The 576,716-nt window shown below is 37.5% G+C and overlaps 1 protein-coding gene across 1 annotated transcript; it reads right to left on the reverse strand.

Annotated features, from left to right (window-relative positions):
- Positions 1-50,484: 50,484 nt before the first annotated feature.
- KHDRBS2 (KH RNA binding domain containing, signal transduction associated 2) lies at positions 50,485-378,073 on the reverse strand. The gene is made up of 9 exons (XM_066314972.1): positions 377,972-378,073; positions 315,551-315,678; positions 265,600-265,716; positions 206,761-206,907; positions 153,093-153,220; positions 151,702-151,891; positions 80,724-80,806; positions 66,380-66,438; positions 50,485-52,602 (listed from the first exon to the last, which is right to left on the reverse strand). Exons 1-9 carry the CDS (start codon positions 378,060-378,062, stop codon positions 52,505-52,507), a joined length of 1,041 nt encoding a protein of 346 aa, XP_066171069.1. The 5' UTR covers positions 378,063-378,073; the 3' UTR covers positions 50,485-52,504.
- Between the last annotated feature and the right edge of the window lie 198,643 nt (positions 378,074-576,716).

Genomic DNA, 576,716 nt, shown 5'->3' on the forward strand with positions numbered 1-576,716 from the left:
TCATTGAGTCCAGTCATTCTTGCATATCATGAAACTCCTTGCAGATTCAAGGAAAGAAGAATTTTACTTTTGGGTTTTGTGTCAGTTTTGTTGGGTTTTGATTTGGCTTTTTGTTTGTTTGTTTGGGGTTTAAAAACAAATTTATTATTCTCTTTTGAATATGACGATATAAGAATTTAAGGAATTGAGTAAGAGTGCATCCTGAAGTGAAGGAAATAAGTCCTCCACTTGTAGAGCAGCTTGCAAGAAAACTCCAGTGAAGAATGAGAGGTAAGAAGCACAGCTCCTTAGTATTCTTACTTTTAATGAAGATGGTTTCACACTTTTTTGGAGCTGCCGCTTTTTGATGTCTAATTCTCTGGGTGTGGTGTGGAGGATTGTATCTAAAAGGAAGTGCAATTTCACTAGACTCCTAATATCTGAGGCTGAAGTCTTCCATTGCAATAATCATGTTCCTTCATGAATGTAGCTGTGAATTCCAGAATGCATGAGATAATTCCTTGGTTCTCTGACAACACAAATCATCATTGTCTTCAGTATTTATCTATCATTTGCTTAATTCCAGAGTTTGTTAGAGCAATGCAGTCTCTGAGATATGTTCTCAGTTAGATCAAAAGTAAATGGGAAGTATATAGACCGAATTTACTGTCAGACTGCACCAGTTATTTGTCTCAAGTGCCAATGGCTTATAAATAAATTAATCTGAGACTGTAATGGTTTAGATAGCAGAAAAACCAGATGCAGCTATAATATGAAGGGTGAGACAATAAAAACCAGCAACAATGACAAGCCAAATACTGTTATGGTAAAGCACTGTGAAGTTCAAAGAGGACATACAAACACAGCACTTTCCACTAACAGCAGAAACAAGAGATGTTGAAGCAAATGTTTCTACATGATGCAGCGGTGGTATGAGAGCTATGAGAGAGAAAGCAGTCATTAGACATGAGGTGGAGAGGTGTCTTGTAAGACAGGAGAGCAGGGTGATGACATTGAAGGGTCTTTATCTACTTGTCGCAACAAAAGTCAAAATATCTGTGTACACAAGGATGTCTTGAGGACAGGAGGAAATATTAGCTGAGGATTTGCTTGTCATTGGTTACACAATCTAGTCAGTAATATTTAGTCTCATTTAACTCTAATTTAGTAATTTTTTTCTCTGATTAAAGCAATCTACCTTGTAGTCCTACCTTAAGGAGTTAGCAATAGCAGAGCTGCTTCTCAAGGGAGGATGAGCCAGGAGTCAAGAGAGGGCAACCATGGCACTAGCAGAGAACATAGAATTACTGACCAGAGCAAAATCTAGTAAGATTGGTGTGGCAGTGGGAAAAGGTCCATGCACAGCTCTTGATAAGGTGAGATATTGAGTCCAGCCAGGAAAACCTGGGGACAAATCGGGAAATCTGGATGTAGTGGAGGACTAAGGGCTGTCCCTGCTGCAGCATCTCTGGTGAAGGGACCTGCAGCTCCAGGCTGGGCTGAAATATGGTCCTGGGCTGCAGACGGAGAGTGAAGCTGCTGAGGATCTGCACAGGCACACAAAGTGGTGGTAATACTCTCAGGGTCCTGACAGGTTGGCTAAATATCACATTCCATTGACAATTGTTTTGATTGTATCTAAGCAATTCTCAGTGCTTATTCTCTGAATGTTTCTAGCTGCAAAAGTGATCATACTTTTTTACTGTGAATGGAGAAGAATCAATACCAAGCATTTAATCAGAACTTTCTTGAGCTTTGAAGAAAGGTACACATGACTCCATGTCCTGTATTTAAGAGCACTCCTCTTGGTGAATAAACTATAAAATATTTCTAATGATATTTCTATAGTTGTATGGTTAGTAAAATAACTCCATTTTGAAATAAATGGGGTTTAAAAGTGGAATAATCACTTATAAAATCCAGCTGTTCCTGCCAATGAATTGCTGTAATACTATGTGCACCCCAAAAGGAGATTAGTCTGCATGCCTTTCAAGGGACTGGACCCTATGTCACAGTAATTTCAGTGTGTGATTTTGAAACCTTAATTCTACATTAGAAAAAGCTCTAAAACAGGAAAACAACATAGATAGCAGTGGATGTCTAATATAACCAGCTAGGTTCATCACCCTTCTCTTATCTTGCCATGTTCCCCCTTTCCAGCTTCTGAGCTAGCATTCTGACAATGAAAAGGAGGTACTGTGCATGAGTTTGCTGAGATGCAGTACCACAATTTAGAAAGGGACAGGGAATGCTTTATCTGAACTTAATATTTTTAAGCCCAGAAACAGTCCAGCTTCCTTTTCTTCAAGTGCCAAACACTAGAAGTATCTATTTGAAGAGGTAATTTCTTGTTTTATTAATTTATCTCTTGTTCCTTCAATGAAGTAGATTTTCTGTGGATTGTTCTGGCTTTGTACAGCAGATTAATTTTAATGTGTTTATGCTTCACTTTGCAAATATAAAATAAGATAATTTGTGTGATAGACAAGCCCCAACAATTCATATTTTCCAATTTGTTCAATGCTTCTGATCTTAACAGAGGCACTTCACAGAAATTCTAGGTCAGGCGGAAGCAAAGTCATTTTTACCATTAATAGGGATGAGACTGTAAGTCACACTTTCATATTCAAAATTTTAACAACCAAGAAAAACATAGAAGGAGACGAGGTTTGGAAGAAAAAAGCATATGAATTGTGATGTTTCCTTTTGGAAGAAACATGGAGAATAATAAAATTCCTGTGTTCCCATTAAAAAGGAGGACAATTTTTTTATCCCCTCCTCTATGTATGGGATATACTTACAGTCCTATTTCACAGTCAGAAGATTTCCTTTGTGCTTGGAGGATAAAACTGTCCAAGCAAGCTTTTGTTCTAAAGGTGGAACTTTTACAAAATATACAGACTGAAAGGAGGGGAATGTAAGTCAGCATAAGGGAATAAACTAATTATGGCTGACTGGATCTTGAATATTTATAATGCAGCCAGTAGCAGCTCCCTTTGGGTCTCTTGTTTACCAAGTCTGTTGAATTTATATGCCCTGACAGGACACATAGTTCTGAAAAGAGCTATGTGCATAACATCAGATATGGCTAGAATACTTACAGGCTGTAAGGCTTCATTCACTAAGGCTGTGCCTTTCTTAAAAAATACAGATTTGTAGTACCTTTACTGCTGAAAGTGTTTACAATGGCTATCTAAGAAGAAAATGTAGGAAGCTGAAAAATGGGACCTAATATTTTGAGAGAAAGATTGACCTTGGCTTCCCTGATTATGCTGGGGTTTTGCCTCAAAACTATTTCACTAAGTAAGGCACTAATTCCAACAGGCTGTTAAACCCCACATCATATTTCTGTCACTTTTCTTCATCAGTGGAACAGGATGCAGAAAGCAGCATTTTGTCTTTGAGGGTTGTCTTTGAGGGCCAGTTCAAAAGCAGGGTTTGCATCAATGGCAGAATTGATGGCAGAAACAGACTGAAATGAGACTCTGCTTTGGTGTGGGATCAAGTATTGCACACCTTCAGACAGGATTTATGAACGATTGTCCATCCAGGTGGCAAGTGAAATCTGTTTTTCCCACTCCCCTACTATCTATACAGTAAATTGCCAACAAATCTTCCTGTGTGGCCTTTTAAAGTAGGGAGGACCAAGCAGGAGAAAAAGTGTTTAAAAATAACCTTTGAGAAAGAATACCTTTGAAAAATGTAGTTGCACAACGGATTAAATTGATATGAGATTGTGCTGTCAAAAAGCTTTTTCACTCAGAGCTTCTTCAAATACAGCTGGACATTGAGCCAAGTGGAAGTCACAGGCATCTGAAATGAGAGCAGAATCATTTGTTTAAAAAATCATGCATGATCAGTGCTGATCCAAAATGCTGGGGTAAAGGCTGTACTTTGGAGGCTTTGGCTCATCACACATCCCATGCCTCATCTTCATAGTGGCTGATGAGGATGCCCTAATTGCAAGCCATTTGATTGACAGCTGTGAGGAGGTACATGACATTTCAACCCATTGCACATGTAATGAGTCAAAGAGAAAGGAAGTAGAGTTTTCTCTTTCTTCTCTTTCATCTCCTCCTCAGTCTGGCCCAGTGGATGAGTGGAAGTTTTGCAAAAGCAGATGATCTGCTCTGGATCTGCAGAGCGAGCTTGTGATGGGCAGATACAGCAACTTCTAACAGGCACAGAGTGGTGGCAAACAGCATCTCTGAGGGCAGAGTAAGAGTGAAGAGGGGCTCTGGGGAGTAATCAGCTGGCTGGTGGGCTTTGGGGTGGCACAGTATTGTGTCACTGCTAATCAGATGCTGCAGCACTGTGGCTGTGCAGGTGACAGAACCAGGGACAGACTGCACACAACACACGTTTTTACTGTAGTTTAACAACCACATTAAATTATACTGTACTGTATTTATATAGATGCCCATGGAAATGTGGATTTTTCCAAACAGCCTTCAGAAAGAGTGTTCTGTCATTTGAGATTTTCAAATTTTTGCTGGCAATTACAAAAAGCCCTTCAACTGAAACAAACAACACTCTGTCCTTCATGGGTTTAAATGGGAGTGAAGTAATGAGATTTTAAAGTGATTTTATTTTAATGAGACAAAGCTGTAAAATCTGACAAAAAATATTGCTCATGCTACCAGCATTGTAAAAGTAGCCTGCCAGTTCCTATTCTTGGAAGAAAGTTTGTGAAATATATTCACAAACCAGGAAATATTTTACTGCCTCACTCTGTTAAAAGGTCTGCCCATTCCTCCCTGATTCATCAATGCACTGGACTACCTGGTACCCTAAGGCTCAGGCCCACTCAGCACATTAAAATCTCCTATGAATGGTGGGGGGAAAAAATGAATCAAGAAAAGATGATGGACATTACTAAAATTAGTCCTTAAGAGAGAAGAATGGGTGCCCAGCACAGATATGTTGTGCAAAACTTCTGGCGTTAGCATATTTCCCTTATGCTTTATTAATGTCATATATCAGATCTTAAATCTCCCAAGCACACAATGTAAAATAGTTTGCATCCAGTATGAAATCAGACCAACAAATTTAGAGAAGCAGGCTGGATGAGGAAATGACACCGGGCCTCTGTGTTAGCTGTGTGGAGTGCTACAGGCTTCCCAGATCATCCTGACATTTCTGTGACAGCATTGACCTGCTACCTGTGGCTGAGAACGTATCTCAAATGGTCATTAAGTCTAACTCTTTACAGAAAAAAGAATTTAGCTAGCAATTTCCAATTTAAAAAAAGAAAATTAAAGTCTTGCTTTTACATTTTTTTAATAACATACATTCAAATGAGAGAGAAAAAATGTAAAACAAGGAAAAGCAGAATCATAATCATTGCTTATTGTATATATCTAGACAGTAAAGAGAAAAGCAACACGTCTTCCTAATGTGAGAAGCAGTAGTATCAAAGACATGCTTTTTCAGATTACTGATGTCATGCAATGTACCAACAGATAATCTCATCTGCATTTCACTGAAAGTAAGAGGAGATTAGCACTCCTCATGAGTGGGCGTGAAATTCCCTAGCCATCCAGCACCAGTCTTTTCTCTCCCAAATTATATTTTTCTACACAGAAATAAAGGACAGTGTGCTATAACCCAGTTCAAGTGTAAGGTATTGTAGATGGCAACAATCCTATGGGCTCCAATTCAGAGACCTATGTGGGCAGGACTGTTACCTCCTGAAGCCTCACTTCTGGTTGATGGTTGGTAGTAGAGAGGCAGCACACAGTATTAGCAGAAAGCTCAGTTATTGTATGGAAATAGAATACAGTCCATGGTTTTACTCAAGAAGTGTTGGACATTTCCAGCTTTAGAAGAGAAACCTTGTATTGTTTGTTTATACTGGTTGGTTTGTCAGCCTTGGTCTCCAAAATTTTCACTCTGTCACCAGTGCATAAAAATCACAGAACTATTTATTTATTCACACAATTCATTTCAAATACTGTCACATTTTGTCTATTGGTGTTATAATAATAAATTTGTTTTTCTACTCAAGATTTATCCCTTGCCAGAAAGAACAATTATATTTCACTGGCTATTCCAGCAGAAAACATCAGGCAGAGCATGTGGAATTGTTATGCTTTCTGAAATATGTTAACTATAGCTGCATTCTGGATTTCATTCCACACACTATACAGGCAAGCTCTAGTATGCTTTTCAGAGAAAATAAGCAGACAATTGCTTGCTTCCGAACTACAAAGTATGAATGCAGTGCTTATTTTTGCTCTCATTTTGCATCTCAGGAGTAAAAGAAAACTCTTCAATTCATTGCTGAAGTGAGCTAGATGTTTGTTTACTTTGATCAGATGAAAGGATGATATTTCAAAAGTGTGTACCCATATATTCCAATTTTGTAGAATTTCTGACGCGGAAAGACTCTATGTTGGCTTTGGGGATAAAGTAAATCATACGCTTTTGGCTTGGCTGTGTATCATTCATGCAGTATCCCATTGTTAGAATTCCCTGAACCAACTAACTGTGTATAACTGCTTATTTAAGACTGCTTTTCTGAGTCCTCAGTATAGCATAAGAATATGTTATGGTGGTGACTACTCTAATACCTTAGTTCCTGAATCTTATTATGGAGTGAATTTTTAATTTTTTTTTCTTTCTTCTTCAGCTGTGTCAGTAGTAGTTTCCAGTTTATTTTCTAGGGGGTATTAGACAACCTACTGAGACAAGACACAGTGAAATTGATTCTCATTCTAAATGCAATATATTTTAAAATCAATTTCAATGTTTTCATATGGAGAAAAAGTAGAAACATAGCAATACCAGACACTTTTAAAATTTAAAACTTGTGTAAAAATTTTAAAGCGCATCCTTACATAGACACAAAATGTCTGTCTAAGAAACTAAATCCCCCAAACATAAGAAGGACAAAACCAGTTGTGTAATGAGTGTAAGAAACTGTGGCAATATTTCAAGGTCAAGTGTGTTGCACTTTGTAAATCTATAATACATATTAAAAGTTGCACTTTTGCTTTGCCTCTTTTCCTCTCAGTCTGTGTTTATTGTGTTGAATAGCTCATGAATACTCAAGAAAATTGAGTTTGACAATTGTGAAGAAAGCTATAGCAAGAAGGTGTGTTCTACCATAGCTGTACACTAACCAAATCATAGAACATATCATAGAATGGTTTGGATTGGAGGAGACCTTAAAAATAATCAGATTTGTACCCCATACCACGGGTAGGGACCCGCTCTGCTAGACCAGGTTGCTCAAAGCCCCATGCAACCTGGCCTTGAACACTTCCAGGGATAGGCCGTTCACAACTTCTCTAAACAACCTGTTCCTGTGCCTCACCACACTCACACTAAAGCATTTCTTCTCTATACTTTTATGGATCAAGCTGGAGCCTCATACAAACCCTGCCTAAAGCTAAGATTTTTGGCAGGATCTTGAATTTAGGTGGCCCACACCTAAAATCATTCCAGATTGTACATTCTAAGCATGGAAGATCAGGACTAGTATAAAATGGGTTATTTATTGAATAGACAGGAGATGTCAGAGAAGAGGCTTTCACAGAATTACTTACTCCACAGTATAAAGAAGAGTAGTAGATTACATAGAACAGTGCATTATCAAGGTAGCTATATTATAGCTAGAAAAGAAATAGTATAGATTAGGAGTCAATGTAACTTACCACCGAAATGATGATAGTGTACACAGGGTCCTTTAACTCAACCCTTGTGGGAGTAACCACAGATTTTGTGTCCCAAGAGGCCCTCACACATACCCAGGGAATGTGTAGATTTCTGCTTCGTGAAAGTTTGGTGTACCTTTTAAAGTTTGCAGAGTGAAGAGTCTGTCAGTCAGAAATTCCAGCTTATCTTTCCGTATCTGCTTCCACAGCAAGACATAAACTGTCAGCTGAAAAGATCAGTCCCATGATGCCGAAATAACTCACTTAAAGACAAAGGGGCTTGATTGAGTTATTTCACCAAGGCTTATGTGAGGCTCATGTAAGAGTGAGATGTCCTGAGTTATTTCATTAGCTTACAAGCAACAGAGAAGCTTTCCTGGGGGTGGGGGGTTGGGGTGGGGTGAATTGCCCTGCTGCATGCATCTAATCTAAACCAACCTTCTTTCAGTTTAAAGCTATCCCCCTTTGTTCTGTCACTAATGCCCTTGTAAAAAAGTCCCTTTCCCGCTTTCGTGTATGCCTCTTTAAAATACTAGAACTCTGCTATATGTTTCCTGGATCCCTCTCTTCTCCAAGGTCAACAGCCCCAGCTCAGCCTGTCTTCACTGGAGAGGTATACTTCAGCCCTCTGATCATCTTTCTGGCATCCTCTGGACCTGTTCCAACAGGTCCATGTCTTTCTTGTGCTGAGGACCCCAGAGCTGGATACAGCACTCCAGGTGGAGTCTCATGAGGGCAGAGTAGAGAGACAGAATCACCTCCTTTGACCTTCTAGCCACTCCTCTTTTGATGAAGTCCAGGATGCTTTTCACTTTCTGAGCTGTGAGTGCACGTTGCTGGCTCATGTTTCGCTTATTGTCCACCAGCACTCCCAGGTTCTTTTCCTCAAGGATGATCCTAACCCATTCTCCAGCTAGCCTATACTTGTGCTTGGCATTTCCCCACCCCCATGCAGCACCTTGCACCTGGCCTTGCTGAACTTCATAAGGTTCTCACAGCCCCGCCTCTCAAGCCTGTCCAGGTCTCTCTGGAGGTTTTCCCTTCCCTCCAGCCTGTCACATAGCTTGAGGCTGTCAGCAAACTGCTAGAGGTGCACTTGATCCCACTGTCCATGCCACTGACAAAGGCATCAATCAGAATCAATACCAACCTCTGAGGGATGGCAGCTATCACTGCTCTCCACCTGGACATTGAGTCATTGAGTACACCACCTTGAGTGCAACCATCCAGCCAATTCTCTGTCCATCTGTTAAATCCATGTCTCTCCAGTTAGAGATGAAGATGTTTGGCACTGAGGAACAGTGTCAAATGCTTTGCATAAATTTAGGTAAGCTTTAATTAAAATTAAAATATGTCCCATCCCCACTTTTAATAGTTTAAAACCCAAGCTCCTCATAGGTGCTTATTAGCAAGACATGGAGCAGCATGCTGCAAAGAGCAGCACAGGCTGCTTTTTTCCTTAATCCACTTGTTTTTTGTTGAGGAAATACCATAACTTATACATGTCATGGCACGAGAGGAGAATTATAACTTGGTATCATACAGGAGCTGCAGCCAATAAATTGTCTCATTCTCTCCTATGTGTTACATTTTCTGTTCAGACATGCAGATAGATTGGTTGTCATAGCCTTACATATCCCCTCCTCATCTGTTTGCTGTGTTACTAACATCACCTGAATCGGTTTTTGTTTTGTTGTTTAAACATCATGTTTAGGCACACTGTGTTTACTTCTCATTTGGTTGCATGCTATTGCATACCTGGAAGAGTCAAGTCCTATGTCAAATCATTGGGAAATCCAAGAATGTTACCAACAAAATCTTTCTGTTTCAATGAGAATGCTGTGCTACACATTTTAGTGAAAATTCCTGAAGCATGAACATGTTATTCAGACTGAATTTTCTCAAAATCTATGCTTTGACAGAAGAGGCTGTAAATGAGATGTGATTTTTCTGTCTGAAATATTTAAAAAAATTTTTTAAGCCTCTGACACCTGTACACCTCCTGCCATGATAACTGAAGTACTCTCAACTAGTTAACTAGTAAGATTGCTAGGTAAGCATCTCACAAGAATATTTCTAGGTTTTGTGTCTATAAAAATTCATCAAGAGTGTCTCCAAACCTGTGTGGAAGGAAGAAGAACAGAAGATTCACCAGTTCAAATTAGCTGAATGCAAGGGAGCCCTAGGACAGACCACACTGAGTTCAGTCCAAAGGTGAAGCTCTGTTTGTGGCTGGTAGCAGAAGCACAAGGACAGTATCTAAATGATGGCAGACACAGAAGGATCTTTCCCTTAGTCCACTGAAGTGTCAATACCTCACTAAAGGGAATGCTTTATGGTTGTTGGGTAAAGTGGCTTTCTGAAAGTCACAGGGAAATTGTGTTCAATTCCTTCTCAGCACCAGAGCTATGATGATGCTTCAGCATCACAGAGAGTTCAACATTTACCCAGGCCTGCAGCCTTCATTCTTATTCCTATCTGTAGCAGTAGCCTGAATCAAATAGAATTATTTCACTGATACCAAAGACGAGACAGGCTTTTTAGGCTAGTATTGTAATAGCCAAAGAAATTCTATGTGCAGCTCTCTTCCTCTTGTCCTTCAGAACCTAACTGAATTATGGATCTTTCAGGAGATATTTTAAGGGTTCTGTACAGTGTGTACTGTTAGCATTGAAGTGGCTTTAATGCAGAGAAAAGCTTTAAAGATGTTTCTGATTTGTTAAGTAAAACAGAATCCAGCAGCTCTTTGTGAAGATAATTACATGGAGAGGGTTTGTCTGAAGTGTGTTTCAGAGAAATAAAATACTCTTCAGATAACATTTTTTGGTCTCCATTTTTTGGAATTTTTAGCTTCTCTGAGTGAGATGCTTTAATCAGAAATAGGAATATTGTAAACCCAGTGCTTGAAAGATCCCATTTTTAATACATAGAAAGAAAATAGTCTGTTTAATGTTTAAGATCACCAAAAAATATGAGCTAATGCTCACATTAAAAAAAAAATCTTATGAACCTTCCTTTTCTTAAGATAATAAAAGTAAATTTGGCCAGATTTTGCTGAGGAGTTACAAAGTTTTGATGATCCATGGAACTTTAAAGGAGTAGAGAAAAAACTGAAACCACTGATAACACCATTAGACATTTATTTGATTTGGGATAAGAAATAAGATGAAGTAAAATTAGGTCTTTCTTTTAATAATACCCAAGTGATAATGCTCAGGAAATAACCAAGCTACACTAGAAAAGAGAATGCCTGTTAAAGCATGTGAATGCAGGAGTCCAAAAATTGCTCAAAAAAAAGTTTTTTGCTATTTAAGGCCAAAGTATTTATGCAGCATTATCAAGAAAATTTAAGCATTATTGCTTCTTACATAGTGAAAAGACGAATTAATATTACAAGCAATAATTGTAGCCATGGTGTTTCATAAATCAAAGAAAAAAATATTTCCTGTAAGAAAACATCAGCTCTAAACATGTACTGTTAATAACTCATTTCAGTTCTGGTCTTCTGCAATTAGAGCTTCTGCAGGTCCTGTTGTGCATCCTAATGGCTGAGAAATTGAGATTTAATGAAAATTTGGTGTATATGAATGAAAAAATTCAAGCAGTTTTGGGGGCAGTAGATGCAATTTAATTTAATTTTTCTTCTTGTGACATATTAAAGCCCTCTAAACCACTATAAGATTGTCTGCTCATTATTCTTGACATTCAAGTTGCAAGAAGTTTTGTGCTTAAAAGCAAATTATTCCATAAGATCAAAATGATACAGTGTCTGTCTCCACTCTTCTGCTGATCACGAATTTGGCTTTCTAGAGCTCCTTGATTAATAACTACTACAGTTTTAGATGTAATTTCAAAATACTGCTTCGGTCATTCTAAATAATGAAAATAATTGGAATGTTGCCGAAGTGGTGACTGATAAATCGGACTAGGTTGGTCTTTTGTGTTGGTATCACTGATCAGGATAGAATTTTAACTGGTAGCTGTTAGGACAACTCTCCTATTTAATGCAGTGTTTATATATAAATATAACTATGTATTGAAGCTAGTACTTCAGTCCTCCTAAACGTGAGGCCGACTTGGCAGCAGTTGAGATATGAAGGCAAGGGGAAAGTAACCAGAAAGTATCCGAGTAGTATCTGCATCATACTAACCTTGACTGAACTCATCTCCCTCCTCCTCACACCACCACAGACCATTGCTGGGTAATGTAGGGCAGTTATTTCCAGGCTGGGGCAAAAAGACCTGCCATTGGTAAGCATTAGAGGAATCTAGTTATATGATGGGTTTTCAAGAGCTGGAATTAACTGAACTGACACTAGTCCATTAAATTATACTGTTGTGCTAAACTCCCAACAGAAACAGTAAGTAGTTAATTTCTTTTCAAGTATGGTATTTTAGAAGAGGGCCTTTTTAAACAAATATTATACCATTTCATTATACAGCCCTTATATCTCCAAAAATGGCAGGCTTTGTCCCTCAATCAGACTGAATTCAGTATATTTAGTGCTCAAGCGTCAGGAATAATGCCCTTATTTCAGATATTTGGGGTTCAGAAAAGAGGAACTAAACATACTGAATCATGTGTATACTGATTTTGCTAGCACCATGTCCAGACTACAGTGTTGGAATTTCAAAATTTATTGGGTCAGAATTTTTAATTTAAAAATAGAGAGAAATTGAGTATTATAAATGTGAATCAGGTAGGTTTTTTTATTAGGCAGCTTAGAACTTCGTAAAAGTATAAACGCATAAAAGTATAAAAAAGTAGAAAAGAATCTATTGTGAAAAACCCTCTTAAAGATCCAAACCTTCAAATTTTGAAAGCAAATCATAAGACACTGTTAATGTTGACTAATATTTGCAATATATAAATACTCAGAAAGAAAGATGAAATATAAATATTATTGTAGAAGTATAAAAATATTGTAAGGAGACTGAACCCTAATTACAATCTTCCCTTATCTCCTGTTTGTTTTGTACAGATATGGCTGCATTGGGCTCACTTATATAAGTCTGGGCTACTCTTCTTGGCAGAGCAGCAGAGGCTACTTTTCCCAACAGGAGAGTTCCATTCTTTTCCTGCGTTACTGGAGGGCTTGGGAAATCATCCCTATGACTCCTTTTGGACAACCAAACTCAGCTTTTGGTTGTTCAAAAGGGGCAGGAACAACACTCGTCTTCTGTATTCTGTGCTCAGATGAGTGGTGAATAAAGAAACTAGGTCTCATTGCAGGGAAAAAACAAATCTAATCCAGTCATGCCTGGATGATGAAACAAGCCAGAAGGTCTCCCAGGATGGGGAGTCAGAAGTCAAGGATTAAAAAAAAATTACAGCGAGTGACTCATGATGCAAGGTGTCTTCAGGAATTTTCTCAACTTCCTTTTAGGTATTGGCAGGAACTGCACTTGGTAAGACTAGCAAAGCATAGTAAGTCTTTACAAAACCATCTTCCTTAGCTAAAGCTTCTGGCACTTGAAATGGTAAAAGGGCAGCTTTAGTTTAGCTCACAAAGCTGCTATACTTTAGTCAGAATGCAAGAAAAAGTGGAGAGATTTAAAATAAGTAACAGGAATTCAACATTTGGGGACTAGATTATACTGGGCACATCAATTCTGCTTTCTATCATTCAGCTTGTATCTGAGCACTAAATATAAATAGGGATGCAAGGTAGTTTCTTCTGTCCACTGAGTGGCTCAGGCCATTGTGTAAGGTAATGAGAACAGTGTGGGATATAGTTCTGGAATTGCAGAATTATACTGGTGGCTGATGTGGTAACAAAGAAACTCCCACCTTCCTAGTTACCTTTGGACACAAGTCTCTTTAATCCATGGAAAAACTTGGCATCTTAATGTAGTCATGAAGCCCTGTAAAATATCAGAGTCTGGGCACAAAGAATATTCCACTGAATCTCACTCCCCTCACCTGCCTCCTCATGTGTTTGTCCTGGTGCAGATACTGTGGGCCTGCCCATGGACCCTGGGTCACATGCAGTCAGTGAGCAGGGGCCCATGGGCTGGATATATTTTTAATATGTGGTCACAGCATGGCAGAAAGGTGCCTTTAGCTGCATGTGGAGTCAACAGGAGAGCTGTGAGTGCAAAGAAATGTTTCTAGCAAGTCCATTTATATCTCTGCTGCAGTTTAAAGCAGCAGGTATTCTTCTGTCATATGAGAATATGTCATGTACAGTGTCATGCCATAGGACTGGATGCAACATTATTTTCTGTGTTTGGACAAAGAATATGCTCCTCAGCTTCTGTGATACCCATGCAAATCTTCACACCATGGGAGCCTCAGCTCCCAGCTCACCTGGATTCCAAAACCACACACTCACTCCCACAGACTTCTGAGTCATGAAAAAAACCTGTACTGGCCAGACATGAGGCTCTGAGCACTGGCTTGTAATTATTTGTAATGGGAAATTTTTGTTGTGGTACCTGACAAAAGTCTGGGCCAAGTGAGCTATCACCTGGCAATGCCAAGGCCCAGCTCATGGGATAGGACAAGTTTGAGACCGAGCATATTCTTAATGATGTAGACACCGTTTCTACCAGGCCTGAGGTTTCTGGCACAAAACATCATGGGATCAATTCAGTTTGCTTTATAACGAGTGAATTGGCAGTTGTCAGTGAGCTCAGCAACCTCTAAACTGGAGGTGTCCTTCATACACAAGTACTTCTCTCCCCCTACAGCAGTCCTGAAAGGGGGCTGCAGATGGCCAAGGAGGCTTTCAGCAGGCAGACAAATTTTGTTCCTTCCTATTTGTATGGATAATTTGTCTTAAGACCAGTAATGACAGTAGTGTACTTGTTATCATATTCTTTCCCTCCCAAGCAAGCTATTTTTGGAAGGTAGTGTGCAGCTCAGACTGATGGACCATGCTGCCACAGTCTGATTTCAGTCAAAGGATTTATCCTTTGTATTCCCACATCCTCTTGTCTTTTTCAATTCTATCTAATGAGAATTGAGGCTAAAGGCAGGAAGAAATCTGTCACGTACACAGCTCTCCCTCCAGCATGCCTTCCCCCTCTCTACATCTTGCTCTCTCTCCTTTAATTGGGCTAGAGAGAAAACATTTAGCAATTTCTCTTCCTCTTTCCCCTCATTAGGCTAACGATGACATATTCTGTTTCCAGAGTGTCTGTTGGAGCACAGTATAGCAGCCACTGCTCATTGTTAACACTGGAGAAAGAAAAAGCTGGTGGCTTGATCCAGAATTTATGCAGATGCATGTAAATGAGAAGATATTTCCTTGGGATCAGACATAATACAGAAGTGAAAAATCAATGGGGAGAATTTCAGAATCTTGCTTGGTGGTGTTTTCAGCCTCCTATTATCTTATAACCTTGGTATTTTGAGTGCTGATATTATCTTATAACCTTATTGTTTCTAATGAAAGTACATTCTTCCTCAGGCACATTGATACAGACAAACCTTGGGCTTTTTATATAATTTTTTCAGTGCTTTAAGATTTATTTTGCCTGATTTCATCTACCACTTTTCTAGTTTTTTTTCTTATCTATATCCTGACAAACCTATGTGCAATACATTCAACATTTTTTCAATACACATGAAATCAGAACTGTTCTCTTTCTTTTTATCCTGCCTTCCTACTTTTTATTTACTTCCTTTGCTAATTGTCCTTCTTTCCCTCCTGCCTGTCTGCCTTTCTTTCTTCACTTTCGAAAAAGGTAGTAATGAACTCTAATAACATCTCTACACTTCAGTTACGGCTGCTAATTGCAATCAAACTTACCACCCTGCTTTAACTTCTTTTTATTACCATTTAAATATTCTCAAATCCTAGTCACATTACTGGCCTATTTTTCTATAGAGCTAAAAAAAAATATAAACTGATAATTAACCTCCAAATAGTACAGGTTTCTATGCACCAAAGGAAAATTAGTTTTAATTGCAGAAATTATATTTAATGCAACTGTATTTACAGCAGAGTGAATGATGTATAAATCAAAATGGATATATTTAATAGTCACCCCCTGCAACTCATTTAATGGAATCATTAAGACACAAAAGTTCCCATAAATTTGCATCATGGTATTTAATATGTCTATTGACTTCCATTAGAAATGTTTAAATACTTTAGGACATTGATATGTTAGCAAAGCCTCACACTATGTCTGAGAACGAGACAAATAATAGGACCTTCATACAAAAGAGTAAACTGAATCACAAAGTAAAAGTGGCTACTAGAACTTCAAAGAATCACAGTTGCATCTGTAATAAACTAAAACTGAGAAAATCTTGGGTGAAACTGGAGCTCTGTGTGGATCATGTGTAGCTTTTCCTTTAGAACAGCATTTGGTTTGATCCCCTTTTGTCTTCTTCCACCCCAGGCCAAAGCTCACAGGCTATTCTGCTGGCAGGCTTTGGTGTCCCTGAGGTGTGTCTAAGCTTCTGTGCAGAGGAATCACTCCCAGAGAGATTCCACAGTAATGTGCATGCTCACAGAAATTTCAGGCAAATAGAGTGTCAGGACCTGACTGCATTCTTGGGAAATATGTGCAGAACTAAGCACGGTTTAAGTGAAGGATGAGCTGAGCCCAGCATCCCAAGCCAGAAGAGTTTGCAAGGAAGTCTCTTTGCAGATTCAATCACGGGCCTCTCTGCCAAGACTGTCAACAAAGGTGCCAATTAGTGCCAGTTGTGATGATGATTTTTGTGATACTAGCACCTGTCCACTACGAACTGGACTGTGACCACCCTCACATTTCCCATTAGATGCTGAGCAGCTGTCAGGTGGTAGCAGAGCCGAATGATGAATGATGTTCTGTGCACATCAGTAAGTCAGTATTGTCTGTAAAATGCCTTTCATGTCAAATTATTTTAATCTCTCTTTAATAATGCAACTGACTTTGTTCCTTTGATTTTAGTCTGTTTTCTAGCTCATGGATTATTATTCAGATAATACCAAGTAACACTGTGTGACAAAGCAAAACAAATTCAAATGCAAGTATAACAAGAATTTGAGCTGCAGGCACAAAAATCACACTTGCAAAAATGTACTTACACAGCCTTTTAGCGGCAATAAATTCTGTAATTATAAATCTCTCTGACTTCTGGCACAATGTCAGCTTGATAAACAAAGACCTGTACAGAGGAGTGTTTGCAGTGGGCATGTACAGTTTTTAATGTATGCAGACTTAAATATGGTGCACCAATTTAGCTTGGAGAACAAAAGCAGCTTTTCATATGCAGATGCAAACCAGGTGTGCATGCACACGTGCTGAGATCCTGACCAGGAGACTATTGCTCCTAGGGAAGTTAGTATCTCACACAGCCATTGTCCCAAACAGGCACAGGCATGCACTGTGCTGTGCACACAAAATGTGCTGTGCACACAGTGTGACCTCCAGGTCTGTGCTGTGCTCTGCACATCGTCTGCCTGCAGGACAAGCTTGGCCTCCTGATTGTAATGAAGTAGCCTGTGGGCAGCTGCCACTGAGTCACACCAACTCCTTGCCTTTATCTAAAGCAGCAGCAATAAATTCCCATGTGTGTATAATTTATTTTTTTTACAGTGAAAATGATTAATGAAGTTATTTTGTTTTAGGAAAACCTTACGGGAACTCAAAAGACTGAAATATTGGCTAACTTTTACATGGACAGGATCTACACACGATACTGAGTGAAGGCTCATTCAATGGTCCATAACTTGGGCTTCCCAGCATCTTACATTCCCAGGTGTAAGATCATCTGTGCTAACCTTTGTTTCTTTAAAGTGTTATCTGCAATAAATGGTATTTTAAACCGTATTTCAGAGAATCTGAGTGTATTACTGGGATTAAAATGAACCAGCAACTCCTGGCACAAAAGCCTATTTGTGGGAATGTGTGTGCTGCACATGGTCTGTTGTGCTTTGATGTGTCTCTTTTGTGATCTTGCTTTAGTATGACACCTTTCCATCCACCTCATCTTTTTTCATTCATTAATTTTGTTTTGCTGTTAATTTATTGAATATACCTCACAGAGGATTATGTGATCCTTTTACTTTGAGATGTTCTCATAGGTTCGTGGGCACAACATCCTATGCAAAACTCATATTCACCATCCTCGCTGAAGTAAGACTTCATGGAAATGTCCAAAACCCATATTTATTGGAGATAAACTTATTTATTGGAGATAACTTATAAAAGAAGGTGTCTCTTAAAGTTCAACTTCAAGCTTTTGTATTGGCTCATAAGATGCACTTGATTATTTAGGTAATTTTTCAAAAAAGAATGACTATGATCACGTAGTGGAAAAAAATCCATTTTATAGAACAACCAAGTAAGGCTGCACAATATATTCAAGGTGTTCCCAACATTAAATACTGCGTGACACAGAAATAACATTTTGCATAATCATGAGAACCAAAAACCTTGTAACAAAACCCAGTTCTTTCATCTGATACATTGGACTGACTTTCTGAGAAATCCTGGAGATATTTGTGTGATTACACATTGAGTCTCCCCTCAAAACCCTAGATTCTGTATTCGGCCATGCCCTAAACACAACCTTTCAAAAAATGGATAAAACAGCATATATTTTTATTTTCTTCATAGCAAAAGTATATATGGTCAAAGTTCTTAGTAATTCAAATTATGAAAATTCACAGATTTATGTTGTGGATAATAATTAGGAACTGAAGGAAGAGTTTTATTTATTATTTTCTGTATGCTGCATATTAAATGGCTGATATGTTTGGTTAGGAAGCAGAAAAGAGCTATTTGTAGTCATTTCAGTTTCAAGGACTAGTAGCTTAATAACAAGGAACTTGATAGAAACTTGTATCTAGTGGATTTTTTCTGGGTACACAGAAAACATTAATTTCCATAGGCACTTGCAAAATGAACACCCATTAGGGATTTTTGTCTGTAGTTTTGCAAATCCTTTGAAGTTTTGAAATAGACTGCACATTGCCAACACATTGAAAAGCTATCCTACTTTATGGTTGTAAAACAAAGGATAAAAAAATACATTTACAATCTCCAGTGGAAACTAAAATCATCTAAAAAAACCCCCCAAAATAGAAAAAACAAATATAAATATACACACTTATACATTCACTCAAGATATTGAAAACATACTTTGGATATGGTCATCGTGTCTCTCTTGACCAAAGCAGAATGGGTTTTCTCAGCAAGACGCTGCATGTAATGTTCCACGGAGAAGTTTTTTTTTTTTTTGCAAATGTATTCTCCAGATGGTGTGGGGAAAAAAAGTTCAACACAATTTCTAATTGTGAGCTTGAGCAATGTAGGTCTAATTCAGCCAGTAATACTTGAAGGCTTTTTTAATCTTTGGAACAATATAAAGTATTTTCTTTAATAATTATTAATATATTTAAAATCTAACTTGTTACATTCTTACATAATACCATATTTATCATATCTCATGAGGACTGCATATAAGTAACTAATACAGTGGCATGCTATATACTTAATTTTTTTCATTTTTAAGTACAGCACTTACTTAGTTGCCATAATAACATTTAACATGAGGCCCTGATGGTGTATTTTAGTGTTAAAATACAACATCCAGTTGCAGAAGGTTTTTTTTTCCTCCCCTTAGACCTATAAAGCAAAAGGAAGAGTTTTCATGCAGATAAAGATTTAAGGTAGGAAATTCAGACAGCTCTTATATCAAAACAGCCTATTGGATACACTGCAAATTCCTTTGCCTTCAAAGAGTTCCATACCTTCAGAGACTCTCCAGTGCAGGCCAAACACAATGTGTTGTGTGTTGGAATACATTATCTCTGTTCTTAGGTTATTCAAAGAGAAGCTGCAAAATCTGTGTTTTCAGCAGTGCTGATGCAGTGCATTATCTGTTGCAGTTCAACACATTATGCGGCAAAACTTGGTGTTAACATATCTTTAACATTTTGTTAACATGTCTTCCCATGCTTAAGACTAGAAAATATTAATGGAAAATGGGTCATATAAGCAAGAAAGTGTGTTGTAAAGGAATTGAAACAAATAGCATGTATGCTGCCTCTCTGCTTGGCTTAGGTTTTTGAAATTTAGACAGAATCCACAGTCAGACCATTAAAGCAGAAAGGGATTTATTCTGTGCAGTTCCATCATCTTGTTACAATCTTTGTCATAGAAAAGGAAGCGAGAACCTTGTGCCATTTTCAGTTCTTGTTTAATATCTTCTTCACAGGAAAGTGCTGCCAGGATATTAAACTCATCTGTTCTTTTGGATAATAAGGATGTAATGTACCATTCTGACCTTTCCAAATGATGTGTTTCAAATTACTGTTCATGAGATTTTTTTTTCTTGATTAAAGTCTCACTAACCTGTGGAAACAGAATGAAACAAGATCAAGACATGGCATATCAAGCATGATCAAAACAAAACCACACATTTGTATAGCTCAAGGGCTATAAGAGATATTAACACTTTGTTGTGCTATATGATTGCTGTGTTCATTCACAGCAAAGAAGTTAAAATGATGCTTGTTTAAATTTTTACATGCTAATTTTGAGTTGCAAGCTGAAGAACTTTTATTTGGTTCAAAGTTTAATTATGAGAATAGAAAGACCCTATTTCTTGTATCCTGTAGAAAAGTTTCAGAGATGAAGTAATAAAAGAACTGAATTATAATCTTCAAATGGAAATGTAATTAAATGATAAAATATATATGAGTGAGGGCCAGACTCTGTTAACCTTACTAATTTTTATTTAGATTCAGAAATAGATATTAAGGGCAGAAGAAATGATGCATTATTGTCTAGTCTAACCTCCTGTGTGGTCCCAAAATGTTATCTATCAGCCTCTGTAGCTTCTGAATGAGATGTAACATATCTTTCTAAGAGACTCAGATGGCTCTAATGGTTGAAAGCTCTCAATGTTAATTTGGTGATGGGGGAACAGACTGGAATTCTTGGCTCCATCTAATTACACATTCCTTCTTCCTAAATTAGAGCTCTCTTTACTGTCAGGAATACTTTTTGCCTGTAGGTACCTGAAGGCTGTAGTCAAGTTACTTCTCAGTCTTTTCTTGACTGAATTAATAGCTAAGAATTTATTCAGTATTTCACTATTGGTATATTTTCCTGTATTTTTATTTTATTTTCAGAATTATTTTCTGTACCTCTATTTGACTTTTTCAACAAACCATAAAGGTGCATGGCTTTCCTGTAAATTTGACAAATGTGAAAGAAGTGCCAATTTCTGAATATTATTTACCTATTTACCCTTACAAAGATTACACTTGTCATCAAATAGCATCCCATTCACAGTTCGTATCTAACTTACATCTGTAATGACACTGTTCTTTTTAAAACCATTATTTTTCTGAATAACTCAGGATCAAAACATACTTAAACCAAAATGAATTATTAATATTAATCTAAACAAAAAATTAGACACAAGCTGTCCCTTCATATACAATTAAAAATAAGCCAATACACTACTCCCTTGTGTTCACAGTTTAATTCTTTTATCTGTAAGTGTCCATATTAATGGGACTTTAAACTGGAAGTATTAAACTGGAAGTTTAACACTTTAGGCTAGTTTCTGCTTTAACAGTGAAGTGGTTTTCCCTACAGTTTAACCTCTGCTCAGGAGACCTGGCCATCCTTGGGACTGATGCTACAGAATTACAGACACACTTGATGGTGATGAAATAACTGCTAATGGTGCTCCTAAAATAGAGTAACTTAGCACTGGTGTGGATGTTATGAATATCTCCTGAGATACTGCATTACTTGTCAGAATAATTGCTTAGCTGCTGTTTACCTTTTCTGCCTGTGTCGATCAGTAAGCATTTTAAAAGCACTGGGTAAGAATCTGTTAGCACTTGTGAAACCAAAAGACAAAATAAGAAAAAAAAAAAAAAAGAAAAAAAAAAAAAAAAAAAAAAAAGTTGTTGCAACAAGGAAATTGCCCAGTCTGGGGCAGCGAATTTCTTTTAAGTGGTGTGTCTCATACTGACAAGTATTAAGAGATGAACATGAGAATACAAGGACAGGTAACAATTCACATGATTCTCTGGAGGATAAAGATAAGTATCATCAAGAAGAGCAACAGCCTGAAGTTCCATGTATAACTCTTCCTCAGATACATTTTTTTCCTGAGCCTGAACATCAATATTAAGGAAAAGTACATTTCCTTAAAAAAGAAGCTGAACTCCAGGAAGTAGTTGTAGCTGCAGGTTATACCAGTTGGTATCTGCTACAATGCTGGATCCCAGGAGAAGGCAAGTTATCAGTCAGGAAGGGTTTACTATGAATAGGTACTGTATTAACTATTTTCTCACTTTCAATTCACATAGACAGCTCAATATCAAAAGGAAGTAGCAAAGCCAAAGCAAGTAATTCAAGATCCTTTCCAGTATCCCTACGGATGCACATGTGGTTAGCCAGGCAATGCACACATACACAAAGTGACCGAAATGTGAATCTACAACCTTTTCTAGTGTCTACACTTTTGAACTAACAGTGTGGCACATCAGCATCAGCTGTCCTGTTCTGCCTGGGTTGCCTTTGAAGATGTTCTTACTGGAGGCACTAAAGGCTACATGTATGAACTAATTACCATGATCTAAGCTCAAGTGATTACAGGAATCATGAGAACTTCCTGCTGAATCCAAATACTCCTTGGAGGAAACATTTCTCCTCTTGTTAAACTGCAATCCTCGGCATGCTTTTCTGGAAGGAACAGTACATGGAAAAAAGACTGGAACTTCACAGCACTGCACATGGATACTTTGCCCATCTACATGTCATAATCTGAATCTGTTTAAGGATCATGAATATTTTGTTTTGGGCTATTATAAAATCAGCCACCCATACAATGGAGCCATAAGGCTCTTCTCAGACTGAGATTGCTGTCACTCACCCTATTCAAACTGCTTCATGGAGAGCTACACAAATACATTTTATTGAAAGCAGGACCAGGCACCTTCATTTTTCATCCCAATATTAAGCCTACATAAACTTTGGCATCATTGATTTTATGTTTTGTGTCCATGGAACTCTGAAAAAGGGAACCAGAGAATAACAAATGAACAAACATCGTTTAAAATGAGGAGGAAGAAAGAGTGAAGTCTAATCGAACAAGTGTGTAAAATTGACACATTATTTTGACAGCATTAACTAGTGACAGCTAGTGACTAGAACATTCTGTATTTTACTTTGAGAAATAAAATTTAGGTAGCAAACCAAATTTTCTTGACAGACCCTTGAAGAAAGGCTAAGGATTTTACGTGACAGAAGATCTCATTGTGTTTTTGAAACATATTTAGTGTCCCCAAATATTTTACCAGTAAGCCAAACCCATGATAACTAATTTAATTTTATCAATGGATTGTAACATTAAGGTTTTTCTTATTTTTCCTTTTTTATTTTTTTCCTTCTGGTTTCTTTTCTGCTTTTTAAAGTCTTGGATTTTTTGAAAAGTTGTACAATTTCTGCAAAAATTAAGTAGCTGAGTCTCTTCTCTCAAGACATTAACTGTATATGTATCTCATAGGAATCAGCTTTTCTGGGAGCTGGATAGATTTCCTAGTAGCAGAAAGATATTTACATATTTAATTTTTTTTTTGAAGTTAGATGTCAAGCAAGTTCCTTAAGACTCAGTTCTCCAAATCCCACTTCATGCTTGGTTGGAAAGACATTAGATCCTTGTATTTGCTGTTATTTCATGATCATTTCCTTTAGTTTTTGTAAGCAATGAAGCAGTGCTTAATCATGGACCCCTTTTGATGAAAGACAAGCTTTTTAATTCCTGTAGGGTATTTGTTAACCTTGCAGTGCTCAGCAAAGTGGCTTGCAGGTAACACCTTATGAATACAGGTGGTCAAACTGAAAAATACTCATGAAGTAAACTTGGCTATTTAAAATGCAAATGATTAAAAATTCCAAGGTACATTTGTAATTCTACAAATATTATTTGCAAAATTTTTTAAAAAAATTTGGCTTTTTATATATTCGCGAATAAAAATAACAACAATGACAAGGTAAGAACCCTGAACAGATCCCACTAATGGTAGCTGTGATTGACCATATTTTGCTTTTTGTGAAATTAGGAAGAATTCCTTTTTCTGGGCACAGAATACTACACTCTGCAACAGAGATGAACCCAAGGTTTGAGATTCTCTATGCCAGTATTGTGGCTGTCACAGACAATCTCTCAGATCAGAAACCAAAGGTGTTTTTTTCACCAATATTTATGTCTTGCTTGCCTGTCACAGTCCAGGATGGTATATGGATATGTGCAGATAGAGACACCCATAGCCAGAGCAGCTTTCTCAACTCTTACATTCATTTCATGGCTAGAGTTAAAGAGGTTAAGACTTTATTTTTATGGCCTTGCTCAGGTGAATAAGTAACTCAGGGTGAAAAAATCTGGAAAGATATGAATTACATGATAATAGAATAATAAAAGCTAAGGTGAAATGTGCTACTGTACAAACTACAAATACAAATACATTGCACTATGTCAATTCTAGGGTCAAGGTGATTGCCATAACATAATATGACCTCATATTGTTTTCTAAGAACTTCCTGGTAATAGTAATGATGCAGAAAAACTAGATTTTCCCTGAATGATATCAGTACATCAGTTATTTTGAATTTTTAACATTAAAAGTCATAACCACTGAAACCAGGTTTTCCTCCTGTTGGAGGCATAGAATAGACCCTCAAGAGCTGAAATTTACACAGCTCATAATTTAACATGGCAAGAGCTACTTTCCTTTACGCCAGGATTAAAGGGATGTCTGGTAAAATCACATTCTCTTATAAAAAGGGAAACAGGTGAATATTGACAATAGGTTTCAGGGAACACTTTTATACTGCCAGGAATTTTGGATTTGTTATGACAGAGTAGGAATAAAGGCAAACCCTTCATGTTTGCATGACAAGAAGTAATTATTTTGAAAATTTTGAAGTCATATGAAAATTCTAATGCACAGACATAAAATTCAATATGCAACTTTATTTGAAAGCCTTCCCTTCTTACAGAGTATAATGAGGTCTACTATGTCCAGAAATTAATAACATGAAAATAGAACATGAAAGAACTTAAAACAATTAAACTGGCACTTCAGGATATTTTACTGGTTTTATTTTTATTGTTTTGTAGCAGTTTCAAGGCATCAAACTTCTTTCATGTGGACAATTCCAGTCTTCCCTGAAACTTAGAATTTACTTTCCAGCCAAACAGATTTGTGAAATCCAAATGGAAAAAAATGAGTGTAAACTGACTACCTGTCACAAATGTGTGTAAAGCTGGGCAGAATTTAGAGGAAATGTGACTGCTTCCCTGTCATCTTGCCAAAGACAACAGCTGGTGAGCGCCTCAAGCTCCGAAGAGGTGTTGGTTTAGAGATGTCGCTGCCAGATCCAATGTGCAGTTACCAGTCTGCTACCTTTAGGAGTAGAGGCTGCAGGAAACCCCCTCACCAGGTAGGCTGACCTGGAGTACTCAGTTCTTCCACCTCCCGCTATGGAAGCTCCAACAACTTTTGGAGAGCCTGGTATAAGGTTGGAAGCAGTGGCTGGAGTGGGAAGAGTAAGACTGAAATCCATGAAACCCCAGCTTGATCATGGCTCGTCCTACTGGGATCCATAAAGCCTAAAACCACAGCACAAACCAGAAAAGGTAGACATTCCAAGATCACTGCCTGTTACACTGGTTCTCAGCACCAACACCTGCAACTTCCATTCTCTTTCTTCTCCAACTTTTCAGTGCTTTTCAACAGCCATGTATTTAATCTCTTCAAGAAAAAAAAGTCACTATCCAAAAATAAATTACTTTAGAAAATAATCTCAAATTTCATTCCCTCCCTCAGCATTCCAATTAAAGCAGTTTGCTCATTATTATAGCTTTAGTTTGTACAACTTAATATTCTGTATATATTCATTCTGCATTACATGTATATGCACTGTATATATGACAGCAATTCCAGGTGTGTTGTGTTCTCACTTAACAGTTATTGAACAAAGTCCCTCGTGCAGTGGGTTGCTAAAACTCTCTGTGTATAAAACCAAATACTTTTCAACGATGTACTCACAAGCTTATATTTTATATTTCCTCAATTTCCTCCTGTATCAGATCAATATACTCTTTTAAAGGGGGAAAATAAATATCTTTTTATTTATGTGATTCTTAAGAGTATCACATCTCAGTTGCTTCAAACTGCACCACATGTAGCATTGAACTGAAGGCTGGACTTGAAATCTTCTGAAGTCAAGTGAGCATCACTGAGGGTTTGCTCTGGCTTGAATCTAATCACCAATGTCCTTTGTGGTCACTATGCAAAAAAGTCACTGCATTTCCAGTCCTGAATAAAGAATGCTGGTCATGCACACTACACCGAAAGTGAAAAAATATGTACCAGGAGGTCAACAACAAAGAATAAGGCTTTCCATTTTTTGTTAATCCAAACATTTGTGTTTCTGATTTAGGGATTATGGTTCAGCAGATGCCAACTGTTTACATTTCAGGAAAGGTCCCTGATGTATGTATGAAGGACTTGTCCTGAAGTGAGTCTGCTTGATCTCTATAAATATTTGGAGGTAGCATGCTACTTTAATGGAATTAATAAAAAACGTGGAGATTTTTATTGGTAGATAGACTAAACTCCACAGAATACCTTTTAACTGACTTGATGTAGCCCATTTATTAAACTGTCTGCTGTACTCTCATATTTAGCACAGCATCATTTTAGAGACAGATCTTACCACCTATACACTGATGACGAGACCCACTGAGGTGAACAGGATTTCTCACTGTAGTAAGATAGGACTTTCCTTTATATTTTACTTTCTTTGTCTCTCTGACATTGGAACTTCCTTACAGGTATCAATTCAACTGAAGTTGTACACAATTAATCAGAGTACTGGGAGAGAAAGATGTATCTCAGAAACTGCAATAGGCAATTTGTAAAGGCTGATGATTTAATGACATCTTTTATAGCTTATGGTAAGTCAACCTTCTGTGGTTTTAGTAAGAAGCTTAAACGAGTTCTCATGTTTATTTCTCACACTTATTACATTTATCATTCTTAACTGTTCTTTGCTTGGATAAGGATCATTCAAACATTTTTAATTATATGCCTAAATATATTATTGGTTTTCGCTGCATTGCCCTTCACTCTCCTTCTGCCCTTGACAAAATCAGTCATGCTGTCCGTTTTTCCAGTTCTCACAGAGAACTAGTTGTGCCAACCAACTTCCATGTGATGGAAATACCTGCCCTTTTGTTGACAGCACAGACACAAGGATTCTACTGAGGTATCTGTACCTCTGAAGCATACACATTGTATTTAAGTGAATTATTTGCCACCATACTGTTACGCTTACCTCATTCTTCCAGCTGAATCCACAGATACTGGGATGAGTTGAATGATTTTCAACAGTTCACAAATATTTACAAAATAAGTGTTTTTTACTCAAAAGTAAATTCATGATAATGCTAAATAAAATACAGTATTACAGAAAATATTTCTGGGACATAGGGCAAGTAGAAATTCTAAGAAAGAGATCTGGAGCACAAGAACAGCAGATACAGAAAACACAGAGGACACAGATTACATTTTTGTATTTAATTCAGGATAATTTTTTCAGCATTGTCATTATATGATGCATTAGAAGAGCCTGCAAAAGTCTCTTGCATCCTGTTCTGCAGAAATAATTCTTCCTGATTTCATAGACAAACTCAGAGTGAGTACCCAAATATTCGAAATATTTTCTATTTAATCGCCAATTAAACAACCAGTCACCACAAAAAATCTTGCTCTCTGACTATGTCAGTATTGTCATATCTTAAATATCTCTCTGGACCTGGGTCGATTGGGAGAAGTTAAAAAGCTAGATGAGATTATGATAAAAAGCAATAGGGATAATTGGAAAGCCATTATAAAAGGCTAATATTGCACCACTTGGTATTCATATAAAGATTGATGCTGAATACTTTAATTAGAATATAAGAATATGACTGGAAGTGAGATGTCAAAACAGGACGTGCAGAAAAATATAAGTAGGATAGAACTGAAAAGACATCTCAGAGATTATATTAAAATGGGCCACTGAGAAATATACTAATATGCAATATTCATTTTGACAAAATGCAGAAAGGTGTACTTCAGAACTCTGGATCCTAAATTATATTCCTTGATTTTAAATTCCTTGGATTCATAGAAAATATTTAGCAGCCATTGTGTGCATCCGTAAAGAAATATCTGCTTGACATGTTACCAATGTCCAAGAAACAGTAAACAGTTGAGTGGGAAGGGCAATAACAATATTAGATTGATTTATAGCCCAATAGTCTGCTTTAATCTGTTCCTAAAATACTTGAAAAATTATACTGGCTGAACTGTCAGTGCTCCCTGTAGATGAAAATTTTATTATTAATTTAATTTGGAAACAAGCAAAAGCAGAACAGCTCAGAGAAAACCAACATTTTTTAGAAATGCCAAATGAGCTTGAACAAATCACTGTGTCTAATTCCTAGCAAGCACTGAACTGAAATGCTTCTAATACATGTCATAAATATGTGTTTATGTGCAATGGGAACGACTGTAATTCTGGTGAAAACATTACTCCCTAATCCCTCAATAAAAATGAACACGGCAAACCTCACGTTAGCCTTCTAGAGGAACCCTCATGTTGAATTCTGTTCTGTACAACTTATTAAAAAAAATCAAGTTGTAAATTCTTCCCCTTTGAGACAAAAATGAGACATCAGATTCCTGAGACTGAGGATGAACTTTCTCTGTTGGCTGTTATTTCTCCTGGCTAAGCTATCACTACATTTGTAACCCTAGCTCAGACTTAGCACTGGTTATCCAACTGGCCATCTCTTTCTGGGCCCATACCTCAATCTGAAAGAGGTCTCCTGTTTATCAGTGTAACTGCTTATTTCACCAGCCCCCATGCTAAAGTGGAGGATGATTGTATAGTGCAGTGCCAACACACAGCCTTTATCTGTGCTCCATTTACTGAGAGATGAGGGTGCTTCATGCTGATCATTTTAGTTTTTAACCCATGAAAGAGTATGGTTCTGACCTGTGTTATTTCTTATTTATATAAACACATATAATTTGTGGTCTGTTTCAATACTATGGAAAATGATGCATGCATTGTCAGCCTTTTCTTGGCTATTGCTTAAAAGGAAACAAATAAGCCAAAATCTGGATTCATTTTTAAGGCTTTAACTTCATGTAAGTTTGCTGTTAAAGCTACAGAGAGTGCAAAATCTGTTTCCCTGGCAAGGGAACTTCCTATGCTAACATCCAGCTTTCTGCTCATATCTGGGCACAGTTTTCAGGAGCTGCTCCAAGTCATCCCTTCAAATCTGCATTGTCACCTGATTTTGAAGCACCTTGTACTCCTTGGGTCTTTATGGATAATTTCTATGCAAGCACTGTTATGCAAGCACAATATCCTTGCTCCTTGCCTAAATTTCAGTTGTCCCTGCTTGGCAGCATCCAAGACATACAGCTTTTTATTTTTCAGGGAAAAAATACATTCCATCTGGCTCTGTGCTTCCAATTTCCATCTCGAGATTCCAGCCTTTCTAACTTTCTTAGTGCATTTATCTAGTGACTAACTAAGAGGATTCAGTTGCTTGTACTGAGGAATTACTCCCCTAACTGAAGTCTTTGAACTTGTAATTATCTTTTGAAAGTCTTTACTTTACCATCGATGTTCAAAAAGGTTTTATATCTTAAAATGAAAAGTTTAGAAGTACATTAGAGGAGACATTAAGAGCATACAAATATAACTATGGAGATGAGTATTAAATATTACTTTATAGGAAGATGAAAGTGCATGGATTGAATTTCCATCTTGGATTAGGATTGTAACCAAAATTTCTTTATACTGTATGCTAGTTCTGTCTTCTTAATTTTTTTCACAGTCCCATGAAGACTGGCATTTTTAAGTTGCAAAAACCTCTGTACAGATCTTGTATTAGCTCCAAAGGAGCTATGATTATCAAAGGTAGGTAACAGAAAGGAGAGGAAACTGCAGCTGTGTGGGAGATATGCATTTCCAAAGAGTCTCTGAAAGACAAAACTGAGTTTACTGTTTCAGCAGTGGGAAATCTGCTCCTAAAAGAGGACTTGAAGAAGAAGTCCATTTCTTTAATGGAAAATGAAATGTCCATTGTGCAATATGGAAGACTTTGGAACTGCAGGTGTTAAATTATAGCCCAATTTTAGACATTTGTGCATAGAGAAGTTCAAACCATTTTTATTCCAGTCAGGAAATTTCCTGTGCATTATCAGATAATAATTATGCATTATCTGCATTATCAGATAATAATATCTGATATTATTATATCAGGTATTATTATCTGATAATAATATCAGGTATTACTACCAGAAGGGAAGCAAGAAAGCTGACAACACTAATTGGATTTGATAAATGTTAGGAAACAGAAAAAGCATGATGGGAGAGGAAAGTCTCTTTCAGTAGACCGGAAAGTAAAAGGGAAAAGCTGGTAAAAATAGCCAGCTTCGTCTGTGATCAGAAAAGGCTGCACTTCTCATACAGGACATTCTAAAAATAGGTCCTACTTTCTCAAATAGCAGGAGAAGTAGAATCATGGTATTACTTACTGGGATGAATGAAGTGGTATCATTTTATCCAAAAGCTTGGATCATTCTGTGTAATTGGCATCCCATCCAATTTACTAAATTCAAAGGTTTACAGAGAATACATGGAAACACCTGACCTTTCTTTTCTCAGAATGGGCTACAAAGAAATCAAATGCATTCCATGGAGAATTCTGTCTTGAATTTTTGGCCCTGCCAACTCAGCACAGCTATGACAGCTCTCAGAGGATAATCTGGAAATGCAGTTACTTCAATTCTGTATACTTGTTTTGCTTGAATGCAGTAGACAAGGACTCCCTATGGACAGTGCCCATGCTTAGTCTGTCATCCCAAGAGCTCCTGAGGAAAGAACTGGTATTCTGTGATTATTTGCTGCTGTAGCATGTTACTCTGCTTCAGTTTTGTTGGCCATTTCTATACCTTATGCTCTCCCAGAGTACTTACAGGGGGTGCAGCATATATCAGTTTCTCCACAACCATGTTCCAGTTCAGAAAAATACGTAAAAAAATGGTTTTGTTCTTTTTTCACCCCCTGATTTCACATATTGAGTGTAAAGAACAATTTATTCTTCTGGGCAACTTGTAGAAAAGTACAAATACGTGCATAGAGTACTAACAGACTTCCCAACTTATTCCAAAAAAAAGGATGCATCTAAACAATAGTTGGGCATATATTCAAAGAGACATAAAACCAAGGACAACCACAATAACAGAAAGAGACAACTGAGGAAGACTACAAAGGCTAGAAGGGGAGTGTACAAGGTGAAAAAATTTTATGGCCTGCAGAATCATCAATAGTAGTGATGAGGCATAAATCAAAACTTAGCTACTTGATCTTCAGGCTGAGGTTACAGGATAGCAATTAGAAAACTCTGTTTTCAATTTAAGTGGATTTGTCTAATTGGAAGTCACCAAGAGACAAAAATTTGGTGCTCAAGACACCTTTTAAAATGAAACCAAATTTCAAGGAGAGCTGTGATTTGAAATGCAACATTTATTTCTACCTTGTGATTTGAAATGTAACATTTATTTCTACCTTATAAGGCAGTGTTAGAGGAAGTTCCTTCCATATCTTCCTCAATAGCTTTTATATTAGCAAATGCTCATATACTCAAGTGCAAAATTACTGTGATAGAAAAGGAAAAGGGACTCTTTTAATTTATTTTGCTGTTTTGAACAGCCAGTGACCTGCAAAACATGGATAAAACCCATTGGCTTATTCACTCACTAGAAGGCTTTAGAAATATCTCCTCACTTTTAAAGGAGTGATAACTGCCAGAGTTGTGAAATTTGGTGATTACTTCAGATGTTAAGAATAAACATTGGTACCACTGATGTGCCTTTTATACATGATAACAATAGCTACAAAAATTACTGGATTGCATAATACTCACTTCTAACCTGGAGAAGACTTAGGCTCTTATTCCATGGAAATAACAGAATGAATGGAAATAATTTAATAGGATTAAACCCACTGCAGAGAGATGTGAAGCATAAAGCCATAGCTAATGACTCGTGATCTCTCTTCCCCCTTCCCCTGTCAATACAGTTTCTTTATTCCTCTTTGGTCTGTTAACTCATGTACATTCTTCTCATCTAGCTGCTCATGACCTTGTTCAAGTACTTAGTCTTTTCCTTAAAAACTCAGATGGTGGTAAGATTACTTTTTTTAAATAGCAATGAAATGTATATTACATGCGTGAATCAAATGAGAAAGAATAATTCTGAAATGGTACCTCTATTGACTAAAAATGTTTATGTAAATCCAATTTTCACATCATTGTTCCAAACACTCCAAAAAAAAAAATGTGATGCTGAAACCAGGGTATTATTTTGGCATGCTTATTCCTTCACCTGATTGTCTCTGATGTCTTAATATCTGCATTGTGTTTCAGTATCACAAAGCAAAATATGTACTGTTCTTTCCTCAGCTGTGCCACTTGCAGGATGTTTCAGAGTATCTAGATTGAGATAATACTTCATTATATGAATATAAATCTCTGGGACTTAACACTTATTTCAAGTGACAACAGAAACTGTTTATATGTTTCTCATGCTAAAAAGATCTCAAATTGAATATTTCCATTATTATAAGATTCATACCAAACTCTTACTGAATAAATAACATATGCATGGTAATTGAATAAAAAGAATTGTATATCTAAATAGAAGGAATGAAATATTGTTTTAAGGGCAATTGAATCTTGAGTATTGCTTTAAAAACAGTACCACTTTATTAAATGATATTGTAGCTTATGGAAATCTTATTGTAGCTTATTTATTAAATAAAATCTTATTGTACCTTATTTATGGAAAATATTGCAATATATTTAAAATCTATTATTAGAATTAGCTTTTCCTTAGCTAATGAAACTCCAGAAAATACACTGATAGATATTTTGAAGGTAAGTTTTTCTTACGGAGAGATCCTGAGATTTATAAAATAACCTGGAGGAAAACAAAACACAGAACTCAATTCAACCTGTGCTCAAAACTAACGACTGAAGTCTGCATGCATAGTTAGGAGAGCTCTGTGGAGTTAATCTAGTAGCACTGGGGTAAATCTTGGCTTTCTTCAAACTGGATCAGATTTTTAGACTATCAAATTACTATTACTCTCTTGGCATTAGTGCAATAAAGTTCTGATTTTAAACCCAGAAGAATTTGCTGTAACAGTATTGCTGTGGATGACGTATCACACTATTTTGTCAATATCCTCTGAGCATAGTATTATTCAGTGTGATTACAAAGCCACTATTAAAGATTACATCACAGACTTGGTGGTATCTTTAAAAAGCAGAGTTGTTTTTCTGGCAATTCTCTCGCTTTTTTGCTATTGTCCAAAAGACACAGATTGAGCTGGCAGTGTACCCTTGTGGCCCAGAAGGATGGTGGTAACCTGGGGTACATCAGGAAGATCATTGCCAGCAGATTGAGGGATGTGATCATGTCCCTCTACTCAGCCCTGGTGAGGCCACCATCTGGAGTGCTGTGTCCAGTTCTGGGCTCTTCAGTACATTAGAGACATGGAGGTCCTGGAGTGGGTTCAGTGGAGAGGAAAAAAGATGATTAAGGGATTGAAGCATCTCTCTTAACAAGGACAGGCTGAGAGCGCTGGGCCTGTTGAGCCTTGAGAAGAGACAACTGAGAGGGGAGCTCATCACTGTCTATCAGTATCTGAAGGGAGGGTGTCAAGAGGATGTTTCCAGGCTGTGCTCAGTGGTGCTGAGCAATAGGACAAGACACAATGGGCAGAAACTGATGCACAGGAAATTCCACCTGAATATGAGCAAGAATTTCTTTAATCTTTTAAATTGTTAAACATTTTGCAGTGAACTGAGCACTGGAACAGATTGTCCAGAGAGGTTGTGGAATCTCCCTCACAAGAGATATGGAAGAGTTGGCTGGACACAAGCCTGTGCAATGTGCTCTAGGATGGGCCTTCTTGAGAAGGGAAGTGGGATTAGGTGACTAACTGTGGTCTCTGTGACTCTGTGAACTTCCTTCCCTCTCAAACCTGGGCACGTGGTTAAATCAAAAGACATCACAATTTCTGGAAAGGAAGATGACAGTACAGTATCCTAGTCCTTCTGTGAGAGAAGCTGGGATTTGCACTCCAGGAAACCTTCAACCCTACAGAAATGGGAGGTCCATGACAAGGGTCTGGCATACAGTGAAAGTCTTCCAGTCATTCATATCCCACTCATTGTCTGGAGATGATTTCCAAAGAAACTGCATTCAGTTTGCCATGAAGTTTAAGAACAGAGGGAAAAAGGAATGAGCAAGGCCATGCTCTGCCCAGGTCAATGGTTGTCAGTCTGCTTGTGGACCTGTCAAATGTAACTATGCAAAGTCTTCTAAGAGCAGGAAGTGGATTTGATATCAAAGGCTACATACAGGCAGCAGCTCTTAACTTAGGGCTGATGTAAATGCATATATATAAGAACACAAGCCTCTACTTAAAACAGCCAGTCAACAAGTCTCTTTCTGAACTGTGGTGTGTCTCCAGAGATCCTTATTCAATTATTAATGCATCTGCTGCTAATTTCATCATGCAGAGTGTGAATTTGTCTTTCCACGATGAGCTCTAAGGGAAGTTTGTAAGAAATATAGAACTTGTCAGCACATAAGAGTCAACACATTACTGCTGTGCTGCAGCCATTTATAACAAAACTAAAATGAGCACTCACTTGTTTGGCATTAATTTAATGTCCCACTTAGCTCCTATCAGACGTAAATAGCTGCTTCATCCATTTAAGCATTTCTCTTCGTGCACATAATGAAGTACTCTGTACCTGTCAAGTAAGCAGAATTCATAACTGAAATAAGAAATGGATGAGAAAATCCAATGTTCTTAATATTAAGCCTCTACAGGGGTAGCATTGGACTTTTTTTATGGCTTCTGTGAGATTCACCTTTTACTCCACTGTTCAGAGACCATAAGAAGACATGACACAGGCTGGCATGCCAAAAATGTTTCTAAAAGGCCTATCCGTTCAACTTATGGCACAATTAACAAAAGCTGTAATTGTCAAACACATGCTATTACAAAATATAATAGTTAGCCAACCTCTTGGTATTTAAATATCTTCTTTGTTATCTATTTTAGAAAAACAAAAATCTAATTTTAAACAGCATTCTAACTGTGATCATACTCTCTAGAGGAAATTTTTATGAGAATGAGCAGAGGTAATGACTACTATTAGTCACTGTCATTAACATAAAACATTAGAAATGACAATATTTATAACAGGCTATGACATGACAGTTAAAATATGACTTTCTATCATTTGTGTATGCTTTGACTACAGCTGGTTGCTATTTTCTGAAGTTAAACTGATAGAAGTCTGGTAATGGTAAATTTAATAGCATGTTCATCATCAGATCTAATTGTTTTCCACCACAGGGTATGAAGTTTTATGTCCTCTATCAACTCAAAACAAACAGCCCTACTGCTTAATGGCTCTTCAATTAATGTTTATGGTGCTACTTTTATAACCTAAGTTACAAGAAAAAAAACCACAACAAAATCCCTCCAAGAAGCCATTTAAGAATTTAAGAAGCTTAATGGGACTTCAACCAATACAAAAAATTACTAAAACATGTATGAGGTCCCACAGCTGAGGATGTGAAATAGAAAACACTAGAACATTAGAAAGACACTGGAAAATAGAAATAGAAAACACTGAAAAATTCTTCTAGCATAGTGTTATAATTGCCTTTGGAGAGGAGAACAGACCTTCATGTAGGGGAAGCTGGTTGAGGGACTTCAGGTTGGCTGCCTTGCAATCGATGCTCATGCTGGGTTAAAACAGAAAAGATTTCTTCATCTGAAGTCATGCACAGCTCAGACTCTGTTGCTCAGATTGCAAACTTATTCCCCTGAGAGTGATTTGCCCTCAGTAACCTAGATGCTAGCCTCGTACTCATAATTCTTTTCCCTATTTAGCAGAGCTCATGCTGATTAAAATGAAAGAACAGTTCAAAGACAGGTTTCTCTTTAACTGCCTTGGTGCATTTTAATTTTTGTCTCTCCCTTTTGTACTAAGCCTCTAGAAAGCAGTGTAAAACTACTGTAAATACATTTTCACTGGAGAGCTGCCATTATGAATTCTGAATTATGAAAGCAAATTATTTCTGACTTGGGCGGTTAATTGTACATATCAATAATATATTAATTTTAAGCTTCCCATGATAGTTCAGACACCCCAATTTCTAGTTTTTAATGATGCATTATGAGCCTTTATTTCTGACACCCAGGCAATTAATCACTGACACTCCTCAGTCCCCCAGAGTAGCTGGACACCATTAGGCAAGAAAGAATCAGACCTGAGGGGGGCCAAAATTTCTTTTCAGGAAATACTTGTTTTTTCACACCATAAACTCTGCTTGACATTCATTGCAGCAAATATATTTTAATGGAATTGCTGTTATTCTGCCTCTCCTCCCAGTCTCCCAGGAGTTTTGTAGCTCAACATGATATTCAGAAACAGGCAAAAAATGCTCTGTGAAGTTTAAAGGCTGTCAAGCCTTCTTGGCAAATTCCCTCCAAGAGCACAGCTGAGAAATGACAAACCTATCACCTGACTGGTTCGTGTTTAAAGCTGACTGCTTTTGATTAGGAAGCAATGAACCCTTCCTTCTGGAGTTCATTCTGTGTTTTATAAGCACCTATTCACTGAAAATTATGCAGTTGAACTGATTTGAATTTGATTAGTGTAAGCTCCAGTTTTATTATTTGTAGTAAATACAGGCATCTCTTATGGTTTTACTGCACATTTAGGAGAATGTCAGGATAGTTAAAGACTTACTTTTACTACTCATGTATTATTGCTTGACATTTAAAACAAATCCAGGAATAATATATGCCTGTATTGCAGTTACTCACTTGTTGTGCATTGCTCCATATGTACTCACACTCCACTTCTTCTCTGCTCCACTGGGGAGAGTAGGATGAAGGCAATCCTGCCTACTCAAGGACAAAGTACTGCATCCCCAGCAGGTGAGCTGAGCTAGAAATAACTGTGAAATGCAGCAGCTAATGTCTTTAATGGAAAACTCCTGTATTAAACTCTGTGCTGTGGACTCTGTGCTATTTCAACAGGCAGCACCGAGGAGCAGCAGCGCTGCCACCAGAGGGGCACTGAACGCTGAATCACTCGTTCAATGTCAGTCAGCTTCAGGAGCTGCAACATGAATGCTCTGGGAAGCTTGATACCCTTTTATCTTCTGACAGCCTTTCAATTATATGTCCTTTCATATTATTACATAACTTCCAACGATCTGCACTGTGGGCCTCAGTAATAAAAACCCATTTCATGCCTGAAGAACGCAAGTTCTTTGGTAAGTCAGTTTAGACCTAGATGGGGAGCAGTGCATTTGACCAGAAACCAATGCTGAGTGGAGTCAGATGGTCAGGTCAATAAAAGCTAAAAATAATATTTGACTTTGAGAGAAAAGAGATTCAGGCTAGATTCTAAAGCCTAGATTCTAAAGGCTAGATTCAGCCCTAGCTAAACATTTATCTCTGTATCAGTGTTATAAGAAGAGATTAGACACCCAAAATTACATGCTGCAGAGGGGTTACAGATATACCTACAGAACTCACCAGTAACATTTGGGAGTAACTGAGAGCTTTCATTATTATTAGTATGGTCCAGAGTGTCTTATGTCTGTTAGCTTCAGGCTGAGTATTCTCCAACATTTAATTCTACCTATCTTGAGGAAAATGCATATACTTACACAATTTACCTCCTCATTTACTTACCTGTTTTGTAGACCATCATTATAGGGCATGACTACAGCAACATATCCTAGTCATTAGGGATGCTCTTAGAAAAATAAAGGAGGCTCACTTCAGCTGTAATTTCAGCTAATAGTGAAACATTTGTGTGATATATGCATTTTCAGTACTTCGTGAGCTTTCATTAGTACTAGCTGGCTGACTCAAAAATCCGTAACATATTAATTTCAACAGTATCTGTATAAAGATGCAAGACAGGAAGTACAAAACAGCTGTTTTGGGTCAGGATATTTACATCTTTTATGCCAGTGATGACTCCTGGTTTTTGAGAACCCAAAGCTGAGACTGGTAAAAGCTGCAGGCTGTCAGTGCTTCTGAAAATGAAGGTATGTCTTCAGTGCTCAAATACAGAGAAGTGTCTAATCAATCTTTTAAAAATGTTGAGAGTTATCAACAGAACTGCCTTCTCCTAAACAAGTCCTATTTCTTTACTGAACAACCAATTTAAGAACAAAGCCATCAGAGGAAAGAATTAGCAAAAGTTACAGAAGTACAGAAAATTCACTTCTGGGAAATTCCATAGGCCAATTTCCACAAGGTGAAAGGAGGTGCACGAGAAGCTCAAAGTGAAGCCTTGAATGGTCTGTTCACAGCAAAGCTCTTGTGCATTGGGCTGTGCTTCTCTACGGCCACTTTTCAACTTCCTACTTGACAACAGAGCATTGGGCACAGAACAAGCCTACCTCAAACTCCAAGGACAAGCCTGTGCCTCATGCCTTGTTCTCAATTTTACACAACTTAATTAATGATATGACATGATGTACACAATCTGTACCTTTTAATGAATACAACTCCCACAGCTGAAATTTAAAACTGTTCCTTAAATGTTTTTAATTTTGCACAATCTCAGTTACCTGAAAGACAGCTACATAGTCTACATAGACATTTAGGCACATTTTTGAAGCAGTAGAGAGGATTTCATCTCATTTGGGTTTTTTTGACATATATCTGCAATGTGGTTAAATACTGCTTTGGACCTTAACTGAGTATATATGCATATATACACACAAATACACACATATATATGCAGCTGGAAAACAAAAAAAATCAAAAAATGCAAGGAAGTAATGGAATTAGATGACTCTTAGTATATTGCTACAAAGTTTTGGCTTGCTCAGGGTGGGGGAAAAATCGGACTTCCCTTTCTTCATCTACAGACTTTTGTTCATCTTCTATAAATATAAGTAGAGTCTTCCAGCCCTCTGAAATATTTTATCACTTATTAGAAACTGCAGTTACTGAGAGAAAAGGAATTTCCAAGAATATTACGTCATTTTCTTTAGCCAATCATGATTACCTACTTCCAAGTCCCCCTTGTAAGCCATTTTAGGAAATGTGCTATAATGGTTAGGAGTTTGGGCTAAGCAAAGGTATTTTGGTCCTGATGAATAGTATGCTGTGTGATGCAGTGCAGTTTCCCCTTTCTTCTTTAATTTTCTAAATGCAAAGCAAAATTAATAATAAATAAAAAATATTTCTAAGAGCCTTCAATTACTATTTACTGTGTTAACACACATAAATATAATCTAAGAAAACCTTTAAGTAAGTTGCATATTTTCATCCTTTTATCTCACTCACAGCCTACATAAAACTGAAGTGTGAATACTGTCACCTAGGGTTTATTTCCAGCTCTAGCTAGGAGAAAGAATCTTGAAAAATCCACTGAGTTTTTTCTCAAGTCTAGAGTTCTGCTAGGTTTGAATAGCTTCTGGCCACATTCTTTTAGCTCTTTCACTGCAGAGAAAAATCTATGTTGAAACCAGGGCATAGTTTAAATTTTTATCACTATTTGCAGGAGCAGAACTAAAAAGAGTGTGGGCAGAAAAGTGCTCCCCGCCCCCCCCCTTTTTTAACATGCGCTGATAGGGAATGGGGTCCCATATGAGAACTTCATGCTGCTCCTCAGGGCAGACTTTCTGGTGTGCAGTCAGGAGAAACAAGGGGAGGACTGTGGTTGCACCAGGGTGTAGGAAATGAAGGTGTAGTAGCTATTGATGATGCTTTTGGGAGCTGAAAACTTCTGGATGCACTAGCTACCAACAACAAAAGACAACAGTCTTTTGGCCTTTTGTTTCACATGCTCTTTGCTGAAGAAACAAGTTGATTTCTAATAACTAAATGCATTAATTGTACTTTTCCATGACACATGGATGTATACAAGCTTATTACAAAAAAAATACAACTCAGTATTTAGCTTAAAGGATTTAGATAATGTTGAATTTATAATTTCCAATATAATTACATTATGTTCTTTAGCATATACAAGAGAACATAGCCTTCAACTACAGGACCCCTTACTACTCTTTTCTTCATAAGACCTAACTCATTCTGGATATAATATTGAATTAAATACTTGTATCTGTCCTAAACACTAATGGTATTTCTTTTTTTCATCCAAATGGATGCTGCTGTTGTTTTATTTACTTTCTAACAGATTTTCATTGTGCATAGTTTGTAGCAACAATGCTACACTAACTGAACCATGTAAAACTCAGTAAGTGAATGTTCACAGCAGCTCAATAAAGATACCAATATTTTCAGGGATGAACAAGTGGAGAAAAAAGCAAAAAACCCTCCAGAATCTGCATAATTTGATTTTCACATACCGTCTCAATGGACTAACTTCTCCCAAGGGTAGACAATTTCTTCAAATATTTGGCATTTTTAAAATTTATTTCTATGTGCAACGCACTGCAAAAATATAGTTTATTTATTATGGTGTTACTTCTGTGAGGAAGATGATTAACTGTTGTATTTCTTTATGACAGAAAAAGTGTAAGCATTTAGATATATAATCAAACTGTCCTGCCTCAAAGTAACAAACACTGTAGGTATCTCTGTATAAGCTCTTTTACAAAGGCAAACAAAATGTGAACTAGTTTAAAATAATCCTATTTTTTGCAGACTGAGGCAACCTAATTATCTCACAATTGACATAAACTAAAACCACATAGAAAAATACTACAGCTCACCTGATAGACTGGAAGATCACTGTAAGTCTGAGTGGTGGCATATCCTAGAGAGGGTGGTAGTCGTAGGTCCAGAACTCAGGACTGTGGAGAGTCCCAACCTGAGGCCCAGTCCTTCAGAAGCCAGTGATTTATTGCAAATGATGTTGAGCACTCTCAATTCCCTGAACACCATTCAAAAGGTACAGTACTTCCCTAAGGCTCCAAAAATCTGAAAATCAAGATAAAGTTGGGCAGACATATTCAATAAAGAACATAAGATTAGTTGTCACATTATTTTTTTTGCTTAAATGACCTATGTAGCTTCACATAGCATCTCTGTGACACAGGGTTATAGTTTGGCTGACAGAAAATTCTGGAAGACATGACCTTCCAAATTCTGCATGCTATGAGATAAAAGAGTTACAAAACATAATAGAACTTGCTATACAGTTCTAACACATTCCTGTTTCCTGCAAAGCACAGGTAGAATGGGAGTATATGTGACCATCTGCTTAGGGTCTCTAAAAGGATGAGTGTGAACAAAAGGGCAAAAAAAATGCAAGGGAACAAATTAAATCTGGTATTTCTAGATTTTGGTTGGGGTTTTTTTTTTTTTTTTTTTTTTTTTTTTTTTACTTTCTGAATGTTTTAGTAAAGTTACTGTATAAAACTGTAGCTATCATTTTAGCCGAGAGTTCTCATCTAAATTCTTAATTTTTATACTGCTACAAATATATCATGTGCTGCCTCAATACCTTCTCTTTACCTGCAATCACCTACTTGAGATGAAGGCTCATAGTCCATGCACAGTAGTATGAGTGAGCTTTTAGCAATGTAATAAAAAAGGAGATTTGTGGGGGTGAATTTTATGAACACCAACACTCTTTATGCAGATATTACAGTAATTATATTCTTTCGGAATAAATTAATTCTGAGTGCTGTATGGATGAGAATGGGAACTTGTAAGAACAAGTTCTGTTGGAGTTGTGTTTCATTTCTTGATAATATTAACAAAATCAGACCTATAAGAAAATAATTAAAATGAGTTATTATTAAAATAAATGAATTGTGAAAGAATTTAAAGATTTAGGCTGAAAAGGGAGGCATTTCTTAAACACATTAATTAGTTTCTTCAGCCAGCCAACGGAGACAAGGTACATCCAGAGAGTGCTTTAAAGCATCTGGTTTAGGTGTTCTGAATTGTTTTCTGTAAGCAAAGATCACTCCACTGAATCTGTAGATACCCTAGGTACCTGTGGCAGCAAAAGTAGGTATTTGAAGCCATGTGATGAATGTGCTTTGTATTTCCCCAAGTGTTACACCAAAGTAACTTCACATAGAAGTAAAGAAAATCCTGATCAGTGGAGTAGGGCAATATAGAGATATATTTACAGCTTCTACCAAGTTAACTGAGTTGGCAAATAACAACTTTGTGGATGACTTGTGATATTCTCCAAAACAAATAGATTTTCATGAAAGAATCAGAAAAAAATTTGGGGTCACTCAGGGGAATTCCTTATATCCAAAGCAAGTTTATGATACAAGAAACCTCCATTTGCAAATTGTGTAAACTGTTTCATAAACTAGCAGACATTTTTCTTTGATGAAAACTATTAGATGGATATAAACATCAGGCTTGCAAATTCAATGGTTAAAGTAAGCCTGAAGTTAGTTAAATATCAGTTACAGGTCAGTGAGACTCAAATTCAAGTCCTGTTTTGTAGAGCTTTGATGTAGTCAGTGTCTGAATTAAACTTCATTAGGTTTCATTTTTTTCAACCATTGAGTTTAAAATGGGTGGGTAATTTTTTTTTTTTTTCTGCTTGATTTCATGTATAAGAAAGGGCACTGAAAGAACAGCTATTCAATATTTTTTTTATACTCATTATTCAATATGGTTTTTTCCTTTATTAATTGTCTGAACTCTCTTCAAAACTTTAATTTTTCTTGACAAAACTATGAACTTTGCAGTTTGCTTTCTGTGTCATTTGTGGTCATACTATGTGAATACCTTGCAAGTGTAAGTAACTGTTTATTATATTCCTGAGTTAAAACAAAACATTCAACACTGTTACATTGCCTGGGAAAGCCAAGGCTTGCAGCTAACCTTAAACAGCATTTTACACAGTCAGGCACAGCTGATGATGACACTTGCAACTCTGATAAAAATCAGATCTGAAGAGTTGTTGTAAGACCTCAGGACAAGAAGAAATACATTAGCAGGCTTTTACTTTGAGCAATTTGCTACCCTCACACAAAACTCTGCTGACAGAGATGTTGAAGGACAATATAATCCATTCTTCTGTTTTAGCCAAACTCAGCTGTTTGCTATTAAACACCCTCCAAATCACTGGGAATGTCTGCCAGTGTTTCTGTGGCTAAGAGCCTATCTGGGCACACAACCCTCACACACTTCCACAGACATCAACCTGTACAACAGGCAAGACTGCAGTCAGTTAAAAATATGAGCACTGGGCAAATAAATCTGAGATGGGATCCTTCTGATGTTGTGTAATTTGATAATACAGACAGAACTTTTGCTTTTTCTACATATTTCTCCTGACTCCTTCACCATGAACCCCAAATATCTTTTTCTGGATATGACAGAAAAGTGATTTTTTTTTTTTCTGAACTGTTTAACATTTTGACCAAAATTCTTGGGTTGAGCCGATACCTATCTTGGAAAATTTAGTTTGAAGTGGACACAGTTGCATTTACAGGTAGAAAATATGGCCAGCCCTGCCAAAAGTATATTTACAAGAAAAATGAGAGAAATGGAGGCATGGCAAATTATACTTTATAGCTTGTGCTGTATTTTATTTGTGGGAGTTATGAATGAGAATGATTCATTGAAATAAGGCCAGATGAAGAATCTGGTATAAAGTGTTTTTATACTAAAAACTATCTGATTTCTACATCCTTAAAGATACTCTTAGGGTTATTTTTGATTGACTATATATTACAAAATGAGGTGCCTTATTTTCATTAATTTAGCTAAGCAGACTCCAAAGTAGAAAAACCCAAACGAACTACTCTGAATCTAAAATTATCCCTAAAGTGGTCTAAAATACAACTTCTGCTATTTCTAGAACTATCAGCACTACAAAGTTTAAGACTATGTAGGTTTTTAGGGTGCAGTCCAACTGTGCTCAGTGCCATGGGGAGGACACTGGGTATCACCAAGTGTCTCAAGCCCTTATCAGTGTTTCAAGGTGTCCTTCTTGCTCATCAAAGAGTTACAGCATGACAAACGTACCATGGCAAGAGGTGATGCAGCCACAGAAAAATAGGATTTTAAAGAAAATGGATAAACAGAATAGTAACAGGCTTCTTCAGTGTAAACCTGGCACACGTAGGGAAGGTCCCTATACAAACACATTCTGCTGTGGCTTCATCCAGTTGCCTGGTAAAGTCCAGCAGGCAACAAGTGATGACAGTGCAACTGCACTATGGACAAGGGAGTTCAGTTCTCAAAAAAAAATCCAGCTCAAAATGCATCCCATGTTTCATTTCCTGACGCAGCTTCTTACCCTCACCTGCTGCTTTGCTAATTGCACTTTATTAAATCACTTCGACCTGCTGGGTGACCTTAGCAAAATCATGCAACTTCACTGTTTTTCTAACTCTCCATTATAAGGCAGAGATTAAAATACCTGCTGCCTTTAGTAATCATTTTGAGATCAGTGCAGCAATTTTCTCTTAAGCTCTGTAAGTGCTATTTCAGCTTTTAAGGACTACACAGCATTATTTGGGTTCCTGTAACTCTTGCAAATGAGCACTAGGTTCCCACACGTATCTTTAGGTTTTAAAGCACATATCCTACATGCCTTTACAGTCTAATGGGCAACCCATTTTTGCTTTATATTTGCAAACAAGTTCAAGGGTACAAAAAGTATTTTGCCTCCTTCAGAAATGTGATAGTTCTCATGAAAATAAAGTGGTGACCACCATGAACAGATGAACTTGATTGCCGAGTTAAGATTTGAGCAAGCAACAGTGTCAACCAAGGACCTTCAACTAAATATTTTTCTTGCATGTGGGAAAATTGAATATGATGACATGAAAAGTAAAATCTTGACATGGTACTGTATCTGAAGTACTCTTCCTGGATCAAAGTTATTTCACACTGCTGCTAAACCGGACATGGGCTGGAATGATGCAAGCCAGTCCTTAATAGTCAACTGATCTGTTTGACTTTAATTATAAATCTGACTATAGATCATATTCTGAATTTCATATTCCCTTTTCATTCCTTGATGTCAGCATGGATTTTTAGTATATGAAACCTGAGTAAAAGCTGCAGGATTAAATTCTCCGCCAAAAAGCTACTCTGCTTAACAGGAATTCAATGTAATACAACATTCCTGTCAGCTGTTAGTATCTTTACATCATGAATTCTGAAACAGATATTAAAAGGGTATTAAATACTCAAAATACCATACAGAATAATAAAAAGAACCCTATCAGTTTTAAATACTCAGAGAATGCCACACTAAATTCCTGTATTATTGCGAATAGCAGCATATCATTTGAATGGCAGTATCCTTGATTATCTTTTCAGCTATAGTAGATATATGAAACATTATGTTCTTCCGTAAGAAGAGAAGAGAAGTAGAAAAAAGAAAGGAAGAAGAGAGAAGCTGCCCTGGAAAGACCTTTTCACTGAATTTTGCCACTGGCTGTACAGAATTGTTATAAAGTTTGGGAAGAAATATAATGACTTATTAGCAGAGCAATGAATATGGAGTTCAAAGTGAATACAGTAAATCATGATACAAGATATCTGCACAGTTAGTTCTGTGTACTGTGCAGAAGTAAAGGAAGCGAGCCCACCCAGAATGCTGAGTCACAGATGAGCAGCTCAGCAGTTTGTACCTCTGACTTGTGGGTGGTAACACAGTGTGAAGGTCTTGTCCTGCAAGGGCACCTAATAAAATCATCCACTGCTTTCCTTTGAGTAAGCCATCTATCGCCAGCTAAAGCATCCAGCATGGCAACAGCAGTGCCAAACAAGATGGAAGCAGCTATTCTCACACAATAATAATACTGTATAACAATAAACTATACCTCCATTAAATCAATAAGGTATAGCAGCCACAGAAATAAACAAGAAACATTGTTTTCATAATTAATTCTACTCTTATCAGGGCACCCAAGCATTTCTATTCTCCTCCTTGTACATCCAAATGTTGTGAAAAGATATTAGAATGTTCTGATTGTTTCCATGTAGCCTCTTGAAAAATTCTTAGGGCACACGCAAAATATAGGTTATCAACTGCACATCTTTTTCTTTCATATTTTTCTTTTTAATATGTGAATGATGGCCTATGTCATTACCGCATGGGTGTGATCTTCTTCCAATAAACCTTCCTTCTGATTTACATATTTGAAATATGTTTGCAATTGCGTTTTCAATTGCTATTCTCTGGTAAAGCATACTAGGTTTCAAATTAATTCAATTATTTTAGGAAAGGTGGAATTTATATCTTTCAAAAACTACCCAACACAGTCTTTCAAAAGAATTTATATAAGAAAAAAAAACCCTTTACAACAATGACATGTTTTTAGTAGCAGTTTAGAAATCTGCATTTCTTATGCTTGACAAAAATTGCTTCTCTTTGAGAACTAATTCTTCCAGATATGCACAGATATATTTCAACATGTTCTGCCAAGATGTAATACAAATAACTTAGTCAACCAGAGACTGTGAAAGGACAGAAAATCTTTCCTGTACTCATAGTGGCGGGCACAGTTCATCTTTAGATTCCAGGGTTTCAGAACATAAATACTGTATACAGTATGTGTCCGCTAAAAGATACCAGCATTCTCATGAGCAAAGCTCATAAATTGTCTAATAGCTATGTAGATCAGCAAATCTTTCAGTAGGAATCATTTTCTTCAATGTTTCAAATGAATGTTAGCATCTGACTGACAGGACCAGGAACAAAACCAATTGAAGAAAAGGAAAGGCTTAATGATTTCGAAGCTTTCTGTCAGGTTCCAATGATAAACAGTAATGACTAGAAAAATTTAATTAGCTAACAACAGAGTGGATGATGATCATCTCTGAAGCCATAATGGTTTGAGAAAGTTACCTGTGTGCCTGTTCTGTCTCAGCAGACCAGTACAGTAAAACTGATACCATGTAACACTTTTTCTGATAGCTCTTGGGTTTTAAGAACTGACAGAGGTCACAGAGTACATATAAGCTTTTAATGGAGGACAAAAAAAATTCAGAAGACGTTAGCATTATTTTTCTGTTCAGTATTCAAATATTTTTCAGTATTCCAGTATTTTTCAGTTTTTCCCATGATTTTACTTATTAATTTGGGTTCTTTTTGTACTTTGATTAATCTGCTGACAACAGAGGATGACATGAAATAATAACAAATATGATCTTTATTCTTTGGACATTAACTACAGCCAATCTTTCCAATTGTAGCCTTTCTTTTTGTACAAAAACTTTCTAATCTCTTAGTGAAATGATATTTTTTAAATTCTACCTTGAAAATAACGCATCTAGAAATGAACTCTGCTCTCCTGATCCCTAAAAATCCAGGCTTCTTTCACCCACTATCAAAGACCTTTTCTCTCTAACATTTAGCTAATTTGATGATTCTCCTTTACCTCCATTTATAATTTTGTAGGTGCAGTATTTGACTCTTGCAAAACTTTGGACTTCTTAGGAAGATAGTTCACAAAACAAGACTCCTAGTGTCAAACACGAAGGAAATAAATCACTAATGTAACCCAAATTGTCTTTTATTTGAACACAATGCATTGGCTACTTGTTCTTGATTTCAACCTTCAGATAATAATCCTGGATGATATTTCATGAGGAATACCATAAATCCATATTATCATGATAAAATAATAAGCCTTTCAACTGATGCACTTATATGTGTTAATTATCCTGATCCCGATGGTAACTTGGTTGCTTTAATAAGTTCTGATATGCAGCTCAGTACCTCGGTCGTGGCTGTGGTTTGGCAGTTCCCTGGCAATAGAAGACAAAGGCCCTTCCATCCTGCCATGCTCACTCACAAGGTCTGCACATCCATTTCCTCAGAGCTACCACTGACACAGTGATGTGTTTCTCATGCCCTCACCCCCCATCACTAATATCAGTGTTAGGCAGTTTGGAAGTCAGCACATGTCTAAATAAAATGGAGTAACTGTGGCTGGGCTATGGAAGGGGCGTGGAGTAAGGGGACAGAGATCACTTGGCTTTATGGCTGTAGCTCCGTCACTCTGAATGGAGGCTGAGGACCTCCTTGAGCTACAAAAACATTGCCAATATCCTCTGTGGTGAGGTCAGATACACTGTGTTTCCTGAGGTTCTTCATTTATTCATATGATGATTTAAGATCTTTGTTTAAACACTGCAAGATAAGGAGTTACATGGTGCTATTTCATTTTCTAATAAAAGTTGCTGCTCTAGAAATACCTAATTTTTTCAGTTAGAATGGCTCTTGAATACATGCAAAAAGGCTGCTAAACAAAATATAATTTGCTGATTTAACTACTAAAAAAGTACTGAAAACTATTTAGCACTACCTTCTTCTAAAGATCAAACTGTTCTATATATGAGATCAACCCAGACAAAGAAAGAAAATCTTAGAAATATTTGAACTTTTTTAAACTTCTCTTTCCCAGCATCTTTACTTATTTATTTTGATACTTTATATCACTTTTTTCTTTGTATTACAAACAGAACTAATTATAAGTGAATTAAGCCAAATAAAATGTTTGGTTGGTGACAAGTGTCTTGGTGCATGAGTCTGTGGCATGAGTAAAATTACATGTTTTCTGGTGGCGCACAGAAGTTTTCAGGACCTCAGAATTGTGGTTGACCTGATGGTGGATGTGTGGTGTTGCCCTAAGTTTTCTTGCATTTTGAGTGTTTGCATTTTTGTAGTGGAGATTCCCACGTAGCCTCATGGAAACTATTGTTTACATATTTCTCTGGGACGAGTCTTGTGATTGATGGTGATGTTCACCTACGAGGTCAAAGAAGTGGCAACCTGTGTAGCAAATCTTTTGCCTTTTGAAAAAGTTTATATATATCTGGGGTCAGAGAAATTAAAGAAAAGCTTTCCTGCTTGACTCCTGCTGCCTGCCTCATTCTTTCATGTCCCGAACAGCGACAGTGTGGAATATATCACAGCTTTTCATGGAAGACCTGAACACAGCTGTAAATTAGAATAATCAGACTCTCTTGTTACTCTCTCAAAAATTAATAAAGTCATTATGTTTTTTCCTAAGACATAACTGATTAACTGCAAGGCTTCTTCAGAAACAGTAATGAAATATACTTTTAGTTAGCACTCAACAGCACATGCAGTCTTGGGTAATTTTTCATACTATTTTTCTGAAAATCAATAGAAAAAATGTTTGCATAAACAGTTGCTTGCTTGCACTGACTTAACCTAGTTTTTCAAAATAATTCTTATGTAAGAATATTTCACAGTGCATCATTTTACTGACTTTTTCTGCCATTTTAAAATTTTGCACAAGTAATGGCTGCAAAGTAGACTTGGAGACAGGAATATTAGAGGACACTGCTCTGCTATAAAGCTATATTTATTGAAGTCCATCCTCAAGGAGTTCACAGTAGTTACCCTCACATAAAAATGTGATGCACAAGTGAGGAATTAATTTTATCTACTTTGCCCTGGATCTCACATCAGGTATGACCTGGTCACAGCTTTGTGTTATTAATCATTTCAGTAAGGCATATGAGCATTTCCTGGAATACTTATATAGTATAATATATAATACATAATCTATAATCACAGTGTGAAACTATTTATAGCAAAGGAAAGAGTTTTTATTTTCTGTAGAGATATATACTGGCCAAAGCAAATTAGCATAACTACATGTGAGGTGGCTGGATGGAAGATTTTCCTACAGTGGTACACTCACACTGATGTGACTGTAATACTCAGACAAACATTAATGCCATACTACATCACTTTGGTCTGTAGGGTGGTTGTAGCACATCAATAAAACCAATTTATAAAGACCATGAGGAAACTCTTTGAAGAGGAAAATAAAACCCTTTATACCTTGTTATACAACACAACTTGTGGTTTCTAAGTAAATGTTGAATATCACCATATCTGGAAAATATTACATCATCCAGACCACAGTCATAGGAAAAGATGCCAGAGTAATAAATGTGTCTAGGATTGTGTATTTGTGTAATCTTATCTAGTAAAGAATGATGACAAGAATTTGTACTTTTTATACTGTGATTAGGTTCACACTTCTGAGTACATGGACAAAGTTGTAACTGAGCTGATTTTTTTTTTCCAGCAATGACATTTGTCTTCGGTCAAAAATCTCACACATAACCTGAAGTCTATTTAAGAAGGTCATCCAAGATGCACCTTTATGTTTAAATATATTTAACAGAGAAACATCGGTATTGCCTCCATCCATGCCATTGCATAGTAATACCTAAATGCCCCCGCCATTCTAGAGCATAAAAAAAGAAAAATCTACCAAGCATAAGAATAAATAACAAACTTCCTGTCTTTATACAGATACATTTTTCATGGGAAGAAATGTTAAATGTTTTCAGAAGCAAAGACAAGCTATTACTGCATTTTTCTTTGCTTGTGATTAGCCAAAATGTGGGCAGGCTTTTAATAAACAGAATCTCATGTTTTTAGCAAGAGCAGTTATAAAGTACACCATCTTAATATTTACCATTAGAAGGCTAGATGACAAAACTTCTTTTATTGAAATGAAGAGTATCATAAAACATACATAAATGTTTTGATTGCCATTATACCATAATCACTATGCTGATACACAGAGAAACATTGCTGGAAAGACATTAATTTTGAAGCTGTAGCTGAATATGTTTTTGTGTGCTAGTAAAAACAAACACAGAGATAAAACAGGAAATAGGAGGAAATAGGAAAATCCCCTGAGATGCAGCAGAGCTTACCTGACCACTTCCCAGCAGATCTGCAGCTTAGCTGTCCAGTGCCTGTGAGCCCCTGAAATAGTGAGACAGAATAAACTCAATGTAACCATCATGTAGCCTACTAAATTCACTTTAACACTTCAAAGGACAAAACATACTCATCATAAACTAATCAAAATGAGCTAGCATGCAACTCCAGCTGCAAGAGATTTTGTTCACAAACTGAACAGCAATCAGCCTGTACTTTAGTCGCATCAAAAAAGTAAACCAATCACATTGACAAAAAGCCACTGTAAACAAAAAGACTGTATTGAAAGGATTAACAGTTTTGGCATCCCTACCATCAAGTATTCTGTTCTTTTTTTTTTTCTTCTTCTTCATCAAAATTTAGGTTATATATTTGTTGTTAGCAAGAGTTGCATTACTATTATTGTTAATTTTAGTTCTGTTTATTACCTTGAGGGTTATATATTGTAGAATAATTTTGTTGTCACTAGTTAATGTTAATTATTTGTTTTAATAACCTATATACCTATTTGTTATCTTTTGGTAGGTTTACTTTTTTAACTATCAGTAACTTAATAACTGAGAATATTTTACATTACTGTTGCATACTCAAAATTACAGAGTTACTATTAGTGTTACCTGTTTAACGTTTAGTCATCCTTTGAGTCCTGCGACATATTTCCTTAATAATCATCAGCCATCAAGTCTGATAGTCTCAAAAGAAATATCAGCCCTCTAAACTGCCTTCAAGGGCGGTGATATTTAGCACTGAAAATTACAAATAAAGTTTTTGAAGTTGAGTACCAACAGCTGGGCAGTGACACTGATGATTTGTTTATCAAGACAAATTGTTATATACTACGAAAAATGCAGTCAACGCACTCTTCTGAGTGAAAACAAATAGGTGAATCTATGCAATGCTTACATGTTGAATGGGATATTTAATGTGCGGGGAAACTCAAAGGTTGAAGAACTAGCATTTAGACAGTCTAACAGTGGTAAGTGGTAATCTTACCTCTTTAAACTCCATTACATTCTCACGAGAGACATGCTAATACAAACAAGTCAATCAGAGTTTGTGTTTAGCAAGATCAAGCTTAAAGGATAGTTTAAAATCCATTTATTGTTCTAAAGCAATTTTTTCCATTAACATGTTATACATTAGTGGATACTAACCATGATTCATGTAACAGTTTAGTTTGTTAACTTTTATATTATTTAACAACCAGAAGTTATTAATACAACTTTTAAAGTCTTACACAAAAAATCTTAAAACAGGCTTGGGTTCATTTTTGTAATTTTTATATAAAAAACATTTTAGGCATCTCTTGAAAAAGAAATAAAGCAGGCATTTAAAGCTAGAAAACAAGTAATTCCAAATTTAGTTTGTTACAAAAGGTTTCAGCTTTATTGACAAATTATGGCAAACATATTTGACAAAATTATGGTTTCCTATTTAGAGAAGCTTACACATGGAACTTTAAGTGATTTTTTTAACAAATACAGGTTAAAACACTGAACAACTTCAGTTAGCTACATACATACAGTAGCTGCTTGTTTTCAACCCCATTAAAACAGCATTAAAAATTAAATTTACAAACTTAATATCGAGCATCTTAATCTAAACTAACATATATTTAAAACGACAGGTTAAAACATCTTATCTACAGCTTGATTATTGTCTGGCTCAGAAATAAAAAAAAAAAAAAAATCATATTACAGTCTTTCAGCAACCCTAAACAGAAACTCAGCCTTAACTAGTATGTAGAGAGACTCAAGAGTTGTTAACAGTGTCATGCTTTTTAGTTACACACAGCAATGAATACAACCAACAGAACATCATCTTTGAATAGTTTATAGACAATGCTTGCCAAAGATTTTTTGTCTCTGTTTTTTTAAGTCCGTGTTATAAAATAATACTAATGCCAATGTCACGCCAATGTTATAGGAGATACAAGTAGTACATAGGATAATAATGAGCAGTAATCCCTAGGATAGAAAAGAAATGGACTATTACTTGTCTTGTTGCTGTTTATGTGGAGACCACAGGCTATTAATTGTCTTTGAGATGAGGTCACAGATGAGGAGGACCTTCAATATCTACCATAGGGGTGTTCCCTGTAACCCCCTCTGGCTGACCTTGGAGGTGGTGCCTTTAGGCTGGAACGGGTCGTGGCCCATTCTTCTTGTGCTACAAACAGAAGAGAAAAACAAGTTTTGTAAATATCTAGAACTCGAAGAACAAAGGGATGCCACTGCTAATGGCTGTCAAAATTCTTGAGGGTTCTGGCTGAAATCTTTAGAAAAACAAACTGAGAATGGTGTTACCATCCATTTCTTTATCGTCCCACAAAAAATCTTACAGAAAACCAACCTACTTCTCTACACAGGCAACCTGTCTATCTTAGGAAGTCAAAAAAGCCTTACTCCTTCACCTTCAGCAGAGAATTAATAACTACTGTGTTGGCGGTACAGTCAGCTCTGGAAAAATCACTGCATTAGTCTGCCAGTTCAGAATTTATTTGATGTTTTTAGTTTCTAGTATTTAAGTTAAAGCAGAAATTTGAATAGCATTCAATGCAGTTGGTATGGTAACAAGATGAGGAGTTGAATTATGAAAAGATAAGAAAGATAGGTTTGATTTTTTACTTCCATTTGAGACCAAAAGAAAGAAAATAATGGAAGAAAAATGCGTAGAAGTGAAGCTACCACATTAAGCAAGAGGAGATTTTACTTTGCAGTATCTTTAGAACACTTTTTCAAATTTGGTGAATATGCTCATATTTGGTGAAATATGCTCAGAAAGAATAAGCTAAAAAATATAACTCTAGTTCAGTTTTTACAATGCTTCTATGAATCTTCTTCCTCCCAGACATGGTATTTCTGGAATTTAACCCTCCCAAAGGTGCAATCAGTAAACTCCCTATCCTGGTCCAGCAGTTGCACCCAAAACTTGAATTATCTCCTGAATCAGCCAGTGGGTCATCAAATGATTTACGGTTTTGCCTTCCACTGACTTCAACTGATCATACTAAGAGTGATTGAAATGGAAATGCACAAACTGCAGCCTATCACCTCATGCCACAGTCTGACATTGCTGATATCCTGTTTTTGCTAATGACTGCTGACTTTTGTCACTAAGAACATAAATAGCTGTCACAAGGCAAAAAATACTAAATGCTTAAATCAGGTATCAAATATTCCTTTTGCAAAAATATGTGACTATGAGAAATGAGAATATAAACCATAAAACCCCTGTTAAAATTCTGAAAGCTGCTTCTTCTCTGCAAGATGTCTTCTCTACAACTATACTTCATTATCTCATTGCCTTGAGGTATGAGAGGAATAGCAGCTGTAGAGCTAAAGTGAGTTCAGGCTAGTATGTATGGAGTGGACATCTCTGGAAAAGATTTGGTAGCAGTTGATCTTGCTGAGGAACAAGAAACACTCCTACTCCTGGTGCACTCCATTTATTTTCTTTTCAAGTTCTTCAGGATGTTCTCTTTTTGAACATCAGGGGTTTTATGGTCACATGAAACCAAAGTTTACTGTGGAAAGCTACAGCTAGAGGGTGGAAGAAGTGGCAGCCAATATGATATAGTTCCAAATCCTCAAGTCTTTCATTCCTCCAGGGAATAAATTTCTGTACAGTGAATTTAAAAATCCTGCCTCTGCAGTATGTATCCTTAGACCCTTTAAAAATGGTATTTTGCTGTAAATTTTTTCCAGCTTCAATTACCCATTGCTGAAGTGTTACTACATTTGCAGAGAGGCCTTGGGGACAAGAAAGATTTATATGGAAAAGAGAAGCTTCATTTATATAACTGAAAATGACTGAAGTAGTAAAAATATCCAGTAAATGTACAACACAAAAACAAGCCAATTTCTTGTTCCTTTTTAGTCCCCCCTCACTGTTGTCCAGATTGAAGCACCTTCATATAAAGGTGAAATGTACAGTCTTTTTGGTAGTACTCATGCAGTAAAAAAATGACTTTATATTGCCAACAGGAGGAAACTGCTTTTCATTGACTGCTCTTAAAGCAAATTGCTCCTGTGACTGTACCAGCTTCTGATACGGAACAAAAAATGAATCATAATTTGTGGTACAAACTTCTTTTGCTCTTTTTTGACCTGGTGAACCTATTTGCTTGATTTCAATCTTAAACACCATCACTGAAATATGATGTGTGAAATATGATATGATGATTAGCTAACAGCTAATAGCTCCTGTGGATATTGCATGAGATACCCTACTGTATTAACAAGTGAATCCATGGCCAAAACAGATATGGAAGTTTTGGGGCTACAGCTTTCAACTGGGAAAACCCTGGTGTCTACCACTCATACAGCAGTAAAGGATTAGGTATTTATATGGAGGAAGCAAGACGATAGGGAGCAGCCCTATCAAGAGTCTCTGGACCACACTGTGCCAGTAAATTACTAGATGCAGCCACACCAAAAAAGAAATCAGATTGCTAGTATTTTTTCCTAGAGGGATTTTTAATGAACAACAATATACATGCATACTAGTAATTAAGGGTTCCTTGACACGAAAGCTGCTCTTTCATGTCTTCCTTCCAGAATTACAAGGTAACCTTTTTCTTTCAGCACCAAGGGAAGAAAGGGAGCTTCAGAGAGTGGAATCTCTATCTTTGGGAACAATCTTAAAAGGCTGGAGTCCTATAGACTACCTCAGCAGTCACACAGAGATTTAGGTAGCTCCTTGGTTAGTTTCACTGTGAGAACAGGGGAACAGTGAGTGAGCCTGGTCTTTCTCAGAAAGACTGTGCCAAAAGGGGAAGGAAAGAGAGCCTGGACATATTTCATCTTAAGAAAGTGACATATATTTAATTTTAAGAAAGTGACTTATTAATGAAATGAAAAATGAAAGGCATTTCAGGTGAAGAGCAGGCAACAGATGCAGCTTTGGAGAGAGAAAGGGAATTGGTAGAACTGTGAGAGACTGCCTAAGAGCTGAAGAAAGGTGCAGATGGTTGTTGGGTTTTAATGCTGATTCCTTCTCCTTTTTTCTCATTCCTGTGAAGAGACACCTTGTAGAGTCTGACCTTCCCCTTCCCTTGGTGACATCCAGACTTCCATCCAGTCTTTTTGTTCTAGTAGACCATACTCATTCCCTTTCCTTTTCACTTCTGACTGTCTCCAGTGTTATCCAGTGCCAAAGACTACGGTTAAAAAGAAATCCACACAAGGACCTTAATAACCGAGGGCAAGAGGGCTCAGATTTTCAGGAATTTGGTGTTATGGACAACTTTGCCATTCTTAGTTAAGGAGAAATACTCTATTTTGCTTTCAGAAGCTAAAAGTATAAGTTACTGCAGCATGATGGAAACATAAGTGAGGTTACAGGTGAGGAATCTGAGGGTGCTTGGGCTGAAGGATTGCTTTGGGTGTGATAGTGTCATAGCTACTTTGATAAGAAATGGGAAGACATGGGCACAGCACTTTCAATCTGCTATATGCTCCTGTGAGTTGGTATTTGAAGTTCACCTTTATGTTTGGTTTATGCCTGATTGAATTTGCATGTTAGAGTTTTTGCGCTGCTTTTTATGGTTCAGATGGACTCTTATTTACTTTACTGTGTTCACTGAGTTACAGAAATGATTCCAGTATTTATTACAGAAATAACTGATACATTACTTGAGACTGTCTTTAGAGATTTTTTTTTCGATCAACTGCTAGGAGACTCCGTAGCTCTAACCTGTTTAAATACAGAATTTTAGGGGTTTGCTTGTTTTTGGATTTTTTCCCCTTACTGAAGAGTCAGAATGTAAAAACGCAATATAATTTTTAACCTGAGAAAACTCTTTGAATATGGGATCAAACCAGTAAAATTTGTAACACAGAGATGGGAAAACATGAAGTTGTTTCTGTCTGTATTTTACCTGTGCATTATTGAAAAATTCAGTCGTCTATCCATGTGGCTATTATCAAATGCTAAATGTCTTTAAGTAAATCACAGAATCAGACACTTTTTAAAACTCTTCATTTAGCATTCTGAAACCTTGTAATGTAATTTTCCAGAATTGAATAAAACTCTTTCAAATATGCAAAGAGGGAAAAAATTGCAATATTTAAAGGGCAGATCACAATAATGGATAAGTTAAAAATAAAAATATATATTAATGGTATGTGGTTTACATAGGAATATATTATTTCTTTATTATTTTTTATTTATAATCATTGGTCTTGGTCTTGGTCAAGGGTGGTACTAGTCAAGACCTGATCAATTTTTCTTCCCACGAACTTACTTAGCATTTGAATATTGCCCATAATTACTGGGCTCATATTTATTAACTTCTGGGCAATTATTTTGGACAGGTGGCCAGGAAAAGATTAGAAAGAGCTATTCTGATTAGATAGCCAAGATGTATATATGTCCTGGTTTAGGGCAAATTTGGAAGGATATAACAGGAAGTAGTGTAACGGTTCAATCTGATTTTTCATTTACCTTTTGGTGTTTTAGAATCAGAAGTTAATATTGATTCAGAATAAAACAGTTTTCTTTCCTGTGAGAAAAAAATCTTTTTTACTGCATCTTCCATACTGTGGAAAAAGCACACTGCACAGGAATTTGGATTACTAGCTCTACTCTTTGTTTTCTCAGTGACCTTGGATAATTGTTCAATATTTTGTGGTATGGCTTCCTCATTGGAAGAATGAGGCAGGAATATCTCCCTCCCTGGGGTATTCTGAGATGTAATTAATTGTCTGAGCAGTAAGAGAAAAGTGATATAGATGTGCTGTGCAGAAGACCCAATAGAAACCACACATAGCTTTAAAATGAGAACTCTTAAAATTAGAATGCCTTTCTTTGGACAATTCAATTTGTGCTGTATTTCTAGTAAGCCTCGAGAGAAAGATGGATGGAGACAAAATACTACTTGCATATGGTTGGAGAATTTGTCCTACACAAGCTAACAACTGAAGCTCAACTAACTTTGAAAAAGCCAGTATTTCAGCCCAGAAATACACACAGAAAAGGTAGCTGCACTTTTCTTGTGCCATAATTGGACAAGTATATATTATTTTTGGCAAAAATGAAAGAAGATATTTTGTTGATTTTTTTTTTTTAAGGAGAACATGCGCGTTTTTCACTCTTCTGGCCTCTTTTTGCTTATGTGCAAAGCTTGCAAAATATACAGGATTTTCTGACTTGACTATGCATTTTATTATTTTGTGAGAAGAAGAGCTGAAGTAGCTCTTTTGAATCACAAATGGCACCTTTCTTATTTGAAACTTGGAGTTTTAAGAAGACAAGAAATCTTTTCAAAACAAAGGCTCAAATCAATTAAGCTAGCTTACACCATTCTAAGTACCCTTTATTTTACTAGACATGCAGCATGAAACATATACAGCTTGAAAACTAGAAGTGAATGGAAAACCTTGTGGTTTAATGGTCTACTTCCTCAACATGGCTGTAGCTCTTCAAAAACCCCAAACTACTGCCCCTATGCTTGATAGTACCTTCTCTTCTGGAAGGCTAACAATTTAAACTGTATGGCTGTGCCAAATCTGCTCTAAGGTTGAGAGCTTCCCTGCCTTAAACTCCTAGTGGAAGATCACAGAAATGCTCCAGCTGACAGCGCTGGAGCAGATGAGGAGTGCTTGTGCAGCCCCCTCTGCCAGCCCTACACCCAGGTTAAGCAGTGACAGCGAGATCTGCAGTAATGACCCCTGTAGAAAATGATTTCTTAGAAGGCTTCAGCCACTTTTGTAGTGAACACCTGCCACAGACAGGGAAGGAGCAGCATCAGAGTACACTGACAACTAGTTTGGGAAACTGCAATGCCAGGAGGAATAAAACTCTCATCAGTGCTGGTGTGAGGTGAGTGTTAATGTTACAATGTAGAAGGAGTTTTATTTTTCACTTAATTTCAATGAAAATTAATTTTCTATTACTTTATGGTCATGCAACATGAAATGTGCAGTGATATACCTCATCTGGAATTAAGTAGATGCACATGAATATTACAGGACTTTTGTCTTAGATTCTCCAACTCTGCAGTTCCCATGGTGCAAGACAGTGAAATTACCATTTGAAATATTACACAAGAAAGTTTTGCATGATTTACTCATTCTTATTCTGTCATAGAAAATGACTTATAATTCAGAAGTAATAGAGAAAGCACAATAAGTTGCTATAAATTAAAACGAATCTTGTGCTACATACAGATTTTTTTTTTTCATTTTTGTAGCATAAGTGGAATACAGAAGTTTTAGGATACACAGACAATTAAAAGAATGTGATGAGCTTAAATATGGGACCTTCTAAAGAATTATAGTCTAATTCAAACACTGATTTGACAAAACAGCAGTAGCTCTGGTATCATCCCCACATTAGTCATCATAGCTGAATTCAAAATGTGCTCCTTTCCCTGCAAACTTTCAAAATCATGCTCTTATGAAAATCATAAATCCCCTCTGAGGGAATGAATGCCACTTGAGATACAGCTAAGGTGATTCCTCCAGAAAAAGAATTGATAAAATTTTGCAGAAAATCAAGAAAACACTTTTGTCAGTTTATTCTGTCCCACAGTAGGAATGCTGCTATCAGTAAGTATAGGACGGATTGAAACAGAGGATTAAAGGAGGGCAATTTATTTGGTGTGTCTTCTGTCCATATGCAGTAGAAATCTTCAATGCCTCCTGTTTCCAGTGGAATAAAATATTGAGTGCTGTACAGGAAGACTCAGGAGCATTTCTGAGTTCCCAGGGCTGGGTGTATATCTTCCTCATGCTCAGCAAGAAACCAGATGCCTCAATCATCCCAAAATGAAGATGGTCATGCAGAAGCACCACACACTCCTCAGAATCATGGCACATGTAGCAAGGTTGTTAGCAAGGACAGCCTGGGGGACATCAGGATGCAGGTGCTCTATCAGTATTAGCACACAGTGCACACCAATAGGGATGAAATGCAGAGGAAAACAGCTGACACTGAGGACCTAATATCTACAATACAGCCTCTACAGGTATTTTTCATTTCAGACTGGCCCTAGTTTGATCCTCTGGAAGTGAAATCTCACAAACAGTTGGGATTGCATCTTTTGCTTTCATTTCAAACTAAAATTTATGTACTTAAAACACACTCAGTGATGTGGAAAGAAGACCCATAAATGCAGATGACTGGTAAATCTGCTTCTCAAGAACACTCCTCCTTCCATGCTAGTGTGGAAGCACCCAGCATGTGCTAAACAGCCAGCCAGGTGCTCTGTCAAGACATGACAAAACATCCGCCACAATGGTAAAATCTGTGCCTTATTTGACTCTAAGATGTCTAATAAGATGGATTAGGAAGTGGCTGGAAAGTCACATCCAGAGGGTAGTGGTCGATGGCTCAGAGTCCTGATGGACATGGATGACAAGCAATGCCCCTCAGGACCCTGTGCTGGGCGTGAACCAGCCTTGTGCACTCATAACCCAGAAATCCTACTGTATCCTGCCTGGGCTGCACCAAAAGCAGAGTGGCCAGCAGGGTGAGGGAAGTGATCCTGCTCTACTCTGCTCCCTCTGCTCTGCTCTGGTGAGACTCAACCTGCAGTGCTGCATCCAGCTCTGGGGTCCCCAGCATGGAAAAGACATGAGTGAGCCCAGAGGAGGTGACCAAGATCATCAGAGGTGTGCAGAACCTTTCCTATGAGGAGAAGGTACAAGAATTGGGATTGTTCAGATTGGAAAATAGAAGGATGAACTAATTGCAGCCTTTCAGTATCTGAAGGAAACCTACAAGAAAGATGGAGAGGGACTTTTTAAAAGAGCATGTAACAACAGGAGAAGGGGAAATTACTTCAAACAGAAAGAGAACAAGTTTAGATTAGATATTAGGTAGAAAGCCTTTACTGTGAGGGTGGTGAGGCAATTGGACAGGCTGCCCAGAGAAGTTGTGATTGCCCTATCCATGGCAGTGTTCAATGCCAGGGCTGGATGGAACTCTGAGAAACTTGGTCCAGTGGAAGGTGTCTTCATCCATGGCAGATGGGTTGAAACTACATGATCTTTAAGGTCCCCTCAAACTCAAACCATTTTATGATTTCATTATTCATTCCATGACGATTTTAAGACCCAGACACCAAGGAAAGTTTTCTTTGGTATGTTGCCATAGTATTTTCTAGGTGACACCAAATGTATACACTCTGATGATATAAATGAAAAATTGGTGCACATTAGTAAGACTTTGTTAATTAGTGTTGGTAAAGACATTGTTTGCAATCACAAGCCATGTGAAGTCAAACACTGTAATGATGAGAATAAGACCTATGTCTCTTACATCTGCAAATCAGTCACTATGAATTATTTGAGCACTTGAGTTCCCACATTTGAATATTTAAATGAGACTAGGCCAGAAAAAAAATAGTGCAAGAAACATTTGCATTATGCTGAGCATAATGAATATTAGGATTATCTACAATACCAAAGTTATTAAAAATGAGGAAGCAGCTTGGACTCAACAGCTGGAAAATACCTTGTATCTCCATCTGCAGAGCAATTGCTATAAAGTGCTTTTTCAAAATTCACAATTATTTTCTCTGTATACATTGTGACATGGCTTCATTTCACTTTGTCATTGCCATAGAGGGTTTATTTCACACTAGTGTGGCAGCTCCTTGAGGTTCTCCATGACAGCAGCATGCCTATGTCTTTTAATGAAGTATGAGAATTCATGTCTTCTAGGGTAACATCTCTTCAATCAAGCTATTTATCAGAATTCTAGAGGTTTGAACCCTCCATACACGTTTTCCTCTGCTAATTTCATCATAATATTTCTTACTTGTACTTGTTCAGCAGAAACTATTATTGTTATTGTAGAAAAACTTTATTTACTACACTATACCGTTTTTAGGACAAACACAGAATGAAAAAATAAACAATATAATAAAAGAGTAGTGGAATATTGATGTACACTTTTAGTGGTTAGCTATAAAGGTCTATAAAGTATTTGTTTATGAAGTGCCATCTCTGTAGAGGATTACTTAGTAAACTAATTGTTACAACAATTGCAAAGCTCTTATATGAAGCAACTGGCAGGGAATTATTTGTGAAATAGTTAAATCATTGTGACAGCATTTTATAACTTAAATGATGTCTTATGTTTAAGGAAATACACCAAATACAGTCTCCAATTTTAATTAAGGATGGAATTATCCTAAAAGCAAATACCCAGCTCTTTACAAGTATCTAATGATAAGCTGGAGTATGCATCAAAAAACCACAGTCATTTGAGAAAATCTAAACAGCTGAAAATGTTTTGGTGAAGACACAAAATATTTAAATAAGGTCTCCTAATGCAATGGCAGAACACACAATAAAAAGCCTTGCAAGCTTCTCAACAGCAGCAGTAATGTGACTGGAGTTCATTTATGTCTTCCCTCTTCATGTAGGTGGCAAACTACAGATTAACCTTCCTAACTCTTGCCTAAGGCCTTTGGCAGATGGTGTTATCCTAATTTAATTGTGGTGGTTTAGGAGGTTATAGACTTCAACCTATCCTTTCACTCTCTGTCTCAGGTTTCTGCTTTTTTGGTAGTAGCAACAAGGACTGTGAGTGTACTGGTCTCTCAGATAATGCAGTTCATGACCTGACATAAAACCAGTAATGGCCATAATTTTCAGGTAATACACAAGGCAGGGTATGCATCAGGCTGTGAACTGTGGCATCTGACAAGAGGCATGCTCTCACTACTGTGGCAGTCTCCCTTTGGAAGCAGGGGCAGAAGCCTCTTGAACCTTCTGCAGCAGCAATGGCAGAGCTCACCACTGGAGTCTCCAGCCTTTTGGAGAGCTAAGACAGAAAGAGCTGCTGATAAACGAAGTTTGGAATGTTCTAATCAGTACAAGGGCAAAAAAGGATTCAGATGAAAAAACAGTGAAGCAGGTCAGATGTAATGAATACAGCTTCCTGGTTCTGCCTTGCCTGCAAGTCATGTACTCTTCTCTGGTATCTCTTTATGTGGCCTAACACAACACAGCATTTGAATCAAGAATGCTGTTTCCTCTAAAAATAAACAACAGGGAGAAGGAGAAAGAAATGAGAACATGAATTGATTATGAAGGGCTTTTTATTTACAGTGGTCCTGTCCAGGGAAGATGCTTTTTGGAGCTGGGCATGATATTACATACGTGCAGGAAAGATTCTTAGTTACCAAACTTTAGGTGTACATTTTATCCTAATTGATTTGTAAGACAAATCATTACATTCATGTCTTCACTAGATATCTCTTCAGACAACAGGGCCAGAAGGGAAGCCACTAATGTATAATGAGAGCAAAGAATATAAACCTTTTATTTATAAATTATCCAATTTCATGCCTTCTCTTTTATAACATAAACATCAATTTAATGTAACATCATTACCTTAGTTTAGACTTATCTGCAGGTATCAAAACCTTCAGTGATAGAAGTACCGTAAATGTTTGTTGAGTGTGATTAGAGCTGAGGATGCTTTACAGTTTTGAAAATCTGTACAGTACTTTAAATGACTGGTCTTTTATTTTTAAACTGCCTTTTAAAGATATTTCTTTACAATTCACATGAAGAAGCCTATAAGAGAAACATCTCTGAGATTTTTGGGCATATGTCCCAAATTTTTTGTTTCTCAACCTGGAACAGAGAGCCTCAAAATTCTCTAGCAGTAACTGCATAATCCTGATCTTGTAAAAAATTGTAGGAATCTCTTAATTCCTGAATACTGTATTTCCATGTGCTCAGAGACTGCTGCAGGGAATGCTTTGAAGTGTCTCTACTTTGATCCTTCAGAGAGACTGGGTGACAAGCATGTCAAATCACAGCAGAGCTTAAGTGTCTAACTTCATGAGGAGGTTCTGTACTGCAAATTTTCATTTATGCAACATCACTTAGTCATGGAAAGCAGTGCAATTTTACATACATCCCTGATCTTCCTGTTGTCTTGGAAGATTCCTTGTCTGGATTTGGAAGAGATGAATTTCTTAAACCTTCACAAAAGAAACTGAGCAAGAAGTTAAGGCAGTTAAGTCATGGATTTTACAGCAGTGAATACTGTTTAGGAATCCATCTTGCCCAGCCTATGACAAGTGACTTGGGTTATTCCTTGTTTAGTACTTTCATCTAATCAAAGAGATGTGAACTTCCTGAGAATTAAGTGGTGTTCAGGTGTGCTCTGCTCTGAAACATCCCTCTGAGTTTTGGAACCACACTGTGAAAAATCCATAAATACATAAATTTTATGATCTTCTGAGGAAACAGGTTCCCCAGTCAGAATTCTCCACAAGTTTTTTTAAAAGGAGCAGAGAAGAACCCATGCAATGTAGACCACCTGCTACTTCTCAGGAGTACAGATAGCAAGAAAAGTCATAGCAGGCAGCTCTTATAGGAGTACTGTTGTACTCTATAGTTAAGAACTACAGGGAACTCTATTTTATACTTTAAAAAGATTGTAAGTATGAAGTAGCATTACTATTTCATTGAATCTACTTCATGAAAAATGAAAGAAAACCGTCTCAGGATTGAAAACTGTCCTCCCTAAAGGTAAGTTGGAAGGAAGGGGATGCATGGAAGAAAGTAAAAAGTGCCAAGCTAGTAAATTTTTGATAATTCAGATATTGTTATTGAAAAGGATAAGGCAGAAAAGGCAAGTTATTGCACAGAACACCTAAGAGTTGACAACAAGACTATATTTATGTACCATTTGTCTGTGGTCTGAGGCAGAGTTTGGGAGAATTTGGAATTACAGAGGTGTGCCAGAAAGAATTGTAAAGGAGCAATATAACCTTGTCATGGAAGGCGAAACAAGGTGTGAAATTGAACTCAAATTAAAGACAAACTGTAAATTTCTACAAGATGGTGAAAAATGAAGGGGCAGCTGATTTAATACAGTGGAATGGATTCCAGAGACTTGCAATGAGATACAAAACATCCTGAAAAAGTAGAGAAATGGAAACAGAGAATTGGGGTAAAGTTAGGTGAGCAAGAGAAGGGGTGATAGATCAGATACAGAGAGAACATCAGTGTATGCAGCAAGAACTCAGAAACTGAGGAAGTTAAGCTTGTATTCCACAGCTCTATAGCCCTGTGTGCTCAGATTAACTCCTCAGAGAGACAGTGGTGACTTAGGAATGACAGAAGTTCCTGCACAGATTTCCAAGGTATGAAACAGGCAAATTTACTAATCTTCTAAAGTAAGTGAACCAAGTTACACGTAAGTGTATCTGCTTTCAGAAAGTAGCAACATTGCAATTTGAAATGTTATTCAACTTTAAATTTAGTCCAGGTAATTGATAATACTCAGATCTTTGTATGCAAATGCCAACCCAGAAAATAGTTCAAGCAAAAAACAAGCAAGTCCACAGTTATCAGTCACGCATTTTAAGTCTAGCAAAGGAAACTCAGGCATATTGGGTTTGTTTCAGCTGCTGAATGGAAAATAAAAAAAGAGGAACTTCATGCAGAGCATAAATTTAGTCATGATGCCACTCTGTGAACACTTTGTAAGCCTTAGCTAATTAGTCCATTCAAAATCCCTGCTGGGAAAACAAGTAATATTCTTCTAGTTTTACAAATGAGAGATTGGAAGGAAAGTGACACTACTTTAAATGTCTTGCCCAAACACATGGAGATTCAGCATGGTGGAGTGTAATTAAAAGTTAAACAGTGAGTAATTCTTACTGCTGAGCTCAGACTATTCTTTTCTGCATTGCCCAAAAGCTTAGCAGTGCATTCAGGACAGCAGTGGAGATGGATTCTGTAGGTGGGAGTAAGGATCTTCCACTACAGCTATTAAAAATGTATGTGCAAAAAGGAAGCAAAACAAAGGGTAACTGAACCACTCACACTCATATGGATATGCTATTATTATTACATGCGTAGCATTGAAAATGTGGTTCACTGCACATTGAATCATCCAAATATATTGTGAGAACTGATTGTACAAAAAAATCAGTTATTTCTGATTATGCAATGCAATCATTTTGACAACGTCTCAGTAATGTCTACTTCTGTACCAATACAAAGGAAACTGCAAGTTTGCATTAGTGACATTTGCTTCACAGCTGCATGAATAAAATTATTTATTTCAAGCAGAAACCCTTATATAACCCCTTAGTGTAACTTTCATTTGCAGCATCATTTCCAGCAGCTCTCATTTTCACAATGCTATGAAAGTCAACATGTAGACTCAGGATACTTTAGAAGGAGTATATCAGCTGAATATTAGGGTCACTCTTTCAGCCAACAGTAGTCAGCTTTGCTCTGTTATTTCAGTGAAAATCTCTGAGTGACATTCACTGTGCCACCTGATACAATGTACTGATAATTATTAATAGGAAAACATGGTCTTGAATAAATAAATCACTAATAGCAAACAAAAGATCTAGAAAACGGTTTGTACTCATGGGAGCTACCCTTCTCTTCCTTTCATGCCCCCCATACCGAGGAAATGGAACTGTTCCAGCTCAGACAGACTCGGTGGAGAAGTGCAAAAACTACAGCACTCCCTCTGCTCATACTGCCTAGTGTGGCAAGAGATACTCCTTTATCTTGGTGCAGCAGGGGTTCCCATGGTGATACAGCACCCTCTCCTTTCCACTTTGATTAAGCCTGTATTTCTGAATCTCACAAACCTTGCTGGTTGAAATGAAGCACATGACAGCAGCAGATCCATAATATTGTTGGCACATCAAGCAGACTGAAATTTAACATTGTGAAAGTTATTCAAGCACTAATATAAACTCTGGTGTTGCTGTTAAACTGACCCGTGACTGTGAGTAATTTGCTTCGTAGTTTTGACTGAAATTCATCAGTCCAATTTTCTGGTCCTACATCAAAACTCACCCTGAAGTTACACAAATCTATTTTGTTTGGCCTTTGTAAAATGAGAGAAATAAAGAAAAGTTTATGGAAGTAATTTCTGAATTGCCAGTGACAGATATTTTCCTTTGATTTCACACATTTGCAGAAGATAGAAGAGACCTTACCGTAGCTGTCATAAGCCTCTTCACTTGTTCCGTGACCATAGTTATAATATTCAGGCACACTGTAACAGATTCAGATAGCCATGTCACTATTATCATGGGTAACCGACTCAAAATAAAAACAGAGCTCACAAAATAAAAGGCATTTTAACACTTTGACATGATAGCATAGTCCAGCTAGTCTCAGGCATAGTGAATATTTAAAGATATGAAAGAAAATGTAGCCGTCACAATAAAAGCCGTCATACAGTACATCACATTTCTTATCTACTCAGCATGAAACAAATCTGATTCTAAATACGTAAACCTGGAGATGGGAAAAAGACCGAGAGAAATTCTGTTGGGATTTCTTAGAGTCCTTAGAGAGTGAAGACAGGATTTATATTTGGACTGATTGCGGGTGAGCAATTCCAGACTGGGCCCTTTGGCTGCAGAGCTCTGGGTCCCTGAGCCCAAGGGGCTGCAGGCCACAGTGACGCAGTTAGAAACTCACAGGTGCGTGCAGTAGAAAATTCACAGCTTAGATTAAGGTGTTCTGGGAAGTAATGGGTTTCTAAACGTAGAATTGTAGTTCTGACACTTTAGCCACCTTAAGACTTAGATAAATAAGGGTTGTTTGCATTCTTTGTATAGCCTGTAACTGTAAACCTATAAACTATGTGGTAAACCTATATAACTCGCTGCAGGCTGATAATAAAGGGGAATTTGACATGGAAGCTGCATCGGTTGAGACGTGTCATTTGTCCTGTCCAACCTCCTAATAGCCAGGGACCCTTGCTACAAAATTCTATCTGCAAACATGAAGCCTGAAAAAAAGACCACTCTCATTGGCTGTTGTTAAACCAACAAAAAGGGGTGTCACCCCCCATTTACCTGTAATTCTAAGCATTTATGAGTTACCAAACTCAGCACAGTTTGTTTTCACAAAGCTGACTATTGTATGGTGTGGAACCTGTAAACTATTTAACTTTACCAAAAACACTGACAGGTTTCCAGCTTTGATCCTGAAGAAGAAAGCATGTTCCCACTGCCTGTCGAGAGAAATTTGATTCTCCACAGCATTCTTCCTTACGTAGTTATTGGACCCCCATGGAAAGCTTTATACAGCGATCAATAAAACATAAATTAAAAGAAACAAGGTGCGAAATCACACTGAAAAGTCTCAAGCTCACTTTTTTACCTTTTTCAAAAATTGTGTATAGTCGTATTAATATGTGATCAAAATACTTCAGATAGCAGTTGTGTCCTGATAATCAGACATTCCCAGCTATTATGTGGAATGGATATCCAGAAAATTCAACCTCTGAGACATAATTAAATGGAAAGAGAATTATTCACATTTTTGCTTCACTGCTATTATTATTTATAGACTACACTGTGTTTTTGGTACCTGGTACCAAATTCAAGATCAGGCGCTTCTATTCTCAGCTAACAGGTAAACACAAGAATCAGTGTCTGCCCAGAAAAATCTGCAAACTCCATGAACTCCTCTATATTGTATTTCTTCAATCTTCTGTGAACCAAATAGAAAATGTAACACTTTCTCTGTTGATAGTTTTTAGTTGCTGTTACTTCTGCTTCTTTTTTTACTAGACACTGTGTGAGACAGACAAAATGAACAGAAGCAAGCAGCTCAATATTTCTATAATTATAACATTATTGCTCAGGCCATTTTCCATATTGGATTATTGTTTAAAAAATATTAGTTTACACTTGAGAGCAAAGCTTAGTTGACAGTGGAGTGCAAGTAGAAATATTTCAGAAGTGCAATTGAGATAAACAAACAATCTATAACAATTATTTTCTTAACTTAATTTCAAATTTGTTTACAAAGAGCCTATAATCAGATGTTTAATTTCTTGAACTTAGTAGCTATCCATAACTATTCTTGGAATAATTTCTTAGAATGATTCATATTTTATATCTCACTTGAGAACACTGACTGCATGTATCTGATAACTGACAGTCAAGCTATTTTGACTTGGGTCATGTCATCCCCTGAATGGCTAGGGATAGATCTCACAGTTTTTGGCTACAAATATCCATGGATTCACTTTGGTTTTATTATTTTTACTGAAAGTTCAACTATAACTGTTGTCCATTAATTCAGTAATTTAGTCAGAAGTCATTCATGTGAGTGAGTGAATTACAAAGACACCACTATCTCAGAGAGACATAATTCATTTGCTAAAGCAGTTGCAGAAAATGGACATAGGAATAACATGAATGAAATTAACTCTTCAATGAAGACTTTTCCCCATGCCAAGAGAGCTCTATAGGACACAATCACTGTCAAGACTTCCCAGATAATGGAAACCATCCAGTTGCTTGAAAATCAATTATCTAAATATACATACCCTCCTATTGAAATGGTGCAAGAAACAAACAGGAAGAATACATCTTTTATTTGCAGAACACAATATTCATTCTGTACTATTTTGCAATTATTTTACTAGCTAATTAAATAAAATTACAGGATTATGTAAGGTGAAGTAAAGCACTGTAGCATGAGGGTTAAATCATTTACCTAATCATAGCTACAAATCTCATGGCTTAGATGTAAGAAATGACTTGCACTGTTAGGACAGACACATAACATACCACCCAGCCCTGGCAGACAGCCAGACAAAAAGCCAATTTTAGACGCTGCATTTTGGCATTCTGCCCGCTTTCCTGGGTAGAGGAGGGTTTTGGACTAGTGAGTGGTGTTGAAAGAAAAGAAACACAAGAATCCCTATCTTCTGCCACCAGATAAGATCCTAATATTTCTTCCTGAGACATTTTTGCAAACCAAAGCAGCTACCTCCAAAGTTATCTTTAAAAGGAGGCCAATCCAAAGCCCAGTAACTTAACAACAGCAGTCCTGGTTTCAGTGATCACTGATGAGGGCCTTGAGCTATTACCCATCAACATAACATCCAGCAGAACACAAGACTTGCAAGAGCAGGTAAAAGATTCATTGCTACATTATTGGTGTTATATGTTTTTATTTAAGAAAGAAAGACACATTTGTAGAGATAATAAGGATGTGGGATAAAAATCCTGCAGTGAACATTCTGAACTGAAATACACTATCAACAGAACACTAAGTTAATACACAATCATAAAATAAGAAACAAACTGTATTACAACTATAAAAAGGAAGTAATTTGTTACATAATGCATATTTGATGTCTGCGAGCACAATACTTAACAGATTCCTGAAGACATGTAATTCACAGCACAATACGACTGTCATCTAAGTCCTCCAACTTTATTTCCCTGAATATAACACCTTTTTCATACATTTGAGCCAAAATGACATCTCAAATTCCTTGCCAACTCATATTCAAAAGTGTTTTGAAAAACATGTAATTGAACAAAACCTATTTCTTACTATGAAATACCAGAATTAAATTAATATTTTGTGGGCCAGACTGCTTATCCATTCATCTGCTTTATTTTAAACCTCTTTGAATACTCACTATAATCTATTATATGCATTTAGTTGTAGACTATTTCCTCTGTTTTATAGCAAAGTAAACAATGGGCAGTATTTATAAAAAATATGTGATAGATTACAGCTTTACAAACATGAAGTTCTTTTTTTTAAATTACTGAACTACAGAGAGATGTAGTTCCATTTGCATTATGGCCAACTGAGAATGAAGCAATCAGCAAATGCATTCAGCATAAATAATACTTGTTTATATAATTTTATAGTTCTCAGACTGTTCCTGGAAAATACAGTGATCATGAGCTCTAGAAACCACTGACTCTCTTGGCAGTGCTAATTGGAAACAAAACATCATTATCTATCATTAGCATTCATTACTTGCAAGCAACATGAAGTGTAATTTACTTAAAGTACATGCACCCACCTGAAAGCAGGATGCAACACATTTTACAAAGCAGACAGCATTATCTCATTACCAACTGCTCAGCTTTTACTTGCACTATACTTTAACACCAGATTTCTGAAACACAGAAATTGATGTACTATGATTTACACATTAGTAACCTTCTACAGGTAGCACTCTTGGAAAAATTGATATGCACAGGGTTACCTATCTTACAAGCAGTTTAATTGGGTTTGTATATGAGAAACTCTGATGTAATTTTTCCCTATAACAAATATTTACAACACAGATATACGACCCTGTCCTAATTCCTATTCTGTGGCCAAGGAGATTAATAATATATATACTGGAAATATTAATAATCTTTACCTATTTATGCTTAATTTTTTAAACTTTTCATTTTGGCTAATATTTTTGAACATGTCCATTTTAAAGATTTGAAATCAAAGTTCCCATAAACCATGATCTGCTTTCTTCATGCTGATAAAGCTGGATCAGTTCCCAAAAAATCCTCAAAACCCAAACCAACACAAGATGCTTGTTTTTGAGAGATAAGAGTCCTTTAGTGCTTTCCAAACCGTATTATCTTGGGCTCCTATGATATGACAAAGGCTCAAGTACAGACTGTATCTAAATGGCAACCTTTAAAGCCAAAAAAGACTTTTAACCTCTCATTAACTGGGATGTTTTTAAATTCATATTAGTGCAAAAAAAAAAAAAAAAAGAATTCCAGTTTGATTGAGTCAACACTCATGGGAAGCCACACAGCTTTTTGCTCAAAAGCCGGTAGAGAATAGTGCTTTAAAGTGGTTTAGACTGAGAACCACAAACAAGTGTTAAGACTGAAGCCACAAAATCCTGATTCTTGGGTCAACAAACTACTCAAGGGAAGCGTGATGCTTACCACTCAGAGGTCACTGGTGTTAGGTACAGGAAAACATGCCATTAATGAATAGACTGCATTAGTCTTTGAGCAATCTCTTCCTGCACCTGCAGGAAGCTGCTGGCAAGAGACCCTGGGTTATCAACATCACCATTTGGCTCCCTGGCTGCTCTTACAGCTGCAGTAATACAAGGCAGCTGAACAATTCAGGAACTCAAGAACAGAAGCACTTCTTGTTCCCTTGTGCTCTTTGGTCATGTGGGTTTTTTTTTTTTCTTTCTTCCTTTTTCTCTTTTGATTTTGGTTTTCTTTTTTGGTGAAGCATCCATTTAAGCTTTTATTCTCAAGTGTGGTTGCAGACACACAGTGGGCTCACCAAAGCAGAAAGATATGAGAAAGGGTTCATCATCTTTAAACACTGCTAACGAGTGAATCTGTATAGAAGCATGTTCTGTAGTCTATCTCAAAAGATCCCAAGAAGCATTAAGTCTTTGAGTAAGATCTGTTAATTTAGATTTAGCAGATCATATTTTCCTGTTAAAACATTTTTTTTTCTTTTCTAATGGTACTTTTTAACTGGCAGAGTATATGTTAATTGTTGCAGGAGTGAAGACATGATTTATTGGAGGGTGAGCAATTCCAGACTGAGCCCTAAGGCCTGTGGGCTCCTTGGGCCCATAGGGCCTGTTGGCCTCTATGACACAGGAAAAATTCCCTTCTGAGATTAAGGTGTTCTGGGCAATAATGAGGTTTGATATGCAGAATTGAAGCTCTGATACTTTGACCACCTTAAGACCAAGACTAACTTTGTGTGACCTGTAACGTCAACTAAGTTGTGAATGTATAAAAGTCATTGCTGTCGACAATAAAGAGACAGCGACATGATAACCACATTGGCTCGACGTGTCGACTGCTCTGTCCAGCTTCATATTAATTAGGGACCCCCTTTGTTACAGTTAATATAATATAAGAATATTTTACTGGGAAATTTTTGGGAAGGAGCTGGCCAGTTGAGAGGCTTTTGATAAAACACTGGAATTATAACTCTGCCATTAGATAATCATTAGATAATCAAATATAGTCCTTTACACAATGCTTCTTTAGAACTAATGGAATAATATGGTGAAGATTTTAGTGGATAAGGTCTTCCTTTTTCTGAAAGCTCAATTTTGATTGTATCCAGTATTTTTAACAGAGGAGAATATCTCCATTACCATACTCCTGGATTTATTTAGTACCTTTCAACATGCCTGAAGTTAAACCATATTCAGCTGTCTCCAGCATTTTTGTAGGTTTCATTTTATGTTACTGAAAATAGGAATTTAAAACTATTATAAACAATGAAGGCAGTAAAGTCATACAAGCATAGGATTGGAGAGCTAACATAACTGCAAGATGACTTTGGGTTCTGAACTTTTTGCAAAATATGAAATAGAAACGAATCTGCCATTTAATTTCACATGGCAATTTCTATTTATCTATTCTACACTCCATTGTCATTTTCTTATAGATACAGAATTGTGACTATTTCAGAATATAATACCAAATGTCTGCAGACAGAGTGTTTGTAAAGGGAATGATGCAGCATTTTAGGAATCTTAGACAGTTTTAGAGGAAAAACTTTTCTCTAGTTCAGAGTAGTGAAACTTGATTCCACTTTGCTCATCGAATCAAATAAATGAGAAGTGGCATTTGAAAACAGCTTCTGATGATGAATGCCATAAGTAGATTGCTGTGAAGATACATAAAATGTCATATTCTAGGCTTCCTGCCTTGATTGATTTCAACAGATTGGAAATAAAATACAGGGAAATCTTTATTTACAGACAGGCGGATATAAGCACATAGCCAAAATGAAATACGGCAAAATATAAATACAATGCACACTGCTTAAAAAGTGAAAGAGTGAGTAGTAGGGAGAGTATCTAAGTTTGCAAAGAATCAGTGTAACTATTCCACCTACTGCAGCCTGGATTATATTTATGTGTTTATGTATTTTACTAGATAGTAATATTTTGATAGTGAGACAGAAGTATGAAAATCCCTGATTTTATCACCAAAACACTGAACTATGTGATAATCTAGTAATTCAATTAATGATTATTTGCAGGCTTGTCTAACCATTGCTTTCAAACTAAGGACAAAATTTTCATTTAACCATGGATAGTTCACAACTACTCTGCTGTAACTTTTTACAAAGCAAGTGGCTGAAAACAGTGGGGCTTCTGAATAGAGTTCACCAAGGAACATGAACACCCAGCTGAATCTTATACTGCTGTCTTTACAAGTGTATTAGTCTGTTATTTTACTTGCACCACTGCTTTGAGAAACTCATCTTCAGAAACAGATGTACATACAGTACCTTGATATCTGAAGGTCAAGCAGGATGAACTGGAGCTCAGGCAAATATATCCTGCTGATGCAAATAATTCTTGCAGATACAACCGGATAAAATACTCTTCCTAAATAATTTTGCAGCATGGCTTTGCACTGATATGATTGTACTGTAAGCCACATAAGTGACACAAACTGAACTGTGCTCCATGTTGTACTCTTGCATATCAGATCAGAAATAAGTAAGTGATCCCTAAAGCTCCCATACTAGCAGCCCTTACTGTAGAGAAAAAAGAAGCTATAAACACAGGCTTTGGAGTAGACAACATGAACTTCGCAATAGAAACAATAACTAGCAAGAACAGTTTCTTTTCCAAGTCAATAACTTGTCATATATTCAACCTCAGTGGCTGAATATGCTCTTGAAATTTTCTGTGGGTATGAGTAATTAGAGTAATGTAGCACCTATTAGAGGCTGAATGAATAGGCATGGCTACAAACAGATAGCTACTGGGATAAAATTACATTGATATGATCGTAGTATCTATTTTCCATAGCAGCATAGTGGACACAGGCAGCATTTTTGTCCTTTTACTTCTGCTACTAGTATTGGACTTTCCACATACCATATAAAGTGCAGCTTTAGAAATTATTGTACCTTTTGAATTAAATACAATTCAGTGAGGTGAAAGGTATCAGTCAACTTGAATTTCTCTGTTACTACACCTTTTTTCCTTCTTCAGTCCTCCAAGATAATTCCATTTTAGCAATTATCTAATACAATGTTTGTCAGTCTTCAAATCTTGCAAGAACTTAGAATTTATTCCAGATATATTAATGCCATCTTTCTTCCTGTTAAAGCTTAGATTCTGTACCATCATTAACATCTTAGAGGGGAAATTCGGAGATGACATGGCCTATAATATGCAATTCTGCATCAGAAACAGAAGTTTGATTATTTGCTCAGCAGATGCAGGGTGAGTTCGAAGTGTGAGTTCAACAGACCAAAAAGAAGCTCTTAGGCCAAAATGATTGGCATGCCAGCATGAAATGTCAGTCCAGAAGATCACTGCCTAAAGCATTACATAAATTGTTTGCAAGATTAACAGTCAATATTTTGCCAATAATTGCTTCAAGGTCCTAAAATTGGGTTACTGTTATTATTATTATTAGTGCCTGTGCAGGCAGGCATGAGAAATGCCTTTTACCTATGTCATCTTGCAGTCACAGATGACAACATACCATCACAAGGCTTGTACTGCTGTGGGATGGAATCTGTAACAGCAACATCGTGCACTATTTTCAGCTGTCTTTTATCACTGAATTATTTATTCTTCTTGTCAGTAAATTATGGGCTTCCTGATATTTACAAGTCTATTTACAGCCTAAGGTGAGAGTCATAAGCTTTTCTTTCTTTAGACAGCACACACTCGGCAACTCATTTTTCTGCTGACCTATGTTTTTAACAAAAGCCATACTGAAAAAAGGCAGAATAAAAACCCAGGCAACCAGACCCTGAAAGCCATTGCCAATATACCATCTCCTTGTTCAGAAAAACCAGAATGGATTGGTGGATGAGTGTTCATGCCAGGCATTGTGGAACAGGGAAATAATATCAAACTCAAATTTTTAAGCTTCATCAGAAAATCATTGGCTTTGCTCCTCCTTGTTGGGCACTGTTATGGTGCATTTTGGGCTTTACCAAGTTTCTGCTTGCTTTTGTTCTTTGTTTTATAATGGCTTGTTCCATGTACCCCATGTTTTACCCCATTATGGTTTACCCCAGTTATTGTTATTAATCAATCATTGTTTATGTGACACCTGAGTCCTGCCTGTCACTTCGAAGCATCACCCTGATCTCTAGAAAGTTCTGGTGAGGATGTCGAGTGGTTGGTGGGGTCCAAGTCCCCCTTCTCCCTTTGTCCCTTGATTTGTCCTATAAGTTGTCATTTATGTACAGTCACTCCCTTCCCATTCTGGATTAGTTCCAAGTTGTATCCTCCCCACTCCCCACCCCCATATTTATGGTAAAACCCCGTGAGTTTAATCGGCTTTGGCGAGCTGACTCCTGGGTGAGAATTTAATAAAACCCAGCTGAAGTCCCCCACTGGAGTTCCGTCCCTTTATTTCTCACATTGTTCATGCTTCTGCTGAGGCAAGAACCTACAGGATCAGAACTGTATTCCAGAATCCAGGACTGGAACTGTATTCCAGAATACAGGACTGGACCTTTTTGTGACGCCGGTGCCAGAGCTGGCCAGGGAAAGAGGGTGAAAGCCCCGAGAGAAGCACCGCACCATTGCAGGGCACCACTGTTTACTCTACGTATATCTGGATAAGTTGGGCACAAGTGGATTAAAGAGAATATACCCTTCCTGGTTCATCCCCAGACTGACCAGTCAGTCCCAGGTTTCCTTGCTATCTCTTTTGGCTGTGAGACATGGTATCTTTGAAATGAAACTGTTGGTGCTGGCAGAGACACAAAGGCCAGTGGAGATGACTGCAGATGTGGTAGCCGAGCTGAAGATGGCTCTGTTTGCCATCATGATACATCAGCAAATGATCCATTTCCACCAAATGATTCCGTTGGTCTTGGCTGAGGAGTCTGGCCACGCTTTGCGTGTGTACACAGTCTGATGCCTAACAACCTCTGAGTAACCAAAGAAGCTGATCTTCTACATCTCCTCACAAAACTTTGCATCCTTTTCTTCTGGTGATCTAGTGACCTCAGTCCATGCATCCTGGACAGTGGAGTTCAACAGACATAGAAGTTCCTGGTAAGAAAATCAAAAACTGTATTACATTTTGAAAGCTAATAGGATTCTCCTACATTTTCTGTTATAGCTGAGCTGGAAATTTACACTTCTACCATTTTGTATATTGTGTCTATATTTTTAAACAAAGTTGTCAGACTAGAGGTTTGGGATGTAAATCTAGCTGGCAGAGAGCTGTCCTCTGCCTCACTTTCAAGTACACAGAGAGTATGTACTACTCTTAGTGTGTCTGGACAGGCAGATATTCTTATCATTAAGATCCATCTTCCCATTATACAGAAGGGAGGAGAAGAGAGAGAAACAAGGTTTCATTGAGAAACTCAAATTACAGTGCAATATTGCCCATGGGAAGTATGCCAGATCTTGTGTCTTCTCCTGCCCACTGATAGGGTGGTTTCCTTGTTCTTTTTGGTATTGGACAAAGCATTCATTGCAATTACCTTAAAAACTGTATTTTGACATCTGTATGAAAAAATTTCTGAAATGAGTAGGGTTTCTAAATGTCCTCAGAAAATGTGCAGTCTTTCAAAGAATCCTGCAAATAATGCTTACAGACTCAGTTGTGTCCTCGTTTAGGGCAAATTTGGGAGGAAACCTCCAAATGGGGTTCCTCTAGAAACCAAATTCAAGCAGCTCTTCCCCCAGCTGGTCCAGGAAAAATTTCCTTATAGAAAAGTGGAAAAACATGTTTATTCCACAAGCAAGGTGCCCACAAACACAAAAAGAATGAACAATATTATAAACAACTAAACCTCTTGCCACTCTGAAGAGAGATGGGAAATTGAGAAAGTCCTTGCCGTGGGTGTAGCTCAGCTCACTCAGTCTCTTATCAGTCCCTCTGGTGCTGGAAAATGCTGCCCTGGGCCACAGGTGTGAGCTCCGGATGTTTTCTGGGTTTTCAGTCCAGAACAGGTTTAAACAGTTCCAAGAAAAAGAAAAAAAAAGTCCAGGGAACTTCTCTGCCTCAGCTAGCCAAAAACTAACCAAAAAGTGAAGGAGAGCTCTCTGCTGCTGTCCATCCACAGACTACACAGTCCAGGAGCAGAATGTAGAGGAGAGAGTGCAGTTTCTCAAACAAACTGCCTGCTTATTCCTTCCCCCGCTTCACTCTCAGAACCAGTCTTAAAGGTGCAGAACTTAGTATCCAGCATAAACAGAACAGACAATTTAGGGATACAAGCATCATAAAGTCACCCCAGGACAGTTGGGAAGGACAATTCATTTAAATCTGTCCTGAGGTTCCACCTTGTGTTCTCAGTTGTCATGAGACAGGAACATAAGGAGGGAAAAAGTGGCTTTACAAATCTTCTGCTGTTAAACATCTTCTGCTTTTTAAAGCAGGACATAACTCCATGCAATACAGACTGTCATAACCCATAATTGTTTCTAAAATAAGCCCCCCCCAACTTAATAAGATACAGGTGGCACTTACCATAGTGAGAGTCCTGCTTATCTCTTTCTTCAAGTTGCTTCTTTGCTCCATTTCCAAGCGGGCTTGAGATGCTTCTTAGCTTGTTCAGACATGCAGACTTACTATGGGTTTCACTCCAGCCTGATTCTGAAACTCTGTCATGACCTCTTCCACAAGTGACCCCATCCCCCTAGTTTCAGCCTAAAAATCAGACTGCTATCATGATGGACAGCTTTCTGTATGGAAAAGTTCATTGAAGTCCATTAGAGAAGGAGTTATACCGAGTGTACTGTTGGACCTGCAACACCATCCCTGACTTTTAGTACAAATTTTTAGATAATTGTGAACTAAAGTACAGCTGAATCTGAATGGTCTTGGGGATTGATATTTGTGGTGCTCCTTCTACTGAACCATAATCCTATGTTGTAGCAATGTGCATGTTGATACTGTGCGTATTTTCTCCGTTGTTGGCAGAGATTAGTTTGCAAAATTCTAAATCAGACCTCTTAGACAACAAAGGACTAAGTCTCCCTAAATGAAGGAGAAAGGGCAGAAAGACACTGGCAAATGGGAAGTAGATACAAGGTAGGGAAGACAAAGGCAGGGGTAACAGCGGTGGTGGTGGCAGGCTGCCCAAACTCTATCTTCACTCCAGGCATGGGGTGAGCAGGGGAACAAGGCATGACTTACTACAAGCTCTGCTCTAAAGCACACTGAGGTCAGCCTGAGCTCAGATCATCCACCTGTCCTTTCATGACCTTCCACCCCAACATGTTCTTCTTTTTGAAGCAATGGAGAGAATAAGGCTTGGTCAACATGCACAGCAAGACAGACAGTCAGACGAAGGTATGTATCATCTCTAAGAATTTCCATGTTCATTCCCTAATAAGCCATAAAAAGCAATGGGAAACTCTGCCCTTAAAATGAACAGAAATCTTAATATTCTGCATTAAGCCATTAACTACAATTTCTTCTCATTTCATGCTTTAGAATTTCAGTCAATCCCAGCAGAGGGAAGCAATGATAATTTTCTGGCTGAGCACAGAAAGTTGTTGTTGCCAACAGCTTGTTGGAAAGTTTTTGTTAATTTTTTTCCTTTAAATGACACACCGGATGAGATGAGTAAAGTACTTTGGAGCAGTGCTACTTATCTTCTTTGTTAGGTGTGCACATGATATGTCTCATATGACTGGAGTACACTATTAAACATGACCTGAGGCTCGGAGAAAACATTTCGAAATACGCATCTAACTGAATATATTTGGCATACTATTTAATTGTATTGTATTATTATTTTTATTTTTTGCTCAGTAAGCAGGCATTTCTATTAAGCTAAATGGCCAATAAGGTGCAGAAATAAAAATTGTGTATTTAATGGTCCATTTGTTCTTTAAATCTTTGAAATGAGAAGCATGTAGCTCTGAAAAGTGCTCTCTTTGAAATCAATAGGCTACTTGAAGTATTAAGTGCTACTCAACATGGCTAAGTATGACCACATGTCTTGTCACATATTTCAAAAGGAAATGTTTTAGTTGCAGATTTTAAGCAGATTAGGTATCCTGGAGGTAGCTCAAATTATTAGAAAACATATCTGAAGACTAAACCTAATAGCTGTGTAATTGACTAAATTATGTGACTATAAATTTTCTTCCATGTATCAAACTACCACTACTAGTTCTAGCTGCATTATAATACACTCTTCATAAAGTTTATATATTTGTAATTTAGTTGCCTGGGACATCAACTTCCAAAGAAATTGCAGGTTCATTCAGATGATATAAAGAAAGCAATGTCATAGCAAGAGATTTCCAACTAATTATTGTTTTTACATCAGAAGCAGTATCTCCTGTGATAATTCACTCTTCTAGCAAAAGATGAGCTGAATTTTTTTAAAAAAACATTGATGTACATTTGACAACAAGAATACCTACCTGCACAATGACATGATGGGTGCAGCCAGTAACGTATAATTACTTGAAACTGTTAAAGTATACTTAATGGGGTTCACATTTAGGTGTGACAAATCCTTTTAAATATACTTCTCCGAATATAAAAATACTTATAAAGTATTTTTTATCCAATGAAGTATCACTCACTAGAGCAGTTCTGGAGCTGAACGTAATTCTGACAGGCATTTACCTCAGCAAAGCATTCAGTGAAAAAGATGGTTCAACAAAAAAGCAAGTTTAGGCTCCTTTGGCCTTGGGAGTGCAGAACTCTATAGGTATACAATACTTTCTTGCTCAGTGAGAACCACACAACTCAGTTAAAATCTGTGTCTTTTCTTGTTAAGATTTTATTTGTCTTTCCACAACCTTACAAGTAACTTTTAGCAATGCGTAAGAGCACTTTCTGAATAACCGGCTGAAGGACCCTTTTATCCTTTAGCTTAAATGTGAAAAAGATGCCATTCCATATTTAATAAACATGCAGCTACTGTCAAATTAATGGATGAGTGTGTGAGGTGCATATATATATAAATGGGATAATTTTTGTTGCCTTATCTTATTGACACCAATCAATATAAGATGTAAATGTAGCCTTTTCCTAGTATTGCACATCACAAGGACAGAAAATAAATTTCCAAACTTGTCAATTCTGAGAGTTGTTTAGAAAATAACTGGTTGAAAACAGATAGTTTCAGCCTTACTTTAAGCACCTAACTCCTTTCTATACTTTACCCTGATGGTGGATGCCAACAAAAAACAGGTTAATATCACAAATAATTTTTTAATTTCTTTTGGGTTTTTTTTTTCCCCAAATATTGTAAAAAACTGTTAGTATTAGACACTCTTCACAACTTATCATCCGTAAAGGATAAAAAAAGGGCATAAACAAGTTGAGAATAACATCAAATAAGAAAATTTTGTAATTGCTTGTTAAAAAATACTTAATTTGCACCAATTTTAAAAGCATAGCTGCTTACATTTTCACTTCATCTGAATCTCTGTATACAAATTCTGACTGTCATTACTTTCTGATAGCTTTCTAAAGTACTCTAAGATTTTGTAAAATTTAATGTGTAAATTAAACCAGGAAATGTACATGAAAAACTAAGATAAAAAAGTGTACTTTGGAGAAATAATGTAAAAGCACAAATGCTTACCTTTGTGTTTGGGTGGCATAACTGTTATCATATGCCTCATAGCTTGGATCATCATATTCACCCCCATATCCATCATCGTATCCCTAAGGGGAAAGCAGAACACCACAGCTTAGAGGAGTGATAAATCAAAGCATATTATCAAGCTGTAAAAATAAATTGCATCAACACGTGCATGTCATGTTTGCCCACGATTATGTGAAACATGCAGCTGACTGAAGAGAACTGTGAATCATGAAGAACAACCTGTACACTGCAAGAGTAAAGGAATCAGTCACTCATTTAAGAACTCAGCTTATTCACTGATCAGCTGTGGTGCATTGTCCAAACCACAGTGCTTCAATGGGATCTGTGCAGAATATTGATGAATGATAATAACCCCAACAATTTCTGAGTTTGTTACATAAATAGTTCAATAAATACCTATAGGTGAAATGAACAAATGTCAGGTCAAAGATTTTGATTGTTCTACACCTATTAAGGATGGTGTTGTGATAAAATCTTAATATTCAGTCTATTAAAAAAATACAAAACAAAAAACCAAAGCATAGCAACCTATGAGAAACAGCATTTGGCAAGCAAGTAATGGCATATGACTTTTATAAATAATGCAGAGTAAGCCCCTTTACTTCCATTGAGGATCTTACTCTTTTTAAAGGCATGCTTTTCTGTGACAAATTAACCAACACTTTAATACGGGTTCCTCCCATCTAACTTAAGGCTCTCACTGAAGAGCTCAGACAAATGCTCAGTTTGGCTAAGACACAGAGACACAAGTGACTTCAAAAGAAGGTTCAGCTCATCTAATGCCTGAATTTTCTACTGAGGGAGTCATGGGCAATTGTGATCCATTCTAGCTGTCTCTGAACCAAGGAATGCTCAGGAACAACACAATAAATAAATAAAGATATAATCTAAGGGATGACTTTTGATATGCTCTTTTCATATGACAGGACAACAGAGTAGGTAAGAAATGCTGTATGGAAACTCTTTTTTTTTTTTTTTTTAATTTCTCTATGATTTTTAGGAGCCTCTATTTGTAGTTAAATTGCAATGAAACATTCTTTTGTCAAAAGAAAACCTTGCTGTTAAGGAAAATCCTAAAGGAAGTAGTAGTAGTGGACTTAAAAAATGTTGACTCGATATTAATTACAACAAAAGGCAATTTCCCTCCTCCCCCCCCCCCCCCCCCCAAGCTATGCAAAATTTAGTCAGGTTGGGGGAGAAGGGACAGCATGAGGCAGCAGTCCAATAACCAATCACTCTAGTACACTGTCATAACCACCCAAAGTACAGTTAGTTTGGTATTTCATTATTTCTGCTAATTAAACGTCCCAGAAGTATTGAACAAGACTTCACTAGCATTCTCAAATTCAAAAAAAAAAAAACATTCTATGGAGGAAGCATTCAGTTATGTCTCCTTAGGTTAAGCATATGAAATTTGCCTGTTCCTCTGGGCTACCCAGCAGTGAGGGTAAGTGTGGATTCCAGGTGGGAGGTTTGATCCCTATGGTGCTCTAAGTCCTGAAGGAAGGATAGGACTCTGCATGAATGTCATGTGTAATAAGGCAAAGCCTTTCTGGGCACAAGGGAGCACTCATTTTTGAACTGGGAATGGCCTGTCCCAGAATATGAAGTCCACACAAACCTCATCATCTTTCATTTTCGGTGGTAGTGCACTGTTTTGACTTGGCTGCATTAGTATGAACTCATAGCAGAAAGTACTGCTAAAAACATATCCCTGCAGATGACAGTGATATATTTAACATTATATAGCTAAATATACACTCTTGCTTCTGGGGACAGGATAAGAGAAACAACGCACCCCAGGAGACAGGCATTAGTCACATTGATTAGTATGCTACTGGGTGGGGTCCTGCTCCTGCAAAGATGAGGGTGATGGGAGTTCCTATATAAAGTCACATAGCTGGAGGACAGACATTTCAGCCTGCTTACCCAACCATCAGAGGGACCAGGAAAGGCAGCAATTACAAATTAGCTCTCTCTGTTTCTTGATGCCTGAGGAGGATCAACGTTCAGCATCAGCAGGGCAGAAAACACTTGTTAATATTTGACACCTCTGTGGGTTACAGACTTTAACAGCCTCCCTCAAGGCTCAGAGCAGGTCAATACAGTGCAAATGGTTCAAGTGCAATGGTCGGAAAACAACTTACAAAAGCACAAGGTACCTTTAATAGGCAAAAAGTATTTTCTGGATAATGTTTTTATTTTTGAGTCCATCTGTATGAAAATTGTCTTCTAATCCTACAGGCAAAGTCTTTGTGTAAGCAACACACCAGCATTTACTGAAAGTTTAATACAATGTATTGTACCCAGACACTCACCACACCCTTAGGTATCTAGAACTGAGACCCAAAATAGCCCCTTTCACATCCTTGATATGTCTTAAACTCACTGAGCAGTTTTCTCTTTGACCTTCATATCCCCAGAAACTACAACTTTAATGTTTGAAAATATTTCTTGGACAGGCACTTCGAGATAGGAAGAACCCAGCTCCCACCCAGATTCTGTTGAGATCAGAAGTTGTGAGTCTGAGGGTGTCCAAATTCACATATTCTGCTCTGTGTGTGATGAGTATGGTGCTCCAAAAGCAGTTCTGTATAAATCCAGAGAGCAGAACCCCAGACACCCTCCCCAAATACAGTACAATTTTTTGCTCAGCACTAGAGCCAGCACATCATGCCCTTCTAGGTCTATTTGTGCTTCTATAAAACCCAACCAACCAACCAACCAACCAACCAACCATTTTCTGTGTAGAAGTCTTTTTATCCCATAGTAACTGCCACCATCATTCAGAAGAAAAAACCTACTACAATGAAGTGAGAAATATGCAATGGGGAACTATTAGAAATATTTGAAATCAAACTGTCAGCCATTTCTAGGCTAGGTTTTTACGCCAGACTACCTTTATCTTAGGTATTTCTTAATAAAACAACTTTTGAAAACATTACAAAAAACCCAACAAAACCTCTTTACTTTGTGTCAAGGGAAAGAACAGTGAGTTTTCCAATGACTAGGATTTGCTCTGGCCCTACAATAACACATATTGGATATGAGATAAAAGTACAGAAATACACATCTTAAGCTGCAGTGGCACTAAAAATGTTTATAACCAATTATGGATGATTTTAAGGAGTTTTGCTATTGTTCAGAGTTGAAAAATAATAACAAAAGCTGATGAGTTAAGTAAAAATTTAAAATAGATCTCAATTTAAAAAAAAAGACTGATTTGAAAATGAGATTATTTACCAGTCTCTCCCCATAAAAGGGAAGACTGGAAAAACTCTTAGGAGAATCTCAGAACAGCATCTGAAATTAGCATTTGTGACTCACTTCAGGAGGAAATACTCTCTACTCTACTACTGATAATGAAAATTATATTCAGCAGAAAATGGGGCATAGAAGCGAAAAGGGACACAATTGAAAAAATGCTTATATTCTACTACTCAAGAAAAAGTTAAGTACCAATTTAACACTCAAGAGACTATTGAGAAGAATTTATTTTATTTATTTAGATTTACTCAAATCCTCTTCTATTTTCAGATGCTGAAAAAGACATTAGAAATACAAACAAAATTTTAAGTATCATTAGTTACAAGGGTATCTTAATATAACACATTCTGATCTCTTTAAACATGAATTTCCTTCTTAGTGTTAAGACTCTGTTTCAAAGAACAACAGCCTGTACTCAAATGCACTAAGTTTAAATCACTTCTTCTCTGAATAGCCTTAAAAAATAGAATTTTCACAGCATGCTCTGAAAAATGGTAGGTTTCAACTCTGTGAAACCAAGAAGGAAAATAAATCTAGTACTTCTAATGAAAACTGCCCCTACTCACAGTACTTAATGTATGTCCTAGTAATACATGATAAAATATATTGTAAGGGAGTTGAAACTCATTTTTTAATGTAAAATAGCCCAGCTCTTTCTATAGTAGCAAACTGGAAAATGGCTAGACTTTGAAAAAGAAAAAAAACACCAAAACCACAAACAGTAAGTCAAAATAAAGTGAGTTATGCAACTCAGTATTTTAGTTGGAAAACATGACAACATGAAAAATACCTGCAGTCAGAGAATCAGAATAGCCCTTCTCATTAGCTGCATCCAGCAGTACACAAAACTTAGCCCTGTGCCTCAAAGAAGGTGAAGGTATAAATATCCACCTCTCCTTGTAACTCTTAAATAAAAGCAGTTAAGGGACCTTTGCACAATTTTCAGTATTTTCTTCACCTTGCTTCTATGTCGCTGTCTCTTTCTTTGTTGCTGTCACTGGGCTTTCTCACACAACCACATCACCCTAGCTTAGAAAGCTAAAAGCCAGTCTTCCACCACTAAGCTAACAGCAGATACCTGTAAGACTCACAGGGTTGAGATATCCTCACCTTTAGAGGATAATTCACACTATTGACACATATTTGAAAACAAGTTGAATTGCTCTTTAAATGAGAACTAACTTTCCACTTAATATAAAGGGAGCCCAGGATGGATGTGTTAGATTTAGATAATTGATCTTAAGGTAAGCGAGCTGGCTCACAATTTGAAGGAATTTATTTCTCATATTGAGAACAGTCCTAAGGGAAAGAATTTGGAGGTGCTGGTTGATGAGAAGCTCAACATGTGCTTGGAGCCAGAAAGTCACACACATCCTGGGCTGCATCAAAAGCAGTGTGGCCAGCAGGGTGACAGAGGGGATTCTGCCCCACCCTTACAGCCCCGTAATACCTCATCTGGAGTACTGCATCTGGTTCTGGGGCTCCCAACAGAAGAAGGACATGGACCTGTTAGAGTGAGTCCAGAGGGGGGCCACCAAGATGATCAGAGGGCTGGAGCCTTTCTGTTATGAAGATAGGCTGAAAAGAGCTGAGGTTTTACAGCCTGGAGAAGTCTGAGAAGACCTTGGAGAACCTTCCAGTATCTTAAAGGGGCCCCCCAAAAAGCTGGAGAGGAACTTTTTACAAGGATATGGGACAGGTCAAGGGACAACGGGAAATCAAGAAGTTGGTAAGGGTTGAGTTGCCCAGAAAAAGTTGTGGATGCCCCACGCCTGGAAATGCTCAAGGCCAGGCTGGATTGGGCTTTGTGCAACCTGTTCTAGTGGGAGGGATCCCTGCCCATGGCAGGGGGTTTGGAACTACATGATGTTAACATCCCTTCCAACCCAAACCATTCTGTGATTGTATGATTCTAAGGTGGGGGGTAGCTCTAAGTAGATGTAGAGGAACACATCTCAGTGTATTAACTTTATATAATTTGGAAAAATAGCAATTTTATTCAACCAACTACAAACAAGTAAAAATAGTAATTGCTTTATATTTGGACTGTTCAGTGTTGAAAACCTTTAGTTAGAGCAAATGAATGTCATTGAAATATCTGGAAAGTTAGTTTGTTGCTCACCAAGGATCCCCAAAATTGTAATTTATATTTAGAAAATGAGATTCTGACTAAATTATTCAATAAGTACATATGTCTGTTTTTATAGCTGGCCATGTATTCTTCAGCTATACCTACAGTGTCAGAAAAATGAAAAACCAGATATTATCAAGTCTTTAAAGATGCTATATATATCTCCTGCACTGGAAGATTTAACAAGCATTTTGAAGATTAACTAAAAAATAAGTAGAATGGTACTGTATCAATGAAAATTATAATTAGTAATAATAATACTAATACTAATGCTGAAATTAAAATGGGAATACCAATCAATTGAAAAATCAGAGCTCTGTGTTAGCTCTGTGTCATTCATAAATGCTATGTATGAACTAGAGTCTATAGAGCTGAGACAACCCAGAGTAGACATGCTCGCTAGAGCCAATGATGTCTCAACACATATGATCTCTTAACAAAATCACTCTTCTTCATCCCAGAAGTGGGAAACACCTTCATAAAGGAATGGTAAAACATAAAGAGAGGAAAAAATTACATATGCTCATAGAAATATAATTAAAGCTTCAGTATAATCACAGTCATGGAGATTTTACAAATTCAAAGCAGAGAACATTCATGCCCTCATATTTCAATGCTTTAAATAAATCTCATGTGGAACAATTAGGGCAGTAAAAATGAGTGAAACTGAACAAGTTTACTACCTAGATAAAGACAGAGGACACAAAAGCAAGCAAATATGCAGTGACAAAACAGCCATAGTAAACCAGAATCTCAAATACTTCCAAAAAATTGCTGCGCATTCTCCTAAATGTAGGCTTAAATTCTTTTCTTTCCTATTTTTTGGGTTTCTTTCAACTAAATGCAAAATTAACAACACTTAAAATACATTTTGGTGTACTGAAAATCAGAATAGAATAAAAATGTAAACAAAAATCTAACAGAAAAGAGACTTACTTTTCTTACTCCTTTCGTATTTGCAAGACTAGAGTACAGGACAATTTGCTGCTGCAAATACTCTGCTCCAGCATTCATCTGATTAACACCCTTCTTCAAATCCTTCTGTTTGCTTTCTTTATGCTCACAAAGCCAGATTAAAACTTCTAATCCATATGTCAAAGCTCTGTACAATCAACTGCTATTTACATCCATTTAACTTCTTGCACTTTCCCCAACTTTGCTGTCATTGACTCTGAAACCCTCTGCTCTCCCATTTACGCGTGATGCTTTTCATGTTGCCTCTCCTTATGGAATGGCATCCTAACCAGTGTGACAATCCTTTACTCAGTTCCCACTCCACAGGAATGTCTTGCAGGAATATCTTTCTCAATAAAATGACCTATTTTAGTAATAAGTAGCAAGTGGAGATGAAAAATAATCCAGCATTATCTTCTTTGAGTATCTGCAGTAAGATGCGTTTTTGCATTTGTCTATATCTGAGATTCCTGAAGAAAGGGGTTTTTAATCGGTATTTTTACTGATGACGTGTGCTGCTTTACACAGTACTTGAGTGATAATATGTTACAGTCGCAAGTTGCACTGGTGACATTCTATCACATAAATGTAATTTAAATGAAAGATTTCTTTTTCTTGTGAACTGAAATGAGCAGAGTAGAAAGCAGCCTTTGGCTGCCAAGGGAGGATGGGCTGCAATACACCCACTATTTGTTTTAATATCTTTATCATATCTAATATTCCTCTTTACAAAATTTCCAGCAAAGCAGATGGTGAACCTCTCATGCTCCCATAGCTGTAGAGAGAGGGCAATAGATGGAGCTGGCTCTGTCCATGGAGCAGGAAGATTTAGTGAATCAGAGATACAGAAATAATTACAAATATCTACTAAAAAGTGACAACTCTATCGCCCAAGTTTAGTAACTTACTGATGATTTAAAGCATCTCACTCTCTTTGACTTGCTAGACACAATGTCTTACATGCACATAAACTCTATAATAATCTAGGAAATTATATTTCCAGGCCTTGAATGGCTGGGAATTCCAAGAAATTTTACTTCATATTTTCCAACTCTTGAAAACTGCATAGTCCATCTAAGACCTTTTAAATGCTGTGGTACTAGCAAGAAGCAGAAATGCTTTCACAGGTGCTTAACAGGACCTTAAACAACCTTTAGTTTTAAAGCAGATTTCACTGTGATGTATTATTAATACTGGAAGTGGACTATTGAAACACAACTTGGCCAAGTGCAAGATACTGTGCTCTAGCAAATACATCCTCAAATTTTATAAGCTTCCCATGTGTCCAAATTTACAGAAGTCCCTAAAGAAAAGACTTATAGGAATCAAAATGATTAACAGCTATACAATTTTACTGCAGCACTGAAGAAAAAAAGCTCCTCAAAAATAGCCTTATATTTTTATGTCAAGAAAAGAAAATACATAGGTTAATCCTTTGTAAAATCCTATTGGTTTTGATCCACTTTTATCCTCTATTAAATGTATTTCCATTAAGGATTCCATGAATTAATAATACAAAACAGTTAACAAATCTTCAAGGGGTCAAAACCCAATGAAAATAAAGATTTATTTATTTATTTATTAATCCTGAAGCTGGTCTAGATGAGTGTTCAGGCATTCTTAATGTTGGAATCTTTATATCCTAATATTTGGAAGACACCATATGCCTTTTTCATAAATTATAGCTCTTGCTTAATCAAATTCCAAATCTGAATTAACCACATATTTTCTGGAATGTAATTAAATAGAAAAATATTTTTAAAAATTATTTTGGACAATGAATTTTCAATTGTCTTTTTTATGTGATTTATGCATTTTGCATAATTTTTGAGTCATAAATAAACATTTTAACTCTTCCATTTATTTTTTTTACCTTATGAATGACCATACAGGATTATTTAGAAGACATAACAATGTCTTATTTATCAGTGGTTCAAGCCATCCAGCTAAACAGTATTTTAACAGTACCATGATAACCTGTGATTATATTTTTTAAGCTTTAACCTGAAGAATGTTTTCCATATATATATATACACACACATTTGAAACTATTAAACTTTTCTCTGTACTCAGTTTTTAAGTGCTGATGCAATGAAATTTACTATGAACAAAATAATTAGTGTTTAAAAGTTATGAAAATCAGTCACTAAAGCAACTAAATGTTAAGTAGATAATAGTTGCAGAAGAGATGAACTTGTTTTTTTTTTCTGCTTATGACAATGTTTAAGTTTATTATACAAGTGTTGCTTGCACTGAATGCAGTTGTTTGCCCTGCTGCTAATCACATTTGAACAGAAATGTTCCTGAAAATTCTTCTTAGTCCTGCATACTCTAAAGGAGTAAAATCCAAAGTATGTACTCACAGCATCTTCTTAATAGCAATATTTAATTTTCTAACAGATACTGTCTGATTGGGAAATACATTTTAGCAAGGATTAAAGGTACTGCAGGCTTTTATTCTTGGATTTTAAAAAATACGTAAGAAGAGTGAACTCAGCACAATCTTGTAAGGAATTATTCATAAAGGCCAGGTATAATTAAAAGAAATCATGCAGAATGTAATGGGACTTCTCATTTGTGAATATAATAATAAGCATAACAGTAAAGAGTAGTTAATATTTATTGAGATATTTAAAGGTAGTCTTTAAATTGTTATTCCCTCAAGTTCGAGCATGCAATTAGAGAAACAGGGAATGGAAAAGAACAGATCATCTATTAGAAACTCTTGTCATATGTGATTGCTCCTTTCAGCACATTTTTTAATGCTTTCTCTAATCAAATGCTAAATATTGCCAAGAGTAGGGATTCCACCATTTCTCTTGAGAGACTGCGTGACAGCCTAATAGATCTTTGTGTCAGACACTCCTGCTAACTTTATCCCATATGACTAAATATATCCCACTCTACCAGAGAGATGCATTCTCACAACTCGGTATTCTCAGTGTTCTCCAATATTTGCATTATATGCTTTAATTTTCTTTTAAAATTTACTCAAATATAAAGATTCAAAGTCAATGCCACTTTGATACAGACAGAGATACACTGATCAGCAGACAGCACAGCAACCAGTGAGGGCCCCCAAATCTTCATAAAAATCTCATATATATCCTTGCCTTCACAAATAGGGTCCAGGAAATTGTTGTACTGGTTGTCTTTGACTGTAGTGGATCCAGAATGCTAAATAGTACTACTAGTATCTTAAAATGAAAACCTTCTAAAGGAGGTGTCTATCAGTAGTGATAGAGGAGTTGCCTCAATTAAATCTTTAAAGTCTGATGGAATTTTACAGCATTAAAATCCACTCAGAAAGTCTGAGATCTATAGAGATCTATGGATCTCAGGATACGACTTTCACATCAACTCATACAACTTACTCTGCAAGCCTTTGTCCTGTGCACCAGATCAAATTTGCATATATTTTTAAGGTGATAGAAGTGATACAGATACAGGTCACAGTTACAAAATCCCTACTAAATAGAGTATAAAAATCCTGTTACTGTGTATGGCATATTTTAAAGCTCTGGTTCGGCCTAGCTCTCATGCAAACAAAGGTGTCTTGTGATCTCAGAATGCAGCAAGAAGAAAGACAAAGGAATTGAAATAGTTTCCCCAATTAAATGCTTCACTCTTTCTACCACACACTTGCAGTGACTTTGGTCTAGCTTAAGTCTTTACCAGCCTACTATTCATGGTTGAAAACTCAGAAAACTGACTGGGTCTTTGATCCATTAACTGAGTTAAGTGCGTTAAAGGCACAGAAACAGATAAAACTGACGTATGGAAACCACAACAATAACTCTATGCTAATCCTTTTAATGCTTGCCAAGGACTAATAAGACAGAATTAGTAAAAGAAAAGGTAAAAAAGGCCAACAGCTCTGTTAATTCGAATACTGCTCTTCTCAGGAGAGTGATTCTGACCTTTACTGGTGCAGGCTGTCAACAAATTAAGGACAAAAAAGGATTAAAAATATTGACGGACTGCAAATGAGAACAGTACTTATTTTCGTTTATCATATACAAGTAGAAGTTCACATCTAATAATGCCTCTTCTACTCTAAGCACTGTGATGTTGACACTAAAAGCAGAGTTTAACAATCTTCTCAAGCATGCCTAGGGCTGGATTCCCAAAGTGTACAGATCAACGTGAGCCATGACTGTTCCAGCTGCTGGGCAGTCTATTCATGGTGTCCAGCAATATAACTGAAAATGTAATTTCTGGTTCCTGTTTTATCAACTACATTAGATCAAGAGTGACAGGCAGACTAGTTACTAAAAGAAAAAAAATTTTTGAGGAGATTTTTCTCTGGTCATAGAAGTGGAGGCACAATACAAACTGCAATGAACGTTTGACTGACATACCTGAAATCTTGCGCAATTGCTGGGTTATTTAATGAATAAATTTTACTATTATTCCTTAGATTTTCTCACTAAGATCAGAACCCTTTTAGCTCTAGATTCAGAATTGAAAATAATTTGGTGTAATTTTTAGCTCTTTTGACTATTTGAATTTTAAAATCAGCATATCAAGCCAATTCGTTTTGCTCTTCAACCATGACCTGTCATAGGGGTTTTATTGATTATTTATTTTTATTGTTATAATTTTCAGCTTTCTTTTCATTCCACTGTATTTTTTATATGGAAATACTTTTCTTGTATGAAATATAGATTGCAATATATCATAATCAATTCTGTTTCAGAAAGAGAAAGTAGGGAAGCGGGGTGAAAATAATTTGTTAGTTGCTATTTCCTTTTGAATGTTCTTTCAGCACTTTACAAATTCATCTTTATCATGTTTATGCTATGATAATACCTCACTATGGATAATATAAAAATCTAGTTATGTCTCAGATCTTCTTTCTTTTAAAGAGCAACAATGTTAACAGGAATTTTTAAATTGAATTCCTTGAAATTTACATCAGGTCTTAGCAAGCTGAAAAGGCCACTATGTTAGTTTTAGAAGTACTGAAGGAAAGACTGTTCACAGCTAAATAACAAAGAGGACATGTCAGCACTTGCTGTAGTAGAAAAGGAGATGCATATGGATACTTTTTACTATCAGTTCAGAGAAGATGCCAGCTAACTCTTAACTCTGCCTGAATACTACATAACTCAGTAGAAGGTTATTACCTTCACAGGTTCCCAGAGGTTGGAAAAGATCTCCAAGATCACTCACTCCAACCTTTGACTAAGCATCACAATGTAAATTAAACCATACTGCTGAACACCACATCCAGTCATTCCTCGAACAACATCTGAGCTGGTGACTTCACTGCTCTCCTGGGCAGCCCATTCCAATGGTTGACAACCCTCTCAGTGAACTTCTTCCCAATGTTCAACCTGAATCTCCCTTTGCGCAGCTTGTGGCCATTTCCTCTTGTCCTGTCACTGGCTGCCTGGGAAGAGAAACCAGCACACACCTGGCTCCAGTCTCCCTTCAGGCAGCTGTAATAATGTGCCTCCTGAGCTTCCTTTTCTCCAGGCTAAACATCCCCAGCTCCCTCAGCTGCTCCTCACCAGGACTTGTGCTCCAGACTCTTCAACATCTCTGCTGCCCTTCCCTGGACTCACTCCAGCCCCTCAATGTCTTTCTCACAGTGAGGGGCCCAGAACTGGACCCAGCTCTCCAGGTGTGACCTCAGCAGCGCTGAGTGCAGAGGGACAATCCCTGTCCTGGTCCTGCTGGCCACACTATTCTTGATACAAACCAGTATGCCACTGGCCTTCCCGGCCACCTGGGCACGGGCTGTCTGCTGGCTCATGTCCAGCTGCAGTTGACCAGCACTCCCAGGTCCTTTTCCACCAGGCAGCTTTCCAGCCACTCTGCTCCCTGCAGCTCTGGACAGGGTTGTTGTGACTGGAGAGCAGGACCACTATTCCACAATGTCAGTATGATCTCATTGGCATTGTCCTTGTTCTGTTAATGCACTGGAGAAAATACATTGATTTAGCTGTGATTGCAAGTCAATTACTCAGGAATCCACATTAAAAGAAAATCTTCAAGATTCACAGATACAAGGACAGTGCTTTGTACAGTACTTTGTAACAATATTTAGCTGGGTTTGAAAAAGAAAACACATGAGACAGAGGGTTGTGTTGGTTTTTCCCTCTAGCCAAGACTAGGGTCTAGCCCCGTGTTAAAATGTATACATGATTACAAAAATCCCTCTAAACATTATTTAAAATTTCAAAATAAATTTTCTTTAATTCTTCCCATTTTTTCAGTTTAATAAGATGTCTTTTGTGTAAGTTCATAAAACTCAATTCTAAAAGCTAAAGATACTAAAACATAAAAGGAAATAAATACACAAAAATATGCTTCCCGACTGTAGCAAATTTCACACTGAAGGGAATATGATTTGAAAGGAAACTGACTATTTTTGTCCCTGATGATTTTCTCTATTCAAATATTATCATAAGGAATATCCAAATTAGGCTCATGAAAATATTTGATACCTTTGAGTCCCATTATTGTGAATCCAAAAAACTCTGTTTGAGGCTGAAGGAGATTAGCAAAATCACAGCTGAAAGTTCACTGACTTAAAATCTCTACCAGAATCTCTGTTTGCTAATGTATCTAAAAAGCAAAAGATGCTGACTTATCTATGATGTTGATTTCTCAAATGTATCTCTCTAGAAATATAAAAAAATGAAACTCCTCCTGATTTCAGTATTTCTTTTCATACCAGTAACCAGTCAAGAACACAGACCTCAGTGAGGTTGACTGAATACTGACTTGCCTATTTAGCATTAATATTAAAACCGAACTAAGTCATTTGGGCTAGTGTTGACAGAGGCTCTAAACAATAGGAGGCCAGACAGAGAGCAAAACGACACGTCGAACCAATGTGGCCATCATGGCGTTCTCATTTTATTCTCTCTAGACGACGGGTTATATAGATTCTTAGTGTGGTTTACAATGACAGGCCATACAAAAAATGCAAACAAACACTATTTATCTTATTCTTAAGGTGGCTGAACTGTTCATGCCACAACACTATATACCTAGAAACCCACTATTCCCTGGGTCTGCCTTAACACAAATTTTCACCTGTGCCACAGGGCCCACAGGCCTCGTAGGCCACAGGCTCAGCCTGTGGTTGCTCAACCCTCAATCCAAATATAAATCATGTCCTCGCTCTCTAGGAAACTCCGCAACAGGCTAGCAGTATTTATTCCCTTGGAAAAATGTTTGGAGGTGTGTCAGTAAAGTGACTGGTAAACTCCTGAGCATCACCTTGAACATCTGGGAAGCCCAGAACCTGAGCTCAGATTGATAAAATGGAGGAACGACACTCAGAGCACTTAATTACAAGCATTACTGAAAAAATACTAAATTATTAGTATGCAAATAAACATTAAGTGTTGCATCACTGGTAATTAAAAGCCAGCTTTCAGCTTTTTAATTGTAGTCATCTTGCCAACTGAAGAAGGCCGTATCTCAATTTTGACCTTGAGGCAGACTGATGGATATATTTGCAGTCAGCACTGGAGTAAAAATCAGACCAGCTATAAAACCTGAAAACATCCCTGTTGAAATTAAAAGGAACATTCTTCTTGTTGATTTTATCATCTATACTGCCTAAGGATCAATGGGCTTCCTGTATTTCAAGATGTGGCTTGGAGAAGCTGAATGTAATTTAAATTTAAGTCCATTTGGATAAGCAATACAATTTTCTTCTTTGAAAGCGGCCCTTCTCATCAGTGCCTGCTGAAGGTCAAAGCACAAAAAGTGGAGTTTTCTAGTTTAAGAGTAACTGATTTTGGTGTCAGTGTGAAAGCTAGGTGCCTCACATCTGACCATAGGGCAGACATTAAGAGCTCAGTTCAGCAGCTACACAGTTATCTCCTGTCATTTTAGACATATGAACATATCCCAGCTTTTGCCTCCTAGTCCAGCAAGGCAGAGGTTTCTCCCGTGTCTCATATGACATCAAGGCACCTACAGTGCTTTCAAACTACTTTAGAACCTGTGTCCAACTGAACCTGAATTGAGAGACTTGCTTTAAGATGAAGGGTGTAGCTACGTTAGTGTTTTAAGCTGGGAGATGCCTTAAGCACTGATTCTACAAAACTGAGGCTAACAGTCAACATGTCTGAAATCTCAAAGCATTTAAGACTTTGAGATAGATATTCCTAAAACTTTTCCTCTGGACAGGCTTGTAGCTTCAACCTTGGCAGAACTGAATGGCTCAATAACTACATACCACTAACATCTATTCACTGTCCAATCACTTTTCCATTTATCATGCAGCAAAGTTTTGGCATGCCCCAAGAATACCTAATACACACATCCATGAGTGAGCCCAAAACCACAACTGATACCCCTTGTTTCTTTCTAATAGACGACAATATCACAATACTTGCATGGAGTACCTAAACTATCGGCTCTCTTCCACTGGCATTCTATAGGAAACACAGAGCTCCTACTTATTCCTCACTTTTCTAGCTGCAGAAGATTCAGGGCTGTAAATCATAGTTATCCCAAATGGACTTCATAAATAGATACTTATACATATTTCCTTGAAACTGAGCTAACTTCAAGCATGTTATAAGGAGTTTTGATAACATTGAAACTGGGATGTTAAAGTATTTTAACATGAAAAAAATTGGAAACAATTTTTTAAGGTTCTTGATTTCCATTCTCAAAATATCATTATATGTGAGATGCAAACTTGGTATTTAAGTACATAATATCTCTGTAAAGTTTTTGTGTCTTTATAGATCATCTTCTAATCCTCTTTTGCAATGATAATTTCATAAAGAGAAACAGCATTTCATACTTTGCTTCTGCTTTAACTTTCAATGAGAAAGCAAATGCAAAAACCACTGTATATTTCTGTTTCTCAAATAATTCTCTGCTTTTCTTAGAAGCTAGCATTGATCATACAAATCACAAGTAGGAAAGAAAAATATTTTTCTGCATGACTAATCTGTCTTCTGGATTGTTCAATCCGTGTGGCAAAAACACCACTGATGTTTTGGTCCATATATTTTTCTAAGTTACAGAACATGAACAACAAGCTACCCACAGAGCTAAGAGCACTTCCTCCTTGAAACAGCGGGAAAACTCTCATGGACTTCAGTGGCACCAAAATTAAAAGAACAAATCTGGAATTTTTTTTTCATTTTTAGATCTTTTGGATAATTTTTGGAATGTAACTGTAGGTATTAATATGGAAAGTAAAAAATCTGTTACACTCTAGTAGTCATTATTTATAAGAAAAATTATCATATTAATAATGTAAATAATTATACTGATTCTGTTTACTATATTAAAGAATTCATATTTCAAGCAAACCCATGATGTAACAAATGATCATTATCCCTGTTATACAGATGCAGAAAACTGAATTTAGAAGGGTTAATGTAATTGATATGTTCAAAATCAAAGTGAAAATCTGTGTCAGAGCAATGAAAGAGTTATTTGGATCACCTCACCACCTGACTAAGTGGTATGAGTCATTCCCTACTCATATCAGCTTTAAAAGCAGACTTGATATTGATGCTATGGGAAAGGCTGTTTTTATAAAACGTTTACGAGTATCTTATCAAACAGCTTCCCTAACTCAAACACTTTAAGATCTATGATTAGAAGTCCACAGCCAAAAATAAGATGTTTATGTCACCTTGGAACATGCAACTTACTGTTGCAAAAAGATGTGTTAAAATTGCACTGAAATACATCTTTATGTTGGTGAGCTTAAGGCTTTTGCTCACTATACCCTACCCTTGTACAACATTTTCATTATCTCGCAACACTTGATGAAAGTTCAGACTTATTCTTTAAGTTTTGAAGGGCCTTAAGCTAATCTGACTGACATAGTATTCTTTTGCTTTGTCAAAACATTTCCTCATCTGATTTCACTAACACACAAAAGGCATAGTCTGTTCATCATTTCATTGTTCACTTATTTGTGATAATGGCACAACAAAAATTAGTATGATTGCAAGATGACCAAAAAAAGTTTGTATACTTAGTGATGCTCATCAGTGTGTCTGAAATTTGACAGACCATCTCACAGTAATTATTAGAAGGAAAAGTTTAGCTTCTCTGTTTGTGAGAAAATTATGGTTGAACAAAGTATGTCTAGGGTTTAAGAACAGGTGTCTTTTTTTCATTTTTATATTTTATTTTTTAAAATTGCTTCATCCAAGGGTAATGATAGTGAAGAGATCTCTACCAATACTGTGATCACTGTCACTCTTTTTCTGTATTTTATCTTTTGAATTAATCTCTCATCATATCATATTAATTTTCTTCCATTACTGGTTGTCTCCAGTCAGGCTGAGACAGGAGCACTGACATATAGACATCTGAAAATTGTTTGCCGTAGATATTTATGTATACAGACACCTAAACACTACATTTCAGAGGGAAGTAATTAGATTTTATCAGGAAATTCAAACATCCCCTTGTCACATACAGCCTGTGTAGAACATTCATAGCATTGTTCTAATGCTAACACTTGTTTTTGGCTAGTGTTTTAAAGTCAAGAATATTTCTTTATACTTTGTTATAACTTAATTAAAAAATTACTTATTTTTTGGGTCTTATTTCTTTGTTTATATTTTTCCGTGTTTATGTTTTAGACTAACGTCTTGTGTACTCCTATGTTTTTCTACCTATAAAACACTATCAAGTCAGTCTGTAGGCCTTAGAACGTCTATCCAACCATTCCTGATGGATGCTGGCATAAAAGCAAATAAATAATGGAAAGAAAATACAGGGAGTATATGATGAAAAAGGAGGATTTTTGCAAAATTTATCAAAAGATGAAATAAACAGATACTTTAATTTTTATTTAATCATAATACATTTCACAATTAAAAAAAAAAAAAAAAAGCTTTTCTGTCCAATCTTCCTTTCAAAAAAGTGAAACCTTTCCCTTGAAACTGAAATCCTTCTGTGAAGGTATATGATTGAAAGCTGGTCTTTCTGACAAACTGCTATGAGATCGGTAAGCATAAAAGTTAGAAAAAGCTTCAAAGAAATTTATTTACAAAATTAATTTACTAGCTGCACTGACTAATGGCTGTATATCAATGTCTTAAAGCACAGGAAAAGTATCCATGAATGGGTATGTTTGAATTATCACAGATGTCCAATTTTGAGATATTTCTGTAGTGCCTTAATACCATTCTTATCTTCTTTCTTTAACTGCACCTTATACATTTTTATGCAAATCTGATGTCCTCTTGTTTTCATGGATTAGGAAGTCTGAGATCTAATTAAGTCAACTAATCTTGCATAACAAAATGAGATCATTTAATATTAGGCTTCAGTGTATGTTTCTTCTTTGTTCTAAAATGGTCCTTCTGTGAGCTGCAAGAAATTTCTAACCACAGAATTTTTTTCTCTATCCAAGGTAGCTTGATTAGTTCCTTACTTGTACTGACAGTATATTTGTACCTAACCTATGTGCAGGGGTTGAGGAAATTACCTGTGAAATAGTTGTAAAAAACTGAGACGCAATAGCAAAACTTATTCCTAGGGGGATAGTAGCCTCACTATCTCCTCCTGACAGGCATGCTCATTACCCTGGCATGGAAGGAAGCAGGCTGGTTACTGATTCAGTTCCAGTTCTGCATTTTCCCCTAGAGTTGGCTCAATGGAAGTCAGACAGCTGACAATCTCAGCCAAGGAAAACTGCAGCACAGAAAACGGTAGCATTGCCTCAAGTCATTTGACTGTGCTTGCTGCTTCACAGTATTTCTCTCTCCAAGATACACCCCACAAACTTCAGCTTCAGACAGGAATGAAAAACATTGAATTTAAATGTGCAAATGTAACTAATGATCATAATTCATGAAACATACAGATACTGCAGTTTGTAAGGATAGCAAGTGAAAAAAAAACTATAAATAAACTTCTGTCAGGAGTGAGAAACATATTCTCTAATATAAAATGCAAAGAATATGGGAATATTTCTGTGTGCGTAATACAGCCTCATTCCATTTCAGTGATGCTTCCTTGTCTGTCAAGACCTGGAAGTGACTGCCACTGCTACCAGATGATAAGCAGACAAGATGAAAAAGATTAATCTAGCAGAAAGGTTCCAACCATAAAAATTTTCGAACTGGGTATGTCTGCACCTTGATCCTGTGTTCAGTTCCTGGGCCCTCACTTCAAAAAACACATGGAGGGGCTGGAGCATGTCAGAGAAGAGCAATGAAGCTGGTGAAAATTTTGGAGCACAAGTGTTATGAGGAGCTGGCTGAGGGAGCTGGGGGTGTTTGGTCTGGAAAAGAGGAGGCTCAGCAGGGACTTTATTGCTCTGCCTGAAGGAAGGCTGTGGCAAGGTGAAGGTTGGTGTCTTCTCCAAGGTAACACATAACTGGACAATAGGAAATAGCCTCAATTTCTGTCAGTAGGAGTTTAGATTGGGTATTAGGAGGAGTTTCTCCATAGAAAGGATTGTCAATCACTGGAACAAGCTGCTGGCAGAAGTGGTTCAGTCCCCATGTAGATGTGGCACTTAGGGACATGGCTTAGTGTTAGACTTGGCAGTGCTGGGTTAATGGTTGGAATTGAAGGTCTTGAAGGTATTTTCCAACCTAAGTAATTCTGACATAATCTGTGATCAGCGAGAAGAGAGTCCAAATAATTTAGTTACGTGAGAAAGGGTGCATTTTTTGCATAGGAAAATTCAAGATAATTACAGGCAGAGCTCTGTGTAGAAAGATGAAATTGGAGAGCAGCTGTAAAGAAGTCAGGATGGCATCTGGTAGTCTGTCACATGTAAAATTTTGTCTCTCATTCAAGAAAAAAAATGTTTTAGAACAGATTTGAATTGTTTGATTAGAAAAGGTAATCTGAAGAGCATAAAGTTATTTTTCTTGTCTTACCTATTTCTGCCTTTTTTTTTTTTTTTTTCTTCAAATGGCCACAATTCGCACTAATATGTTCCTAAGCAAAAGATAAAACTACACAGTGGTGCACAGGAAACAGGTCCTTTTATCAGAATCTGTGGTTCTGGGTGAACTAGTGAGGGTTTCTCTGCTCCTTTTGGCTTTCTTGAAACACAGCACTACAGGAAGTGCTGACACTAGAACTACATCAAAAGCAAAGTGACAAGAAAACAGCCCATTAGTATCTTTTCTACCGATCATATGTCAGCTTTTTTATCTATAACAAATGCTTTTTCTTTCCATTTTAAAATACAGACTAAAAAAAAAAATCAATGTTTCCTCTAATTCTGTAAATGAGCCAAAACAAAAATAGATTAACACTGTAGAGAAATTAGCAATAAGAAGACAGCAGAGTCAAGAAAATTGTAACAGCAACATCTTTTTGACTGAGGGTTCTAAGATCTAAACATTACAGCAAAGGAGCTAAACTAAGTTTACTTAATGCAAAAATAGATAACTCAATAAACACACGCAAACAATGGCACTCATGAAGGTAATCCTTCCAGTCTTGTCTTCACACCACCTTCCATGTAGGCAAAACTGCATTTTTCTATTCAGCGGTGCTGACTGTAACGCAAGTCTTTCACCCCAATTTTACCTGTATATTCAAACAAATGGTAACTAGGAAGATGAGCAGATATAAAAAAATGTATGAAAATCTTAGTCATTCCAGTCATTCCTGCATCATTGGGTATACGTTAGACTAGTTTTATTAAGATTGTGCTTTGGGCAAAATTTATCAAGCATATTTGACTAATTAACTTTGGTAGAGTATAAAATGTGTATTTAAGGGGGTTAAAATTAGGTCCTTATGAGCATGGGGGAAGTTAAAAGCTTCTGCTAAATCAAATTGGATTGGAGTTCCACTAAAACTGTGGCAAGTATGTTTTTCAGATTAAGTAAATTTTTTATGACTGTAACTCATCTAGTATATTGAATGATTGCTAAATTGGCAGCATGCATCACTGTACAGGCATAAAACCAGCACAACAGGAATCCTATACAAATAAACTAACTGCTTTCATACAAGTTCTTGGTAGTTTTTTTTCCTCTTCCAAAAAGGAGACAAGTACATCTTGCAGAAATATTGCTGTGGGAATAGAAAATGGAAATGTATATTTTGCATAAAAATATAGTTAGGAATACTGAGTTTTAACTTTAGGATAAAAGCTTAACTATCAGAAAACAGCTAATCTATAACATATAAACAAAACAGCTCACAAAATGCAAAACTGTATCAAGAGGGAAAATTCCTTTAGATCTACATGACTGAACTTAGTCCAGACATGCTGCATTCTCTCGGCATGCAGAACTCACACTGAGATCAACAGGAGCCAGCAGGAGCACCACAGCTGAGTCAAGATATTTTGTGACCCAATTTAGGTTCTTCCAGCATTAATATATTATGCAAATTAGATGTAAAGAAGAATGTCTCTGTGTGATATTTGTATATGTATATGTATCTGGAGAAAAAAATCTGTGGAATGAAAACTTCTAACTTTCAGAATGTAGGCACATACGTAGCCTGACTTTTAATTAATTACACATTTTAATGCATTTAAGAATCATAAATTTTATGTAACGGCTTAAATTAAAAAATGTGTTTGAATATAAATCTCTGCTCTACATTTATGGAACAGAAAGAGGTTGAGGGCTTCGAAAAATGATAAGTTATTATGAGTAAGATAGAATGTGAATTGAAAGAAAACAGCTGTTACATAGCAGTTATGGGCGTATGCTCACCCTAAATTTAACAGTTTCTAGCTATCAGAAAATTACAAAATCCTGAACATTGGAAGGTTGGATCTTGAGATCGTCTAGTCCAACAGAAAGTTTCCAAGAACCAGTCTGGTTTTGAATATTGCCAATTATGGAGACCCCACAACCTCTCTAAGCAAGCTATTACACTGCTTGACCATCTCCGTAGTGAAAGAAGTGTATTTTATTTAAGTGGAAGTGCCTGTGTGTCAGGGTGCACTCACAGCCTTTACTGGCCCTGACCTGTTCAGCTGTAAGCTGCATCCACGCCCCACCCCATGGGCCCAGGAGCCCTGTTTCAGCTTGGCCTTCTTTCCCTGCCTCAGTGACACCACTGACAGCCAGTTGAGTGACAACTGTGCTTGTTCAGGGCCACTGACCCTCCTGGCCTGGACCTCCCAACTGGTCAGCTGGCTTCCCAGCCTGATCTGAGGTCTGCACATTCACCACGGACTTGCCCCACAGTCACTGAGCTGTGTCTGATACCATTCATCCCCACCAGACCTGACCATGTTCTGTGGATTGACTCCATGGCTGGCCTGCAGACTTGTCTCTGCTACAAACTGACATGATGATTTGGAGTCTTGACTGAACCTGGGCACCACTCTGAGTCTACCTTGCAGGGACAAGGTGGGACAGGGCTCTGGATGGCAGGGCCCTGCCCTCCTGGCCATGATATTGGCCTGAATTACTGGCCTCAAGACAGATTTTGCTGTTCTTGACAATTATTTCCACTGGCACCTCGAACCATGTGCCTCTGGCAAAAATTGATGCCTTTTAACCTCTCATTCTCAGGTATTTATAAACATTGATAAGATCTCTCTAGGTCTTGTCTCCAGGCTGTACAGCTCCCATCCACTCAGCTCCTCTTCATATGTTAATGCTTCAGCACCTAAATGGCCCTTTGCTGGGCTTACTCCAGTATGTTCATTTCTCTTGCACTTCAGAGTCCAGAACTGGCCTGAGTATTCCAGGTGTGTCTCAGCAGTGCTGAGTAGAGGATCATCTTCCCTGACCTCTTGGTAGTGCTCTGCCTAATACAGCCCAGGATGCCACTGACATTCCTTGCTGTGAGGGCTCATTGTTGCTTCATGGTTCACTTGGTGTTCACCAAGATCCCCAGGCCCTTTCCCCTAATAAAGTTCAGACAGTTGGCCCTAGCTTGTCCTAGTCTCACATGAAATGGGAGCCTGGCTTGAAGTGTCATCACTGTCCTCTCCAGCAGCAAATTCTGATTTCAGCTAGGCTACTGTGGAATTCTCCATCAATGATTTGTGTTGTTGGGCCACATGAGGGTGGAAAACCTCATGCAGATTTACAGAATTGATGTACAGGCACTGTGAACTGGAGGTAGGAGAATACAGCTGGAACAGGAGGGAAGTCAGGTTTAAATGTGGGACTTGACACTCAATTTGTAGTGATTTTTCATTTGTACTCAATTAACTGAATAATCATTTGCATAAAAATCAGTTAATGAATGCCCAGGTAAGTTGAAAGACCATCAGAAGATACAGCTGCAAGTAGTATGTAACACACACATATTGTTTCTTTAGATGTCTATACTCTCAGATTTAATATATTTACTGTATTTACTATATGGCACATTCAAATATCCAGGCCAGTTTGTGTTAAAGCTATAAATGTCAAACAGAAGATTCTTCGATGTACTAAAGGAATCTTTCTTGCTAACAGTGTTGAATTAGCTTTCTTGAGTAGAGTGCAAAGAACAAATTAAATTCCAATTCAGTCTCTAAAAAACCACTCTCACTTGGTATCATGTCTATTGAGGGAGTGCTCAGCTCAGTGGGCAGCCCATTCAAAGAGACTTTGGCCTCAAGCAGCTGATTTTATCCTTATGTTTTGCTTGAAAACTGAAACATTTATTTAATGGCTGATATTCAACCACAAATTAGTTTTAGCTTATATATGCTTTTCTTAAACATTTAATGATTTCCATATGATATACACACAGTTAGCAAACTTCTCTAAGCACATATAGGCTTAAGAAGAAAAAAACCCAAAAATCCCTAAAATGCAAACTAGAAGTATACTAAAGAGAAGACAATGACAAAAGCTTCCTATGAAGCTTTTGTTAAAATATGCCATTCATAACTTAGAAAATTCCAAGCTGTCTTAAATTCAATCTCAGTAGTATTTTAGGTCTGACTTGTGCCTACACTCAGTTTAATTACCATTAAATTCCCCTTCAGCAGTCAGTTTCAGAAACACTATTGACCAAAGAAGAAGCATAATCTTTCTTTTATGACATGAACCATTTACTGTCATTACAAATATGTGAACACGAAGATATGGGCTCATTAAATGCAAGAGGGAGCAAAATACTGAAGCAAAAAATACAGTCTGGTCACTTCCTCAGCCTCTAAATTGTGTCCTTTTCTTATCCAGCTTACTAGATCAATAACTAGAAGCTTTTATTCAATTTATGATATATACTTATTGTGCAGTGGTTATTTTCAAAAATGTGCACTTTTTAAAGTTAAGTTCATGGTTGCAACCCTATATATGCTTTAGAAATTTATTTATCTACCGCATTGTTACCTATGTACAGCTCATTTTCTTATCAAACTGAGCCATCACTACGTATTTCTAATCCCCATCACTACATATTTCTAATCCTTACTTGGAACACTGTAGCTTAATAATAGCATTCGTTTTCTGTTTAATATATACTACAAAAAACCCCCCAAAAAAGGTACTGAGGATTAACTGATGGAAGAAGGAATTAGATGGCCTCTGTGCAGTATTGTTGCATCTAACAAACCTATTGTTGCATCTAACAAACCATGTATTTAAGACATGGATAGAAGATGACAATCAGGCATCGGTCCTGCAGAATTTGTGTAACTTGCAGGTTATTACTTGCTCAAGATCCTAGACCAACTATGAGAAGTAAAAATGCAAACAACAATGCAAACTAACAAACGCTCACCATTGACCTGACTGAAATATCTTCTCCTTTCCCTTCACCACAGTAGATATGCTTAGTAGAAAGGAGACAACAATTTCTGATTTATATAGTTGACCCATAAGGAGTGAAGGAATTTCATCAATTGCAGTTGATAGTGGTGCCACTCATTTGGGCAAATTGGATGCGCAGGCAAATTTCCTCATTAACTGACTCAGCCAAATCTAAGACTCATGAGAAAAGATTGATCTAAATACCTCTTGAAGTGCAAATGAATTTTTGGTGAGGCTACTGACATTAAGATACTGTTATAGTTAGGAATTCGTCAGACTACATTGCTGCTTTGTTGGATCAAGGCAGATAGAAATGCTACAATATTCAAAATATGCTGGAGTCTTAATTAGTCAAATATTAATAATAATAATTTGTAGCTGTGTGTCTGATTAGCATATGCAAGGAATGTATGGCAATGATATATTCGTTTATCCAGCCAGCTTTGAACGAAAAATACAATTTACTGTATTTTCCTCATAGTCACAATTGCAAGGACTGTAGGACTATGGTAAATAAAAAAAGAGAAAAAAATCAGGACATTGTGCCACTACAGATCACTGGCCTGAAAGATTTTGACAACATAGTAAGGAACATTAAGATTAAAAGAAAGGGAAATAAATAAATACTATTTTCAAGATTCAGGAAGGCTGCTTGAAAATATACAGCCTTGTGATTCGAAATTCAGAAGACATGGAATGAAATTAGGACTGTAGTATTTGTGACAGTCATAGCTCTTTGTGTATCTTTGCAGCTTTTCTCTAGATCTTAGGAATGAAAACCCCTTACCAGTCAATGCCAAACTGAGCAGTACACTGCATAGATCAGGAACAGGTAATCCTACACAGACATGGCTATTGTCAGGACCACAAACACAAATTTGTGCAACGGATTTCCTCCAAAGACTGTCACTCAGTATCAAATTATGATGGAAACTGATGGAAAAAAAAGCTTTGTTGTGAACAGCAATGCTTTTTCAGAGACTTCCTAGAAGAGGTGGCACCAAAGCCCTTATACAGGAGTATCCTATCAAAACTTTCAGAGTCATTACAGAATGTTGTGGGCAAAAGCTTATTCATAATAATTAAACAAAGGAGGAGGAAATGGTAATGTAATTTTTTCTTGTAGGGTGATTTTTCCTTTATTTGGATTTTAGATTCTTCTTCCAATCTTTTGATTCCATCACTGCTTTATACCTGCTTGTTAATTTTGACATTTAAACAATGACAGTCATGATACAGTGTTCTTTTACACACAACCTATATTCTAGAATTTCTTTCTTTATTTCTTATGAGCCTATAGGACTTATGAATAGAAAGATTTGGCAACACTTAGAATTCAGCAGTTGGTCTATTCATTTTTCTAGTAAGTAAGCCAGTCCATTGGCATGACTATTTTTTTTTGAATAATGATCAAGGCAATCTTCTGTGTCTCCACATCTCCAGCCTCTCAGGAGGCTATGACCTATCTCTCTAGGCTCTTCTGTGTGGAGTACAACCTACCACAATATCATGGATTAGGGGAGGAGGTCTGTCATTTGCCTCAAGATACCTCATTTTAAAGATGCTGCAAGTCTTTTTTCTGATGGATTGATGGTTTAATATCACTGCAGGTTTTTTCTGCAGGAGTTTTAAAATTACTTTATGCCATATTTTCAAGTTATGACCACTTAAAAGAAAAATGGAAGCACAGTTAGTTTTCACAGGCAAGGAAGGCATCTGAACTTTCAGAGGAAACTGTAAGCAACTACTCACCTTGAAGCCAATTCAGTTCCCTGATCTTACATTCTCTTTCCAAGTCAGATTTCTTGAGAAAGGAAGAGCAACTGCCTCAGATCTCTCTCTGGTAGAGTCAGGAGATGACTCAGATACTGTACAGTACTTACATAGTGGCAAAACATTTTCTTACTGCTTTGAAAGCTGGGTTCTCTGTTTAGGAGTGTAAGTTCAGTAGATAGTGCCAAGAATGCAAAACCTACACCCACTCTGAACTGTAGAAAGCCTTCTAATTAAGCAAAGGTTAGTAGTTTATAGAACAGTTATCCCTGTATTTTTCTAAGAGCTGGATTTTTTTTTTTTTTCAAATTTCAAATATGACCATATTAGTGTAAGTTTTATCAAATACTGCACATCCTATGCAATTCTTCTGATTATTTCTGTCAACTTATTAACCTCCAGTGTGTGATACAGATATCTGAATATCCTCTTAGGGAATAGGGCTGGGGTTTGTACTTCCCAGCACATCCTTTGATTCCATTCAACTTTCTTTTTTCATTTATGTTGGATGTGTAAAAAGATGTGCTGCAGCTGAATGAAGCACGTACTATCCTACCTCTCTGGATACTTTTTCCAAAATGGTAGGTAACAGTAATAAAAACAGAAGTTTCTAGAGGTAAACCTCACAAGGGAATCTTTCAATTGATTTCATCAGCCAATGAACTGTCATGCACCTATAATGTAGGATTTTTGTGCATATTTCTATTAAAATTTGCACCCAGTCCTTGTAAAATTTTAATTGTAGTTTCATTTCCCTGTCCAGGGCTTTTATAAGCATTTCTTAGTAGAAATATTCTGTGATGTTTTGTATCACTGGAGTAATTTTTCAGGAACATTTATTATATGTGAGCTATAGCAACTAGGCATTTATGAGACTTGCATATGACTCAGAGCTTGGAAGTACAGTTTTGTCCTTGTTACAAGCTAAGAAAAATCTATGAACTTGTAGCATTGCTTTCTCTAAATGTATGTTCCTGTACATTTTGCATAGAGTACGAGTGAAATACTTAGACTAATATTAAAATAGTGTAACAACATAATATGCTGGCAGAATTCAGTTTTATGAAATGGAAGAGTTATTCATTAAGACATTGCTAATATTTTTAAAATATCGGATAATTTAGAATGGATCCTTTAATCTGCTTTACTGAAGACTGGAGCTGGAATTTGTAAAAGGGAAAAACTAAAAAATCCAGGTCAGACTCAGCACCAACTCATGTGGCAACGTTTCAAAGAGGTCTTGTACATTTGTGGATGTAAGAAATCAAAATCCACAAATATCTGGTGAATGTTTTGCAATCCTTATGGGCAGGCAGCAGTAAAAGAGGTGTGATAAATCAATAGAACAATTGTCAGGCTGGTAATATGGCTTGCACTGTGCTGCTTCTCATTAGAAGCAGCAGCAATTGCAGAAAAGCTATTACAACATTCAGCACTGTTAATGAGATGTACTACCACAATTAGTCTGCTGACAGAGTATACAGTCTGCAACTGGGTTACCCTAAAACATTTTCACATGTGAGAGAATTTAGCATAGACAAATTTCCAATAGCTACCAACCCTTGAAAACTTTTCTAAAATATTTGTTATAGTCTGATACAAACATCACCTTTGAAATCTGCCTCTGCTTCAGATAAACCTGATCAGTAGTAAGATCCAAAGCCAGTGTTTTATTGATATTTAAGCCAATGCATTTGATAAGGCCCTTGATTATGGCCCTGAAACTCAATATCAAATTCAAGCGATGGTTGGACAAACTGGCAGTTTCTAAATATTTTTCTGAAAAACCATAATGGAGTTTATTTGGCATATCACTGTTTAGATAGGTTTGCATCTCATAGTAGTTCCTAGTTTGAACACTATAATCTATAACGTGGGTACAGAAAAAGGGACATACATGGAACAGAAAAGGGTTGATAGTTCAGTTTTCTTTTTATATGGAATATATTTAAAGAAATGTCAGGGAAATTAATTTAATTACATTCATAGTGTTTATCTTAGTATACCTGCACTTTTAAAACATTTTGATTTAAAAATAGTTTCCTACATGTTTCAACTACTGTTTAGGAATGTTTGGACTCTGATCTCTAGGTATGAGGTTAAAACCTGATACAGCTCTTTGTGGTATTTCTCCATGGAGACATTCAGGTGTCTCTGTCCATATATGAAGATTTACAGCACAGAGAAATATATTTCTTTTTACACACAGAAATCCATGATTTTTGAAATTTACACTGATTTCCGTTTCCATTCTGTGTTTTATTTTTTGATAGTCTTTGCAGCAACATACCATGCTATACCACATTCTTAGTCTCTTTTCCTATTTTTGCTGAAAACATCTGGGCCCTGAGGGCTCCTCGAGTACTGACTCTCCCTGTTCAGCCCCCAGGGGCCACTGGCTCCTGTCTCAACATTGCTGGGGCCCCTGCAGCAGAGCTGGTCTCCAGCTCCCCATAGCCCATCCCTGCCGTGCCTGGGCCCTGCTGAGCTGGGCTCTCCTGTGGATCCATGTCCCAGCCTTGGGAGATGGGCAGTGCCCAAGGGCTGGGCTGCCCCCCTGTGTCCTGGCTTCCCTGCTCCTGGCTGGGGATGGGATGGACCCTGGCTCCCAGGCCACCCCAGGGGAGCATGTGCTGCTGCTGGCCCCTCCCCTGCTCCCCAGGAGAAAGTTCTTTACTGTTCTACAGTCATTATAAACATGCTGCCCTCTTTTTTCTCTGCAATATTAGCTTTTAAAAATGCAAGAGTAACTCCTTCATTCAGCTGTTCAAAACGTTCATACCTACCACATCAATGTGTTTGTGCCTGACAACCCTCCAGACAGATAAACCCCAACATCTACACCAGTGTTAATTTTCACAGGTGAGATTCTCGTATCCTCTGCTTTCTCTCCTTTCTTCCCCTGAGCTCACCCAGTCTCACTGACAGATCAGCATCATCCCTCCTTGGCCAAGGGTCTCTGGCTCAGCTTCTAACTCTCCTTATGGAGATTGCTCTTGCTCCTCCCTGCTGTCCTGTCTTCCACTACCAGCTACTGCTCCTTGTTTATGGGTGTATCAGGAGACCTGCCCAGATCATTCCACTTCTGTGCCCGTGTATCTTCTTCACCACCTACTCCATCCTGCTGATCAGCCCCAGTCCTGGCTGGCTTGGCAGTTGTTCCCTCATGTAGTGGTTTGAAAGCAAAACCAGTGAGAGATTCCAAGTCAGAAATACAATTAAATAGGTAGGAAAAAAAGAAGTAAAATAAATGCAATAATACAATAGACCACTGACAGAGTCAGAATACAACCTAAGCAGGGTGAGGGAAGCAGTCCAGGTGAGGTGGTCTTCCTGAAGCAGTGATCCTGTAGAAAGGTCTGGTAGCTCTTGTCCTCTGGGAATCCAGTGGATAAGGGCTGCCTGTACTGTCCCAAATCCCAGACTATATCCAGGTGGGAATGGTTGGTTCCTCCCCCTGGGTGGAGCATCTCACAATGGGATGATGAGTCCTGCAGTGGGTCCTTGATGGCCCATTAAAGAGAGATAACCCCTGGAGGGAGTTATCTGTGAGTCATGGGCAAGGCATTGATGGGCCATCAACAGAAAGCACCCCAGAGGGAGGGGGCAAGGGAAACATTGCCCCACCTGGTTTCAACAGCTCATGAAGATGGTGACAGAATAAATACTTTAGGCACATCCTACACTGCAACCCAGGACACGTCACTACATTTCCCTACCATCGCTCCTAAACAAAACCACATCATCCACACAGCTTTTTCCTTGAGCCACCCCTGCACTACACTTGGAACACTGCAAAGCATTCTTCACTCCTTTTATTCAATCCAAACTGAAGTGTCTGAAAAATCAAGTACTTCTTTTGAATGCAAGTTTTAATATGTTTTAGGAGAAATTGTAATACAAGGGAACACTACAACCCTTCCCTCAAAAACCCAGCAAAACATAACCACACATATGCACCCATGCAGAACAAAAAGCCAATAAACTTGAGCTATTTCCAAGAAAAACCCAGCAAAATCCCTCTACCCTCTTCTATTGCCTCAACAGGAATTAAAAAAAAAAAAAAAGTTAAAATACCTGCTGAATTCCCATTTTCTTAATTACAATTTTAATATTGAAGTATGAGATTGGTGAACATGCATGAACAGCATGTAGGTCACAGGAACAGGAAATTATGATTTATTTGCCACACATTGCTGTTTGGCGAGACGTTTTGGAGGAATTTTTCAAACAGAAGGAAAGGACTCAGTAAAAAGCTTGATCCTTTTTGTGAACAAAGAATCTACACAGGGATGGCAAAGAAATACTATGATTCCTTTAGGTAATGTGATGGTGAACATCACGTGAAACAAATAAAATGGATTAGTCTGCTTTTATTATATTTAGCTTGATTTTTTTTTTTCCTCAGGTAGCTTACCTTCCCCTTAAAAAAGAAAAGGCAACTAGGGTCAACTACTAACTAGGGTCAAATATTACCTATAATTTGTAGGCAAAACAAACTAATTCAAGTTGTTTTGTACACATGAAATCTCACTCTAACCTTTACATGGATTTACAACTCATTGGTGCACAGTAAGTACAGCCTCCTCCTAATGAAGCTGAGTCTTTATATTTTTAACACTAATTTGGAAAACCAATTAACTCTGGCTCTATTGAACAACTTGAACAGGAAATAAATCAAATGTTAAAATATTGGTGAAGAGCCAGACTTTCTGTAATTAGAGTACTGATGTGCCCAAGGCTGACTATGTGGTATGCAGCATTATAGATTGACAACTTCAACAATCCAAAGCAATTAAAATTGTACACTCCCCTTGCTACACATGCTAGCATCTAGTAAAATCACTGTACGACATTTACCCTTCAAATTTGAGTTCAAGTTTGTTATGATTTACATAAAGTACAATACTCCTTCTTCAATCTAGAAAACAGTTTTAAGGTTTTAAATTACGTTCAATATGAATATTTTGCAGGGAATGTACTATCTCTTAGGTGGGAGACAGCATAAATTTCCTAGAGAACATTAACAGGTTCACTGACCACATGCAATGTTTTCAAAGAAACTGGAATTTATCGTGGCAAGCCTTAAAATGTATTTTAAAATTACTTTCTTTGCTCTCCCACATTACTTGAATGTACAAAGAAAAGATTTATTAAATCTCAGGAAAAAAAAGCAGTTGCTCAGTATTTCTCCAAATGTTTAGTATTACCACTAAACTTTCATTATTTGGACTTTTCCCACCTATAAAGAAAAGCAATTGTGGGAATAAGGTAAAACACATACTTTTCTCATGACTCTCTGTTCCCATTGACTGTCAGGGATTCTGATTTGTCTTAGTTGGTGGTCTGAGTTATTCACCTGTCCCTGAAGTGTAGACAAAAACAACCCCAAAACACTAAGATAGGCATCTGCAATGATGGGGTCTACATAAAATCTTTATACAATCCTTCATAACTTAAACATGAAGCAAAGTGTGTAACATATATTTACTGCATTTATTCAGTACACAGTTTCTTGGTGTGCATGTATTTCATCTTGAATACCAGATACAAATCTTAGTTAAAGATAATACAGGTGTTAATAAATTCTTAGTAAAAACTACATGACCTGCAAGTTGCATTCTAGAGAAACATCTCACAGTGACAGTATAGTGCTTTTACAAACTATTTCAAGTATTTGAGTTAAAAACAGAGAAATAAATTTCATTAAGTGGCTAAAAAATTCCCTAGATGAAACACCTTCCAAAATTCATGCTCAGGCTTGCAGTGACTCCTATAATTAAACATAAATGTGAGAAATCTGTGGGTCTATACATGGTATGTGAGTACCTGATAGCAAGAAGCTCCCACTCAAGGGCCTTTCCCATGCCTGTGTACTTGGACCCTGAAGTGCTCAGAGAGCCTGGACAGGTTTCTGAGTTCCAAGGAGTTGTCGAGTTGCCAAAGGAAAAATTCTCTGTCAGCCTTAGCAACAAACTGTGCAAGTGGAGGACTAGTCCTTGCCCCTGAACTGTGGCTGGATTAAACACTTCTTTAGAAAGGGGTTGCGAGCACTTTTAACAAATTTATTAAGTTGGGAATGGTACCCTGTGCCAGGAAGATAATAAGCAGAACACTCAATAGTAAAGAAATTCATTTAGAAGCCCATTTGATGCAATCTTGGTAGGTTTCAGAGTGCACTGCAAATGAAAACATAATTAAAGTTTTGAAAAAGAGTAAAAGAAGAGTAATCATTATCCAGGTTAATGACAGATATACGAAACTGCAGTAGTAAAGACCTAGAGTACATAAACTAATATATCCTTTTCACTGCTTCAGTGAATTGGACAGGCATTCAGGTACAGGCAACTAGAAGCACCAATTACACCTGATTCACGTTCTCTGTAGTTTCTGTGACATTACTGGTACTATATGCCTACCAAATCTTGTATTTGTTTATTTTTTATAGAGCTAGTGTAATTCAGAGCAGCTTTGATAGTCTTAGCTTTGGTTACTTGAAAATGAATGAGCAAGCTGCTTATATCTTCCCTTAGGGGATGAAGAAGCCAAATGGTCTAGAGATACTTGCTGGGAATATTTCAGCAGGTAGTTCCTTTAGCACTTGAACAAATCAAGGCATCAAATTATTTTTCTAGAGCCTGCTACAATGCTTGCATGGGTAAATATAGCCAATCTCATTTCAAATATCTTGAAGGCACTGGTAGATATTTAAGATATAGCATAAAAAGAGAAAGACCTTTTCATATGTGATTAGGTCTACTCTGTTTTACAGCTAGATGCCCCTCATATGAATAAATCTCATTTAAATCTCATTGAAATCCTAAAAAGAGATCCCTTCCTTCTGACCACAAATGACACCCATGTATTAAAAAAAAAAAAAAAAAAAAATCAGTTCAGAGCTTTAAACACTGCAAATATTAATACTAGGAACTATTATAAAAGGTAAGAAACTGGTCTTTATTTCTGAGAAGACTGGACAAACATAGATAAAAAAGATAGCAGATGAAACTAGAAGTATATGCAAAAAGCTTTTTTGAAGACATAAAGCATTTCAGCTTTTTCTTCCATGTACTTTACTGAAATGATCAAGGAACCTAAGAAGCAAGACTTGATTCCACTTTTCACAGTCTGTACCTGAACATTATGTACATATATGAATGACACAGCTGTTATATGTCCAGCTGTTTTGCCTATGGGCAGCAGAGTTTTCTCCATGTTTTCTGCATGCTGAGTGATTATTGCACAGAGATGTAGTATTTTTGGCATTTCTTTTTTATGAAATTTTGCTTTGCTAAGAGACCATAGACATTTTCGGACAGCTGAGCTCATTTTGAACTCACTTTGTTCAGAAACCTTCCATAAGTTTTGAATACCACTTCCTTTCTTAATATTCAAAATCTCCTTTTCCTGATAGCTCAGCCTCCAAAAACAACAACTGTCTGCAAGCAAATAAAGAAAAAAACTTAACTGTAATAATTTTGTTAACATACCACTGATGCAAATAATATTGATTATTTCACAGACTTTTTGTATTTGATATTTCTACCTATTTAGTATTTAATTAGTAAGTTCTGTTGCAGACGAAACTTACGTGTTATTTTCTTAAGCAGCAACTATATAATCTATGAGAATTTTATGTGCTTAATTCTTAAATTTAAGAAAAATTTAGCATTTATCCTTTCAACTGCGTTTTTTTCGTTTATTGAAATAATAAAACCCCCTTAATATTCTGTGTCTCATTTTCATCCTTCAGTGCACTATCTGCTCTGAGAGAGCAAAAACAATTATAAGGTTTTTTATTATTTAGTAGCTCATCTACAGTAACAACTTGAATTACTGCCTGAACACTACTAGGCAAAAAGTGAAAACCTAACTTATTTTGTATGCCCTTGCACTCCCAATTTAAGGAGGAAATCATTAACACTCTTTTTAAGACTATGACTCATTTTAACTTTAGTTAAAATCTTTGTCCACTGAAAGACATTTTACTTCCCCTACACTTTTTTTTACTTCTTGTTCTTGGTTATTGAAATTCATTAGTTTTGACAAAAGGAAAGAATATTTCCTCTTAGCTTTAGGTATGTGACTGCAATACTCAGTTTGAAAGCACTGTTTTACATACCTTGTACTCTTCACTGAGAAAAAAATGGAATTTTCACAGATAATTTGGCCCATGTAAGATCTGATCTGCTTTTCTGTGGAGTTGCTATGGAAACACATCTATTCATCTAAATATGGGTTGAGAAATGTTAAAAAAAAGGACTCACAAGGATAATTACCAAAAATCACTATCAAAATAGAAAGATGCAACAACAGTCACAGGACTTCACCCTCTGCAGTACTATTTAGTATTTTATTTAATTACTTGGGTGGAGTTAATAAATATACAATTGCATAGACGACTTCAAGATGGAATCGCAATGCAAATACATTGAAAATTCAAATTTATAACTTGAAAGTCATCTTCATATATTTCACATAATGTTTAAAATTTGTTGGCTAAAACATACCTTTGTACTTCAGGTTTCTGTAATTATATCTGCTTAAGCAAAAGATTATGTACGTTATCTGGCATCGCTATTTAGGCTTCACTCCTCTCAGAAATATTTTCTCAGAGTTACTATTTTTGCCTTTTCTCCTATTTTACTTGCATGCACTATTACTGCTGATTTCAAGAAAAGGAGCAGAAACTGGCTGTAATGGCAGAAGTAGGAATACAAATAATATGACTTAGAGGAAAAAGAGGAGGAAAAGGAGTGAGAAATAGAAGCACATGAGAAGTGCTCTTATGAAAGATGCAATATAAAACATAGTGCCCTTAAAAGCAAAGATGAGAATTTTCCAATTAATATGAAAGTATACCGAGAAGAGGAAAGGATTCAAGCAGTAGGATGATTTTGCTGAAGATGCTAGAATATTTATTAAAAGGATTAGCACAGCAAATCCAATTTTAACTTGTATCATATTGCTGAATGAATTAAACCCATGTAGAAAAATACATTATCCAGAATGTCTGATGCAAAAAATTATTAATTCAATTCACATTTGATTCACTAGCAGGGAAAGCTGATACAAAATAAAGAATAATTTATGAATCAATGTTTTAAGTTATGTTTTACCATTTTTCTTTGGTATGTGGGAAATTAATAGAACTTCTATTAGAGTTTGCACCTCTTTTCATGATGGAACTACAAATACATATTATGAAGAACCCCTTTCACTCTTTCACAAAAAAATGTAGAAACATTTAAAATTATAACCAAAATGAGGGAAAGACAGAAATCTCAGAAGCAATTTCAACATTTTATGATATGGTTTGATTTCACAAAAAATGTCTGTAAGACACTAAAGAAGAAACGGAGCAAATAAAATTCAAAAGATGAGATAGGTAAAAAAAATCAAAGAAGGGGAAGTATAAAGAAGTATCAGCAGAAAAGACAAGAAAAAAGGAACAATTGATATAGTTAATATTTACTTTTATTCTTTTAAAATGTTAGATTCATAGTTGAGATAACTAGAATAGCTCAAACCCTACAACATATAGTGCAACAGAACTTAGAGCATGACCTTCATCCTAACGAAGAGAATGACAATAAAAAGAAATATTTTTTTTCTTTAATGTGAAACCAGAAGCTGAAGAATAGACAATATTTACTCTCCAAGAAGGCCATAAGGCAATAGGTCAATGGATCAAGGGAAATAAATGGAGCTGCACCACTTAGAGGTATTTTAAAGAGCTAATCAGACACAGCACTTGATCTCCTGAAGTAGATTGTAATTTTATCTGAACAGGAAGATCTAGAGCAAATCTAGAGGAAAAAAAGGGGAAAAAATAAAAAGCTTCCTTAAATCTTGTTTAATAGTGGTAGTGGACAGGACTTTGATTTATATTTCTAGATTATTCACCCTATCTAGCATGCCCCTCAGTGAAACTACACTAATGCTTGTTACAGTCACTGAAGAAAATCAACCCTTGAACCGTGCTAAGTGACTAAAGGCATAAGGGATGAATTGGGACAGCACCTGAGGAGACTGGGGGACAGAATGACTGTGTGTCTGAAGGTAGAAGGGCCTCAGCGAGCTTGTTTAGGACCCCAGATATAATGGCAAGAGTGTGCCCTCAAGTTATTTATCCCTAATCATCCCAGACTAGCATTAATGGAGAGAGAGCTTCTATGAACAGAAAAAAAAAAAATACACTGAATGTAATTTCTAAATAACCTTATCCATAAGGAGCACAAATGGTGTATTTGTACAGATTCTTCAAACATTTCCACTGAATTTCAGAGTGGTTTCATGATTCTCTGTGATTTAAAATAATCAAGCATATCAGATGTTGACTGTGAGATTTGTATCAAAAGCTAATTTTTTTTCAGAGATAAGACAATCCCTATTTTTCAAAATAAATCACCTTTTCTTTACCAAAGCCTATAAAATACACTTAGAATTCATGAGTATCTGTGGTATTTAAATTTAATTACCAAATTAGTGATGGGCCATTTTCTCAAGGTTGTAGCACCACAACCATACACAATGCCGACATGATGTTCTGTAGAAGTGCCTTTCACGATGACCCATTATTGAGCTATTTACTGATGAGTTTTTCAATGTCTTGTGACTATTCAGTTGTTATATTTTAAGTGGATTTTTTAAAATCTAAATTCATTGCCTTTTGGAAACAATAAAGTAATATTTTCAGTAATTTCATGGATGTAAAAAATTACTTGTATTTTAGAACTTGTCTGCTCTTTGGAAAATGCAATCAGCAATTTTAGGCTGTTATAATACCCATAACAGACTAGAACACCTTACCAAACAACCTGTGGAATTTCTCCACTGTAATTATTAATCATCTATCCAAAATGTTTGGACCATCAACCAAATGTTGAGAAAGTGGAAATTAAATGGCATTAAGTATCAAAATAAAGAGTGACTTGGAAAACCCACCACTGTTGTTGTTATTTGTGATAAATTGGGTCTGCCTGGACAGGTTTTGGCAGCAGGGAAGGGCTGCAGGCAGGGGTGGCTTCTGTGAAAAGCTGCCATAAGCTTCCTCCACGTCTGAGAGAGCCAGTCCCAGCTGGGTTCAAAACAGCCCTGTCACTGGTCAAACCATCTGTGACAGGGGGAGTAACTCTGGGATAACAGAGTTCGGAAGGGGAAAAACCCAGGAACTGCAGTTAGAGAGACAGGAGTGAGACTCTGTGACAGAAAGAGACTCCAAGGTCAGTGTAGAAGGAGGGGCAGGAGGTGCTCCAGGTGCCAAAGCTGAGATTCCTCTGCAGCCCGTGGAGGACCCTGTGCTGGAGTAGGAGGATGCCCAAAGGAGGCTGTGAGCCCATGGGAAGCCCATGCTGGAACAGGCTGCTGGCAGGACCTGTGGCCCCATGGAGAGGAGCCCAAACTTGCTGTAGCAGGTTTGCTGGCAGGATTTGTGACCCCACAGGGACTCACATTGGAGTAGGATGTTTCTGAAGGACTGCACATCATGGAGGGACCATGCTGGAGTGGTTTGTGAAGAACTGTAGCATGTGGGATGGATTTATGTTGGAAAAGTTCATGGAGCGCTGTCTCCCATGGGAGAGACCCTACACCAGAGAAGGGGAAGAGTGTGGAGAATTCTTCCCCTGAGGAGGAACCAATGTGTGATGAAACTGACTACAACCCACATTCCCCATCCCTCTGCACAGCTTGGAGGGAAGAGGTTTGAGACTGAAATTGAGCTTGGGAAGAAAGGAGGAGTGAAATGAATGTGTTTTAAGATTTGGTTTTATTTCTCATAGTCTTAACTCTGATTTGATTGGTAATAAATTAAATTAATTTTCCCCAAAGTCTTGGGCAAGTTTTGTTTTGTCTGTGACAGTAACTGGTGAATGATCTCTCCCTGCCCTTATCCCAACCCATGAGGCTTTCATTTTTGTTTCCCTCCCCTGTCCAGAGGAGGAGTGATAGAGTACTGTCAGAAAATACTATGTACTGAAATACATTTGAAGAAATAAAAGCATTCCCAAAGAATGCACCAGACAGATTCAGCAGCCAGAAACTGTCACTGACAGGTAAGCTGGAGTTAGGAAGAAAATTACATTGGATGGTATAGTTGACAATATATTAGCAACAATTCCTGCAGCCTGTGTTGCCTGAGAAACAGAATTAAGGTGAAAAAACAGCAAAAGCCTTTTCCTGAACAAAAAGGAAAAATTCTCCAAAAGTCTTAGGGGGAAGAAAAAAGAGCTACCAGGGAGTTGTTTTGAAAATCTCAAATCCTCCAGGCTGTAAGAATTCTGCTTACATTGAGTGACACTTTCCTTGAGGACACATGTGCTGGCAGTTTTCTCAATGCAGTACTCAGGTCATCTGAGGCAGGGAAATCACTTATGCATCTGAGGAGCCACAGCTCTCCCCCGTAGACAGCCTTGATAAATAAGATTAATGTCTTTTCACAGCAAGAAAAGATACCTTCAAACCCTGATTTTTCAAAACAGTCTATCGCTAATTAAAAAAAGGGGGTTAGCAAGATAAGTAGCACATGGGCAGTAGGGTTAATAACAAAAATGCCCACATGGTGAAAGGAATTCCAGCACTCAACAGACCTGATAGCTGGTATATAGAATACCATTATACAGATGGTATATAGGATACCATTTGTATCATTACAAACGTAAAGCCTTGAAAATCATTAGCATGGCCACGTAGAGTTCAAGGGAGCACTGGTGCTGTCACAAACACTACGAGAATTTCCTACTGGTCTATCCTGAGAAAATTTATTTAATATTTCATATGCAAACAAAAGCTTTTCAAATCTTCTGACAGCCTTTGATATTAAATCTGACTACAGAAAATGACAGCAATAGTAGATGTCTAAAATTATCTGAAAGGTGGTAACTTCATTGCAAATAGTTAAATTGAGATGTCATATTTCTGGGTATTAATATCTTCCTGTCAGCATTCAAATTGTGGCAATTTTATGAGCTAGCTAACTTTCAAATGTTGTTTATCTAAACTGCTCAAAGACATTGGATAAAAAGAAATTTGCAACCTAGAGGAGAAACTCTGCCCAATAACAAATAAAACATTTTCAGCTCTACATATTATAAACCTCATTATTTACTTCTATCTTGAGACAAAAGTATTACTTGTATGCAAACAAGACTTTTTTTAAATTCAAGGATATAAACTTACAAATGTACTTGTAAGAAAGGTGGTAATTAAGTCTAATTGACAAAATCAAATCTGTTATCATCACTTACTGTTGAAGCCATTTCATGAGTTATAGTCACGGTAAAAAAACACTGATTGGAAAACTATTTCCAGACACACATAAATGTATCAAATTATTGAATCTACACAAACCCCAGCTCATTCATAAAACAATTAAATTTTTTCCCATTAATGGGTGAAGAATCAACTGGTGAGTATACATTTCCAAGTCTTTACAAATTAACTGAAAAAATAAAAGCAGGCAGAGGAGGATACACTATCAAGTTTGTGGAAAACCAAAATTCCCTTGAATTTTAGTCACAAGTTTTCCTGCATGGCAAATGTAGAACAAAGCTGTAATACGGATAACTTGGAGCATGCATACAAGAGTGTCAAGTATATTCACTACCCTGAATCACAGAGGATTTTGGGGATGTGCAGAATATTTCACAAATTGTCTTTTATATTACACGTTAGGGTCAACTGGATATTTGCTAAAAAAGGAAATTAAATAAGATTAAATACTATTACATAAACCTTGCTTGCTTTATAATGCCTTATTAAGTAGGGGTAAATAGGATTTATGCTAATCCCAAATTTATACCATTAATCCTGTTTTACAGTGCATTTATTTCTGAACTTTTTTCCTCTCGATACAGTCCTTTCAACATTTTCTAAGCTTACAAGACTTTCATGTAATAAAATAGCAAGGGTGACTGCTTGGAATGAACATCTTGCCCGATCTATACAATTACAATTTGTATGGTCATTACCTGACACAAGAATGAGTGATGAGCATTTGACAAAGACATGGCAATTTGTTAGCATTGCCTGCTGGCTTGAGTGATGTTTTCATATTATCTCATTTTTTTTAGTCCTGTAGTCTTTCCAAAGCTTTGGTTCCTGATTAAATTCTGGGACAGGCAGTTGCTGCAGCCCCTAAAATATACTTTAAAATAGCTTTGATAGCGTTGTGTCATTCACATATTCTGGCACATTATTTCTACATACTAATTATTCCACTCTTTACCTTACACCCCTTCATCCACAAACCACCATCACTTATAATATTACACAGCAAGCAAAGGGCTGCTCATGTGCACAGCACATGGTCACCAGGTAAAGTAAAATCCAAACGCAAATTAAACTAAACACCAGCATAGACTCGTACAGGATCAATCATTCTGGATTTTGGACAAGGCAGCTATTAATGACACATAAGCTGCAACAAGGCAAAGTACAACACCAGCCATTTTGGTATGAAATTGCTTTGTATTTTAGAAATGCCCTTGATGTAATAAGCCTGCATTGCAGCTGCAATGCATCCCAGACTTTGCTCTTCCTCAAGGAATGGTCTGTGGACACAGGCCAGGTACCATGCACAAATACCTGCACATTCCCTGAGATATGTAGGTGTTGTTCTGGAAGTGTTGCATAGTCATAGACTGTGCAATGCAACATGTTCTTATTTTTGTTATAGACAGGGAATCTTTAATAGCCTGCAGCTATAAAAACAGCTGGATCAAGGTCAGAAAGTCAGCCACCTCCAAGCTGCTCACACTGATGCAATCTTGCTCTTTTCCATGCAGTTTCCTTCACTTCACACTGGTGCACAAATGATTAAAAGCAAGCAGCACCTGACATTTCTGTGGCTGTTTCTCTGAGCCCTTCCTGATGCTTCTTCTGCACAATGGCCTTTGCATCTCAACATTAGCTTTTGATATGTTTTTCAAGATGTATCTCAATTATAAATATATCACAAGGTACCCAGTGGCATTGTGTCCTTCCAAAGATAGACAGATTGAGATTTTAACTGAACGGAAAACCTTCAGGGAAACCTAGGATTTGGAGAGAAAAAGGTAATGCTGACAGTAACCTCTTATAATTAATTTATGACCTTTTTTATTCCTTTTCTCACAGTAATTTTGACTGTCTCATTTATTGCTGAAAATTTCATTTTTTGCTAAACCTAATACCTTACTAATGCTTTACTTCAGGATTGTATCCATAGATTTCAGAAGCAACATGCATAAAGTACTAATATGAGAACACTGGCAACTGGCTCACGGCTTTTCATCATGAGGTAACCACTTAAAACCAAACCATTCAGGAAAAATGAAGCCTGCATTTTTTTCTTATTTATTTTGTACAAGTATGCTGTTTAATGCATGAAATAATGATTGTATTTTTTTCTGTTAACAAAATTTATAGGTATTTCTTTTCCTTTGTCTATTAAAATAATAAATTACTGTGATTTCATGAAATTACTGGATTTATTTTTGGCTTTAGTATAAAACAAAGGAGAATCGATTATGAAGTTGATAGTACTTTTTCTTAATAATCTAAATATATTCAGGTTGAAATAAGTTCAGCAAATCAAACTCCTATATGTGCACACTTGAATGAAATGGTGCAGAGGAACACATCTTTTTGTGTGCATTATATAGTAAGCTATACTGTATATGGAATTGTTGTCATAATTGGAATTCCAATTTGGATTTATGTTGTTTTCATCTCATGTGTAATTAAAAATTACAGTCCTTTCTTTTTTAGTTTGTTTCTTATAAAAAATATACAACCCCCAAATAACTTCAGTTTAATCTCCTCATCGTGAAGCTAATGCTCAACTGCCTGTAGCACTATAAAGAACACAGTTGTTATGAGGAAAAGAACAAATGCTAAGTTACATCTCCTCTTTAAAACAATTCTTACATACGGGCAATTCATTGAATACAAAACCCCATAAATACCTTCATATTTAATAGCTATTCCTTTCAAAATACACTGTTCAGCATGTTGTATGTTTAGTGCTAACAATGCTCTGCCAAACATATCAGGTAGAGGAATGCAGTAAACACACAAATACTGCAGATAGGTACCATCCAGATCAGTAACGGCAATGACAGAACATATGGAGGCCATAATAATGAGGAAGATCCCATTAATGAAAGGACTTTTTTTGAAAGAAATTTCAATTAGAATAGGTTGAACATTCAGTAGACTCTTTATATTACCTCATAGCAATTTTTAGTATTTTTCCCGGAAATAAACGATTTTCTATTTTCATATTTGTAAAATCTTAGTAATTTGTGTTTATACCTGAGCCTTATTCAACCCTTCTCCTATCCTGTAATAGCTACCTAATTAGAAATAACAAACACAGTGTTAAAATGACAGCCCACAGGAGAAAAAAAAAAGAGCATATTGCTTTCAGCGATGATAAAATTTTACTGCAGCATTGACCCCTTCTGACAGTTTGCAATGAGTGTGCGGACTGCTCTCAGCTACATTCTTTGCTCTACTCCATCAGCTTTTGAGGGTCCCCAAGGGCTTTTCAGAACTCAGGAGACTGCAGAAGGTGCCCCTCAGATGTAATCTTTGCAGAATATAAAAATGGATAGTCTGCTCCAGACTCCTCAGTACAGCAGAGCTTGTTCCTCCTCGGGGCTTTAAATCTAGAAATCTCAATTCAAAGACACTGATACTGCGTTAAAAGTGGAGTTTGTTGTTACATATGGGTGAGAAAAGTAGTTCTGAACATACAAATATCAAAACTTTGACTCCTTGCCATATCAGTATTAATTTCCAGCTGTCATTATTTTACCACTACCTTTCTACAAGGGTTCTTATTTTTGACAGAGTTAAGTATTGCAACTCTTGGTCTTGCAAAACAGACTAATATAAAGCAGTGATTTAGTTTCATTACTGGCAGCATCTTGGTGTATATTTCCCAAGACTCTACTAAATCACACTGTACATTACCTCAGTTGACAACTTCGAGGTTGTATTTTATTAAAATGTTAAAATACCAGCAGTTTCTCTTATAACTGTAAAACACTTATATGTATGGTCGAAAGTGGACTCTGTAGAAAATACACTTTTTGTGGAGAAAAACATTTAACTCTTTTTTTTTGCATAATTATTCTGAGAAAATACAGCTTTTGTTAAGAAACAACAAAAAAGGTGAAGCAAAAATACCTAATAAGGATGAGACAATAGCTCCATTTACCTCCATGTGACAATATAGTCTGCTTGAGACTAATTGTCTGTTGCAAAAAGCAGCATCTCTTAGTAGCTGCTACTGTCCCCCACCACTGGGGGTTGTTGTGCTCAAGGCTGTAGCACATAAAAGTGCTCCCCTGCTTGAGAAATGGCCAGTTTGGACAATTAATAAAAGTACAAGAGGACTTAATTTACTTACATGCCTAATAAAAAGTCTGAAAGTACATATAGTCAATAAAGAAAGGCAATGATTCTGAAGAAAGGTTCTAGGCAATTGATCAAAGTACTATCCAAGGATGTGCATCTGGATGAGCATTATGGAAAAATTATGCAGCATAAAAAGTATTAGATTGTTTTTACCTCTGAAGATAATTTTATGCAAACATCACAAACATTCTCAATTCTAATTTCTGAATTTAGCTGTAATAAACCCATGCCTTTGCTGGGACTGCTCCACATGTACAATACTGTGGGAATCAGACTCCATCTAGTTAATTCATTGGCAAAGAATCCCCCATCCCTGCTCTATCCTCTATCAGATTATGTCCACTCAAAGCCAATGTTGCTATCAGCAGTGGTAAATGGTAAGATAAGATCACTATAACCACTTGTTTTCACGAATCTATGAATTGTTACAGATGTATTGTCTTCAAAGCACACCATCTGTGCTGAAATGTCAGAAAGCAGCAACTTCTATTTTAAGGAGAAAACGTAACACCACAAAGTGATCTCCACCTAAAAACATATTTGGACTAAAAAAATGCTTTGTATGCTTTTATAATCTCTCATCACAGAAGTTCTTCTTCCATTATTTCATCCCCGATCATTTTTGGCATGAAGGCTTCAGGACTGTAAATGTTCTCGAAAGAATTTTTTTGTTGTTGTTGTTATAAATAACTATCTTAGTATCATCACAAGGGATTTCTGCATTCCTTCAGTACTAAAACACAAAAACATACCTATGTTGTTGGAAATTTGTCTTATACAAATATCCATGTACACAAACCAGACTTTTTCCAGAAAAGCAGCAGAATGGCTGTATGCTGAAAAAAGGGCTGCTTTCACAAATGATAATGATCTCCAAATACCAGTGAGTGGAAGAAACACAAGCTTTTGATCAAAAGATCTTGCAGAATCTTTGTATAAAATGACAAGTGGATCAGGTTCTTCACCACTTTCCAGTGCCCCTCAAAAGAGATTACAAATCTCTAGCCTGTATATTTCTTCGTATTTTTTCCTTTTATAGCAACAGATCTGTTTTGACAGCTTCCAGCTGTGGTTTGAAGTTTTTGGAAAACATGACTCATAACATTTAAAATTCCTTAGGTTGAAGACATTAGAGATTACACTCACTTTGAAGTGAAAGTCTGCATAACTGCCTCTTAGGATACTCGTCTAAAATTCAAATTCTCAAAATTGCCATGGTCACATATCATCTAGGAATATGTAAGCATTCATAATTAAAATACATCAGATGCCTGAAAATCAGCTTTTTGTCTTAATGTTACCTTCCTAATATGATGAACTGCAAAACCAATCCACAAGGTAAATTCTTTGCCTACAGCACACAAAACCAATGTGTGATTACAGAGAATCGCAGTTCACTAACTCCCACTAATTATTATTTAAAAATTCACATTTTAGACTTACTATCCAAGATATGGAATACAAAAATGTGATTATTTCCTGCTTGGGGAGACTTTAACATCCCAGAAATACAGTATGCCGCTGAGATTCTGTGTCCCATCTGCAGCACCTTCTGAGTGCTCTGTACTCCCTGCTGCAGGCTCCAGGGGTGTGATGGGCTGCATCCTGGCTCTCCTGTGTGGGACTGAGGTGCTCACAGTTAGGGCTACAGCCACTAAAATGAAGGAAAATCCTGCTACAGGGAGCGGCTCCCAAGTGCTGAAATAGTATATGATTTTTAAGGAGTTTCTTGTTTTAGTGTGCTCATCTTTGTATGCTTTGTATGGAAACTTCAGCGCCTCCTCTGAATTTGATGGAGCCAACCATACCTTCCCTATTTAAAACACTGGTCACCATCTAGCAGAATAGAAATTATCAATAATTAGGGGTAGAAACAACAAGCTGAAATAATACCATTACATGTATGTGGACTCCACCTTATTTGAATGAGTTGATCATCACCACACTTACCCCATACTGATATAAACCCCATACTGATATTTGATCAGACCCGTAATTAGTCTGTCCTGCAAATACAGAGACATCTTAATGTAAAAAATGTTGTTAGGCATGTTGTGACAAGAAAGATACAAGGCATCTCAGCTGCAGAACTTCTCCAGGAAATGTTAAACAGCAAAGAGAAACAAATTTTACCTACAACATAGACAATTAAACATAGCGACGTTACTAAAAGTAATGTGATTTGGAAGCAAAAGCACAGTAAGATGCAGAGCTCAAGCAATACGGGAAGTAAAGAATAATTGTGCAAGTTTCAGGAATTGTCCAAGCAGAATCTTGATGGGTGTGGGGTCAAGAGATTAAAATGTTATTGCTTTGTTACATTTTTACTATATTTTACTAAAAATGGCAATAAATCAATTTATGGTTTGAAACTCTGAGGTCTTGCTTACCATTACTGTCTCTGCACTGAAGATTATTGGCATAGTGACATAACTCTGTGATGTTATTAGGTTATTTAGTTACGTGTATTTCTAGTACTTGAGGTTGGTACTATCTGGAAAGGGCTAGAAATACAGTATTTGGCTTCACAGCTTCCCGCTGCAGATACAGCCTCTCAGTTACACCATGAATCATTCAGAAGTGCTAGCACTGAATTGCAGGCTTACTATAGCAGCATTTATTAAAAAAACATACTCATTTGAAGCAGTAATTGTTCTGCTACCAGAAGGGCATAGCCCTTCATAACATCCCTTTAACAGTATTTTTATGAAGATAGAACTTTAATTTTTCCAGTAGCTACAAAGTGCAATGCATGAGTACCTTTCCTCATTTGTTTTTCATTATGTATCACTACCCAGAGGCAATCATTAGCTAATTTGCTGATTTACAGTTGCAGTCCACTAGCTTTAAACAATGCTTAGTCATTATGATTCCATTCTTAGTGTCATGAGAGGAAAATAACTGTGCTTTTACTCTAAGCTGCATAACAGTCCCTCAACCTATGTGCTTCTAGCTTCCCTCACATCTAAAACTGTTACGTTGTTTTCTTTGCTAGAATTAACCCTAAATGGTGTTTAGTCTGCTTTTCTCCTATACTGCAGAGAACTCTTATTTTGCCACCTATCACAATCTAAATGAGTTTATCACAGAAAGTAGCAGCTATTCCTTACTCAGTTTCCTAATGAAATCCATGTTGAAAAGTAAATTGGTTACTGCTGGTTTTTCCTTAGTCGCCTGAGACTTTTTTTTTAGCATATTGTAGAATGCAAGCAAATGAAGTGTAGTACGTCTGTTTAATTGCCCTAACATTTACTGATAGGTGACCAGATAAAACGCTCCTCTGCATGCTGGCAAAGCAGCACAGGAAGATGGTGGCAGGCGGGACAGCTCAGATACCTCCCTGCCCAGCTCCTCCTGTCACAGGAGGGCACATCCAGCTCCTAGAGGGAGGTGTGTCCCTGGAGGGGCTGTAGAGCATTGTCTGTCTGTCTGTGTGTCTGTCTGTGTGTCCGTGCGTGAAAGGGCTCTGAGCATCAGCAGCTGGAGGGGGGCTGGGACCTCTGGTGGCAGTAAGGACATCATCCTCTGGACAAAGAGCTCTGGTGAAAATTAAAGTTTATTGTCCTCAGTGTCTTCCATGTATTGTTTCTAGGAAGACCCAGGAATGAATGAGTGCTTAGGGATTGTCATAAAGTTAAAAATCTTACTGTTGATATGATTTAAAAATCACTTAAACACTACTTAAAATTGGATGCAAAAAGTTTTCCTCAAAAATATCTGAATGAACTGAAGTTCTGGAAACAGAGCAAACAATTTCTAAGAAAAATCTTCACAGCCTTCTGGTACAATTTGCAAACTTGTAGTTGAAATCCTTATTTGTAAACTATAAAAACATAACAGGTATGTGTTATGAAACTGTATCAGACAGCTGAATTTCACATTGCCATATTACAAAGGATCAACCTCAACCTACCTAATATGTTATAGTTACATGTTTTTAGCATAAACTGTGAAAAAATAACAGATCAAATCTGCTAAGAAATATAAGATCTCTAAGAAACTCAGTCCTATAACGGCACTAGCTTGTCAATTAAACTGCAACTCATTTTCTAAGTGCTCTGAGCTAATTTAAACCACAGCAAGCAACATCTAAACCACTGTGGGATGCCCCTACAGTCATGCATAGTCTAATAAAACATACATACACCTTTCTTTTCTTTGATCGCTTACGAGCAAGCAGTAGCTACCTGATAAAAAACCTGGGCTTATCCAGATACAGTGGATGTGTTTTGAATAAGGAGGATTTTTGATTTCACTTTCTCCACTTAAAGGCCTTTGGTATAGAAATTAGGGACTTAAGTAGAAAAATGAAGAACGAATCTAAAATGACGGGAATTGCAATTTAGACTATAGTGTGGCTATCTTCCAGTTGTGTTAAGAGAAATTAAAGAAAGAATCCAAATGTTCTGGAGAAGGGAAAAAAAAAACCCCAATATGTAAATTTGTCCTGCTGCTGCTGAGATACTGCAATAAAGGATATTATAGCAGTAGAGTTGTAAGACATTCTTACTGAAATTAGCAATAATGAAATAACAAATGTGACAGCATGCCTAGTTTCATTTTTGGATAATTCTGAGAAACAGCACTTTTCTGTGACAAAAACATAATCAAATTTATGATAACTTGTGTAATGATATTTCATCTAACACAGAAATGCATTTTTAGGTTTTTACATTTTGGTGTTCATTGAAAAAAAACCCAACCAAGAATTCTCAACATTCAATTAGCCATAGCTATTTGAAAATAAACAGCCTTTTAAAAGATGACATGATTTGATAATTTTCAGAAGAAAAAATGATAGTGTAAAAACATTGCTTTGGTCACTGTTGTTACTAGCCAGGATTCTTCTCTGACTATCCTCTGTACCAGACAGCTCTCACATTTTCTCAAATGTGCTCCTGTGACCTTATTTGTTTCCTTGGTAGTGCCAGACTTTCTCAGGAATTACTCTGATATTGCTGGTGTATGATTCAGTCTCTGTGTATGAGCCTAAGAATGTCACCTTTTCTTTGCCTACTAGTTTAAATAATCACTTGTAATGTAGCTAATTTCTTGCACAAGAAATGGTCTGTGAACTTCTCTTACCATTTCTATATGTTCCCTACATTCTGCAGAAACTTGCTTTCAAACTTTACATCTACAGAAAATGTATTAAGAACCACCAGTCTGCCTTCTCCTGAAATTCTTCAAGTGTCACAATAAAATCCTCTTTTCTGTAGAAATAAAAATGTACTAAGTTTTTGCTCTTTCAGATTACTATACTGCTGATGATCTATGGGACAAACCAGCCTTTATTCCAGCCCAGTCTAGCAGTTGGTACTTGCCACACATTACTGTCCTCAGTTTAACACACACTACACCACCCTCAGAAATTTGCTGGATGGCTCAGTATTATTTCAATGACTGAATACCTTTATGTGTTTCCATACATATTTTGGAGTCTGAGTCACTGCCCTCCTGCAGGGGAAAAAGCAGAACATTGTTGAGAAGGATTTTTTTTTAAACTAGGTTATTTATTGCCTCCTGTGCATATGATTAGATAATATTCTGAAAATAAATGTAAAATCAGTAAGAAGTGTGAGGATGCCCGGATCTGACTCAGTATCACACATTCAGATGAGGTTTAGTGCAATGTTGTTGCAACACTGCCACAGAGCTTCAGATAGCTCAAAAGCACAGGCAGAATATTCTCCTACTGGCTCAAAGGCTCCAGAATTTAAACTCATGTAACCATATCGAAATACAATTTGAAAGTTTAGATAAAACAATTAGTATTGGAAGCAAGTGTTAAAACTGAGCTCAGCAGAATGGCAGGTAAGTCCCCACTTATCTTTCTTTAGTGCTATTTTATTACGCCACTCCTACCACTGGTTGGTATACTTAATGGGAAGAAAAAAAAAAAAAAAAAAGAGATGTTAGTAGGAGTAAAGTGCTAGCAATAAATGATGCTCCAAGGGCTGAATTGCACATAAAATAATAAAGCTGTTAATTGTTCAAAGCATTTCAAAGGTTGCTTGCATGCCTCGGGATTTGGTAGGATAACTAATATTAGAACTGTTTGGGAAGGAGAAAGATGTTTACAACGTTTCTTGTCTTATCTTGAATCTTACTAACATAGCCATAACTTTGTTTTATCCTTTAGATTCTTTCATTTGCATTTTTGTGTCTGCATTATATGTGCAGAAATTGAACAGTCCAGATAATAGTTATGCCACTTATATAAATAAGGATGTCATTAAATCCAGCAAGTTTCTGCAAGCTGCCTCCCACATTACAGTCATAAATTGATTTGGGATATTGTTTCAAAGAACAAAACAAAATACATTTAACATCAAGTGGTTACTGTTCAAAGCGCAAGGATGACGCGCTTGAAAAATGAGAATCAGAGAGTGCACAGTAAGTTTTCAAAATTTTATAACAGACCAATAAATTCCACATGAATGGTTTGTGCATAATGAATATATTTAGGACATTAAGTACAAAGGCCAGGAATTATGGCCAATTCATGTGACAAGCACCAATGGATACTTTCCAAATCCCACCAGCCACCTTCACAGAGTTTAAAACAAGTAAGCGAGGCATGTGTATCCATCATACTTTCTTGTGCCAGAGAGATATATCTGAAGTTCAACCTATATCATATGCCAATTTTAAGTATGTGATTGATGCTATTTTTAATACATGCCAGCCTAGCCCAACAATTTGTAGAGCAGTGGCTACAGATAGTACCACAGTTTGAGCCAAGAGGAATCAAGTTTTTCAAGAAACTTGTATGTTTTCAGAGAAAACTAGATCTAGCTACTCAGAATAGTCATATGCCCAAGTGGGTTTAGGTGAATGGATAGTTAAATTGTTGCCTGGTGACAAGTTAGAAAGTGAGTACCTCATTCCTGTCAGCATCTTAAGTTATAATCTCACAAAAGACTGTATTCTTAAAATTTGATAGGAGATAGGACTAATGGAAAAACGAATGGCCTACTAAAATATTTCAGGAAAATAATCCAAAATTTCTGAAGCTGAATGAACAATTATTGCTTAATAACTTAAAATGTTGTCCTCAGCCCAAAAGACATGTCTCCAGAGGAATAATTTCATGGTGCTTCTAACAGTAAAAATTTCTATCACATAAAATGTGAAAGTCTGATTGTTGTTACATTTTGAGGAAAATGAAGTTTGGGATTTTCTGGTGTTTGCTGATGTGAAATAGATACAGGGAAAGATGTGCAACTTCCTAATACATCATGGCTTCAATTTTTCAGGCATACAAGACCAAATCCAGCAAGGTGTTGGCTGTTACGAGACTTCCTGCAATGCATCAGGTTAATTGAACCATTCAGCTTCATAAATTTCAGAAATGCACATTCAGAGAAGTAGTGACGAACAACTGACCAGTCGTGCTCAGCCATGAATATGGCTCACAGCACAAGTACAGATGGCCAGCTCTGCCCTATGGTTAAGCTAAGGGGACAGCCAGAGAGAAACTGCTGGACATTGCAGACAGCTGAAGAAAAGCACAGTCAGTCCTGACCTGTCCTAGACTGACAAGGCAACGATGCAGGAAGACACTACCAAAACCCATGCAGAATAGAAGGGGGGAATCAGATACAACAAAAAAAATCCCCTTTCCTCAGGTATGATTCTCCAGGATGTTAAGTCCTTTGATGCCCATTGAGTTTAATTTGGAATTGAAAGGATTCAGGTTTTTCCATGTCTGTCATTTCTTATTTTGCTATACTCCCAACATCTTCCCTCATGCTCTCCTCTCCTGTCTCCTCCAAACCATTACTTTCATTCCCTTTTTTCCTCTTTATGAGTAATCCTTTTCTCTCAGCCCAAGCTAAGCAGGGTTTATTGCTTTGTTCTCATTCTCTCAGCCAGGATTTTAATCTCTCTCTGTTTCACTGAGGCATGCTATTGCACTGCTCCAAGTACTCCTGTCTTTCCTTAGACTGCATTCTTTTATTGCAACACCATCTTTACATTTTCTTTTGAAAATTTAATTTTGCTGTCCTTGCTTGCTGTCATCACCAGCTCTCTCTACCTTAGTTTTATTGCTTCCTCACATCTCTTTTCCCTTTTTGCTTCAAGTTTCATTGAGGTTCTTCTTTGTTTCTAAATCAGATTCAGTAGACTTGTACCAATTAAAATCCAAAATAAAAAAGCTGGTCCACTGCCTACTCAAGATAGATTCTAGCAATTTCCTTTTAGATGCTGGAAAATTGTACAGTCTGGAGGTTTATTTTATTCTTGCCAATTCTCTTTCAAAACACTTTAATTATCAGTGAATGTATAATTTGCATGGATGCAAAAACAGTCTAAGATAGTCTTGCAACTGTTCCCTTCCTGAAATATCTGTTTGCTAAAGTTTTAGGAAACAGAATAATTCTCAGGATGAAAGAGTTCTGACTCACAAGCTGGAAAGAGTATCACTCTCAGCATATGTCATTGCTTGCAAGATATAAATATTGTTCTTGTGAAACTAATCTGATGCACTGCATCGGTAAATTTTTTTCCATTTCATTACACTGCAGAAAAGTTTATGCAATCTAATGTGATTTGAAACAACGGCATGTAAAGTCTATATGGAATACTAAGTGTTATGGAAGCAAGTGTTTCTCATATAAATGACCTTTGTAACATACATAAAATACCTTTACCAGTACCACAGAAACATGCCAAAATGGCCGACAGACAACCCCCCCTTTTTTTCCTACAGTTTTCCTTTTAATAACGCATTTAGTGGGCTCCTGGGGTATTGACTGAAATATGAGGAGGCTTAAGTCTGGGGCAAACACTGATGATTCTGACATCCCAAATCTGAATTCTGATTTGTACTCTTTGTTGACGATTTCACTCCCCAAGATCTAACCTCAAGTTCTCAATCTGTTCTTTAAAATTTTAAGCACTATTTTCATTGTTCCCTCCCTTTGTTTTCTACTTTATTATGCAATTTAAGCTACAGACATGTCTTTAAAGTAAATTGAAATGGATCTGTTGTACGGATTAAAGATGACTTTTCTGTTATGTTTCTACTGCTTAGTGAGTGTGTATTTGTGTGTTTTCATACAGAAAAGGATGCAGTTTGCATCTAGCTGTGGTGCATCTGAGGAAAGGCTCTTTGATGAATAACTTTGGTATTGAGATTAACCTACATCAATCCTTTCATTTCAGTGCAAGAAGACAAAATTCTACCAGAACATTCTGTTAAAATCAGAATCATTGTTAACTCACAATACCTAGCTTTCCTTACTAATGACTGTCATGGTAATCAGAGTTTTCAAAAGAAAAAAACATTAAAAACATTTTCTGGTCAAGACAGATTTAAGATGTGTGAAAATTCAGAGGACAATGGGCATCATCTTTAATTCACAAAAGCACCATTTAAAATATGGAAATGAAGCAACTTTGTGCCCGGTGTTTGACAAACAGTTTCACTTAAGAGACTTTTTGTTAAAGTTAGTTCCTAAGAGATCTAAAAATCATATACATTAGATGGATTAATTTGTTGCAAGATTTTTGGCTCTTGATTGTACCAAGTTTACAACCAAGCATCCTTCCAAAAAGAATTCCTTAAGGACCGGACCTTGATACGTATCAACAGCAGTGAGCTTTCACCTGCTCTTTCAACTTCCAGACTCTGGTCCACACTTTCTTAGAATGTACATGTCTTAGTCCAGGCTTTGCTTTTTGATGACTTGATAAATAATGAATAGTAACTACAATGCTAATTCTATGGGTTTGGGTATGTAATCAAGAGAACCCAATATGAGAGGTCTCTGTATTTTGGCTATTTTTCTCTTCATTGTAGACTCCTTTGAAACCAATAGCTATTTTTAGAATCTCTTACATTCGTGCTGAAAAATGCTCATCTGGCAAGATGAATGTGCTTTTTAAGACCACATTGACTGTGACGGTGATGACACACTGCCTACAAACTGCAGCTTGCAGACAAAAGTCAGGCATTCAGAAGAGACCTCTGCATCGTATATCTTATATTCCAGTTCTCAAAACTTATACCAAAGATACCAAAAATGAGATATGCTGAAAGAGGCACCATCTATAAACTGGAATAGAATGCTTCTGCTTGACAACAGAGGAGATGGAACAAAAATATGAAGAATAGAAAACATGGTGTTAGAGCGTGACTCAGTTTTCTGTCTCACCCTCATCATGAAATGGCTTTTTAGTAAAGTCAGCAGTATCAAGAATAAATCCAGGTGCAGAAGATCAAAAGGTTCAGTACCCAGGTATGAATCAGCAATATCTATGGGGGATGGCTGCAAAAAAAGCAACCCTTGTATTTTTTCTGTCAGAAATCTATGGTGAAGGAAAGGTTGCATGGCAGTAAAGCTGCAAAGAAAAGTACCAAGAGCATAGTTCTCAGTTTCTGTTTTACCTCTTTTTTTAATTTATATTACAGATACAAATGGATCATTATCCATATTGTGGTTACTTGTCCCAAAAAAGAAAATCTGTGCAGTTAATATAAATACATTTTTAAAACAGACATTATGCTAATAAATTTAATGTGCAGAGTATATGACTCACAGAAAGTGCAGGTGTGCAGAAAGTACGTGAATGATCAGACAATATTAGGACAACTTGTGAACAGAAGCATGAACATATTTTCATTGTGTTCCCACCTACTTCATGGGCAACAACTTTCATTAAAAACCTATCTTTCTCAAAGTGCAAAGTTCAATGGAATTTATTCTTCTGTAAGAACTTCTTGTAGCTTGGTTAAAGACTATTACAAATGTATCTGATACTTTCACACATCCTGTTCATAGACATCAGTACACTCTGAATAGGTCTAGTTGAGAACTTCAGGGTTTCTGAGCTTTCCCACATAGATGTATGTATTCACTATACATCTAAACAGGGTGAGAAAACAGGCCTGAAAAGCAGAATACAATACCATAATGGGGGATATCTGCACCACTGGTTAGCAAAATCTGACTAGTGCCATACGCAGTATCTAAGTCCTCATTCCTCTGCACACATTAGATCTCTCTTTCTCTCTAGAGAGAACGTTGAAGGTGCTCATTTTCGTATTCCAAATGCTGACTGGATTGAAAATTTTCAAAGACATACTGATCAGAAGCTGGCTGAAATCTTGCATTATCAAAAAGAATGGAACTTTTCATGAGGAACTAAAGCTTTGTAGCTTCTAGCATCAACACACAATTAAGTCATGACTTTCATGCAGAGTCTGGTCGTTCACTGTAAACCACAAGTTTACAGTTCCTGTTCCTGAGACAGAACCTCCTAAGGGACCAGCCAGAGATGATGGAGTGAGCTTCCGTATGAAGCTTTCACAACCCAAATTTCCTTCCCTCTTCCTGCAGTCAAAACCTGTGGATTTCTTTAAACATACGCAAGATCTACATGAGATACTGCTAGTTTAAACTACGATCATTCTTAATGGAATAAATTACTTCTATCTAAAAGAATCAGGTTCACTTAATATGCTTACTCATGGAGCTCAGTCCCCATGCTGATGACATTAAGGACCAACATAACACTAGAGAAAATTCCTACACACAATGGAAACTCTTTCAGAGAACAATGTGCGTTCATGTCTTATATTTGTACACTAGCTAAACAACTTTGGAATCTTAGATAAATACAAATGAATAAAATCATAGCACTTCAAAGATAGTCCGAACTCTCTAGCTTCCCATATCTTAGTAAAACTATTTTGAACATTTTAACATCTCATTAAATAACTTACAACATCCCATTCTTTTCCCAAGCTCTTTATGGGCCTTTTTCAGTTCCTATTTACTATGAAAAGTATCTGATACATTATTTCAGTCTAGATTAGTATCAACAGTATCTTATAATTTCTAGTTTAATAGAATTATTAGTGTTACACCTAAAGCATGATGTTCCAAACTACAACACCAGTTATTATTTAGCAAAGAAATTACAGTCATGTTCTGACATGACCATCACTGTGAGACTGGCTCAGTTATTTCCAAGGGATGATTTTATAGCTTTGAGAACTGACAGATTGTTATGTCCTGAAATTCATACAGGGAATGGTATTGTGGCTGTAAATCACAAGGGCAACTCAGACACTGGCGAGCACCCTTTGGAATAATCTTTACATTCCTGTTTTCCTCAATAAGCCTCTTACTTGAAAGATTACCCATGATGAGGTTTCTTTCTCCAGGACTGGTAAAGGATAGCTCCTGTGTCTTTGACAGCTGCTTAATAAAATTTAAACAAGGCTTTTTGTTGGGCATTTATCTGTACTTGTACTCCTCCAAGGACTATAAAGGGCAAGAGTCAATTTGTCTTTTGTGATTTGCTTCAGGCATATTTAAATCTAAACTGCTAATCTAAAATCCTGGAAGCAACTGTATCAATTAAAATAAATAAATCAAGTCAGCATAACTGGATTGTACTAACATTTCGGCATTATTACATTTTCAGCTTTGTCTGACAGAGATACCCTGCCCCTGCTGACTCAGTCTACTCAATAATCACGTTGAAAGAGCACATTTCACCGCTGTCCTGCGACAAGTCCTTTTCTGTTTCCCATACACAGAAATGTTACCTTGAAGTTTACAGCTTCTATTGCAGCCTTGGCTTCTGAGCAGCAGAAGAGATCCCCCCTTCTCTTGACCACCAGCTACCAACCAGAGTAGCATCAGCAACATCTTGGAGCTTTATCTCATTGTCATCCTAAATCCATTCTTGGAAAAAGTGTATCTACTTCACAGTAACTCCTTACTGACTGCATCAGGTTTGAAAATTGTTGCTGCTACTCCCAGATGTTCTTAAGGTTTTTTAGCCTATTGCTGAGAAGAATAAGATGACATAGCAATATTCTTGGACATTTGCTGGGTGGCCCAACTAGGAGTATCTCAGCATACCAAAGCCTACTTCAGCCCACCCAGCAGTAATTTTCTTGGAAATATCTAGAAATACAACTGTTCTCATGTAAAACTGTTTTCTTATTTTTTCAGAACAGTTGCTTTGGGTTAACAGTTATTAATATATGTATTTTTTTCCTTATTACATGGTTTACGCTTCTGAACTCCACTCAGGAGATGAAATCAGGAGACTTACAAGACCACCTGCCAATATGAAGTGTGACTATCCTTATCACCAAGAGCAAAATAGGTAGTATATACAAATACAGTCTTAAGCACTCTGATGATTAAACAACAACCCTGAGAATCCTGCTGATTTTGTTAATTTAATTTTCATTTCCTTTACCTCTATATTCTCTTCCTCTTAGTGGATGAAGTAGACTACAGCAACATTTGCTCTCTTTTCAGAATTTTTTACAATGACTTTCACAATTTTTTCCTTAATAAGGAAACTATAAAGAAGTCATAAAATTATAGGCTGCATCAGGCAGATGTCAAGAAATAAATAAGCATTTGGTTCATAATGCTTTGAACTTAGAAGCAAACTATATGCTTGGATTTTTCATTTTATTTTTCTAAGAAGGTCAGCAAATCTCATGACAGTTCAAGAATACAACCTACAGTAATGAAACTTACAGTGTAAAATTAACCAGCACTTTTAGAAGAGCTAAAGTGTTCTTTACAGATGTACTGGGTTGTAGTATAGGATGTATTCGATCACCATCTTCATGAACTGATGAAGCCAATTGTTGGAGCAGTGCTCTTCCCAGGCCCCCCTCCCTATGGGGTGCCTTCTGTTAATGGCCCATCAATGCCTTGTGCATGACTCAGAGATAACTCCCTCCAGGAGCTATCTCTCTTTAATGGGCCATCAAGGACCCACTGCATGACTCATCATCCCATTGTGAGATGCTCTGCCCAGGGGGAGGAGCCAAGCATTCTCACCTGGGTATAAGCTGGGATTTGGGACAGTACAGGCAGCTCTCACCCCCTGGATTCACAGAGGACCAGAACCACCAGACCTTTCTATGAGATTTCTGCTTCAGGAAGACCACTTCACCTGGACTGCTTCCCTCACCCTGCTCAGGTTGTATTCTGACTCTGTCAGTGGTCTCTTTGTATTACTGCATTTATTTTATCTTTTTTTTTTTTCCCCTCTTCTTCTCATTAAATTGTATTTCTGACTTGGAGCCTCTCACTCATTTTACTTTCAAACCACAACAGAACAAATTATTACATCAGGAGGTATCATTCTGTGAGGATAGAAAATACATGAAAAATTCTTAAAGGCAATTTCCTCCCCAAAATAATATTCTAATTTTATATCGCAGCTGCTCAACACCTAAGTCATACAAATTTTTACACTCATACTTACTATGGTAACAAAGATACACGGCTCTAAAGCAAATTGTTCAATGAGATTATCTCCCAAATAGAGAGGGAAAAGCCTCATGTTACTAAAGTTGGGAAATTTATTTTAAGAGCTTTCAGCTTTAATTAATTATTTCTGTTCTACAGAATGTTAAACAGTTTCTCAGACTTTTTTTCAGTGACCTGTTTGCTTATCCTCAAATATTCTGGTCAAGGACGGATGAGTTGGCATTTTCCAGAGTGGAAGCTTAGTTCTTTGCAACAATTCCCTTCCTCTAACACAAACAACAAATGACTATATACTCTGCACAACTACTGAGGTCCCGAGGAAAGAAAGTGGGGCCTTTAAAGTTTTTTTTTTTTCAAAAGTCCAATTCACCTCAACATCCTCAGTCAAGGACTATCAAAACAGTATTACTTCTTTGTAACACTGTAGTCTACCTTCCTCCTAGAAAGGTCATAGACTTTGTGAAAACAGGTAGGTAGGATTCTTTTTTTTAAGGTAAAATAATTCCCCCCCGCTGCCTTGTAAGTTTTCTACAAAATGAATAGCATGGAAAAAACAATCTATTTAGAATTTAAGTCCTCTGTTCAGAAGTAATTTAAGGACTTAGAAGCCTACTCTGTTTGCAAATTTTTTGTAATTAGGGTCTTAAATTTTTTGATCCTGGATACACAAAGGAAACACAGAGGAATTGATGACATCCAATATACCTTCATGAAAACTTGAAACCAGGAAAACTTACAAAATTAAGAATGGTATCCACAGTGCTCTACTGCTTAGTACCCTTTAGCTGTCCTCTGGGAAAGAATGACAAAAGAGCATTGAATGACCCTTGATCTTCTCTTAGGTACTTAGGTGCCATTGTTTGTCTTGCAGGAAGACAAGTCCTGCTCCCAGAATTGTGCCTCCTTAGGAGAGGTATGCAAGTTACTTCTGTAGACATTCTGCCATGATTGAGTCTTTTTAAAAGAATCTAGAAGACTAGAATAAAAGCAGATCCTTCAATTTTTTTAATTTTTTTTTTTTTTAATTCAGGATTTCATTCATCCAAGATGTGAGACACTGACTTGCAGTTTTTCCTCTACTTCATTCCTGATGCTCCCAACTCAAGTGGATACCTCTGGACTGCACGGCATTCTGCCCAAGGAAAACACTCTGAGTCCCCTTCCTACTGCACTGTGCACGGAAAGAGAAATAGCTCACATAATGAAAGGGTTGTCAAGCATCCCAACAGGCTGCTCAGGGGAGCGGTGGAGTCAGCGTCCCTGAAAGTGGTCAAGAAACAGCTGACCATGGCACTCAGTGCTGTGATTTTACTGACCAGGTAGTGTTCAGTCAAAGACTGGATTTGATGATCTTGGAGGTCTTTGCCAACCTTAATGATTCCATGATTCTAGCACTGATTCAGCCATATAGTTCTTGGATACAGCTACAAATGTAGCGACCTCACTTGCAAACATACACCACAACTATACACAATAAGACTATGAAGATACAAGGCCAATCACTTTCATGGAAGATTTTTTACCCCTTTGCAAATAACAATTGGAACTTGAATGAAATGAATAAACTCAATGAAAATTACCTTTCTTTCCTCCACTTCTGCTATGTTTAGCACAAACAAGCCACTTTTGTTGCTTTTACAAAATGGCAATGTGTAATAGGCACCTCAAGAGTAATAAGTTAGAAAAGCTCCAAATGGCTTTTTGGATTTATTTGTTTAGGGTGTTTGCATGAAAGGTGGCCTTGCAAGAAAGTAAAATGGCTGTTCAAGGAAAGTGAAAAATGACCAAAGTTTTGCTGCTTCTAATTTATTTGATAGATGCACTCAGGCTCCACAACTGCATTTCAGTGATTCTCTGTTTTTTCTTGGTTTTATTTTTCTCATTCTCTGAGCTGCAGTGTCCACACATAAATTTGGCAAAATTTAACTAGCAATGAAGCAGAGATCCCTTCTGCATCTCCCTTACAGTCTGATTTACATAAACTTGAATTACCTGTATTTGTTTACAATATTTTTTCTTTGTTTGCATATCATCTATGTAGGTGGTGCAGTTTTGTCAAAATACTTGCAAATCTCAATTTCCAAAATTAATTTTCATTTATAAGCACTTATTCTTTTATTGTTATTTAGAACTAACTAAAAAAAACCCAAAAACCAAACAAAAAAACCCACCCCAAAAAACCTGTTAAGCTTTCACATATATGAGCAATTTTAGCAAGAAAAAGAGAGCAAACCAAGCCAAGACTAATTCTGAAATTTGTTTTTGCAAACAGGTAACAAAAAGGGAATTATCTATTCTTAAAATAAGAAATATTTAAATGTGGTTAGATGCTATTCCACAAAGCAGTACAGGGTCATGTTTGGGTCCTTGTGTTCTTATGATTCTGCTATTTAAAAAGCATTTACTTACATAATTTCACTGAAAAAACCCCCACTGCACTCTGTGACTTCAGATACAGCACTCCACAAATTTTTACACCATAACAAGAGCTACAAAACAGCAGTAGGTATTTATGAGTAACAGCACTTATAGTGATTTTAAAAGCTATTAAAATGCAGGCAACCATAATTTCATAATGAAAAAAACATGTCTGTTTGGAGAAAGAACATTTGTCATCTCTAGTCTTTTACTTTATTGTCCTGGAGCTTTTATACTGCATCTCCCTCTTCTAGTGATTGCTGCCCTCTCTAAGAGTCCTGTAGGTCAAACTCAAGGTACTGTGTTTCATAACAAAATCAATTTTCACAATGTTTTTGCTGCAGTTTAAAGAAGTACCCTAAGTCTGCACCTTTGATAAAATATACCTGTTCAAACTGTCTTAAAAATGAGCATATTTGAGAACTACATTGGTCTACATATACAACAGAGGTATTCCTATGAATATTCCAGCCATTTTTGTTTAGCAATTAATACCATTATTGCTAAACAAAATGAAGAGTGTCTTTCTTATTACACAGGTAAAACTATTCTTTTAACTTACTTCTTTAGGACACTTGCTATGTTTTTCCTTCCTGAATTTATTTTTTTCCCCAAATCATATTGTTAGGTAAGAAAATAAATGCTTTAATTTTTATGTCACTAATCCTTCAGATTGATTCCTTACACAGATCCTCATGCATGTTGCTTCCTGTAGAGAAGCTCTGTGCAGCATCAAGTTGTTATAAACAGATGGACTGGAAGAAATGGACCATATTTTTCTGTGATGTAGCTACAGATAACAAATATATATTTTACTGGAAATACTAAGACAGCTGGAGAGTCAAACTTACTCCTTCCAAAAGCAGTAGATAACAGGACACTCGTGATGCCACTGGGGAAGAAGCTGCAGGGTTATCAGCAGATATCCTGAGTTCCAGGCACAGCTTTAGTCAGCTTTGTCTATAACAATATCTTGTCTTGGTATATATACCAAGAATATAGGGTGTATATATACATTCCTAGGTATAGGGTGTATATAAATATATATATATACATTTCTAGACCTATTAAAATAAAAGCTCACATATATACTTAAGCCTTCCTTAAATACCCAGAAGGAACAGGCATATTGCTGGGGAGCTGCTTCTGTGCCAACCCATGAGACAATTCATCCAGCACAACCCTTCTTCCTCCTCTGTATAACTGAAATTCAGAGCTACAAATGCTACAAACACAATGAGGGAAACAAGATAGAGACATATAGGGCTTCTGTTCAGACCTTTAATTTACCAGATTCATTTCTTATTCTTCCATTTTCCTGAGTAAGCAATAAGTGTATGGATATAGTCAACTGGCTAAAAGGCCCATCAACCAGTAAATGAAACTGAACTGTAGTCTGTAATACTTGTGTTTTATTATAAGTGCAATTGCTAAATATGAATCTCTACAGTTTCATTCAGAAGTATTTTTTGCAAGAGGACAATATCACAAATGTATCAAAGAGAAAAAATTATAAACTCTGATGAAACCTCTGAAGACAGGAAGTGGTTTATAAATACATGGCCCTAAAATTCCAGTAAACCTAAATGCTATTTTGGAACAACCCATGCAAATTTTCAATTAATATGAAACCGTCCCTAAGCTGTACATTTTACTACATTAAGCAAGCTCAAATTTTAGCTACAATGTAAATTCTTAATAAGTAATACACAAACTATAAATTCCCTTTTATCGTGTCCTGGGTTGTAGTATAAGATGTGCACAAAGTATTCTATCACCATCTTCATGAAGTGATGAATCCAACTGTTGGAGCAGTGCTCTTCCCAGGCCCCCCTCCCGCTGGGGTGCCTTCTGTTAATGGTCCATCAATGCCTTGTGCATGACTCATAGATAATTCCCTCCAGGAGCTATCTCTCTTTAATGGGCCATCAAGGACCCACTGTAGGACTCATCATCCCATTGTGAGATGCCCCGCCCAGGGGGAGGAGCCAAGCATTCTCACCTGGATATAAGCTGGGATTTGGGACAGTACAGGCAGCTCTCACCCCCTGGATTCCCAGAGCACCAGAGCTACCAGGCCTTTCTACGGGATCACTGCTTCAGGAAAACCACCCCACCTGGACTACTTCCATTACCCTGCTCAGGTTGTATTCCGACTCTGTCAGTGGCCTTTTGTATTACTGCATTTATTTTATTTTACCTTTTTTCCCTTTTCTTCTCATTAAATTGTATTTCTGACTTGGAGCCTCTCACTCATTTTACTTTCAAACCACTACACATCTGTACACGGAATCTACTGATATAAAGAACACTCTGTAAATCCACTTTAATAAAAAAGTCACTAATCTGAGTTCACCAAAAGCTAGTCTGAAAAGCACAAGTACAGCAGGTATTCTGGAGGCAATGTTGGCAATGTTGGTGTGACAACGTTAAGTGCCATGGTGTCTTACTCTCCAGAGCCCTTCCCAAAAACAGAGTTCAAAGTTTTTGTAGTTGTCTGGCACTGCTGAACTCTCGAGGGCAGATGTGTCTATCTCCCCAGAAACTGATGAACCTTGAGGTCCAAAACTGGTCAGCTTTTTAGTACCTCAGTGGACTAAATATGGTTAAGTAACTTTCAGAATTGAAAGAAAAAACCCAAGCCTTCCTTCTAACTTAGCTGAATTCACACAGCAACTGAACTCTTAATAATTCTAATTAAATTAGACTTGTCCCAAGTCTTGAAGAGCAATTCTTTAAGTTAGTATGAGTTCGTTAAAATAAACACCCAAACCCAAAAAACGATTTTTTGCTTTGCAGTCTGCTGGAAAAGGATTGCATGGGTGGAGATAGTCAACTGATAGTATTTAGCCTGCAAATGCCTATAGTTATTCTATACTAATCTAGACTGTTCTCCATCAGATAAAAAACAGAGTGAGAAGCTATGACTGAGCTAAGTGACAGTAGACAGGCATTTTTGCTAAAAGGCTCCTGAACAACCACATTTTTCAATGATCAAATGGTGCACTGCATGATGCAGACAAATTTGCCTCTGTGGATAACACTGCAGATATTTTTTATGTAGGATCTTATGAATACAACTGCATATACTATAAATATTTAAGGACCATATGCAGGCTGGATCATCAATGGAGACATGCCCTTCACTTAGATATCTGTATAACAAATATAAATATTTATTACATTGTACTTGTAATAACATAATTTATAATTCTAAAACATGTACAGCTGCATCAGCATTTTCTTTTATACTCTGTCTAGCATAGAAAATAATTTTCATCTGAAAACTTGGTAACTAATGTCAAGGAGAGAATTATTTCTGCCAAGTAAGGACAGCATGAAGGGGATGACAGAAGAACTTATCCTCCACAAAAATATTTCTGCAACATTAATAAATAGATGTAAGAACTGTATGTATTTTATTGGTAAAGTCTGCTGAATAACTATGATTATGACAATTAAATGAAATAAATTCAAATTAGGAAAATAATGTAATAAAGCCTGATTTAGACCATATTATCAATATGTGAAAAATTAATAGCAGTGATGAGTCTGAAAGCAGTTTTCACTTTAGTACAGTGCTGCTCTCAGGACAGTTCTTCTGGTTTCATGAGGCAAGCCTTACTTATTCAGTCCAAGATCCTTATGAATAAGATACAAACTTCAGTTCGCACAGATAAGCAAAAAGCTCTAGATCTGTAGGTTCCCAGACACTAAAGATTTAGTGCTGACTGTGGATTCTGTTCTTGGAAAAACATTAAAAACTTGCCATTACTTTAACTCTGTATTTTGTTGCTGGATCTTTTCATAACAAATATATTTACACTTGGACAATATTATCCAAAATCTAGAAAAATTCACTATACCTTCATCAGGCTGCCACTCGGAGCATCCTTGTAAACCTCAGGAGGGTCTTTCAGATAATATAAACATTATCCTGTTTATCGCTATTGTACTAAAAAGAAAATTCGATTTTTCAAGTCACAGCAGGTACAAGCTGAATATAGCTTAGCTCTTTTTCTAAGTGCCTTGGGCATAAATAGCTAATCAATCATATTTAATCAATATGTTGTTCAGCCATGCAGATTCCCATGTCTATAATTCCAGCTTTATTCAAATGATCTTTAGTCACACTACATTCTTCATTGATTTTTTTTTCTCACTCAGAATAGGCATAGAAATAGACAAGTGCCACATCTTAAAATTTGGAAATACCAGTTTAGAAAAAAAAGTTAAAGTAATCCCTGTTACCTCTTATTATATCCAATTATATTTCACTATTTTAAGGTTTGGAACAACCTTAAAAGCCTTTTTAATTGTCCAGGCCTCACTCTCACAATGTCCCACAGTGATTATAGGAATGGACTTGTAAAGTATCAATTGCTCACTTTAATATATTTATTAAAGCAGTAACACAGGAGCAAACCAGCCATGAATAGGAAGTTTAGATCTTTATAAACAGTTTCCATCTACATCCAGGAATGGAAGACAGAATGGATTTAAAAGCACTAAGAATTCCCATTTTAATTACTAAGCAAAGCCTCTGCAACTACAATTTTGGGGATTGCAGTCACATGTACATGTTGATTATTCTTTTCAAAATCCTTAAGTGTGACAAAAATGCCTCTTATTATCAGTCTTTTTATTGCCTAGGTTGGCACTGAATAAGCATGAGAATAGCTGTTTCAGTTTGTTTGAAAACTACCGAAAAATGTAAATAACCACTGATCTTAGAATAAACAGTTAAATGTGGCATTTGCTTTCATATTAAATAATTTGAAATGAGAGGAAGAACAGCATGACATTAAAAGCACAATCCATCTCATTGTGTGATTCTTTTCCAGTGATTTTGTAAAAGCACTGCTCTCCACTTATTCCAGAAGATAACAAGAATCTGCATTTGGCTGGTTTGATCAGTGAAATGAGAGGCGAAAGAGAATATTTGCATTTAAAATTGCTCTTTAATCTGGCTATCCTAGACGTAGGAGCTGCACCAGCTTCACACTGTCTCAACAGATCAGACTATTTCTTGCAAACAAATTATGTATTTGTTTGTAAAAGCAAGAAGCTCATCTAAGTATTCAGATTATGATGAGTGGCTTTCTGTGCAAAAGTCCTCTTTTTTATCCAAGACTGAAAATGCAAGTAAGGTTTCTAAAGGTTTTTTAAGGAGGTAAAATACAAAAGCAATGTATATATATTTTAGTCCCAAATGTATTGTTTTGGTAATTCTTTCCACCTCGTGTAAGGGAACAAGTGATAAGTCACTTCAAAACTCACATCAGGCCTCTCAGCAAGGCTCACCAAAACTTCTAAAAAAAATGTGAAGAAAAATATTAGTTCATTACTGGCTTCTGATTCAGAAGGAAAAAATACAAATCCAGAGTCAAATGTCCCCCAAAACAGGATCAGAAAGCAACAGTAATTTTGGCTTAGATTTGGATTAAGTACCCTTCCAAAATTTAAGCTTTAATCTTGAGTGAAAAGTCCGGATGCTCAGATCAAAACATACTGCACTGAACACTGCCTTTGCCCAGTCATGTTGTCCCATCCCTACAAGTGTTGAAGGCCAGGCTGGATGGGGATTTGAGCAATCTGGTCCAGAAAGGTGACCCTGCCCATGGCAGGGGGTCTGGAACTAAATTATCTGTAAGGTGCCTTCCAACTTAGACTACTCTACGGTTCTATGATTTTATTATTTATTGCTTCAATAGCAGCAGACCTACTGAAATACTCTTCACTTCTGTATAAATCAATCTGTCATGCCTATTGCCTGTTTCACAAGTTGCCAACAGGACCTTAGCCTTTAGAGGACCCCCAGGTCCTTGCCCACAGAGCTACTTTTTAGCAGGTTGGTCCCCAGCCTGTGCTGCTGCCTGGTATTGTTCTTCCCCAGGTGCAGGACCCTGCATTTGCCTCTGCTCAGCTTCAGATAGTTCTTTTCTACCCACCTCTCCAGCTTGTCAAGGACCCTCTGAAGGGCTGCACAGCCCTCTGGGCTATCAGCCACTCCTCTCAGCTTTGGGTCATCAGCAAACTTGCTGAGGAGGCTTTTGCTCTTCATCCAAGTCTCTGACGAATACCTTAAACAATATTTAGCTCAATATTAAACTCTGGCAGACACAACCAAAGCCAGTGACAGGCCTCAACTAGACCCTGTGCCACTGATCACAACTCTCTGGGATCTGCCATTCTGCCAGTTCTCAATCTACCCCCCTATCTACCCATGGAACCGTTCTATTGGGTTTGTGTGGCCAACTTTTGGTACCAAGCAGGGGGCTACAGGGGTGGCTTCTGTGAGAAGCTGCCAGAAGAATTCCCCATGTTTGTCAGAGCCAGTGACAGCCAGTTCCAGGACAGACCCACCACTGGCAAAGGCTGGGCCAACCAGAGTTGACAGTTGATACCCCTCCGTGATAACATATTTAAGAAGAAAAAAAAAGAAAAAAGTTAGTGCTCAGATGTAATTGTGGCCAGAGAAGAGTGGGGTGAGAACATGTGGGAGGAACAGCTCTGCAGACTCCAAGGTCAGAGCAGAAGGAGGGGCAGGAGGGGCTCCAGGTGCCAGAGCTGAGATTCCCCTGCAGCCCGTGGGACAGCCCATGGTGAGGCAGCTGTGCCCCTGCAGCCCATGGAGGGCCAGGGGATGCAGAGATCCACCTGCAGCCTGGGGAGGAGACCCACACTGGAGCAGGTGGATGCCTGAGAGGAGGCTGTGACCCAGTGGGAGGCCTGAGCTGGTGTAGCAGGCTCCTGCCAGGAATCTGCAGACCTGTGGAGAGGGGAGCCCATGCAGGAGCAGGTGTAGATCTCTTTTCCATTAGCAGCAGAAACCACCTGTGATGAAACTGACTCTAACTCCCATTCCCTGTCTCCCTGTGCCCAGGGAAGAGGCAGAGCTGGGAAGGAGATGGGGGGAAGTGTTTTTAAGGTTTTATTTTGGTTCTTATTATCCTGCTCTAGTTTTGTTGGTAATAAATTAAATTAAAATCCCCAAACTGAGTCTGTTTTGCCCTTGATAGTATTTGGTGAGCGATTTCTCTCCTGGCTTTTACCTCAACTCATTAACTTTTCATTATATTTTCTCTCCCCTGTCCAGTTGCAGAGGGGAGTGATAAAGTCGTTTTGGTGGGTGCCTGGCATCCAGCCAGTGCCAACCCACTGCAGCTATCTTGTCTCAATCCAAGGGTTTTCTCACTTTTGCACTTCTGAATCCCTCCCTGATCTCACCAGGGAAGTGAGCACCTGTGTGTGGCTTAGTCATTGGGTGTGGTTAAAACACAAATAGGTCCAGGTGACAAACCCTGGACCACTCCTCTTGATCCCCGAAGCTGCATGGCAGCTGCCAGTTACACTCTCCACATTAATGTGAATGTATACTCATTCACACCCAATGAACTGCTTTTAAAGTGAAGAAGGTAAAGCAAGTTTCAAAGGCAAGTAAACAAAAAGGCGTGAGGTGAGTCACTCCTCCTTCCTGCTCCAGCCTTCTTCCTTTCTGAAAGTTGTTCCAAATGTTTTTCCCTCTGGCTAGGCCTGACATTCAAACCGTTGCACATGAATATATATTCACCACAAGGACAGGACTTTTTTCCTGAGAAACCTTCAGACATCTGGTTTTATGGATTCTCAGAAAAGGCCATTAGGAAACCTCAAAATATTTATATATTGGATAATCCAAACTTTTAAATGCTTATCCAAACTGATTTAAACAGTTAGATGTTTCAAGGTCAAACAGTCAATACAATCTCTGATTAGTAGTGCTCAACAAATGGCTAAAGATTTTTTTCAGGAAATGCTGTCTAAACATTTTAAAAAGACCTGCTGTAGCCATTCAATTCTCTTTCTTGAATTCATTTTCAGATCAACATTCAAGTGACTCTATTTCAACAGAGCAATGAAAAATACAGAATATGGATGTCACGATCAATGACAGTGCATTCATATGTACCACCAATCAAACCAATGGTGCTTGCAAATTGTAGGAAAAAATGGTGTGAAATACTGTAATCAAGAATGAAAAATATCAACTCATAAGGAAATTCTAATACACTTGTGGGTTGCTTAGAAGCAGGAAAAAAAAAAGTAAATTGAATAAATTATTTACTATAAATTAGTTTTTCATCTGTAGGATTAAGGGGGAAAGAACAATTACACATAACATCTGTTGCAGGTCAACAAATAGATCCACTTCCTTTTAGTATCCAGCCAGGTATCTGATTTATTATATGGTTTATTTGAGAAGAAAAACTGTCTTCATTACTTTCTACAAAAATTAATATATTTTCCCTAAAACATCATGTACAATATTGTATGCAGGTATGTGACAGTGAACTTTTTCTTCGACCAGCACAGCATCAGAGTTCTTATCTATTCTAGTTCTAGTTATTATCTCAGCCCACAAGATACCGAAATGATTAGAAACTTAGAAACTTTTATAAGATGACAAGAAATTTTCATTGCAAACTGGTACATGATCTCAATCTCATATATTCCTAGCTGTGGAATATAGATGTTAAAAAGAAGCTCTCCAAAATATGTGAATTTTGACCTATATGGCAGCACATTTTTTTTGCTGCTATCTGTGAAGGGGAAAAAAACCCACAAACACATATGTTTGTTTTTATTCGACTAATGTATCACAAATTAAACTGACTCTTTTAAACGTGTATATGTTTTGTGTTCCTGAGAGTGTAAGCATTTTGAAAATATGGGGAACTGGCTGAACGCCTTCCTAACCTTGATAATCCAGCTGCATCAGTTTCTCCTCCTGCTTTCTGCATTTACCATCCAGAAAAAGTGCAAGAAATCCTCCCTAAAAGATGGTTAATACTCCAGGACATTTACTAGTACTGTAAATGAAAAAAGAAATTACTTCAATTATAATCCTAATCTTACATTATAAAGGTTCTATATCTGCACAGAAAGGAAGATCTCACACATTTTGACACTAACAGACAATAATACAGTCTGTCAAGGAAGTGTGTACTTTTGAAATTCTATTTCTTAGCAGGATTTTTAGCTCATTCATTAATGGAAACTGTGTTGAGATAAATAATACAGGAGTGACATTTCTCCTTCTTTTCTGCTGCTGTTGCTCAATTGTAATTCTAAGAATTAACAGAATGTGCATCCCTAATTTGAAGTGGTCGTGATCTAGTCACTATGCTACAAATACACATGGTTGAGTGAAGCTTGAACAACAAAGAATAATTTCTGTTTCATTTTCCTTTGTTCTAGGAAGATTATTAATTTGATAAAAGTGTATCTTTCCCAGGTGGTAGGATTAGGGAATAGATTGGATGTCATCTTACTCTTGGACTTGCCACGGCTGGAAAAATCCAGACATCATATTTGACAGCAATTCCTTCTCTATTTGGATAACTGTTGTTATGGTGATAGTTCCAGGAGGAAACTTTAATGAGGAGGACTTGAAAGCTTTGATGTGTACAGCACAATTATTTTTAACACCTCAAAAAGAAAGGTGACAGTCAGTTAGTACTGCTCCTGGCTAAAGATGCATCATTGTATCAGCTTTCATGAAAACTACCTGAATTTCTATTTGTTTTGTATCTGTAACACAGTTTTGAATACAAATATGTAACAAAAAGGATTTGGAACAACAACACTTCCCCCCCTCCCCCCATCATTTTCTCACAAAGGATATAAGCTGCTTTTCTTAGGAACTTGGTTACTGTTATAAATACATATTATAACGTCGGCTCTTCGCAAATATTGGAATGAACAGTATATGTATAATTATACTGTATTGTGTTTTGTTAATAAGAGTTTAGAAAGGTGATGAATGTATTTTCTGATTGTGACATAGTGTGAATAGTGAAAAGACTGTGTTTTTTTCTTTGTGACATCTAAAACTGACCAGGCCAAGAATTATGGGGGAAGGGTCATCGCCTTGTGACCCTGCAGGAGGGCTACTGAATTTCTGGTTTTTTTCATCAAAATAAAAACAGTCAAACACCATGTTACCAGACAGGGCGGAGCCACCCACAAATAAATCCATCAAATAAGATGATTGGGGAAACTTGAAACAGAAACGCATGTTTTAGTATCTATTGAATATGTAAAACAGTAAACCCCTAAAACACAGTAATTGAAACAGAAAGGTGTGCTTTCTGGTGAGGCACCTGAGCTGGAACGTTTGCTCTTATGTGTCCTAATTGTCTATTTTATTTTGTATTAAACTTATAAAATTTTAAAAGAGAGTGAAACTCGTTTTTCACAGTTACAGTAAAAACTGACTGAGTATAGAAAACAAATTCTAGAATATCTGTATAGCTCTTTTGTGACACCCCAAGAACTATCCAGCGTGATCTCTCATATCCAAAACTGTTATAAAGTATATCCAAAACTGTTATAAACTGCCTATTATAAAGTTGGCTTTTCGCAAGATGTGTGCTGTATGATTAATAACTTTGTGGTAAGGATATAAGTTTTTATTTCTGCTGTTAGTAAAGAAAACTAGGCATAGTGGTAGTAGTGATATAGTATGCTTAAGCTGTCTGGCTGGGATAACATCCAGTGAACATTAAAGAAGACTCTGCTATTGATACACCAACTATCAGCATCCACCATCTGAAGAAAGCACGGACCAAGGCCCAATCTGGAGGTGATAATGAAGACACAGCCAAGAAACACGCAAAACAGTCCCTGGAATATGGAAACTAGTTTATGGAAAAATATGAATATTCAACAGACTGATACAACAAAAAGGGTATTTAAAGAAAGTCTCTGAAATAGCAAGGTGTGGACTTGACTGAATGCCAAGTCACCCGGCCAGCCGTACTTTGTTTTTTTATCTCCTAATTGTCTTATCTTTTATTAAACCTATTTCTTAAAATCCACACACACACAAAAAAAAAAGTGAATCTCGTTTTTCACAAAAACGAAGCTGTGAACGAAGCTACAAACCCAGCACAGCCCCGCAGACACATCGCATCACCCGGACTGCGGTTCACCTGCGGGGGAAGAGCGTTAGACACAGAGGAGCTTTGGGCCTGGACTATCGCGTGTCGGAGGGACTCGCTGCTGCCCGCAGCGCGGCTCGCCCGCCGCGCCAAGGGGCAGTTACTTACATAGTCCTCGTAGGGCTCGTGTGCGGGCGGCGGGGGCGGTCTGTAGCCCGGCACGGCGGGCGCGCCCCGGGCGCGGGGCGTGGGCACTCCCCTGGCCACGGGCGGCACCGGCAGCGCTCCCCGCGGCACGCCCCGCGGCGCCTGCGCTCCTCGTCCCGGCGGCGGCGGGGGAGCGGCGCCCCCGCGGCCCCTGCGGGGAGCAGAAAGCAAGGATCACTCCGGCGGCCACGGGGGAAGGCGTGTGCTGCCCCGTTTTAAAGGCTGTCACCTTTTCACCGCTATGTAAAGCATCACGTAACTCCGGGGATTTGGCAGCTACAATGTCACGAGGACTTTTAGGCAATATCTCAGGTAGAACACGAATTATGGAAAGGCATATTATTTTTAAACCATCCAGGGTCTTTTGCACCTGTTTCTCTTGGTGCTTGTACTAATAAAATTCTGAATCATTTCAATTCACAGGGTTGCAGAATTACTCCAAAGCAGTTCTAGAAGACGAAGAAAATGAGGAACCTCTTCTGTTGCTCCCAAACTATTTTATAAGAGCAGTCATCACTCTCATTGTCATGTTTATTGATGGGTGGGAGAAATGGATTGGCAGAAGATATTGCAGGACAGCAGAATTTTGAAAGGCAAACCAGAGGAAGAACATAAAAGGAGACAAATAACTTTTCTTCTTGCCTAATTTAGTTCAGCACCAAGGATTGGTAATGTGAGATTCTACTTTCCCCCACTGCACAGAGAGAATAGAGCATTTAGACAAGTATGGAAAGAGGTTTAGCAACTTCCTGGCTATGTATCTCCTCATAGGCTCTATCTCCCTTGCTACACAAATTAGTAAATCAGAAGAAGCTGTTACTGTTTAAAAAGACTTGTATCTATTTCATATGATGAAACAGAAGGGGGATAAATCAGGGTAGCAGTCTGTCAGTTTTGTTTCAGAGCAGTATGCTCCTGGGTGTGCTGCCTTTTTTGAAGAATGTGAATGCCAGGTATATAAATATATTTGTATATACACACAGTACAGCTGTAGTATGTATAAAAAGTAATTATTTGGCAAATAAAGTTCCACCGAGACTGTGTGGCCTTCTCTGACTACACTATCATTTTTACTAAAAAATTTTATGCTACTGACCATACTGCCTTGTACTAGCATAAAAGTATTCTTTCTTAGAAATATCCTTTTCCTGTCTTCATAATCTGCTTTCAACTGTTGCCACCCACTGTACCCTGTGAACTGTAGGTCAGAAAATCTGGAACAATATAGACCACACAAGGTTATCAGAAGACAAATATTTTGGTTTACTGACCAGGATTTTTTTAACTATGGGGCTTTTTACTATTGTTTACACTTTGTAAAGCTATTAACATAATAGTTCAGGTTACCACACCTTGAAGGAGCTGCAGGTGGCACACGGATCCCTCTTCCTCGAATGCCCCGTCCACGTGATGAATCCTCAGAACCGTTCAAATATGAAAGTTCTCTCAGCTGCTCCTGGCGAATTTCATCATTATAATCCTGAAATGCAAAAGGTGAAACTTTCTGAAACTTTGTGTTTTGGCTGAGCTGCAAACTACCCAAACCAGAAATTCTGTGGATGGAATTTTGGTGAACTGCTCTGCATTATCACTGGTATGCTGAAAATTTGTACAAGTGGAAGTGGACAACTACCTGTAATGTATGGACAGAAAAATGTCTGTGTATGGGTAGTGAAAATGGTCATAAAAGAGCATGAATATACAGAAAACTCCACAAAAGGCATACAAGGCATGAACAGAGAGAAATGTATCTGTATGCAAAATGCAAGTGGACTTTCACATACAAAAGGTACTATTTTCAAACTACTTGTAATTAGACAAAACAAAACAAAGCAAAACAAAAAACCCAAAACAAACAACAATAACAACAACAAAACACCTCACGTTATTTTTGGCACACCTCCCTGGCTACCTTTATGCACTTAAAACACAAATTCTACCTCATATTGCACATTAGCATGACTGGATGATTTAATTCAATACCAATTAGCATTACTGAATGCAGCCTTCACTTCCTCTGCATATCCTGAGGAGCTCTCTCTTTAGGAGTCAAGTAACAAAGCCATGTTTACTATTAAAAAATTATTAAATGAAATAAAACAAGCCCATTCCAAGCCAACAGGGTATCAACTTCAGCACTGCAATTTCTGTTGGCTCAGTAAACAGAACACCAGATGACCTTCCTTTTCTTACTGATACAAAATAGAATCACGGACTCATAAAATGGTTTGGCTTGGAAGGGACCTTAAAGATTTAATTCCAAGTCTCTTGACGTAGACACCATGTTGACTTCCTCTTCATTGGAATGCACAATTGGGAGAGGTGATCTTTGAATATTAACTATGTCTATCAGACCCCTCTTCCTTCCAGGATTCTATCCTACTGCACTCCATTGAGCAGTTCCCTGAAGAGACCAAAGTCTGATCTCAAGTCCAGGCCAGACCTTGCTGTGCACTCTCCCCCCTGCCCTAAGGCTCTTGAACTCCATCATTTCCTGGTCACTGCAGCCCAGGTTAACCTTGAGCTTCACCTTCCCCACCACCCTGTTGGTGAGAACAAAGTCCAGCACAGAGTGTCTCCCCAATGGCTTCTTTAGCACATGGAGAAGGAAGTTATCCTCAATGTATTCCAGGAATGCATTTGCCCTGCTGTGCTGCCTCTCCAACAGCTCTTGTGGACGCTGAAGTCGCCCCAAGGCTTGTGAATGTGAAGCTGCTCTGTTCTGTCTATAGAGTGTCTCATCCACTCTAAATGCATAACAACGGACTTGTTTACTTACTTTATGTTAGTCCAAATTCCTTTGTCAGAATTCCTCTATTTTTAGCTTCCTTCCATTTTATCCAGCTTTTTATGGGCTGATCACTGTACTAAAGCCCACTGCAGCAGTCAGCTCACTGGCAGCACAGCTGTGTGACAGCTAATTTTTGTTTCCAAACAAAGGATTATTGCCCTTCTGCTCTTCTGTCCTTCCATCCTTCCATAGGCAGCTGCCATTGACTGTCATGCAAGGACCTGAAAATGCATTTCAAGTGACACCTCTTTCAGCCAAGTTAAAAGCAAGCACATGGTGAGCTGGAATTGAGGCCTTGCTCATTCTTTCTCCTTCCTAAGGAGGTCCAGGAAATCTGTTTAAAGATACGATCCTGATCCTGCTGTGTTCTGAGAGTGTAGGCCTGGTCACAGTATCCTTTCTAAATTTCTAGAGAGTGCAGCTGGAGAAAAGTCTATTAATGAAATTCATAAAAGAACATTATCTATATAATATAGTGTATGATAATTGCAGCACAAATGTAATTAAAATAAAATTATCTATTTTATTAACAAATCCTTACTTTGCTTATAAAATAGTTAAGGGCTTTCATTTCATACCATCCCCAAATCTTTTACACATTTTTCTATCCTTCTAACACTAATGGTTATAAGCCAAAGATATCTTCTAAATCAATGTGGTCTGTAAAATACAGAGGGAAAAACACAGAATCAATGAGATCACATTTACAGAAATTGTTGAACAGGTACCATCTACTGTGCCCTCTTAATATCATCTGTTATTCATACTGGCTTTTCAAGGATTAGAACTTCAAACTTGCTGATTGAGTTTACCCTCCAGATTCTACACTGCTGCTGAGACTGAACTTCATTAATAATGTAGGTACATTTTGTAAGAGGAAAATATGGGCTAAAAAAAAAAAGGAAAAAAAGACCTGCAAGGGACAGAAATTGGAATTTCTGTATTGCTGCTTTAACCTTGCTCTTTTGGAATATTGCTGCATAAACGAATTCTACTAGAAATTGCCTCAAAGAAACTATTTTACCCTCAGGTAAAAATATAATTTAAAATCTTAGTATCAAGAAAACAGAAAATCCATATCGAATTCGTAATATACAACAAGATCTGCAAAACTTAACCATTCTCTTATCCATGCCCTTAGTTTCAGCAGGCAGGTTATTTGCTGCACATTCAGTTAACAAACTGTATTTTGAAATGAGAAGGTAAATACAGCAAAGTACTCCCAAAGAAAGATGCTGGGATAGGTCTCTTGACAGAGAATGACTTCATTAAAAAATATAACCCTATATAGACATATATAGCCCATATTTATCTTATGGGCTCCTTAAAAAGCATAGTAAGAATAATAATTTCTAAACCTGAAACCTGAAATTTTCAACAGAAATTTTGCCTCTTGCATTAAACAAAAACGTAACACTGAATTAATCTTTCATAGCTGCTATAAGTATACCTAGAGTCAGGGTATCTATCCTGCTGAATATTTAATTGCATCTGAGTTCAGACCCCAGCACATGAGCAAAATTATGCTGCTGATGTTTCATATATATCTAGTCCCAAGAAAGAGTACATGATGTTTCAAGACATACCTATACTGAATGAAGTACAAGGAAGTAGCTACATACGACAGTAGTATATTTTATTTCAGGGAAAAAAAATCCCAAAAAACAACCACCTTCTTCTCTTAAAATAAGCTCATGAAAAATGTCCTAAACTTCACAGCTTTTCTTATAGCTTTCTAATAGCCTTATAGCTATTCTAACAGCTGATAATCTACATTAACCTATATATTTTGCTCTTGTTTATATCCCTAAAGACATTACTACCTATAAACAGCTTTTTCATTTACTGATGATAAGGAGGCTGCAATTGACTTGTATCATGGTGGTCAGTGCTTACAACTGTGAGCTAACCACGCATTCCCACGACTATTCACCTAAACATACATCTTGACTTTAGAAATGTGAAGGATTTTCAACAACAGAAAAGTTGTAGCACCTAGGGCCACCATCAATTGCCATGTTTATGTAAATGCCTAAAAAACCAAATTACATATTTTGATAAAATATTCAGTAGTCCAGAAAACATCATCATGTTTACCCCAAATTACCACAATTATGCTTATTAATGAAGGTTTGGAGTGATTAATTAGGTTGGTTGCCTTGACTGTTGTAGGAACAAAGGAAACCCATGTGCAGGTTTTCCAAAGGAAATCAGGGTCTGGCTGGTGGCAGCTCATCCCCAGCCCTTCTGGAAGCACTGACAGGATGTGCAGCAACGAGGGGAGAGCACAGAAGCTGCTAGAGAATTCAGTAAACCATTTTGATAAAAAAAGAGCAAAGTATGATGTAAGTTGCAAACCTGATCTGAATTAACAAAAATATGTAGTGACAAGGGAAAAGAGTTAATAAAGAAATGAAAGGGTAAGGCATAGAAAGACCAAAAGGATTTGGGGAATATATATCTATCATTATCATAACAAAGGCTCATAGAAGTCAAGGATAAATCAATCCCTTAAGGACTCTGATCTCCTGTCCTGATGTACTATGCCCATTTAAGTTCTATTATAATTCTATTAATAAATATCATTGCTCTTATCTGTGACAGCTGAATTCCATTCTTACCAGATAGTTAGGGGGAGAGTAATTTAGGTTACATTCCAACTACCTTAAGAATGCAGAGTAATACATGTCAAATCCAAAATTATAACCACAATATTTCACACTGACAATTTTAAAGCATGAATAGGGCACACTCTTCCATTCCCACATACGTAACATCCTCTGAAGCTCTGTGTTGCCAGCATAGAGCACCACATTCCCAAACATATGTTTTCCCATCCTGCCACATTCTATTCCTGTGCTCAGGCAGTAAAAAGGGAACAAGAGATGGATTTGAACTCCTGCAGCATTTCTGCACCCTGCCCAGCTCCTCACATCAGCAAAAGAACTCCAGGGCTCTGTGTACTTGCACAGATTCACTGAAGCTAGACATTCTCCCCTAAATTCTATTGGTGCTGCCTTGGGGCTATTTTCAGGCAGCTTAAATTCCAATTAGGCTAAAATTTCCATTGAGTACATGCTTCAGAAAATTCACAGCTAGAAAATGGGACACACAGACACAGTGAATTTTAGGTGGAGCTAGGTAATGGGAATACAGCCCTCATGTTTTGTTTGGTCTTAGATACATTCTAATTTTGGACACTAAAGAAACATGGCCCCTTCTGTATATGGGGAAGCACTAAAAAGCACCGTGAAAACAACTGGTAATGAGGAGTTCCTGGAATCCTCACTTCTTTGTGTTCTCTGTGGCCTTACAAAAGTAAACTGTGCTATCTTCAGCTTCAGAGCATAGTGAGAACCACTTATCTGGACTCATGGGGTCAGGATCTGCAGTTCAGGACACTGAAGAGGCCAAGAACCCTAGAATTCCTACTTTTCAGTTGAGTGCTTTAATACCAGGCTGTTACGAAAAAGAATAGTACTGGCTGCTCAGTACTCAAAGTACTTGACAAACAGTCCTGAGTTGACGAGAGATATCTGGCATTTCCTGTTACTTTTTATGTTTTAAAATCCTGTTCTAAGACTCCAGTGCACTCAAACGTAAACATACTGAACATCTTCCTGCGCATATCGATAGCATTTATGAGTGTCAGGTTAGGAAACTTAGAACAATTTTGCCAGGTAGATTGGATAGCCCTCTCCAACATCTAAATTTGGGGTGAGACAGTGCCTGAGGTGGGCATGTAAATTAATTGCTACCCCTGGTATCAATCCAGGCTGAGGGATGAGCAGATCCAGAGCAGCCCTGATGGGAAGGACGTGGGGGTGCTGGTGGATGAGAGGCTGGCCTGGCAATGTCAACATGCAGCCCATAAAGCCAAATGTATTCTGGGCTACACCAAAAGCAGCATGGCCAGCAGGTGAGGGAAGGACATGGTACTGCATCTGCACTGCGGCATCCAGATCTGGGGTCCTTGGCACAGGAAGGACATGGACATGTTGGATTGAGTCCAAAGGAAGGACACCAAGCTAATCAGAAGGCTGGAGCACCTCTGCTATGAGGAAAGGCCAAGAGCTGTAATTGTTCAGCCTGGTAAAAAGAAGGCTTTGGAGTGATCTAATTGCGTCATTCCAGTAGCAGAGGGGAGCATATGAGAAAGATGCAGAGACTTCTTAAAAGGCCACAAAAATCACGGGACTACTTTCAAACTGAAAAAGAAGGTTTAGATTAGATAGTAGGAAAAAAATTTACTGTGAGGGTGGTGAGGCACTGGAACAAGTTGCCCAGAGATGTCGTGGATGCCCTATCCCTGGTAGTGTTCAAGGCCAGGTGGGTTGGGGCTCTGAACAACCCAGTCAAGTGGGACATGGTTGGAACTAGGTGATCATTAAGGTCCCTTCCAACCCAAGCCATTTTATAATTCTATGAACTGCATCCTTAAGCTTCATGCTTTGTCTTTCTAATACTGATTTGTAGTCTATTGCAAAACATGAGATTTATCAGTAGGAGAGCCCATGCCCAACCAAGCAATCCCTACAAAGTTCATCAGAACTGTGGGAACTGGCTCTAGCCCACCCGTCCTGGGTGTCTGATGGGTATGGCATGTGTTCTCAACAGTATATGAAGGAGCTCAAACCCCACAGCTGTTTTGATGTTCCTAGACAACCCCCACACTCTCTGAACCCATTTTTAGTATATATGCATGGTTTCCTGGTTACCTACAGTCAAAGCCATCTGTTAGGATGACTCTGCCCATTCACAGATTGTTCTGGTTTTCAGAGCATAGGTGCCAGGTAATGATGGGTTTAGATGGACAGCCTGCAGTGCACCACAAGTAACAAAGCTTCTGCCAAAATGACTCCAGTACTGCATTAGCAACACATGCCTGTTTGCATTTGCCCATATATATTTGCACTCAAGTAAGGCCATTTTGTATGCATGTAGTTCTCTGGCAGACTCCATTAAATACATAAACATATAAATATAATGCATCTGAGCCCAAGGGAAGAAATTACTTTCTCTAAGCAATCAGCAACTTAGCCAGATCCATAGCCATAAATGTTATGCACTTTCACTTGCCCTGTATGCAGAAAGGTGCTGTCTTTACCTGCTTACAGTCTGCCTGAAAAATAAACCTTAATTGTGTGGATCACCCTTAGAGATTGAAACACATAAAACAGACCATACATTTCTCTCAGTAGCAGTTTGAATGTGTTGCAGCCAATATGAGTTTCAGCGTCTAAATGCCTGTGGGCAGAAAGCAAGCAGACATAAGCTAGAGCCACGTACACTTGCCTTTGAGGTTAGTTGACAGCTGGGGGATTTGTCAGCTTGCCACAGAGAGCACTCACCCAAGCATGGATGTCATTTTTCTCTTTGAGCATGCACAATTAAATCTGCCTGGCATCATCAGCATGGGGCACTGCTCTCTACAAGCAGTGTGGTGGAAGGGAGGGGGTGTTTTCTCCTCGGCATCTGAAGAGAAGCTGCCAATCCCAGGGTGGAAATTGTATGTAGGCAAAGTGCTAAGAAATAGCACTTTGACCCAGATATTTTAGTCTTTGACAGAATAAAGCAAAATTAGTCTCAGCTAATTGTATAATCAATTTATATCTTGTTTTTCATACTAAAGAGACCTTTCAACAGAAGATTATTGCAGTTTACATGGAAATGCTGTTAACCACACAAAATAACCACACTGAAGATGGGTACATGGCTTTTGAAAAACTTGCAGAAGCCTGCATTAAATTTCAGCCATTTACCCCAGTTTGTTCCAGCCCTCTTGCTCACAGGCCCCACACAAATGGATACTGTGGTCTGTAATTCATTCAAATGACAGCTATGCTGCCACAGAAGCTGGTTAGTTGACAGCTCCCTATCCCTGAATTTAATTCCAAGTGAGCTCTGGCTGCCAGAGAGTTGTGCTTATTTACAGCTGTCGCTTGAAAGAGACTTAAAAAGGAATTGGTAATATGAAGAATGCATATAGCAGGCTACAGGAAGGGTGGTGTAGGCATCTAATCCTAAAAAAATTGCTATGGATTTCCCCTGGATATTTGCACTGTTTTCTAGGAAGGAAGGGATGTGACATTGCTGGTCTTTCTCCAGGAAAACCCAGTTGCTTCAAAGGAGGCAGGGAAAGGAGTAGGATTGTCGCTGTTCTCCAGCTGTTTGCTGAAGCCCTGCTGCTAATGAGATCATTACATGCTCTTAAGGCTGGAGTAACAGTCTGCTATAATTTACTTTGAAGCCAAGACAAGTAACAAGCTATTCATAGTACATATGCAACTTTTTTAATCCCAGCTATGCCAGGTGAGACCCAGATTGCCTCCTGCTAATCCATTGCTGTAGGTTTGCAGGTCCCTAGTCAAGGATAACAGGGACTGCAACAGCAGCCAGGAAAATTCAGACGTGGGTTTTTTTTTTCCTGTTTAGTGTGCCTGTCTCATCCAGCCTGGCTACAGCCACACTCCCTCAGTCCCATGTGGCACAGTAAACAAAACATGCTGCTCGACCTGAGGAGACTAGAAAGGGCAAGCAAGGACCAGAAGACTTGGCAAGAAAGTATCTTACTACAGGTCTGTGGAGTGCTCTTTCTTTTACAGCTTCTAAATAATTTAAAAAGTCTCATTAGGTGATAACGTGTTGATAGCATAAAATAGGTTGATAGCATAAAATACATTGGAACTGAACTTGATACCTGACACCGGAACTAGTTTTTAAATCACTTTTAGTGGTTTTTTTACTTATTACAATACAGGATTATGATAACATGAGCTGTCCTCGGAGTAAGGACTGACTTAGCAAGCACTGTCTATTTTACAAACGCAGAGCAGAAATTTCTTAATAATTCTGCTAGCATATACTGAAATCTATTAATAACCATAAGTCAGGAGATAAAGCATATCTTACATTTGAGTTACCATAGACCCACCCGTAACGTCCTGGGAGCAGAAGCTGACAGAAGGGCAATTCATAACAGTCAGCACTCTCTTGACAGAGGACCTGGGGGAATGGTAGGATGGCCTGTGTGTTTGGTCCTCCATTTTTTTAGAAAACTGATTGTTCCAGACTAATCCAGGTTCTGGTCTAGATTCTTCTGCACACAAGACCCTTTAGGAATGCTGTATATCTTTGATTTAGCCATAGTCTGTGTCTATGAAGTTGGTTTTTTTTTGGTAGCCTTAGAATAAATAAGACCATCCAGGTCGCTGATGACTGGAGCAGCATTGTCTCCACTTCTGATGGCACTGCACCAAACCATCCCTGCCTGGCACAGCTGCTTGGCAAAGAACAAACTGGTGGCAAAGCTGCACTGACAGCAAAGGAAAGGATGGAGACAGAAACTCCTTCTGGGAACTTCAGGCTGCCATGAGGGCTTGGCTTTGGAAGGCAGCAGCAGTGCCTCTGTATTTTCCCTAGCCAGAGGTTGAGACAGAAAACACAGCATCTCTATTTCTCATGCACTCCTCCTACAGAGCAATCTGGCTCACCCAAACTAAACAGCATAGCACATCCCATCCAGTGCCAATACTTTTTTTGCATAGTAAGGAAAAAAAAATACATGCTGGGAAGATGGTCTGTAATAGTATCATAAAAATACAAGAGTAATTTTCACTGCTGGAATCAAAGATATTTTTAATCTGCTTGGTTTGAACTGCTATAATCTAAATTAGTTTCATTGCTGATAGATTTATGGATAGCCAGTGTAGCAGTACAGAGACAATCACAGGAGAGCAAGAAGGTATGTGAGGAGTCCCCTGCTCCATAAATTCAACAAGCATCTGTCCTGGGTTGTAGTATAGGATGTATTCGATCACCATCTTCATGAACTGATGAAGCCAATTGTTGGAGCAGTGCTCTTCCCAGGCCCCCCTCCCTCTGGGGTGCCTTCTGTTAATGGCCCATCAATGCCTTGCCATGACTCATAGATAACTCCCTCCAGGAGCTATCTCTCTTTAATGGGCCATCAAGGACCCACTGTATGACTCATCATCCCATTGTGAGATGCTCTGCCCGGGGGGAGGAGCCAAGCATTCTCATCTGGATATAAGCTGGGATTTGGGACAGTACAGGCAGCTCTCACCCACTGGATTCCCAGAGGACAAGAGCTACCAGACTTTTCTACGGGATCACTGCTTCAGGAAGACCACCTCACCTGGACTGCTTCCATCACCCTGCTCAGGTTGTATTCTGACTCTGTCAGTGGCCTTTTGTATTATTGCATTTATTTTATTTTACATTTTTTCCCTTTTCTTCTCATTAAATCGTGTTTCTGACTTGGAGCCTCTCATTCATTTTACTTTCAAACCACTACGCATCTGTACATGGAATCTATCGATATAAAGAGCACTCTGTAAATCCACTTTAATAAAAAGTCACTATTCTGAGTTCACCAAAATGTAATCAGTTTTATATTAGTTATTTAAGCTGAATATATTTTATTTTACTATTGCATAAACCCTTTAAATAAATTTATCCACCAGGATATTTATAATGTCTCCTTTTCTTCTCTGTAGCATGTGTTGAAGAAGGTTTTGAGGTATTTTAACAGAATTATCACCTTTTTCTTTTTTTTTTCTTTTAACAGAATATCATCTACTTCCTGCTTATTACTGGGTAGCAAAAAGTCTTTTTGCTTCTTACATTTCTTCATGGCTGCTGTGTCTTCCCTATCTCTCCCCAGGTGGCTGCACAAGAAGACCAGCTTCAGATCAAATACAAACTCCACAGGTGCAAGGGGAAAAGTGAAATATGTTCCCTGGCTGAAGGACCCGCTCACTGAAAACATCTGAACAGAAACAACTGAAGATCAAGTCCAACTCTTAATGTAAGAAGTGTCAGTAAAGCAGATGTAGGCTGTCATGTGGAATGCTGCCAGAAAACTTACAAGTAAAAAACCTATTTATTTATAAACAGTATCCAGAAGCAGAAAAACAGCTTCTAAACAGCTGCATTTATAGGAAGATACTCTATTTAGTATATGAGGGTCTGTATTTCACCCCAGCTTCTGCATTCACTCTAGTGTTGCTCCAAGTATGATATATTCCTGCATCAGGTAATCCTAACAATATTCACTGGGTACAGAAGCAAACTGTGTCTCAAGAGGAAAAAAAACATGGAATTGAGAGATGTAAATGCCATAAAAAGAAGTCAGACTTGACTATCATATTTTCTACATGACACTAGATTCATTAGCATATAACTTATTCAACTCCATTTCTGAGTCACCAGTCCACCAGTGTATTTTCTTAATTTTTTTTTATTTTTAAACATAACATGATGGTATTTATTCTAAATGATTAAAGAGCTTCAAGATGATACTCTTAGCATTGAAGATTAAACTCCAGCTTCCTGATATCGGAACACGTTTCCCGTAATATTAGAAAAAATAGTATTCAATACTCATCTATCATTTCCAAGAAATGTGATCAGTAATTATACATGGTACTGAAATGGAAGAGAGGAAGAAGGTAAAATGGGCTTGGAAAACACATGTTTAGTTTATTTCCATAACACATTATTATACAGTTACAGACATAATGAAGTTTTTTAAAAGTGACCCTACCTAGCTCCTTCTTACTGCACTCCATACAGTTTTGCACATGCAAACATTTTGACATTTTAAAATAATACTCAGATTTTTAAGTATTTCTAATAGTCATATCATATATTTACAATGTTTAAATAATGGCACGTAAGAACATTTATGGCTGTCCTCTGTGCTTATTATGAATGTGCATCACTGAAATGTATCAAAATATCTAGGTCTCCTTGAAGGTACTAATCTGGACCCTTATCAAAGAAAAGCCTTAATAAATTTAATTCTGTGCTATGAGTCAGAAATCTACAAAAAGGGAATTATGAAGTTACTTTCTTTTTCATTCACAGAGATGATTTTTTTTTCTTTTTCTTATAGCAGAAAACACCCACATGACAACTGGGTGAAAGGAAAGAAATCCTCACCGAACTTTTCCCAAGGCAGATATTAATCACTCTTTTATATTAGAACTATATTCTTAAGTCTTTCCTAAATAGGTAAAGCAAGAAGCTTCTGTAATTGTTTATTTAATCTGTGTGAAAGCAAATATAGGTATTTTAAGTACAGCATATAATGATGATTGGTCATGAAGTCAATACTATTAATTACTAATATGGGTAACATTATCCTGGCCACAGATTTCCTTTCCTAAAGTCACAGTCTGAATTTGGATAGTGAACATACAGTTGAGTAATTAGGAAATGAGAATTAAGGTCTCACCTTTTCATTTTTAGCCTTAAATTACAAGGGCAAATATAGGAGGTGTTTTATGAGTAAGCACAACTCCTATGCCCTGAAGAACTTTGCTGAGCTCAGTGCCACCTTAAAGGTACTCACTAATTCCATCTGGAAAGTGGATGCCAGCAGCTGTTAACCAATGCCACATAAGCTGAATTTCCCAAGAAGATTTCCCATTCAGCACAAATGTGGAATGTTTGTTCAGAGCCCATGTGTGAGTGCCACTGACTTCAGGGCAGTTACCTCACCCATGCAAACCCCACAAACACACCCAAACCAGGCACCCAGAACCTCACTGTCTGATGATCTCAAACCTCACCCGATTTCACTGAAGAAACACACCTGGGGTTTGAAATCGACCCTATGTCCTTGACTATGAAAGAAAACCCCATAGATTTCAATGCTTTTCTGTGACTAAAAGCTGTGCCAGGTGACAAATCGTGCAGATACAGGGGTTTTAGTCATATAGCTAAAAATGTGACTTCATTTATTTTTTATCTAAAATAACAGGTAGCGGTAATAAGCCTCAGCTGTGATGTGAATACAAAATAATTTACCTGAAGGATGATTCCTTACCAATACTCTGTACTGCTGGAAAGTCTGTGGTTAGCTATCTTAATATCAAAATATAAGCAAATATCTGTCACCTTACTCTGCATATTTTCCATCCAAAAAACTATATAGACTTACACTGGAATTATGTGGAAGTAAATACAAGTCATCGTGAACCCATTAGTTCCAAATTATTATTTAACCATAATTAACCCAGTTCTACATTATTAATTTTAGAAGCATGGTGGAAATCTGTACTAGACATTCTTTCTGGTTTTCCATTCAATTCAAGAAAAATGTTCTAAATTTAAATGACTGTTTCAAGTTTAGGACAACTAAAAGCCTAATCTTTCAATATAATAATTCACTTCATCGTACAAAATACGAGTGGACACTAAAGAAATAAAAATAACTGCATCACTTGTTTTTTTGAAGGAAAGAGTGGAATGATCCGAGACTAATTTATTTTTTTTTTTGTAACTCAAATGATCAATTATTTTAACTGAAATGTATTTAATTAACACCAAAATATATTTAATTTAATTTAAAGTGTTTGCCATGTGTTTCAATGATTAATGTGGATAGGCACTGGATATCAATGTCTCATTATGCATTTATATTCAGCATAGCAAGCAAAGGCAAACACATATGACTTCAAGGTGCTGAGTATTTGCAGTTTCCAGTGGCTGCAACTAATCCTACTTAACAGCAAAGGTAGATTATTTTATTGAACTTAAACTTTCCAGACCTGGGGTTTATGAGATTAAAGTCTCCAATCCAGCTCTCTGCTAGGCAGGTCTCAATAACCCACAGTTTTTTACACTCATTACTGCTTGGGCTAAGTGGTTTAGGGAAAAACCTCATGATTCTCCTGGATTGCTTAAACCTTCTATAAATAACCTGGGTTGAAAATTTATGTCTTAACCTGAAATTTTGATGCCCATGCTTTCCTGCTATCATGCCAGAGCCTCACTAAGGCATGCTGAGAATTACCATACATGATATTGCTGTTAAAAACCCAGAGGTTTTTCACGACTCACCTTGGTGATTTCATGGAAATCACTGTGAAATTTTAACTGCTGTCAAGTCTGCCCCTGTATGGGGGGCAGGTCTGTTAACCAGCATATGGTTTATATGCAGGTCTGTTCACCAGCATATAAACCATTAGCTTTATTTTTCTACACACAATAACAACGAGAAAACAGATATCAGACACCTCTTTTTGCCTGTACTCTTTTGAGATGCTTTTCTTTATCTCTGCTAAAGAAAGAATTTGACATTAATTTCAAAACAGTGCTCTCTGAACAATCACCATCATCATGTTTGTGCTAACTGCATGACTGTGAATTTATTTTTATTTTGAAATATTTAGGGAGCTCTGTCCTTTTTCCCAGGATTCTTCAATCTCAAGAACCCCCGAAGCAAGCCAATCCCAATCCTATACTTCCTTCTGTAGAAAGAAGAGGAGCAAAACAAAAGCAAAACTTTAATTCATTTGATTTCAAGTGGTTCTACCTTTTCTCTGGAGATTCTGGACTCTGCTATAATAAACTGCTGCCCTTGAATGTCTTTTATGTTCCTGAAATATAGTAAGAACTGTGATCTATACCCTTATGAAAAAGATTTTGAAGTAGGAGTAAGCTGAGAGAGCTGTTAGAAGAACCTTTTTTAAATACTACAATACAAATTGCTGACCAAAAAGTTAGTTTTCCTCTCTTACCAAGCATTGCCCAGAGCTTTTCCAATATTTGGAAACCTCCAAACAAGTCTTTCTTAATACATGCCCAGCCTTACAAATGCCACGTTTCTGCAATGGTCTAGGAAAGTGCACCAGGTCTTTTCATTTTAAGTGGAAATTCCACCTGACTGATAGCCTTCAGGTGGGTTGATTTCAGATTGGCAGAGATCAAGTGTCTGGGAGAATGTTTGTAAATGTATCAGTGCTTGAACATTTAAGCATAAGCCTAGGTATAAAGAAATTAAAGATATACCACAGAAATCTATCCAGTATCTTTTCAAACACTGCCAGGTGCTCTGTACAAAACAGGAGCACTTCACATTTCTCCAGGTTTTGTTTTATTGGCAATCTTACCTTCATCTCTCTAGAGCCATTTCCCAGCACCAACTAAAATATCCAGAACAAGGCAAAAGCACATACATGATACAGAAAGCAATGCAAACCACCATCACCTCAATTTTATACAGTCAACACAGTATTGTGAAAATGTTGCCTTTTCCCCATATCTTTTTCTAAACCAAAACATCTGATCAGAGCTCAGGGACTGGTGGAAGACTCAAGCATGACTGATTAGAGTATGTTTTCTGTATCCTATTGGGTCTCTTGGCATCATGTAATTTCAGTATTTTCTATTTCCCCAAACATTATTTACAGTTAGCAGAATTATTATTTTCTTCTCTGTTTTTGGAAAAAAAAACAGTTTTTTCTTCCTAATTAACTCCTACTAATTTTTTTTTTTTTTTTTTTTTTTTTTAATCAGAGCCACACATTTGAAGATTTGGAAAAGAGAATATCCACACATCACCAAGAAAACTCCCATAACCTCACTAAAACATAAGATTATCAAGCACTGATGAGTATTTTTATGTAGAAAATAATTTTTAGGAAGATGTGAGCAGGTGAACTTGTGTTTTCAAGGGTCTGTGAGTGGGCCCAGGCATTGTGATCAGTGGCCCAAAGTTCAGCAGGAGGCAGGTCACTAGTGCTGTGTGCCAGGGGTCTGTGCTGGGTCCAGCACTGTTCAGCTGTATTCACGAGTGGATGACAGAACAGAGCATCCCTCAGCAAGTTCACAGGGGGCACAGAACAGGGAAGAGTGGCTGATACACTAGAGAGGGTTGTGCCACCATTCAGAGAGATCCTGCTATGCTGAGAAATGGGAAAAGAGGAATATCATGAATTTAGACAAGAAGTACAAAGTCCTACACCTGGGGAGGAACAATGTCAGCACCAGCACCTGCAGGAGGCTCATTGTCCTGAAGGCAGTTTCCTGAAGCTTTGTAGGAAAGGGTTTTGGGGTTCTGGTGAATGACAAGCTCACCAGGCACCAGCAATGTGCCCTTGGGCCAATGGCATCTTGGACCGCATTAGGAAGAGCACTGCCAGGAGGTCAAGGGAGGGGATTGTTCTCATCTGCTCAGCACTGGCAAGGCCACAACTGGCTGTGGCCAGAGCTAGACTTTCAAGTAGAAAGACACAGAGCTACTGGAGTGAGTCCATCATAGAACCACTGAGATGATTAAGGGACTGAGGCATCTTTCACATGAGATGAGGCTGTGAGAGTTGGGGCTGCTCAGCCTTGGAGAGCAGAAGGCCTAGGGGGACATCATCAATGTGTAAAAACATCTGAAAGGGAGGGAATGAAGAATAGGGAGCCAAACCCTACTCAGTAGTGCCCACTGACAGGACAAGAGGAAACAACAGCAAATTTAAACATATGAAATTCAATCTGATCATGCAAAAGTTTTTAATTTTTTTTTTCCTTCTATGAGATTCAGAACAGTGGCCCAGGTTGCCCAGAGATATAGTGGAGTCCCCATCTTTGCAGATATTGAAGAGTTGTCTGGACACACTCTTGGCTACCTGGAGTGGGCTGAACCAGATGACCTCTGGAGATCCCTTCCAGCTTCAACCACATTCTTATTCTGTGAAAGGAAGCCCTATGTAATAAATTATTTGATGGCTTAAGAGCAAGTTTCAGGTTCATACTAGGAATCCATACAAAATTCTGCTGCTGTATGACTCATTTCTTATGCTGAATTACACACTCCCAAAATGTGGGCTGAAGTAATTTTGAAAAAGAGTCTGTTCAGCTGTCATCACACTCTCCAACAAATGTAAATTAATTCGCATTCACCGAATCACGCCGCCTTTAAGATGCAATTTAATCTTCATAGTAGTTCTCTTTCTTTTAGGTCTGAGATTTTCTTGCCATGCAAGTTTCAGATCATCACACTGGAAAATGCCCAGCTAAGACTTGATAGGGTTTATTGCATTTTGTTAAGACAGCCTGCATTTACAGCCATGTTTTGAAAGCACATGGTCATGCAGCCACAAAAGACTGGAAAAATAAATACTTTTTGCACAGAGTTGTAAATCTGCTTGTTCCACATGTAATTGTGTGTGCCTGTACTTGTGCACATCTTGTATTCACAAACAGATTTTGCAAGGAACTAGGGCTCATTCCTGTGAAAATGCATTTGGATTTTTCAACATGGTACATGTTTCCTTTTCCTGTTTCTAAACATAAGGCAACAAAGTATCAAGCTTTTTGACTCAGCTCAGAATGTGTTTCTGAACTACACAAAAATGAAAGGAAAACTCTTAAGTTTTTTGGGTTGTTTTTCAGTTCAAATCGCCATTTCAAATGCAGAAATGTCAATGAGTCATGTTGGAAGGATACAAATTTTTTGAAAGTGGTATTTGGCATTGGCAGCCAAAGAAACATTTTCACAGACAAGTAGGTCTGTCTGCAGTTAAAGGCAAGATTTTAATTGGAAACTTATTTTTACCTTTTCCTTTTTACATCTTTGAATGATATTGAGGCAGCTTCATGAACAATTCAGTTCCTTGGCATAAAAAATCTAAGAAAGACTAAGTGAATTCATATGCTTAAGAAATTCATTTAAATTTAAAAACAAGCAGTAAGAAAATTCAGCACTGGATTATGCAATTTGCTTCCTGGGAACAAAATCCATGGATTTTGTTTTGTCATATTCTAAATGAAATGTATTCTAACTGTAACTATTTCTACTATGTCAATTGATACAGAAATAAGTCTCTGTGCTGCCAAATAGTTTGTGGTTTTACTAGTGCAAAATAGAGTTGCTTTATAGCAAACTAAGGGCTAAAATCCTGCTTTACAGGAAGACATCAGGGCTTAAAACTAGGAAAGAAGAAATAGGTGCAGTGTTGTCAGTATAATGTTCAACAAATAGCTTTTATCTTAGCACAACGCCAATGATCTGAGCCTACAGGCTGCTGTAACTAGGACAGGAGGAGTGCTAGAACATGATTTTCAAACTAACCTATGAGAAAGATTAGATTATTTTTTGTCTCCTAATGCCAGTGGTTTTGTTTCTCATTGTGGAAATCTGATACAATAGCCTAATTATCTGCAAAACCAGTATCTTCAGAGTTTATCATCTTTGGATATTTTGCTCTGTGATTTGAACTGTTTGCTATTCAACCCTGAGTGCTGATGGGGAAAATGCAACATTTGCTCCAGTGAAAACTATGGAATCTAGTTGTCACCAGTGATGTTACAAGCTACCTTCTAAAGCAGATGTTGGATAATGAATTCCCTGCATTAAGACAGCAGAGTACTGCAACACTCAACACAACAGATGCATAAGTTATGGAAAAATGCTCATCCACTTAAGACACTGAGATGATTACATAGGTTTTTGAAGTAGAGGTATGATATAAATCAACTAACATTATCAGTACTTCTCATTTTAATACAGGTACCAAGTCTGATACAAAATTACAGTTTATATCTTCCACCTCCATCTGGCACAGACCAAGAAGATGCAGTAACAAAACAGTTCCCAATATGAAAATAATTATAGGGTCGAGTATCAGCACAGTCCAGCTCCACAGAAATGTCTAATAAAGTTTTCATAATTACACTTATTTTGCCCAGGTATGTTCTTTCATTCTACACACAGTATACAGCTTTACTGAGGATTTATCAAGGTTAAAAGGTGAAAGGAAAATGGATCTCAAACACACTGCCTTTCAAAGGGAAAATTTCATTGCAATGGCTTCCAGCTGGATCACATCCACAGATTTTTCTTTCTCTCATTATCCCTCTAAAAAGTGGGTTTTTTAGTTGTGTGAACCATGCTGTAACAGACTGTTCTTTGGCTTTTTTCATTTCCTGGAATAAAAGATTAAATTCTATATGATGGATAATATAGTAATTATTTTAGAACATATCACATTTAACAATATGCATTTCTTATCAGACAAATTCAGTTTTTTCAGTGTCACTCAAGCCTAAATATAATAACATGATAATGATGTTTTGTGCTATTACCTTGCATCACTAAATGTCCACTTAAGCTTTCACATAATAAAATGCATAAGGAAGAGATTTTCATTCACTGTTTAGCATTTTGTGCCTATGATTAAGTACACATGATTACACTGTTGCACTGATTGATGCCAATTCAGCATGAGGACATTTGGTAGCAATTATGTTTTGTTAAAGTACTCGATATTACATGTCATTCCTCTAGGCTGAGAATGCAGTGCTATTCAAAAGATCGAAAACATCAACCAATGAAAACATATATATCTGCATGTGTACATATGCATACACGCTTGCATATATGATCATGCATCTGTAAAGAAAAGTACCCATATATGAAAAGATTTCCAGAAGATTTGTGTATTATTATAGATATGCACTCTTCTAGAGAATTTGTCTTGTCCGCGTAATTCAAAAAGGAAAATTGAAACATATTAATCAATTTTTTTATTATTTTTTAAGAGAGAATTCTAATGACTCAGTGATTAGCCTCTTTTTTAAAAGCCACACAATTGTTTTTGCTTTAGCTCTCTGCTGAAAAGATTATATTTACTTTAGCAACTTAAATGAGTTTTTGCTATCATAGTACCCATATTCAGACATAAGTTATTTGAAAAATAGCTTTAAAAGATCACTATTTTGTATCAAATACAATTATTATATCAGAATTGCTGTAATAGAGAAGGAATCCAACAATAATGAGGTTTTGTGATATCACTGTAACTAAAAGTTATTTCGATCATCTGTTGTGCACTTACACATAATGCTCATATTCTTGTGAGTTTTATTTTAGTCTTTATCTTCTCAATTTGGGTTTTTTGGGGTTTTTTTGAGTATTTTCCAGCTACAGTTACTGGCAGTGCTCTGCCCTGCAACAAGTGAATGACTTCATGCATATTCTTATTTGTACTATGTAAAGTTGATGCTACAGCTGGAGTTTATTTGCATTTAAGCAAATCAAAACTAAGAAAGAAACTTGGTTAGGACTTGTTTACTGACCCTTCTTTTACAACTTAATTTTTAAAATTTCTTCCAGTTTTTCAGGTATTTAAAATCTGACTAAACACGTAAACAAAGTAAACATTTAACTGAGTAAAACGTGAATGTACAATGTCTGGTTTTGCCTGAAAGTGTGGAGACTTGTCTTCAAAATAAAATATGCCTAAAATATGAGAATATGGGAATGGTTTTGAAATATGTCCTTTGGTAGCAATATTTACCTGAATATGGAATTTTCATTAAGAAAGATAGGGTAATAGTAGATAGAACAAAGTCTTTTAGAGACCCTCTAAGACAGTGTTTAACTAAACTCGACAAGAGAATCTTGAGTAGATTTGAAACCTTGGGGCAGAAAATGTCCTCACATAAGGACAGATATGTAGTATCTGATCTATCAACTTATGTTTTTATTTTGCTTCTGGTTTTGATGTTTGCCTGCTTTTTTCCAGTATGATAGGCATATAAAAAATAGATCAATTTGCCTTCTATTTAGTGGTACATGTCTGTGGCAGGTTTTTGTTTATTTGTTTTGGTTTTGTTTGGTTTTGGTTTTGTTTTTCTTCATTCGTTCAGTACAGAAGAAATTGGTGGTTTATTCAGTAACTATATAGGAAAAGTGTCAGCAATACCACACACTAGCTATCTAATACAGCAAGATTGCTCATTCATCCAGATCTCTTAAATCTATTAGCCTGACAGGAAAGGTATGTGAAAGCTTTCAAAGGCCAAATTACAAAAATTCAAATATAGTCCAAACTATTGAACACTTCCACATGGTGGGCACTGGCCATGAAGTGACCTTGGCAGAGCTATTTACACCAATGTTTTAGATGCATGATCTAACCTGGAGCAAATAAAAAGGCATTTATCACATCAAAGTCTGTGTAAGTAATCTCTCTCATTCTTGGATTTCGGCTACCACTTTATCAAAGTTCAGGAAACTATCAGGAAGCTTAAATAATTTCAGTTTCTCTTACTCAAACAGAAAGCTTTGTTACAATTAAATAAAAAATTATGTCTGCATTCATGGAAATGAATCAGCTGACAAAATATGTTTGCTACAAAGGTTTCATAATTGTTTTAGGGAGACTATGTGACGTACTACAGAACAAGAACAGGTATTAGTATGATGGCTGAGTTGCAACCCATTTATGTTCTATAGTATTGGAATGCTCTTCCCCTGCTTACTTAAACATCTGAACATGCATACACACGTTTAAAGCCAGCCAAAAACAAAGGTTACTTGAGTTTTACTCCGAGGCTGATGAAATATTCACCATTCTACTAAACATGGCAGTAGAAGAAGCTGCTTCTTAGATATTCTATAGGAAGCAACACTCTCTGCAAGTATTTGTTAGGAAATTTCTGTTCAGTGATTCATAAAAGGTTGAAGATTTGTTTTCATTACATATTACATTTATTTTTCTACCTAACAGAAAATTCTGAGGAAAGTAAACCAGGGAAAGCAACATCTGACTGAAGAGAATTCTCCTAATAAAAATCAATCTGAATGCCTTTAACACAAGTTTGAAGAATAGCATATCAGAAGTTATTAAACATTCTTCTAGTAACCACATGAGGTTGGGCCAGTTCCAGTAATCACTGTCTGGCACATCAAAGAAATCCTGGAGTTATAACTTCTTACTGGAAAATCAAATGTAACATTTCTAGTCTTTCCCCTGGAAAATCAGAGCTCATAGTGCAATCTAATTGCTGCAAAGACATGTCAGTGAAGAAGGGTGTGTTGTTTGAGAATTTCCTTCCCACTCCCATCAAAACACATGTGAGAAATCCAGTTAAGAAAATCCAGAAGGAAAAAGCATTATGTCTTCCTTTAACTTAGGCATATTCTGTTCTGTTTGGGGCAAACTCTGGAACTGCTACCTAAGTCTGAATTTCTTCCCACTTCTACCTCCTGGATAAAAAAAAAATCTGTTTGCTGTACTCAGGCCAGGAAAAATTTGCACTTATATGAACAGAGAAAAGGAATTTAGCTTGGAGCTACTGGAGATTATTCAATGGGGAAAGGAAAGACAAAAAAGATGGTGGGGATTATCTGGAGGGATAGAGAAGACTTATCAAAATCAGAAAGAGAGGATTCCAGCGTAATCTGCTCCTTGTATTAACAACATGTGCAATCACTGCTACTGGCAGTTTGTTTGCTCTGATTTCTCACATTATCCAGGGGCTATGTGTGTGAAGCTGTGGGTATGCATTTACAATGGTTAGTGAGTAACCTTGCAATATCTCTGGTGACACTATCCTCCAATCTCTGCTTCCCATTTATTATGTGGTAGAGGTCTGTGACAACTAGCACAAAGCAGTGTTTGTGCTCAGGTCTGCTTCTCCTGTATGAATGTAATATTAGAGGATACATGCTGTAGTTTCCAACCTTCACAAAAGGCCTAGAATTCCTAAACACAAACTGCAGTTTAACATGCACACATACAAACAAAAAAATCCTGAAACACAACATTAAATGAAAACAAGCAAATTTTTGTTCATTTTTGGTTTAAAATGTTTTTGCTAGTTAATTAACTTGAACAATAAAATTCTAAGTAACAATATTCTTTAATGAGCTTCTTCATTGATTGTGTACAGCAATAAATCCCTGCTTCTGTATTTAATATCTGTTTACTTCAACTGCTCTATTTAATACATGTTTATGTGAGAGAATTTTAAATGAAGTTGCTAAGAAATTTAATATAGTGAAAAAAGACTTTTGGCTAGATATGTCACTGTTTTGAAAAGCATTATGAACATTAGAAAGAATCACTCTACTCATCAGATGATGAACAATATTATTATTATTATTAAACCTGTCACTAAACCTAGAGGCTGTCAATTGCAACTGCTATCATCTGGCTCTCACTTCTTATTTACATTAGTAAAAGACAAAGACAGACAAAAGCACTGATGCTGGGGTGCTGCAGCTGCTGTGGTCAATGAGAAAGCACCACTGCCCTCCAAGAGGCACAGGTTCCCAACCACCAGTTTGCTTTCCAGGACTTCTCAAATACTTCTCTCACCCACTTCTGTGACCAAACAAGGTAACCTACAAGTTTATTTTCTGTTGAAAAATGTGTTATTATGGCTGCTGATCTCTGACATAGAGGGATTCTTTTCTGCTTCCCCACCTGCCTAGGCGATGCTGCTGTCCTTCAGCATTTCTGACATCTTAAGAAACAGCCTATTCTTTAAACCCTTGCCTCAGCACAAATTTGTGGAGACTTGCTGTTCTTTCCCTGTTCTGTAGAGCACATCAGTTCTGACAATGACAGGAGCTGGCATGACCCAGCCATAGAGCAACAAGGAAATAACTTGCTGATGTTGCTTGTGAAGTTGCATGAGTCCTGATCCTTTGATTATTTAGAGGACAAAAGTGCAGCCTCCTGTTTTTCTCCTAAAAGCTGCAAGAAGATGAGGCCAGTGGTATCTTGCAGTTCTCAATGAGAAAACCACCACTTAATACATTAAAGGGACTGGTATTGACAACAAGTATGCAACTGCACTCGGAGATGGAAGCAGGACAGTCCTAGAAGCCAGACTACAAGGATGGCAGAACATTGGGATGGCAGACAAAATATTGGAGCTTCTGTCCATAATTCTGAGCCATCATACGGTAGAATTCAAGCCAAAAGCAAGCACGAATTTTCAAACAAAAAGCTCTGTAGCAAAATGGAGGCGGTAGCTGCCATCCAGTTGTGACAGCTCGCCTCCTGCAGCCCCTGCAATCTCACTGACACGGCCGTGTCCGTGGCCATCACCAGCGCTGGGCCTGGGAGCCCTGTGCAGTGTAAAAGAGACCCAGGGCTCTTCCTGAACTGCCATGCATCTGTCTGTCCCATGTCCAGATGGAAAGGGTGTGAAGCCTGTAGCTTGGTGAAATTATCTTGCTATTTATAGCAGCATATAGTGTAATTGCATGACACCCAACAGAGTTATTTAGGCTCTACAATAAGGGTAAACAAGACTGAAATCTGGCTATTTGTCTGAAGGTCAAAGAAAGGGTAGGCACTCTAACTCTGCTAATCAAACCTCCAAACTATTTAAAATATTAGATGAAAAGCATACATATATTTACATTCAACATGACTTACGATGTTAAAAACAGAAGAAAAAACAGAGAGGGAAGAAACAGATGGTATACCAAACATCACAAGCTAGTAAACAAGGAGACATAAGAAACAAAGTCATCACAAAATCAAGACCTGTCAAACAAGTACTGACCTTAGCAAAGGCACACTCAGGCAGACACAAGCTCCACAGGCATCTCACTGCTGCGGGGCACATTACTGAGACCAAGGCTTTGTCAGGTTGTCACCGTGTCACAGTGACTCCAGCAGCACCTGTTACACTATCTGCATCCTCCCCAGCAGCTGCTCTCTGTCACTGCCACTGTCTGACCTGTCAGTTGGCAAAAAGTATGGCCAGGGGTTTTGCACGGGAATGGGTTTTGTGTGGGAATAATTTCCCCTTCTTTTTCTGTCACCTCCTCACCCTGTGATCATTCCTTTCTCAATCTCATCTATTTCATCTGGTCTATTTATACTTTCTGGTAATTTTAAATATCATTCAGCTTTCACGTTGCTTGCTAAAGGAAAGAATTAAACATCTTTTCTACCTCATGGCATCTATAGTGGACATGGAAGAACACCACCATCTGAGATCAGTGAAGTCCCATACACACCACTGTTTGGGTTTGGCATGGCCAAGCTTTGGTACTGGGGTGGCTACAGGGGTGGCTTCTGTGAGAAGCTGCTGGAAGTTTCCTCTGTGTCCATCAGAGCCAGTCCCTGGCAGCTCCAAAGATGTGCTGCTAGCCAAGGCTGGGCCAACTGGAAATGATGGTAATACCACTGTAATAGGATACTTAAGAAGAAGGAAAAAAAAATGTTGCTCAGATGTAATTGTGGCCAGAGAATAGTGGAGTGAGTCAGTGTGGGAGGAAGAGCTCTGCAGACTCCAAGGTCAGAGCAGAAGGAGGGGCAGGAGGGGCTCCAGGTGCCAGAGCTGAGATTCCCCTGCAGCCTGTGGGGCAGCCCATGGTGAGGCAGCTGTGCCCCTGCAGCCCATGGAGGGCCAGGGGATGCAGAGATCCACCTGCAGCCCGGGGAGGAGACCCACACTGGAGCAGGTGGATGCCTGAGAGGAGGCTGTGACCACATGAGAGGCCCATGCTGGAGCAGGCTGTGACTGAAAGACTGCACCCTTGGAACAGTGACCCACATTGGAGCAGTTTGTGGAGAACTGTCTCTTGTGGGATGGACTCACATTCAAGAAGTTCATGGAGGACAGTCTCCTGTGGGAGGGCCTTACACTGGAGCAGGGCAGTGATCAGCGGCCCTCTCCCTGATCAGCGGCAGAAACAACCTGTGATTAATGGGCCATAACTCCCATTCCCAGTCTCCCTGCACTGCTGGGGGGAAAAAGTAGAGCTGGCAATGAAGGGGTGGGAGGAAGGTGTTTTTAAGGTCTCATTTTGCTTCTCATTATCATGCTCTGATTTTATCAGTAATAAATTCAATTAATAGCTCTAATTCTAGTCTCTTTTGACTGCAATAGGGTTTGGTGAGTGATCTCTCCCTGTACTTACCTCAACTTATGAACTCTGTTACATTTTCTCTCCCCCGTGCAGTGGAAGGGGGTGATAGAGAGGCTTTAGCAGGTGCCTGGCATCCAGCCAGGTTCAACCAACTACACCCACTTAGCAAGGAGGATGGTACTATTCCACCACAGGACTTGGAGCTGGAAACATGGCATCCAGCTATTTCAGCATGAATGAACCATCATTCTTGTAGGAAAGGACTAGTGAAAGGGAATGTAAAAGAAAAAGGGTTCCTGAGGATAGTTTAATATTAACAATCTTTCTAAAGTCCCCTTTTCCTAAAGCTTGCTTTATTCTTCTATAAAGATTCATCCATTTTTTCTCCTGGGAAGACAGTGGACACCATAAGGTTAATATGTTGTTTCTGCCCAGTAAGTCTTTTTCATCTTTACTAAAGAGTAGGCATTTTTCCTCAAGATGATGGATAATCTTGATCATCTTTAGATGCCAGTAGTCATCTTGTTGCTAGTCCCATACCCTTAGCCTACTAGCATTTCAATAAGTCTATTGTTTTTATCATAGTCATTTGTCTGTTTCTTTTCACAGCTATCATTTCTTTCCCCTGCCTAAGTGGGTCACTTTTATCGTCATCATCATCATCATCACCATCTGCTGTGCCTGTTTGATCTCATTTGTCCATTGACACTGTTTCTTACAAAAGAATCGTTGCTGCACTTCAGCAGCAGAAGGTTATGATAATCTACCTATCTCTAGACATACTGCAGCATATGAGGCAACATTGCAAGAGGCACTGCTTATTTTAGCATCTCACACAATATACTACAGTCAATAGTAGTCCCTGTCCTCCTTGAAAATTAATAATGTAAGGCTGACAACAGAATAGTATGTCACTACACAGAAAGGAATTAAGCATAATGTTGTTTCCTGCTCTCCTTCCTCTTTTGATTAAACTTTCTGAGTTGTTACCACGGATTCTTTTCTCAGAATTTAAGAAGGCTGTGAAGTAGATATATTAAGCCCCATTATAGCAGAAAATCATTAGTTAACACAGATCTTTCTCATACATTTATTAGCTGAAGCTTTCTCATTATCAGTTGAGGTCAACAGACTGAAAAAGTGGATTATATTACCCACTTAGAAAGCTTTTTATATTTCAAGCTCTTGTACCTAATTTATCCTCAAACTCCCTATGAAACAGGGACAGTAATTAAGTATGATTATGCTACTTTTCCTAATTAGGTAGCAAGTGGCATCGATGTTAAATATATCCCATAAGTTTACACAGTGAATCAAAAGCAGAAATTCCAACCTGACCAAAATGTTTGACTGCAAGTTCCTGGGCATCTGAGAAGTTACCTAAAAGTTCATGGGGAGCTGATTTGGCTTTTCTTTGTGAAGAACATAGACAGACATCAGGACTAAAAAAGATAAACCAGCATCACCATCAGCACCCCCTAACATGCCAAAATTTGCCAGACAAGTGATACAGAACCCCTATGGGACTGTCCTACTCTTTCCTGCATCCTAGCCATCCACTAAAAAGTTTACCCCTCCACAAACAAATTGCAAAAGATATAGAAGTTTAAACATATGTCAAATACAAAATGCTTTCTTTTATTCCTACTAATTATTCCAGCAGCCTTTTTTTTTCCCTTTTTTTTTTAGTGTGCTTATGCAAGTAAATACTAAGAGGCTTGAAACAGAAAGAGGAATCCACTCACAGAAATACAGCTTAAGCATCACTTTCTGCATTGAACACTGGGTCAAAGATATCATTAGCATAATTACAGAACAGCCAGTGAAGCTTTCAAAAATCTGAGTAACAGCATAAAGGACAGGTACATTATTTATAAATTAATTTCTCCTGGCCCTGAAGAGAATAATCATAAAGGGCTCATTTTTCTGTATTCAATTGTGTCAGTTAAAGTATCAGTTTACAAAGCACATAAAGTTTCAGTTGGGTCCAACAGAAATAGTAATCATTGCTTGCTCTCTTGGACTTTTACTCCCTGGTTTCTATTATCCCATCAGTAGGTCTTCAAACCAACCAGTGTTCCCAGATGAGCTTTATATGGAAACTCTTCCACATCTCACTTTGCTGAATCCTGGGAGATTGTTATCTGATTCACACATCAGTCACATGCATCACAAATATGAACACAGACAATTTTCTTTCCCAAGAGTAGGAAAAACAGCGTATCTAATATCTCATTAAAGTGCAGAAATTTAAAAAACATTTTTCATAGAAGAAATGGCCATCCTATTTTCTACAATTCTGTGTTTTCTTTTTAAACAAAGTTATGAATTAGCCATTTGTTAACAAAATGAACAATCAGGAAAAAAGTTTTGAGACATTTGGATCCAAATTTGTTACAGGAGGTATTTCAAAGAGTTCAAGAGGGATGAATGACTGAATTACAAGGTTAAGTTAAAGAGACAAATTTAAAGTATGGTTCTTATTTTTAAAGGCATATCCTAGCCAAATTATTCCAGTAATGTTACTGTACTATACAACAAATGAAGAAAAGAAAAATCAATTTTGATAGCACTATTAGTCTCACTTCTATGAAGACATCAACCTCCTCTATTAAGCCAGACCAGTTAGAGGCCAAAGAAGCTGAGGATAAATGTTATTAAACACCAAAACACAAGCTAAGCGTCTTCAAACTCAGCTCCTGAAAGTCTTCAATTCTTGTGTGGTCAATCTAGTGATGAGAGACTCCAATGGCACATAACACAAACAGATCTGCTTTCCTTGAGGATAGTGAAAGAGGAGAAGGTGGAGGAGGAGAAGAGTTGAGTTTCTAATGGGCATCACCTGGTGATGGGATCTATCCGCACACCAACCCTGGCTTTCCCCTCCTCTTCTAGGAGAGGGGATTCAGTCCCCTGGGGGGAGATGGTGACACTGCTGCCACACAGCTTCTACCACTGGGTGCCTGTGTCCCAGCATGCAAAGGAGGGTGCTCACTTTTGCTGCTTACTAGCTGTCTTTAATGAATGTGGAATATACATTCAATGAATGTGGAAGAATGGAAGAGAAGACAGGAGTGGTGGTGTTAAGGCATTCAGGGAAATCATCTCTTCTGGTTTTGATATTATTATATCAATGGCCTTTGTTTTTAAGGTCTAAAACATGGACATTCCAATTTCTCCGTTGAGATCCCATTCATTATTTTCACCATCAATCTTTAAGACTGAAATGTTATCCATACTATTTTTCTCACACAAAAAACCTTTGTTCACAGTGAGACAGTGTAAGCAAGAAGCTCCTGACTATTGTTTGGTACTCAATCCTTTTCTGTTCCTACTTTATTTCTTTCAGAGGTATTTAATATTTGTCAGAGGTAATTTTTAGCCTTACTTAAGAAGTACTTCTGAATACAACATGTCATTAGGTTCAGAATGCTCAAATTAAACAGACAGACATGGAATTTCAGAAACATCTCCTGGGGCCAGTATGCTTTCAGACTGCCCTATAGGGCAGAAATCCATCTACAGCCCCTGCAGGGACCTCACATTGGAGGGAGGAGATTGTGTGAAGAGTCCTCCCACTAAGGGGGAAGGAACAGCAGAGACAACAGGTGAAGAACTGATCATGCCTCCCACTCCCCATCCACCTCCTGCCATTGGGGGCAGGAGGAAGAGAATTCTGGTGTGAAGTTAAGCCCAAGAAGAAGGATGAGAATATTTTTAAAATTTCCTTTTTATTTCTCACTATCCTACTCTGATTTGACTGGTAATAAATTGAACTGATGTCCCCAAGTCAGGCCTGTTTCGTCCATGACAGTAACTGCTGAGTGATCTCCCTGTCCTAATCCCAAACCAGGAGCCTTTTGTTGTATTTTCTCTTCCAGCTGAGGGTCAACCCTGTCAACACAACACTGTATAGACTAAGTCAATGGATGAGGTGGAAAATGGGTTGGGAAGAGTTTCTGTGGACAATACAACTTTCCTTCTCTTCACACCAATATACAGTAAGGAACTGCTCCCCCATTAAAAAAAAAATCAAATGTCTTAGAAAAACAAGAGTAATTTCACTTCAATAATTTTAAGAATGACACTTTGTGCTTAGGAGTATGTCTTCTGAAATTCTCTATTCTCAAAAAGCTTGTAATTTAGGCACAACCATTTCACTCAGACTCTCCACTGGACAATAGCAGCACCAAGAAAATGTACAAATTATTTTAATTAAGTTACCCAATAATGCTAACAGTTAGTCATTTAGATCACTGCTGTTTGATAACTGACTGTAGTTTCTCTGATAAAACTGTAAAACATAGGAGATTTATGAACAGAGCAACCACAGGCTAAGCAGGTCTGATATTGGTTAATAAAATATGAAAATAATTAGAAAAAATATTCTCCATGCCCTATTTCTTTTGGCACAGAACTGCAGGAATATTAGTCTGTCTAGATTGTGCCAAGCTGGAGAGATTTGAATGCTATATCCAAAATGAAGTATGGAGTTTATGACAACCATCTGCTGCTCTCTCTACCCAATCCTGCAAGTGAAATTAAAATATTCATCAAAACAGTTTCTTTGCAATACTGGAAAATTTAACAAAAGATTTGTTACCTACACTTGAGTATTATGTCTGCCTTCTCTTTATAAATTGTAGATGATAAAACGAGAACTTTTGGACACACAATATCAAATCTGGCCTTTTCCTTTCAGTTTTCAAGAACATGGAAAGCCACAGACACCAAAACTGAGAGGAAGGCAGAGTTAGCTCTAAAATTGTAGCTACAGTCCTGACCTTTTTCTGGTTTATCTGACCTTGAAAGAAACAAAACTTTTTAAGTTTCCTTTTCTTCCTTTATTCCAAAGTTTTCTTGAGCACAAGTTCTTCTCTTGGCAATAATTCACAACCTATGAAGGCTTAAATGGTACAAGCTCTTCTGCTTGATTTCTGAACTCTAGGTCTACTGCAGTGCTGTGAAAGGCTGTGCATTGTCTATCACACATGCCCAGTACACATTTACAGCATCAGGTGCCTCATAAAATATACCTGCTGCTGTTGCTGTCTCCAAACTGAAAGAAGAGCTAACTACAGAGAGGAAACACCACAGCTGAAGCCACAGCTTCCCTGCTGGAGCTTCTGCCCCAGGAGTCTGAGATCAGCTTGGTCAATGGCATTCAGAACCAATTCTCTAGATATGTATGTGAATCATCAATCCATATACTAGGAGATGAGTAGAACATTATGGAGGAGTGAAGGCACACACTGCTCTTTCTGTTGTGCTAACACAACCTGCAAGTAAGAATTAATATCCCCTAAGTGGAGGACTACTCTCTGAATATGTGTTTTAATCTCAGGATTTAATGCTTAACAACCTTTGCTAGAAGCTGATCTTATCCTTATCAATTAGAATTTATTAAAATTCCTTGACAAGAGAATTCCTGTACTTTGGTTTATGCTTTCATGGGTTTTTATATATTTATATTCAGTAATGAGGCCAGAGGGGAAGGGTCAGCCTACCAAAATTTCTGGCTTTTTCATCTTGTCAGAGCTTCTTTTTCTTTTCATTTGGGGAATATTTTCAGTTTTTCTAAGCTTGAAATGCAGCAAGTAGAATAATGAAATACCTATCAGTATTTCTGGACTACAATACAACTTTCACAGTTCTCTACAAGCACCTGGGGGTGAAAATCTCCCAATGTGGCACAGCTACAGAATACAAGTATAAGTTAATATTTGTCATTCTAAAATGATAAAAAGAAGTTAGATTTCTTTTAATTTTCTAAGTAGTTTAATAATTATGACTATGGTCAATGAAATAAAGTGTATTTAAGAATTGCCAAAGAATAGAGTGAAGCTACTCACTGACAAGAGAGAACTGCATATCCCTACAGTTCATCCTTGCAATTACTTGACTCAGCACTCCCCAAGGGATTTCACAGCTGCCAACAGTGTTGTGACAACTTTGTAAATAAAAAGTTTAGGATGACTTCCATATGTTCTCTGTAGTCTTAAATGCGAGATTGCTAAAATTGCTAAAAATACTAATATACATTTAGAAAAGTATACAGTAAATATTAAAAAAGATAAGACTGAGGTTTACAAAAATAATGAAATAATTTCACCATGTATATCTTGAATAAGGAACTGTGATACAACAAACCTCACTCTACCACCTCCCACCCCACCAAACCAAGTAGAAGATGGCAGTCCATTAAGCTAGCAAGAGTGAGGCTGAGCAGATGAAAAAAAACTTTCTATTCAACAGGTAGGGAATTTCTGGAACTTTTCTTCACAGAAACACACAGAGGCACATAGTATCTGTGGATTAAAAATGGGATAAGGTCATAACCAGCTGCAACAATTTGGAGTTGTCATTAATAACTGCTAAATTCTGGACTGGCTTATTTCTTTAGGATGCTGATAAAAATTCAAAACAGTACTGCTCGTAACTGAGCATAGCAGTTATTTTTAACTTCCATATCCTTTGCTACTTCAATGTAACAGCATTTTCACAAGCTACAGACAGAAACAATACAGTAAATTTAATATCTGTAATTTTGATTTTGCCATATACTATTTTTATAGTTCTTTTACAAGGCACATGGATTGTTTCCAAAAGAACAGTCAGCCCTGGCCTGGGGATAGAGATTACCTGCATTACACTTCCATCATTAAATCTCACAAAGTTATAATTGGCATGTTTGCATGCTGAGTGTTTTCCTATTGATGGTACTACTCAAAGAAAAAAAAAATTCACAGCAATTAAAATCAGGAAAAACTCCAGCTTTCTACGAGGCTTTTCTTCTTGAATGCTGGAACTGCCTATCATGCCTTCAGTACTTTCCATTTCAAGCATAATGCTTTATCCTTCAGAGGCTTTTCTACTGCTTCCCTTGACTTTTTTTGCAATGAGCTCAATTACTAGGTACATCGATATGTTCTAAAAGCTTATGGCAGCAGGGAGAAGAAAAAGCTACAAAATACCATATTTCTACACTTTTCCATATGAACAAAAGTAAAAATTGCATTTGCCTTGAAAATAAAAAGCAATTAACAAGTGAAATTTGGCATTGGGCTTTTTCTTGTGATAAATTATGTGTTCACAGCTAAAAGAAACTTTTCCATTTAAAATCGCCTTGCACAGTTTACTTCAGAAACTATGTCCAAAAGGATATGGGTACCTGGCTAATCCTTCCAGCTTAATTACTGAAATTCAGGCTTTGCAATTTTGTCTTTTGGTATTTACACTTCAAAGCACTGTCATCAATATACCTGTAGAATACATTCAGTTACAGAAAATTAAGTAAAACCTATTTTACATTATTTATCTTCAATATATAAGTATATATACAAAGGTAAATATGAGCTGAACATTGATCCCTCACTTCTGAGGATGATACATGTCAAACCCATACTCCTTGACCAAACTGTGCTCATTTCCAGTTCCATACTCCTTGACCAAACTGTGCTCATTTCCAGTTTGGATTCTGTACGTTACTGAGGGTCTGAGGAATTGAAAAACTTAAGCAAATCTTGAGAGCTAGCAAACCTCAAGAACAATCATGAATGAAAACACAAACTTAGCTTGATGAGAGTGACAAGAGTGTGGCTCAGCTGTTTTCAAATTATGTGACAGTGCTGAAGGACCACTCTGGAGAATTATTATTATTTTTAATATTGCCTTACTCAATACATCCCAAGCACATCTGACAGAAAAGTCACAGTATAAAAGACATAAAATTAAAACTTCATTGTGACAGGAAAATTTTTCACTTGGGAAGCGTTTCAAAGTTTTTTTTTATTCCCAGCTGGCTTGAGAATATTGTAAGTTATCAGAAACCTCTTATGATACTATCTGTTGTTGATTTTTTAATATCTCTCACAGTAAAAACTGTGGAAGTAATCAAGCTGCTGACATTTTCTTTCCACTTTCACTACAGCTTTTATTTGATTTAAACATAAATAGAGATACCTAAGCCATCCAGAAAAGATTAAAATGCCTTTTCTTTTCTTTTTTTTTTTGTGAGTCTGTGTACCTCTTGGTTTCTTTGGTTATCAGTTTTGCACAATAATGTCCCCTTGTTTTATGTGATGTTTTCAATATTTTAGAATTGATTAGCTTTTTCTGTGTTAGTGTGGGGATTATTCCTTGTATATGGGGCTCTTGATACTGACTCCTTCCAGCTTGGTCATGGACAGACTGCCATAGCAGAAGATTCTGAAAAAGATTATTTCACAAAGTGGAATGATGAGTTGCTGAAAGAAGTAGATTTTGCTCAGACATCCATGAGAGCTCCCTCAACTAGGCAATGCCTCCTGGTACCCATCACACACATTTGGGAATGAAAGTTGAGGGTGCTTTGTCCTTAAACTATTTTGGAAACCTGGTTTTTGTGAACAATGTATGAATGACATATGTGATTGTCATGACAGGTGAAAGAATTACAAAAGAAAGGCCTCATAAAATCAGGTCTGCTCTATTAAATTAATAGCTAGCCTGTCATCTCTTCGAAGTGCAGTTAAGTGATCTGCTAGTTCCCATGCAAAAACAATCTTGGTATGAAAGGTTCCTTGACACAACAACCTATTCTTGAGTTGAAAAAGAGGTGCATTGCTTAAACAGTAAGATCTGTTTCATGAGAACCCATAAAGGAAAAATGTAAACAACCTAAATCTTAGCACATACACACAAATCACCTTCTGACCAAAAAACAAAGTGGTAAGAAAACTGCCAGCCAATAGGTGTTGCACCCGAGGTGTGTGAAAACTGTATGAAATATGTTATGTGAATAAAGGATTGGCTTTTCCTGGATGAAAATAATGGAATCTTGGCTAACTTATTAGAATATGTGATTATGAACAGCCACTATGAAAACCTCTGTATCACAGAAAACTCTGTCTCTGCATATTTATGCCATGCTGGCACATTTAGGTCATACCTCTGTCAAAGCAGGGAACAGGATGAATTCCTGCAATATCCAAGTTGGCTTGATTTTAAGCCTGTGTTGAGTAAGTAAGTGAGGGTAACAAGTCAAAGAAGGCTCCAGAAAGGGTCTCAACATTTTTTGACAAGGCAGTGTAAGGGAGTTCAAGCAAATCATTAAGATGTCACAGGGCACAGAAAATATCTTGTGTGCAGAATTGTATCCAGATATGTTATTCCTGATTTAGAACACATCTACATTAAAACTTTGCTCTCTACCAGTAACTGATTCACTTCTATCTCCTTTCCTGTGTAGTCAAGATCTGAGATTCTTGGATGAAAATCATTATAACCTTATTAATTAGTACACTCACCTACATAACATTACAAAGGTAACTCTACTCACAGTATAATTATTAAAACGAATAAGCTATCTTAGGCTTTTAACTTCAAATGCTCCCCCACCTCCCAACAACTTCTATCATCTTGTTTAATTTATGTGATGTGAAGTATCAGGGTCACACACGACTTGGAGGCAACTCAGTTTCATGTTTATTAGCAGGTCACAGACCCAGGACAACAGACACACAGAGAAGTCATCCGTCAACAAACTAAATCTTACCTTGAAGCAAACAGCAAAGTGACTAAGTGCTGAATATACTCTGAATGTGTTTTGTGTGGCAGAGACCACACTTTTTCAGATACATTCTGTGCAAAACTCTGTGTCCAAATAGATTAAAAAATCTGGTTCCACATCTCAGCTCATGACACTCCGCAAAGATCTTTTGAGATCAAGAAGCAATGGCAGATTTCACCCATCAAAGTACTAACTCATGGCTGTGTCACATCTCACTGAAATCCTCAGCCTAAAACAGGACATACAAACACCTTTATTGCCTTTCTTAATAAATAACAATTTCTTGGCAAGTCCTGCAAAAATTACTTATTTCAGTAGATCAACTGACTTTTAAGTCTGCACTGTCTAGTACAAAAACTCAGATCTGGACATTCACTACCTGAGAATGCTACCCATAAATCATAATTTTTTGAAAATTATTTAAGTAACAAAATTAAAATGATCCTTTATTAATGAAGGCTGCACTAGTACACTTTACTTAATTAGGACACAGATAATTAGGAAATCTGGTTAATTAGGACTTTTCCTAGGAAGCTGAATTAAACCAAATGAGTTTTGACTGGCAAGGGACAATGGTTAATTGGGATGATAATTCCACTTAATTGGTATGCCTGCAGGCAGTTAAGTGGTCTGTGAGGCTCAGAGGCTAATAACAGCCTTTCTTTCCTCAAAAGACCTGTGCCTGTCCAAAATCAATAAACCAAATTGGTTTTAATGCCCCCATGTACACATTAAGCATCACTCAAAAGTTCACTCTGTTCAAGAGGTCATCACTGTAGAACTTTTAGGGAAATCAAGTGCTAAATTTTCTCCAAATATGTTTCAACTATGAGAAAGAAAAAAACCTAAATCTTTTTGTTGGTGCTGAAATACTTTCCTGTTGAAGTTTCTCCATCATAAAAGCTCCAAGGGCACAGTCCCACACCCTAGGACTCAGTTCCCTGTTCAGCACCTTTTCTCAGTGCACTGGCTGCTGTGTTTGGGATCCTTCCCAGCCACCAGCCCCTGTCCTACCCAGAACACTTCTCTACTGCAAGCCTGACTTGAGTGCCTTGGCTATTTGGATCATAAGGCAGCAGAATGAAATTATTACCACTACACAATGGTATTTGGGACAGCTGAAACGCACAAAACGGAATGTTCACCTCCAGAAGTTAAAGTTCTGCTTTCCTTTGAGGAAAATAGTATTTTGAGGCTCCCTTGACCATGAAATAAGTTCTCATATAGCTTTAAGACATCTTTACAACCTGTACTCCTTCAACTGATTTTTTTTTCAAAGTTTCTGACACACAGATGATACAGCTGCATTTGCCTCATTTATTTAAGAAAGTAGGTGAAAAATAAATTTCTTATAATTTTATCCTGATTATATCAGAATGGAATGCTTAATTTAAAGTAATAAAAAAGGATAAAGACTTAATGGCAAGTTAGATAAGCATTGGTATAAATTTCAGCTTTTCCTGGAGGTTGGGAACTAACAATGGGAAGTCAGAGAGAAAAACAGTAAAGAAAATCACCAAATATCTGATGCACTGTAATGTGCATGCATTACAATGAAAAAGTAATGAAATTATACAGAGTAAATGTTCAATATTTAATCAGTTAGAATCTAGTTAAACAGATAATCTTTAATTTGATTCACTAATAACCCAGTGCTGATACAAAATCTCACAATACCAACATCTGTACACATCCCTGTTCATGAAGGGAGATATTATTTTTACAATAATCATTTAATTTGGACAATTCTGTACTGACCAGCCATGATCTACAAGATGTTTTCTACATCTCCTTGGAAAGTGCAGTCCTACAATGAGTCAGTGTATTAGTATGCCACTGTCTGGTTCTGCTAGTTCAAGATCTAAGTATTTTTAAAAAGGATTCATATAGACTGTGATGGAGTTTGGGGGGACATGCATATGGGGACAGATTTACATTTGCTTTCCTATAAAGTACCTAATTTCTTTCCAGGGAGCAAGGAAACAGGAATCTTTTCTGATCCCCAGGAACACGAACTTTATGAAAATGAAATATCATTAGCAGCACTCTCAGTTATTTCCTGAGGATATAATCTCCAAATCAAGCTTTCTAACTGGAAAAGAGACGGTTCAGTTGTTCAGTAATTTATATTTATGGCCTTAAAATGTTTAAATTCAACAAGCAATTTTACAAAAGGAGAATATACCTAAGCAAACCCTATCAAAGTAACAAGAAAAATGAGTGCTTTCTATTAAAATACATGCTTCATGGCAATATCGAGCTCCATCTTTTCTAACTTAACCTTGAAGAAAATAAATTACTTCTCTGATTTTAATTCAACAAGTAACTAAAATATTCAACAACTCCAGTAAAAAATCTCAGCCTTAAGATATCTAAAGCCTGGCAGGGCATCTTGTCTCCATCTGCAGATCTATTCTTCATAATGTTGACTGCTCCTCTGAGCATGGTTAGAGCTCTTCAAAGCATGATGAAATTATTGTAAAAGAGCCTTCACTTCTGGGCAGTTTATCAGTGCTATGACATCTGCCCATGGACACACATCTTTATTTCTTATTCATACACATAAAACCCTTTCCTCCTATACACAGCTCATGGCAAAGATCCAACACAAACAAAAGCAAGTCTTCTATTTCCCTGCAACATAATCCCATGGTCTCAGTCTGTTAACAGTTTTACTGGAGGAATTTGTACCCAGTGGAATGCTGCACTTTACCAATTGCAACAAAATTTTTGGTATGATCCTAGGTAAAAAATGTCAGCTAGTTATTTGCCACCTTCTCCAGTTTAACTTACTTCCCACACACTGCAAGTAGCTTTAAACTGCATTATATTGCTTAGAATTGCCTGATTTTCTTATCATTTTCCTCAGACTCAAAGTCAAAATTACTGTTACAAAAATGTAGCAAGACTTCACTGATAAGTGAAAGACTCCTATGGAAGGTCTTGGCAAGAATAAATATATACAAAAACACAACAATGATGAGCACTGCACTTCTGAAAAGATCTTGTAATCAGTCATTCCCAGAAGTAGGAGTCCCAGCTGAATCAATCCCAGCAGCCTGACAAAGTCAGGCACACTAACACACAAGAGAGTTAATCTTCTCCAAAATAATTTAATATTGGAACGAAATAAAAATTTCAATTAGTATCTTTTCAAATTCAAAATTTCAATGTAGTATCTTTTTCTCTGAGTCAACTGATATTTTCTACTTTGTGTTTGATCTTTCCTGTCAGCTGTGCTTCTTCCCAACTCTTCAGCACCCCTGCAGTTCTAACCCTCTCCCAATAAGCCCTGACTTCACTCAAGATTAAGTATGACAACTACTGTTTGTTTTTGTTTTAGCTTTTTGTTTTGTATGGAAATTTTACAGCTAGGACCAATTATTTCTCGATCAACACACATGAAAAGATGATATTGTCACGTTGGTTCTTACAGTACCTTTGCACTTACTGTGACATTTTACACAGTTCTTTTTAACAGTACTGAGCAAAAATTCAAGTGGGAAATGCAATTCTAGCTGGCCTGTCAATCTCTGCAAAATTAAAGCTATTAATATTTTATCAAAAGTGTGACCATGCTGTAATAATTAATCATAATTTCTCTTTGAAATAAAGAACATGCACATCAATGTATTAATGGCTATGTGTAATTTTTATATGGCATTTATCAGTTATTGCATATGTCCTCCTAGAAAATGCTTCCATCACATTTAAAATGAAAAATAAAAAAAAAACAATATAAAAATTATTGTTTTTTCACACACTTTGGAATTAATTTTTCATAACTAAAATAATATAAATATTTATGGTACTCTTCATTTAAAAGCTGCTTTTCCTGAAAATCTAAATTTCAGGAAAAATTCAAGGCATTTAAAATTTTCATAGATGCTGCAACCACAGACAATATCTTTCCACTGCTATTCATAAGTTCTTGTTAATTCATTTAAATTAATTTAATTTTAATTATTTATCTCCCTTGGTTTTCTTTAACTTTCCCATTCTGCTATTTTTATTTCCTCCATTCTTTTCTCCGTTATATGTGGTCTCACCTACAGCTTGGAGGAGCTAAGAGAGAACTCACTGGTAGGATCTAGGAACTGGCACACGGTGTGAAGATATCCAGAAAAAGGGTAGAAAATATCCTTCTTTAAGCACTGTCTCATGGGGGGAAGAGGAGATAGGAGGATGATCATTTACTGCAAGGATAACGCTCACAGGAGTGAAATGAGGTTCTCCAGTAACAGGAATTAAGAGTTATATTCACGCAAATGACAGAGTATTGGCGTGCATGTGTCACATGTGCACATGTATATGTCACATGTGCATTTCAACTGTGCAAAAAAACAAAATATTCCTTCTGCTCCTACTACACAGGAAGAAAAATATGTATGATGGCACTGACTTTCTCTTGGGGGTATCTACTAGATATCATAACACACAACTGCAAAAAAACTATACTGTTGCTAAAAGAGGCCAGGTTCTAATTGCTGTTGAGGAGTATCCTACAGGCTACTCTCATAACCCAAATGCCAAAGACATTAAAAAAGTGGCACTGGGAAATAAGATATTTACGTTAAAATGACTCTTTCAGTAGAAAAACAATGTAAAAATTACAGTAAGGTGGATGTATAAGTATTTTCCCTTAATGTGGGTGACTGAATATGAAAGCAAAACACATCAGGTAAAAAGAGAGCCATCAGAACAATTAAGGGCAACTGGGTAATACAATATGATTACTAGCTTCAATTCTCCTCTATCCCATTCCAAAAAAATAGGCCAGGGGTATGTTTCTAGATGAAATTGTAAAGACCGTTACAAAAAACAGTGAGACAGATACTTAACTCACATTCTTGTTCTGTATTTGCACTGAAAATGGAGATTTTTTTAGATAGGAAGATTTACCTCTCTAATAGAATGGGACATGAGACAACTTCCACAGTATATTATCATTTCCTGATCAGGCACCTCACCTGAACTTTTTATCAGTTAATGGCTAGATTTAAACCCTATAATATATCACCAGTGATTATAATGAATGATTTGCACACTGGTACTGTGGTATAGTTACTTTGGGTTGGTTTTCTTTAATATATAAAATTGCAGAGCAATGACCTCAGAAACCACTTTCTGGCTCAAAAATATTAAATATTCTTACTATTTGGACAATTTTATCAAGTCCTTTTTTTTTATGCCCTTTAAACTAGTGGGTGGTAAAAATGTGAGGACTAGGTTACTGTCACAAATCTATGTGGCTCTTCTGACCAGAGGGTCAGGATTCAAGAGTTGACAGGGCAGTCACACAGGGGAAAAAAAAAAAAAAAAAAAAAAAAAGAAAAAAAAAAAAGAAAAGGTCATGTGAAATGAGGCCTAATAAAAATATTCTGTTTACTGAAGGAGTAACATACTGTTTGAGGAAACACCTGATTTCTTTGACAGTCTCCCTCTAGAGACCCAAAGGGAGAACCACTAGCTGAAAAGAGAAGAAGGTGCTTTTAATGTGGGAAAGACACAGAACTACAGACTAATTCCTGAATACAGGAGTAAAAAATACCAACTTGGAGAAGAGACAGTTTCCTAGCACTGATGATAACTAAAGCTTTGCAGACAGATGATGAACTCCAGACCACCTGGAGCACTTGAAGTGAGAACTGATATCCTTCTGAAATGTATATTTAGTTGTTAGGAAAAACAGTACTGCCTGTGTGGGCTGTGACTCAAAGGAAATAGTCAAACTTCCATTTTCAGAATCCGCAAATGAAGTTCTCTTTTTATTTTTTTTTTTGGAAGTTCTGTGGATACTGCACTCCCATCATGCTCTGTACATACCCAAAGAAGATGTGTGTAAGTCGCTTAGAAGGGTCAAGGAGCTTTTCTGACTCCAATACAATACTGGGTAGATGCAGTATTTCCTATCCTTTTAACTACTTTCCCTAGAAATACTTGTGAGCCACAAAAAACCTGCTATCCTTACAGACAGTACACCAGTCAGTTTATACCAGTAGAGAGAAACCTTTCAGGTGCAATTCATAATGCTTTATCCCCGTACACAGCATGAAAACTGTCAGGTTTAGTAACAAAAAGGGATTTTCCTCCCTTCCTGATCCTCAGCCTCTAATCAGACTGGTTGGAAATATTGATTTTTCCATACATAAAAGTCCTCAGCTGCTCATTCAGGTAGTTTTCCTCATCTGCTGTGGGTGCCAGGCAGTATCAGAGCAATTGTGCAGAGCAGCTGGATAACCTAAGAGCAGGATGCACAACTAAAACTGGTAGTCTTGGTGTAAGGGTAGCTGGAAGAAATCTAACAGGTCAACTTTATAGAATAATAGACCACACTGCATTATAGCAATATACTTCCTAGTAAGTACACAGATGCATATCATTGCATGAAACTCAACACATACACCATAATAATATATCATAATATACACAAAATCAACGTAGATTCTCTTTTCCTCTGGCCTTAAAATTGGCCTACACAAAATCACTTCTAGCTCAGAACTGATTAGAGAGCTGAAGTACAAGTTGAGATTTAATTGATATGCCATATAAATAGACTTCAATTATGACTGGATACAGTAATTTAAATAAAAACAGTCTAGGATTTGACAGAAAATGAGATACATTCAGATTTTGTTTGTTTCCGATTTTAATACTAAGGATATGACTCAGCTGTTAGTCTGAAATGTGAGATAGAAGAAATTATTTTTAAGTGATATTGCAGTGCATGATTGCACTACAAAACAAAACAGGCTTTTGCAATCCAGCTGAAAGTATGATTTCTGACCATGCAAAAAGTTGAGCTCTGAGTGAAGATTGATTAACCAAATTAAAGAAGTCTTTAAACATACTGCAGCATATTCACACTGTTTGGGAGACAGATGGAGATGGAAAAACCCCATTTTCTGCAGATATGCAATAGCCTATCAGGGACTCATCCCGTTGTATGACATGAATCACCCACTGCAGCACACAATATGTGGCAGTCAAGCAGACTGTCAGGATTCCCATTCCCAGCACAAACATTTTTTTCAGAGCTCTGTATCACCTCTGTCTTTAACTGCACCTGCCTTCAGCCTGTTATGCAAACTTCCACTCTGGATGCAGCTCATTTTACAGACTCACATAAATCTATTAAGTGTTTTTCAAGGCAAAATACAAGTGTAGACCAGACAATAGCCAAGGCACAATCTGTTTTTCTGATGTGTTTATAGGCAGAAAAGAAATCTCAATCCAAATCAGAGAAAAATCTTTGTTTAATTTAGCATTGGTTTCTTTCACTTAATTTTAACTGATCAGTTTAAGGGTAATGATTGGGAAGAGATAACAGTTGTTTATCCTGTGATTTACCATGATGTTACACATGCAATTCCATTTTTTAACATTGAGGGAATTCTCTTAACCCTTTTGAGACATTAGCTCTGGTTTCCCAAACCTGCTGTAACTGGAGTTATTTTAGAGCTCTTGGTTGCTTTTCTCCATCTGTTTTAACTCAGTCACCCATGTGTGTTTGGCACCTAAGGAAATCCTAAAAGCTAGGGACTCATGACTAGATTAGAACAACTCAGGAATATGTCCTTAGTACAAGGTGTTATTCGTTAACTTCCCCAAAAGTAACAATGGTGATGAAAATAATACCGAATTATGAATATGAACTTTCAAATAATGAAAACAACAAACAGCTATCAAATCTTACTCCAGAAGTGACCTTTCATTTTTTCCTCTACAAAGTTCTCCCTGGCCTTTTGAAGCCAATATTGGTTGGAAAAAAAATCAGCTTTTGCCTGTGTTTTTCTGACAGTTGTTCCACTGACAGCACTTGGACAATATATGTCTATTCATCATGTCTAATACGAATCTTAGAGCCCAGGTTCAACTACTGTTCAGTGTCTTATTTCTGAATTTTAACAGAGTTTATAGAAGTAAATCAACAATCAAAGGAAAATTCTGAAAAACAAGTACTTTTCCATCCTTTTCAGTTCCTTCTTATACTGATCTCCTCAGGCTTAACTCCATGTTAAGTATTCATTATGAACAGAAATGTTGAGCATGTACCTCAATCAGAAATAGCCACAGATTCTGCTGAGCTCTGCTTTCAAGAATTTCTCACTTCCTCCAATCTGGTTCTAAAAACTCTGATTTTTCAACAGCACTGTAACTGAGTTGTTACTCACTGGGTCATTCACAAGTTATGCCAACATGGAAATAACACAGCAGCTGAGTTGGTATCCAACAGACACAAACCGTGTTCTGGCATGTCAAAAGCAGAGAACTCAAATGTCTTTCTGTGTTTAGTAAGCAAGAAGTGAAAAAAGAAACTGCATGCATCAGAGTTTTCCAACAGCTGAGAGAAAATGCAAGCAAGGAAGTAGGTAGTTGTACTCAAGTATTTAAATAGGCAACATGAGTTATTTCTTAAGCATGCTTTTGTTGACTCCTGCATCTATCCTCAGCCTTCCCCTCTGAATGAGCTCTTGTCTCTACTAGTTAATGATATTCTGTGCCATCATTCCCAACTGTGTCCCATTTACAGCCCTGGGACTACCTCGCTCCTCTTTCTGCATAATAACCTTCAGTCAGCTCTGAAAAAACTTGATCACTAATCTCTGGAGTCATCAAATGACACTTCAGAAAGATTAGGCTTTGCACAGACTTTCTTTCAAAAAAAGACTCATGTAGCTATGAGAACTTCTGTTTTAATCCAAGTCACAGTTTCCCTTTGCAGTCAGTGACATAAGGGCAGCCCTGGAGTGCCTCCTCTCCTATGAAAAGCCTTTTCCAGCTTCACACAGTTTATGTGAAAGTTTTGTCTCTCACCTTGATGCTTCCAAAGTGAAGTGCGTAAACTTAGAAGGAAGGCAGTTTATAAAATGCATCCTAATTATCAGCCTTTTTTGTGGGCTGACAGCTGGGAATGAACTTTGGGATACCACTCTCACACAGAAGTCACATTATGGATAGATGCTTGATGGAATTTAATGTCACTAACATAATTTTATCAACAAACTCTTATTGAATAGGAACTGCAATTTGTTGACTTATTTTCCATTGTGACATAAGAACACCAAAGTATTGGTTAGATTATTTTCTCTAGTTTTTTAATAGGCTGCAAACTTTCTCAGCTATTTAGCGAAGGTGTCCTGCAAGGCTGGTCAGGGCACAATAACTGCACAATCATGCTGCTACTGCAAGTTTTTTCTTTCACTGGCCACATTTTTATTCCACTGCTTGTCATTCCAACACAATTAACATTTGACTCACTGGTCCACTCCAGCTGTATCTGAGATGTCCTGTAGTCCAAAACAGTCAATCCTTCCCAATTTCATGGAAGTGCTCATCCACACTGTGAGGAAGATATTGTACATGCCTTTATTGAGAAGCAAATTGAACGAAGGGGTGACTGTCTGGTATACATCAAAGCTTCAGAGAATGCTCCTCTTACCTGAATGACCAAAATCCAAACACGGAACACAAAACATGGGAAATAAGCCAATAGAAAGCAGCACTGCTGCTCTTAGACCAGTGCACTATGACTCTTTTCTACATCCCTGATTTTTTTCCTAAAATTAACACTACTGTACTAGCAACTACAAAATATTGTATCATTTTGGTAAAATACAAGTATACAACACTTCATTTTTCCAGCTACACAACCAATATTTATGGAAACATCCTGTCTAAACATTCTGCATCATTAATAACTGACAATCCTTGACCATTTCCAGGGATTAAAGTCTGCAGATTTTTTAAATTCCTTTTATTTCTACTATGTTTCTTGAACTCATTTGTATTATCATTGTGTTACTACCAAATATTTCCTTCAAAACTATTCAATTAAATATGGATTTTTGTTTCATAAACTTGATTGCCATTTATCTGTCTTGTGCATCTTTCCTCATTTTTACACAGTCATTGTTCCTAAGTTTTTGCCGCATCTTTATTGCTCAGGTTTGAACCAAAACCATATACTGCCATAACATAAACTAAAGTTGGGGTTTTTTTAATGTCAAAACCTGTTTTCATAGTCAACCACCAATCTTTCCTTCTCAACTTGATATTTAAATTTATTTTTTCTTTTAAAAATCTTGTGCCAATGAAGCTTTGTCATATTATTTTTTGCCATTAGGAGACTTAAAACCTTTCAAAACATCAGGAATACAAACAAATATGTATCCTTTACTTACTAAACCTTCATGTTTGCACATGCTGAATGTATACAGGCAACTCTTGGAGAAGTACATTCTACAGATGAATGTATTTTTATCCTTCATGCAGGTTATTTCTAAACAAGTTTATGTCATATGGCTTGGCAGACAGCAAATGAGACATCCATTTTCAAACATCTCCATCCATGGAGATTGAAATTCTCATCAGCCAGACCAAAAGCTGTCAAATGGTAAAACAGAGCACCTTGTTCATTAGTAATTCTGTCTTGGTAACAGGAGAAAGAATATTAAAATAGTTGGACTGTTATAATTTTCTGTTTTCTGAGGGGAAGAATTTATTGAGTGATTAAAAAAATCTAGTCTGCTTATCATATTTATAAATGTTATTAAAATTTTTGAATAGTGAAGTGATAGTACTTCAATTAAATTATTCAAAGCAATATAATCTAAAGGTTATTGTGGAGAATTGCTGAAAGGTCTCATTATACTCTATTACTAGAAAGAAAAATGGCAGAAAAAATTGAGTGATGATCAATGCAAAGTAATGCTATGAAAATAATTAAACTGAAGTATTGATAAGCATCAAAATAATGAAAATAAACAGCTCTTCATTAGTTATTATCATTCAAGAAAGATACCCCGGATTTTTCACAAATGTCATTAAAAACCCACCAAATCAGTGAAAGCAGCATGAATGGTAAATAGCACTAGAAAAAACCCTGATACTGAACCACAAAACAACAGAAGATCCATTCCATTACTGGACTTCTTCTTGACTACCAAGATGAGATACTCTGTGCCATCCTGGCCATCCCAGCCCAACAGGAACATGAAAGAGGTAAGATAAGGAAGAGAAAGAAAGATAATCAGAAGTATGTCACGGAAAACCAGAGCTATCTCTGGTTCTGTGCAATAACAGTTGGGGGTTGGAAAAGAAACAAATGCAGAACAACACGAGTGAGGATAGGTGTGAAATTATCCTCTGCTTTTAACCATGCATGAAGATGAGGGCACTTAGTAACTCTTCAGAAACTGCTTTAAAACTAACAAGAGGAAGTGGAATTTATGGTTTTATTTTTGTCTTTACACTCAGTGCATAACTGAACTGTCAAACTCATTGCAGCCTTAAGTTTTTCTGAGGCCAAATGCTTAACTAAGGTTTTAAAAAAAAAGCCTTTGATGAACTCAAGGCAGAAAAGCAGAAGTTACCATGGGGTATAGGGCAAGATGATCTTGGATGCAGCCTTGAAAGGACTGAATTTTTGACTGCTAGAAGCTGAAGGAGCACAACTGGGGTAAGATTACTCTGCATTTACGCTTTTTCTTCCATACTTTCCTAAGTGATCATAACTCAGCATTCTCAGAATTGACTACATTGACATTTGCTATATTAAAAAAATCTAGTGTTTATTAATACCACCAAACCCTTTTTTCTTCCTTTATTTTTAAAAACAAATAAAGAAAATCAAAATGACCCCAAACACACTGTAGGATCTGCAGTATGGTTTTCAGTGTGAATGACAGCACTTATTTATTTATTTATTTAAGTGTACTTTCAGAAATTAATTAAACCTTAAAAATCCAATTGTCCCTTTGCTGATATATGTGAAACAGAGAGACAGGTAACCTTAAGTTAAAGTAACCTGTTTAAGCCAATAAAGACAAATAAGTAACTCTTATCTCCTTGCATTCAGTCTTATTTTTAAACCAGATATCTTTTCTTTCCTCATATTCATGTCTGGGGGGAAAAAATACTAATATATGTGATGGGTACACTTAATTACATCTTGCACTTTTTTTTTTCATCATGATTACAAAGTAATTCCTTGCATGCAAACCAATTATTTTAAATGTACTTTCCATGTCTACTTTTATACAGAACCACATGGAATTTTATTTTCAAACCATAAAACTACAGACTCTTCACTGGGTCAAACAAACAGCCTTTACTGTTGAGTTGATTTACCAAATTTGTACTCACACACAGAGCTTTAAATGAAATGACACATGTGCAGGAGGGTCTGGTGGTCTAGCTAAGGTGAACAGTCTAATGGACAATGCCACAACAAACTTTTTTGCAACATATTACAGACCAGCAATTAAGAAACTAGAAGCAATACTGTGGGATTATAATTTTTCTGCATGAATTTTATCGTCTGCAAAATATCTTTTGTGAAATATTTTTTTCTGATTTGCCACTGGTGAAAAACCTGCCCTAGGAAAAGGAAGCAGCAAGACAAGCCTAAAATTGCTGATGGATATAGACTCACCAAGCAAGTTGTAAGCATTTCTTTAACCTACAGCCACACCTCAATAGCACGCTGAGCCTAATGGTCAGTGTGAAATCCCTGTTCAGGTTCATGTCTCTGGCTGATCTGAAAGGGCTGGCTCTGACAGGAAGGCTGTGCCTCTTATATTGATTCCTTTGTGTGTCAGAAAGAGATCACCCAGGAATTGCTTTCACAGACTGAATAAGTCTTGGAATATCTAAAGAGGTCTTAATCCACTCATAGTGGGAGTATCAACCCTTAAATCACACAAAATGTGGCAAAGTATTTATACTGCCTTGAAGCGGCTGGGAGTTAAGCCTAGGAAAAAAAATATTGTTAGTCTAGCATGACCCACTCTTCATGACACAAATATGAGGACATTTGGGGAATTATGTGTAGTTTGTATTGCTATCCATTTTATAGCTTTACAGCAGAGAGAACCAGTAGTCTTTACTGTGCATCAATAACTATAAAAAAAAAGAGTCAGATGAAAAATAATTGAGTTTCATTTTCAGCTGAAAAATTGAAACATTTTTACTGTATATCTCCACCTCACTTTCAGGGGAAAATTTAGGATTATTTTTATCAAGATTAAAATAAGTGGTTTTAACAACACAAGTGCTGCTCAATCAGACAGTATTTGTTATTAGGAAAAACTTCAGCATCTATTAAAAGTCAAGAACCACAGTCCACAAGTTGATGACTCTCTTGAGTACACTGATGTTTGAACATATTCATTATAATTTGATTTTTTAAGCAATGTTTAGGGAAAAAAGCTGTGAAGAACTAAAGTGCTATGACATTTTAGGCCTTGACAGAATCTCTGAATTTTATTTCCTTGATTATCAAAACCTGAGTGTGAAATTGCCAGAGATGTTGCACACTGGGAAAAACAGAACCTAGCACAGCTAAAACAGCTGCTAAAATTTTTCCTTAGCACAGTTTAAAAATAATTACTGTACTAATTATTTATTACTGAAAGTATTTTTGCAGAATGTGCAAGGGTAAATTATTTACTTTGACAGGCATAAAAGATGAATTTTAGAGATGCAGCTGTGCTGCTGCTCAGTGTCATATTTAGGGAAATATTTTGCCTGTTGAGGTTCTTTCAAAGAGGAAAAAGAGACTGGCATCCACCCACAGTACAGCTTATGTAGAAACAAACGTAAGATTACAAAACAATGGAGTATGAAATGGTATGTAAATAGAGATTTCGTATTTTACTGTAGCACAAAAGAAATTCAGATGGCCAACAAAAAATGTGTAAAACAAATGTCATATACCTAAAACTGACAGAATTTTTACTGTGTGCTGTATGGACACAGATTATCTGTAACTTTGGTCTATACTAGACAGGAGTTCCTACATGCACTGTAAATGTATGTTTGAGGTAAAAGAATTTCTTTTGCAGTATTAGATAGAGAAAGACCTTCAAGCAACTAAACCCAACTTTAAGATGTTTTAATTGTTCCCACTGAAACAAACTGACCTCAGTTTGAAAAAAGTTTGTTTTCAATTTCCCATAGATCTCATTTTTTTTCTTAAAGAGCTCTGATATAAATAATTTTCAGTGTGAAATTAGTAAATTTTCATTTCACTAAAAGGCTCTTCTTCCTTAGTGATCTTTCATCTTTAACTGGATCAGTGAGAACAGATAATATTCTTAAATGACTGGTAAGAAAATTCTTTCAACCAATGCTGTAGAGCAAGAATGAGATAAAAGGATTGAAGTTAAACAGTCAGTAAGATATTTATGCACTTAGAAGGAAGTGCAGTCTGGAAGACACTGTAGCCTGAATTAAAAACAACATAAAATGCTGCATTCACCTGTTCCTTCACCACAGTGATTTCTAATAACAGAATCTGCTCTGATCTGATCAACATCCTCAGAAAACTGTACAGACAGATAATCACTGGTCATTTCCCATCAACTGGACTGCATTACATGACCATGTGTTTATTCCCAGCCTGTGAGTGGTGTCAATATGCCCCAATTTAAAGCAGATACAAGTTGCTAGGATAATGTATGCAAATATGTTGGACAGCAGCTTTTAAAGTGGTAATTGGTTCAATTTCTGATCATCTGACCACACAGTTGTAAACAATCTGTTTAAAGTAGTCGTGTCACCACAGCTTCAATCTGCCCTCTACATAACAGCTCCCTATTGCAGAGCACTCATACGTAAAATGAATGATCAGTATCTGCTTCCCTCATTCTCCCAAGGGATGCTAACCATGTCAAATAAAAATGCTTTGCTTAAAGGGATAAAAATGTGACTCAGAAAAAGGTTTTGCGTGTGTTGGAAAGCACTGAACTCCTAAAGGCAATATAGCTTCTTATTACATGGAAATGTAAAGCTTCTTAGGAAATTATATTTGTATGTTTGGATATAAATCAAAATTATATAATCCTATTTAACAAGAGTGATGTAGGATTCCACTGGTCATTATTAGTGAAAAAACCTGATTGCATTTAATAGCTATGAACCTTTAAAAATCAGCAGATTTTAAAGGTTGAAAAGCTTCAAGACTCTGCTCCCCTCTCTCCCCTCCCTCTGGTTTGTTGACCCTGCATCCATTCTGAGGCACTGATATCTAACATCAGCCTTAGGTTTGTCACAGAGAGTCCCTGGCAGTTTAGGATCAGAAACAATTCGCTGTCAGATACCTATGGATTTTATCACATCTGTGTTGGCCACAAAGGTGAATCTACAAACCACATCCTCCTCCTAGGTATCCCTACCATTTGTATTTCCAGTAATGTTAGCATCAATTCCAAATGAGATTGCTAATGTAAAACCTTGACTTGGGGAGCACATTCTGATTTTCATTTTTACTAGGTGGGCAGAAAAATAATGGAGCAGGCAGTTGTGTTTCAAGACTCTGAGATTAATCCTATCTACTTAATCATGGGTCTTTTGATCTGTCATATTTCAATTATATGCAAATTTTCATACTAAGTAAACATCAACCCAATGGAGCACAATATCTAGATTGGATATGACATCCCACAAAGCCTTAATTTTGAATAAATCCCACCAAAGAACTAGCAAAGTCAGTTACAGAATATATCTTATCAACCAGTTAGCAACATCCTGCTGGCACCACTCACACAGACCTCAAGCCACTTCTCAAATGGAAGCTGTGGACAGCAAAGGAAGCAGCTTGGCTGTGAAAGTGTGTCAGCTGCCAAGGGCTGCAGATGCTGGGATTCAGTCAGGCACTGAAATGCCTGCTGGAAGGAGCCCAATGTACCAACCTGAGACTGAGCTGCAGCTTTGAAATGTTAACTGGTGGGACAGACAGTGGTTTTTAACTCTGGCTTAGAGGTAAAATCTTCACTAGTAAAAATATGGATATCTATTACTGAGTAAGGTTGAAGGTGAATATGAAACAATCACATTTAAATCAAAAGTAGTTCTTCATGAAAACTTTGCTTCAGTTAATAAATGTGTTTGGTTTTTTTTCTCAGTCTTGTTCTACATATATCTGCTTTTCTCTTAATATGTTTTCTGGGCATTTATCTTAAAATTCAGTCTCCTTAAAACTTCTGAATAAGGTATAAAAACATTATTCCATTTCACTGACATGATCAATGTAATTTCTGAGGGCAATATTTCATGTAATCTTCATAAAATTCATAAGCAATGTGAAAACTAATTTGAATAGTTTATTACATCCTTGATTTGGTATAAATAAAACTGTTATATTCTACTGTTTTATCCTTGTCATGCAATCCCAATATTCATCACTGCAATAAATTAAGTCTTATAAACAACAAAACATCATAAAATAAATTCAAGAGATGCTGCAAATAGGGAACAAAAAGGAAATTATCTAGTGCAATGTCTCTGAGTGCAAAACCCTTGAAACATGTTGCAACCAGTCAGTTCATAATTGCTTTGTAAATCTGAAATGAAGTGGAGGTGATAAAACTAACAAGTCATAAAGTACAAAAGTTACTTGTTTGGAGGGATTATGATTCCCTAGAGGGAAGAGGGGCACAAAAAGGCTGGTTAGTGTTGAAGGATCACCTCTGCTAAGCTCAGGAACAAGCACCACAATGAAGAGGAAGTCAGGCAAAAATGACAGGAGGCTTATATGGATGAACAAGGAGTTCCTGGACAAACACAAAAAGGAAGCCAACAGAGGTGAATGCAAGAACAGGTAACCTGGGAGGAATACAGAAACTGCCCAAGAAGCCAGGGATCATGTTAGGAAAGCTAAAGCCCTGATAGAATTTAAATTGTCCAGGGCAACAGGAAAAGTACTTCAGTGATAAAAGGAAGACTAGGGAAAATGTGGGCCCTCTGGAACAAAACGGGAGACCTGGCTGCCCAGGACACGGAGAAGGCCGAGGTAACCAATGACATCTTTGCCTTGGTCTTCATGGACCCAAGTGCTCCAGCCACACCGCCCAGGCTGCAGAAGGCAAAGGTGGAGCCTGGGGGGAATGAAGGATTGCACACTACAGGACAGGATCAGACTCGAGAACATCCAAGGAACATGAAGGCGCACAAGTCCATGGACCTGACAAGACTCTTCTGCTCATTCAGAGGGAACTGGCTGAGGAAGTGGCTAAGCCACCACCCATCATATTTGGGAAGTCATGTCAGTCCACTCAAGTTCCCACTGACTGGAAAAGGGGAAAGTAACTCCCACTTTCAAAAAGAGAAATAAGGAAGACACAGGAAACTACAGCTTCTTTCAGCCTCACCTCAGGTCAGAAAGGTCATGGAAACAAATCCTCCTGGAAACTTTGCAAAGACATGTAAAATGAGGAGGTGAATGGTGACAGATAACTCGGCTTCACTAAGGGCAATTCATGCCTGACAAATCTGGTGGCCTTCCCTGACAGGGTACATTACTGCCACTGAGAACCATGTTCAAAATGTCATAACAAAGAACCTGTCTTTATATTTCCTCCAGTGTAGCTATTATACTTGTGCTGGAAAATACATATAATCTTTACAAATAAATAAAGTGTCACACAAAATATATGCTTGCACAGATGCTTGAATATTACATAAAATTTTAATACTACTCCCAAAACACACTGATCTCTCTCCCTTATTCACTCTTGCTGAAAAGAACAAATGATGGATGTTAAAAGCCTAGGTGCCATCGTCTTTGCACCATGCTAGAATGCTGGAGCCCTCTTCTAGAATGAAAAGGACATAAGAAGGTAACTTTAAACAGGAACCTCTTACAGAAAACAACTGAAGTTTTGGAAAGTCATGAACAACTGGAAATAGTGTTATTCAAATGACAAAGACTGGAAAATTTTGTAATCGGTCCTGTTATCATTTTAAGCTATAACACACCAGACTTTTCAGGAACGTTACTTAATGATAAATTTTCTTCCAGTGTAATGGCTTGGCAGACCTTCACCATTATCTTGCAGCCAAAATGTCATTCCACAACATGCTGCCACCATTACAATATTGACCTAATTTGTCCCTTGTATTTTATGTTCAACATAAAGTCAGAAATCATGAAAAAGAAAATGCTTTCTTGTCTCACAGTTATTTCAAAGAATTCTAAATGGTATTTTATTACCAGTGTTCCCAAACTGGAAGCATAAGGCAATCAGAAAGGAAGGAAGAATCAGAAACACAGATAAATCTTGTTTAAAATGTAGCTCATCTACTTGTTTAAAACGTAGCTCATTTCTGGGCACTCTATGCCAACAATTTTTTTTATTGAAAAGAAATATTCAGATGTTTATTTTTAACAATCTTAAGCTACTTACTGTTCTTAAAAAAAAGTTTATTTGCTCTTAAAAATTTAATATTTAAATAGTCTACTTCAATATTTTACTTGTAATATATTCCCCTTTTACTTCATCAAGAAGCCCACATCTAAAAAGGCACTGAAATTCTGCCATGCAAGTATTCATATGCCTCACCTGAACATCTCTTATCTTGGCTTCCCATTGCTCATAAAAAAAGGCACTCTTTGAATCCTTCCATTATTATCAAGAGACCTGAACAGACACTTCACTTTTTCAATCAAAAATAGAAACAAGTTATCATCATATTCTTTTTAAGGGATATAAGTCCTGAACATTTTTAGAGCACTAAGAACTCTCAGGACAGACCTCAGAAAACAACTCACATAATTCTAGTACTACTTCACTTAATATTTAGTACGCATATGCTTCAATTCTAAGACAAATTTATGTATGAAAATAGCATGGAATTAATTCATAAAGATAGAAAAAATTTCAGAGAATTTGAGGAAAATAATAGACATGAAGGTAAATATTTTGGAAAGTGATAAATTTAGTACAAATCAAACTGAAAAAGTTCACAGCTTTAGAGTACATTTCTGCACTCTCCTAGCTGATGGAAGATTGCTAAACCATGGTCTGAGTGATAAGGTGAACAGAAATGTCTTAGGAATATTTTGCTCATGCTGTTTGCTCCACAAGAAATTCATTACCTTCATTAGCAAGATATTTAGGTAAATTGTTACGTGTATTAAAATGCTTTTACACACTTAAATACTCATAAATCTTGAAAGTGTATTCTCATACAAATGACTAATGTCTGCAATCAGAAAACAAAAGTAATCTACCAGTTCCTCCAGAAAAGAAGAAAAGAAAGCAAAACACACTGACAAATGGAAATAATAAAACACCAAAAAAATGTATCAAGGCACCAACTGTGACACTTAATGGCCTGTTTGGCATCTCCCTGGGAAAAAAAATGAAAGCTGAAAGTTCAACAGAACGGGGTGAAGGGGTTTTTTTCCTTAGTCTAAAGAAGGAATAAACTCAATGCAACAAAAGAAGAATGTTAGAAGTGACTTACAGGAACCAGGAATTTTTTAATTTCTTCCAAGGCATGACTCATACGAGAATACGCCTCCCCAGGTGGAGCAAACACTTCAATTAATACGTGGAGCTCATCACTCAAGTGCGCGTATTTGGCTTCTCCACTTTTCCTTAGCTCTTCCTCCTATGAAGAAAGGGTGGATTTGGGTTTTAGAACTGGAAATCTACTAATTTTGCAGTGATTCAGCATTCACAGATAACATGACAGAAGGGCCTACTGTAAGCAGACTTTTAAATCCTTTGAGAAATAAAAGTCTAGTTCAAGCCACTTAAAGATTTAAAAATCAATTTTGAGTGTTTGAATGATAAAACAAGCATAATTATCATCTAAATCAGATTTTAATCTGCACAGTGAAAAAATGCTAAACAGTCTAGAAGGAAGTACTGATATTAAATCTATAATAGAAAAGCTGCATTCATCTATCTGAATCCTAGCTCTTAACCAGAAAAAAACCAAAACAAAACAAAACAAAACAAAAAAACCCAAATAAAAAAATCCCATAAAAACCCAAAAAACCCAAAAACTAAAAACAACAAAAAACCCAAACCAAACAAAAATCAAACCAAAACACCCAAAACCAAACCCTCCCTCAAAATTCAAACATAAGATAAAGTTGCATTTAACCATTTTGGAACACCATTTTTTAGTAAACTCTTTAGGTTCTTCAACAAACATCAGCAGGCTGCACATTTGCACATCAAAGAAAAACGTGGCCAAGGATTGTATTTGAGACACAGAATCACGGGATAGTTTGAGTGTGAAGGGACCTAAAGACTGTCTAGTTCCAGTGCCCCTGCCATGAACAGACACTTTCCACTAAATCAGGTTGCCCAGGGCCCCATCCAACCCGGCCTTAAAAATTCCCAGGGATGGAGCCCCGACAGCTTCTCTGGTCAAACTGCTCCAGTGTCTCACCAAACTCATAATGAAGAACCTTTTCCTAATGTTTAACCTAAAACCTACTCTCATTCAGTTTAAAGCCACTATTCCTTGTCCCCTCACTATGTGCCTTTCTACAAAGTCCCTCTCTGGCTTTCTTGCCTTCTTTCTGTACTTGAAAGGTGCCATAAATTTACCCTGAGCCTTCGCTTTTCCAAGCTGAGCAAGCCAAATTCTCTTCATTTCAGATAGTCACCGGCACTGATCATCTTCATGGCCCTTCTCCAGACTTGCTCTGACAGATCCATGTGCTCCGTGTGCTGAGGGGCCCTGAGCTGCCCTCAGTACTCAGTGATGTCTGTGTTTCAGCCCCAGTCCCAATTTAGGGTACCCATGCAATGCAGTGTACACCAGCTCAGATGGTGAATCACCTCACCTAGCTCAACCATCTTTGGGTCCAAATTTTCTAGCTATAAATAAGCCTAATAATCCTACTCCATGTTAACAATAACGTTCTGAAACGTCAATCCACTCCCTTACACAAAGCTTTGAGATAGTAAATGCAAACTGCAAAATACATTTGTGGTAGTTACTGCTCCATAAAAATCAAAGCCACAGAATAGTGATCATGTTAATGGCACTGGCTATGACAACATAATGAAAAATCTATGTCATTACTACACATAAATGCTAAAGAAATTATGAGATGAACTCTCAGTCTTCAAAAGTATCTTGAGAAATGTAATTTAGAAGAAAAGACGTATGTACAGAAAACATTATCACAGAAAAAGAAGCAAACCAATTTGCTTGAAAATGGTGAAGAGGTTATAGCTTTTTAGTATATACTAAAATAATAGTTTATGAACATTTAGCTAAGATATAAAAATGATTACAATTCTTACTGATTTAGCTTTTTCAATTCTTAATTCACTTATTTTAGCCTTGACTAATTTACACCACTGCTTGCTACATTTGCAAGACACTATGCTCCTAACAACAAGCATTCATCTCTTTTTATCTGTGTTAGAAGATTCAGCCTCAGGGACTTTTTGATTTTCTAGAGAATACACAAAGGCTACATCCTCTGTACCTCCAGAGCCCGAGATCTGGCTCCATGCTACGTCAACATTTTGCAGATTATGATAAAATCATAACTCAATAAATGTGAACTATTATTTTATTTTTAAATTTGAAAATTGACATATTTGTTTGCAACTGAAACTAAAAAATTAAGACATAAAAATTGTTTCAGTATTTTTATTTTTACAGTTAAATTATCTTTGGCATTTTATCTTATCACTGAAATCTCACTGAAATGTCTATAAGAACCATAGCATAATATAAAAATGTATCATGAGACGTTGCAGTACCTTTCAGTTTTCTGGGAAAAAAATCACACATTTGATTAATGCTCCTGGAAAAATTTGGTATGGAGTTTTCAGTAGAAATTAATTTTTCAGAATTAATTTTTAATAGTTAAAAAGATACACCCTAGTGATCAGTGGAAGTTTCTTTCCTGTCGCTTTTTAAGATTCTGAGGGGGGGAAAAAAAACTAACAAATGCCAGAAAGCCCCAAAAGTTGTCTTTCAGGAAAAGACTACCAATAAACTTGGAATTCAGAAATTGGACCTTTTTCTTTTCAGATGTAGAAAATGCAAAAGAATAATGTTTGGCTCTTTATTTTGATGAGGAATTTGTACAGCTAAGACATCAGCAACATGATTTTATAATGCATACCTGGAACACGCTGCTTCGGTGGTAACAATGGTAATTATGTTTTGCTTTTAGTTCCTGAACAAACTCAGGATTCCTTACAACACATCATTTTACAACCTGCCTCTTTGGTTCAGCACATGCTTTCTGTCAATACTTAGCACTGATTTCTAAAGCTGTTGGAAACCATAAGCTGAGGTTATGACGTACTACGCATTTCTTTGTGAGGATACCTAATGAGGTTTCTTCTTGTGGAACACCTGGGGTTAAAGACCGAATTTTCACACAGTATCTCTTCCCATCATATGGTAAAATGTCACAGTAACGCTCCTTTTATTGCAAGTGTATGTACAGAGACAAAGAAACTTAATTAAGGAAAACTGTGGATGAGCAAGAACTCACAGATCATGTGATCACTGTTCCAAGCTCTTCTTCCCAAAGCCAGTGAAAATGGGGAGTATTTGGGGACTGAATGTAGCCTCGCATTTAACCATGTGTCAGGTATCAGCCATCTAACAAGCAAACAACAGACATGACTCACACTGTTGGGGAGACACTCCTTGGTATGGCAGGTGATACCTACTGGCAGCTGTCCTGGGTTGTAGTTTAGGATGTATTCTATCACCATCTTCAGTTAATGGCCCATCAATGCCTTTTGCATGACTCTCTCTTTAATGGGCCATTAAGGCTCTCTTCCATGACTCATCATCCCATTGTGAGATGCTCCGCCCATGGGGAAGAGCCAAGCATTCTCACCTGGATATAAGCTGGGATTTGGGACAGTAGAAGCAGTCCTCACCCACTGGATTCCCAGAGGACTGGAGCTACCAGACCTTTCTACAAGATTTCTGTTTCAGGAAGACCACCTTGTCTGGACTGTTTCCATCACCCTGATCAGGTTGTATTCTGACTCTGTCACTGGTTTTTCTTTTTGCATTTATTTTATTTTATTCTATTTTATTTTCCTTTTCTTCTCATTAAATTTTATTCCTGACTTAGAGCCTCTTACTTGGTTTGTTTTCAAACCACAACAGCAGCTAATACAGCTTTCCAAGTGCAGTACAGCTGAACAGGCCCTCCCAGGAGCACATGAAGATGGACAACACCTTTGCAAATCTTCATCAGCAAGCAGCACATCCCAACTGCACAGGAAAATGGGCAGTGCCATGGGACCAATATCCACACTGCTTGTATTTAGGATGACAGTACTCCCCTTGTGTAGCACAGTAGTGGGTTTTGCCTCCTGCTAGCTGTACCCTGGTTGCAATAACCGAGTTCCCATTAGAAGCCAGAGAGCCTTTCTGGAGCCCAACCTTGAGGTAGTTTTGTAGGAGAGGAGTCCAGTTGAAACCTGTGAGCTCTGCTGACTTTAACTAACAGGAATTGGGAATGATCAGGAGGCTATCCTCTAAACTGTGCTTCTAAATCAAACAAAACCACTAATGAACAACACCCCACATAGGACTGGTAAGGACTCAAATGGATTATGGGACTTTCCAGCAAGCCGTACATTGAGGCAGAATAAGTAAGATCATCATAAATCTATTTATTATGATCTTGACAAGGTTATCTGGGTGCTAATGGCCTTGCAAGGCCCTGGTGGCCTCTAATGCACCAATGCAATTACTCATGGACTTTGGCTGTTTCTCATATAACTCTGCCTTAATCACTTCTGAGGTTCAGGTATTCCCCATGGTGCTGTCTGTAACTTTTGGCAGATACTGACAGCTTTTTATGTTCTACAATTCCCTACATCATGTCCAGCAGTTTTCTAGACCCTGTTCAGCTTGCACAGGCTTAGCCAGTGTCTATCCAGAAGCCCAGTTGTTCCCTCACAGCCCAAGCACAGAAATGACAACTGCTTAAGCTTGCTCATGTAGTAATCACAGTGAAGAATCACAGTGGAAGGTGATGTGCATCAAAAGCCTGATGGATTCATTGCTTCAAAATGCAGTTAAGTCTCAGGCACTGGATCCTAGGGTAGAAAAACAATAAACCTGGGACCTCAGTTCTGCTTTATAAAAGGAAAGGAACAGATTCCTTTGGCTTCTGGATTAGTGATTGCAATCACTCTTAGTACTGACTCACAGGTGCATAGTATGGTTCTTAGTTCACAGTGACCATGTTTTACTTCAGTGTGGGTTGAGCATAGCAGAGAAAACATGTATCACCCTCCAGAGACAACTGCCCCTCATCCTGATCCTCTTCCACTCCATCCTGCATTGTTAATTCCCTTGATTTCTCAAGAGTGACAGAATTGAGTTCCCCTTATACAATGTGTTTCAGGGTTCCTACATTCCCTTCATTCTCTCTTCTTCCTCTTTGTTTGTCACACAGTGCTGAAGTCCATCAATCTTCAACATGATGCATGGCTCTATAATCCACTCCCTCAATAAGAATAATAGGTATTTTGAAACATCTACTGTGTTTTATAATTTCCAATTGACTAAAGCAGGGAAAATGACTCATAAAACTCTATAGCAGAAATATTTTGAATACCAACCTCTGCAAAAGTGAAGTATGTGAGTGATAGGAACATAAAGGCGAAGAAAAATGATGAATTATCTCTGGATGTGAAAGGAATCTAAACATTTTAAAAGGATGTGTGTTGACAGAGAACTGCTTTTGTTCTGGAATCCTGGCCAAAATGCTTGAATAAAAATATCGGAATAAAGTTAAAAGAAATCGAGTTTGTACAGAAAACAAAGTTACACAGTCCAGATTGGTGAAATGAAAGTGTCCTCATAACACAGAAATAACAGGATAACAAAGAATAATAGAAAAGAAAGTTGCAGAAGGAATTGTGTAGATCTCAGAGATAAATTTCATCAATACAATACAAAGAACATCCTATAATGATACAAATACAGCTATGAAAAGAAACAATAGGTGCTTGAGGAACAATAAGAGAATTGCAATGGATTTCATATCTTGCAAGAATTTACAAAGAAAAGCATAGTGCAGACTAGACAAAGATGATAATCACAGGGCTGCTGCTACAAAGGCATTATTCATAAGATCAATGTTATGCTACAGAAGAAAATTATTGAGCATGCAGTTTGACAAATGCAAACCTATTAATTTTTAATCTGGACATAAATGAAAAAAATCAAAATGTTGTCCGCCACACTGACTGTAGTAAAAAGTTACAGTGAACTAATTTCTTGGCAGTGCTGGCTTCGGAGCTAAAAAACTTTCAGGTCAAAAGTTCCATCAGTGGAGAAACAAACAAAGAAACAAAAAAACACCAACCAAAAACAAAAATCAAAAAACCAAGAAACCATCTGATAATGGATGAAGCATTGGAAAGAGATTCAGCAGAGTACAAAATGATGCTAAAAGACCTTAGCTGTTCCTTGATTCTTGTTTTCAAATCAGAAACTGGTTATTCTCACTCCAGGAAGAAGAATAAAGAAGATGGAGGTGGTGAGTATATGAAGAGAGCTCACATAGCAGTGCAAAGAGGGTGGGTATACAACACCTGCGGTCAGCCACAGAGACCCCATTATGAAATACAGGCATTAGAAAGAACATCTCCTACAACACAGGGAATTACTGGAGATAACAGGTGATAACAATTATTTTTCTATACTTGATCCATCATTAAAATTTTCACTGTTACTTTGGTGAAATGGAGCAGAGAATTGTGTATATTCATTACTGTCTTGGGCAAACAGGTCCTTCAGTGCTTTATATCCTGATGCTTTTCATAATGAAATGCAACAAAATCTTAATAGCTAGGAGGCACTAAACCATATCTAGATGATCTTTTTGTTTAGAGAGGTGAAAAGGAAAAAAAAAAAAACCCAAACAAGTAATCATCAGAAGAATGTGACAATAAAACAACCACTACTGAAAAAACCCTAACTCCTGACATGAAGGTTAAATAAAGAAAAAATAGAAATTCTTTGGAGGAAAAAAAAAACTTTAGGAAAAAGATTAACATACTAAAAGTGGTATGTGCCAAAACTGAGGCAACAGATGGTGACCACTGTGACCAACAACTAGTGATCTATGCTTAAATTCCCTGCCAGAAAACTAAGAGCAGCAATAGAGATCACACACCTAAAAATGTTTCTACACTTGTACAAATCTAACCAGAAGCTAAAACAGCATAGCTAAGAACCACCTGGGCATTAGGTAACTGCTCTCTGAATTAACCAAGCCAAAGATGTTCATTGAATACAATCAATGAATTCCAAGTTCACAAAACATGTAGGAAATCAAAGATCCTCAAGAAATGCACAATAACCATACCTAAAGACACTTCATAGGATTATGTTCATCTTAAAACTTATGATCACAACTAGGGATCACTGCAATCCAGATGCCTTCAGATTCTGGAAGAAAACTTTGCCTTAACAAAAGAGAGTAAAAAATGTCATGCTTTTATTTATGAGAGGCTAATTAGCAATGTATTGCAACCAAGTTACAATATAGTTTGCTTGAACTCCAAACAAGATGTTACACTTTTACTATGGGAAAAACCATATTTTAAAATAGATATTTTTTCTTTTTTCTTTTTTTTTTTCTTTAATCCAAGGTTTATTAGAAGTTTAGTTCCATACTAATGACTGCAGCTCTGTGCAGGCAAAAATTACACATAAACTAACTTTCTAGTGTCTGACCCTTTCTGTGGTTTTACACTCACCCCTCCACTGCCCTGGGGATCCTAAGGTTAATGGCATCAGCATGGAGAGGACACCACCACTGTGAGTTGCAGTAATACAAGATATTGCATTGGTTTGCATGGCCAGGTTTTGGTACCAATGAGGGGTACAAGGCTGCCTTCTGTGAGAAGCTGCCAGAAGCTTCCTCAGTACCTGGCTGAGCCAATCCCAGATGGCTCCAAGACAGACATGCTGCTGGGCCAATGGTGCTAACACCCCTGTGGTAACATATTTAGGGAGAAGAAAGAAAAAGTTATGTCTCAGATGTAATTGTGGCCAGAGAAGAGTGGGGTGAGAACATGTGGGAGGAAGAGCTCTGCAGGCTCCAAGGTCAGAGCAGAAGGAGGGGCAGGAGGGGCTCCAGGTGCCAGAGCTGAGATTCCCCTGCAGCCCGTGGGGCAGCCCATGGTGAGGCAGCTGTGCCCCTGCAGCCCATGGAGGGCCAGGGGATGCAGAGATCCACCTGCAGCCCGGGGAGGAGACCCACACTGGAGCAGGTGGATGCCTGAGAGGAGGCTGTGACCACATGAGAGGCCCATGCTGGAGCAGGCTCCTGGCAGGGAACTGTGGAAAGAGCAGCCCATGCTGGAGCAGCTTTCCTGAGGGATTTGTTTCTCTGTGGGGTACCCATGGTGGAGCAGCCTGTCCTTGAAGGACTGCATCCCACCAAACAGTGATCCACATTACAGCACTATGCATAAAACTGTTGCCTGTGCGATTGACTGATGTTGGAAAAATTCATGGAGGACTGTCTCCTAAGGGAGGGACCCCAGCCTGGATCAGGGGAAGGACTCCTCCTCCTGACCAGCAGCAGAAATAACCTGTGGTGAACTTAATGGAGTGTAACCCCATTCCCTGTCTCCTTGCACCACTGGGGGAGAGGAGGTAGAGCTGGGAAGGAGGGAGAAGTGGGTAGAGAGGTAGTTTTAAGGTCTTATTTTGCTTCTCATTATCCCACTCTGATTTTGTTAGTAACAACTAGTATCTCTAATGCTAGACTGTTTTGCCCTTCACAGGGTTTGGTGAGATCTCTCTCTGTGCTCACCTCAACCCATGAATCCTTTGTTATATTTTCTCTCCCCTCTGCAGTTGTGGATGGGGAGCAATAGTGAGGCTTTTGTAGGTGACATCAACCCACTACAGACAAACGAAACCAGCAGCAATAATTTCTTCCTTCTCTCTCCAGGAAGCACAGGGATGGTAATTATTTTTAGGATGATAAACATGCTATATGCATTGTTCTTTCTCCATTGTTTAGCAACTCCATTTCCCATCCAAATTGACTAGATATGGTAAGTTTTACACCTGCTGCATACGTTCTCTTTGCTCTCTTTGTTACTCATGAAGTGATTTTACCCAGATGCCAGTGCTGTGTCCCTTGAATGGCCTGCAGCTGACCTTGATGCCTAGTCCCAGTTTACAATCCTGGAGCCTTCCTTATCATCCCGTGACTTTGCTTTCAGCACCTCCACTTCCATCCCAACCCCGTACTCCCCTGTGCAGCACATTTATTCTAGGGCCATAGAAGCACCCTCCAAACAGAATGATGATTTCTTATTGTTACCATTAATTACAGATATAGTACAAACCTAGACAAAAAGTAAAGCAGTGAAGGTAAAAATCACTCAGCCATTAGACAAGGGCTGGAAGTCAGCAAGCCCAAAGGAAGCTGGGGACAGACCCTGAGCAGTCTAGAGAAAGGCTGGCAGGTCACAGCCCTGTGCTACTGTTTTAGCATAAAGCCTGCAACCTACGACAGGTGATGGCAACAGCACATTTACTGGGACACCATTAAATGGGCTACCAGTGTCAGTGGAAAGAGAACTTAATGCACTAATTGCCTCTGATGACAAGCTCTGAAAAGCACTCTTGGGATACAGAGATAATTTTTTTTAGCTACACGTGTAATTTTAAACCTACATATACAGCTGGATGAGGCCTTCTGCTTTCAATGCACTTTTTAGTTCCACCAATGCCAGATTATAATTGTGTCTGTCTCAGGGAATAAACAATTGCTTGGACTCTGCCACAGTGTAAACTGTGATGGCTACAGCTACTGCTGAGGATGAGTCTCTGCACAAAAGGATCAAAAATAATGAGCACAGACTGTATTCCTGAATTTCACCACCCCTTTAGGAAGGGCTCCTCACTATGATATAGGGTTTTGCTCAACTGCACCCAGGCTGCTGACAGCCAATGTCAAATCACCACATTCAAAAGTATAAATACAGTTATTTAGTGATTTGAAAAAGTGAAGAGTAGAGAGAAATAATAAAGGCTGATGACATTGTAAGAGCTTTAAGAGCTTACTGTGTCAAAAATAAAGCAACAAGCCTTTGGCAGAAAAGAAACATCATTTGAGGAAAGCAGATATAACTTCATTTACACTGATTGGAGGAAAATATACCTTCTTTTTCTCTGCTGTCACTTTTACTTTCCTGAAATAATGTTACCAGTTCTCTTACATCAATCTAGTTCAATTTCATTATGTTTGGAGCCAAGAGTTTTATAAATTTTAGTTCCTTTTTTTTTTTTTTTTTTTAAGAGAGAGAGCATGAACACTAACCTTAAAGGGATATAGAGACACTAGAAAACTCTACTAATGTTTTAGGTAACTCAATATGCTAGCTGATGACAAATTCTCAGTCTCTTGGAAAGGAGGTTAACTGTATTTATGCTTAGAATTCCATAAAGTGACAAAAATTTATCAACAATTCTTATTAATTAGGAAACATTCATCTTTTTATCAATCCATCTCTATATCTGTTATGTATATAGTGTTCATGAATGCTTTGTTTAATAAAAACCAGTATTGGTTATTTAAAATGTACAAATAGGAAAATTTAAATTAAATATCTGTATCAACTTTTTGTTCCTTCTCTGCCATTAAGTTTTATTATATTAGTCCTGTAAGAACACATTTTTTTTCTGCAAAGAATAAATATCACTTGTATCACAAGATTCACAAGGGATATTCAGTTTTTAAAAATAGGGACTTGTATGAAAAGAAATGTTTTGCAGTTCTCCAGGCTCTGAATGAATTATTTTGCTATACAGTATTGAACTGAAATAAAAGTAGATTCCAGTTGTAATCAAGTGCTTTGAAGACTGGTTTTGGTCACCTGAAAGAAATAGTAGACAGAATATTTCTACCATGGAGAAAAATTCTGGAGGGAAAAATCCATGTCTAAGGTATTTTATGCCTAAGAAGAACAAAAGACTTGTATTTTGAAACAATCCATCAGAAGAGGTCTAAATGAGTACATTTGACTATAAAGAAGCCTGAAGCTTGTCTTTGGTAATTAATTTATTTATATTTAAACCAAATTTCATGATGAAGGCTCCAAGCACAAACTTGAAAGTAAATACTTGCTTAACCACTTGATGAGGGATGCGTCCTCTACAGAGGCCTATAGAACAGATCCACTGATGCATGTAGGTATTACTTCAAAGCCTAATTGCCACTGTAAGTACCTACATAAAGACACCTCTAAGGCTTTCCCAATCCGTATAACCTACTCACTTAGCTTATACCTGCAAAAGAACTCAGGATTTAGGCTGGTTAGGATTTTGATCCTAAACATCAAATTGGAGCCATGTAATCTCCTGTTCAGTGGCTTCCCATCCCTGAAATCTACAGATGCCAGAATTGTGCACAGTAATACTCCTCAGACTGAAGTGTCTGGGCAGCAGTACCACATGATGGTGAAGGAGATCTGATAATTTGTTCAGGCTTAAGCTTCTCTGGGATTCATAAAGGAACAACGGACTAAGTAAGACAGATGTTCCCAATACATTCCTATTGAATACAAAAGTGGAGCCGCTGCCCTTTTCCTTAACGAGGTAGCAGTTGGAGAGCTCATCAAGTTATGCATTATGGAAGTCAGGAAATAGGTGTTCATTTCAGAGAAGTTGCTAGATTAATCCCCCAAGAACCATTTGGGAACGTGTCCTGTTAAACTATTCATAAGTGATCCAGAAAATGAGTTGAACAGTAATAAAAATTCTCCAGTGATAAAGACCACCTCTTTCTGTGTGTACAGACTCTAGATAATGTTATTTCAGGAGAAAGATCTTGAAGGCATGACATTCAGATTTAAAGAAAAAATTTGCTCTCTGTTCAGTATCAATTACTAGAGTATTTTCTATGAAGCAATTTTTAAGAAAGGAAGATAAATGAAACTCTGAAAGTTCTACTAGACCATCTGGGTGCCCCCATTTAAAAACATTCTGAAATAAAAAATAAAGAAGAATTATTACAAATATGGAAATATTTGCATAGGAGATGGTAAATACCAAAGCCCTGGCAATCTTGATGTTCCTGCAGTTCAGGATGTTCTTAAACCATTTATTCTTGGAAAGCTTTTCAATTTTCATTAGTTCTTATGCTCTTACCCAAACTTTTCAACCTGCAACTTTCAGGAGTTGCAGACTGAGAGCATTCTTAAGTTTTCCTGTCTCATTTGGAACTGTGAACTCATGAACGTGGGGCATGATGTGTTGCATAGAGGAAAAAACCCCAACATGTAGATCTATTATGTTTTTGTTCTATGACAGTTGCAGTTGCTTGCTGATGGATCTTTTATCACCCGTTACACAGATATGTATGCTTAAGGTGGTTATGGGTCAAGTATGGAACCCACTTCTGATGTTAAAGATCCTATTACTAATTAACATTCAAATGAGCTCAAAGCAGTATTACAGATTCTTCATCCAGAAAGCAAGGCAACACTTCAGCCACTCTGATTGCTCATTATGATGAGAGCTGAAAGAGTGCAGAGGAGAGCGATTTACAGTCGATGTCAGCTGCAAAGTCAGGAATCATGCTTGCTGCAAGGTGTGTGGAGAACTGTTGGCTCACCTCCTGTGGTGGCAGCCTCCTCCACTCCTTCCACGCATCAGGACTTTTTAAAGGATAATGTTGTTATGTCTCTGATGAACCCTTTCAAATCCAACTGGGAAGCTCCTGCAAGCATGAGGTTTAAAGGCTCAAACTGATGACCCCATTTAACTCCTCATTGCTTTTTCTGACAAGTCTCCACCATTGTGTAGGATGCCATGTTAATTTTTGCACCCTAAAATGCAATGGAACCTGTGATACAGGAAACGTACTTCCCTAAGTACAGTGGATATAAGGGAAGTGACTTCTGCCTGATTGCCGTATCGGCCCAGGCAGGGTAATGGGCATGGTTTGGCTTCCAGCAGTTTAAAGACCTGTCTGATAAACTATATTATAAAGTTCATTTTCCTGGCTTATTGTCAATAATGATTTCCTCAAGGCTGTCCCTTGATTAACCACAACACTGCAAACAAAAGCAGTAAATGGATTTGAGTATCCTACCGCAAATTTAGAAGAGACCACTATTTTCTTGTATCCCCTTGATTCTCATGCAGTGATGTGGAAACCACATCAGTGGAGGGAAGCCACAATGGCAGAGACAAACTGAACTCTGGGGAGTGGAAGAGGGAAAGGAAGTTTATAAATAACTGGCAAACACTGTATCTCTAATGGTATTTACACAGATGAAAATGTTTCAATATCTGAGCTGACTTAAAAAACACATTATCTTCTGAAAATGTATTTTGAATTAAAGATAAATCAAATAACTGAAAAATCAACCAGTGTGCCACTCTTCCTCACAAACGTATCCTTTCTCTGAGCCAGAATTGTATTGTCTTGCAAATTACACACTCCTTCACCAATGTGACAATCACATGTGATTTTTTAAGTTTCACCTTTTCTTTTCTTGTAGAATTAGGTTTTGCATAATGATAAAGAACCCAAACACACTTTTCGATGGCAAAATTACCTGTTCCTCTACTATCTAAAAAATCTACTTATTCACACTATAGTCATTTAAACAAATAAATATTAATGACATTGCAAGTTCTTAGATGATTTCTCACACAGGTGTCAGAAATAGTTGACAGATGAGTACGTTGTAACAACATTACATATATCTTAGAATCATACAATCAATCATAGAATGGTTTAGGTTAGAAGAAAACTTAAAGACCATCTAGTTCCAACCACCCTGCCATGGGTAGGGATTCTTTCCATTAGATCAGGTTGCCCCAAGAAGCTGAGGATGCTCCATCCCTGACATGTTCAAAGCCAGTTTGGATGAAGCTGTGGGCAACACCAGTGCCACACCACTCTTGCAGTAAAGCATTTTTTTCCTAATATCTAATCTAAACCTACTATCAGTTTGAATCCATTCTCCTTTACCCTGTCACTCCATGCTCTTGTAAAAAGTCCCTCTCTGTTTTCTTGTAGGCTCCCTTCTGGTACTGGAAGGCCATTATTACATCAACCCTACACTTCTTTTCCAGGCTGAACAATCCCAATTCTTACAGCTCTTCTTCATGGGAGAGGTGCTTCATCCCTCTAAACAAACTCAGTGAACCTTCTCTGGACTTGATCCAAGAGGTCCATGTCCTCTATGTGCTGGGGAACTATCATGATTTTATGTCCGACAGATATGCTAAATGCAAATAAAATAGCTTGCAAATAGATTATTGGTCATCTCAGCTATGATGGGGATTGAAGATTTTCTAATCTTCTCACAATTGAAATCTGTAAGGATAATAGTCCATCATAAGCTGTAAATGAATCTGAGTAAAATACATGATTTCTTAATGACTAATGATTATAGCTATTCTAATAGAAATTTACTGAAGACTTGTTTTCATGGAATGTGCAGAGTACTCAGACCATTCAGGTAACAGTGGCTCCTCGGCAGTGCAGTCTAGATCAGGCCTGAACTTTGTATCATGAGAGAGTACTTTAAAAAGCTATCACTTGTAAAGGAAAAGTAAAGCAAGTCAAAATTAGTTCTCTTTGTTTATCTTGAGGTAACTTGGCTGGGATGATGATGGTAACTTTTGGCTGGGGTAACTTATCTGTAACTCAGGAAAACTTCAGTGTTCTTCACTGCAAATTTTTAGAATACTTTGTTTACCTAAGAACAGATACATCCTCTCTGGAAGGCAGACTCCTTTGCAAGGCACATGCAGATCCTAGGATCCTAGGATCACAAAGAAAGCAAGCTTGAATGATGGCAAGGGCTTTCTTCCAGAAGTCCAGTGTTCAGAATTTCACAATGTTCTTCCTAGTGCCCCAAAGAATACCCCAGGTATGCACTAACTTCAGAGGAGCCCACCCTGGGCTGCAGATGCCATTGGCATGAAAGTGGCCATGTTGGGACGTCAGTGACTGAGTGCAGCCAGGGCATTCCCCCAAAAGCTCACAGGACACTGCTCCAAATCCTCTGCCCAGAACTCCCCATCTCTGATGCGCACTTGCACGGCATCCAAACCAGAATGGACTAACAAAACCCCAACCATACATACAATTGAAAGAGGAGAATAATTTTAGAATACAGATAATTGCATCCTAAAAAGGTTAAGTACCTGCAGTCTTCAGAGTCAGCTAATTTTACTGCACTAAAAATTAATATTCATTTTGCACTTAAGTTTTATTATCCAGATCATCCCTGGCAATCTAAAGCACTCCTCCAACCCCCTCTATGTGCTCAGATTTATGCAAGAAGAAAGAACCTTGTGCACAGGCTTTGACTGTTGCAAAGTTTTCATTACATGGTAGCTGTATCTCAGATAACAAAAAAATATGCAGATTAAATCAATCAAATGTAATCAATTCTGCCCAATGTCATCCTGAGTTGACCACAAAATTTCCTTCTATTAAAAGCCTTTTCCCAGGAAATACTGTAACCTGCCTCTGGCTGAAAATGAAAATAAAAAGAAAATTTTATTTCCTTTCCAGTTCTTTACTGCTTTAGCACCTGTGGTCCCCTTTGTTGCTCATTTTCAATACAAGTACAAATGAACATAAAATAAAATTGAACAATAACCCTGTTTATGGCAGACTATCTCCACAGATTCAAGACAAAAGATGAGGATATTTTTATCATTGTATGGACATCCTCAAATGCTATGACTGATATTAAATGCTGAAAAAAACACATTTCTTGTTCTTTCTTCTCTTCCTCCTAAATTTGAAAAAGGGAAAAATAGAAAATATTTCCTAAATAAAGAATGCATGCACCACAGAAACTCAGTAAAGCTTCAGCTCCTAACAGACTTAGCTCATTGTCCTAGGTTTTCCATCTGAATATTAGGGGGTTTGAGTCAAAGTGTGCAAAGACCAAACTACTTAGGTTCTTCAAAGACATATAATCTCCCTCCCAAGGCTGTGTTCAACCCCAGGTCCCTGCTGACGTGCTGGATCTGAGGCAAAGGTCCCAGTTTGAAAAGATAGTTATAGGACAAATGAATAATTATTTGTGCCCCATGAGTGAGGTTAATTTACCTTGACTTAGGCATCCAGAAGTTAATTTTTAAGGCTAAGCTAATCACATGGAGCTCTCAGTGGAAACAAACAGGCTGAATCATCTGGAGCTGAGGCTGGTGTTTAAGATGACTTGGGAGTTTAGGAGAATAAATCAGTTTATGGATTGAAGTATCTTTCTGGATCTGTCCAAATCATATTTAATAAAGAAGAAATCAAAATACAGTTGGTAACTATGAAAATGGGGGGAAAATGTAGCATCCACTGGATTATTTTACAAAAATTATCAGGATGAATGGAAAAAATGAAAAGTAATAGAACCATGTCAGACAAATTTAAATACTGCAGGCAGTACTTTGGAAACTGACTGAAGGATTACAGACATCATTTTAACTGCTCAGGAAAAGATAATATATCCAGCATGAATCTGAAACATTGAATTTGCTCTTCCAAACACATATTTAAGCATTACCTGTTTTCACTGGGCATGTTGAATGAAAATTGCAGTGTTTTACAAGTGACCTACATGTTGCACTGCTGGGGACATGAAGAGCAAAGAAAGAGGTGGAAACCAAAGCAATAAGGCAAGTGTGGGTTGAGATGTTACTATTACCACCTTCATATCTATTTTTTTTGCGGCATAGTGTAATTCTAATTTCACTCAGAAAGAGTGATTGCAAAAGCAACACTGGCCAACAGATTCTGGTAAGATTTAAGAGAGACAATATACCTAATTATGAGAAACTCCATTTGTTCTATTTTCATTTTATGTAAGTTACTGAGGGGTTTGACAGTGATGGAGTTCTCCAGCAGAAAAGGCACATGGTGCTCAGGCTTCAGGGACCTGTGGGAATGCTGCTGCACCACAGCAGCTGATTAATTAACCCTCTCCCAGCTGTCATTTACCAATTACATTCTTTCACAATCAGTAAATCCATCATGAAAGGACAGGTTCTGCTCCTCTGTAGTCCGAACAATGGCACTGTGGCCATCATGTTTTATTACTGCACTCCCCTAAGATTCATGGAGGAGCCTAGAGAAAACACTTGAGATGCCTCTCTGGTAAGCAGACCATGACAAATTTCCATTAACAGTGCTCCTCGACCTCTGGCCATGATGCGGATTACTACCCCTTGGCTCACGTGCCTCCAGTCTCCTGCTGTCCCTCCTGTGTTCTCTGTGCCCTGTCCCAGGGGCTACAATGCCTCTTTCAGCACCAGACTGCACCAGACTGTGTTTCCTTGGCACATCCCTCCTTCATACTCACAGAGACACCTCCACCCACCAGGGTCTTATATGTAAAATGGCTAACAAAGGAAAGATGCTTGCCTACTTTTTAATTTTTTTTTTCTCCCCAGTATCTCTCTGAATCCTGTTCTGTCGAAGGGCGTTTTTATGCTAGAAACATTCAGTGGCAAAGAAATCCTCTTGTCAACCATTCCTTCTGCTGCTGTTTTGGCAGACTGCATTCAGCAGTGCCTGCCTCTGCCAGGATCACCTGCTGCCAGCACCCAGTCAGAGAGGTATGAGATATCTGCTCTGAGTATCCCTCCCTAGGGCACAGGGTCCCCAGGAGCCCACTGCCCACAAAGCCTCTAATCCACTCGCATGTGGGTTTTCAGTCTTTCTGCTATTGTCTCCTCAGACACAAGGGAGGGTGACAAATGAGATGAATCATCATGTTTGCCACAGAGATGGGAGATCTGATTCTTCTGTGTCTGTGGAAATGCAGATCAACAACTGTAGCGTCCTACTGTGTGGGAAGGGAAATTCAATGCCACTTTCAGGAGAACATTACGGCAAATAAATGTAATCTGTATACAATGCAGAAATGACCCTGGATTATCTAAAACAAACTTCAGACAGCTGGCAGAATTAAAGTCCAAAACCTGTTGGTTTTGTGCTTAGTTCTGTGCTTAGGAATTGCTCTCCTTTCCTTTCAACAGTGAGAATATACTTGACCAAGTGCTGGTAGCATCTTCTATCACATAGAATGGTAGAGTAGAAAGGAGAGGTTAACAAACCGAGGTCTGCCAAATTTCCTTTGCACAGAAAGCAGAAAAAGCTGTTTTTTTTCAAATTAGGCAAGTATTGATAGGAATGCAGAAATGCAGTGGCTTTACCTGTGAAGTTCAGAGTCCTTATCCTTAGATCAGCACGTGCAATTGAAATATTTCTAACTTTAAGGATGTCCAGTATGCTTTCTTCTTATCTTACTGAAGCTGCATTGATAGTAACAGTAAAGAAATATTTAAGAGGCTAAGAAGCTGTGATGGTATCTATTTTCTGAAATTAATGTAAAGCCAGCAAATATTATTGCTATTATTACACAACATTTTACATTCTATTTCATAACATGTTTCTAGGGAGAAGAAAAAAAACCAAAAAAGGACATGAGCCTGTGCTATAAACAGTCCAAGCAGGTTAGAAGGGAGAAGAGGACAGGCTGCCTGCCAAACTCAGCCAGTCCAACACTAGAACAACAAGTAGGGCTCCCTGGGATTGCTTAAGAGCCAAAGGAAACCTTTGGTGTATATGTCGATGTGATGGGTTGCTTTAAGTTTTATTTTAATTTATGAACACAGGATTTAGTGGGATGCATTTCTAGGAAGTGCCATGTATTAATCTTAACTCTGAAGGATTTTCCTCTGCTTTATAACACCCTCCCTTGAAATGCACTAATAAGAAACACACTGTAAAAAACCTTAAAAGTACAGTTTTGAGAACTTTTTATTTTCAGGCCAGAGCACAAAGGGTCGGTGCACACACAAAGTCCAAGATGAAATAAATCATCACATTTACCAGCACATGAGGCCTGTGACTGCTGACTAGTTTTGTAATCAACCCACTCTGTATCTTTTGAGCCACCTGCTGCTTCTATCACTTTCTCAATCTAAGCACAGCATGCAGGTGTTTTAATTTAGACTTGGTCTTCCATGCTGAAAGATCAAACCATTCTGGTTTTACAGTTGAAAATCTGCATCCTCTAAATTTGCAATACTTTTGGTCAACATGATTGACAAATGGTTTAAGCACATCAGTCTCTTTCAGTGTCTCCAGTAAATGTGCTCATCTAAATAGATGGGAATTTTTTTCTTGCCCATTTTCAGTAGACTGCTTTGTATTTTATTTCCCTTATTTCCATTCATCTTCTTCTACCCAGATGGGTAGAGCATATCTGCAAACATAATCTTGAGGGAATCTTTTTATGTGTTTCCCAAGCGTGTTCATGAAGAAACAGGTGACTTGGAAACACAATGCTTCTGTTCCCTGCTCACAGAATTTCAGCTTTCATTTTCAGGGAAAAAAAAGAGTTAGAGGTCTAGAAGGAAAGGATACATGAAATGCAGAAACAAAGGCGGAAAATAATAGGTTTCTCTTTTTTGGTACCTTGTTTATTTGGGTTTGTATAGGAAAACTGAAGGCCTTTAAGATCTTCATTGCTGATTCTCTGCTCCTAGTGGATTAGGAAAGGGATGTGACTGTGCTCTGTATAATGGATAATGGTGCTTTTATGGTGGTTTTAGAGCACAGCACCAGTTTTTCTCACTTCTTTGTGTGTGTTTTGAGGAAACAGCTGCAGCTACTTCACTGTTGCCTGATAGGCTCTGTTTTCTGACAAATTAAAAATCATGAGACATTGATCAGGCAGAGCCAGAAGGTTGTGCACTGCGGTTTTGCTGATCATTGTCTGGGTTTTTGCAGGCTGCTTGGATTCCCCAGGAGCAGCCTGGCACAGCCACTGAGGCAGCCGTGAGAGTGAGGTGGAGACCTAAGCGCTGACATCCATGTGTCCCCAGCAGAACTGCCAACCAAACTTGGTGGAACACCTAAGAGAGTTGTTCAATGAAACACAGTCTGTGCTGGAGCCAGGTTACAGCTGCCAGTGCCTCCATCTTTCAGCAGTGGCTGTCAGATCTGCTGGTTATGCTGGACATCACCCACTGGGGCTACATGAAAACACACGTAACATACTGCCTAATGAGAGGTTAAATCCAGCAAGTATACAAGACTCCTGAATGGAAAAATGAAACAATCCAGTGTGGTGTTTTTACCTGCAAACTGGAAGATAAGGTAGGACCCAGTATCTATTTGGCTGCACCTAGAGGCCTTTTTGCCTTCCAACAAAAGAAAAACAAAGGCAAGAGACATAGGAGTCCATGTGAAAGTCTTCACAGGAGGAAGCCAAGAAAAAGATCCTGTTTGGAGTTAGGATTTTTAAAGGAAAGCTTCTGTTTCTGAACAAGAAAACTACCTGATTGTTATTTCCTGCTATGTTCAGGTAAAGGATGTGTGGCACACATTTTCTGTTAACGAAGCGGAGAAATACTACTTATTTCTTCCTCTACAAGACGCAGAAAGGGCATTAGCCAACCATGGAGAATGAGTAAGAAGTTCTGGAAGTACTAGGAGAGTTCTCTTTGTTGGTGCAAGGCTAGACATCAAAGGATAAATTTAGGAAACAGCAATAGAATATTAAAGAAGAGTTACAGGCTGACTTCAAAATTATGATTTTAGAAAGTCTAAAAGACTTTAAGAATTATTTTCTATTTGAATATGCTTTCCTGCCCTTTGTAGTCTAGCACATTCCACGGAATATGATACCACAGATCTCATAAATCTGTAAGTATATTTGACAGCTATACCCATACATCTGCCTTTGGGCTTTTTCTCTGAAAAATCATGTTTTAAGCTCATGTGTGATTAGTTTTGTCATTACTTGAAAATGAAAGTCAACGAAGGACACAATGAGCTATGTTGAATGCCAAAGGTCTCAAAGAGCTAAGTGGGCTGCACCAGCTGGTTTCTGAAGGCCCCTGAATAACTAGGAGTAGACAGAAACTTCTTCTCAGAGTGACCAGAAAGCACAACTCATCCTCCCAGCAGTTACCTTTTCACTTGGCTGAGGAGAACATGTTTAGATGGTGTGCTCTGCCCTCAGTCTGGGATGAACTCTCATACAGCTGAAAGCCAGATGCTGCAGAGCTGCAACAAGCACAGCAGAAACACTAAATCTATCTGCTGGAAGGTGGGTGCGTTATCTCAGGCTCAGCATAGAGCTGATGTCTTCCACTCACAGTTCATTTCCACTAACTAAGCCGAGCTGGCGTCCTGCTTATATGAAAAAAAGAAAAAATAAACCCACAGCCACAATTACTCTTGCTGCTTCATGTTCTGTCTCTCTTATGGCAGGATTAGAGCAATCTTCTTTCAGAATGGTTCAAAACAAGTGGAAGAAGTCCTTTTCCTCCTCACTTTGCAAAACTCCTCAAGCGTGTCTGTCTTGCAATTCATGGATACATTACTATTCCACAAAGCACAGTTTCAAAGTTGTCTGTCAAAGCCAAATCACATCTATACTTCCCTAACTACTCTTTTCATTCAGGAGTGTATTGATTCCTCCCAAGATAGTGTAACTTCTAAATCTCAACTGGATAAAAGTATCAGCTGTGAAACCCCACCTCTCACATAAATTCAGACACTTGCATGTGCCCACTGTCACCTTCTGCTTGGCTTTAGGAACAGTACCACAATCATTCCTACACTGAGAAGAGTAAAATACAGAACACTGGTTATCTCCACTTTCCTCTGGAGGCCTGTGCTGCCTTCTCAATTAATTACAAAATTTCTGAATTAAAGGCACTCATCCCCCCTGCTGTGACTGGATGACTACTTTTCAAAAAATCAACCATGATAAGTTCCTTAAAAGCACATGCTCTCAAAATGGACTTACACTGTCACAGCCATTTTAGGAGAGAGTTGAGATTAAGGAGTGAAAGGAAAGTGGCTCCATTAGAATCATCCAGGCAATTTACAATGGCTACTCTGTGACCGTGAAGTGAATATGAATTAGTAAAAACATTTAAGACTGTGAATAATAAGTGTCACATTTCAGGTTCTACCACAGCTTGAAATGCTTTTATTTTGAAAATGCCAGTTGTACTAAGGTTTAATTAAATGAGAAAAAAAAAAAAAAAAAAAAAAAAAAAAAAAAATCTAAATACAGAGGCAATGGAGAGAAATCACAAAGGTAAGATGCAAAATGTGCTGTATCCTTTGCATTATTCACCAGTATAGGAGCCCCAGGGCTCAGGATCACAGTGCTTAATGTATTAATTTTTTTCCTGGCCAGTCCCTGAAAGCATCTGCATACACTATTTCAGGACTAAAAGGACTTATGCAATGCTTTGCTAGGCTTACATAGATAACATGAGCATGTTTTTTTTTCAGCCAAATCCCTCTTTTCATAGACATTGCATCTCTGAAAGCATATCTACAAAATTAACACAACACAACAGTAAAATAGCATGTGGCCTCAGAATATGTAAATGCTAAAAATAGATATATTGTATTGAAAAATTTATAGCTTAGAAATACTGAAATTCCCATCATTATTCATTATTAAATATAATACTTCATATTTAATTCTGAATTTCTAACTATCTACTTCTGTGCTCTATATAAATTATACTGCATTGAAAAAGAAACATTTTTATTTAGATTCTCTGTTGTAATTTTTCTGGCAGAAGCACTAAGTCATTTACTTATATCCTTGGAAAATGTTGTATGTGTAGATGTTGGTATAATCTGGCTTTATATTTCTAAGCCAAGTAATAAATGAAGTGAGGCTTTTATTGCAGTATTTATAATGCATTTTGCTTGTTGCAGAATGAGACATATTGATCAAAAATTTTTCACTGAAAATAGCTACTGTAGCCAATGCAGGATGAATGAGCTTAGGATTCAAACTGGAATAGGTACAAAGACAAATTACTAGGATGCTCAGAAGTACTGGAAGTATCTTTCAGGAGAGGCATTTAAAATAGCTTGTGCTTTTTGCCTTGTAGATTTAGAAAGGACATATGTTTGCTATTAAAAAAAAATTTAAAAAGGAGAAAAAAAAAAAAAAGAAAGGGGAAGAAAAATTAAACTAAAGGACTAAATTTTTTAACTGCCAGAGATTATTTTTGTTTGGAGAGAGCCTTCAGATGCTAGTAATGGGAGCAGAACTCATTGTAAGAGTTTAATCAGGTCATTAAAATGGCCATGTAATACGATTACAGACAGAGCAGGAGCAAGTCCCCCTCTGGAGCAGGAAACTGTGATCTTCTGACACAGTACTGTTATGCTCAGTCCTAACATCATCCTTCTTTGAGTTAGCACTTGAGCATTAAAAATATGCTGAAGCTTCACTGATTTCTTTGGACATTTACAATCTCTGTTGCCTACCAGGACAGTCAGTCAGACAGTATCTGGAGCTTCAGGTAATGCATGAGGTAGCTGCTGTATCATTTTTTGTAGAAGCAATGCCTTATCAGAGTGCTGATAAGTTACTTGATTATTTTTATTGACATGTGGACTGCTTAAATATTAAATGCTTTTGTTAGGAGAAGAATAAAGGCCAAACACACTGATTTGTTTTGCACTTTTCAAAATATTAGTATTTTCATTTCTTCCTCTATTTTAGAGAAAAAAATAATATATACATATATTTATGTATGTATGTATAATTTCTTTTTACTGTGCAATTTCCCATCACTTTGAAGGAAAGAGCAAAATGGACGGTAGTGCAGCAATAATATTAAGGCACATACAATGGGGTAAAATGGAGAATAAGAAACTCTAGTAAAACTTACAATTGAAGCATATAATTTTTAAATTTATTGTTAGTATCAAATTATCTCTAAGTACTTCATCAAAGTATACTTAAAATGCACACAGTGATACAACTATGTAATTAATTTTCGCTGTTCACTACAGGACCACAAAGTGCCTGCCCACATTTCCTTGGTCACCTTTTCCTCTGCCTCTAACCAAATCCTTCCTGCCTGTGAGCTTTCCTGGGCCAGCTTAGCCATAAATCCAAATGAGATGCCCACTGATGTGCAGAACAACATCCTGGCTGTTCCAAAATGAAGCAAACATCACTGCCAGGGACTGAGAGTGCTCAGCTCATGGCCTGTGCGTGCCTGAGCTGCACATCCCACCCTGCACTGGAGCACGGTGTTTGTCCCTGTCAGTGACCAGAGGTGGGCTGTGATTTAAAGCAAACCATTCAGCATGAACTGTGCAGCCTATTCCCACATCTGACTCTCAATAAATCTGTAAAGTCAAAGTGATGAACATAAAGTGGACATAATAGACATTTCAAGAGATTATGCACATGGTCATTAGTGCTTTGCTGAATTGCAATTTTGCACCAATTATTTTGCTACTGAATTTTTCAAATGTCCATTGTGACTTTCTATGTTCCTCATTAGGCATAGTTGACAGCTTTCTGGCATTAAAGAATGATTCCTTCAATTAGAAGATCACAGTAAGTAATGTATTATTAAGATGAACAATAATACTCCTATTTCATACAGTATGCCATATATATATGTGTCCTGGTTTGGAAAGACAAGTGTCTGGTAAGGAATGTAGGAGCCTCCCTTAATGTAAACCCCCTCCCTCTGCAATTATTATAATTTTGAAATTCAGGGGCTTTCAGGCAAAGATATGGGAATAGGAATAACAGTTTTTTACTAGGAAAATTAAAATAAAAATGTTGCAGAACAAAAACCCGAACAAAAACCCAAACAAAAAGAAAACACTGACAGTGTCAGAATACAACTTGATACCCTGTTGGTCAGGGTGTTGGTAGCAGCTCAATTAAATGGTGGCTGCATTCCTCCTGGAGTGACAGATATAGTTCTGTTGAAGCAGTGATCCTTTGGAAGGGTGTAGATTCCTCTGAAGGTCCAGTGGTGGTGAGATGGGTCCAGTCTGCTTCTGGGAATCCATTGGAAACAGGCTGCCCTGGTGTCCTGAATCTCAGATTTTTATCCAGGTTGGAATGCTTGGCTCCTCCCCTGGGGTGGAGCATCTTGCAATGGGATGATGTAATTTTATCAATCTTACAGTTAGCATTAATGACCCATCAACAGAAGATATCCCTGGAAGGGAAGATGGGTGGTGGAAGAGATAAAGACCTCTGCCTCACCTGGTTTTAACAGCTGGCCCATTAACAGAAGATATCCCCTGGAGTTATAAGGAATGGAAGAGATAACGAAACACTGCCCCCACCTGGTTTTACCAGATGGTAATAGAATAAATACTTTTGATTACATCTTGCATTGCAACCTACGAAAATATGACATAAAAATGAGATAAGCAACTATAACGCCAGCTCAGTAACCAGAAAACATACTGGAAGTCACTGTCCTTCATAACTGTTAAGACCAACAAAACTGGCAGGACTATGGATTTACAATATGCCAGCCAACTAAAGGCAGAGTGTTAGCCTCTTTTGCAGAATGGAGTAGTGCTGTTTATTATTAGACACATGTTTAATACACTTTTCTATTTTCAACATGAAGCAAAATAATGAAAAATAACCAGATTTTCAAGTGCATACTATTAGGATATCACACTGTTATACAGAATATGAATCACATTATATGTTTTATATTTTAATTGTATTTTTATTTACCAAAAATACTCAGAAAATAATAAAAAAAAGTAGGGTATGGTTTGCACAATTTTACTTTTATTGATTCAGAGGCATTACATATTATATAAATATGCATGTTACAGTATGACTTTCATCTTAGATTAGCTTTGTACAGACTGATTTAAAAACTAGACTACTGGGTAAAAACTCAGTTTTAAAACTGAGGCTATGTTAGTTTTAAGAAATAAGTAATCCAACCACCTAATTTTGCTACTTCTGTTATTTAATATTTTTTTAATCAACTGGCTGAGAAAACAAGCACTGGCTGCCAACATATGAAATTTGCAGGAACAAAAAGACTCAAGTGCCTCTAAGTTTCATTTTGATTTCCAAGAAGATATTAGAAAAAAATATGGCAGGAATTTTAAAACACTGTATTTGAACTGAATACACTTTCTCCTACTTCAATTTTGCTTATTTAATCACATTAAGCTGTCAAAGTAACTCTGCTTACACAAAGTGCCTTTCCTAAGCTGATAGTGAAATATCTTTCATTAACAGTATAATTTTGTACTACATGAAAAAAGAGAATCCCATTATATTTATACATGGATGTGGTTTATTTCCCCCATGTTCTTGTCTGTTCTAATGAATTTTACGTTGAAAAAAAAGTGTTATTTTCTTGCTTGCTTGATTCCATTGCACTTCATTCATTACAGACATGAACATGCAAAATATTGTTGAGTTGTAGGGCTGTTGTCTGGTTGATTGTTCTCCTATTTTCCAGACCTTGAGCATAGGACAAAGACCTGTGAGCATGTGTACTCTAAGCTCAGCTATGACAGGAACTCCTCTCATGGTCCTGCCTCAGTCATACAGTGAAGGGTGATGAGTTTTGTCAACCTGAACACAGCATACCCCATAACCTGCTTCAGTAACAGAAGAACACCGAGGAGCTCTGTCTCAGAGAGTACTTCTGAGAGCTAGTTTCCTTCCCTAGGTTCCATCCCAACAAAGAATTGCTTCGATGCTATCCTCTGCAAACAGGAAACCATAATAAAACTAGGTTTGCTTCATTTGCGCATCACTCTGGCGAACAATCCCCCCCAGCCAAGGAGAGTGACCCTCCCACTGGAGCCACACAGTCCAGGGCTAGGACAGCTCTCCATCTCCTGACTGAGAATGTACGACCTGATGAGTTTGCTAATGTTGTTTTTCCTCAGTGGTTCTCATCAGCTTTCCAATCCCAAAGGGATGTTACTAAATGATATGGCAGGAAAAAAAGGGGTGTGGAGGGTAATGTTGTAGCTTTATATTACAGAAACAAATTTTTAAACACTTAATTAATATCAAAGCTGAACATTTTCCCTTCACTTGCCATTTTTAGCTTTCCTTATTTACAGATACTATTCTGGTCTCCATACCTGGTTCTGTAAAATTACAGGAGCTGGTACTAAAAACTGTACAACTTCGAAAGAAATAATTTGGATCCAAAGTATTCAGGTTTGCAGTACTGCCAGGAGGTATAACTGACCATTTATATTTCACTGTTTTTAACAAAGGTTACTTTCAACTTGGAACAGAGAGGCAATAACTCTTTAACTTGCCGTTAAGCCAGTAGATTACAAAATACCCAAGAAAATAATATATTTTTATAGAGAATGACACTTCTAAGAATATCTATGCTGTACCTTGGAATATAGGTATTGAACTCAATTTGAGCCATGGAAAAAAGTTAGTACGACACTATAACTGAAACCTCAGCAAAATTCATCCTAACCAAACCATACTTTTAATTAAAATCAGTAGAAGACTGGGAGAAAAAAAAGCAGGAAAACATTTTTAACTAGAATACTTAATGTAGCTATTAATTAAATGTAATAGCAAACAACTTAGTGGGAAAAGCAGCTTTAATATTTCCTCTTAATTTTGAAAATTAAGTTTTCAGTTAGAGGCAATATTAATATAAATGCAAGGACAACTTAATTCATAACCCACATGAACATTGTTTAAATAGTGTTAAGTCAGCACCTCACGAAATGCCTTGAACAAATACTATGATCTCAATACTATGGCACATAGTGCTATAATGTACAATAAAGTTCATTACTATGCATTACTGCAAACCTTCAGCCTACATGAACAATATAACCTGAGTAACAAAAACAATCAAGGCCCTTTTCAACTGAAAGTAATGCAAAACAAAACAAACACTCAAAAAACCCACAACCAAACTATGAAAGAAAAATAGCAATGTGAATGGGAACACTCATGATTCAACCTTTTCTATTCTGATGACAGCTCAGAGATCCTATTTGGATTAAATGCATTGGGTGCTGCCCTAAAAATGGCTTCAGCAACATGGATTCTAATGAATGTTTACAACTTTAAATGGAGAAATATTCCTTTTAAGTTCACAGGATGACTTTATAAAATATATAAAATCACCTCCAATGAAAAGAAAGAAACAGAGAAACACTCCCTGGAAATTTTGTTAGAGTTTTAAAAATCCTTCAGTAACCACAATAGAAGTGAAAAACAAAACAGGTCATAGGGCTCACCACAAAGCACAAATTTAACCCTGTCCACTTCCATCTTTGTGTCCACAACTGTCTGTCAAGGGGATTACTTTCTCTCAAACATCATGAGTTTTCTATATTTGGTGTAAAAATTCATCATATTGGAACAAAGCATGCAGGTGACAATAATGTGTGGAAGATTAATAGAGATGACAGGCTGCCATCCTTAGGGGAAAGAAAACTGCGGTTGCACAGTCTGTCTTTTGTTGAAAGCTAATGGGAAAATTTTCTGCTTGTATGTGGAGAAATAAAGCATAGGTACTCCTTAAAAGCACACACTGCCTCAGAAAATGCTGTGTAACACATAATGCTTCCACATTCTTCTTTAAACAAAGCAACATGAATTGGAGCACTGCTCTAGATGAGACTGCCTCCACCTCCATCTCAGGAATGCTTTCAGATTTGACTGGGGATGGTCTGAGGACTGTCTGTGGAGGAAAGCCAGCAAGAAGAGTGGCCAACAGCAAACCAGGAAAGTGACAGAAACACAGATTGACAAGGGCAACATCTCTGATGTCAGAGTTATTTTCTATGTAGTGATGCACTGAAGAGGTGCTAGAGTACTGAGTGCTTTCAAAAGCCCTCATTTAGTCTTTACATTATGTGTATTAAGATGACGCATGAAGGAAAAAGCCTTTCCTTCTAAATATTTGCATTTGGTAATGAATACATGTGAGTTTCTCCATACCAGTGCAGAACCTAGGTAGCACTGGGTACTTAGCCTGGCTAAGGGTCCCTTTTTTCCCAGAGGTGATTAGGAGAAGAGGTCACCACTGACAGCTTGTTTGAAGAGTAAAGCCAGTTTGCAGAACTGCTGAATGCAGCCAAACCTCTGCACTGAAAATTAATGAAATAGAGCAATCCTAAATATGTCAGTTATTGATCCGTAACAATTAGTCATGCGTTCAATTATTACTTTTTCTTGAACTTCTACCTTCTGAGCCCACAGGGGTGGGAGCATTGCTCAGGGCTAGGCACAGGAAAAAGCACAGCCCACAGAGCCTGCCAACTCCAACTCTGAAAACAAACACACTGCCTGCTCTGAGGAGGCAGAAGGAGCACTGTGCAGCGGCAGGGGATGGACAAATGCCCACTCAAACAACCCTGTGTATTATCTTTATTTCTGCATTAAACCACAGAGTCATCTGGGGACAAAAACTGGAAGACGTAGTTAGGAAAAAATGCATCAGTATGACCACAGCATTATCCACAGCAGTGATCATCCATGGACTTAAAAGGCAGTCCATAGACCACCTCTATCCTTCATCCTCCATTCTTCCCCTCATCTGAATGCAACCAAATTATTTTGGGGCCATGGATGCACTACTGTGGGACCTTGCCCACCTTCTGTGTCCCATAGTGCCACAAAACTCTCCCTATGAAATGGATGTGAGAGGAAGTGGCCCCAGTGCAACTCTTCACCTCTCCTCTTTTTGTTTTTTATCTTAAATCCCAGAGAACAGGTGGACTATGGAAATAAATTCCTTGGACAAAGGAACTCCAAGAGGACAGTGAAGGGAATCATTAACACCTCATGGGATAACTTGGTGAAGTGCAGACTTGGTTGTTGTAGGTCTGGATCTAGTCCAAATTGGATGCTATGCCACAATGTCAAAACTAGACTATGCAGATACACACCAGAAAAAATCTCCATATCACAGGGTGCTGGGTGGGCTTACAGACTCTGGGCCCCGTCACGTGAGACTGTAATTCATGATGCTATTTTCCAGAGGATAAATGCCATTACTTTTTTGTTGAGAAGTTTTCCTCCTTTTGAGAAGTGAATGAATCCATACTTGATAGGTTTTGAAATTATTATACCTCTTTTTCTTAGAGCTAAAACCCAATTACCTTCCTTCTAAGCACTTAGGAAAGTTCAATATGTCAATTGCTGAGAAGGTCATAGCAATTTAAATACCTAAAGAATAAAGAACTGCTGCTTAAATGACTAACCTTTCTTAAGTGATTTCTTAAATTACCTAAAAGTTATCCGGTCACTAGTAGTACAAGGAAATAGGAAACAACATACCAAGTTGTACAAGCAGGAATTAATGAATGCAGCAATTCCCTATGTAAGTACCATGTTCCTGGATTCACCAAGAGCAGCATGGACAAAGGAAAAGCCTCCTTTAGACACCAAATGGTTTCACACCTTTCGGTTTTCCAGGGTTATTCCAAAAAACTTAAAATGTTACTAGTCTTGTCTGAAGGAATTTTATTTTTTTAATGGGCCTTATTGCTTATATTAAGTTGCATAGATGAATTTGTTAACATGGCAGCAATAACACAGATTCTGGTTTGAAAGATATCTAATTTATGGGTATGAAGTAGAGCTGCATAAATAATGTGCAATGAGTATTTAATTTGCTGAATATTGATCTTTGGTTTTTTCTCCCAAAGTACCTAGCAGCAGATCCTTTGATGTCAATGCCTTTTACATGGGATCAGCCAGTGAGCTGAATTTCCCTAGTGTTTATTGACCAGGATATTATTTGACTTTCTTGAGTAGATGAGCATTTTAGGCACAAGGAATCAGAAAAAGTGGACTACCAAGGGTATTTCTGGATGTGATTCTAAAGTTTTCTAGCAAAATTTGATTGCTCAAATACTGAAGCTGCTCCTAGAAAAGGGATGAATAAAGAAGACCTATTAACTCACCCTGTGCCTGCTCCCCCAAGGGCTGGTGTGGGCTGGGATAGAGTTAATTTTCTTCACAGTGTAAGGTATTTTGGCAATGTTCAGGACTGTGTGGAAACAGCATTGGAAATACCAAGATGGTTTTGCTATTGCTGAGCAGTGAACCAAGGCCTTTCCTGCTCCTCACCCAACCTCACCAGTGGAAAGGCTGGAGGTACATGGGAGTTGGAAGGGACACAACACCTAGCTGGGACAGCTCATCCCAAATGACCCAAGAGACATTCCATACCATATGACATCACACTCAGCATATAAACCTGGAGAAAGAAGAAAAAAGGGATGGACATTTGAAATTATGATGTTCATGTTCATAAAACGGTGTGGTTTGGAAGGGACCTTAAAAACTTTCTAATTCCAAGCCCCCTGCCATGGGGGAGACACCTCCCAGTATACCAGGCTGCTCAAAGCCCCATCCAACTTAGCCTTGAATACTTCCAGGGATAAGGATTCCATTACTTCTTTGGGCAACCCTTTTCACTGTCTTACCACCCTCACAGTAAAGAACTTCTTCCTAACATCCAAGCTAAACCTACTCTCTTTCTGTTGAGCTGTGGTTCCATGCCTTATCACTGCTTGCCCTCCAAGTTCCTCTCCAGCTTTCTTCAAAGGTAACCCTTACATATGATGAGACCAGCTTTCCTGGGGAAGGCTGAGCACCTGGGAAGTGCCCACAGGAAGTGGTGAATTCCTTAGTTTGTTTTGCTTGAATGTGTGGCTTTTGCTTTATCTATTAAACTGTCTTCATCTCAACCCATGGGTTTTCTTGTTTTTACCCTTCCAATTCTGTCCTCCCATCTCACCAGTCAGGGAGTGAGTGGCTGGGTGATACTGAGCTGCCAGCTGGGGTTAAATCACAACACTTCTGTAAATAAATATCCAGCCTATCTTTCCCCTGCCTTGTGCCCTGCCTTGAACCCAGGTGCTCTAAAACTATGTGCTCTCATGAAGACATCAAAACTCTGAAGGCCCCCTTGACACTGCTGGAGCACTACCAACTTTCTGGAAATTAAGTGAACATTGTCCTGGGTTCATTAGTTCACCAGCATTTTTATAACACTCATTCCTAGGTACATGAACTGCTATTTCCCATATCCCACACATTTTTATTTTTTTTTAACTTAATGAATTAAAATTTGACTTGAAGACGTAACATGAATTGTGGGAAGCCTGCCTGAGATGTGGCTGCGTGAGAAAGGACATAGCAGCCAGATTCAGCTAATCTCTGTGTGAGAAACTAGGCGTACGTGACTGAAGCAGGGCCAACAGTGCCCTTGAAACACAGGTGCAGAGATACCAGCTGGGTTGTTGAGAATAGTTGGTATGCAGTAAAGAAAATTAACGAGATGGGAACTTGGAATCGCAAGGCTAGTAATAGAAAACAAAGCATTAGTGTTAGACCCAATCCTGAGCTTAGATTTTGCAATATGCATGAGCTAATTATTGTGTGTATAAAAAACGGCTAGTTGTACAATAAAGGGAGACCTGTTGACCATGACAAGATGAGACATGTCTCCCATCTTTTCCAATATCTGGTGACCCCTGGACGTGATGCGCTGCGTCCCTCCCTGCAGGAGTTGAGAAAAGATGATGGGTTCGGATTCTGCAGCAACCAGAATGGTATAAGGGCAATAAGCGAGGAAGCCCCGACCCTGAGTGATCGTAACGACGAGCTCAGCCGATACGTGCCGCCGACAGCCTTTTGGAGAGTTGCAACAGCGCTGACGTGAGTATGGATAGGCAAGCGGCATATGAATTATTTACCGCCTGCTTAAGGCAGAGGCGGATACAGGGTATCGACCTGGATAAAGAATTACCTTCACTTTTGAGACACGGGGAGTCTTATGGGTTTTTTACTAATCCCCACACAGTGCATGAGTTGTCGGAATGGAGAAAGTTCGGAGATAGATTGTGGGAGTTGACCTTGGAGGATGATAAACCGGCTAAAAAGATTGGAAAGCTCTGGCGGGTGGTGCACAATGAGCTGTTATTAATGCAGGCAGAAAAAAGAGCTGCAAAAGAAGTCAAAGCCGCTCAGGAACGTAATTATGCCTATGACTCCTCGCGGCAACATCCTAATACCCCCAACCCTCCTGCCTTCACCACGGTTACCTTGCCTGCTCCACCGGCCCCTGCTGAAGCCGCGCCATCGGCACCTCCCCTAGACGAGAGCTACGAGCACTCCCCTGAGCGCACCCCTGTCCCTGCCGGTGCTTCAAGCCATCTGCCTACCCCCCGCAGTCAGGAGCCTATCCCTGGGGCGGAATCCGACCTAGCGGAGGCCCTGGCAAGGCAGCGGCGTGAGTTATGGGTATCGCTGGCCCGCCAAGGTGCGGAAAGTGGGGACAAAGGGTTGCTGGAGGTTGCCTCTCAATGCCTGGCGTGTCCGGTGGTGTTTACCCAAAACGCAGCTGGAGGTCTGACGGCAAATCTGAGCGCGCTTGACTGGAAGCTGTTAGCACAATTGCGTACTACAGTGGCACAATACGGTGTGAACAGTGAGCCGGCAAAGCAGATGCTTGAATATCTTTTTAATGCGTATTTGCTTCTGCCTGGGGATATTAGGGGTATAGCTAGATTGATCTATTCACAGCATCAGGTTATGTTGTTTGGTGCGCATTGGCAGGCAGAGGCTCAGGCATCTGTGGCGGTACAAAGAGGACCGGGTGATCCTTTGCACGGAATAACAATAGATGAGCTATTAGGTCTCGGCGCATTCCTTAGATTAGAAGCTCAGGTGTTAATGGGCCCCAATAAAGTCCGTGAGGCAATGGAAGTAGCGCGTAGGGCTATGAATAAGGTAAAAGATCCTGGGGGAACGCCTATGTACATGGGCATTAAACAAAGTAGGGAAGAGTCGCTGGGTTCGTTTGTAGATAAGGTGGCCGAGGCTATAGATAAAGCGGGGGTGCAAGAGTTTATGAAAGGGGCATTACTGAAGCAGTGTATATTACAGAATGGGAACGCACAGACTCGCTCATTAATAAATACTATGAATGGAGACTGGACTGTTCCCTTGTTGCTTGAAAAGGCTGCCGGAATGCCATCTGGCTCTCAGGCATTTTTAGTGGAGGCAATTAAGCAATTAGGTTTAGGGCTCCAGGAACAGGCAAAAACATCACAGAATCAGGTCATGGCTGCCCTTGCACCTCTCCAAACTGCAGCGGCCGGTATGGCTTGTAACTGCACCGGTCAGGTCGGCTCTCGCATGAAGTGCTTCCGCCGTAAGCAGGGAAACGCGAGACACAGCGCGAGCAGCAGCCGCGCCGGGATACAAGTAGCAGCTGCAATGCCATCCAACAGCTCCGACCAGCCACAGCCGGGAGCCTCGGTCTGGACCTAGCAGCCGCAGTAGAGGTTACGCTGATGACACCTCACCCACAGACTGTTCCTACGGGAATCTTTGGACCTATAATCATAGAAGGCAATCAAGTCGGTGGACTGATATTAGGCAGATCATCAGCTTCGATATCCGGACTATTTATCCTGCCTGGGTTGCTGGATGCTGATTACAGCGGAGAAATCATGGTCATGGTATATACCCCTTTTCCACCTTTAAAAATCGCCAAAGGTCAGAGATTGGCTCAAGTGGTGCCCCTACCACAACTCGCGAAAGCCCTCCCCCCGATTCAACCAACACCGCGGGGGAAAAAGGGTTTCGGAAGCACCGGAGGACTTGTCTTGTTAACCGTGGATCTTTTGTCCCGGCCTAAAAGACAGCTGCAGCTACGATTTAAGGATAAGACTGTGGAGTTAACTGGACTGTTGGATACGGGCGCGGACTCAAGTATAATTTCTCCGGACTACTGGCCACAGAACTGGCCCTTACTAGCCTCCTCAACGACAGTCACAGGTATAGGAGGCATGACGTTAGCCAGTAAAACACCTACGCTTGTGGTAACTATGGATGGAAAAACTCTGCAAGCTATTTTTTCTGTGACAATGCTGCCACCTACCGTCCAGTGCCTAGTAGGACGGGACATCCTTTCCCAAATGGGTCTCGTCCTCACAAATGAGCACCCTTTGGGCTAATGGCCACTGCTTGGACTTTCCCAATACCACTTGTATATTGGGGAAGAGGGTATCTCTGTGTTTCTACCCCTACAGGACCAGAGTGGATACCGGCTCGGAGCGCGAGACCGGCGCAGCGGCCTCAAACTGGAGCCGACTTACATCAGGAATCCTCAACTGAGGCTAGGTCTTCTACTCAGACCACATCTCCCCTTCCTGCAGACCTGCTTCAGCCCAGCCCAGCTGCAGATACGATCACCGGATGAGTTTGATTATCTAATCTCTCGCTTGCATCGATATAGTAGCGGACAGCTGTTGCCTTATGCTTGTGTTTGTTGTGTAGATAGTACCCATAGGGCCTGGATATTGTTGCGTTGTGGGGGTTGTAACACAGTCAAGTGGATTTATCAGCGAGAGTTATCTTTTGACCTTGCGTGCCCTAACTGTGTGCGGTCTTGGGGAGCTGCCCACCCGGAGAGAGTATTATCAATTGAAACAGGGTTACCCTTTGGGCAGGCCATACGCCTGCTGGAGAGCAAAGAACAGCGCTCTCTGGCCCTTTTCCGTTACGACCTAAGTAGGGCCATAATAAGAGTTCAGGCTATTAGAAAGTCTGAGGTGTTGCAAAAGCGTTGTGAGATTACATGTTTTGCACCTCGGCAGTGGTCCATTGATCCGGCTGATTGGGAGAGTATTAACCGCAGATTTCAACGATTGAAACTTAAAAGGAAAAAAACGAAAGGAGAGATCCAAGGCAGGATTGAATTAATCGCAAACATGGGGTTGATTTTGATCGTTGTGGCCATCATGCAGGAGGTGGAAAGTTTTTGGGCTCCCACGCAACCTAAAGAAAACATATGGGTTACCTTAGCAAATCAAACAGGCCAGGAGGCAATCTGCCTGTCTCTCTCCTCTCCCGGTAACCCCTTTACCACCTGCCTGGTGGGATTGCCCACTGATGTGTGGCCATGTCCTTTCACCTCGACCCATTCCCATACGTTATGCCAAAACTATGCAGATCATTGGGACCAAATTGTTCCCTACCTCCCTCCAGCTCCCAGGGAACCTCAAGAGCTAGAACTACTAGGATTAGTGAAAGCAGATGCCTGTGTTATGTTTAATTGGACAAGTACACTTCGAGCCTCTGGTACACCTACTGGAAATCAGACTTTTCCCATAATTGTTAATGCCACTATAGCTGCGTATAGAAATGTTACTGCTTGGTGTAACTACACTAGCACGAATGTTTCTCGGTCATCTAACACTCCGATTGCTTTGCCAAAAGGGATATTTTTCATTTGTGGGGATAGAGCATGGGCTGGTATTCCATCAAGGATAGAGGGTGGTCCGTGTACATTAGGAAGGTTGACCCTATTGACACCTAATATGACCATGATCTTACACAAATACAGAAATCACATGCGATTGAGGTCAAAACGAATGACACACGCATACACCCCAGAGTGCAGAGATGATGTAACGTTCTGGTCCCCGGGTGAAATCATTGCAATATCATTTTTTGTCCCTCAAGCAGCAGCTGCTCGGGCTTTAACATTGTTGGATAGGATGGCCTGTTGGCTGGCTAAACAAACTAATGCTACTTCTAAGGCCATTTCAGACCTGCTGATCGATGTGGATTCAGTGCGGCATGCGTCCCTCCAAAACAGAGCAGCTATCGACTTCCTGCTGCTGGCTCAAGGACATGGATGCGAAGAGTTTGAAGGGATGTGCTGCATGAACTTGTCTGATCACTCAGTCTCTATCCATGCTCAGCTTTCTAAGTTGCAAGAACTAACCACACATCTACAGAAATCCACAGGCTTTGGACTTGATGATTGGTTGAAAGGACTCGGTTTTGGCCCTTGGATAACTTCATTGCTGCAACATGGAATAATCTTGCTAATTGTTATTGTAGCTACCTTATTGCTTTTGCCATGTCTTATAAAATGCTTGCAACGCATGCTTATGAACATGATTGATGGTGGTGGGAAACAGCTTTTGTTAGCACAAAAAGAAAACGGGGGAAATGTGGGAAGCCTGCCTGAGATGTGGCTGCGTGAGAAAGGACATAGCAGCCAGACTCAGCTAGTCTCTGTGTGAGAAACTAGGCGTACGTGACTGAAGCAGGGCCAACAGTGCCCTTGAAACACAGGTGCAGAGATACCAGCTGGGTTGTTGAGAATAGTTGGTATGCAGTAAAGAAAATTAACGAGATGGGAACTTGGAATCGCAAGGCTAGTAATAGAAAAAAAAAGCATTAGTGTTAGACCCAATCCTGAGCTTAGATTTTGCAATATGCATGAGCTAATTATTGTGTGTATAAAAAACGGCTAGTTGTACAATAAAGGGAGACCTGTTGACCATGACAAGATGAGACATGTCTCCCATCTTTTCCAATAATGAATCATTGCAGAAAATGCAAGGGAAATAACAGAAGAGACACAGCATTGCAATGGGCAGGTCAATGAGCCTGTTAGATGACTTGTCAGATGGAAGGGGATGATGTTGATCTGGCAGGTTTACATCAGAAGAAAATCAGTAAATAGATTCAAAATAAAGAACGTGATCCTCTGACGTAAGCACATCTGTTGACTGAGAGGACGTTTCTCCAAAGTTATCCCTTTATTACAACACATTTCAAACTGCCAGAAAAGAAGGTGAGGAGAACAGGCCTTAAGTCTTTCCTATGACCTTACACCATGGTTGCACAGATGTAGCACATAAGACTACTTCCAATATAAATTTTGGATTCCATGGCATGCAAGTCTTCCTCAGACAGAAATACATCTCAGTATACACGAACAGGCACTAAAAATCTCTTTCACTGCCTCTGTGTTAAAGGGAATGGTAAAAATCAGTAAAGGCAATGTTGGGGGTTAGATTTGTTTTTTTTACTTATAGAATTTTCTTCCATAAGTTGCTAGGAAACTAGTGGGTACTTATGGATACTTAAGCAAAACAAAATGGCCAAAGCAGATGAGTGTAGCACCTGGCTTCTTCTGTCTCTGGGAGTTTTCCCTCAGATGGGGGAAGATACCTCGAGCTTTTGGGGGCAGGTAAAGAACAGGGCTGTGGGCAGCTGTGCCCTCTCTCACTCAGCATCAGAAGGAGGAAGGTCAAGCTGTTGTTTACTGTGGGGAGAATTCACTGCCACCACCAAAGTGCATTCCCAGAGATCTACCACCATCTGCTTGTGAGTCATGGAATTCTGAGCTCACCTTCTCCTACCCTGCTGGACCTGAGCTGTCCATTCTTCGGCACCGCCGAGACATCCCCCCACAGCTCCAGCTACTGCTCTGGAGCTTCTGATACATCTCATCCACCAGCCTGGGATTTCTGCTCATTCCTGATGTTCCAGCTTGGTGCTCCTTAGAGTCCTGCAGAGGCACTGGGATCAATCTGCCCCAGGGTTTTGTGAAGCAAAGCCTTTCCTTCATCCCCTCCCATCTCAGCCAAGAAAGCTGTCACAAGGTTCCTGGTTCTGTTTTGTTGTTAATGCCATAGTTATTGTTGTTTGCTAACCTTGTTACATATACTAGTAAAGAACTGTTATTCCTACACCTCATATCCTTGTCTGAGAGTCCCTTATTTCAAAAATATAATAATTTGTGACGAGGTTTACATTCTCTGTTCCAAAGGGGCCTTTTGCCTTCTCTAGCAGACACCTGTCTTTCCAAACCAAGATAGACAATTACTCAGATGAATACCACAACTCACTTAAAAAATGTTTTAAGCCATACCACTCAGACTCAAAAGACAGTAGAATATCTGATGCATGCTTGACGAGAATAATTGTTCAAAACTAAAGCAAGCAGAAAAATGTTTAATTCATGAGAATGGTTCATCAGCCATGCTCCCAAGCAAGTGTCATGAATATCTTCCTGTCTACAGGCACTGAGGATATTGTTAGTGCTTTATAATTATTCTATGTAGGCAAAAATAAATTAATTAAGCATTCTGTAGTAACTTAGAAGTTTCTCGAATGAGTGCATGGCCAGGAACCAGTAAGTGCCTTCTGTCCATTGTGAGGCAGAAACTCAAAATATGGAAGAGCTACTCTGTGGGACAGGCCCAGGTGATAAGACGCTTCTGACAGGGCTTTGATGTTTATTTGTATATACTGGTTTTGTGGGATGGTGCCTCATATCTACTGAATTACATCACTTTAAGCCATCTTCTGCCACTTCACCTTTCCAGGATTTCCAGAATTTCCCAGTGAGATTTTTATGACACTGCTGACCGGTCAGAAGGCTGCAGGCAACTGATGGACTGACTTTTCCCTCCTCACCAAGAAGTGTCACTCTGTACCTTTTTTATTAAGCAACAAATTATTGGAGGAAAATCTGGCTTCTCATGTGGAATATTATGCTTTAAAAGGCATTTTCCTCAATGAAAGTAAAAACTCTGTGAACTATGCATAGCCATGTCTCCTCGCACATGCTTTGGAAGATGGCCCCCTGGGGCCATGGATAGGACAGACAGCAGAGCAATGACACAGCAGCTGCTGCCAGCTCCCAGTGGGTTTTGGTAATGTGAACAGTATGTGCATGTGAAAAAAACACTGAGCTGTGCTTCCTAACACTAGCCATGTTATCCGCAGCACCCTTTCATAGGGCTTGCTCTGGAAATCAAGACCGACAGCTTGCTAGCACTTGGCACCATGCCTCCTCTTCTGAGCCCCAGGCTGCCAAAGCCCAGCGATTAGAGAAGAGAAAAGGGCTTTCAAGCACAACAAGAAAGGATGCAGCAAGTAAGACAACTGCTGTGTACACAGTAGCAGTGCTGGTGGCCTCAAATGAATACGGCTGAATAGTTTGCAAAATGTCTAGAAGACTGAGTTCAGTCTAGCACTAAAACTTGGGATTGAAAAAACACAGAGAAACTGCAAAAACAGATATTAAAGTAACTCTGTTTAAACATCCTGACATGATGAAACTGGCATTTAGGGTATATATCAGAGTACAAAAAGTATTTAGAAATTTCTGAACATTATATGAAACAAAGGGATATCCAACTAAGGGTAACTGGGAGACAAATAAAACCTAGCCAGAAGAAATTAAAAAGAATATAAGAAATTAGCAGTAGCCACAGAAGTGCATTAATCCCCTGAATTTTGATTAAATACTTGTTCTACAATCCCAGCCATATGCCAAAACCCATGTTACAGAAAAGGCAGGCAATTATCCAAGCAGTACGAGACTTAGAACATGGAATATGCCAGGACACCCCAGTGGGTATGAGAAGTTTAACAAGCATAAAAGGTGGGAGGAAAGTGTGTGGGACTTAAAGGTCAAAGTTAACAGTACAGGGCACATGAGATAACCTCAGGCACTTTCAATGGCACTAGACACTCACGTATAAGCAAATCAACACTCAACACTGATCAGAGAATAATTCAGCTTGCCTTAAGATGTCTCTATTTTGTCACATGGAGAGATAACTGCACCCTAATGATGGTGTTCATTAAATCTCCACCCATTCCAATAAGGGTTTATCCACTTTGTTTCCATATAGCCGATTACATTATGCATCTGAATCAGGAGCTGTATTTATGCACAGCAGGAAGTGACATACGATGGCCAAAATTTGTTTGGTCAGTGGCAGTGCAGAAGATGGACTGCAAAAGTGAGAGCAGAGCAGTACCCTGATAAAAAAAAAAAAAAAAAAAAAAAAAAAAAAAAAAAAAAAAAAAAAAAAAAAAAAAAAAAAGCAAGCCCAGGAAACAAAAAATTTCCAAGGCTTGCATGACCTTAGCAGGTAGAAGGTTGTTCATTTTTTCCCAAATTACACATAATTCAATCTCTAGTAGACAGTATTCTTTTTCTTCTAAATCCCCATACACTTACTAGCTTCATTAGATTTTTCTAGAAGTCTGATGCACCATGAGAGAAATAACACTATGTCCACAATAATTAAATTATTACTTTCTACTGTGGCTAAATATGTTGCTCATGATGCTTATTTTTTTTTCCTAAAAGTTTATCATGGAAAAATGATGTTATTAAAAATACTATTATTTTTTATTTTCAGAAGCATTTTTAGTTTCCTAGTTCACATAAAAATTCAAAAGAAAGTTATATGCTGTTCTGCAGAATATTGCAACCTACATATTCTCTAAGAAAATATCACTTCAAATTGCACTATTGCTTTTTATATTATGTCGCAAAAGTACTTGGTGATGTCATTTTTATAAAAGCTACCTGACAAGTCATTCCTATCCATGTCTAAACTAAATTGAAATGCAGTATTTAGTATTTAAGGGCTGATCACCTAAACCAATAGTCTGCCAGAAACATGAGTTTATGAAATGCCTAAAAAGAATGCCGGAACCACTTTTGAAATTATATTCATATTCAAAGGATTTCAGAACAACAGAGAAAGGTCAGTAAGGCAACTAAAAATGGAGATATAATAACATTTTAATTGTAGAAGACAGTCAAAAGTTTAAAAATATATAATAAGGTAATGATATATAATTATGCAAAACTGTAATTTGAGATTTATTATGTTCTTTTGCACATGATCATAAGCAACGAGAGCCAAGCAGCCTATTTTTTATTTTTTAATAAAAATTTAGAAAACTATAAACAGAAATCTAGTACTTAGGAACTGTTATTTTTACTTAGGAACTACTACTTTTACTCATCTTGGCAACACTGATCTTAATGTCAGATTAAGATAAGAAAAAAGCCACCTTTTTTAAAAAAAGACCCTTGTCTTTCTCAGGCTCAATAAATAAGTTCTCTGCAATAATGACACTATAGCCTGCTAAAAATTAATCCCACTCAAACCTATTAATGAGATCTTGATATGCACATGAATACAGTAAAAAAAAAAGTGGGAAGATCTGGAAATCATCATCATCATCATCGTAGGTAAGAATCATGTGTGAAACTGAAAACTATGCTACTGATTTTTTTCAGACATAAGATCTGAGACAATGGAGATTTCCTACACTGGTATCTATTTGAGCAGCAAAAGCAGAATGCAGTAAACAACATTTGCAGTTTTCTTCTACTGAACCCCTTCCAAAGTCACTGAAGAAGCTACCTGACCCTACAGGACTTCACTTAAATATAGGTTCAAATTCATAGGCAAGCTTTATGGCCTCACTATTCATTAAGATAGACATAAGCATTCAGGCTGGGTGTTGTACACCCAGCTATCTTTACACCTTCCCAAATTAAATCTTGCACTCTTACCATAGAATAGTAGAATGATTTGGGTTGGAAGGGACCTTCAAGATCTTCTAGATCCAAGTGCTCTGTTATTGGGCAGGAACATCCTTTATTAGACCAGGTTGCTGGAAGCCCTAAGTCCCATTCATTTGGTCTTGAACACCTCCAGATTTGGGACACACAGAATTTCTCTGGGCAACCTATTTCCAGTGCTTCACCACCCTCACCATAAAAAATGTCTTCCTTAACCCCTAGTAGTCTAAAGGGGTAGTCTAAACCTAACTTTTTTCAGTTTAAATACACTGTCCCTTGTACAGTCACTATAGGCTCAGATAAAAAGGATTTCTGTGTCTGATTTGTAAGCCCCCTTTATATTTAGAAAAAATCCAATCAGATCTCCTCAGAGCCTTCTCTTTTCCAGGCCGTGCAACCACTGCTCTCCTAGCCTGTCTCCTTAGTCTCGGGTTTGGTTTTCTCACCCGAGATTCAGGTGGTTTAGAGTCTTTTGCCCTCTGAAGGCCCTGAGCCAGACGCGAGAATGAAACGGAGTCTTCAAGGTCTTGTTTGTCTTGGTTTCTCACATTGTTTATTAATTCTTATCTTACAACATTCTCTGTGCCCAGACGAGGTGTTCTGCTGCTTGGACACAGGACGACTCCCTCCTCGATGGGAGCTCACTGTCCTCTTATACAGACAATTACATGCGTCTTATTTACAGTCATGTGCCAATGCCCATCACCTGTACTAACAGGGTCATCTCCACTCTGACCAAATCCCCTTAAACTACTTTGTGCCACCATCACAGAAGGAGATGGAGGCCAGGGGAGAAGAAGAAGAACCCAGGGCACCACCCTAAATCCTCCATCTTGTTCCCCATTCACCTCCATTCTAGGAACCCCAAAACTACACAATTTTTCACCCCGTGATAAGCTACACTACTGTTTTCACACCTTTGTGGTTTGTAATTCTTCTCTCAATGTTGGAAGTTTTTTCCACAGACTAATATCAAAGCCAGTGTCTTCCTGGGCTCTTGGGTGCCAAGGGTCTCCAACACCTCTGGACCAGCTCCACATGCCCCTGTCCAGGATTCAACCCGTCTTGTACAGATCTCAAACCCTCTTGTTCGGGTCACAGACCTCTCTGCTGAGGTCTGTGACTTTCCAGGGCGTCCAAAGGAATGCCCTGGACTCCAATGCTTAGGAGAGGTGATCCAGCTCTCTGACCTGGTCAGGAGCCACTCTAACATGTCCACGTGTTTTGTATCCTGGGAAGCCCAGAGCTGGACACAGTACCCCAGGTGGGGCTGATGAGAATGGAATCAGGGGCAGAATCCCCTCCACTGCCCTGCTGGCCACACTGCTTTTGAAGCATCCCAGGATGTGGTTGGTTTTCTGGGCTGGAAGTGCACATTGCTGGCTCATGCTCAAGTTTTCATCCAACTATTTCACTATACTCCACAGCGATACATTACCACTACTGGCCTAAAGAAGCAGCTTGAGGTCATTCTCATGAAAATGTGGTGTTGCACACGCTGAAGTAGCATTCACACCACTCGATTTCAGGCATGGACCTGAGCTAGCTAGATAGGAACAGTGATCACTGCTGGGCTAGCCAGCAGAACCCAGCAGCTTTCCTGAAGGATGGCAAAATGTAGCAGCGAGTTCACCTGTGGTGATGTGAATAGCAGTGCATGGAAAAGGTGAAGTTTTCCCTGCTTTTATGTTCGAGTTTACTGAAACTTCAGAGACATACATGTTGTTTGCAGAATTTAGCATATCCACGTCAGGCCAACAGCAGGGATTGTGCAGGTACAAAAGGAAAAATCTATCTAAAGGGTTAGACACTGTCCAGATTAAAAAGCACAACACTTCTGAATGGAGAATAAAGTAATAAACAAGATAGAAATAAAATTCTATCTTAAAAAAAGCCCCAGCAACAAAAACCACCAACAAAATTCAAACACATGTAAAAATTACAAGGAGCTCAAAGTTCCATCCAACTAATGACTATAGCAACTCAGTCACCAAAGACACCTAAAAAATTATAAAAGAATAAACAATATAGAATTATCACTTTATGCGTAGTCTTGGCATTTTTCATTTTGTCCCCTGAGATGCCAAAAGGCAACACGATAATTGATTATATTTCTAATCACTCAGATACACTCATATTAGTCAAGAAGCATGTGCACTTTCTTAATGACAGTCAAATGTGGCCAATCTGACAAATAATGACTTTTCTATAAATTAAAATGAGAGTATTCTATCACAAATTACAGAAATGAACAAACTATCATAAATATGTCATGGTGCATGGGAGAAATCCCAGTGTTTCATGCCCCATAATACTTGATTCTTAATGCAATGATGCTTCCTTTAAGTCTATAAAACCTTTTCTTTAACTTTCAGAAAATGAAAGAAATAAATCAAACTCAAGATAGGAAAACTCATTAGATTGGTACCACCTGTTATAGCTTTTTTGCAGTTATTATCTAAAAAGATTCTTAGATTTCCCTTCTGGTATCTGGAATCTCTTCCAATATTTGTCTACAATATTCCTCCTAAACTTTCAACCCATAAGTAAAATTTATTCCAAAGACACAAAAGAGTTGTGCTTTTTTTTGTTTTTTCTTTCTGAAGACATTTCTTCATACAATGCAGCAAGAACTCTTTGCACAAATATCCTAGCAAAATTTAATTAGGCATGCTGAATGGAGACACGTAACATATGCTTCTGTGCTAGCCAGTCTATTATGAAGAGTTATTTGATACTGTATTTCATGGTATACAGTGATAACTTATGTGTGAGAGAAACAAATTCTCTCCTCAATCATACTAGCTTTTTCAATTACCCAAGAATATAATTTGCTCCTCTTCCCCTCTCAATTTTATAAACCACTGAATTTCCAGAGCCAGGAAATGACACTAGATGAATTAATAATTCATTGTAGTACGGCATCTCCTAGATTTTACTGCTGAACTACATTCTACAAATAGTATAAAACAAAATGTGAAAAATTGCCATTATTGCTATATAATAAGAGCAAAATTTATAGTTGTGACAAGGAGAAGCCTAGTTTGGAAACAGAAGTCTATAGAACAAATGGACATCACAGGCCTATGATCTCTCAAAAGCCCTTTCTCACCCAAGCCCACATGAAACAAGTAATTAAGTTTACATAGCAGGCTTCTTTGCTGTGGTTTTTTTTGCTACATATGTAACATCCTTTCATCTATTTTTAATTACAGACTATTCCCTTCATAAACAGATTGGTAGTATACATTTGAAATGTATTTTTGTACATGTATTAGGCCAAAATTCTATACAGTCCTAATGCTGAAGAACATATTTTTTGCTATACTTTAAGTACTTCTGGAACCTTTTATAAACTATTCTAGCAGTCCATAGTACTGATATACTTGTGAAATGAATGTACCATCTTCATTTAATAGTGACCTTGCATTAAAATTATTTTATCTGAATATGTATCTATAAATCATAATGCATATTTTGTATACTAAGCAGAAAAGTAAACCATAAAGAAAAAAAAATAGCAGTTACTGTATGTGAACTTCATTAAAACATTTTGTAAGTTCAGCCACTACAATTTTTAATATTTTTTGCAGAATATGTAATAGCAAAGTTTCCCCTACAAACTTCAGAATAAGAAGCAGTGATAGGTGTCTGCATCATGAAAGGATAATCTGCAGATTCACTGTGTCGCTCTGCTGATGTAATAGGAAAGACAAGAAAGAAGACAGCAGAAAACAGACAAAACCAAAGACAGCCATTTCAGATACAGGCATTGTAAACCATGGGGACTCAGTCACGGATTCACAGAATTGTTTGGTTTAGAAGGAACATTAAAGACCATCTAGCTCCCACACCCTGCCATGGGCAGGGACATCCACCGCTACATCACATCGCTCAGAGCCTCACCCAAAGGGGCCTTGAACTCTTCCAGGAATGGGGCATCCACAACATCTCTGGGCAACTTGTTCATGTCTCACCACCTCACAGTAAAGAATTCTTTCCTAATATCTAATCAAAGCCTGCCCTCTTTCAGTTTGAAGCCTTGTCTGTTCACTATGGGCTCTTGTAAATGAATGGTCTCTCTCCATCTCTGTTGCAGGCTCCCTTCACCTACAGGAAAGCTGCAATTAGGTCCTCATCACAAATTATCCAGGGTCTGGATCATGAAGGGGCAAAAAATTATTCAAGGTTTAATATCATGTAATTTTTTTACCACACAATTTTCAGCATCATGACTGAGCCTCCTGCTTAAAAGTAGTTGAAGAAAAAGCTTCCTATATCTAACTGGGTGATGATTGCAAGAGATTAGTTTCTGTAGAGAATGTTTTAGCAATTTCAGCTAAATCTTCAAAAGAGCAAACTAAAATATTAATTCTGTTTGCAACAGTTGACATCCAGTGTTTGACCTTGAAATAGTAAAACAGAATTAATAATTTATTGTCAAACTATTCAAGAGTACACATTTGCTACATCAATTTAAAGAAATGTGAAACATTAATTTTGGACTTACATATGTACCTTTGGATCAAGCCTTCTAACAACTAGAAACTCAATATAACCAGTGTTATACAAGAGCTGGGATTTATATAGCTAGCTAATTATCTTTTTAATTAAGGAAGTAAGACTTGCTGGACATTCCCTATAACCCCTTGTTCTGTAAACCAACCCCTGGAGAAAAAATAACAACATAATACAAAGAAAATGTTTTTTTCTTTCTCTCTCATGACAGATAAAAAGCATTTAGCAACAGACTTTTTTAACGTAAGAGCAGATGAAGCAGGACCTGCAGCTGGACAGAAAAACAAGAGAATTTTTTATTTATTTTTCCTCCTCACTTCATAAAAATGACTCTTAAGTGAATTCTTTAGCATTTATGGACACCCCCTAAACCATCTATCTGTTGGAGCACCAAAGAACAAACAGTGCAGCCACTGACTTTCACAGTAGGGTTTCTAAGCTCAGGAAGAAAGACTTGCTGGTAAGGCCAAAATTCAGCAAAAAGCATTTGCACATTCATAAACTAAAAAAATCCCAGCTGTGTTCCTATGTCTTCTAAACACAGTTTATGAGATCGGGTCCAGTAAGTGCTAGGGTTACTTCTAAAGACTTGGTTTCAAAGAATTTCTCAGAGACTATGAAAGGAAGAAGGATGACAGGAGGCAGGGATTAAGGTAAGGCTTTGTGTTGATTTTAGTCACTAACTGCTACCCCTCGCATCTCCTCCACAAATTCTGCAAAAATAAAAATGCTTTCTATTTCGTATTATAAATACAAAAGGACTTGATCTGATTCAAACCAATGGAATATCTGAGTTCACATATAGATATAATATAGTATCAGTAAAAAAACAGGCAAAAGAGCCTGAAAGCCTTGAGCACATCCACAGATATCCTTAGGTACAGGATATATTCTGTAAGGGTAACAGCTCATTCATCTGAACTTAGAAAACTCTGAATTTAGTGCATTAACATGCCAAATTTATAAGACTTATAATTGTCAACAAAGTAATTCTCTGCAGACACCTCTAAATTAGATGGACAAGAGCTGTTATTCGCTACTATAGGGGATGTAAGAATCTGAGAAATAAAGACAAAGCCACACAGTGGTGGGAACTAAAGGAAAACTTTATAGTCCTGGAGACTCCAAGTCTAGGCTCCAAATTGGACTAAATTAATTTTCCACATCCAACCAAAAGAATAGAAACTACAAAAATTAGGGAAAAAGTAAATATCACTCGTAATGTTAATATCATACCTTCTGACTTTGCTGCATGTTCAAAATATAACTGTCAGAGCTGCACATATGCCTTACTTTAGCTATGTTTTATCAAACAGAAACATACCTCACACTCAAGCAATACTTGGAAAGAAGCTTGTCAGAGAATACTTCTCTGTCAGAGAATTTTTTTCAGAGAAGATGAAAGGAGGATGGGGTGCTTTTTCTTGCAATAAATGGCTATAAACTCAAATTAAATCTGTACAGATTTCCTTAAAGCTATTATTGAGAAGCCACAAATTATTGTGGATTGCATAACAACTGTATTGTGATGAAGTTATATCTCTGAAGTTACATCTCTAAAATTATATTGATGTTGGGTAGATAAATGAAAAAGGAATGTTACATTACAACAGTAATCAATCTGAAATGATCCAGGGACTAATGAATGCCTCTGAATAAGAGAACATTAATCCCTGATGGAGATATTACAAAGTAAATAATATCTAACTTAGCTATCTAAATTCCACTCACCATCTTCTATTATGTTTCTTGTGGAATTGAATTTCAGGGGACTCCAAAGAGTTGTTGCTCCAAAGAGCTGTTGCTCTGATTTTTTTTTTCATTATTCTATTTAATTGTGTGCACTGTAATTTAATTTACTGTAATGCTGCTTCTATTGTGGCAATGCAAAATTCCTTGTAAGAGTAGCCCATTACAGCATATTAAAAGTATTTATCATGATCCTCAAGAGTACAGATAACATTATGCACAGAAAACTGGGATTTAAGGTAATTGCTACAAATAATTGAAAGCAGTTCTTTCTGCATTTATCTATATATAAAAAAGGAAGAACAATAATCATAAAACTAAACTCAGCAAGATCAAACCTGGTCTTTATGAAGCTGCATGTAGATAAATAAAATACTTTGGAATATAAGTCCTTGTTCTGAAGAAGTATAGAAGGGAAAAAACATTCTTGTGAAAATATATTCGTTCTCCCAAATTGCTGTAAGCAATTGAGTTAATTTACTTTAATTTTTGTCTCTCTTTTTTTATCTTCCCATCTCTCACATAAATGTGCTGCTTTATTTTTTCCCGTGTTTTTGTCTTTTTTTTTAAGAAAACTTATTGCCTGTTCCACAGGCAGGGACATTAGTGCCAGGACTCATCCTGACAGTGCCATTCAGGTTTGCAAATGCCACGTGCAGGAGAAGGGGATCTCCCAGCTGAGTGCGTGGTCACACGACCAAACCTCTTGGGAGAGGTGAGGCACAGGAGTGCCCCTGCAGACAGTGGCAGCAACGGGACACTGTCAACAAGCACCAGCTGGTTCTCTGACCAATGAAATACAAGTGAGGTGAAGTCAAGAAGTGTTTGGCACAGGTCTGGATGTGAAACTCAGACTTCTGGCTGTCAAACTGGCACCATTGCAGACAGGAGAGATTGTAGGTGAGTCACTTGGCAGCTTGTTTCTAACGCATAATAGATGTGTACATAGCTTTGTTTATTTTGCTGGGATATTTAGAAAACCTTACAATATTCCACAAACAGAAAACTTAAACTGCTTTCAGGTAAAAAAATTACTAAACATTTACAAGTTGACAAAACAGAAAGCATGTTAACTTCTTCTTTGCTAAGGGCTATCTTTACCCTTCCCACATTGGTCTCTTGCCACTTCTTTGCCTTGCCATCTTTAAAATTTCATGGCCTTCCATTACCTTCAACTCAGAAAGAATAAAGCTGGAAAACTACCTCAATGCTTTGCTCTTTGCAAGCAGGGGAAAACAAATACCTAATTTTGTAGAAAGAAAAGAATGTGTCCCATCTTTTTAAACCCAGCAGTGTAAGTCTTACAAATGTCCTGTCAGAACTACAAAATATGTAAGTCTGTTTTTAACATTACATTCAAGGGAGGTGATAAAGACTTTTAATATCACTACTGTGTTACATCAGTAATAAAGCACAATCTGCTTGAGGTCTGATGTGATTCTTCTGTGAGGACAATGCAATTTTCTTAACTATCAGCTTCAGAGTATGAAATATTTAATACAGAGCTAAATTGCCCTCTTGGCTATTCTGTTTTGAAAATGTCATCACTAATTACATGGAACACTTTTACATCATATCACTCCACGAATTGTGCTAGTAGGAAATACTTGGATTGCTATATCTAATTGAATTCCTATAACCACTCTAACACCACACTCTTTAGACTGGAGTTCTGGTCTAAAAATTAATAGAAAAGTATATGGAGATGGCATTTGAATTTCCTTCACTCACTCAGCTAAATAATAAGAATGATTTATTCCTTACACTAGTCATTGGAAAACTGCCACTGACTTCAACAGTACAAGAAATGCACTTCTGGGACTCTGAAAGTGTTAGACGAGATCTTATGGACCTCCCTATGCATCAAAGGAGAATATTCCACAATTTTTCAATTTTTTAAATTTAAATTACAAACATTTAAAGTACTCAAATGAGTGGCCCATTTTCCTGGTTGTTTTAACCTGTCTTGGCATGTAATCTATCTATGAACTTTAATTTTTCATCAGTAATTTATACAGGTTGAAGGTAGGAAGACATGATAATCTCATTTTTTATTCCAATTTAAATTTTCAAATTTAAAATAAAACCTTGTGTTCCAATATTCCATGTGTATGAAGAAATTTAAGTATTTTTTATTTAATACCAAACAAATTAAGTAAAACAAGAACAGCAAAAAGATCCGAGATTTCAGTTCGGTTTCTTTGAATAAGCACATAAACATGAACAGATTGTTTGGTATTTATGGCCTTTTTCAAGAAATCACAGACAAATAAGGTACAGAATCAACAAGGCAGACTGTTTCCAATATATACAGCCAGAAGTTTATTGTCCAAAAATTGTCTCTGAGAGAAAAAAAGGACATTTAGTTTTTTTTCATTTGTTCAATTTAGGATTTTTCTCTCCTGGGGAATATTTACTGAACAAAATGTTACCAGAGCAATCTTCACTAAGGTCTTTTTTGTTACTGTTGCCTCAGGGAGACACTGGAAAAGAAGTGGTCAGGAGATAAATGTGATGCTCCCGTGACCCAGCAGTTCCTGATGGCTAATTCTTGACTCTGATGATGGTCCAGATCTTGAACCCTGAAAACAAACTCCAATACAATAGAGGAATAACATCTACTTTGGGCAACATCCTGTGTCCCTTTTCAGAAACTGGCACGGTGTACATGGGAGCATCTAATAGCAGGAAAACAAGCTGCAGTAAATTGGGCGCTAGCTATAATATCAGAATGCTGTAAAAGTCTGTGACAAAAACTTAGAGGTACTATTTTTTACAGAAGTACAACCAAAAAATTTCCAGCTGCCATGAGGGCAGGAACCGGTTGCTTACTGAGAAACATAACATAAATGATTTCTCTAACGAGACAAAAAAAGTCCTGTTCACATACTCCTACAGAGCCCAGGCAAAAAATGCAGAGAAGAAATGGGACCTGAATGGAGAAGTCAACAGAATGCCCCAGTGCCCAATCTTCAGACCTAGATTCTGAAGTGCAGGTCAGAACTTACAGGCAGCACAAACCACAAGCCACATCTCTAGAGAAAAGATTTTTCTAGAACGTGAGAGACTCAAACAAGGTGGAAGTCACTGCTGCAGAGACAAGGAGCCACACTCATGTATTTGGCAGGAAGCAATAATGTGATGGGTTCTGATACAGCTACCCTTTTCCAATAGGTATCTTTTTCCAAACCAAAGAATGGTTTGGTACTGATGCTGTGTCTTTACATGCTGCATGAAACTCAGCAGAAAAACAAAATGTGCTACATCACCCCCATTTAGGACAGGGAATGATCTGGAGGCTTACTCAAGTATGACTTGAGAAGGCAGTGGGTTTTATATCAAAGCGAAAGGAACGCTGCTGACTAATTTGGTTATAATTGCAAAGTAGTTTTACTTGACCTGTTCTCCTCTTAAAATGTAAGTGATGTCAACTCCATTTAAGATGCAACTCCATTTAAGATGCTAGTCCTACCAATGTGTAGAAACATTTAGGAAATGAGTTACAAATCGATCTTGAGACTTTGGAAGTGAATGTGCATCTTTTGGGGATAGAAGAGTTGAACATTAAATAGCATGAGAACTTAAAATGGTGAAGAGACAGACATCCCTAGTCACTGTGTAGGAAAAAAACAGAAGGAATTGACTAACACAGAGAGACTTAAGTGTTCAACCATGAATTGGAGCAATATATCACACACACATCTTTCTTACTCTCTCACATATACATACAGATAACAAAGCTTTCAGAAAGTTTACCTTAAGCCTAACTCCTCTAAGCAAGGTCAGAACGGTTACCAACCCAGTCAAAAAAAAAGCAGACTTGTTCTTAACCCAAAAGGAATTGGGTAAAAGGCTGTTTTCTCTGTAGCAAGATGGACTGTGTACTTGAATCCATTCTAAAATTCTAAGAGGGATGTCAGACAAAACATTGTAAATCTCTGAGACAAATACAACAAACCAGCTTTGTAAGGAAAAATCCATACTGCAAAGAAACAAATTTAAGAGAAACGGAAAAAATGGATTTCCAAAATTTTACAGCACAAACTGAAAAAGCCAAGGATCAGCCTGCTGCAGATCATTTGAAACTGCATAAACTGAAGGAAAAGAAGTGATTACTCTTTCTAGCCAGGTTCCAAACCCAAAGTTACTGGGAGATGCCTGTTAATACAGATGAGCTTTCTGATATATATGGAGCTATCTATCACAAGGCATCTCCTGGATTAGGCATGCAGATAGGATCATTTGAGTATCAGGAAGTGAAGAATTTATCCCAGTGGGGCCAGTTAACTCTTTTGGCTCAATGTCCTCATGTTTTTGAGCTTGATTCCACTTCAGCCAGCAAGCCAGACAAGTAGGTAACTAATGGAACCTGCAAAAACTATTAAACAGAAGATGCTACTACTGTCTGCCAGGGATGTGGTGCTACAAATGACCTTGGGAAAGACAACAGTCCTTTTGTCTTTCCCAAGATCATTTGTAACACCACATCCCTGGCAGGTAGGCAACAGGCATAAAAACCAAAATATGCAGGGATGAGACAAGAAAATAAGAGGTTTATTACTCCCAATCTAGGAAGACTCGCACTGAATAAAAATATTCTTTTTGCATCAGAGGAAGAATGAATGACTGAAAGCAGTTTACTGTGATATCAAAAGATACAAATTAAGTTAAAAGGATGTGGCTGAGCAGCAGAAAAGACAACTTGTTTTTTTTCTAGGTGTTGCACTCTGGGTAACATGGAGTTTTCTGAAAAAAAAGAGAAGGAACAACCTTCTGGAAACAAGCTGATTTGCTAACATCTGGTGAAATGTAAGAGGGGGCAGATAATGCATGGACATTAGACACCTAAAAGAATCAATGGAAAAGGAATTTTTCATTAATGTCTCATCCACTAACTTCTCACTAATTGATTCTATAGGCAACTGTAAGTTTAGATGGAAAAATACTTTCAAGGAAAAGAAAGAAGGAAGTCAAAGGAATGAAAAGGATGTGCTGAGAAGGTGGTGCATAAAAGCTTCCCAAGGACTGGCAAGCCCTGGAGACTACTGGTGCTGGTGAACAAGCACACATTTTGTCTGTTTGAGTCTGGAATTCGTCCTGTATCCGAGATAATTGCTCTATGCGGATGAAGACTGTGGGGTCACATATGCCTCTGATAAAATAAAGGATCCTCCTATAGACTTTCTGAACACCTACCATTGACCTGCTACTAATGACCTCTATTTTCTGAGTCTATAAAGTTGTTTTCCGAAATGTTGCTCTAACTGGGCAATCATGAGACTGCAATTCAGATGTGTGACTAAATAAGGTAAATAGCTTGTTAGAATAGAATAATTATCTCACTTTAGTAAAAACCTAAACAATTGCAACACTGAATAGAATCAGCAGAGGTTTATAAAATAAAAGCTATTCTAAGAAATATTGGTTGCGATCTGTATCTTCCTTAAACCGCCTCCCCTATGGGAGGAAAAAAGGACTTAACAACTCACTAAGGGTGATACACAGGTATTTGCCAAGAAACTGGGGCGGTTGAGCAGCTGGAAGTTGCTAGAATACAAGTAACACTGGAGGAAACATTGATAAAGATGATCTCTACTTTTAATCTGTGTCTGCCAACAGATTTATGTTTTCACTGTATAAGGAGAAAGTATTTTATTTAGAACGCTTTTTTCAAGTAAAAACCAAGCTTGAGAGTGTGAAAGCCTTTGGCACCTTTTTATATGCTCACTTAAAGGAAAAAAGGAGAGAATGCAGATTACAGTAGGATTTAAAGAGTTAACATCCTCTTGCAAATGGTCATTGAAGATTTCAGTTCCAAAAGGTGGGGTGGTCTACTTTTTACATCTTAAGGTCAAGCTGAGGGCCCACTCCTGCTCTTGGTCATAAACCTGTTTGTGGGGTGAAATGGCTGTATGCTTTAAGGTACCTTTTCTGTAGAGATAAAAATACAAAGTCCTTACAACTTTTAAACATAAGAAAGGAAAAGCTAACAGAAAAAGACAAAATGGGTGAGCACCAATTAGTGATTGAAAACTACTATTGATGCTGCTAGCTGTGAGCTAGTTTTCTAAATTAAATGCCACACATTGCTCTGTCTTTCCCTTAGAGATTTTCCAGCTGAAGATGATAAAGGAGTACTTCAAGGGAACAGAAATACCTTGCCTAGGAAATTAACATTTCAGAGATTTTGCATAAAGTCCAAATCAAAATTCCCAGCAGGCTGGAAGTAAATCTAAAGATTATCTTTTAAAAAACTAAAATGGAGTTTTTATAGGAATTCCTGAATTTCTATCTCCAAGTATAAGAGGTGAAACTCCTTGCAACACACTGAGCTAAACTACCATTGCCATAAGCCAGAGCAAGAGACCTTACAGGCACAGGTGGAGTGGCGCCAGTGTAAAATCTTGTGCAACAGACCATTAGGTGATTTTTGGTTGGTTTTGTTTTTTTAAAACCTTTTAAGTCTTCTGTAACTCCTTATCCTTCTTGAGAATGCTGCCACTCTCATTTGGAAAAATATTGCATATGTACCTATACTGCATGACCTCAAACATTTTGACAGGCAGTGACACTCAAAAGCTTTTAAAGCTCTGAACACTGAAGACAACACCTTTGATCTCACATTTCAGTGAAGCAATAGCACTGGGAAAGAATATAATGCAATGCTTGGACCACAGCATCCTATAGATAAAACTTGCAACCTTTTTCCTTCCCTTTTGGGCTATCTGAGCATTAATTTATATTTTTTTAGAAAAAACCAATGAATTCAAGAGAATCCTATCAGAAAATAAACTTTCCACTATTAGGACACTACACCCATGGCAGTCATGACCTAATGAAAAAAAAAATTGTGCTTTAAACCAAAAAGTGATTGGGCATTATTCACACTACATATGGACTTAATCCTGTAAGATATTGAAACATTTACTTAAAGTTTGCAGGACTGACCTCACAGTACTTCGAATTTGCAGGGAAGAGACCAGAGTGCACTGCAACTATCCCATATATTTCAAAATCTTTTTCAGGGCACTCAACACAGCTGTTAAAAACCACCCTAAAAAGCCAACCTGGTAATAATTGCATCCCAGCAGTTTCTCTGTGTGCTGATTTCAGATCTTTTTAGTTGCAAACAATGCAACTAAATGCAACATTAATGCTCGGTGTTTCTTATACAGAAAAGGTAATGAAACAAATTCTGTTTAACAGGAAAAGCTGCTGTCCAGTGACAGTGGACCTTCTTCGCAAAGCACTTAACCCACAGATTAATGAAAGGCACGCAGTTCCACTGCAATTCTCTTTCCTTAAGAACTCATTTTAACAAAAACTGAAACTTGAAAAAGGCAGCAGTTAAAAGTGCTCAGTAGCTGATGAAACACTGAGTCACAGACAACTAGTTTATGTGGTTTTTCAAATCTGCAGTTCAAGTTTGTTCTCTAATTTTCCATGTTTTCTAGGAAGACAACATGAATCTTTAATAACAGATTCCTTTCAACAGCAAGACAGAAGTAGAAGTTTAGGCAATGAGAGAAATGGGTAATAAACAGATAGTGTGCAAAATAGGAAATGGCATTGACAGGATTTTTTTTGGTAAAAAAGTTTTAAATTGAAATGGCAGTTATACATCAGTATGCAGAAGATTTAATGCAAACATTGTGACTTACATTTTCCTCAATGTATGTCTGACAGCTCATGTGCTACTGTAAAAATTGATGGTTTCGCCTTTTTTAATCATATATGTAACCTTTCTATCAGGACACTAATTTCCAAATCCCACTCTATGTAAGTAAAATGTGGTTCAAAAATATGTTTGGAGCAAAGACAATGTGACTGACCCCCTTTAGTTTAAATAACTGATCAGTCTTCTAAATGTCTTACAGGTGATGAACAATGAGTTTTCAGGAAAAGATATGCAGGTTAAAAATCTATTTTTTATTTTTTTAACAAAATGAAAAGTAACCAAAAATCTTTGTCTAACACTTAATATATCATTAAAGCAAAATTAAAACATTCTATTGTTCTTAGGTTATTCTGCTCTTGCAAACAGACTCCTTTAGGTCACTTTTAAAATAAAAATGTTCATTAAAAAAAAAACTACTGATGCAGTTATACTTGGGCATCTCTTCAGTAACTTCTAACACAACTTTCTGTGACTTACATTAGCTCTGTGGCAATTTGTGCACAATTGGAGCTGTTCATAATACACAATTTAGGTAAGTTGCACTGCCTTTTCAAATTAATCTATCCTGTTTCCACAGTGTAGGCACAGCAGATACTCAAAAATTTTAAGTCATTTTTAAGAAGTGTTTCCTGTTACTCTGGAATGAAACAGCCTAAAATCTTTAGTCTCTAAAATTAACCCACAGCTTTCTTTAAAGAAGGTAAGAACATTCTGAAGAACAGACATACCTTTGTTGATTTAATTGCTTCCCAGACATGGAAACTGCCCCTCTGTACAACCAAAACTGACCAAAAAAATCACACTGTTGAGCCAAGAACTTCCCTATTGTCATTTTGGCACTAAAAAACCTCAAATGAGCAGATCAGTTATTTTTGAAGATTTAAGTATCCAGGGATCTAGGGCATAAATGCATTTAGCACTTTCCAGCAGAAATTCTGTTTCTGCTTCTCTGATGCAACTCAGCGTCAGCTGCACCAGACTGGAGGAGAAAAGCACACGTGCCCACAATGTCTAGGGACTGCTATGGCTCACGGCATAATATAGACAGCTTTAATAAAATTCTAGTTTCTAGAGAGAAATTACATAGATTTTTCTTGAATACTCCTGCAAAACAAAGTTGTATCAGCCAATATACCTAAACTGCTTTCTTTTATGGTTCAAAAAACCCACAAAAAGCCTCCAGACTTTGGTAATTTCTATTTAAATCACTGAAAAAGTACTGCATAAATGATACTAGTGCACTTTTCTTTGACAAGAAAACTGCTTTAACCAGAGCAAGTTGTATTTTCCTTAGGAATGTAGCAATTCCCACCATTATTTATGCTCACAGTCAACCATATTTTCTTTAGATTTTACCAGTATCTCAACCTAGAACAGCCTCTCTGAAATGCTAATTGTAACTATTACCCATCGCATGATCACTCTCACACTCTATTGCTGGTAACTGGTAACAGTGATACACATGGATCAGAAAATTCCTCTCTCTCACTGTAATTGCACAGGGATTTTTGTTTTGTTTTGAGCCAGTGATGTCTAAATTGGATTAAGATAAATTGCTTATGAGCTTTTCTCTACAGAAATTGCTTTCATGACTGCTATACTTAATGCCAGTTTACCCTAGAACTTCATTTTTTCACACCAGTCTTATGAGTTCTCATGAAGCTCATACTCAATTTCAGATTACTCGTAAGGACTAAAAACCTTTTGAAGAGGAAAAGAAAACACCCCAAACTTTGCTGACATACTCATGAGTAAATGTAGTCCCCATCATGCTGGCACTGTTCAATATGACCAGACGAAAATCAAATTAAATTATCAGAAAAGTGAACAAACTTAAAATCAGAAGTTTTAGCCTGCCTATTAATGTGTTTAAACATCTTTAGATTCCCCTATCTGGGAAATTGATGCTCTAATCTGAGTGGGTGGCTGAGAATGGAGTGAGTGGGCATCAGATGTAGTACTGATGCAAATTACTGCTACTTAGCAGCACATACATTCTCTCATCCAGGGAAAGATTTATTATTATAGAAGTTAGACATAAGTAATTAAATATTTTACCTGTCAGTACCTGGAAATAAAACCAGTAGTGTATTCAACATTTATTATCTTATAATCATAACTAAAGTGTCACTAAATGTCTCACAAAAATGTCATGAAGGAAACTCTGAAAAATTAAATACAATCTGTGTTCCTCATTTGTCTAGTTTGTGGGTTTATTTTTTTTAATATTGCAATTGCAGAGCTCATAATGTCTCTGTGAATGCTGACATACATTACCAAGACCAAATAATGCCAACCAAAAAATCCTGGTTTTTCTTTATTTAAGCATATTATTGCTTCATAATTTTAGCTAATGAGATTAATAACAGAGGTGACAGAAAGAAGAATAATGCACAACATTACTAGAGGCTATACACAGTTAAAATGTAGTGAAATTAGCAGTCATTATTTGTGTTGACCATAATACTGCTGTTCTACAAACGTCTTCTAAAAGCAGACATCACAATGCAATCAATATTTGCTCTTTGGGTCAAATATATGTGAAGGCTTCCTTAATGTCCTGGTTTTAGCTGGGATGTGTTGTGTTTTGGATTTAGTATGAGAGTAATATGGTTAACACACTAATGTTTGGGTTGTTGTTAAGTAGTGCTTAACCCAAGCCAAAGATTTTGAGTGCCTCATGCTCTGCCAGTGAGGAGCTGCACAAGAAGCCAGGAGGGAGCGCAGCCATGACAGCTGACACAAACTGGCCAAAGGGATATTCCGTACCACAGAACATCATGTTCAGTACATAAACTGGACAAGGAACTGGGAGAAGAGGAGTAACACTTACCTGCAAGTAATTAGGGGCATTAACCAGGTGATTCCAAACACCTTTTTTTTTTTTTTTTTTTTTCTTTATCCATAGTGCATTTTTACACACAAGTAAAATGTCCACTTTGTTATCGTTTCCTAGAACTATACCCTGAATAAATATTCAACATTAAAAAAAAATCTCTAAAGAAGAAGAAAACAAAAAAAAGTTGTACACCAATATTAAAGCAGCAAAATATACAAGCTGTACTTTCAAAGGAGAAAGAGACTTCTCTCAGAACAGATTAACTTTAAACTGGTTTCTCTTTTAGGTGCATTATTTAAAAAACAGTGGTTCTATAGCGACTGTGAAGGTCTAAGCAAGGTTGGCATAGCAAGAAAAAAAGTATATTTAAGCACATGATATAAATTGAAAAAAACAACTAGCCTTGGAGTCAAGAGTCTATTATGGGCCTTTTAATTGAGTCATTAATAAACAGAGAGGCAACCTAAGTGTAACATCTAAAACAACATATGTTTCAGCACTAATTGCAACCAGAATCCAGACACAGTACCTTAGCCTTATCCCTCATGGATCCTTTTCCCAGGATGGACATTTTTGCACCTGTTTCTTCTTGTAACCTCTTTAAAGAGTTTCCTCTTGGTCCAAGCAATTTCCCAACAAAATTGAACTAGAAAGAAAATAAGAGAACTCTTTTAGACCCACAGGTACTTTTCCAAAAAACATAATAAATAAGCACGATGATTAAACAAGAAAATTTTGCTTTCCTTTAAAGAAATACTCCTACTTAGCTTTGAGCCCAATTGACAGAGATAAAAGACTGGAGAACCAAGATATTCACTCCTCTAGTGTGAGAGACAGTCAAAGCATTCATGGTTTATTCAAATCCTGGAAGGCTTTTCTCTAGGACTAACAGGCCAGTGGCTGCTAGGTTTAGTGAACTGCTAAACAAGGCATTTGCTCATGCTCTAGTGACATTCAGAGAATGCTTAGGTTCTTTCTCAAGTTAGCCAGCTCTACTGGCAAGTTACATATCCTGCAAAGTTGGAGCTTTAGGTAGATTCTTAGGATTTGATGCCTTGCATATCGACTTGAAAATAAGTGCTGTTTCGTGTATCAGTTTCAAATACCTGTTTTGCCAGCACCAGAACAAATGACAATCAACAGACTGTGACAGATATTCAAGGACATTTTCTAAAATGAACACAGCTTTGTCTGCCACACTGCTAATATTCCTAAACACTGCACAGTTCATGCTACACATACAACAGTTTTTTCTGTACGAGGAGAAGAGATGCCTACAGGAAAATCAGAGGACAGAACAATAAATAAATGAGGTATTAAAATCATGTCCCCACAAAGCAGCAAAAAGGGGCGAGTATATTAAGTAATTTGTTTATTCTGTAATCAATAGTCTCTTCAATTTATTATTTTTTATTATTTCCAACGTCTTTTATAAGTGCTATGGTATGTGGTCTTCAAAAGCTCACTGGATATCATCAGCACTTGCTTAAGATGTTTTGGAATTATGCTCATGTCTGAACAGACAGTATTCTAGTCTGCCTTTCGACAAAGAGTAAGTTCCACCAAAGCCAAAGGGGTGTAATTGTATCAGCACTTCCTTGGTTTTATTTCAGAGGAAAAGAACATGACAATAAGAAATATCAATCAAGAAAATGTTGCTATCAAAAATACACACAAAAGTCCATAAAGATATATAATATTATAAAGTTAAAATTATTATTAAAATTATAAAGTTATAATATACTTTGTTTTGCTCTACTTTCTATTTTAAAAACAAAAAAAAAAAAAAAAAAAAAAAAAAGGAAAAATATTCTTGTTCTCCCTTTAACCACCAAGAATATAATAACACAAATGCACTAGCCATGTTAGTAAGACCCAAACTCTGAATCATGCCAGATGCTTCAAATCCCAAGCTGGCTTTTAGTCCAATGTCTTAATTAAAAATAATTTTTAACTTTCTTCAAATACTGGTTAAACTATCTAAGAAAATAGCATATAATCACCAGAAAAATAAATATGTACAGAAAAAACTACTGCCACCCAAACCAAAGTAATTGATTTCTGCAAGATAATTGTGTCTGTGGAGGAAGTAGGAAGTGATAACATTTGAAGGAAAATTTAGCATGATCTGAAGCTCCAAAACCAGATTTTTCAAACTTACGTGTTTGTACTTTTTTTTCCAACTCTACTTGTCGATTTAATAAAAGTTATCAACTCTTCTAAGTAGGGTAGGATTTTGAGTCAATGTCCCAATCAATGTATCAACAATCCTATGTCTTCAAGCCGTTGCTCTGCCTTTTCCAGGGAAAACTTGGTTGAGATGAAGTTGTTGGCTCCAGACTGATTATTACTTTTTGTATAAAAATAAATGAAACAATGAGGAAGAAATGGCAAGAACTGAACTTTCATACTAGATTGTAGACTTAATCTGTTTATAGAAATAAGATTTCAAAAATCATCCTTGTATATAAAGGTTTGTTAGGCATGGTTGAGCAAGCAGCAGAGCTTTTGTTTCTCTGCAGGGACCCCCTCAAGTGTGGAGGGTGTGACAAGTGGTGGTTTAGCATGAATGTGAAGGTGTTTTTTTTTTTTCCTTAAAGAAGTTATAGCATGGACTGACAGCTTGGCAGATGAATAGGAGTGTTGTATACACCTCTGGAGAGCTCAGACTTTAATCAAAAAGCCCAGGTGACCGGGCTTTTCCTTTTCTGGCTGGCAAGGAGCTAACATCACCTCGTAAGTCAGAAGTTTGGGCTGGGCCCCCTGGAGCCAGGCCTGCCCAGGCTCCTGCCCTGGCTGTGGGACAGTGGCCGGGGCTGGCCGTGTCCCCTCTCTCCTTAGCTCCTCTGATGGGGACAGGAGGAGGATTCCAGATCAGCAGTGCTGGCCCTGCACCAGGACCACGATGGCCGGGTTCTTGGCTTGGCTGCTGGAGCCTCTGGTCCGAAGGAGGAGAGACTTAGGAGAACTCTTCTCTGGAGCTCCAGGGAGCTGATCCAAGTTTAAGTTGCTTTAGATCTGACCAGGAGTGGAGGAGGGTTGTCCATCAGCATTCCTGAGCATGTCCCCCCCTCCCCTCCATCATCACCTGCAGGGCCTTGAAGTTATGGGAGTCAGCTGGAGAGAAAAAACACTCTGGGAAAAGACATTAACCCTTTTCCTCCTCCACGGAAGACAGAGCGATTTAAAATGAAGAGAGACAGCATGAAATGAAGTAGCGAAAGAACTGAGAAAGACTATTGGAAGAAGGCATGAAAGAAGCAGACATTTCTGACCCAACTTCCCTGGATGTGAATTTTGGAGAAATGGACTGTTTCTTGTAATGTTCTAATGCTGTTTGGGGGAATGCAAGTTCTAGTCAAAGTGTTGTGTGTCTTGATATAAATGAGATTTAATTGAGAATTTTCAATAGAATATGTCCCTGGCTCCTGGGAAAGAATGAGGTCTCTATTTCTTCTGAGATAGAGACAATTACAGAGATAAAAGAAGAGAATCCTTGCTTTATACCAGAAAAGCGTTCTTAAAATTATATCCCAAACATGTGGAAACCCATAAACAGCTTGGAAAACTGTTATATGGGTGGGACTGCATGGAATCTGCAGAAATTCTGAGCAGTTGCAGATTTGTGACATTGAGAGCCACCAGACCTTTTCTTGTGACATGTTCTTCATAACTCTAGAGAGGCTCCTCTCCCAAAGTGATGCAGGATTGTGTGTAAATAATTGCAAGTGACTGAAAATCATAGTTTTCTCTCTATGTTGAGTGGAAAAGTGAACAGTTTGTAGTAGGGGGGAAGGTATTTGAAAGTTTCATCTTCTTTCTTTCTTTCTTTCTTTCTTTCTTTCTTTCTTTCTTTCTTTCTTTCTTTCTTCTTTCTTTCTTTCTTTCTTTCTTTCTTTTTCTTTCTTTCTTTCTTTCTTTCTTTTCCTTAGTTTATGTTAATAAAATCTATCTGTTTTACTTTTAAGTTGGGCCTGTTTCTTTTAAGTTGGGCCTGTTTCACCTTTTACTCCCAAAATACTATCTCCCAGCTGGCAAACAAAATTCAGCAAACATGAAACCACCACATAAATGGTGCTGTAACTCAGATGAATGAATCAAAACGACAACACACCACCAAATCTTTTGTGACACACATCACGAATCAGACAAGAACTCTGTCCTGCTGCATTCTTTCAGTGTTTCTTAGTATTAAGAAAAGCTACCCCTCAAAAGGTGAAAGAACTGTAATGTCAAGTAACTTCAGAGGAAACTACGAGAATGCCAAGCAAAGCTTGACTACAGTTGTGCTCTGAATGGAATAAAACTATTAAAATAAACTCTGTGAAGATTTATGCTGACCATTTATATTTAAATACTTCATAAACTGTATAATCATTACCTTGACATATTGCTGCAAAGGAGCAGTATGGCCAGCATAGACCATGCTACACACTAATTGAATTTTAATCACTTCACAGGAAATAAGTGGCTGGGGATTTTAATTCTATTGATTATGTAGCAGACAGACACTCACATTTCATCCACTATCTACGAAACACATATCACGAAGGAAGCAGTTATTTACAATTAAAAATCTGAATTGCTCTTAGTTTGGTTTGTCTAAAGTTGCAGAAAAGCCACAGAACTGTATCTGGCATCCTACTGTTGTGCTAAGTCTTCCCAGCATGTCTGGGGCCACTTGATATCTTCAGTACAACCTATAATCTCAGAACTCCCCAAGGTCTGAAAGTACTGGTAGAGTAACTTTGACTCAGTTACTTGTGAAAAATTATACACTTTATGTTCACATATAGGTAAAAGGAACACATAAGAAAGAGGATGCTTCAATGAACAGCAAAAAATGTAGGAAATCTGAAACACAACTTCATTTCTCTTGGTTTTTTTTAATGAAGATATATGTTGGGCAGAACCAATTTTAATGCTGGAAAGTTTAGGCTCCAGTTACAGCCACATGCATGCACACACAACCTGAGCAGAGACAGTGAAGAAAAATGAGGAAACTCAGGCAACTGGACTGCATAAAATGGTGAGCCTTGCCCACAAACACACATTCCTGGTACAGCAGCTGTAACTGCAGATCTTATTCTGCAATCTCAGATCCAATCCAATTCTGCCATGTGCACAAATTTTCTCCAAATAATAGTAGCTCTAAGTCTTTGGGATAATATCTGGTCATATTAGGAGAGGATAGCTGAGAAATGCTGACATATAGAAGAGAGAGTATTAACAGAAAGCTTTCACTGCTGGTAAGCAAAAAAACTTCCACTTGAAAAATATTGTTGTGTTACTAGATGTTTTTATAGGTGGCTTAACTTTTCAATCATGTTTATGAACATAAGCTAGGCTTTCTGTTTGCTTGCAGAAACCCTTCCTGGTTTATGGCAGAGATTTTGTATATTATTTTCTTAGATTTTTTTTTTTTTTTTAATTTGTCTGGGGGAGATGATGCAAGTTTTCAGGGGAATATGATCAGGTGAAAGCAGGAGATGCTTTACTTATAATCAAATGCACATGATGCTTCCTGTATCAAATGCTGTGCATTTCTACCCTGCAAAATAAAACCTGACAGAGAATACAGCTCAATAGATCTTTCCTTATTCTACAGCCAGTATCTCCAACATCTTCCCCAACCAATATATACACACAGTTCCAGCAGATTTATATGCATCCTGATTACTTTCACACTTCACCCCACACAAGCAATCCGACAGTAAGGTGTCCAAAGCAAAAGCTTTGGCTCCTCAGTTTTCATCAAAGTTTTTGTTCAAACTACCTCAGGACAACATACCATAGGTACAACAAATCTAAGCTATAGATAACAGCATCAGCATTCAAGCCTCAAGCTAATTACACTGACTCGTAGCAAATGCATGTTTACACTTAGAAGAATATTTGTTTCCCTGTTTGATGAAGTCTGAAGACATTTCTACTAGAACTGTAAAACTTACTTTATAAAACCGAATTTAATAGGGTTTTACAACCAGAATCAAGGAATATGCTTACCATTCAAAAAACACATTTGCATCAGTGACTGTTTCCATTTTATACACAGTTCTGTGTTCACAGCAGTAACAAAAGCTAGTTAAAAAACAAATGGGATAAGACAAATGTTTCCAGCTCTAAGATAATGCAGAACAAAGCCCTGAACTGGGAGAAGAAATTAATTTCTTCTAGAAGCGGCAAAACAGAAATAGCCCTGACTTGACAACATGAAACAGGTTTATCATTTCTCAGTGTTTTGTTCACGATTGCTATCAGCTCTGTTGTGGAGAGACAAAGTGTCATTCCATTTTCAGAGCTACTTATCCTCACAAAATCCTGTCCTTATTCGTGGAGAGCAGGATGGGAATGAGGGGTGGGGAAGAATCTTGCTAAATTCAGTCCTGTTCTAAAGAAAAGGAGAGAATACAAAGACAATCATGCCTGTATAAAACCTTACTGATTGGGACCTGCCTACAATTGAGGTCCTATTCTAGGACTTCTGATAGTTCATTTAATTTAGAATAGCATTTACTTTAAAAGTATCTCATGTTTTGATATGCACAAAGTACTTCAGGTTAAGGCAGTACTGGACGATTATGAAGGCAATTTTTTTTCCCCCTCAACATTTTGTAAGCATTGTATTACACCTGTAATAACATGCTTTAACTTTTGGTCAGCCCTGAATTGGTCAGACATTTGGACTGAGAATCATAGGTCTTATCCCACTGGAACTACTCTATTCTATTCTATTCCTCAGCAGATTCTGCAGTCTTGGTTTGTCTCCCTCTATATGTAGCTGCTTACCCTGTTCAATATCTAGTACTTCTTGACTTTAGCAAAATTAATTTAGTGTTCCAGATAAGCATGCAACATTTTTTTTTTTTACTACAGCAATGTGATGTGATGCTTGCTGTCTCAGGAGCTTCCAAGACATCTGTTTGGTAGGACTGATCTTTGCAGAGCTCTACTTTAGCAGGGCATGTCAGGAGACAGCAAACAGCAGAAGCAGAAAATGAATGTACCCTGGTGATCTACCACAAGGAATGTGTGCTACCACTTTCTTACAGTCTTATCTCTTACATCACAGAAATGTCTCTGCAGCAGTCCCAGAAGCAAAGGAGAAAAGGAGAAAGCTGCCCTTTCCTACAGAGCTCACTAGGTCTCATTTCTGTGTTAGGCTTTGAACAATAACCCAATGCCAGGCTGTGCACAGAAAAATTAAACGCTCAAGGGCAAAATATAGCTCTTGAAAACTTTAGGCCAAATTAATTTTAGGTTTAAATCAGTGTAATCACTTCAAGAATAAATTAAATCTGATTATCAAAGTTAGAATTATTAAAGTTACTGTGACTAGATTTACCTAAGAAATAAATGGGGGTTTATTACATCTGGTTTTTCATCTTGAAAAGTGCTGGGAACTCGTATTTAAGGTGTGCTTGAAGAAGATGCTGCAATACTTGTCTGGCTATTTACTAGCTCATTGCAAGCATCTAAATCTACAGTGAAAATATATTTTTGGCCTACTGCATGAAACAGATGGTCAGCAACTCCAGACAAAAATCTTCTAGATATAAGTCTACACTGAGATAAGAAAAATATCCCCTCACTTTTCACTTTTTGCAGTTTTCTGTCAGAATTCTGGTAACAAGTAGTGGCATTCAAATAAGGCAATTTAAATGAGCCTTAAAATGAAAATAAATTTTCTGATAAAAAGAAAAAAATGGTGTCTGATATACACTTATTCAGTTAAACTTTCTTGAAAAATTCAAATGGCTCTTTCTCTAATACATGCATTAGGGGTGTCATTTATTAAAATCTGCTTATCTGTAAAACACCCGAGCATTTTATTTTATGTAGTTCTGGTTTTAAATCTAATGTGAAGTAATTGAGGAAAAGCCAAGGAACAAATTCAAGTTGTAGGTCTATATTAAATCCTCAATTAACAAGCTGTTAATTGCAAAGGTTTTATTATTCAGTTGCAGAGGAGACTCATTGTACCAGGCACTGCACAGCCATGCAGGAAGACATGATCTTGACCCTGAAGAGCTGCCAAGTACGCTTGAAAAACTCCAAACAGACCTTACTGAATGTATGTAGCAACTCTTGCTTATTTGGATTGTGAGGAAGTGACTGCTGAAACTACTGCTATTAAATCATCAGGCTTAGATATCAAATGGGGTGTTACTACTCAAAGGAAGTGCAGCAGCACCAGCTTCTGCAGACAGAAAGTCCAGAGCCAGCTTTTGCAACTCCCAATGAGAAAATGTATCCTAATTTTCAGCGCAAGACTGGATGGAAGATGCCCCTGCCCACAGCCAGGGTGATTGGAACTGCATACTGCAGAATATGCTGAGCTAAACATCACTTTCCCGTGTAATGGATTTGTATTTTATTGAATGAAGGGCAAGAGGATTCTTTAGGACACAAAGCCACCTGGCTTTTAACATTCATTCTAGCCAAGCTTTTACTGTTTACAGGAAAATAAAATACAAAGTAAGTAATAAGGAATTACTGGAATTGTGTGTCTAAGACTGGCTTACTTGCAAGACATTACCTAAAATGGTATTTATACAAATGCCAACAATTCAGGCTGCAGAAGTGCACCACTGAGCTTTTTCAAAGTGCACATGTAAGTTTATACTGAGCATACTCACAGGTATGGAAATAGGTACCAAGACTACAACACTTAAAAGCACAATCAACATTTGGCTAATTGAGCTTATTACTCCCACAGATACACAATTTACTGGTCACAGTAATAAACACCATCTGCTCTTTGCTAACTGGCAGCAACCTAACAACTTTTCCCTATCTTGAAGAGTTTGCAATGTAAAAGGAACACCTAAAGAAGGAGGAATACAGTGGGACTTCTATGCACATCATCTTACTCTTACTGAGCCGAATATGATTTCATATTATGTGAAAGATTTCTCTTTGCCAGATGATATATTTGCCAAGATAAGCTGTAAGTCAACAAGAAAGTTAGGGTTGAATACCCAACCATAAAAATAATGCATCTTCCCCATGTATGTTAGTGGACTACTCAAATGTAGCATAAAACACAAATTTCTGATCAGTCAAGGAAATTATTACAACAGTTAACTTGGACCCAGTGTTTTAATGGACTGATTTAACATACATGTATATAGTACCTGCTTTTGTAGACACCATTGTATTAAATCACAAGTGGCTTGTGTAAATCTAATTAAAAACTCTGTAAGTCAACTTGATTTTGCCTTTTGCTATTTTAAGTAATTACACTTACAGCAGCATTTAAGTATCAATTTACATATAATGAGCGCCATGCCCACAATTTTATTGTCAAGTCACGTCCATAATCAAAGCAAAGCATTACTTTAAAGCGATTGACAAATGCAAACTCACACAGCTCTGTGGAAATTAAACAAGCCTGTGAAAGCACTCCAAAATATTTTATGAAACTGGTTCTTTCATCTTCCCCTGCTGCATTTTCTATATTGCTTTTTTGTTGTTGTTGTTCTTTGTTACTAAGAGAAAATTCAAGAAAATAATTTTTTTCTTCCTTCCATCTCATTATCTTCTACTTCTACTATATTTAGAGAATAAAACCAGGTATCCTTCAAGATTTTTTTAATGAGATGTTGGCTGATCTGAAAGGTAATGCAAAGAAATATCTGAAAAGGATCAAAGCATTCCAAAATAACATTGACAAGGAAGAAACAGTTGATACTCAGTTACTTCAAGGACTCAAGCTGCTGCTGAATTCTGTTATTTTATTTCAACTAGAATTCAGGTGAAAATCTTACAAATTTAAGAGAACTGATATTGTGCTCTATTTGTCCATTCAGTCAGATGTGACAGGACAGAATACAAACTGGGACAATGCAGGGTAAATACCATTAAGTAAATTGCCACTGTTTATGAGCTGATTCTCAAAAGCCACTACCTGTAGTAATCTGTTCAAAGAGCAGACTGCACACTAACTGAATAGACTCTTACTTTTTTTTTTTTTTTTCTTCCTCACAGCGATGAGCTTATGGAAAGAAAATAGCTAGAATTAACTCCATTATCTGGCAGAGAGATTTCCATTGCTTTATATAGGTAACATACTCAGAAAGAGTATGTCCATTCTCCAAACTGGAACTACCCCAACTTGCATTTTAACATGCAGACCAGAGGAGGTACAGAGCCTTATCCTCCACAGTACACAGGGCTAATTGCAACAGTAATAACCAATGCAGCTGATACCTGATTTTACACTTCATTTAACTCTGCTGATTGCAACCCCAAATTTAAAATATAGAGAGAGTAATCACTCTGTAGTTTGATAACAATACAAAAGATTTCCTAACTGTAAAGAATCAATCACTGTGCTAAATAGGTATATAACAAATACAACTTTCCCCCCCCCATTATTTGGTTCTTGTAGTGGGTCCAGAGGAGGCCATGAAGCAGATCAGGGGGCTGGAACACCTCTCCTATGAAGACAGGCTGAAAGAGCTGGGGTTCCTCAGCCTAGAGAAGAGAGAGCCCTGGGGAGACCTTACAGCCTTCCAGTTCCTGAAGGGACCCTACAAGAGAGGTGGAGAGGGACTATTTACACGGGCATAGAGTGACAGGACAAGGCAGAATGGCTTTAAACTGAAAGAGTTTAAGAGATTAAGAGATTAAGATCAGATACAAGGAAGAAATTATTTTCTTCCTTATATGAGAGTGGTGAGGCACTGGAACAGGTTGCCCAGAGAAGCTGTGAATGCCCCACCTCTGGCAATGTTCGAGACCAGGTTGGATGGGGCTCTGAGCAACCTGGCCAAGTGAAAGGTGTCCCTGCCAGCAGGGACTTAGAGGTCCCTTCCAATCCAAACTCTTCTATGATTCCATGACTCTAGGATTTGTAAATGTTCATAATTTGCCAAGCTGATAGCTCATAGCACTCAGTAATTGCAATTCAAAATATTTTTTCATTCACTTAAAAGAGATAGAAATGATAGAGTTTTATAACATTTGAGCATCAAAAGAAGCCAAAAACCCGAAATTCATTTGTAATACTCAGCTGATGGCATCCCCTTGCAAGTAACATAACTGTGCTTCAAACTTTATTAATGTAACACGGAAAAAAGTACTTTCAGGACAACACCTTCAAAGACTGAGACATAGAGTATGTGACAAATGAGATTGCAAGCATGAGCTGGAGGGCCTGAGCGGCTTTGAATAATGCAGGCTGTAATACCCAACAGTCTTGCCACTGCCACACAAAAACTCCTGGGTGAACAAAACTGTAGTTTGGATGCCTCTACCTGATAAAATATTAAATTATCTACTATTTTTTTAACTTTCTTCTTATTCTCACATCCTAGGCTAAGATCTGACTCACACTTAAAAGAATATTATAGAAGTAATATTGAATTCTCCTCTAACACAAGAATTGGAAACGCCTCAGGTATATTTAATAATGATCTGGTTTTAACTTAATATTTATTCCATCCTAATTACCTTGCTTTTGCACATCTGCAACCTTCAAGAAGGATGAACGTATTTGCAAAATACATACTAAAAACAGCCATCAATATGAAGGCAGTGAATAATTTCGATTCACCTTGTCAAGACAGTATGTACCAAGCTCCAGCTGGTCAAGGGAGTGCTCTCCTGGATGGGTTAAAGTGACACAGTTAACCATACTCAAATAACAAACTTTGTATCTAGGAAGATGATTCAGGTTTTGAAACTCACTTTCACAGTGGCACCTGACCAAGCTGTGTGACTAGTATTTATGTGATGAATTTCAAGCACATCAGTCCCATTTCCACACCTTTCACTGCCTGGTGATGCTTTTCAGCAATGTAACTGCCTCATTCATTCAGTAACTGTGTGAACTTTGGGATCTCACACACATTTAAATTTACAAAAGTCATAAATTCCAGGTCTGGTGCTCAGTGTCTAGGTCCTGCAATGAACAGAAGAACAACTTCTAGTCCTCTCGGGAACCTGAATCTTCCAGTACTCTTGCATGTTCCTCCAGGAAATCACTGCATTCAAGTGTTACAAATGAAAAAAATGTTTTGATTTGCAACCCTCGGCATTTATACTCCCTGTCTGTCTGCAAATGCAATAGCCACTGAAATGAACTAAAACAATGACAGCAAATATGTGACAAAACCATGTGAAACAATAAGAAAAATTAACTTCCAACAGACACTGAGGGGAAATATAAGTGCAAGTTTACGTGGAACATTATATTCTGTGTATATCTCAAAATTGCTTTGAAGCTTTTTATTTGATAAAGATCATATATGTCTCAAACATTTAGGTTTATAGCAAAGTAGAGGTAACAGACAGATACATTCTTAAAGGTAAAAAGTAAGGATTTGTTCCACATGTAATTTACAGGCAATGTTTTCCCACAGATTTATTTACAAAACAATTCTATTCCCCTTAAAATTGAATACACCTGTAAATAACATTGCACCAAAACAAGAACAAACCAGTCCGCTTCAACCTGCAGCAACAATGAAATCAATGGACAACCACTCACTCATGTGGTCTTCTCCACTTGAAACACTATGCAACGATGCTGACAACTGAGCAAATGCACCCTCACATTGATAGCACTATCCTCAAAATCCCAAAGTGGTATATATACTTATATCACTGGATTAATATGAAAAACTGCTTTATAAGAAGCTTATTTATTTCAAAATTAGTGCATACAATCAAATTTCATGTAAAGCATTAAAATTCATAGAGATTTGCCTCAGATGACAACTTTCATCCATTCCACATCTTTTCTTATGGCATATGGCATTCTACATTTTTTTCTAATTATAACAGAAAATGGATGTTCCTGAGTGTATTCTAAAAGTGTAATTTCCAGACTAAGGTTTGTCAAATGCTTGTAGATGTGTAGATGTAAGACTAAGGGCATTGCATGTTTGGTTATTCTCAGGCCTGTACATCACCCACTCAGAATAATGAAAGAAGCTGTCCCATTACTCTTTAGCAAATACAAAAGAAATTAACTCCATGCTTGCTAAAAAACATGGATGCCCAAATCCTAAAGAGGTTTTCAGCTGAATTCCAGTGTCACAGCAGTCAAGCCTGGTGAGCCTGGAACTTCACTATTCTCTCAGAAATATCACAGAGTATTTATGACCACGACACGGACAGAGACCTGTACTGGTGGCTCTGAGGAGAATGTGCATGCTGCAGTCCCCACGAGTCTGTGCAGACTCCAGAGACACACCAGCAGCAGCAATTTGGAGTCCTTACATTAAAAAAAGAAGTAGGCAAGGGAGGCAGGACAGAACTTCCAGAGACAAAATGTAGGTCATTTGAGAGTTGAAAGCTGCGACCTGCACAGCAGCAGCCTTTTCCACATTCTCATTATGGTATGGGCAGACTCAGGGAGAAGGGGATGCTCTCAGGCAAAGCTACACCCACAGGATGAAACAGCAGCATCAGGAGGAAGAACTGAGAGACACCTGGAACTGAGGCCACGTCCAGGATATGAAGAGTCTGTACAAACAGGAAAGATCTCCTCTGAAGTACAAGGCATCTAGCTCTGGATATGCCTAAAAATCAAAGAGATGACATAGGTAGGGTATGGAATAGTATTTAACTCCATTATTAAATTCAAGAAAAAGATCTTTTTAAAATCCAACATTGTATTCAAATAAGGAAAACAAAAACAACCATAAACTACCAGCCTAGAAAACACAAAGTCAAATCTACACAAAGCAAGTAAGAGAAAACTTTGAGGAACAACTTGAAGAAAGTGTAAAAAAAAGAAAATAAAATACTATCCAGAGATTTGGAAGCCAGACAGAAAGCTGGTAGGGCTAACAGATGTTCAGGCTATAAAAGGAGGATTCAAGAAAGATGAGGTCAGAATACAAAAATAAAACACTTTTTCTCCATCTGGGTTCATAATGGAGGAAACTGTGACAGGTGGTTGGGAGGAAGGCAGTGCAATAAAAATTTTCTAAGAATTTCCAATTTAATTACTACAGATCGGAATAAGCAATGCATTTAGTGAACATTAAGATAAATACATTAGACATGTAAAAGGCTGAGAGATGGCTATTTTAAAGGGAAATAATTTCTCACGCATCTATGAGTGTTCTCTTAAGAACAAACTAACTTGGACAAAAAGATAAACTGATAATCAGTGTGGGAAATCAAGGTACAGAAAATTCTCAAAATCTTGTGTATGCGGGCTCAAATACAGTTAATAATATACAGGTTTCGACCTTAGGCCTTGAAAAAAGCTTCCAAATTTAGAGATCATAAGCAAGAATGTGGGTTTGTAGTTTAGATAGAGACATATCAGGCTAGGTAGTGGAAAGTTTGAGAGTTTAAAGTTAAGATATAGAAGTAGTTACAAAGGTAATAAGTTTTAAGGTGTAGTTCTGTAGGATTGTGTGTCACTATATGATTGGATAAAAAGGTGCACATTGCAGCAGGACATGTGATACAGTTTAATTAGCCATTGGTGTGCAAGTTAAGACAATATGTGGGGCAGTAGATTATTGGCTAATAAATATTTTAAACCCCCTTGTAACCTGTGGTCTTGTGACCACTGACCACAAACTCCTGGCGTATGTGGTGAAGACATTCTCATCCTTCAGAGACTGAGGCAACAAATAATACTTTAAATATCTCTCAGTGGTCCCATCTCTCTCAAAATCCCAGCAAAACAGATATCTGATTTCCAAAAGACCAGGCTGACGTGGTGTTAGATGGAAGGGCCTCTTATGGAAACAGAAAATATGTTTAAACACTGGTGAAAATTTTTCATAAATCGTCAGTATTCACACTGGAAAGAAGTTAATTAGTTGAGTCTTTCAGAGATCCAGTAGGAGATTGAAGCCAGAGAAAGCAATGAAGAGCGAGAAAACAGACTTTACTGATGATGCTAAGCTAAGTCAAGGTCCTGATGGCTGGACTGGCTATAAAAAACTACATCTTATGACACTTGGTGATGAAATTGCAGCTGAAAGTCCATATAAATAAATGTAAAATACATTAAAACACATTCCACCTTTATAAACAAAATGATGTGCTGATTCTAAGCCTGTGGAAATTTTATCAGGAAAAATAGGAGCTTGGGGAAACAAAACACCCTTGCAAAGAGCAGTCTCAGAACCAGCATATGAAACCATTGTGCACAGGAATCCTCCTAATTTGAGTTTTAAGAAGGATTGACCAGAAGATTCACCAGAAGAAACTACTCTGAGCTCAGGACAGCCTTGTTGCATGTTGGGGTAATATTTTGGAGATGTAACTCCGCATGTTTGCATTTTGGTTTTAGTCACAGGTTCCAGAGTTGGTTACTGCTGGAAGAGCTAAACCACAACATTAGTCATGCAGGAAATGGATTATAATGTCATTTGCAATATTTTGCAGGAGTTTGAAATAGTCAGAGATGGTGAAGCAACTATTACCCATTTTTTTATAGATCACATGCTATGCTCATGTGGTGTACTGTCACCAAAACGTTACCATGCAAAAAGTATTAGAAAGAACAAAACAAAACACATCAGAATTTTGTTCATACTGTATTATACTGCAAAATTAATTATATTTTTATGCTAAATTTTATTTTGAGATATAATATTATACCTTCAAATTTTAGGCATACATACAGAATTCTTGTATTTTAGTTTGAACATAATTGACTGAAATTTATTAAAAATACTTTTTTGCAGTACACTTGGATCCAAATATTAAGTCTAAAGATGCAGTTTTGACAGTGCTCTGGAGTCATGTCTAGAGATTCTGTTCAGATGCACAGACAGCAATTTATAACAGTGATGGCAATTAAATAAATTATATTCCTCATTTAAATAAATTATCATCCCTGAAAAATTAACTACAATCCATCTATGGTGGTTTGTTTTCCTCTGCTATTCAGGAAGAGACGTCAATGTGCGATTTTTATTTCATCCAGACAGAAAACGACAAATAAATTCATTCCTTGAGTTTCTTCAGACTACAACTTGTAAAAATAGGCTGAAGGCTGAATCCTACTCCTCTATTTTTAGGACTAAGAAATGGATGCAATGTAATTAATAAGGACGTCAGAGAATAATTGCTCAACACTCTGGTTCTCGTATACAAGTCACACTTGGCCTGCTTCAGATGGAAAAAACATGGAGAGTGAAGAATGGGGTTCTCTCTGTTTTTTCCTATTGATTTACTAAAAGCAAAGTGATTAATGGTCTGATGTATACTTTATAAGAATTAATCTAGAAAAGGTTATTATTCATCTCTTGTGACCTTGATTTTAAAAGATTGTACTTTATAGACTTTCACTGTAGATTCAGATTCAGTAGCTAAATTGAAGGTCATATAATTATGAAATAGCCTTTTCAAGTATTAACATTAATTAAAATTCCTTTTTTACTTTGTTACTGAAAAGCATCAAATTTATTTACAATATGACAAAATTCACCTGGACAGACTGACTAAGTGAAAATCCGTTTGTTATCAGATGTACAGATGAAGGTTTATCTGTAAAATATATGGGTTTAAAATATTTATTCTACCTTTATAGTGTTTTGAAGCATTTATAGGCCATAAGCATGAGGTACAGTTGGCAAAATCCTGAATAGTTATTTTTGAGAGGTGGTTATAAAGCCATGAAGAACTAACTATTATTAACATTAAAGCAAGCAAAATTTTTTAGATAATATTAGAAGACATAGAGAAGAAATTAGTCAAAAAGAAAGTGAGTCAGAGATGTCAACAGCACAGGATTTATGGAAAGTCTTCAGAAAACTTGGCAAAATATTATTTTACTATCACAATTACCATTAATTTGCACAATCTGAGTCTACTGCATACTTCAGCAAAAAATGTATGTCATTACATAAAATTAATGAAACATTCAGTATACTCAATTTCTCCTAATTTTCATATAAATGGCTTGAAAGTGCTTTTGTAAACTGCTAAATGACAACTTTCACAGCTAATCAATACTTTTTGTTTTATACTAAAAGAGATTTTTTAAATACTATTTAGTATACAGTAGACCCGTATGTATACAAGTAAGTCCTTGTATCTTAAATTAACTCCATCAAAGATTCTTTACTGTAACCTCTCATTTTTTTATAAGCAGAGCACAGTCCCCATTGACCTGAAAACTAGAAGTAATCAATGTGCCAATGTCTCCAAGCAAAATTTAGTACAGCATCTCTGACAACAAATCAAGCTCTAAGCAGAAACAGTAATTTGTAAGGAACTATAAATATCTTCCCATTCTATACTAAATGGTTCCTTATAACTGAGATTTCTCTGTACTACTGGAAAATACAAGCCAGAAAAAAATATTGATTAAAAAGATATTGGGCATGTTTTTCCTTTAAAGTATTTTCTTTCTTAGCTCTTTGTCTTAGCCTGTATCACTAGCAGTTCTAACACATTTAGTTAATTACTATGAATTCTTACTGGTTTAAAGTGACTGTACACATCTAATTAGATCAGTTTCCTTTCAGGTGACATGGAAATTTTTAAATCCCATTATCCTGTAAAAAAAAAAAAAAAAAAAAAAAAAAAGTACAAGCTCACTACCTATTTAAAGTATTCAGATAGAACAATATTTAGGACAAACTTCAGAAATAAAGACTGCTCCAGCACTGCCAAACAACTGATTTGTATTTAAATCCATTTATTCTATTTTGGCATAACCAAAATTAGATCATATAGATATATACAAAGAAGTTATAAATTGCCAGGACTTTCTGAGATATATTATACTGGGGAACATTGTCCCAAAGGAAATAGTGTATGAACCATTGACCAGAGAATTTACAAGTTTAAGCTGACTAAAATATACATTATACATATGCAACACAGGACTGTTCTCCATGTTTCAAATATTCATATTAATACATTACAGCTCATTTAATTCAAAATAATTGCAATGTAAGGACCATGCTGTCATTTGGATTACATGTCTGCACAGATTTCAAGAACCCATTTCTGTTTCTCCACTCTGACACATGTGGGCAGAGGAATTGCTCTCGGTTCCATGGTCAAGCAGCCCCTGGTTCAGCTTGGACTTTGGAAATTATTAAACCACCAAGCAGAGAGAGTTGCACAGGCTGCACATCTGCATGAACACAGTGTCAGGAGACAAACCCAGCACTACAGCTGGGCATTGGCAATGCCAGCATCACTACAGCTGTTCAGGCAAGGCCTTGGGCCAGTCAGTGAGCCCTCTCCAACAATCTCCAAGCAGTCCTTGGGAATTAACTGGGACAGGAGTGATTTCCAAGATGCATTTTTTATGAAGTCATCTTTTTCCAGGGACAGAGATGCAATGTGGCTAGACTGTACCAGCAGGCTGCAGAGGCAGCAGGCACTGGCATTGCTGGACTTGCCACATCTGCTTTGGCTGCAGCTGAAATCCAGGAGCAAAATATTTTTTGTCTCTGCTGTCCTAAAGTTTCACCTTGATTGGATTAATGTTGTAAGACCCTTAAAAAACTGTGACATGTTTGTATTAAAACAGAATTTCCTATAAACAAAGTCATTCAGTGTTTCGGGTATTACACATTAACATTAATCAGTTAAAACTCTTTCCCTGTAAGGCTGAGACAAGATTATCGATTACAATTATAATGCTAAAAGAGAGAGGGCATGAATTTTTTCTTTCTGTGACCTTCCCCTTTCTACCTAGCTAAGCCAACCACCATGTTAATGGTCGCAGCAGATTGAAAAAGCAATTTGGAGTGCATCACCAAACCTACTGAGTTTTGCATACCCCATTTTACAAATACTGGGTACTGAAATACACTACCTTATTAAAACCAAGGATTATGTGAAATGAAAAATATGCAATTCAGTACAAAACAAAAATAGAGGCAAAGACAAAGGAATTCTATGGGTGAAATAAATGTGAATTGTATTTTGGGGAAAAAAATGAAGCAATATTTCACAACATCTGAATGATGTAAATTTACCTTATTATAAATACCAGAATCAATCTGCTATGAACATTTAGATGATTTGGGAAAACTGTGTAAGAATATATTTTGCCTTCCTGTATGTGCCAGGTATAGTTACTCTCAAGATACTAATAAAGAAACTTATAAGCCATGGGATGGAAAGTTAAGTTTCTTGTCATGGACTATACCCAGGACAAGAGTTAAGGAAGAAGATAATGTTAAGAGATGGACTGCCCCGTGCCAATATTGAGTCTCTCACTAGAGATACTGTGTTCTCCAAATCACTTAGGCAAGGAAAAGAGCTTTACTTTGGTCTGGACTTCCAAAGGAACTCAGAGGAATTTTGGCTGCATCAGATTGAAAAATGCCATAAACCCACACAATCATGGAAAGATAGAAATGGAACAGAGAAGGACCTCAGCACTGAAAGAAACAGCAGCTGCAGAGCAAACTGCCAGCAGGCTGCAGGTGAAGGCTGAGCCCAGCACCCATAAAAAGGTGCTGTAGCTAGTGTAGCCTGGGACTGAGATCAGCTGTCACTGCACACAGTGCTACTCAAATATACACCTGAGACAGCCATTCTGGGGACACCTCACAGCTCAGGATCATGTGTAGCATCACATCTTCTCTGTATTTAAAAAGGCAAAGAAAATCTAACATAAACAACTGCTAGATGCACCATGGAAGAAAGTGCTAGTTAAAAGACTGAGGCTTTGTTTACAGTGTTATTAAAAATGTATTTAAAACTAATTATAAAGTGGAGTAGTTAAATTGCATTTGGTTCTTGTTTGGACACATTTACTCAGAATTGATGTGGTCCTAATTTAAATTAACTTCTGAACCAAATAAATGTAGAACTAATTGGGACAACAAAATTCATTGCACTTAATTGTCCTAAGAATCCCTGAGCAAACATGCTCCTTTAATGCCAAGTGTAGAAATCTAAATTTTATGCCTTTTTTTTTTTTAACACAGAGATACCGAATACCTTATAAACCCTTACTGACACTGCAATCAAGGCTGTCTATTGAGCAGGGGGGATTATTCTGCAGTACTGAGTGACAAATTAGCTGTTACTTCAAACACAAAATATCACCTTTCCAACCAGAGCTAAATGAGAAATTTTTCAGCCAGATGGTAGATTTCATGGAGTTATGCTGTGCAACAGAAAATATTTAGGAAAAAATTAATTACAGCACTTACTGCTGTATCAACTGTAGGGTTAGCCAGATTCCTCAACATTTTTTCATATTCACCTTACTAACCTCTCCCAAATTCAGAAGCATCAAACATCTTGTTTAAACAAATACTTCTCACTTCAGTGAAACAACGTAATTACTGAGATGAAGACACTTTAACATATGGAAAGCATGCTGTGAGGATATCAAGCAATGTTAATGGAACTTTTAGGAAGAAAAATTTATTTGCAGTAAATGAGGAAGCAGAGAGGTACTACTACTACGATACCTTAAGCTTAAAAAATACACCATCTCCTTTCATGCAGCTCATAACCTATAAAAAGCTTTACTACCTATACTACACTTCTTAAAGAGCACGATTTTCATGACCAAGCAAATTATTATAAATGTTTGCTTTCTTTTCTAACAGGGGTCTCATGACACGTAAAGAAAAAATGTTAAACTAGAAGTACAGTCTCTCCCCATGAAAACAGAAACGAAACCTGTCAACATGAAGGCTACCATGAAAATGCTTTTAAAAAGCTAATAATCTATGAAGTCTTTTTCTTGTTGCTTATCTTACACCACTTTGCGAAATTAAGGTTTTGTTTCAATTCCAATACTTTCTAAAATTTATTCAAAGGAATTTTAAAATGGAACTATTCAAAATAAGTAATTTCTTCTTTATAAGAAATTCCTTATCTCTTTTTCTTCTGAGTAAATAAAAAAAATTGAAACTCAATTATTAAATTATAAAGTAGTTTATAATCTATTACTTAGCTATTTTAAGAAGGCTCATGATTTGCAAAATTATTTGAAATTTTATTTTCTGTTGTTTAGGCTTACAGTTTTTTATTATTTGACATTATTTATGAGTTTATGAAAATTAAATTATATGTCTGAGATATTTCCTTAATGTACCTTCTTCTTCTCCAAGAAACATATGTTTCAACCTGTACTTATTAGAAGCTGTCACAACTCAAATGCTACAACAAATGTATTCCAACTACGTTTTTGTTTAATGCTCTCAGACAGTAATAATATATTGCTATGAATGATCTAATATGTTTTAAATGAAATTATAAAACTAATTAGAAATATTTTTCAATGTTTTTAAAAAGTAATCTAAGTAGTCTCCTAAACAATAGAAATACTTCTTAACAACTGAGTGCACCACGATACCAAACTGGGAAGTGCAGTTGACTCTCCTTAGGGACAAGAGGCTTGCAGAGGGGTCTGGATAGATTGGAGCACTGGGATATGACTAATGGCATGAATTTAAACAAGCCAAAATGTTGACTTCTGCACTTGGAATGAAGTAATGCTGGTCACAGGTATAAACTGGGAGAGGAGTGGCTGGAGAGAAGCACTGCAGTAAGAGATCTGTGGGTGCTGGTCAGCAGCAGCCTCAGCATCAGTCAGCAGTGTGAGCCTGGGCAGGCAGGAGGTGCATCCTGGGGTGCATCAAACACAGCATCAGCAGCCAGGACAGGTGACCATCCTGCTGTACTCAGCATTGGTGCAGGGTCACCTTGAGAACTGTGTGCAGTTCTGGGCCTCAGTTTAAGAAAATGTGAAGGTCCTTGAATGTGTCCAGAGGACAACAAAGCTGGTAGCAGCGATGTCTTAAAAGGAGCTACTGAGGACTTTGGGATTGTCAAGCTTGGATGAAAGGAGATTGGAGAATGACCTTATTGCTCTGTACAGCTTCCAGATGAGATGAAGTAGAGAGGGAGGTGCTGAGCTCTTCTCCCTGGTATCCAGTAAAAGGATCCATGGGAATGACTCAAAGGAGGCCTGAGAGTAGACATCAGGCACCATTTCAGGCAATGGAACAGTGTAGGAGCTTGATGCCCCAAAGCATCAGATCCTTCTTCTGAAAACTGTCCAGAACAGATGGACAGGCTGTTCAGTAATGCAAATTCATTAAACCTTTCCTTCTTTGTATGAAGGAGTATTTTCAGTAACTTTTTGACCGTTCCTGACAAGCATGTTTAACCAGATACTGGACAATATAAAAGCAAGTAATTTGTGAAGGAACTCTTTTATTGTAATAGCAATGATTATCATAGAATCAGTTAGATTGGAAATGACCCCCACAATCACCGAGTCCAACTTCTGACACAACACTACCACACCAAATTGACCATAGCACTAAGTGCCATGTCCAATCATTTCTTGAAGACTTCCAAGGATAGTGACTCCATCATTTCCCTGGACAGACAGTTCCAATGATTAAGAAAACTTTCAATTAAAAAATTCTTCCTGATGTGCAACCTGAACCTCCCCTGGCACAGCTGGAGGACATTTCCTTTTATCCTATCATTGACTGCTTGGGGAAGAGGCTGACCCTCACCTGTGAGGGGCCCAGAGCCAGATACTGTAGTTAAAGTGCAGCCTCACCATGTCAAGCACAGAGGGAAAATTATTTTAATACAGTAATACAAGATAAAGTGCCATCATATAAATGTGCATAAAACAGACATTCAGTTGTTCATGGCCATTAAAATAAATTCATGTTCAAGATCTTTCATAAGAGATCTTGAAATCAAGAGGACTTCTGTAATAGGAGAGATCCTTTTAATAGCCAGTAGCTGTTTATGTGCTCTTTTTGCCAACATTTCCTTTTCTCCTTCAGCCCAGTGCTACACTAAAACCTGTGCTATATCCAAACACCAGACAGTTGCTACTGATCAGTTCCTGGGGTGGTGCCACTAAAGGGTCTTGCTGATTTACACAGCAGAATTTCGCTCCTTCTACACCTGCTCCCCACTGCCTCAGTGGCCTTAAGGAAACTGTCACTGGTGAAATCCATCAGGCATTACAAACCCACCGTGGGGTAGGAGAAGACTGAGCAGTAACCTCTGCCTATTCTAAGCCCTCAGCAATGAGATCCTGGCAGAATGAGAGTCTTGATGCACTGATACTCAACTAACAAAGAGGGAAGGTAGTCAGCAAAGACTACAGCTATTATTACCATTATTACTTCTAATAATTCTACAATTTGAATACATCTTCTAAAGCATTTTGAATTGTATTTTCATAGTATTTACCGGCAAAGGCATGTTCAGGAACATTACACACAAATTAATACATAGAGCTTGAGCTAAAGATTTGTTCAGATACTCAGCACTACATGGAATCCTCCCTGGGGCCACTTACAATCCAAAGATACTGCCTGCCAAAAGGGCCAGTTTTTTGCTTTCTCTGTGAATCTTCATTTAAGGCTATGACCTACTTCTAAAACTGCAGTATAATCTGAACCATGTCACAACTGCATTTCTACAGTCACAAGAAGGATGCTGAGAAAGCCAAGGGCAAGGTTTGATGCTTCACCAGTGTGGTGGTTTAGCATGAATGTGAAAAGTTTTTTTCTAAGGAAGTTCTAGCATGGATTGTGATTGACATCTTGGCTGACGAATAGGAGTTTTTCTACGCCTCTGGAAACAGTCTTGAATCACAAGTCCCAAGTGACTCATCCCTTTTCTGGCTGGGAAGGAGCTAACATCACCTCGTGAGTCAGGGTTTGGGCTGGTCCCCCCGGGCCCAGGCCTGGCCGGGCTTCAGGGGATGCCCTGCCTGTGGGACAGCGGCCAGGGCTGGCCATGTCCCCTCTGTCCCCTCCCAGCTCCTCCGATGGGGAGAGGAGGAGGAGGACTGCAGATTTCAGATCACTGGTGATGTTCAGATCACTGCCCCAGGTGCCTCCGGTCCAATGGAGGAGAGACTTTTGAGAACATTTCTCCAGAGCTCCAGGGAGCTGATCCAAGTTTGAGTTGCTTTAGATCTGACCAGGGGTGGAGGAGGTTTCATCCATCAGTGTTCCTGAGCAGCTCCCTCTCCCCCTTCCTCTCCCCATCACCTATGACCTTGAAGTTCTGGGAGTCAGCTGGAGAGGAGAAAAAAAAGACTCTGGGCAAAGACTTTAACCCTTTTCTCTCCTCCATGGAAGACAGAGTGATTTGAGATGTAGAGAGACAAAGTCAGTGGAAGAACTGAGAAAGACTATTGGAAGATGGGATGGAGGAAGTGGACATTTCTGACCAGACTTCTCTAGATGTGAAGTATGGGGAAATGGACTGTTTTTGTAATATCCTAATGCTGCTTGGGGGAATGCAAGTTCTAGCCAAAGGGTTGTGTCTCTTGATATAAATGAGATTTCACTGAGAATTTTGAATAGACTATGTCCCTGGCTCCTGGGAAAGAATAAGAAGGTCTCTATTTCTTTTGAGATAGAGGCAATTTTAGAGATAGAAGAGAATCCCTGTTTTGTACTAGAAAAGCATTCTTAAAATGATACCCCAAACATGTGGAAGCCCATAAACAGCTTGGGAAACTGTTATATGGGTGCGACTGCACAGAATCTGCAGGAATTCCCAGCAGTTGCAGATCTGTGGCCTTGAAAGCCACCAGACCTTTTTCTTGTGACATGTTCTCCATAACCCCATAGAGGCTCCTCTCCCAAGGTGATGTAGGAATGTGTTTAAATGGGGGCAACTGACTGGAAATCATAGTTCTCTCTCTGTGTTAAGTGGGAAAGTGAACAGTTTTTTGGAGGGGAAGGTGTTTGAATGTCTCTTTTTTTTTTTTTTTCTTTTTTTTCTTTAGCGTATATTAATAAAATCTATCTGTTTTACTTTTAAGTTGTGCCTGTTTTGCCTTTTTCTCCCAAAGTCCTATCTCCCAGTTGATAAATGAAATTTGGCAAATGTGAAACCACGACAACCAGCCTGAGCTCTCTGAGGCAAGGCATACACATAGAGGGCTGTTCTGTAGCCTGGAAGACTTCTACCCTGTACATGATCTTCTGTATATTCTCCACTTCCTCTCTACCTTTTACTGCTTTCGAGCAACAGTACCAGCAACAAAGAGAGACAGTGATCATTACGGTTTAGAATGGAAACTACAAAATAACTCAATCAACACACTCCTAGTCCAGTATACTATTACAAATGGACTCACAAGAAAATTACAATTCTCTGCTGCAACAAAGTGCATATGCACACATAACACACAAAGATAACAACTGTAGAAATTACCCTGATTTTTAAACATGCTGCTTTAAATATAGACCTAGTGATATGTAAAAACTGGAAATACCATGAATTAGTGCTGAATTTTCACACAGCAAGAGTTACTGGAAATAATTTAATAAACTGTTTGAAGGCAGGAATTTAATTTTTTTAATCTGAAGATGCGTTTTCCTTTTTCATGTAAGATGACAGTCAATGATAAAGACTTGTCATGGAAGGCATTTAATCTGATGTGAACTGATCAGTTTTATGGCATTTGCACAGAACACAAGCCCAAGAAATCTTTCAATATTTGTTGAATTGAAAACTAACAGAAGTTAAATTTTAGTGAAATACGGTCCTGTTGCCAAATCAAAACCAAGTCAGGAAACATGTGACAATCTATCAGTATGGCCAGTTTGGCTCAAGTGCCTGCTAATGTCCTCTAGCACTTCCTCATTATAACAACCTAGTTCTGGCTGAAGAGACAATTCTTACTCTTGGGGCTTAAATGAGTCTTTTTAAGTTATTCCAGAATCCATTGGCAAAATCTCAAACATGCTCATACCCCAAGCTCATTTATCCCAGGAGAACTGGACAGTTGGTAGTAAAAAACAGGAGAAATAACGAATCTTTTAGAAATCAAAGAATATCAGACTTATCTTTGGTACAGGTTCAGCAGCTTTTTCCTCATTACATCAAGAACCACCCAGGCATAATTTACATCTCTGTTTTCAAGCCACATTTGTCTGACATGTTCACCAAGAGATTAACATAAAGTATGAAGTACTGCATAACCTGATATTAACTGCTGTTAATAATATTAAAATAACAAAGATTAAAATTAATAAATATTAAATGCTGGCATAGTATGCATTTTAAACACATTTTTCAGATTTTGATTAATGACTGTCAATTACTGTGCCTATTAGGAACCTAGTATTTTTTACTATCTAAAAAAACTCACCACCCCTTCTTCTGACCAACATATATACACTAATCTTAATATGTTTGATCTTAAGTTCCACAACACAAAGCTTGGTCAAAAAAATAAAACACGACTTCCAGAACACGCAACAAGAAGTCATGGAATCTAACAATTCAAAAAACTATACATTAAGTATTTACTGCTTGATAGACATACTTTGAATGTATAACTAATTTAGCACAAAAAAAAAAGCTACTATATATCTTCAGCCAATATGGATGTCAAGATTTTGAGAGAAAAATATACATGTGGACTGTTATTTATTGAAAGCTATCAATAGAAGGAAAGAATGTAGTCAAGCAGGTTTTCATTTCAATCACTTTTTTAACTAAGATTTGGGTTTTTCAAACTGGTTTAGGGTTTTTTCCCAGAGAGAGTAAAAAATAGCTGTCTCTGCCAATTAGGCAATATGATTGATGGACAGTCACTCATACACAGTTCTAGAAACAATCACCAGCTGTGCAAAACCCCTCACACTAGAAACTGGAACAATCTCTGAACAAAATATTTGAAGAAAACCTTCTCAAATTGATCTGCTGATTGCCATGAAGTAATTCTACTCTGATTCATTAATAATGGCATGGAATGTCCCAGTATCTATAAAACGTACTTGCAACATATTCACCTGCCATTTTAGACTTTCCAACAACCAACCAGCCAGGTGTGTGCAGAGCGCCTCACAGTTCAGCTGAAAAAAACAACCATCTAGATTTCATTAAATACAACATACTGATAAGTGAGTGATGGCTAAAAGCATATACTGCGGCTAAATAGGAGTGCAATATATAGAAAATTTTTCCTAGCTGGGCAAAACTGTGTTTTGTTTACTTTTACTTGTAAACAACTGTGAATTTCACTGAAGTTACCTTTACAAGAAACAATCTTAGAGGCTAGAAAACAAGCTGTATTCATCAGAATTCCATACTCGTTTTTCTGAAAATGCCCAAAATGTTTAAGAAATGCTCACAAATCTCTTTTTTTCTAAGAATCTAAAACAAGCAAAAAAGAAATAAATCTATAGTAATGAAAAAATAAAAACTACCCTCAACTGGCCTGTTCAGTTGAAATTAAAAGGTGTAATTCTGACAGGAAATACCCTTTGCTATGGTGATGCTCAAATGAAGTGCTGATTGCATGTTTCTGCATTAGCAGTATCACTGTACACTCACTGTGTGTGTGAGCATCATAATTGCTAACCGGAAAACCAATTTCCATCAGCTAGAAAACAAATTACTGATACAGAAGGTCGCTACTAAGTATAGCAGGAGTATTTTTATGTGCCTGAACTTCTACAGAGCAACCAACACAGTCCAGTGGAAAAGTCTCAGCTACACTGTCAATTAGTAACTGGCAAGAAATTGTGCTAAAAACTTATGACATCTGAAAATTTACTCTGAAAATCATTTTTTGAACATACAACAATAAAAAAAAAATAATGTGCATCTCAAATTTGCCAGTTCAATGCTATTTATTCTATACTAAAACTGCCTCAGTGTTAGGTAGAATCATAGATTTCTCTGTGGTAAGGTAGAGACAGAAGAGCAGACACAATGTTGCATCGTTATTCTATCCAAGTAACATGAAAATCAGCTTTAATAGAAGGTCTTCCAAAGAAGCCTAATTATGAACATGTAGGGATCACCTCTACTATTTCTTTACAAGCAATCTACTTTCCATATCTTTCCCTCAATCAGTTGCACAGGGTTACCTACAGAGCTAGCAGCAGGTAGCAAAAAATTGACAAGATGAAGAATGCATTTGCTAACAGGGAATTTACATACCCATAGCTCATACATCATCACAGCTTACCCAGGCTTTAATGACTCCTCTGAACTGACAAGATGAGGATGCTCACACTCTGTGGGACTAATCAGAAGCAGGAAAATGCTTCAGTGACCACAATTCAACTGAAAATTGCAAAAGTGGTTATCTTGCCTTAAAGACAAATGGTGGGTTTAGCTTAGTTTCTCTCCATTGTAACTCCCACTGAAACAAACCCTATTAAGAAGGCATTGAAGGTATGAGGAATTAAAATTTTTAAAAAAGGAAAAATAATTGTTGCAGAAAATAGTTTTAAAGTTTATACAGAGGGACTAAATATTACACAGAACTAAATACTATGTAGAATATTTAATAAAAATTTAAACTAAAATATTTAAACTAATTATTATGTAGTTCTGCTGCTGCATTCATGCTCCTGTAATAATGGGAGATCATTGTACAAGATAGAAATTTCTGTGATATGACATAATGTGACAGACTACTTGTCAACAATCCTCTCTAGGCTCAAAATGGAATGAGGACAGTTCATTCTTGCTGTATCAATTGAACATGTCAACTGCTGAAAATTATTTCTCCAAAATCAAAGTGTCTAATTTGCTATAATCAAAAAGAGAATAAAAAGTATGTCAAGTTATAAGAGATTCTTAAAAATATATTAAGAAAAAGATATTACTTTCAAGGTTAGTAACTACCCAGTGGATCAGTCTGCCTGGGAGAAAATTATTTTAGCATAGCTTAAAACGCAGGACTCACAAGCTGTGAGACCAAGAGTCATGAAACTATCCAGAGGATAGGAAATTCCTGCTACTGGCCTCTATCCACTAAGTATATTTCTTCAGCAACACTGTCATTTTCTCTTTGATCTGCCCTACTTAGAAAGGCAGCAACTTTTAAGTCACCAAATCTTCATGAGGTACTGAAATGCACCAGCAATTTTTGGCTGACCTCAGTTTCAGAGGGCATATAGACAAAACCCATTCAGATGCTTGAACAGCCATCAGTGCAAATTGCAGGTGCAGTTGAGAAGGGACATATGGCCTCTTATTATTTCCACAAATAGGCTGCTACTACAACAATAAATCTTTAAAAGACATTGCTAACTCTGTATGAGGTCTTAGACGTATTGATGTTTATAAATCTGCAAGATTTGATTGAAAGAAATATACTACTGCTCTAATCTCAAACCCACAAATTACTTTCCATTGAAGCAATGTAGTGATTTCTTTATCCAGAACTATAAAACTTATGAGTAATAAATCAAATAAAAAAATTCGACAAAAATATTAACACTATTTTTTTGCCTTCTTTCTTTATGCATAAAGAAACAATATCAAATGTTGTTCCTATTAGCTGCAGAAGAGTAATATCTGCCAAAGAACAATTGTTTAATCACTATGGACATAAAAAGGGAAAGAAACCAAGGAGAAAAAGATGGGAAAAATCCAGTCTGATTAAAAAATGGAGAAGTGGACAGAGTGAACAGCTCAAGATCACATTCATCCCACTCTGCTCACCTTCATGCGTTAAGTTAGCTTTCATTAATACTAAACAGATTCAGTTTTTATCCATGTTTCCCTAAACAAACTGGTCTAGTGATGTTGCAAAAACACAGTTCCTAAGTCATCTACTAGAGTTAGGTGGCTATCCTGCTGTGACAACATGGATGTCTGGAACTTTCCTTCTGTGAATGTGTAACTCACTTGGACAACAAATGTTTAGATGCCAGAAAAAAAAAAATCTCTCTGAATCTAGGATGAAGAGATGCTAGTATATCATTCTGTAATATGAAACCATTTCTGTAACAACTTAACACCTGAAGTGCATTAGGGAGAATGACATACAGAAAACACAGTCATTGCAGGTATTTTACTGTAGAAGATAAATTTAAATATATTGGTCAATAAAGTAAAGAAATAATAAAATAAAGTATCTATTGTGATCTGCACCAGCATAATACACAAACTATTCAGCATTTTGATTCTTTTGGTTAGTTATCTATTTAACAATAAAGCAACAGTTATTCAAAAAAAAAAATAGAACTTACAGAGAAAATCAGGGAAGCCAATACCTTCTTGTATATTTATGAAACAAATTTAACAACTGTACTTTAATATAAATATGTGCTGTTTGCATTTCATAATGTTTTTATTAGTTGTGGTTTTTTTAAATAATTTTCCACTAATAACCCTGAAGAAACATATTCAATTACACTAATTATTTGTATGGATAAGTGCATGTAAGGTTTTTTCACATTGCATTTATTTTATTTTCTGTGTTTTAAGTGAACAAATGTCAGTTACACATGTACTAATGACACAGATCCTCTTCTAATGACTGTGAAGTCAGTGGTCTTTTAAGCAGCCTGTTAGCACTGGCATACTTACTGGAGACTCAGTTACAGCCTATAAGCAACACACAAATATTGCATCAAGTCAGGATAGCCACATGCTTGGCTGGAAGAATTACTGTCTTCATGTGCTATCAGACACAGCAGGAATACACCAAGGAAAAAGTAGGGTCTCCCAGAAACAAAAAAGCCATTTTTGGACACATAAGAATTCAACTCCAAGGTGAGCTGTATGGGATACAACTCTAATGGTAATGGCTTTTGTCTGCAGGACCTAAGGCAGCACTACCCTATGCACAGTTTGAGTAGAAACATTCAAAATAACAACTGCACAAGGGCTATGTTTACCAAGTGATTTTACTATCTTTTTAAAATTAAATTTTGATGAAAAGTATGTCAAAAAGACATACTAACAAGTAAAACTTGAATTTCTGATTTGTGCCATTTACACTGCATATGAGTGGGAGGCAGTTTTTTAATAAAGCAGTGGTGACAAGCCTCTGTGTGAAGAGAAGGATGGGGGATGTCAGGAACTAATAGGAAGGAAAGAACCCATGCATCTCTGAGGGGTGTGAGATTGGGAAACCTGTGATAGACAGAGTTTTGGAGGCCATTAAAGTGTTGCATTGACAGAAATCCTGAGAATGACAAATACAGTTCCTTAACAGAGGATGCATAAAATACTACAGTGAACAGCACTGGAGCAGAGTCACAAGACAAGATAGATGTTGTAAACCAATCAGTATATGCACAAATGCAACTATACCCATGGATGACTGAATTCTTTACACTGTAATTTACCACATGTAGCTAAATCCCCAAAACCAGCCACAGATGCTGCAATATTAGCCTCTATACATAAGAATCTCTGAAGTATCCATTTCTTCTTCTGGTTATAATACATTATTAAGGCCTTAAAATAAAAAAAAAATCTTTTCCTTTTTCATTTACATAAAGATAAAGGTGTACTTGAAAAAATGAAGGTGTCTATATGTAGGCCATGCATAGAAATGCTACAAATATTAAGTCAGGACAGAATACCACATATAGTAGTATAAAATAGAGTACTACACATAGAATACTACAATACTACAAGAAATCATATCATCTGCTGAGAGAAAAACTTAAAAGAAGGGCAAAGTATCATAAAGACACAAACTGGTCTATCTGAAACACAGATGGGAAGACAAGAGTGTATGAAGGATAACTAAGTAAAGGATGGACAAAACAAACACATAATCAGTCAGGTGTCTGCTATGTAACGAATACAGAAAGTAAAAGGGCAACACCTGTTAGGCAGTCTGGTGTCTATAAAGTTTACAACTAACAAGAAGCCAAGAGAAAATCAGTGCCCTTGAAATTACTGGGACTGCATCTGGTGATGACTTGGCACTTCACATGCAAGGCACTGTTTAAGACTATGCATTCCACACTTGCAACTTGCTATGGACAGGTATAGGCAGATGTCTAGTCATGTTTTTAAATACATCTGAAAAAGCAGGGAATTAACTTCCTTTAAACTGGGAGAAAGCTGTGTGTAGATCACTTCACACACCTTAAAACCATTAGATGCTTACCTACAGTGTCCTAACAGCTTGGAAAACCAATCATTCCTGGTAGCTACTTTCCAGCAAGATCATCATGTGCCTTTAGAACTGCACAACGAGATGCTAAAAAAGAGTATAGAAAGGTCTGCAAAGGGAGACAGACACCTGCAGTAGTTAATTAAAAGCTACTTTATTGCTGAGGGGACAATGTTGCTTTGCTTTGTGTCCTGTAACTCAGGACAGCTGATGAAAATGTAATTCATTATGTATTACTCATTGTATATTATTTATAATTTCAGCTCCAACTAAATTCTAGTTTATGGCCTCAAAAATTGCTCTCATAGTTTATGTCTTATTGGGCAAATAACTGGCATTAGCAGTGGCCAGTGGTAGGTGAAGATGTTGTCATATTGCAGATGCAGAGCTGTGACTTGCCTGCTCATGAGTGCTACAAGGCAGTCACCTATGCCTCTTCACCCTGCCAAAATCCATTGAGGTCTCCTGCTTACAGCTGCCTGCATGTGGAGGCAATGATTGGCTTGAGGGAGAAAAGGGGTGATTTTCAATTTCCAGTTCTAGATTTCCCTAATCAGTGATATGAAAATACGTGGGGAGTTCTCACAGTCACACAGAATTGAGAAGGATGTGGGGATCACTGAGTCTGAACACACACTTGTACAATGCAGTAGCTCAAAAAGTCTCTCTCCTACACACAAAAAGGCACAAAAACAGTCAACAATGACCTATGATAGACTTAAGTCCTAGAACAAAGGACCAAGACCCAGAAACCACAGAACATGCAAGAGCAAGAAGAAAACAGCAGCCCTCAGAAATATACAACCATTACAAAAATCTTCCAAAATATTTTAAAAGGATTATGGAAATGACGCTGCTATTCCTGCTATATGTCATTTTAGATCTCAGTCTTGTACTAAATCTGTTTTCAGCTCTAATAGCTGAAGTCTATCATGCTGTCATACATATTGATAACTCCTATCTTACAGTGTATATTGATAGCAACCTAGAGTTGGCTAGAGTATTCCTACAGCACATAGGGCTTGTATACTGTTATTTGAAAACAATGAAAAGCGAAAACAGAAAATACCCTTTGTTACTGGCACACCTGGTTATCCATTAACCTGTTTTTATGGAATGTGGTTTTCAAGAATGTTGTGCTACCCCCCCTCCCCTCCCCCCCAAAAAATGAAAGAGACTCATATACTTCAGGACTTTTAAGACAGAAGAAGAGAAATATGGAGTAGTAGTAAAGCATTACTAAGAGGATACCTCAACAAGAGGTGGGAAGCTTTAAATAAGAATCTAAGATCTGTAAGACTTAAGGATGCACCGGTTTGTTAAACACTTAGGAGTCTCCTGTTTCGGTGTTCTCTATTTCTTAAAACTTCATCAAAGGAGTGCAGTCTGTGATCCTCTGACCTTGAGTAGACTGTTCAGCCTAGTAAGGTGAAAATTCTAATTTTTCAATATTTGTTATAACATTTCTAATACTTACAAAAAAGCTTCATCCCTTACTATAATGCACTGAATGTCAAAGGAAAATGATGGAAGAGGTGTAAAAAGGTGAGAAGAAAACTGTTTTACACTATGTCCTGGGGTGACAGAAAGACTAGAAGGTAATTTATGCAATCATCATTACAAGTAAGTATTTGACTCTTTCTTTTCCTTGAAGACACTAATGGCAGAGGTAAAACACTCAGGAATCTCCAAGAGCTATGTATAATATGTACAAAATGAGGTTGGATAGAGTGTACAAACTGGAGGTACTAAACAATTATTACAAATCCACTGAAATAATCAAATCACTTCACTTGCATATCAGAATAGATGTCCAGTAGTCATGACTTCTGCTTGCTTCAAGAGGAATGTGAGCCAGGTGGTATTTGAAAGTCTACTCAAAAGTAAAGTGTCTTTGTTTCCCACAAAATTATCTGGTATAGATCAAAAATGAGTATTTCAATAAATATCCATAGTTGTGTGCTCCCAGCTAAGTGAAAATAGGTCCCTCCCTGTGTACTCTGGTTATACATGCAACATGCTGTGTTGACTCCAGGGAATGAATACTGGCATATTGAACTGTTGTTTATTTATAATATTAAATTTTATTTGAAAATACTATTTCTATATCCTTGCTGCAGAGTTCTTGCATACTTTCTCTAGATTGCATGAGCACATGTTGGATATTGTCTATGTATAGTTAGCTTCAGTTGTTTTCAGGCCATGGAATTAAGTATTATTCATATACACAACCCTATATGCATATTGCTCAATTATAGATAAAGAAATTACATTCCCTACATGCACTCACTATCATTTGCAAAGTAGTAACATAAAAGTCAGAGACCAACATTTAAGCTTCCGCAGAAGTCAACAGTATTTTTTTACTTATTTGTTTTGTGTAATTACTAGGCATTTCCTCAAAACATTAACAAGAGACAACTTACTCTCCAACAAGAATGATAAATACAATGTATGTGACTCTATCACCTCATGATTAATAGGGTCTTTTTTATTCATGAAGTCAGATGTCAGACTCAGTTGAAAAATGTGTATCATCTTATATGTATTTATTCCAAAGCCTACTAAAATTGCTTTCCACTGCTACAGATGGATACAATAACAACCACTTTTCACTGTTTTTTGAATTAACACAAGATGTATGTCAAATGATGACCTTAAACTTCCTGAGCTGAAAATTTCATTTAAAACTTGACAAATACACTGGATGCCAGAATAACACAGTAATAACAATTCACATGAAATCTACTACCTCTTCTAACCACACCTCTTCTAACCTCAAAAAAAACAAAAATCCTTAAAGCTTTAAAATAGGCATTGGCCTTCTGTAGCCTGAAAAGAAAAATGTACAATTCTGCTTTGTTTTCTCATCATCTTTTATTTTTTTATGTTATTTTCATTTAAGACCAGTGTACTATTTTCCTTTATGACTTACTTAGTTAAATTTAGTTAATAATAATTATTGGAAGTACTATTACTGCTATTCTTCTGTAAATTTCAGAGAATATTCCCCCTGCCACCCAGGAAAAATTTATTATGTGCCCATGATCAGTTCCCCACCAAAACAGAGTACCTCGTTTTTCCCTTTTAAGTTATGTAACAGTAATAAATGAATTTTACAGAAATACAACAATTAAAAATTTCCTAAAAATGAAGGTGTGCAGTTAATGGATGTATCACAGAATCTTCTGGGTCCTGTACATGCTGGTTTTCATTGTAAGCCATTGTACTGGCTGATAAACTACCAACTTCAACTCAGCTCATTTCTCAAATAATAATTAACAGTCTACAGTGGCTACAAAATCAAGAAAGTTAAAGAGAATATGAAGACATTAGTATGTATGTATTGGCAATACATTAGTAAATCAAAATCTGTATCTTTTCCCCATTCAAATCCTGAATGAAGTATTCAATATTTCTGACATATTCTTAACATACAGATATAGCACCAGACTGAAATAGCCTGTGTTTTCTCCTGATTTTCCTAGTTAAAAAAGTATGAAGGAAGCAATTATTCAGAAAATGAGAAACGGTGTACTTACTGAAGAAAAAACAATTACTTATAATTTACTCATTCATGTTAGAGACTCTTATTTTTCAACAGATTTCAGGTTGCCTTAATTAGAATAAAGCCTTGATGCTGCAATTATTTCTTTCAGGCAGAAATTAACTGTTGAAGAGAATGTGTTCACAAAAAGCTTGAAGAGTAACTCACAACAGACTCTACAGTATTTTATTTTTTTTTTTCACTTTCCTTGCTCTAAGAGAAGCCGTTATTCTAGAAAAAAAGAATCTATTTTTACGCATCTGAAGAATGCTCCCTGTGTCCTCAGTAAAACAAAACAGATCACATAAAAATCAAAAATCCATGCAAATCTTTGCAACACCATCATCAAATTCCTAATATGTCATTAATCTTACACTGTTATACTTGAGAACTATTTATTTTTAATGCCACTTCAGACTAGCACCTGTTTCCACAGAGATCTCATTTGAATAAAAAGACCACATCCCTAAAACCTAACAAACTTTGTTGTGGTTAGTAGCTTCAGTGACTCTTTTGTTCACTTCATGACATAAATGCAATCTTCATATACAAAGAGTACTATATAATAGGTAACACTAGTGTTAGTATTTCTTCTTAAACATCATGTATTTTAAACACAGAAATGTCGTAAATAGGAAAAGTTTCTGCATGCTACTTGTCCAAATAGAAGTAATAATATGCACCATTACAGATGTAATCACTCCCTGTAAAAAACAAAGAGCAGTGATGACTGCAGGACATTTGATTATGGTCAGCTGGCAACACAATCTCTGACTTAAGGGAAAAATTACCCCAAAGTACCTCAAAACTGCCCAGTCTTGCTCTTCTGTGAAAACACGTGTCTGGTTTTCGGATGTTACATCCAACATGCAGGTGTCATGAATGTAGTATGTACTGGATGTGTCTATCACAGTTGCAAGAACACATTTTAAGAGCATCATTTAAAGAAAGAGGAGAGGGAGAAAGGTGGAAAAATACTACATTTTGCATTGCTATATCTATTTAATCACACTGATAAAAACCCACTACACAGATAGCAAAGAAGAAGCAATTAAACCTCAAAGTAACTTCCAGAATTTTCTTTTTTTTCAGTTTACACATAGAAACACCACCTTTACAGCCGCACACACTTAGAGCAGTCAAACTAGCACACTGGGGGAAAAGACCCTCAAACTATTTGAAACTGAAGCTTGACCCTTAGCAACAGTGAAGCCACTACTGCCGAAGTACTGAAGAATTCTTCAAAGAACAACTGAAGTTAACAGTGACTGCCAGAAAAGACTAAGCATAAGTGCTGCTGTTGTAACAACACAGTAACTTGAATTAAAGACAACCTCTACAACGCTCTTTAGTCTGTTCTAAGCCTTGGTTGTAGTAGTTGTAATATGGCTCAGATGCCTTTCTTAAATGCATTAAGTAGCTTGTTCTACATCCCATCAGTACATCCCTATCAGACTTTACCAGGAAATTAACCTGTAAACAAAACTGAATTTTATTTTCTTTCTGTTACAGAAAAAAAACATATATATGCCTTTTGAGGGGGGGATAAGACAGGGGTGCTGATAGTGATCCTTTCTAAACATGAGGACACAGCTTACAATAAAAAACTTAGGAGTATATTTCCATTTGGGAAAAAGTTATCTTTTTATAAAAGTCTAATGTTACACACAGTCTACAGTAATGTTTTTTGTTTGTTTTTGTACAGGATAGTACTAGACATTAACAAACCAATTTTCTTATGATGATGTATTTGGCAGTTTGTGCAATCTTTGCATACTGTCCCTATGCAACACAAATCTTTCCCATGCTGCCGATGGTAAAATTAACCCTATTTTGTCAGTTGCTATGTCACGTGAATTGCTCATCCCAAAAGGTCCTCCTATGCATGTGTCCATGTGTGCATTCTTTATGACAAACATTTGGTTTCAGGTATCTCCTTTCTGTAGTGACTTTCTTTAATTCTGTACAGAAATTTGGAAAGAAAACTGGACCTGCAAGGCTCTACTTTCAGAAAATGTACAAATACGAGGGAACTCCTGGTTCCAAGGTGTAAGATGGTACGTAGGTAAAGAGAGCACCTTCAAACAGACACCATCAGAGAAACAGCTGAGCTGGAGAGCTTTTCCAATGTCTTCAAATGTTTTTGATCAGGTTCCATATTTAGGTAGCAATCCCAAGAGTGCACTAAATACCTTTTCTTAGGTGTTTCCATTTCACTACCTTTACAGCAGTAGCTGTCAGCTCACTAATAGGAAAAAAGAAAAGACAAAATGGTGCTTTTAGGGAGCCTATTCTACATGAGAACATTTAGAATTAAATTATTTATCCCAGAAAAGCCTTTTTTTCTAATTCTTTAGGGAAGCTTCTGGTCTTAAAAGAGTGAGGGGAATATTTTAACACCGATCTACAAGCAATGTTAAGTGCACTTTTACTGAGTCCATCCCTCTAAAACTGTACACCTTATAGTCTGCTCACATGGGTTTTGGGGGAATGCAGGGGACATAGTTGAGTGGGAATCCTTGCTAGGAGAATCCCTTCTCTCCTTTTCCATCCCTCTCTGACTGCAATGAAAAGACTTGTCCCACTGTTGTTCCAGCAGCACCTTCACCCAAACATGACAAGCATGAAAAGGCAATGCACTTGCAGAATTTTTTATTGTCTCCAAAGTACTTCAGTGATTGATCACATTCTTCTGTGACAAATAAAAAAGTCAAACTGTTTTCTCAGAAGTTATTTTTGAGTCTCCTTCCCCAGAACATAACCATCAATGTTTCTGGTACCGGTTAATTCATTTTTCATGATACCATTTGCAATAGAAAGGTGAAATGAATAGATGCCTCCTGTTATTAGCATTCATTTTGTTGTCTCACTAAAAAGGTGTTTTGAGATGACAGCATTCCTAATACCTCAAAAATGCAAATAAATAATGTATTATTTTAAAATAGTCTTGTTTCTTCATTGCAACGAATATCTGCTATTAAAAGCTATTTGTTTGGCAGTTTTTTCTTGACAGCTCTTACATGAAAGCAATCATGACTGCTATATAAATAGCTCTTTATACTGGTATCATTTTTAATAATTCCTCTCTCTGTTTTGAATGCCACTTTCGATAGTGGGAGAAAAAAAATGGGGGGTTTGCCCCTTTTATCAATTTCTTAGGTTCAAATGCTGAGTTTCTGTATAATCTAAAACCCTAGTAAGAGTGTATCCTAGACAGAATGACAAGTATTTCTACACTTGTGACCACTTCTTGGTATACCTAAATCACTTCTAAATTCACTAGTGGTGTACATTCAACAAAGATATATAAGAGCACTGAAGTTAGTCAACCCACTCAGAAATCTGAGTCTTCAGCTGGCAATCCCTTATTGAACTCAGAGCTACTGCAACTAGGTCACTAGAGATTTAAAATATGAAAACTTCCTAAAAAACCCCGCAAGCCAGTTTAAAGATGCTGTGTTTTAATGGGTTGCAGCCAAGTACAATTTGAATGCTATCTGTACAGCCTCTCTAGGCATCCTGCTCTTTGGCTTCACTGTTCCCTTGCTGATAAAGTTCCTCTTTTTAACCAGACTGAATATTTCTTGTTACAAGCTACACCGTCTCCCTCTTATTCCCCAAGATGTACCGTTGTGAAGTGTCTCCTCAACACCTTCCCTGTAGACAGTAGGGAAGCAGCTTTAGGTCCTCTGGAGACAACTCTTCCTCCTGACTTACTCAGTCCAGCTCCCTCAGCATCTCTACACAGAGCATATGCTCCAGCCACCGGGGATCCTGGCAGTCCTCTGAACTCATTTGTCTGTGTCTTTCTTGTATTTGGAAAACTAAATTTAGACACAGAAATGTAGGCAATCATTTTCTACTCACAGCAGATGAACATATTGGTTGCCCCATCATCATTCCTTTCCCAGCTCACATACCTCTTACCTTGAATGTAAAGAAAACCTCTGCATTTTCACTCTAGAGCAGTCCGAGTCAACTTTAGGACTACGAGGACAAATTCAGCATTGTAGAGCACTAATGTACTTAGCTCTGCTCCTGCAAACACAACTGACTCCATGCACTTCATCTGTGAGCTGGAGCCTGAGTCTAACAAAAAACATCCTTGCAGAGACAAGGTGTGTTCTGGTAATCTGCTCCTGGGGAAAAAAAATAGAATTTTCTCTCTTCATTGAGGGAACAATCATGAGAGGATTTGTGGAGATTCCCTCCTCCCTGCATGTCATCCTTTCAGTATATCCATGAGTGTATCTATCAACCTATTCTTTTCCTCTGAAAAGGAATCCTTAAAAAACACCAAAAAACCCAAAAAGACAGAAAATATCTGAAAACTTGAAAGCTTTGGTTCAGTTTTCCCCTTTTCCTCCACCATCTCTTCCCTCTAATGATATTCTAAACAACATGATGTTAAGTGCTCTGAAAGTCATCTTTGCCTTTTCATGCTTGTATCATTTCTGCAATATCAAAAAATGTGACAAATGCAATTATACCTGAAATAAATAAACCATCTCTTCTTGCAGAGGCTGAAAGAATAATTAAAACATGATCTGTGCTAGCACTAAGCTAATTACAGTGACACCACTCCTGCGCTACAGCTCTGTTAGTGTTGGTGCTTACTCATTCCAGGGTTTATAATTCTGCTACACGTTAGTGTAGTTAGCTAGCTACTCTTACAGGAGTGCACACCACAGTTGTTAATGGCTTCATTAGTGACACTTTCCTAAAAATGGCTTAAATTTTAAATTGCTTTCAAATTTTGTAACTCCCTTGTGTGCTGCAGGGTGTAAATCACAAGCAACTTGTAACTAAAGCAAGAAAATTCAGTAAGACAAAACCGATCCAAAACGAGATTTGTATGCTTGGACTTAAAAGTGCATATTTTTGCAAAGTTTAGAGACAATGTTGCTGTATATAATAACCATCTTCACTATCTTCCCATCCAGACATGATATTAGGGTTTTCCAGAAAACTGAGGTTTCCATAAAAGAAATATCTAAATATTAACATGAGTAAGAAAGAAGAGAGTTTCATAAACAGCAAATGTCAGGTGATGTTTTGGCAATAATGCCACCAAACATCAGCATTTCAAATTTCACATGTGAACACATTTATCTAAAAAAATATGTGTCCTGGGTTGTAGTTTAGGATGTATTCTATCACCATCTTCAGTTAATGGCCCATCAATACCTTGCCATGACTCATAGATAACTCCCTCCAGGAGTTATCTCTCTTTAATGGGCCATCAAGGACCCACTGTATGACTCATCATCCCATTGTGAGATTCTCCACCCAGGGGGAGGAGCCAAGCATTCTCATCTGGATATAAGCTGAGATCTGGGAAAGTAAAGGTAGCCCTTATCCATTGTATTCCCAGAGGACTGGAGCTACCAGACTTTTCTATGAGATCACTGCTTCAGGAAGACCGCCTCACCTGGACTGCTTCCATCACCCTGCTCAGGTTGTATTCTGACTCTGTCAGTGGGGTATTTTTTTATTATTGCATTTATTTTATTTTTTTCTCATTAAATTGTATTTCTGACTTGGAGGCTCTCACTCGGTTTGTTTTCAAACCATAACAATATGCTGTGATTTCTGGTATCTATTAAAGAACTTTGATACCTTGGAAATCCATACATTACCTGCCCACTTAAGTATGTTGACTATTTTAGGCAATGTGACAAATTCACTGGACATGCTTCACTGAGAATGCAGACTCCGGGGTCTGAAAACTACCAAAACAAAAAAGCATGATCTTGCATCATGCTGGGACACGACATAAAATGTGGTCTTAATTACATCCACTTTCTTATTTATCTATAAAGTTACACATTTACAGTATCTGGTACATATGTGAGTAACTGAGATAAAGTTTTACAGCTTACATAGAAAAAAAATTTTATTTCTTTCAAAGTTCACTTTCACTCAATCATAAAAATAAGTATTTAAAGCAAGGTGATAAGGAGCAGCCTAAGACTATACAGTCTGAAACAATATTCCCAGTATATAAGAAAAAGAAAAAGGCAAGTATTCACTGCTGGTAAAAGTGGTAATAAATTGTTCTCTTTCAGAAAAAAATGACTTTTTCTGGCTTTCTGTGACCCATTAGGTTTTTTCCTCAGTAAATGACAATGAAACAATTTATTCTAAACTAACACTAGATTTCTTTTAACTTCTGAGAAACATGTTCATTCTTATTATCATTATTGAACAATTCTCTATAGCCTGTATAATTTTTCTTTTAATATTGCATTAAGCATTGCTTCAGTGCATTTTCCTTGGGTATAAAAAACGAGGTGAAGAATTCTCTTGCTGAGTGGACACAGACAGTTTCTCTCATCAGATGATGGCCTATCAGCTTGCAAACCAATGATCAGTGACCAAATGGTGTGCAATTATGCTATGTATGCTATGGTGTACATTTCTGGTAGTAGAATAAGTCACGGGTGACAGTACTTACCTTTGTGCTACCCACTCCTTAACTCAGTAGCAGGATTATGATCTCAGAAGGTAGAGGGAAACATTTTTTGCTACAGTTGTCATCTGTTCTAAATTCATTCTGTTGGAACAAAACCGTGACTTCCTATTCAGGCAGTGACAGAAGAATTGTCTCTTCCTTGTCTTCTTTTAAGAACATATGAGTGACAGAACTATGAACTGCTACATTTCTTGACATGAAAGAGGGATGGAATGGTTTCCTCCTAGTTTGTAGTATTTTTCTTTTGACTTACAATCCAAAACCATGGATATGTAACAGTTAAAAAAACCCCACAGATAACCTATGGTAACCACAGATAAATTGGTGGTTCTACTGTTAATAGAAAATCTGAATCTATCAAGTGAACATGCTTGCAATTGATTCTTTGTGCTTCAGAAAAATGTTTATAATCTGATGCTACTACCAACCTATGTAGGCTGAAAATGAGAGGTATATTCTTAATAAGTTTTAATAAAACACACACATATGTATGTATTCTAATAAAACATGAAAGATACATTTATGAAACAGATTTCTTCACTATTAGAGCATATCCTTTGCATTTGCATTATGTCAAAGTGTCACCTGCTTATTTTGTTTGCTCACTATGAGTAAAAAACAAAAAAGGAAAGAAGGCAAGTGAGGTCAAACACGCTCTACCTAGGCTAAACAGCTGAAACTCAGCAAGTGGGGGCATTTTCAGCATAAATTTCTTTCATTACCGTACTCCTTTATATAACAGTTTTTTTAAGTTTTCTGATTATATGTGGGAAGCTTGAGAAACAGGGACAAATCCACCAAAATCTGCGATGTTTCTAAAGAGTTATAAAACTATTTAAAGGACAGTCCTGAAGAGGAGGGAACCCTTGTCACTGAACTAACTGGTCCAGAAAATTCACATTCACTCTGCTTGAGGCACACAGGCTCTAGAGAAGGCTGCTTGTATGTCCTTGTTGCTTGTAATTTGCCTTCTCCTATGTGAGGAGACATACATGATCATGGGGCCATGTAATTTCCAAGCCTTTCACAGGGAATCAAGGCAATGTTATCATCTACCTTGTGCAGTTATTTTCCCTAGTAACTATTGACCTCAAAGCTTGACTTCAACTCAGTTTGAAAGAGGAGGCTATTTCAAAGACAAGTAAGATCTTTGAAGTTTGGAGAACACATAGAGCTGGATAGAAGGATATGTTCACACTGAGGCAAAGGCTGTGCCGTATGCTCATGCCATAAAAGATCTGAAAATCCATAGAAGACAAAATTTTTATTGTTATACCCATCAGCAAAACATCTGATCAGAGTTCACAGCTAAGAAAAAGACACAGATGTGCTGAAAAAGCTTTCTTAGCTCTGAAGTTCAAGGAACTGTGTACTTCGGTACCTCCAAAACCTGAATTGTTCTATGATGAGCTGTATTACCTCCTGCCTAGTCATTAAGTCCAGTGCAAAAGGATGAAGGCAGAGTATTATCTCATGTTAATATTTTATAAGCAATTTTCAAAAATTAGATGAGAGTTATTATAAATTACATTAATGACCACTTCGAAGTGACCTTGTAACAGAACTTAACTACTTGAACAGAGGAAAAGCCTAAAGAGCCACAAAATAGATTTCATCTTCAGCTTCAAGAGGTGAAAACATACTTCAGGGGCGTCTGTGTAAGATAAAACAATGCAATTGCTTTCAAGAGCTGATTAGCCCACACTAATTCCGCAGTTACAAAACATTTGATCAGTTTAGACTAGAATAATGGAGGCATATAAAAAATGACCAGCAACTACTGTTTGCAGTAATTTTGAAGAATCTGACGTGCATTTTTTCCTATAAATATAGGATCTTTTTTCAGTGTTTGAAAAGAAGTAAATATTTATTTTAATACCAACTTTAACAAGCTTCCAAACACATTCTTTAAACCCTACTACTTTGTTTAAAGTTATCAGTTTACTGTTCTTTCATTCTTGCTAACACAACTGTAACATTAAAAAAATAGCATGACATTTATACTGCATGACATTTCCTTATTAAAAGCATTACTATCATTATTATTATTAAAAATATGTATATTAAACAGTACTACAACTAAAATAAATAAAATCTCATATCCTATATGACAGCAGCATTTCAAATAGAAAAGCTGTATTTGATATGGCTGACTGGCATTAATTTTCTTCTTAACAGACAGTGAGGTGCTGTGTTTGAGATTTGTGCTAGAAGAAGTGTTGATAGCACAACAATCGTCCACCTATTGCTTGCAGACATTGCAAGTTTTTTAAACTTGAATTTTTAAGGACATAGAGAAGACCAGACATGTCAATCATACACAACCAATGTACCATTAACATGAAATCATGCTCCTGATTAGAGCTGTTGGTTTAAGCACAGTAAATTCCTGCCCACTCTCACACTTATTTTAATAAAGCAGTGTTATAAATTACATTTTTCTTGCCCCCTCAAATAGGAATAATAAAGAAGAATAGAGTGGAATGTAAGAGCTGTGGTGGCTTGGAAAACATGAGTCATGACCAACATTCCCAATGGGGAGCGTCTAGGCCCCTGTCTGTATTGTACACAGCTATTACCAGCTACCAACTTTCTCCTGCTCGTATTTTTTATTTGTCCCATTTTCTACTTACGTTGTGTTTTCTAGACTGTCAGCTCCTTGGAGAAAGACCAGTGTACTTACTAAGTGTATTGAGTACAAAGGTTGTCTCCATCTTAGTTTTGGCCTTTGAGTGCTCTGCAATACAAAATGGTAAATTCTAACTACTCAGAAAGTCTGCCTTGAAATATGGAAGGCAATACCACATTCCACTATAACAGCACTGAGTAAATCCCCAGTAAATCACTAAGCAGAAATTTAGTGTCCCTGCTTGTAATTTTAAGAATGAGTTTAAGGAAGAAAACAGTAAAGGATGAAGGCTCAGCTATGTATTTTCATGTATAAATAAAGGGAAGATACCTCGTGAGAAATCTTTCACCATCATGCAATCAAAAAGGCAGAAAAAGAAGTCATAATGTTGGGAATATGTTTTTGTACTATTTGTTTTTAACTATATTAATGCTGCTTTAATTACACTGCTAAAGATTTATACAGCTATGTATAGTTAAATTAAACTAAATCTCTAGGCAAATATCTAAACTCTATCTGGAGTACACTTTATTCTCTGCAGTCAGGAACAATTTTATGAAACAATTTTACAGAGGTCTGTACAGAACAGCATTTTTCAGCATGATAAAGAAGGTCGCTAATCAGCTGTGGGAGCTGATTTCAACAGCAGTGTTACGAAAACAAATAATGCATTAACAAAAACAGGGACAAAAATTATTTTTATAAAATGAAAGGTATTTCCTGCAAACATTCAAGAACTCTGCAAGATTGGCATCGGCTCTAGAAGCATTAGACTCAGGGTCCATTTCCTGAACTTACCTGGAAAAGGTAAGTGGAGAGACAGATGAAGGACCAGGTCCTAAGTAAGTCAGAGACAAAACCAAAAAAATCTGTGCGGTATTTTTTCACGTATTTTACTGAAAGTCAAGCTAAAGTATTTGTCTGGATTTTGCAAATGCCTGTTGTGTTTAAATGGAACAGAAGATTCATATCTATTTTGGGTCTCGAGTACAATCAGAAATACTGAAAAACTGCACTGAATAGCAGAATTGCACCACTTGCAAGAAAATTCTGGAGAAGTAGAATGAGATTTTCAGGCTTCAGAGGTTTTGTCTTTTCTTTCAGCTTAAGTACAGGAAGATAACTCCTCTTCCAACTTTTCTCTCCTCAAGTGATCACATATTTGATCTCACTTTTTGTAATTAGTTGGACAATTCATACAGAAGTGATTTAAAGAAAATATCTTGGTTACAGCTATTTATTTGAAGCAAAAAAGTAAACAATACTGAAAAACTATAATTTGAATTTTGAAATATTTCTGGTAGTCTATTTGAAATATAATTAATGATCAAAATGGAAACTCTACATTAATAGGGAATTTGGTAAGAAGCAGAAATGAGATATAAGAAAACTCAAAAGATCCTTCTTCTAATATCTGAGTGCTTAATAGGGCCTGGTCTTTCACTACTGAATAATATTTATTCAAGTATCTTTTCACTAGATTTTTATAAACCTTAAGTACTAAAACACTTCATATGCATTTTCTGGAATACTTTTCTGTATATCAGTGACTCCAGAAATTGAAATTCAATGAAAAAAATCAAATATTAATAAATTCCAGATTAAACATAGTACCTAAAGAAGTTTTTGCCCCTTTTATTCCTGGTATTATGTAGACCAGAGATTCTGAGCGACAATTAAACTTTAATATGAAAATTGAATTGACCTCAACTAAAAAGGAATTTTGAAACTTCCCCACACATTTATGAAATAAAAAAGCAAAATAAAATAAGCAAAAAGCATTATTTTGTTACAACAATGCATGTTCAGCTATTTCATTAAGATCAGGTAGGGAGAGAAATCTTTCAAGATATATGAGAAAGCATTCTGCATTTAGACAACTATTTGCAGGATCAATTTCAGTACAACACACTTCATGTAAACAACACACTCCTTCCAACGTCTAGGCTTCTCTTTAAAGAACTCAGTTGAAATACAGAACCAGTGAAATCTTTAGATTTAGTTTGGCATCAGTCTAAATTCTAGTACTTTGCCAAGTATAAAGGCTTTTCTTGTCTTACACAGGAGAAAAAAAAATACTGTCAGGGCAAGTAAAAATCTCCATTCTGTAGTTAGATACTTATTCCTCTTATAAAGTGTTGGAGTTTTTTTAAGTCTCCTGAAACATCTACAAAACTAGTCTGAGTTAGATGTTAAAGACAGAATAACAGAAAAGTTCACCCTTCACAATGAATTCTTTAGCACAGCCGAGTTAGTCTAAGTTATTTGCTTAAAGTCATGAGTTTATGAAGCATAAAACAACATAAACTAGTAATATTTGGCACTTAATCTTTAAAACAGTAACAGATGCTGCGAAGGTTTTGGCTGGAGTAGAGATCACTTTCTTTGAAGTCCGGGGCTGTGTTTTGAATTTGTGCTGAAAACAATGTTGATAAAATACAGATTTTCTAATATTGCTGAGCAGCACTTACAGTGTCAAGGCTTTTTTGCTCCTCATCCCACTGCACCTGCGAGGAGGCTGGGGGTTCTCAAGAAGTTGGGAGGAGACACAGCTAACTCCAAATACCAACAGGATCTCTCAAACCATACAGTGTCATGCCTAGCATATAAAGATGGGAGAAGGAGGAGACATTTGGAGTGATAGCATTTGTCTTCCCAAGTCACCATTATACATGATGGGGCCTTGCTCTCTGGGGATGGCTGAACACCTACCTATCCACGGGAAGCAGTGAAGACAATCCTAATTTTGTTTCACTTCCACATAGAGCTCTTGCTATTAGAGTCTCTTGTCTCAACCTACTGTCACTATTCCCTCTCTCTCCCATCCCACTGTTGTAGAAGTGAGTGGGTATGGACCTTGGTTGCTGGTTGAGGTCAAACCAAGAGACGCACTGCAATATTCAAGACTTTTATACACATACTGTTTATTTTTCACTTGTCAGCTATTTCACATATCTGCACTCACAGAAAGCAAAAGAAATTAACAAACAGAGCCATTCCTTAATGGCTAAAACCCAGCTAAGCTGAAGCCAGGGATAATGGGGGCAGAACTTCACCAAACTCAGCAACATTTTAACTTACAACGTGTACTGGACAAGCAAACAAAAACTTCCTATTTTATATGCTACATAAAGCTAAGGCTTTAAACAAGCTCTCAAATTCTTAAAATTGTGCAAAGGAACAAATTTGCAAAACCCAGTTTAGATGCTCCTAAACAAGTTATCACAGATAAAGGTAGAACTATAGAAAACAACAGAAGTCAAATTACAGGTAAGTAAATGGCAAAAAATCTGTACTGCCATGCAAATGACAAAGTTTCCCACCAAGCATCTAAACTGTCACTTTTGTTTTTCAGCAACAAGATGATTTCAGACTTTTGTTTCTTCTTTTTTTTTTTTTTTAAATAACCCACTCTTTTCCCATATCTGATGCATTTGAAATACATTCAAACTGATCTGTGCTTAAACCTTTTTAAACAAATCTTGAGGTATTTTCATGTAAGTCTTAGCTAGAATTCACATTATCATGAAAGTTAAAAAAAAAAAAAAAAGGCATTATGGGACAGAAATAACGATCAACAAAGACATTGCATCACTGTTTCAAGAGAAATTTTGACTGCATTAAAAATATCTGCTGCATAGTGGAGTGTGTGTAAATGAGACGCTGTTTTAACCTGGGCTGCTGGTATTTAAGATAATCTCAGAAAAGATCATTGCTGAAGTCTCAACTGAAACTGTGTCTCTATTTTAGATCCCTGTTTTAGAGCAGAGGAAAGTGGCCTGTGTCTTTACCAGAGCTGGTAACATAAGACAGCTAATCACAGCCTTTCATATTCCTCTCCTGCTGTCTGCACCAGACTGTGGACACTTGAGTAGAGGCAATTTCATAATACGTATTCTGCAACTTCAAGAGCTATTTAGCCACTAGAAGCCTTTTGTGTTAACTTCTGCTTAAACCTTAAAATGCTGCTGCTGACATTACTGCTGTCATTGAAGCTTAGCCTACAGACCATTAAAAATTTTTAAGCCAAGGGTTACCCTGGAGCATGTTGTGTTTCTACATGAAGTTAAAGTAAGTGCAAATGTCTTCCAGGAGCTGCCCTCATACCTAAACAGAGCATGTAAACTGTCGTTATAGATGGATTTTAACTGGGCAGATTTTTTTTCCCACAATTTTATACACTTGGACACTTTCTGTAGATTTAAAGAACCTGGCCTACCCAGCACTGCCCGAAAAAGCTTATCAGCAAACCATGAATTAATGATTTAAAAGAATGTTCTTTCAAATATAAATGACTCTTACATGAAATTATATAGTAATTATCTTAACTGTTTATAAATACAAGTCTGGTCAACTGCACTTATTAACATATTCTACCAAATATAATTTATATCTTTATTTAATTTATCTTTTTATTTAATATCTTTAAATTATTTTCTACTTTTTTTCATTATTTATAAAGCAAGCTGAAGCAACTGCTGTGTACTGATTTGACTAATGTATACAATTGTCAAGAAAAGACAAGACACTAGATCACAGTAATCAACAGTTTGATACAAAGTGCAAATGCAATCCTTGAAAGATGGTTCCTAGAGACAGGAAACCTGCAGTTCTGGGAATAGTTCCAAGCCAAGCAAAGAATATTATTAGCAAATCAACTACAGAAACCTTGCAAGAGATTTTTCTGCATTACTGAATAAGTACTTCACTTCCATCACATTGATTTCTTTGGCTCCACCACTCAAAAGCTGTAAAAAATGCCTTATATCTTTTACTATTCATTAATACGACATGTTCATTAAAGTAAATGAAGCTAATTTAATCATATTCAGGTGCTATATTGGATAAATGAGAGAGTTTTGTCTTTTAAATAGTTTGTCTTTTATTCTACTATCTTCATCAAACAGTATTCTGAATAATAATCACACTGCTGCTATGAAGTTACAGCAGTGTTACATCCTGACTAAGAACTTCAGGTCACCTACAGCATTTACACAAAATATCACAAATCAAGGCAAAGCACCTCAGGCTATGCAGCAAGAAAGTAATTCCTTATAGCACTGTATGTGTTTCTAAGGTCTTTACCATTTGGATTATTGCATTATCTCAGTTTTATATTCACTAGTCAGGAGGTAAATGTCAGTTGGAATCACTGAATCTCAATTTTTTTACACTTTTCATTTTGTTTGATGAGCTTTTTACCAAATGTAATTTATTGCTCCAATGAAAGTATAAAGCAAAAAGCTCAGAGTGTAATCAAAGCTAATGGTGAACCAAATACCATGTGATAATAAATCAAGGAAAAAATGCTCTGGAGACAAATGGAGATGTTTATCACTTTAGTATGAATACTATTAGAATAACTGTTTATATAAATAAAAAACTACATGAAAACCAAACAAATACTGAAGTTCCAAAAAATAAAAACAAAAAATCAACCTTCTTTTATTCTCTCTCGCAAAACTTCCAACAAGCAGCTAAATTTTGCAAGAAATAAAATCCTTTTTCTGCATTAGAGTACGTAACAATGAGACCTAATAAGAAAGTCTGAGGTATTAAAACATTTGATTTTTATAAACAGCAATGAACACTGTCAGATAGAGCCTGAAGTAATCCTGATACTTCATCTTTTAAAACTTATTCACCAGAGAAAATCCTCCAACTCCTCAATGAGGAAGCTTTTTGGAGGTATTGGAACATTTTTTTTCTTTGGCAACCAGTATTTGATTTTATAAAAGGATAATATATGTGTAAAAAAACCTGAGAAAAAATCTCAGCAGTCTGCTTAAGGGCAAAACCTACCTTAAACTGAAAAAAAATCTCATTTACTTTAATTTCTTTTCTGAAAGGCCTTGAGACAGAAGCTAAAACATGTAATAGCTAACAGATACATTTAAATAGGAGCTTTTTTTTTTTTTTACTATCACAAAGCCTGCATATTCTGAGTCGATAAAAATGGTTAAGTATATAACTTTTTCATCATTATCTTAACAAATATTAAACAAGTGCTAGACTAGATTTACAGTACCTTTGGATATTGTTTGACAGGGATCAGAACTCTCTCTGACAGCTTTATGTTTTTGTTGCTGATAACATCAAGGTATTTCTTTTCTTCATCTTCCTTCTTGCCTTCCGAACCCTGAAATTTTTCCATTTCTGAAAAATATCACGAAACAGAACAATCAGTGACATGATACTTGTCATCCTTAGGAAATTTAACTTACACATTCCTATCCAGACTGTGCACTGAACGCCTGCGCTGTTGGCACTGATGCCACAGGGACTGCTGTCTTTAAGAGAACCTGGACTCTCAGCAGCACTGAGAGGCAGAGGTGACAGTCCACAGGTAACTCCACAACTAATTCTTCCCCAGCTGAAAGGGAAGGCAAATGACCTCAGCAGGAGCAGGAATGGATGAGGCCTACAATTCCAGCTATCAGTCTTCTAAAGAGAATTAACAGCATCACAGCTTGGTGCTTTTTGTAAATGTGACCTGCCAGAAGTAAGCTGGATTCTAAGTGCAATGGCTAACTTTCAGTACAAATACTAGAAAACCAAAGAAACTTCTTGTTGTTAGTGAGTTTCCATTCAAATACTTCTGAAATAGTTAAAGGGTATACAAAATAAAATAAAGTTAACTCTTGCTCAAAAAAATTCTTCAATTATGAAACACAGTAAAAAATCATGAGAGATGTATACATATACATTTAAAAATGCTAATTTGCAGATAATGCTAGAATTCACACACAAAAAAAAAATCACACAGAACAGTTTTGGATCCTTAATTCCCTAAAGCTCTATAACCAATGAACAACAACAAATAATTGGATTTATCACCCTTCAAAGAATATCTTATATAGTGCCTGAGAGTTCCCTGACAGCACAAGTACTATTGAAAAAGCTGCTTTTGCAGCAATGACATTGTTGACAGCACAGAAAATGGCAATGCTTATATTGAGCTAATTATAACTGAATTATAGCTGAAAAGGGACAGCTGTGGGTCTCAGAAACACGATGCTTCAAGGACCAGAAAGCAAGAGTAGAAAGGAGGAACACCGTCAGAGCACACTTTAAAATACATATGCAAGTTTCTTTGACTTCCAGCAAGCATAAAGAAAAAGTGAGTTGAAAAGAACAGCCCATGTCATGATTTGTTAATAAATGTTTATGCTGCTTTTATGAGATCAAATAATTTATTTAAAGCCCGCACCAGCAGACAGTTCACTAATGTTACAGTCATGAGCTCTCTCAAAACATCTCAGAGAACACACCTAGAAGACCTCAGATGGGATATACACTCAATAATTTAAGATTAAAACCTTATTTACAATCACTAAAAGCATCAGAAGAACATTTCATTATCGTAAAATACTTGAATACATACACAAAAATGTGGTATGTTGCATTCAGTGGAAGATTAATCTGGAAAGTAGCAAGCATCAATTGAAATAAGTAAACTACTAATTTTGGGCAGGTTTAATAGATAAAAAGTTCTTTGAAAATACATCTGATTCAATTATACAAAGGGTTGTGCTGTGGGGGCACAGAGGGGAGGGACAAAGGTGCAGAGGGAAAAGTGTTACAAGAACAATAAGTACTAAATGAAATTAAGGAATTTCCTAAATGTACTGTGAACACAGTGTTAAATCAGGTAATTCTAAAAGGCAGGTGGGGAAGGTCAATGTACATGTATTTACACATGTATGTCACTAGAACCACGGAAGTTTAGGTTGGAGAAGACCTGTAAGATGATCAAGTCCACCTGTTAATCGAGCTCTGCCAAATCCACCACTAAACCACATCCCTAAATGCCACATCTACACATTTTTTAAATACTTCCAGGGACAGCCATTTCACCACCACCCTAGTCAATCCGTTCCAATGCTTGATAATCGTTTTTGTGAAAATATGGTTCCTGCTGTCCAACCTGAACCTCCCCTGACACAGCCTGAGACTATGTCTTCTCATCCGGTCACTACTTGCCTGGGAGAAGAAACCAACCCCCATTTGACTATAACCTCCTTTCAGGCAGCTCAAGAGAGCAATGAAGTCCCCCCCAAAGCCTCCTTTTCTCCACACTAAAGAACCACAACTCCCTCAGCTGCTCCCCATCAGATCTGGGCACTGGACCCTTCCCTAGCTCTGTTGCCGTTCTCTGGACACACTCCAGCTCCTCAATGTCTTTGTGAGGGGCCCAGAACTGGACATAGCACTCAAGGTGCAGCCTCACCAGTCCTGAGTACAGGGGAAAAAAACAATTCCTGTCCTGGTCCTGAGGGCCACACTTTTGCTAATACAGGCCAGGATGCCACTGGCTTTATAAACAACTAAACTCTTTTCTCCTGGAAAGCTGCTTAAAGATACTTAGAAGTCTGTATGGTCAGTAGGGAAAGGTACTAAGGGTTAGGACAAAATGTTCCCCTTTGAATTGTCTATCAGGCCTTGCAACCAGGCCCAGTCTTGTGCTTTGTTTTTGACTGAGAGTACACGGAAGTTTTGGAATGAAAGTGGCACCTTTGCTGAAATTAATGAAAGACTACTTCAGCTGGGCTTATCAGACTTATGTGAACAAGGGTTTGTTGATCTATCATGCCTGAGACAAGCTATGGCACTTTAACTGGTTTCACTCCATGACAAGGACTGAGCTCTAAACCCAGAAGAGCCAGTTCCAGCTTATTATGGGAGGCACAAGAAACAGTGCTGGGGAGTCAAGTTTCCTCCAGGGGATGAAAGGCAACATAGAGCCCATTTCAGGTGAGGTACCACAGCACTAATGTCAAACACAAAGAGAGAAGCAAATGAGAAGAGATCATGATGAGAGCCAGGCTGTAAGCCCAGAACTACAGCAGAAGGCAGCAGGAACACAGGGGATATCAGGTTTCTGCCACAGAGCAGTGGCAACTAGCCCATGACCACAGCCAGATAGCTTTTGAGTATCATCTCCAAGGAATGAGAGTTTATAAGCACCCTGACAAGTGCTTGGTCACCCTCACAGTAAAAAAAAAAAAAAAAAAAAAAAAAAAAGTTCCTTAATATCCAGAGGGAAGTTATGTGTTCCGGGCACCCTTGAAAAGAGCCTCTGTCTTCTTTGTACCTTCCATTTTGTTATTGGTATACATTGAAAAGATCCCCCATGGAGTCTTCTCCAGATTGAACAGTCTGGAAGCAGCACTCTTAGCCCTTTCCTTGTAGTAGAGATGCTCTAAACCCTTTATCATCCTTGTGAACCCTTACTTGACACCCTTCAGTATATCCACCTCTACTTATGCTGGGGAGCCACACACCAGACAGACTGCTCTTTTGACCTGCAAAGTTGACTGAGGAGTAAGAAATATCGTGAGATGGTTTATTTCTAAAACAAAATATAGTCTTTGATATGATCAATGAAAACTATGAATTTATATGAAAAATATGGTATCGGGATTTTGCTTGAAAGTGGAGCAGTCATGTGAGATGAGCCATCTTGGAAGATTTCATTCCTTGGGGCTGGAGTGTCTTCTGGGTGTGGTTTCCGAAAGCCCCATGATGTCACCAAGGAGTCATTGTGACATGCGTGACAACAAGCCTTTTGGATGCCTGGGGAAGTCCCAAAAGGCCACAGTGTCTGGCCTCCTCCACTGGGGACAGACATCTGCAGGTGAGAGCAAAAAGGACCCCCATCCGATTGTGTGCTTCCTGAGTGCACGGAGAAGATTTGCTGGACAAGGACACTGACAGGGCCTGGGGTGCTGGTCACAATCTGCCATGCACTCAGACTCTGGCTGCACTTGTTGACCAGGAATCCCTTTCCCAGCTTTCCAGCTCCTGCCTGCACATACCAGAGAGGTCAGTTACCATCCTGCCTCAAGAGCTAGAACACGCCAAGACATCCCAGTGTCACTCAGCTGCCCCAGGATGGTCCCTGGCACTGGGTGGCAGCCCAAGTGCTGTCCTGAGGCAGAGTGGGCAGTTCTTTAATGCTCAACTTCAGTAGCTTTGCTGTTGCAAACTGAGTCCCCAGCACCAGGGAACACATTAGCGTATCTCTTTGGTTTGCAGGGCAAAATGACCTCAGAGGAAGACTTGGCAGAAAGTGGAACCTCCTCCCCTGCTGCCAGCACCAGCCGGGTGTCTCGGCCTGCACGTCGAGGTGCTTCGGAGAACCTAATGTGCCCAATCTGCCGGGCTGCCCCTAATGACCGAGCCCCTGTGAGCTGGCGTCGGCACCCTTTCTGCTTTTACTGCATGGTGGAGTGGTTCCACAAAAGAGTGGAGGGCCTGTCGCCTTTCCCACATACATTCCACATGGTGGGAGACAGTAACTCTCAGGGGCACTCCATCGAGGAGCCCATCAGCTCTGCCAGCCATACTCAAGGAGAGGGAGCTGGATCCCGCTCTAGGGAAAGATGCCAGCAGCGTTCCTCAGGATGCCAGCGCCACAAGTCTAACAGCAGAACCTGTGCTGGTAGCCGTGGGGGCAGCCGTGGGGGCAGCCGTGGCAGGGCGCAGGTGAAGAGCCGAGGCAGGTATCCAAGGAGGCAACACGATGGCCACACCAGGGTCCAGCAGGGCTACAACCAGTCAAGCAGCAGGAGACGGCGGCAGAGCAGGGCTCAGAACACTGCTCGTGACACAGGCCGAGCTCCAAGGACCAAACGGCGCGTCAGTGCCCTCTCAAGGAGGCGCAAGCGCCGTCGGCAAGAATACCAGGTCTCTTTCATAGAACCAAGGGCAACAAGGAGCCGATCTCGGCAGAGGTCGCGCAGCTCTGCCAGCCAGACATTGAGGGAGTATCTAAGGAAGATGGAGCGCGATGAGGGACAAGCTCTAAGGTATGACTGGTACATCCGTGCTTCTTCAAGGAGGAGAAGGCGCCAACAGAATGGACGTCGGGTTTCTTACAGAGAACCGCGGGTGACAAGGAGCCGAACCCCAAGGAGGTTCCGCAGCACACTGCCCCTGAGGGAGAATCCGAGGATGGAATGCTATGAGAGACAGCCTTTAAGGATTGAACAGGGCATCCGTCCCTCCCCAAGAAGAAGTGAGCGCCTTCAGCAAGGACGCCAAATTTCTTTCATCGAACCACGGGTGACAAGGAGCCAATCCCGGGCAAGATCCCGCAGCACACAGCATCAAACACTGCAGGAAAATCTAAGGAGGATGGAATGTGATGATGGACAAGCTCTAAGACCTGAACAGGACACCTCAACTTCCTCGGAGTGCAGTGAGCGCCATCAGCAGGGGCGCCGGATTTCTCTCACTGAACCACAGGTGGCAAGGAACTGATCCCTGTGGAGGTCCCGCAGCCACGACGGGCACAAGCCTGGTAGCACACCCTATTAACAAGGGAACTAGTGTATGGCCTGTTACCAGTGTCAGGAATGATACTACTTTAGACAAAAACAGGCCCTACTAACAACTGCAAAAAAATAAAGTCAAATCCAATGTGCAAGCCTGGTGTCAAGGATCTATTCTCCATCACAAAATGCATCTGAAAATCAAAAGGGAGTCTTGCAAGGCCTTTTCAGGTTAGGAGGATAATAGGCATGAAACTGCAGTGCTGACTCTGTCATTCTGTTCTACGGTACCCACCTGTGCATAAAATAGGGTACTGAACATTTTGTATGGGGGTGCCTTTTCTCCCTATGTTGGGTTTCTACAGTGTGATCAGCTTTTCTCCTTTTTGTCCTGGTACCAAAGACACCAACGACTTATTAGGAAACCTCTTGTCCTTCCACACCTGTTTTCTTCTGCTTTATCCCAAACACCCCCCAGAGTAACTTCTGTTACCACTCCTCTCACAACATAGCAGTGATGAGTGACAGCAACTTACAATTACTCTGTCTCAAAGGCACTGCCTCTTCGCCAATCCAAATCTAATGCCTGGTTCAAAGCCTCTGAAAAGCTTTCCCTTCTCCTTCTTCTTTAAATACTTTAAAAATAACCCCCAAAGTCTTCATAGAGAAATTTGCCCCCATGGTATGCCCTGTACAAAGCCTCAGGTTTAATGCCTGGAGTGGCAGTACAGGCTACAGGCTCTTCAGACCATGGCCAAAGACTACCAGAGTCATCAGAAAACAGTGCTATGCCAAGAACTGTTACTTTCAAGTAAGACTGCAGAGGAAAAAAAAGAGTCCTCTCAAAAGACAGAGACAATACATTCATTTCTGGAGCAAGACAAACTGTATTCAATTTTTGTACTGAACTACAGTTGGCCTCTACTGTGTACACTCCTCATGTCAATCTATGACTCGTACCATCACAGAAAAGAAGCATTAAGACAGTCTCATGAAGGAATCCAGACCAGGATCAACTTGCTGGCTCACAGCACTGACATGGAGCTAGTTGCTTTAGTTGTAAATTTTGACTTGCCAACTGCAAAAATGATGGTTACCTGCAACACACACTACAAAAACAGAACCAATGCCTTTAGTGAGTTGTTGCACTCACTTGCACCATCACGCTTGTGTTTAGCTTGTTAGTTTTCTGTGCAGTCACTGATAAATCCCTCAAAGGAAAAGAAGTGGCTACCATATGGACAAATGACTTCTGGGAGACAAACCTGGGTCTTCATGAGCATATGGAATCATTCAAACCTTCCCATGTCATGAAGTCTGGAGGGGCTTTCTTAGCTTGACTGTGTTTTGACTCACAGAATCACAGAATAGTGGAGGCAGGAAAAGACCTCCAGAGGCCATCTAGTCCAACCTCTTCTGCTCAAGCAGAAGTCACTAAGAGATGGTGGCCCAGGACCACAGCCACACAGCTTTTGAGTACATTCCTGCACATTTCAAAAAGGTCAGTCATCACCATCCTGCCCTGAAAGCTGGAACATGCCAAGAGACGCCACTATCACTCATGTGCCCCAGGATGGTCCCTGGCACTGGTGATAGCCCAAGCACTGCCCCGAGGCAGAGTGGGCAGTTCTTTAATGCTCAACTTCGGTAGGTTTGCTGTTGGCTGCAGACTGTAGTACTAGTGCAGGGGAACATGTGCTGCTGCTTACAGAAAGCTAGACGCAGTACAGGCTTTTGTGACCAGCTGTATTATGTCTGCATGGCATGATTTTGGAAGTGGAGGGAGCTAGGTGGCTCCTGTGAGAAGCTGCCAGAAGTTTCCTCAGTGTCTGGCAGAGCCAGTTCCTGGTGGCTCCAAAGATAGACATGCCACTGGGCAAGGTTGGGGCAATTATAAATGGTGGTAATGCCTCTGTGATAATGTGTTTAAGAAGAAACAAAACAAAAATGGTAGGGCAGTTGTAACTGCAGCCAGAGAAGAGCAGAGTGAGAGAACGTGTGAGAAGAGAAACTATTTAGACACCAAGGACAGTGAAGAAGGAGGAGAAGGAGACGCTCCAAGCATCACAGCCAAGATTCCTCTGCAGCCTGTGGTAAAGATCATGATGAAGGAGGCTGTCCCCCTGCAGCCTATGATGATCCATGGGGATGCAGAGATCCACCTGTAGCCCATGGAGGAGCCCCACACCAGAGCAGGTGGATACTTGAGAGGAGGCTGTGACCACATAGAATACCCAAGGTGAGAGGGACCCATGCTGGAGTAAGCCTGTCCTTGAAGGACTGCACCTTGTGGAAGAGTGATCCATGCAGCAGCAGTTTGAGGGGGACGGTTGCCTGTGGGATGGATTCACACTGCAGCAGTTCACAGTTCTCCACTATTCTTGTGAGATGGACTCGTGCTGGAGGAGTTCAGGGAGAACTGTCTCCCATGGGAGAGACACATGGTGCAGCAGGGGAAGGACTCCAGTCCCTGAGCAGCAAGAAAAGCTACAGGTGATGAACTGACCATAATTCCCATTCCCTGCCTCCTTGTGCTGCTGGGGTAACAGAGAGGGCTGGAAAGGAGAGGGGGCAGGGTTGGGGGAAGGTGTTTTTAGCGGTTTATTTTATTTCTCATTATCCTGCTCTAATTTTGTTAGCAATAAATTCACTTCATATCTTGAAGTTGAGCCTGGTTTGCCTTTGATGGTAATTGATGAGTGTTTTCTCCCAGTCCTTATCTCAACCCATGAATGCTTTGTTAAATCTTCTCTCCTCTGTCCAGCTGCAGAGGGGAGTGAGTGAGTGGCTTTCCTGGGTGCCTGGCATCCAGACACTGTCAACCAACTAAACCATTGGAAAAAAAAGTCCACAATCAACAGCATTCCTCCACAGAGCACAAAGACAAATATCTCAATGGTATTTTTTCTGCACCACGGATCTTAGGTAAAAAGCGAAAAATAAAACATTTCAAGAAGACACTGTATATATTTTCCACTCATTTTTGCTCTGAGCTAACCAAATTAAACGAGGCAGATGCAGAGCTATTCAACTACCTCCTCCAGTATCAATCCTCACACATGCCTCATTTTTGCCTTTTACCATTAACACAGTAATCCTGCATTTGCTTCTGTATAATACACATCTCTCATCCCTCTTAATTGGAAGAAAACATGCATATTTCAGTCATGCAAAAAGAGGCCCCCACTAGAGAAGTACCAGAGACAAAAGGACATTTCTACCTTTTTAGAGACATTATTCCCAATGAAAATTTATCTTGAGCTATCTCCAGACTTTGAGCTGTAAAATTCTGGAAATACTGTTGGATCGTTTCTGTGGATTTTTTATTTCAGAGAGGAGTAGTTCTTTTTCCTTCATAGATTTATAAAATAGAAAGCTAAGTTAGTAGCTCTTTTCCAGTATTCTTTGCCTTACACTTTCAGTGCTAATAAAATTATGTTAATTACATTTCTCTTCAAAGTCCTTGACACCTATTACAAAACTTCTCTAATGAATATAAATTTTCTATTAAAATTAGGCATCTCAGAGCAAAAACATCCTTTTGCTATACTTAAGAGTCATGTCAAAACTCTTCAAAAAATAATGTTCTTCTTGTCAGTCTGTCCAACCCACCAAAAAAAATTAAATCTACACAACCCTTTCTGCTGTCAACATTTGCCTCCCACTTAAAAGAATTCTGCAGCCTATCTGGCTTGTCTTGTCTTTGCATTTGCAGTACTGGCACTGCTTCTATCAAGAACATGGGCTGCTGTTAACAAGGTCAAGCCCTCTGAAACAATCACATGTTTCTCTTAATGGGAATGATTTCCACAATGAGAGTATCACCAACTTCTTGCATGCATGTACTGTTATGTATACCCAGCTTATCTAGTACTCAAAGAAGTACACTTTTTCTGCAGGTTAATGAAAGAATGTTTGAACTGCAAGAGGAAGAACAAGACAATGTCAGCGAAAAGTAACAATCACCAAATCACTGACAGCTCTAATTCAGAGAGAGCATTTTTAATTTAAGGTTCATTAAAAATTACACAGTTGGAACTCTGAATACCTAGAATGGTGTTCACAAAAAATCCCAGCATATTTATAGAAACAGAAAATACTGAAAACATACATGAAGGCTCATTTTCTGTCCAAGGCATTACAACTTAATTGAAAGTAGGGTTTTTGGATTTCGAGTCAGAAAAAAAAAAAACACAGATGGCTCGATAGTTGAACAAATTAAAATGAAGTTAACTCATGAGAAGGGAACATCCTAGGAGTTTTCCAGTAACAAAAACGGCATTCAAACCTCTAAGAATTGGTAATTTAAAAGTAAAAACACTGAGTGTCTAGAAGTAGTTGGGAAGGATTATAAGGACAGTATAATCAGCCATGAGCACTGAAAAATTAGCCACTGGCTCACTATATTTACTGAGAAACACGTTCATATATTGTATTAACAACATTCCTTTACTTGATGTACACATACTCATTAAATCACACAGCTAGTCGGGATGATTCAAGGAGGGTAATGGAATAATTCTTATGACATCGTACACAAGTAAGGCAATACCTCTGCCAGTGATGAATTTAATACCTGTTAGATAATTGTGGGTCAGATCGACATGCTTATGTCATCTGTTTCAAACAAATACAAACTGAAGCTTTGTAACTGTATTAACTCAAGCTGAATCACCTCTGCTCTCAAAAAAGAAAAGTGGCTAGTAAAATAATGTTCAGAAGAATTCTGAAAGACAAGTCAAAAAGGAATGACAGAGACATGCAAAATCAGGCACAATAAGAGAAGGAACAAAAACGAGTATTTAGTGTTTCTCAGAGATCTCCCGTAGTTCTTTGACATGTGAACTATCCTAGGATTCTATAAATACAATAAATTTCAGACTTATCCTTGTCTGTCAAATTCCTGGAACTTATCCAAAAGATTTAAATGTTATTGCAGAAATAGTTAGAAGACAGAAACCGCATGATTGCATAAGCCCCGTATCCTTAGCAAACTTTTCTTAACAAAATGTACTAATATAGGCACAAAAGTAATTTAAGAGCTAAAGAACTTTGCATTTCTAATTAAATGAAAACCAAAGAGAATTAACAAGAAAACAAAGGAGAAAATTCAAGTGTGCAAAAACTTAGATTTCTATCCTCTCTCTATACTGACAACTGACTTTTACTGCCTGGTTACTACCCATCGTGTAATCAGCAGCTCGCAAAGGTATGCCACAGGGTAGTTTCATGTCCAAATTATACTATTGGTAGAAAAATAATTATCTAATGTATCCATCTACTGACCTAAGCATAGATCAGTATAGATTAATAAAGCTATAAAGAGGACACTAGTAGTGTTAAAGAACTAGAAAAGTCCTGAAATGGAAGTATTAGTTCTTACTAAATTTATGAACATCTGCTCAGATGCACGCCTTTCCACGGAGAGCTTTAAGTCTGACTGCCAAGCAGTTCCTCAAGACAGTAGTCCATATAATCCTAGTTTAGTTGCTGAATAAACTCCCACTATCATTGATACACTAATTCTCGATATATAGCAACTGCTATATACAAAAAAACCCCTTATTTATGATGAAATTGGCTGCAAGAAATTGATTGTCTTTTTCACTTAATAAGCAACAGCAATCTACTACACAGCATCAGCAAGTGTAGTAAAAATAAAAGAAAATATCTGGGATACATTTTGTATGTATGACTTAGTAAATAAAGTTGCTGATAACATTTAGAGAGTGACAACAATGTCAGCTTCAAGATGTAGGTTTTTCCTTGCTTTGGAAAAAAAAAAAGACTATTATTAGGATTATAGAAGGACTATTAAAGGAACTGAACAATTACAACATTGATCAAATATATTTTTTATCAAATTGTTAAAAGAAGAGCAAGCCACTGTAAGATTTAAAAGACTAAATTCTTTCAAAAGTGTTTTTGAAATCAAACATACCTTTGGGGAGTTAGCCTGAATAGACTGTGTTGGAAGTTCGTTGTTAGCAGCAGTATTACTTTAACTGTGGTGTGCAGTCCACTAAATAGCTGCTCCCGGTACAGTTCTCCCTTCTTACCTTCAGAGTAGCTTAGACAATATTATGAATATGTCACCAGTTGGATGAAAGATAAACCTGAAAGTTGTTAGAGTATTTTTCATTTAATCCTGGATTTCTTTCATCTGAAAATTAGACTACTCATAAAAAGAGGAAATAGAGAGCATGAAGATTTACTCAGACAAGTAAAAAATAAAGCAAAAACCAACAAAAAAATCACAAGTGTATTTATTTGTGAACATATCTCTAGGTGTCCTTCAATTTAATACACTAGAAAACTGTTGCTATGACATGTAAGAAAAGGGAAGTAGCTTTTTGCCAAAGATTTTTGTAGTTTCTACTGTGTCAAAGTCTGTTCAACAAAACACTTCAGGACACAGTGAAGTGTTCTCACAGATTAATGAAAAGAGAGAACATCAGTGCTGTGCTACATATAGTGTGGTGTGGAACAGATACATCGGGGTGAAAGATGAATCGATCAGTGAAATCGCAGGTAAGTCCACCAGTGACTTATATTCATTACCTATCCCTGACTATGTGAAAGCTGCTGGTATTCTTGAGTGGGTTGCTCTACCCAGCTGGAGTAACCAGCCAAAAGGAAGCTTTTCTGTATCTTCACAGTTTCTGGGAAGTTTCTTTTACTCTCTTCAGTCCTAGAACTCATTAGTGATAATAATGTCTGCTATTCTGTACTCAGAGCAAGAGAGAGATATGAACCAGCAGGCATTTTTTTCCTTTTTGCTCTTATTTAGCCTTTTTCAGATTTTTTTATGTAGTGTGAAGTAGAACAGTGCCGTGCAACTGAGAGACAGGACTTGAAGTTGTTTATTGTTCTCACAGTTCAGTTTTATATACTGCCACAGCCCCAAGCAGTCACAGCCCTAAGCAGTCACATTTTTAAGCAAGAATTTCCCACTAGTAGCAGAATCAGCCTACTGTTAGCATTACTTAGCAGCCTTACAAAACCACATAGTTTCAAAACCGTTGATATCTGCTATATGCTGTACATTCCCAGTTCTTTTTTCTGTAGTCCCTTGCCCCACAGCCTATATCCCACCAAGGTATCCTGGGTTGTAGTACAGGAGGTATTCTATCACCATCTTCAGTTTATGGCCCAACAATACCGTGCCCATAGGTAACTCCCTCCAGGAGCTATCTCACTTTAATGGGCCATCAAGTACCCACTGTATGACTCATCATCCCATTGTGAGATGCTCCACCCAGGAGGAGGAGCCAAGCATTCTCATCTGGATATAAGCTGAGATTTGGGACAGGACAAGTAGCCCTCACCCACTGGATTCCCAGAAGACCAGAACTACCAGACCTCTCTACAGGATCACAGCTTCAGGAAGACCACCTCACCTGGACTGCTTCCATCACCCTGCTCAGGTTGTATTCTGACTCTGTCAGTGGTCTTTTATTTATTATTGCATTTATTTTATTTTATTTTATTTTCCTTTTCTTCTCATTAAATTGTATTTCTGACTTGCAGCCTGTCACTCCATTTGTTTTCAAATCACAACAAAGGCTAAGACATCATTAGGCTCCACCGTGCTCTCTGCTCTGTCCCTGTTTTTTCTCCCATGGAACAGCTGCAGAATAAGACTGATGTCTAGAAGTTCACAATATTGAAAACTATGAAGAGATGCTATATACTGAAGTTAAGAACTAGTATAAAATTTTTCTTGAAGTTCAGGCTTTTCACAGACCTCTCTTGGTTTTCCAGTTAGAAATACCACTAATGAGCTGCTAATCTCTGCTCAGACAGTTATCAAAGTATTTGAAAGGAGCCTACAAACCATCAATTTAGTAGTTTTCATTTAGGATGTTACTTCAGATCTCGGGCTCAGAAAGTCATCTGTATCTGAAAGACCGACAGGAAAACTGAAGTTCAGAAGAGATGATGATGAAACCCCAGGCAAATGCAAGGAATTTGCAGCTGAGAGGTAGGAGAGATTTGAGAGTTTCAAAGTATGATCTTTGCTTTCTAGTGTGCTCTGTAGCAAAGAATGGCTCTGACTGCTATACAGACAGGAAAATACTGAGTGTATTCATATATATAAAACAAACAGTGATAAATAAAAACCTCAAAATTTTTATTCATGACTGGTAAAAAAGCACAAAAGAAGGAAATGAAACATTCAGTGCTGATACGAATGATCATGCCCACCTGCCTACAACAACCTTCTCTTAAACATTCATTGTTTCATTGAAGACTTCATTAACAGAAAAGTTACATCCAGGTGCTCATCAGGACTATGTAGCCAACATACACATTAAGCCAAATGTCAAGTTTAATGATGTTCAGAGATTCACTGTATATTATCAGGATCTCCCAGTTCATCCAAAGATCGCACCATTTCTTATCACAGTGAAAATGACTCATCTGCTTCAGTCGCAATACATTTTAATTTATCTTAATTGAGACTGAGAGCAACAGTTACAAAGAACTTTTTGACAAACTGATATTTAAATTGAAGGACTAAACTAGTGATATCTGAACAGCAGAAAGGTATGTAAGCCTTCACTCACAAACCCATTGGAAAGCACATCTTTGCTTTAAGTCTCCACTTGGAAGTCTTTACAAACAGATCCTTGCTCTAGAGGATCACAGCACACACTAAAAAGATGATTAACCTTCCTGTACTGCCTCTTCAGGATAAATTGTATCAGCAATATCTAAAAATATATGGCTCATGCAGCAAACTGAATTAACACATTGTAAATGTGCATTGAAAACAAAAGAAGCTGAAATGAAGAAAACGTGTAAAATTAAAGATATTTTAACAATCTGAGGAGGATTAATTGCAGAGCCTCCTGTGGATTTTTCTATATTTGACTATTTAATGGATTTGACAGAACACACTCATGCTCACACCACACTCAGTAGGTTTTCCTCACCCATACTGCACTTCAGGCCATGTCTAAGTACTGGCCGCCCACCTACTGATCTGCAGAATGACAGGGACATGTGAACAAGTGCTTGGGCCTGTTCCATCTAATGAAATAGCCATAACATAAGCATACAGAAACCTGTCCAGTAACCATGTGGGAAGTAAGAACAAGCTACATATCAGTTTTTGTTAAGTGACCCTGAGCGTTCTTGGCTACGATTTATTTACGCAAGAAAGAGCTTTGTTGACTGAGGCAAGATTTGGGACATTCTTACAACTTGATATAAATGAAGTATCTGCAAACTGTTCAGTAAAAAGCAAGGAACCTCAGTCTTGCCTGGAAATAGGATAGTGTGGTGGTTTAGCATGGATTGTGATTGACAGGTTGGCTGACGAATAGGAGTGTTTCTACACCCCTGGAAACACAGCCTTAAATCACAATTTTTCAGATGACTCACTCTCTTTCCTTTTCCAGTCATGGAGAAAGTAACATCACCTTGTGAGTTGGGGTTTGGGCTGGTCCCCCTGGGGACAAGCCTGCCGGGCCTCGGGGGGGACCCTGCCTGTGGGACAGTGGGTGAGGCTGGCTGTACTCCTTCTGTCCCCTCCCGGCTCCTCCAATGGGGAGAGGAGGAGCAGGAGGACTGCAGACCAGCAGTCTGGCCCTGTGCCAGGACCACGGTGGCCATGCTCTGGGTGCTGGTTGCCAGAGCAGCTGGTCCGAAGGAGAGACTTTTAAGAACTTTTCTCCAGAGCTTCAGGGAGCTGATCCAAGTTTGAGTTGCTTGAGATCTGACCAGGGGTGGAGGAGGTTTCGTCCATCAGCGTTCCTGAGCCTGCGCTCTCTTCCCCTTCTTCCCTCCATCACCTGTGGCCTTGAGTCCGCTGAAGAAGAAAACCTCTGAGCAAAGGCTTTAACCCTTTTCCCTCCTCCGGGGAAGACAGCGCGATTTAAAATGTAGAAAGACAGCACTGGAAGCAAAGTCAGTGAAAGAACTGAGTAAAACTATTTTGGAAGATGGGATGGAGGAAGTGGACATTTCTGACCAGATTTCTCTAGATGTGAATTATGGAGAAATGAACTGTTTTTGTAATATCCTAATGCTGCTTGGGGGAATGCATGTTCTAGCCAAAGGGTTGTGTATACTAATATACATGGGTTTTAATTAAGAATTTTGATTAGAATATGTCCCCGGCTCCCGGGAAAGAATAAGGAGGTTTCTATTTCTTTTAAGATAGAAGTGAATTTAGACATAGAAGAGAATCCCTGTTTTGTACTAGAAAAGCATTCTTAAAATGATACCCCAAACATGTGGAAGCCCATGAACAGCATGGAAAACTGGTATATGGGTGAGACTGCACAGAATCTGGAAAAATTCCAGGTGGTTGTAGACTCTGTGAAAAGCCATCAGACCTTTTTCTTATGGCGTGTTCTCCATAACCCTAGAGAGGCTCCTCTCCCAAAATGATGTAGGATCATGTTTAAAAGGTGGTGACTGACTGAAAAAGCATGGTTTTCTCTCTGTGGTGTGTAAGAAAGTGAACAGTTGGGGGGGGAAGGTGTTTGAATGTCTCAGCAGGTCTCTTTTTTTTTTTCCTCTCTTTTTCTTTAGTGTATATTAATAAAATCTACCTGGTTTTACTTTTAAGTTGTGCCTGTTTTGCCTTTTTCTCCCAAAGTCCTATCTCCCAGCTGATAAATGAAATTTGGCGAATGTCAAACCGTGACAGATACTCTATGGCAACCACGGAAATTTCAAGTGAATTTGTATTCATAAGAAAAAAGCCACTTACCATCAGGTAATATGATGTCATCTGGGTTATTCCTGACACAAGGAATTAAAGCTCATCTTAGAGTGGTATCACAACTGATATTCTGGCAAACAAGATGTATGTTTTTCATAGATTTGTCATGTTGCCTTAAGAATACTTGTTTGCCAGGCCACAACACTAAATTAAAATATACTGATGTCAAGGAGACATAATTTCCTGCAAATATCCTTCAATTCCTCCAACATTTCTAGAAATCAATTTTAAAAGGTGAAGAAGATATGTTTGAACCAGTCTGCAACCCACTTCATCAAAGCCTGTTATCTTGTCAAGGGAGAAAAAAGGGGCCCAGGATAATGTTTTCAAGTAATATGAGTACAGTGTATGCTCCTGACATATATCTAGAAGTCCGTGATGAGAAGCGTCCCTTTTTTCTCCACCAGATCTTTTGCTTCTTACTCAATTGAAAAAAACAAAAGTATCACAGATAGGATCACTAACAAATACCAGTTATATGAAACTGAATCCAAGTAAGCAGGAGTGCTGCCAGGAAACAAGCAACCTGAGAAGCTCCCCATAACAGTGAAACCTGCTTGTGATTAATCTAAACAGCTGCTTGTTACAGTCCAGGAGTAAGTCTGAATTCTTGTTGGGCCATTACGCAAGTGGATATCCATAAATGATATCCAGGCATCATATTCCTAACTCCAGCTGGCTAGAAGGCATCACAGTGGCCTAAATGGCCAAGTATCATTTTTTCACCCTGTCAAAAAGATGCATTTCTTTCTCTTAATGCCAAAGTCCTGCATTATAACAGCAATGTATCATAAAACAAAGTGTATTCCGAGCTCCCACAGATGGCTTTTCATCACTAGAGGTCAATGCAATGGCAACCACTTTCACGGCAGCTCCTAAACTAGGGGATAGAAAAACTGGCATAAAAGTCTGTGCCATACTCAAGAATTCACTTCTCAGGCCCAGTGCACCTTGCTGTATTATCAGTGTGGAAAAGACTGGGATCAGTTCCATGGGAGACAGCAGTTTTTCCAGGAACCAGCATTTCCAGAAGACTAAGGAGTATTATGACTCTTTTCCAAATACCTGACTTTGTGCTTTACTTTTACCTTGTCACTACCACAAAATGATAAGGAGACAGTAACTAATGAATTTCTACTTCTTAAAAACCTGAATTTAGCTGACATGTTTGGAAAATACTGTGGAAAAAGCGCCTGGCAGACAAACAGACCATTTAATTGTACAAACTAGTTGTATTTCCTTGGAAAATTTTTCTTAAAATTACCATAAATGTCACCCCAACACTCATTCTGGCCTACGATTTGTGAACACCTGATACCTGAAAAACGCAGAAGCACAGATTACATGACTGAGAGGGAATATAATAAAATTATTTTTGACATAGGAGCCCACAGGAGCCTGCCTCTATGCAGGCTCTTCATTACCCTCCTCCTTACTAGCATATCAATCACTGAACTGTTTAGGGAATAATGTACTGCAAACCAGCAAAGCACTATGAACTCAAGGAATACTTGTGCAGAACAGAATAAAGAACAACAATATAATTCTGGAAATTAATTTGGAGCACCAGTCTTATGAGGAGCATCTGAGATATCTGGGGTTGTTTAGCCTGAAGAAAAGGAGAATCAGAGAAGACTTTATTGCTCCCTACTACCACCTGAAAGGAGTGTGCACACAGGCATGTGTCCATCTTTTTTCCCCATATAATGTCAGGACGTTTTGCCAGTGGAGGTTTAGATTCACTATGAGGAAAAATGTCTTCACTGCCAAGGTGGTGAAGCATTGGAACAGGCTTCCCAGGGAAGTGGTGAAGTCATTATCCCTGAAGTGTTAGAAAAACATGTAGCTTTTGGTACTCAGGGACATGGTGTAGTGGTAGACTTTGCAGTGCTGGTTAATGGACTCAATCTTAGAATCACAGAATAACTAAGGCTGGAAAGGTCCCCATGATTCAAAGTAAACAGTGACATTAAATCTCATCTAATAAGTACCGTCTTGCTTGTTTTGTTCAGCAATTTGAATGTTGGTTAATCTTGTTACCCAGAAAGCCATACAATTTTGGTGTATGTCCTGCTTTTGTTTAGGAGAGATTTGCTCCTTCCAGAAAGGTAACTGGCAGGTAGGCCTTGATTCTGAGCGTGAAAAAGAGCAACTGCCTTACTTAGATGCATCAAGCAAACAAAAATGCCCATTATACTCTTGTGTATCTGGGAACACCTTTTACTTCATTCCTGTCTCCCACTATATATGTCACCTTCACAATTTACCTCACTGCTCATCACCAGGCATACAAAAAACTTCTCCTACAGAGCTTTTTTCCCAGCTCTGGTGAAACAGTAGTGAGATGTCTAAGACCAGCCACATTTGAGAACTGTCCTGCTTCACTATAAGCATCCTAATTAATCACATCCAGATGAAAGTGCTTATGCTGCTGCAGATTAAATATCACAAATTATTTAAGAAACAGGCAAAAATACAATTCACAATGAAAATGTTAAAAGGAAATTTCTCAGTTTGTCGGAATTTTATGTCTCAGACTAACAAGCCTTTTCATCTGGTTACATGTCTCTTGCCAATGATCTCAGCGGCTGGTTTAAAAAAAAAAAAAAAAAAAACTGTCAATTTGTGCCTAAGGGTATACAGGGCAAAGAAAGAACTTGGACAAACCCACACTGATTCAAGCACACTGAAGGGTTTGTCAGCTGCCTTGATTAGCACAGGAAACAGCCTCTCAAGTTCAAAAAATGCCACAGGCTCGTTCTCAAAGAAGAAAATTTCCAGGAGTACACCATGTTACAAGACAATCTGTTCCATTGCAAAATAGATCTGCTCAGGTTCAACCCAACACAAGAACTGCAACTTGATGCTGAGCTAATAAGAAATTTAATATTTTTGTGGAAGCACCTATTTTCTCAAAAAATTTTCTCAAAAAATTTTAACCATTTCACACAAAAAATAATCCATCAGGTCTTGCTATGTATAATGCTGGGGATTTTTAAAGCTGATAAAAATCCTATCGATTTCTCTGTTTTAGAAGGGATGCCATCAATAGCAAGAGCTGATGGCACTCACATATTCATCATTTCAATTTTATGGAACAATAAAAAGATAGATTTTTGTTTCAGTCAGAAAATACACAGCATCCTTAGTACTGGAGAGAATCATAGAATTTTAAGGGTTGGAAGGGACCTTAAACATCACGTTATTCCAACACCCCTGCCATGGGGCAGGGACACCTTCCATGAGACCTGGTTTCTCAGACCCCCATCCAGCCTGGCCTTGCACATTTCCAGGGTTGGAGCATCCAAAACTTCTCTGGGTAACCTGGGCCAGTGCCTCACCACCCTCACCCTCAGTAAAGAATTTCTTCCTAATACATTATTTAAACCAACTCTCTTTCAATTTGAAGCCATTGCCTCTTGTTCTGTCACTACATGCTCTTGTACAAAAGGTAAAATTGTTGATAATCACTGGGGCATGTCAGCCTACACAGATTCAGGACTACCCAACTGTAAATATTAATGTCCATTTAAAAAGTATTTGTTTAAAAGCATGCTTCAAGAAAGGACATGGGTCTTTTCATACATATTCAAAAACAGCAAGTGTGAGCAATTTCAAAAGAAAAGTAACTAAATAATTAAAAACATTAAGCAAACAAAAAAGAGGGTAAGAATAGACAAGAAACAAATTTTTATCTGCACTTTTCATTTTGTTCTTTTTTTTCCAAAACCTACAATGGATTATACTCTTTTCTTGGCTGAAAAGCATTTTCCTAAATTACAGAAACAAAATTAAGTACTGTGACTGCTTCCAAAATATTGTACAAGACATGGCATTAGACACTATAGATATAGCTTGTTTTCCATTATAAAGTATTTTCTAGGAAACGAGTAAGCCAGAACAAAGCTAGAAGGCAAGACATCTAGAAATGTGGAGAGTAAAGGTGTCAAGAAATACCAAAAAATGGTAATTGAGCAATGAACATACACACCTATTACCTACTGTAGTACTCTTCAGTACTACAGTTAAAATAAAGAGGCCCAGTCTTATTATGTTTATATACTTATTACAGTATTTATTTGCATGAGTTTGCATGATCAGGTTTTAGTGGCAGGGGGCTACAGGGGTGGCTTCTGTGAGAAGCTGCCTGAAGCTTCCTCCGCGTCCAGCATAGCTAATCCCAACTAGCTTCTAGCAAACATTACCAACTTTCACTTCAGTGCCAGTTTATACACTGTTTTTCCAACTAAACCTTCAATATTAAGCATGAGGAAAGAGATAAATTTTTAAAAAAACCACTCTCATTTGTAAGAGTTGTTTTCTAATATGAGCTTGACAAACCAATGCAGTTTACAGGTGCTATCATGGAGGACAACCACATGAGAAGAGAAAAGTCCTCCTTGAGGATCTGCAAGAAGAGTGATGAGGGCTGGCTCAGCAGGCAGATCTTAGCTGGGAGTTCTCAGTAACAAATGACGAATGACTGGGTGGGTGGCAGAATGGAAAAATGCTATGAAGAGATCTGAAGAAAGAAACATACCTTGATGGCTGTAGGAAGAAAAGATAAAAATCACAGGTCAAACTCTAAGAAAGGACAATCAGAAGTTCTTTGAAGGGATACAAATTGGGCAGATTTAAGCTGACATCCTAAGAGAAGGTTGTAGAAGCAAGAAGACAGGCAAATACGAAAAATTATCTGGATAGACTAGATAAATAGACTGATCTTTCACTACTTACTTGTATGCTTGTTACAAGCAAAAAGGAAGAGAACCTGATACCCTGGGTGTGGGTATCACCCTGAATTGTCTTTTAATTGCACTGCAGGCAATGTGATATTCCCTAGAGAGAACCTGAGATCAAACTCACCTTAAATACTCATCTTGCACTGCCTTTTGCACTACAAGCAAGAGCTGTTGCTAATTGTAGTAAATTTCTCATTTATATGAATTGTCATAAATACAGATGGTTAAAAATACACTTTTTCATAGCAGAATGTTAATAAATATATTCTAATAAAAAAGTCACATGTTTTATTTATAGTTCAGGAACATTTTAGAATGCTTTATTCCTTTACCAGCTAGCAGATATATATCTTCAAGAAAGACAAATAGACATGATGAAGAAATCATTGTTTTTCTTTTTTTTTCCTCCAGAGATCCATTGTTCTGTGTAGGTACAACTCTACAGTCTTAATGATGAATCAGCTCTAAAACTATTTTATAGAATATAAAGTATTGTGGGCACAGTACCAGTGAAATTCCACCACATCACTCCTTATGCTATTGGGACAGTTTCTACTGTATGTTCAGGATTTTTTTACATGCAAAAGGTTGTCAACCACAATGGAACTTCTGTTTCATAAACAGAAGTATTTTTTAAACAAAGTCACCAATCTTCTGATGTACTTGTACCAGGCAGTCAAATCTTTGACCTAGAGTGGCCTTAAATAATGCCAGTCATTTTGTATAAGGATTGTTGATCAGTAAAAGTAAACTCAGCTGCTCATTGTGCATGAATTCATACTGAACTGAAGGAGGATGTATGAGTACTATCTGTTCCAGCTAAATTAATTTTGAATTCAAAATTCAAATGGGAAATAAACTAATAGGGTAATGATTACCGTTGTTTTGTTTAGAGACATATTTATTAGTAGTAATTCTGTTAGAATTGTAATTGCAAAGAAGCAAGCTGAAGGAAGCATTGGTAAACATATTAATAGTCCACTCTTGCTATTAGCTAGGTGAGATGTGTAAATAAATTACAAAACCAATAATATAAACCTTATAGCTGTCAACTATAGCAAATGTTATGAATTATTCTGCACTGTGTTGTGTTCAGCATAGTCCAAAATTGATTAAGTCATGGGTAATGCAGAAGAAAGAAAAGGACCTCACAGTAGATGTTAGTCCGTTGATCAGAGGAAGAGTCTCTAGTGGCAGGAGGCATAAAACGAACTAGGCATAACAGCAATTACTTCTCAAGAGAGCCGAAACAATCATGGCACAAAAGCTGGCTGTCAACATACACAGAAATATCTTCTGTATTTCGGTGATTTTTCCTCCTAATTCAAATATGCTGCTTTTTTTTTTGTTTTCATTGTATGCAATGGTCTTGAATGAATAAATGATAAAAAAATTCAAAGATATGGGGTTCCTTTAAAAACGGTCTTGAAAAAAGTATTTCTTCTGAACCTTCAAAAGATGAGCCAAATTTTTATGGCAACTATTATATTCTTGTTTCGCTCCTGTTATTCCTACCATAAAGGCAGCATTGCTGAGCAGTGCACTGGATTCTCACGCTGCAAAGTTTTCTGCTTGCTCTCTGTGGATCCCAAGTTTCACCACGGGTCTCTAGTTCACACAGATTAGATTCTGATCACTCTCTGTTACTACCCTCAAAACACACTCATTTCACCTAACTGGCTCCACATATATCACTTAAATCCTGCCAAGGATCATGATGCCTGATTTTCTACTCTACTGAATACCAGATGCTCTAAAAAAGGATAAGAGGTATTTGCATGCTCAGTGCTACCTTATTTTCAGCAAAAACCATGACAACCCCATTGAAGGCTGACATTTGGCAGCAATCTGTATACTATATTATATATTTCCAGAAGTCCTTAAGTAAAAATATAAATTATTCCAAATATTCAAATGTATATTTTCTATATAGTCTGCAATTATACTGACACAGACAGATAGATCACTCTGTCTTAACACAAGTGTCACTGAAAATAGCCAAGGCAGCTGGAATGCCAATACAAAATGTGATGATACAGCACAGAAGTGAAGAATGGCAAGATATGTTACTTAACAGAATGCTCCTGCTAATAGATCTGTCATCTAATCACTGAATTATAACCTGTTATAAAGTACCCTCCTTTAATCTATACTTTTACTTCAAAAAAACCCTCACAGTATTCAGAGAAGTATTTGTCAAATGAGACATTCACTGTCCATAACTCGGCTTCATGGAAAACCTGATATAGAGATATTTTGATTAAAAGAGCTAGATTTTAATATACCATTTCATCTCCACAGAGTCAGGGACTATTTGACAGATTCTAAAAACTGCAATTTCAGGCAGTATAATTATCATGCTTTAACTAGACTATGACAACCAAACTCACATCATAACACAGGTATAAATAAATCTAAGAACAGTCCAATCCTCAAAGAAGAGTCCCATGACTAAGGATTGTACCAGTCTTTGTGTACTAACACAAGGGTAAGCTGAAAGAGCGAATTTTAGCAGCAGTTTCAGGCACAGACTGTGCTTAGCAGATGGTTTCTCCGAGTGTCTAAGATCTTAGCAGATACATAAGGGTACAAAATTTATTTTGAAAGGGGTATGTATACAATCAATATTTCTTTCATACAATGACATTATTCTCCAAGCAGCATAATGACAAACCAAAACAATTATAACACCAGCACAAAGCACTATCCAAGTGTCAGCACAAAGTGATGAGTAAGCAGCTTAAAGCCCACTACATCTGTGTACACAGATCTAACAAGCATCTCATGGTATCATAAGCATAGTAATAACAGCCATAAATAAAGTGTCCATCTGGGGAATCTACAGCTCTTGTCACACAAATCGTTTTCCAATTCTCATGATCACACAACTATAATATAACTACTGTATGTTTTCTCTTTCCCAACGGCAGTAAGTCTACACCTCACTGAAAAAGCATTTACTAATTTTTATTGTGGTAAGGTTAAAATAAATTTCACTACAACTTTTATGTACTCCTCAACAACTAATTTGTATTGATTAACTTATGATGAAATCTTTATACTGTAATTTTATAAATACTCCTTATAAACATCAATATTGCATTTTTCACAACGCATATAGGCGTTGTTAAATATATGAATGTATTTTAACATCTTTTCCTCATCCAATGCAATTCAATGCTGAAGCATGTTGGATCACTAAGGCTTCAACACATTTATTATCCTTGGAAAAATTATGAATCTGATAATCTCAGGCATATGTAACATCATGGAAGTCACAGAAATACATTATCTCGCTGATTTTAAATCAGTTCTTCAGGTTTTATATCTAAATCTTTATACCTACTGCTGAAGTATACAATCAAATTTGCTTTAATTTGTTTGAGCATAATTTTCATTGATAGTAGCTGTTCTGAAGAAATACCCTCACCAAAAAAAACCCAAAAAACCAAAACAACAACAACAACAAAATAACCTTAATATAGATGTCAAAGTAAAATGAGCAGAGTAACTGGTGGGTCATTTACTAACAAGGAGAAAATATACTGGAAAAATTAAATGCAGGCACATGCCGCATCAAAGACAAAAAGGTATCAAAGCACAATGACAGGAGATAGGAAAATCCTAGGACTTTTCAGTGAATTAAAGACAACGGAGATGACAGCCATATGGTCATTATTAACAAACACCAGCACTTGAACATGCTCAGAGGAACAGTACTAAAGCCAGTCTTAGATGTAATCCCTTCAACCCAAATTACAGAAATTCACTATTGAAATTCTCCATATTTAACAACATCATGAAAAACCAACACAATTAATGAATAAAGCATCCACTGCTTCAAATGGAAGCCATTCTTGAAGACATATGGTTTTCATATTACTCATTACTTGCTCTTCAGGGCTCAGCTGCAGGCAATTTGCTGCAAAAACCAGGAGGCAGATGAGGCAGCAGAAAGGCGTGAGGGAGGACAGCCATAGAGTACAGCACAGACAGGGAGGAGAAAGCCCTGAAAGGGGAATACAGCCAATGGATTGGCAACTTGCAGCATGTCTCCCTGTCACTTCACTACAGCATTCATCTTCCAGCTTCAGCTGACACAAGCCTTCAGCTCCCTTCCTATTCCTATACAACGGAGTGTAGAATAGAACAGGCTGTTCCAGTTGGAAGGGACCTACAATGCTCACTGCATTGAAGTCTGACCACTTCAGGTCTGACCAAAAGCTAAGACATACTAAGGACAATTTCCTAATGCCTTCCACTGATAGGCCAGGGGAACTGATCCCCACTTTAGGAAGCCTGTTACAGAGTCTGATCACCCTTCTGAGCGAAGAAATGCTTCCTGATGTCTGGTCTGAGCCTCCCCTGCTGCAGCTTTGAACCATTCCCTCAAGTCCTATCACTGGATACCTGAAAAGATTCTTCTCAAGTTGTTCCACTTTCTTCTGACTTGTACAAGTCCCCCCCAGTGTTTTACCCTTCCAATTTGTTTGACACCTAAAAGACTGGTGAGGAGCAAAAAGGAATGGCAGTCTGTGAAAAAGTCACAGGCACATATGGATATGATGAAAGATTCTGAAGTGATGTTTTTAGTGGTTGCAATGAAGGAGTTACTTCCCAAGCTCATTTACGCTCAGTGCAATCACAGCAATGGTATGAAATACTGTATAATAGTTACTAACAACTCATGAAAGAGTATGTGTATCGTTACGATTCAGGATAGCTCATGTAATGACACACAGAACTCCGATTTCTTCAGAAGGCTTATAGCAAAGTTTACTGAAAGACAGATTCTTATATACAGTGTTTCAGTACAATGAATAGGATTGGCCATTTAGGGCACCACCTTTTTGTAAACATCTCTACCAGTAAACAAGTTAGAAAAACACCAGGGGTCAGGAAGAGGCTATCTACACGGATTGTTTATGGGGATTGTTTGGGGTTCCTCCTCATAATTTTCCAGGCCAGACTGGAGAGAGTTTTGTCCTTGGCTTTGCCACAGGCTTCAAGGCGCTGCCTGGAGCCAAAGAATCCATGTTCTGACCACTGTCAGTTCCCACAGTGTATATTTAATTATTAAAATAAACTCTAATACATAATTTGTACAGTTATATATCTTGAAAATAAGTACTCAATTTAACAACTGCTCTATTAATTTTCACTGTTTAAAAAGGGCAAAGTATCTCTGAAATACCACTATTGAGGCAGACATACAGGAGACAGGCATAAGGCCATTTGCAAGGCAACAGAAATTTTTTGACCTCTAATTTCTAACACTAAGTAGTCTCATTTTGTTATGATCATCTGGACAATGAATAGACCGTGCTGTTCTTATTCGGCATATTCCTTCCTCTTCCTGCTGTGTTACAGTCACACAGATCCACACAACCACATATCTGGTGAACCAGCTCCTCTTGAGATGTCCAGCAGCTAAAAAGGATCTGAGTGATCACTGGCCAGGAACAGTCTTGCACTAAGTTTTCTAGGATGTTGTCATGTTCATTTTTAAATACACCATGATGGAATTTCATCATGCTGCAATTAATTTGGAATTAATTTAAAATTACTTAAAGCTTACAGAAGAAATATCATATATATCAAAAAGTATCAATTTATTCCATGAACATAAAATTCTCCCAAAACTGCCCCTAATCCACATAATTTTTGACTGATGTTTGCAATAGAGCATTTTCATCAACATATTCAAATGGAAATACAGATGCCCAAACATCTTTTTAATATGTTCACAGTCATAGAGTATGACACAAACAGAGTGCACATACACATTAACCCACCTAAAACTGGAAAAAACAACCACTAAGCTGACCAGTACACACACAAAGTTTGCAGAATTTGTTTACTGAACTGCTCTTCAAGCTACCCTGAGGGGGCTGAACACAAGGAACCAAACGTGCAGAGCCAAGAAGGAATAACTGAAAGAAATGACAGAAGCTTAAACCACAGGAAGGTATTTGCAAAAATGCTACCACTGGAGTGGTATAAGAATAAGCATTTCCCAAAACCAGCAGTGGCACAGAGTAACCAGGGAAATATACGGTGCAGTTTCCACCACCTAGTATTTTCAACATCCATCTGGACAGAGAGATCTCACAACATACCTCATTCAGTTAAAGGCATGGCAATATAGAGCATGCGACTTCTCAAAGAGCCTTATTTTTCTGTAATTCAACATATTATTAATATTTTATGCTGCTGAGACATTTTTATTTAGCTAAAGTTTGTACTGGACTTGCTTTAATATAATACACTGCATGTACCTTCACTGGACTGGAAATAAGTTAATGTTGGTTTACACATCTTTGATAAATCAACACATTCATAAAATATGGACTTGAGAAATATCAACCTGAAACATTAATGTATGTGAAGATAGAAGTCAGCTAGCTGTTCCACAGGAAAAAAATACAGAATTGGGTAGCAATTTGGAACATCTAAGAAGTCAGTAAAAACCTGAACAATAAAATAGTATCTTCGGGTGCCCATTCAGAGAGGCAAAGTAACTTTTAACAGCTTAATAGGCTAAAGTTAACAGTGGCACTCAGAGTTTCTGAAGCAACACACTGCATGGGGTAACTGAGCCTCTCACAGCCCCAGCTCCTGAGCCACCCCACAGGTTCTCCTCCAGGAATTCACTGACAGGCAGTCCTCTGCTGAATTGCCTCCAGTGCTTACCTTGTAATGCTGTAAGTATCCAGGAAGCTAATTAGCATTTCCTTAAAAATCACAAATGTGTATTCACAAGATACAAAAAAACTTTCCCAGGAAAAATCATTAAAATACAGTGAAACAAGTACCATTCCTCCCTGAGAGGCACAGTATGTACCACAGGAAAAAAAGCAATCAGGAACAAAAAGTATTTCTCACTGTGCACAATAATAAAAGAAATTAAAAGTGTTCATGGAAACTTAATAAAGGCAAGTAAATTTGAGTATAAACAACTAACAGCAATACAGTTATGGAAGGTCTAGGAGTTAGATTTTTCTCACAAAAATCTGAAAGTAGTATTTATTTTTCTTATCTTTTCTGAGGCTATTATTATTTTGCACTTTATCAGTGAAGGAGTGTAGTAAGAACTATTCAGCACTCCTTGGCTGTGTTAGATAAAATTATGAGGTAGCTTGTTTAAATGTTTCAGGCACCAATAATGCTATTGCCAAAGCTAGAACAGAGTCCTGCTGTTGGCACTGCAGGATTTAGCAGCTTTACTAATTACTCCACCGCTCCGAATGCAAAACTATCATGAACCAATGCCCAGAAGTCTACATGGCTTGTGATATCCACCCTAGCAGTCTTTATTCTCTGAAGACATTACAGCATTCATTTACTTATTTTTAGTCATGGTCAAAGGTCTATACATTTCAAAGCTAAGACTGAAATTTGTGTGGATTAACTCTTCATTGTTGCTGAAGCAAAAGTTAGTGTATGCAGTAAAAGCAACTGCTGTTCTTCTAAGTAATAATCGCAATTACAGCATGGGATACAGAAATTATTAAATAGGGTCCACTTCCTTAAATGCAGTCTGTTATTTTGTCTAAGCCTTCATTAAGTAGGTCTGCACGTGACTGTCCTATAATAGATATCTAAAGTCTCCTCTCCAGCTGGTGGAAGAAGCAGCACATGCAGTGGAGCATGTGCAAAGATGGGCAGTCCATACAAGCGAAACAACTCTCTTCTATTCATTCTATTCTTGCTGCACAGAACAAGACAGAGTTTGATCCACTGAATTTCCACGCCCACTGCTCCCTGCTGAGCTCCCAAGAAACTAATGTTACATATACCACAGGACAGAACTCCAGGGTATGACAGCAGTGGTAATTATCTTTAATGTAATTTTTCTGAGTATTTATGGGTGAGTGCATTAACACTGAAAGAAAACTTTCAGACTTGGGAAGGAAGGGCCTGAGGCTGGAGTCAGGCAGTGCTAGGAGAAGAGGTAAACTTGGTTGCCACTGGGGACTTAGGAGGCTATTAGGCAGATGTCCTCGTTCATTGAGTAGCTCCCTCTTCAATTTGAAAGGATACACACATCTACAAATTCTGAGTAGAGGTTACTTTTGAAGAGCAAATGGTGTTTCTTAACATCTTCTAAAGAAGTCACTGCATGGCATTATACAATTTCCCTCTAAATGAAAGAAGAACACACAAAAAATATGGTGTGAAACACATTTTAGGGAAGAGCCAAGATGCTGAATCCTTTCCAAAAATCCTGAAAATTGGTATTTTTAATTCTTCAAAAGCTTTTTTACTAAAAAAATGGGACACCATAATTAACGTATAAAGAAAAACAAAGAGACCAGTAAAGAGAGAAAAAGACTAGAGGTCTTGCTTGGGTAGAACTATGAAATCATGCCATCATACAGACCTATATTTAAAATTATTAAGCTAGATTCTCTATATATTAAGACATCCAGCTAGCTCAAACTCATACCACTGAATGTCAAAATAATAAAAAAGAACCATATCTTGTTCTAACAAGGAGCTCTATTGTATTACTAGAACTATACTTTTACTAGAATTATTGTATTACTGGAAGTACAGACTATACATAGGTAATTTTGAAGTTTTATTAAAGGTAGCTCTAATTTGAACATGTCCTCTGGCAATAGTCAATCCAAAATAAATCCCCAAAACAACACAGACCTTGTAGGCACTTCTTTTAAGCATTTCTAAGATTGTGCAAGTCAGCCAGAGCTACAAGGAAATTTCTATTAACTGCAAAAACTGCAAAATATTCTAGCAAGTGATAAAGAATTTATTTTGAAATTGTTCTGACTCACATTTGACCACAAAAAATGCTCTAAACAAATCACTTCCAAATGTACTTTTAGTTTCCTCTATGTTTATTTTACATTAAGTGTTCAAAGAATGTTAAATGATAGCTCCATCATATACGATCCATGCTTAGCTCATACATAAACATTCTGCTGTCTCATTCAGAATGGACTACCTTGAGATTCTGTTTTCACAAAAAGCCCTCAGCATAATTAGTCAGCATTACCTGTAATAAATAAAGCAGGACAGACTGAACAACTTCACCAACATACACCCAAATGAAGTGCTGGACCAGCACATCACTGCTCTCTGCATGGTAACAGCAGGACTTAATGATGGATTCCAAGACTGTAACTGAAGTACAGATAAATAGCACATTCACCTCAATGACAAAGCTAATCATGGAATACTATTTGTTTCTTTGCAATGTGATAATTTACAATGCATTGACATTAAGACAGGAAAAGCAGTAACAAAACAAAAAGGAAAAAAAAAACCAAAAAAACACAAAAAAACAACCCACACACACAAAAGACCCCCATGCTGCATTTCTAACACAGGTTGACTTCTCAATTCCCAACTTTAAATGCTTGTCAAAAAACTACAATACTTATCACTAATTGATATCGTTACTAATTACCTAAAATATGTTAAACCAGATTGTTTTGCATGGGTTACAGATTAATGTCATCCCTGAGGGATTCATATCCTCTTACTCAGAAGGAAAGCAAGAAGTTGTAGCTCTTTAGACACTAAGTAATTACCTAAAACTGCAGCTGGCTGATCAACAAGTTGATTGAAAGAAACAAGATTACTACATCAATAAAACCTGTTTTTTGTTATTAAAAGAGTAAATCCCTGGGAAGAAAAAAACCTGAGAGTTCATCTCTTCATACTGATTAACTGAAAAACTAGCTTCTACATTCAGTAATCAAAAAATGAACAAATAGACTGTCTATTATATTTTTATAATCTGAAATGCACATTTGGTATCCTTCCACCACAGGAATCAATAATTGCCCAAGATTTCCTGTGATACCCAGTCACCTTCAACCTTTCAAGCACCTTCATGTTATCAGACTAAGTTTCACATCTGAGCTGTCACAACTTAGGGACAAATATCACCTTCTAGGTTCATTTTCATGACTAATTGCAACTATTCAAATCCATAAACTTAAGCACATACAGAGCCTCAGCAGACTAAGGCCTGTCGCAACAGGATACAAAATAAAGATGCTTGACTCCAGTCAGAAGGCAGCAGAAATCAGAAGGCTTTCTTTACAATTCATTCAGCCCTTTTATAACATGCTGTGTTAAAAAGACATGTTATTGGTCCATGGGGCTGACACCTCTCCCACTGGCTAAGTAACAGAAATAGCAAACAACACCTGTTGTTATGGGAAAGGAATATTGTTTACACAAGGTTGTTTTGGGAAAAAGAAAACTTGAAAATTTTCCCTTGATAAGAGCTAGCAATTCGCAGGCTCAGAAAATACTGAGTCCACAAAGGCCTATGTATCAAACTCTTCGACCAACCAGATCAATAGAAATATTTAAGTATATTAATGTAATTTTTCCAAAATGCATTCCGTAATGCAATAGCTGTTTAAGATTTTGGAAACTAAGTAAACCTCACAACAGTTTAATAGGACTGCTGGCCTGAGAACGCAGCTGATTTCAATGTACAAGTTCAGGTGCATTGGGAGGATGATGTCTCAGAGGGACAGACTCAGTATTTATGCACATTACAGGGTGCCATTCATGTTAAACTACTTTTAGCTACAGTAACTGATTTGAGCCAAATATTCTTGTTATAAAGATAAATGTGTTGGACTGTTAAACTGTTTCTTTCAGTACAAGACAGCAGCAATGTGAGCTGTATCAAGATGATTCCAGTTTGAATACTCAGGAAGAAATCTTTTTCCCTAGAAAAATCTACAGTCACTATAAATTCTTTAATTCAACTATTCATTCTTAAGGGTCCGTCAACAAGCTACCAGTATTTTTTGCAAAGCTGTATACTTATTAAGTAGAAGATAGATATGTAATTTCTCCAACCTTGTGACCAACTCAGGTCTTTCCCATTCTATCCCATAAAACTGAAAAATGACATCTTTCTTTTAATCGAACTTTACAAGGATAAACATTCAGAGGGCAATTTGCTGCAAATAGGATGCCTGCATTTTGTTTGAAAATCAAACTGAAGCACTTCCTCTTGGCACTAGTAGGTAAATCTTTATGAGATTCGAATAATAAAAGCAGTCTTGTGCAACATATAGAGGTCAAATCTGAGCATTCTCTCAGTGTATCAGTGATATTAAGAAGTCTAAAGAAAAAACATAGTATATTTAGTTAATTGGAGAGACTGAATTACATATATTTGTACACTTGTTGAATGTGTCGAAAACAAGCAATAGGTCCCAGCAGTATATACAATCTACCTTTAGACAACCTGAGTTAACAGAAGTAGACACTGAGAAAACCTTTACCTGAAGATTCTTGATATTTTAGAAAAAAACTCACGGATGCTTTTACTTATGGATTATTTTTAATAAACTTCATCAAATCATAAAGCAATTTTCAGTTCTCTCATGACCACTGTTATATTTTCCAAGTAAATTGCATTTTATGTACTGGAAAACACACCATTTGTATTATCTTTCATGCTAACAAAATCTTAAAATGATATAAACTTCTGTAAAGTCTGCCCATGTTACTAAATTTACCAAAATAAGCAGCAAAGAATGGTAAAGGCCTGAGAGGTATATTGAGATAAAAGCCTGTCTTAAGGTTTCCTGGTCTTAAAATGCTGCTAGAGATTGGGCCAGCCAAGCAAACAGGTCTCCTGGGGCAGCAGACAGCTCCTAGGGAGTGGGCATCCTACCCTGGCAGAGATACCTGCAGGGCACATCCAGCTCAAACACAAGGAACATTCATTTTTGGAAAGCTGAGTAAAAAGCACTGGTATCTGTTCACATCAGGAAATGAAATCCTAAAGAGGCTACAAAGTTTCCTTGTAATTTTTAATTTTTCAAGGTCAAAGACTGTAAACCTATACTTTTCTAGCAGAACCTGCTTTAGACAAATCTGTCAGCCAATTCTGAGACCCAATTGCACCTCGGCTTCCCAGAGAAATTTAGAAAGTTCAACTGTCTCACTGAATCGTCATGACTCAACAGGAGGGACCACGACCTGATTATACAAAACACCGTAATAGATCACAGAGTTCTTATTTAGACACTGCACTGACAATGTTTAGATACTGTATTAGCAATAAATCTAAACACAATCGTCCACACGATCACTGTGTCCCGTGTGGGACACAGCTCTTCAGTTTACCTATGATATCACTTCAAGCTTAAGGATACCCTTAGCTCCTAGGCTGCCAGCCCCGGGAATTGTAAGACATGCCAGCCTGGCTAGAGCCAAATGAGTATTTCTTAAAGGGAACTGCAAACATGGCTATCTTAATTCATTTGAAACTGTTTATCCTGGGAATTTTATCTTTCCCACTGTTTTCCTTCCTGCTAGTTTCTCACTTAATACTTACTGGCTATCAGGCATGTCAATATCAAATGGGAACTCAAGTTACATCTGCTACCTGTTATAAAAGAGCAATCCACACTCCTGTATATTCACATACAGTATTAGCAGGATCATTTTTGAAACAAAGCTTCACATGTTATTCATTATTCAAATCAATCGTTATTCTCAATTCTATTAACACAGATTTTACCATACAGACTTTTAAAGCACATTTTACACAAAATAAAGCTTAAAAATCTTGGTAACTCCAATTAGGAGTCTCAGATGTAAGATAAAATTTAAAAGTAAATTGCACTACATAAATATTTTATTTAAGGGCAGACTGGTCCAATTCCAGAATAAAAAAATACCACCAACATTCCACTCTTGCTCAGAGTTCATATAGTTTGGTTGCAAAGACTTCACTGGACTGGAATAACCACAAGATATTTGACTGATTCCACTGAACCTCTTTATATTCCTATTTTTTTTTATTTTATTATAACTCTGAGAAAATTACACTATAGTGCCCAGTCTGTCCTTCCTTTGATTCCTGGTTCTTAAGCCTCTACCACAATCTGAGATACCAAAGGACACCTTATCTGTCCCGAAGCTGCCAGTGCAGCAGCATACAAATCTACAGATTTCCGTGTCTTATTTGCAATCCTTGCACAGATGTCTTGGATCTGAGTGAAATTCAGCTTCAGATTAAGATACCTAGATTTTGACGTCTACTGAAAATGAAAGGATTTGATTCAGTTACCAAAATATAGTGATTTACTACTACCCAAGATGTTGGACAGTCCATCTAGTCTCCAGCTACCACTCTGGAAGGAGACCAGTCTCCCACAGGCCCTGTGTCACACCTGTACCTGATTCGATGATGTCTCTGGTACCATGGGGCATCAAAAATGGCACTGGATGATATTCGGATAATTGAACCAACCCCACCTTAGATATCTTACCAACAGAGACAACAAAGCCAGGAAAATAGCCCAGCTCACTGAAGTGGACATTCAGCTAAATTTCTCCCCATTCCACAGATGACATTAGCTACACCTCCATCACCCATAATGAAAGCATAGAGCTCATTTTGCATGTAAACACAAGGTGCCTTAGCAACAAACTAACTCCCCTACACAGAGCAAGAAGAGTGTCATCCCAAACAAGTCACTGTGCAAGGCAGAACATGAATGTGTCAATGTGTCACCCTTACTTTGCAGATTGTCTCAGCATCTGAAGGTGTTATACTGGGAAGGTATAAACATGCCTTGGGACATATAAAACTCAATGGTTGCCAGTTCAAATCTGAGAGAACAATGATAAGGGAGTACTGCTACCCCAGCTAGAGACAGGCAGCGCCTGGACAGCCCATACTGTGTAGGAGGACACTGCCTGGCAACTAATTCAGCAGGGAATAGTCATATTAAATGTACTGTAATGGAGGAGTTTATGGCAATTGCATTTAGTGGCATGGCTCACTGTTTAATGAAAACACTGGTCAGTTAGTTATCTCTGTGTTGACATTTATTAAAAACATTTTAACAATTAGAGTATTTGTTTTAATCATTTACTGATTCATAAAGTATCACTTTTTTGGTGGCATATATCTATTTGAGAAGGAAGATGTCTTTCTGGCGTTACTATTTAAGCCTGATTTCTACTCAGAGTTTCAAAATTATCTTATCTAGAAAGTCCTCATAATCAAGCTGAAGCTTTTGATTAGTAACATTTACTTTGGGATATTAATATCCATAGACAAATTCCCACTCAGTTTCCTAACATTTCAATTAATCTTCAAATATATTCCAGAGCAGCTCTTCTAAGCACTCTTCTGTATAGCAGCAGTGTATCCCTGAGAGCATGATGATTTCAGTCCATTTTTCATTCTCAAAGAACATTAGAGAACAACATCTTCTTTGTATATGAGATAACTTTGGACGTCACCTCAGCACCAATCCTTAGATGGGAACCAATAAATTCAGAAATTCCTTATCTCCTTTTGGGACTAGAAACTCTAGCTATATTCAGCATTAAGATGAACTCTTCCCTATGAAGTCTATTTCCTTCCAGTGCTCTGAATTATGTTTCATATGCCAAGAGAAAGCATTTTAATAAAGTTTTCACAGTCTTTGCAATAGAGGAGGCAAAAACATACACTTCCCTGTTCAGCTTACTGAGAAAAGAACCTAGCTTTACATTTGCACAACAAAGAAACACCATACCATTTTCTTCTAAAGAAAAATATTCCTCTAGCAGCAGAGTATTCTCCAGGCCGACTTAACGCCTCAGAATAGCTGCATTACCATTCCTTGGTCCCCTAAATAATCAAAATTCATGAAATTTTAATAGGATTGTGGTAGCACAGAACTTGAGGTATCCTCCTGCACTGCTTTTACTGTTCTAGAAAGAGAGAAGCCAACCATTACAGACACAAGCAACAGATACAGGGGACAGTCAGACTTCAAGCAGATTGGAAAATATCCCAGCCAGCCAACTGTCACAGAGAACATTTAGACAGCTGGGAAATACTTCTTCATGTATTTTTAAACCATCACTCATGATGCAACGTACTGTGTATTTTTTCTAGTCCATTACCTTGACTTAAAATTTATTATCACAGGTCTGTTTTAATACACTCAAAGACAGATTGGCTGATCTACGCAAGACTCATAAAATATGCTTGCTCTTAATTTTAATCAATACTTGATTTTAGCAATGCACTGCAAGTGAAATGTAATTTTCTCCTCATCTCTTCCCCAAGAAACTGGCAAGTTCATAGTGGCTACAGGAAATAAATCCAAATATACTTACTGTTCAAAATTAAACTTTTTAAAAATCTCTTTTCTCATAATAATAAAACATTGCTCGTTTACTAAAAAATGAACACTCCTTGGTAAAATTTTATTTCAATTTAACTTTTTTTTTGTCTTCTCAGAGAAACAGAGATTGTCCAGAACTTTTACAGCAGCCTTGCACAGAGTTCAAATTATTTGACTATTTTTAGGACTTGAAGTTCTATGTTTCGGAATCTGGTATAAAGAAGATTTTATTCAAAGCTTCAGTTCAAAGTCTACTTGGGGTACACCAGCAATTCACTTCAAATCAGAAAATCTCCTTGGAGTATGACTTTGTATCCAAAGTAACTACAGCAACTGACAACTACACAGAGAAGGATGTATGGACATCACATCCATCTGTAGCCGAGACAAAACCACTGGAGCAGCTGCTGAGCTCTCAGAGCACTTTTCTGATTTTTTCCTGACATACAGCACAGTTATCTGAGAAGTGCATACCACCCACTAAACATCCTGGGACTGGTTTGGGTACAGTTCCCAGTATTTGAGTCATTTCAGACAGATAGAAATTAAGTACTCATGCCATGTTTAGTCTTTCAGATGCTATACAAATCTGGTCATAAATAATATTACCAAGCCATAGACAGTATACAGCATTATACAATTAGATCTCTTGAAATACAACCTCAGAAAGGGTGTATTCTTCCAATTTTGTTGTTTAAAACCATTTGTTACAAACTTTATCATGTGAACAAAAGTAGCTATCTTTTTTCAGAAACTGTAAGATACGCTAAGATGCCAAGTACTGCATTCCATTTGACTCTTTATAAATCACCTGATCAAAACACAGATAGAATGTATGTTCAAAATGGAACAGTAACCTACTTTCAACACATAAGTGACCTTAGCTCATTGTAGTCAAAATTAATATATATGGACAACTCGGTGGCCATCAGCAGCATTATGTTTTGGAAAGATTAGCAGAAGTTTCTGAAAAGCAAAGCTTTCCTATTACCATTACCCATTACTCATTAAAAACATCCAGAACAAGGGACAGATGCATCCTGCCTAAGGAAATTATAACCTAAAATACTACAAAAGTAAAACCCCATTTAAGTGTGTGCTTGTAAAGAAAGAAGGGAGAAAATTAGGAAATTGGGAGAGAGATTGTACCTGCTTTGCCTTTAAACCACTCTTCTGAATTTGCAGAAGTTCTGAATCATTTATTAAATAACACAGAATAACAGAGGTTTTAATGGGGGAGGCACAAACATGACAGCTTAGGGAAATAGGGTGGAAAGAATCACCTGAAATGCACTTAAGAGCAAAGCAGGAAAATGTCATAACTGCAGTATGAAAGCTGTTTTGTTGGGAATGGAGAGGGAAATTATGTAACATAGCATCATGATGTGGAGTTGTGGAAACCCGACAACAGAAGAGAACAAATGAAAAGGCACCGAAGATTATCAACATCTTAATATACACCAACTAACTAAATATAATAGGGTCAACAAACTTCCTCTGGCCTCAAGACCAGCTGTCACATACAACTCATATCTGTTTGCCTAAACCAACTATGGCCAAAATGTCAAGTTTTTACTCAACTCTGGACAATGACCGGGCTCTCTCTGGGAGAATTCCAGTTGGACTGCCCCAAAATCATATCAAAAAACATCCCACAAACTTAACTTAATATGAGCAGAAGTGCCAGTCCTTGTGCTTTAGTACTATCCCACTTCATTTAACACTATGGATACAGCTTCTCTGTATTAAAGGAAGAAATGGCAGAGGATTACAGAACATACACTCTTTGATTCCCTCACCACTTTTCCACATCCTACACAGGCTCCCTAGCAGAGGACCACTCCAGTTCTCTTTCAAGTGATGAGTTTGCAGATCCTTCCATCCAAGCCTCACACCTCTGCCAGTACAACAGGCAAACCTGATCCAGTGCACAGTGGTGGCCATTAAGTGTTACATTTTCAGCCTGTTCCACAAAATCACAAAAGTACACTCAAACTATGGGAATTCAGTCAGGCATTAGACCTTGTATTAATATTTATGTACAACTACAGGGCAATAACCCCATCTCTATGTTCCTCTTCAGCATCAGTGAGGGACTTCTGAATTACAAAATGATCAGGAGCATTTCACAAAGCACAATGACAATATAAATATGGATATACAGAGTAAGCTCTCAGGTGTGTTCCAGCATCTGACTGTTCCCAGAGAAAGGACCAAGTGAACCCCATGCTTCTCAGAAATTATGATACACTGAAAGAACAGCAGTTTGGAAGACACTACTCAACCTTCTAAAAACATGCAGCCTGAACTTACATTGATCATCAACTTGCTTAGTCATTTTGAGCTGAGAGAAGGAACAGTATCATTTTTCCAATCTGTAATAATTTTTTCCATCAATCTTACAATCTTATATAAAAACATATAAAGCACTCTGCAATGGAGAGAGTCAGCTTGATTTATTTCTTGCTAGGTATTGCAGTACTTACAGAAAATGAAAGTCAAACCTTCATTTTCATTAAACGCCCTGTAGAGTTAATTACTTCCACAGGTGACTACAGTACATAATTATTCTATTTTATGGGTTTTTAATGCACTCCTTAATTTTACAACTGTCTGGTTTTTTGTTAGTTTTTTTGGGGTTTTTGTTTGGTTTTTTTGAAAGGGTAAAAAGATACAACCAATTTATTTTCCAGAATACCTCAGTAAAGCTTGCCTTCAACCACTGGAATAACCTCCCAGGGACATGGCAAACCCCCATCACTGGATGTTTTCAGTACATGATTGGTCGCAGTGCTAGGTAATCTCGTACAGGCTCCCTTTCCCACACAAAGTTAAACCAAATGTTTAAGATTTCTTCCAACTTGGGCTGCTCTATGATCCTCTCTCTCACTCTCCTTTAGAATAAATTAAAGTTGTTTTTTCATAAATCATTTCAAGTCAGTCATGATGTAGTTAACTGCATTTTGTCCTTTCCTGGTTCTTTAGAGTAAAAGCACTAAACACAGCAACTGCTTCCCATAAAATTAACATATTTCTCATCCTTGCCAAGTAAAATATTCTGACAACATTGTAATTATTTTCTGTTAGCAGTTAGTTACATAAACACAGTTAGTCCTGTAGTACTTCAACCTGCCCTAAATACCACATTAAAGAATAGGCTCCTGTCCAAAAAGCCTTACCCATTAAGCTAGTTACCCAAATCTAGGTGCATTTTTCACATCTATAATCTGGAGCTTCACAAAGATCAGGACAACTGTACCTAATCCAAAATTACACATACAAGGAAATTCTGCCCTCGTGCAACTTCCTTTTCATGACAATCAACATTAACTCTGGTCATACTGCTATTTCAGAAGCAAACTACTTCTCCAGTTGTTTTCAGCATATTTAGTTTTTAAACCATACCTAAGCTATGCTACTTCCTCTGTCACTATTAATTTTCTTTGCAGCCTAGTATGAAGAATCTTATCAAAGGCTTTGTGAAAATCCTAGAATGTTATGTCTGACAGGTAACCTTTATGTACTTTACCTACTGTTTTTTTCAAATAACTCCCAACAGACTAAAGAAAAACCACTGTTCCTTACAGAAATTCTGATAATTTTCCCCCATCACACTACATAAACATGCTACTCAATCTTTAATTATAATCTTCACCTTACCCAAAATTCTCAAGAAAACTACTAGACTGCAACTCACTATCTACTGCCTTCTCTCATAAGGACAGTATCCCAGTACTGACACTACAGTCTTCCTTAAAAATGACTGGTTGTTAATACAGTGTGCTCTATCAGTTTTCCATTTTCATAAGTGATTTGATTCAGGGTATTTAAAATGTGCATAATGCTCTAAATACACATAACACTTCATAGATACATAGTGACAGGTCAAATCTGTCCTTCGAAATTTATAACCTACTAAATAAGGCCATTTAGAGAAACATTATCCAGATCTAATTCATTTCTGCTTTATTTCCTATGGGCATTTCTACAGAGAGAAATAATATTTGATTCAGTCAGATGTTTTATGAAATAATTTTGATTATCAGTTTAGAGAAACATAAAATGAAATTGAAACAAGTAATATACAACTAGAAAGCTGTATTATACATGTGCATATGTGTGTAACTAGACAGTGTGTGCATATATATATATACACACACACATATATAATTACAGCATCAATACAAACTTCCATAAAATGAAAGACTGACAATTACTTTTGAAAGATTAGGGAATTAATTTTAAAAAAAGTAAAGCATATATACTAATAGCCAATCTTGAACTACTGTGTTGCAAATGAGATCATCCACATCAAATACACTCTCAAAGCTGTTTGTTCAATACAATATCATGGTAGTTCTCGCAAGTGCAATTCAAATATCAGACCTAAAATTGGGATTGATTCCTCAGATAACACGAAGTTCATACTCACACCTTATTTTTACAAGCGCTTGATGAGCTAAAGGACACATTGTACTTAGAGGTAGCATTCCAGCATCTTTTTGGTTGGTTGGTTGCCTTTTTGCTTCACTGGCATCTCTCTGGCCTATTGACATAAAAGAAAGTGGCTTGGAGCAGAGGCAAAATGCCTCTGCATGTCCTGGCAGATCAGGAAATAGTGGCCTTCTCCAGCAGTCATTCTTGGAAATGCTAGCTGGGGGAAAAGGAGCTAAAGCAGCACAGAAGAGAAACAAGCCAGCAGTTTTACCTCCAAGCAAACCAATACATGTGACTCCTGAGGAGGAACTATTTAGTAGCAAAAAGCTACAATATCTGCATAGTTATGCCAAGATGCCACTGCTCTCTGGAAGCAGACTCTAGATTTTTTGCTGGCCACTGACTGCTGAACTACACTACCTCAGTTTATGCCATCTGCTGTGCTACCTTTATACAGAACTGATTTGCTGTGGGGTTTTTGGGAGCTGTTTGGCTAACCATTGCTTCTCCATTTTTTGTTTCTTTGTATCCTCACACTACTTACAGAAAAAAAAAAAAAAAAAAAAACTAGGGAAAAATTAAAATAAAAAATAAAATAATTGGCTTGCTTAAGAAACATTTAGCATAAGAAAACCAGCAATAGTTGACCATGTGGAGAACACACACTGACAGACACCAACTGTTCAAGCAGTGTAGAACTGAATGTCTGCATGAGCTGATAAAGTTCTGGTGACAGAGTTATGAATGAGAAGGGAAACCATCCCTGGCACTGAAAAGCAAGTGGAAAAGATGGAAGTATTATCTAGCTTATCTATTTGGGTTATTTTCATAACACTAATTTTCATAACACTAACTTTCATGAATAATCACTACTCTCAAAATCTTCAAACAAATGTGTTTGTAGAATACAGTAGTTGTATTTGGGTAGAAAAATCACTTTAAATTAATAATTTATCTATGTTAGACCATACTATAGTTTTTCTTCTCCTTTATACTGGAATTTAGCGTTTTAAAATACCTGAATAATGATACCTTAGAAGAATATAACTATCAAAATCAACTAATTCACAGGTATATTTCTGTCCTTAAAAAGTAAATTTAGATTTACTAGCAATGTGTTTCAGAAATGGTGCTATTCACTGCTTTTTACCATAAACAAGTCACACTTCTAGATTAAGCTGGAATTAAAGGAAACACTATTAAGTACATTTCTGACTAGCACAAAGGGAGATTAAAGATAATAACTGATAACATCAAGAAACTCAGAGCTAATGAGTTTCTGTTTTCTTGCAGTCTTTGTTAAAAAAATTATATGATTAATACAGCTATTTCAAGGTAGTCTTAAAACATGAAAGATCTTGGAATAGTTTTAGGTTAAATACTACTTAGATCAAACAGTTTTAAGTTCTCAGACTGGCTGAACATAACAGAACTAATTTCATAGATGTAAGACATGGCACAAAGCTCAAGCAAACAATCCTGACTAAAATTGTACTTGCTTCACAGAAGGCAGATCACTTGGAGCAGCATGGTCCAGGAACTGTGTATCAGTTGGGATTCTTGTTAGGATAAACATCCTTGTACTTCTTCAGCTGTCAGGAGGGCCTCTGCAGATGGGGCCAGAGATTCCAACTGCTTTGTGGCAGCTAGCAACTAAGCAAGAGGAAAGATGAGAAGAGAAAGGCAAAGAAACAGTGGCAGAAGTATTTGGGGAACAAAGAGGATGAGGAGACATCACTGTGACTTGGAAAACTTGCTGAGATAATGCTAACACTGCTAGTAAGTATATGTGAAAAATCAAGATTTTTGAAGATTTCAAAAGACTGAAAAGGCTAAAAATACTACTAAGTTCAACAAAAGAAAAGGATATAATAACAAATTAAAACAAAACTATAAATTATTAAGAGAAAATAATATCTCTAAACTTTAGAAAGATACCCAATAATTACTAACTCAGACTTACTACAAATTATGGCATATCTGCTTTTTCAACAAACTTCTAAAGAACCCTGAAAATACTTCAGCTTTTTAAACCAAGTATTGTCTAGATGAACAATGTTCATTTCTACTAAACATAAAAACCTTTCTTGCACCAGTACTCCAGAAAGATCATGGTATATCATGCTTTCAATGGGATGTCTGTGAAGATGGTAGCAAAATACATTCTTTCTATTAAAACTGCAGATAATTTTTTCAATTGATAAAACCCAAGGAGCAGTTTAACAAAACTGAGCTTAAAACAATGCATCAAAAAAGAGACAAATCCCCCAAGAAGAGCTAGGAATTGATTCTGTGTAAGAGTTCTGTCAATAACACACCCATATTTCAGGAAGAAACTGCATGCACATCCAGAATTTCTAGGCAGCCCATCAAGATTCAGTATCACCTTTAAATTTGAAAGAGGACTGTACAACAAGAAAATAAAATTTAAAGAGTCATACTTTCAAATTCTATCCTTTTCTATTAATTCCTTACAATTTAACCTCAGAATTGTAACTTCCCACTGTTTTAGTGGACTTAGGGATTATTTAATGGGAATGTCTCAGGGTGAAGATCAAACAGAGCTTTACTAGTACAGTTTTTAAAACACAAAACTGACATTTGACTTATTCAAAATGCAATTATATTTTAGACTGCCAAGACTCTACCAGCTTAATAAAAGCTCAGGTTAAGAAGCCCATATTTATTCGTGTCATTGAGATAATTGCATTTGACTTTCTTTGCTGGCCGTAAGAACTTTCAGTAGCAATTTTATTATCTGACCTAAATGTGTAAGTGATAAGCAAAACATGACTTGGCAAGGTGGCAGTTTAAACACTTCCTGCAGCCCATCGTGCCTTAAAAGACCTAATACATCTTTAAAATAAAACTCTAGAGATGAAATGCTGGCCTGCTTCCTGCAAGGAAGAACTCTAGGTAAATTTTTTTCTGTCAGAGAAAAAATTAAAAGAAACTGAATATAAAGAGTCATATTCCAAACAGTAACAGGCACACATTTAGCAAATCTGATCATCATCAGAGATTAATGCAACTCCAACTTGCACTAGTTTTAGAAAAAAATATTTTTCAAGCTGCTGCACTAGATTAACATTTAGCATTGCTGAACCTGGAGACAGAGTTGCGGTGTCAAAGGAATAGAATAGAACAATGCTGATCTCATTCAAAGCAGAAAATCATAGCTGGAGGATAGCAGAGATGCCACAAAGCAGGCATTCACAATGTGTAGTCAGCTAATTAGGCTACTCACTTCTGCAGCATGGGTTATTATCTGAACAGGAAAAAACAGCTGCAGCCACTCAGTGTTTGGTTCTTGGTAAAGCTTACACCATTCCATTTCTGTATCCATCCACCAGTATTAGTAGGAGAGTCCTAAATGGTTAATGTTAGAGGCAGTAATGCTTTATTTGGTCTGAAGACTTGCAGTAGTCCACAAGTAAGGAACACTCTCTTTAGAGGGCACACAGTGGTGCACAGGTCTCCTGGAACTGAATCCCCAAAATGCTGTCCCAGAAAAGCATTAGAATTTATGTCATCTCATTTCACTCACTTTGTTTTTGTGATGCTTACAAAGTTCCAAACTCAGCACCCAACATTTCTGCATATTCTTGTTAAAATGAAAAAACTTCCCAGTATTGCAATAGCAGAATTTTATCAGACAGTGTCCCATTTTAATCTGCTTATCCTTTGATATGTTGTCTGTAAATCTTCCATACTTCCATATTACTCCAAAATGCGGAATAATATTTTAATGTTAATGTTCCGCTAGCGTTTTGCTTACTGCTTATTCTTGGTTCCACAACAACAGTGAATCAATGTAACATTGTATGCAGCCTTGCTCCCAAGGTAAGAGAAAGCAGTATTTACCCAACCATGGTAACCAGACAGCCTTTAGCTGATATAAACACATTGATGAAAACTTTTTTCTACCTAACAAAAAAAAAAAAAAAAGCAAGTCACTCACAGGTTTCATTTCAAGGTAAGAACCAGATGCTGTATAAAAAAAGAGAACTACAAAAAAAATACAGTAACACAGCCAACAAAGCTACTGAAGATTAGAAAAAATTACAGTGCAGGAAATCAAGTGCTAACAAATTAATACATTTCAAAGGAGGCTGCTAGCTGAACCCAGACTACTGGACTGAAATGGACAAGCTGTGTTGGGTTGATCACCACTGCTGCTCTATCTCTGCCCTCCTCAGCTGGACAGGGCAGAGAAAATGCAGGAAACGTCTCCTAGGTTGAGATAAGGGAAGGCAGGGTTCTGCTCACTATTTATTGACACCAGCAAAAGAGACTTGAGTTGGGGAAATTAACTGAATTTATTACCAATTAAATCAGAGAATGAAAATGAGAAATGAAACCAAACCTTAAGATCATCTTCCCCCTCCTACCTTTGCCTTCCTCCCAGTCTCAATTTTTGTTGAGGAATCCATTCAGTGCCGATATCCCAGTGACAGCTGCAGTGGGAGCCGCAGTTGAGCTCTGGGAGCCCAAAGCCTAAGGCTGGGAATCACTGACCCTTTCACAACAAAGGGCCCGGGGACCTGTGCCCTGCCCAGGGGACAGGACACTCAGAGACATGGCAGAAGCCAAGTGTTCCAGACTTTTCCATGCTTAGACTGTGTGGGGATAAAAGCCCAGGAGGTCCTTTGTTCAGGGTTCCTTCTCAGAGGCACCAGCCCAAGCTGGTTTTCTCTTATTTAGTTACTGCACAAGGCCAGTTCATCTGAGATTGCTGCGGGAAGGAAACCTGGGTTTGAGCCAGCCCAGAAGCCTGGTGTGCCTGTGTGAGTGTGGGGCTGTAGCTGCAAAGGCGCCTCGGTCCCAGCTCAGGTGTGTGAGTGTGACTGACAGAGTGGCTCCTGGAGGGACAGGCAGGGATGTTTTATTAAAACTGTATTCCTGATTCTCTCCCTTGTTGCCGCATCGGAGGTGCCAGGCACTGAGGTTGGTTCATCACACAGTGACTCTGCCTCTTCTTCCTCTTCAGAGGAAGGTCTCCTCACACACTTCCCCAGTTCCAGCATGGGGTCCCTCCCATGAGAGAGAGACAGTCCTCCATGTGTGGGTACACAAAAAAATAGAATAAAATCAAAAGAGGGAAGAAGCAGCTTGCTAATTAAGAAACAAAGAAATGCCTACAAGAAGATGACAGTGTTGTTGTAAGAGGCACATTAGAAAAACTGGGTTATTTTGCAAAACAAAGAACAGTGTAGCCTAGACCTTATTGTGAGGGCACAAAGGCCTTCCTATCCAGGCCAGGATGCACAGGTTGTTGGTTGGTACACTTACAAAGAAAATCAAGAACTTCCAAATACACTAACTGGGAGAAAGGATGGAGAAATCATAGCTTCAATACTTAACAGGAAAAGACCAAAGGTTACCAAAGCAAACCTATTAGAGATGGCATTGGAAAGCACACTCACGGATATCTCCACAGGGAAGAGATCAGCTGAACTGAAACTTTAAATGAGCAGATAATATGAACAGTGACACTTGGATAGGAGGCATCTCCAGGACAAAATCCAAGGCTCAAGGATTCACGAGCAACTGTGTTTTGCAGCGATCAATTTCCTGATGAACACAAATGGTAAAAACTTTAATATGTACTACCACCATATACTGACATAGCAACTCACGCCTACCTCCTATAGCTTGTAATCCAAGAGAGACAATGGCATCATATGACATAGACAATTCATGAGAGGGAAAGCAAAAGAATTATGAAAAATAACAATAGAAAGGAAATATTAAGAACTTCCAGATGCAAGATACTCACTATAGGGTGCAAGAGACTGACTGACTTATTATGCACATGTACATATACAAAGTAAGTAGCAGATACTATGACTAAACTCCCCCCATCCGCTATGTATCCTAAGCAACAGGCTTCTGTATATACAGTTCCTGGCAAGAAAGCACTAGAGGGCTTTTGTACCCAACAGGACCATTGAGCGAGGAACCATGGAATAGATGGCACCCAGAAAAGATGGTCAGTGGGCATGGGATTATTCAACCACTTCAAATGAAGCAATACCAACAATCAAAGAAATCATGTATTTCAGCCTCTAAAGAAAACATCTTTTCTTTACTAGCAGTAATTATTCCTCAAGCACATCTTCCAAGATTTTCTCAAAAAGGCATGTGCTGCATCATCCCTGAGTCTGAGATTCATGCAATTTACTAACACTATAGGGTTACTTCCAAAGCATCACAGAGGAATAACAGACTTCAATATGAGTTATAGCTCAATTCAGGCACAAGAGAACAATCTCAAAAGTTAACTCTGAGCATCAATACCCATGTTTTCTAATGACTGGTTACTTGTAAAATTGAAGTAAACAGCTGAAAGATATCCCTTTAGGAATGAACACAATTGGACATAAAAGACTTGACTTTTTCCCCCTGCAGTTGTCAGGTATTTTTCTTAAAGTGACAGCAATAATGTTATGATAGCTGAGATTAGCTGGCACCTGAAAACTCTTTTTCAAAGGTCTCCAATAAATTGTTACTGTAAAATGGTACTATTTTTCTTTCAGAGTAACTCTTACAGTTAGATCATTATCTCAGCAGTACTGAGACTTGCCTCCAGACCAAACATCCCTTCCCAGTCCATGTAGCTCAGGCTATAAGCATTTAAATCATGAGAGATGGCAAAGTTATAGAATTCAGAGGTCACAAGCTTATGGCCTTTATACTACTCAGCATTCAAATGAGGGACTAAATTCCTGGGGGCCTTTTGTCAGCCAGATGAAAAAGCACCCTATAGACTACTATAGGCAATAGAGATGTCTCACAAGTTATGAGACAGTTTTACCTTAATTCACTCACTTATCCAGTGGAAAGAAATGGATAGTGAGTTGCTATCTGGACTGAAAGCTTCTAGGACAAACACAGAAAACTTTAATTATTGAAATTATACTCTCCAATACTGAATTAATTATCAAAGATGGTGTTAAAAAAGTGTCCAAAATGTCACGTCTTGCCAAGCGATCAGCTCAAAAACACCTAAGTCTTTCAAAATTTAAAATAATTTTCAAATCAATAGCAGCATCCTGCACAAAATGAAGCTGAAGGCAGAAGCAATACTATGCAGATAGTCTCAGCAGACTCAGAGTTAAAAAAAACCTTGCTTTTACTAACCTGTATTGTGTTACGTAGCAAAACTTTTTAAGTTTTAAACCATAATAGAAGCATTTTCCAACGCAGGGATACGTTAACAATATGAATACTACTTTTGTTAAGCTTTGGGAAAGGTTTTGATGTTGTCCTCTGTCTCTACCCGTTGGCAGAAATCCCAGAAATCACCTGTGCAACAGAATTAGGAGTCAAGAATGTATTTTTGTAGTCCACTGAAAAAATATGTCTTTTTCAATCGAGTAGCAAAAAGAAAAACCTTGCCCCAAATCCCTAATTTACTTCCTCTCATCCACACACCCAAGAAACATTCATGTTTGAACTCAGGAAAGCAACATAATACTCTAAAAGTAAAACCTCAAAATATTCAAGTACAGTTCAATATATTTTCCCCAGCAAATTGTATAGTGGACTAGCAAAGTATGATATGCAGCTTAAAAAGTACAGCTTAAATTTACCTGTTGCTATTCTTATTTTAAAAAGAACAAACACTTCCATTAAATACTGTGATGTTAAAAATGAGTAACAGTTCAAACATTCAAATTCAAACAGAAAACTAGCTGTAGCATAGTGCTCATTCTGCTCAGCATTGCCCTTTTTCTTTAAAAATACAGTACTCTTATAATTCTATTTCCAGAATATGTTCAGCCTGAACAGAATCCCCTGACAAAGCTGCTGGTTATGAAATGAACTCCTTGGAACAGCAGTAGCACATTTATCAACATTAAACTTTGGCATTTACACTTAATTTTTGCCGGTTATTCTTCATGAACAAACCACACATATGCAGCCAAAACGTCCAAACAAATCCTTTTTCCTTACTTCACTGAAGGGACACCTTTCAAGTTTGACATAATATACACCTAATAAAAAGGCCTTCACTGATTTTCCTCCTCAGGAGTTTTAGAAAAGGTTAATTTTTTTTTTCTGTATTAGTTTTACCAGAAAGCTTCAGATTATCTTATCTGTCCCTTCTGTTCTGAGCTAAGCAACATCTGAACTCATTATTTTTATTTGACATTTATTATCTCTTTAAATACTGTCATACTTAATTCCACCACTACTAGATTCTGATAGAACAAAACACTTTCTCTGCTGCAAGAAGACTATCAAAAAATTTTGAAGTGGGTTCCTTGTCATAAAATGTCAGTGAGGTCTTAGCCCCCAAAATCCATCTCCAGAAGCTTCTGACACCTTTAATAGTCTTTACTTAACCCAAGCAAAAAACATGAAGCTACTAAAACTAAATTTCAGTTATATTTTTTTCAGTTATGTAAGTTACTTTTTCTTCAGTTATATAAGGTTTTCATTTAAACCTTGTTTAAATGAAGATTGACAGTGTAGAGCAGTATGAACAATAACTAATGATGAAGAGAGAAACTGGAATTTGAATCTAGGGGAGGATGCTCAGGAAAAAACTAAAACAAAACAATTTGCTTGAAGGCTCAGCATTAGGTTTCAATTAAACAGCCTGAATTTCACACATTAGTAAATCCATTCACTTGGGACTGTAGCTGGAAGACAGTGCTCTATAAAGAAGCCAAACCTCACATTGGAGGAGTTTGGAAGTTAAATCAAAAGATCATGGAACTCAAATGCTGCAGCAAACAACAACCCAAGGAACAATACACCCATTATTATGTCCCAGGAAGATCCACTTTTATGAGGCTGAAGACAATAACATTTAGATAAATTATGCAAATCCTCTGTGATTTGGAACATTTCTCAAAAGAGTCAGAGAGCTGAGTTAATACTCAAGGAACAAATGCAAGATGGTCAAATGCAGAAGAAAGATTAACACAATAAATTGAACAGAGAGCACTGTAAGAGAAAGGTAACAACCAAGTTGTGTGTCCCATAAGAGTGAACAGTGTAACAAAATCCCATTCCACCCAGGCGACTAAAGCAACCAGTGTTGACTACTCCCGCGTAAACTACACAAGACACAGACTAAAAAGAAAAGAAATTATTTAGTAAAACAATCTCCATTTTCTAAGCCCTCTGGAATAAACATAACAAAAATTGCTACATGGCATCTTGGAGAGTACTGAAACTGCAGCAGTTGAAAAGCCAACAGCTTCTGTATTTTGGGTATAATGAAAACAAAGTGCCACCATATACTAATAGCATTCAATAAGAAAGACACATATACCAAAGTAGGTGTTCTCATGTGAGGCACAAGTGACCAGAAACCAGTATGGAAAGATCTGGCAGTCACAGTTCCTCAGAATTTGAGGAAAACCACAGCTGAGCAATATCCATAAAAAATGTGGTTTCACATAAAACAGGAACTCCTATTGCCAGTGTTACTAAGGAGAAGAATGATTATCTAAAGATGGCTGGTGGAATAAATTTTCACCTGCTAGGATAAAACGTGAAGGCCAAGCACTTGATGCACTCTGGGCAAAATCCTTGGCAGAAAGTAAAATTTTTGTCCCAGTTCTCAAAATTGAAATTTGTAAAAAAAATATGCTAAAAGGCGCGAATGTGACTGCAGATTATGAAACATCCATTAAAATTTATCAAACTAGTATTTGTATTGAGGAAAGCACTAAGGCTTGTAGTCCATGTCAAAAATAAAATCAAACAGAAGGAAAACACTCATCATTGTGATAAGAAAAATCATGTCTCTGGAATGCTGTGGGCAAAATTTTTATTATGTTGGTTGGGAAGGCTGGAAAGGGGCAAGAGAAATCAAACCATAAAGCTATAAAACTTTGCGGCTGGTTTTTTGTTTTCCTAGATGAGTGTTCTCTCCCTTTCCTAAAATAACCTATTGAGAAGATGCTATGTATAATACAATCCTGCATATCAATTTTAATAATTTATTTATCTGCTGCATATAAATTGTTCTGTATCAGGCCATAGTTCAGCGGTTTTTTGATACACATCGAAGTATGGCTTAATATGGATTTCAAATAGTCAGTATCCCCGACTTAAAAAATGTAAAACAATAACATTAAAATTAAAGTATGTCTTAAAATTGTTCTGGAGTTTGATTCTGATCCACTGTTAGAGAATACTACAAATCATGAACAAAATGTCAACGAAAATTCACACTGCCAGAAACTAATGCAGGAAAACTATCCCTCAGGATATTAACTTACATAAAGAAAGTGACCAAATTTATTTTAAAAAAGTGACCAAACACCAAAATCTGACTGGAAATGCTAGATGTACTCAGCATTTCTTTCAAGTCAAACTGGTGAAAGTCCATCCTTAAGCCCCAGCTCTGGTCTTCATCCAGCTGTATGCTGGGCCAAGCCTACAACACAGCAGTGATTTTCTCCATGAAGAACGCCGGTTTTCTTGAGAAACTGAAGCATGGGAGAGGGAAGAGAGTCGCACTATAGTCCAAGAAATGGGTTGCCCTGTACAAACAGGGGCAATCAGGCTGTGGTGCTCACCCTGGACTACACCTGCCTCACAAACAAGATGCAAGCAGCACATATCTACACGACAGTGCAAATAACTGGAAGACAAACATTTCACCTAAAATTTCAGTTAGGTTACACATTTCATGCCTCTGACAGCTACAATAGAGTCTGCTACACGGGTAATAACCTTATCATATCTTGTATGGCATTGTATCTTTTCCTAATTTGCACTTCACTTTTTCATTTTAAACCAGTATACGAACCTGAATTACCCTTTACTGAGTAATATCACAAGTGCCAAAGCTGGCCAGGAAAGACTTCCAATAAATAAATTGCTACACAGCCTTCTGTGGGGTCCTTCAGCCACTCAATGTAATCTCTGTACACACTGGTTTGGTCAGTTCTGCTCCCCTCCTCAATGACCTTGGCCTGTGGTTCCCTGTCCCTCGGTGTGTCCCCACTGGATTCAGGTCAATGCCCTCACCTGCCCTTTGCCCCGGCCCCTCAACTTACGGGGAGACGGAGCTGGGGCTCTCTCTCTCGCCTCTCCCCTCTGCTCTTCGCCTTCTCCTCCCACCCCGGCTCAGGGCAGGGGGAAGAAAATAAAATGGACTCTCGTGCTTAACCAAAGAGACTTGTCTCACCTCTTTCCCTGCCGGCGTCAGCACCTCCCTGGACACGATGATCACTGTTGCCACACGAAGCAACAGCCTTCCAGTGGCTTACAGAATGTGTATGCATATATATATATATATATATATATTTAAATCACATATTTATTAGGATGGGAAACTTAATTCAAACTTAAATGACTCAATTTGAGTAATTCTAATTGCTGTCTTTTACCATGAAAGCCAGCAAAATGCAAAATCCAACGTTATAGCAAAACAATTCTACCTCACAATTGTTAGTCAAAACTACTCTTCAGATCCACTACTTCACGCAATCTTTTTTACTATTTTTTCTTCAAAAGTTGTTTTTATCCTCTCCAAACATTTTGGTTCAGTTTATGGATATCACAGCAGTGAGGTTACAAAACACAGGATAGTTAGCTGCAAATTGGTGCTCACATCACTGAGTGCCGCTGCTCTTTAATCTCCTGCATACTCCACAACTGTGCACTTTCTGAATATAATCCTGGCACATCTGAACTATCTTATGTGCAATTCCATACAGCTGAATAGTGTCCACCATGATCATCTCATCTTTGGCCTGAGAACTTAGTGAGCTGTAGCTGATATAAATAAAAGTCCAAGTTTAGAGCTCCTAACACTAGTACACTCCATTCCAAAGTTTGAAGACTATTATCAGAAGAAAGAAGGGAATTCCATTTCTAAAATTTCCATCTGTTCAGTCTTACAATCTTACCTTTTAAAGTAAAAAGTGTAAGTAAACTATTAACTGGCTAACCACAGTTCCAAAAGGATTGTAAATATTACTATCATGGAAGATCTCAGTTGCTATTTAGTACAAAACTGGGAAAATCACTGTAACATAGACTGTTGTGTTTATTTACTGGACACTTTAACACATATATGGATGGAAGACACCTACAGAGTCCCTCTGAACACATGAAATACAATAGTATCAAAACTACGTCATTCTTAACAGAAGCTTTCTGGAAGGAGTTGCATTTCTTCTTTTTTTTTTTCTTAAATAAACTAATAGCATTTTCAAATGCTTATTATACTACTTTTATCTACCCATTTTAATTGAACAAAACTTAACTAAAAGCTTCCAGAAGTCGTTACTTAATGTTAAACATTTTGTGCTTTCACAACTTGCTTAGAACTAATGTAACTGAATGTTTTTCACCTGCAAATTTTTTTTCTTCACTCATTTCGCTTTCTTCTCTTTATTCATGTCTCTATTGCTACTTCATTTTCCACTTCCTCTACAATCTTCCCATTATTGTGTCCTCCTTTTCATATTTTTTCCTCCATTTTCTCTTCCCTTTTCCCCATTCTTCCTTCTCTCTAATTCTTTTTTCACCATTAAAAAAAAAACAAAAAACAAACCCCAACCTTTAAATAAAGGCTGTGGGAAGGGACAGAGTTGAAATTTCAAGAATCAGAAAGCTGCAGGCAAAATTTCATAGCAGCTTCTAATTTTTTCTATTTGTCTCCAAATCAAGACATCTTAAGTGTTTGGATGGATGCAGAATCACATCGAGTTCCTGCTTTGTGTCAAAACCAAGCTGCTCCTTTTCCACTTCATGTTGAAAACATATCCCACTTCCACCACAAGAAGCACTTGGATAGCTTACAGTACAAACATTCCTTTAAAAAGGCATTACATCAAAATATTTCTAGCAAGAACTTAGCCCTCTCTTCCCCTTTGCATCTGACATATCATTCCAAATTATTCATACACTTTGGAGCAGCAAGAGACTTTTCGTGCTGAACAGATGGTTTGTGTGTTCTAACAAGCTGGTACTGCATGAACATCTTTTTGTCATGCACAACTCAACATAAACTACTGTATATCCAGGTTACCTCACAATTTAGTCTTCAGAAAGAGGAGAATAACAAAATAGGTAACATGAATACCTGTTTCCCCACATTCACTGCTGACCTCGGATCCTTTTGACACTTCTTTACAGACTTATGCACAACCTGATCTGTTGGTGTTTGCAATAAACCATTTTCAGCAAGTATAGAACAAACCAACCACTCTTGCGACAGCAGCAACAGCATCTGGACAACCCCTAACAAATCAAATAGAATGAGGGCATTCTGCAATATTTACAAAGACAGAATGATATTTTAAACAGGAATGTAGGATCAGGAAAAGGAGTCCATGCAATATAAGAACTAGGTGTGGCAGATTACCCACCCAAGGCTTTTGAGCATAGTAATAAACTGATGTAATTAATTTATGTACCTGGATCTGCAAGTATGAGGAGGATGTAATTTCAAATTTTACAATGGGCTATATCCTACTACTTTGCATACAAGGATTAATGGAATAATTCCAAATCTGTACTTGTGCAAAAGTTAAAGTTATTAGATACCGCTACAGCCCTACAGAGACACTAGGATAACAAGAATCATTTACTAAGAGTAACTCTCCATTTTCTTGCTGAACAGCTATCTGAGGACAGGAAGGAGAAAAGTCTCCTGGAATTTATTTCATCAGTCTTTAATTCGCCCTTCAAACAACAAAATAAGAGACAGTAAGTCACTTAAATTTGGTGCTGCTCCTTGCAGGAGAAATGGAGAAAAATCAGTTTAAGTTAAAATGGGAAAGTTAGGGAACCAGCTCCATAGATGCACCAAATCAGTTTAGGTCTAAGTATTTAGCAAGAACAATGTCTCACTCTTTCCTCAGCTAGAGCTCACGCTCTGACCTCAGAGCAACCCTTGACAACAGCAAAATGTTCCTTCCACAATCTCAAAAAAGACAAAATGCAAAAACTAAGTCTGCTTAGAAATATTTAGGAAAATCAGCAATATGAGCCTACATTAGCAGAAACACAGAGACAAAAATTTACACCGTGAAAGGTAAGTTTACTCAATTTTTCAATACCGAAAAGCCATTCCAAAACATATGCACACGGTCCCTGATTTGATGGCAAGTTCTCTAACTTCAAGCATTTGAAAGAGAGCTCTGAAACATGTACTTAAATCCCAAGAACATTAAACTAGGGGATTTGTTTTCTTTCTCCAGTGCTCAAACCTCTTAGGAAAACTGTTTTTCCTTGATTTGCAGTGCTGCTCTTTGGAAATTGACTGATTATGCGCCAGGGGCTTTGATCCCTACTTTTGCTGAAGTTACACCTGCCTTTACCAGTTAGCAAAGCTAAAACGCTTCTACTATAAAATAAATAGACACTTTTTTCTAGACCCAAAGCAGAGCAAAAAGGAGAAACAGAGATTTTGATAAATCTTTTAGAGACTAGCACATAGTATTCTTTTTTTCTAACAGTTACACTGATTGCCAGAATTCAAAGTATTTTATGAAAAGCTTTTGACTTTTTTTCACATCTATCAGTATAACCCTTACAACAAGAGACAGATACTAAAATATCTGATGAGCACTTCAGCACATGCAGAGAAGTTCTAAAACAGTAGTGGCCTACCCCTGTGTCTTTCAGCCTTTGCATCATGCTAACCCAAGAACAATAAACAGGAATGCCCAGTGCAAGCAGACCATTTGAAGTTCTTAAGATGTCTTTGCTTATATCATATGCAGACATATACGACCATTGAAACTCGGTACCATCTTAATTAAGTGTGGATAATCTTCAATATTGCCATATTAGCATTTTTAGAAGATTCATTTGATAATTTTTTCAGTATTCATAATTTTTTCAGTATTCAAACTAAAAATTCCCTTTCAACAGCAAAGGCTGTGAATCAGGAACAGGGATTTATTTCAGGAGGGTTTTTTCTGGGAGGGTGGGAGAGTTGGAGGTTTTTAATCTGCTGAAAGTCTTAAATAATTCTTCTAGGTTTTATTAGTTTCAGCCCTTTTTAGGATAAGGAAAGAGCTGTACTCATTTCCAGCAGGATTCTAATTAAAATATGACAGGATTTACAGAAGACTGTAATAAACAGGATTATTTTTGCCTGCAAATTTTAAAAATAATAATTTTGTTCTAAAATTAATAAGAATATTACACATTTTTTATGAAGCTCTTTTCACATCAAGATTTCAAAGATTAGAACGAAATTCAGCATCAGTCTACATCTTATAGATGGGAGTTTTAGAATGTGTCCATTGAAGGTATGTAGTACAAGCCAAAACTCCGTGTACCATGCACGTCAGATCCTTACATGAGTATTAAAGTTTTCCATTTTTCTGGTCAGACTGCACGGTCTTATTTTTCTATACAGCCAAAGATTAAACTGCAGCATCAGTAAAGTTCTATACTTTACACACTTGATTTTAAAAGCTGTCTGCTTCCTTGCTTATTTTGATATAGTGCACTGATACCCATCAAAGGACTGAAAAATGTATAAGATGAAGAAAAGATGAATGCGCACCTTCTTCACAATGCTTAGCAAGATACACCTGCAAAACACATTTTTCCTACTGTGTATGCTTTCTTAACACCTCAAATCCTGATGAAAATACTCTTCCTATTATTTGTTCTCAAAATATTTTAAAGAAAATTGTATATTCTAAGGTCAGCTTTAACAACACTAAACTTTCCTCCACATTCAGAAGTTTACTGGAGAAAAGAGATTTAATTGAAGCAATTAAAACCAGCTTACTTTTCAAAAGGCACTCTAACCCTGAATTGAGGACCCAGGTGACTGCAGTGAACCTGCCAATCCAAAAAACAACTATTTTATATAAGCAGCATGTGTAGCCTTCAGTACAGCTACAAGGCACAGAAAGGTGTAACATATTCCCATTTTAATAAACTTTGCAGAGGAACTACCAAAGAGCAGCTACATTTATGCCTTCCAAAGTAAGGCCCAAGACGTCTCATACTTTGCGCTTGAAACCTGTGTCCTTGTGTCATGGAGGAACTGTTTCATGGCACTGCTCTGGAGGGTTAGGCAGATGTTTAGCCTTTATTGGAAGACTCATGCACAGGTCCCTGCTAATCATACCAAATTTTAGAGACTATTAAATAGCCCAGTATGCTCCAGCAAATCTCATTGTCAGTATATATTGTCTGCATATTGCCTAAATGAGAAAAGTATACATCCAATGAGGAAGAATTTGACGTATCTGTTGCACCTGACTAGCGCTTTGCCAGAAGGTGCCAGGATATGAATGAATCTCTATTTTGGCATGTGGAGCCCAATCATGCCACCTCCTGGCTAGGAATGGCCATTCTATTCTACATATCACACAGGTGTTCAGTGCTTAGGAAGTTAACAGTTGACTGGAATTTTCTACTCAGCTATCCAGGTTTTCTGCCATCTCTTGGTACTAACTACAAATATTAACAGTTTGCCAAATCTTGAATTTTAAAATGCTTACTTAGAGGTAAAGAGGAAGAGAGATGAACGGTCACAGCAATTGCACCCTGAATGTATTTACCAAGGAGACCAAATACGACATAAATTTACTAAAAGAATTCCCAGGACAAGTAAAAAACATTCTTCTGCTTCAAGGAAAGCATTCACGTTGCCAAAAAAAACCAGCACTTTGTTGATGAGGTTCTGGGCATCCAGATAAACCTCAGCAAATGCCTTTGACCTTCCCTTAAACAGTTGGTACTAAATTCTGCTATTTGCACTGAATTGCACCTTTAGCAGCTCCGCCGACTCAAACAGCACTATTTAAACAGCAAAGCACCTTTTACTTTAAACCAGGGTATCAGAATCTAACCTACAATTACTGCACTCATATTGTTGCCTCTTTGCAAAACAATTCACTGTGTTTCAAAGTACATGTTTTCTAAGATCACAGATCAAATGGTCCTAAGCTGCTTCAGATTATAATTTTAATTTTTTTTAAATCGCATCTATAATTTCCTTATTCTCTCCTCTGAAGCAAGCCTGCCTTTTAAGACTAAAAAGCTGAGGTCAATACAAACATAACATTTGCTTTGTTATACTCAATCAAACATTTTATAATATTTCATGTTCCTTAAATCTGGTTTTCACCTGGGGTTCATCTGGATTCATCTGAATCATTTGCCTTCTACAAGGCAAAAGCATGTCCTACTGGCTATGCCAGTCAATAGATCATATTTGTATTACAAGGACTGCCTGAGAGCCCACTAATGGCAACAGAAAAATTCTCATTAACTTTAGTCAGCTTTGAACCAAGTCCGTAATGCCTAGCACATCACTACTTTATAGAAATCGTAAGTATCTTGTATTCATCTAGAGTTTGCACTTTTTATTGAAAAGGCTCCAAACGATCAATACAAATCCAGTTTCTAATGAAACCAAGGTACCTAAAATACACGCTCTGAATTTTAGCATGTTTCCTGAGTCAATCTACCGGGAATTTACAGTGCATTTCTTGAGACAGCAAAGCAAACAATGATTAATACCAACTACTTTGTGAATACAGATTTCTTCTCACCTGATGTAAGCATCAGGAATAAAAGAAACAATAAGCAGAATAGTGACCGCTCACAGATTTAATATAAAAGTATGAATTTATTTTAACATTTTACATTAATCTTATTTTAGTCCAAAGGTTTGTTGAGACAAGTGAACCCATAAATTTGCAAGCATATTTTCACAAGTAGTTTTCAATGAAAAAAATTATAAAATTTAAAAAGTATCAGAGGCCTGGTTTTAGCAGTTCCTAGACTTGATCAACAGCCTTTGGCATCTGGGGCTAAGGATATGATTGTCATATTCTATATTTATTTCCAAGACAGACAATTTTCATATAACAACCTTATTATTTTCCCAGGTTTTTAACAGAAACACACACTCGTGACCTAAAGTTGCATTCCCACACATGAAAAGATAATCAATCTCCAATAGTCCAAAGAAACCCCAAACCCACATATGACCGTGTATTAGTTGAAATCCTGAATATAAGAAAGAATAAACTTGCATTATGTCAACAGTTTTCTACTAGCTGGAGCTACTACTGCAGGCTTGTATGAAAGACCCTACTAATGCTCACTAAGTGCAAAGGCTAATCTTTTGAATAATCATGTCCCATCCTACAAGAAGCCTGTATGGGGATGATAGCTGAGCTATATGAATCTAATTTACACAACTTGGAGGTTTAACAAATTCTGCTATGCCACACGGAATGATCTAGGGACTTAACTCAAGATTAAAGTTAAAGGCCTAATTCTCATTGCGTTCAGAATGCCAGCTGAAATTCTGAGGTCAATTGCACTGTCATTATGGAGAGAGAAATTAGCTACCTCATTACCCTAGTAATGCTGATATTTCCATGGGGAGAGATGCTCTTACTTTGGCCAGCTCTTTCCAATAGGTCTTTTTCCTTTATGTTTGTATTACAAAACACAAAGCTGGCTTTAAGAATACACTACACAAGATATTCCAAAGCCTTACCTATATAAATAAATACATGCACACACACATATATATGCACACACACATATATATGCACACACACATATATATGCACACACACATATATATGCACACACAGAGGTAATTTGGTTGACCCCAAAAAGTGCATAGACAATTAGCTGACACTTTAGCTTATTAAATAGATTAGTGATATAAAACCAGTTTTGAACTACCCAACAGTTCCAGCTGGTTGTATCTATGTCATCCACACCTTAACAGCTAAAGTGACACACATATTTTTACATTCATAATCAGAGACATCTTCCACAAAGCAATAAATATTTACAAACATGCGAAAGTAACACATGTAAGGGGCTCGTAGCTTCCACGGCAGGGAGCAGCACTAGAACAGAGGCTTCCAGTTCACTCTGGATCTCTAGAGTGTGCTTCAGTACAAGCATGAGCTGGCTACAATGGTACTGCTCAAGAACATGCTCCTCACTTTCGACAATTTTATCTAACCAAGCTTTACCTGAATCCATACATTTATCAGGACATCTCCTGACTAAAAGCAGAACAATCTTACCTGAGAAAACAGCTACTGGTAACCAGTATACAATAAAATAGTTTAAAACTATACAAGAAACAGGGACACTCTTCCAGCTCTCATAACAGCCTAGCACACAAAATAGTTCACCTGATATGCAAAAGCCTTTTGCAGTAGATGGAGATTTGCTTATTCTTTAGATTTCAACTACCTATTATAATTAAAAGGTATTTAATTTTCATTACAGAATGGATTATATTCTCAGAATAAACACGTTCAGTGCATTTTGCAAAGATTTGAAAAAACTTAGGCTGAGGTAAATATCACCAGCCACTCACAAGTTCTTCCAGTAGATGAGGTATCAATGACTTTTCCATTTCTAATAGTGCAACAGTCATGTAGTCAACAACAGTCAACATTCTACTTCTAGATGAAACAGGTTATAACCCACGGGGAAATCAAGTATCTTCTGATTAAGACACTCAATTAGCCATTTAGAGACTAGGTTTATTGTCAGAATCCACAACAGATTCCCTCAGTGATTTTAAAAGAAATTGGGTTTTGTCTCCACATTTTGTATTTAAATAGCCCTAATACCTCTTTCCTCACCGTTCTTTATGTAGTTTGGAAAATATGCAAATACTCTGCCGAAGGAAATCTCCCTTTTCTGGGGATTTCACCAGACCCAGTAAGGACTAAAGTAAGTGATTTCTATTCATCCCTCAATGATGAGGGATAAATAGCTACTGATTTAAGTACTCATCTGACACAGGTCAACCTGAAGGACACAGACCTACATATTGAAAATGTAAGTAATTTCTTGGTTTTAATATTGGTAAAAGACACAAAACAAAACAAAACCAAAAAAACAAAAAAACAAAAACAAAAAAACAAACAAAAAAAACAAACAAACAAACAAAAAAAAGCCACAACCACCCACATGTAACAGAATCAAACGAACAAAAATTATTGGGAGAAAATGGGCAGTCTTACCTTTACAAGTAAACCCACTGTTGCAAATCAGAATCATTTTTCTGGAATACTTATCACTTGTGTGCCCTTCTGTGGTTTCTCACAGCAACACAACTGTTCTCAGCCTCAGGTTCTAGCAGCCAACATGAAACAACACAGTACTTCCAAGTCAGAGTGAATGCTTGAGGCTCTGAGCTCCAAAGCAAATCTACACTTATGCATTTTATACAAAATGTACTGGCAATCAAAAATGCTTAGGACACCATAAAAAGAACACCTGGCTGGCATCGTTATGGATGTAGCTGATTGCCCATTACAATTCTAAACAGAACAGATATCTAGAGTCTGGGAACAACAGATAAAACCTAGACATTATTCACTACTACAGAGATCCTTCCACCAGGATCCCATTTTCCTCAATTCTGCCCATACTATAAATTTCCTTTCTATTTATACCCAGCAGCAACTGATGCATTAATTTTCATTTTCTTAAGCAGTAACATTCTTACCTTGGTTAAGTGTTTTAACAGTCATCATATGTTAGACTCTAAAACAAATCTCTAGAAAGCTTGACAGATGGTGTTTTGAAGGATAATGCCAGGTACCTGGTGTGAATCTGACATTAGCATTCTCTCAGACAACTCACCTTCAAATTTTAAAAAATCTGGTGAAATAATGCATAGTCCTACTTATGCTAAGAAGGAATGAAAAAAACGTTCATTTATTCAATCTCACAGTAGCTTGAAATGCAACTTCTGCATGAACTCGATGCCTAGAAAAACCAATTTTTGTTTTCCTTTTTTTTTCTCTTCTTTGCCTACTTTCGGTTTAGTCCTTCCTGTCTTTTCCTCCTTTCCCAGACACACACTCTCAGTGGATACTTCCCCCCTCTGGGAAAAGATCGAACTGCAAGGTTCAAAAACTATACTCCTCTAAGAAATAAGGACTTTGTTTATGGTATGATTATTAGAAAAATAACTGTAAAAAAGCAGCATGGCTGCCTCTTTAGCAGCAAGGCAGCTATGACAAAAGAGTAGTAAATGGATCTGCATTCATATTGAAATGCAGTATGAATTTCAAAGCTATCAGAAGCACTCCAACAAAACCTGGACTCGATATCTTCATTCACAATCAATAGAACATACATTAAGGAAAGACAATATAAAAACTGCTGACAGAGGAAAAACACTTAATGCTTAGCATGGTAAATCTGAATTTGTTATTATTTTCTTTAAGTCATAAACAGAACTTGGGAAATTATTTGCCAAGTCTGAATGTGAGTTTATTTGAATGTGTGACTCTCAAGGACCTGACCACACATTTCTCTGCTTTAGTCTCATTTAAGAGCTTGATAGGCTGTCTTGATTTATGCGTCATTTTTTACTACTTCTTTTCAACATTAGGTTCCAAGTTTGACTGTCTTTTTCAAAAAAATCTAAGTAGAAAAACATGTATAAGAGGAACATAATGGATTACACTTCGGCAAAAGTTGAAACTCCGTACCACGAGGTCTTCATTCAACTGCTATATTGAACAGTTATTAAAAGAGAGACTAAACGATAAACTTCCTAAAGAACCTCCATCTGAGGTCCAACAAAACCTCCACCCCAACCAAAGCAAGGAAAGCAAGGCGAATTATACTGAGTAACAAAACGCTGTCACGAGTGTATTCCGATCCCCGCACAAAACCAAGAGGAAATCATCATGTCCTGGATGAAACTGTCATGAAATTGATAAGCCATATCCAATCAATGTCTTACACCGCGCAGTCGACTAAAACAGCGCTGCATCAACGGCATAATAGTATTACCATATAAACATTATTACTTCAGCGTGGAAAACGAGCTATAACGAGGGTTAGTGAGACGCCAGCATCTGTCTTTGTGTAAGTGAGCCCGGGAAGCAGGGAGCGCTCCCGCAGAGGCGAACCAGGCGCGGCAGAGCCGGCGCACGGCGAGCGGGCGGGGAGCGGGGCACTCGCCGCAGCCGCCGCGGGCTGCTCTCGGACGGGCCCCGAGCCCCCGAGCGGCCGGGTCCCGCCACGGGCCGCTCCGCCGCCAGCCCACCCGCCCGGAGACCCGATTTCACTCCTTGCCAACCGGCCGGGGCCGCCGAGCGCCGACCCCGATCGGCGCCCTGGCCGGGGGAGAGCGGAGCGGAGCCTCACCGTCTTCCAGGAGGCGCATCGCGTGAACAAAGCAGGGATCCAGGCTGTCCTTCTCGGCCATCAGCTCGGGCAGGTACTTGTCCTGCTCCATCGCCGCGGGCACGCCGGGCGGGCTGCGCGGGCTGCCGGGCTCAGCGCTCCGCACCCTCGGCCGCCCGCAGGTGCCGCCGCCCCTCCCGCGGCGCGCGCTGCCCCGGCCCCTCCTCCGCCTTCCCTCGCGCCGCGCGGGGGCGGGCACGTGCGCGGGTTGCCGCGCGCCGCTGCTCGCGCGCCTTCGCCCCCGCGCCTCCTCCTCCCGCCACTGAGCGACCTCCGGCCACCCGCGGCCTTAAGTAGGGAGGCGGAGCCAGCCGGGCCACGCCCCCGCCTCTCCCATTGGTGGCTACGCCCCGCCGTGGGGAGACTCGCCGCGCTATTGGCTGTCGCCAGGCGGGGGCCCGCGAGCGCTGGGACCGGAGCGGAGGGCGTGAGTGAAGGGCTGTGTGTGTGTGTCTGCGTGTGTCTGTGTGTCTGTGTGTCTGTCTCTGTCTGTCTGTGTCTGTCTGTGTCGTGGTTTAGGGCTGGTATCCCCTAATTTACTGCTCACACTAAAACCACGCTGCCATTCGCTCCCCCCACCCTTTTTCCCCTCCCCTGTGGATCGCTACAGAGAAGAATTGGAGGACTCGAAGGTAATGATCACGGGCTGGGATAAGATCAATTTACTGGAAACAGCAATGAGATAAGAAAATGAACAATAGCCGCAACGATATTAATAACAAAAGTGTTTGAGAGACACAAGTGATTCTCATGCAAAGTGCTCAGAACTGGGATTACCCCACCGCTCCCACCTGCGTTTACTGGACCTTCCCCTATAACCCGAGCGCCGGTAATGACCTGAGGTGATGGCAGAACAACCTCTGGGTCCTGGCCATGCCCCCTCCTGGCTACAACAAAAATGAACTCTGTCCAGGCCGGGAAGCGGGACAGTCAGCGCGTCCGTCACTGAGTGTGTGCCTTTGTCTGTGTTTGTGCAGCTGTGTGCCGGGGGTGTCGCTGCGCGGGCCGCCCTGTGTGCCCGCCGGTTTTCTCCCGGCAGCCGGCGTGCTGCGGCCGTGGCCCGGCACACGTGTGGCCGTGTCCCTACCCGCGCCCGCCGGGACCCCGCGCCGTGTGCCGGCCGCTGGCCGGGAGCTGTCCGCGGTGCTGGAGCCGGGAGGCGGCGGCGCTGCCCGGCTCTCCGGCGCTGTTCGCTTCCTTCCCGCCCCGGCGCTCTCCGCAGCCCGCGGCGCCTCCCCCGAGCTCCGCCGCGCTCCCCGGGCCGCTCAGCCCTCCGGGCTCCGGGGACACGCCTCACTAAAGCGGTGTCGCATCGGCGGCGGGGCCGTGCTGGAGCTGCCAGACAGCTTCTCCCCTGAGGATGTGATCCGAGCATCAGCGACCCGGCACCGCTGGTCACGGACCGCGCCGAAAATGTCTGCCCGTGCCTGCTGCGCACAGCTGGAGAGCGCGCAGCAGCGGCCTGGAGGTCCTGCGGGAAAAGGGCTATGGCAGCTCCCACGGCCCCACCTGACAGAATTAGTTATTATGTGATTAAGGTGTCTACGGCTGGGGTAAATAAAATTGATTTCAATTAGAGTTTAGCTTTAAGTATACATTTACTTTAGGTTATATTTTTTCAGGATTTTACCCAAAAAGACCATACAGTACAGTGTTTTGATTTTGAAAGTAAACAAAAGATGTCATATCAACTCATTAAAATTCCATTTGTGGGACCTCAAGAACAAGCAGTCTATGGCACCATACACCATTTTGTGCTCAGCCCCCATGTCACATTCTTTCTTAGTATGTACCTCTAATACTACTAACTTAGTATTTATTCTAATGAAATAGACAATTGTTGCAATAACACATTTGTGAATGGCCTAATACTGTTCATTTCAATTTTTTTGTTGTTGTAGTGGTGGTGTTTAGATTTGGGTTGTTTGTGGTTTTGTGTTGGTTTGGGGGAGTTGGCACAGGAAGAAGGAAGGAAGAAAGATAAAAATCAAAGCAAAATCTTTATAATGGCATCCACAAGGTTATGAATGTGTTGTAGACATTGCATAAAAAATTTGGTCGGCAATGTTTTCAAAATCCTAAGATACATACAGGCAACACTTACGCAATTTCCACTTGGCCTGCCGATAATTGAGGGACTGTATGTGTGTACCAAAATATGTAGAGAATATCTGTGACAGATGCCTTATTATTCTGTAGTATTTCCAGAAGTTAGGGGTAAAATACCTGAGAACCAATCTCCCTGCTGAGAAAGAATAGGAGCAGGAAAATAGTTGATTTCAGTAAACTTACAAAACACTGAAGAAGCAGAGAAGACTGATAGCAGAATTGAAAGGTTTAATAGTCAATCAGCTTTTATTACAAATTGTGTGTGGGGATAAAGGGAAGACATAAGTCCTTCTTTAAAAAACAAACAAATAAAACAAAGAAAAGCACAGAACTGAGATAGTTTATTAATAATTTACCCTGATTCAATTTACCGCATGAATAGTTCTCCCATTTAACAGCGTAGGAAGAAATGGTGGTGTTTGCAACACAGCTCAGGTCTGTCTTGCTCGAGAGATCATCTGTGTCATCAGATTGTATTTCTACACCTCTGTTTTTCAGAATAATTCAGGCTAGTGCTCCTCAGTTCAGAAAGACAGTAGACCAATGATATGTGTGTTCTCTTAAAGCAACTTCAAGATGAATGAAAGCCATCCCCTCAGAAGTAATCCTAGTCTGGTAACTTTCAAAACATACCATATGGTTTTGTATATGGAAAACAAACTTCGGGGTTTTTCCACCTGGGGTGTTATCAGAATAATGTTACTTTAGTCTGCTTAATTGTACTTAACCTACTTAGATCACAGGGAGTTTTGATTTAAACACCTTTAAGTTATTAAACAGTGGAAGATGCTAAATTCATTAAACTTTTTTTTTTTTTCTGGTCAAAGAAGTAGACAGCAGGTTTCATTGCACATCAAACTAGGCAGAAACAAGTTCCCCATAAGTTCATTTTTGAAAACTTATAAAGTGAAATTGGCTTTCAGTGATATTTAGGTTGCAAAGCTATTGATATACCTTTCTGAATTTTACCTTATACCTCATTAATAAAAAAAGGTATTAAAATCTGTCAGACAGGAAATATAGACTTCTAATGACATCAAACATTACTTCATTGCTGCTTGGAGATCAAATTTTTCACAGCTACTAAAAACCAAAGACACATTTTACAACTCTTTAGTTTGAAGTGTCAAGCCAAATTGAAGTTTATCTGTACTATATTTTATTGCTAAGTCTGATAATGAAGTGGATCACAGCACACCAGACTGCAGTTTATTCAAAGACAGAGCAGGTAACAATCATGTATTTTGGCCAGTGCCATCCAAATACATTGTATTATCATGTAAAACTGAGGTCAAAAAGCAGTGGATACAAACAATTGAAGGAAAAACTCCAAACTTTGCACATGCTTATTCAAAAAATATTAAATCTTTTGAGAATGTGCAGTATAATGAATGATGTGAGCATGATTACAATTATTTACCCTTCTGACACCTTACAATAAAGTTGATACAATAATTTAAATGAATAGTTAACTATGTGTGGGTGAGTATACATAGGACCTCATACATCAAAAAATCTGAATAGTCAAGTTTTCTATTTCAGAAATTCAGTTTGCTTTCCATTTTCTTTACTGGTTCATTTGGTTTAGGTATGGGTATCTGGTTCCTGAACTTACTGCACATGAGCTTTAAAAAAATAGGGACCTTCTTCTATAATCTAAGTAACCATCTCTTGCTCTGAAAACACAATTATGAATAACAATATAAGTAATAAAGAAGCAGCAGTACATGTGCAAAAAAGAGGGAATGGCCCCACCTCCTTTACTGTAGTTTATTTAATTCCTTCTTTGAATACAGTCTGTAGCCAGGCTCCATTTTATCTCTGCATGTTGTCCTGTGGATACCAGTTCTTGTACCTTGTGATTTCATGGTTTCATTTTGGGCCAACCGAACACGCACAAAGCTTGCCTCCGTGTAACAACACTCAGATAATGTTCTGGGCTTTGGCCAGGGTGGGTCCAGATGGAAGTTGGCTACACCCTCTCCTTGTAGAGGCCAGCCCTGAAGACTCCTGCACTGCCAACACCTTGCCATATAATCCAGAAGGGAAGTGTGCATCAGCAAGTGCACAAGTCACTGTAGATCACCTTCAGACTACCCTAGGCACAGCAAAAGACTCAGCTGTATATGGTCCAACATACAGATGGTTGATCTCTGTGGTAGGTCCCTGATTTCAACAGGGTTTTCATCTCTTCACTCATACAACTGAATAAACACTGATTTTCTTAAATGGAGACAATTCCTACAGATTAGTTATTAGTCTATAAAAATCAAATAAATCAGCTTCAGTTTTAAAAAAATATAACTACTTTCTTATTTTCTTTCAAGACATTAAATAGTTTCCTAAACTGAGTGAGCCTACAACCCTAGAAGAATTCAGTATGAGTTCCAGGTGTAAAACAAATTCTACCTTATGCTAAGACTGGGTTTATGACACCCACATTACAAGTTCTTAGTTCATCAAAAACACACCAAATAAAATTATGTATGTGTCAGCTCTAGTTCATAATAACATTCTTGCAATGCTGTAAAGAAGTAACCGAAAATATAACTCAGGGTAAATTCCATGGGAGGTAGCACAACTTCACTGAAAGGTCTCCATCATTAATCTGGGTTAATTTTAAGCAATATAATAAATCATAAAATAGCAGTTGAACACAGAAAAAAAATGCTTAAATAGGAACAATATAAAAAAACAAAATGCAGTGTAGAATGTCTATTGTCTTCTTTTTTCCTTGTGATGCTAACAAAATGACAGAGAGATTGTTAGTTTATAACATAACTATAATTTTCTCCTCTCCATATGGAGGTAAACACCAGGCCATGTATTTTGCTTGCTTATGTTTGAAGTTCTACCTCTGCTGTTCATTCTGACCTTTATATTACAGCTTATCTATTGAGGGTAGCTCAAACACTTCCACAAAAATCTTCTCCATAATCATAGCATGGCCTCCATTCACCTGGTCTCTCTAAACTTACTGCAATCAATAAGCCTGAATTTATCTTTCAACATCATCTCCAAGATTTAGAGCTGTTCCTTTTTTTATAAAACCTCTGTTTACATGGCTTTCTGATTTCCTTTTCACTTGATACGAAATAATTCCTTTTGTACCTTTTACTATTTCCTTTTCTGTGTATAGTTTCCACTTTCCTTTCCCAGTATGCGAGTTTCCCTTGAAGGATAACAAGAAGAATTACTAATGGACAAACTGCAGTACAAAGAAGGTGATATGTGGTTAAGAACAGTAGAATTACAGTTTCCAGACTCCTAGGACTCCTCTTTGAGATAATCTTTCAATTCATAGTTATGTGCCAAATATTCAGCACAGCAAATTAGAGAAGCTGGTAGTCTCACAGAGCTTTAGGCATGTAAAAATCACATGTCTGAGTCTAGTGGAGTCACCACAGACACCATTTACAGTCAGGAGGTAGAAACAGGCTCTTGCAGCTGTTTATTCATCTGACCTGCAAGTACCTCTCCTTGGTTGAGATGAGTCATCCTATGCAAAATCTGATTTCTCTCCACTGGATATAAAGTCAGTAACTAGATTAAATGTAAGTATCTATCTTGTACATGACAGCATTAATACAAATGAATTCAAACAGATTTCAGTAGTGTATGACAATAGAGTCCTGAGGAGTTTCTCATTATATAACAGATGAAGGAACAGAAAAAATAAGTCTTCCAAAAAGTGCACGTGATTTGCATGACAAAATGCATTCTACTTCAGGCACACAGCGGCAGAAAGAGAGAACATGCTCAAAATAAAATGATAAAATTTATTAAAAAAAAAAAATGAGAGATGCATATATATCGTTCATCTAAGAGGTAAGTAAATGTACAGATGCACTAAGAAAATACTATATCCAAATGAGAATAAAATTGTTTAGAGGATGCAGAGGATATAAGCTAGAAATAAGGAGATTGTACTACACATAGGAAAATGTATATTAAATATAACAAGATGCTTTTACCATTTCATTTAGCAGGTGAACTTCCGTAAGAATTAGAAAGCAAAGAAAGGGAAGCTTGTAGGTGTGGAAAAAGCTGGTAATACATATAGCTCTGCTTCTCTGTGATATCGGATTTTTGGGGGTTTTTTGTTTGTTTGTTTGTTTGTTTGTTTGTTTGTTTTTGTTTTGTTTTGTTGGTTTTTGGAGGGGTTCCTCTTTTTTGTTTGTTTGTTTTTGTTTTTTGTTGTTTTGCTGTGGGTTTTTTGGTTGTGGGGTTTTGTTTTTTTTTTCTTTGATCTGGGGATTTGGTGGGGTTTCTTTGGCTCGTTGGTTAGTTGTTGGTTTTGGGATTAATGGGGTTTTTTGCAGGGTTTGTTGGGGTTTGTTTTCAGTACATTCATAGATTTTTATCCAGTTTTGGTTTAAGTCCTGTTCAAAGAATATTTATCTATAATTGATTAATTAGTAGCTGGAGTTAGTTAACTTTGCTTCCTTAAGAAGGATACAATGGAGACAACTCTCTGATCTCAATTATTTTATTGGTCAGGTACACAAAGCCCAAATGCAGACTATGAGATAAAATGATGTCTTATTAATCCATTGGTCTGTTGCAATTTTGCAAAACCTGAAATGAGGCAAATTCAGCAAATGATTTAATATAAGCCTGTTTATACATTTTCAATGTATAACTAGAGAATTTAGCCTGTTCTCACTTACTCATCAGAAGTCTAGAAGTAAAAATGGAAAATTCCAGACTAATCACTCACAGATGGTATTTCTCTGGCAATCTTAAATTGCAATGTATAAAACTAGAGGACATCCAAAACATAAAAAACTGATCAGAGAAGAAAATTCTCCACTTAACAAGTGTTTAGTGTCTCAAGAAGTTTCAAGATGCTTGACCGTATTAAAAGGTCAAAAAGAACTCAACTAGCTCCCCAAACCTTAGTCAAGCATTATGGCAATTTTGTTCAAAATGAAATGTGACATGTGGAAATGTATGACACCATACAGCATCTTTATAATTTCATATACTTTTAGGCATTAAGTTATATAATTGTATATTAAAAAAGCCTTTGAAATGTATAATACTAGCAACCTTACAGTTTAAGAAAAATGCTACACGCTAAATAAAGGATAAGAAGTTATTACCCTCCAGAACCTTGGAAGAGAGAAGCTTTGGAATATTAAAAGAAGCTAAATATCTCCACTTCCTTTATACAAAACTATTTTAGGCAGAATATCTTGGTAGGAACCTTAAGAAGCCCCTATGTATCTAAATTAGGATTAAATACAGGTGTTATCACCAGTACGGAACAAAACAAACAAAAAAAACCTCAAGAAAAATATTTTCTTTCAACAATGTGCATTCTAGTTGAGCAGATGAAGTGAAGTAATATTCATCCCATTCATAAAGATTTGTCTGCTTTTAAAGAAGTCATAGAATCAATACTTCACATATTTTTCAGTCTTATTGGATCATAGCACAAACATCTTCTTGAAAAATCACTCAATGATGGAAAAGATGTTTATAAGACAAAAAATAATTTGAAAATCACATTAGAAATGTATTAGCTGTAAATCACGGCAGTGTTTTAAATTCTTTCACAATTTATTTGATCAGAACTAAGCATATCTGAATGTAATATCTTAATGCATAATGGGAGACAACTTTTGAGTTCAGAAGAATAAAGAAGAGTAACAGGTTTTTAGTCATTTTTTCTCAAAGGTCTCTATGAAAAGGCTTTCAAATTAACATTTTTTCATTTAGATAAGAGTGCTTTGACATCTAAAATATCCATAGTCCAAAATGACCATTCGCATCCGTAAGATTTAGAAAAAACCAATATGAACCCAAATTGTAAAACCTTCAGATCATGAGGAGTTTTGAAACTTTCAAAACCTACCCTTTATCCCTGCTTCTTAATGTTAGCAATGGCATTTAATGCTCCCAGCAGTTTCTGTATGGAGAATTTGCTGGATTTCGGTTGAAGTCCACATAGGTCTCTTAGATGTGCTTAGTAAGTGCAAGAGGTAAGGAAAATCAAAAGATAGGAAATTTAAAAAGCAGACAAACATTTAGCAAGTTTGTGGGAGGGAAAATGTTTCCAGTGCCTGACCAGCTTCAGTAAGAGTAAATAAAGTAATAAGAATGAGAATGTTAGAAGCTCAGCAAGTGTTGTCAAATCTGCTCATAGTGATGGAGTTCATTTGCCGTTTGTGCCAGAGCAAATGGATTTGCTTTATTTCAGGAGCTGGGCTGTATTAATCTCAACTATTGCAAAGCTCAGTTCACCCATGGAGCAAATGGATGATGATTCATTCTTTTCCTAAATACAGTATTAAGTTCAGTCTCATCTTGCTATTATTTAATTTTCCAAATAAGTAATTCTAAAGCTCTAGGATCTAAGCCCATGATTATATAATTTCTTTCAGACCAGATGAAATTTAAGGTTAGATTACACCATGGTTACCTATGTTTAAGCACTGTCCCAATTCAGTCAGTATCAAAGTAATTTTATTTAATGACTGAACAGCAATATAGCCTTCTGATCTTCATTTTACAGATTTTTTCCTATTATTTTATACCTTGACATCTCCAGAGTCAACCTTATAGATTTACCAAAAAAACCCCCAAAAGTAACAATTACTATGCATTTCTACAAATTTAGTGCACCATACAGATGGGAAATCAGAAGCTGTTAAAATAAAAACTTGTGAAAAACTTCGCACAATAATACTTCCCAAATTATGTAAATGTCAGCTACCTAAGAGTTCCTCAAATATAATGAAATTATTATTTTTAATACATAGCCTGATGAATTTGAAGAAGTTTATTAAAAATATTTTTAAATTAATTATGCGAAACTCTATTCCCTAAGAAAGGGGAAAAAAACCCACATTATTTGTGAAGATGTAATTGTGGCCAGAGAAGAGTGGGGTGAGAAGATGTGGGAGGAACAGCTCTGCAGACATGAAGGTCAGAGAAGGAGGGGCAGGAGGTGCTCCAGGCACTGGAGCTGAGATTCCCCTGCAGCCCGTGGGGCAGCCCATGGTGAGGCAGCTGTGCCCCTGTACCCGTGGAGAGCCACGAGGAACAAAGAGCCTGCACACCTGCAGTCCATGGAAGAACTCCTGCTGGAGTGGGCAAATGCCTGAAGGGCTGTGACCTTGTGCGAAGCGCAGTCTGGAACAGGTTCCTGGTGGGACTTGTGGCCCCATGGAGAGAGGAGCCCACGCTGGAGCAGGTTTGCTGGCAGGACTTGTGACTTCATGGGGGACCCACAGGGGAGCAGTTTGTGACAAACTGTAGCTCACGGGAAGGGCTCATGTCCTCACGTGGAGGACTGTCCCCTGTGGGAAGGACGCCACAGTGGAGCAAGGGAAGAACTCCTGTCCCTTAGAAAGAAGTAGTGGCAGGAACAATGGGATGAACTAATCATAATCTCCCATTCCCTGTCTCCCTGCACTGCTCAAGGGCAAGAAAAAGAGAATGAGGAAAAATGTTAAGCCCAGGAAAGAGGGAGAGAAAGGGGGAGAAGGTGTTTTTAAGATTTGTTTTAGTTCTCAGTTGAATTTATTACCAAGTGAAATTAGAACAGGATAACTAATTTCCATATACCAGCTCTGGTTTGGCTATGATGTAACAGGTGAGTGATCTCTCTCTGCCATTATCCCAACATATGAACTTTTTGTTATATTTTCTCCTTTTTGTGCAGCTGAGGAGAGGAGTGATAGAGAGACTTTGGTGGGCAGCTGGCATTCAGCTAGAGCCAACAGTCTTCTAAATCTTTGCAGAGTTAAAAAGTCCCATTTGCTTGTTTGGTTTTTTTGTTGTTGGGTTTTTTTTTTAATTGTTGTTGTTGTTTTGGTTTTTTGTTTATATATATATATATAAAAATAAATTAGATAACTGGATTTCTTATGTTAACATCCACACTGCTGCCTGTCTTCTGCTAACCAAATTGCTTTCTTATCCTCCTGTGTCACTGTTAGGGAAACGAAAGAATGAAGCAGGCAGCAGAAAAGTCAACAGGAAAGCTCTCACTTTATTTTTCTGACTTTGATCAGAAGGGAAAAGATTGGCTACACAGATTGGCCACCTTTTCGACCTTGTTGGTGAACATCACGATCAATCATCTTTCTCCTCCTAGAGGAGAAATATGCAAACAAAGTAGATAAGTTTTAAAAATATACATAGTTTTCTTGAATCTGCATGGGAATAAAATACAAACAATGAAAAGCAGGCAAACATGGGGTGACACTCCTGTATTAATCTATATTCTGAGAAATTGCTAAGAGTCATGTGTGTTGCTGAGAAAGACTGCTGAATATTAAATGCATAATGGCAAAATAACTTTACATCTTCTTTTAAGCTCATTTCTACTTATACCTTTTTCTACCATAAACAGCAATTTCTACATTTAAATGCAAGAAAAGTATTGGAAGACAGGTGCAAGGAAGAGAAAAATGAAGTTTCTTAACAAACTAGGAACTAAGGTAGGTACATCAGAATAAGTCTAAATGTTTATAAGACGTTTGAAGCTGTGCTAAATAATGAACTGGTTCTTTCTCTTCAAAAGAGGGCAGATGTCTTACCAAGCTAGCCAATTGCTCTCTGTAAGACACAGAGAACTTAATCTCTCTTAGTCGATAATATGGTTTTCTCAAGTCACTAAAGCATTGGATGGAAAAAATATTCAGTCATATTCTTCTATACTGAGGTTATGGGTTTCTGCTGAACAGAGATTTGCATATGTTGCCATAAAAATCTTAGTTTCTGATGGCTGAAAGCAACCCTTAGCTTAGCAGGAAAACTGCACATATTCACATAAAATAGAGCATTGGAAAAAAAATCTGTACATTTTGCCAGCTGCCCTTGTTTCTGATTTACAATTTTTCTGGTCTAAACAGGGAGATTGTCCTGGTTTAAAGGTTGGAATTAGGCAACTTCAAGAAAGATCAGATACCAACTACAGAATTTCTGCATCGACTCACTTAACTTTCATTCTCCCAAGGTGCATGGCTTTGGACATATGAATCTGATGGCTGCATCTAATTAGGTAGAGATAAAATCCTTTGATAGAAACAGGAAAAGTTATCTGCATATCTTAATTAGGACTGTAGGGTATGTTCTGATTTGAAACCACCTTATAATTTTAAAAATCAGACTTTATTTACTGAAGGAAGAAGTTTCCAATTGTTTATATATTGGGGATTTCCCCCCCAACTTACACATACTAACAGCATGCTTGAAAAGACACACCACTTCCTCCCTACCCAAGAGACTATGTTGCAATCATCAAATTATTGCTAACTTTCTTAGGCACCCTAGAAGAAATTTATCACTTGGAAATAGTGGATTTTTTTTTCAAATCCTCTTAACCTCATTGGCTTCCTGTCCCTTTGGATGGATTTTATCTGGTTGTCTTCTGACCTTTCACAAGAAAAGTTTGACACAAAGGGGAAGGATAAGTAGCAATTGGAGCTGTCAATTACCCAACACTGGCTTCAACTATTCACCAAAGTTCTTTGCAATTTTTCAGCATTCCTATGGGATCTTTTCAGTATTTGCAGGAATTCAGTTTGATAACTTGATGGTGGGCAAAGTCTTATTTTTTTACATTGGTAACTTGGTAGATGACAGATTTAACAAGTGCTGTTATCAGGTTTGGTGTAAAAAAGCCTCTATAAAAATGAAGAAAGAGCATCAGACCGGGGTGAGAGGAGAAGATCTGGAGCTCCTGTGAGTTGTTCACCGTGGCTCCATATGAATTCTTCACCAGCACCGGTGTTCTGCTGTGTGCTTTTGCTTGCCAAAGGCTGCTCAGGGACTAGAAATTCATCTTTGATTGAAAGAATAAATAATTCCAGGATGAGAGGAGTATAAAATAGACTTTACTCAAAATTTCTGTACACATACTGGGGAAAAAAAAAAAAAAAAAGTAATGGCCCAGAAAACAATAGGTATCTTCTTGGTTTTGTGGCTCTTCTTTGACTGCTTGACAGTTTTTCCTTATGGCCTATGCTTTGCTTTAGGCTTAATAAGAAATGGTTTTAATTTAAGAAGCAGCTGGTCTGACTATGCTGTATTTTTACTTCCTCAGATACTATTAGTTTAGAGAATTACTATGTGAAGTCAATGCCCAAGTAAAAAGGAATTCAATAACTGTATTTATGCCAAAATAATTTATTGCAGCATCAGATAAAAACAATCCAATTAAAAAGTAAAAAGGAATTATCTAGTGCCTTATGAGTCAAAACAGAGTAACACAGGTTTGTAGTAAAAAGATGCCAAAAATGGAAAAAGACTCATGATCTAGGCCATAAAATTACACTCCTCAGAAACTAAAGCAGTTCATTCTGCACAGGTGTTCTATTGGCATTCAGCTCTGGTTTCTGTTAAAAAAAACCAAACCAAAACGAACAAAAAAACCCAAACCAAACCCACAAACAAACAAAACACAAAAAAAAAAAAAAAAAAAAAAAAAAAAACCACCACAACTAAGTGTACTGCTTTCCTGTTTCAGCTCTGCGTTGGGTTTTGTCCCCCTAATTTTTTTCAGTGGGTTTACTGGGAACTGTGTATGTCTTATCAAGGTGTAAGCATGTACAGGATCCCTCATGTGTTCCTTGTATGCTTACAGCCATCACTGGCAGTGGCTTTGAAGCCTAGCAATGACTGCCCTGGGTCTGTCCTTACGAATTTATTTTTCTTTATTCTTCCACTGGGTGCTGCAGGCCAAGATTATTCATATGCTATTTACTGCATTTGTATTCAAATAGTTCTGTAAGACCTTTCCATCTGCCAGTGCTTGCAGTAGCAGTGAGAACTATCCCAAAACTTGGCAGACATTCTTCTATTCAAGAGGGAGAAACTAAGCACATATGAGCTATCAGTGACCTCAACATGATTTCAGAGCCCCCAATTTCCGAAAGTAAACTATGGTTCCAAGAATACTCCTGATGTAAGTATCTATGCAGAAAACATGATAGTTGCATCACAAATCTGCCACCACAGCCACTGACAGCTGATGGTACGGCCGAGGCTGCAGTTCAGTTGAGAAGAATGACTCATTTCTGCACAAGCACAGGTCCTTTGAAGATTTCCAACCCCTATGGCCAGGGTTAGCCCCTCGCACAGCTCTGTGACAGCCTATTTTCTCATTGAAATTCTGGAGTCACGGCTGATCACACATTCGAGATGATAAGAGTCTACCCTGCGGAGTGGAACTGCTTCACTCGGAAGGCTTTTTGTTAGCTCCTGTCAGAGAGGCAGCATTAACATGTCCTAAGATCCTTGTCACGGCAAAAGCAAGCTTTTTCTGAAGAATATTACGTTGGTGGAAGTGAATGAAAGCCTAGGAGACAACCATGCTTCACTCCCTGAAATATGATTAAGAAGACGACCTTACTGTTTTATTTAATCTTTAGGTAGTGAGACATTTTTAAGCACCTGAACTCAAAAACCAAGACAGTAGCTAAACTGCAAGGGATATTGCCGAAATATTGATTCTTCAAATTGCTGATAAAGATGTCTCAAATATCTGTTAAGAACAAAATAAGCTTTAAGCCTGTGAGGACTAGGAGAGAAGTAAAGGATGCAATGGCTGTCTCATAAAAAAGGTAACCCTACTGCTGGCTAAAGAGGATGAATATTTAAAACAACTGATATTTATGCTTAAAATACAGAGTTTTATGAGGTTTAAAACTTCTAGGGTGTTTCATACATACACTTCCATACATCTTGGTGTCCCTGGCCTAGAAACTATCATTCAGTAAGTGAATACCTTGATTTTGATCTAATACTGATGCAGGTATTAAAGCAAGAGTCAGAGAAGTTTGTATTTCTGGTTTTTTATTTTGTAAACTGAAGTAATTATTTTTTCACATAAACGTGACAGAAGAGCTGGCCTGATTTTGAGGGTCTATACAAGTTCTCCCAGAGCCCTGCCTTTCTACCACGTGAAAAATATCCTCAGGGCATTGGAAAATTTAATAATAAACTTTAGTGATATCTAATACTATAATTAAGTAGAAACTAGCCAGATTAGTTTGAGCAATATCACATGATCCACTCATTATAAAATGTATTAATTTGGTTAGACTTGTAAGAAGTAAGAAAAAAAGACTCCTGGAATGAATAAACTTACTAAATGAATTTACAATGTGTGACAAATTAAGAAGATTACTGCAGGGTCTCACAAGTCTATACAAAACTAAGTTAAAGTTAATGATAAACAAAAATGTGCTCCCTTTGTGGTTTACTTCCATCCAGCTGCATCCAGCTATGAAATGGCTATCAGACAAAACACTAATTAGCAGTCAGTTCAAGACAGTTTCAGAAAGTGATCTGTTGGCTTCCAGTGTCTTTTGATACTGTCACAATTTCAGGAAAGTTCCTAGAACTGCATAGTCCCGTTGCTGGCTAGGGGCAGGAGCCAGTCAGGAGGTGTACAGGTTTGCTCTGCAATGTGTGAAGGATAGAACAGCTCAGAATGGCGTCCACGTGGGTGGAGCGAGACACTGACATTGTGTCTTATCCTTTGTCTCCTTACATTCTTCATCAGCTGGTTCCCATGCCACAGGGAAGACTCTCTTGAAAACCTTTTCCTTGAAAAGTATTCCTTTCTATGGAGTGTGTGTGGTGGTGGCAGCAGTCACAGTTATGTAACCTCTCTGATGTGGAATATAAGGTCCACCACCTTTCCCATATATTAACTGATTTTTAGGACAGTCAACCAAACACTAGTCTAGACTTGCTGTTGTCTCTTCATTGTCTTCTACAATTAGGTTTCCTCAGACTCCCCACTTGCTGAATCTCTCTCACTGTCTGCAGCTGTTACATGTCTACCAGAAAAAAGACCAGACCTGTAACTTGTAGCCTCATGATTAGGGCATCATGATTCAGGCACTTCCCAGAGAAGACAGTGCACTTTCACCTCTGACATGAGCAAATGCTTAATCCCTGATGCAGATACTATCCTTAAAGGAGAGGTTACAACTCAGGTCTCTTCTTTCAAGTGAATGCCCTAAACTGCCAGAGTAAAGCCTAATTTTCCTTTGGCCAAGGAAATACTGATGATACTGGATTATTCAGGAATTTTTAAAAAGCTTCTGTTTGTAAGACTTTACAGTCCAATGACTGTGCAAGGTGAAGATGTTCTCCAAATAAAAATGGACCTGTTTAGTGTGTTAGCCACGCCACTGCTGAAAAAAGGGCATCACTATCACATCCTCCAATTGCCTTTTAAAAAGGCTTGATGCCTGTGATCAATTTCAGGTGCCAAGCACTAAGAAAATATCTGTGAAATGAATACTTCTGTTTATTTCAGGCCTATAAGAGGACAAGATTTAAAAATATAACCTACAGATGTTAATATTGTTTAGCTTTCCAATCATCATTTTAGGTTACTTGGTTCTACTAATGAAGTCCTTACTCGTGGCTTGCACAAAAAATCTAGATATACTGATGAGATCTAAAGACTCTGCTGTCAAAATACAAATTAGATAATATAGAAAATAGCTTTTGTAAAAGTAGATTGTGTTTTAACATTCTGGTATTCTTTTAGACATAAACTATATCTCTCAAAGCCCGCAACCTCACTTAAAGCTATTAAATGCTACATTCCTTTGTGGAGAGTTAAGCACCTCTAGAAGAAGCTTCATCTCGTTTATCTGTTTATCTGCATTGACTGCAAGTGAGCTTCAGTTTATTGTAACAGTTTTAGGCAAAAAATATTCGTATACTACAATAAGCTGTCTAACCTCAGTAAAACTGTGTCAGATCACCTGTGATTCATATTCACAGGGAGAACTCTTCAGGCCACTGTAAGCTACAATTCAGTTAACTTTAGAAAGAATTGACATTGACCATTGGTCAATCAACCTAAAGCCATTTTAAAATTTTATCTGTCCTGAATATATCTTAACCTGGAAACTTTGCACACCATCCTTTACAAATCTCAAAAACAGACAATTCATCCTATGAAACTAAAAAAGCCCTGAATACTAGCAGATCTAGTAGCTCAGGGAGGATTATTCTGTGGTTCTATCCTTAAAATTCACAGCTCTTTTATCATTCTCTTTTGCTATTCCTTTAGAGTTTGAGAGAGAGATCACTTAAGACATTCCAGGGATATTGATCCTATATCCACTCTAAGTCTTTTATACTTGGAGCTTTGCCAAGCAAAATAGTATGTTTCAGTGATCTCAAAGCCAATAGCAAACCTTTTATTGTAAAAGTAGGCACTTAAAAAAATATTTTTAGTTTTCTTCGTGTTTCTTGGCCTTTCATAATATTGTTCCAAAATTATATTCTGAAGCTGGACTAATCCTTAAAAACATTGTAGATTGAACAAGAGTTTAGATTGGTTCTGAATACTTGGTTCACTTAAGAAGAAAAAAAAATAGAGCATTTACCCTACCTGGCTATCTCAAGCATCTACTTATTAATTTGCCTTGCTCATTGGGTGTCCAGCTGATCATTGCTGGTCTGGGACAATTAGGCAGAAAGTTTTGCCAGTTTGTGCTGGGCTGCTGCTTGTACTTTCTCACTTTTTTTTTTTTTTTCCTGGACCTCTTCTTTTTGGGAATTCTTAGTTTTAAACATCAGCTTTTCTTTCTGGAATACCAAGCGCCCAGTTTTTCCAGTCTGACATGTGCAGAAGTAAAATGCATGGTCAGACTCCTGATTGGCGGTTCCGTGCCATGTCTCTTTATTAACTGGGGGATTTAGGATGTGCAACTTTTATCTTGTCCAGATATTATCAAAATTTACAGGTAGCATGTGGAATTTGCAGCTGCCAGGTAGTCTTCTAACAGCTAAAACAAACAACAAAATAAAATGTATATAACCATTTTAAAAATCTAGTAGACATAGTAGATAATGCACTCAAAAGTTCTTTATAAAACATTAGTGCATTCCTGCATATTTCAGGTAGTGTGTTTTCAAATGTTTTAGAAATAACAGAAAGACTTCTCATTGCTTTTTCATGTGATTTTACAATACCTTGAATATATAATATCACAAAATCTTGGTGTAAATAATAGTGCTATCCTAAAGGAAATATAAAGAAATTAAAATTGTTTAGTCTTCCATTTCCGAGACAGCCTAGAATTATGAAGTGAATACTTAGATCTAATTTTAGCATATGCACAGTTATCTTCTGTTCTGGGTAATTTAGAAACACTTTCCATTATGAAATATTATTGGACCCTTTTTGGGGGATAGCTTATTTGTCTCCATTATTTGTAGAAACTCTGGCAGGGAAAAAGTTCTGGTGCCAGGAAAACACCAATGGTTGATGCCAGGAAATTTTCTTCAGATTTGACTGGGCAATAAACTATGGAGAATTGCTGTTTTCCTGTTGGGGCTTCCATTATTGCTTTTTGACTGGCAGCACACCAAAGCCACAGAGAATCTAAGCATTGAACCCTGCACCTCTTGCAGCCACAATAACATCCACTGAAGTAAGAAGTATTGAGGGTTGACCTCAACTCTTTGCTTTCCAGGGCAAAGATAGTATGGTGATTTAATACCATCCAGAAATTAAACTCCAAATAAATCACTCTCTCCACACCCCTTCCAGCAAGAGAGGGACAGAGGCAGACAATATGAGTTGAGATAACAATTTACTGAAAGCAAACAGAAATGGAATAAGGAATGCACCGTAGCAGCACCAGTATTAATAACAAAAGTATATAAAAAAGAGAAGGTGCTTAACACATACAAGGTAAGGTGTTCACCTCCTCAGCTTTGTTTAGTGTGGCCCCTGGGCCAAAGACAAGGTGGCAGCCTTTCCCACATGTTTCCACATGTTCTCCACTGCTTTCCCCAGACAAAGACATGATTGCAGGCATTCCCCGTATCCAGTTCTCCTGTCTCTGAGCCTGAGACAGCAAAAAGCAATGATGGACAAACCCCTCCAAAAACCAGATCATCTGCACTTCACCACACGTCATTTTCCTGACCCCTACACACCACACCTACAGTGCTGGTTCAGTTCCATGCCACACTGCCACTTCAGACAGCTCTGCCCCACTCCACCCATCTCTGCTCAGCTCCTTTTGGCTCAGGTCAGACTTGGCTGGGCTCAGGCGTGCCTCTGCTGCTCTGTTCTCTGCAGCTGCCTCCTACACCAGCACCACACCTTGGAGCCATGTTTGCCACTTTGTTAGAACCACATCTCCAAGCCACCTCCTGCAGGAGTGGCAGATAAGCAGCGACAGAGGATGGAATCCACAGGGCTGATCCCTGTAACCTCCCCAATGGAGAGACTGAGACAAAATGATGCACTTTTGGGGGTACATTCCTTTTCTTTCCTCCTGAAACCACACCACCAGCAATGATGTCACAGGTATACAACAGCAGCCTGGCCATGCCTAAACTGCACTAAGCTCTGCCCCCTCTGCAATCAGGACAGGTGGTTATCAGATAAAGAGACATGGGTGGTTACAGAGAGCTGGGAGGAATATCTAGAATATTCTGCTTGAAGCCTGTTCAGTTCTGAAGACAGTAGGGACATGAGGCAGTAGGGACTTAGACCAAAAAAAAAAAAAAAAAAAAAAAGTGATAGGAAGGAAAACATAACAGCCCATTTCATTGGACAACTACCATGAATGAACATGGATCTTTCATGACATTTCATAAAGCATTTTATATTGCACTATATTTTCCAAATACGACATTGAAATTGTACTTAGGATTTTGCATTGTTTCTCAAAGAAAATGCAATATCTGTTGGTGCTGTGATTTACAAAAGAGAGACTTTCTTTTCCACAACCCTTTTCTAGTGGCTGACATATCAAAGGCCAATCTTTCTCACTACTTGTTAGCACAACAAATCCTATACCTTCAGTCATAGTGATCAAGGTCAGTGGCAAGTGTCAAATCTGAACTGATGTTGCATATGAAAGAAAGCGGGTTTAGTACAGTTGCACAAGATAAAATCTGTCATGTTTCCTAGTTCTTACTTATCTGTATTAGCATAGGCTGCTGAGATTGAATAAAGCCATTCATTAATTCAAAAATTTGTAAAATATTTATGGATAAAGCACATTTGCTCCTGAAAGGACATAGGCATATTTCTTAAATTTTTTTGTAGCATAATTAGTTTTCTCTATACTGTTTCATTGAGGTAGCTACAATAAGGGCAAACACAGGAGAGTGATTAGCAGTAGCAGGCTTGGCAGGAAATGAAAAATCTGCCTCGGTGGTGAATGGACAGTGGCCTCTGCTTTACTGCTATTGATGCAGTCCCATTGAGGTCAACATATGTGAGCTTACAAATATTCAAACAGTTTACATTTATTACAGTTGTTCCAAATATGTTGTGACATGAAAGAATTTCTGCATTTTATCTTGTCCCACCAAATTTTACTTGCAACATAGAGAGATCTACTTCATGCTGACCTTTTGCAAACTGAAGACTATTTATGGAGCAACTGGACAAACTAGTAGAACTGTATGATTTCACTGATTTGGGATGGATCCATTACAGAGATCCAAATTATTTCCACTATTTACCTCCCCACTTTTTTATAAGAACAAACTATACAAAATGGTTACTGCAAACATCAGTAATTTCCTTTTCCAAAAAAAAATTTGTGAACATACAACAAACAGTTTTTATGAACCAGTTTTCATAGAGTGTTTTAAAAAAATGGTTCAAACATTTAAAGAAATATTCTGATATTGTGAAAAAAAAATAGTATTTATGGTCACCTTTTCTTTTGCAGAGTCCAATAATTTAGGATGGCTACAGAATAAATTTCAGAAAATCAGATGGTTTTGATTTAGGATATCTAATTAAAGGGAATCCACCTATTCTGAATTTCATTTTACTTTTAGTGGGTTGGTATAAGCATTATGCTTTTTGTCTCCAAGTAATATTATTTATCCATGTAATGCATGCAAAAACAAACAAACAAACAAACAACAAACCTACAAAAACAAAACAAAACCCAAACAAACCAGAGAACAGTGGGTGCAAATCCTCATAACTCAAGCTGATCAGTTGGTACCATTTGAAAGGCAAACCTGAAACCTTACAAAAAGGGTTCACTTAAACTGTATTGAGAAGATGGAATTGTACTGTGCTATATTGTTTGATTAAAGCCACTTCTTCAAGAAGATATTTAAATTTAATTTTTAAATTTAAAGAAATAGAAAAAATGTGGTGTGAGTGATTAAATTAGAAGATAAAAATATAGAAGGAATTTCCCATTTTGATTGGAATAACAAAAAGAGTGATGAAAACGCATACTATATGTGTTACAATTCCCTTCTTATTTAATATTACTTATGTCTCCTATCTCCTATTCTGAAATATTTGAATTGTAGAGTAAATTAATACTCTCTTACATGCAAATGAATGCACAGGGCTTTGTTAGAATGAAAGGGCTGACTAGGCTGTGGGCGTGACAGGAAGAACAGAGTGTCTAAAAATGATCATGTTAAAACTGCCCTAGGGGAAAGCAGCTTGAACTCATTTTAAGCATCAGGGAAGACTGGGATGAAAAGATCAAATCCCCTTCAGTGTCAAGACAGTGCATGCTCTGTCACATTGTAATTTTAAATGTGAGTTTTGGAATGCCAAGTAGTTGGAGTAGTTTAGTTTCTTGTCTCAAGTATGTGTGTACTGAGACAGGAACTGAAGGGATATTAACTGTTAAACATTTAGACTAATTAGCATGACTTGCAAATACTTCTGATATCATGCAAAAGGCCTATACAGTGATGCTGAACCACTGAAAACTGTACCTGAGAAAGAGAAATCCATCTCTATCAGCATTGTGCCTTGTAAGTGCGAATATTTTTATTAATATTTAGTATAGGAAACATTCAGGTTTTCAAAGCATGTGTGGCACGCCAAAAAATGTATACTTGAGGACTTAAAAAGATAGTTTTGATTTTGCTGATAACGCATGCAAAGATGTCTTTGATGACATTTACATATAGATTTGACATGCAGAACTGCAACTGCACTTACACTGGTGTACACATAAAAGAAGCCTCATACAGATCTGAATGCTACATAATTCTATATTTATAAAAATATGGTTTGGCTCGACTTTCATTGTTAAGTGTGAAAATAGTACTTCAACATGCTACCCATCAAAAATTGATTCCATGTGTTTAGGAATGGACCTTTTTCTTCTTGGTTTTCTGTTATGATGAGTCACAGTTTTGATGAAAAGCTCAGCCAGAAAATTCAAACACTTCCACCTAAAAGCCAAATAAGCTGAGAACCCCTTACAAAGCAGTAAACCAACACAGCTTTTACTGGCTGTAATGATCAATGCATGCTGAGGATACTGAAAACCTTGGAGTACCGTAAGCTGGGAAGAACAGACCAGAGAGTTCTATCGTAATATATGTTACACACTTTTATCTTTAGAAATATCTCATTATAACCTCAGCTTGAAGCACAAATTCTAACACAATACTATCCCTACTTTTACAGTTGTGGCTTGTATTGACTGTAATGGATTCTTACTAGTCTTCACTTAATTTTTGTTTAACAAAGATCTTTTTCTTTAAAAGTCCACCAGAATTAGAAGTCAATAATTATGCTGCAGGGGATGCACCATTTACTGTGCGCATAAATGCAGTGTGTGTGCATATATATTCAAGTGTATATATGTATATATGTATATAATGTACACATTCATCCCCAACAATTTTGCTGATGACAACAAGCTGTGTGGTGTGATCCTAATACTGATCCTGCAGGCAGCTCAGGGTAATCCCAAGCACAAGTAGAGGCTGGAAGGAGAATGGATTGAGAGCAGCCCTGCCGAGAAGGAGTTGGCAGTGTTTGTGCAAAAAAAAGCTCAATAGGACTTGGCAAGGTGCTCTTGCAGATTGGAAAGTCAGCTGTGTCCTGGACTACATCACAAGAAGTGTGACTAGTAGGTTGGGGGTGGTGGTTCTGCTCCTCTACTCTGCTCATATGAGACCCCACTTGGAGGCTGTATCCAACTCTGGAGTCCGAGCACAAGACAGACATGGTGGACCTGCTGGACTGAGTCCAGAGAAGGCCACTAAGTTGATCACAGGCCTGGGAGCACCTCTGCTATAAAGGCAGTTTAAGACAGCTAGGGCTATTTAGCCTGGAGAAAGGACTCTGGGGATATCTTACAGCAGATGCTTCAGTGTGGGCAGGATTAGGGGAGATCTGGGGGCAGGAGTGCTGTCCATGATGGTCAGGGCTCCCCATGGAGACTTGACAAGGTAACAAAACAATGTTCCTACCACCCCAGCCAGGAGCAGGGCAGCTGAGGGCACCTGGGCAGCACCAGCTCCAGGCATCTCCCTAGGGAGGGACACAGGCAAGAACAGGGACAGGCCAGGACATGGGCCCATAGATGTGCCTGGAGCAGCAGGACTTATGCCTGGGCTTGATCCAGCAGGATTCATGACAGGCAGAGCCAGGCTGTGAGGAACTGGGACCTGGCCCTGCTGTGGCACCACTGGGGCAGGGGCTGCTGGACCCAAAAGGCTGGTGTGGGGACCTTTGATGTGGGCAGGGTGAGGTGAGGCCTGGGGGCAGCATTGCTGTCCATGATGGTCAGAGCTGGTGATGCCCTTGGGGATACAGGGCACTGCTACAGAAGAAGCAGCAATTCACTATAGGATTTATTCCCAAAAATTCTTATGTCTTCTTTTCTGGGATTGCACATGCCTCACCAATAACTGCTGAGATGTAGGCCTGCAATTTCCAGAAATGAAATACATATTGATCTGAAAAAGCAGTGAAAACACTCTCATTTGTTTGACTTGGCAGAGACTGATCAGCATAAATGTCCTGAGTCACTGCTTACCTATGCTGAATATCACCTCTGCCTGCTTAAAAAGCTTGATAGCATCATAACTATTTTATGAAAAGTTAAACATTGCATTTGGAAATCTATAGGTTACTAGTGCCCTATGCTGCCAGGTGACTCTTCATCCTGTTAGACTGTGGAAACTGTTTGGGGGAGAGCAGCAGCTTCTAGCAGCAGGACAGGGGTGCAAGGATTGAGGCCATCCTTGCTGCTGGTTACCATGGGGCCAGCTGCCCTCTGCTCCAAAGAATGGCCTTGGCTGCTTCAATTTCCTAGAAGTGATGTAGCTACGCAGTCTGTTTATCTCCTTTAAACTGTTATCTCTTTATTTCCTTCATACAAATGTGAACCACCAGACACTGTTTTCAAGTGTAATGAAATTTAAACTGAGCAACTTTAAGAGTTTTTGTTATGTTTAAATAGCATTGCATGTGATGCTTTCTTTACTTATTTTGGGAAAGCTCTGTCTGAAACTGCTGCTGTGCCGTTGTTAAAGTGCTCCTGAAGTTGTCCAGGACCATGACTGTTCCTTGTTGTATGAGAAGAAGGGAAGGGTATTGTTAACCCACATGAACTTCCACTTTTCATTTGCAAAAACATGTATCTGCTCAACATACCAGATCACTGAGTCTGAACTTTAAAGATTTAATAGTGGCTGTGAACTGTTTAATATTAGAATTTGTAAATTGTCCATTTACTTTGGTTTATATATGCACTTGCACTGGCTATGACAGAAAATAGCCAGGAGGTTTTTAACTATCAAAAAGATACTTTTTAATTTATGAAGTTAAAATAAATAATTGTACATACAGCCAGATTCTCTTGCTTTCCAAGTTGCTTAAATCTGTGCTTTAGTGACAAATTGTTTTATTAGTTAAGCTATAGTGTAAAAACCCTCAATTAATCAGTTGAGCTAAATTAGGAAAGACGTATGTAATAGTGTTTGAAGTTTCACTGTGCATGTTGCTTTCAAATCAGGTAATCACAAATGTGTACAAAATGGAATAACCACATTAAGGAATCAGAATAGCATGACTTGGTATTTTCTTATTTAAATGCACGGTGAATGTCAGACACAGTAAAATACATTGCAGCTGCTTGATAAATAATATTACCTTCCTTAGCAATTATTATGCACAGGAATACAAGAATGAACAAAATCAATAGTTCTGTTGTATCCTTTGAATAACCAAGATGGATGAGGACATGGTGACAGTCTGTCTAGGCAACAAAAGACATGTCTTCAGTGAGTAACAGGATACATATCACAATGTTTTCCTCTGTGGGTTTAATCAAGTACATGTCTTTATTGAGTTTGGTAATGTTATACATGTTTTTGACAAATTCTTTTCAACATGCTGTTAGTTTTGCTATCACTATTACATCATTCAAAACATTGAAGGTATTTGTTTTATAATTATCTTAAATTGTTGACTCATTTTCTTCTACATATGTCCTTGTCTTCTGACAACCTTTCTTGTCCATGAATACCACGATTGAATTGTTTCATAGCACATATTCAAAATAAGAAAATAAAAATATGTCCAAGAATTTTAGGTTTTAAACAGTGGAATTTTTTTCTTTTAATCTTGCAACAATAAACGCAAGTAAATGTGCTGATGTGTGGTGGTAATTCTGAAGTTCTGAGAGTATAGACACCTGTCAGTTCCAATGCTTTCTGCCCTTTTTGGAGCCTCAAGCATGAGAGTCAGCCAAGCATCTTAACTCTTTAGGAATAATCAGTTGCACAGATAAAAGCGGAGGAAACAATTTGTTTTTCTTCAGGGAAGTTTTGGAAGATGCATCATACCCCAAGCTGAAGCTGATTTCTTGCTTTACCAGAAGGGGAATCAGGAGGTAAGTAGGAAGGTGGGAAATGGGTTTGCTGCCAAAAATGACTTTGCTGTAGTCCATAAAAGTTGGCTTGCTCAGTTTAGGCCTTGTGTGGGCCATGGTGTGCTGCACTTTGAGAAAGACATAGTTTAATTGAAGAATCTAGAGAGCATTCTGATTTATAAAACAAGATTTTTTGGGGAAAAAAAGGGAGTGGTATTCCGAAGATCTAGGAAACAAGGCCGGGGGAGGGAGCAACTTCCCAACCCAGTTTGTGGAGACCAGTAATAGAACTAATGGACTTAAAGTTTTCCTTAGAAAAATTTCAGCTTCAAATTGAGAAAAGAAACTGAATTTGGGCAGCAGTGGGGGTCTGTGAGGAGAGGCCATGGGCAGGACATGGTTGGTTCCAGCTGCCACAGGGCATGGCTGAGCACACGGATGAGGTGGTGGCATCTCGGGGAAATATATTTGAGACATTAAAACAACTGAGAGGTGGGGGAGTAACAAAGTCAGAGAAGATGGTGCTCCAGGCACCATCCCTAGAGCACAGATTCCCCTGCAGGCTGGGAAAGAGCTCTCATTGGAGCAGGTGGATATCTCTGAAGGGGCTTGCGGAAATCCCACAACTGAGTAGGGGTAAAGCAGAAGGGGGAAGCGGCAAGAGAGAAAGCACAAAGTACTGACCATAATGTCCATCCCCTGTGCGGCTCAACAGGGTGGGGTTTGTATAGGGGTCTGACACAAAGGACTGAAATAGAGCATTGGAAAAGAGTGAGGAAAGGTGTTGATTTTTTTTTCTTTTTTCTTACTACCTAAAGCTGTTTTAACTGGCAATAAAATGAATTACTTTTGCTGAAATCAAGTCTGTGTTGCCCCCAGGAGTACTTGATAAGTGATTTCCCCGTCTTACCTCAACCCATGACCTTTCTCATCCAATTTTCTCCCTTCCCCCTGCTGAGTCAGTGAGCAAGTGGGTAGGCATTTTACTGCTGTGCAAGGCTACCCCATCATAAGTACAGGGAAACAAATATTTCTATAATGCAGGAGTGAAAATGGTAAAAGGTAATGCCCAAGGAGGCTTTGGCAAGAGGTCATCTAAGATCTTTGAAAGAAGATTAAGTGAGGTAGCATTAATTCTCTCTCATATCAAGTGAAACAGTGCCTCAGTTCTGTATGTTACTTTGCTGTGATCTGGTAGTGAAATAGTCAATATATATATATACACGTATATATATATATTTAAATTTCTTTTTTTTGAGCAAGGAAAAGATTTTTTCCCCCGATGGAGCATACTAAAGTTCACTTTAGAAAAGACAGCAAATCTGAAAGGCAGCAGTTTCATAGAATGTGGTGAAGGTTCAATTGAAATCGGTCACATTGAACTACAGTGTAGAACTGTATGGAAACACTATTCTTTTACATTTATCTTCTGATTTATTTAAATACCAAGAGGCTGCACACCAAATAAACAAAAACCTTAAATCTGTTTCAGCAGATGTCCTGCTACCTTACAATTTTATTCTTCCTACATAATTTTGGAAAGTTAAGCTAAAAAATGGAAGGATACTGGAATAGTGATAGGAATATAAAATCAAAGTGGAGAAAAATTACCCAAAAAAGCCTGGCCTGTTTAATTTGACATGACTGCTGAAAGAGCTTGCTAAACTGATAAATAACGTGGTTAAACATAAGAGCAAAAAATGAGTCATTAAAAGTAAAATATGGCTTTAGCCTGGGAAATAGACAACAGTAACTCATGAATATTAATGATACATCCATTTGTGCTGAAGATGAGAAGAAAAGTTTTAACTGTTCGAAGAGTGACAATGTCCAAATACTGCATTGTAGCTTGCAACAAATCATGTGGCCTGTGCCCATAAGACTTAAATTTGATTTACTTTGCCTAGATATTTAGAATAATTTACAATCAAAACATCAGTAGATACAGAGTATCTCTCTCTGCAATACTAATCAGAGATATTGAAAATCAGCTTTTTTTAAAATATGCAAAATTGGAAGTTTGATGAATTGCATAGAAGCACAGGAAGTTATGTTTCATAGATTCTGAAGAAAGACATTGTGTCTGTTTTGTTGTCTACTGAGATGTTATGATCCATTACAAAAGAGAAACTTTGCCCATTAAGAAGATGAAATATACCTACTGCATTTCTTCCTCTTATTACTTTGATATAAATATTTATAAAGCTGGACATTTTCCTGCATGAATTAGATGTAAATCATCAGATCACAGCTTAGCTGGATAACATATTTAGATAAGGTGTTTTTTTTTTTAATAAAGCAAGTGAATTTTTAAAGCAAAATTTTTAATAATCATTCCTTGTTTTGTGTTTTGTTAGTTATTCATGGTTGAATAGCAAATACGTAAAATACAACAGAAGATAAAAATAGTATAATAACTTTGGGAGAAATAAATATCAGAAAGAATCTTTTTCTTTAGTTAGAAAAATAACAAATCTACCTGTGCCCACAGGAAGATTTCAGAAGAATTTTACTGTCTTTCTTTCATGTACACACAATTACAAGTTTATTGATAATGGACTGATTCCAGAAGAACTGTCAATTCATCAATTAGCAACAACACAATCTCAACTTGTTAAATTCAAGTAATACAAATTTATTTGGATAGTTTAATCAAGTGATAATCTTTCCAAATTAGTAGCTTTTCAAAGATGGTGGCTGAAATGAAGATTCTTCTAAAATGAAGATTCTCCTAAAATGTCATTCCAACCACATAGGCAGTGTTTAAAAAGTCATATAGAAGTCTCTTCTTAGAGTTAAAAGGAAAAATAAAACCCATTAATTCAGAATAATTATGTGGCTATGTTTTCTGACTCAGAAGAGTCAGTAAAAAATACCAGAAATGCTTTGTGACAGTATCTGCCAATCACACTTCATCCCTGTCCTTTGGAACAATTCACTGTTACAAACCATGGTCCTTGTTTAAATGTGTATCTCAGAACAGAGCTAAAGAAATGACGATACAGAACTGCCAGGTATAGTGGGTTGATGTGGGCTGGATGCCAGGAACCTAGAAAAGCATCTCTATCACCCCCCTCTGCAGTTGGACATTGGAGAGAAAATATAACAAAGAGTTCATGAGTTGAGATAAGGACAGAGAGAGATCACTCACCAAATACCTTCATGGGCAAAACTGATTTGAATTAGAGATATTAATTGAATTTATGACTAACAAAATCAGAGCAGGATAATGAGAAGTAAAACTAACTCTTAACACCTTCCCCCCACCTCCCTCCTTCTCAGCTCTACCTCCTTCCCCCAGCAGGGCAGGGACACAGGGAATGGGAGAACATGGCCAGTTGATCACAGGTTGTTTCTGCTGCTGATCAGGAAAAGGAGTCCTTTCCCTGCTCCATTCCCCTGCTGTCTGACAGGAGATAGCTCTCCATGAACTTCTCCAGTGTGAGTCCATCCCACAGTCAACAGTCCTCCTCAAACTGCTGCAATGTGGGTCACTCTTGCATAGGGTGCAGTCCTTCAGGGGCTGGCTGCTCCAGTGTGGGTGTCCTTCTCCATGGGTCTCCCACAGGGTCACAGCCTCCTCTTGGGCATCCACCTGCTCCAGCATGCAGCTCCTTCAAGGGCTGCGGTGGGATCTCTGCATCCCTGTGGATCATCATAGGCTGCAGGAACACAGCTGACTCACGATGGTCTGCACCACGGGCTGCAGGGGAATCTCAGCCCCAGTGCCTGGAGCGCATCTTGCCCCCTTCTTCTCTCCAGACCTTGGTGCCTGCATAGTTGTTCTCCTCACATCTTCTCACTCTGCTCTTCTCTGGCCACAATTAAAACTGCACAATGCCTTTTTTCCCCCTTTTTAAATGTATTATCATGGAGGCACTACCATAATTTCTAATTGGCCAGCCTTGGCCAGTGGCCTGTCTGGTTTGGGAGCTGCCAGGGATTGTCTCTGCTGGACAGGGAGGAAGCTTCTGGCAGCTTCTTGCAGATGCCACTACTGCTGGCCCCTCATTACCAAAGCTTGGCTAAGCAAACCCAAAACACCAGTAGAGGTGAATCTATTACATGGATGTCATAGATTATGGTAAGGGTGCTACCTCTGAATTTCTCCTTTACCTTGATAAGCTGGCCTATGCATGCTGTCTCTATGCATATTTACTATATGTCTCCAAACATCCGTGACTGCTTAAAATACAGACTCTTCATTCATGTTTGAAGCTTAATTCAATCAGGCTTTGCCACAGTATAAGAAATATATAAAGCTATTAGAGAGCATTGAAGGGAAGCCCTATAAGGCCTGGCTGAGGTCACTTGGACAGTTCAGCCTGGAGAAGAAGAGACTGAGGGAACCTCATTGCAGTTACACTTCTTCATGAGGGGAATGTCAGGGGCAGACACTGATTTCTCCTCTGTGGTGTCCAGTGACAGCACCTGAGGGAGGTATATTTTGGATATCAAGAAAAGGCTTTTCACCCAGAGGATGGCTGGGCATTGGAACAGGCTCCCCAGGGAAGTGATCACAGCACCAAACCTGATAGACTAGAAGAAGCATTTGGGTAATACTTTCAGGCACATGGTGTCATTCTTGTGGTGTCCTTTGTATGACTTAGAGTTGATGATCCTTGTGAGTAATTTCCAATTTAGGATATTCTATGAGTCTATGATTAAATGAGAGAGTTCAGGAGACAGTACATATGGAATCATAACCACAAAGGATCAAAAACTTATGTTGTAGTTCTTAAAAAGAGTTGTATTGTACAGCTGGGAAATATGGTACTACTTTATTCAAACTCCTATGATCTACAGTTGTGCAGGAGAACTGAAAGACTGAAGAGATGATCAAAACTTACTTAAACAACTGCACAAGATAAGTACAAAGACTGTTTTAGAAAAATCTCCCATGCATGTCCTCCAAAAATGTAAATACCATCAATATGCCATTCCAGTATTGTATCCATATCAAAATCTTGGTTATGGAATAGGCAAATTAGAGAAAATAACAGTTGCAGGTCCTTGAGAATAACTTCAAAGTAGACTTATCTGTGTATGAGAAGTCACACTATTTGAAACTAAGAAATTACTATTTTGAGGTAAATTATCTTAGATTATTTTACAAGTAAGCAGAGGTTCATGTTATGTTTCATGGACTGTGCACTGCAGAGTGTAGATACAAAATCAACCAGAACCACTGCTGAAGACAGAGATATCTTGGTGGGTTGTCCTGTGTTAAGCAATCGTATTTTGACTGATGCATGAAAAAAGTGCAGGCATAAGCTGTGTATTCATGATATTCATGAAACAACATGCTTTCTTGTCATCAAGGTAGATCTAATACTGGCTAGTTTTCTGCCTTTTCAGCATGTAACATTGCCATTTCTAACCAAGAAAAAGCTGGAGATGAGAAGGGAACACTCTTGTTACTGTCTTTTCTATAAGTCATGGAAGATCACATGAGCTCTCACAGAGAACTGCAGGAATACACTCATCACCTGCATGTCTTTTAAAGTCAGTTTGTCAGTGAACTCTGGACCAAATGGCATGAAACTGACTGCAGCAAGTTCCTGCTGTGTGCAGTCTTCCTGTTTCAACAAAGAATATGAAGATGATCTCTACAATGTGGAATGTTGCAGATTTGTATCTCATGTCATGGACATTCAGTAGGTGACTGGAATGACAGAACCTAAAGAATCTCACTCAAATGAGCATCTGTAAGATTATTCAGATTAATTACTTCTTGTTACATAGTTTTCCACTTGCAAGGAGATCTTACAGCCCTATATAAAATTTAACCAAGGGAAGATAATGAGCTCTTGGTTAATGGTGCACTTACACAATGGATATATATTTTGATTCTAAATAAGATCTCTTATCAACAGATATACAGAGCTTGAGTGCTGTAACACAGAAAAACATGGGAGGTCTTCTCATTAAGAACATAACTAATATTACTATGTTACTAGTATAGTTTAGCAAAGGTCCTAATTTCTGAACAAAATCTACCTAAGTTCTTTCTAAAAGTCAGAATCAAAATTCTTTACCTCATGTGGTAGCATCCTTAAATATCAAACTCTTGATTTGATTAGCTGATCACCTATGTGAAAGAAAAGGTCCTATGGGGGAAAATACGGACCAGCATTGTCTCAGCAGGAAAGGGGGGGAGGGTCCATAATTAATGTCTTTCTGTAGGCCACTTGAAAAGTAAAGATTGATTAATGAATTTTAAAATCAAAAGGGATCTGTATGACGACTTCTTTTTTTTTTTTTTTTTTTTTTTTTTTTTTTTTTTTTTTTTGTGTGTGTGTGTGTATGTGAGATTTACATGTTTGTATTCATGTCTTACATATTTCCACTCAAGATTTTCAAAGGTAATAGCCTTTTATCAATTTATTATTTGTAGAATTACAATTTTAGCTTATAATAACATAGTGTTTCACTGTGAAAGAGATAATAGAATGAAATGGGAAGGAGGAGAAAAAACCACTTTTTTTGAGATGGCCAGTGCTGTACTTTGCCATTTACTTCCCATTTATTTTGAGAGGTCAAGACATCTCTGTGAGCCCAAGCAAAGGAAAATAAACTTACATTGTAACCTTCCTTAATGCAGAAAATCCTACAGACCCTTAAGTATGCACCAACACACCTGAAAACATCAAGTTCAGAGAAGATTCTGGGTAGGAATTAGGGTTTTCTCTGTTCAAAAGTGCAGGAATAAAAGGAGTTGAAGTATCATGTCAAACCTGTAGTGATTGAGCTAATATTTGGTTGCTGTTGAATTGACATCTAATGATAAATTCATGAAGTACTATTAGCCATTAGGAAGACAGATTTGTTGTAGGAAGAATAGATGGTGCAGTCACATAGAAAGAAAATGGTTTTAAAGGAAAGAGAAATTCTATCTCTCAGCTTTTAGCTTCTTGATAAGCTTCAAAGCATTCAGATACAGCCATCAAAATCTTTATTATGTGGAAAAATTGGATCTTCTGATTTTGAAATTCAGTTACAGTGTTTGTAAAGGTTTAGAAGCTATTTATTAAAGGTCACTTTCTGTTGTAAGCAGGTTTGTTGGATTCACAGGAAAAATACTGGAAATTAGTAGCTCTGGAAATGCAAAAAAAAAATTGTCTGTAAAATTCAAGTACATGTTTATTAGATTCCAAGATACTGTATCATTCTGTAATATAAACATTGACATGTACATCAAAATTCAGCAGTACTTGCAACTTAATGGATATTTTCTAATAATTGACTATTTTGGTTATGTAGTGTAAGAATGAGCTCCTGTGATATCTTGTAGAACTAAAACAAGTACAAATGATTAAATATATCCATTTCAGCTCAAATTCACGACTGAAAATCATGGCAATATATTTTAAAGGAGGATGATGAAAGTGGATATTTGTAACACAGTTCTAGTTTTGTAGCAAATAAGTCAATAACTGCAAAAAAGCTCTAGCTGTCTCTTCAAAACATCTACCTTTGGCATTGAAAAGAATCTATGTTTTTCAATTAACGTCCCAAACTGTAGATTATAAGGATGATTTCTTGGAAGCCTCAAAGAACATTCTGATGTGGACTCCCATTAAGAGTCGCTTAGGTCTCAACAGCTCAAATGGAACAAGTGGAAATCCTATTTCTCCTATAATTTGCCTTTTTCATGGCAAGATGTGTATGTTAATTTGGAAATTCTCCATTAGTTCACATTTTTGGTCTTTTTATTCCTATCTCTTATTTGAATCAATTCCTTAATAACTTTAGGGTTTTCTATTTGATTTTTTCCCTACCCTATTTTTCTTAGTATACTTTTTTTTTGGTAATTAAATTGAAAAATCAATAGAAAGAAAATGTGATTTCTGGTTAGTATAGCTGCTAACAGATAATATATTTTAAGGTCTTCAGATGTGTGTGATATGACTTACCTTCACTACTTTACAGTTTAAAGATCCCAGTAAAGCCTAATAATACTCAAGGTTAATTTTTCTGAATAAAATCCAAGAAAAGGAATTTAAATGGCATTTAAATGAAAGGGCTTTCTTTTCCCATAAATACAAAATGCTTGCTGCTTTGATTTAATACACATTCTATGTTTTGAATATAAAGTTTGAATTGAGTGACAACTGTGAGTTCTGCTTCTGAGCAGCTCAGCACCCAAAGCCATTTATGATTTAGAAAAGAGCTCTGCTCTGCTTAGTAGGTTTTCTCAGGCACTACTGAACAGAAGTCACAGGATCAGACTCTGAACACCATGGCAACATCCCAATTTTTCAAAATTTACTAATTTAGGGGCAAACACACATCCAGAGGAGACTCAGCCCTATGAAAACATTCAACCTTCGTCTGTTACTTCTTAGCTATATAGCTTGAAAGAATCTATATGTTATTTCTTTGCAAAGAAAATTGCTCACTGCTGCTGAGTTTTGGTTGATATGCAGCAAAGAATTCAAGATGGAGAGAAACTGAAAGGAAGAATGGCTAAAGTCTGTTCACACAAGTCATGTCTGGGAGATAAGACCCTAGGTCACATATTTTTCCCAAGAAGATTTCAGCAAAATACAGACTCAACGTTGGAAACACAGACTAGTGATTTCCCAGTCAATATGTCCATTACACTATAAACTGGTGTTCTCATTCCTGTTCTCATGCTAGCCACTGATAAGGAAATTTACTCTGTTGACACTATTTGGAAATATCTGGCTTTTTCATGCTGGTTCTCATAAGGCACCAGTAATCCCATTTCTTATTCCTGTTTTTCCTATTCCATGCATGAGGTCAGTGAGAGTCAGAAAAATGCTATAGGCAATGTAATTTTTCACATTGAAATGTCTAGCAGACAAGCATCCACAGTTGCAAATAGAATTTGCATCTTGAGCTGGGAAATGTATTCATTTTCCCAAGAAATGTGTGAAACAATCAAGCAAATCTCTGGCAACAAAATCGTCCTCAAAATTGATCTTAAAATTTTGATTTTACGCTTTCTTCTCAGAAGAGCTCTAGACTGGGAATTAAAGAGATTAGGCAAGGAATGAAGGCTGCTGATTGCCTTTGAGCCCTATGGTTTTCATTACTGATTCCATGGACTTCTGATAGAAGCACATTTCATAAACTTAACAAATAATGTGGTTATTGGAACACACTATGTATATAAACTATCTATGGAAAAAATAGGGAAAACAGGAATTTTAGACTCTTATTCAAGCATTTCTGGATTTCTGGAATTAAAATAATAATTTTCTTACTACGGATAATCATTGCAGTGGCTGGATTATTGTACCAAACCTTAGGCATCATTGAACAAAATTTCACTGAATTCTTCAGAGGCATAAAGACCCAGAGTTTATGATTCTCAGTTGGCCCTAGAAGGCAGATATGGAGAAAAATGTATGTCCTTGGCATGCATGGAATGGAGTTTTAAATATCTGAGCAAATCTAATGAAAAATTCAGACATTAAGGACATTTAAATACCATGTTGGATTTAACCTCAGGTGCGAAGTGGTGTCTACGTCCCACAGGGGATTCAGCTTTTATTGACTGTGTTATGAGTGGCAGATTCTAAAGAAGATAAAACAAATTCTTTCTAATTTAAAGATTCCAATGTTGTAGACGATATACATGAATGCATAATTATTAAATATTTGCTTGGCTGGGATCCATCTACATTTATAGTGTTTAGACACCATTCTGTAAATGAAAGTGTGGTATTCACGATGAAGTGAATTTACTACATTCACTGGGATGGGAAAAATAATTTCAAATCAGAAACTTGATGGCTATGCTGTCAGTTAAACTGTCAATGTGTATGGTTAAATATAACATTATAACTTTTATTTTCTCTAATACTTGCTAATATTATTTCATGCTTACCAATGGAAGACACTAACATATATATCCTTAGATATATAGGTAGACATATAGTTCATAACATTCACCAAGGTAAAATACTGAATGGTAGAAAACCTATCTTGTGTAGAGTTATTCTGGCCAGCACTTACTTTCTAATTAGTTTATTCATTTGGACTTTTGCTTTATTTAATCCTGACTCCTCATCTTTATATGGTAACTGTGCACAAAATGAATCAATTTCAGCTGCTTTACTTATGCTCCTTGGAAAAGCTTGAAATCCCTGCATCAATGGTCTTATACTGAATACATCACATTGCTGGTATCTGTATGCTTGAAAGAGTAATCTTTCAAACATATTAAATTTATGCTAAAGAAATGCAGGTGAAGTTTTCTTGTAATCAATAAAACTCAGAACCTGAAGGGATATTTTCATAATTTTACTACCTAGAAAATGTATAAGACGTACCTAAGTACTGATAATTTAATTTTCACATTAAATTTATATTTACAGAACATTATATGCGTATGCATTTAACAGAATATGTTCTAGTTTTTCAAAAATATTCTTAAAATAATTGTTTGATGAAAAGTATGAACGCTGATATGTTACCATGGTTTTGACTTTTACAAATCAATACAAATATACTGCAATTCAAGTAGGAGTATAGATAGTAGTCATATTATACTCTCAGCTGGGTCACAAAATCAAGATTAATCTGTTCCTTGCAAGAAGAATTTCACACAGTGAACTGGCTGCTTTGAATTTGTTTATAAATCAAAGACTGACCATCTTCTCCTAAGCTTTTGACATAATGCAGGAAACCTCATCACAAGAAACTCTTGACATTAGTTGTGAACAGAACAGAAAAGGAAAGAAGTTCTATTATTTCAATAAGAAACAAAACCAGTAAATCTTATTTTTACTACTAAAAATGTATATAAAGAATTTTGGATTTTGAAAGATTTGTTAAAAAAAAAAAAAAAGAGATTTGACAGAGCAAATTTTTAATGCTACTCAATGACAGAAGTCCAAAATGAAAATATGTGGGGCTTCAGAGATTTTTTAGATAAGTAGGTTGACAGATATATCAGATATTTTATATTTTATGTCAATTAATTGGCATACAAGAGAGGTGTCTGTGATACTGCATATTTTGATGGATCTCTGCAAGAAGTTGATGTTTGAGGCCCTCTAAGATAAATAGTACATTCCAAGTTCATTTCCAGCACTGACATTTTGAGACAAAACTGCAAACATATTCTAGTTTCAACTGGGTGGAGTCAGTGACAAAGCTCCCACTGACAGGGTTTCATCCTTCACACGTGTCTGTCTGGGCTAATCTTAGTTGCATAAAGTGGTAACAGCAAAGTAGTGGAAGCATGTTTTCAGCAACATTTTCTCAATATTCTAATTTGCTCTTTTCTCAATTCTAGTAAATATATGAGAAATATAAAGAGGAGTCCAGCATAAAATTGTATGTCCCACCCCAGTCTAGTTGGAACTTCAACTTTCTCCTGCTAGTCACTTGAATGATGGATTGCTTCAGAACACCTTTTGATTCACTGTGGAAGAACGAGGTAATGATGCAGAATCTAGCAGAGATATAACAGGCTGGTGACATCAATTTGCAGTATCTGGACTGCAAAAGCAGGCTTATTCTCCCTCTAGATCAAGGCAATGATGAAAATCGGACAAACATGGAAATAGCTGTGGAAAATAGCAAATGGAAAAAATCAAAGATATATCATGTGCAACAGATTTTTTTTTTTGTGATAAGGGAAAGACAAAGGGTAGAAGGTTTGGTCTGGTCAATCTGAAGGCAATCTGAATAAAAAAAATTAATAAATATAAACAAACAAATAAATAAAATGCCTGTTTTAGCTATAAATATCTCTATGTGCAATTGCACTATTTGCAGGCTACAGGATGTTGTTTGCCAGCCACTGCTATTATAATATTAGAGACAAAAAGATCAAAAAAGTTTCAATAAGATAGATAGCTGCTGCCCTAAAGAGATTCAGCCTTTTGGATATCAGTGAATAAAGAGCAGCCATCTACAAATAAACAACTTAGTACACAAGGCAGCAAACTTACATAAGAATTGTAGAAAAAAACCTGTGAACCAGTATAATAAGGAGAGAAATATCAGAAGTTGTACACAATAAAGAAAGAACTGAAAATTACTATTTTATGTATAACTACACTGAAAATTTGGGTTGTGCCTTATATTTCTCAAATGCCCTGATCCAACAATTTATTCTGCAAAATAGTACTTTTCACCTATGAATTTCAAAGAACAACTCAGTTTTTTTCCAGAAATATTCTTTCTACGTGACTTTGACAATTGTTAATCAGGAGAGGAAGAAAATCATAACTGCTGCTTTAATTTATAACTTTTTTCAAATATCATCTCATTAAATATTGCCTTATTATTATTTTCCCCTGTAAATTATCTATATTTCATGGACATTTCCTTGTGTAATTATATTAACAGTGGAATGCAGTGTCCTCTGGATAGTTTTCGCCAGAAATGCGATGAAAATTCCTACGTATTTTTTCCTAGATTGGGATGTTTCTGAATTCATACTATATGACAGAAGGCATTATTAAACTTTTTTCTTTTTTTTTTTCTAGAAGTTTTAATCTTCTTGTTGGAAAAATAGGGAGGAAAAAATGCAAGCCATGATAAGTTTTAGTATTTTCTTTTTCTTTGGTCTCAGTAATTCCCTAGCATGGTGACAGTCATTTAAAAATCAAAAACTATGGAGTTTTAGAGATTTACAAGAAAATTTATTACATCAATATTTCACTCTTGGACTTTATCTGGAAGCTAAAATTTGACTGCTGTAAATGGTTGGTTTTACAAGATTCATAATCAATTTTAACTCTTTTGATAATATTGTGTTGTGTTTTGACAACCAAACAGCAAAACCTCAGCATGAGCAACTCCTGTTTTTATTGAAATCAACAGACAGAAACCATAAATAACTGTTTGTGTCCTGCTGGTAATACCAATTAGCTAGCATCATACAGACACTACTGAAAACAAGCACAGACTATTGTATAAAAGATTCAAAGGTTTGAGCTACACACAAAATATACAAGTTTGAATGTACCAGTAACATAATTTTTTTCTTATAGGCTTTAAAGGCTCAGCAAAATTTATAATGCTCAAAAGACCTTCTATTAAGACTACTTCATATTTTTATTTCTCTGTACTCAATAGCAACAGTAGACATTCAATCCAGCATGCATTTCAGAAGCAGTCATTATGACATGAAAGCTTAAATACAGTGGCAAACTGAGATACTCTGGCACAGTGCATCCAGGAAGTGAAATTTCATCTGGAACAGCAGCTTAATATTCGCACATCACACAAACCACAAAGAGCAGCTCAAACTGCTACTGAACTATGAAATGAAAAGATGGCAACTGTGCTGGAAGATACTCTCTACACTTTTACATGTTTGCTACCTTTTGTTCTGTGAGGAAAGTGAAAGACAGTCTAAATATCAGACCATCAGCTCAGTGCCTAGGAAACCTGGCTGTTTTCCTCCTCCATTTTCAGTTGATAAGTAAATCCCTGTCTTTGCACCTGAAAGGATTAGAACTCTAAGGTACTATTCAAGACTTTAGAGTCCAGATGTATAGAACTGCAGTGCTCACAAGAAAGAGAAGAAATTCGAGGAAAACTTAGTGGAATTCCTAAGAACTTGACAGGGGAGGAAAAACTCACTAGGAAAAAAATCCCTGATATATGGTGACAACAACTGACCTTCATATTCTTAATCAGAATCACTGCCAGAGGCAATATGTTTGAGCAAAACGAGCATAAATGCTGTGAATTTCTTAGACAGAAGATCTATTGTTTAATTTCCAATAAGTCAACCTCTGCTTTTTTGCTCTGCAAATCAATGCTTTATCACTACCAGGATTTTGCTGGCAATAGATATTCTGTTACTCTGGTCAGGCTACAAATCCTGGGATTCATTCCATACACTTCTTTCTAAGAGTCGTCCTACATGTATAATGGAATGTGCTGCACGTTGACACCTCTCTTATTCCACTCAAATCATCTCTGAAAACTCATTTCAACTTGGTGTTTTATATCCAGGTGAAATCTGCAGTGATTGGAGGCAGCAACCCACAGAACCCACACACAGGCTATGACCTACCACTGCTGCAGTCTTCAGGTGGGTTTCATTACCTGGATGTTTGATTTCTTTTACACAGTGAGTTCTCCAGGCCAGGACACGTTAAATTTGTGACTGTGGTAACCAGGAGAAAATCAAAAGAGGAACAGCCATCCTATGACAGGAAATCAGTGTCAGTGCTCTGCTAAAAAAACAGATCAGCCTGTAACGAGGCAAGTTACAAGCACTGACTCTGCCTCTGGTTTTTGGCTTTTAAATAAAGCTGAGAACATCTTTCCCCTCTCATCTTTCCCCTTCAATTGCACTTCTAGGGACAAGAACTGTTTCTTCTGTATTCGTCAAAATCACTTGTCAGAATCTTGTTGATACTATGTTTGGAACTTCTGCAATGCATTATTTCATAAACAATCAACAAAAATATCTTCAATAATTCTCTTCCTGAGTAGTCAATTATTTAACTGCTTTCATCTTCAATTTTAGACAAAAGCCTGTTCCTGTTCTTCACTCTCTTCTTTCTTTTGTTCTACTGATTTAATTTTTAACTAGGATTTTAAACTGGGAAAGGCTTGTATATATATTATATATATATTTAATTTTGTGTATTTGTGAAGGATCAGTGGAACTAGTGTACATTTGAGTGGTCAAGTAAAGATTCAGCTTCTTGTCATAGACTGAAGGCAAACGGTAATGTAGAAGGCTGATGGAGACACAGGTATGTCCAAATTAAAGAAAAAAAATTATCCATTTCTGCTTATTGCAGTAAAGGTGTTTAAATAGTACTGAAATTTAAACTAAGCTAAGAGAAAATACTATGATATGAAAGAGAAAAGTATCTTTAGGTATTTAAAACTTTATAAATTAACATTTATTTTGACAAAAATTCAGGAGAGCAACTCAATGAAATTAAGTTTCTGAGTTCAGCTCTTTGAACAACATTCAGTGATTTATTTTAAGATTTTTTCAGCTGCAAGAATTAGAACTGTAAGGTACTATTCAAGACCTTTGAGCCCACATTGTAAAGAACAATAGAGCTCAAAAGAAAGAGAGGAAATTCAAGGAAAAAATTCATGGAACGCCTAAGAACCTAAAAGGAGGGGAAAAAAATCACCTGGACAAAAACCTGATACTTGGTGACAGCAACTTACCTTCATATTCTTGATCAGAATCAATTAATTAATTATTTCAAAGCCAGCAATAGCATTTCAAGCATCTAAATATTTCCAGGCAATAGACATAGGAGCACAATTTCTCTTGGGCTGGCGTCTCATTCAATATTTATTTTTTCTCCTTATTGATATTTTCTCTGAGCGTATTTGGCCACATTTCACTACATTTGCATATTAGTGAAGTGTGTGGCAGTAGAATTACAAGGCAGAGAGCCATTATCATCCCTGCACTGGTGTGGGATCAGGAACAGCACACAGATCTTCTCCCCTGTGGGGTTTGCTTCTCACCACAGTGTAAAAGGTTTGGGATGCCTTGCTGGTGTCAGCAGCTGCTCTGCCTTCTGGCACCTTTCTGTTCTTTGTTCCCAAGGCATCTCTGTGGCTGGACCCACCCAGCAGGCAGCAGGGCCATCCAGCTGCTCTCCTGGCTCTTGCTGGAAGTGGTTAGCTCAGGGCAGGAGAGACTTATCTACCGACAAGCTAATGAAAAGGTGATACTAGAAAAGCCCTCTGATGTTGAGAATGATAAAGACAGAAAATATATTCGTGAACAGTCAAGTCCTTTGTGAAGGTGACTCAGTGGTTACCTTCAAATAAATCATGCAGTGAAGTAATTTCTATAGAAGGAGATAAACCCTTTTTATTCTGTTTGCTTAGCTTGACAAACTTTGTAAAAATTACTCTATTCCAGAATGCAGGGCTGCTTAACATATTTTCAAAAAAAAAAAAAAAAGAAAAGAAAAAAGTCAAACAAGAATATTTCAACTATTTTTTGTTGATTTTATTTTTCTCAGATTCTGAAACTACAAAGCATTTATTCATGAGGTTAAAATTTGATGTTATGCATGTGGTTAAACACCATCCTGAACTAAGTCTTGGCTCTTCTCTTTTCCAGGAAGACTTGCCCAAACTGGTGTTTGTAACTCCTGTTTATAATTGTAAGCAAATTCATAGCTTTTTGTAGCTGTTATCATTAGTGTGAAATGTAATTATAAATCTCTCATATTTACTCAAGCTCTATTGCCCTATCTTTTTAAACAAAAAGCAGTATTCATTCTATTTAGTGACTTGGAGTCCGAGTGCTGTCCTCCACTATACTGATGCAATAGCATGAAGTAGTAGAATAATTGAATTTATCTACAGCATAAAAACGGGGAGAGCCTTTCCAAGGCTCTCTATTACCACAGAATATTCTGAGTTGGAAGGAACCCATAAGGATCATTGAATCCAACTCTTGAGTGAGCAGCCCATACCATGGGACCATGCCCCTACCATCTGAGCCAATCTCAGTGTTGTTTGACTGCTTGGCCAGCACCCACACTCCTTTGTCTTTGGTGTCAGTGCAGGTGCAGCCCAGAAGCACGTGGCAGACGGAGAGAGCAGTGCGTGTGTGCCTGTGCAGACCTGGCCCATGGCAGGGCTCTGGGAGCCACTGGCTCTAGATGCAGCTCTCTGGTGGGACTTGCTCGTGTGGTGTCAGGGCCAGGAACATGTTGGAGTCCAGGACATCCCCTTGGATGGCCTGGGACCTGAGGAAAGGAGTTTGAGCCCTGGACAGGGGGGTGTGGAGACAGTCGAGGGGGCTCGGAGACCTTGGCACAGAGCCCAGGGAGACACCGGGTTTGATTTTGATCCATGGGAAAAGCTTTCAACATTGCAGATGTTTCACATCCCAGGATGTGAAAATTGTAGTCTAGCACAGTAGATGATGTAGAATTTAATAGTCTTAGAATTTTTAGAATAGAAGTAAATGGGGACAAGATGGTGGAATTTGGGTGGTACCTTATGTACTTCTCCTTCTTCCTCATCCTCCATTTTCTGGGGCGGTGATGGCACAAAGTAGTTAGAGTAGATTGGACCAAAGTAGAATGTCACTTCTGGTGTGGGCACTGGGCATTGGCACAAAATAGTAAATAACTAGTACGTAATAATCTGTATAAATGTTAGGGGACATCCCATCTGTGGGGCAGTCGCCTCGTGTCCCAGCTGCTGTCCGGACCTCAGCTGGGAGCAGAGAAAATTTTGAGATACCAAATAATAAACAACATGAGAAACCTGAAAACAAACCTTGAGGACTCTGCTTTCTTACACGGACGCGACTCGGGGCTTTTTAGAGGGCCAAGGACTTTAAACCACCTAAAGCTCGGGTGAGGAAACCCCCCCGACAGGAACACACCAGCACTCCAGCTCCCTAGGCTGAGGCCAGCAGAAGTTTATACATGTGCTCTGATGAAGTCACGCCTTCACTGCAGTTTGGACAGGTATTGACAGACAGGATGACTATAAGGAGGACCTAGACTAATTGACACTCAGAAGAGAAATTCTCATCATGTCCCATCACTGTAGATCCTAGAGAAAAGAAGAAATTCATGGCTGAGGCAGCAAATATTTCATTGACTGGGTTGCACTAGTGTATTCAACCCCATATTTCAGTTGCTTTCCACATTAGGACTCTTTGAATAAATCCTCCCCATTGTTTTTTCCAATCTTCACAGGAAAACAGAACTGTAAAATAATATGAGGCACTAGCAAAAGGGATTTTAAGAAAGTTTTAAGAGCGCAAGCTGCTAAAATTAGGTTATGTTGCAAAGATCATTTCAACTGTATCTTTGTGTTAACTACTGTTACCACAAAAAGCCATTTGTGACTTATCTATCTTTGAATTAGGCTTTTTTTTCCTATTATTTTTATTATGCTTGTCTACAGATTAAAAAAAAATCTGTTTTACTCTGGTCCTGAACATTTTGCTGGAATTCAGTAGGCCTATGCATGAGGTAAGTGTTTACAGATTCAAACATCTCTTCTGTAAAAGCTGTCTCTGTTTTTAATGGTATGGAACTAAAATGAAATCCTAATTAAGAAAATACTGCAGAATGTAGAGCAGAATGATGAGTCATTTTCTTAGTTTTGGTCGCAAGAATAGACTAATTGTAAAATAATTTGTACATTCAGAAAGAAATTCTTCCTTTGTTTATAAAACCATGTGATTTTACTCCTCTTTTTTTTATATTGTAGTAGAATTATTAGTGTACCTTAATCATGTTTTTATCCTTTTTGAACAAAATGGCTTTTATGCATATTGCTTTTGTATCACACATTAATGCTTGTAGATGCTCAATGGTCACCAAATTCTTATTGCTGACTTCCCATTTAGTGTTTCCTTTATTATTGGTCCTTAGTTTCTGCTTAGTATTTCCTGATGAGTGATTTGATGACATATTTATGTATTTTTCATCTTACAAAATCAAATTTTGTGCTATGTGAGGGTGCCTGTGCAAAAAAATACACTGAATTTTACTTCTACTTTTCTGAAAAATAATACATTATGATCAAGAAAATACTGCTGAGCACTGAAGCCTTTCCCATCCCCTGCAGTCAACAGAACCAACAGGTCTCTCTGTGATCACTGTGTCAAAAAAGAGCTTTAACTGTGGTGTGGGGGCCATGATTTCCCCAGACCTTCTAAAAACAGCATTAAAACCAATCTTATTGTGGCAGTGAACTCTTTGATTACTGATGTAATTTCTTGACCACACAATTCTAAAATCTAGTAATAGAAACTTAAGAAAAATGTAAGTCTCTTGGAGGCTTTTTGCTGGGCATTCCGGAATAGCTCTTCAGCAGGTGTGCATACCCATAAAAGCTGAAGCAAATTAATCGGGAACATGAGGATACCTTTCCCAGTCTGAGTGTAAACAACTGTAATTTTGTCATTTGTTGTGAGTTTTGGGTCCCAGAAAATGACTCTTCTTTTTTTTTTTTTCTCCCTGGAAAACATAAGCAACTCTTTCTTCAAAGATACTCTTTTTACCATTGATTTTAGTTTTGCTTTTGTTTTTCTGTTTTGTTTTTCTAGTCACAGCTCAGCATCACATCCAGATCTGCATCATTATAAACCTAGTGAAAGAACCAGAGATGATCTCTGCCCCACAAATCACAAATGACGAATTTGAAAGTATGAAGTAATGTACAGAGACACACAGAGAACTAAAATGTGAGGAAACTAAGAAGTTTTAGAATTTACACAGTAGTAATGTACCCAGCTATAGTGAAAATCCTTCGTTTATTATTCCAAAAAGAGAAGTTAAAGGGACTTTTTAAAGAAAGCAGGAAAGTTTTATTTTAAGTATTGTCAGGGAATTCATTTTAAACAGTGGGGAAGAAGGAAGGAAAGAATATATTTTGAAAAAGAATTGTTTGAAAAATGAGATGGGTGAAAGACTCAGGGACACGGCTGACATCTTCATGGTGAATGTGAAATGATAGATAGGAGAGGAGAGATCATGGAAGACCCTGAAAATGAAAAAGCCTTTTAGGTTTTACATTATAAAACAGAAAGAATGAGTGAAGCAATACACTGCAAGAAGTGATGTGGTCAAAATGAAGACTAACAATAGTCTTTGCATCACTGTTTTGAATAGATATGAAAAGTACTGGGCTTTTGGGAAATCAGAGAGACTGGAAGTATCTAAAGTTTTTGCTTAGTGACCGAATCTTCCAGAATTGTTCGGTGCAATGTACAAGAGGACATAAGGAGATTTACTTTTTAAAAATGAACCCTCTGTTACAGTCCCAGGAGCTCTACTGAGAACAGAAAAGAAGGTAACAGACGTGAGTAGGGGTGAAGAGAAAAATCTGTTTTATCTATTCTCATCTCCGAGCATTGCTAAGAAACATATCAAATAAAATCTTGGCATGCAGGGAGGCATTCAGGATAGAACAAATTTTGAGAATTATCCACATATAGGTGCTAACTCAATACAAGTGCTAACAAACACAGCTTTGGCCCTAAAGTGTTGTCTGCAGACTTGCTTGCAAATCACCATGAAATTCTCAACACATTTTCCTCATCCTTGTTTCTTCCTTCTCGCTCTCCAGGTGCACCTGAAGTGAAATTCAGCTGTTTGTAAAATGTCAGACAATTTAAGCCACTTTGGGTATTAAGAGAAAAGTTAATAGAGTGCTTGGACTTTCAGCTAGTGTGGATTAAAAGGAAAAAATCCCCAAACTTTTCCTTTATTCTGAACAGACTACCCATTCTGCTATCATGCCAAATGAAACAGATGCACTTCTTATGTTATTGAAATGAATATGATATTGTTAGGGTCTTAAATGCATTTCAGACAAGATCTTGTCACTCTTCGCCATTGAAGTAAAAACCTCCTAAAGTTTTAAACAATTATTTCATTTGTGCAATGATTTCAAGTGTATAATAAATAACCTGTGAGAAGATCTCTGCTTGCCTAGTCCTAGTTTTCATGTCACTACCTCTTCACATTCTGGACTCTGCATTTCCTATAAAAACATATTGCTGAATTCAGAGTTAATCCCACTTCTAGCAGCAGACACAGCACAATGAGGTAAACACACCACTTTCCTCTGAACAGAGGTTTAGCACAAGCACTGGAAAAGTTTGATTGATTTATTTGAACACTGGTTGTCTTGCAAAAGATCAGATTGGCACTTAAAACTGCAGCTGAGTCAAGCTGTGTATTGTGGTTTCAGGAAGTCTTCCAATAGAAAAATATTTTTCATGATTTACTGAGGATCAAGTTTTTCCAACTCCCAGAAGAAACTTCTGTGAAACTGTGACATCGAGCACCTGTTGGAAACCACAGAGGCTTCTCAAAGGTTAGAAACTCTGCTGTGGATCAATGTCTACCTTGCTTCCTAAAAACTGTTTTTTGATAGCCTGACAGTATCTTCTACTGAGAAGTTTTTCTAGCCAACCTAAGCCAGGAACACTTGACATCAGACATTGCAGTGTGCCACAGCAGAGCATAAGCCAGTGTATCAACAAGGGTGTTGGGCCCTTTGGAGCTCCAGCCCTTCCAGAGAAAATGGATGTTTTGCCCAGACAAGATGTCTTTGACTGCACAGATGTTCATGCTGCTGTAGAAAGTTTCCTCTCTCTATGCCACATCAGGGTCATAGATTCCCTCCGGTCCTTCCTTAGGACATAGAGCATTTTTATTTATTTCACTTTCCCCTATTCAACACAATCACAGATGACTATGCTCTGCATTAAAATATGAAATCACTTAAAATACAGATTTCCTGAAAGGACTAATCAACAGTATGATATCAGTCAATGGGCTGGCATGCACTTGCATGAAAGAAGAATTTGATGTACTGGTTATACCTTCTGAGCCAAACTGTTCTCATAGGTTTATATGGATTAATTCCACATGGGTTATTAGGTATGTCATTATTAATCCATGTGTTTGGAATAGCTGATATTTGGAGATTTCCAGACATTTCTATACATGTCTATACATTTCTATACATTTCTTTGAGTTTACCATGTAAGAGAAGTATAAAAGGGGAAAAAATAAGGTTGATAAAAAACTTAGTGATATTAGAAATTCCTAGAACACAGTGACATTTAAAAGCATTATTAAATATTGAACACTTTAAAAACACATCCTTCATTAACTTTAAGCAGAGTATGACACCACCAATTTAGGATGGAAGGTGTGAATTGGAAAGAAATTTAATACCAACCAAAGGAGGAAGGCAAAAAGAAAGCCTGCCCATCTCTGCTTACCATGGAAGTGCTTTTTTCACCTTCATTCCACTCTCCTTTTCCCCTGAGTGATCAGAAAGAGCGTGTGTGTGTGTCAAATCATCCTGGTTTCAGTTTTCTTTGCCTGTTCTTTTCCTCTGTCCATTTTGCTGGTCGTCATAGTTACAGTGACCTCTGTTCGTCCTCGTCTTTCAGGGTCTTGCAAGGATTTTTTAAGCTTTCCCTTGTAATAATGCTTTGCAATGCCAGCTTTTTTAATTCTTTAACTGTTACTTCATTTCTTAACCTATTTGTCCCACCAGTCTTCCCTTTTTCTGTGTTATGTCCTGATACTCAGAGCAGGCTGGAAGTGCTCAGTTTTCATCTTCACCCCAGTATCAGGTTCTTTCTGATAAGACTTCTCACCCTTAATCTTTCCCTTCTTAACCTTTGAGTATTATTATACTTTGGCCTTGTCTTTGGCTAGCTCTAAAGTGACCTTTTTATATCTCTTTTAGAATAAGTTAAACTAGACAGTCAGGAGTGTAGTAGCTCAGGCAGATTTTGCCTACTTTTTTTTTTTTTTTTTTTTTTTTTTTTTTTTTTTAATTTCAGTTCCTTCCTCTGACTTCTGGTTATGAAGGAGTCTGACCAAGACAGCTTCTGCTGAACTAGACAGGGCCAAGGTCAATCTTAAAACCACAGAAATATGAGATGGCCCTTGGCTTCTCCTCAACACTTAATAGGCTATAGTAGAGAGGCTCCTATCATCTCTCCCGGTCAGGCTACTATTCCTGCAACTGCTGCTGTAAAGGGACTAATCACAGGCAGGGAAGAACAAGCAGAGTGCTAAGAGCCCATGAAAACTTCATGATGCTCAAGAGGACAGTGAAGGGTTTGGCACGTGGATCAGAGAAACTCCAAGTACCACACAGGCTGGGTGGAGAACAGATTGAGAGTAGCACTGCTGAGAAGGATTTGGGGGTGTTAATTAATGAGAGGCTGGACATGACCCAGCCATGTGCACTCTTGGCCCAGAGGGTCAGCTGTCTCCTGGGCTGCACCAAAAGCAGCATGGCCATCAGGAGAGGGGATCCTGCCACTCTGCTCAGCTCTGATGAGACATCACCAGCAGTGCTGCCTCCAGCTCTGGAGTCCTCAATACAAAAAGAATGTAGCCATACTGGAGTGAGTCCAGGGGAGGCCACAAAGGTGATGCAAGGCCTGGAACACCTCTTCTATGGAAACAGGCTGAGAGAGCTGAGGTTGTTCAGCTGAGGGAAGAGAAGGTTCCACCTTACAACCCCTTCCAGCACCTGAAGAGGGCCTAAAAGAAACCTGAAAGGGTCTCTTTAAAAGGATCTGTAGTAATAGAACAAGGGTGAATGGCCTTAAACTGAAAGATAATAGGTTTAGAATAGACAGACAGGGAGGTGATGAGGAACTGGAATGGGTTGTCCAAAGAAGTTGTGGATGCCCAGTTGCTGGAAGTGTTCTAGGCCAGGTTGGATGGGTCTTTGAGCAGCCCAGTCTGGTGGAAGGTGTCCTACCCATGGCATGGGGGCTGGAATTAGAAGATCTTTAAAGTTCATTTCAATGCACAACATTCTATGGTTCCATGATTCTATAATTCTATTAATCCATGATTTTATGATTCTATGTTATGTCAGGGATGAGTGGTTCTTCTTTTACTGTACTTAGGGTTTATCCCAGAGAAGGAAAGTGTATCCCTTTTGGCACAGAAAATTGTGACTCCTTCTTGGACTTATTCTGTTTGACAGATTTGGCCAAAACTTTGAGTAAGGACTGAGATTTCTATGATGATTTTAATATTAGCACTCAAAAAAGTTTAAGAAACAAGTTTTGCCTGTATCATCATTGGTCTTGATTCAAAAACTGACAACAGGCCAGAGGCACTCACATTATAATTGCATTCGTAATGCTATGGACAGCTTAAATAAGAAAATGGGTACTTAACAGTGGTTACTTGGTAACCCTTTAAATCATAATAGTGTACATAATGTAATTGTCAGTCCTCTAAACTATTATGGAATTGTAAACTGCATGGTAAGCAGTCATATGCATCTTTTCCATAGATTCAAAAGTATCAGATCTGAACTAGCTTGTGCACTACACATTTTAAAGCTTTTTACGTATTTACTTAGCACCAAACTCTACTTAAAGTATGTAAGATAAATATATATTAAAACTACATCTGAAACTGGAATACTGATGGTAAACGTACAAAAGTGCAGCTTCAATGGATACTTGCAGCACTCTAGTGGCCGTTCTTCATAAATGCAACACCAAAAGCTGGAAACTTAGAGGAAAAAACCACACCCTAACAACAAAAATTAAAGGATGACAGTTAAGCATGAAAATTCTGAAAATGAGCAATGAAGTACTGTGTGCACCTAATTAAATTTATTGAAGCAAACCTGTTTTAATTTAACAACATCCTTGTTTTGCCTCAGAAATGTAAAGAAAATAGTTTGGAGTGGAACACGTAATAGTTTGTGGTCATTCTATCTTTTGATGTACTAGCTCACTGGTTCAAGGAAACTTAATTACTGGGAGCTTTACATAACTCACTTTTCCTTCATCCCAATGAATGTAGGAGGGAAATAATAGGCACAGTGCATCTGCATTAGTCAATAGACATGTGATGAGAAGAATATATAATATACAGCTCTGATCAACAGAGTTACTGCATGTTAATGTTCTTAGTTGTAAGCAAGATGCTACTGTGCTAACATAAAGTAAAATTTATGTGCCAGGAGGTGATTTGTTTTAATGATTTCAGAGACCTTCTCCAATTTTAATTTCTAAATCCAGCTATAGATGCAGCTGGATTAAAATTATAATTTTTTATAAATTAATATTTTAAATATATATATATTAAAATTATTATAAATTTGTGTTCAGATTTGTGTATGTATTTAAAATTATATTTGCTTCCTCCCCTTATTTTGTTTTTCTCTGTCTCCTAGAAACTTTGGACTATATAAAATACACTGTAATCAAGGCTTGAAAAATGCTAAGAAAAAGGCATGTTCCCTTCAGCAAATGTCACCATGTCTGCAAAGGTCAGGCTTTTATTTAAAAACATAGTTTTGCCCCTTCCAGTTGTGAGGATAATTGCCTAAATGTGAATTAAGTGATGAGAAAACTGTCTGCCTAAAAGCTCAGACACCTCCCCAGCCTCTGAGGCTGCTTAGATGCGTCAGCTTTTGCTGCTGTTCTTGCAAACCCTCCAGTCAGTCCTGAAAAGTGTCAGGTCATTTCCACTCCTGGGAGTCCCTGAGCATTGTGCACACAGGCAGAGAAGCATTTTCTCCTGGGAGAAGCACACAAACATTGCTGCCTGCCAGGCAAGCACACCCTAGGAAAGAGCTCATGTCACTATGGTGGCAGCAAGCCAAGATGAGAGGGATGAACAGAGAGGGATTTCTTCAATTTTTTAGCAGTTAGAGGAAAGGCTGATGGTCCTCACTTGTCAGAAAAGCATTGTAGGATCTCAGAGAAGTCAGATTCCTTACATTCTTTAACACATAGATGTTACACCTGTATTAATTTTCTTAGCACCCTCTTTCCAGAGCATGAGAAAAATTTAGAGAAGACTGTCGGTGCAAGGCCCTTCCACCAAGTTTTGTTGAAAATATTTCTGCTTCCAAAAAAACCTCTTTGAGATCAATAGCAAATAAAAAGATCTCTATCATTTAAAATTACATATCAAATATGAAAGAAGTAACAAATGTAACTCTGAAAAACATAAATTCCTTGTTTGATGGCCTGTCATTTTGTTGAAGAAAACCATAGCACCTACCAAGGAAAAAAATCCAGTAGAGAGGTAAATAGTTTATATTTTATTTATATGTTCTTGCTATTTTGTCTTTGAAAATTCCCTGAAGTCTAAACTTTCTCTGTGGTGGCAGGAAGTGCAATACCAGCAGTATCCATGCAAATATTTTATCCCTATGTAGGAGGAAGACATGTTTCTGAAATGCACCTTTTCTTGTGCACATTTGGGTTCTGTTCATTCAGGGGTAGTAATCTTTTGAGCTGCAATTTCTACAGAAGGAAAAGAAGCTAGATTTTTCACCTTGTACTGGAATTCAATCCCACACAATAACCCAATGCACATACAACGGTATCAACCTATATGGGTAATCACAGTCAAAGTACAGTCTTGTTACCAGAAAATTTTTCTCCCCATATTACAAAGGTTACTTTTGTAAATTGATCCACAGGATAGATTTAAGTTTCCGTTTGCATCAACAAATCTCTCATGTGTGACAAGCCATGGCTTGCCAAGTGTGTTATCAGAGCTAAAGCACAGCTCATTTCTCTGGATACTTCTGCAATTTCCATACCTGTTTCCACAGGGCTGCAGAAGGTGCCAATGAGTGCAGTGACAAGCCAAGCTACTGCCTCCACTTGTCCCACCCTCTCTGCACCTGGCCCGTGCTTGACCACCCTTGGATCATGAAATGATCAAGGGCACTGAGTGACCCTTATTTGCAGGGGGAGCTTGAAGGCAGCATCACCCAGGGAGCCTCTGATCCTGATACTTAGTCTCAGAATAACACCTCAGACTACTGTATACTGAAGCAAAAGGAAATAATATGGTTGTATGACATTTTTTTTTAATTCGAGGCTTTAATCTATAAATAGATCTGATTTTAAGAGGAAGCATTTTGCTAAAATTCAACTCCCTAACCAGCAGAACTATTAGACCAAAGTTAACCCACAATACCATTCCACAGCAGGGTTCAGACAAAGTTTTCTTTGATACTACAAAAGCTAAAGACTATAGATTGCTGACCAAGCTTATTTATTTAAAAGAAATCCTGTATATATGAAATGAAATTTGCTGAAGAATTTGTTGTTGTTGGTTTTCTGTTTCATTTATATCATTTAAGCAAGCAAAATACATATTATTTTAGTTACTGCAGTGCCCAGTTTAGATATAAAGCTGAGTGCAATGAATCGTTTTCCTTACAGCCTGTTTTCAATGCAGAGATAGAGCCTGACATTTGCTGCAGAGCTGACTGAGAGGTTCCACAGACAGCTTCAGAAATTTAGCTACTGTGTTGGCAAGGTCAATGGTTAGTGCTGATACTGGTCAATGGTCCTCAAAGTTCCTAATTCCTAGGTGATTGAAATGTTAACTAGCTCTTGTCAAAAAGGAAAAGAAAAAAGGTCTGGAACATGATCTACTGCATCTGTTAACCTAACATCTTGGTCACTTTGAGTTTGGCATCTACATGAAAGTGTTTATTGTTTCAGCAAAGATTTCATCAATCATTGTAATGGGGGCATTCAAACAGAAATTAAGTTTTTGAGATGCCTGCTTAAATGTTCTCTTAGTTGCTAATGTTGACACGGATGTTCCTATATGAAGTATTGGTCTTGGTCATAGAATTGAAATAGATATGTAACGGGATATTCACAGAAAAAAGAAGTGATTAATTCATTAATGAATATAATGCAAGATAATAATTTTTGTAAAATGTTCATTATTAATGACTTAAAAATGAATGATAATCAAGCATCAAGAGGGACTTTTCAGGATACTAGCTTTGTTATAGTTGGAATGAATATAATTAAACTTGAAGCTGGAAAGCACATATGCTCTATACAATCCTAAGCTCCCTCTACTGAAAGGAAATAAACAATTTTAGTATTACATTAATTTCATAGTAATTTATTTTACTGCGTTATTTTACAGGACAAAAATATTTGAACATGATTTGATAATTAGCAGAAGTTTTATTTATTTAATTGAATTATTGATCTCTAGATATTTTATTGTCTTTTTACTTTGAATGCAACAGATGTATTAGACTTCGAGTATGCCTCCTGGTTGTTGGAAATGGTTCATTTATGTCCACTTGTGGATTTGGGGGAGCTGATACATCTTACCAAATGTCAGCATTTACAGGGAAATCCTCTATATCTGAGCCAGTCATCTTTTGCATGCTTAAACCTAGTCAGACAAATGAGTACTTTTTGGGGCATAATTCATCTCACACTCTTGAAAACTGATCAAGATGACTGTCACCCTGAAAGTGCTGACTTCACTATGTTAAGGGTCAAAGGTGAATGCCTCACACACACACAGACACACATTTATAAAGCTGATGAATAAACCTATCCAGTGTGAAAATGGTATTCTGAGTAATGTAGATGTAATATTAACCAATAGAGTATGTTATATTAAATAAAATATTAAATGCCCAGCAACAGAAATAGTTCAGGAAAAACAGTATAAGTTAGATGACTTGGAAATTAAAAAAACCCAAACCTTCTCATTTGTATTTATGAAATAATTCCAAAATCTGTTAATTAGCTTATTTTAGCAACGTAAAAGGCTGTGGCTAAATGTCTGTTAGGATTTGGTTTTCATGTAATATTTATTGGAAAGAGTTAGTTCTTTCAACTGTTAGTTCTGTGCAAATATGCAATATTTTCTGTGATAACATTCAAACCCCGTAATGAGCTATATAGAGAAGGATGAACTGAGCTTAAAAATGTATTTGATTAGCCTGTCTTTAGCTGCATATGGTACCTTGAGAGTCTATAGTCCCAAAGATGATAGATTTCTAACAGGTTGTTAAACAGGTTGTTCAATATAATGTGTCTTTTCCATATAATTAAGAAATTACCAAGACAGTGATGTTTTAATCTTCCTTGTTGAAGGGGATGTATTACATGTTAATCTAAAAAATGCATTTTTTTCAGCAGACCTTTCTTCATGCCAGTCAGGTCAGACATAACCTACACCATAATCTGTCCCACCACACTCAAGTTATGAAAGCAGACATGTAGAGAGACAAACAGGGTCTTTATGATGCTTGACGGTTTTATCTGCATAAAACTCATCATCTTGATGTATTTGTTTTTCTGATAAATATCACTAACTCATTTTGAATATATAATATACTTTCTTTTATATATGAATAAAATACTGGAATATCTCCCAAGAACTTTCTTTTCGGGGTGAAGAGGATGTTTATGAAGGATGCAACATTCCCAACAAAAAGAGTAGAGTGCTCTTTGTCCCTCTTCTACAGAGGATGTAGACTTGCATTCTAAAAAATATCATCTTGCTTATCTGAGCTTACACTTTCAAGCCTAAATGTATCATATTGGAATGATCTCTACTGAAAGCATACAGGCTCTCCACTCCATGATATATTATTAAGGTGTGTGTTCTACCTGTGAAGATAAAAGATTAATTCTTCACAAACACTGTGACAACGTATACAGAGTTGTGATGTAAGGATGAAAACCAAGATTTTTGAAAGTTACATCCTTAATGCAGGCAGTTTTTAAAAGTTTGTGGCACTGTGAATACCCACACTGTGTAGTGGTAATTCCCCAGGTGACCTCTGCATAGTAGAGGCAGTTGACTGATTTAAGATACTTATCATTATACCATTTAAAATTCCATGAATTATATATACATATATTTTTAAAGAATTTGTATGTGGGTGTCTGTGCAAAATGCTGGGAACACAGAACAAACTGAGAAATCTGTGCCATTGCAAGATGCAGACAGGGTAGAGACTCAAAACGTTATAGGATAATTCAGGCTGCAAGGGACCTCAGCAGGTTTCTGCTACAAGCCCTTCTTGAAGCAGGGACAACATTATGCTCCGGTTGGCTTGCTCAGGGTGTTGTCCAGCTTAGTCTTGGAAACCTCCAAGGATACAGGCTACACAACAACTCTACTTCTGGACTGCTTTCATGGAAATGTTCTGGTTCTATCCATAACAATGCACACTTTCAGTCAGTGCAGAGTATCAGTCCATCAGGCTTCAGGATGAGCTTTATCAGAGCATCTGTTTTACAACAGTTACCTCCAGCTGGTTTTTTTCTGGTTGGCCATTTTATATCTCAAACATACACTGGGATTTGTGGAACATAATAATTTTGTGGGTTGTGAATATAAGTTAAATACAAGTCTAGACATGCTTAGCAAAATTAAGAATCCACACTGTTGCAGATGCATCTGTTTCAGGTTTCAGCTGCAATTAACAAGTTTTATTTCATTGCTAGTCTTTTCAGCAGCCTATTAGAGTGGAGCAGATTTCTTAAAACAGTTTTGGAATTAAAAAAAAAATACCCTTTAACATCTGCAAACCTCAGAAACTAGGTGGTTGAAATTCTCCTTGGGAAGATGGCATTTTGACAGTTTTTTACAGGTAATTTTTTAATTAAGTTTAAGAATATACAAATCTCTTCAGGAGAAAAGATAGCATTCCTCTATTTTCCTTGAGAATTTGAAGAGTTAAACATATGTAGTCTTGTAATGGATGAAGCACGATTTCACATTACACAAAATGTCAGAGACTTTAGAACATCCAGATTTAATAGTAAATGAAATGCCTTCTCACAGTCATTGTTTTTTGAGACTGTTTCTAGAACCTTGGGGGCTGTAAATCTGAGCTTTCAGAAAAAAATTCTACTTTATTGAAATAAAATGTTATTAAAATCTCTAGCCACTCTGATCAAAAGTAAGAAAAGAAAAAATAAAGTACCCTCAAACTCAGCATTTTCTGTTTTTCAATAAAAAGCTGAAAGATAATCTCCTATTTCTAAATGGGGTGTGGTATTTTTTAGTTCAAAATCTTTATCTGCAAGATACTTTTAAACCTATTGATTACAGTAAGCTGATCCAAAGAAATAATGGAAATCTTATATAGAATGGAACAAGTTACAAGAAGAGACTGAAAGAAAATCCTCCTCTGACATTCAATAGTGCTATAATCAGGTAATCAATGTAGAACGTATTGCACTGACCATACTAGGGGATTTGAAACTCCATCACTGCTTTCAAGGACTTTATTTTAAATCTTGAGGCATTTATCTCTTTTATATTCACCAACATTTATCCCTTACCCCTAAGAATCCCTTCACAGAAAGATACTTTCTCATCAGTGATATGAACGTCGAAAATTTACTATCCAGTTGAGGTTATTTTGTTTAAAATACATCCATGAGATCTAATCTTAATATTGCCAGGAAATTTCACTCAGTTTCCGACAACTAGACAAACCACCCTTCCACTAATCACCAAATTTATTTTTCCTGCTTTTAAACTACATTTTTATAGCAGTGAAATGTTAAATTAATGATCAGTGAATTTTATAATTTTATAGTTTTATGTACCCGTAGGACCAAATCGATTACCTGATTTTCATATTTTAATTTCTTATTAATTTTTTTTTTCTATTTGTACTGGGAACATCATCAAAAGACTTTTCTATTACACTTAAGTACAATATACTGCTGTAGTGGTTTTTTGTGGCCAGCTTTTGGCAGGGTCACCAGGATGTCTTCTGTTGGAAGCTGCCAGAAGCTTCCCCTGTGTCCAACAGAGCCAATGCCAGCTGGCTCCAAGACTGACCCCTCACTGGCCAAGGATGAGCCCAGCAGTGACAGTGGGGAGCTTCTCGGATAACACAGGCAAGGGAAAAAGCTAAATTGTAGAAGCAATTGCAGCCAATGAAGAGAGGGGTGAGAATATGTAGGAGGAAAAACTCTGCAGGCACCAAGGTCAGTGAAGAAGCAGGGGGAGAAGGTGCTCCAGGTGCCAGAACTGCAGGGATTCACTGCAGCCCATGGGGAAGCCCATGGTGAGGCAGCTGAGCCTCTGCAGCCCATGGAGGTCTGTGGTGCAGCAGGTGGGTGCCCAAAGGAGGCTGTGACCCCATGGGAAGCCTGCACTGGGACAGGCTCCTGGCAGGACCTATGGCCCCATGGAAAGGAGCCCACTCTGGAGCAGGTTTGCTGGCAGGATTTGTGACCCTGTAGGGGATCCATGCTGGAGCAGGCTGCTCCTGAAGAACTGCACACCATGGAAGGAATTATGCTGGAGCAGTTCAGGAAGAACTGCAATTTGTGGAAAGGATATATTTTGAAGACATTCATGGAGTGCTGTCTCTCATGGGAGGGACTCCTCTCTGGAGCAGGGGAGGAGTGTGAGGAATCCTTTCCCTGAGGAGTAAGGAGTGGCAGAGATAACAGGTGATGAAATGACCACTCATCCTCCCGTGCTGCTACGCTGGGAGGTGGTAGAGAATTACAGACTGCACTTGAGGCTGTGAACAAGGGATGGAGAGGGAGAAGGTGTTTTTAAGATTTGGGGTTTTTTTTCATTATTGTTCTCTCATTGATTGTTCATAAATGAAAATAATTTCCCCAAATCAAGCTTGTTTTGCCCATGACAGTAACTGTTGAGCGATCCCTCCCTGCTCTGATCTCAACCCATGAGCCTTGTGTTACATTTTTTCTTTCCTGTCCAGCTGAGGAGGATAGAGCAACTTTGGTGGGTACCTGGTGTCCAGCCAGTGTCAATCCACCCCAACTACTTTTTTCTCCCAAGATGTCACAAATTATATACTTTGAAAATAAAATAGATTTTCTTTACTGTTGTTCAATTGTTCATTGTTCTCTTTCATAAGGTCTGTCACACAAAAAATAGTTGGTTTTAGAGTATATAATATAAAAGCTACTATGAAAAATAAATTGCACTGAATTGCATTAATGCATGTGGAGATTCTCACTGCACTGCTACATAAAGAGCAGAGCAATCTGAATCAGAGACATAAACAACAAAATAAATAAATTTTCTGGGCATATTAAACTTGAAATTTAATTTAAAAGAATGAATAAATATCCTTATTTTTTTTCTAGAGCCTATATTGCTCAGATTTTTATTTGAAAGGGGCTGTTAAAAATTTAAATATCCACCCAATTAGAATTTCAGAAGCACCTGGCCATTAAATTCCTAATTAGTTTCTATGAGATTTTGTAAATCCTACTACAGTTTTGTCTGCATCTTGAAGTATCTGAATATGTTTAGAAATCTCAACTGAGCTACTGCTTGTATTTATCACAGAATAGGAAAGATAAAAGCATTAATTCTAAGTTTCTAATTAAAGTGTCAGAATGAGATATAACCAAGATATCATAAACTCTAGTAGCAAAGAATGCTCCTCTACTTAAACACTGTTGTACCAAGTGTGTTTTTTTCCACTGGAGTCACAAATGCTGGCTCTTTGTGTGAATAAGCCTAGTCAAGTTAAGGTACCTGCTGCCATCCTATTGCTGGTAATATGCAGTTTTCTGAGTGACTTGTGGGATGCCAAAGTTTTTCTGTGATCCTGACAGAGCCTATGATTGCTTGCTTCCCTGTAGACAAAAATTTGAGGGCATAACAAAAGACTCCTTTGGTGCAATTTACAGAACAAAATATGTTACCTGATACCAGCTAACAGATCTGTAGAAATGATGACATACCCACAGAGGGGAGGCGCAATATATAAAATAAACTCTATACATTATCACTATTGGCTTCTTGCTACTGCTGTATCAACTTTCTGAGCAGTCAACAGCTAGCTTTATGACATCTTAGAGGATGATAAAATGACTAAATGGTATAAATGCGAATTAAGAGAAAGAATAATTCATTATTTGAAGTTGGCTTTGTTAAAATCAAATATTATATTATCCCTTCTTAAAGTAATTAAAATTTTATGTAAATTTGCTGGATATTTTAATGTAGATCCCTACTTTAATAAGTGTGATTTGTTTGTGCAGTTTCAGTGCCAATCTGGAAGAGATTATTTTTGCTTTCTAGAAAAATTTCAGGGTGTATTAGCCAGAATTCTCTTCACTTTTAATAAGAGAATGATGAATTATGTCAATAACATTAGAGTTACTCATTCTACAGTGTTTTGCAAGTATTTTTCTAAATCTTGGCAAATCTAAAATCCATGGCTTTACTAAAGACTTCACATCTCTCTCATTTGTTTAGTAACTTAAGTACTGATGGCTTAGCTTAAATTTTGTGCATCTTTGTGCACGGGAAACACATTTCCTCAGACAAAGTCACATCATATATTCTCTCCCTACACAAAAATTTTAATAACCACAGCAGTAAGCACAGAATTTAGATTTTAAACTGCAACTTTGTCATACCTGTCAGATCTGCAGTCATTCACTCCATTTGAAGTTCACTGAACAATTATTATGGTGGAAGTTAAGTTAACCTAAAGAAAAGAGTGAAAAAAAAATCATCAAATGGTTTAAATGGAAGTACATTTTGTCTACTACCAATCTGTTTCTCTTCTCGTGAGAATGCCTACACGTCTGGTAGGTTCTTTATCACCAAAGCCTTGAGAAGTGATAACTCTGAAAGATGTGGGGCAGCTCTGCCACAGCCATGAGCTTGATCCTGGAATCATTTGATGTGACCTGTGGGCTGGCTGGGACTAGATCAGCCCCACACAGTTTTGCCTGCTGACTGTACTACCCACAAATATCCAAGAATACCAAAACTGTATGATTGACTGCAGCTGGTAAACAGTTTATGGGATTTCACTGTGTTTGTCAATTCCATTCTAGGTAGCTGGTCTGAAGATAACATCTACACAAATGTCGGGTCTATTTTGAATCATAAGATTGAAAAGATCCCATGCCAGCAAGTTCCATCTGTCAAATTTATATTTATTGGACCATGAAATCTGTCAAACATCTTGAGCTTTTTTGAGCAGAGTCTATCTTCTCATGTCGAAATCAATCAGATTATTACTGACAAGACAAGCTGCTTCTACTGAAAAATCGACAGGGTTTAAGTAGCCTATTAAAATTAAAAGAATGTCCACTTATGAAGTAAATATCACTACTTGCACAACTACTATATACAATATGTGAAATATAGGAACATTCTTATCCTCTTTATGTGTTCCTGCAAATCCCTTTTGCTGAAAGTTATTCATGTGCAGAGTACACATGTGACTGGCTGGGTCAGGATCTCATATGAAACAGTTAATACAGGGAAAAATCCACAGTTTTCTCTGCTTTGCTATATTGCATCATAAACCAAATAGTTTTACAAAATTCCTGCAAAAATACAGAATATTACTTTTGGTATACATATACCTTTCCCTTGTGCAATCACAGAGATATGATTGGAAAAGTTTATAACATTTTATCTAGATAATTAAGTATCAAAGACAAAACAACAGTTTTAAGTCTCTTATATAATTTTTTTCCAAAATTGTAATTCATATGAAATAAGATAATATATTTCATTATTTGAAACCCCCTTCAAAAAACAACAACAACAAAAAAGGGAACAAGACACTGTAAGCTAATACAATTCTAAAGGAATTCTAAATTTTCAATGAAGGAAAAATTTTCAAATTCAGAACCTTATTCAGATGTCCTTTTGAGCTTTTTTTCGTTCATATTATATTAACTGAGAAGAAGAGACTACAACAGTATCCATACAACAGTATGTAAATTATCCTGTATTAATAAGCTTCAGTAGCTATATATTCTTGATTTAGCTGATAGAACTCAGCTCAAGCAAAAAGAGCAAATCAAATCTTAGCAATTTACATTTTTATAGTTCTTGCTAAAGTAACTCAGAATTGACTTTTACTGCCAAGAGAGGGTATAAAATTGTATCTAAAAATTAACTTAGTACACTTCTTGTACCACTTGCTTTTAAACACGAGTCTTTCTTAAAAATAATTTTAAAAACATAGAATATAAAATAACCACAATGGAAAAACAAACAAATAAAATGATCCCCTCTGCTCAATTGAGGATGATGATTAGAAAAAGTTGCAATATTGCTGAGATGAAATCCACTGATGAATATAAGGGGAAAAATCAGCAACAGATAACAGAGAAGGAAAACCACAATGGACAAAGAAACAATATCTGCAGAAATGTTCTTATTTAAAATGAGTTTAGGATAATTGCTTTTCAGGCAATAGCAGCATTTCACCTCTTAGTGTCAGATTTTCTGGCATAGAGTGGACGAATGAAAAATATTTATATTTCTAATAGGTGACATATCTTTTTTGCATATTCTTACATAGCAAAGGCTTTTAAAGCTCTGTCTTGGAAAGCAAGGTCAGACTATATGGATTAGTTACACAGGTTTCATTATTTTGACAGTTACATTTCCATCTACTGCAACGATTTCTGAAATGAAAACTTTAGATCAATATTGCAAATCGTATAAATATGTTCAAGGCCAGGCAGGATGGAGCTTTGAGCAACATGGTCTGACGGAAGGATCCATTGCAGGGGGGTTGGAAGTGGATGATCCTTAACGTCCCTTCCAATCCAAACCATTCAATGATTCTATGATTAAAACTAAATAAATTCTCACTGCTCCATATTGCTTTGGTAGATGTATAGTACAGGGCAGTCCAACAACTGCTGGCATTCCTATACACCCAACAAGGATCTGTAAGTGGTCTATAACAGACAAAATTTACAGGCCAAAGTGTAGCCTTTCCTGTCTAATGTGCTTATCCTAAATGAGGATCCTACATCTGTTCTATATGAGGATAGACTATAAATGGCTTTTTTTTTTTTTTTTATTTCAGTCTCTTGAAATATAATATTAGGTCTATGTAACACTATAATCTGTCAGCTCCAGGGTATCTTTGGGATAGGGCACATTTCCAAAAAGAGAAGGCTCATGTGATTTAGCAGCATGTTAAAAAAAGTTTTTAGATTTTCCAAAAAAAGCTGGCCAGGTGATACACAGAAAGACAATATTCTCAAATTGTCTTCTTTAGAAAACAACTCAGAAAGAATAGGAAAGAAAGATATCATCAAAATAATTTATATCATAACTGAAAGATTATAAATCATATTTTATCCTCACATAAGAGCATGGAAGTGTCACTCAAGCCCTCTGGATTATAAAGATAGAATTGTAAGAAGACAGACATAGAAACACTTGCTCATCATGAACAATGATATTGATTTTTGTGCTAGGAAGGGGTTTCTTCCCCTGCCCTTACAGGCATCTAGAAAACCCAGGTTCATATACACCAGTGATGAAGGTTCTTCAGCCCAGACAGTTAATACATCCTTCTAACTGGTAGAAAATTTGAAAATTCTAATGCTTATCTAGATTTTGGTTTGTTTAAAAGCAAAACCCCATCATTCCAGGTGTCTGTGTGCACAGGTGCATGCACAGAACACAGCAGAAGCTTATTATTACAGTATCTTACCAGGCAAGAACAGAGCAAGTTATTTATTCTTAAGACAATATTAACAAGATGTGAAGACTTGTTTTTTTCTGCACATGAAAAAAGATGAAATAAATAGCTATATGCTTAAAGGCCATAACCTTGTTAATATCTCCTGTGTGGCCTTCATTCTGCTGAGATTTTCTAGACACACCTCTACACCTCCAAGCAAGAGAACAGTCAGCAATACTCACACTGAAGGCTACTGTGAAAGTGTACAAAAGTTTTGTAACTTGCTTACTGAAAACTATTTTTTTCACAAGAATATATTTTCAACTTCTATTTTTCAATATTTGTGTCAACTTCACTACAGAAAGGAGAGTTCAAGCACATGGTTATACTGATACCAGTGAAACCACAAGGGAAATCTCGAAGCAGCTGGGATTTCAGGATTTTTCAACATTCTCCTAACTTTCACAATTTCGTCCTCTGGCCCAGCTGTCACACACACGTCTGTGTGTTTATGTGACAAATAGGCTTTAGCCTATAAACTTTATGTCTGCTACAAATCCTGTACAGGGTGCTTTCTGCAGCAGTACCTATGGCATCAAGGTTCTGCAGTCCCAGGCTTGGTGCTAGCGAGTGCTCCATCTGTGCTTGGTAACACTCAGAGATGCTGTATGAAGGAAAAAAGATAAAATCATAGGCTCAACAATCCCAGGTTTTCCCAGCTATTTTCATAAATCAAGTTTCCTAATTCTCCAATCATTTTCACTGTTCTTTTCTGGATTTTTTGTGCTATACCCACACCTCTTTTTAAATGCCATACCCCAAACCAGGCAGATATTTCTGGCTGTGATCAAAGAAAAATCTTGTGATGTAAATTACCAAAAAAATATTAATTAGGATACAATAATGTAAGCTTGTCTTGAATTGAAATCTACATGTACTAAAATAATGTAGACCTTTTGTGTCATAGTGCTGACACAGAAAAGCACAAGCTATAGGCATTTTACAGAAGAGTGTAAGAAAGTTGACCATTCACCAACCAGAGATCCGTGCATAACAGACATAACAGACACTGGCAAATGTTTATGCAGTGACCCAAGCAGTGAATTTTGCAAAACAACGAATAGAAATAAAAGGAGCAGATTCTGCAAATAAGCCTGGAGACCAAGAACCCCCCCAGATCCGTGGCCCATCACTGCTAAATATGCAGCATCAGAACCCTGGTGCTGTAGTCTTGCAGCTCAGATGTGATATGGGTAGAGATGAGTAGCACTGAAATAAATAAACTAACTGTTAATAATAGTTAATATTACTACTAAAAATTAATAAATGAATAAACTCTTAGTATTGTTAATGAACTGTCAGTTAGTAAATTTTAATTTAAAAATTGCTTTAGATTGGTCAGACTTCCAAACAATGCAGTCAAAGCAATCTCAAATTCCCTGATACTTTTATAGATATGTTAATTTGCAATATAGTTAAGGCCTTATCAACAGCACAAAGAGTCTGTTTCACACATCCTACAAGTTACATATAAATGCAATGAAGATTGCTTCCTTTGCAGCATGAACTACTTAAGAACCTGTTGGGACCCATCATAAATGTGCATAATTAACTATTATGAATTCTGAATTTATTTTCCTGAACTTCAATCAGTTCTTGAAAGATAATTTCAGATAATTAATTGCAAGATGCCATTAACATGATAATTCTGAAGCACGTATACTAATCCATACAAAATATTTGAGTCTATGATTTTTTGTAAATATTATTTTAATAAATATTGTAGAAGAAATCCTTAACGAAGGTCAAACTACTTAATTTAGACTAATTTGCATATAGAAGTATACAAGAAAAAAAGTTTCAGAAGACTGTGTACATTGCTTTGTTGGAAGTTTAGATCAACTCTAGATAAAAATTAATGGTTTTATCAATTTAACACCCTAGCAGCAGAAGACTCTGCCTTTATATCCTTTTAGGATGCATCTCCCAGTGTAGCTATAGGTATATCTGATTCCTAAAACCTCAAAACTTATATTCTAATATATTTGCAGGGAAGCAATTACTCTAATGTCTATGGTTATTCTTCTGGATATTTTGGGTGATGTACTGTGAATACACTTTAGCATAGTATTGCAGATATGGCCCTCTTGTACCGTCCACCTCAGGATTCTGTTATACCACAGTTTTGTCCAATTAATGTATATTCCTACCATTACAACAGTCAAATAATATATTCCATTTTCTCCTTCACTGTTGTACATGTGCAAAATTTTCCTGTTATTATGGGACCAAGTACTGTAGTGGAAATATTAATGCAGGAACAAAGAGTAATGCTAAATATATTCATGTAGCACCACTTGCTAAAAAGTGCCACGGCCCTAGGAGATCAGACCAAAGCAGATATTTGCCTTTAATTCTTTCAGGCATTTGCATTGTGCCATCCTACTTTGCAAAGTTTTGCATGTTCGTTATTTTTTTCTGCCATATCTTAGGAAATGCACCAGCTCCCACCACTGTGCAAACATACAGCTTTGATTTGGAGGTTTTAAATTTTGCAGCAGGTTGGCTGAGCCTCTTATTGTTTATATTTGCTTGTTTATTTCAGTGGTGTGACACTTAGAGGAATTTACAGCGTTATGTTCAAGATTTGGCACAAGTATTACAAAACTTCTCCTGAAACAATGAGACTAGTGATGATATAAAGGACTTGGGTCTTCAAAGCAACATGATTTTCCTGTACTTTGCTAGAAACCTAACACTTAAGAATTGAAAAACTAGTGTTTAAAGAGCTAGGAACACTCACACTTACTCAGTGTAGATGTTGCAAGCAGTACATCATTTGTCGTGGTCAAACTCTCATAGTTACTACATGAGCGATGTTCTACAAATATGTTTTGCCTTTCAATGTAATTTCTGTGAAAGCAAAGAGAAAAAAATCTGTCTTGCTGCTTGCTCCTAGTTCCTTGTCAGGATAGTATCATGGGTTTAGTGCTTCTGTGCCAATTTAAAATGTAGTTTTTCACTTACCAATTGAAATGTAAAGTAAAGATCCTATTATTTAATGAGGATTGTAAGACACAGAAAAAGGTGAAACGTTTGCTGCATTCACCTACCAGCCCCAGTGTCATTATTGCTGTTAGATACTCGTACTATTTTTCAGAATAACCACTGCAGGGAGACCAAAGTGCCAAAATGTAATATCTTGTCAGAGGTAGCTGTGACTTTCACATCTGTCAGTTAACAGAGCTGTTTTAATATAACACAGTGGCTCAAAAGAAGTGTGTGACTTACTTTTCAGTCCCTTAGTGACAACAGAACTAATGGACACTACCCAAATATGTCTGAAATATCAGCATCAATTTTGTGTGAAGCATGGCAAAATTTCCTGTTATTTGTTTCCTGAAAAGGAGCAACGCTTGCACAAATTTATATGGGTAGAAAAAAAATGATAAACTGTTCGGAAGGTTCATTTAGCCTTTTCTGCCTGTACTTGCAAAAGGAAGACAAGTTTAGGGAGTGCTGTCATCCATGGAAAAAAATTTGGATGTTTCCAATACTCTTCTGTTTCTGATGCAAAAACACTGTGCGAATTCTATACTCATTTCCATATCAAAACAATGGCTGGATAGAAACCCATGTCTTTTAAAAAAGACATATATTTAAAAATTTATTTTGGAAATCTGACAATTTTAATTGAAAAGTTTATTTTTAAAAATCTTAGGAGACATGCACAATATCCTTTGTAACCAGAAATGTAATTATCTCATACATACTAATTCAATTGTCGTTGACAATATGAAATACAGTTAATAAATATACACTTCAAAATTTGAAAACTACACTCAAAATATTACATAGTAATACCATAGGTCAGGTTTGTTGCAATATCTTTCCTTTTGGTGAAATTTAAAAATTTGATTTATTTCCCTTAGCAATAGAAGGATAATACCAAGGTCTAGGATTGTTTGTTTTCCCTGTATTTTCTTTTGACTCTGCAGCAGGAGTTGCCTGAATCAATAAATAATAATAAGCATGTAACTCATGTTAATTCCACATTGGGCAGAATGAAAGCAAACTGAAACTCTGTAATTTTTTTTTTTTTGTCGTTTGTTTTGTTTTGTTTTCTAAAGAACATCTAGTATTCTGTTTATCCAATGTGTGATTGAAGTTTCTTTGGCTATTGCTTAGGTGTCCATGAAAGATGACTAAGAAAGAAAAGTGCAGTATGAGAGGTATGCAGAGAGAATAAATTGTTTTCCCCAGCAACCAGAATGACTGTCTGACTCTGCATCCTGCCTGGGGGTTTGTGACCTCATGCTCTTCTCTCTTCCCACTAACCTAGCATAGCAAGTTTCTTGCATCTCTGATTAAGGGATGAACAAAGACTTCACACAATGGCGACAGAAAGACTGGGAAAAAAAAATCACAGAAAAACAGAGCAGCAGAAACCAGAAATATTCAGAACATCTGTACCCTGTATCATCCTTCCATCCTACAGTTGTTCACGAGAAGAGGCTTGCAATATTTGCCAGAGTTTTGATGAATCTGTCCCTGGCACTGATTTCAGATCAGAAGGCAAAGTCCACATGCATGCATCGAAATTAAAAATTATATAAAATGTGCAAGATAGACCTGAAATTTTTGCTTTGTGCAATAAAGTAGATTCTATTTTTATACATAATTAGCACCAGAAGTTGGATGAAACTGCAGAGTACAAATTAGTTTTATCATGGTGAGGGCCAATCAGTCTTTTTTCTGTGCCACCATGAAGCCAGTCAGAATTTTTAATTTTCACTGAGCTGCTGATTTCTCTGATGCTTAAAACAAGCCAATATTGACATTAATAACATTAAAAGATCCGTAATTGTTAAGCTGAAGAGTCACTAAGTGCACTACTTAGTGCATTCTGATTAACCAGGTAAGAAAACTTTTTTTGTCAAAAGCCATTTTTCTTCATCTGAATTAAAAGGTAATACCCTTTAAATGAAGGATTATTATTCTAATGAAAGATTAATGAGGGACAACTACTGTCCTTCAAAGAAAGAAACAGCAACAGAAATTGATATTTCACATTTAATCAATTGCAAGCATGCAACTGCTTTTGTCATTCTCTTAAGGTCATTTCAATGCAAATCAGAGACCATGTTTGCAAGCTTCACTTAAATGATATAAGGCATGCAAAAGCAGCTGATCTTAAACTTTAGCACCACTGTCCTTAAAGAGGTTGAGATATGGATATGTAAAAGAGAAGAATTTTGCAAGGTCTGCATTTTTCTTCCTTGCTTTGGTAACATCCTGGTTCCCATACAATTGCCTAGAGCTAAGGCAACAGCTTTTCTCAATTCCATGTTTCAAAAGGCTGCACCTTAAAATACCATCTTAAACAGAAACAATTTTTGATATCAAGACTATGGTTAAAATTGGTTTCCATACATACATGTTTTATTATACATTTGCTAGATCTTTTAAATAAGTGCAGGTACAATTTATGATTGATTTGTTATTTCTGTTGGATTATGATTACACCAGTTACTGCATGTCAGAGAATTTCTCTTTGCTGGCTGAATCAGTTGTTTGAGCTACATAGCTGAAAGAAGCTGAAGTGCAAAAAGTCCAATACTTTTGACTTAACTCCTTGCTTTCAGATAGACTTAGTCTTTAACTACACTTCACAAACCTGTCAAATACTAGGCAAGGAGATTTACAGCCTTAGAAATACATTTGTTCAACCATGCATTGTCAGAGCTGACAAGTAACTTTGGATTTCTTTTTTTCCTATATTCCATTTTAGATGTTTACTATATGATGATATAAACCTCTTTTATTCTGTTTCACACAAATAAATAATTTTGCTGGCCACACTTAGAATCCCACTGGTGCATTTCTTGCTGAGTTATTGTAACTCATGTTCCATTATTCCCAAATTACACATCCCAAGATTATGGTCAAAGTTTAGCCTTAAATACAGATAAGCACAGACCACAAAATTTTATGACAGGAGTCCTCGTTGGTATTGGTTGAATGAATCATATTTGAAAACCAATAGTTTGTTGCTTATGGGCTGTGCTGCTTCCATGATAGGATTGGTAAATTGATAAATAAATTGCCCCTTGGTGGATTGTGATGTGGCCTCAAATTCACTCCAGAATTTTCTGCCTCCTCCCAAGCTGCACAGAAGGATGGGGAATGGTGGTTGGGGTCAGTTCACAGAATTCACAGAAGTCACAGAATTCATACAGAATTTCACAGAGGATCACTAGGTTGGAAGAGACCTTCAAGATCATCGAGTCCAATCCATGCCCTAACCCCTCAACAAAACCATGGCACCCAGTGCCACATCCAGTCTTTTTTTAAACACATTCAGGAATGGTGACTCCATCACCTTCCCAGGCAGGCCATTCCAGTATTTTATCACTCTTCCTGTGAAAAACCTTTTCCTAATATTCAGCCTATATTTCCCTTGGTGCAGCTTAAAACTGTGTCCTCTCATTCTGTCAGTTGCTGCCTGGAGAAAGAGACCAACCACCCCCTGACTACAGCCACCTTTCAGGAAGTTGTAGAGAGTGATAAGGTCACCTCTGAGTCTCCTTTTCTACAGGCTAAACAACCCCAGCTCCCTCAGTTATTCCTCACAGGGTTTGTGTTCCAAGCCCCTCACCAGCCTCATTGCCCTTCTCTGGAAGCACTCAAGCATCTCAACATTCTTCCTAAACTGAGGGGCCAGAATTGGACACAGCACTCAAGGTGTGACCTTGCCAGTGCCCGGTACAAGGGAAGAATGACCTCCCTGTCACCACATTGTCTCTGCTGCTCCTTCTTTCTTAGGGGGAGGACTCCTCACACTTCCCCTGTTCCATTGTGGAGTCCCTCCCATGGGAAACAGTCCTCCATGAACTTCTATGTTAGCCCTTTCTCCTATGTTAGCCCTTTCAATAGGCTGTGGTCCCTCATGAATTGCTCCAGTGTAGGTCCCTTCCACAGGGTGCAGTCCTTCAGGGACAGACTGCTCCAGTGTGGGTCCACCACAGGATCACGAGTCCTGACAGTATGGGTTCCCCATTCTGTGAGGCCACAGGTCCTGCCAAGAGCCTGGTTTGGCACGGGCTTAGCACGGCATCACAGATTCCTTTGGGCTTCCCTCTGCTCTGGAATGCGTAGTGGTGTGTTTTAGTTTATTCATGTACTCTTCGTTTGTTCTAATAGGATTATATGTATGTTAATGTTTTGTTCGATGTATCCCCCATGCTTTCTTCCTTATGGTTTACCCCAAGTTACTGTTATCTATCAATCATTGTGTTATATAACCCCCGGGTCCTGTCTGTCACTTTGAGGCCTCACCTTGGGTCTAGAAAGTTCCAGTGAGGTCGTCGAGTGATTGGGCAGGATCCCAGCTGTACCCTCCTCCCCTTCCCATTGGTTCCTTTATGTGTCCCTTGTATGCAGAGCCACTCCCTGGTTATCCCACATTGGTCCTATGCTCTTCCTTCCCCTTTCTCCTCCCCCGTTCTTAAGCTGTTGCACCAGGGCAGTCTGTGCTCTGCCGAGGCAGAGGAGGTGAGGTTGTCCCTTGCGGGGCGCTAATAAACTCCAGTGGTTGTTCCCTTGTCAGAGTCCTCTCTTTATTCCTTCATTACTGTTCACACTGCAGGACAAAGAACCTACAGGATCAGCAATGTGTGCCAGCCCACAGAGCTGTACCTTCCCTGCGAGAGGTGTCAGGGCTGGCGGAGGCAAGGTGGGAAGAGGTTCCCGAGGGCACTGCACCTCTGCAGACATGGGGTCCTCCACAGGCTACAGGTGGATCTCTGGTGCACCATGGACCTCCATGAGCTGCAGGAGCACAGCTGCCTCACCATGGTCTACATCAAGGGCTGCAGGGGAATTTCTGCCCCAGATCCCAGAGTACTTCCTGCCCCTCCTTCACTTATCTGCAGAGTTGTTGCTTCACGTATACTCACTTGTCTCATCTTTGGCTACAATTTGCTCCTGTGCTGTGAATTCCTTCCTCTTCTTAACTATGTTATCCCAGATGTGCTACCACTATCGTTATGGGCTCAGCCTTGGCCAGCAGTGGGTCTCTTGGAGCTATCTGACATTGACTCTATCCCACTGAGGAAACTTCAAGCAGCTTCCCACAGAAAGCACTCCTGTAGCCCTCATCCCCAATGCCAAAATTTGGCTATAAAAACCCGACTCACAAATTAAAACAATGACAGGCACATTCTATCTTCTTTGAGTGGGATCAGTTAACTTAAAGTTTCTGCATTTCAACCCCTTTTTCATGTTAAATTTAAGAGGGCTGGAGAATGTCCAGGATAAAACCTGGATCTGTGTTTTACAATTTAACATATATTATACTTTTATTTGTATCTTTCATCTTAGGAGAGGGAAGGGAAGAGAAAAAATGGTAAAAGGATTATGCAAGAGTCATTATTATAAGGAAATGAATCTAGGTTTCCTCACTTACTCAAAATTTCTCAGACTCATCATTTCAGTGGATTAACTACTCAAATCAAATTGAATGATAAAATCAGTCTAATATAAACTGCAGACACATTATTTTTTATTTTTTCTCCATTTCATCTTTTGCAGATCTTTGTCCTAAAATAGACCTACTTCATTTTTCTTGTTTATGAGAATGTGAACAAGTCTGTGGAAACTATAAATAACAGTAACAACTGTTGGTAGATGAAGTGTCTTGATCCATTTTGCAAACAATCTCCAATGTCAGTTTCTTGAAGGAGTTAGACTACAGTTGAAACACAGGCTTCACTGTCTTTGAATGTAGAATTTGAAAACACTGATAAGTGATTGATATAATTCCCTACAAATGTCTGTCATGTTATTTTCTCATACATCAGTGCAATTAATAAGTCAGCCAATGACTTAAAACCCATGCAATCTTTGAGTCAAGTAAAAACTTCAAATCTTTTTCGTGAACATATAACTTCTACTGTATGTAAAAGGACACATTGGATATAAATTTACTACAGCTTAAAGTACTGCAAAGGATGAGTAGTCCATATGGACACTGAGTTACACGTATCATTTTCAGCAGCTAAGTGCACTTCAATATCATCAAAAGTCACATCACAGTGTTATTTCAAGCACTCTGTTTTCCCACTAGCAGAACATCTCACTTCACGGTACAGCTCAGGAAATGTTTTTTATTTAAGATCAAGCAAGTCCCTGTGATGACCTAGTTCTGACAAGTTACCTGAGTTACGGAACTGACCTTTTGACAAAGCCAGAAAATGAGATGCACAAGCTAAGGTCATGTTCTCATGTTCTACACACTGTTCAAATGGTCTCATAAGATTCACTTGAATATGTCTTGGACATAGTACAACTGAAAAGTAAACAGATCAAAGAAGGAACAGAGACAAAAATTAAATACTTTATTTGTGGTTTCTTGAGGAGGAATACTACTTCAATGAGTAACCTGAAGCCACTGTTCTGCAGCTTCATTCAGCTTCAGCCAGGCGATGGACAATATGATATCAGAATAGGGGGAGGGTGTTTCCATAATATGCTACTAGCCCTGTATGTTGCTCTTTTTTTCCCCTCCCAATAAATCCTGCTTCTTAACTCTTGATTTTCTTCAGACACCTGTCCAGAAACTAGTAAAGTCTTCTTGCTAGTAACACTTATTTGCTGAAAATTTAGATCATGTCTCAGTAGCTTTTTTGTTGTTTTATAGTGTAAGAAAATGATTTTATTGAAGAAAATATTTTTGCTAGGCAGATAAGTGACAGAATTTTGTAAGTTGTAAATTCCACAAGTCATCTTGGTTGAGATCCAGAAAGCTCAAGGCCCACAGAAGCAGTACACTGGGTTGAAATAATGATTGTTTTCATTGGAATAGGGTTGATTTTCTTCACAACATCTTGTATGAGGCTGTGTTTTGGATCTGTGCTAGAAACAATGTTGAGAATTCAGGCTGGAGGTGCACAAGGAGTTAGGAGGAGACACAGTTGGGACAGCTGACCCCAAATAACAAGGAGATATCCCAGACCATATGGCATCACACTCAGTCTATAACAGGGAGGCAGGAAGGAGGAAGAAGGGGATGTCTGGAGCCATGGCATTTGTTTTCCCAAGTCACCACTGGTGTTTGATGGGCCCTGCTCTCCTGGGAATGGCTGAGTACCTGCCTGCCCGCGGGAAGTGGTGATTGAATTCCTTAGTTTGCTTTGCTGCTTTATTTGCATGCATAGCTTTTGCTTTACAGTTGAACTCTTGGACTTTACCTTCAGCCATGAGTTTTCCACTTTCATCCTTCTGATTCTGTCTCCCATCCTAATGAAGAGAGAGTGAGGTTTTGTTGAGTTGCTGGCTGGACTTAAATCATTACAAACAGATATCAACAAAATACTCATACAGTCTTTTTTTACAAGTTTACATTGTCCACATGGTTTACATTATTTGTTTTCGTTGTTTATATTGAAAAATAATGTTTTTCAATGTTCAGCAAAAACTGAAATAAGAGGAAATACAATTGCAATGATTTAAGCTAATTATAATTTCTATAACACCTTAGGTTACGGGCTTTTTCAATTTGATTTTGAGTCTTTTAACTTGTGTGTTTTCCCTCAAGAGAAGGGTTAAAAAGTAAGCAGTTAAGTAAAACAAATAGTTTGATCACAAACAAAGATGCTTTAACTTCCTTCAGTGTACAGACAAGCTTCACAATTTTGTCATAAACTGTTACTGGTAGGTGGTGCAACTGGGACCAATGGGCCCTGAGAAAACTAAAATTTAGATATTGGAGAAAGTCCAATGCGCTGAATGACATCCCATGACCAGGGGACACTGCCCTTGATATCAACTGAATAAAGTCCTCATAGGAGTTGTGTGTAGGTGGGCACACAAAAAGATACATTCCCAGTACCAAGCTTTTACTTTTACATGGCATTCAAGGATGCATCCACAAGCTTGTTGGAGATGTTGTCTGCTGTAGGCCTCTTAAGTGAAAGTCCAGTCATGGGCTTGTGGTTTCATTCATGTGTGTCTGTTTCATTTAAGCAGCCATATCAGTGGACTTGTAATGTGAGCCACCCAAATGACCAAGCACACCTCTGGCCTGTGAGCAGAGTTGCCTCAATGTGAAGTCCAAAAAAGCCAGCAACTAGGTTAGTATAAATCTTGTTATTCCACCGAGAACGAAGGTGGAGACAAGTTCCATGATCCTTTCGTCTCTTTCTCAGCATCTTCAGTCTCAAAAAGATCAGAATCTTGACAAAAGGTGAAGCCATTTAGTAGCAAACACATGGGATTACTGCAAAATCATTATGTAGGACCATTTAGAGGGTTTTCAGTTTTGTATTGCTAGTTCACTTTTTGTTGGCATTGTCCTGCTGGGAGTTGAGCACACCTCTAAAATATAAACAAATCATGGTCAATAGCCTTGCAACATGTAAAATGGAGATGAAGATGAGATGCATCACTCTGCAGGACACTCATACATCAACTCAAATATTATCACCTGATACATCTCTAAACTCACTTCTTACCACCTGTAGCCAAAGGTATGAAAGCTGCATTTCCTTCAACTGGATAGGTCCTCTGCTGTAAACTAATAAATAAATCAAACCAAGAAGTTTCAGAATACAAATGATCAAAACATGCAGGAATAATTATTTTTGTTAAATGTATCTCTTTTGAATGTTTTTTGAAAGACTGGTTTCATGCAAGTACACAGAATAATTCTTCTTTAGGGATTTTGTCTACTTGTCACTAAACTGCTGTTATAAGAACAGTAAGAACAGGAGACCTGACCATGGCACCCCATGTATTCTTACTTTGGTTAATTGAATGTTCACAAATTGTACTGGGCAACAGGCTCTGGGCAGCATCCATTGAGCAAAGGGGTTGGACAGGGTGATCTCCAGAAGCACTTTCCAACCTCAGACATTCTGTGAAAGTCCAGTGTCTTTCCATGCTGGGATGCATGCAGCCTGTTGGCTACAGAGGTATTCTTTAACAGAAGTGCAAGGTTATTTTGTCAAGTGCTTTCTAAGAGCAGATATTCTTTTGTATACCCTCTTTACAGCTCTTCACTCTCTAGGAACAAATTGCTTTTCTTCTGTCCTGCTCACAGGGAAAGAAAATCCCTCTTTTGATTCTGCTTGTGCCATTTCAGTTTCTTGTCAATGGGACAAATTGCCCTGCCTTTCTTTCTTTCTCCCCTTCATGCCAGTCCTCAAGGTCTTTGAAATCCTTTTCTCTAACCAAAGTAGTATGGCAAACATTGTCAGTAATACAACAGCCTCTGAACTCTATTTTCATTTCCCCAGCATGTTCAGCAATTCATACCTATTACAGGAAAGGAAGACTTGCCTTTTCCACTGCTAGCAGCATTAATTTAAAAAAAGGTTCCAGAAAACATTCGGGTCTCTCCTTGTATTTTTTTTTTCCTTGCAACTCTGGTTAGAGTTTTGCTCCATTAATTGTTTTGACTCAATTTTATGTCTTTTTAAGCCTAGCTACACTCTTGGTACAAGGCAGATACTATTATAAAGAGAAGAAGAGAAAGATATTAATAAAAATGTCAGATTCCTGCTGTCCTCATGGGACAGCAGTTTTTGTCCATGTGCCCCATGGGATGATCTTGGCTGTAGACACTACTGTTGAGAAGGTAAAGAACAGTGTGAGGTCCTGTGCTGCAGCAATGCGCAGCTCTGTGGTGATCAAAGGCACATACACTGCACAGGCACTGGCAATAGACACAACACACAAGCTGCCCACAGAGCCAAGTGAAATGTTTGACAGAGAGTAATAGATGTGGCAAAACTTCTTGGTCTGGTTTCTAAAGAGAAAACTGAAATCACAGTTCCATAAACTTGACATATAAATCAAAAAAAGGATATTACTGTGTACTGGAGAAACGATTTCTGCCCAGAATTCCTTTGGCTAAGAATTGGAGATGATTCTTAAAATGGCACTGTCTGGAAGAGGCCTGAAGGAAAAGAAATAATAATAACAATAACAATAACAACAAAAATTATTATTATTATTATTATTATTATTATTATTATTATTATTATTATTATGTTGTAATTATTTTTTCTTGTTGATATTGCTTGTCTTCCACTAATCTTCAGGTGCTAGCTTTAAATTAAATCTTAAAAAACTAGTCTTCAGGTGCTAGCTTTAAATTGAATCTTAAAAAAGCCAAATGCAATTAAAAAGGGGAAGGGAGGAAAAAAAAGAGAAAATTGAAGTCCATGGGGTCATTGCAACAAAAGCAGCGGTCATCTTTGCATTTACTCTATGACTAAAACCAAGGATTTCTCTCCCTGCATTTGAATTACTGTATAATGCTATGCAGGTTATTTAATTGTGTTTTAGTTTCCCAACTTTTGAGGTAAGTTTAGTGGAATCTTGTGAAGGATAATATATTTCTTCATCACTTTGAGATCTTTGGATATAAGAGGCTACTGCACTTAAGTAGGTCCTTATGGGACATCACACAAAATTAAAATGCAACACTGACAGTCATATCCTTTGGGCTGTGTGTTTTATTTTTTTATTGTCTAAACAAGTCAGTTTACATATTTATGGTAAGAGTGTTACCTTCTACATGTTGGATTTCTAACTTGGTCACAAAGGAAAAGGAGCATTTGAGGAAAAAACTTAGGTAGAAATTTAATTTAGGGAAATATATCTTGCTATTGAAATTGAGATGTCACTATGTGGGTTTATGCTCAACAGTGTAAAATATTATGTAGGATGTGGGTCAGAAAACTTTGCAACTCAAAAAATTCAGTTCTTTCTGTCACTCAGCACTGACAGTGGGTGAATTAATATCAGTCAATGCCTAACTGGACTCAAAACATCGTGTGCATGAACTGTTGCCTCTTGCTGGTGGAAACAAGGCCAAGAGTTTAAGCCAGGAAAAAGCCTTTTGAAAGCTCTTGGCTAGCTCTCAGTTCCGTCCATTGACAACTACTAGTTTTGTGTTACAAACATAGATATTTGCCAAAGTAGAGACTGTTGGTGTTGCATAGAACCTTTAAATAGCAAGAAGCAGCAAGATCTTTCAAAGCCACTGTGTAAGCAGCAACACCTGCAAACTGCCACAAGTCAGGAGTATCTTGCAGCCTCAAAGGGACAAATAGTCAAAAATTATAGCCTTAACAATTTTCCACTAGAGATCATATTGCCATGAATTTGCCATCAAGACAGTTGTATTTCCCAGCCACCTAGAACTGCCTGTTTGTGGTGCACTGGGGTCCCCCTCCCCAGAGGGTGGCCATCCTGACTAGACTGAGTATGTCAGGGTCTGTACAAAGCCTAAGCTCTACCAGGACAAGGAAATCTGATCTCCTCAGTGCACACTGACTGAGGGACTTAACAATGCAGCTTGATAATCACCAAAACATTGACTGCTGCTTCATTTCAAAGTACCTGATGAACAAGATGGGGCTGATCTGCACCTCTGCTATTTGGTCATGTGGTGACAAAGGACCTGGAGCAGGAGCTGCTGTTGTGGGGACTTCATGTGATCAAGGGGTATGAACTGTACAGCAGACTTCCCAGAGAGTCCTACAACTTTTGTGCAAGATTTTTGTGGAGTTCCTTTCACTTCCATATACAGGTTGAATGAGAGATCAAAGAGAAAAATGATGTCTTGCAGGTTGAGACTTTTCCCTGGCTTCAGAGAAAATCACAAGTTTTAGCTCTTGATCACAAGATTTGGTGCTTGGTCTATTCCAGTACCATACACTCTGTATCCTACACTTGTGCAAAGTGCAAAATTATAAAACCAATAAAAGTCACACTGTCACTATTTTAGCCTAGCAGTCACCCACACGTTTTGAAGGAAATGCCTTGAAGAGAGGATTAAGACCTTTAAATCCTGAGTGGAGAAAATTACCTGCTCAGAGCATTTTATAAATCTCTGAAACCCTAGAAAATGAAAAGGAAGGATTTAAAACATTTTTCCTCGATGTATTTAGTTGGCAAGGCTGGCAAATTGAGGTTATGTTTAGTAGAAGTCTAACCTCTAAATCAGTAAAAATTCTCTTATCTGGAGACATTGTTCTGTATTCTGTATTTAAGAAGCAGCATATGCATTTGGACTTACAGTTGGCAAGTTAAGCTGTGTGAATGTGCCTTCAAAACAGTATTCCCAATGACAGCTGTGTCTGTGCCCAAGATCCATGTTCCAACCTTTGTATCTGTAAGAGACCCAGTGATCCCACCATGAGCTATAACCTAAATTCTTTTTGTAGCTTGACCACTAAGCCCACCTTGAATTTTCTCATGTTTTCACCTTTCATTTATTGCAGTGAACCAGAGATATTTGCTAAAGGCATATAAGATCTTTCTCAGCAGCCCTATACAATCATGTCTAGCAGGAGAGTTCAATAAGAAGAGTCTAGACTCTTTGCGTGAGCTGATATACTTTCCCCCTCATTTCAAGCAATTTCTAAATATTGCAGAACACTGATGATGAAAACAGAACAGAAGAAATATGCAAAATCACCTGGAAGGTTGAATAAATCCTTACATGTTATCAACCAGATAAACTTATTCATTACAAAAAAGTATCTTGGCGATGAACACGGAGATGAATCTGCATCTAGGCAATTTATTAAAATTTAATTATTATCTAAAATGCACTCTTAGGTACTAGTCTATAATTTTCCATCTACAGAGTTGAAAACTCAATTACTACTGCAAAAAAAGTGGAGCATTTAATAATGTCCACATTTATACTCACATATTGATCTATTTTTATATAAATAATCAGACAGGAATATTAATAACAGCAAGAAATAATAGATTTGTTCTTTTAAGACTAAAAGGTGTTGGCAATATTTCCAGTACTAAGGCACCTCTTTAGTGACTGAGAAACTGTGAGAAGTGCAGAGCCAACACAGTGATTTCCATTCCAGGGCAGTGTTATTCCCCACAGAACAGGCACCAATTAGTTCTAGACTTCTTTCCTAAATGATTTTGTTTCTCTGTCTTCTTTGGGAAACTTGCACAGTTGGTAATGCAAAAGAAGACCTCACACACCTTATTTTGAAGTTCCTTTTACAATTGTATTGTGCAGCTTTTTACACAGTCCTGTTATCTATTAATAGCACTGAAGCAGCATTGGCCCCACTGTATACTCTTTCATCACCTTCAGCCAAATACTAAACTTTTAAATAAATGGGTTTTTGTGCCCTAACCTAGTTCACCTTGCATGTGGTTTCAAACTCTGTGTTTTGGGACATGAACAATTCCTATATATACAAGGTTTAAAAGCAAGTGTATAGTGAAGTATTTGCTAAATTAAAGACTAGGTAATTTTTATAAAGCTACAGAAGTGCTGTTAGGTAAGAACTAACAAATGTTTTCATTTATTATGTTCTCTGGCTTTTCTTACTACTTTTCTCCAAAGTTCTCTCACATTATAACAAATATTATATATACATATATCAAATTATATTATTATATAAAGGCCAAGGTTAGTTTTAATTGAGGAAAGATGTCCAAGTTTGATTTCGTTAAAATGGAATGAAAAGGTTTTTCACCTCCATGCTGACAGGAAGCTTAAATGCACCTTGTAAAAATTTAGAGAGGTAACTAGGGATTTTGAAAAAAGCCCTGAACTATATATTTATTTTGAAATAAAAATGCTGAAATGAATGAAATTGACTTTTTTCTGTATTGCATTGCTATATTCCTACTTTTTATAATGTATGTTCTACTTTTTCCATTCCAGGGATTTTTATTGGGCTTTTTTTGTTTGGTTGGTTTGATTTCTTTCCATTGCAATAAATGGTATGTTCCTTAAAGTAGTCTCTCTTAAATCATAAAATTCGACTTTTTTAACACCTCTTCCTAATACAAGCTTTGAGAGTCTTTTGCTTTCTTTCATGGAGTAATTTTTTCTTTCCACATAGAGCTTCAAATTATTGTCATCTTTGTTTCTTCTTTGTTCTAAAAGAAAGTCTGTTACCTATGTGCTAACTAGTAATGCTATTGCAAGCTTCTCCTCTCTTTTCTTCTGAATTTACAGTTATATTTCTAGATTTATTTTAATTTTTAAGTCATTCTTATTTTACCTCTTTCTGAAACATCCTCTGCTGAACTACCACTGTTGGCCTCGTTAGGACTTCTTTTCTGACCTTGCTAGGCTTGCCTGATTTAAGTTACTTCTCTACTACAAACAGGGTAGAAATTGGAAGATGAGTTGATGAGTTTTTTACAAGGTGAACGAAAAACAATTATTATATAAGGACAATGAAGATTCGTTTTGTCTTTTGAAAGTATTAGTGGAAAAGAAGAAAAGGACAAATTGGATGCAGTTGGTTATTGTCAAATATTGTCAAATGCAGTGTTTGCCACAAGTCCCTAAGCAGTCCATGAATGCCTAATATTTACAAGCACAAAATTCTCACAGAATTGTTATTTTAGATTTTTTCCTTCTGCTGTAATGAGCTAATTATAATCAAATTAATGTACTCTGTAACTTGAACAGTGCTGATGCATTACAAATGAAGAACAGCGGCAGAACAGTGGTTTGCAACATTAGTATGCCTGTGTGTTAAGCACCGTGTTCTCTCACCCATTCACAGCCTCATAACTAGAGATTTATTTTGATCCTTTTGTGTCCTTTACAAAACCATGACTTTAAAGTAAGTTATATTCTTAAAAAAACACAAGTAGTTATGGATTGCTGCTCAACTTGTCAAAACAACTGAAGGCAAATGAAGCCTAACCATAGTGAAATATTGGTCTGCTTCTTCACAGTACAAGCCTATATATAACCACAGATGAAAACTGGAAAACGATAATTGAATGTCTGAGTTTTGTCCTGTTATACAAAGTTCAGAGATGGTGTTTCCAATACAGGCTTCAATATCTGTAGCAGGACAGAACCTTGATTAATGCCTTGTCAAGATGCTCAGGAGAAGAGATCTGAACTCAGGTTTCTGTGTCTGAAACTTAAATATCTAAAGTTGTTGTGCCATCACTTAACCAAGACCTGCTTCAAGTTGGCTCTAAAATCAGTTCAGCTCTGCTGCTACTACTTTATGCTTCAGTTCCTTTGGATTCGCAAATCTACAGGTGTTTCTTCTATTATCATATCTGGAGAATACTTAAAAAATATTCTTAGAATATGAATTCCACAGAGCTCGGTCATAACTTATAGTCACATAATAAAGCACTGTTTAGCATAAATTTGTAGCATTGTCTCCTCTCTGATGAATTCTGGATAAAAGACATTTCCCCAGGAATATACCAATGGTTATTTGTGGCTAATATCTCAGTTAAAAAATAAAAGTAATAATAAAATAATTACTGTACTGGAATTAAGACTTATCTTTATCTGACATGTTTAAGAGGTGAAAAATATTTATTGTGGGCACTGAGGACTAGAAGCCCTCAAAATTTCTCTAAACCGATGTGTCTCACACTTGGAGTCAGTCCAAGTTAAATTCTCCAGCAGTTCTCACAGCTGTGACTGTCTGTGAATGTCAAGTAGATCTTTTACATATTCCATATTTTTTGTTCCATAAAAGCATTTCACACCTTAATGAAAACAGCATGCCAATTAACAATCTAGTATCAGTTGTATTTGCATTTTCTTAATTAAGCCTCAAAAAAATGAAAAGGAAAGTGAGCTCTCCTAAGATTGTTTTGACAGCACTGTCTATCCTGATCTACTAGATGAAGATAATATATTCCAGATGACTGAAACAGAAACAAGTTAACAAATTCTTTCAAATATATTAAAGAACGTTATTCCTTCACTGTTTTTCAGCTAACTGCCTTGCATCTCTTATCTTGCAGACAAATTTCAGAGGGGGAGACAAATATTTAAAATCTCTACTAAACATGCTAAAGATCTCTATGAGTAAATGGCTGAAGTGAAAAGGTGTTTGGATGGAAAGAACAGCCACCTTTTGGAGTCAAAGACCATGGTGGGGCTGAAACATGATCAAAGTTCAGTCCTACCAGTTACAGAAACAGTATCCCACACTACAGTGAGTCAGATCTTTTCACACCTGTCTGTGTAGCCCATATGCAAAAAAGCAGTAATGAATATTGATTCGGTGAAACTAGTGCCTACACTCGTAAAAGTATGTAAAGTTGAACTCTATTAGAAAAAAGCCATGCGCCTTGAATGTTCCATGGTGTAAAACTGTAGTTTCCAGAACATGAGACACCTTTTGAAACCACCATGGCATTCCTCCATGCACATACTTTTGTTGCACAAGGTACATTCTCAGTTTATGAGAGAAAGTAAAGGCAGAGGAAGATGATATTTTTTTTTTTTCTACTCTCATATTAATGAAGAATTAGAAAACCAGAGAAAAGTCAGAGTTTCAGCTGTTCTGCAAATAGTGGAGAACCATAACCCTCATATATACTGGCGGATGCTGTCATCAGCAGTTGCACAGACTCAAAACAACATCTTTTTTTGCTACTGCAAGCCCACTAAAGACACCAAAGATACAGATTTCCAACAGTTTCTTGTGCCAAATCAAGAAAATTTCTAAGACAGTGATTATGTAAACAAGTGGTTGTTTGATGTTGATGTTGACTCCCCCGGTAGTAAGGAATTTAATCCGGCTCTGAAATGACTGTGCCGCAATCCAACAGAAATGCATTTGCCAGTCACAGCAAAGAGCAGCATTACACGGGCTTGGGTTGAAGTTGAAGTGTTTTGCCACAGAACACCAACGTTATTGTCCATGATACTGATATGTGATAACCTGAATATTCAGGAGGTATTTTTCACTGATTTCAGGAGAGCCAGGATTTTAGCCAAGAGCTGTAGCTTCACAGAAAGCAATTGTCTCTCTTTAAAGGTACAATGTGTCTCAAAAAAAGTGATGTTAGCTCCCAGAAAAAACATTGGAAGGGTCTTTTTTGAGATTACCTAATAAAATCTCTACCTGGAACAGACCAAATTAAATCAGGTGGCCCAGGGTCTTGTCCATTAAAACACTGAATGTTTCCAAAGGTGGAAGCTACCTAATCAGCCTGGACAACCTGTTTCAGAGTTTGTGTTCCCTCATAGTAAAAAAAAATCAAGTTGTGAGATCAAAATTTTCAGCCTCCAGAAGCTGTCCTCACCAGCAGCACCAGCCCACCAGAGGTGTTCACAATTAGATACAGCTTCTAGAAAATATTCCTTGGTGTTCAAGCCTGGAAACCACTGTGAAAACCGCTAGTTAGTTTTCTAAGATGTCAACCTCAAAATGACTCAGTTAATAATGAAGAATAGCAAATTGAGGTTGATATTAATAATACTGGAAAATTCTTTCATGTTCTCATAGGATTTTTTTATCATTTATGATAATGTTAGAGCAAAAATTTTGCAACTCAGTGGAAAAGAAACAACAGCCTCTTTTGAAAACTGCAACTTTTTTCCTTCCTCATTTTAACATAGTCATGATTTCTGAGAGATTCAGATGATTTTATAAAGTTTAAAATATTTAAATATTGAGAGCAAACTATCAGTGTTTCTATGTGCCTTCCAGAACAGAAATTCAAGAACATGAATGCACTCTCTGCATAAAGAAGATTTTATCATTCATGTTGTTTAGTTGATGCCTTATATATGGCATCTGGGGAAAGTCCATTTTGTCTGACATTGGTTGGATGTAATGTCTCTTAAAATCATTAGGTAATGATATACACATATAAGTATGATTGTATTTAAAGGTAAAATCTTGGAGACATAGAAGACTATTCAAAAGGCCTTTTAAGGATTTCCTAAGCCAGGAATATTTTTAGGTGCTCATTGAAAGGCTAAAAAGGATAATTTTGTTCTACTATGTAATTTGCTGCAGAACAGCTCTGAAAACAGAGCCATTTATCTGTTTCGGTGTGGCATAGTGCTGAACTAAAAATCTCTGCTTAGAACTAGACTTCTTTAGCTGAATCACCATTCTCCATTAATGCATACAAACTGTCTGCAGCAGTGCCTGCTCCCAGCCAGCCAGCTCAGATTGTGAGAAGGTTGAGCTAGATTTTCTGTGAAATGAACAATGCCAACAGATCATAGGAAACTTTTCCTTGCTTATGTCACATTGGAATTTGTGGTATTGTGGTTGAGAAAAGTGGCTGGCAGACCACTATATCTGTCTCTATCACAAAATCATAGAAAGAGTAAGCACTTTACAGAGTTTGCCAATTCCTTTGGTAGTGTTTCAATTTTTTAAATAATAAGAACTATACTTGGCCCGCTACTGAAACATTAATAGCATTTGAAGGGCGAACAAACCCCCCTTCACAGTCCTAAATCTCTATATAGAAAGTTTCTTTTTATGAGTCTCTAAAAATATGGGGAGAGAAGAACAAGAACATCCTATTTGCCCGCTGAGGCCAAACATCTCCTGTTTGCTTGAATGCAGAGATTGCTTACCATGTACCCAAAACACACAATAGAAAACTGTGCCATTACAGCTCATTAGTGAATTGAAAAAGGAAGTCAATATTGCAACTTGCCCATCCTTTAGTGAATTATTCCCATATGATTACAGTACTGCCTCCCACAGTTTTGACCCCATCATAACCCTTGCTGGGAGAACTGACACTGGAATTTTAAAAAGCTTTTGCTAGTATATGAGTTAGTTGTAGGATGAGGAAGTTTTATATTCTAGTGCCACAAAAGCTGACTTCTAGATTTTGTGCACTGTATTGCTGTCTAATTTGCACTTCCTGCATGGATGAAAGCACTTGGCCTTCAGTCTCAGATCTCCCAGTCTACCTGTGAGTGCACACAGAGAAGAGCAATGCACAACTTGGAGCATCTTTTTGCTGTAGTTCATGATTAGGTGGAAATCAAGTAATGTCTGACAGCCCATTTTTCATCATTCTTTTGACAGATCGGGGAAACATCTACCTGAGTTGTGGAGCCTTCAGAATAATTCAATTCCTCCTGAGTCAATTCTGTTTTTCAGTAACTCTGGACAAAACCATAATAAAGTTTCAAGGACTCAATGTACAAAAGCCATATTAACAATAGAATGGTATATAATACTGATATAACTTGATGACATCAACACAGTAGCAAGGATCAATGACAATAGGGCAAGACCCACTGTTGATTGCGCGGAAGGTACTGACTAGCAAAGCACAAAAAATTTACTGTTAGTGCTTAGAAAGTGCTTGGAGGCTATTCAATAATTTGAAGAAAATAAACTTCATGAATAAATTTAAAGTACTGTAAAGATCTTAACACAGATTTACAACCATTGATTAAGACATCATTCTTCTTGAAGTCAACTTACTGGTAATTTATGCATAGTGTATGTCAAAATGAAAATTTACATTTAGAAAGACTGAATGTTTTATAACAATCAAATAAAGAGACTCCCCATATGGCTAAGAATCTATGGAAAAATTAAAAAAAAACTTTTATTTTCTATGTGTCTACTCTGATTAAGGATGAATAAATGATAGTCTGTGAGGAAAAGAAGGAAGAAAGTGTACCTTTGAAAAATCAGAAAGATAAACCTCAAAGCTCAAAACAGATTTTTTTTTCCCAATGTATCCAATTCTGGACAAAATGAATTGGCATTTAATTCCTTTTTTCTTTTTTATATTTAATAATAATTACTCTTGAGATATCTTTACATTATCTTTGTAACCTCAGAGATTCATACAGTATGAATAACAGGCGTGAACTGTGCAGAATTTTTCTGTGCTCTTCTATTCACACTGTTGGGCTCCTCATGAACTCTGAATCTAGGCAAGTCTAAATTTACAAGAATTAAATTTTTCCTCTGATTTAATTTTAACAGAGTAGAGATTCTACCTGTATTCTTGAGAATGTAATCCTGATGATAAAATTATAATTTTAATATGAATTCCCCACAAATTGTCTTTTGCATCATATGCAGCTTCACTTAAAATTCAAATGGACACAGGAGTGTCCAAAATTACTTCATACTCAAGAAAGTAAGATGCTGTGCTATGCATTTCTTCCTAAAGGTAGAAATGGTCACTGAAAGAGGAGGAAAGAAAGATAAGGTAATTTTTTTCCTGTGGTTCCACTGCAGCCTGCACTCCATAATACAAAGGTTGCATACACAACCCGTGTATTACATTCATTCAAGAACATAGCTTGTGAGCTGAGACCTTGTTCAGCTTAATAGTAAAAACCAGATGCAGAAAGGAATATTTTCCATAAGGTCTACTCCTAACATAAGCATAAACATGAACAAGTCCTTACTCTTTGGTTGGTGGATCAAAAATTGCATCCTAATAGAGACCAGACAGAAATATCCATTATACTGCCAAATTGCACAAGTATATTGAAGCTGAAAAAAAAATTCTTCATAATCTTTGAGATAGCTCCAATACAGAGAGAACAAATCAACTGCTACTGCTGATTTGTTTAGGATTAAAAATGAACTTTTTCTCTTTAAAAAATTAAACTTCTCATCACCAAACTTAAAATCTGAGCCCAATCTAGTTCTCTTTTTAATACAAGATGACAGCTGTCAGTGATGTTTATGAGCAGGAAACCTATTTTGTGAAATATTTTTGTCCTACTTGAAGAATTTCCTCTTAACCAAAATTCTCAAGACTGTGAAATGATGGAAAAAATTATAAATTACATTTGACAGCAAGGACATAAAGAAGGCATATAATCACGTAACATGTTATTTTTTAAAATATATATATTCCTGAAATAGGCATCTGAACTTTCACTTTTGGCCTCCGAATTCAACAACCTCTGTTTGTGTTAACTATGTGTAGTTGAAAGTTTTCATTTTTCTGACCTATGCTGGGCAAGATGCAACTATATGGCAGTTTGCTGTGATATATTTGCCCACATAAAACAAGAGGTGGTGTAATACAAATTGCTGCTGTACAATGTTCTCTAAGGATAGGCTCAATCGTAACAACAATAATGATGAATAGCAGAACATTGTATTAACTGAAGGCATTTCACCTGTTTATGCTGAATCATGGTAACCTTGGTAGAGAACAACATAACCACGTTTTCCTTCTTTTTAAACTGCTCTAGGAAGATAAATTAGTGAAAAAAGACCAAAGCAAAGCAAACAAAAGGAAAATAATTGCATTATATTAACAAATAAAATGCCAGTTCTCTGACAGGAAAACATCCCTCTGCTAAGAATGAATGCATTTGCGTTCAAGAACACAAAAGTAGGCTTTTATACTTGAACAATAAACAGCTATGTGATTTCATGTTGCGGAAGATGAATCAGGGAAACCTTATAAATATGATTGCTTAGCAAAAGATTCCGAAAATATGAAACCTATAATCGGGATAGAAATGAAAGCTTACTTTGAGTTGTAGGATACTAAGTCTTAGTTACTATATAACCTGAAAACAATAGTCTAGCTAGCTGAAGGAGAATCCCTTTTGATTGAGCAGAACCCTTTCTGCTGGCTAAGGGATCCAAAGGTCAATGTAGCAAAACAGAAGTTTAAAGAGTAGTTTTTAGAGTTTAAAATACAACACAGTATGGTAATATAGTAGTTCTTATAGGCTGTATGTAAATTCTATAGGATTTTGTGTCTTGTATTTGTTGGTCACTGAAAATTAGAATATTCATCACAAAAGAAGATATATATATATATATATATATGCCACCTTGCTCTCTCGTTCCCTTCTCACTTAGCCCACACCCTCCTGTTCTTTCTCCCTCTCTCTTTGGGACTTCCCTTCAGAGGAGGCTGGTGGCTGAAGGTAAGGCCTTTTTACCCATGACCCTTGCAATAAACCCACATGTTCTAGAATATACAGGTTGGCAGAATTCCTTGTCCCAGCTGTCCGCGGACTCGCCTACAATTTCCTTTAGGTTTGACCACTGCCAAGTGTTTCTGAAACTAAGTCCTCAATAAACTGTCCTTCTGAGCCACTTGAGCAAAGACAAAACAACAACTTAATGACATGTAAGTTTTTCTTGCCAGTTTTGAGAGCAAGCAGCATCAACAAGAGAGAAAAGAAAATGGACTCGTTTCTGCTGCAAGATGTGTTATCTAGAGTAACAAAAAGATTTGACTCTAATAACAAAATGATTATTTGCTAAAAATAATCCATGTTCGTATGAATACAGATGTGCTGATGTAGTCAAATACATGCAGAGGTCTGCTGTGCTCTCAGTCTCTGGAAATGCTTAGGACACTAAACTGGCTTGTTGTCTCTGCTGATGCTCTGCCCTGTTCCATGAGCCTGGAAGCAAAGGTCTGAGGGGGCTGCTGCAGAATGTTGCCTGCCAAGCACTTTGATAATTTACATTTCCCTTTTCAAATTCCAATACAAATTTGAAAATATTGGAAAAAAAAATGGTGATGTGGCTTGGTGCTCTTTAATAATGGGATTTAGAGATAAGCTGATCCATCAAGAATATTAATATATTTCTTACTTGTTTATAGCTCATGGCCATCAAGAACCAGAACTGTCAGCATGCTACTATGCATGATCAGTCTGTGGGAGAAGAGATGAACTGTGGTCTTTACTGCATTAGCCTGTTTTTTTAATTCAGCGTGGTGTTCCTAAGAAAGCCTGAATACGCTGTTTGTTTTTGTTTGATATTGCTCTGTATAGAAAATCAGTAAGAGTTTATTTTCATATGTATTTATCTTGGATTTTATTGTCTGTAGATATAAGGGACAGACGACAGTCAAGCTTAAACATATTTGAAATATTTATTAAAGATCTATAACCACTCATGCTCATGGTATTTTTTCTTATGAAAAAATCCTACATTCATATAATTAGCTGTATGGCTCAAGTAACACCTAGAAGGAACAGCTATTCCTGTATAATATTTAATGGAGAGTTTTTCTAGAATTTATGTCAAGATCCTGTGTTGTCCTAGGGTTGTGTTAACTAAGGAACACGTTTCTACATAAACCTACACACACAGGAACAAACTGAAGGCAACACAAGCTAAAGTAATGTAAATCTTTCTTTAAGATTTAAAATGTAAGACTTTCTCCTAAACCACGTGATTCTCTGAATGGAGAAAAATAAGTAAATGTTGCTGAAAAGTTTTTTCTAGGTACTGCAATGCTGAATATGAAGGATACTGTGCTAAAATTGGAAAACAACCAGGATTTTAGGCTTCTAGGGAAAAAATGTACCAAAATGAAGGCAGCAATACATTTCCAGACGACAGGCAGTTTGCCATCTGAATTACTCTTGAAGAATGTGGTTACACACTCTGTTTTCCTGGGTAGAAAAGCTGGCTCAATAAATTTCTCTCTTTCAAGACAGTGAGTGATCCAAATCTGATTTTCACCCTCTGCCATACCAAAGCACAATCTTCACCCATTCCCAATGAGTAAACTGCAGAATATTGATGGGAATGAGAATCAGTGCTTTTCCTACAATGTAGGCAAATTTCCTATAGTGTAGACAAATAAAATTTATTGTGAAACTACAAACTTATTTTCAGCTTGATCATGCAAACAAATTCACGGTGGCTGTGCGCTACAAACCAGAGATTTGGTCTGATTCACCTGCCTAAAGCTATAAAAGAGTAAACCAGCAACAGGACAGGGTTACCAGCTCAGGGATTGCAGTTGTATCTACAAAGAAGACACAACATTTCCCTGTAGTTTTTGCATATCCAGTTCTGAGGACCTAGCCTGAAATCCTGTGAGTGCCTTCGATTCTGGTTTTGACAAGACAGTCAATCCAGTGTTAAGTTTGCAAGGGCCAAACTGAAATATTGTATCCATATATGCAAGGGTCGGCTAGGTGTAACTTCCCTGAAAAAAATCATAGATTAACATTTTACTGTCACACATTTCTGCTGTGAATGATCTGCTAAGTGAGTGGCATGGCTGCTGTAAGTGGTTCAGGTGGGATTCAGCTCACCTCTCCTGACAGTCTTCTCTCTCTCCTCTTTTTAATCAGTGGGGAGATAAGGTCATTCAAAGAACTTACCCATTTAATCAAATCTTGAGTGTAATTTACAGTGAGATTCACACACAATGACTTACTTCAATGACAGCCTAGGCGGAAACCTCAGGTGTAGACATCTGTATTATAGGTGTCTTTTCCACTGCAGCCTACTCACACTGGAAGTTTCATGATATGAATGGCAACACTCTCATTTACAATTCCCCTTTAACAATCCCAGGATGATTTAGTTAAAGCATTACAGTTTAGATCCAGAACTGTAAATTGGTAACTTGAATGCCAGGCCTAATAAGGTATAAGTGTGGGGTTTTTTTTTGTTTGGGGTTTTTTTTTTTGTTTTGTTTTGGTTTTTTTTTTTTGGGGGGGTGGTTGGGGGTTTTTGTTTTTTTTTTTTTTTTTGGGGTTTTTTTCTTTTTTTTTTATAATAGAACTTTTTGAATTTGAAATAAAATAATTTTAAAAAGAAAGCCTCACTATGTTTTTCAAATTTGAAAAGTGAGATTTGTGGAACTATTATGACATTTCATAATTCTTTTTTCTAAGCATAGGACCAATTTGACAAATACCTCCTACTATTCTGAAACAGCATTTTCAGAAAAGTAAGCCATCCTGCTGATAAAAACCAAACTAGAACCCCAGAAACAAACAGGCAGTCCTCCCCCTGTCACCTCTTGATGAAAAATGCTTCTCCAGTTCTATCACAACACATCCAATAATAATATACTTACAGAAAAGCATGTTTCCCTTGGCTTTATGGTCTTATATAACCCAAATAATTTTGGTGTGTATGTCTGGATACAATCACTAAACAAGCAGTTATTTAATTGAAAGTTTGCAACTATTTGATTTCCGAATGTTAATGGATTATTAAAGGCCATTATTCTTTTCCTCTGGATTATTTAAGTTTGTAGGTATCTCTTCATTGATTTTTTTAGCATTTATGAGGTGTTTCTTATAACTTGCTTCCAGATACACACAGAATTTAAAAAAATAGTTAAATTTTTTATTACTTTCATTAAAGCAATCTAGTGATAACTATATCAAGTCTGGTATTTTGGACAGCTTTGATGTCACATTTAAATATCTGGAAAGAAAATCATTAAGATCAAAGCACTGACCTAATCAATTTTCATTACATACAGGGAGAATTGAACAGACAACAGCAGTCACTAGCATTACTTTGCCAAACACATCCAAATTAGCAATGCACAAGAACTCTTCCCACCATATCTTTATCCAAATACATCCATGATGAAAACTCTGTACAAATTATTCCTACCTGTAACCTCTGAGAAGTTTCTAAAAACAGTGCCTGAAACTCCAGTAGTTTAGGAAGTCTTACATTTCAGCCAGTTTTGGGGTTAGCTCAGCAGACACAGCTCCTGCAACATTAGGACAAAGGCCACCTCTCCTGGCTGCCCATCTGTGCTCATGTGCATCATGGCTCAGGCTGCCTCCAGCCCCTGCAAGTGAAAAGGGGAATCACTGCATTTTGCAGAGTCCACTCTAAGCTTGCAGTAGGTGGTAAACTATGGCAGCTGCAGTAGTTGTGGAGTAAAAATTTAACTGCACAGTCTGAATATCAACTGATAAGGAGAAAGCCAGGATTGAGTGGACACTTGAGATGTATGCTTTGGAACAGCTACTGTTTTTCTTTTTCTCCCTGCTTAACAATCTCTGCTGAGACTTGAAAATCTGCATGAGATGACAAATCATACTGTCAAAGCCCACAGAGCTCAGAAAACAAACCTGAGTATACCAAAAGGGTTTACTTTACCTGAGTAAACCAAAAGATCCAGTTGCACATTGTGGTTCACCTCACTTAACTTATATCACCTGTAAAACTGTAGCTTTCCTTCCTAAAAAATGTAATCTAAGTTGTCCTACAAAATACTGGTTTGAGGTCCGTAACTACTATATTTTTATGGCCATGAGTGTACCTTTATTTATTTGCTTGTTGGATTTTTTTCCCTCTTTGTGTTTACAAAAAGAAAGGGCAAGTTAATAAGTAAGACCGATGAAACTGTTATCTGTGAATCTTATTTATGTGAAGTTTCTCACATCTGCACTTTTACTATGATAATTTATATCCATATTGATATATTCAAGTGAATGTCTAATAGTGGAAGCATGTGGCAATTTGTGTACATCATATCACAGAGCTACAGATCCAAGGTAGATTCTGGCATGAACAGCAGAAGAGATGCAGAGTTCTTTAGTGTGGTGCAAACTTCCATGTATTTCTAAACGAAATAGCTAATTTCTGATCAATTTGTTGTGACAATAAAAATTCATTAAATGCCTTTGGAAAATAATCAGAATTTTAGTTTGAGAGTTTCTTTCTAAAACTGTAAAAGCACATCAAAATAGCAGCTTGTATTTATTTTCACGCAAGAATAAAAGTCAGTGTATCTTTGCTCACAGTGTCAGTTTCCACAAAAGAAGCCATTTTTATATGGGAGAGAAATGAAGATTGTGTCAGAGTGGAAGAAAGGTAAAGGACACAAAGAGGTTGTCAATATCTGTGTCTCCCTTCAAATGGGAGTCCTTTTATGGGACTATTGTGTGTAAAGCTGAACATAGGAATAATAGCAGAAGGTCACAGAAGTTAATGGAGTTCCCAGATGAGGCGCTTCCATTGTAGCAGTGTTGAGAAAATGTGTCTCTAATTTCCCCACCTCTTCTTACAGGCTTACTTCAGTGAACCCAGTGTGAAAAGCAGCAGCTGGCTCAGATCATTTCAGCAGCATGGATAATCTCTTCCCACAGAATCACAGGATGGGTAAGGCTAGAAGGAAAAACAGGGACATCTGTTCCAACCTCCCTGCTCAAGCACTGACATCCTAGAGCACACTACACAGGACTATGTCCAGATGACTCTTGAAGAGCTCCAGTAAGGGAAACTCCACAACCTCTTTGGGCAATCTGTTCCACTGCTCAGTCACATGTACAGTAAAAAGTTCTTCCTCATATTCAAGTGGAATTTCCTGTGCATCAGTTTCTCCCCACCTCCTCTTGTCCTATTGCTGGGCACCACCAAGAAGGGCCTGGCTCATCTCCTTGACACTCATGCTTTAGATACTGATAACACATTGATGGGTTCTCCTCTCAGTCACCTCTTCTTGAGGCTCAACAGGCCCAGCTCTCTCAGCCTTTTCTCACAAGAAAGATGCTTCTGCCCCTCCATCATCTTTATAGCCTCTTCTGGACCTGCATCAGGAGGTCTGTGTCTTTCTCGTCCTGAGGAGCAGAGAATTGGACACAGCACTCCAGATGTGGCCTCACCAGGGCTGAGTAGAGGGCCAGGGTCACATCCCACGACCTGCTGGCAGTGCTCTTCCTAATGCAACCCGGTATAAAATTTGCCTTCTTTGTCCCCAGGGCACACTGCTGCTTTATGGACAACTTGCTGTCCCAGAGGACCCCCAGATCCTTCCCTGCAGAGCTGCTTTCCATCAGTTTGGTCCCCAGCCCCCAACCCCTTTTGAAGGCTCCTGCTCCCTGTTTGAAAGCGCTGCAATCGCACAATCTAAAGTGCCAATCTGATATAATCTCTGCTCGCTCTATACTGTTTGTAAAGCATGATGACAGGTTAATTTTATATCAGCAGACCTCATGCCAGACCAGGGCTTGCTGCTTTATTGCAGATCAGTAATTTTTTAGCCTCCCAGCATGTATAAAAGCATAAAGCTGAAATAAATGCATGACACACATTCTGTTTCACACAGCAGATACATGATGAAAGGGACCAGACATGTACTGCTGCAATTTGCTAAGGCACAGGTCTGATACTGATGGTCGTGGACTCGTGGTCTTTGAGGCATCAGGGCTGCTGTGCCTGAGCCCACAGCAAAAGCTGGAGAAAAGTGATTCTGTTGAAGAAAATCATCCAGGTGTTGAAGCTTAAAGTCTCACATTTGAAACACTTGTGTGTTTAAGAAGCACGCAGACTTATGGCACAATAAGAATTGCTGAATAATGCCACAAGTTTAAAAGTAAGGGTGCTTTATCATGGGTTTAAAAGACCTGCCCCTTCCTAATGCAAATACTCACTGGATTACTCAGAAACAGATCTGAGGAGTGCAGAGAAACTCTCTGCTCTGCCAACACAGTGTTCAAACTTTGAGAAATATTTAAAAGTATTGACAGAGATTATCCTCTGCTTTCCCTCCTGTGTGATCATCTCTCTTGTTATATAAAAACCTTGCCAAGGTTTTTATTCATGTTAGAAAACAAGTTCTAAAAACAACTACAAAGGCATTTGGGAAATCAGATTCTGAGACAGAATTCAGCTATACAGCTGATTTGTAACAAAAAAAGTATTTCTGTATATACAAAAATATTCTTCAAGGGAAACTGTGGGCTACATAGGCTCATCTCAAAACTGTGATGGAGTTGGACATGGTGATATCCTTCTTATCAACCTCATTGGTCCTCCTCCCACTCTTCATCACCTTTCAGAAGAATATCTGTGTAGACAGAAAAAAATGGGCTCTTGTTCTTTTGAGGAATATTTCAAGGGCATCAGCATTTTCTAGTGAAGACCATGAACATATTGTGATTGTATTGTTTTTGGACACCATCAAAATTTATGAAAGCTTAGTTGTATCTGACTGTCTGATCTGACTACTTTAACAAGTATTTAGAATTTGCCTTTAGAAGAACTATCTTATTGGTGCCTCCATCAGGGCAGTGGGAATTTATTTGTTTGTGTGCTTTGGATATGCTTTCAAGGTCTAATTTTTTTATATTTTCGTTACACCAGTGAGTCAAAATTATTTTAAAGATGTATCCTGCTTTTTATTTTCTTCTGAAAATCATCTGCCAGCAATGATTTATGAAATGTAATTTATGTAATGATTTGAAACTGTCAGAGTTGAATATCAATGTCAAACGTCCAATATTGTAGTTTCCAAAATGATCTCCTCTGACTTTTTCTACTGCATAACTATTATTTGAGATTTTTTTTTACATGGATAAATAAAGCCATTTTGCTAAAATGTGCTGTTTTACTTACAGATAACGTTTTCTCTTATTTGGTATTTTATAAAAAGTTTCACCATTTTTTACCTTCTCAGATACATTTTTAAGTTATCAGATGTCCTAAAATTCTATAAGTTTCATTATAGAATACATACAGTATTCAGCCTTTTAAATAACAAGTAGTTCAAGTAACACATCAAATTACTTTTGTGTTCACTGAAAATAATATTGAATATTTGCCTATTTGTATGCATGAAGAAATAAGTTACCATTTTGTTTTAGCAGTGTGATAGATTAGAAATCTTTTCCATCTTGAAATGCTAAATAGCAATGAGATTACTTGGCACTTTTTTCTCTTTGCTTTTTGTTCTGTGGTAGATTTTGCGTCCAACTTTTTTTAACCTTGACAGATGTTTGCAATATTTTAAAATTAAATTCTTTTTCTAAGCTTCTAAATAAATTGAAAAAACCCCACAAAAATTCTTAAGGCTCATACCCACTGTGATTTTTTTTTTTTTTACTGATTATAGACTGCAGGGAAATTTGAAAAATAAGAATTATTCAGTTACTGACATGATGGTGTATTAATGCTTAGATGAACTTTCCAAGAAAAGTTAAGGATTGGCCATAAAACAATTTTAACTGCCAAATCTTGTTCCTTCAGGCTGCTGCGCACAGCTGCAACCTGTTCACATGAAAACGTCTCCAGATCCATTTTTTCTTTTCTTTAATATCAAATAAAGGGCCATGTCTCATTTCATGTATATGTTTCAACTGAATAGCTTAACATTTTACCAAACATCAACTTCCGCAACAAAAACTCATAGCACATACATTTTTCTCAGATATACACCAGACATAACATATATTATTTATGCTCGGTGTTTTGGAAAAGGAGATTGATTATGACAGCCGTCGAAAGGGAAATGCCTGAAGTTGCATGCCTTGCTCTTTTTTTTTCGGCTGATCTTCCCTACACCTGAGCATGGAGAGGCATGGATTTGATGCATGGACTATTCAGTGAATAAGAAATTGACTGGATAGATGCAGCCAGGGCATTGTGGTCAATGGATCTGTGTCTAGGTGGAGGCATGTCCTTGTGGATGAAAAGCTGGATGTGAGTCAACAGTGTGTGCTTGCAGCCCAGAAAGCCAACTGTATCCTGGGTTTTCATCAAAAGGAATTTGGCCTGCAGGGCAAGGGAGAGGATTCTTTCCCCCTTTTCTGCACTTATGAGACCCCCCCATGAATGCTCTGTCCAGCTCTGGGGTCCTCAATGCAAGAAAGACATGGACCTGTGAAGTGGGTCCAGAGGAGGCCAGAAAGATGACCAGAGAGCTGAAGCACCTCTTCTACAAAGACAGGCTGAGATAGCTGGGGTTGTTCAGCCTGGAGTAGAAAAGGATTCAGGTACCTTACAGCAGCCTTCCAGTACCTTGAGGGGGCTTAGGAAAAGAAGGGAGAAGGAATTTTTATACAGGCAGATAGTGACAGGACAAAGGGCAATGAATCCAAACTGAAAGGGGCAGGTTTAGATTAGATGATGGGAAGAAAATCTTTACTCTTTTGGTGCTGAGTCATCTGAACAGCTCAGAGATGTTGTGAATGCCCCATCCCTTGAAGTGTTCAAGGCCACGTAGGATAGGGCCTGAGAATCCTGGTCTAGTGAATGGCATCTCTGCCCATGGCAAGGAGGTTGGAACTAGGTGGCCTTTAAGGTAGCCTTTCTTACAGAAACCTTTTTATGATTCTATAACAAACCTTTTTATGATTCTAAAACAAGCCTTTTATGATTCTAAACAAAATACCATAATATCTGAATTATAATTTTCCACTAAATGCAAAATTTTTTCAGACTGATATAAAATAAGATGTGTTTGATAAAAAAGAACGTTTTTGCAAGCAGGCTCTCTTCTGTGCAATACCTATGAATTGCTTCCCCAAATATTTTGAAAGGTCTTTCCCAAAAAAGACTTCTCCAACCTTTTGTGCATCTGTAATGTTCTGCTTCTTGTCTTTTCAGGAAACAGAAACAGAAAAAGCTTAGGATAACTTATTTTGTTCCCAACACCTTTGCTTTCCATAGACAGATACTGCTTAAAGAAATAGAGGGAGCATATGCACATGCATGATGCACAAAATCATACAGGCGCTTTGCAGCCATGTACATGATTATCTTCTTTACCTGATAGGAAACTACACCACTAAATGAAAGATTAATTTTCTGCCTGTATCACAGAATCACAGAATATGATGAGTTGGAAGGAACCTACAGGTCATCATGTCCAAATCCTGGCCCTGCAGAACACTATCCCAAAGAGTTACACCATGTGCCCAAGGGCATTGTCCAAATGCTTCCTGAACTTTGTCAGGCTGGTGCTCCGACCACTTCCCTGGGGAGCCTGTTCCAGTGCCTGAGCACCCTCTAGTGGAGAGAGAACCTCTCTCTCCAATATCCAAACCAAACGTCCCCTGACTCAGCTTCAGGACATTCCCTCAGGTCCTGTCACTGGTCACCACAGAGAAGAGATCAGGGTCTGCCCCTCCTCTTCCCCTCACAAGGATCGGTAACTGGAGTGAGGTTTCCCCTCAGTCTCCTCCAGACTGAACAGCCCAAGTGCCCTCAGCCACTCACATGGCTTCCACTAGAGGTGCTTCAACATCTTTGTTGCCCTTCTTTGGACATTCTCTAATAGCTTAGTATCTTTTGTATGTTGTGGTGACCAGAACTGCACACAATATTCAAGATGAGGCTGCACCATATCAGAGAGCTAGTCCAAACCATCCAGTATAACAAAAGAGTTGGGAACACGTGATCAGAGGAGAACAAAGACCGTCACATCTTTGACAGCAGATTATCTCACAGAATTTTTTGTACAAATCAACTAAGGTAAGTCTGCAAGGACACAGACCTCCTTCTTTTGATTATATCATGTGTGCTTCATCAAAATGGCTAAAATTGAATTCCTGTGATGTATGGAAACCAAAGAATTGAGTGTATTCCTCTCAGTAAAGGGAGATTTGTATTCTAAACCCTTTATAGTGTCAGTCACTTTTATTCAGTGAAGGGCAGAAAACAATTTCTAACAGCACAGAAAGTTTTTGAAATAGTTACTTGAGTGCTTCCTAGATCAAAGATACATGATGAATTATCAGATAACCCTCCTTGACCATTTTTTTTCACAGAATTTGGCTTAAGAAAATTGTTTGATAAGAACTTGATGGCACTTTGATCAAGAGCCTATTGTTAAATTGTTAAATTGATTGTTAAATCATTGACCAGATCTTTGCTGTGGAAGGTAAGAGCTTGCACACTAATCAACTTGAAATATAAAGAAGTCTTTTTTTTTTTGAAAGATGAAAAACCATATGCTAATGCAGAAATTATTAAAGTATGATTTATCTCTGAAAAATTATATAGTAGATGTAGCTTTACGGAGTCTCAGGATTTTTATGTTAATTGAATCCATAGTACATCAGAAAATCCACAAGTAAAAAGCTGCTTTTTCTTCATTTATTGCTTCTAATCCACCCTTTCATAATCAAAATGGATTGTTTGTATCTTCTCTATGATCCTGAGCAATATAGTAATAGGCCAAATCCTGCTCTCAGAGACATCTCAACAACTTTAAACCTCAATCAAGCTGTAACCAACATCTTAGCTCATAAAGTGGTACTCTACTGTGAAAGGTTACGTAGAGCTACACTGAGACAAGAAGAAGACAAAGAATTAATTGATGCAATTCTTCCAGAGTGTTTATGGATGCATCACTTCTTTTCACCGAATACTTTATTCCCCTCCAGTTTTTGGATAGCTGAAGTAAGAAGAAGGGACTCAAGTCCCCTCTCCTACATAACCTGGACCATTGCATGTCAGGGAGAGCTGAGGATTTCCTACTTTAATGACTAGTCCTTGAGCTGCTGCTCAACAAGCCAAGTAGTCAAGAGAACAGGTTCACTTCTGCTTTTCAACCTCCAAAGCCAAGAAGATGATGATAGAACACTTTGCAAAGACTTGGATCTACACAAATGAGGAAACTCAGGAATGTTTGCTGTGCAAAACATATCAATAAGTGAAAGGATATGAAACTAATCAGATAGAGGAAAATGACTGATGGATTAAAAATGTACAGATTTACAAAATCACATCTCAGTGTATAGGATTTTATGCTATGACGGTTGAGGAAAAAATGGTTCAGAAAAAAATTCAGTGCAGAGCCAATTGATAAATCCTAGTCTGTTTTTCAAAAGCATTCTTCCTTTTGCATATAATTGTTCATCTTCTTTCCTTCTGCTTCATTTTGCAAGGATGAACAACTCCACAAATTTGGAAGAAACTAAAAAAAATCTACTTTACAGAACTATAAGTGTTTGAAACTATTTTTAATTTTAGTTCGATTTGTGTTTTTTTTTTCTTTGCTATTTTTTCCTTGTTATTTACACAGTCCCATACACACATCCAGATCTAGATATTTGTCTGTGCTTAAAGAGATTAAATAAAGATAGGATTATCTAACTCCAGGCAAAATGTAAATTGTTACAAATCTAGTGACTGAGTGACAGTGAACAGAATTAAATTTATATTTTTTTAAAAATCACAGGAGAGAAGGCAATTTCTCAGAGCACTGATACTGATGCTCTGAACCATGTGCTGATTCTAACCTGCATACAGAACTGTTGAAATGACCTGCTAATGTAGAACAAGGACAGTGTATGTCTTTGAATAAACTGCTGACAATAAACTGTGGATATGCAATGCCACTGCTCTTGGGCACTTAAACAGATTAAAACATCTTGTTTTGACTATTACATTGTGGTAATTTTTGTATTTCTTTATCAGCAGTGCCCATTTTTGTACCACGATTGACTACAGATTTTCTAGTTAGATTGGTAGATTTAACTGGGAGTTTTAAAAGAAAGATTTGCAACCATCTTACATTTCAGAGGCAGAGGAAATGTGATCACTTACATAATTTAATAGATAGCCTCATCTCATTCTGTGATTCTCTCTTTCTCTGTGGTTACTTTGAATGCCATTATTCAGAATTCTGCTAAAATGAATCTCAGCTACCCTGTGGATCATTGAATTGCTGTTTGAACCGAGGAGACATTCTCTTTGAAAGAAAGCTCAAATTATCACTCAGATATGAAAACATGTCAATACACTGATATTTTAGCTTTAATGACACAAATTCCATAGGATACAGATTACATAAGAGTCCCATAGGTTACCAGATAACAATTAACAGAATGATGTCATTATGCTGGACCTGATAACAACATCCCCATATGAAACCTCAAGAGTTTTTGACAAATGGACATCAAGTCTTGAATTACCAGGCCCATTTTTAGTTGCAACCACTTCACTTTGTTTCAAAACTGTTTAACCTGCACTTACTGCCTGAAAGTGAATACACCACTTGTTCTGTGTTGTCTAAAACAAAAGACTGAATTATTGATCAGACAACTGAAAATAGTGTGTTGCATTTACAGAAATACTTTTTGGAGACAAAAGAGCAGTTGGATTTATATCACCTCTAGATGATATAAATGAAGAGTTGATACTAAGTTCCCCAGTGTGCCTAATTCAAGAGACGAGTTGTAAGAAGTGGCCACAGTTCTCAGATCTGTACCTGTTGGGGGCATGTCTCCAAGTTACGAACACCAGCAGAGCAAGAGAAAGCAGTTCAACTGAATTTGTGTCTTCCATTTTTTATTAAGGACACCATTTAAAGATTTTTCTTGGCTTCTGTAACAAAAGTGGGGCTCAAAGGCCAATCTAAAAGCACAGGGTGCCAGTAGAACTGCTGCTTTCAGAAACATAGTATTTTTTATATTTTCTTTGACCATAGGAGGCAGAAAATGTGTTCAATGATACTTCTGCTCCCATATGCTTCATTCCAAAGTATGAACTGAGACAAAAGGTTCAAAACATTAACTCCTCATCTTGTTGCATGCCTCATTGATTACAGTTTTGGTTACATCTAAATTGAACTCCTCCTTTATGAGCTTCCTTCAGAAACCTTAGTGGTTTTTTCCTTTTTTTTGTCAGTTAGTTAGTTTGTTTGTTTGTTTGTTTTTGTTTTGTTTTGTTTTGTTGTTTGGTTTGGTTTTTGTGTGTGTGTGTGTGTTTTGTGTTTTGTTTTGTTTTTAATAACCTGCTAGGAAATGGTATTTCTGTGCTGGTAATAAATACAGCTTTTGGTATTCTGAACTTTCCTTCTCCTGTTCTCGGATGCTAGTTTCCAAATCACAAAGCACATTCAATTACAGCATTCCCCTCTCAGCAAAGTTTCTCTGTGCTTTCTACAGTTTTCCTAAATTCCTGCAGTAATTCAAGCCTGAATACTTTTTCTTCTGATCATGGTACATTCAGTACTGTTTCAGCTCAAAAAAAAAAAAACAAAAAAAAAAACATAAGAAATTTTTCATTGCTAATTTGTATTCTATAATGATTCTTAAGTCACTGTTTTGTGTGTGGTTTGTAATGAGTTTTGCTGATGCATCAATGATGCAGAAGTTGGAGGTTTGTTTTAGAGTGCCGTTTCTGAGTTGTCTCCTTAATCTCCCTTTCTTCTGGAAACCTCAGTTTCCTCAGCTATGAATGAAGCAGGACTATACCAACCCTGCAAACTAATCACAAATTAATTCTTGCCTTTGCTGCATAATTGGTCTATTTGAGGCAAACCTTAGATGGCTGTCTATCTAGTGTCACATGGATCTTAAAGATTCTGCATAGCCACAAATAAGAACAACAAAGGCCCAGTTTTCAGGTGCTTTTAAATAAGTGACAAGCAACATGTTTTCAAGCATGAAAAAGACTTAAGAAGTGAAATGTAGCATAAAAGAGAGTTAAAAGATGAAGCAATTAAATTTAAATGTCTTAAGGAAGTGTTTATCAACATTGATAGAGTTTTCAACTGCTAGACCAACAGTAGGGAAAATTATCCAAAATTCACATCTGAACCTGTGGCTCCCAGTATGAATTTCCCCTTTATATCTTACTGCTTTCAGCATAAGCCACAAACAACAGTAAGGGCTGAAATCCATGTATTTTGGATCCATACATAGATCAGTGAAACAGTAGTATTCTATGGTGTGCAGCAGAGACTAAATTTTGCAGGTGCTGAGTGGATTATTTACTTGTGTACTGTTTATTGTACTCTTTAATGATCCTGTAAAATAACAGTAAGTTTTTGTGGTTGTTTTTTTTTTTGGGGGGGGGGTATTTTAAGGATAGGTAGAACAGAACAATATTTTAAACATGCACCTAAGCTGATAATATAAATATGTAAATAGCATTAGGCTTGATTCATAAAATGCTTTAGAGAAGAAATGCAGGATAGTGTCTTTACATTATAAAAAAAACTGGAACATTTTAATTTACTGGTAAATCTCCCAAGTTTGAAATTTCTTTAGAATTGGAGTAGACTATTAAAAGCTTAAAGAGAAATGCCAGGTAGAGGGACTTGTTAGTGGAGACTGAGCTCTGGAGTGCTCCCTCTCTGATTAAGATAACAATAGGGAATCTGTTTTGAATTGCTCAGGCTGAAGGAATAAATGCCAAGGGAAAGATAAGATAAATTCTTGCTAAACAAAGCAAGTGTAGGACTTTAAGACCAGCATGATAAGCACAAGAACTAAATGAGAATCATGAAGTGAAAGATTTAAAGAAGTGCGGGATGTAAAGAGAATAAGAAATTGCTATCACGTTAAAACATCCAAACCAATCCACAGATTGAGTATGGACTTTCAAGAAAAATGAAAAGCATTTCTGAAAAAGCACAAGGAAAGAACTTCAACAGAAAAATTAATTGCATTTATAATAAAATCATAAGCATTGGCCAGAGCTGATTAAAGAACCAAAAGAAAGAAAGAAAGAAAGAGTCAAGAGTCAGTATAAAGGACTGATTAAAACTGAAAGAGTGTATAGAAAACAAAGGTTTGTATACAAGAAATAGAAACAGGGAAGTGTCCATAAATACACACTTTAAATAGTTTTCAATGGAATGTAATATTTGATAGCAGGACAAAAATTTGTCACTATGCCTATATTTTGAAGTTTCCAATCTGTTTTCTTTTTGTATATATGCTGATTTATTCAGGAAACCAGTTATCTGTGTTTCATAGGTGTCTATTTTCTTTAACTGTTTTCCACCAAGCTGTTTGTATTATCACTAGAATTTCCATAGTACTCCTCTTGGCTCTGTGTACGTATTGCAAATACAACTGAGACTACCAAAGCAGATGTTTCATTGGCTTAGTTTGCCACTTGAAAAAAGGCATTCATTGTATACCAGTTTTCTTTCTTCTTTTAATAGTCTAACGTGAAAGACTGTTAAAACTACTGTTGCTCTGGTTTTACCTTCTCTGATTTTTTACTGTGTAAAAACAGTCTTTAGGATAATTCATGTCCAAATTGTACTAAGGTTACCCTTACTGTTATAGAAACACCACAGAATCTTATTTTTCTTTCATTTATGGGCAAGAGAATGGGGGAAACACTGCATTTGCATTTCTGTGAGGTTCTTCTCACCTACCCTATACTGGACAGGGGTAGGAATCACTTTAAATGTTTAAGCGGCTTTGGAGTATGTGTACACTGGGAGGCATCTTATAAAACAAAAAATTAAATTCTTCCACAATGCCTCTCCAAAATCACCAGAACTGTGGAGTATGAATTGAATTTTGTGTACTATTTTGAGAAATTTAATGGATGCATAAATGCTTCATACAGGTCTACTAAAATATATACTGTAAGGGACAGAATAAATTTTCTTACAGAAAATAAATACCTGTATTCATCTTAAAACTTTAGAAAAATAAAGTTTTTGTAATGTGTGATTGTACTAAACTCCCTCCTTATACCATAAAATATATAATCCGAGGCACGGTTGTGTGTTCCCCTTTCACATGAGTTGAGACTAATTATAAGAGATGCTAAGCCATACTGCCAGGCAGATGGATTAGGGATGTCTTTCTCTCTCTTCCCATGGTTTTCTTAATTTTTCTCTGCTTTCTGAGAACTGAACACTGCTTCCAGTTAGTGGCAATAAAATCAGTGTTCATGTTAAAAGATTTTTTATGTTATCAAGTGCACTTGGACAGGAAACAAGAGCTTTTGTCTCTTTCATTCTCCAAGGCTTTTCAAACTTTTCTCCTTATAATGATCCCATCTCTGCTTTCTGGTGTATTCTGCCTTCATTATTACCAGAGATGCCTAACTTACTTAGTTAGTCAAAAACTTCTAATAATGTTATAAGTCACAAATCTCTTTCAACCATTTCCACCTGGTTTTCCTCTCTGCCTTCTCTTTAATCAGTTACTGAGAAAGCACTGTGCCAAAGTATTTCTTTTTTACCAGGACCCTCACTAACCCAGTTATTATTACAGTGCTTCTTTCTGGGTGTCTGCTCTCTACCAAATGTTGGCCTGTGCTACTGGAAAGGGACTATTCCTCCTCCTGCAGTGATGGCTTCAAAAATCCAGCTCCCTTCTAAGAGGAGCCTGGTCTGTGTACAGACTCTCAAGGCTTTGGAAGGAATCATGCCTTGTCCTCTCTCAGTCACAAAACAGATTATTGAGAGGGTTAACATGCCTTCTTCTCCTGCTTTGAAAATTAGTATAGCTCATCTTGTGACAAACTTCTGAGGTTAAGCAAAGCTCCTCTGAGGGCAATTTAAACTTTACTGAAGGCAAAGGAATAATGGTGGCTAGCAGTAGAATAAACTCAAAATATGTTTATAAGAAATAAAATGAATGAAAATAAAAGAGCATGAATAATTCCCCAGAGTGGATATGAGTGTCACACATAAAAACAAAATTATGGAAAATCCTGAAGTGCAGGATTCAAAGCAAGATCAGAGTCCTGAGCTGTAACAGAACAAGAAGCACTTGAAATTCGGTGGTGAAAGAGTACCTGCATGAGTTAGTAGCAAAATAACAACATGTATAGAATGAAGTTAAACAAAAAGTCTCATTTTCCTTTGGAAACTCTATCTGGGAAAATAGATTCTAAAACCCAGGATACAGAATAATGAATAAAGGATTTAAGTTTTCAGGGTCACACGTTTAAACATAATTTAAGAGCATACTTCAATGGAATTTAGATCAATGTTCATGAGGAAAATGAAGCAACCCTTACCTTATTTTCGATTGTAAACTAAATTTACGAACAGTACCTGAGAAACATAAAACCAAATACTGTATTTCAGTTTAACACATAGATTTTGTACAATAGAAGTGAATAGATCTGTCCCTGTACCAATTATGCAGAAAAATTGGAAGCAAATGTCTCTTTCTTTTAACATGAGAAAGTATAGAAGTCATACAGTTTACTGGTATTTTCAGAGTTGGAGCAATATCATTATTTTTTTTCTTCAATAGAATCCTCTGAAATAGCAGAAGACACTGAAGGTGAAGATCTTAGGCTCTCTATCACAGGAGGATTAAGGCAAGAGCTTTGCCCTAAATGTCATGGTGAACCTTGGCAAATGTGGTAGCCAAGCAAGTAAAAAGATTCTGCTTATTTTGTCCATTCCCACCCTGAAGTCACCAAGGATTCTGACAACAGAGCTGTGGGGTTCTGATCTTAGAGATCTCTCAGAGACCTCCAAGCCACATTACATCAGTCATCATCTGCACTCTGCTAGGCCACAGTGATGGATCTGCTGGCCACTATTTTCAGCCTTGACACACAACATTTGATTTTATGGGGATGTTCTTAAGACAGACCCTGCTTCTCAGAAGATCAAAGTTTATGTACACCTTTGGGTACTCAGATATTCAACTAACCTTAAAAATAATTTCAATGACCATAAGTATACATGTAAATGATTTTCTGAACAACACTATGGTGGTCACTAGCAAAATCAAACCTCAAATAAAGAAGGAACTAAAACCACTGGAATGTGTTCTTAAATTTACCGGTAAAAACTTCCCCAAAAAATAACAAGTGAAAATCTACCTATGCTAAATACCAGTATTAAAAGTCTCATCAAGATCTCATTTACTCATTTCTGTAAAGAACCCATAAGGATAGTTTTTGAAATTCAATATATCTGTTTTTATATGATATTTTTACCCAATGTATTTTATAGACTTGATAAATCAATATCAATACTTAAATGATTTTCAAAATGGAAATATATATATAATGAAACTAGAATGAGAAGGGAAATAAAAGTTTGAAAATGATGAAAATTATGTCCATGTATACACAGTGGAAAATAAAAGTAAAGGAACTCTGGGCTATCTATGACCTTTGGAAAGATATGCACAATAGAGTTATTATACATATCTGATTTTGCTCTTGACTGTACTTGTGTGAAACCTGTAAAGAGTTGCAGGGCAGAGCCACCTGTGAGATATAGACCTGAGAGTGCAGTGAAGCATGGATGGCTTTTGTCCTGCTTATAGAAATATTTGCTTTACCCCTTGATAAAGCGGGCCAGTTCTGCAGACTATGGTGTGAGGCCACCTGCCCATCATTTCACAATCCTTTGATATCCACATTTCTGAAGAAAGAATTAAAAAGACCAGCCCCTGGGAAGCCTGCAATTTGCTGAGGACTTACAAAGGCCATTTCCAGTACGTGGTGTGTGTTCCAATGCGGACAGGCAGAACCTCTCCCTGATTTAGGGGAAGAAGGGGCATCCCATTCCACAAGATAGGAATGAGGATATGTGCCTGTGTAATGCATTCATACAGCTATCATAAATACATGCCATAACAAAATGGACCTGATTTTGTTTTGTTTTTCACATTTCTATTTTTTACCACTGTTGTTTTACTTGAATTAAAAGGTTTCTGCAGAGGAATTTACGGAGTGTTGTAAGTGGATGGCATTCTGAAGAGTAAACCAATTACTGCTCAGAATTCCAAAGAACACAAGGCAGCAACTGCTCCTTGATTGATTCACATACGCTTCCAAATGAAGTCAGTAAGAACTTTATCTCTTCAAGGGGAATAAATCACCCAAAAAACGACAGAATCTGAGAAACAGAAGTGTATGTATTTATTTAGTGAATGTATTTCTTTGCTTTCAAAGAATCAAACACAATATAATTTCACTTTTTACAAGGAAAGATAAAAGAGAAAAAAAGGCTTTAAATCCACTCTGCATGCACTTTCATGGCACCTTACATCTGTAGAACTGTGTATAATCCTGCGTAATGAAAGTGAAGGGCATCCTTTTGAATCTGCAGTGTTGTGTTTTCAAAGACCCTTTCTGGAAGGTTTACTTTACTTCAACCAATTTAGTCACACTGTGCGCAGAGCATGAGACAGTCAGCTGAGGAATGATAATAATTCTTTTCCCCCACAAGGGTACAGAATATGCAGCCCTGTGCCAATAAGTAGTAGCTCTCAGAAAGACAGCATGCAAAGGAGGACCGCTGAACCCAGATTCCTTCCTGTTTAAAACACTCAGAACTGATGGATGGTGTGAGATGGCAATGTTTTCAATCCCAGCTTTCACTGTTGTGCAAAGATATTTTTGTGTTTCTCTTTTTTGTCTCTTTCACTCCACATTTAATTATATGCTAAATATGGGGTGGGGGTGGGGTGGGTGTGTTTTTTTTTTTTTTTTTTTTTTTTTTTTTTTTTTTTTTTTTTTTTTTTTTTTTTCTGATTGAATTTCTTCTGGTTTTAAATGACTGAGAACCATGTAGCTGTAAAAGACCTGGAATAACACATCGGCACACTATTCCATGGGCAGATGGTATGCTAGCCTGACCTTGTTTATCACTGGACCACATCCTGTGATAAGGTTTTTTTGTAATGACTGCAGCAGTCCCAGGCATTCCACATGAAATATTCTTCTATTCTTATTCTGAATAGACAACTGTCAGGTCAGAGTGGCATTTCTAATTGTTGCCTTAGTATTTTACTACCTAATTTTGCTGGGGATCTTAAAATTTTAAACTACAGATTTCAATCAGTAAATCAAGAGGATTTTTTTAAAAAAAAATACCACATTTTAATGAATGATATCACAACATTGATATTGACTTTGAAAACAACAAAACTTTTAACAAAAGGAATTTATTTTTTACTCTTTTCACGTTAATAAAGAATTTGTTTAAACTACCTATTTGGTTTTTATTTGAAATATATTTGGATTTTATTGTCCCAGAAATTTCAAGCCAACTGGATCGGCAGCATGTATAAACAGATTTTTTTGTAAACTAAAAATAGAAAAAAACCCTTTTATATCACATTTTCTTCTATTCTTTTTTCCACTGAAAGAATTAAGAAGAGGTATTATTTACTACATGCAACTTTTTTTCTGGTTCAAACATCTTCAACTCAAACTATGCATACATTTTAAATTCAATGGCATATATCCTAATGTTTCTTCCTCTTATATTTTGATTAGCTTTTTTGAGTTCCAGCCTCCTCCGAAATTCTACCAAAGAAGTAGAAGTTCCAACAGAAAGTGATTTCATTTCATAAAATAACAATAAAACTTAGGGAAAAGAACATTTATCCTTCCTTCTACAAAACCTTCCTCCTCAGTTTGGCTAGTCCAGATGCTGCCCTTTAAAAAGAGGGAAGGCTGAAGCTCAAAAGCTGGCAGATCTTTCCACACGGTAAGGTCAGCAGAAATTTCAGCAGACTATACTCTTTATTTTGGCAATGCTTTGTGTGCAGACATGGCCTCAGCTGAAGTCAACACATCTGCACTTTAAAAAAACAGTGATATTTTTCATCAAATCACTAGTCTGTGTGAGTGAGAGATTTTAAGCTTTATGTCAATCCATAGTACTTTGTTTTGGCTTCAGAGTACAGATCCAACTCCCTAGAAACTGTGATACATGAAGATTCCCTCATCAAGTTTCAGGCTAGAAATGAATATAGTTATTTGATTATAAAGGATGGGTCACAAAAGATAACTCAATAGATGACCCTAACAGACACTATGTCAGACAAGTTTTGTCACAGATGTTTGGTATCTAATATTTGTATCAAATGCATATAGTGAAAAATTAAGCGGAGCAGAGACCTCTGAACTAACACAGTGTGGCAACAGGATGTACAAATGCTTTTTTAATAAGATATCAGATTTTAGGGCTGCATTCTGCAGGTTCTCATCTTCAGCAGGCACTTATACTTCCTGCAGACCAGCAAACCCTGCAGTTGTAAGCCCCCTTTTCAGTCCCATGGCCCTGGTCACACTGCGATTATCCTTATTCTTTCCTCGTACGAAGGCACAGCAGAAAGTTGCACAAACAGAACTCCTCACTTTCATCTTTAGAACTGAAGTATGACATGTTATTATCTGTTTATGCAATGCTACTTCTATTTTGGTTGCTTAGTTCCTCCTATCCTAGCATCCTGCTTTCATTTGTACTTATTTTGCTAATCTTTAGCTGCACAGGCTGAAATTTCCTGTGCTGGATGTGTGTCTCAAAATGGAAAATTTTAGGAAAAGAGATTTAACACTTTCTGCACTGGGATTAGTAAAAAATTATTCAGCAATAATTTTACTTAAGACCCTATAATTCTTCCAGATTTTTCATCAGAAACTTAGATTTTGACTCTGCTATCTTGTTATCTAATTATTTAAATGACAATCACAATAATTATTTTCTCTGTAAAGAACAAGATTCTTCACATAACTTATCTAAACTCACTTGAGAACAGTTGTTAAATTATCCAATGATTACATCCCTACTGAAGGTAGTTTATGTCAAAAAGCACCTGTCTGCATCTGGACTGTACATATGTTATCCCACAGAAAAAATGTGCAGAATTTTATTGGACATATTGCTTGTAGGCATTAGCTTGTGGTTTATATGTTTTTAATATAACGTTTATGTGATCCATAGGGCATTTTCTAAGGAGGAGTGAGGCCTGGGCAGTATCTCAAATCCACAATAAAATGCACTTGGGGTATTTGCTAGGATTGTGCAGTGAGCAAAGCTGCTCAGTAGGGAAACATTGCCTCGGTAGCAGACATTGATGATGCAAGACGCAAGGTTTTGCAAGAAAACAAACTTGGAAAATTCTATCCCATATCTGCTTCAGACTTCCTATGTGATGAACAAACTCTCACCAAACTGAATGTTTCATAGCTGACCATCAACTGTTCCTCATATCTGGATGCAGAACACATGACCATTTGTATACGCAGGTAGCATCAGGGAGAAAGCTGATCTTAAGGTCTTAGCTGGTCAACCCTGAGTAGTAAAAACCTCTAATCACTTTATCCCCAGCCATGTTTTGCATGCAACACTGTTTCAAGAAAAAGGGTGGATATAAAAAAATCTTAATTGAGCTGGGTGAAAACTTCCCCAGAGAATATTAATTACAAAATATGAATATAATAGTTCGCAAGAAAAGGCCAAATCCATCAAAACTCTAAACAGAAACCCTGCCCTACATACAGCTGTGGAGAATTTTTTCTGAAATTTAAAAAAATAAATTGGAGGAGCTTGAACATCAACTAATAAAAAAAAATACTGGAGCACAATCATATATTATTATGGTATAGAAAAAAATCCTCTAACTACATTTTGCTGTAATCCAATCCTATATACAGGTTATTTGCAAATAAAATAAATTATTAAAGTCCCATTTTTCTCCCATGATCTGCTATTTTTTTAATGCAGCATGTGACAAAAGGTGGTGCATTTCATTACTGGATCTGATTTTTAAACTATTGCATCTCAAATGGCAAGAATGTTCCTTGTCCCAACAGACTGCGCATTGCTCAACAGGCCAGAAGTACGTCACCTTCTTGACAGCTGAAGAAAGCAGGATGTCAGGAACCACTCACACAGATTAATCTTCCTTAGGTGTTCATGCAGGGCTGAACCAGGAGTCCATTTAGGGCCCAGAGCAACAGGTAATGCTGCTTTCAGTAACTGTGTCCATCTTCCATTTCCATATATGAAAGCAAAAGATTTCTACTGGCCTTGCTGTAGATGTGATACAAGTCCAGCATGGGATCTGAAAACAAAACACAAAAACTCTTATATCACATGACTGTCACTGTTTTTTTCCTACCTGAAATGACTTGTAATAATAAATCAATCTCCTTAACCAACTCTTTGATTCAGAATAAGGTACACTGAAAGTGAGTCTTTTGTTAAAAGGAAAGTTGTTTCTAAGTACTTGTTCAGCACTTGTTGAATAATCCATCATTAGAATATCTCCAGCTCCAACATTAGCATGCTATGAAGGAATATGCCTACAAGTCTTCCCAGTACATTTATAGTTCCAGTTTACCCTTTCTGTTACAACACAAGGTTAAATTAAAGATTTTGTTTATTTAAATTATGGTAAGTCACATAGTAATTTGGGTTAGAACTATGCAAAAAAATAACTTTTAAAGGAGAGTAATACAAAAAAATTGACCTTGCTCCAGCATTTTTTATTACTTTATTATAAAAGATAAGGATGGTATCTTTCCCATGTCTATGCCTCAAAACAAACAAACAAACACACCCGACGCCCCCCTTCCAAAAAAAAACCACCCAAAAAACCCCCCACAACAAACCCAACCCTACCACAGCTGTAGTTTTAGAAAGGTTTTGGTTACCAGAGATACATGTTTGATTTATATAAATATTTATATTTACACATATACATGTGATATCCATATAGTCTAGAATACTCTTTATTAAAATTGTGAGGTTTATCCTTCACATGAATATATCTGTGCTTGGGCTGTATTGACAATTTTATGGGAATATCTGCATGTCCATTTTTTTCCAGTGATGTGAATGAGTATTACAATAGTTCAGTGCTGTGAGGAAGGTGACAGTTCCCTAACTATACATCTGACAGTATTTATGATTAAGCTAGTTCTGTTAAACGGTTCAGTCTGTCATAGAAAAGAGATCATCATTCTGATGAGGTTATATGAAGTGTTTTATTAAACTGAACAGTAAAAAATTTGGATTATTCATCATACTATTTACCCAAAATGTGGGTTATATAGACACAACAGCAAGCTCTTATACATTTAGATGAAGCCATATTTTTAAAAAAGACAAATTTATTTTTTTGCTTTGCTATAAAGAGGTATTATATAGATTTACCAATTGCCACAGCATGTGTTCCAACTATATTTTGCAATAACTAAAAACACAATTGAGAATCCTACAATAAGCTATTTTGGGCTTCCTTTTAAGTACAGTTATTGGAATAGAGGATATTTTTGTTAAGATAACCTACGTGTGGGACTGCAAACTGAATTTGCTTTAACAATATGTCTTTAAAATTCACTCTTACAGTCTGCTTGTATATTGTGCTACTAGGCATGGATTTAGAGGACAAAAATTTGTGATTGTATGAATTCACATCCTACCTACAACACAAAAAATTGTTATTTGAGTGTATAATATAATCTACTAAAGACCAAACTAGCATTTTGCTAATCTAAAAAATACTTTATCAGTCATAAGTCTTTACAGAGAAACCTGAGTATTTGGAGGAACTTTCAGTTTGTTTATTGGGAGAAGTCATTACTTTTGCCTTTTATATAGCAGCTCAAAACCTTCCACCTGAATAGTTCTTTAGGAGGAAATTCTTGTGAGGGTGCTGTGACACCAGAACAGTTTGTCCAGAGAAGTTGTGGATGCCCCATTACTGAAATTGTTCAAGGCCAGCTTGAATGGGGTTCTCTGTGGGCTGCGTGGATATCTGCTCCACCATGGCCTTCACCACGACCTGCAGGGGAATATTGGCTCCAGTGTTTGGAGCACCTCCTGCTCTTCCTGCTCCACTGACCTTGGTGTTCACAAGGAGGCTTTCCACAGCTCAGCCATGCCCTGTGGTGAGCTGTTGGATCTGGCTGGAACTGGCTGTGTGCAGTGGGGGCTGCCCTGGGCCATGGCTCAGCCATGTGCTGTTGTGGGTGATTGGATCCAGCTGGAACTGGCTGTGTCTGGCTGGGGCAGCCCCAGACTCCCCTCACAGAGCCCCCGCAGCCTCTGCTGCTGAGACCTTAGAGCCCACCCTCAATATAAAGCTCAACAAACAACTTGCATTGTTTGTGAGAAGCCTTAGAAACAACAATTCCAACACATCAATTTATTTTTTTCAGGAGAGTTCCAGCAGTTTATTTCAATCCCAATGTCTCTTGAACTAGACTGATTTGCTGTGGTTTTTTATTCAAATAAGACAACACTCCTGGTTTTACTACACTATTTTTCCATTACTTACTAGAGCTTCAGGGTCTGAGAAAATTATGGTTCCCTTCTAAGAACTGTAGCCTCTGTTACAAGTCAACAGATCATTTTTTATTATATGTTGTTAGTTTTCATTTTATTCAGCCTAAACTCAGACTGTCCTCAGAGAAAACTATCTTTTTCCATTTACTGTCCTGGAAAAAAAAAATAGGTGCCATTAGCATGAGTCCCTTTAGGAACCCTTTTGGCTAAAACTGAACTTGCTTGAAAGCAATCTCCATTTGTATGTATTCCTAAAACATTTTCACTGACTCATAAGGATCAAAAGCAGGTTTACTTTAGGCTGTGAACGCAAATAACATAGCACTGAAGACGAGCCACTGAACCCTCACAGTGAGATACGAATTCTTTCTCTCTCCAGACCACTTTGATTCCAGCTTGAGATTGTGCCCAGATTGTGCACGTAGGGCATGAAAAGGGCCACCACCACCTGTTTGAGATTCAAGAAAAGCAATGCATTTATTGAAATGGGTTAGAAAATCTTTGCTGTGCTACTGGTTTACCCAAAGTAAATTCTCAAATTTGCAGCAGTGGGACAATAGTCATACTGCTGATTTTACTATTTCTTCAGTCCATTATATTGGTTTTCAGTCTTTTAAGCCTCTTCACTTTAAATCTCTTCACATTCACAAGATGTTGAGAATATGTTGCGATCAGGAGGGTATGGAGTAGATGATTTACAGTTTTCTTTCTTTAATTCAGATACCTTCTGTGGAAGTTAGCTAACTCATGTAATTCCTATTTTTCTATTGAATCCTTAAGACTTCCCTCCACTTAGGACAGCAGTTGTCCTAAACGATGACTGAGTCAGAGGTTTGGTATTCAGGTGAGACAGAAAACAATATGGTGTTGTCTTCCCAAGTGCACTATTCTAAGACCATTTTTGAAGGGAAATATAAGTGAAAAGCTTTCTATTGATTTCATCCAGAGCCACAATTTTACATTCTTTGCTTCCAGTCAGATTTTTAATATGATTGCTTTACAGTATTTTGAAAATAACACGTATAATGCACTTACAATGGTCGTCAGAATGGTTAAGGGCTGTTTTTCTCTTAAGCCACTATTTCGATGCATTTATAAAAAGAAAATTATTACTTGCTTGGATGACCTTTTTTGAGGCATGTTTTCAATGCCTAAGTTATTTCTTTTCTGCCACTAAGAAAAGGTTTGATAAAATTAAATGTTTGTGGTTTAGAACTGTCAGAATGGGAAATGGGGCAGTTTCATGCTTTGGAAAAAATGTTGAGATACTTTTTTACACTGAGCACTGTGAAATGACTTAATTTTATCTTCAAATGTGTCACTCACAGAAGAGAAATTTCATTTTAAAAGGAAGTTTTTTAAGGAAAAAAATTGCTTGAAAAGAGCTTAAAGAGCAAGGTGGAACAGATCCCTCAGTTTCTAAAAGAAACTATATATGCTTTATTGACATTAAATGCATGCATATACATATGTTTAAAAATAAATTAATTATATTATATATTGGTTTGTTGCCAATTGACCTGTTGTATAACTTTATAGCTACTCAATACCTAGAAGGCAAAGCTAGTAGGAAACCCCAAATATATTGGAAATTATCTTATTTTTCTTCTTCTAATAACTTGGGCTTTGTTGCATATAACTATGCTATGCCTAAAACACTCACATTGAAACTCCCTGAGCCATCTCCAGAAAATAATCTTGCTCCAGTCCTAAACAGTGACAATTATGATAATTTAATTATGTCATATATCTTATTAAGACTGTTACGAAATTACTGTTAAGAAATTATTAAAGCTATCAATTGCAACAGCTATTTCTGCTCTAGCATTTCCTAATTTCTGATTTTTCTACTTTGTAGTTCTATCATTCTTTTACCAATCTGCTACAATGCTTTGTGCTTAATCTGATTAGACAATAGAATTGGAAAGCTGCTATAAATTTTCTTTAGATTGGTTTTTACATAGCAGTTTTTTAGTTCATACAGATGTGTACATACTGATGTGTACAAAACCTGAAAATGTGGTCTGGAACCATGTGGTAAGTTACTTAAATTTCTCATATTGTAAGATTGTGATAAATAATGACAGTAAGATTAGAAATAGTTTGGATAATATAGTTTCGACAACTCTGATTTGCATTACTTATACATGCTCTAAACATCTCATCTTTTCCTGTTTGAAGATCCTAATTCCACTTTCTATGACCAACGTACATCATACATTTTTCAAGCTTCCTATTTTTAATGAATAGTATCTTAATCCTGCCTGAATTCTTTAAAGTTTTTACTTCTCTTTAAAATTAATTTCAAATGATGCATTTTCCAATCTCTGCCACACCCACATGTCTTTCTATCCGAACTTACTTTCAAGTGACAGAAACATGTAACTGCAATTCCATGCCATTAAAGTGAAAGGAAGATTTGCCATTCCTTTCAGTGTCTACATTGGATTAATCTGTAATGCATGCAAAGGAAAAATAAGCAACAGCATGAGACTTTTGGAAACTGTGTTCCATCTTGCATAGTGTCAACTATCTCCAAAACAAATCATGTCTTATTTACCTAGATAAGACTAGGACAGTTTTAGCACTAATTATATAATGGATTTCAAGACTCAGAGAAGCAGTGTTGCTTAATTCTGCCAGTAAAGTATTTTATCCATCTGCTATACATTTTATGAAGATATTAAATGACTGTTCTGAATGTACCACATGTTCCTTACAAATATATAATTCCATATTTAGATGCAAAACTTCACTGAGAGAAAAACAAATTCAGGCTTTGATCACTCAGATTTTTCTACTGAAATGATTTTGATAAGAGTGAATTGCTTTTCTCTGGTGGAAGTATAATTTTCTGCAGTATACTTTGATTTGGAAATAGTGAAAAAAACAAGAGACTAAAAAAAGCATCATTTTAGTCTACCCAAGGACCATATTAAGCCAAGCACCTAATCACATGCTAACATTGAAAAAAAAAATGGCCAGATATGTGTAAAGTTTGGTATACTTAGAAACACTTTGGTGAAAGAGGGGCACAGTGTTATTTTAGCCTATGTTCATTTATACAGAGGTTACTATAGCCGAAGAGAATGTTCTGTGATGGGAGTTATTAGTGCGTGGCTGTTGCAATAGAAATTTGGCAATGGACTTAGGCCTGCAATAATAGCCATGAAATGTGCAGTTAGGCTCCAGTTTTGAACTGCATTCAAATAAAGCAATACCCGGTGGAGAAAATTGTGAGTAATTTTTTGTACCCATCTGTCAAAGGTACCGTTGCACTATTCACAAAAAGATAATCACTTCTATGTAAATGACAGTATTCACATTATAATCACTTATTTTCCTATTTATTTCTCTTTTTATACAAAACCACATATGATATTCTAAAGTTATATTAGGTTTCTTGTATTCTACACAGTCATTATCTGTGTTTTTAAATTGTCTCCAAGTTTTGTTGTATCAAAACTTTTTTGCAATTCAATTAAAACTCATTGTAACAAGCTTATTAAGGGGAATAAACATAATACTAGGTTTAGATGTTTCTTGAATTCTACATCATTTTCAGTAAGAGACCCTCTATCATGGAGGTATTTTACTGGTATGATTATCACCGAATTTTCCTTGGCAAACTCATGTCTTATCCTTATAAAGAATTTGTTAATCCTGTGAAACTCTAATCAAAGCCAACAAACCAATAGTGTTTGAGAAATGCTGAATAGATTTTAAAAAAGTCACAAGGAAACCAAAGTCTGCTGCTGACAGAGAGGTTCAACTTTTTTCTCTTTAGCTGAATCTACAGGCAATCAAGGCGGGTTCTCTGGTTAATATGAAACCTTCTGATATTGTAGAAATGTTTGAAAGTCAAAGAAGGCTATTAAAACAGTTTTGTTTTACTGCACTGACATTAGCAGTGTCCTTTTCATGTAAGGCAAAACCCAACCAACTTCAGTCACAGGCAAGCAAAATAAACTAGAAAATGTACCACATAAGCACCAGCATGGGAGTGTTGATGCATTGAACGATGGTTTTTCAGTTTGTACCTTTGGACTTTAAGTCAGCTTTTGGAAGACGAAGAAGACTGGACTTAAATCATGGAAATCCTATCCACTATAGCCAATTGTTGTGTCAGTTTAATAACTGTTTATATCACTACTTTAGTTTGCTTAAATGGGATATTCAGGAACCACTAGATCTTTCATCAAACAAATTCTTTTTAAATACTATGAATAAAATTGCTGATCCTCTTTCACTCATTTTCCTGAGTAAAATTTGTGTGTATTTTAAGGTACCTAATCTTTCAGAGGCTCTCAGCCTGGGAGAGGAGGAAGTTGAGTATCAAACCCACAATCCCTATAATTAATTTATACTCTGCTAATAACGAGAGTTTAAAACAAATTAAGGTAAGCAGGGAATATTTATACCACATATTTTGGGACCTCATGTAACAGCCTGGATTCTGTGTATAGCCAGAACACAAAGCAGGATGCAAACTCCTGCTGGTGCCCATTAGTGGCCTAGGTTCCTAACTTCAGCTGTGTAATCTTATACCATCAAAGTAGTAAGCAATCTTAACTTTAAGTACTACAGCCACTTCCACAAGGAATATTTTGAAGGTATTAGAATAACCAGTGCTGCAACTATCAGGCTCATCTCTCTGATGTGTAGCTCACCAAATTTTGCATACAAGTTATTAGTGGAGGCTAGGGCTTTAAAAATCTTTATTACTACTGCTCTTACAATTTGGTTTTATGTGACATTTTTAATATATAATAATTTAGTGTGAAAATTCCAGTTTGACTTTTCAAATGTCCTCTATATATTTTTTAACAGTTCTTCTGAAAGACTACCATGACAACAACTCAATAATGAGGGTAGCCAGGCATGGAAAGAAGGTCTTCAAAAGATAAGAGAATCATCTTGGATTTTTCATGGAAGATCTATATAATCAGATGAAACAGAAAAGGAGGAAAAAGAAAATCCTTGATCTTAGAACTTGGTAATAGCATAACAGGGAAATATTTGTCATTATAATTCACATTTTAGAGTAATGGAATCTGCTGCAGCCATGTATAAAGCAGACCTGAGAAATAAGAGGATAAGATTTCAGCATTCTCTCATGCTGTTTTATTGTGTGATATTTCCTGTATATAACATAAAAAATTACCGGTTTTACTAGCATATCAGGTAATACAGGTATTCTGCTTAGATATGTACCGAAATGTGTATTTTAGCATATCCTAGAAGCTATAGCAAATGATATTTTGAATAGAGATATTTAGGAATCACTAAATTCATTTAGTGATTTATATTTTATGCATTTAGAATTATATTTTCAATGTCAAAATAAGTGGAAGTTCAATGAAGCCTCTAGAATTTGGAAGTGCTAGAAGATAATGCTTTGCATTGTGGAACTTGTAATGCCCTCTTAAATAAAATTCTATTAAACATTCCTAGTCATCTTAGTTTTGAGATTTATTTAATAGTATGCCTCTGAAGTTATCTGCATTTTATGGTGACCTTTTATCTTTTTTCTAGAGTGCTACTGCATCTACTCTCAAAGACCTTTATTTACACATTCCCCATGGAGCTGGATCGTTGCTGCATGTACTGCGTCCTCACACTGCTTAGTAATGGCATTTTTTAAAATGAAATGTTTACTTTTGTGTGGGTGGTTGTGAAATCTGTAATTGAAGGTTTCTTTTTAGCAGATGTTCCCTTTATAGCAAGGATAATAAAAATTTGAAGCTCGCCAATGTCATCTAAATATCCTGGAATTCAATTTAAAGCTTTTTTTTTTTGGAACTATAATACTTACTAACTTCAATCAACAAACAATAATAAAAGAATCCTACCAAATGCTAAATTTCCAATACAGTGCTCCTGCTTTCATGGATTAGGCTATTAGAGTCATCTATTTGCAAATACATCTGAGCAGGAGCTGGTGCCTGCTAGTGAAAATTCCAGGTTTTGTTTCTAAAAATAGGGATAAGGTTTAGAAGACCTGGATTTTGGTCACTTTGATAGACTTTGTACAGTCCATATTGGAGGTATCATGTATATGTTTGTTACTGGAAAATAATTGAACTCTTACTATCAAATCTGTCCATTTGAGGTATGTAAGAACTATGTGCCAGAACATACAACAAAAGGAAAACTGAGCCACAAACAAGCTCTAGTCACATCATCATGACACCAGACCAAACAAAGCAATGGACCCAGAAGGATCTTGGTGGAGCTTTAGTGAATTCCTATTTGACAAGATATTGTAGAAAAAGTTGTTGAACTCTTCTAGGGCAGTGTAATAGAAGAACATGATATTATCCCCTGTACTCAGCACTGCTGGTGCCACACCCCAAGTCCTATATCCAGTTCTGGCTCCCTCAATTCAGGGAGGACATTTTGGTGCTTGAGTGAGTCCAGAGAATTGCAATGGGGCTGGTGAAGGGTCTGGAGCTTCCCCTGTGAGGAGCAGCTGAGGGAGCTGAGGTTGTTTAGCCTGAAGATAAGGCTCAGGGGAAACTGTGTTGCTCTCTACAACTGCCTGAAAAGAGTTTGTAGCCAGGTGGGGTTCAGTGTCTTCTCCCAGGAAACCAGTGACAGGACTAGAGGATTCAGTATTAAACTGTGTCAGGGAGGTTTATTTTAGACATCAGGAAGAAATTTTTCACACAAAGGGTAAGGAGATACTGGAGTGGTCTGCCTTTAGTGGACTCAGTGATCTCAGAGGTGGTCTTTTCTGACCTAGTTGATTCTGTCTTTCTGTGATATAGGATGCATCAGCCTCAGCTTCAGTCTGTCATCTGTGTTGAAGTATACACAGCCTGAGGCTGCTCAGAGCCACAATTCATACTAGCCTGAACAGGTTTGTTACTGGGGAAAAATAAAAGCAGAAGAAAGAGGAAGCAAGAATGCAGGCACCAAGGAAACTCAGGCTATACTTTGAAAAAGAGTATACACATGAAATGTTCAAACTAAATCTGTGTCTGTATTGGAATCATTTTTAATGATACCTGAGCTTGTCATATTTTGTCCACCAGAAGAATAACTCTACTCTAGCAAAGCTAGAGTAAATCCTTTGTGATAAAATTAGAAGCTAGTCATAAAGTAGAACCATAGAAGCAAGATGAATACTGAGCATTCAATGCAGTTGACATCAGATACATTAAATTTTTAGTTGTTTCTAAGGCATTACTTGATGCACTTTTTGGTTATAAGAGTCAAGGACAAAACCAGTACCATTCTTGAAAGCACCATCATTCAAAAGGAGAACCCCAGCCTGGGTTGCTTTTCCTCCCGTTCTACCGGAGGTATTTTGTATCCCTGAGCATAATGACTTTTTCCAGAAACATTTACCAGGAACATTCCTTTCCCTTTCTCCCTTAGATTATTTGACCCTTATTTTCCTGAGATCACTTTTTGTTCACTTGAAGAATGAAAGCAAAATATTTTTTAAAGTTTTTAGGGACGGTTTGTCTTTTGACATTCAAAGGTTCTTGAGCATGTTCATTTTTTATGCTAGGTTTGTCTTCCTACTTTCAAGCTCTATTGAATTACCATATATTTTTCTTCCCAGACAGTGTGATTTGCATTTATTATCCTTAAAATAAAATATCATTAAAAATAACCTGTATAACTTTGTAATAGTCTTATAATACCTGATCTCCTGCTGTCCTTTTAATTAAGACTGGGGAGGACCACTGATGACTGACGTGGTATTTGGAGTGATTCCTTTTAAACTCTTATCCAAGGTAATTTCCTCAATCACCTCTTGTCAGATTCAAAGGTTCAAGCTGCCATAGCCAGGTGTATGGTGACTGACAGGCAAAATAATTACTGAAAGAAACCAGAGATCCATTAGGGAATATGTAGGAAATTTTCTCTATGGATTCACCTCCCAAACCCATTGGAGCTGTTGCTGCGATAAATTCTCCTGCACAATTTAACAAGAAAAGACTAAAATTTATCTTAAAATGAGCCTGAAACTACAGCAGGACACAGTAGAATAGAAGCATAACAGATATGTCTTTGCAGCTCTTCCTGTTGACACGTGACTGAGAAATGGTAAATTTTTTGAGAAGTGCTCAAAATTATCTGCATTTCATGTAGCTACAGGGTGTGATTTTCTTTTTTTTTTTTTTCTCTTTGGAAGTCTAGAAATGTCTCTCAAAGCATCCTTGTTTAATGACTATAGACCTGAAATGTGAAAATGCCATCATTTTCACATTTGGCTTAAGTGCTGTTATTCACTTTTTACAGGGTATACCTAATAGCTGAATTCAGCTGAACTACAAATAATGGAGTTATACACATTGCCTTTTACTCACTTTGCCCAAAGACTGCAAGCAGACAACAATTTCACTTAACATGAGACAGTTGCCCTTTGACAGGCAATTGTGTGTGATAAGCTCAGTTGCTATTGCAGCTTTCACCTGTCTCATATTTTTTAGTATGATAGATTAACAACGATCCTATTTTTACATTCTGAACTGCTGTTTGTCTTAATATCATAGAGAAGCAGTTTATCTGTTTAAATACAGGTGATTTCTGGTGTAGTATCACAGCAGAATTTTGCCATTTTTTCCTGAATAAATTTGATTCTAGAGCAATCCAAAATAGCAGCAAGACAGTAAAGAAACAATGGCACATGAATTCTAATAAAAAGGTAAGTAATATTAATACTGAAACTGCTTTTCTACTGTTGCCTGCACCTAGCCTGCAGGCAATTTGTATTTCTTGTTCCCCTTCCCCCTCATCTCTCTGAATCATTTTATTAATATTTCCTGCAGCAGTTTTACATGTTCTTTGTGTTTTCTCCTCCCCACACAGGGAGAGAGATCTTTTAGAAGTAGTTATTTTTAAATATTTAACAAATGCTAAAGCCAGGAGATAAATGGAGAAGATTGACATGAGACTCCATGAAAAGTCACTGAAAAAAGCCAGGAAAAAAAATAATTTCGGGGGCAGCTCTTCATTTGGGATTTGATATTTTCTTTGCAGAAGTAACATCTTACCTTTCTAGCCTACTTCTTACACATTGTCCTTCTCCTTGAGAAGTTATTTCCTTTTTTCCCCCGTTTATCCTAGGTATCTCTTGATACATTTTTTAAAAAAGTTACTATTCTTATTTCTATGTGAATGCTATTAATTTTTGGAAGGATTTCTCTAGCTGGGAAGCACTGAGAGGTGAATTTAGTGATCTCAAAACCCATATGACATATTAGAGAATACCATATTTATTATATTGCAGACCTTTGAAACCAGAAGGCTGCTTTTGATTTACTGAGAAGATAATTTCCTGGGCCTATTATTGCTTCTTTCTCCTGGTTTTATTATTCATCCAGTATTTCTAATCAATATAAGCATGAGATTTTCTTCCCATGTTACCTGGTATTTCTTCCTTTCAGTCTCTTCATCCTTACCTCTTGTTCTCCATCTGTAATAACATCCCACCTTTCTTCACAAGGCCTTTTTCTCTCTTCTAAATATTGTCTCATTTTTAGGGTTAGTGCATGTCTTTCATTGTTTACATTAAGCCTCTCATCTTTTACTTCAAAGCTGTTTTGGCATTCTAGACAACTGTTTTCTGAGAAGCTTGATTTTTGAAGACGTTGATTCAGCTCAGGTAGTTTTTGGAGGTGCTAATACTTTAATTCAAGAGACGCTCAAGACTTGAACTGATGAAGAGTAAAGATCTGATGCTCAGCAGGATATCTTATTGGATGTCTGGTAGAGTGAGCTTTAGAAAGAGCTCTGCCAGTGTTTGGCCTCCAGCAGTACTTTGTGTCACTAACAAAAATAGTTTAAGCCTTCCATTTCAGCCAGTTGTTAATCTACCTCCCTGTACACTTATCTGGCCCACACTTCTCAGTTTGTCTACTTTGTAAAAGTTTAAGTTACTTACTCTGTCATGTAAAATGCCAACACTAAGATATTGGATTTCACAGTTTGAATAATTTATGTGGAAAAAATGGTATCAGATACCTAAAAAGAGAGGAGGAATTTCATTTGAATTTGACCAAGTTTCCTCACTTGATACATATTTCTTATGACTCATATACATTTTTTCTTAAACTATGATTTATACAGAAGTGGCAACAAAGGTAGGTCTAGGTATGATGTGGCAGTCTCAGCGATCAGGATGTGATGGAATTTTTTGACCTTCAGAACACAGATGAAAAGAGACATAAAGTGCCTTTGTGACAAGCTAGAGCAACTAGAAAGTCTATGTACAGACTTGATGCAATGTTTTTCACATCACAAGAAATAGACAGCACATTTAAACATTTAAAGTTCTGTATTAAATAATAATTTAAAAAATCACCTAAACAATGTCAATAGCTGTAGTGGCACATACATTTCTTAATTTTCAGGTTTACAGTATCCAAGAACAAATTGTGTGTCATTTAATATGAACAATCTAATGATCTTGGTTCTATGCTGAAATGCAAATATGTTACTGCAATTGATTTTTGTTTTGAACATCACATTTATTACTATGTTTTGAATAAAGCAGTTGCTATGTGGCCCATGTGATTCTCTGACCTCTTGATTAACTGACCACAAAGAAGTATTACACTTAAAAAACATAATCATATATGAACTTAAAATTGTCTGTTTTCTATTGGTTCACAATCTGTACCTAACAAGGAGAATAAGCCATGCTGCTTTTTCATAAACAAATTTCAGTAGAAGTTTAGATCTTCAGTTATAAATGCTGTCAAACATTTTGAAAGCAAATGGTGAACCTGTCAGTTAAGCACACCATGGAATCCTTTGTACTGCCAGTAATGTACTCGACTATATGAATAATAGATGTAACTGAAGTATTTAATATTCAGAAAAATTGTCACAAATTCAGATTATTACAGCTGGAATTTTCTATAGACATTTGCCTTACATAACTGAATAATGGCAATATTCAAATTTGGCTCTTCACTGGGAGCACAGGAAAGTTTAAAAATGCTACGGATGTCACATTAAATGAAGGCACAAAGCATTCGTGTGATAAAGGTTCAACTTCTCTGCATGGAATTCTCAGGAATTATTCTATTTTCTCTTTGTAAATATAGAGGCTTAGCCTGTGCCAGGGATTAGAGTTTCTAAGGAATTAAAACTGATCAAACGTAAAATGGAGGTCTGATATCAGCTAAATGAAAATAATATACTAGAAGAACTCAGTGATGTGTTTGATTAAATTGGTTGCATTAAGGACACACCTCACATTTGTTTAAACCCTGAGGTAACCCCATTTATTACTCTAGCTGGGAAAACTGTTGTTATTGAGAGAATGTGTTCAGCAGAAACTGTAAAGCAAGCTGAATTTATAAGTTATTAAGTCAGTTAGTGAACCACCTGGCTGGCTGCAGTCAAAGGTGGCTGGGTAGAAAAGAGGAAGAGATTGTCTGAGAGTATGCCAAGAAATAAATGAAATTTGGTAATGACTCAATGAGAACACATTCATATACTCACTGTGGAAGAAAGAAGTAAAACACTGGCAATAAAATCTCAATCTTCTAAATGCATACATTTTGGCCAATATGTATTCCCAGAAGAAAAAACAGCGTTCACATAATACATCCCTCAATAAATTCTCCTCCCTGTGGTTACCTTGATTCCAGCAGCATTGTTTCATAAACACCTGCAAGAAGATGGAAAGAAACTGAAGGCAGACACAAAGCCAGGCTTGAACAGGTGAAGAAGGAAGGTACATCAGCCCAAGAACACAATCCCAAAGACCCTTGCCCAGCTCATACCATTTTTTGAGAACTTTAGTTTGCAGTGAAAAATTTTGAGAGGTTTTCAATGATACATTGTTTCATCTATTACTACCAGTCAATGGTATACCATATTTTGGGAGCAGGGACAGGAACCGAGGCACAATCATATAACCTTTTGCCTGTATAATTATTTCTTTGCTTTTTTTCTTCACTGCAGCCACATGGATCACTGTCCTACTGGTATGCAGATCACGTATCAGAAGACTATTTAGTGTGTTTATACCAGGATCACAAAAGAGGACTGAGGTGCTACTACCTTTTTTTCTACACTTAAAAAGAAAAGCATGTCTTTTACATACATTTGAAGGTAGATTTTCAAGTTAGTGTGATTACAGTAGCTCTGAGAATGATAACCTTAGGACTTCACTGAAAAAATGCAAACCCAAACAACAGGCAGACAGGATGGCACCATGTTCTGGAGTGCATCCAGCACAGCATTGCCAGCCAGGCAAGGGGGAGATTGTCCTGCTATGCTCTGCACAAGGATGGTGTCACCTTGAGTGCTGGGGGCAGTTTTGGTCACTGGTGAATGCTCTGGAGGAGGAGCCTCAGCCTTATGAGGAGCAGCTGAGGTCACTTGGTTTTTTCAGAAGAGGAGGATTAAGGAAGATCTTACTGTGGTCTTCAACATCCTCATGAGGGGAAGTGGAGGAGCAGGTACTGATCTCTTCACTCTCAGGACCAGTGATAGGACTTGAGGAAATGGAATGAAGCTGAGTCAGGGGAGGTTTAGATTGGATATTAGAAAAAGATTTTCCACCCAGAAGGTGGTTTGGCTCAGGAACAGGCTCCCCAGGGAAGTGATCACAGCACCTGAGCTGGGCCAGGAGTTCAACTCAGTGATCCTGACGGGTCTCTTCCAGCTCAGCATATTCTATTATTCTATGAAATAAACCTCCAAGCCCACAAAACCAAGTCCAATCAACCAACCAACCAACCAACAAAAACAAACAACCCCCCCAAAAAACCAAAACCACAAAGACCTCAAAACCCTTGATGATTACATCATCAAGTAATTTTGATTTTGGTCTCCACCTGGCTCACAGAAATTTTTTTTTTTAAAATTGCATTATACTTGATATATTAGTGCAGGCTAAACATTTTTCATGGGTGAAGCAGTACTGCAGTCAACCTATGATAAAAATCAACCTGAGAGAAATAGTTTTCTAAAGTCTCTTCTGTAATGTGAGAGAGATCTTGTTTGAAAGTTCTTGGGTGGTTTCAGGACAATAAAGCAATCAGAGAATTTGTGTGGTGAGGAACATGAGGAAAAATATTTTAAAAGTGCTTCTGTTTGTGTTTAGCTCATTGCAGGACAGACGGTGCGCTCTGAGAACAGCTTGGGTGAAATTCTCTGCAGGACTCTGGGTTAGAGCTGGAGTCAGTTCCCCTTCCATCTATGCGGCACAAGGAGCACTGCTAGAAATCTCAGACATCAATACCTCTAGAGCACTAAAGTTGGTGGACAAAATTACTTTTTTAGATGTGAGTCAGAACCTAAGACAGTCTTAAGTTTTTTGCGTAGAATTAGCCGGTGTTCCCTAGGCAGTGTACTCTTGTTCACAAGCCATAGGTATAGAAATACAGAGCTTCATTATTTTCAGTAGCTTCTAATCCACAGCTTAGCACTTTGTGAACTCTTTTAAGACATCTGTACTCCCCATGGTAGGGTACAGTATGAAATATGTTCAGTGTGGCCCATAGGAAATAGGCAGTCACTGATCCAAGTGTACATGTGTATTTAGGTTACCTGAGATGCACTGAAGATAAGAATAGGACTGTGAAGTTTGGTATAGTAAAGAGGGAGGGCAGCAGCTATACTTATCAGCAATGCTATGCCTTGTAGAAATACTCTGCTGATCCGCTGACACTGGCAACAATAAAGCTGTGTTAGCATAACCCCTGTGTTAATACACTCAAGTAATAAATCATATGAGAAATAGATTAGGAAAAAAAAAAAAAAAAGAAGAAACAAGTATCATGGTCTGACACTGGCCAAATGCTAGGCACTCACGACAGCCACTCATGTGCCCTCCCCTGCTGCAGCTGGGCAGAGGAGAGAAAAAAAAAAAAATAACCAAACGTTCATTAATTGAGATAAGGACTAAGAGAACGCTCTCTAAGGGCAAAACAGGCTCAACTTAGAGGTATAAAGTGAATTTATTAATAACAAAGTCAGAGGAGGATAATGAGAGGTAAAATAAGCCCTTAAAAAGATCTTTTTTTCTCCCCAGTCTCTCCCTTTCTCCCACCAACAGCACAGGAAGATAGGGTATGGGAGTTTGGTCAGTTCATCACCCAAGATCTTCTGCTGCTCTGGGAGAGGAATCATTCCCCTATGAGGCTGTGGGTCCTTCCCACAGAGGACAGCTCTCTGTGAACTTTTCTGGTGTGGGTCCACTCTCACGAGCAGCAGCCAAACTGCACCTGCTGCAAACATTAAATCTTTCCACAAGCAGACATTCCTCCCAAACTTGCTGTCACCCTTCCATGAGATGTAGTCCTCCAAGGACAGGCTGCTCCAGCCTGGCAGCAGGACCCTCTCTTTCCACCGGGTCTCCTACTAGATCACAGCCTCCTCCAGGCACCCACCTGCCCTGGCATGGGCATCTCCCCCACGGGCTGTGGGTGGATCTCTCCATCCCCCCTGGATCCCCAGGGGCTGCAGGGGCACAGCGGCCTCACCACAGTGTCACCACGGCCTGCAGAGGAATCTCAGCTCTGGTGCCTGGAGCAGCTCCTGCCCCTCCTTCTCCACTGACCTTGGTGTCTCCGTGTTGTTTCCCTCACATGTTCTCACCTCCTCCTCTTCTCTGGCTAGGAAAAAATTGTGTCTCACTTTGTTTTGATTTTCCTCTTATGTATGCTACTACAGAGGCATTACCAGCCTCTCTTACTGGCCCAGTTTTGGCCAGCAGCGTGTCCATCCTCAGCGCCATCAGGGATGGGCTCTGCAGGACATGGTGGAACCTTCCAGCAGCTTCTCGCCAGAGCCACCTCTGTGACCTGCCACCACAAAAAAAAACAGGCCGTACAAAATCAACACAATGAGTAAGGAATTTAGTGTCAGTTCCAGGGTCTTAAAATACTAAAGCCTTACAAATTTATTCTACTATCCTTTTGCAGTTACTGCAAGAACTTTCCACTTAATTCTTAAACCTTTGAGATCCTTGAGAATTGGAGCCTAATCCAGATAATTTCAACTCAAGCTGAACTAAATTTTCAGGAACATAACTTGCCTTAGGATCAAAAGTTTACTGCAAAATGAGAAAGGAAAGATTTTCATGTGACAGATTTCAGTCAGAATTTCTTTAATAATTATGAACATATGTCTCAGAGGAAGGTAGATATACAAATGCTTTGGTTCTAGTTAAGAGCTTAGTAGCTCCAGCTTTTTGGCACTGCCTCCTCCTATCTTATTGTCAGAGGTTATTTCCATATATATTTTTCCAGTTTAAATAGTTTGTCTTAAGCTGTTTATACCAGTATGTTCTTAGTCAGTCAGCCATATGTACGTGCAAAATGCACAGCTGACCCTGGCTATTGCCATGCCCTAACTTGCTGTGACAGGTGCCATAGGTGAAGTTTAAAAATCTGAGTAAATGAACTTTATTTTAAATATCCATGATTTCTAAAAACTAGAATATATCTCAAAATTATTCATTAAAATAGTTTAAAATTTAAAAGTGTTAAATGTAACATTCCAAAACTGTAGGAAGTAGTTATTGCATGACTAATAAGGTAGTGCAGAATTATAATTAACCTGAAAACCTTAGTCTGCAAAAATTTTGCTTGGGATTTAGTCAAGAAAGAAAAGTATAATGTGAAAAGGTGAAATATCTAAAAACTATTTTTCCTGGTAATCATAGAAATTTCAGAGCTACAACCCCTCTTAAAACACATTGGTCCAGACTGCAGAAACCAGATATTCCTGGCAACAAACAATGAAAGGGGATATTATAATTCAACTAAACTACACTGTATGTTTATTAACATGGCTGAGACTGATACCAAGCAGAATGTGCAATCAAGTCCCTTATTCAGTCCAGATATCAGGGTTCCTGCTTTCATTCTTTTCTTAAGATTTTTTATGCTTTAAGGAAAATATTTTCAGCCATTCATGATCTATGAGAAATGTCAGAACTATATTTCTGATTTTGCTCACCTTTACTTCTTTGGATACTGGACAGGATCTGACTTGGCATCAACTAAACTCTTTTCCCCTTCACCTAGCAAACCCAAATAATGTATTCTGTGAATAGCTCAACATGCTCTTGAACTCTTTGTTTTACTAAAATCCCCAATGTATAATATTCTAAATTTACATTAATCTTCTGCATTTACCATATTATAATAAGTAGAAAATATGACATATTTTGTGGGTGATTGAAGGAAATAAGCAGAATTTCAACATGCCCCTGGTTTTCCCAGAATTTCAATCACTGCCCCTGATTTCATCTCGGCCCCTTTGGTGCTAATAGCACCAGTTCCAGATTTTCTCGGATTTTTTCACTCGCGTGGTTTTTGGATCCTATCTCCTCTCCAGAGCACTTGATCGACTTTGTTCTCTGATTTCCAGATTTCTTTCCCGAAAGGAAGACTTTCCCTTTCGGGAAAGGGAATGAAATCTGCCGATTTCAATGAGCAATAATTGGGCAAGCTTTGATCCATGTCCCTGAATTCTGCTCATCCCATTCCCTTTGATGGTTTTCGCCTGGGGTCCAAATTATTCCGATTTCTTCTTTTTACGTTTCCTTTCTTCCAGTTCTTCTCCGCTCTCTTTCTATGCATTTCTTCCCTGACTTGAGGATTTCTATTGGAGTCATTTTGGCAGAGTTGGCACCTTTTCACTGCCCCTGATTTCATCTCGGCCCCTTTGGTGCTAATAGCACCAGTTCCAGATTTTCTTGGGTTTCCTTAGGAAAACCTTAGGAAAAATACGTACTGTAGACTCTAAAATTACACGGGGAATTACTGCTCCATAGTTTAACTGTTCACTTATATACAAAACACTGATCTACTTAAATATCAGTCTGCCTCTGCTGAATGGCAAACCCATTTGTTTCAATAAAATAAAAAAGAAAGAAAAAAAGTCAATAGAGTGTAACAAACAGAAAAGAAAAATACACAAAGGAAAAAATGATACCAGAACACACATAATAATGACTCAGCCAGTTCAAACCATTTACATCTGGAAAAAGTTTGTGCAAAGTTCTTTTAAATTATATTTTATATGACAAATTACATATTACAATTTTTGCTTTCTACAATTCAGTTTAATTCCTTCCCAAAAGGTACCTCTCGTAAGATAATTAAGGAGGGTCAAAAACTTACTTCAGTTTCTCTATATTTGCAAATAAAACTTACCTCATGCAGAGACTAAGAATTTGGCTGGAAAATTGGAAGCTTCAGACTGCTTGAATAATGAAAAGAGAACTGTACCATAATAAATTATTTCCCAGCTCGTGTTAGTTGCTTGAAATAAAGAGAAGAAAACTAACATAAAGCAATAATTTGTGGGGTGGAGGAGAATTTTTATTTCTCTGTGTGCTCTTGAGCTACAGAGCTGCAGAGAGGAAGCTAGTTTATTTTAATCAGAAGACAATTCTGTTCTAAAGCCAAAATCTTGATAGGGCCTTCATTACTGTGACTGCTTCACATATGTGGCCTTAATTTGCCTTCATAAGCACACATAATCAGAAGTGTGATTCAAAATCCATGTTCTTATCAGCTATAAAGTTTGTAAGTTTAGATTAACCCAGGAATATGAGGAAGGTGTATGAATTTGACTCACTAGTGTTCCAAATAATTTTTTTTTTTAAACAAAGCAGACAATGATCCAATTCTTGTAAAATTAGTTTTATATAAAACAAGGAAAACATTCCTTAAATAAAAAGAATACTAACTTATTCTTTTTCTGTTGATCAGAAAAAAGCATTATAAAAGGTCATATTGAAGAAAGGTGCATAACTTCTGAAACTTTAGATGCTACAGAGATCAGTAAGATAATATTTGTTTCATTCATGTTTGGAATGTTTGCTATATCCACATTTGTTAGTTCAGTATGCTTGTAAAGGTAAGCAAAGTTTTTCTCTCCTTTAAGTAAAGATATCAAACAATTATTAAGCTAGTTGTTTCCTTAATCAGTATTTCAATTAATTCATGTCCAGACATCATTCCTTTCATCCTCACACATTCAAAGCTTGAGGTTCAAAACATCTGAGATAAATCATATGTCTTTGAACTTCAGTATTTTAGGATATCAGGTTCTGGTATCTTTACCAGAGCAAAAATTAATAAGACCTGGTTCAGGTGCTATACATTAATGGTTGCTGTTCTCAAAGCAAAATAATGCAAATTGAACAATTTTCATTCAGTAAACTTACACTTAAAAATTTGAGAGGTTATTATGTTTGGTGCTTTATTCCACTTGCTTCTACTCATCTGCAGGTTTGATTACTTAGCTGTTTCGTCTAAATCCGTGTTTTTACGGTGAATATTTTTTTATATAGGTCTTATTTCACAGCTAAGGTAATTCCCTGTGTTTGCAAACTTAGACAAAATGTCTAAGAAAAAAACTGACTTCCACAAAAAAAAAAAAAAAAAAAAAAAAAAAAAAAAAAAAAAAAAAAAAAAAAAAAAGTGTAGAAACAATTGTGAGCAATTTGTGAATATTTGTAAACGTTTTGCTTATCAGGAGTTTGGGGTTTTTTTGAGACATTTTCTATTTACTTAAATTTATGACTGCAACACATTTAATCAAAGTCAGCTTCATTTATGAACAATACATTTGATAAATCAAGCCTGTATTAGCTGTTGGATAGTGAGAAAAAAAACTGCTCCAGGAAATGCAATATTCAACACTGGCTGCCAAGCCGCCCAATATGCTGAATTCAGTATTCAGTGTACACTGAGTTCAATTCTGCTTGGGCAAGCTGGTAGCAAGATCCAAGTTTATTTGTAAGCATATCCATATATATTGTAGGCATCTTCTTTTCAGCCAGTAGCCTGTAGATTCCAGAAATATTGAGAGAAGGTAGCCTTACTAAATGTGCAAAGGCAGTCATACTTACTGCCAAAATCCCACTGTTACTCCTTTCTCACACAATACAGTGTAAAGAGTAGCTGACACTAGGGTACAAACCAACAACTGCAGGGCTCATCAAGCCCTCAAAAATCACCCTGTCCAGCTTCTGCAGGGAAAGAGGATTCACTTGCCTGAGACATCCCCAGAAAAGACAATATCATTTGTTTTCAAAATGTCCAGTGAGAAGTTCAGCACCTTTTTCGGTGATGTTATATAGTATAGCACCAAATTATTCCAATACTTCCATTTCTGTCTACATAAAATTTACTTCCTCTTACCTTCATGTAAAAAAATACATTTAGACTCATTTGTCGTGATCCAGAGACGTCTACTTTCTTTTTCTGTCTCTTCATTATCATTTTTCTTAAAATGTTTTCTCATTCGTTTAAGAATACTTCAAGGCACTTGAAGGACATGGATTTATGCAGAACTCCTAACTCCTAAAGATGTCTTTTTTTACTCATTTAGATTTTGATTTCTTCATTTTTTTTTAATCAGTCCAGGGACACCTACTCTGTTCTTAGAGAAATTTTAAACATAAACTTTGATAATTCAAAGAGTACTTTGGTTAGTTTATCAGATGCATTAATCAAGTTCTCTGAACCTGCATGCCTCTGTGTTCTATCAGTATTCTTTAAAGTCTTCTTTCTGTACTTGAACCTAAATTTTTACTCAGTTTTTAAATTAACAGTGAATCTGGTCAAAATTCACTTTTCCTAAAAAAATTAAAAAGAAAAGAATATTCTCCTTTGTACTATTTACTATTTCCTTTGTTATGGATATTTCCTTGTGTTCCTTTCTGAGTTCCTGTATATTCTCATAATTCTTAAAGTTTTCTTTATTATGTTTATGTGTCTTTTTAATTGAAACTCATTGTTTTCAATTTTATTCCTGACTACTTCTACTATTCCTTTATATGAACTTTAATTATGTTATGTATATGAATGATACAACCAGATTTTTCTTGTACTTTTTTAATATGAGTGATACTTGCACTTTTACTTCCAAAATATTAATTATTTACATGTTACGGTAGAGTAGTCAGGCAGATTAGAATTTTCTATCTCTGCTCTTGTAATGTGACAGTTCTCAGTTTTGTTTTTTCATTTTGTTTATGAGCAAATGAACCCTTATCCTATATTTCTAACTAGAGTATAACAGCTCAGAAGTGGATGACTTCTTGGTTCTAAATAAAAATTTGCTTTAATCCAATTATTTCAATCAAAAAGACAAAATGGAATTTGCCAACTATAGTTTTAGAACTCTGAGAAAGGAAAAAATGCTAGAAAGCTTAAGGAAGAGATCTGTTCTTTTCACAGGATAACACAACTGCTGAGATAGTAATAATGGTTTATTTTTAAAACTGATGAGTTTTTATAAAGGTCAGGAATGGTTATAGAAATTGCTAAAATATTTTGAGTTGTCTACTAGAGTAAAATATTAGTAACAAGGGCTTTCCATTTATTTGGGAAACAGAACAGAAGACAATTACTAAAACCAGGAAAAGAGCCTCCAAATAAATCTAGAAGGTCACATTTAATAACAGACTATAATAATATAAAATACCTAGAGAAAAGGCTCAGTAAAAATGAGAGTAAAATTAATACATTAGCATAAATTTTACACAGGTATTAGATTCATGTGATGGATTCTAAGATATGGTAAAAACTCAAGAATAAAATTAGACACCTGAAAGTGGAAATTAAGGTCACATTTTGCTCTTGGATTTAAATGCATGACTCATATGTAAAACCAAACAAAATATTGCTTTTGGTATTTAAATGGAAGGTATATCTGATATTGCAGCATAGAATAATGGCAGTGTGAAAGAAAAGAGGAACAAATGACAGTTCTTCTCTTCTCCACTTCTCTCTTCACAGTCATTTCAGCATGAAGGAGTTTATGTGTATTCACATTCATCCCTAAAGTACTGATATCAAAGGATTTTATTTAGAAATGAGATTATACTAGTGAAGCTTTTGAAGTTCCCAAACAAGAATGGAGTTCAATTCTTAAGTCTGTTTAACTTCAGAGATTTTGTTGATTGGACATTTATTTAAGTATAAATACAAATTAACAGAGAATAGGTACAAATATTCCTCAGTTAAATTGTGTGGCAGTGCCTTTCCAGCTGTTTTCACAAATAGTGAAAGGTCTGCAGGTTAATTGCTTTCCACAACATAATCATAACAACATTTCTGCCCTACAGCTGCTGGTGTAACCTCTATGTCTGCCTTCCCACTCTTCAGGTACCCCAAGGGAAGTTTTGCTGAACACTTTGGAGGTGAACATTCAGAACCGGGTTTGGAGAATGATATGGCTGTAACTTTGGAATTAATTATAAATATACTTTATTCACAATCTTAGTTAATTCAAACTTTTGTGGCAGTATTTCCCTGACATGACAACCTCTATCTCAAACTGCTTAAAGGGGAATAAAGTTCTGGAATCATATGAATAGCTTGACACATGTTGGACAAATCCGTTTATTGCCCTTAAACAGATTAATAGAGCCAATGACTCAGCAGTAGAGGGAAACTGAAGAGGCTACAAACATAGCACCAATATTGAACTACTTTGTGAATAGACATGGAAGATAGAGTCAAGTAATTGTGTTTTGTTGAGATTCCCTTTTAGCTAGGATACTGCAGTAAAAAATTACTTGTGCGAAGGGTTATAACACGGATGTGGTGGTGTTATGGTGAGTTTAAATTCAAAGAAAATGGTTATTTCCCACTGATAGCAAGCTTAGAAAAATCAACCAGCAATAAGAAAAGCTTTGAAATTTCAATCTTTCTTGGCATTTTTCTTGTTTTTTAGCTCCATTATAAAGGATCTGAAGACAAATTGCACCTTCTCCTGTAGTTAGAGAACACCATTTTCTTCTACTGTTGGCCTCAGCATGTCCTAAGCTACACACTTGTTTCTGCTGTGTAACTGAATGGCTTCATAAATTACAATTTAGGTACAATTCCACTGATGATTACAAGTACTACAGGTACCAGAAGAAGTAGGACTTAACTAAATCCTTTCTGAATGTGAGTTGCCAGCAATAAAAAAGCAGGGGTGGGAAAAAAAAAAAAAAAAAAAGGTTGGTTTTGGTTTTGATTTTGGTTGTTTGGGTTTTTTTGTCAGCAAAGGTAGATGTAAGTTTTAATACCAACCTGCAGAGATGAGTAGGAAGAATAAAAACACATTCCATATCACAGCTCTCCACATATATAGATTAGATAATTGGATAAACCTGCATGTTATATTCTTTTAGAAACAGAGTTATTTTCCATTTAATATTAGATGTAATTTTTAGTATCTTTCTTCAAAAGATACAGAGCATCTAATTTATTAGGAGATTGAGCACCTTTTAAAAAATTAATTAATAGCTATTCTGTTAAAAACAAGTTGTTCCAAGTCTATTTAAATTACAAACCAACATTTCAGTGTGTATCCTGAGAGATTACTTCGATTGCTTAGCTCTTTTTGTTTTTGGCAAAAAATGTCATAACACAAATGACAGTCTGCTGAAAACAGATTTTAATTCTGAAATTATAATAAGAGAGGCCTGGACTTTTGTTTCATTGCAGTTCAGTGTTAGAATGGAAACATTTTGATTTTGATTTTGATAATGAGCAGATGTATGTTGGTAAGACTAGCAAGTCACAATTTTATTCTGTCTGCATAGTGAGAGGTCTAGGTATGTGAATGCAATTTTCTATGATTTCCTGACTGTAAGCCAAGACAGATATTTGCAGCAATTTCTATTGCCATGCAGCAGAAAAGGAGGAAAAGGTAAAAGCCACAGTAGGGGAACAATCCATTTCTGCAGCTGGAACTGAAGAGATATAGTGCCCTGGTAATCCAGCTAAGCAGTTTCTAGACTGAATCTGGCCATTGTCCAGAAACTTACAATTAGATTTATGGAAGCAGAATTCAGTTTGAGACTAATATAGGAGTGTGATTGAGTTGAGGTTTAAGATACATAAATTTGTGCTAGGTGCTCACATTCCATTAGATTCAATAAAGATCTGGGTCATGATTTGGTTGAATATATGAGTGTGCTCAGGGCAATTTGAGATTATATGGGATGTTCAGGATAGCCAGACACAAGTAGCAGAAACGAGGCCCTTTCTGGAGTAGTGGTCAGAGGTCAGATGCCCTAATGTAAGAGTAATGAAGTGGCCTTGAATGGCACCAGATGTTGAGGTTCAAGCAAGAGAATCTCGACCCTAGTCTGCACAGCAAAGGGAGGCACAGCCGTCCCTTTATCTCTTTGTTGAACTTTCCCTTTCTTCCTCTCACCTTCTTCCCTTTCTGTGTCAGACAAGACAAATGGTTTCAGATATGGCAGTATGCAGTCATTGTTGAATCTCACTTGTGTTCTCCAAATGAGTCAAAGGTGAGAAAAATCAAACAGTTATTTAAGTCTGTGACCCATGGAGGAGTCATGCAATATTCCATCATCCAATGTGTGTCTGCAGTACCTGTTTTTTTCAGGACAACTACCTGAATGATGTAGGTTGATTTTGACTGGCTGCTGGATACCCACTCAGCTCCTCTGTAACTCCCCTTTGCAAAAGGATAGTGGGAGAAAACAAGCTAGCAAAGCTCCCTTACCTGTTGTGCTCAAAATAATCTTAACTCAGGGAAAATTAATAAAGTATATTGTCAATTAAAGAAATTAAAGTGGAGTGGGATGGAGAGAAACAAATAAAACACTTCTCCAAACACGTTCTTCCCACCCTCCTTCCCAAGATTAGCATCATTCCTCTGTTCCCAACTCTTCTTTAGGATTCATTTCTGCATCATTTTTTGTGATGTCACAATTAATTACTTTAGCTGGCAATTTGAAAGATTCTCAATATGTCATTGAGATAAGCAAACACTGTAAGCAGTTTTAACGGGCTCTTGAGTGCCTGAGAGATTGCACAGACAAACCTAAATAGTTCTTGAATAGTGAAATTTCAGCAGTCTAGGAAGAAAATAAAAATTTTATTTTCTCTCACATAATAGCCCATGTTCTAAAGTTATGGCATTCCTTGCAGAATGAAATATATTTCTGTGTCTTGGAACCTGCATTGATCTGGCTGGGATTCTTCAGTGAGTGTTAGTAATTCAACCAAAGTCTTGGCCATTGCAGCTATCCTTTGGGCATCTGATTTAGCTTGCAGATACACAAAACTGTTTATCAATTTGCAAAAAAGAACAGTATTTTATTTACTTTGTATAAAAATTTCCTCACAGAGTGCTTTTGGGCAAAAAGAATAATTTCCTCTCTCCATCTCTCGAAATCTTGTGCTCAAGCTACCCTCCTTCTGGGTGTTTTTATCCTCTGTGTGTGGAACACGTGAAGACAATAATCTTTTCCAGGGGAAGGCAAACAGGTCAATGGATCTTCAATTAAATATTATCATCTTAAAAACCTGTAAAGGCTTTATTTTTTTCAAATCTTGTTTGTGCTCATCTGATGGTGTCTCACAGCCAGAAGATTTCATCTATTCCTCCTCATTATTCCTCATCTGATGTCATAACCTTGTTTTTTGGTATGATAATTTAATAATTATTTTCACAGCAAAAAATTTTGATGCCAAAGGCACGTCATTATTTAGGTTAGAGAAAAAGTATCAGAAAGAGTTGAATTTGCAAAACTTGAAAGGGAGAACTTATTTACATGTAAACACCTCACTAATAAAAATGTATAAACAAAAGGTTTCTACCTTAGCATAAAATGAGATGTACTACTCCAAACTACCTTTCAGCATCAATGAGCTTTTCAGGTAACACACTAATCAAAAATGTTGCATTTTTTGTAAGTAAATATTTGTAGGAATTTAAATTCTCTTGAGAATTAATGTATTTCTAATAACATTAATTAAAACCTTCCATGAATGCTGTTAAAAATAAAAGCATAGTTACATATAACAAAAATAACAAGAATAATTTATACACTAGTGGCTGTTAAAATTTTTTAATCTTTACACTTACACTGTACACACATTTTTAAATATGGGAAACACTTTGGTATGTATGACTATGGAACTCTCCAAGACAATATGATACCACACATTTATAGCACATTTTCACTACAGTGGCTACAGATTTCAGGTGGCTTTTCCAGGTGTAACACTTGAGAACATAGAACTCTTTCCTGATAGGTGGTTCTGAAATATCGCAGAATTAGGTGTTTTCATAGCATATGCAACAAGAAAATTATACTAATAACAAACACTAGAAAATATAGTCATGGTTGTATTTGTCTTGGATACTAAATAGTATTGGAATTCACAGGAATTAAAGAACTGGTTAGATTGTTACAGCTACTGTTTTAAAGGAGTAGCAACCAAGTTCTTACTGTCATCTTACACAAAAGCTCTGCTTAACCAATGACCAATTCAAGCATAGTTGCTTATCAAACTGGAATAATAAATGATATGGTGGTTTTATATTCAGTGCCCAAGAAGTGGTTCAAGAAGCAATTCTTTGCTTATCAAAACACATACCACATTATACAAAATATTGATTGACTCTGAACTAAATTAAGGAATGGCTGAATCAATCAGAATGATATACAGGTTACTGCCTTTCTAGTAAAGAAGGCACGTTGAGCATTAAAATACAAACAAACTTCTGCCATCTAATAATGTGGGGTGAGATTGTGTCGAAAGAGAAAACATCTGGGGTAGTATATTTGCTATTTTCACAGGCATCAGAGCCTTTTTGTGTCACTTGCAATGATCAACACCTGCTGAGGGGGCCCCCCTCCGAAGTGACATCTCAGGACATCCCTTCAATTCTCCTTCTCACACTCAGGACTTCCAAAGTGGATGCTACTGTTCCAAGAAGAAATGCATCACTCTGTTTAGATGCAGCATATAATCTCTCTCTTTGAATTACTCCGTCACTCTGCAAGTGAGTACAAAGGAGATTCCAGGGAAAGAGCATACCCAGGGAGGAGCCCATCTGGCCAGTTACCACCAGTCCCTGGCCCAAGCCAAGAATGCCAGCTCAGTGAGAGAGCGTCGGGATATGTCTGTATTGGTGTAGTGAGTTCCACATTAAATGAAAATTCTTGAATTTTGTGAACTATTGAGTGTGGGGGGAGAATGTAATAATAATGAATTGCAAGCACTTATTCAACTGACAATGCCAGCTTAGTTTCAATTATTTATAACACTTCATAATGTGCTAATAAATGTTCTTTGGTAGCATGTCTTGAAAATGTAATGAAGTCTTAGTAAAATAAAACCTCATTAAAGCATTCAGCTATTAATTCTATGTTGACAAAAGAAAAACATAATCTGTTTTTATGAGCAATGTGTTTCTCATCTCTTCCATGGTATTTGTCTGTTTCAATTCTTTATCAGAATTGTTTCTGACGTTTCTGAATTTTAAGTGTATTTTATTTCCATTACTCCAAAGGAAATTTACATCTTCTTTTTTGCTGTGCCTATCAAAATCTCTTGATCTGAAGATGAAATAGAAGAATTTATAATACCTTGAAATTAGCTTCTTATGTATGCTATGTCTGCCAGCTCCACTACACTTTTCTTGAACTTACCAATGAAAGAAAAAATTAGCATAGACACAAATAGTTGCACATAGGAGTGTGGAGTTACAATTAACTTTGCACAGGCATCACACATCTAATTTCATATTCAATTTAAAATTTCTAATGTCAAATGCATTTCAAATGCATTGTGCTTGCAATCCTTCAGCTTGAACGTTCAAGTCAGAATTTATGCTGGCCTGCCTGCCTCAGGGCAGTGTCTTAATTTTCTAACTACTTGCTGGGTGCCTGGATATAATCTTGGAAGAATTGTATAATCAATTCTTAAGAAAAAGGAGCTTTTTAGGGTACTACCCTAAAAAACTTTAATGCAAACAAGGAGCAGCTAAATTCAGCAAATAATGAGGATTAAACAGAGAGTGTTCTGCTTCCCTTTAGCATACCTTAGCTCCCTTTTTACATCAAGATCCATGACTTGAGGGTAATAACCTACACCTATTTTTCAGAGGACAAGATGAGACATCATTTAATTCTTTGGAACAAACAAACAACTGAGGTAAGTGGTAAGACAATGCCTAGACTTTCATGATGCTGGAGGTCTATTTGCAGTGAACTATGGTAATAGTTTATGAGTTGGCTATACTAGTCATCAGTTTGTGGGAAATACTATCTGACATTATGAAATCTTGCAAGAAGGGCATTGAGCACCTTCCACTATATAAGACCATTTTGTCAATCCCTTTTTCTCTCATATGAGCATAAAACTGTTCCCTATCAATACCACTGAATGGTTATGCGGTTAGTAGGATAACAAAAACTGAAAATTCACATCTTATTGAGCATGACTGTAGTACAATTAATGCAAAAGTCTGCATAGAAAGATAAACAGACTAGATAGACTCCTTAGGGGATGTAGGGCCATCCTCTTTGTTTGAACTGTGCAAATGCACTTCAGCCAAATCTCATGTCCATTACCTTTTTATCTGCTAATAGTGCAGATTTCTTATCACTCTGCCATTAATTAAGAATAAAAACAATAAGGCTTTTCTGCCTCCTCTGTCAGAGTACTACATGCTAGTCTCAAATCTTAGAGTAGGACAATGAGATGTAGTTTAGAGCCTTGGTATACACAGAAACATGTTTAAAAAGTCTTTTTGTATAGATAAACCTTTTTTTGTGTAAAAGCTACCTTGTGTGCTCTGTTAATAATCATGTTATTCATATCATCCCAATAACAAATTAAGGTTTTGCCTGCTTGAGAAATTGTAATATAGCTATAGATGCTATATGCTTCAAAATAATGTATAATAAGTCAATGTAATATTTTTAAATTATTTGGTAAATGCATGAAGATAGATCAGACATTTGATGATACTGAAAACTCAGCAGTGGGTAAAATTGATTAAATGCACTTTGAGCATGAATAAAAGAGTTTATGATTTATTGACACTTTTTAGATTAATCTGCGGCCTCATTAAGCAATGAAGCAGAATAGCAAACCTAATTTGAAGGAATGTTAAAAATGGTCCTACAGCAAAGAGAGAATTAGATCACACCTTTTGACATTAGCTGTCTTTGGCAACTTCGGTGCTCTTGAAAGGTAACACCTGTAACACCTGTAATGGGGGAAAACCCAGCATTCTTTGTGTCAGATTTTCTAACAATTCTATTTTTTCCAAGTACAAAGAAAGCACTGAATAAACAAAAAAAAAAAAAAAAAAAAAGACAGAATAGCTATGATTTAGAATTATATGGTATTTTTTTAAAAAATTAAATGTTCATCCAATTATGGTCATATTTAGTACCTCAGATTTACCAGTCCAGTTTTCCTTGCTATGTGATTGTTTTGCATTTTGTTAGATAATTTGACTATATGTATAACACTGATTTCTTGATATTTGCTATCTAGATCTGACTTATGTAACTTGAGGAATTGTTTCTTTCACACTAAATCACTGGTCTATTTTGCTTTCAGTGGAGAGTAAAGAGAACGAATATTATTTTTGGCTGTATTCACAAAAGCTGTTTTAGAGGACACAGACAGATCTTTTTCCACTTTCCAATGAATTGTAGATTTTAGCTTGTTTACTGAGTTTGTACTGGTCCAACAGAAAAATGTGTAAGACAAATCCTTTGTAACTAGTAATCTGGATATCTGGATCCTGAGGGTAGTCATGCAATAATGATTTTTAAAGATGTTCATAATAAATAAACCTTTTATTTTCTCATAATGTTGTTGCAGGGACAAGTGTTGAAGTCCTTTTTACTGTGCTGATAGTTAAAAACAATCCTCACTACGTATGCACATATATTTATGATATACAAGAACATAAAACACAAAATAATACCTGAGAATTACACCCATACAATACAGAGTGGGAGTTTTCTAGCTGAGCTGATATATTCAGAATGCATGAAGGGACAGAACACCACTCCCAAAACACCAGGCAAGAAAACAGTAACTCCTTTTCTTTCCTTGCTTTATTTTATAGATAATATTAAAGAGGCTTGCAGGAGCCCTCACCCTGGAAATAAATATCGTACAAAAACCTTAGATGATATTTCCTTCTACTAGGCCATTTTAACAAATAAAAATTTTCCTTGAGAATTTGGCGCTCTTCATTTTAATTAACAAGTGATATAAAGCAAGGTATTCTTTCAGTTTATCTCACTGGAAATGTTGAGCTCAAATTTTGATTGGGAAAAAAAGAGTATCACTAGCTACTTGACGATGATTCAACAAAGTGATATAACATACAGCTTTATATGTGAATGTTGTCTGTGAGAGAAGAATACAATAAGTTTGCAAAGGCACCAGTAAATGTTGACAGATTATGAAGGTAATGTTTAAACACAAGAAATTCAGAAGCTCTGAAATTTTTTTTTTACTCAAAAAAGTTAGGAGGGATTCAGGCAAGAGGAAGAAAAAAGCAGAAATCTTGGAAGACATCCCTTTAAAAAGTCAGAAAATCAATTAAACACTAAGAGGCTAATCCAAGTGAGAGATTGCTACAAATAAATTATTTGCTACTTTACTCGAAAAGACAAGAGAGGAGAAGATCTAAAAAGACAAAGAAAATAAATATGGAGAATATGAGTAAGCAAAGCTGTGCAGTGAAGAATGAATCAGAGCAAGTTCATGGTAACAGCTATATTCAAGTACAGGATAAGGTGTCCTGCTTCTACTGGATTACTTACCACTGCAATCCCCAAATTCTAAACCCAGCCTCTGAAAAAAGGCATTTCATTTGATTTGTAAATCAAATATTTATTCCATATTCCTGTGTACATGTCTTGGATTTAAGGAATGGATGACAGAGGGGGATTTCACTGTATTTCTTTTTTTTTCTCGTTTCCTTAACATAACATAACTTCCATCAAAGATAGTGCAGTGGTAAAATTATTAATATACAAGATATGAGAGAAATGTTTAAGTTTATCCTAACTAAAAAAAAATCACTCTTTTTTGACTAAAAGCTGTCAGTGAACATTTCTAAGCTAAGGTAACAATGGGTGTGCCACCCCTACAGGCTCCACCAAGAGACATCTCTCCATATTTTTGTATTATTTACTGTTTTATTCCTTCTTATAGTAGAGGCAGTAAACAAGCTGCTTAGGAAGGCTGTCCCAGGCTTTTTAGATTGTAATAAACTTTTTTTTTTTTTTTTTTTTTTTTTTTTTTACCTTAAACACTTCATAGTCTGGGTCTATCTGCAATCACTTGGAAGAGAACAGGAAAGCAGAGGGGAAAATGCAGCCAGAGTATTCTCTCACTTGATCATAGATGATAAATTTTCTGTCTGACCTGTTCTGAGTTCAGTAAAGAAGAGTGTCCCTCAGGGAACTATACTGAGGTCAGTAGTGTTTACTGTCTCCATCAAAGACACAGCCAGTGGTATTGAGTGCACCCTCAACAAATTTATAGATGACACCAAACTGAGTGGTATGGTTGACACATCTGAAGAACAGGATGCCATTCACAAGGACCTGGACAAATTCAAGAAGTGGGCCCATGGCAACCTCAAGAGGTTCAATAATGCCAAGGGCAAGGTGCATCCCCTGGGTTGGGACAAGCCCCAGTATCAATATAGGCTGAGGACTTAAAGCAATGCTGTGGAGGAGGACTTTGGGGTGGGGGTGCTGGTGGAAGAAAAGCTGGACCTGAGCTGGCTATGTGCACTGGAAACCCAAAATGTCAACCATATCCTGGGCTCCATAACAAGAAGTATGGCCAGCAGGTCCGGGGAGATTTTTCCCCTCTACTCCATTCCTATAAGATCCCACACAGGATACTATGACCAGCTCTGAGGTTCCCAACAGAAGAACAACATAAACCCGTAAGAACAGTCTCACCTGTGAAGAACAATGAGAGTGTTGGAGTGGTATAACATGGGGAAGAGAAATCTCCATGGAGACCTTCTTTGGACCTTTCAGTACTTAAAGCAGGCTTATAAGAAAGAGGGAAATAGACTTTTTAGTATGGCCTGTAGTGATAGGACAAAGGGTAATGGTTTCAAACTAGAAGGAGGTAGACTTAGACAAGATAAAAGCAAGACAGAATTTACAATTAAAGTGGTGACCACTGGAACAGGTGGCCCAGATAGCTGGTAGATACTCCATCCCTAGAAACAGCAAAGGTCAACTGGACAGGGCTCTGAACTACTTGATCCACTTGAAGTGCCCCTGCTCATTGTAGAAGGATGTTTCCAACTCAAACTATGGTATGTTTTTATGGAAATTTACTTGTGTTATAATGCACAGGAGTCCCCATATCTTCCAACAACAGGAGTCATCTTTGTTCAACTTCAGTGTTTGTATTCAAAAGCTGTTATTGGCAAATCTCACAGAAAAAATGGGCAACATTCCTACCATTTGCCTGAGGCTATTTTAGTTAGTATATCTAGATGTAATTAATATGATACCATAAATTAAGAGGAATAGGCATCTCAAACATTCCTAAAATGAAAATAAATAGCTTGATATTAAACTAAAACTAAATCATTTGAACTTTGCTTTTGTATGGGACCAAAATGGCAACAAGACATCATTGAATTGTCAGTACAAGAAAGATATTTCCACTGAATTATTATTTTTAGGAGATCCTGAACCCATTGTCTTGCAATCAGTAACTTTAAGCCTATATTAACCTTAGTCAGATGGCTTCTGCCACAAAGGCAACATCAGCACTCAAAGTGACAGACCATTGTGATGTGATACAAAGATAATTCAGACTTCTAGATCATGATAATTTTGAAAGGAATTTCAATTGTCATGAAACATAATGAAATGAAGTAATAATGAAAAGAATACGGAAGAATATTCTGTACAACACTAATTCCTCTAGAGTCAAGTTTCAGTGTCCTATCAGTGTCCTTTTAAATGCCTGGTCTTTTTGGGGTAGAATAAATTAAACCACTGATCCCCGAGGTGATCTTAGGATAAAGGCATGATTCATTCACTTTTACCATAAAAAACCAATGTAAGCTAGAGAAGTTTACAATCCGGTGGAGAAAATCCATATGTACATATTTTAATTATTCAACAAAAACCAATGCACTATTCATGACTACCTTAGATGGGTAGCTAAACCCTAGCCTAGATGATATTTAAAGCTCTGAATACCTTTTTTAACAGAAATTATTGGAAACACCTAAATGAAACAGATTCTATGAGAAAATGCTGGCATGAAGAAACTGAATACTTACACATATGAATACTGAACAAAGAACATCAGAAAGAGACCAATTTTTAACATATATTCAGTATAAAACTTTACATATCAGCATTGCATCAAGGTGGCAGAAAAAGTGAACAGAGATTACTGAGTGAAATCTACTCTCCTGTGATTCTTCCTAAGTTTATTGGTTAGCTCTTTTAAGGGTACATATAGAGACCTATTAATACATTCTCTTCCCTTCCTGATTTGCACCCTTAGCAAGGGGATATCTCATCAGTAAACCAAGTAATTGTTTTGCATTAACTGTAAAAACCAATTGTTATCTTTAATTTCAGTAACATTCCCACGTATCATATATGTAGATGCAAACTACAAACAAATAACCATCTTATTTCAAATTTCTTTATTCTTTATTTTTCTCTCATGGTTACACTGAAGGCTTTTACTAACATCATAATAATATAATACACATCATGTTGGGGAAATATTTTTTCCTTCTTTCAATGTTTTACTTGCAGGCATTAACAAGTTTATAGATACCAGCCCTCAGTGTTATGATACAGTTTTAATTTAGAGGCAGATGACCATTATTGCACTGTAATTCTGTCTTGCAGATTTATGGAATCATAAACCTGATGGTGCTTTAGGGATGCTTTTAAAAGGAAGCAGCAGGAACAACACGGGAAATGTTGGAAAGAAAAGCATTGCTGGATACTGTAGAAGCTTTTTCTGCTTTGAGGGAAGAATCAGACTGTCTATGCAAGGGAATGATAATCCTGGTATATAGCATATTTTGGGCTTTATTATTACAAGTGTTACCAAGATTTCCTCCTAACTTACCCCTTTTATGGCATACATGCTTCTTGTCATTCCATGCCTCCCTTTCCTGTTAGCAAAGTTTTGTGCCAAGAGTTTTCTGCTGTGCCATGACTTTTTAATACATTAGAAAGCCTCTTCAGGTTCACCATAGGTGTGTCATAAATTTGTCTCACAATAAAATGCACAAGAATGTGACTAAGACATTGTTTATTTTTATTTAGGGGGTTGACCTGTCTTAGTAGATTTTGTACACTTATTATGCCTGATAATTTAGGATCCTTTCTGGACTCAATTATCTATTTAGATATTATATTGTCCATGTATGTACTTTTGTGTTTAAACAGAACTCTAGGAAGTTTATATCTTGTTTTTCCCCAGAGTCAGCAGCATAGAAAAGGATTGGAAGTGCAACATAAAATTGGATCTTTGGCAATAAAAAATTTGGTTTGATTTTGAGAGTGGTTATATTTACATCAGTAGTAAAAATATTATAAATTTGTTTCCATTTCCACATTTATAGTATTGTTCTGTGATCATCTGATTACCTAGAATGTATAGGAAGAATATCAGTCATTAATTCTAAAAAAGAAAGTATTTCCAGGCAGACTTTCTGAATTTAGAAACAAGACAAAAGCTGTATGACTCAAAGAAAAAAATCAAATCCTTTTTTTTTTTTTTTTTTTTTTTTTGCCACAAGCATCATATTTGCTTAAAGGATTGTACCGATAAAAGCAAATATCTCTTACAGGAAGCTAAGACAAAAGCTGTCAGAGAACTGGGTAGTAAACAGCCCTGAAATTGTTTTCTTTTCTTGATTTCAAAAGCTTAAGGCAAAGAATGTTTGACCTTTTACAAATGGAATGGTTTCCTGCAGGTCATGATGCTCTATCGAGTGCTGCTGGTCATGGGCAACTTGATGCAATCATTTTGAATGATGAAACTGTAGTTGCTGGCTCAGAGTCCTGCATAAGGGGGATTTCTGAATCAGTGACATTTTCTTGTTTCAATACCCTGAAAGTTGGAATATGTCTTTCTGTTCAGCTGTATTGCCAGAGTTTTTTGACAGGCATTGCAAATTAAATAGTATGATTGTTCTACATGACCCAGAAAGTGTAAAGGGGTCAAGGAGAGAAATGTGAAATACAAGCAAAAAAGCTTCTCTTAAACCTGAGATATCTATACTCCATTAATTCTCACCTTGACATATTAGTGAAATATGAACTATATTTCTATTCAACCTTATATTACAACTTATGAATATTTTAATGAATGTCATATAACCTGTAGGCTAAATTTTCCTCCCATTGAGAACAACGGAAATTTTTGCTATTACGCTCAACAGACTAATATTTTACTCTACTTTACAGTTAATTTATCTCCTGCCTTTTGTTAAAACTTCTTGTTTGGATACTGGTTTCTTTCCACATAGCTAATGTGCAGAAAACTAATTAGTTAATGGCAGTTTGGTTTTTTTCATTTCTCATGCTTTCTTAAATTTCATTTTTGCTGTGACCAGTATAAAAGTAAAACTACTAGGGTATGCAACAGTGGAGAGTATTTGAGCATACATACATTTGAACCACTAGCACTACTGGGAATTATAGACTTATGAAGTATCTAATAAATTCTATCAGACAGTGCTTCTTTCAGCTTTTTGTCTTTTTTTACCATATTTTTGTTACTATTACTCTAAACTTGCAGTGGAAACTCACAGGAGTGAGATACTGTGTGTTACGTGATCCTAACCCTTAAACTGCAGCACAAGTGCTATCATAATAAGCTCCATAGTGGGAAAAATAACACCTTAGTAAAAGGCACATGGTAAACTCAGGAATATTTTAACACACTAGAAAAAATGTTTAGCTGAGTCCATAGAAATGTGCTGTTAGAGATATAGGAGAACTGATAAATTTAAATTTTCTGTCATAATAGTTTAACTATTAATTAATTTGTTTGGAAAGTGTTTGTAAACCACAATGAGAGTTTCTCTGGTCTCTTACTTACAGTGACTCAGGATTTACAAACTACGTGTCTAAGTTGTGGTTGGATAGGGACAGGCGGCGCGGAAGATTTCGGGCTGTAACGGAGAGGAAAAGAGCAAGCCCAACCCCCTCTTAAGATAAGCTACCCCTGAAAGGAATGTAGACCCTCTACTAACATGTGCCAGTACTTTTCCACTCCAACTACTAACCCGGAAAGTGTGGCAATATCCTGTCTGACGTAGTAGAAGACCCGAGAGTATATAACCTGAACCTTTTACTTAATAAACGTCTTTTGTAACCGTCTGCCATATTGGTACAATGCGTCTGTTACAAGACCCGACCCACTCATGAAAGCAAAGTGGAAGTCGTGCTGTATGTCTAAATACCAAAGCCTCCACTGTAGCAAAAACTCTGGACTGCTACAAGTGGTGCCGAAACCCGGGAACGATTACCTCGGAGGACGGGAGCCACGCTTTGGAAAAGACACAGCGGGCAGGAGTCGGCCGGTCCGAACTTCTGCGGAGGAGAAGGAAAACGGGAGGACGCTCCTAGGACCCCGCGGACAGCATGGACTCCGTGACGATGGTCGTGAGTAGGCTAGCAACCCACTCGGGAATTGCGTGGGACAAAAAAGATTTATTTCTTGCTATTGCAAGGTTATCGGATTTAGGCGCGATTTCACGCCCCATAGACATATTAAATTCAGAGGGGTGGGACAAATATACAGTTGCCCTGGCTGAAGATACAAAAGCCACTGGCAGCGGAAAAGTTTTAAAAGCATGGGGAAAAGTTGAAAAAGTGTTGCGAAAAGCAATGGAAGAACAGGAAGCTTGGAACGCTGCAAAAACGTGTTTATTCACGGCTAAGCAGCCGGGGAGAGGGGACCGAGGGGGCGCAAGACCCTCCGGAGAAGCCCTAGAAGAGACGGGGCGGGGGTGCAGTGCGGCAGAAACCCCAGGGGAAAAGCGGGAATCAGACGCGGTAACCCCCTCCACAAATGCATGCATAGAAGCCGCGGAGCACGCGGGAAAACCCCAAATCCCCCCGCGAGAGCCCCCAGATCCGAACACCCCCGAAAAAACCGCGGCTTCCCCGATCGCTCTTCCCCGCCGCGTCCAGGGTCCGAGCGGCGACATTGCGCTAGGACCGGCGGCGGCGCCGCCCGCGCGGAGCGGCGGCGGTCCGGCGGGGTCCGAAGCGGCAGTCTCTCCTAGCGCTGAGATGCGGCGCGGCCGGGCGGAGGAGCGTACGCGGTTCGTCTGGGAGGAACTCGCGCGGCAAGCGAGAGACGCCGAGAGATTGGCCAATACCGCGGAGGGCATACACCCCCCGCCATATGGCCAATATGGCGCCGACGGTCCGGCGCGGGGGCGGGGCGACCAATCGCCGCTACCCCCCCCCGCCATGTGGCCAAGATGGCGCCGGCCACGTGGAGCGTGCGCGGGGGAGGGCGCCACGTGGCGATGGGAACCTGGAAGTGCAAACCCCGCGACCGAGCATGCGTGGGGGGTCGGAGGAAATCCGGAACCACCGACCTACATGGCGCATGCGCGGGAGAGCGGGGGGGGGCGAACACGCGGCCAAGGACCTTTACCAATGTCATCTACCAAGCGCGGGGGCGAGCAAAAAGGGGGAACGTGGGACTACCCCCGCGCAAGGCGCCGGCGTTACCCCCGGTCGGAAGGGGGGGGCCGGGCGCGGGAGGCGGAATGGAGTCAAAGTAGAGGGGACATCCGAGCCCACCCGCGGAAGGCGGAACGGGGGCGGAGTCCGACGAAAAAGCATGGTAAACCGGAAGCTTACCACCAGTTCACTTCCGATACGGAAGGGAGTTACAGCTCCACGGCGAGCTCTACAGAGAGCTCCGAGTCCGATTCGGAAACGGAGATAACAGATTTTATAAAGTTTACAGCGAAACCGAGCAAAGCTTTTAACAATGTAAGGGAACAAATTCAGGGCAAATTAACCGATTGGGGGAAAATAAAATTAGCCTGTGCAGAGTGGGAACCTGCGGCTGCAATACATGCGTTCCCCGTACGGGTTTCTGGCACCCGGCAGAATCAGAGGCGGACTTACACCCCGCTTAGTACGAAAGAAGTGCAGATTGTGGTAAAAGCGATGCAGGAAAAAGGAATTAATTCAGCCCTGGTGTCCACACTGATCGATGGTCTTTTTAGCAATGATGATATGCTGCCTTTTGATATCTCACAAATAACCCGTATGTTTTTTGATGGGGCAGGGTTGATTGTATTTCAGCAGGAGTGGTCCAATTCATGCGCAGCTGCCCTAGCTCAAGCCTCAGGGCAGGGACAGCCTCTCCATGGCTCTACCTTGTCCAGGCTGCTTGGCAAACATGACGATGTGGCCACGCCCCAAAACCAAGCTGCACACCTCACAGCAGAGGAGGTGAAAGCAACAACCAGGGCAGCTAGGGAGGCAATAAGGGCAGCTTCCCGGGTGGTGGACAAGCTCACGCCATGGTCAACGATCAAACAGGGGGAAAGTGAGAGTTTTACACATTTTGTGGACCGATTACAGGCTGCAATTGATTCATCCACCCTGCCTGCAGCTGCAAGGGGACCGGTGGTGACAGATTGTTTAAAACAGCAGTGTAATACTGTAACCAAGGAAATTTTACGGTCTCTCCCAGCAGGAGCCAGCTTAGCTGACATGATCAAACATGTGGTAAAGGAAGAACACCTAATACCCATGCAGGCAGCGGTTCATACCCTAACAAATGCAATGGCTTGCCTGAAGTGCGGCCAAGCAGGTCATGTAGCAGCAAGCTGTCCCCAGCCAGCACAGCGGCCAGTGGCAGCACCCCCGACCCAGCAGCGCCAGAGACCCACCTGCTGGAATTGTGGAAAAAGGGGACACCTGGCCAAGGAGTGCAGATCCAGGCCTCAGGGAAACGGAAGGGGGAGGGGGCGTGCGGGCCATACTCAGCCTCCTCCCACTGCGAGATGGCCCAGCCTTCCCAATACCCAGTGGGGCAGGGGACCTTCATACCCCATATATATACAGGAACCAGTCACTATCTCATCCCCACCAGTCATTCAGTGGCAGAACAATGCACCACCACCAGCAGCCAACATGCACCTCTCACCACCACAAACTGCTCCAGTGTCACAGGGTCAACAGGGGACAAACCAGAGCGGAACCCCTGGGTGGCCTTGGTCATGAAAGTGGGGAAGGAGCCCTTGAGGGTGTGGGGGACGTGTCAGCTCTATGGCAGCCAGGACCCTCACGTTTTAGGGCTTCAGTTTTTGGCAGACACTGGATCAGACTGCACCATTTTTCCTCAATCACACTGGCCCAGACATTGGCAAATTAAAGAAGTCCCTCCTGTGAATGGGGTGGGGGGACAATCCAGGGCATGGAAAAGCACCCAATTGGTGGCGATAACACTCCACACAAAAAAGGGGCCAGAACAAACAGTTGCCATTTACCCTTACATTTTACAGGATTCTCCACCCTTAATAGGAAGGGATGTCCTGGCTATGCTCGGAGTCAGGATTACAAATTTATAATGAGGGCCACTGCCTTACACCCTTTGCTGCCGATCAAATTGACCTGGAAATCATCAGACCCTGTATGGGTTGAGCAGTGGCCCCTATGCGAGCCTCGCTTGGCAGCTTTAATAGAACTGGTTGAGAGGGAACTGCAAAAGGATCATATAGAAGTCACTGTTAGTCCATGGAACACGCCCGTTTTTCCTGTTCCCAAAAGGTCAGGAGAGGGCTATCGCTTAGTCCATGACCTGAGAGAAGTGAATAAAACAATCCGACCCATAGGCCCAGTTCAGACACTGTTACCCATGAACTCAGCTATTCCTGAAGGACAGCCATGTGCAGTATTGGACATTAAAGACTGTTTCTTTTCAATACCTTTGCATCCTGAGGACAGGGAACGATTTGCCTTTTCCGTGGTTTTCCCGAATGGCAACCGGCCCAACCTGCGTTTCCAGTGGAAAGTGCTACCTCAAGGTATGGTCGACAGCCCAACCATCTGCCAGATCACCGTGGACAAAGCACTGATGCCAGTCTGACACTCCTACCCTGCAGCCACCATCATCCAGTACATGGACGACATTCTGGTCTCAGCACCATCAGCGAGCCAAGTGGATCATCTGGTATCCAGGATCACAGAGACCCTCCAGGCCAACGGCTTCGAGATTGCGAGTGCGAAGATCAAGAAAGGACCCTGTGTCACCTTCCTAGGAGTGGGAATCACAAGCTCCTACGTGACACCTCCTAAGGTGAAAGTCCACCGAGATGTTAAGACACTCCACGATGTGCAACGCCTGGTAGGATCACTGCAGTGGCTTCGCAACATCGTCCTGGTTCCTCCTGAGATCATGGACCCTCTGTACGACCTCCTGAAAGGAAAGCACCCCTGGGAACCCAAGGAGCTGACATCGCAAGCAGCGAGCTCCCTCGACTTCATCGAACAGCAGATGTCCACTGGCACACTTGCCAGATGGAACCCAGCGATGCCCCTGGACTTATATGTGCATTTTACACAAAAGGGGGGAGTGGGAGCATTGGCCCAAGGACCTTCTGAAAAGGCCCGACCGATTCAATGGGTGGTCCTTGGAAGGCCTGCTCATGCATTTTCCCCAGCAGTAGAATGCATCGCTAACCTCATCATGAAAGGCAGGAAACTCGCCTTGAAACACCTAGGGACTGAGCCAACGAGAATCCACCTTCCTTTTCGCAAGCAACCGACCATAGAATCAACCACAATCTCGGAGCATCTAGCCCTTGCTCTCGTCGGATTTGGAGGAGAAATCTCCTACTCCACCAGACCACCCTGGACTCAGCTGCTAACCATAGTCGACATAGACCTGCCACCAAAGGTTATGGACAGGCCACAGCCAGGACCAACAGCTTTCACAGACGCTTCCTCCACTACTTCTACTGCGACAGCAGTGTGGCAGGTAGGAGAGCAGTGGCATTGTATCAAAGCATGTGACCCCACGCTGTCAGTGCAGCAGCTGGAAGCTACAGCAGTAGCCCTGGCCTGTGGACTTTTCCAAGAGGAACACCTTAACATCGTAACAGACTCTATATTCGGGGCAAGGCTCTGCCTAGCCATGGCAGGACCAGGTGTGTCAACATCAGCAGCTGCCCTAATGCTAGAAGAGGCACTCTCTTCACGAAAGGGCACTGTATCAATCATTCACGTTAATAGCCACAACCCAATCAAAGGGTACTTTCAGATTGGCAACGACAAAGCAGACGCTGCAGCGAAAGGGGTCTGGACACTGCAGGAGGCCCGTCAACTGCACGAATTCCTCCACATTGGACCCAAAGCACTGGCGAAGAGATGTGGAATCGCAACAGCGGATGCCAAACATGTAGTGGCTACCTGCCCTCACTGCCAGAAGTCACCCCTGTGGACTAGTGGAGTCAACCCAAGAGGTCTTAAGCCCTCAGAAATCTGGCAGTCGGACTTCACCTTGTGTCAGCTGCTGAAGCCTTGAGCATGGCTTGCAGTAACAGTGGACACATTCAGTGGAACGATTGTAGCCACCCAGCATCCCAAGACTAACTCCAAAGCCACAATCCAGCACTGGCTGACAGCCATGGCGTGGCTTGGTATCCCCAAGCAGATCAAAACAGATAATGGTTCCGATTTTATTTCTAAACCAGTGCAGGAATTCGCCTCCAAATGGAGGATCACATTAGTGCAAGGTATCCCATATAACAGTACTGGGCAAGCTATAGTCGAGCGGGCAAATCAAACCCTGAAAACTAAGATAGAGGTGTTGGCAAAAGCAGAAGGCTTTAACAATTCCATTCCCTCAGGAGAACAGGCACGTATACTGGCAACCGCACTGATAGCATTAAATCAATTCCCCAGAGGAAGTGAAGCAAATAATCCCATTCAAAAACACTGGGCCTCCAGAGCACTAGAGGAGGGCCCGCAGGTTGTAATTAAAAATGAGCTGGGTGAATGGGAACGGGGCTGGAGATTAATGCTTACAGGGCGAGGGTATGCAGCTGTCAAAAGGGATGGGAAAATCAGGTGGTGTCCTATTAAATCAATCAAACCTGATCTCCACAGTGAGCAGGATGAGACTAATGAGAACTGTGAGTTTCTGTTTACAGGACATGCTGATGGGGCGACCACGTAGCGCGTACATGCCTCTCCCAGAGGAACGAGACACACTACCGAGCCGTCAGAAAGCACCAGAGAAACCCGCGCGGGCGAGATCCAAGTACCAACGATATGCCTGTGTGATTTTGTTGTTGGGGTTTGTCGCCAGAGGACAAGCCAGCTCAGATTTCTACCCACACCAGCCATTCAGGTGGGTCATGAGACATCTTACCAGCGGTAAGGTGCTCAGAGACATCACCACACCAAACAGTCCATCCTTCGTGCTTCGTATTATCGATTTGTTTCCAGGACAACCAAAGGTAGACCCTCATTCTCCATTTTCATCACACACATACCTATCCTATTGGTGCCCAGCTTCAAACGCAGGAAAAAGTTATTGTAATAACCCCGGCTGGGGATATTGCGGACATTGGGGATGTGAGACCATAGTAACAGACGCCAGGCCGTCAGGGCCTGGGTGGGACCCACAAGAACCTGACAAATTCCTGCAGTTCACCTGGGCACCCGCAGGTTGTAAAACACCTCTCTCTGTACACGGGAATTCCTATCGATATAGCTATAAAATCCCAAAAATCCGAAAGTGCATATACTATAACATGACAGTTTTGCAACCCACTCATCCTAGCTGGACGGAGGGCAAAACATGGACAGTGGTCCTTCAAGGGTCAAAAAAGTGGGTGAACGTGCAAATTACCAAGTTTCAACCCTCAGAACCCCGAGCTGTGGGGCCCAACAAGATAATTAAAAGCACACAGACAAAGAGAAATATGACCTACCCTAAGGCTGCACCTACAGGTGTCAGCAGAACCCCAACTAGTGATACAAAAGCCTTTCAGATGGACAAATTAGCTAGGTCAGATCCCGATCCAATTTTTCGTATGTTAGAAGCTACCTTCCTATCCCTGAATGAATCTAACCCTAACCTAACCAATTCCTGTTGGCTTTGTTATGATGTCCAACCACCTTTTTATGAAGGAGTTGCTTTAAACACCCCATTCAGTTACTCTGCCGCTGACGCTCCCCAGCAATGTAGATGGGACACACCCCGCAGGGGCATTACTCTAAGCCAGGTCTCAGGCCGAGGCAAATGCTTTGGTAATGCAACCCTGGCTGAGCGAAAAGGGAATGTCTGCACCAGAGTTGTAAAGCCTAACAGAAAGAATAACAAGTGGGTAATCCCTGCTACATCTGCAATGTGGGTTTGTCAGAGGTCTGGAGTAAGTCCGTGTGTATTTCTTCCCAAGTTTGATGATTCTAACGATTTCTGTGTCCAAGTTCTGATTGTTCCTAGAGTCCTGTACCACTCAGAGGAAGAAATGTACAGCCTTCTAGAAGAATCCAACAGGCTCCACAAAAGAGAGATATTGACAGGTGTAACTATCGCGATGCTACTCGCCTTGGGAGCAGCCGGCACAGCGACAGGTGTCTCAGCCCTGGCAACACAACACCAGGGTCTGTCTCAGCTGCAAATAACTATAGATGAGGACCTGCAGAGGATCGAGAAGTCCATTTCCTACTTGGAGAAGTCAGTCTCTTCGCTTTCAGAAGTGGTTCTACAGAACCGGCGGGGACTGGATCTCCTGTTCATGCAGCAGGGAGGCCTGTGTGCCGCCTTGAAAGAGGAATGCTGCTTCTATGCAGACCACACCGGAGTCGTCAGGGACTCCATGGCCAAACTCCGAAACAGACTGGCGCAGAGACAGAAAGATAGGGAAGCTCAGCAAGGCTGGTTCGAATCCTGGTTTAACCAATCCCCATGGTTAACCACTTTGATTTCCACCTTGGTAGGCCCATTGGCAATGCTACTTCTAGCTGTTACCTTCGGACCATGCCTGCTGAACAAGATAGTTTCATTTGTCAAAGCTCGCCTAGATCAGACTAACATTCTGTTCATAGGCCAACATGAGATGCTGTGAATTTAAAATTGCCAGTCACAAGATTTCCAAACTTGCCTGGCAGAAATTTACTCAGGTTTCCAAACTCCTTTTTCCCTTATTAAGTCCTAACCTTCTACCTCATTTAGTGCCTATATCTATATATATATATGCGTATAACTACCTCGTTCTTTTGTGAGAGGGGGGGGGGAGATGTGGTTGGATAGGGACAGGCGGCGCGGAAGATTTCGGGCTGTAACGGAGAGGAAAAGAGCAAGCCCAACCCCCTCTTAAGATAAGCTACCCCTGAAAGGAATGTAGACCCTCTACTAACATGTGCCAGTACTTTTCCACTCCAACTACTAACCCGGAAAGTGTGGCAATATCCTGTCTGACGTAGTAGAAGACCCGAGAGTATATAACCTGAACCTTTTACTTAATAAACGTCTTTTGTAACCGTCTGCCATATTGGTACAATGCGTCTGTTACAAGACCCGACCCACTCATGAAAGCAAAGTGGAAGTCGTGCTGTATGTCTAAATACCAAAGCCTCCACTGTAGCAAAAACTCCGGACTGCTACACTAAGTCCTCTGAAAGACCCTTTCATATAGTTTTGCTTAGAGCACTAATTTCACAACTAAACATAAAACTCATTATGCCCTTCACTGAAAAAATGCAGTAAGAAGAGATTTTCTGCTTATGCAACTGCTACTTAAGCAGCAACATAGTGCTTAGAGCACATAAAAAAAAGTGGAAGAAAAATTTGCCTGTCTACAATTAGTACCAAAAGTAAAATAAAAAAAAAAGGACACTGTTCCACTGGTTTGCTGTTGCTGAGATTTTGGCTCATCTTCATTGAAGACTAGAAGCTGGCTCATTGTAAAAGAAGTCCTTTACTGCATCATTAAATCAGTCCCATGAAGGCAAAGTTATTAGAGTCCGTAGCAGTACACAGAAGCCTTGTAGCATAAAGTCTCTAAGACGCAAGCAAAAGCAGCAGCCACAGCAGCAGCAGAGGCCTCAGCAGTCTGTGTCCCATGAGCACCTTACCAGTAGCAGTCTATGCAGTAGCAACAACAGTGGCATCAGTGTTTTTGTGAGTCCTGTGTGTGTGTGTTCTCAAAGTAGTGCATTTTTATTCTATTTTTAGCCAATTAGGTACATACACATATCTTCTATATCCTTGCTGGACCAATTCTAGGCTAAAATTTACATGCATTAATTTTCATAAATTTCTTACACAAATTCTACTCATGTAGTTTTATCTGTTCCATCTAGGAATTTCTAACAAGGCTACATTATTTTTATTATGACTAGATTTTAACTAACATTGCAAATGGCAATGTCACAGAACTATAAATTAGGTACTAAGTATCTTTCTTACTAACACAGGCTACTATTTTTAAGGCACTTAAAAATCCCCTATTTATTTAAAGCTACACTTGTATTTCTATTTCATGTCTGTGAGATTTATGTATTTTAGATTTTCTGAAGATTTTAATTCAATTCTCACATCTTTGGGCACTCCTGGGCCTGTATGGATTTGGCCCGGGGGGGATTCATACTCTCACAGTTAACCTACTGTGTTGTGGCAGTTTATGAATGCAAGTTTGCAAGCAGATTTCCTGCTGGAGTAAACAAAATAGTTCCTTCTAATAAGAAATTTCACTGTCTGAGAGAATGGTTTGAATATTGGTCCATTCTCTACTTGTTGACAACATAGCCCTTGACAGCAAAAGTCCTATAAATCCCAAATCTCTTATGCAAATTGTTCCCTGATGATGGTGAAAGTCAGGAAATAACATGTGTAAGGGTCTCATGACCCAAATATAGCCCTGACAGTCATCATATATTATAACTATGCACAGAGGTATGTAGAGACCATCAGTCTCATATACATAGGACAAAAAAGAAGCAATACTGGTTTCAGGATGATGTTTCTCCATCTATGGGTACAGTCCACCTCACGCCTTCACATTCTTGGAAACAGCAATGGCATGTCTGCCTTCCCCATGAACACAGCCATGAGATCCAAGTGCATGTCAATATATGGCAATCCCAGACTCATTAAGTTCCAAAATTCCCATGGGGAATCCAAAAGTGATGACTGGTCACACAAAGTCTGTGACTGTGCTGAAGATGGCTGAAGGATTTATAAAAAAGTTTTGTCTTTCGTAGCCAAGAAAGTCACTGTAACTGAACCCATGGCACACAACATGGCTGGTTTGTATGAGTAATATGTTGGAAAACTTAAGAAAGTAATTAACAACTTCTTGGCAATTTTGGGTGCCCTGTTCAACGCTTTGCATATCCAGAAGATTTGAACCTGCTCCAGGATGGCTAACTTTGTATGGTTCATCTCAAAGAATGAGGATAACCAAATAATGGGCCTCAGGTACTACCATGATTTCCCTGTCATGTTCATGAGAAGAGCAGCAGAAGTGGAGGAGGAACAGAAGCACTGGAATTGGCAGTATAAATAACAGGCTGTATATTTTTACAATGGTTAAGCAGAATTTTACAGCATATATTGGGTGTGTTAGGGATTTTATATGTGTTAGAGATTTATTTTCAATATTAAAATATTTGTCTAGGATTTTATTTTATTTATTTTCTTTCAATAGAATGCATCCTGTTTCAAATATACTCTATTCCTACAAAACTTGTCTTAGGATATATTGATACTGCTATGGTCCAAACTCAAATGAATAAAAGCTTGCCGAGAAATGGATGTGAATAATGGTGTGAATTATCTTCTATACCAAAACTTAAAGAAAAGACTGAAACAGTTGGCATCCTCTGTTGTTGCATTTGGTCTCGATATCTCAGATCTGAATAATAAAAGAGGTAAAAATGAATATAATTTACATAAAATGCATACAGAAACCTTAACCCAGTCAGTGACTTGGCAAAGAATTATGTGAAATTTAACCCCTATGAAAAAATAATGTTAAAATTTATCAATTACCTCTTCAAGCTTTATAAATTCTGCTAATAAATTGCAGAGACCATGCATTGAAAAATAAAAATATCATTATTAATTAATTCAACATTTAAAAAATGCTTTCTTGTACTATTTTAGATTAACCTTTAGAGAAAATAAAATATTGCTTAAAAATGTGACTTCTGAAGAAATACCATTAACTTAAGAATCAAATTTGAAAGGCTCTAACTTATTGTGCAACATCTGCTGCCATCAAAAGCATCAATATTGCTATATATATTTTCTGGAACATCATTAAAATCCATATCACTATAGAGATATAATTCAGTTTACCTCTTCTAACTTTAAAATGAAAATAAATCTTTCTGAGAGGAATCTTAATTTAGGCTTTTACAAAAAAATGCAGAATATAATTTCTTTACGTCAAGGATGAAAGAATAATTTTTCAAGTTACTATGTACAAACTTCCTCCTCTCTGTAGCATTTGAAAAATTCAACTAAATCTCCCTGAAGAGAATCAGTAAGATTAAGCAAAAATGATTGGAATAGCCTCTCAGTACTTTTCCTAAAAGAATTCTGTAGTCGCTCATTTTGTTATTGTCTTTGTTACGCACTTTGATTTCCATTCCCAAAAGCCATTTAAAAAAAAAAAAAAAAAAAAAAAGGTGCTTTTTGTAGCAACATATTGGCCTAGGAATTGAATTTTCAAATTATATGTAAACATTAGGAAACACTTGTTAGCTGCATTGGAGCTACTTCTAAGATAAGCATTAAGATATACTGCATTTGATATTACTCAAGAGGGTGCAGAATATCTACACAGACTTGCTACTGCCTCTCAAAACAACATGAAGAAACAAATTCAACTGCAGATTCAGAAAAGGCAATCAGCTCCCTTGGTGAACTTCTGACTTAAATTTACTTATAATTTGGCTTCTCCTCTCTCCTTTTGGAATACTTTCAATAAGGTATGAAGGGAAAATAAGGATTTCATCATTCAAATAGATTCCACACTGTTAGATTTCAGCTTTTCTCTGTAGCTTTTAGAACTCATAATAGAAATGGTGACCTGCTGTACTCAAGTCACCTGAGATCTGTGAAAGTTTTTGGTATGCATTAGGCAGCCTTAAGTGGCAGAAAAAGTGCATTTGCTGTCTGTGGGCTATGCAGCCCTGTTCCACAATGGACTGGGCTGTGGATGGCAGCTGTCTTTGATGTGTGAAGCTTCTCCTGGGCTTTCTACTCCACTTTTCGTCTTAGACATGGAACACTATCCTGGGGAGTTAGACAGCATAGATATTCATATTCTGGTATAATAACTCCTTCTGTACTAATAAGAAGTGGAATATCTCAGCTGGTCTTCCATTCATTAAATTGTTAAAAAACCTCATAGCACCCCACTTAACATCCTGTGCCCCTGCTTTGCATTTACTGTATTTAATCTGTTTGTTTAAAATTATAGGGTATATATAGTTGCTGGGGTTTTTTTCCCTTTCTCCAGTCAGACAATAGATTCTGGTGACTTTGGTTCAGTTGAACTATTGTTTCTATAAAGCCTAAATTAGACAAGAAAATAGGTAAGGAGGAAAACTGAAATGGTGGGAAATATTTTCAGAGACAATACGCAAGGCTACATGCATTGCTTATGTTTAATTAAAATGGCATCTTGAGGTAACCATTTGGTATCTTGGCTTTACTACAGCTACCTTCTCTGCCTCCTTAGAATACCAGGGCCTCCATTTTACACCACCTGTACAATGGTTCTTCACAGCACAACCTCCTTTCTCCTTCTGACCTGCTGCTCTGCCTCCAAGGACACGTTTGTTCCCTTGTCTTACTCTGTTGTTGGCTATGGAATCCAAGCAGCATGATAAGATTACTTAACTAATCTAAGTCCTAAGTCTAGGACATGGAATTGTACAGGAGAGGATGGGATCCTGGTGGTTTACTTGGCCCATTAAAACTTGTGATTAGGTTATATAGGAGATAGGTACATTCATAGAGCTTCATTTTTAGATGTTACCACTTCTATATTTAAATTAAAAGAAAATAATAAGTGAGACTAGGGAAAATACATCCTCTTGTGTGGATGTGAGGATCGCCACAGAAATCCAAACTGATTTTGCCAATATCTCTGCTAATGTTATATGACTATGTTACTGCAGAGAACCTTCTCATCAGGATATTTTCTTATGCAAAACTGCATACTGTGTTTGGAGAGGTTTCAGGTGGAGAACCTAGTATCTCTGAGAAGGGTTTCCCTTTAGCTCTACTGTATGGATATCCAGAGTTCTTAAGTCATTTGCTGGATTCATAAAACACATCCTGAAGAAAAAAATACTGATCTTGTTGCCTAAAGCATGCAGATGCCTGTATTTACTGTTCTGCTCCATTTGTGGTGACTGCAGGTTGAATTAGAGCTGTAAATTTTGTTATGGGAATAAAGGAATATGTCTTGAGTTCTGACTCCTGGGCTTGACAGATTTGTCTGCTGACAAACATCCACAGAGTATGACAGTTTTCACCAACTTTTGGTGAAAGAACATGGCTATAGGTTTATTTTTGTTACTGTTGAACTATGCTTGGCCTAAAGTTCCAAATTTTTTATTTAGTATCTAAAAAAAAGGTACCTGGAGCTATAATTTCTTCTAATAAATTATTTTCATTAATAATTAGTGCCTTTTCTCCTATCTAGCAAAAGTATAAAATGCTTGTCTGGTTGAGCTTTTTATTCCTTCAGCTGAATCAGATATCCAAATATTTAATGACATGATGCAAATATGTGTCAAGGGATCCTAAAGTCTTTAAACTTTGGAATGTAACATATGCATCCCTGTCTGGAAGATTCAGCAGTACTTATTCATTATACCAGTGTATAATTATCACTTAGAATTTGAACACTGAGGGGAAAAAATCCAGCAAAGGCACATAATACTTTAGGTATAGTCTTATGAGTATTTTTTTTGTTAGCAAATGCTTATACATCTCATGGGTTTCGAGAGTTGTCTCTGGTACATGTTTTCCCCTCAAGAGGGAAAGCTGCATTTAAAATTTGACCAGCTGCTAAACTGTCTGCTTCTTTAATGTCTGAGTTTGATTCCTGTCAGTGCAGAAAGATGACCACAGAATCACATCTTTTCAAGTTATTTTCCAAGGTGTGCATGAGGTTTAAAACATGTCTTGTGAGTCCCTTCACTAAGGACTTAAAATCCGTATTAAAAAAATCCGATTTTAATAATCTCCTTCACTATGTAGAGAAAAGTTATGTGATATATTTCAATTTTAAACAGTTTTTTACTATGATATCCAATTTTCTTCTAGCCCCTGGTTATTACTCTTTCAGAACTATTTTAGTCTATCCTATCACTGATTCTTATAATGTCTAGTACCATTTAAGCGGGAAACAGCTAAGTTATAAGTATTATTGAGTAAGTCACATACATATACTCAACTTAGTCTCCAAAAAATATTAGTAACAGCTTTAAAGGAACATGATCAAGGTGAAGCAGCTCACATCTTGACAGTCCAAATCTGAAAAGAAATGTTCTGTTTTATTGGCCAGTATTTTAAGAGCATAAAATACCACTTGGAGAGGAAGAAGGGTCAACCTTGCAATGTCCCTGTAATGCTTCTCGGGTAGTTTACATTAATGACCCATGTCTAACAAATTTCCCAATAATCTTGAACAGGAGCCTTAGTTAACTTTCTGTTTCATTTTATAGTTTTCAGTTAAGCACCATTTCTTTGGGTAAGATTATATTCTGGTACATGTAAAGTAGCTCTGCCAGTGCTTCATAAAAGCAGTATCTTCATCTCATTTTGTGGATGGAGGAGGTCTTCTTTGCTAATTAGATGCAGCACAAGAGCACTTTGGACTGATCAAATTGAGTTTCTGGGTATTGGTCAGACATCCTGAAGAAAATGCTGGGAAATAAGATTCATTTTTCCAGATAATATGTGACAAAGGACAAGATTTTGCTGCGCCTTGTATTTTTACAGATTTTCAATTCCATCTGTATTCATAGTAGAACTTTTAATTAAACTTAGTTTTTATTGAAAAGAAACTGTTTATGCTATTTTAAGTAATACAAAATATAATTACGTAATTTAAAAGCAAATTCCTATAGCTCAGTGCTCTTTGTAAAGTACTTTGAAATTTCTTAAATAAATTCAAGTGAGAAATAAAAATGCTCACTGTTGAAGTGTATGGATAAAAATAGAGGCCTTAAAAAGGGAAAAAGAATGAGGCATTAAATACTACAATGACACAGTTTTTTTTTAAATTAAATGCTCTTGGGTATTTGCAGGGAATTCATGTGAGTTTACTTAGACATCTGTGAGTTATTTGTCTAGACTTATAAGTCAACCCAGATCACTGTCATCTTCAGGATATAGCGACCTTCATGACCACACAAGGAAAATATGCACCTTTAAAGGGCAAAACACTTCCTGCTAGGACTAGAATACAAGACTGGCTGAATTAATTAGACTGTGATTATAATTTTTTATAATATTATTATAAAAAATTAACTCTATTAACTGTGTGGATATCTCTATATTCACCAATTTGGATTTAAACAACTAAAATTTAGATGCTCAAAGATAAATACTTTTCATTCTTATGTTCTAAAACTATACTTCAGAGAATGTTTTCCATCCTTATTATAATTTATTATGTAAGAGTGATGCAGAAATGAAGGAATTCAGTTCTTATTCATTAATACATTCATTCATTCTGCTCTAATCTACTTAGTTCTGCACCTACTTTAACAGGCACTAATAAAACAAATAATTCTGGAATCTGCTACCTGTTTTGAGGTTTCAGACTAAGAATACAGGTTCTTGTCATGACTGAACTGCTCAGATTTCCTGTATAATTTCAGCCACTGAAGTAATCCCAGAGCCCTGATATTTATATTTATTTTTATGCAGGTTCAGTCCTTGAGACTAACAGAGTTTTCATTCTGTTATTTAAAGGACAAATAAAAATCAACCAAGTACTAAAATTGCGTTTCTACCTTTTGAAAAATCCATACAGTACTAATGGCAAATACCTTTAGGGTAAACTGTGTGGTGGAAAAGTCAAAGTAATCCGTGCTTTGGGAATTTATGCTCATTAGAAAGAAAATACCATGAAAAAATTTGTGAGAAAAATAAATCCAGAGAAACTATCAATATACTCTTCTTATCTCTTTCTCTCATTACTGTTTTTATCCTGATTGGCAGAACAGACCAAGAATACCCTGCAAAGTTCTAAGGTGCTGAAATAGGTTTTTTATGATAAAAGAAAATGAAATATGTCTTGATTCTAACTAGGAAGAAAAAAAGGAAAAAAAAAAAAAAGAAAAATAGAAATTCAATACCATCCTGTTCTTACATGCAGCCCTAACTGTTACTTAGAGGTCATGTGCTTTGTTTTGAAAGTCTTGACTGGTATTGGATTACAAAAGGTGGTATCACAAACTTCATTTCCCACATATATGATTAATTTTTTTTCTCTCTGAGCAAAAGCATTATTTCTCTAGTCCCAGGCAAATTAGATGGAGTGCATAGGGGACAGAATATGAATTTTATTGCTTTCTTCCCCCCAAAGTGAGGAGAGCTTATTTGTTGTTTTTGGTTCTTTCTCTGAAATCTTAGAACAAAAATGGCAGTGTTTGTAAATTTGTCTTTATATATGACGACGAAAGTGCTATTATTTCAGAGTTCCTTAGACTTTAAAAAGCAATTATGGAAAAATACATGTAAAAATTTGAAACAGAATCTGATAATCTGTGGGACTTTTTCCCAAAACTGACCTAATTTTCATAAGCTTTCCAAAGAAAGCATCCAGATCTCAGGGGAAACCATGCATTTCTGCAAAAGGTAAAGGACAAGAAATAAATCATTGAAGTTTTGGAATTATTTAAATTCCCTTCCCTTCCCTTCCCTTCCCTTCCCTTCCCTTCCCTTCCCTTCCCTTCCCTTCCCTTCCCTTCCCTTCCCTTCCCTTCCCTTCCCTTCCCTTCCCTTCCCTTCCCTTCCCTTCCCTTCCCTTCCCTTCCCTTCCCTTCCCTTCCCTTCCCTTCCCTTCCCTTCCCTTCCCTTCCCTTCCCTTCCCTTCCCTTCCCTTCCCTTCCCTTCCCTTCCCTTCCCTTCCCTTCCCTTCCCTTCCCTTCCCTTCCCTTCCCTTCCCTTCCCTTCCCTTCCCTCTGTGGTTTCATTTTCAGATTGAGAAAGTGGAAATTGCTTAGAAGTGCAATAGATGAAGGGTGTGCACAATGGTAGTTTCTCATTCACTCATTTCTGGATAATTTTTGCATGCGAAAAAGAACCCTAGAATCAGAATAAATGTATGGCTGAGGCTGGGCAGGACTAGTCCCTTAACCATCCATCCTTTCATGCCAAGGCCAAAGAACAGCAGTTCTGGTTGAAGACATAGATTAGACAGTACATTATATTCTTTCTAAATGATGATTAAAAAGACAACAAAAGATAAAGAAGATCTATGTTTGCCTGGTAGCAGAAATTTTGTCCCAGACCTCATATTTCATGAGTGAATCCTAAATACACTTAGGTGTGAGATAAATGCTACTTATCTTCAGAAATAGTGTTTGCTCAAGGTATGAACAGAAGTGGAACTGTAGTTGTACAGGCAATATGACAGATGAGATGTGTCTTGAACTGTGATCCCGAATCCTACTGTACTTAATTATCTGCTGTTGAAGCTCGGAGTCTCAGCAGACAGAAATTAGGTATTGCATTACTGAGCCAGTGGATGTCAAGGGCTACCCCAGAGCCACTTCGAAGTTCAGAGAGGAAAAATACTGTACTGTATTTTACAAAGGATAAACCAGAACAAATCTGCATGGTAAGCAAAAAGGCAACATACTTTTTTTCTAATGTATAGGTCTCCATATACAAATTACTTTGTGTAAGTTGCAAGACAATCTATTATTTATGCAACTTAAAGCTCTTTCTTTTTCTGAAATTAGGTATGTGTAAAATTTACTGAGATCTGTGAAATTCTTTTTGTTAAACAGCAATGAAAAATTCCCTTGCCTATATTTGTCAACATATTCCTAAAACTTGTTAATTTAACTGAAAAACTTATGTTTGACCTAAAAGAATTTTACTTTATTAAACTGTGTGGAGTTCTATCTTTTCTATCAGCTCTGGAAATGTGAAATGACAGGTGATAAGAGTTTAAAGTTAACCATTTCTTAAATATGTAGTCTGGAAATATATTAATCTTTACTGAAGACTGAAGCAATCTATAAAAAAGTCTCAGCTTATTAAAATAGTTCTCTGCCCTTAATCTTTCTCTGGCCAGTGCTAAGTAAGCTTTAATTTTCCAGGAAATGATAAAATGAATAGATATCATTAGGTCTAGATACCAGATAAAAAATTCTAATTTGTAATTTTTACTCTTGAATCTATACTGAATCTCTATGTACAAATTTCCTTCTTGAGACGATGAGATTTAAGGATGTTTCTTCTGACCCAAAGACACAGATATTGATTTATTTTTATCTTGTGTACTTCCTTTTCCTGTAGTGCTTTTAAACGCAGAGGTACAACAAGATAAGAAATACTGATAATCTTACTGACATAGTAAAAGCCACGAAGCTTTTGTTCTCAGATTTCTTCAAGAGGATTATGCTTCTAGCAGTACTGGTAATGTACTCAAAGATATTTTTTTTTTTTCTTATTAGTAGCATCTTTGGGGAACATTAATCTCTGAATAATTGAGAAACACTGGCTAAGATGTTAGCTTTAAATGACACATTAGTAGCTGTCATTTAAATTGATAGTTAAAGCTGTAATTGAGAGTAACGCCAGAAGGTAACTACTCTGTCGTTGAATTTTTACTGCTTTATTAAATTACTGACCTGATGCAACTCCGCACCTGGCTGAAGTGTATCACCACAATATACTGGAGTCTTTTTACCACATAAGGGCAAAAATGTGATTTTATTTCTGTCTATCATAAAGCTTCCTATTCTGTTTTGTTTTGTTGCCAAATTTTGGATGACTATATAGATGGATATTCTTTCTTTCAGTCTGCCTAGCTGTATGTCATCATGTCTGCACAATTTTTTTATGACCTTCAATGTAGGACTCTCAATTGCTTAGACCTCTTAAAGAATCAATTACTATTCCTTACAAACAGCAGCAAATATTCAGATAATATTCTGTAAAACAGTCCTGCCATATTGTGACACAATGCTTGGTGCTTTAATTTTTTTCAGTATTACTTTGTTTTGGAGAAACAAATAGATAGATTTGAACTGTTTGAAAGAAATGTTACACTCTCCTAAATGTAATGCCAAATGGAGTAAAAGACACTTAGGCATTAAATTCTGCATTAAAAGATACCATTCTGGAGCAGCTCATCATGTTTGCCCTTTTCTCTGTCTGAGGACATAGCATAATTTTTAAACCTGCTATTTGTGCTGTTATGTTTGTACAGACATTTATAGTGAGCATTTTGTCAAAATTTAGTATTTGACCACTGTGAGTGCTGACATTTTTATGCTTCCACAAAAACACTCAGGTTGACTTCAGACCTGCATTTTATAAGCAGAAGCAGCGGTTCCCTCTATCCTATCAGGATGCCAAGATGCTGAGAAGAGATGCAATTCAGGGTCCATGTCCTCTTCTACTTTTGTGGAAAAACATTTAAACAGTAGGATGGGTGAGTGTGCTCCTAGCTATTCCTAATGATTTAGTGAATGTCCTGGGGAGTGTCATAATGTTCCTTTGTCTATCCTCTGCACAGAGATGTTGGTCTCTGTTCAGATTTTCTATTTAGTTTGCTTTCAGTGTGCTAACTCGCACTTTGGAGTTCTGGGAAATGTCTAGAACATATTGAAAACACATCTACATATTTTAAAGAAAGATATTGTATCTGCAGTCCTTTTAATATGAAATGAACCTTGACAGCTTGCATTTTATTTCTGACAGCCTGGACTTTAATCACAAGGCCTACTAGCTGCTCTAAAATTAACCAAAGTAATGCAAAGGGAAAAATGTTAAATTAAAGTGAAAGAATTGTTGGTTTAGTTGTCATTAATGTGTAGAATTATTTTCTGTTACTTAATTTATACATGGATTCTAATGCCTTACATCTTGGATCTGAAAAAGTACTAGTAACTTGGATACAAGTCTCTGCATTTCTCTATTTTCTCTTGGCTTTCCAAAATCATTTTGGCAAAGGAATACAGACACTGCTTTAACACAGCTCAGGCCTTGTGACTTCAAGGCATGACAGAAGTTCAGAAGTTTGCATTTATTACTAGCTGTACACTCACCATTTTCTCCTGAGTGTTACTTCCATAATAGGCAGACATAGAGAAAACCTATCTTGCACAATTTAATGGAACACGACCAGTTAAGCCTGTGTAGGAATAATTATCTCCACCCATCATCACACTCAAGTCCCTCCCTTGCACTGCAGCTTAGCTGACAGCCATTCTCTTCCCTTGCAGCACTACAGGTCTACCTTGGCCAAGCCATCCATGCAGTCAAACTCATTTGGCAGAGTTCCACTTTTTATTTCAGGTCAGGGTCATTCTGCATAGCATTCTGACTTAAAACAGCTGCAGACCTGAACTATAAGGACCAAAAGGTTATCAGGAGGGGTGCCTGAGAAAAAAAAAAAAAAGCATATTAACAGGAATTTACCTGCAAGTGAGACTATTTGTATTTAAGTTCTCCTCGCATTGATAAAAGACCTCTTGCTCCCCAGCATTTTCAATAATCATAAGAAATAACGAAAATATGGAATAGCTTCTGCTAAACATAAAAGAGTGGCATAAAAATGGAGAAATTATAAATAATATAATATCAGGAAAAGGAGCTGATACACAGAGTGATATGGATCATTAAGCAGCTGATTAAGATTTTTTTTAACATAGCCATATATTCAGTAAAAGATCTAGGAAGAACAATTCATAGGGTATATAGACTGTGACCAAATAACTCAGCATGTGTTCTCAGCATGAAGCTTTGTGAAAAATAAAGGATAGTTACAATAATTTCAAATAAAAATACAATATTTGGGTTCAAGAATAAAGAGTAGTTTTACTGCTGCATATGAGTGCCACTAACATGAGAGCAGTACATACAGAATCAAATGCATCCATTCTTAAAGTTATGCTAAAAGCCAGAAGATGTAGCTCAAAAGAAGAATCAGTCTTATGTTAGAAAATTTTGAGAAAAGGCATATACTTTCAAAATTCAGTTTATGTGTGTCTGGGGAGAACTGGAGAAGGTGGTGAGTAGATTAGATGGTGTATGTACGTTTTCAAGGAGGAAAAGTCAAGTTCTGAAATATTAGCATTCGGTGAGAAAAAGGCATAACAAGAAAAAAATTTTAGCAGCTGAAGCCAAAAAAATTACTTTCCAAATTGTGATACATGCTTCGAATAATAAGCATGCAAAGCTACTCATAAAAAATGCCAAGATAAATAGTGAATTCTCCATCTCTTTTCTTCAAATCAAATATTTGCCTTTCTAAAAAAATATTTTCATCAAATTCAGCTCACAAGAGTGAAGTGTAACTAGATATTAATCTTTCTGGCTCCAAAAAGTATCAACATGAATCTGTTATATCCATGTTAGTAATCATGATCACACATGTGATGTTTAATATCATGGACAGGCTTATATTCCACAAAATAAAGGGCATACAATCACAAAGGAGATGGAACTGCTGTTGGTCTCTGGTGGCTGACATGGTTAAAAAATCTCAGAGCATAAAGTGCATGAAATTATGAAGTACAACAACATCATATTCTGATAGTGTCATACTAATGTTTTGTTTATGCAAATGGGCGTCTGCAATAATATGTGGACTTCCCCAAAATTAAATGATACCCAGGCAGGAAGGCTTTGCTATATCTACTTAGATTTGGCTGATCCTTTTATTTATCAGTGGTGGTTAGTAAATGTTAGTCAGGCCTGACCCATTTAAAGGTCATCAGCAAGGAGAGGTCCTCAGATTATCATACTGCTTTCTGTTCAAATACACTACAAATGACTGCAGACTGCTGGAAAACTCTCACTGAATACATTGTTCTCTGTGCCCTATCCTGCATGTGGAATACATAATTAGAAAGGGTTTGGAAGAATAATGATCTGATAAATCTCACATAGATTTAGGTAGTAGTTCCTCCTAATGTGTCAGAATAAGGACCATGAGATTTTAGTTAGGGATAGGTATGAAACAAAAGAAGAGTCAAATGTCTGATCACATAATAAGAACAGTAAGATAACAGTAAGATAGAGCAAGATAAGAAAAGATACCATCCTGAAGATCCTTCTAATGTTCAGTTTCCATCTAATGCATAAGCTGGGCAAGTGCCCTTCTGTTGGACCTCAAACAACCGATACCTGTGGTACTACTGATTGACTGTCCCATACAAATATCTTAATATTGTGCTTTTTGCCTAGAATTGATTTGAAAAGCCATGAAATCAATGCTTCCACCTAAGTCCCATAATGCAGCAGAAATGCCCACGATATGCATAGCACACATCAGGACATTCCAAGATGTTTCATCAACTCTCTGGGAAAACATAGTTAACAGTGCCAGTGATGACTATATGTTCTGTCCTGGTCCTGCTTACATGACTTAAATTCACAGAAAAGCATGTAAATACTATGGCAGCTGTGAAAAAGATGGTAAATTCTACTAGCTATTTTTACTTAACAGTTCTGTATATTTATCACTGAATATTAAACAATAACACTCAATTCCTGGAGCAAATACATGAATCCAGAATCCCCTTTTCCAGGCTGGTTGTACCAATAACAGGGGCTGAAGTGATATTCCTCTCACTTGGCTTTTTTCAGTCCTTTGACTCATGAATCTGCTGTTCTCTGCTCCTCAAGTGGTATAACTTGAACAGGAAAGATGAAAATTAACTAATCTAGTATTTAGGGTTTGTTCTTGAGAGATTTGAACTGCTTGATTACCCTTAAGATGCAGAAATGGCAGAATGCATGTGTCCTTTTGTGGGTACCCTTCTATTGGCTATTTTATAAAAGATGAATGACCTACCCCACAGCTGCATTTTAAAAGAAAATATATTCAGCTAAAAGAAAATGGAAAGTACTCCCCGCTCCTCCATATCTTGCACTAAATGCAATAATAAATTGAAGGAAAATATATGTTTTCACTTTCCTTTCCAAAATCTCCAGTGTATTTTTTCATGTTTTCTCAGACATGTTTTCATGATTTTTCAAACAGACACGTTTTCTCCAAAATACAATGTGTTCAGTGAGAATGAAATCAGAGTTGAGCATCACAAGAAGAAAGGATATGTTATGATGTAGAATCAGAACATGGTGTGACAAGCTAGTTATGGTCCATAGCAAGAAGAAACTTAACTAGCTAATAAGTGACAAGTATGGCTTTATGCTGTCCTGGTTTATTTCTGTTTCTTAATATACTTATGAAGAACAAGGTCTTCTATAGCATATTCCTTTCTCTGCTCTGTTTTTACTGAAGTTTTGTTAGTGATGCAGCTTTTTACTGAGTTATACAGATATGCTGTAAGCTCATAATTTAGAATAAACCTACAAGTTTTTTCTTCTTCCTAGTACAGTTTGCTGTGAAGTTGACTGAATTATCAACATTTTGTAATTAACAATGCATCTCCCTTCTTTGAAGTCATACTAAAGACTTATCATGGTACCTCTCCATAGCTACATTATTATTGTCATTTATTTGCCATTTTCAAGGCAGGTGTTACTGGAAAATAGTTTCAAGGCAGAATGTTTAACATGACAAAGATATAAATTATGCAAATTTCCTTCCTGATTATCTTCTTCACTGACCACATGGGTGTCCTACTCTTTGTTTTCCATTCTATTATGAGAAGTGAAAGAAATGTAAAAGAACCATGCATCACATTGCACATCACTGATGGGAGAATGATTATTTCAAAGAACTACCTGCAAAACCACAATACCAACTGGTCTTGTTGCCTAAAATTTGATGCCCTGAAGATTTAGCTGCACTATTCTGAAGCAGAATATTATTATTCATTAAAGAAAAATGTAGTTATAAAAAACCCCACATGACTGCAGGAAACAGCTTAATCATGAAATGAGCATTTTGGAGAAAAGTGGGACACATACAGCCATGCTCGAAGAATGTCACAAAGGTCTCAAACCATTACCAAACTTTGGTTCAGTGCAAAACCCCTTTGATGATTGTACTTGAGTTTTCAGACTACCGTGCAAGTAATTGTGTTTCTGTTCTTCTTCTGCCCCATGATAGAAAAATTAAATATACAAGTAAAACCATAAGGCACATGAAGCAATATCAGCATTTTCAAGAGGCTGTTTATTTCATTAACAGTTTTTTTACTCATGTACTTTGTTCTAATCACATTAGTATCAAATTTTATTATTTTTACTGATGATAATGCTATTAATGTAATTATGTTACATGATGATCAGTGATTAATTATGGATTTCCAGTATTAATAAAATAATGTCATATTGGACAATGATATAATTTTAAAAATTAATTATGACTCAACTTTTCTTATGATATATGCATGAATAATATTAATTATGAGGCTTAATTTTACTATTTCAGCACAATTTTATACAAGACATTCTTTCAGTTTTTAAACTCAAAAATGTAATGATTTTAGGAGGCATAAGAAGTGAGTCCTATAGACTATCATTTTCTTACATAATGTCATGTAGACTGAATTCAGAACTATGAATTGGCCAAAAATTATATGTGAAAGTTGGAAGTTCTATATCAGTAAGCCAATACTAAGAGAAAAAAAAGGTAGAGAAAAGACAAGTATATAGAACTACAGATAGGAACACAAACTCCTTGTAAGGTGAACCTTGAATTTTGAATCAGAAATACATTTCCAAAATGCATTTTTTTTGTTTGAGTCTTGGAAGATAAACAAGATACTTTTGCTACATACTAAAATCTACTAAAATATTCTGGAGTGAACATTTTAGTTTTAATTTGAACAACGTTATAACTATTAAGTAAATAATTACTTTAAATACACACATCTATCTATCTATCTATCTATCTATCTATTTATCTATCTATCTATTTATCTATCTATCTATCTATCATGTCACGTGTATATTGCAATAGGTGTCAAAAATAATACTGCTATTTAGACAATCATGCCACTCACATGAAGAGGTTTATCATGGAAAGACATTTCATGATACTATTTAGACACAAGTCAAGCTGGTGCAGTTGAACGTGCTCTTCATTCATAATTCCTAGCAAATGGACTTTTAATTAGGCAAATTCTGCAACACCTGTGACCTGGACAAGCCTCAGCACCTTTTGTAATGTTGCCATGTAGGCCAAAAAAAAAGGATTTGTTGTCAAAATCCAGTCATTCCCTCAGGAAGTCTCCAATTTATTTAGGCTTATATGAAAGCTAAAAATGAGCTCACCAACAGCCTTAAGTGCCCTTGACAAAATAAATCCTGAGGGCAGGACTATGAAATAACCCATGATAAATTGCCATCTTTTGAACATTTTTCGATATGATTAGTACAATTACAGGTCAGTTCCTTCCATTGTGGCTATTGTAAAAGGTAAATATTTCAGCAGTAATGGTAGCTGCCAGTGTGATACACTAAAAATACTTTTAACCCATAGTTCTGCAGTGCTATTTCAATAATTTTCTGCATCTCAAAGCCCCCCTCCCTGTTTTCTCTATAGGGATACTCTTCTCAGCATAACTGGATTACAGAATGGATAAGTCCAAGTCTGCCATCACAGATGATATTTGCATTAAATCGCAGTCCTCTTTATCTGTAAGACACAATGATTTTTCTGGTTTTCATGACAATAGTTGCCTTAAGATTATTTTCCTTCTCAGAGAGGTGTGATGCCTGTGAAAAATGTGCATTGCAAGAGTCTATGGTGCTGCTTTGTCCATGAAAGTGGCAAAAATGCACGCAAACATATAATGTGAAGTGCAGATGCTGTCAAACAGTGGCTGAAGAGGCTGTGGAGCTGTATGACAATTACCTTGTGACTGGAAGCCCATAAACCAACCCAATCAGCAGCAAAAACAGAATTAGAACTGTCTTGGCTACTTGTCAGTCTTTTTGACACTACCTCCACATCTTATAATTTGCTCTGAATATTAAGAAAACAAAACCGGAATTAACATTTTTATTGCTCTTGATGGTTACAGACATTAAGATTTATATTTCTATCTCACATGGTTAAGCCTCTGAAACTGTACAGAAAGAAAAATATGTTTTTGTTGCTCTGATTTTAGTGACTTTTAGATAATCTGATAATCTAATCAAAAAAATGTCTTTGTGTTGCTGATGTTTCTCTATCCAGAAGCACAGTCTACTTATGCCTTTGCTTCTGAACACAACCAAATTAATATCTCTTCACAAAAGATTAGAGAGAAGTCTGTAAATTATGCCTTGTGAAAGCAACTTAAAAATAAGAGACAAGTGAAATAACCTAATAAGGCATGAATTGATAGGAAAAAAAAAAAAAAGGCTATTTTTCCCTGGAACCAGGACTATGAACAGAAAAATGAGAATTTAATGAATTGTGTTCCGATGCAAATGGAGGTTGTCAGTGATGGAAGAAAAAACATATTTTTGTATATGTTTTTCATTGTGGGGTAGTAATATTGACTCAAGCTGAGGAAAAAATACTATAAATATATATCAAAGATCACATTTAAAAGAAATTCTAGAATCCTGACATAATGGTGGAGTACATTACAATTTGATTCTTCTTGTCTGTGTCTTCCATTGTAATTAATTCAGACACCAACCTTAAAAAATTCCATCTCCTGCCTCAGCGTGAATCATACCTGGGTCAAAAAAATAAAACAGCTTGTTGGGACATGCCTACAATAAAGCCCATGACAGACAAGCCTGCTCCAGCTTCAGGTTAGTTCAGAGGCAGTGTCACTGCAGCAGTGTGGCAAATTGCAACTTCCAGACTTGCATGTGCAACGCCTGTATTGACTCTAACACTTGAACTCACTCACTGAAGCCTAGATTGGGTGTCCCAGCACAGCACCTGCTCACTGGGATGCCAGCTCCTTGCCCTGACCTTGTGAAGATGGTCACTGTTTTGCCCACAAAGGAGACAGGTCCTCTCTGACCTGTACAGAGCTTTGCTTGGCACAAAGCAATAGGGCAGGTGGTGCTCCAGCTTGCCAGCCTGAGTAATGGGATCGTATTGACCACAGAGCACCCAGTGAATTCACCACCAAAACAGCAAATGAAAAAAGGAAAACTAAATTAATTTTCCAAGGGCAAATGTCAAGATAGCACTAGTGGTGCAACAGGGAGCTGGGAAACAATTTTTGGTGAAGTAAAGAAATGTTTTGCCTGATCAGTGAAATCCTACAGCAAAAATATACATTGTACAGTAAGAAAGAAAACAAATAAGTAAAAGTCTTAAATTTCACAGAACTGCGACCATGAGACTGCCTCTATATTTTTGACAGAATTGGACATTAATCATATTTTAATGAAACATTGTTGTGATATAAATCTGATTCATTAAGTCACCCACAGTTCAGTTAACTTAGCGTTCAATACTACTCTGTAACTGTTGTGTCTGAAAATGATTCAAAGGAGTCAGATAATACTTTCATAATGAAAAAGAGAAAAATTGTTCTCTCTAATTTTTCTGGATTTTAGTGACATTTTAAAAATATATTCCCTCAATATCCTACAAAAGTTTTGAATATGTTAAATGTATTTATAGTTTTTAAAAGTTACTGGTGTAGTCATATGGTAAATATAACTTGTATTTGTGCAGGCAATCTGTAAAACAGGTTCATATTTTAAAGTGTTATGTACTTAGGTTGACTGCTTAAAATTCTGAAGTATTCAACAGTGGTGAAATATTGTTATATCCAGCATGGATTTTGACCCAAAACATCCCCTGGAAGGTACAAATCAATATAAGGCTCTAGATTTTCCGTGTCTTTGGTGTGAAGCAATAGCCAAGGAAAAAAAAAGAAAAGTCATTCTCAGATAAATAGAAAGAGGATTCAGAAAACGGAAGTACAGAGCTATTTTTGGTTCTCTATGATATTAGTGAGACCTCTACTGTGTTCTGTTTTATGAACTCATTTTAAAGCAGCATTGATATATTGGAAATGGCTCAAAAAGAACTACAAGAGTGATAGAAGTTCTAGGGAAAAAAGCTATTTCAGTGAAATACCTACCCGGTTCAGTCCCTTTAGCTTAACAAAATGAAGGTTAAGAAGTGAACCTGATCATGATCTATAAATGTAGATACTTCCAACGCTGGAGGGAAGTTTAATTTATCAAAGACATTATAGACCTAGAGCCTGAACACAGAGCATAGGTCAATTGAGATTAGAAATGAAAGAAGCATTTTTAGAGTGAATCATCACTAATCAACTGAATAAATTACCTTGATGCTTGATATGTTCAAATAAAGATTAGACATCTTTCTGAAATATATATCCTAGCTGAAACAAAAACATAAGGCTTGATATGCCATTCAGGAAAATCAGGGGTCTTTAAAATGTCCTATGATCACCCAAGTGTAAATTCATCTAAATTGTGAACTAGTATTTTATACAATTATTGTCCTGGTAACTGGCATTGTTGCAAACCAGTTTCAAGATGAGACTTCGTAGAACTTACTTGATCTTTCATTCCTGAAAGTGCACAAAATATTAAAACAACCTTCCTAGCAGACTGTTCTTTGTGTATTTCCAAATTTAGGAATTTTAACAAGACATCATTGTCACTCATTTTTAGACAGTCTCCATTTATTTGTCTTAGACACTGAGAAAGAAGGAAGATTGAGGACAATTATGTCCTATTTTTTTACTAAAAATTTCAAGAAGTGTGGAAAATTTCTTGAAAAATGCCATTCACCATACTGATAATATGCAGGTTATCACAGTTTCATCCTTTCCTCAGAGTCAAATTAGACTTAATTTTATTTTATTTTAATCTTTTATACTTACTGTGATGCCACAGAAATTCTAGCTTGACACTCTTGTTCTGAGCTACACTGTCGTGCACTTTCTTGGATCAGAAGCAGATAAACCAGGCAACTTGAAGACAGACACTACTGCAATGTGCATTTATTATGAGACAGTAAAATTTTTCTGCATAAAAAAACTTGTCTTCCAATATAGCCAGGAGAAAAGTACTCACCTGAGTAGCATTAGAATGGGATGTTTGCCATGGCTGTTTTGATGAGATAGAGGGAAAGACTGCCTTTTGTTTCGACTTTCAATGATATGTTTCAAGATCTATCTCACATCTCTCTTGTACTTGTCTTCCTTTTTACTTTACTGATTTGGATCTCACTGTTTCTAACCTGCAATTTTCTGTTCCCATCTTCCTCACTCTGATTTCCCTTATATGTACACCATTTGTATGAAATTCACCAAGGGGAAGTGCCTGGGATGGGGCCACCCTGGGCAGCCTGCCCAGACACACTGGGGAATGAGATGCTGGAAGTGCTATGAAAAGAAGCTGGAGATTCTGGTTGATTACAAGTTGAACATGAGCCAGCAGTGCCCTGGCAGCCAGGAGGGCCAACCCTGTCCTGGGGGCATCAGGCCCAGCACGGCCAGCTGGGCAAGGGAGGGGATTGTCCCCTCTGCTCTGCACTGGGACAGCCTCACCTCCAGTGCTGGGGACAGGTTTGGGTGCCACAATGTAAGTAATACATAAAGCTTTTAGAGAAGCTCCAAGGAGAGCAGCAAAGATGGTGAAGGGCCTTGAGGGAAAGCCGTGTGAGGAGTGGCTGAGGTCACTTGGTCTGTTCAGCCTGGAAAAGAGGAGATCTCAATGTAGTCACAACTTCCTTATGAGGGGAACAGGAGGGGAAGACTCTGATCTCTTCTCTGTGGTGACCAGTGACAGGACCTGAGGCAATGGCCTGAAGCTATGTCAGGGAAGGTTTAGCTTGGATATCAGGGAAAGGTTCTTCACCCAGAGGTGGCTGGGCACTGGAACAGGCTACACAGGGCAGTGGTCACAGCACCAGCCTGACAGAGCTCAAAAAGAGCTTGGACAATGCTCTCAGGCACATTGTGGGACTCCTTGGGATGGTTCTGTGTATGGCTGAGAGTAGGACTTGATGACACTTGCTGATGCCTTCCAGTTCAGAATATTCTTATTATTCTGTTATTCTTTTTTCTATATTTCCTCTCCCATTTTTCTTTTGCCTTGTCTTCTGTCTTACTGCTTGTTTCCTGGTTTCTTTGCTTCATATTTCAGACTTTAAACCTTTAAAAATTACTCTAGAATTTCACACTGCTATGAATTTTTTACATAATGTGTCATCAATACATGAAATTAATTACCAGTGAAATTCTCATGTAACTGAAGTTGTTCCTATATACAGCAATAAGAAGGCTAGCTTAGTATTTTTAGTATTGTATATACTTACACCCTGGAGGATAACAAAGCATAGAAGAACCCTTCCAAAACACAGGAGAAAAAAATGCAGGTTGTATAATGAAGTGATTTTCTTTAATAAACAAGATAGATACATATGTCTCTTGAGTTCATTCCTACTAGTACAAACATGAGCAATACAGAAAAAATTGTGGGTTTTTATGCTTCTTTCTTTTGATTCCCCCAGGCTATTATTTAAACACATTGCTTTTAGGGGGAGGTAATGTGTTTTTTAATATGAATTATGGATAATTCTGAAATGTGAGGATTAGGCTGAAAAACATATTTATTTAAATTTTAGAGAAACACAAGGCAAGAGATTCAATTTTTTTAATGTACGGTGTCATAAAGTTGAGAGAATGATGAATTTTGGAATGAGGTATTCAAGATCTTTAAACAGAAATGTAAAGAAAGACGCTATACTAGTATAATATATTATTAGCACCCTACCTTAAAAAAAAAAAAAAAAACAAGAAAAAGAAAAAAAAATTTAAAAAAAGTTAAAAAAAGGCAGAAACACTTGTCTGTGTGGATCAATTAGGGTGAAAAGAACATCTTGTTTTTTTGGTAGAACACCATTTATACCTGTGTCACTATGGAAATAACTCACTGTGGATTAATACTAATATTACTAAAAGCAGCATTTCAGAAAACACTTTGTGCCTCATAGTTCCAGGGAGTCTGAGGCTACTGGTCAAAATGCAGTCCTCCAGTTTATACAGACTCTTATACATAGGGTTGCTAAATGCCTTCAGCTGTGGGAACAACTTTATCAAGTCTTCTCCAAAACCTGCTCTGTTTGTCTTCCTACAGAATTACCGTGGGTAAAAGCTGTTGGTCCAGGGACTGGAGCATTTCAAAGCTTTTACTGTACCCCACAGAGCCATCCCTTGTGCTTTCACAACCTTTAAATTCATTGTCAAAAAATATTCTGTAAACAATTCATAAAGTCAAAAAAAGTTAGGCTTTATGGAGAGTACCACTTGTTTCTCAGAGAAAGTGGGAATGGAGTGATGCTGCAGTCCATTAGGCTAACACAAACACACATCTAGTTTTTCACCTATAAAAGGCTGCAAAAACAAATAAATTAATAATAATCATCAGGAAGCTAAAAAATAAGCACATAACAGGTATCAATATTAATTCTAGACTCTGTTTCTGATACCTTTCCCTCCACACCAGTAGTACAGCTGCAGGTTTGCTCTCCCTCCCTATCAGGGTTTGATTTCTGATTTCTGAATTTCAGGACCAGGAGTGAATCTTGATGCTAAAATCAGTGAATTGTGCAGGTTGTGCATGTACTTTTCTAACAGGAATTTTCCTTGTCTTGGGCCTTCAGAAAAACAGGTGTTCAATCTAAAGCAATAGTTCTCAAGATATAGTTCATGCATCTGTGAAAGGACCAGGATTTTCTGCAGATGTTTAGGAGATGTACAAATAACAAAAGACAGCAAACAGTAAAGCACAGTTAGAAAACATTTTTGTTTCTGAATTTGATGTGTTTTCAGACTGCATGTAGGACTTATCCCTTGAAGCATCAATACTGTCTAGCTTGGATACCACGTGCACATACAGTGACTCCAACAAGAGAGATTTGTAGACAAATAGTGCTTTTAAAACATATGCACAAATGTATACATATGAAATATAACTCAAATTTAAAAGACAGCATATTGCCACAACAACCTCTATTCTTTGTTGTTAATTTCCATGTCAGTAAAACTGAGGTAATGTTAGTCTTTTCCTTCTCTTCGTTTTTGACTCTAGGGTTTTATACCTCTATATTACATGATAAGACTAAAGAATCCCAGTAAATATGTTGGAAAATTAAATAACATACTGATATTTTTCAAATAGAATGCCTGGACTTTGTAATTATTTTTTGGTGGAAAGCTATAGAATTCTAGTTCTAAGAGTTAAAAAAATAATTTAAATAGGAAGTTAAGGTAAAACTCTATTATCATGCTGAATTAAATGGGCTTTTTGATACAAGAAAGGCGAGAAAAGATGAAAAAATTCTATAGCTCAAAGATCCAGACCTTGGATACATTAATTATAAAGGAATTCTAAAAAAAAGTAGAGCACTGTCCTAAAAACTTTAGGGAAGTTTCCCATGTTTGATCAGTTTCAGAATAGGAAGTTGCAAAGCTCCACAGCTCTGCAAAAAAACAAGTTATACAGAAATAACAGTTGAAAACAGATGTGAGAGATTACCAACATTCACTGGAAGACTTTTAACCACATTTAACCACATTGGGTACAATTAAAGCTCCCTTGAGATAACAGAAAGGGATCTGTGAAGTAAGACTTGAAGCAAAAAACGGGCTGCCAAACATAAATCACTCAAGTTTTTCATCATCCATTGGTGTTTACAAAATAAAATGCTTCTGACGCTGCTTGTGTTTGCAGTAAAGGCCATTCTCTCTCCACAATTTATTTTCAGTCTCAATATTGTTAAAGATCGTGTTCATCCCACCTGACATTACACATCTGACAGACACATGATAGTTACTCTAGTTTCCCAATGAAGGACAGAAATAGGCACCTCTGGGGTATGGTTAGTTTTATCCTAATATTAATGGAGTCAAAATAATGGAAAGATTTGATGGCAGTTCTTCAGCAGCAAAGGAAGTCCTGGGAAGTGGCTGCTGGGATTTCCGAAGAAACCTGGTGTTCTGAGGGAGTTCTGCATTTCTCACCCTTTGCTCCCACACTCTTCCCAGTAGAAACTATTCTCTGCAGTCTGAAGGTGCACTTAGTTCAGCACTCACACTGATGAGGATCCTCCTTGGCAGAGCTGTGGAGAGGAGAACCTGAAGCATAGAGGAAACTGGAGGACAAGACCCCTCTCTGAGCACTTGTCTTTGCACACTGAACAGAAGCACCTTTTATCTTGATCTCGTAAAAACTCTGAAGTATCCTGCAGTAACACTGGCCTAAGGCCACATCCTTTTTTCTCAATGCCTCAATCTGCCTGACTCAGTCTCATTGTGCCTGGGGGTCTCTCCACGAGCTTCAGCAGCCAGGCATAGATTTGTTATTTTTATTTTGAATGTTCTGGAAATGGACATTGAGCAACTGCTTTGGCCTCACTCAAAACTGCAGATTGCTGCAGATTGCTGCAGATGGAGTTTTCAGAAAAATAACACAAGTATCTTCTGGTATTAGTAGATTAATTGTGACAAAAGAAATACATTCCCAGAAGTTCAGGTTTGCCCTTTCTTATCTTACAGTTGTGATGATCTGGAGATCATGACATAAGTTGGTTCCGTTTGAAACATTCACTAGGAAAAAAACAGATTCTGCAGACTTGATCGCATTTGATTTAATGTTTTCAAGTATTACCACTTTGGCTGATGTAAGCCTCATTAAACATTATTAAGGCCACATCAAAGCAAGTCAGAAAATCTTGTGGGAGAACAACTCTGCCAGATTTACTCTTGTCATGATGGCTACTATTCACCAAAATTTGACAGAACTACAATGAACAGCAACTTTTCTGAGGGCTGAGGGCAGGAATGCAATTCCTATGAATGGAAGAGTCATCCTACAGTACAATCTATACCTGTAATGCCTGTATATTACTCATGCAATATTTTAGCATTAACCCATTAGTATTTGATTAGTATTTGATCAGTGAACAGGAGGAACAATAAAAAGAGGAAAAATAATTATTTTATTTCCTTCCAACTACTACCTACAAATTTTTTAAGAATATTTTTGCCTTTCTCCCTGTCTATTTTCCTTTTTTTTTTTTTTTTTCTTTTTTTTCACTCTCGTAGCTTATGGTTAGCCCACTGCACTAAGCACAGGACTGGAGGGAAGGAGCTGAGCACTGAGGAGGAAAAGAGGAAAGGATTGAACAGGGAAGAAATGTTCTAATGAAAGGATGAGGGTGGAGCAACAAACCAGAGGTTTGGAGATTTTCAGTCTTAAACAGATGAGTAATATCTTCCCTCCATTGCTTCCCACCCTGCATATGAGAAACTTCTCTTCAGCAGCCTCACTAATATCCAAATAAAAATGGAAAATAACTACAGGAATGTAGTTATTCTTTTTATAGCTTTGCCAGCAAGGGAGGAAACATAATAACATCAGAAATAGTTTTGTTACAAGCTCTGTACTGAAGGGATAATGGGAAACTAAGAGAAAACAATGATCCCAGTTCTCAGGTCATATTTAGCCATTTATATTTTATTTCTGTCTTTACTTAAAAAATCAGAAATTCCCTGGTAATTTAGGAAGCTAAATAACATTTTAAAATGCATTGAAAACCAATTTCACAAAGTTTTTAGAACATTAATGAGGCAGGATTATCTACTGGCTCTTCTACTAGGAATTATAAAAGGGAAACATGATTATTATTGTCTAATCACGTAATCAAAACACAGTAACAATAGAATATTTATTATGTGCTTTCATATATTGTGTTAAATATTAATTGTATATTAGCAGACTTTTATATATATGTATAAGTGTATGTCTGCCTATGCATGCATATATATAGGACACCCAGATTGGAAGGGAAGCTGAAAGTTCATCTGATATGTTTCTATCTAAAACTTTTAATAATAAAAGTCTAAAACTTTTAAAAATAAAAATATTTTTCTGTCTAAAATACCTATGCATGTGCTCCCAAGAGCGTAAATTTCATAAAAAATCATTGTCTTCAGTCTTCTAAGTTTACTTTAGAGCCTTGAAATTCTAGTCTTCTCTAAGTTTCTATGAAAGGTGAGAACTACTGCTCCATAAACTGAACTACATTGTGATGCCTCTAGATTCACACTTGAGCTCTATACATATTCTCTTGTAGAGATAGAAAAAAGTAAGCTTCTATGAGAAAAAAAAGAGCACTCTTCTTGCAGTGAAAGGGCAAACTATAGAAGAGGCTGAGCATTCCTACAGGTTGCATCCTTGGAAAGATATCTTCTTTTCTGTAAAGGACAAAGCCTGTAATGTCTTGCAGATCCGAAGGTGGAAGGGTTGGATACCAAAACGATAAAAGGAAGTATGATCTCGTAGCATTTTTAAAGGAAGATGTTCAATAAAATACTTTAGTTCCCTGACAGTAGTTTTGTTGTACAGGATGTATTTTCTGCCAGAAATAATTTTAGCAAATACCATACCACGTTTCAGAAATTTGTGAGAGAGATTTGTGAAAGTTCATAAATTACTCTTTAAATACTAAATGTGACATTCAACAGTTCTTAAACTGTACAGCAATACCGAACCCTCTGGGCAGGAGAAGTCCAGCACAAAACACTACAGCTGTCTTCCCTTCAGCCCAGGCAAAGACAGAGCCACCCCCAGGTAAGAAACTGCCAAAGGCCACACTGCTTCCCCCCACCCTCTTCCCCTAGAACCATTCCAGTGTTATGTCAGGGCATTGGCAACACCTTTTGTCTCTTAATAGAGGTCCATTTTCCATTTCTATGACAAGAAGTGATGAGAAAATTCCGTGAAGGAACTTAAGGAGCAAGTAACAAAAACAGGCAACATGCAGCTTCATTCCAATGCAAACCTCATAGAATTTTGGCCTAAGGTTTTATTCATATGCATCCATTTGTATTTCTTAGGTAGGGCATTTTTTTTTTTTTTTTTTTGCAGCTTTCAGCAGTGCTTTCAAGCCATAAGTACTCCATAAATTGCAAGTGTTCCGCATAACACGTGGCTGTCAACTTGCAGGAGAGATGATGTCCAGTCTACCTTCTCACTAAGAAGACAGGCAGCAGTGTTCTGATAAATAAGATTACACATCTTTGCAATTGAAAACAAGATTTTCATGTCCCTTGTAAGCAGCAAGTTTAAAAATAAGTTTGAAAAATATCTATAGTACTTGCAAATTTCTTCTTCAAGTTAGTTTGCCTTTCAAATTAAAATAGGACTCATACCTTCACCTTTGTGTTTGCAAATCTGTTGGTAACAGATTTTTAAGACACAGATAAATCTGGTCCACAATGTGAAAACTGAAGAGTCACTGAATCCTTGATATCTTCTTTCTTCTTCCCATAATACGTTCTCTAAGAAAAAGTTTTCATATCTTTAGGAAGAGTACAAACTCCTTTGACCTAAAAAGTGGGCACATAGAATTGCTCAAGTTTAATTCGAACAAGAAACAAGATTATATAAGGATAGTGAAATATTAGAAGCAGAATAATCAAACTTCCTAACACATTTTAGTATATTTAATTCACCATGAATGTGGATGAATAGATGCATGGTTAATGAAGGCATTTAACTGTTAGTATATAAATTTTGATTTTCAAATTGTGGTGGGTTCATTCATAAAAAACATTAATTAGCATTATTTGCTCGCTCTGTGTTTCCAGCATCGTAGTTTTTGAATATTTTGATCCTATTGACATAAAATATTTCAAAGCCTAGGCTCTCAGACACTCACATCTTTCCCTTTTTTCCTTAAATTCAAGTTTTCAATATCTAATTTTGATTATTTTTTAAATTGATTTTGAAATAATGTCTATAAACAGCACTTCTACGACAGTAATTGATACCGTGTGCAAACAGAAAGAATGCATAGATGCTGTTGAACTGGAAGGAATAGAGTATTGGGCCAAATAAGCTTTCAATTTTCACATATTTGTTACTTTGTTAAATAACCTAAAAGATATTTATTTGAATACAGAGCAAATTGCAAAGCTACAGTAATCAAAGATACTGAAAAAAAAATCGTTTTTTTTTTCTCTATTCTATGATTTTGACTTTTTTATCTCCTGTGTCTTATGGCTAAAATGATGCTTTACATCAAAACCCATCAGTTTTGTCCATTTAGTTTTGGACAACAGCTGTAACACTGAGGTATTAATTAATGCACTTATAATATGTGGATCTCAACAGTCACATGGCAGCTACATATCTCAGACCTAGACACCTTTCTCTTACCATTCTTCAGATACTTCTCCCCACTCTTTGAGACACTTTTGACACATTAATTGTTTTCTGTAGCTATACCATCCATATTCTAGCTCTATGTAGACACATAGATGCCTATTGATACATATAAAAGATCCCAAATAAAATACACCAGTCTCCCACAATTCATGCTCTTGAAAAGAAAGGTTAATAATATTCTTAGTTCACATATTAATTTTTAATCATATTCTTAGATTATTCTTTTTTAATCATATTCTTAGTTCTTAGAAACATATTCGTAGGTATTGTGGTGGTACTAGTGATGGATGAAGTAAAGAAGTGGAGAATGGATTAGGAAGAATGCCAGAACCAGGTCTGTAATTGTGATACAATAGTTTGCCCTGGTAATTTATCCACGCATGATTCTTCCTGTGCTTTTCTCCTTCTCTGACTGAAAAGGAAGGGAATGGAAAATATTTCAGCTCATACCAGTGCAGGGAGGGGAGAATCTTTACTATGCTAGATTTTAAAAACCTTGTTAGATATACATGTCAGTTGTTGCCAGATTAAAAATAAAATTTTAATGTATACTCTATTTATTTATCAAATATCTTTCTATTAAAATTTTTGAGGGGCAGATGTGATTTCTCTCAGCAGTGTTTTTCTCCCTGAATAGGAAATCAACTTGTAAATGAGTAGGGAACTTTGCTAGCTAGAATTATGACATGACAGACCATTTCATTGTCAAAGAACTATCATTTATGGTATTAAACATCAGTAATTTTGCTAAAATGGTGATGTAATGTGAGCTAAGAGCAGTTGACAGATTTCAGGGGAAAAAAGAGCAGTTAGTGTCTGTTTATGAAATTGAATTGCCCTTAAAAATAAATTGATTCTTCGGTGTTCATAGTTTTTTATCGGTAGGCAGAATAATTGATAGCCTTATTCCTCAAGCCAATTATCATATATGTACCTATCCATATATTACTGAGATACTCCTAACTAGTCAGTCCCTGCACTTAATAATCCAGAGCCACAATTAGCTAATGATAAAACCAGCTCTCTCATAAATTGCTTTCCAGGGTGCAATGATACATAAGAAATTTATTCAAATATATCTGCAGCAATATATAACTGCAAGGCCATGTTTACATCAGTGCTGCTGTAGATGACTGAATTCATTCAAAACAGAAGAAAAAACAGAAGAAAAGAAGAATAATGTTATTAGTCTTGACTCCCTGCTAGCATCTTCCTCTGTTTGATCCTGTCCTCAAAAACCTGTAATCATCAAGTTCCAGGCAGCATGCTCTTTAATGTGAAAATTGAAATAGGCTCAGAAGATTATTTTGGAACTCAGGTACCACAGGGTTGTGCCCAGCAGTGGGATGTGACACAATTCAGAGACAGGCAGCTGTAGTGCTGCTTAAATTGAGGGCATATGGAATGGGATCAAAATGGTCCAGCAGGCATCGTGGGAGTGCTGCCAGGAGGATCTTGCAGGAGAGTGTTTCATTGTCACCTTCACTTCATGGAGATAAAAGCTTAGCAGGGAGCAAGTGAGTAGTTCTGATGCTGATTACAGAAAGCAAGAAGGGCTCCTGGAGAGAGGCTGTAAAAATAGTAGGTTGAAAGTCCTGAGTGACACGGCTAATTTGGAGGCTTTAATCCTGTGTCTAGATTTCATTATTGATGACACCTCTGTAAGTAAAGCATTTCTGTAAGGATCTATGTCTGAATGTTGGAAACTCAATTACACATTGTGTGAATGTGAGTTGATTAACTAGTGGCCTTCCACAAAAATGCAGTGGCCCTGGGATTCTGTTTAACATCATGAAGGTGGCACTTCTCTGTGGATGTCCACATGCTAAAAAAATATGCTCAAAGTGTTTTTAAAACTATGTTTCAAGGCTAAATTTAGTTGTTCTTATCTGAAAAGTTCCAGTGAGGCACATTCCAAAAACACTGTTTTTTTTAAAAGTAAAGACTTCAGATGTGTATGTATTCAATATCTAAGTAAAATAATGCTTTGGTTAATGGTTATTTATTTCACTGTGCTAAGATTTCAAGCATAACCTGTTCTCTGTTATTGTATCTTATTCAATCAGATAAAACGATTGTGTGGTGATTTTAAGAGCTCATATTTTCCTGCCTTTAACTATGACTAAACAGATAATGGCACTCAAATTGGCATTCATATGATCAAAGTGCACATATATTTGAAGACAAACACATAAATGAGGAATTATAGTTACATTTTTGTCTATATTTCAGAGAAGATAATTCTGCATTTCAAGGCAATGAACATTCAAACAATGTCAAATGTAAATATTATGAAGGTGAATCATCTTCTAATAAGTGAACAATGCATATGACATTCAGAACAGAGATTAAACTGGGCTGTATGCTTTTCTCTTGCTCCATGTTTATGATATATTATTATTATTATGACTAGTTATATATTATAGAAATATTGACTTACTTTAATGTTTCTCATGACATAAAAAGAAGTTTCTGAAAAGCTGTTTATCAGGACAGATTGAGAGCAGCCATGATATTAAGACTTCCATTTTATCATTCCTGTACTTGCAGAAAAAAAGTAGAGCAGGCACAAATGAAAATATCATATAGAATTCTATTTACTACCATTGCATGCACAGAAAGTTGGAGATTGACAAGATGAATGTAGAAAGACTTCTAGGAACTGTTTTCTTTAAAAACACAAAATAATTATATGTCAGTAGGCTAAAAGTTTGTGGAGAATATTTTCCTCCCTCATTTGGAGCATGAGTTTGAGACTAGTTTATGTTAAAATTAACTAAAATCATGACAAACCATTTAACTGTGAAGAAGTTTTAAACTGATGAAAGAGATTTAAGAGAAAATGGAATCTTAAACCAAATCATCTGTTGGACAGTTGTTATTCTTCTAATACATGCAGCATCTCTAAAAATAATGAAGAAGAGGATCGGTTTATTAGCAGTGCTGCTCTTGTTCCTTGATGGGGAAAGAAGGCAAACAGTATTATTTCCCAATAAGGAAGTTCATCTTGAATTACCTTGTTGCAAAATTTTATTTTCAACAAAAATTGAAGTCTTAATTAAAATCATCAAGCAAATTCACAAATCCTTAAAATTTGTGGTCATCTTTTATAGTTGGGTTTATTAGTCTTCAAGCTTAAAAAATTCTTATTCTTCTTGTATAGAAAAGGAAAACTTAAGTTTGACATTTCTCCACCTAAATGGAGCAAAAGGAAATCTAAATTTTCCTAGGTTAGCCAGGGCAGTGACATCTAAATCATACCCTCCTCTGCAGATCAAAATCCTTCTATATTCTGAGCAGAGACCATGTCCCAGTTCCACGTTCCACGTATCCCAAACCAAACCAAACCAAACCAAACCAAACCAAACCAAAACAAACAAACAAAACCCAACAACAACAACAACAACAAAAAACAACAAAAAAAAAAAAAAAAAGAAAAAAAAATGCAAGCAACTCAACATAAATCTGAGGAAATACTCTTTTGTATCTGCAGTTAGAACACACACCTGACTGCCATTTTAAGAAAGGTATGGTTGAAAGTGGCAAGGAAGTCCTATGAGAATGACCAAAGTCCCTGAACACATTTGTTACAATTTTTGATAGTTGATAAAAACCTGATGTTTTGTAATTCAGCAGGTTTTGTCTGTCCTTCAATGTACTTTGAATAAAATTAGCTCATATATAAATAACTTCCTGCAAGGTTATTTCATACAACAAAGTCTTCCCTAATGTCCTTACAAGGTATCAAAATAGCATCACCATTTTTAGGTCACTTGTCGTATAGAGGGACAACTTAAGCGGGTGCTTAAGTTAAGCATACGACTGCTCTTTGGTGCACTGGAACCTTGATGAACTTCTTCATAGTTAAATATTAAGTCACATGAATTTCCTGTCTTTCAACTGATACATAAGCCTCAGAAACTGAGACAGTTAAGATCTTATAGATAGCCCAATACTTTAAAAGGAATGAAATAGGATCAAATATGAAGGAATGTGGGTAATATTTGTCTTACTAATATTAAATCTGTATGTTTTATTTCTCCGTCAAAGAAAAATTAGATTTTAAACTCAAAATGTTTTACTTGACTCTTCACTCTTCTAATCTCTTTCCACATCATTCTTTTAATGAGATAGTGTTCCATATGAATATCTCATTACACGTTCAAAACAGTGGCTACTGATAAAAGTTACTTTAAATGTCAACAAAACGCAGTTACTGTGTGTGCAATGAATATGCCACATCAATGTGGAAAAACACAAGGTAAAGAGTTTGTAAAATACTGTTTCCAGGGCACATCACCATCTATAATACATAATTCTAAAACAAGAAAGGTGATTTTCATTCAATTGTTTTTTCATTGACTTCAAAGTTATCCTGAACTAGTGAGCAAAGGTGTAGATGTCCACAAAGTAGAAGATAAAGGACTCTCCTTATTGATAATACTATGAAAATTTCACTATCTTGGTGTGGGAAAAGAAAGTTTATGCAATTTTTTTTATTTAGTAAATAAGCAAATAAAAAAAATACAGCATACTAACTATGACATTTATTCTTAAAAAACAAATATGCAACCTGCAGCTGTCTGCCATCCCTATCTGTTAATGAAAGTGTTCTATTGCTCCTTTTTTACTGCCTGCTTTTGAGCATACTTCAGTGAACTTCAGTATTTCTCCCAGTAGAGAGTATTTGCTTTTCCTCTCCCTGGGACCCTCCTGCCTTCACTGCAGCACTTCACCCTTAGGGCAGTGCTGGCTGGGCAGAGGGCACAGAAGTTGGGACTTCTGTTCATTATTCCTCCCTTCAGTGCTCATACTTTCTTCACCTTTGGAATGTTCTTTTTGCTCTGTTGTTTTCTCTTTTTTTTATTTTTTTTTCTAACTCAGGTTTGTCCAGAGTTACTTTGTTTTGCAGTGTGATAACCTCTGATACCCTCTGATTTTTCCAGCACAGCACTAGTGCATCAAAAATGAACTGAGCCATCAATGTTCATATCTTTTTTTTTCTCTTTCATTTTAGTTTGTCTATTCCAGTGAATGTTTCCTCTGTTCTTTTGTCAAAAAATTTATCCATCTCTGATTCTCAATTTATCCATCTTTTTCCACTTAACTCTTTTTGTACTTAATGATGCTCCTTTTTTTTGCTCACAGAAAGCTCTGAATGTCATGTTCATGAGTCTGAAAGTCACTCAGATTTAGCTCTTTTTCAAATGAAAACTAGTACACCTTACTGTTTATCTTCTTGAGTTTTTTCAAGCTGCTTGTTCTTATTATTGAATATATTATCAAACTGAGCAGTGTAGAATCTGACAGTAATGATATATTTTGCTTACAAGTAAAGCAGGCTTTTAAAGGCATGATGGTTTAGGTATCAAGAAGGTCAGTAACAGAATTTTTAAAATAAAGAAAATTTCAGATTATTAAGTCTCCCATAGTAAAATAGATTAATCAAGAATCCAATAGGAAAAGCAGAAAGATTTAAAATATATTTGAAGTCTATTCTTCTCTGCCTAAATTCCATGTCTCAATGTCCAAAAAGAAATCATTAATTAATAGAGAACCTCAAGGGTTTGTACTGGGACTAATACTATTTAATATGTTCATCAGTGACATGGATAGAGGAATAAATGCACTCTCAGCAAGTTTGAGGATGAGTTGTGTTTGATTTGTGTGAGGGACAGGACACCATCTGGAGGGACCTTCTCAGGCTTGAGAGTTGGGCCCATGGCAATCCCGTGAGGTTTAATGAGACCAAGTGCAAGGTGCTGCACCTGGGTCCAGGACAACTTCTGGAATCAACCCAGGCAGGAGGATGAACAGATCCGGAGCATCCCTTCCCAGAAGCACTTGGGGGGGCTGGTAGGTGAGAGGCTGGACATGACCTGTTAAAGTCAACTTGCAGCCCAGAAAGCCAAACCTTTCCTGGCCTGCATCCAAGGCAATGTGGGCAGCAGAGTGAGGAGGGCAATTCTGCCCCTCCACTCTTGTGGAACACTGGAACACTCCATCTGGAACACTGCATCCACCTCAGATCCCCAAACACAAGAACACATGGACCTGTTAGAGCAGGAGGAGACATGGGCCAGAAACTGATCAGAGGGCCAGAACTGCTCTTCCACCATGAAAGGCTGAGAGTTTGGGTTGTCCAGCCCAGAGAAGGAAAGGCTCTGGGGAGACATTATTGCACACTTTCAGTACATAAAGAAGGATTATAAGAAAGATGGAGACTTTTTACCAAGGTGTCTAATGGCAGGACAAGGGCCAACAGTAGGCTTAGGTTGGATATGAGGAAGGCATTTTTACAATGAGTGGTGAGGCACAGGAACAGGTTGCCCAGAGAAGCTGTGGATGCCCTATCCCTGAAAGTGTACAAGACCAAGTTAGGTGAGGCTTAGAGTAATCTGGTTTAGTAAAAGGTGTCCCTGTCCATCACAGAGGGGATGGTCCTTGAAAATCCCTTCTAACCTGAATCTATGTTTTTTTTCTAATATTTCCTGATTCTTTTAAAGGATTTTCAAAAATAATTCTGAAATATGCTTTAAATTCATTCAGATAGTTGCAATTCAAATGCACTACATAGAGCTTCCACTGCTTTCTGTGTTTGTTCAGAAAGTAAAACTGAACGGTGTATGGCTCAGTTATAAAAACTCTAGGTTTTTATAAACAACCAGCAGTATCATTTGTGTTCCTTTAACAGCCAGACTTTCCACTGAGCTTTCCACATTATCATAACTAGGATAAGGACTATATATTCAGTGACTAATATGTTTGATCACGAAGGATTTGGATCTTAAAATTTTTCATGTGTCTATACAGATTTCTGAAGATTGGCTTTTTATTTTAAACCCTTTACTGAAGTCTGCCTACTAGCAGGGAAATCCACTTAATCTGGTGAGATATTCACAAAATGTGCACTTTGATAGTTCACTGTCAATTATTTGTGGAAGCTGGTGATTGACATCAACTTTCCAGGGAAATTGAGCACTATAATTAGATTTGGCCCAGTGTGCTATCTTTTGTATAAACAAGCTGCCTCAAAAAAGATTATAGAATGTGATCTTAGGTTCTTCATCATGCAGGCAGACTCCTCATCACTGCTGAAAGTTTATGAGTTTGGTCTGTTGTTATGAAACCACAGTAAGCTGGTGACTGCAGCATTCTGCTGGGAGATTCAAGTCCTAGCATAACTACTATGTTGCTTCTTAACATTTAACAACTCACATCACTCACATTATCAGTGTTTCCCTTCTTTCTGTTTTTTCCATATTTCTTTTCAACTTGCAGCTTTATTTTAATCCATTATTTTAGGCTAGAGGCAAATTGCAAATATTGATTAGTTTAACTGGTGTCTTTGCATCTTTTTTTTTACCAACAGATCTCCCTCTAATCCCATGCAGCTCTTGACTCATGACACTTTTATTCACTTTAGACATCAAAATAATTTCTAATATAATGGCCATATTTCATTCCTTTTCATCCTTCAGCCCAACCATCATTACATAGGCTGTGCACATTTTATTTAAAAAAAGAAAAAAGGCAGTTAACAGTAAAGCCCAAATGAATTGAAGTACTTGGCTCATATAGTAAGACTTACCAAAACTTCTTATTCTTATATGTGACTATAATTTTTGGAAATGAACACAAAATTCAAGAACTTGGTTATGTGAAATGAATAGGGAAAACGACTGAAAAGAGGGAACACAATTTTATTGCATGAGAAAATATTTATCCGTAAATATATATATAAGTTTACTTAAATGTATATAAAAATTTGTGCTGTGTGAATACAAATTATCCAACATATTTCTCAGTTCAGCCAGAGTCTTTTTTTTCAGTGTTGGGGAGTTATTTAAAATACAGTTTTGTACGGGATTTTTTGTTTGGTCCTTGTTTTTGGTTTTTTTTTTTTTTTTTTTTTTTTTAAGTATATGCTTTTTATCCACTTTAGATGGATTGAATCCATTAAAAAATAGTGAATTCTGAAAAGTTTTCCATTATAATGACATTTTGACCTCAGCATAAAATCCTAAAATTATAGAATAATGCAGATTGGAACATACCTCGTGAGGTCTTTCATCCAAAGTCTTCCTCACAAGGTCAAAAAAGAATAGATACCAAGTTGTTCAGGGTTTTATCCAGTCAGATCTTGAAAATCTCCAAGAGCAGAAGATGCAAAAACGATTGGGAAAACTTGCTCTAGTGTTTAATTATGGTCATAATTTTGTCCTTATGTCAGAATCTCCCCTTTGAATTTTTGGTCATTGCCTCTCAACCTCCTGACATGCTCAGCTGTGAATAGTCTGTCTGCATCTCATTTCCATCTTCCTCAGAGGCACTGGGGATCTCCTTAAATGCCCTAGAAGCTGCCCCTTTTTCAGGCAGGTGTGAAAGGCATCTTAAAGGACATTGTAGAGTTACATTTTTCTTCTCAGGATGAATTTCATGCCAAGAATTTTCTCCTTCTTTAGAAACATGAGTTTTGAATTATTCTGTACATTATGTAAAATCTTTCATACTTTCACAGGATTTATAAATTCATTTAATCCACTTACAGCCTAGTAGATTGGGAAACATCAACTCTTCAATAACTTTCTTGGATTCAGCACCATAAATTGCAGACAGTGTCTTTAGTGTGGGTTCTTGTGCTTGATTTTACTTTCTTATCTGAATTTATTAACTTCAAATCTGTGAGACTGAACATTTCTAAACAGACCTTTGGCAAGCAGTGGGGATATTGAATTTATGAGAAACAACTTGGTTATTTGATGTGTTCAGGTTTTGTATGTATTGTTAGTGACTCTGTGTATCAAAATAACATTTACCCTAGGCTTTGATTTAAAATGGAAGGAATTTGTTATAAGACACTACTCAGAATTACCTTAATCCATATTTTTTTTCTTAAAACCTATGGTTGAATACAAGCTCATCATCACTGGAGAGAGATCAATATTTATTCCTTTATCAGGTCGCCAGGGAAGTGTTTCCAGCACAGGCTGCATAATTTTAGTATAGACTTGTGGTGCAGGGTTGCTAGAGAAGGGAAGAGGAATTATGAAATAACCCTGGTTGCTGAGCAGTGTTCCAGCTTCTGTTAGGTAGAGAGAAGTGGTAGCACTGGGCAGTAGCTCCGTGTGTGTGTGTTTATATGCAAGAGGTGCAAAGAATGAGAGATCAATTGGTACTAAGTTTGCTGCAAACTTTCTCCCTTCTTCTCAGCAAGTTTATGGCTGGGAAAAAAAGTAACACTCCAGTACTGCCTAACTACAGTTCTTTGCAATCTTGACAACCTTTCTATTGAAAATTTTGAAACAGTTTGTTTTTGGTTTTTTTTTCCTTAAAACTCATAAAGTACAGGAATGCATCAAATATTAAAATGGTGAGGCCAAAGTCTCTCAGAAGTGGGCAGTACAGGTAGTGAAGTGTGTCTAGCATTACAATCAAACAACCCCTTTTAATGAAAATTTGTCTGCTGGGCACAATCAGAGAATCTCCTCTGAAATGTGAAGCAGTGATGAATGATATTTGTTGATAATATGGTTCTGTAGAACTTTATAAATATTTCTTAGTGTAGGTCATCATAAAAGTGCCCAAAGAAAAATTATCTTGGTAATTTTTAATCTTGAATGAACATATTGTATAGCTTGATGGTATACTTATAAAAGGCTATTTATAAAATGCTATTTTTTATCCTAAAGACAACACTCATCTATCTGTCTATCTATCTATCTATCTAATCTATCTATCTTTTGTTTGCAATAAATTTTAGACACTTTATCAAAAGCGTATTTGATTTATGCATGTACATATGCTTTATGCTTTATTCAGGATGAATGAGGAGTGTTCTAATGCATTTCAGAAGGCATTTTTAATATCCTATTTCTGAAAGGAAAAAATTAATAGGGTAGAAATATTTAAAAGCTGTTTAAAATTCTAGAGATTTTCCCTTTGAAATCTGAACTTTCTGTTTTGTCTTTGTTGTTTATTAAATTCTGAAGTCTAGGAAAACATGAGAAATGCAGTGAAATTTCTTTTTGTCATTGCCTAAGCTGCAAGGAACATTTTGGGCCTTGGATTAGAAATTGACCTCAACCCAGCCAGAAAATTAGAATAAAGCACAATTTCAAATCGGATGCCTGAATTGAGTATTACACATGTAATCTATGTATACAGGCAAAATATCATGATTTTGAAAACTTTTGAATACAATGACAGAATATAGACAAAAGCTGGGTTTTTAGAAGACACTTAGGTACTTTGGTACTCATTGCTGCGGAGCCTTGGGGACAGACACAGAATGTGACATAAACAACAAAGGTGAAAGTCATAATTCCAAGTGATATGTCTTAATTTTAGCTGTCCAATATTAGATCAATTACCCTTGATCACTTTTATCGTCACAATGAGGAGAGTTGATACTGCTACATCCTAGGTATAACTTTAAGAATATGCACTTAGTTTTCCTGCATCACTCAAAATTTTAAATAATGTTTTTTACAATCTCCCCACTTCCATCAGGTGAGAAGGTAATAGAAAGCTGACTAAAAATGCTGAAAGAACTATGAAAGAGACAGGCTGATGAAAATGCTGAAAAATAGATCTAAGACGATCAACATGTGGATTATGACTGCACAAAAACAAACAAAGAAACAAACAAACAAAAGACCCCACCCCCAGAAAAGGGAAAAAAAAAAAAGCAGTAGAGTCTGGAAAATGTGCTACCAGCTTTGGAATAATCCTCTGAAGAGATGCCCTTGTTCAAAAAGCCCAGATTCTGAAATACTTAGTTGCCAACCATACAATTTAATAGACTTTGTCTTTTTTCAGTACTTGCAGTTACCTGTGCAACAGAAGATACTAACACTGTGAAAGAGAAAAGTGCAGAAAGAGCTGGTAGTCTCAGGGAATGTCATGACTTCCTGTGACAACTGAGGACTGTCTGGAGGCTGCAAAAGAATCCCGTCTTAAATATATGCTACTTTAAATGATCAAAGAGGATATTTTTCCTTTTAGTCTTGAATTTTCATTCAGAATTAGTTGTCTGCTTAGTACCAAGCTGAATACTAATAACATTCAGTACCATGACAATAGCTGCGGTTGCAACTTGAGAAGGTTTTGTGAATAATGCAAAATTTATATTCTCCAAAAAATGATTAATAAAACTACCATAGGGAGAAAAGTTCTTCATGTTTATTCATTTATTTTAGCTTCCTTTGCTTTTAAAAATGATAGTTTATAAATAGTTCACTGTACAGACTATAGGCTAGGCTGATAATTTTCATGTGTTTGTCATGGGGAAAATATTAAATTTCAAGCTTTGTCACAGATTAATAGGAAAACCATATTAATACTAGGCAGAAAATTTATATAATTTCAGAGTCATGCCTCGAAGAAGAATAGAATTAAGTAAGAGCTTACATAGGAATAGAATAGCAACACAATGTTGAGACATCTTGGAATTTCTCTATAGGGAAAGAGAACCCCATAATATACTGGCTTTGTCACTGTTGGATCTATATACTGAAAAGGAAGAGCCATCAATTTTCACGTGATTTCTCTGTGATTTATCTCTGCTAAATACCCAGATTTCATATAAGGTAACTACCCCCGGTTCTTCTCATAGAGAGAGACAGACATTTCCTGAAGGTGTTTTTCACTCAGACTCAAATTTAAAGTTGAGACTAAGTGCCTTCTGCATTTTTCTGGAATAATCTGCTCCAGTAAGGTTTTGTATGGGCCTGGGGGATGAGGGATGGTTCTATTCTTTTTTCATACAAGTCATTAGAAAGTGTTGAATAAGGCAGTGGGGAAGAACAAGAACAAACCATGAGGAATTGGTAGATGTTGGAACAAAGAATTAGTGCTTGTCTGCATCTAGGTACCTTAAAAATTGTAAATTATTCAAGAGGTAAACTAAGATATAAACTCCATAAAAGAACATAGTATTTTCTGTTGCAAAGACTTGTGGAAGAGACCTCTATTCAGCAAAAACTGAATTCTGTATGACTCAAAAATATACTTCAGCATTTCCTAAAATATTAAGATGTGTGTTATGTATCATAGGTTCTTTGCAAAGATCTCTCGTTTTTCTTATTGGAATTCATCAAGTATATCATAATAGTTTTTGGGGTTTTAGTCACTTTGAAGTAATACATGGTCCAGCAAGTATTTTATCTTTCTTTCTACCGAATCTCTGTAATATTAACTATGTTACTCTCTTGATTTCAGCATTGCTGCTCTTGGGGTACTATCATGTTATGTTCCATCGGTTGAAGCAATAATCATATAATCAGTAATTATATCTTCTTTGGAAGTATCACCAAGGGTCTCATAACTCTCTTTCTACAATATTTCACCGACACATTTAATCTCAAATGTTAATCTAGAAAACTGATAATGTCCCCCTGGAGATTTAGAGGTACCTAGAAAGAGATGTACCTATCTAATTTCACCTGCCAGACCCCATGTTTCTTATCTGAAATTGTAACAAGTTGCTTGATTTTTAATTGACATTGCAAATCTTCTGGTGTCAGTCCTGAGCAGTGGTAAGAGCCACGGTGCCATTTAACCTTCTGGTGTTCAACATATTGAGTCTTTCTTTTTTTTTTCTTTGCTTTCTTCTGATCCAATAGAAGTGCTGATGCATTCTCTAGTGATATCAACTTGCCCTCTTTTTTACTGACTAAGGACAAAATTTTGATACTTTCAAACTCTTCAAACATACTCTAATCAAGTTAGGGCTTGTTGCCCTAACTTTACTGTTGATTATAGTGAAGCTACTCATACAGCCTAACAATTGCATTTTATGTATTCCAAGTGCAACAGAACTTATCTTACTGAAAATACATATACCCAATACAACATTTATTTCTATGCAAATATGCTGAGATTCTCCAGTTCCTTGAAATATATCATGGTACAGTATGACAGTATCCTCTCTGGATGCTAAATTTATAGTTAAATGTCCTTACCTACACACTCAGCATGTTATGGATGGTCATTCAGTTATGAAAAATTGTCATTTGCCTTTGCTTTTTTGGTTGTCACTTCCAGCTTCACCACCTCTTTTGATTAAGTGGAGTATATCCTCTGTTGGTAGAAGTAGATGAAATGTCGGTATTTGCTTTACCTTGCAAAAAATTAGCTTTTGTAATTTCAAAATCTGGGTTCTTTTAGTGCAGAAGTCTGTTGTGCTGTTCTCAGTGCTGGCTTCCAGACCAAATTTTTCAGAACAGCTGTCAAGGACTTAGGAATTATTTTTGTTTTATTTTCTCCTTCAGCCCTCCTGGTTGCCCCAGGATGAGTGATATGCCAACTCAGGACACAGAGTAAATTGTAACTATTTAATAGTGTAGAGACTTCATGGAGATTAATATGTCGACTCTCTGCATTCCTCTCTCTATTAAGAATTTAACCTTTGCTCTCCTCCTACTTCTAATGTTTCCATGAGGCTTTTCCAACATCATTGCATATGCTATGAGTCTTCTGATATCAGTAAATTCCGGACTTCTGTTCACACAGAGTTAAGATTTCTTAGGTATATACATTGCTTATATATCACATACTTTCAAATTCATCAGATAAATTAGTACCTCTTTGTAAATGGGATTAGGTATTTTTTATTGAGAACAGAAGTAACTGTGAGGGGAAAGAACATTTTTTAAAGGAATTTCAACTTTTAATTCCAGAAAGGAAATACTGCTTAATAACAGCAATGGATTCTTCCTTTGGGCCTTAATTAGAAGGAAGTAATAATTACAGTTTTAAAATTAAAAACTAGTAATAGACAGCAGGCATACATAAACATATTCGGTAAACATAAACATATTTGGTAAAATAGAATTTATTTTTTTCCTAGGCTGTTTTATAAATAATTAAAACACTTGCTCAATAAGTTTCCAAACAAGCCTCTTTCTGATGACAGTCTGTAAAACAAGCAGAAAGCATGGTCATTTTGGAACTTTTACTACCCTGAAGAGATGTATAGTCTTTTTGCAGAAACTGACTAGCATTCATAGATGATCCTCCATAAAAAAGTAAAAAAAGAGAAAGTTGTATTAGAGCAGCACTCTCACCACTCTTGCATATTTAATAATGAAAATGTTTATGACTTTAAGAGGATGAAAAATACATAAACCAAGAGGCTAAATTCAAAAAAGAAGGTTCATGCTACTAAGTGATTTGACATAGATGACAGGAGGTCAGAAAGCTGAAAAAGAAGACTGACAAAGCATTACATGAAAAAAGATGTATTTAGATTAACCCCACAAACAAAGAACTCAGTGAATAGTTTTACTTTGTCAAGGACTACCAGCTTATATCCTGTAGAAGGCTGTTTTCATTGTACCAGGGTTTGCAAAGTCAGGATGATAGAGAAGAAGATAAAAGTCCATTGCTGTGATGAAGGAGACATGTAGGCTGAAAGAAAAGGTAATATATTTTGAAAGTGCTCTCGAATTATCTATAGTTTCCTTCACCCCAGTCCTGCTAAGGAGAGCAAATCTAGAAAATTCTTATATCTCTGGCATGGTGCTCTTCTTGTGTTTATCCTCAAAGAGCACAGAAGTTTTGGAAACTATTGATGTCAGCAATCAGCCCTGGTTAGTAATGCAGCTCTGGCTGTGCTTTGAAGATGCATGGGAAACCTTGGATCTGCTGAGGCACCGGTAGCTTTAAAACACTCTCACCTTTAGCTTTGCTGCTTCTTCCCTTCTGTGCAAAGCTCTGTGGTTTGTCAGTCATTCAAAAAGGTCTCTGAAAAGCTTGCAGCAAAAGATAGTTGCCAGAGAGCAACTTTCTTTGAAAAAAAAAAAAAAAAAAAAAAAGCCAGAGCTAGAAGCTGCACCTTTCATGAACAAATGCTAAGGAAAGTTGCACTTTTGTTTTGGGTGGCTGATACTGTAGGAATTGGGTGTTATGAGTGGCCGGGATGTAGGGGCAAATGCTAGGAAGGTCCACAATCAAGATACAAGCGTAGATAGTTCAAATGAGAATACAAAAATTAGGCAGTTTATGATTTTATGGTAAATCATAATTCTGCAATAGAGTTGGGGAGTTTATTTGTTTTGTTTTGTCTGGGATTTTTTAAGAGGATGGACTTTTTCTTACATTTCCTTTAATTAATTGGCAAGGGGA

The sequence above is a fragment of the Sylvia atricapilla genome, chromosome 3, assembly GCF_009819655.1.
Source record: "Sylvia atricapilla isolate bSylAtr1 chromosome 3, bSylAtr1.pri, whole genome shotgun sequence".
Classification (NCBI taxonomy): Eukaryota; Metazoa; Chordata; class Aves; order Passeriformes; family Sylviidae; genus Sylvia; species Sylvia atricapilla.

Excerpts from the sequence above, each read along its gene's own strand:
- KHDRBS2 (XM_066314972.1), bottom strand. The coding sequence starts at position 378,062 with ATGGAGCAGGACAAGTACCTGCCCGAGCTGATGGCCGAGAAGGACAGC. Across the intron at positions 315,679-377,971 it reads GATGCGCCTCCTGGAAGACG|AAATGGAAAAATTTCAGGGT; the intron begins GTGAGGCTCCGC and ends GATATTTTTCAG. Across the intron at positions 153,221-206,760 it reads TTAAAAAATTCCTGGTTCCT|GATTATAATGATGAAATTCG; the intron begins GTAAGTCACTTC and ends TTTGCATTTCAG.